The sequence below is a fragment of the Hippichthys cyanospilos genome, chromosome 1 (assembly GCF_059441005.1).
Source record: "Hippichthys cyanospilos isolate Australia breed blue-spotted pipefish chromosome 1, RoL_Hcya_1.0, whole genome shotgun sequence".
In the NCBI taxonomy this organism is placed as follows: domain Eukaryota; kingdom Metazoa; phylum Chordata; class Actinopteri; order Syngnathiformes; family Syngnathidae; genus Hippichthys; species Hippichthys cyanospilos.
In genome coordinates, this window is record NC_142369.1 from 13,588,489 (window position 1) to 14,113,103 (window position 524,615).

Sequence of the window (524,615 nt, forward strand, 5' to 3'; positions counted from 1 at the left end):
GCAGGAGGGAGGATCCAATCCGGATCTTCCCTTCCAAGCCTGAGGTTTTTCCAAGTAAGACAATGCATTAGCCAGATAAAGGCCTCTCGACTGAGGCTGGCTCCGCGGGAGCCTTACTTACTTTTCCGTCCTATCTGCTTCACAGGCGTTTTAAGCTTGGCCTTATTTCCTGCTTCTTTTATCGCGGCTCTGATAGTCCCCTTCACTTTTCCATCAAAAAACAAACCCGGTCCGTTGCAAACATCTTTTTGTATCTTTGCCATAGTACGCAATACATAAAGGTTAAGACAATACATTTAGAAATGCATGAATTGGGATTTTAAGTTGGGGTCTGAAGCGGGAGTTTGGGTTTGATGCCAAGGTTAGGGTTTAGAAAAAATATAAACAATGTGATGGATGCTTCATTCAGGGTTCACACTTGGTTTACGTTTTGAAATGAGGATCAAGGTTTTCAAGCTACGATTTCAAGTCAGGGTTAGGGTTGCAAAGTAGGGGTCACACATTTTAAAAGTAGGGTTTCAAGCCTACTTTAATATTGTAAATGTGCGTTTTACAACTTTTCAATTGGGGTTTCAATCCTGGGTTATGGTTACAAATTTGAGTTTTAAGACAATGTTAGGTTCACAAATTTGAGTTTCAAGAATCCCAGTTGAGGGTTCATATTTTCACTGTGACGGTTGGACACGTTTTTGTCTCTGTAGACAGAGCAGACGATATCCAGACAACAGCACCGGCCACGACGGGAAGGGAAGAGTAGGGAGGATAAAGTGGGATGGCGGAGGGAGCCCCAGACGTCACATCTGCCTCTAAAAAGTCCCAAGGGGGGGCCTCCAGGGCATGGGAACCTTGATTCTCTCACCCAATCCCCCACCCTCTAAAATATCAGACCCAATGGTGACCTTAGCTTTAAGTATGGAAAAAATGGAGGCTCTTAAATCTAGGAGGTCTGTTGACCTTGTTTCCATTGGAAAACTCCGTGACGGCAAGTGATAACGTCTCATAACACACTTTTCGTACATGACGGAAAGTACGACTGCTGCGTAAAAACGCACAAGAGTAGTACTTCCTCTTCTACAACTACAAGCAACTCGGTAAAATGAAATAGTCCTTTTTTTGCAGAAGATAAAGAAAATTGGAGTATTTTGTTATTGCTGTCTACATGCGGCTATGATTTATGTTAAAATATGTGTGACTTACAGGTTCGTGAAACAGAGAACATCGAGGACATTGGGATTTTCTTTTATATCGTAGCATTAAGATACTGCACTGTTCTTAAGGAAAACAAAACATAACAATAGAGTCCACTTAAAAAAAATCACATTGCGAATTTAAATTAACCACACAGCTTTGCTGTAGATGTTGTAAGTCTGATTTGGGCTATTGAACAGAATCTCCATAGTGTATACTGTACTAAACACAAACCGTGGATCAACACCGGTCAGCGGAAAACATATCACTATACACACAGGTACATATTCTTTGTCTTTTGGGAAGAATGACTACTAATAGCTTTCTGAAAAATGGGTACCTTCCCCATGTGCATTAAGTTTATATGACTGCTAAAATCAGCTCCAGGCAGGCATTAGTCATGTTTTTTTAAGCTTGGTGACATCTTCTCACAATAATATCAACCGTGATGTGTTTTATCTACTTTGTCAACACAGTTGGTCATCTGAGGAACATTCCCATATCTCTGTTTGATGGTCTTGGAACAGATTTTTGAGAGGGGAAAGCCAAATAATCTGGTTCAACATTCTCTGTAAATGCTGACTGTAAAATTTGGCAGCATTTAACTTCACCAGAATCCCAAAACAAACTGGAAAAGATAGAGTATTCACAGAACTCAATTTTATTCCTCATATTTTATTTTTTGTGTTTATTTCTAGTATTTCTATAGCAATGTATCAAAGAAGTTTAATCATGGTGTAAGCTACCACTGGAGCAATCTTGCTAGATTTTTCTCGTACTTCTGTTTCATCATGTTTCAGGAAAATAGAATAAAGCAAGAATAGAGTCTAAGTGAAAATTTTTAGTAATAAAGAAAAAAAATGTAAGAATTCTTTGTTGTGCACAGAAGTCAAATACATAAAATTTAACAAAATTACAAAAAAGGTATCTATACCAATTAAAAACTTCTGAAAAAGAAAGTATAAATTGATAATGAATCTGAATCTGAACAATTATCTCAATCGGAGCAGGAGATTTGTGACCAATGAGATAAAAATAAAATATACAATAACAGATTCATCAGAAAACATAAAAAGGCATTATTTTTAAATCAAATAAATGTTTAGCATCAGTGATGAAATAAATAAAACTCCATCAATTAAACTAAACTAAAATCCTAATACTCTAGTGATCCTGAATGATCCAATACTCTGAATACTCTAATGATCCTGGGCCCAACTTGCAAAACACAAATTCAAATAAATATTTTCTTTGTCTGAGGTGTTAAGCAAAATATGAGCTGACCCCCATACCCCTCCAAAAAATCATAATCCAAATAAAAAGCTTGCGGCACGAACAATACATCTAAAATTAAAACTAAAAAGGAAAAAAAAAAAATAATCATATTATTTAGAGTACATATTACGGTGGCAGAAGTACATAAAAAATTTCAATCATCATACTTTTTGTTATCGGAACGCAGCAAGATAAAACACTGAGTCTACTTTAAAAAAGAGGTCCATATTTGTTCACCACCCTATGCCTTAACATCCTTTACTGACCTCCTTTTCACCCCAAAACATGACAATACGGAAACATTTATCACTAAAGTTCAAATGTAAAGTGACAAGTGGTGGATTTTGGTGAACGCTCTCAGTGTTATGACATTCCAGTGAAGGTCACCAGTGGCCTCTTTATGTCTAAAAATAGACCTCATTGTTTGTCTACTTTTTTTTCCATGAGGCTTTCAGTTCCAGTGTTGATACTGTCTTAAGAATTTCAAAAAACTTCAGCAAAATTCTAAGAGCTAAAGCACCAAATGCGGAAGTGCTTGATTTCACTTATGTGGTAACCTAAAATAATGTGCAAATACAGCCGGGGAAAAGATCTTGAGCGTGTGAGGTTTGTGTGGACACTAACACGGAAACATGCATGCTGTTTCCTGATGTCAGAGCCTCGTTCCCAGGCTCTTAAGGAATTTGCTTGGGAAACAAAAAAAAAAGAAAAAAAATAGGGGTCTGCATCAGAGGTAGCGAAAGTACGCACACCAGTGGCGTGCAAAGGAGCTGGTAGTGTGGGTAGGAGTGGGTTTGGGGGTGGGAGGGGCAGCCTGGACGACAGGTCTCGCAAATACCTGACAACATAGCTATCGAACGAGAACAACCAACTCTCCCCTGGCCCAGTAAACACACCGTGGCACAGTCAGCATTTGCTCAGTCAGCGGGATTGTCATGCGCTATACGCACATCATGTGGGTGACTGCTGGAGGTTCTGATATAAACTGAAGTGGTGTGATTCATTGATGTTTGCAGATTTACACAACACATGTAAAGACTTTTACAAATTAGACAGGGCAACATGGTGGAAAAGTGGTTAGCGTGTCTTCAGGTACTCGGGTTTCCTCCCACAATCCCTAAAACTTACATAATACGTATATTGGACACTCAAAATGCCCTTAAGTGAGTCTGCAAATGTGAGGTTAACAAATGAGTTTTTTTGTTTGTTTGTTTAGCTTTTAAAGCTATGCTGGTTAACCTATGGAAAGACTACTATAGCGGAAAAAAAAACTTTCAATAAACTCAGAACAAAAGGTGATGTGTGATGCTAGAGAAAAAAGTTGTGTACGTAAACTACTATGATAAGTTCACAGTTAGTTACCCAGCTAGATAGATAACTTTGGAGTGGTTCTACTTTGATGGTTTTGGACCTGTTTTTGACCCACTTCCTGTTTGCTCAAGTTAGTTTTAGAGAAACATTTAAAAAATGTCCTTTAGACTGCTATGTTAGCTTTTTGTTGCTATTGTGCTAGATCAGTACCGGCGAATAAAGGACTTTAAACGATACGTTAGCTTTTTGTGCACTTATAGCTGCTGACAGGATCTATTTTGGTATTTTGATCATGATTTTGTTCTTGTACGTTTTAAAATTCTCAGTTAAAGCAAATATTAAGCATACATTTTGTAAACAAATACCTGCTAAAGATGACTACATAGATTCCAGCTAGAAAGCCTCACGTTACTATGGAGGAACTGGTTTTATTTTTGAATTTTGATTGTGTTTATGTTCCTGGTTTCGTTAACTTGACTGTACCATTGTCATCAAACGACTCTGAATCCACCTCGCAAATTGTTAATAAACCATCAGGTCCTATTAAGGTGTGTGAATTTCCCTTTTCTTCTCTTCACGCCCTCATGAAGCTTCACAGGTGCTGTATTGTCTCGCCCAGTGAACTCTTGCTTTCCTGTCCCTTTGTGTGACGTGCTGTATCACGGGTTCTCATGGCGACATTAAACGCAGCACCACCAATGAGGAGAGCTAATCCTTACCCTTCCTTTCCTCTACCCACGACAATTATGAGATTACTCAAACAAACAAGTTCACACACATATTCACGCACATCTTTGGAACTTTCATTTACAGTACAGAGGATTCAAATGTTAGAATAATAAACTAGGGAGCATGAAAGTCACCACAATTTTTCCACAAAATGTTATTCCTCCACAGTGGGAGAGGGGAAAGATATTTATGTGTTTTTTGCATCTGGGAACAGATGGAGAGTCTTTCTACTTTTTGTGTAAGTTATGACCTTACAAAACAGGCTCAAATGTGGATATGAATAATTCCCATGACTGAGCTGCAAATGTTTACCCACAATACCTTAAGAATCTTAAAATGAAATATTCTGTTGAAAACGTTAGACTGTATAAATAAAACACAGTATAGGACAGGCAACTCAGTGGAGCACTGGTTGGCACGTTTGCCTCACAGTTAAGGGACGCAAGTTCGAATCCAGCTGTCTGCGGCCTTCCTGTATGGAGTTTGCATGTTCTCCCCGAGCCCACGTGTGCTCTCACATTCCAAAAACATGCATGGCAGGTGTATTGGACGTACTAAATTGTCCTTAGTTGTGATTGGGTGTGTTGATGGGTGTTCCCTTCTGTATGCCCCCCAATTTTCCTGACAACCAGTTCAAGGGGTCTCCCGCCTACTGTCCAAAGTCATCTGGGATAGGCACCAGCTAGCCCGCGACCCTTGTGAGGATAAGCGGCTATAGATAACTGATGGACGGTATAGGACCCAACATTTTGGAGAGAAATACTTCAAAATTAACTTGATAATATCTGACAACAATAAAATGTATAATAATTCTAATTGCTGTAGTTAGGACTATGAGCTAGTTCATTACTATTGTCTACTATTGACTATTAATTTACTCATTAAGCTAATTGAGCAATGTCCTTAAGAATACGTAGCACTACTTATATGTCTGAAGCAGCTGCTTCCGTGTATTGTGGCACCCTAACCTCGTCCGCACAAAGCCTGGGTGACCAGTCGCAGCGGGCCAATGCTGCTCCTATTTCCACGAGCAGGCAAAAGTCGTGGGAGGTTCCAAAGAGTCGGGCATGTTTTTGGATCTGTAATCACAAACAGGAAGCTCTGTCGGACAGTCGCACAGAGCCACTTCCTCCTTTTGTTTACGGCTCGACTTGAGTCAAAGTTACACATTCGAGGTTTGTCATCCGGTGACCTTTATGTTGCTCTGGTCTGTTTTTTTGCTTTTTGAGTCAAATTATAATGTGGCAGAAGGTGTGACACCTAATTTGCATTTTCATTACCAGGAGTCATGTAATATATGTTGGATTAATTTAGCTTTTTATGTTAACGTAAATGAATTTTCATGAGAGAATATATGGTTTGATATTGATATGTGGAGCTCGAAATAGTAGTTGCTCTCATTTCAAAAGATGATTTTTTTCTCTCAAGGCATCACCGTAGTTGGGAATACCAAAAACTCTCCCTCTTCACCTCCATTTTGGCTTCAAGTAAGTCTGTCTGATCTTTGGTGTCTTTGGCTTTTCTGCTACTGAGTTCCTATGTTTCCCTTTATACCCACTCCCACACGCCCAGAAGCAATCCCATGAGTCAGAGGTTCAGGGCATAGTGAATTCCCATGGCACTATTTGAGCACATTCATTATTTCCATGTCCTTCTTTTGCTGCTCTTAACACGGAGCTCCAATAAAAGACTTTCATGATGTCACGAACCGAGGACCAGATTTTAGTTCCTGCAATAAAACCGTCAGGACCTCGCCCCTATTTTTTTTTTTTATCAAGCATTTATAAAACATTACAGTGTGGCCCACAACAGGAAACGTGAGGAAGGAAAGGTCAAAGTATGTGCTGGTGTTTTGTTTTTACTTGAGGCGCGTTGCTTTACCTCCACAGGACAGATAAATGTGTTTGAAGTTGCTATTCATATGAAAAATGTCGATGCTTCAATTGAACTCAATTAGAGGGTTGCAATATCAGAAAAGGTACGCCATATAATACTGTACGCAAATTTGACCATGTGTTTCTAACCTTAACCCTGACCCAAACTCTAATTCTAGCTAACCTAAGAAAATTCCAAATTTTAACGTTTACCTCTCTTAAATATGAGAATAAAAAAATATGTTGCACCTCCTGAAATGGATTGTTTTTCAAATTTGGCATATCCTGATATTAAAGTGACCGAGTGATAACTGTGAGTAAAAATGTTGCCGTTTCAAGATAGTGAAGTTACAGCTCGATTTTAGAGTGTCAGGGTAATAAAAACATTTTTCAAAGGAAAATGCTCCATAGGTATATGCAGAATGAACCAAAATGTGTTTTTTTTTAATTGAATCAAAATTCCCATTAAATAAGTACAGTAGCTACCAATTTGCTTTTGTCCTCTCTATAAAGTCGCATCAAAGCAAAAAAAAAAAAAAAAAAGGACTGATGTTATGCTATGTCGATACGCTAACTCTGGTTGCAAATCTTAATGTCAAGACAGCATTATATTAATATATTGAAATTCTGATTTTATTTTGAAATTTTTAGTCAAAGTGGTCAACAGTTTTGAAAGCAAAACCTTTTCAAACCGCAGGATACCATGAACCAGGTTTTTTCATTCTACCAAGGAGTACAGCTCAAGACGATCTTGGAAGAATTTTGAATGTGTTTGTTCGGCATTTTCTCACGTTTCCCGACAAGACGCTTAGCCTCTCACACCTTCTAGACGGCAGCAGCTACCTCCTGTCCTTTCACCGCCGGAAAGCAGGAGCCAAAGACCCTCGCCCGTGTTTCCTCACTTTGGGCAGCAGCTGAATGAACAATTCAATAGTAAAGCCACTAGACCCTCCTTTTTCTTGATAAGAACAATGCAGACGGACCAGGATGCATTAATCTGTGTGTGAACCACTCAGGAAATAATAGGACCGCAATACAATGGCCTATTTTGCTTCCCTCAGGTATTTTTTGTGTCAGCTTTGGACACCATGTTCACAAGAGTTCTGTCTTTCCTACATCATGTCGGTATGCAAGCATATCTGAAGGACTCCTTATGTAATGTTTTGATGCCCTTGTTTCTAATTCATATTTGCTAGTCTCTCTAAACATGGGTTCACTGCTTTGAAGATTTTTTTTTTTTTGGGGGGGGGGGGGGGCACACTCTAGCGGTATTTTTTTTTTTTTTCAAAGAACTGTGTCTAAGTCGAAACTTCATTAACAACAGCTATGGCTAATGGAAGGGTAGCGTTTTACCAGTATTTTGTAGCATCTACCCGATATACAATAACAAACCAAGGGGATGTCAATTATTTGTGGACTTTTTCCACCCAAGAATATCGGGGGAACTCCCACATTTTTTTGAAACAAAAAATCTGGACCTCAGGGAAAAAACCATTTCATACTGCTGACCGTATGATTTGTGTCTTATTCTTTACGGATGTTTGCCTGCAAATGTTGTCCAGTTAATAATAGTACCACAAGGGATGCGAGGCCGCAGGGGTCAACATTTTCCCCCGGTCCTCACAGTTCATTACGAGTCTGTGAATCTTTCAAGTAGTAAACAGGGAACTACTGTATAATACTACTCTTCAAAGGGAGCCGTTCACTCACAAGCTGTTCACTAAAACGAGCCATTCAAAAGACAGTCTCTTTTATGTTTGTTGTTTTTTTTTTTAACAGCAATGGTTTACTCGTAAAATAAACACTGGGATTAGCGATGCAATACAAATGATGTCATATCAATTAAAATCTCATGTACCCTCTTAAGTGCCTTTGTGCACGTCTGGTTGAGAACCACTTCCAAACGACAGAGTAAAATTAGCATTCACACTCCAAAGCAGTTGGTGGTGGCTTCAATGGACCATTTGATTTGCCACAGGGTAGCTAAATACACATAGCTGACTGCTAGAGTGGAGCAGTGAAGAGCTCACACAGATAAATTAAGCCAATTTATCTAGTGTGAAAGGTGTTTTGAGGGTGTTTTTTTTTTTTTTTTTTTAATTACAGTTGCACATACTCATATGTGCAGTCAGCCACATTTGAAAAAAAAGATAATCTTGTAATGTTGTGTCAAGAGTCTTCCCCCGACTCCAACCACCATGAGCTGGGTAAAGAATCAAAAGTCTTGCTGTCCAGTATATTTCCACACATTTTAGAAAATAATCAGTGTTAACATTTGTTATGTGTGTATCCTGCTTTGGATGTGAAGATTCTTTGTGTCTTTCAGGCTTTAAATGCATGTGCGGACATGTGACACACGGTTGCTGCCGGTTGTGCACATACTCAAACACAGTCACTCATGAGAAGATCTGTATGCAAAGCACTTTTTTCAGCATATTTTCACTTTGTTTGCCTCAAGGATTGATTAGACAGGAATGTGGCAGTTAAATGGAGAAAATTCCTGTCAAATTGACAATTGTTTTTATGCAGCATTGTAGTTTTCCCTCTTTTAAATTTTAATTGTACATACAAAAAAAAAGAGGGATCCAGAAGTCCTCAACACTCGAGAACGCGATGAACTAACACAACACCAGCACCACCTTGCACATCTAAAATTTCATTACCGAAACAAACCAAGAAGAGAACCTGTGCTCATCCGTGTCAAAGCAGTTGTTGAATGAATCCAGCGTAACATTAAACCCAGCTGGATGAAATCAATAAGGTCTTTAATCTGGACTGATACCCAGTCATGTGTTGCTTATTAAATAATGCCGGCCACTGTATTGGCGTGAACAGACTGTGCTTTGGTGCTTTTGACCCAAACAACCCCCTGCGCAGCTGTCTGTGCTTGTAAAGCTGATAAAGTAGAACAGGTTTGCTCCATCTGCGCTGTGCCAGTTGTGGGCACAGACCCCCAAACCCCCCCCCCCCCCCCCCCCCCCCCCCCAGGTCCACACAATGAGCAGGAAATCAAGACAAATCCTGTTTACTTGCCATCTCACAATGCCAAAGCGTAAACACGTTTTGGGCCTCTTCACAATGGGCAACAATCACAATGAATCAATTATGTGAGAAAAAAAAAAGATGCCTTCTCATGTTTGAAGACTTCCAAGTGGATTATTGTCCTCTGGGGTCTATAGTCAGAAGTGGTACTTATGTACTTAACTAATATTAAGTACTGATACCTGTGGAGAAAAAAAAAAAAAAAAAGAACAATAGTTAAGAAGAAGTACCTCTTTCATTCAATAAACAAAAAGTACATACTCTGAAATAAATAAAAGCATGAAAGTAAAATTGAATTTACTGTCAAATATTAATACAGTATTAACAGGCCAGAGTGATACGTGACAAATAATTAAAATCACCCCCCCCCCCCTCCCTTTTCCAAACAATTCTGAACAATTATGATTTTAAAGAAAACTGAAAAACCAAACAAAAATTTCATATATTCAAAAATAAATCCTGTGCAAAATTTTCATACAGCAATAAGGTATACAAATGCAGATTTTTAATCAGTTTTATGGAAACTTAACATACATACAGTAGATGAGGAAAAAACTATTATAGCTTGTGCATCACTTTCTTAAATGCCATAATTAAATTGCTAATAATTATTGTAAACATGTCTCGTTAGCCATTCATCCAGCATCCTACCATTTTACTATGCAAAATACAGAGTTCCCAATTTAGCTAATTTTCAAAGTGGTGATCCTTGAAATAAAAAAAATACAGTAATTGAATTAATCATTTTTTTCCTAGCTCCTAAGTCCCCAGGAGGAAACATTGACAAGTATCGTTGAATTTAATGGCTCTTTTGATCTCATCAGAGTTCGTTCAAGGTTGCAAACGTTCGTAAATGCTTGCCGAAGGTTTGCCCAACTGTTACGAGACTGTACAGCTCTTGATAAAAGGAAACTTTGAACATGTTTACCCCTCAGTGTTTTAGGAGCTCAAGTAATGACTCATTTGAAAATGCATTTGAAAAATGTTCACTTCAATAACAAAGTATTTGACTTAGTAAACGTTAAATTTTGAGACTGGCAGTGATTGCACTAGCGGTTTGTTACTAGCTTAAGCTAGCAGACTAACCTCTAGTCTCAAAGGCATTCAGGTCTGAGACAAAGACAACTCTGTAGAGTGTAACACCGTATATTGTCAGGCAATGGCAGCAGGTGGTGATTACTGTAAATTTGTGAATTTGAAAAAAAACAAATACAAAAACACACAAGTAGCAGTTAGTGACTTCGACCTTTAAATATCAGCTGTAAAGTTGACTTGTTTACTTCTCGACCAATCGGTTAATTTGTACGTTTACATCCTCTCACAGTCAGTATTTCACGTTTTTGTCACGATAAGACAGGTACTGTGATGCTGAAGTAAGACAAACAGACTGAAGGCGTTGATATGGATCAGTATTGAAACTCGGATCAAGCTCTGCTCATCGTGTTAAAAGGGGTCACTGTCTCACTGTAGCAGTTGGAGGCAAAAGTGACAAAAGGTCAATGATGGGTAATTGTGTAGGTTTCAATTGTTAACTAATTTCCTCTAAATGCATGGAAATAGAATTTAATTGTCTCAATTAATGCGATACAAAGGTGTAGTGTGTGCCCACAGAGCGCATATCAAGCAAGGGACAAGTAAGCATGGGTGCAAACACAACAACTGATGTTGTACTTTCCCAAAAGAAAATATTTCGAGTCGTCGCTGTTACATCCCTTTATCGTCTTTGTATCTTTCATTTGTATTTGCCATACAGCAAATACAGATCCAAACTATCTACATTGTTGTCCGTGATTTCTCTTGGGAACCAATTTAAAACACGAAACGAGGTTACGCATTGAAATACACAAATTAATTGCGAGATCTGGATCAAATCAAAAGCAGATTACGGGCTTAGTTAATATAATACATTTCCATGACAATGCTCACATGAGCTGATTAAATTGTGGTTATAACCTGTGAAATCAGTTTACATGTTGTACAGACCATATTTCCTTACCGGTGTTCACTGCTTTTCCAGTCATTTGCTTGGCCCCAGGCTCTCTCAACGTCTGCTTACTTTTTTTGGCTTCCTGAAGCAGTTTTACCTGTAAGCTAGTCGCGTGCCACTGTGGTTTATACAACAAAACAGAGGCAGCTGACGGTGATAAAACAGGCAGTTTAACAGTCCTTAATAACCGCTCAGGAAAAGTTGTTTGAGTTCCCCTAAAAGTCAAAATACAGCAGACCAATCACACCTAAGAACAATTTAGTATCTCCAATTCACCTGCCGCGCATGTTTTTTGGGAGTGGGAGGAAGCCGGAGTGCCCGGAGGGAACCTGCGCAGGCTCGGGGAGAACATGCAAACTGCACACAGGAAGGCCGGAGCCAGGTGGATTTGAAACGGGACCTTTGACCTGTGAGGCGGACGTGCTGTTCACTGCGCCACCGAGCCGCCGAATGCGTAAACTACTTTAAAAAAAAATATGAAAAGGCTTAATCGCAGGAGAATCTGGAACGTGTCTCCCACCAACAACAACAAACTGAAACCTTTGGGAAGCATTTCAAATTGGCTTCACACAGCACTTGATGGGAATCTGCAGCCGCTTTGTGCTGACGCTGTTAGAAAAAGTTACCTCGCACCATCAGCATTGGTTTATCAGTGTGGAAGAAGATCCTAACTGATAGTAGAACCTTTCCCAGGTTTTTATTTGTTGATGCCATGATGTTGCTGTTGGTGATGATGATGGTACCTTGGACCATTTGTTTTGTTCTGTTGGTGTTGTTTTACATTCACTGAGAACCTTCACAAAGTTTTCCAAATGTAAACTATTCAAACTTGTTTTCATTTTTTCAAGATGAAAAACCAAGCTCCACATCGTAATTTGATTTGTTTGACTGATTAATGGATTGTTATAGGGGGAGTTCAGTCAACATATATATATATATATATATATATATATATATATATATATATATATATATATATATATATATATATATATATATATATATATATATATATATATATATATATATATATATATATATATATATATATATATATATATATATATATATATATATATATATATATATATATATATATATATATATATATATATATATATATATATATATATATATATATACAGTATATATATATGTATATAGTATATATATATATATATATATATATATATATATATATATATATATATATATATATATATATATATATATATATATATATATATGTTTATATAAGTAGAAGCATGATATCCACCTATAGAGCTTTATCATAGAAACATATTTTTAAAATTAAACTATTATGAATTAGTTATCAAATAAGTCAATATTTTCTTCTAATTGGTGACAGCCATTTTGTTCAAGCTGATGCATTTTGGCACACTCAGTCAACATTTTCCTTTATTTATGCACATATATCAGTATTATATATTGATATTCAAAGATCATGAATCTGCGTTTGAAATATACTTATAATATATGATATATATTATTATACGAATACTGTATATCATGAAATTGACGAAATTGGTGTCAAATTTGTCCAGTGATGCATTTTGGGACACCTCTGCCTTTTCTTTCTTTGAGCACTCAAAAGATGACAAAACCGTTTTTGAAATTACGTTTTTTTTTCAGTTTGATTTTTTCTTTTATATTGTTACTCGCATTTTGAAACTCCACTTAAAAAATGAGATTCTAACCAAGAGCCACGAGCTTGTAGTTTAATTAAACAACCACAACAATAGATGTGTGGATTCAAAAATGGATAACTTTGTCATTTCGTAATCTAGTATAATATATATGATATAACTGAAAAGTTTTTCAGGCTGAAGCATGTCGCCTTTTGAATTGTTTTGCTTACATGGCTACCCCTGCTAATTTTTGCAATGGTTCACGCGCCAAAGGGAACAAAACTGAGGCGAGACCCCCCCCCCCCCCCCCCCCCCCCCCCCGCTATCTCCTCTTGATCAAGTGTGTGTTTGTTTGGAGGGGAGAGGAGGGAGAGGAGGACGAGAAGGGGGGGTAGGTGGAGGGAGGGCACCGTGGGACCGCGCCGACCGAGGGCCCTCCTCCTCGCCTCGCCTCCCCAGATGTGAAGCAGCAAGCCGGGGTCATTTCCAGCCGGAGAAGTGTAGCGACGGCATCTCTCGTTGACAACTGTGTGCAACTTTCATCGTGGATCTAGCAAACTTTTCCCCCCTCGTCTTCTCATCAGTCACAGACAAGAAGACATTCGGATCTATGAACAATCCATGTGGACTTTATGTGTAAGCACTTTATAAACCAGAAGGAATGCCTATTTTATTGGCAAGAGTAACTTTGTTGTTGTGGCTAATTGGACTAGCGCGAGGTGAGTCACGGCAATTTTCATTTATCTTCCCTGTGTTCTTATTTTCATGACTTGTTCTTCTTCACAAGCGTTTTGAAGTCAACCTGTTGCCCTTTTATTATTTTTTTTTAGTTTTTGAACACTTGCTCGAGGTTTCATGTGTTGGTCAAACGTTTTTAGCTCAAGGCCCCTTATTGATTGCAGTTATAAATATGCTTCTTCGGCTAGATACAAACTCACCCAAAATGCAGTAGTTTTGTTTTGGGGATCTTTATGCGCCTGCTGGTATCGTTTACTGGATTCTCCATTCCACTCTATTATTGATGTCTGTAAGTTCTAATACTGTATGTGACTTTATTTAAAAGTATACATGGCAGGTTTGTGTGTGTTGTGGGGATTTAAATTTACTTTGACAAAGACCCAAATCTATATGAAGATTTTGAATATGTTTTGGAGGTTTTTTTTTTTTTGTCAACATTTAGTTTTGGTTAAATTTTTTTTTGGAATGTTTCATTTTGTAAGAAAAATAAGCCTTATTTTTGCAATTTTAAACACCTTTTACAACACCTTGTGAATTTAAATTTTGATTGCACTTATTTTTATAAATTATTTAAAATATATTAGATATTTAGTTTTTTCTAGTTTGGCAAGTTGTCATAAAAACTTGTCAGGATCAATATTTCTGACAAGTATAAAGAAGCGTTTTTCTAAAACAGTCATATAATGCTATTAAAGTTTAACGAGTAATGTGCAACAAATGTCAGCTTGTAAATTTCACTTTATTATCATAATATTGCAATTTTTAATCCAGAAAATTCTCAAAATAACAGAAGTATACTCAAAAAAATCTATCTTTCTGTTTATGAAAGGAATGCTAGTTTCTTTTTCTTTAAAAAAAAACTTTCTGCAAGATGTCAAGTTTTTGACATGCTATATGTCATTTTCATTTCAGCTTTGATTTGATCCAATCTTAAATGAACGATGAATAAATTGTTTAGTATGTCTGTTTAAATTAAACAATCATGCTTCATCTCTCCCCATACTGTGTTTAGGTCTACAATCTGGGGCCTATATAGGGCTCTTCAACCAAACTCTTCTAACAGCTCATCGCAACTCCACTTGATATTTTTGAAGTTTTGTGCACAAAAGTTATCATCCTTTTGTCCAAATTGTCTTTTCAGGACGAGTGCAGGTATATTTTTGTTATGACTGAAAACTTTTCCTTGGCAGGCCTGAAATGCTCCATGCCCACCGAGTCGTGTTTGAACCAGGGGAGGTGTGAGGCCTCTCCAGATGGCAGCGGGCAATGCAAGTGAGTGCAAAAAGTCATCGTGTAAGAAATGGGGAGCGCGTGTCAGAGTTGAGTCATCAGTGGTGGACTGTCGGTCCCTGCGCGACTGATTTCCCTCAGCAGCCTTACTGGGGCGGCCCTAAATCATCTTTTTTTTTTTTTTTTGCTTTTCTTTCACTCAACGACAGCTGGGGTCTCCAGAATCCCGGCGGCCATTGTTCACGGCAGCGATTAATTCTGTGTGACTAATCTGGGCGAGGCTTCCCAGAGAGGCCAGAACATCAGACCCTGTCCTTCGAGACACAGACCTCTATAACCCGTCTCCCTCCTTTTCCTCTCTCTCTTGGGATTTTGTCCCTAAGTGGCCCTCAGTCTGTCTTGCTCCCACTGGGCAGATGGCGGTGGCTTTTTCATAGTTATGCACTGTCTGCAGTGAAGTTCCTTCACATTAAGGGATCGTTCCAAAAGTTCCCATATTTGGCTTTCATTCACTTTAAAACATTTTTTTTCTTTGCTTAAAAGCTGTAAAACGATTAAAAACCTAATTTTGTGCATAAAATTAAAAAAAAAAAAAACTTTATAGATTTTAGTAAAAGTACATTCTGATTTGGAGTTGAGTAAATTTGCCCATTCGGGGTTCTTCAGTAAGAGTGGCCCTTGGGCTCAAAGCCTCTAGCCAGACCGCAGAAGTACAAAATTTCATAATTATGTATGTTATCATTTTTTTTATCCTCGTAAGTTGATCATTATAGATCTTTCATCAGTTGCATATATTTATTGATGTCATTTTAAGTCCTTCTATGACAAATAGCTTGGACAAGATAAAAGCCTTCAAAAGCCAAATTCACTTTGATTATTACTGAAAAAAAGAAAGAAAAAAGTAACTTCATAGAGGTAATGATTTTTCATACTATCTTGAATATTGATCCAAGTTCAACCAAAATAGCTATGTACAGGCTAATAATTGAACCTTATCATATAATAACATGAATATAGTGTGCGGCACCTGTTGTAGCACAACCTGCCAGGATATGGATGACGGTGGTCCAATAGGACCTCCGCCCAAAAAAATGGCTCAATGTGAAGCCCTGACAATGACATACAATAGTGAGTCACATGACCAAACCAAAGAAAACAGCTGAGCCTTAATTGGCTGTTAACTGAGCCCACATCATCTGTGGTGTCATTTTCAGTCGACAGATTAATAAGAACGGCTTTCGTTTGAAAAGTGTCAAGTTCCCATTTAACACTACTAGAAATTAGTCTAAAGGTTACAGTAATACCATCATTTATATGGAAGACATTTACGCAGCGTAGGAACTGGATGAATAATGAAGGTTACTTGTTTTATTTAGTATGATCCCAAACATAGCCGGACTCAACCGGCGTGGGCATATTCACTCATAATTGTCATAAATCCAAAACCAGGGAGCCATATTTGGCCTCCTGCCACAGCTTAATTCGGTCTGGTTGTGTTATTCACCCCTTTTAGTCCCCAGGCTACCACCCGCCCCTCTCTGCCTTCCCCATCTTCTCTGTAGGGGCCACAAAGCCATCATTGTGCCTCTGCAGTGTGCTCCTTCTCAGACTTCTCCAATTAAACATTGAGATGGGACATGAGGCCCTTACTCCAGGTTTGCTGTTTCAAAAGGGATTTTTGCAGGCTCACAGATAAGTGGGAATGTGTTTACGCCAGTATGCAACTAGGTATTTTTATGGAGGAAAATGCAGTTGTTGCTCAAAATAATATCACATTTTTCTCACTTAAAAAATTGTAGGAGGCATTACGTAATATGGTTACTGTTTACAAACTTCAAGCTTGTTTCTGCCATCTAACACTTCAGCAGAACCGCTAACAGAACTTCCCCATTGAAATGCTCAGAGCATAATGGGTTTATTATTGCCAGCTGTTTTGCCCAGTAGTTTGAAAACTGCTTGTTTTCTTTCATTTTTCTTTTTCCAACCAAGGTGTCATGCCAAGGTTTAGTAAGAGGGGTTGGATGCTTCACTCAACAGGCTTACCTACTTGACATTCCATGCCATAAATACCATCTCCCGCTCGTATCTGTACGGGCACTTACAGACGTTTTTCTTCCAAAGAAGTTAGCTGAAGGCCTTTTGGTTTGCTGCTTTTGATTCCAAGCAGCCATTTTTGGGGCATTAAATCTCAATTGTGTGGTGTTTGTTTGGCGATGCGGTACTGAGGACTCACAAATGCTCATGGTAGCGATTCATTATCTGGTTCTAGTTGATGCTAATCAAGTTCCTTTAGTTGCACTGGTGAAATAAATTATGCACATATGTGGGATAATCTTAAACCACATTTTTAGCAGTAGAGGTCAGTCGCCAAGTCAGTTTTGAATGAAACATTTAGTACATAGGCACTTCCATTCTAAACCTAGAATACAGTTAGCTGCAACATATTGCCAACATTTTCAATTGACAGCCTTCTTTTGTTGTCTCCTTATCTGGGGATTGGTGTGACTCAAACAATGATTCTTTTCATGTAACCAGATGTTATCATATGACCACTGATCTTGACACCATTTCTGTTGAAAGTGAACAGATAGTTCACACATTTTTCTGGCTGGCTGGTGGTAGCTTTCGTCCCCCAACCTAGAAGGTATCACGCGGTCAATTTGTTCTTTGTGTGGAAAGCCAAAATTTGAGAAACAAGCCAACTTCAATACAAAAAAAGACAATTATTCAATCTTCAGTGACTTTCCAATTACCAGCTATTTTAGACCTTTATTGTTTTAAACTAACTATTCTTTTAAGACCCAGAGAATGTTGTGTTCTGTCGCAAAACGAGAACTGAACCTACCAATATCTTTTCATACCAGATAAATTATCTTCTACATTTTTACGGTTGTTTGTAAGTTTTTGAATTGTCTTGTATAACAGTAACCTTGACGGTAGTTTTTGATTAAAAATGACGTCACAATTGTTCAGAGCTCAGGTAACAACCAATCCCAGTCGTCCACTGAACAGTTCAGAGTCCCGAATTCAATTCCAGCTCGCTCCGGCCTCCCTGTGTGGAGTTTGTTTGTTATCCCGGTGCCCGCGTAGGTTTTCTACGGCCATTCCGGCTTCCTCCCACGTTCCAAAAACATGCATAGTAGGAAGGTGTATTGGACACGCTAAATTGTCCCTAGGTGGGATTGGATGCATGAATGACTATTCATCCCTGTGTGCCCTGCAATTGGCTGGCAAACAGTTCAGGGTGGATATCAGAGCACATCACTCGTTAGGCTTTTTATGTTTGCATCCACTTGTCTAGAGGATGTTCATTTTTTTGATAACAAACAAGACCCTTAATTCCGGCTGGTAAATGCACTGAATGCTACTATATACAGTACCACTACTTACAGTATATGAAAGTGAGCCCTTGTCTTTCCATTTCTGCCAACTCTTCAATGGCACCTCTGTTTGCTGTGGTCAGATGAGTCTGTCTATAACCCCCATGAACCCTGTATTGACACACACACCTCCATTGAGAGTCAGGAAATGTCCTCAGAGCAACTAGAAAGAAGAAAAGGTGTCGTATCTCATCATGTGATCACGTTGGTGAAACACATACTGCCTTTTTTACATGGCCACCTCCTTGTCTGATTCCCTTTGGCAAGAGTTATGATGTCGAGATGGGCTGATTGGGCCGACTGGAGCCTCAACACAGAGGATTAGTCATATTTTAACTTGCCAAGAAAAATCTCCCCAATTTCACGACGACTTCCCAGGAGGGGTGACAGTCACTTGGTTTTTCCCCTGCGCGTCGGACCACCTGTCTGCGGACTGGTGGAACGAAGGAAGAAGTGTTGACTTGAGGTTTTGTTAAAGATACAAACTAGCTGACGTCAGGTTTGCTCACACCTATGTGACTGTGTTTTTCTGACATAAGCACACACCAGCAATTGGGCTGCATTCAAGCTTTAACTGCGAAGTTTGTTATGGAAATATACTTTCAGTTACTAGCATTGGAATATGGTGATGTTCACTGTTGTCAGGCAAAAGCTTAAATTGTCTTCTCATGGTCAATTTTACGCTTTCACAAGTTGATACTTTTGTTCCTTCCCTGTGTTGTTTGTTGATTTTATGCATTAACGATGTCAAAGTCTTAAAAACAATAGTACAATGGTGCTGTTGTGCCCCTCCAGCCCAAACAAGTAGTAATTTTCAAGATGTGATGATTATGCCTGACAGCTTGTCTGTCTGTTTTTCACAAAGTTAAACTGACAATGCAGTGATTTTGGTTAATCATTTTAGTATCTTTAGTGATGTCAGTATTTTCCACAAGCGCAGGTCTACTAGGTTACCTTTGTTTTTGCCAGGCAAAGGCAGAGTTTTGGTATATTCCAAGATGCGCGAACCGCAAGGTTACAGGGATTTTCAAGCGAGAACTACAATTTGGACCCAGGAGCAGGCGGGACACAAAAGTGGAAAAATAGAAAGCCTTTTTACGCTAACATCCAAAGTAACCACAGCAAGAATGTCAAATTAGGCATGGGAAACTAAGCTAAAAAAAAATTGGACACTAGACTCGGGAAACTAGACTCTGTAAGTAGACTCATAAAACTAGACTTCAAAAGAAACCAGGCAGTTTAATGACAGTTTGAGACAATATAGAGCTAAAATATTGTCAGACATCATCAATCATCAATATTGTCAGACATTGTCATGACACAATAAGACATTGTCATGACACAATAAGGCAAACTTAAGGATCTTTGCAACTTAAACATCAAGAAACAAACCAGTCACAACAGTAAAGGCGCAACTCTATAACGAACTTGATAAATACATAAAAATATCAATGTTGAAAATCCAGGACCATTATGGCAAAGACAAATACATGACCATTAGCAACTGATATCACAACAGGGTTTCCAAAAAACTAGTAAACCATCATGAAAATTGATAATATTAAAACACATGAGCACTCTAATATGACTGCATAAGCTATTCTGGGTTCCCATAAACAAAGAAAACGTATTGTAACATAGCTGCCTAGCTCAGGGATATGTCTAGACTCCAGAGAGTTGCTCTCCTGCATGTATTTGATGTTTCCCCTCTACTTCACAGCTGATTCAAGGATTGTGAACAGGCTTCTGCTGAGCTTGCTGATGAGCTGATTATTTGAATCAGGTGTGATGTACGAGAGAAAGATGAAAAGTATGCAGCTGTATCAAACTGGAGTTGCCTACCCCTGGCCTAGCATTTTCGGTTCATATCAACTTTTTAAACAAACACTGCATGTCACTAACTGGCTGAAGGACACGATAGCTAACAATATGTTCAAAACGGACCACCACCCAGCGCTAATAAAATGCCAGGGCAAATTTGTAATGAATCACAAATTTGGCATACCATTACAGCCCCAATGATAATACATTTATGTGGTTTCACACCAAGCCCCCCTGGGGGGTAACCCTAAGAGATCTGTTGTTTGATGAAAACCACCTTGCCACTCCTGATGTGCAGAACTATCTGATTATCCTCTGTTATTCCATCACCAGACTAGCTCAAAGCCCTTAAGTGATTCACAGCCTCTGTGGTAATCATTACCACTGCTGTGACCCATGGGACACCGTTTTCCTGCCTCTGTAATACTCCCAAATAAAGAGGGTCTCTATAATGAAGACCTCAAGATGTGGGCCCCACTCCGCACAATTAGAGATGGCAGAAAAGAAGGATGGATGAGAGGGGAGGCAGAACATTAAAAGTAGAGCGCTCCTTGTCATTTGTTTATTTGGGGGACGGTCTGGTAAAATGTTGTTTCACAACAAATAACACTAGTTACGGAGTGATTACCGCCATTTCCCATGATGGCCACAGAGAGGAACTCTGACGAAACAGCGAGAGAAAAGGCGACTCATCAGGTGTTGCTTTTAACAGATCAGTCAGGTGCAAGACCAAATAGCAAGGAAAAAAGATAGCGTTGGAGACAGGAGCATATATGGTAACAACCAGCAACATTGTGCTGCATTTTGTGTATAAAAAAAAAAATATATATATATATATATATATATATATATATATATATATATATATATATATATATATATATATATATATTTATATATATATGTATATGTATTGTCTGTATTGAAAGACAACAATTGTTGGTGTATGATAATGAGACGTGAGACACATCATCACAACTTTACATGAGTCCACCCCACTGCTCGAGCTGGTAATTCTAATATGTATTGGTTTTGATGCATTTTTATTATTTATTAATATCCCGACTTGTCCAACAAACAAGAGACGCGAGTTCCTTGCCCTGATGTTTATTGTGGCCTTGCACTTTTCATCTTTACACGCTTCATCCACACTTTCCACCAATCGTTCACATCGTAGAACTAAGAAACAGAATTGTACCTATTCATATAAAAACACATACATACCACTTTGGGTAATTGTCTTCCGTTTACGTTTCCTCTTAGTTCAGCTTCTCAGCTCCCGAAAATGATTATCCTTTAATGAAGTGTTCTAAAAGCGGATTATTCCAAAGGATGTCACTCTCGGACCTGATACCAATAATATCTCCCACAGGGATCCACATGGCTCAATAGTGGAATAAATGCTTAGCTAAAAAACTAAGCGCTTTAAAAAGGGGGGTACAGCAGCAGGCTTGTCCAGATGCCAAATCTGGGGGCCCACCGCTGCCCTGTCCCAGCATACAGTTCACATGTAGCCTATCTTCTGGATATTCTACACCCCAGCTGGCAGATTGGGTTGACATTGATAAGGGAAACCCCTTTTTAAGTTGGGTCAAATGTCAGCACAACATCTGCTACAGAGCTGGAGTCCCCGCCCATGTCCCCATAAGTGCTGCCGACCTGTTGCCAAGGACTACAGCGGCAACCCTTGAAGAGCAAGGAACAATGACCACAGAATAGAATAACAGTATTCACTTTACGGACATGATAATCTAGCCACGGTTATGCGATAGCTCGCCCAACACCTGATATTTGCTCAGCTTCTGATTTGTGCACCTCCTTTTCACGTCGTCTTTATTTACCTTTCCTGCGGCACAGTTTTACCTGCTGCTGAGATTCTTCTTGTTGAAGCAGCTGCCTCTCACTGTTGGTTTTGATTCCATAAAAGAGCCGTTGACTGTCTTTTGTCTAACCCGTCATTTATTTATTTGAAAACTTTTACCTCAATTACATTTTGAATAAGAATTAAAAAAGCAACACAACACAAAAAATGAAAAGTTACAAAGGAAAAGAAAAAACTTTTTGCTTAATGTGAGAAAAAAAAGGTGTAAGAAGAGATATTTATAAACTCCTTTTACACCCAAAATATTTTCCTGAATGAAATAAATTCATTCACTCCAAAAACAAAAAAAACAATGTTGTTTCTAGCTTTACGCAATCAGGTTTTTAGAGCTGAAGAATGAGTTTAAAAAAATAAATAACCAATTACTGATCAGAAGACAGGCCAATGTGTTTATTTAAACAAGGTATTTATTTCCCAACTATTTTGCAGTCAACTCTCGCTATTCAAGGGGAACGGGGAGTGGTCTGGCCCACAAATAGCCAAAAGTTGCATTGGGGGTAAAGAAAGGGAATAGACGAGTCTCAAAAGATGTCTCACAAGTTTGAGCTCATGTGAACAAGATGAGGTTTTGTTTTTTGCAATATATATGTGTGTGTGTATATAAATATAAATAAATATATATATATATATATATATATATATATATATATATATATATATATATATATATATCATCATCTAATAAAATGAAAGACAACGTTCCCTTGATATTTGCAGTTAGTAGCAGTACGTTGTACAATGAGGCCAAATGGCGCTAACAGTTTCCTGAAGTAGTCAAAGACAAGAACATGGTGACCTTGTCACTTCTGCTTAGCACTCCAAAGCGGTTCAAAAATATTGGCCCTTAAAGGTTTATTCCATGCTGTGTCTGCAAATCATTTTGCATGCTGGTGGTATTTCCTTTAGATGTTATATTGTCTATAAGTATCTCAACTTGCCTGTTTTTATCCTTACCCAGCGTCAAACATTTGTGCCATGCTTCGTGCTAGTCTCGCTTCTTTTGTAAATAATGTCGCTATGCAATGTGTGTGGTAAGGGTTAGGGTTAGTAAGTCTCAACTGAAATCGGTAAGAGGACCCTTAAAAAAATTCAATTTTTCAATTCCCATCCCCAATTACAACTTTTGACTCTCACTTTGGTGGGTTTATTTACCATGTTATTACGACACAAAATAAAAATATCAACAAAGAATGGCAACTCAACTTGTAAAACTAATTGTTCAAGGCGCAACCAAGTCACTTAACTCACTTTATGAAACATTTGTTTTGTTTTACTGCATTTGAATTCTTAGCGAGTCAGCACTTTTTAAAAAGTGACTTTGTGCTGAAAGTGTATTTGACAAGTCCTTGTCAAGTTAAAGAGCAAACTGTTAGTATTCTTCACAGGGAGTGTGCCGCAGTTGACCGCGGGACCAGACTATGTGTTTGGATAGCATGTCCACGTGCGGCGGCACAATCTATTTGTCTTTGAGGTGGTCGTGAGGCGTCGGCGTACAGTTTTTTACAATTTCAACTTGGCTTTTCTGTTGTTTGTCTGAAATGCTCTAAAATTAGGGACTGGATCATACTGATAGATCCCAGGTTTTGACCCTATTTCAAGGCATGTATATGTGTAAGTATATGTAATCTGAATGAATGATTTTTTTTTTTTTTTTTTTTTTTTACACCAGTTCTGAATGTTAAGTTTACATTAATACGAATTTTAAATCAACATACATCATTTTTGCCAGAACATTTTGCACATAATTTATTTTGAAAGAATAAAACCTTTAAATAAATGTTTGTTATATCTTTGATTAAAATCATGGTTTAGTTTATAAATGATATAAGCTAGCCCTAGTTTTTGAGTGTTTGTGGAGTACAGTACAAGATAAATAAAAGTCACAATTTTTTAAATAAATTAGTTTCCCATATGACTAAGACTTTCATTCTTCTGTAGCTGTAGATGTACAGTAATGCCCAAATAAAACATTTAAAATGAATCCCAAAAGCTCAAGAGTAATACGACTTGACAAAAAAGAAAATGAAGGGAATTTTTTGTACGATAATAGTTGTTACGTTTTTTGTTTACATTTTGTATACAAATTAAATAGTTTTTAGGTTATACGTAGTTATTTTGTTAGTTTTCATGAACAAGAATAATTACAATCTTTACTTGGGGACAAGTGGTGGGATGGTGGTGTCACTAGCAGGAAGAGTGGTGGGAATATGGCTGGTGGTGGTGAGGGACCTTTTGAATGTGCCGGGGTAGCAGCTGCCGTCCTCCTCATTAACATGCGCACCTGCTCCTTGCTGTCTTTTTCCAGTGGGCCTGTGCGGCGCTTCACAACCGCTGGGTGCTAAAGAGGTACCCCCACCTCTACCCTTTGCATCCCCTTTCCCCTCTACGCATACGCACTTTCTCTCCTGGGAGAAACTTGATGTGCAAGAATTTTTGGCTCAACAGGTTTAGGAAATAATCAAAAACAAAACCACGATGTGATACATAGCGAGCCTTGCTACTGTATACTGTATTTTTTGCTTCATGCCCCCACTAATCGAAGATTTGTAAGCAATGTTTCTTTACATATCATCCCAAGTGTGAAAAAAATATTACAGGCAGCTGACATCAGGAAAAAGGCTACATAATAGAAATTATAAAGAAAAGGCTGTCAAGAGAACATTGGACCCCTGGTTTACAGCGCCCCTGGCTTACGTTTTCTTTATGTTGCGATGCAGAATACTGAGTTATTTTATTCCCTCTTTACAATATTTTCCCCGCTTTGTGACAAAAACAACTGTCATGACCCTAGGGGGTTGGCTTTATTTGTGTTGTTTTGTCTCCATCGCCATCTTTTTTTAGGTAATTGCTCTTATTTACTATTGCCGTCTAACTGCTTCCATGCAGCGCGTGACTACAATGCTGGTCTGCTATTGATCGGCGTCTCTTCATGGAGATGCTGGTCTGCTATTGGTCAGCCTCACACGTTTTAAAATGGCGGAATGGTAAAGCTTTGTTCTATTGTGAGTGGTTAAAACCGTATTTATAGTGCATTTTACTGCTTAATTCAAAGTTGAATATTAATATTAGTTCTTATCTTTATCATGTATAGTGCTGCCCTGTATGCGTTTAGCTCGTTGGCTTTTTTGTTTGTGCCAGGTATTTTCCTTGAAATTAATAGCTTTTCTAATTCAGTTTAATGATTGACTTACTGTAATCTGCGTACATTTTTTACATTTTGCATTTTGAGTAGTCAAATCCATGCTCCTCACCTCTCAATCAACCTTAGTAGATTATTAAAACAAAAATTGTGGGGCAAGGGGTATTAGTCAGCTATTCGATGGAATAAATGATAGAATAAATTAATTTTATCGTCACAGCCCTTGTTTGTTCCCGCAATATGAAGAGATAGTGCTTACAACCTCAATGAGGTAAAAATAAAATGCGTCTGTGAAATCATGCCATTTTCTGTGCACCACATATTGTGATCTGTGTTGATAGCTTAGTCTTGTTGTTTGTTTTCGACGTAGTATCTCTGTTTGTGTCAAGGTTCAAGGCAGTTGACTTCTTCGTTCTTGTCAAGCGCACACTAATTACAGAAATGGGATGCTCGCACAACCAAAAGGTAGCCTTGGTTGGCATGCCACTGGTCACTCAGTCCAGTGTTTACGCAGTGGGCAGCCTAGCATGTGATGTTTTCTTATTCTTGCCACAATCCCAAGGCTGGCTAATCCCCCTGAGAGGGCCACTGTCTAAACACTCGTCTGTGCCTAAAAGAGGGGTCCGCTGTTCAGCCCCCCCATACTCATTGGACCCCCTGGGAATGTTTTGGGATGTAATACTGGCATCCCTTTCAGGGCTAATAGCCTGTCTGTGGTCAGGTATTTGGTGTGACAGTGGTGCAACTATGTCGTGGGAAGGCCAGTTGGACTCTTTATGAAACACGATGCAACAAGCTGTCCACTTTTTACTTATACCATATATAGCCATCTATTTTGCCATCCTTTCAATGAAATTGTATTTAATATATCCAATTACAAAAGGTTTCGTGAATGAATTTTCAAAATTTAGAGGGTTCATACTGCCAGCAAGATAAAAAAAAAAATCGCTGGTCTGAAGAAGCTCCTCAACCCACTTGAACATAGTTTCTTAAAATAAATTTGAAAATGCACCAGTTTTCTAGACTTCAACATCCTTGCATGACAATTAGATGCCACAAAATGGTAACTAAGCATTACGTATGTCTAAAGTGTCTCAAACCGTATTAACACAGTTGTCTGTTTTTTTTTCAAACCGCCACAAGATGTGTGAAGCTCTAATATTCTAAATGAAGTTCCTCAATGCATACCAACATTGTTTCATTTTACTGAGATGGACCAAAGCACACGTTTGTCTAAATAAAACTTTTCAACATTCTTTAAGGTCGTTCTTTGACATCTAGATACTTGCTTCAACAGTGCACCCGGATTCACCAAATCACCACATTTGTACAAATAAAAATCTTGAACTCTTTAACTTAGGTTCTTGGCTTCAGACCGCTGAAATTTGTAACCCTAACCTAAATCTAACCCTAACCCAACGTTCCTTAGTGTCGAGATGCCACACAATGGCATCAAAGCTCAATGTTTGTTTATATGAAGCGCCTTAACTCACTTCAACAAAGATCCTTGGTACTAAAATGCCATAAGGTGGGACAAAGCAAAGCGAAGCAGCATTTCAAAATTATGCTTTTCTCTCGCTATGTGGGAACTTATTGGCCGGCGTTTTTACGACGCAGACTCGACCTGTGAGAAACATCACATGAGTTTTGTTCTCCTCTTCTTTTTACTGCCCGGCAGCCATTGTTCACAGAAGTCGATGACGGAAACAAGGAGCTCCCATTTAAAGCCCTCTTTCTTATAGATGAGTTGCTTGTTGTAAAAGCACTTTATTAAAGAGACATGGGCCCTACCGGATGAAGGCTATGACCCCATAAGTTGATTTATGAGCATAGAAGGCCGACGCTAAGAAAACTTACTCTGCCTTCGCTTGGGATGCTTCACAAATTCGAGATTAACAGAGTAGAATGCAATTTTTAAATCACAGAGGCTCCATTTTGGAGTCTGGGATGCTTTATTTATGTGTGTATTTATTTATTTAATCTAGTGTTGAGAGGTTTAATATCATATCTTTCATTCTTAAATAAAATGCAACACAGGGGAAAATGATTACCTTGACTTACAAATTGAATGATTTCTCCAACTCAATTTTCTTGTAAGTTTTACAGCAAATCAAAGATGTTAGTCAAGATACATGACATTCACTTTGAAAATGATTTCAACTTATCTTACAATCAATGAGACAGTTTTAAAAAAACAACCTAAAGGCTGCCTCTAAGAAGTGCTTGCCTATTTATCCTTTGGCCAAGTCACATTTACACACATGAACAGTCAACTGGCACCAACCGCAGACGTCTTTCTTACAGTACCACAGCAAGCTGATATATAAAATAGCGAAAAGAGAGAAAGCAGATCTTCTTACGTTCCACCAAAAAAAAAAAAGTTTGAGCTGTCATCGTAGTAAAATTTTCATCACCATGCAGTTTTGATGCCTATATTAAAATAATACTATGGAATAGAATGTAACCAAGCACCCACTTTGTTACTCTCATTTAAGACAAAAAAAGCAAAACATTTGATTTCAGGAAAATTGTTTTCGTCAGGTGTCGGGATGGATACGCCGGAAGCAGGTGCCAGTTTCGAGACCCGTGCACCGCCGCCGCTTGCTTAAACGGCGCCACGTGCAGTGTGGTGACCAAGGCGAACACTGTGGACTTCAGCTGCACCTGCAAGCCAGGTTTCACCGACCGTCGCTGCCAGACGCTAATTGCCAATGCCTGCTTTGGCACGCCGTGCCGCAATGGGGGCACCTGCCTGCTAGACGGTCCACAAGGTTACAAGTGCCGCTGTCCGCCCGGATGGTCAGGTAAAGGGAAATGTACTTCAGTGCCATTGTTATGATGAGAAACATAGTTAAAAGTAGTTATTTCTCTTGAATGTGTTAGAGCTGAAAGGCTGTGATAATGTTATATCATGCTCAAATAGAAATGCTCCATCTTTTCTTGATGAAAGTCAAAACAGTAGGTACTCATTGAACAAACCTATCGAAACACGCAAATGTAGATGAAATAATGCAACAGTGTCAAACAAAGTTACGCAAAAAATATACACAATATACATGCAAAAATCTGAAAATCTAGAATGAATTTTTAAAAATGTATGTTTATTTACATGACAATAAAACAGGAATAGAAACGTTAACCATTTGTTTAAAAAAACTGAAAAATTTGGCCCAAATCACATAAATATTTGGAAATCCAAAATATGAGAAATTAAAATTAATATCTGAAATACAAAAAGAAAATGGATAAAAATAATTTAAAATATTAATTAGAGCCATAAAATTATTTGAAAAATACTGTATAAAAATCAAAATATTAGGAAAGGTACAGGAATTTTACAGAATACAAAAATATAATTTAAAAACCATGTTCTTAGACAAACAATGCAAAATATGGTTAAAAAAAAAACACCGTTAAATGACTACACAAATATGCAGAAAAAAATTCCGATATAGTAATAAAATACAAAATATAACAGGAATACACATTTTTAACAAATATTTGTTTAAAAAAAATACAAAAATATTTGGCTGCTAGTATTCAAATATTTGAAAATCCAAAGTAGAAAATAACATATTTTTTGAAAAATACACAAATAATTGAAAATGTAAAATATTCGATGAGAATATAATAGAAAATATTCAGTACCCAAATGGAAATTACCAAAATATGAGGGAAAACTACAAAAATTGTACAAAATACACAAAAATCTATCAAATGACAAGACAAAAAAACAAAACAAAAAAAAAACAGACGAAATACACAAATATTCTGGAAAACAAAATTATGCATAATACACACTGGAGCCTAACTGACTAACCCTTTTTGACTAAAACATTCAAACCCCACCCCCATAAAAAAAAAACCTCAAAACAATTCCAATTTGATTACAAAAAGGACAATCAAGTAAATTGTTCTGGCTGTAATTAATCAATGTATTGCTTTTTTTATGAAAAATAACCAATTTTTTTTTTTTTTTTTGAGGAATTGCATTGTTTAAAGAAACTAAATAAACAATTGCATATGTAATCGTAGGTAACCAGTGCCAACACCCCGACCCCTGCGCGTCCAACCCGTGCGCTAACGAGGGCCGCTGCTCGGCCATCGAATCCCACTACGTCTGCGCCTGCACGCCTTTCTTCTCGGGCAAGACCTGCAAGCAGGATGTCAACGAGTGCGACGCCAGCCCGCCGCCGTGCAAGAACGCCGGCACCTGCATCAACGTGGTGGGTGGCTATCGCTGCCTCTGCCCGGCCGAGTATGCCGGCGAGCATTGCGAGAGCCGCTACCTGCCCTGCAGCCCGTCGCCGTGCCAAAATGGAGGAACCTGCGTCCAGAAGGGAGACACCGGCTATGAATGCTCCTGTGTGCCAGGTAAGAATGCCGCTCGATACCAGGGCTGCGCACGAATCGATGGCGACCGCATTGGAGATGTGACCTTGCCGTTGAATGCAAATGCGGATTTATACAACAACACTTGTGGTCTCAAACACATTAGCTCAGCAATTTAAGAGAATTTTGACATTATCAACACTCGCGTGATGCTGTCTTCAATGACTATTTATACATTGAATCTACCAAAAGAAATCAGAGAATTCCCTCCTTTCTGCCTCTTTTGATTGATTTTAAAATAAGCTGTAAAAAAAAAAAAAAAAGTTGGCTCACAAAATTCAGCTGTTTCTCCCAGTGGACTCTCAAACTGTATTGATGTCACATCTATACTGAAGCACTGCTGTCATCTATGGGTGGTTGTCCATCAATAAATGTGTAGCTAAATGAGACATTTCCTGTGAAACCGAATCAGATACACCTGACCCATCCACGTTGAATTTGATGAAACTAATTAGTAGACGCCTCAATGGCTGTGAACTAGTTAAAGTATCAAAATATATACGCTATTAACTCATGAATATGCACAGCTGTGAGCTGAAAAGTATTGCAAGTTATAAAGCATCATACACATCTTGGAGCATGACTGAAAAAAAACATGATGTGCAATGCTGTCATTTTGGCAAAAGGTGCCTAATTTCTCAGACAAAATCTCAGACATATTTTTATTTCAAACACTTAATTTTTTGTGCAAGAGAAAAAAAAATGAGGGCATTTCCAGTTATGCCTGTTGCTGTATTTTAAAAAGTGACAAATTATAAACAAAGTACCTTAATATTAGAGAATTATAAAACATGTTTGACAACTCCCTCCCCAAATAATAAAACTGGATAAAAATACATATTATAAAAAATAAGTAAGTCATAAACACCATTCAAAAGACACAAAAAATAGAATAGAATAGAATAGAATGACTTAATTCTTGTTGTATACAAAGTATACAATGAAATTGGGACTCATTTTAAATGTCAATCATTGAAAAAAATACAGAAAAAAAAAAACAAAAATTTAAGTCCAACATATAAGAAAAATATAAAATGATTAGAAAATCTTTCAAAAGTACAGTGGGCCCCCGGGTTACGAACTTAATCCGTTCAGCGGCTACGCTCGTATCTCGAATTGCTCGTATAGCGGGCAATCCAAACCCATGTTAATTCGTGAATACGTGCAACGCGCGCCGAAGCCTTAGGTAAAAACGACACGTATACATATATTAAAATTGAGTGACATAATCTGCTGTACACTTGCATTATATGATAAATACAATGAATAAATAGCTTTTACCTTTGAAACGACGAGACTTGAGCTGGGTGTAAGCAGAGGGGGGCAGAGGACTTGAGCTGGGTGTAAGCAGAGGGGGGCAGAGTCTAACGCTCAAAGTAAACACGGCGATAGATATGCTATTGGTCTTACAGTGTTACAGTAACTCTTTCAGTCAGGGTGCAAATCACGCAGATACTAAAACATCATCCTCTTATTTCTTTCTTTACCGCTGCTAGTAATTTTAGAAGCTATGTCTAACAGATAAAGTTTGCAAAGTCTTCACAACATTTCGTTTTTCACTAATTTTCTCTCCTTCCTTCCATCCTGTCCCATCAAGCTAGATAAAGGCGTTCGGCCAATAGCATATCGGCATTTCTGTGATTGACGTGTGACGCCGGCCAATAGCATCTCCGTGAGTGAGACCGGGTGACCTTAATCGACCAATAGCATATTCGCATCTCCGTGACTGACTGATAATTATTCACACTTTTTTTTTAAACGGTTGGAATGTATTGACAATTAATTTAAAAAAAACACACATTTAAACCAATGACAATTCTTTGTCCTGTAATCGGCACATTTAATTTCATGTCAGCTGTTTTTCCCTTTAGCTGTACAAACACTACACTTAAATGGTAATATATTTAGACACCGTGAGTGAGACAGTTAGTGTGACGTTGTAAGACCAATAGCGTTCACGTTACTGCCACAAGTATCTACTGATGATTGATGATGTCGCTACTGTTGATTTTATCGACGCAATTAAACGAGAGCATTTCTACATACTCAATGGCCGGCATGTCGAATTGCTCGTAAGGCGAGAGGTTTGTTCGTAAGCGGAGGACAAAAATATCCCTGATCCACGCTCGTAAGGCGAATTGTTCGTAAATCAGGGTGCTCGTAAGCCGGGGGCCGACTGTATTTGACAAAACTGACATAAATATTTGATTTAAAAATTATTTGTAACGTATCAACTTATAATGCAAACGGTATTACCAAGTAATAGTCTTATCAAATAACGCTTAAAGAGAGGATTCATGTACTTATCTTTCTTAAACAACGATTTGGGGATCTGCTTACTGAAATACTGACTCTTCGGTGATGTCATTTCCAGCTGTTGGCTTGCACGTGTGTGTTTTGCTGCGTTTCGGTGTGTGAACAGAGCCAAGCAGGAAGGCTTCTGAGCTTATCGGAAAGGAAATTGTCACAGGGACAACATCCTTTGAGCACAGTGCAGCCAGACTGCGGGGTACCAAGCCTTCTCGCCACCTTGCCGCCTCCAAACACACACACACACACACACACACATACCTTGGCTGGAATTTGACTTGTTTTGACTCTTGATGCTAAAGTCGGTTTCTTTTTATTCACTTGGCATTTAACCATCCTCTTAGGTTTTGTCTTTGGTACCATCTAAAATTCTAATTCGTTTCATAGAATTCAATTACACAACCGCTGGGTGCATTTAAATACATTTAAATTGTTTATGTTAACAACTTCATTTATAGTTAGCTTTATAGTCTTAATTCAGATCATTCCCTTAAATTCTCATGAGCTGTTGAGCGAATGCGGATGGATGGCAAAGCTGCGGCTAACCTCAGTCGAGCAGATGGAGGAAAGAAACAGTTGGCCACATTTAACTGCTCTTTGATTCCCATGGCGTTTCGAAGAATAACCAACAGCAGTCTGGAGCGTTCATTCATTTGAAGAGCGAAAAACAATATTTTGACGGTTGACAGGTTTTACGGGAAAGAACTGCAACCAGAATATCGACGACTGCCCAGGTCACGAGTGCCAGAACGGCGGCAAATGTGTTGATGGCGTCAATACCTACAACTGCCAGTGCCAGCCAGAGTTCACAGGTTAGTCTGTCTGTAGCTCAACTTTTGTGCTTAGCGGCCACTTTGAATTTTTTTTTTTTTTTTTTTTACTTAGATGAACCAGCTCATTCATAGAATATCAATAATGATTTTGTAAAATTATGTTAATCATAACTTATTCATGTATGAATTAAACAATTGTTAAATAGAATATTCACAGTATATGTAGAATGTCTAATTTGAAATTTGTATTTACTGGAAATTAATTAAAGGAATGTCATGTAGTAATGTATATTTAAGCAATTTTACAAAAAAATTGCCACAATTGATGCCACAAAATATCATTTTCCATTATGAAATAAGCCATGTTCATTTCAATCTGCATTATTTGCATTGCAGTGTAATTTGTTATTTATTTAATAAAGTTATTTAATAGTTATTTATTTAATAAAGTTATTTAAAAGTTATTTATTAGTTATTTAATAAAGTAAATGTAGACATGTAAAATGTATGTGAAATCTTTAGGAATATTCTTTGATTTTTATATAAAATACATTATATAACTTAATTCAACAGTTTTAGGAAAAAATTCAAAATTAATGCAACAAATAAAGAGTTGATTTTATTAATTCAATACTTCATGCCAATTTATTAAATTGTTATAAAATTCCTTTGACTATAATTGATCCAAATATTTAATAAATAGAATTTTGAATGGACTTGTTTATGCAAAATTATTATTTTGCTGATACTGTATTCTATATTTGATTATTTTCTCAAAAAAAAAATCATATGATAAATGAATAATTAAAAAATTAAATACATCTTGCCCTAACAATTTTCAGCCAAAATATCTAAATAATGCAGCAAATAAATTCTTTATTTAATTTTCATTTTGAAATTGTATATTTTTAAAGAAATGTATTAACCAGTTGTTTGAGCAACTTAAAAATGTATGGTACACATGTCAAACTGAGTTTAGCTACAAATTTATTTCTTGCGTGTTTTGTATACATTTAAAACAAGCGAATCAACATAAATCAAGCACGTTTGTTTCTTCCAACAGGTCAACTGTGCACGGAGGATGTGGACGAGTGCCAGCTGATGCCCAACGCCTGCCAAAACGGAGGCACGTGCCACAACACCTACGGCGGCTTCCAGTGCGTGTGCGTCAATGGCTGGACTGGCGACGACTGCGGCGAGAACATCGACGACTGCGCAAGTGCCGCCTGCTACCACGGCTCCACCTGCCACGACCGCGTGGCTTCCTTCGTCTGCGAGTGTCCCCACGGCCGCACAGGTTTGTCCTTCATACTCCCCCAAGGAACAATGAGTCTGCTATGTTATTCACATACTGTATGTCCTCCCCAAAAACGTCCATTTTTCTGCAGTTTTCTCTTGTAAAGTTAAACCAATAGTATAACAAGGCAATTCAACTTTCGTTATGTAGCACATTTCATACACAATGTAATTCAGCGTGCGTCACATCTTTAAAATACAAGATAATTGGAAGTAAGGATGTTCAATACCACTATTTTTCAGACCAATACCAGTTCAATATCCGATACCAATTACTGATAACACTATTACAGAAAACACAATGATACATAATTCTGACCTTTCTGTCTTTTTGACACACATATGTCAAATACCTGCATTGTAACACCCGCAGGAAGACTTACATGGTCCAATTTTTTTTTTCAACTTTAATTATTTGGGCCGACTGTAGTCTGTTCTCCATCTGTGATTGTACTTTGGATTGAGTTTGCACACATATTATGTTAAATATGTACATACTGTATTTTTAACTAAGCTGCATCTGGATAGCTTTTTCAACAAGTATGTGTTTGGCTGCAGGTCTGCTGTGCCAGCTAGATGATGCCTGCATCAGCAACCCTTGTCAGAAGGGCTCCAACTGTGACACCAACCCCGTCAGCGGGAATCACCTGTGCACCTGCCCTCCGGGCTACCTGGGGGCCTCCTGTGATCAAGATGTCGATGAGTGCTCACTGGGTAAAAAAAAAAAAAAAAAAACTAAACTCTGACACTATACTGTCACTCTCAATTAATTATATAGAAGCCTTCTTTATCAGAGGCACTGACCTACCTTTCCAACCTAAATTTGTTCTGTGAATTTGTTTCAATTTATTCCCCAAAGTGTATTCTGGACCTTCAGAATTTGTAATGCCGGTCACTGTAACTTCAAATATATTGTGATTAGCAAAAAAATCCTTGTTTCATTGTCACCCTCCTGAGGTTTATTATGATCTACACATGCCACAAGATGGCAACAAAGTACTAGTTTTCCTTGAGACAGGGTTACGTCCTGACCAAATGAAATGTTTCCCCTTTATTAAACCCCCTGGCAACAAAATGCCACAAGATACATTAGGTCTTGATGACTTTGAATCTACACAGACATAAAGAAATAAAAACTTTATGTTACAATTTTAATGTATCACCCTAAACACCCCCAAAGTGTTATTTTCCTTTATTGATGCTCTCTCAGCACCGGCTACTTCCTAGCAAATAAAAATACTTTGTGAGACGCTAGATAATATTACCAGGCCCTCATACCACTTCTAAACCGCCCTCGTACCACCCGTGCAAGAGTAAATACACTCTCATTTTATCCGAGGAGATATTCATTTTATTACTTTCGTTTTCATTCCAAAGTTAGGGGGGAAAGATTTTTCGGCCAAGATAAGTCGGCCAAGTAAACGGCAGCTTACTAGTATTAAATCGTTAATGTGCCACAGGTAAGAGTTCATTATTTTAGTTTAACTGTGGAAGGTTTAAAATCTCATGATACGGGCCCTTTAAGTAAAAAAAAAATGATTTGGACAATTATTATAAAATTATAAAATTTGCTGTTTTCTCCAGGTCCTAACCCGTGCGAGCACGCCGGAAAGTGCATCAATACTAAGGGCTCGTTCCAGTGCAAGTGCCAACAGGGCTATGTTGGGCCACGTTGCGAGTTGGATATCAATGAGTGCATGTCCAACCCCTGCAAGAATGAGGCCACCTGCCTGGACCAAATCGGAGACTTCCACTGCATCTGCATGCCAGGTTTGTGTCTTTTATGATGGCCTTTGTCAAAGTTAAATGTGGTTCATTTAAAGTGGCGTGAATTTGGAGATTAATTTTTTTTTTTTTAAGCGTTATGAAAAAGTGACTCAGTTAACTCAGTTCTAATAACTTCTTGGGGCAGCTTAACTCCGCTACAAATTTAGTGGCGAGTAACCGAGACAAAGATACTTAAATCAGTTGCTCGGTGGCTCATTGGAAAAATAAAAAAAATACCCCATTAGTTGTACTTCTTTGTCTTACCAGCTTAGAACTAAACATCATGCTCAAATGACCACCGCAGGGCCTCACAAACACTGCTGGATTACGGTACTGATGACCAGAACCAAAGTGAGAGGTTTTGAGAACATTTTCTATGAGGAGAAATGTAGATCACAGTGTGTCAGATTTTGTAGTTTTGTTGCATTTTACAGGAAAGGGGTTGTAGTCAAGAGCGGAAAAAGCTATTGCAACAGTTTTGAAACAAAATATTTCTTTTTTTTTTAATGATTTTACATTAATTCCAAGTTTGTACTCAACTATCTGTTGCACGCTTTGTAAAAAAATTGTAAAAGAAAAATATGATTAATTATTAAAAACATCGCAATTATTTGGAAAAAATACCGTAATCGCTTGACAGAAAGAGAAAAAAGTATCATATACATTGTAAGCAATTAACGGATTTGAACAGATTTGAACAGAATTATCAATGTATCACTAAATATCACTGTAAATAGAGGTTTTACTGAGATAAAGACAAATAGAGCAAGGTTATTTATGTTTATTTTCTAACATGGAATATTCAGATTAAACATTTTAGGCATTTATTTAATACTAAATAAATACAAATACAGAAATACAGAAAAGCTTACAAAGTAACAAAACTTGGCCAAGCCATCTGACAATGTCATGTCCCAATACTTTTGCTCATTATTGTATCCCTGACTAATGAGCCAAGCTAATGATTTGGGCTTGTTTGTTGGCAAGTGTACAGTTGAACGCCCTGGCATGGTGTAGTGAAGAAGCTTCCCAGAATGTGACCCCCTCTCTATCCGTCTAACTAACGACCCCCCCCCCCCACCCCACCCCTCCTCTGCTAATTGGCCAGGCTACGAGGGGGAGTTCTGCGAGATCGATACGGACGAGTGCGCCCACAGCCCCTGCGTGAACGGCGGCAAGTGTATCGACAAGATCAACGCCTTCCACTGCCAGTGCCTCACAGGTGAGACCGGCGAGGTGAAGCAGGTTGGAGTGGGGGGGAGGGGGAGGGATGCAAATAGGGTGGGCGCGCCGTGCCAGGGAGCGCAGAGGTCGATCCCTAGCTCGCTCTCTTTTCCTTCCTTCTCAAAGACAAACACACAGGCGTCGACAAACAGCTCTGTGGACGCGCATTAATCCCAAGCCCTCAGGCAGGCTTACGCTGGCCCTGCTAGCTTCAACCAAAGCACCAATGCAGGAGAAGAAGGAGAAAAATCTATGGGGGAAAGCCTTGGCAAAGTTTCAACTTTCTATTCAAGTTCCCCCCCCCCCCTTTGATCCTTTAACTAAGTTAGGGCTGACTGAGTGTGTCATTGTGTCAGAAGCGTCATTCCATTGCTGGGGCCTTATTTAGGGTGGACAGATTTATAGCTGATTAACACATAACTTTAGGCTTCTGTTTGAAAGATAATAAAATGCCAATAGAATTTTTTAAGAGCTTCTGAACTTTATCTGGGGTTAACCAGAGGCGCTTCTATAAAGAGACTGTTGTGTGCTGAAACTAATTTGGTGATCTGAACACAACTATATCCCCAGTTGTAGTCTTTCTTTCAAATGCTGGTTACAGTTTTGAAGTCCCGCTATTTCTCTTTTTTTCTTCTTTTGAACAACTGCAGCTAGGATATGCTGTAATACCACTGTTGACCACTAGATGGTTGCGTGTTTTCATTTGAGACATAAAAGTACGTCTTTGGGATTGAGTTTAATGGCTATTTTTCTCTTAACTACTAGATATTAGATGCCCTTTTGGCCTCTAGATGGTCACAGTCTTATTTGCTTTGAGCCATTGGAATGTTAAAAGAAGCAGAGTGAAACAGAAAGTAATTCAGGGTAACCAAGTTTTAGTTGGAAAATTAGTTTTCGGCTGTAAACGAGTAGGTGAATTCCAGTTAATTCTATAATGTACGTCTTTTTGGCATAATTACAGTATTGATACACTGTTTATACTTGGGAGATGATACATTTGTTAGTTTAGAAAAAAAATGGGATTTGTTTGATGTAAATGCAAAACCGAATTGGTACACTGTTTGGACAGTGGTATTTATGCTGTTTTAATAATTTCATGTTGATTCATTTGTTTTTAAAGAACTTAAAAAATTAAGTGTCCCAATGAAACGCCAATAATAGAAGAGGTTTACTGTATTTTTGAAAAAAATACTGAAGGATTTTAATTCATGTTATTGTCTTTTGTTCTAAAAAAAAAGTTCAATGTCACAGCCACATCAGAACATTTAATTTGCGTCAAGCTAAGGTAAGGAGGAGTTATTGTTTTAGTTTGTTTGCTTTATTGGCTCGCTGATCCTCTTATTATATAAGTTTGCTCATAATTTATTACTGCAGTTTTAGAAGCTCTACTCAAGAGTATAACTCTTGGGACCATTTCATGTTTTGTTCAGTTAAGGAATGCAGCTACTGAATTTAAAATAGAGCCCACAAAAGAAAAAAGGAGGGATTGGAAGCTTCTTCAAACTCGCCAAACACGATCATTGAGGTGGAAATGATATATCTTTTTTTTTTTTTTTTTACCCCTTTTACTTTATTCTTTTATTTTTCGTCAAGGATCAGAGGAAACCTGGGTGGGGGAGAAGCAGGATTTCTCCAGTTGGAAGAAAAAAGAAAGAAAGCGTTAGATGTGATAAAGCGCCAACACACAGAGGCTTAGTGCCAGTGTTACGTGAGGAAGTGGTGGCAGTGAAAGTCTTTTGGCGGGAGGATGCACGGACCGTTATTACAGAAGCAGGAAGGGAGGCGTAAAGAAGGGGGGCTCGGGATTCTCAACCGCCGTGCTTGAAATGTAAATTCCCACTCAGGCCCGAGACGAGAGTCCCCTCTTTTCATTTCTGTACAGGCCATAGCCATGGAAACCCCGCTGAGAGCCATTGAAATGTTTCACTCCTAGATTCTGCGTGGCTTTCCTAATGCACGCTCATTCTTCTGTTTACATCCTGAGTATTCTCAATATAAATAGAACATTCACCAAGGACATGGGCCGCGTTCATAATCATTTATTCCTTACTTCCTAATCACCATACAGAACTTCCCTCCTTCCCGCCTCCTGCTGTTTCATGGTTGTTGTTTTTTCGTACAGTTTGTAGCTTCATTTTGTTTTGTCACTCTTTAGTTTGGGACGTAATTCCCATTTCGAACACTAGATGTTGGCTTTGTACATTTGGAAGAAGGAAATTGGCACAGGACCGCAGCTGGCTGGCAACCAGTTCAGGGTGTCCCCCGCGTACTGCTCAAAGTCAGCTGGGATAGGCACCAGCAAGCCCGCGACCCTGGTGAGAATAAGCGGCTATAGAAAATCGATGGAAGATTGGCACTCTAGGTGTTTTCGCTTAACCTAGTTTTGTGATGATTATTGAATGTCAAATCCTCTTCAATCCCGCTTTTTGCACCTACAGAACGCAACAGATGTGGTTTCATTTTCTAATGTACAGTATTTCTCAGAGTACAAGTCGACCTTGCTTATAAGTCGACCTCCCTTTTTTACTGTAATTTGGGTGAATTTTACAAAAATGTGATAACTCCACGCCTGAGTTTAGTGGTTACATAGATCATTTAAGCAAGTGACCAAGTTGTGAGATCAGAGCTTGCAAGGTTGCCCTTTGCTTGGTCTCCTCCACCTTCTGCTGCTGCATTCGCATTTCTTTTCTTCAACAGCTTATTTAAGCACACGTCCAAGTGCTGAAGGAGACATCAAGCCTTTTCCTTTACATTATGCGTCTAAGTGTGCCAAAAAAACTATCCTCGGAGCCTCGTTGTTGACAACTAAAAGGCAATTAGTTGGCATTTGATGAAAGTGCATTTTTGCAATGTTCATGTGCAAACACTGTAAAAGGATGCACAATTTATCAAATTAGGGGTACAGTATATTTAATCATGTCAAACCTCGCGGATGACATAATACTTATTTCGCATTCGAATTAATGTTATTGAAACAAAGATATGTAGAGAAAATTGGTTGATCTAGAGTTATGTGGTGATAAGTCATCCCCCATATGTTGAAAAAGGTGAAAAAAAAATGAAAGTTTTACTCTGAGAAATACAGTTCATATTTGGGCATGATTGAGATGAAAAATGTGAAATAATTTTGTTAGTTCGGAAACAGCGGCATTTGTTTACTTTAAACGCATAAAGGCATTGTATTGTTAGGAATTGTTCGTTATCTGTTGCACATGCTCTCTCCTGTCTTTTAAATTTGTTCAGATTTTTTTTAAAGATCTTAAAATAAAAATAATTGCCTTACATGTTATAAAAACAACATGCCTAAGGAGCATTTAAATCGCCTCTTTTTACATCATGGATTTCACCTATTGCGGGAGTGATCTGGAACGTACACCCCACCATGGAGGGAGGAATACGGTTTCGTTTTGTTTTTTAACTTCTCATTCAATATCGTGTTTAAACTAGTGGAGTCACAGAGAGCAAATTATTGCAATTTCTTTTCTACTCAGTTCCCAGTTTTATACAAGTATATTATTTCTAACATTCTCTTTTAATATGTTTTTACTGTATAAAATACAGTGCTATTTGTCTGTATTAAAAAGCCGTAACAAAAATGTACTCATATGATGAAAAAAAGAGACAAAAAAGAGATGAAAGGGAATCGTCTAGAGCAAATAAAGAGAGTGCCTGCTGGTGAATTTTGAATCGCGAGGAGCTTGAATAGTGGGAGGTTAAGGGTCAAGCTGGCTCTTAGAAAGACTGAGGGGAGGAGTGGGTTTGAGTCATTGTGCTAGAAAAGTTAGAGGAGTAGATAGGGCCCCCATTGTGTATCGGCTTTCTTGGTCAGGGCCAACTTACGCTAGTCCTCGCTGAAGTTGCCCTTTTTTTTTCATATCTGCGACATAGTGAAGTGAAAGGTAAAATAGAGACCCCATGGTGTTAAGTGTTGTTAATCAACAAGCAGAGTTCAAATTTGGGGCCAATCTGTTTGCTTTTAGTGAGAAAAAATCAGGGGTGTGAACATTTGGGTCCATTGGCCATATTTGACTTTTGAAATGGATGAAACATATAGTTAAAATGTAATATTTAAAATAATGTATTTTATATAATAATAAGTCTTGTTAGTTATAATTGCTTATGCTATTTAAAGACAAATTAATGATAACCTAAATAATGCATGATATTATGAAATGTTATTGAAATTGTACCTATTAAAGTTAATTGCTAATCTATTTTTAAGCATTTGTATGAAATTGTTTTTTTTTGCTCATGTTTTTCTTTTACTTACCGTACGTGACCCACGGGCCATATTTTGCCACCCCTGTTCTCCACACTAACATTCTTTCACTCCCTTGCACCTTCTCCCCCCTCCCCCCAGGCTTTACTGGGCATCTTTGCCAGATTGACGTCGACGAGTGCTCCAGCACACCGTGCAAAAATGGCGGCAAGTGCACAGATGGACCGAACATGTACACTTGCGAGTGCACAGAGGGTATACTATCTATCTATCTATCTATCTATCTATCTATCTATCTATCTATCTATCTATCTATCTATCTATCTATCTATCTATCTATCTATCTATCTATCTATCTATCTATCTATCTATCTATCTATCTATCTATCTATCTATCTATCTATCTATCTATCTATCTATCTATCTGTCTGTCTGTCTGTCTGTCTGTCTGTCTGTCTGTCTGTCTGTCTGTCTGTCTCTTTGTTTTCTATTTTTATCATAGGATGAATTGAACTCAAGGTACCGCTGTTATTAAATCTGTCCTTCTGGTCAGGCTACACCGGGCGGCACTGCGAGACAGATGTGGACGAGTGCCATTCGGACCCGTGCCACTATGGCTCCTGCGTGGATGGCCTGGCCTCCTTCAGTTGCCTTTGCCACCCGGGTTACACGGGCCGACTGTGCGAGACAAACATCAACGAGTGTCTCAGCCAGCCGTGTAGGAACAGCGGTGTCTGCCAAGACCGGGAAAACACATACATCTGCAACTGCCCTACGGGCACCACTGGTAGGAACATCTATGAAGTTTGTTTTCTTTTCTTTTGGATGACTGGATGTGTTTGGTTTTTTTTTCTGTCAGGAATCAACTGTGAAATCAACATTGATGACTGCAAGAGCAACCCGTGTGACTACGGGACGTGCATTGACAAGATCAATGGCTATGAGTGTGCCTGCAAGCTCGGATATACTGGTGAGAAACTTATGCATTTAAACTAGGCGTAAAGTATTATATTAGCACAGCACATCTACCCAACATTTATAAGGTTGGTTTTAATGTATAGAAAAATGTTCTCCTGAAATAGGAGTCAGTTCATGAACTTAAAACTTATCAACATATACATGTCCTTTACATCCTGCCGATGCCTACTAAACAGCAATTACTGGTGCTGGTCTACTCCTGTCTACACTCACACTCATTCTTTTTTCTGTTTTAGTGCTTACACTTAAAAATAACACCATGTCTGTGGTTCTACAGTTACCCTGCAATTGAAACACAACACAGTAGTATAGGTGTAACACGAAAACAAAGCCAGCTAAGGGGGTGCAACCATAGGCTATAATACGCCATCATATTTACTATCCCACATTAAAGGAATGCAGGGGACAAGAGTGTAATTCACAATCATGTCCACGAAGTGCCCACCTCTGTAAAGTCTCAAAACAACTTTATCCTCAGCCATTTGAGTGTAATTTAGGATGTGAGCCAAAATCCTTCCTGCCGATCGGCTGTCTGGTGGTCTTCATAGGTAGAAAAGCCAAATGCTGGGCATTCTAGTGTTAGTTGGCAAAACTCTACCTAATCATTTCTGTTCTGAAAATCCCTAAGATCGATTGATATAATCGGCCAGCTGAATAATCAGCTAGGCCCTATTTGTCACATTTCAATTCATTTCCTGGTTGTCTTAATAACATGTTTTGTCAAAATGAGCAGCTATTTGAGAAAATATGATAGTTATTTGTCAGATTAAGCTCCCACATTGTTGATAGAATGCCAAAAGCCTCTATACAATCTGAGACCGTTCCAAAGAGCTGATTTCAGAAGGGCTCTTTGAGTCTCAGGTGACCAGTTGGCAAAACCTGCTGCAGTTTTTGGGGAAGTTGAGCTATGGCGGGAGGAGGCCGACAGTTGGCGGGCGAGCCAGCACGCTCCTTCGAGGATGGGCTGGTATCGATTTCCCGCTCCACCCTGTCCCCAGCCTGCCGCTGTTCAGACATGCAAGCTGCCCTCCCACACAAAGACGATGCACACAAACACACACACCGTTGTGCGCAGTGTCACCGGGGATTTGTGCAGAAGAAAAGATTCAGTGAAAGATTCCTGAAAGTTGAGCTTTTAAAAGCTCGGAAAGCCCGTCCTGGAATTAAAGCCAAATGGCCTTCTTTTGTGTGGTGAATGGTGGCGACGCTTCAACTCGCCGACTAAAGGAGCCGAAACTGCAAACAGGCACCTAAATGGGCATAAAAAAAAAAGTTTTATTATTTATTTATTTATTTTATTCCACAAAATCAAATGTCAGATTTCCTTCCTTTCTATTAAAATCAGTTTTACCCAATGATTTTTTTCTGATTTCACCTAATACCACTCAAACATTCCTGTAGTACTATGTATCAACGTTCACCATAGTAATATTTTTTTCTTAAACAAAAATGAAAAATATGTTGACACAAAAAGCACACCGTCCTTTCTCTCTTCAAGGCGCCATGTGTAACATCAACATAGATGAGTGCGCAATCAACCCGTGCCACAACGGTGGCACTTGTATTGATGGCATCAACCACTTTACCTGCGTGTGTCCTGAGGGCTACCACGACGACACCTGCTTTTCTCAGGTCAACGAGTGTCTCAGCAACCCCTGTGTCCACGGGCACTGCGAAGACAAAGTCAATGGGTGAGGCCCCAGAAAGACAGCATACTGATATACTGTTAATATGGATTGCGCAAGACACAAAACGAGACAGGCCACGAAAACGAGACAAGATTAGATTTTTGCAAAATTTGTAATATAAAATAATGGCTAATGTTTTTTTATTTTTTTTTTTACCAAGAAAACAGCAGGAAAAGTAACAATTCTAACATGCAAATATAAACAAACTGGAGAGTCACTTTTCTTACGGGCTAATTTTTCAGCTTTTTCTTCAATTGGAGAACCAAAATATCACAAGTGATTTGAAAGTAATCGGAACATCCTGTAATTCTCTTTTAGGGCTGCAGATATTGCTATTAATTGCTCTTCTTTTTTTTTTTTGGTTAGAAAAAAACTAATATAAAAACAAAAGACCAAATAACACATTTATTTCAACTTATTTATATATGACCAACTTTTATATTTTTTTTGATTATCATTATTTTTTTAATGTTAACTGAAAATTTAGACAGCCATACATTTTGTCAGACGAAGTGATATCAGAACCACACAACACACAGCCTGAGTCAGCCTGGTTTGTCAAAAAGTGATCAGTAAGAATGGGAACCCTGTCAGGATGTCAGCAATAAAGTGTGCAAAAGTCATTTATGTCAATTTAACTGCCTCTGAAAAGTAATCAGACTGATCTCGGGGTTACTCTAGGGCTGCTAGCCTGTGGCCAATTTACGATTACCCACTGATAAATGCTGGCGACAGGATCCATTCATCCAATTTTATCTCAACTGCCTATCTTCACAAAGGTCACGTACATTCAAAAGTCAAAATAAGTAATTTGTTTCGTACCAATTGGCAATTGAAAGTGATTAAAAAGAAAAGATTTAGCCGTTTAAATCGGAAGTTACGATGCACTCCAGGAGAACAGTTGGTGCACTGGAAAGAGTGAAGTTAATTGTCGGATGTTTTGGGCAAAACTTAAGGAATGAAATCATCCCAAGTTGATTGACTCCATGCGTTGTTTGGTAGGCTTAGGTTAATTTTGAAGCATCGCCTGGCCTTCTCACCACATTTGGTGCCATGTTTTACTGTCATGCACAAACAACAATGGAAAAAACTGTAGTATCACTTCTGTATAGTAAATATCCATTATTAAGTAGAGATTTCACTCACAAAGCTTTCTTGCATTCTAGCTATAGATGCTTGTGCGACTCTGGCTGGAGCGGCAAAAACTGTGACATCAATAACAACGAGTGTGAGTCCAACCCGTGCATGAACGGCGGCACATGCAAGGACATGACCAGTGGCTATGTGTGCACCTGCCGTCTGGGTTTTACTGGTCAGTGTGCCATTCTCTCTACTCTTTTTCATCCATCCATCCATTTTTTAGAGCCGCTTATCCTCACAAGGGTTGCAGGTCTACACTTTTTAATGGAGTTAAAGCGGTTCTAAAGTGTCTTTTTTGCTAAAGTGCACATACCATTTCTATATGCACGTAATGCCTTTAAATTAAGACATTTGGAAGTATACTAAGGCACTGAGCATAATCAGCATGCTACAACAGAGACTGGGAGAGTCACAGATGGGCATAAATTGTAATAAATAGTTTCTTTTTTATGTCTCTTGTCAATTTTGCCATTCAGCTCATTGTTAAAGAACAGTAAGCTGGGTAAAAAGTACTGAGTCATAAAATACAAAAATAATATATATATATATTTTTTATTAAGCCCTAAAAATAGTGAGAAAATGGAACCCAATCCTGAATAAGCATTTTTCACAAAAAATGTAGCTTGGTTTCCAAATCCTTGCCAAAAAAAATGGAGCTGGATGATAGATAATACATATGTATGTCTGTGAATATTATTTGTTTTTATTTATTTATTTTTATTTATTTAATATATGTTTATTACATCTGTTGCTGGACCATTGCTTCAATCACTGCCACATTGTAATGTTAGCCTGTCTCGCAGCTCCCATTTTGTGTTAGCATCAAGACAGCAGACATTAAGGCAAAGTTGAGTTATTCGTAAATATGGACCCTGTCATTCTTTATGTTCTTTATTTAGTTATGTCATCGCAAAAACATTTAAGATCAAGCTAGCAGACTTTAAGGCAAAGTTGAGTTGTTTGAAATATGCCACATGACATTCTCTTTTTTTATGTTAAGTAAAGTCCTCGCAAAAAAAAAAAAAAAAATAGGACTAGGTAGCTAAGTTATTATTAAAAAAGTCAACTTTCTTCATCTTTGTGTTTTGCAACCACAGGACCAAACTGTCAAACCAACATCAATGAATGTGGCTCCAACCCCTGCCTCAACCAGGGGACGTGCATTGACGATGTGGCGGGCTACAAGTGCAACTGCGCCCTGCCTTACACGGGTATGAAAGTATTATTCGCCGAACTGGCATTCCTCTGCACTTTCCCACTGCTTGTCTTCTTTGTATTATTGGCCAATAGGGAAGGAAAAATATGCCACATATTGTACGAGCTTTCCAGTACAAGTTCACCCAGCAAGACTTTCCTTTCCAGCTCCTCTGGCCTCCCCTGATACAAGCATCCCCGCAAAATATTTTTTATGTCATATCTTATTTCAATTTGAGTTGGAAAAATCCACACAGAACCAAAAAGCTCTGGTTTTTTCGGGTGGGAACTGGGTGCTCCACACATTTCCTGTTTGCCTGCTTTCCCGTCTCACAGCAGCAGCGAATGTGCTCACAATGGCCGGAAGCCGTAGCCCCGCTTCCTGTCGGAGACAGGCCTTGTGGAAACAGATAGGGAAACGTCTCCTTTGGGCCTCTTAATAGTGACGGAACCTGGAGAAAATCCTGCGATAGCACTGATTGAAAGATGGTCTTCTTTTAACACGTTATCTGCTGAGTTCATGACTCTTTAACGATGTCACACAGTACAGCTCAAAGCTTGACATGAACTTTTTTGCTCACCTCCTAATTATGGATAGTAGGATTCCAGTCAGCACATTCTCATATATATATATATATATATATATATATATATATATATATATATATATATATATATATATATATATATTAGTATAAACTCACAGATTTGTTTGCATTTCTGTAGTAATGCTTTCATTCCTATTTTTATTTTTGTGTGTAACAGGAGAAAACTGTGAAAGCGTAATGGCCCCCTGTAGTGGCAAACCCTGCAAACACGGAGGAGTGTGTCAGGAGTCGGAGGACTATCTAAGCTTCTCTTGCGTTTGCCCAGAAGGCTGGCAAGGTAAACACTGATTTTAGCGAAACCTTTTCATCTACTTTCAAAGGGGAAGTCAAGTCGAAAAATGTGTTTCCAGTAATATGTTCTATGCAGCACCACTCGTTTGATCGCAGTTCTGAAATTATTATTCTGTTTGTGGAATGTTGCTTGCAAAAATTATATGACCAAACTCAGAAAACAGGTGAGCCTTGTGAGGTCGTTACATGACCTCTGAGCAACTGTGATGTCATCTTTAGTCAACAGCAAGTGGGAAAATGGTCACCACAGGAGATGGCTAAAAATGTATGGATAAGAATACCATGTGAAGACTGGTGAAGGAGTGTCGAGTTATTATTGGAAGGAAATTTGCTTTTGTACATCATTTGAAATAAAACCTTATTCTCAAAACCTTTTGTTGGCAAGGCAGCATGATAAAACTTCGTCTCACAACCTTTATGTCAGGTCGTGTCATAGTTTCGTAGTTTTTTACCGTCATCTTTCATGTTTTGTTTTGTTTTTCAGGGCAAACGTGCGAAGTGGACATAAAGGAGTGTGTAAAAAATCCCTGCCTCAATGGAGCCACCTGCCAAAACACCATGGGAAGTTACCTCTGCGACTGCAAACCTGGCTTCATCGGACGCAATTGTGAAACAGATATTGATGACTGCAAGCCCAGTAAGACTTTCAAGCTTTACGGTGAACCCTCATTGTAGTGAGCCCATGAATTTAAAACTATCTAATATTCCCGTTAAAAATGCTGATTTTAGATTGATTTGGTCATGTTTACAAATCTGCAGATAGGTCAACTGCAGTGTGGCAGTGGATGACTGCTTATTTTCTAATGACTCCTGAGATAAATCACAAGCATATTGTGGTCCTTTCCCTCATTCTTAGACCCATGCAGCAATGGGGGTCTGTGTCAAGATAAGGCCAACGGCTTCCTGTGTACATGCCAGCCAGGCTTCCAGGGCCCGGCATGCGACGAGGACATCAACGAGTGCGAGAGCAACCCATGCAAGAACGGCGCCAACTGCACCGACTGTGTCAACAGCTACACCTGCACCTGCCCGCTCGGTTTCAGCGGCATACACTGTGAAAACAACACGCCTGACTGCACTGAGAGGTATGTGGGGATGAGATTTATTTGTGCACTGCTGCCCTCCTTGGTGAATGTTTGAAGTACAACTACTTGGTTTCTTGGTTACTCCACTTATTTCAGAGGCTGTACTTTTACTTTTTCACTCTACTGCACTTTTTTTTTAATTTAAATTTTTTCACCTCAAATGTTTGCACTTGCATTTACAACATAACAGACTGTGAGTACTTGGCCACCTTTTATTTTGAACCTGTATGTTTTTACTCTCAGCTCCTGTTTCAACGGTGGCACGTGCGTGGACGGCATCAACGCCTTCACTTGCCTGTGCCCCTCCGGTTTCACCGGCAGCTACTGTCAGCACGACATCAACGAGTGCGACTCCAGACCCTGTCTGCACGGTGGCACCTGCCAGGACAGCTATGGCGCTTACAAGTGCGTGTGCCCGCACGGCTACACGGGGCTCAACTGTCAGGTAGGAAATAGCCCTGAAATAATAATAATTTGTGATAACAATTGGTGAGGCAATACTGAGATTGCACTATGTACAGATTGTAAGTCAAATTAAAGATATTGTATGTGGAGCATCTGAATAATAAGGTGATGCGGCATTATTGTTATGAGTAATATTAAAGCTTAAGGACCTCATTGTCTCCTGAATGTCATTTGTATCTGCCTTTAGTGTCATCATTTTAAAATGTTTAACTACTATTTCCTTTGTTTTTTTTTTTAGAATTTAGTGCGCTGGTGTAGCTCGTCACCCTGTAAGAACGGGGGTATCTGCTGGCAAAGGGGCACTGCCTACAGCTGTGAGTGCCAGACAGGCTGGGCCGGCGTCTACTGCGACATACCTAGTGTCTCTTGTGAGGTTGCAGCCAAACAGAGAGGTAAGAAAAAGAAGACAAATTATAAGAACTTTATTTTCAATAAAGTGTTTTCAAATAGTGAGATGACTCAAATACATCAAACTTTTTCATTTCACAAAAAGGGTCTGTAAGCTAACAATTTAGCTAATTTACTTAATATATCTTTGCAGCTACAGTAACTGGGTGAATGTTTTCCATTTTCAAGTGATGGGGAGATTATTATAAACAGTGGAATTGTTTCTGAAAGATTTCAGAATTGACTATTACCTGGATTTTCGTATATTTTACACACCTTTGGGTAAGCCAGACAATTTTATAGCAATTAAGTACAACTGCAAACTACAGCCTGGGCGGTTGTGTTGGCTCAACATGGCCTGTCATGGAAACAAATGTGCTCTAGGTGGAGTGATGAGCTGTGGCAAATTTGCACAATATTGGACCTTCAAAGAAACAAAAAATTAATGTCGAAAAAATGTGATGTAATCGTTGATCATGCTGTTTTTTGACACATTACATACATTTAATTTAGAAATCTGGAAAAGCTGTAAAATGTTCCAGGTCTGGTCTTTCCTCAGGACTAGTTTTTCCAGATCTGCTTTGCCTTTAATGTTCTATATAAATATAGATGATGGACTTTGGCTTCTCAATTTACGTGTCCCATCTGCTTCTAGGTCAAAATGTTACTCTTCATGTGACAAAGTGTCTTACTATGTCCATTTTCTAAAGGAGTGGACGTCGCCAACCTGTGCCGTAACTCAGGCCAGTGTCTGGATGCTGGGAACGTTCACCGCTGCCACTGCCAGGCGGGCTATACCGGAAGCTACTGTGAGGAGCAAGTGGATGAATGCACACCCAACCCCTGTCTAAATGGAGCCACTTGTTTGGACTTTCTCGGAGGATACACTTGCAAGGTAAGAAATCGGATTTGTTCAATAAGAGACTTTTTTATTCAAGACATCATACACAGGAAGCTATAAATATCCTAACAAACAAAAAAAAGTGTATCGTTTACAAATAGAAGGACAGAAACAAAGCTTATGAATTAAAGCCACCCCTTTAAATTTTAGTAGTTGAATAAATATACAGTAAAGTTTGCACTGAGTTTATTGTGTGAAGGTGGATGCCTTCACACATTTTTTCCTCTTTTTTTATTCCGCCCGTTTTTTGACGCGTTGCAACTCATTCCCAGTTCATCCGATTCACCCCGTTCCAATTTCATATTATTCAAACTAATATTGCGACGACTGCTTCCATTTTTCTCATTCCAAATTTTGGGTGATTTTACATTTCATATTTACAGCTTTCACATTTCATATTTTCACTATTTATTTATTTATTTATTTATTATTTATATTATTTATTATGTCTATTTATTTATTTTCACTATTGAGTTGCATACTGAAATTATGTGCTGCATATTTACCATGCCTCTAAATTTTCTAATATTTCAAAATTGCAAATTGCTATTTTCAACTTGAAAATAGTTCAAATACTTGTCCGGAATCACTAACTCCAAGACCTATTTATAAACAGCATCCACCTCCAACAATGCTAATCTCCTTTCACTTAAAAAGCTCCAGGCCAGCCTTGGCCCGGAAAGAAAAATGCCAGGTAAACAAAAATCTTTGCGTTTCATGTCCGCTATCGATTCAACTCTTCCTCTTCCTCCTCTTCTTCCTCCTCCTCCATCTTGACGTGGCAGTGCTCGCCGGGCTTCGTGGGGACCAACTGCTCCGATGAGATCAATGAGTGCTTCTCCCAGCCGTGCCAGCATGGGGGCACCTGCATTGACCTGATCAATACCTACAAATGCTCCTGTCCCCGGGGAACGCAAGGTCAGAACACCCCCTCCTTCTAACCTCTTCTCTGCGTCTTTTAATTAATTGCACATGCAGTTGCTGATTGGAACATATATTTGTCAATTCTCTACAAGTATTCACATGAGGTAAACCTCATGACTTTTGGAAAAATTACAAAATGAAAACTTTCTTGGACCTGCTTACAAGTAGTATTTATATAATGACCAAGGTATGGTGACCATTTAAAAAAAAACATCAAAATAACTCAACTTACATTTCATATTTTCACTATTTAGCTCATTTAGCTCAATGCAGACTTTCATTAAAAAAGGAAATGAATGGATGAAGATGGATGGAACTTTTGTTTGTTTTTGTCTTTTTGGATTCATATCAAGGTTCATTCTAACCCCCCTGTTAACAGTGTTCATGGTTTAGTGTGACCCACTCTAATGTTTAATAATTAAAAAAAAAAAAAAACACCTAATACAATGGTAGCCAATGCAATTAGCAATCAAAAATGGAGGCCAGCATACTTTTTATTTAACTCTGCTGACAACCAACACATGTAGACAGACCAATTCACAGTACTCATAGGTATATATGGTTCATTTCGCAAAAATTTTTTGAGTGAATCTTCTAGGTTGAATGACCGTCTTTTATCTTCCCGTGATAGTAACACACCACACATGAATTAATCTTCATATACAAACTGCCTGATTCTTCACATTCACAACAGGCGTCAACTGCGAGATCAATGTGGACGACTGCATGCCGCTGGCCGAACCACTCACCAAAGAACCCAAGTGTTTCAACCAGGGCAAATGTGTGGACGGCGTGGGCGGTTACCATTGCCTGTGCCCACCGGGATACGTGGGTGAGCGCTGTGAGGGTGACGTAAACGAGTGCCTGTCCAATCCGTGCGATCAGCGCGGCACGCACAGCTGCATCCAGCTGGCCAACAACTACCGCTGCGAGTGCCGTACCGGATTCACAGGTACATTTGAGTTAGCTAACGGATGGTCAAAGTATTATTTCATTCTTCGAAACAGCCTTGCGAGGGTTTTACATAGTTTTAAATTGTGCTAATAATTTGGTGACATGACCAGGTCAGCGCTGTGACACTGTGTTTGATGGCTGCAAGGGGAAACCGTGTCGCAATGGAGGGACCTGCGCTGTCGCCAGCAACACCCCGCATGGCTTCATATGCAAATGTCCTCCTGTAAGTGTGGCACACACTCAATTAAAGAAAACGTCTTTTATGTTTGTTGTCAGTGGTGCGCCGTTTATTGGGGCAAGTACCCAATCTCAATCTCTCCACCTCTTAATACCAACATGATCACGTTGCAATTCGAAGGGAATACCATGCATACTCACGATTGGCTATTTGCACTGTTTATGTGATCAGGCCGAAGCCAAAACAATTAAATGAAACAAGTACCATACTTTGGGTCAATGCAGTTCCAAATAAAGAAGTCCTTTCTGATTTAGGATCACTAACATCACACCATTTTATGTCATCAATCTCTTGCAAACAGGGATTCACCGGCTCCACCTGTGAATACAACGCCTTCGCTTGCGGCAGTCTCCAGTGCCACAATGGTGGTACGTGTATCTCGGGCCAAAAAAGTCCAAAATGTCTGTGCACCTCGTCCTTCACGGGTCCCGAATGCCAGTACCCCAGCGACAGCCCCTGCAAATCCAACCCCTGCTACAACTCGGGCACATGCGAGGACGCCGTCAAGGCGCCGTACTACCGCTGCATCTGCCCCGCCAACTTCAACGGCCTCTGGTGCCATATCCTGGACTACAGCTCTCCGGGCGGACCGGGCCACGACGTGGCGCCGCTGCCGCCGTTGGCGGCGGGCGAGGCCTGCGAGATCCCGCAGTGTGAAGAGCGCAAGCACAACCAGGTTTGCGACGTGCTGTGCAACAACCACGCGTGCGGCTGGGACAACGGCGACTGCTCGCTCAACTTCAACGACCCGTGGAAGAATTGCTCGGCCTCGCTGCAGTGTTGGCGCTACTTCAACGACGGCAAGTGTGACTCGCAATGCGACAACGCCGGATGCCTCTACGATGGATTTGATTGCCAGAATCTGGAAGGGCAGTGCAAGTAAGTAGTTTGTTGCTTCTGTAACAAAATCATCAACTTTGTTTATAATTCCACATCAGTTAATTGTAGCCTTATTCAATTTTTTTTTCTGTTTGTTTTGTTTTTTATTCAAAGAACACACAAAAGTAGTTTTGGGATGCATACATATATTTGTATATGTATGCATTAATATATTTATATATGTATGCACTCAAACCTTTTCAGAAAGGGCTTTGGACTGCAACCAAATATGCGAGTAAGATTTTCATGCAGTCGCATTCTGTGCATTTGTTTTAATACTCCCACCAACGCTACGGTATTGGTGCATGCTGTTACATTTATATTACAGGACATTGACATGCATTCCACACATGCATCTTTTAAGTAGGGCTCCCAGCAATAATGACATTTTTCTAGAACCACAACTCGCTTGTCACATCTCACTGATCGCATATTTCTTCTGGGTGAGCTTTTCAAAGTTTGGCGGGGGTTTTTTTTTTCTTCATCATACTGTACTTTACTGTGGACTACTAGGCATAATCAGGAAACCTGTTGAAGAAGAATAAATAATAACGGGAAGCAATAAAAACTACAATTTTATCAATTAACCAATCATGGTTCAGCTTTCATTTGTCACAGAGAAACTGATGTCATTTTCAGTCGACAGTGAGTGATAAAGTGGCCGCTCCTGAGATGAATAGAAAAGGGCATTTAGCTGCTCGTGTCACATTCCACAAACACAATATCTATCATTATGCTGTGCTTACACTAGTGGATATGCACAAAAAATATTATCTTAAAAAAATATTGTATATATATTTGATGTCACTTCCTCTTTAATCAGCATGTGCTCAGGTCGTTTTACCAAGTACAGCAGTGTCCCATTTCTAGTATATATTCTATTTATGTTTAATTTCCACATGAGTAGTAAGAGGGGAATATTTCTCCTTTTTCTTCTGACCCTAAAATTTTGAGAACAGGTCAAATGCCTTCAACCTGATGTTTTCTGTTCCTTAGCCCCCTGTACGACCAATACTGCAAAGACCACTACGCGGACGGCCACTGCGACCAGGGTTGCAACAACGCCGAGTGTGAATGGGATGGCTTGGATTGCGCCAACAACATGCCCGAGAAGCTAGCCCTGGGCCAGCTGGTGGTGGTGGTCCTCGTTGTGCCCGAGCAGCTCCTCAACAACTCGTTCGGTTTCCTGCGAGAGCTTAGCCGCGTCCTGCGCACCAACGTGGTGTTCCGAATGGACTCGGAGGGCGAGACCATGGTCTACCCCTACTATGGCAACGAGCAGGAGCTGAAGAAGTATATGGTCAAGCGCTCGGCGGACACATGGTCGGATGTGCCAGACAAGGTGCTGAACGTGGTCAGAAGAAGCTTAGATGGGTCCTGGTGGAAAAAGAGGGAGCTGGATCACCTGCAGATAAAAGGGTAAGATATTCTTTTGAAGATTTCTGCAAAGTACTCAGATACCATACTGAAGTAGAATAGAGCCTATTCAGACAAAGTAAAGAGTAAAATGTTAGGCTGATTAATCTGTAACTGTCATTTCTGTCGACATATTGAAGCTGATCAACCAACTGAATGTGTTGTCTTGACCTGGTAGCTCTATCGTGCACTTGGAAGTGGACAACCGTCAATGCGTCCAGCAATCCAGCGAGTGTTTCCAGAGCACCACAGATGCCGCGGCCTTCCTCGGGGCGTTGGCCTCCAGCGGAAAACTGGACGTTCCCTACACCATTGAGGCAGTTTATAGTGAGCATGGCTTTGCCTTACTTTAAAACGTCCCACATGAACCTGATCAAATCGCTCTCTACCAACCCAGTTAAAATCGAACTTTGACATCTATAGCTGTGGTTGGTGGTGGATTGGTTCAAAACCAACATCACTTGCACCTAACAGATGAGTTTATAATCTTTTATGAAAGTAAAACCCTTCTGTGCCAGCGCTGAATGCCAAGGCTCAGGAGCAAAAATCACATTACTAGGTAAAGTAAACATTCTAATTGGCTATTTATTTTGCAAATTTACGGTATATTTTACATTGTTGAGTGAAATGTTCCTTTTTAATTCTAGCTGACAGCTGCATGCATGCACTTTGCAATATATGCATTGTTGTCATTTAAGATGGCAAAAGGGTTTTATCACTTGTTTGTCAGTAGGTTTTTTTTGTGTTAAACAGCCAAAATGGTTCTTTCAATATTTTGCTGAACCCTGCTTTGATATTTTAGCTGTAAAACAAATACCCTGATTTAATTTAGAATTACAGTGGTGCGCTCATTTTCCATGAAAGTACGTAACCATACATTTCAGATTTGCCTATAAAAATAAAAAAATCTGCAGGGACCTAAAGAATGAACAGGGGAAAACTGAAATTAATGTTAAATGGGTATAGTCAGGCCTCCTTCTATAGTTTTTCCATAGATGCTCATACAGGCACAGGTGGGACACGTGCGGGGGCGCCCACTTGAAAAAGATAAAATGGAAATATCCACGGCACACGCCTACCCCGGTCAGGTCCTAACCCCGCCGCTCTTTGATTGTGTATTTGTTATGCGGCCATGAACAAATGCAGTGGTGATCAATCAATCTTTTTTTCCTGGCTGCTCTTAAATCCACTGGCTTGAGGCTCCAAAATGCCTAATTGCTGCAAATCAACTCATAGCAGATCCATCTCTTGTGTGTGTGTTTTTTTTTTTTTTTTTTTTTTTGGTGGGGGGTTACTCGTGCGAGTGGGGCTGCTGCTGCAACCTTCACCTCGCTGGATGTAATACCAGGACTTAAGGCTTTAGGTTGGGGAGGGGAGTTTATCATTTCAAAATCGTTAGTAGAAGGGGGGGGAATTGATCGGGAGTGTGCTAGAAGTTGGGAGTCTTTGTTATCTGGAAAATCCTAATAAATCCTTCGTCTTTACAGCTTAAAGCGCGTGCAGTAATTTGAAGTTCATTAATCCCCCCCCCCCCCCTCCCCCCTTCTTCTTTTCTCTTAAAGAAGAAATGGTAAAGTTGTCTCTCGGTACCCTGAGTTGAAAAGGGAGTTAGGAGGGTGGTAGTGGTCTTCTTTTTTTTTTTTCCTTTTTCTTTTTTTTTTTTTTTATCACGCCCCATTCTTTGCAATTGTGATTATTACAGGATAGATAGTAGAAGTACTAGTTAGGGACGTGCTCGCTTGCTCACTTCTGGTCCATCCTCGGTCCCGTGACCATGCTGTGCCTTCTCCCGTCAGGCGGTGCCGACCCGCAGCCGCCGCAGGAACTCTACCCACTCTACCTGGTGGTGGGCAGCCTGGCCGTGCTGGCCTTAATCGGCGTGGGCGTGGTGGCCGCCCGCAAGCGCCGGCACGAGCACGGTCGCCTGTGGTTACCCGAGGGCTTCAAGACCACTGAGCCCAGCAAGAAGAAGAGACGTGAACCCGTCGGGGAAGATTCGGTGGGATTGAAGTAAGTTATTTTTCGTCGTTTTTTTTTCATTCGGGGCTTCTTTGGATCCTTCAAATTTTGTGCAAGTGGCAGGGTTTTGCTGGCTTATTTTTGATAGCTAGAAAAAGAAATGACATGTGGAACCAAAGGAGCTGTCGCTGAGTATAAGACACTGTGAGATTTATTTCATCGTTGAAGTGTGAGACTTAATGTGGAAATGGTTTGTCTCTCTATGTGAATAAAAGTTCTCTTAGTTGTAGATTTTTACCTTGAAAATTTGCGATATGGGGTATGTGATAAATAGTTCCAAAGATGTCCTGAATTTGCTATTTTGAAGTTGAAATGTGGAGAAGGTATTTAGCAAAATACCCATTAATATCAGAGTGTTAGGCTTGAAATGTTTGGATTTTGGGCAGTGTGACAATGATTGGAATGTAGAAAATAGTGGAAGTGCTGAACAGCTTGAAGTTGCAATGGTTTGAATGGGACAGCAAATGTGGAATGGTGTGGTTAATATGCAAAATAACTCTTAATTTGGTAGTTTGGGAAATATTAATAATTGTTCACTTACCCTTAATCAAGAGAACATTTTGAAGTTTCAAACTGTTAAAAAAAGAAATGTGTAAGAAGGATTTAAATGTGTCCAATATATCTTGGTTTGTATGTTGTGTGTGTGTGTGTGTGACAAATATGTCCCGCAATGTCCTGACTGCGCTGGAACATTTTGAAGTTGGAATGTTTAAAATTAGTAAAGAAATGTGCAAGTAGATAAATAATAAAATGTTGATGGATTGCGGAATTGTATTGTCAAAATGCCAATAAAAGTGCAAAGTATGTCCTGAATAAGATCAACATTTTGGAATAGTATGTATTATGAATTGTGGGGTAAGAAAGTATATCTTGTAAGCGTATCTCTTAATTACATAATTTTAGCAAGGGCATTTGGAATTTGTGTTGGTCAAATGTACTATAATTAAAAAAAATAACAAGATAGACATGTTGTTGTTGAAATGATTTCAACCAGAAAATAAATGTGAAAGGAGTAGAATGTCCTAATTGGGGAGAGTAAAATACTCTTCAGCTGTCACACAGTGATTGGCGTTTGAGTCACGCTTTAATTGTCAACCAAGGGGCGGGGTAGGAATTTGATCAATTTTTCCTTTTTTTTTTTAACTAATGGTGCACCGCTGATGAAGTGGAGCAATTTCATTTAAATCTTCCCTTGCTCATCACAGGCCGTTGAAAAACCCCTCAGACATTTCGCTCATGGACGACGGTCGCAACAACTGGGGAGAAGATGAGATTTCAGATGGCAAACACTTCAGGGTAAGAATCAGAGAAAAAAACAAATTCTTTACTTGAGGGCACACTATGATCTGACCAGTAAATATTACTCACATATTGTACTTAAGGGGAAGTATACATCTTTATAAGTAAAAAAAAGACTGCTTATTATTCATCTAAAATCAAGTTTTAGTCTAATATTTTAGATTTATTAAGTTTTTATTCCTGTAATTTTTTTTAGTTCCACCACAAATTATTACACTTTACAATAGTTCTATCAAAATGTTTTTTAAATGTTTTTACTTTTTTTTTTCCACATTGAAGGTTGTAATTCTTCTTCTCTTGAATGTTTTTTTTAAATAAATGTGTTGTTAATTAGATAATGAAATCAGTGAACACCCTTTTGAACTCCACATTTATGATGTGGTTGTAATTTTTCTTCTCTTGAATGTTTTTTTTTTAATAAATGTGTTGTTAATTAAAAAATCAGTGAACACCCTTTTGAACTGCACATTTATGTTTTGTATTTCTTTTTCCTCTTAAGCAATTTGACGAGCAAGCGGTCCTGGACACGGGCGAGCGCACAGACAACCGGCAGTGGACCCAGCAGCACCTGGACGCGGCCGAACTGCGCATCCCCTCTGTGGCGCCCACACCCCCTCAGGGCGAGATTGATAGCGACTGCATGGACGTCAACGTACGAGGGCCAGGTGGGAGACACTCAGCATATTAGTGTGGACGATGTAATGCCCAATTAGAAAGCAGATTGTAATCTTGATGTTATTCATAATTATTCGTTTATTTATTTATTAGCACTTACATATGTAAAGAAATGATAGACATTTTTCAAATATCCGATTTCTCATTTAACATGAAAGAAATTTCATTTTCCTTGATTGCATCTTTATCACAACTTAAAAAAAAAACTCATCCAATCAGGTGATTAATTGTTTTGCTCTTGTAGGATCTTATGATATTTTTGATCTCATTCCATTTGGCAACATGAACAATTATAATAAATAATCAGGCACGTCAGATCTAATTACACGATACGGATGAAGCTGAGGGAGCTTGTGGATATGGCTCGTGCTTTTTGTCAAAGCAGAGCGCACATCACGTAGCTCGTGTGTGATTTGCGTTGGTGTGCAAGTGGGAGTTGCTGCAGGCGAGGGATCTTCTTCAAAGCAGTAGGCGCCTGGGGGGGGTGGGAAGAGGGGGCTGGGGGTTTCACTAATTCCTGGTCAGATTAATCATTGCACCAGTGAGGGGCCTCCATGTTCTAACCTAGTGATAGCTAAACGTAATTGCTGAGGAGACTGGAAGAAGGAGGGAGTTTACGTCACTTTGTATTTATGACAAATGATCAGTTAAACGTTTAAACGTAAGGGAAAAGATAACAGCTTGGTGTTATCGTTGACAAATAAAAAATATAGTAGCATTAGCATGATTAGCTTATGTTTTGTTTTTTTCATGTTACGAAGTGGAATACGAAGTTTTTTCGTCCCCTTGTTAGGGCATTTTTCCCCGCTAGTGAAAAATGCGTCAGTGTGTACGTCACTAAGATGCAGGTCTGCTATTGGTCGGCGTCACGGCATCCCTTAGACCAGTGTTTTGTACCAGGTATTTCCCTTAAAATTAAAAGCTTTTGTAATTCAGTTTTACGATTGACTCAATGTAGTTTGCGTACATTTTTGTACATTTTGAACTAAATAAATTAATTACCTAGATAAAGAAGATAAAAACAAGGATAGATAAACACGGATCAAACTAGATAACACTAAAAGTTTGCTAGGCAGACATTTCCAAAATGATAAGAAAAAAAAGGAAACCATAAGTCCTATTCACATGTTTGAAAACGTGTGGGAGGAAGCACAATTTATTTAATCCCACCCCCTTTTAACAACCCCAAAATACCATAGCCATAAACTCACGTGAGAATGTGAGGCCGCTCAGTAAACAAATATCCTCAGAATAGAAGGACATGGGACATCCATGCTTAGCTTTATGAAAGGCAAGGAGAAAACTATTACACAGAGCCTGCATTGTTCCTGCAGTTTGTCTTGCCTCATAGCAAGAGGGTTATACTGTAACCCATTTTTTTTAAACTTGTTTTATATTGCAACCAAATGAGTGAGCTATTTTTCCTTTTCATGCAGACTACGAAATCCATCCATTAGCTAAAAGATCAACAAATATAAACTAACATTTCAAAGTTTTGTGTCGACATACTTTTGTGGTCGACCTATTCAATTCAATTGACTTTTTTTCCCAGCCCTACACGCTGAATCTCCATAAGAAAAGCTTGGACAAATCAAAGTAATGGGGTTAACAACTAGCCACTTTTTTCGCCCCCGCCTGCTGATCGATCCGCTAGGATCGACCAAATCTGCAGGATCTGCGGCCTACATTTCTTTTTGAGGAGAGGAAAGCTCGTCCGGGTTGATGCGGCGAGCTCCCTCGCTCAGTCAGATATTGAGGTTCGCCTTTTTTCTACTCCCCAGCTTCGCTTTTCTTTTGAAGCGGTGCTGAAGCTTCCCTCGGAATCCGTTATTCAATTTGTTTGTTGCTTCGTTTTGGTTGCGCAGCTGCTTTGAAGTGCCCCCTGTTCTTCTTTCCTCTTTTGAGTCTTAGGTGGAGTTTTTTTTCCATCAGCCTAACCTGTTAGGCTGCCCGGTCATCCATGTATAGTGGACTGTTTTGTATACTGAATTGTTTTGCTGTGACAATTTATCAAAATGAGTCTTTCAGCTGACTCTCAGTTGATCTTAAGTTTCCAAATAAACACAAAACAAAAAGATTTCCGCCTGGGTTTGAAACAACCTCAGAGTTTTACCTTTGAAAATTCTATTCATCTTAACGCTAACAAACTTTGCAAATCACAATTGGCGTGCTAACCATTAGCACTACTGGTTGAGGAAGCGCACCTGTAAATGCACATGTAATTAAGACTCTCGTAACCTCCACTTGAAGCTCCTCTTCAACAACAAATTTGGACCAGTTAAGATGGATCTCTTCAACATGCCATTCATTCTTAGACCGTTTCAATGAAGTAATTTCATTTTGGAATAAGGCATACGAGTACTACATATACTCATGCATATATTGTTAATTTTTCAGTGCATAAAAAATACATATATACATTATTGGAATGTGGAAAAAATACATTCCAGATTGCGCGTCAGCAAAGTATTCAAAATACCTCACTTTTTCGAGAATATTTTCCAAATTGTAAATTGGTGGAATCGACCAAGCTTCAGGATAGCAAACCTTATGTTTTTTTTAATTTTTTCTCCCCCCAACCTCAGATGGATTCACACCACTGATGATCGCGTCCTGCAGCGGGGGGGGACTAGAGACGGGCAACAGCGAGGAGGAGGAGGATGCCTCGGCCAACGTCATCAACGACTTCATCTACCAGGGCGCCAGCCTCCACAACCAGACGGACCGCACCGGCGAGACGGCATTGCACCTGGCCGCTCGCTATGCACGCTCTGATGCGGCCAAGCGGCTGCTGGAGGCCAGCGCCGACGCCAATATCCAGGACAACATGGGCAGGACCCCGCTGCACGCTGCTGTGGCGGCCGATGCTCAGGGCGTCTTCCAGGTCAGGCGGCTGGCTCGTTTTATGGGATGATGGAGAACAAGGGTTCTGACCTTTTTAAGTCTAGGAGAGAAAATTTTCCCAGGAACTACTTGTAATCATGAATGAAACGTTCCCATTATATGTAAATGCCATGGAAAATTATATGCTGTGTGTTTAAAACGAACACAACATGCTAATGTTATTTATCTTTCTGAAAAATCAATGCCAAAGCAATCTAAAATAATGCTGTTGCTTTGGTGCCATCTTGTGGTATCTTCTTCTGCAAGCAACCGAAAACGTTTTTTGCGGGAATGAAGGAAAAGTCACTAGCTTCTGCCATTCAAAATATTTCCATAGAGTAATTGTTGATCATTTGGACAGTAAAAGTCTGTTTTTAACTTTCGACATGTACATTTCAGTGGGACTACGTAATACATTGAAATTAATACTGCTACTTACCAGTTGTTGTTTTTTTCTCTGAATCTGGACTCCCACTTTAATAGAGACACTGAGTAGATTTGCCACCTCTGCCCAGAGATGATTTGAATTGGAAAAAATGCACTGGTACAAAGACAGAAAAAAAAACGTGTCAATAAATACTTGGAAGTATTCAAACTAAAAATTATATATGAGATGGACTAAAAGATACTGTACACATAGTGTACAAAATGTACAGGTACGGTAATCATTAAGTAGTATTTCATCAAAAGATACTTTTGAAAAAAAAAAGTTTTTTTAATTACACTGGCAAAATCCTAAATAAAAATCCAGAGTGCAATTCTTAGGAAACATAGAAAACAATGAAATATAATGGTAAATATGAAAAAAATATAAAGTATATATAATGGTATATATAATAAATAAAAAAAACTACTTTTGAAATACATTATGAAAAATACCAAAATGTACATATGGAAATATTAGAAAATATAATTTGTGGTTCATTAGTTGTATTGTAACTCAATGTGTGTCTATAGATCCTCATAAGAAACCGCGCCACCGACCTGGACGCCCGCATGCATGATGGCACCACCCCCCTCATCTTGGCTGCAAGGCTGGCTGTGGAGGGCATGGTGGATGAGCTCATTAACTGCCATGCTGATGTCAACGCCATTGATGATTTTGGTAAAAATAGATACATAGATAAAAACTCTGCCTTTAACAAAATAATACATTTTCTTTACATTGTGTTTATCCTTTCAGGTAAATCAGCATTACACTGGGCTGCTGCGGTCAATAATGTGGCGGCTGCTATTGTGCTGCTCAAGAGTGGCGCCAACAAGGACATGCAAAATAACAAGGTAGCATAACAAAGTCAAGTACAGTAGACCCTCACATACTCACGCTGCGACAATTATTTGTACCACTTGTATTTGCTGATATTTTTGTTGTTTTTCCATCTTCAATATTTTAGAAAATATTTTCAATTTTTTCATGTTTTTAACCCCCTTTTTTCATAGAAAAAAAACGTATTGATTGTTTATCTGTCTTAATTTTTTACATATACATTTTTTCCCCAATGCCTTTATAATAGGTCTCAACTATACCCATAGTGATTTTCGCGTTTTGCCCAGCAGATGGCAGTCCACTGGAGTTAAAAATAAATAAATAAATAATAATAATGGAAAAAGCTTTTCAGCATAGATTCTTGTGTCTCACTGTGTTCATTTCAGGAGGAGACGCCGCTGTTCCTGGCTGCCCGGGAAGGAAGCTACAAGACGGCCAAAGTTTTGCTAGACCACTTTGCCAACCGGGAAATAACGGACCACATGGACCGACTTCCCCGGGACATCGCCCAGGAGCGAATGCACCATGATATCGTCCGTCTGATGGACGAGTACAATCTGGTGCGGAGTCCCCCCTTGCACGGAGGCAGCCTCGGTACCGCGTTGTCGCCCCCGCTCTGCTCGCCCAACGGCTACTTGAACGGCATGAAGCAGCCTCCGTCTCAAGGCCAGGGCCCGGCGGGTAGCAAGAAGGCTCGCAAACCCGCCGCCAAGGTATGCAAGGACGCCAAAGATATGAAAGTGAAGAAGAAGAACTCACAGGACGGGAAGCCACCCGGAAGCTTACTAGATAGCTCGGCCGTGCTGTCCCCGGTGGACTCGTTGGAGTCACCTCGCGGCTACGGATCGGATGCCGCGTCCCCGCCCGTGATGACGCCCGTGGCGCTTAGCCACCTCCAGACCATGTCGGAGCCGCACTTGGCCCACATGGTCATTCCCAACAAGCAGGAGCTGGCGCGAATGCAGTTTGACCCGCTTCCCCCACGCCTCACACACATGCCCGTGGCGGGGTCCGCAGGTCAGTGCGACTGGATTTCCAGGATGCAGTTCGGCGCCATGAGGGCCGGCGGTCAGCACGGGATGATGACTGCCCCACATAATGGGCACCCTCAGATGATGGCCTACACCGGCATCCCCGGCAACCGACTCAATCCTATCATGCAGCAGATGCAGAACCTCCAGCAACTCCAGAACCAGAACTTCATCAACGCCGACCTGAGTCCCCCGGAGCTCCAGCAGGGTACCATGCCTATCCGCACCATCCTGCCCCAGGAGGCCCAAATCATGCCCGCCGCTCTGGGCGCCCAGTTCCTCACGCCGCCCTCGCAACACAGTTACTCGGGCCCCGTGGATGGCAGCACCCCCAGCCACCAGGTCCAGATGCCGGACCACCCCTTTCTGACGCCCTCGCCTGGCTCGCCGGACCAGTGGTCCAGCTCCTCGCCACACTCCAACATGTCGGACTGGTCAGAGGGCATCTCCAGTCCGCCCACCAGCATGCCTGCTCAGATGGGACACCTCCCTGAACAGTTCAAGTGAAAAACTCTGTTTTTTTTTATTACTATTATCACTATTATTATTATTGAACCAGGTTAAAAAGGCACTCACATTTACGATCTTTTTTGCAATAATGACCTGGTATATCTCTTGTATAAAAAAAATTGGGGTGGGGGGCAATGTAGAATATTTTATATACTTTTGTAACAACTCTTTCACAAAATTTTATTGAACCAAGGCATGTATATGACTTCCAAAATGTTTGGTATGTAGCTGTTTAAGTTGAGATTCATGGTTGATTCTAAGAGATGATCTGCTGTATAATTTCTGTTACAGAATAGCGAGTTGTGTGAAAATATACTGAAACATTGTATAGTTTGACACCTGCATTCAATATATATCAAAAATCAAATTAATGTGTAAAGTTTGCAATGCATTTTGAGTTGGATCATTTCCTGTGGAACAGTGGTTGGGAATCACCCTTTTTTTTTTAACTAACAAAAACACATGCCTTTCATTCTCTTTTTTACATTTTTATTTATTAATGTCTATTTAAAAGCATTGCCTCCCTATAGAAGTTTCTGGTAAATGGCGTTTCTTCTTATTTTGTTCTTTTCCTTTTCCATACATACACTGGCTATTTATTTTTTCTCACTTTGGCTCCTTTTTTTGTGTTGTATAATCTTTGTTCATAAAGAAAACTGCATTCAAGGGGCATTCCATGGAGAACCTCCAGTGTTATGAACTTGTTTTTTTCAACAAAGGAAAGACACATATGTACATTTTAAAGGCCGTCTTGGAGATTGGCTGTGTGAAAACAGGCTTTCTATTAAGTCCTGTGAGTATTTGACAAATTGGCCTGTTTGGCCACTGTATCTACGTTCTTGTTAAGTAGGAGGGGGTCAAGGACAGAAACACCTCCCTCCGGATAGTTCGAGCCTATGGCTGTGTTCCCCCATTTTGTAAATAACACGAATTTCCCCTGTAAGCAGGATTTTGTTGAAGAAATCTGATGTCTTAAAGCATATAATAGGTTTGTGAATGCCCTCCAATGTTTTTGCTACACAGTAAAATGGGTGTACTTCAATATACATGGCATAAGGTGTGTTTTGTAAGGATATGACTGATAGAAAATTAGGTTATTTTATTTTGAGTCTGTAAATGTTTTACTATGTAGAATAAACATCACCTGTTTGTCTTAAAATGTTTACTCAAATTTCTCTGCAAGTTGGAACGTGCCAGTCTTTCACCAAAGCAGGTTAGTGAAAGAGAAAATCACAAGTTGATATCCATTCATCCATTATCTGTAACCGCTTATTCTCACAACGGCCGCTGGCATGCTGGTGCTTATCCCAGCAGTCTATGTGCAGTAGGCGGGGGACACCCTGGACTGGTTCCCAGCATATCGTCGTCAAGTTAATATTTGCATGGAAAAATACAGCAATGCCAGAAATGCAAAACAAGAACAGTCAGTATGACAGTATAGTATATTGAAAAAAAAAAAAAAAGTCCAACAATACAAAAATATCAAAAGCTTTGAAGACTCACACACAAGTTAACATTTTTCAAATAAATCAATGAAATATTACACAAGTACTGTATTTAAAAAAAATAGAATACAAAACCGGAGAAATTAGCTAAAAATTGAGACTGATGGAAAAAAATTGCATCATAAAAATGATAATTAGAGTAAATATTTCTATGACGACTTGTAGTCCATAAATCCAAAAGACACGGTATGGGAAGCGTGTCTTTTTGATCGCTATCAGTTTTCGACTGTAGGCAGAAAAAAACGTCAGCATTCACTTATAAAGTAAGTGAATGTACTTTATAAGTATAAAGTAACCTTATAAGCATAACTCTTGATGCCACGTGACATCCATACCTTTTGTAAAATCTGTTCTTACTCATTCAATGGGCGTGAGTAAGCGTTATTATTGCGTTTTCGGAAAGGAAGAAAAAGCGTAAAGAAGGCGGATTATTGATTCGATAACTCGTGACGCAGGCAATGACGCCATTTTGCAAATTCTTTTGAAACTACAACTCCCATGGTACAACATAGCCACCGCTGTTCCAGTTCAAAGTTCAACATTGACAGTAAAAATAGGCTTCCCTCGCAGTCGGCGTAGCTGGTCGTTAGTGCTTCGTAACTTGGGGGCCGTAAAGGGGTGCGGAAATAAGCCAGCAGTTTGGGCCGGGCCACGGAGCGAGCTCGCTGGCCATCGAGTACCCGAAAATGTCTCTCAGCCAAATTTTTGGCTGCCAAAATATTTAGCCGTTAGCCGCCGCTAGCCGTGTGACACAACTGACTGTGAGTGTCGATAGATAGCTAGCCGGAGGAGGAGGCGGTGGTAGAGGGTAGCGGTGGTGGTAGAGAGGGTCGTCTCATATAAAATAACCGTTGCTAAGGTTAAAAAATATATATATTTTTGACGACCGATAAAGACAAAAGCCGAGTTCGCCATGTTTGTCCAGGAGGATAAGATGTTCGCCGGTAAAGTGTTGAAGATTCACATCTGCACCGTGGACGGCACCGAGTGGCTGGAGGAGATCCCGGAAGACAGCACGGTGGAGAAACTAAAAGAGAAGTGTTTGAAACATGTGAGCTTTCCTCCCTTTTTATGCATGTTCGTCTTGTGTACTTAGGTCTGCGAGTGTCAGTGTCGTCCGGCCCTCGTATTTATAGTTAAGTTGATTTAAATGGCGAGCGGGCTGGCTTGCTGTCTGTGGTTATTTTTAGGCTGGGGTGCCCTCCCTCACTATCCTCTTTCCCTCTCCGATGCTAGCGGCTAACGTTCCCTTTTTGGATGTGACTATATTTATGACATTTATTATTACACACTGGTATTGAGTTTTATTAGTCTTACAGTTATAGTGTACTCCCTGGTCATAAAATTAAGGGCCCCAAACGTGTGTAATCGTCATTAGCTTTGTTAAGTTATATTTTTTGTGCGTGTCAATTTGGACGTGTAATGTTGTGGATCGTTATGACAAATTATCTTTAGGAACAATGCAAGGAAGGCAGAATGTAGCAAAGAAGACACGGAAGATGGGTTGGAGCAAGTATAACGTGAGAAGAGCATGGATGGGGTGGGAGAATGGAAAATGAAGAATGTATCAAAAGAAGGGGAAAATAATGGAGTGACATTGAGAACAGATGAAAGGAAACAAAGATGCATTGAAAGGGAAATGGATGCATGGAGGGAAACAAGGAAGGGATGTATGAATGGAATGGAGAAAAGTATTGAATGATGAAGGAAATGATAGATGAGAAAGAAGGGAGAAAAGCTAAGGAAGGAATCAATGGGAAAAGAAGGGATCAAGCAAGTATTGTGAGAGGATTGGATGGAAGGGAAAAAATGATGTATTAATGTACATGAGGAAAAGAAAGATGGAAGATGATGAAGGATGTTATGAAAGGATAGATGAATGCATGATCTATAATAGGAAAGATAGAAGTAAAGAATCAGAGGAAGGACGAATATAAAATAATGTAGAATGAATACACCAATAAATCAAGGGATTGTGTACACATTGTGTTGTTGCAGTGTGTGCATGGGAATTTGGATGATCCCAAGACACTGACCCACCACAAGCTCATTCATGTTGGCACAGAGCGAGTGCTCAACGACACCAAAACGGTGGCAGATGAACACCTCAAAGATAAAGGTAGCAATAAAGCAGTTTTGCATTAACAACAAAAAAAAAAAAACAGCGTGGTCGTAATGAGGCAAATTTTACTGCTTTCAAATTTTTCAGATGTTCTGCTACTCATCAAGAAAAGGCCGCCGCCAACAGCTCCCAAGATGACGGAGGTATGCACGGAAGAAAAGGTAGGACCTGCGGTCTCTGAATAGCAGAGCTAGAAAAAATCCATATCACCTTGGTAGTCATCCAAATCATCACATATATCAGTGTTATCACAGTATTGATGATTACATCATTAGGTACACATGTAGCAAGAGTAAAAGAAAACAAAACCTACAAAAAATAGATCAAAAATGAATAAAAACAAATTAGATTGATTATGTTTATACGGGGAAAATCAAAGCACGGGTTTGATTGAACAAAATATTGGATTGAAAAATGCACAAATGCAGAGCTAGTAATGTAAAACTATCACTTTTCTGAAGATATTATGCTTGACAAATCATACACAATAATGAAAATGCACTAAAATGATTAGACTATCAGAAAATAGTTTTACAAATCAATATGAAAATATTAAACAGAAAAACAGCTACTTTGGAGTGACACTGAAAATGGTATTAAAGGTTCATTCCGATGTTAAATCTTAAATTTAGTTATCTGAAATGTGATCATGGTTGACCAGAATACATCTCAAGATCACATTTGTAGTTACAAGAACGCTCTTGATATGTTTTGACCTGCTTTAATGTGTTTCAGAAAAAACAGGACAACAAGGCCCCGGACAAGGACGCCATCTTGAAGGCCACCGCCAACGTGAGCGTTCGCCACGCGGACCGTACCGTCACGCAGCACAACATCAGAGATGTAAGTCTTACTTGTTCTTCCTTGTTTAGACTAGACCGCAAGTTCCAGATGTTGTGAGAGCACCCTGGAAGCACCAAGCGTGTATGTGTCATTCTGCCTTGCATGATCCCCAATTGGCATATACTGAAAGCACATAAAGTAAATGATGAATGACACGCATTATTTTAAATACAGGGTATACTTGGTTTCAGAAGCATCCCGATGCTATTGCTAACAGTCAATGTAAAATCTCATCGACAATTTGATAAAAATTAGCAAAAAGTTCCAAAAGTGAATTAAATGTCTGACATGTCTAGTTTCAGACAGAGCTGCGAAAGATTCTGGTGTCCCTCATCGAAGTGGCCCAGAAGCTTCTGGCGTTAAACCCCGATGCTGTGGAGCTTTTCAAAAAGGCCAACGGTAGCACATGGTGCCGTCATATATTTAAAAACAACGACAAACGTATCTCGTAACCTACATCTGTTCTGCGTTCCGGCCGCAGACATGTTGGACGAGGACGAGGACGATCGTGTGGACGACGCGGCCCTTCAGCAACTCACCGAGATGGGCTTCCCCGAGAGCCGGGCTATCAAAGCCCTCAGACTCAACCAGTGAGTCTCGGAATGGGATCAGTCCATGCTAACGGCTTGTCTGCACTCTGCTTCTTTTTGCTGTTTTTATTTATTTATTTTGCTTAGCGTGACGATGTGCGCGTTCTCCACACAGCATGTCGGTGACTCAGGCCATGGAATGGCTGATCGATCACGTTGACGACCCCTCGGTGGACGCGCCGCTGCCATGTCAAGATGCCTCCTCTTCTGTTGCCGCTGCAGCCGGAGCCACAGCCGGCCCGTCTGCCGCGGCCTCTTCCAGAACGCCGTCCTGCTCGTCTGCGCTGCGACGCAGCCTGTCCGGCACTGATGAGAGCAGCAGCAGCGGCGGCAGCAATAGACAAGACGAGCTCACTGAAATTTTCAAGAGAATTCGAAGGAAAAGGGAGTTCAGGCCCGATTCAAGAGTGTGTGCCATTTTGTCGTTGTCCAAACTTGAGCCACTTGCCTGACTTCCTGTTGACCTGAGGCCTCTGCTTTGCAGGCCGTGTTTGCCCTCATGGAGATGGGCTTTGAGGAGAAGCAGGTGATAGATGCGCTCAAAGTCAACAACAACCAGCAAGATGCGGCGGTATGTACATGCCTCAGGTTGTACACACTTCCTTATGGAACCATGTATAAACATTTTTCTATGATTTTTTTTTTTCCCTTATAGCTAACCACTTCTCAAAAAAAAAAACCCTCTTAAAATCATTTTTGCATTGTATGTGTACTTTCACTTGTAATGACTACGTAACAAACTCTTCATATTTTTTATGTGAAACATTGGAACTTGTAACAGTTTACTCTTATTCACATAAGAAACTTTTCTCGTTATTTTCCTTGTAATTTTTTGTAAATGAACATCTAAAAAAAATCATAAATGTTCCCAATTTTATTCATAAATCATTTTTTTATGTAGTTGTAGTTCTATTTCACAATAAGTTACTTTTGACTTTAATCTGTGGGGAAAAATTAGTTACCTCCATATAAAAATGATCTTTGTTCTAACTCGTAAAATCACAGCTTTTCTTTCATTACTTCTATTCAACCTCAAAATGAATGTTTCCCATAATATGACCAGGTCATTCACATAAAATGAAGTTGTATGTTAGTTTTGTGACAGTTATATTCCTACAGTGTGAGTGGCTTCTGGGAGACAAGAAACCGTCTGCAGAGGACCTCGACAAAGGCATCGACACCAACAGTCCGCTCTTCCAGGCCATCCTGGAGAACCCTGTGGTCCAGTTGGGTTTAACCAACCCCAAGACTCTCCTTGGTACACACACACACACACGTTGTTGTTGTGTATGTTTTGAACTATAAATACACCACAAATTATAATTCCAAAACACTTAATATCTTAATATTATTTCCTAGTTATTCCTACCGTAAGATTTTTTTTAAGGGCTAGCACTGATTGTAGATTCCGACAAGGCTAACTGCTGTTCTTATTCACATTTTTATTGTCAGATTTGTGCAGACGTTTAAAGACTGTGTTGCCTTGTTGGCCAGATGTTTTGTATACTCAACAGAGTCCTAGTCCGACGGCATCAGCAGACGGGACAGTTGAATGTCCCGTACAAACTGGCCAATAGGAAAGTTAGATGCTGAAAACACAATTAGTAATACTGGGCTGAAGTTTAAGACTTTTTAAGTCATTTTTCATGCGGTTGACTATTATTTAGTTCAAAAATACACATTTGCTTGTGGGTGGCGTGTGAATGTTTGCTTTATATGACCTTCGTTTACTTGGTGCCTTTTCCTACGCGTGTAGCTTTTGAGGACATGCTGGAGAACCCCTTGAACAGCACTCAGTGGATGAACGACCCCGAGACCGGTCCCGTCATGCTCCAGATATCCAGAATCTTCCAGACCCTCAATCGTACATAGAGGCGAAACAGCCCAGGCCCACCCCCACCCCCACCCCCACCACCCTACACGTGTGAATGTGGCAGCTGTGTGAAAGATGCCAGAGGAGTTGTACCTATACAGTAAATATTTATAACAGTAAAGTATACGAAAAACATTATTACTATTATTACAGCGATGATACAAAGTTCTATTTACCTAGGTTTGTTTTTACCTTTTAACTAGAGCGATTTCTAGTTCTGTTACAATATCAATTTTTGCCACAATCACACACTAGCGTGCATGTTAAATGTTTACACGTCATGATTGGTAATATGTATTGTTGTTATTATAATTTATTTTAATTTATTTGGATTTTCCTTTAACCCTCCTGTTATGCAATGGGTCATATTTCAAAGGGCCACGGTGAAAAGAAAACAAAAGCAAAAATTTAACTCAAAATTGTAAAATTGAGAGAATTTTTTTTTTTTTAAACAAAAAATATTTGAGTTGCAAATCATATTGAACCTTCTTGTTTGTTTATAGAATGAATGACCTGAATACAAATTTTTAGAATTTATTTTTATACCTGGCGGTGAAAACGTAAGAGGAAAACATCACATTTACTTATCAAATTGAGGCAACATATTACATGCGCTATTATCAATTAAATCCACTGCTTGTTATTGTGTAAATATGAATTAAATGGAGCCGTTAATCATTAGTTATTATAAGAATATTTTTTAATGAGTAGCTTTGAATTAAAAACAAAAGGGAATTAATTTCGAAATGATTTTTGATACTTTTTTATTACTATTTACACATTTCGAATGTTATTTTTCACGTCAAAATATTTCTGTTTAGGTATAAGTAACCATTTGTTTTCTATTCAAAACTACTCAAATGGATTGGTCCATTTCATTTTTAATGCATGGTATTTTCTTGCAGCATAAGCCCTGTGCACTTACAAATCTTACTTCAATAGAAGCGAGCGTGTCATAGCAGGAGGGTTAAAAACACGAGCTGGCCCAAATTGGTCAGTGGGAGTGGGAACCAAAATGGCCTCTTTCTGTGCAATAGCAAGCAATGGTTAAACTGAAAAGAACACTAGCCATTTTGTTTTTATAGAAAATAATCGAGAGACTTCTAAAAGAAGGGCTGGGAAAGCTAGAATGACCCACAATGTAATTGTAAAACAACTTTAAGCCACAAATGCCCCCCCAGCTTTACAAGAGGGTTTTGCCACACATTTGACAAGAGAGGAAATGTGGTGTTGATGTGACTTATTTCTGCTCAGGGAAGCTAAGATTGTTTAGTTTTTCTCTGCTAGTATGACAACCGAACAAAATGTCTTTAAGGATTCATCGCAGTTTATTAAATGCAATTTATATACTAGTCACAAACTTAAAGCAAGTTAGGCATTTGGGTGAAATTTCAGGATAAATCTAAAACACTTGAAAATTCTCAACAAGCTGTTGATTGTCAACGACATCCACGTCTTTGCCTCTGTCTCCTAGTTTCTTTTTTTCCCTGCTGATGACACTAAAGTGGCCACATCCCATTCTTTTTTTTTTTTTAAAAAGAGAGTTGTGGATTTTACTTTAAGTACCAAAACAATGAAAAGTTGAACATTTTGCTGGCGTCAAGACTCCCAAATTGGCAAGCTTGTTCAATTATTACAAAAGAGAGCAAGGCATTTTAACACTTAAGATAAATAACACGTGTGGACTGACCAATAGTATAGATTTCGGGGAATGGAAATGTAAACTTCATTAAAAAGTGACTTGAGAGGTTTCAGCTAGCAATTTGCATTCAAGTTTACAAAACCTTATGGTTACAGTCGCATTTTAGATTTGTCCTAATATTTCCCCACCAAAGCCAAATATACCTTTTTGTGAGTAGCGTATGTATGTATGTGTGTGTGTGTGTGTGTGTGTGTGTGTGTGTGTGTGTGTGTGTGTGTGTGTGTGTGTGTGTGTGTGTGTGTGTGTGTGTGAGTGAGTGACAAAGGCAAAGGTTGTTATTCTTATTTATACGGAAGCCAAAATGAAATGTGTTATTTATAACAAGCTCGTCTTTGAATGTGAACAAAGAATGGAAAATGATTCAAACGTCATGTCAGTCATCAGAGTCACTTTGTCTATTCAAATATATTCATCTTTACGGTGATTTGTTTTTATTTTGGTGACGTATGCTATAGTTAGCACGCATATGTCCACTGACATCTGGATCACGTAATGTATTTCAGTAAAGGCATTTTTTGTGGCTCTATGCTTTTGTGTTTGTCTAACATTCAAAACCCACTACATTTATGGAACCTTTCATGAACATGGAACTTTACATTAGAATTAAAGTCATCCGATAACATTTATTTTAGTCATATCAGGGTTCTGCACGTTTAACATTTTTACTTGTGGCTGAAGGCTCCTTATCTCGGTAAAATCAGCAGCACGCCCCCAGCTACACCCAGTGACGTCACCGCCTACTGGCATAAATCAACCACGAAATACAGTTAATGTTCAATAGCCAAAACATTTACAAGCCAATTTAAGTTTCAAAACAAGGATGCATTGGGCTACTAGGAAAACGATGTAACGCTAGCGAAAGTGTGATACCACACTCCGTGTCTAAATCGATGTTACGCTCCAACTACACTAAAGGACTACAACAACGACTAAGTTTACTTTTTGCACACAGTTTAATTTGAATTCTGCAGCCCACTCGACTTAACTCGCAAATACTTTTGAAATATGCTGTCAATAAAGCCAATGGTAAAAACGGGAAATGTGTTTAAACCAACTTTAAAAAAATGTATCGCATACTGTAAACTAATCGATTTTTTATGTTACAAAATACCTCGAGAAAGAATCGCACCAGCTGCACAAAGCAAGCAAAACTACATTGCTACATTTTAAAAATAGGTATTACTGCATTTGCATTCATGGACTGTGTGTATGTGTGTGTGTGTGTGTGTGTGGGGGGGGGGGGGGGTCTTTTGAGTTTTATTGAGCGTTAATAGCAATGTACTTTTACACTGTACTTGAGTAAAAAGAATAAATGTGTAATGAGATTCTGCTTCAGGTCCTTTTTTATAAGAAAAAAAGGGAAAGTGATGTACATTTGTAGTTCAGTACATTTCAGTCTGTACTTTTGTGGTAAAAAAAAGGGATGAAAGCCAGATGTACTGATTTGACTCGTAAGACAATATGCAAACTGAAAAGCGCTTTTGTAGTACATTTCAGGTCTACTTTTCTGTGATTCGACTCCATATGTAAAAGTTACATTGAAATAAAGTACACTTTGTACTTATGTACATTTCCGAGTATGCACTTAAATTGAAAGAGATTAGCATACGTGGAAGTACTGATCCGATTTATTTAGGTAAATGAAACAGAGTACGGACTTAATTGTAACTTTAGAAGTTGAGTAAATATATTTTGTGTTTAAAAAAGCAGCTAAGATTACTGAACTAAAAATGTGGACACCTAAATGTCCTTTTGCACATTTAGTCTACTTTTTTGGTAAAACAATAAAAACTAGAGGACTGGTTTACTTATTGATTCCTTAGTACAAGTAAAATTAAAGTCTGGAGTGTATTTTTTATTGTATAAGTACATTTCAGAGGCTTAAAACTCTAGTTAATACTTTTCTTCGATTTGTTTTTCCACACAACTCTGGCTCTGGTTAGCATGGTGCACAAAATCTTTGCATACGTTTCAAAGGCAACAAACCAGCACATAGAGCAAAAAAGTCAAATTGTGTCATCAGCCGATTCGAGGCACGGGGGAGGGCCCAAAGGCCCGTAACGTCACAATTGACGTAGGCAATGGGCGGAGTCGTATATAAAGCATCTCTGCGGCTCTTCCTATCGCCACAGACGACGTCGTTCTGTCAGCCCAGGGAGCTCAATTCGCTCTTCTTCCGCCTTCCTCATCGTTCGACCGGTTTGCCGCCTTCCTACTTCAGACTTCTACACCACCATGGCAGCGGTCAGGACTCTCAGGAAAGTGTGCCAGCACTCTCGCCATCAGCTGTGTCTCCTCCACACGTCCGCCTCGAGGTGAGCCCGCCGCCATGGAACCGTCCACGCTACTGGAACATGGCTTCCTTCTGCTTCCACGCGTTCTCTGCCGTCAAAAAGTCTTGAATCTCCTTTTATTTATTTTTTTACTATACACGTTAGTATCACCGTGGTTCAAATTCAGTCTTGAAAAGGTGAGTTTTTAAGTGGACCATCTGACTGAATGACGCCTACTCGAGAGCGCGCCCTCTATCGTCAAGCCGGTATAACAGCAAGTTGGATGATGAAATCCACCCGAGCGCTTGCACTTTGTTGCAGTTTTGCAGGGAGGCGATAGACTCCCAAGCCCTTCGCACACACATGCACTTAATACCAAGAGCAACTCCTTCAAGTGGATAAGAACAAGCCACATAGTCTACGTTAAAACGTCTGGTGTCCCGTGCAGTTTTTTTAACCACTTAATTAAATTAACTTTTACCTCGTGTCCAGCACAAGTGAAGTCACAAGATCAGCCAGCCATTTCGTTATTAGTGCTTGCGTGTGCATCGTAAAATTTGATCTCCAGCGCATACTGTACACTTCTTGAAATAGATTTGAATGCTTAGATTAGTATGAAGCGCCAATTTATTTTTTTCTCAAAAAATGGCCGATTTGCTTTGTCAAAGAAAATGGAAAACGACATGGTCACCAAAATACAGTGTTCTCCATTTATTTAATATATTTATATACACCTAACGCAGAGAGCGAAATAGTGAACCTTGTTAGGGAAATTAAAAAAGCAAGTTTTGTTTTGTGATTAGAAGCATGCAGTTAAAAATGACTAAAAAAATTATCAGCGAAAATGCATTACAATTTGTTTGACTATAAGATTGTAGGTTTTTAAAGACTATCATTTGTTTGAAAGATTGCAAGAACATTACATTTCTATTCATTTTAATCTTTTCCAGTATGCATTCAGAAACGTTTAGTTTGTTTGCTATTTTATTCTACTTGATTTTGTTTTATTATTCTAGGTGATGCAAGCAAACTAATTATTTTTCCACAATTTTCATTTCCCACTACAACACATAGTCAATCCACAAATTATTTCTTCTTAATTTTTCATATTATCATACATTTGTCACAATTTAAAGGCTTAAGCAAGTCCCTTTGTTGTCAATAAGACAAACTAGTAGATTTTGCATTTATATGCAAAAAAAAAGTCCCATTTTCAAAAGTAGGTGTGCAGCAGACTTGTGCTACTTTTCTTCCTCAACTTACTGTAATTGTTTCTGGCAGGACAAAAGCGCTGTTACATCACCACTCGATGCCTCATTACTTCTCAATTCCTTGCCATTGTCCTCCCTCTGATGTGTGTCTTTGCTTATGTAAGAGTAAAAGTTGGTTGTGGTGATAGTTTGGCTTGCTTAATGGTCACACGGTAAATTATACACTCCACCGCAGCTGCTCCCTAAAGACTTTTTTGAAAAGGACTTTTTTCTTCCCCTCCTTCCTTGCAACCTTCTCCTCTTTGCTTTGCTGGCACAGTAAAGTCCTTGGCCTAGAGTTCTTGCATGGCTCCAGTGTGATTGTGTGCGTGTGCGCGTGAGAGAACATATGGCCCAGTCAGCTCAACCACCGCCTAATTTTAGAGGCAGGCTACAGGCATTCGTGTGTGTCAGGGTATTCACTGTACTAGAAGGCAAAGAAATGCAACAGTAGACATCTGCAAATAGTGTCACTGAGGCAGCTCATATGCACGGTGGATAGAAGTCTACACACCCCTGTTCAAATGGCGACTTCTCATCCCTTATATGACTTGGTTCCCCTGTTCACATTGACCCTTGGGAGTGGGGGGGGGGGGGTCTCATGTCCACGCAAGACCAGCAATATGTTTATTTTCACCCGAAATGCAATACAGTCCCAGTCAAAACCTTGGAAACCCTGCAATTCACTCTTAATTTTTTTAACTTTATACTTTCTGCTGCCATGTGAACTATTCATGAGCAGATGAATGTTGCTCAGTGGTGGACTTTCCAATCAGTTTTGCTGTCTCAATGTGCGCTCCACAGGCAAGAGGCCGTGGTCATCTCAGGAAAGAAGCTGGCCCGCCAGATCCGGGATGAGGTGGGATCCGACGTGGAAAAATGGATGATGGCCGGACACCGGCGACCTCACCTCAGCGTGATTCTGGTCGGCGACAACCCAGCCAGCCATTCGTACGTCCTCAACAAGACCCGATCGGCCGCCGACGTCGGTGAGGACGCGCGCACAAACATCAGCTGTGTATTTCAAAATTTCACCCGGCCTGGAACATGTCCCAAAATGATATGTATATTTCCGATAAATTGCGTGCATAATTGACCTGACCTTTTGTTCCGTCTCGCCTAGGAATCTCCAGCGAGACCATTCTCAAGCGCTCTGACATCAGCGAAGAAGAGCTGTTGGACCTCATTTTTAAGCTCAACACGGACCATCGCGTGGACGGCCTGCTGGTACAGCTGCCTCTGCCGGGTGTGTACACGTTGAACACAGGCGCAATATTAGGAACACCCACGCAAACTCATCTTTCAACCTTCAGGGCATGTTTGATTTCAGCGCTGTTTTACTGGTTTCATTGCATTTGCATTAAAAAAAAAAAAGGGAAAGAGAGATTAAGGCTTGATGTTTACACAGACCACATCGATGAACGCACCATCTGCAACGCAGTCGCCCCCACCAAGGACGTGGACGGTTTCCACGTGGTCAACGTTGGCCGCATGTGCCTGGATCAGACCAGCATGTTGCCCGCCACGCCCTGGGGGGTCATGGAGATCATCAAACGCACAGGTAAGAACGGCAGCGCCCGTCTCGACTTTTCGTCTGCACTTTGGGAGGGAGGGGAGTGCAAAGAGGTGGCGTGAGGAAGAGTGGGAGGAGTCAAGCTGAGTGGGAGGAGTCAAGTAGCTGTAGTTAGGAGTGCAGGGCCAAGACGGCGTAGGAAGGAGGGGAAAAATGCCAGAAAGTTTTTTTTTTATTTTTTTTTTAATCCAAAACAAGCACAACAATGAAAACAGCTAAACAGCAAAAAGGGGTAAAGGTGCAGTATTTTTTTTTTAGTTTGTTTAAAGTTTTCTCTTATTGTCTTTTCCCCCACTGAGCGTGAACATCATTTCAACTAGCTAGTAATAATTTATTCCAATATCCCACTTAAGCCAAAATTGGACTTGTTTTACATTTTAAATTAGGTCCCAGAATTTTGAAATGTTTAAATTTTAAAAGCAATGGATTTGCATGGGGCGTATAGAGATTGATGAGTCATACTTATCGTTTTTTTGTGAACTGCACATCGCAAATTGATTATTAAGTGCATAGTACAACATTTTTAATGATTAAAAACTACGCCCCGGAATTTTAAAATGTCAGATTTTAAAAACAACAGATTTGCTTGGGGAAGCTACAGTTTGATTAATCATGCTAATATTTTCTGTCAGGTGCAAATCATACACTTTGATGGATCTGTAAAGAAAGTGGTGTCTGTTGTGTGTTCAGGAATTCCCACTGTGGGCAAGAACGTCGTCGTGGCAGGCCGCTCCAAGAACGTGGGCATGCCCATTGCCATGTTGTTACACACGGACGGGCGCCACGAGAGACCCGGAGGTAACTGACTCGCTATTTTCTTTCTTTAAATTTATTTTATTTTTGTGTGTTGTTGTACTACACTGAAGCTACAAATGGAATGTATAGACTGTGCTAACAAGTGCCGCTGTGCGCTAACAGGCGACGCCACCGTGACCATCTCCCATCGTTACACTCCCAAGGATCAACTCCGACATCACACGCAAATTGCGGACATCGTCATTGCCGCCGCAGGTGTGACAAAACTTCCCCCTGTTGGGTAATCCTTGTTGTGTAACAACATCAGTATTCTAATTGCCGTCGCTCTTTTCATTTGGCTTTAGGAATTCCCAACCTCATAACCGCCGACATGATTAAAGAGGGCGCAGCCGTCATTGACGTGGGCATCAATCGGGTGCAGGACCCCCTCACTGGGAAGAGCAGACTAGTTGGAGATGTGGATTTTGAAGGTAAATTTAACAAATTTGGCTAGGAACATTGCCTGTGCTTTCTATTAAAAAAAAAAAAAAATTGGGCACATATAAAAAAGATCGCCAACAGGTAGTAGTTAAGTGAGGAAGATTGTCAAGATAGGACTAGGAAGAAAACATGCAAATCTTTGGACGCCACATGCCCACAAAGTTGTTTCATCTACATCGTTTAAGCAACCGTAGCGGACGCCTAGCAGCATAAGTTTGGACGCTGATTCATGCTGATTTGTTGAAATTGTGGTTTGTGTGTGTCAGGTGTGAGGCAGAAGGCAGGCTTCATCACGCCGGTGCCGGGTGGCGTGGGACCCATGACTGTGGCCATGCTCATGAAGAACACCATCAAAGCGGCCAAGAATGTCCTGCTCTATCCTCCCGAGAGGATCCGCATGGCGGCAGCATCTTAATGGGGGAGGGGATGAATCTCCAAAACAAAAAACATTCCACCACCTGTAACCCCTCCCCCTCCCCTTCTTTTCTAATTTAATATTTTTTGGGGAGGGCTGAAGGTGTAGTTTAAGGCTCACTTCTTTTTTTATTTGATATTTTTTAATCCCTTGTCCAGCCACACTTGACTGTTACATCCACTCATGTGACAGAATTCAGTAATGACTTGGGAATATTTGTTTCAAAGGGTCACCAGAGATTATTTTATTTATTACTGCAGCAACGTATTTGGTATTTAAGGACGCATGGTGGCGTTCCACCTCAAAAGCGACGCGGTACAGTGTTGAGCAAAAAAAGGGCTGACTCCACCAGGAGCGCGTTGACCAGTATACAAAAGCTTTAAAGATTCACTAATGCCTTTGTAAGAAACTGAAATAAATATTTGTGACTATCCTTGTCAGCCTCTTTCTTTCTTTTAGTTAGTCATATGTTACTGAGCAAATGACTTTGACTCTTTTCCTGCAAACAACTTCAAAAGACAAAAAACTGTAAAATTAAGCTCCCGACAGTTGACAGCACTTTTAAGGTAACCTGCTGTGAGTTATGGCCCCATTGCCACCACCGCAGTTGCCATAACATTACCTTGTCCACACCAATTGCTTTTGGGTAAATAATGTTGACAGTGTTGTGTATGTACCTATTAGTGTATGTACGCATGTACTGTGTGTGTGTGTGTGCGCGCGCATATATATATATATATATATATATATATATATATATATATATATATATATATATATATATATATTAGTGTTTTTATTGGAAAATACTGTATATATTTATGCATACACTGAATGGCTATACGGTCTGTATACGGTATACATACAGTACGGTGTACGGTATATGTGTACGCTGTACTGTATACCAAATATACTTTGTAAATTGTTTACATATATACGCGTGTTTCCAAACATGCACAATACACGAAGTGATGAAAACTATACTACTTTTCCTATACTTGCATGGACGTGCATATACAGAATATAAATCATAGAATAAAACTAAACTTTCGTATTCCGGTGGGAACCAAATGTAGTTAGGAACGAAATATAGTTGAGGACATTTTCTGTGGGCAACAAAAAGTGTAAGGACCGATTATAAACGTTGCAGCAGTAAATGGAGAATGCCAGTGCTGTGTCATCTTGAACCTCCTTTATTTTTTGTGACATAAAATCAAGGCGCTGTCTAAACTGATATGGACCGAAGTCGTTCCCCGAAAAGAAGCAGAAAAGTGGATAAAAATGACAAAGAAAAAAAGAAACGGAGAAGATCCCCTTCCTCTTCTTCATCGTCGTCGTCTTCGTCTTCCAGCAGCAGAAGTCGGAGCAAATCGAACAAAAAGTCACACAAAAGTCAAGGTCAGTACCACAGAAACGAGGTACGATTACGACCAAATGCATTTTATTGCGATATATTAAAACCCCGTTCGTGCCACCAGGTGTAACAACACAAAGAAAAAAGCGAAGACGAAGCTCCTCATCCTCTTCTTCGTCGTCATCGTCGTCGTCACCTTCGTCGTCTTCATCGTCCAGTGACGAAAAGACGAAGAAGAAGAAAGCCAAGAAGAAGTCAAAGAAGAAACAAGCCAAGCTGAAGAAACGACGAAAGAAGGAGAAGAAAAGGAAAAAGAAACTGAAGAAGAGGAAAGCGGAAGAAGAGGAGAAAAAGAAGCAGCAGCAAGCCACGAAGGGGGACGATATACAGAAGAGGCTGATGCAGCTCGCCCAGCCGCTGAGCATCCCGCCGGCCAAACCTTCTTCTTCCTCGCTGGAGCTTTGGCAGAGTGACGATGGCGGCGTGGAGCTCGGTCCAGGTGACCCGCAACAACACAACTTCATTATTTTTTCCAGCAGGGGGATTTATTTGCGGGAGCGCAATTATCTGTTGTTAGCGGTCTCGGATATGAGGGAGGCCATCAACGGCACCCCACCCCTTTAATTCACAGATGCGTGTTCGTCACTGATGGTAGATGAAGTGGAATCCGATTATAATTGAGGCCAACTAATTTGGAAGAAATTTCTTGCGTGCAGTTGTAGCGTTCCCCGGCCCATCGTGCTCATCCAGTCACCCCAGTTTTCAAAGATGAATTTAAATGAGAATGCGGTTTTCAAAGTAGCTTTTCAAAAAAAAAGTAGAGAATGAAACTTGGGTTAGAGTTTGAAACTACGATTAGGGTTTCGAAACAAGGCTTCAAACTGGAGTAAGGCTTTAAAGCGGGGTTTGAAATATGGCTTATGTTTGGAAGTAGGGGTAGGATTGAAAAGGCGTGTTCCAAACAATCAAAGTTAGTCGGGTTTCAAACTAGCTTGATCTTGACGATTTGGAATGCGATGTGTGCAGTGATGACAGATGAGCAAAAGTCCAGGCTGTCCACCAGGAGGCCTCTGACCAAGGAGGAGTACGAGGCCCGGCAGAGCATCATCCGCAAAGTGGTAGACCCCGAAACGGGACGCACCAGGTGAGGCCTTCTCCTTGTGGTCCTTTTTTTGGAAGGAAAAAAATATCTTGAGTGCTTACGTGTCCCCTTCACAGACTCGTGCGAGGCGAGGGCGAGATCATCGAAGAGATCGTCAGCAGGGAGAAACACAAAGACATCAACAAGGTGGTACAAAAGAATGCACGCAACATGCTGAGAATTGCAGTTTGAAATGGCTTTGTTTGTGATTTTATGATTTCTTTATTTTTGCTTATGTAGCAAGCCACCAAGGGAGACGGCAGCTCCTTCCAGAGAATGCTAGGACTTAACAGATAGACCTTGGAGACCGGCACACTTCAAGCGGATGAGGAGAATATGCAAGATGACTACGTACTGTAGATTTTCCAAATCAGAATCATACCTTTTTAATAAAAAAAAGTAACAAAGTTTACAGAAAATTGTATTTTCTTGCATTTTAAAATGTCATTTTTTTGGAATAAAAAAGGTACATACAACTTCATTCTTAACTTGAAAGATCAGCTGTCTGACACTTCATGTTTTTTTTTTTTTAAGGTACAGTATTTTTCATTAGTTGCATGGTTTTTGAAAAAAAAAAGGCAGACGTTTTCATGAAAAAATATGTTCAATAAACTGAAATATTTTCAAAGGAATAAAAGGTTAATTTTGCTCAATTTTAGCCTCAAGAAAAAAAGTCATATAGTTCCCAGACCAAACACGTTCATGAAAAAACATCTTTATTTTGTTGGGGTTTTCCCCCCTGGGTAAAAAAACAAAACAAACAAAAACACTGTTTTTGTTGCAACCATGGTGATTTTTCTTTTTTTTTTTTCCAGAAGAAACAACACATTAATTTTAAAAAAGTGTTTAGCTAAACAAGTTTTTTTTTTTTTAAATAATCTCGTGTGGTGAGTAGTTGCTGTAGATTAAAAAAAGTACTGTATGGTACGGTAGAGGCCGTTTTTTCATCTTTGTCTCGCCATGCTATAGTCTTTTTAATTTTAGAAATGATCAAAAATCAAAGCATTGTTGGGTAAATCAAGGCTCATGAACCACTTTTGCTATTTTTTTTTACTCTTCTGGTAATGTAATGTAATGGGAATGAACTGAATTTCCAATGCCTTTATATTTAAACAAAGAGCACCATCTAGAGGAATAACAAAAAAAAAAAAAAACAAGTGGCTTCAGTTTTGGCTACAAGGAACGTCCTTCCATTTTCCATAGCAGCTTCCTTCACAAGGCTCGCAGTCTTGCTTGTGCCTATCTCAGCTGGATAGGCTGACCTCGTTGCCAGCCAATTAGAAGGCACACAGAGACGAACGCACCCAATCACACCTTAGGACTATTTAGTATGTCCAGTATATGGATTTAAATTTGGGTGGTTTTGTTTGTTTGTTTTATTTTTGAGCCGCTGTTGTGTGTTTAGTCTTTTACGATGTTTTTTTTTTTTTAAGATTTTTTTTTGTGATTTCTGATTTGTTGATTTTTGTTTGAGATTTGTTTCTGCTGTATTGCATTGTTTGTGTAATATATGTATTTATTGTTTGTGATGACATTTATTTCTTTATCCAGCTATTTTTTTCAGAGCGTTGTTTGTTTCGGCATGACTGTTTATTGCAGGGTTTAGAAATAATTTCTATGAATATACAGTGGGCCCCCGGGTTACGAACTTAATCCGTTCAGCGGCTACGCTCGTATCTCGAATTGCTCGTATAGCGGGCAATCCAAACCCATATTAATTCCTGAATGCGTGCAACGCGCGCCGAAGCCTTAGGTAAAAACGACACACTGTATACATATATTAAAATTGAGTGACATAATCTGCTGTTCACTTGCATTATATAATAAGTACAATGGATGGACAGATTTTACCTTTCAAACGACGAGACATGAGCTGGGTGTAAGCAGAGGGGGTTAGAGTCCAACGCTCAAAGTTGACACGGCGATAGATATGCTATTGGTCTTACAGTTTTACAGTAACTCTTTCAGTCAGGGTGCAAATCACGCAGATACTAAAACATCATCCTCTTATTTCTTTCTTTACCGCTGCTAGTAATTTTAGAAGCTATGTCTAACAGATAAAGTTTGCAAAGTCTTCACAACATTCCGTTTTTCACTAATTTTCTCTCCTTCCTTCCATCCTGTCCCATCAAGCTAGATAAAGGCGTTCGGCCAATAGCATATCGGCATTTCTGTGATTGACGTGTGACGCCGGCCAATAGCATCTCCGTGAGTGAGACCCGCGTGACCTTAATCGACCAATAGCATATTCGCATCTCCGTGACTGACTGATAATTATTCGCACTTTTTTTTTTTAAACGGTTGGAATGTATTGACAATTAATTAAAAAAAAAAACCACACATTTAAACCAATGACAATTCTTTGTCCTGCAATCGGCACATTTAATTTCATGTCAGCTGTTTTTCCCTTTAGCTGTACAAACACTACACTTAAATGGTAATATATTTAGACACCGTGAGTGAGACAGTCAGTGTGACGTTGTAAGACCAATAGCGTTCACGTTACCGCCACAAGTATCTACTGATGAATGACGATGATGTCGCTACTGTTGATGTTATTGACGCAATTAAACGAGAACATTTCTAAATACTCAATGGCCGGCATGTCGAATTGCTCGTAAGGCAAGAGGTTTGTTCGTAAACGGAGGACAAAAATCTCCCTGATCCACGCTCGTAAGGCGAATTGTTCGTAAATCAGGGTGCTCGTAAGCCGGGGGCCGACTGTACAGTATTACTTTTTGTTGTAGTTTGTGGAAGTGTGTAAGGCCCCAATAACTACCAATAGGGGGCAGCAAAGTGACTTCAGGTCTCAATTCAGATACTGCAGGTTGTCAACTCCCATCAAGAGCCAATTTTTCTTGTAGCCGTTCCTCGTTTTTCACGTTCTAGTCTGGTAGTGCATTAGAGTGTGAATGTAATAACGTCATGCTGGCCCATTGCAGTCACTCTGCGAAACAACTCATTATCACTCAATCGTATTATAAACATCTTTTATGTTGTTTTATATGTGGACATGACATTTTGTACACATTTACAAACACATTCAACACCTCATGTACAGCGTGCGGAACAAAGCCAATTCCCAGAGTTCCAAAATAGCTTTTAACAAAGGCTACAATACAACAATAATAATAATAAATAGAAGGTGTGACTGGCAAGAAAACAATAGTCAAAAAGAAGAATGAACTCAAATCAAATGACAATACTGTGCCAGGCCACACTAAAACAAGCCCAAGAATGATAAAAATGATTGTGCTCCACTGAAATCAAAAAGTTCCAAAAGCGATGAATAAAGAAGACACTTTAGAGTGGAGCCACACAGCACTTGTGCATAACCACAGTCCTCTTATGCATATTCTATATCACAAGAATAATGTACAAACACTGTGGATGGAGGCGCCCTGTACACACTACATACACGCTTCCCCTCTTGGCTTTGAGAACTTTGGCACATTTGTGAGTTCTACGAGTTGTGGAACAGTTGCACCAGCAGGTGCATTTCGCAATCATAATTTTTTTTTTTTTTCAGGAAAAGTCTGATATTTTCCAGAAAATACACCTTTTTCTGTTTCATTTTCAAGGATTACATTCTTACTAACAAGTTGTGCAAACAAGGAAAAAGTCCAAAAGATTTTAGAAGAAAAATGTGTGTGGAATACTTCCAAGTCAAACATTTCCGATCAAGGTAAATTTTTGAGAAGAAAAGGTTAATATTTGGGAGAAAAAGTCATTTGTTAGTTTTATTATCACATTTCCTAAAATATATCTTTCAGGAAATGTGACAATAAACTCAAAAATGCCTCTTTTAAAAATGTAGTTTTACAACAACCAAGACTCAAAGGCTTAGATTTGCCACCCCCCTCTAAAAAAAAGTTGTAATTTTCTAAAATTAAAAATATATATGGGGGGTAATCTTTTAAAAGGGTTAATCTTATGAGTTTAATGCATTTTAAAGAAAATGAGAAAAATGAAATTTTCAGAAATTACATTTGTATATTTATTTAGGGAAAATGCTAAAGATTTTTCTCATGAATAAATCAGTTTCATGAGATTAGTTATTTTGGAAAAATTACAATGAATATCTTTGAGGCAAAATGCAATGCAAATGCATTTCTATTTTTGAGGAGTGTGTCATACTTTTTCAATTTGACAGTCATTGTCAAGCTTAATCAACTTTAAAACTCATGACAAGTACTTTAGCAGTTAAGTCTTATCTTGAATTCATTCTTACCATATGACCTGTGCTATACGGATAAAATGGATATTTTCATGAAAAGAAAAGGTCATATTTCAATAAAACAGTTGTGTATTTTTGCAGCACATCTTTGGATGTTGTGTTCCCTTGCTGTTTTTTGAAGGAAAAACAAAAAAATTCATGTCCTTAAAAAAAGTTTGATTGAAAAGACGTCGCCCCCCAAAACTTTTTTTTTTTTTTTTTTTCCGCTCAAAAGGCTACCATTTTCCCTGGTGGTTCTTCTCTTGAAAAATGGGTGGACGTTTTTGTAACGCGCTTTGGGCATCATATTAATGGTGTCAATAAAATATGTTCACTCCATTTAAATATTTTTTCTGGGAAATATATTCAAAGAAAATTACAACTAAAATCTCATATAGCATGTTTTTTTCCTCTGTAAAAATGTGAGCAAGTTGTGCAATTAAAGGGTCATTGATTCCAAGCTAAGACTTTTTGTGGGGCTGGCTGTGTGGGAGGGGTGCAGTAAATCCAGTTTTCCTCTCAGAATCCATTCCACACCAAGTCTGTGTTGCGCTTGCAAGTTAAGAGCGGATCTAAACAGCATTTTGGAGCCCAAGGGATCCGAGAACAGAATCCACGAATGAAGCACAGAACCTGAAAAGAGTACAGTTGTTCCCCGTTGGCCAATCGTCAATTTTTCGCTGAAAAACTCAGGCGGTACTTTTGTGCTTTTTCTAAATGATGTCACAAGATGGCGTCAAAGCACTGTCCAGCGTCCGGAAATGATTTTGACCTGATCCGTTTCTTTTAAGACCAGTTTGTAAGGTTGGTGGGAGGGGTTAGGTTTAGCTCGGGTTGCTAGCAGAGCGTTTGCCATATGTACACAAATAAAATCCTCAGTAAGTTGTTTCTCTGACGGGTTTTCTGAGTTTCAAATGCTCTTAATGTGTCTTGAGATCACGCCTGGTTTCAAATATTAACACAGTAATCTGCTTTCCTCCTTTAAAAAACACAAGTAAATGACGCTCCCCTAAAATGGTTAGAATTGCCTTCAGATGCTAATAAATAGCACCAAAGCACTACTTTTCAGAGAGTACCAAAAGGAAGGGTCCTTGAATTCAACAACGGTGTGAATTCGCCACAACACTGAAGACCAGAGAAATGATGACTGTTGTGACTTTGCAAAATATTTTTCATGGAGCTTTACAGTGTAAAGAAAAGTCTGAATTTAGAAACATGTAATACTACGTTGTCCCACAACATGTTAAGCAGCACTGAGGTGTAGCGTAAGATGTGCCTCTAAAGTCGAAGTGAGAAGAAAAGGCCGAGAAGGTCCCCAATACCGATTCAATAGCCATTGTTCTTGCGGGGCAAAGAGAAGACATGTTTGTAATTGTTGTAGCATTCCTTTGCTGCTCCATGTGTGTTCAAATTGTAGTTATTTGAAGGTAGCTTCTTAATTTTAGTTAGCCTGTCTATGGCATATGGCATTATGTGTTAGCATTGAGCTAGCTGACTTTCTTTACATGGAACTGGTTTGGTTGAACATTTGACTGTATCCTTTATAATGAACTGAGCTCTGCAGCAATTTTTCAAGGGGGCGTCAGTTACAGGCATTTTTTTTTTTTTTTGGGGTGGGGGGGATTCTAATGCGTCGCCAGCTCCTCATTTGGGGCTGAGGGCTCCGGCCTCCATTTTGGTGCTGCTGCTGCGTCCCCAGCATCCCGCCGTGATGCTCATACTGCGCTGCGCGGCCCCCTGGCCGTGGGGGGCCCCGCGCTCGCCGTCCGACTGGCTCTGCGTGCGCTCGGGGCGGGCGTGGACGCCGGCCGCCGTGGGCGAGCTGGGCGCCGGCTGCGAGGAGATGGTGCGCAGCAGGTGGTTGCGTTTGCGCAGGAAGTCGCTGTTGGCGCCCAGGCCGAAGCTGCCCTTGCGCAGGACCATGCGGGTGCTGCTGGACTTGGCCGGCCGCGAACGGTGGTTGTGCTCCAGCTGCGACAGGTGTGACGCGTAGCCCTCCGTGATGAACTGACCACGTGAAAACAAACACCAGTCATACATTTAGCGCAATGCCGTCGCTTCTTACACATTAGAAAGCACACATTGAGAACAAAAAAAAAATAGACTACAAAACTTGACGAAGGAATAAACGATTGCAAAATAAAACTATTCATATCGCTACTCATATCCATACTAAAGCGCGTGCGTACCTGACACTGATGCTGCAATTTCTTGGAGGGCCGCCCGACAATGAAGATCTGTGATGGATGCAAGTTGATGGAGGTGTACACAGAGATGTCTTTGCTGGACCCGTAGCCAGCAAAGATCTTCATGTTAGCCTGACGTCGGACACAGAAGAGCACAGGACATCAATACGGCGCTGTTTTCATCCCCGCAAACATCCTCGTACGTTCCCGCGCTACTTAAGCGGCGCACCGAAAAGAGCCATCACGCAATTCGCTGCCGTTGACGGACGGCTAAAGGTCCGTTGGAAGATCCGGCCTCAAGAAAACGCGCGCGAAAGATCAGGCTGACCTCGGTCAAGGCCTTGAGGAAGTTGGCCTTGTGCCTGAGCGGGTCGTGCACCAGGCCGTCGCAGAAGGACACGATGCCGTGCGGGAAGTTGTGCTGCGACAACCAGGCCACCACCCTCTGCTTCTGCATGTCCGGTCGTCCCGTCACGTAGATGATCAGGTAGCCCAAATCCTGCCAGTGCCTTCCCGCGCAGGCAGAGACGCGGGTTTAGCTCGGCCCGTCAGCTTGGCCTGAAAGTGGGCCGAGGGGCCGGTTACCTGACGACGTCCACGGCCCCCGCCCGCACTTTGGGGTCGCTGCCCATGATGGACACGCTGGCGGCGAAGGAGCCGTCGATGCTGAACACCACGAATTCGGTGCCGCGGGGGATCACCGTCAGGTAGCTGTCGGCAAACGTGTGGTCGCCCCTGAAAAGATCAAGAAGAAAAGAGACAACTTTTTCTTGTTGTCACTGCCTGACCTTTGCAGAAATGTACAATGTTTTTCTTGCATCATATATATATATATTTTTTAAAATAGACCGTTGTCTCGAAATGTTATGTTTATCGAAACTTTATCTTGAAACTATTTAGACTGGCCACCTGCAAATATTGGACCTTTTTTCTTTAAAAGAAAATGCATTCCCCCCCCAAAAAATAATAATAAACACATGAATGATAATAATTTGATTACTTGAAGATATATTCATTTAATATTAATGATCAGCCCTGTAATTGGCTGCCAACCAGTCCAGGGTGTCCCCACCCTACTGCCTCTAAACAGCTGGGATAGGCACCAGCAAGCCTGTTAAGATAAGCGGCTCTAGAAAGCGGATGGATGATTTTTTTTATTATTACTTATCTTTATCTTTTGATGTACAACTTTTTAGGAAAACAACTTTCAGAATTTTTTATGAAAAATGTTTGATTTTTTTCCCCCTAAAAAACCTTGAGTTTTTGGTAAAAATGTTTTTCTTTATGTATGTGAAACATTTAATAAAAATATATTTTTTTTCTCTTTTTTTTGTAGCTTGTAGGACTTGCAAAAATGCAAAAATTATTTTTTTCTTAAATCTTAAATGGATAGTTCCCTAGAAAACAACTAACTTTATGATGAAACTATTAGCCCCCCAAAATGTTTGATTCCAAAAACGTATGCCCCCCCACACACACATATGCAGGACCACACACACACATAAAACGTTGCAATTTTTCACAAAAAAAAAGATACGGCTTTTCATGCGAAAAATGAAACTTTTTACTTGTAGAAATATCGGACTTCAAAAGTATAACCTTTTTTTCAGGAAAATTGTAGCGCATTGGTTCCAATACGCCACCTTTTCTCGCACGACGAAGACACATTTTTCAGCAAGTAGTGTTTGTAGCTGGTACCTGACGACCATTTTGACGGGGTAGACGCCGACGCCCAGACGTTTGTCGTCAGGAATGACAAAGGACACGCGGCCGCTACTGTTGGTCACCTCGGTGCTGAAGTAAAGCCATTCTCCCGACGGGGGCTGAGTCATGATGTGCAGGTCCACCTGCGGCAGCGCCCAAGTTCAACGCGCGCCAAGACGCCGGCGCGCCTGTCGCGGCTGACACGAGGGCCGACCTTCTCGCCGGCCAGAGTGACCATGTCCAGCGGGCCGTACATGAAGCGGCCCGTCACCGTCTGCTGGCCGTCCTCGGTGAACACGCCATCGTTGACGCGGTGGTTGGCCGTCACGTTCTGTCGAAAGGTGAGCATCAGTCAGTTTCCATCGGCCGCTTCCCGACAGTTTGCCAGCGGTTTGAAGGCCGCGCGCGTACCCTGATCTTCACGTGAGTCCTCTTTCGCAGCCACTTCTCGCGAGGTTTGGACGGCGTGAACTCGGACACTTCTTTGCCGTCGAGTTCCAGGATGCTGGAGTTGTCGTGCCTCATGACCTGCGATGGACATTTGGATCATGTTGTGCAAGGTGGCAGTAAGCAACCGTATCCCTATTTGAACGGGGCGTCGTCACGTACTGCATCGTATCGTCTGAATTAGAAGGTTCTGGGCGGGCCGAATCAAAATTTTGGTCTGTGCTGTGGCCATGCAAGCATTGTTTTCACCATTATTAGTATTCACGCCCATCCGATTAGCTTGATTGTGATCGACCCATTTCTGTCATTTTATGCATGATCGGTGATTGGCTGTGATGTCATCATTTGCCAAATGATCAATGAAGTCATTGATTGCTTCCGCATGAATGTTTTGTGGGGCAACATGAAACCTTTTACATTAACTAGTGACTGTTCATTTTGTAAAGTTGCTGTATCAGAATGTTTCCCCTATTTACTGTCATTGACATATTGACAATATAGTAGTTTAATTACAGTTCAACTATAAGTCAAGTTGTTTGTTTTATCAAACTAAACTATTAATTTCTGTTTGGCCGTTCTTGACTTCTTTTTCAAGATCATTGATGTTTTTTGTGCATTTTTAACCACTTTGGACTTTGATTGTTAAACCTTGACTATCGCTTTGTTTTATAATTATAATGTAAATATGTTTGATACTCTATAAAATGTACAAGGATGAAGAAATGTTTAAAACAGACATATTGCCCATTATTATAATCAGATTGGATACTTTAGGCCCCCAAAAATCCAAATTGTGTTATTCTGTTATTATTATTATGAAAACCTGTTGTATAGGTTTGGAAATACAGTGCAAAAATAGCCTAGAAAACATTACTTGCATCACTGTTTTAAAAAAAAAAATCGTAAAAATGTAGACTGATTTGGACCTTTCGAGTCAAATGCAAATCTTAGTTCCAAGAAGATTCTACTCAAGCGCAAACAAATCATAACTTTTCCCGTCAAAGGTCAAAAGTATTTTGTCTAAGTGCATTGGAGACAGATTGCGTCCCTGGGTGGGCCTGCGAACCTGTCTGAGGAGGAAGGACACCACGTCGGTGGACTCCCAGTAGGAGGCGTGGAAAAGGTGAGGCAGCGCCACTGTGGGGAAGGCGGTCAGTGCGTCGGGGCAGTAGAGGGCAAAGTCCATGCGCTTGGTGCCCCACCAGCGAGCTGCAACTGTGACGGGAAGGCAATGAGTCGCGGATACACACACACGCAGAGGACAGCATGATGTGTCGTTTGACAAAGACCAAAGCCCGCCAACGGCACCCATCCCAGCAGCGGGTGTCGATCTACAAAGATGTGGAGGTGAAGAAAGCACCGAAGAACCACCAGAGACAAGAGGAAAGTTATTTGATTGAGGAGAAAAAGGGCAGTTCTTCCCGAGACCGAAGAAGCGTCCTATGCCTCACGGGTCTCGGCGCAATACCTTGGTCCACCTCCGCCTGGGAGTCCAGCGAGACCAGATCGCACATGGCGCTCTGCAGGCCGGGTGACAAGCAGCAGTCGGACCCTAAACTTTGGCTGTCGCACAAGGTGGCCTCCCCGTCCTTGTCATCGGCGGGTTCTTTGAGTTTCTTGCGTGACTTGGGGGGGCTTTTCAGGAGGAATTTGTTTTGGGACGACAGGGCCAGCTCGGACAAAAGACCAGAACTTTTGGACTGACTAAAGGAGTCCGTTTTGGCTGCAAAGAAAAAAAGCATGTGAAAAACATTGCTGCTGCAGCACGGCCGCCTGAAAGAAAACCTTGCAAGGTCGTTACGGTTTTTGTTCCGGTGTTTGTGCGCGTGTGTAAGTGAATGGGACAATCACACAGAAAACACAACAGGACATTTTTTTTGGTCACCAGGATGCATTGCAGCACCGGGAGAAAATGCAAGTTGCATTTCACACTCAAGACAGTGAAACAGACAGAGACACAGGGGGCGCTCTTTAGTGGACTTCTGCCTGCTCTAACAGGGCTGGGTGGATGCGGGCGAAGGGTGGGGGGGACTTCATGGCTACCTGCCTAAGCAAAATGGCGTGTTTTCTCAGAACGTCCATCCCTCACGTGGAATCGGGGAGCTTGAAAGAGAGTGTGAGCATATGTGCGTGTGTGGAGATGAGGCCGCGGTGGCGTTGGGCGAACACTTACTGTTGGCTATGTTGCTGGCAGTGTAACTGTCTGCCATTCCTGACACCTGGCTGGCAATGCTGACCTCACTGGCTCGCCGCTGGCCCCGGGAGAAGGGGCCCGTGATGGGGGATGAGGGGTACGAACTGTCCATGAAGACACCACCATGAGACTGAACAACATCCGCTATTGAGCCGAAACAAGGGAGATCCCATTAGACGAGGGACGAGAGCGAGGCCGGGAGTCACGTGACGTTTCAGAGGCCAGCCTGGGATACGGCAAAGAGCGACTTCGGATGGCCTCTGAAGCGTCATCGAATGCATGGCCACGAAACACACGATGCACAAAAACGCACGTTACGCCAAGCAAATGTAACAGCAAAACACAGCAGGAGTGATGTTACAGCAAATCCCTAAAAACCCAACAAATGGGTGGAATAGCACTTTGGAGACAAATAATTGTAGGTCTAATGCAGGGATGGGCCACCATACCACAATCATACATACAGGGAAAAGGTTTGGTTTTTGTCAAGTGAAGTGTAATTGCAATAAATACTTTGCGTTACTTTTTTTCAGTTTTAGACTAAGCTTTAACCCGTATCAACGCTGTAAAAAAAATCAAATGTCGTTTTTTTGATTTAGCATATATCGAACTACCCCAAAACAGTTTCAACTTTCTTGGCACCAGAATATGCGTTGATCAGTGTTACATATGGATATTCGCAATTTGGTAGCGGTACGTATTTTGCTCATACTTAAAACAGACTGGACCTCTCGATCTTTAAGAGACGAGACCTACTGCCAACGGAAGGTTTACTCCACAGCTGCCCTAAGAAATTCTCTTGTCAGATAGTCGAACATGGACAGCGGCGTGAAATTGAAAGAGTTTGCATTAAAGCATGTCACGCCAGAGTTTTGGATTCGACAGAAGGAGAAGAGGCCGTCCCGCGTCACAAACTGCTTTGATGCGGACTCTTTCGCTTTCAGTGACGTTCCCGTGCCGCCCTTCTCGACAACAGCGGCGGGCATGCGGACGGAGGACACGGACAGATGAAAGAGAAAACAAGCGAGGGTGAGGAAGGCGACAGGAGTGGCTACACACACTCGGGTGTGGCGGGTGTGGCCTTGAGGGTGCCATCCTGCCAGTTTAGCACAGGTACGGGGATGCACGTCTCACTGATGGTCTCCTGACAGCGAAGGGACACGGGCGGCCCGCTGTCAAGTAGCAGCGGAGCGTTGCTCTGGACTGTCTCCACTACAGGCGCCAGGTTAAGGGGAGGAAAGGGTGGAGAAAAGAGGAAGGAAGAGAGCACAAGGAAGACACAAAAACATATGAAGCAAGAACAAGAGACAAAAGAAAGAGTCAAGCCCTGAGTGGAGCCCACGTTTTTTGGAGCCGCCTTGATTAAACTAATGAGAATGGAAAGATCTTGAGACGCCAGCGCTCGGAGGAGTCCCGAGTGAAAGTGGGCCACGCCTCGAGCAAAATTAGGAAGTTTCTAAAGTTTTACTATTAAACTAAAGTCACGTGTATAACTTAAAAGCGTAGCTTTAGCATCTAGGTTTGGGACTTTTAGTGGACTTTTGAGCTTAGTGATTAGGGCCAGGTTTGAGTTCGACTCATACTCAAAATGGTAATGTTTTAGATTCCGAGGTATGGGTTTTAGGGTTTTAATTTGCAGGTGGTGGAGCAATGTTGAATTTTGAGCTTAGGCTTTATAGTTTGTGTTCTAAGGTTAGATTTGGGGGTTCCTGTTCTGAGGTCATTGTAAATGGTTTAGGGATCGAGATCAAAGATTAGGCTTGAGAAGAAGGAGGATGCAGTTTGGCTCAAAGTTAAGAGAAGAGAGTTTGAGTCCCAAGGTTAACCTAGGTCGGTTAGCAGGTTTTAATTCCAAGGTATGAGTAATGGGATTGGAGTCAGGGAAAGACTTTAAAGGCTCCAGTTACGGTTTATGGTATTCCGAGGTTAAGGGTAAACTAAACCTGCAAGGGTAACCTAACCTTAATCTGAGGTGACGAATAAAGGTTTGAAGGTTAAGTAAGGATAGGTTGTGATTTAGAAGTTCCAGCAACAGGTTTGGCTAGGGGTTTTAGTCTGTGGTCATATATAGACTTTAGAGCTACAAAGAGTTCTAAAACTGTAAAGACGCAAAATGGCAATTGTGGCTTAACTGCCTGCAATCTCTCACAAATTGAAAAATCCACAGAATTTTGCTTTGACAGTAGGCTGTGACTCCACCAGTCCAAACATGAAGCCTTGCAGGACTGTGAGCACATTTGGCTTCTCAAGAAGCACAAACAGAAGAAAAATGCTCCATTTTTCTTTTCAGACAATGTTTATCGCCGTGTGACAGGGATGATAAAAAACAGGACGACATCCACATGTGACAATGTCTAATATTTGTGTTTGCGTGTGTATACGTGATACTTTGATAAGCACGCGGCAGTGGGGCTCACCCAGCAGAGTGGAATTTCCGTCTCCCAGCGGGAAGCGTTGGTAGCGGGGCACGTTGAAGGGAGGCAACAGGTGGAATTTCCTCTCCAGAAGAGGCTCCAGGCGCGAGGCGGAAGGGTCGGCCGGATGGAACAAGTTGTAGACCTGCTGACAGGCGGGCCGGAGCTGGGCCACTGGGGGGGAGGGGATCAAGCGGTATCTTTTTTACATGCTTTATGCAAGACATGAATTCTGGAGGTTTTGCTTTGATGACATACTGTATGTAATAGGCACATATACACTCAGGATTTGAGGGATCTGAATTTTCCTAACAATTTGGTGCTGTAGCAAATTGCCTACGAGCGTTAGGTTGTACGACAAAGCACGACGTCTTACCGTCCAGCGTGGGGATGACCGTCTTCCTCAGGGCCAGCACCAGACCCAGCGGCGAGCCAAAGAGGAAAAAGTCTGACACCTCAAAGTCCAGCTTGCCCAGCGCGCCTCCGTCCAGCATGGTGCTGCTGCTCGACCTACGCGAGGTCCCGTCGCCCCGCAGGATGCTGGAGTGCAAGCTGCAAGGACATCTCAACGTCAACGCAAGTCGGGACCGAGAGATTAAGAGAATCCAAAATGATTTGTCATGACTGTATTTATTTAGAGGAAACTTGTGTGGCAGGATTTTGGTTGGTGATCAGTGCCAAGGAAGTGGTAGACAAGCTATGTAAGTTGTACAACTGGTCATCCAATAGGGCTGGGCCAAAAAAACAAATCACGATTTGCTTCAATCATTCTAAATGATTACGATTCAATTTCATTTTAATAGGAGAAATGATCACACATCCATAGCTTATTTAAAGATATGATTCATCCCTCCATTTTCTAGAGCCGCTTATCCTCACAAGGGTCACTAGCTTGCTGGTGCCTATCCCAGCTGGCTTCAGGCAGTAGGCGGGAACACCCTGGACTGGTTGCCCGCAAATTGCAGGGCAAAACGTGGACAATTTTCTGGCAAAAAGTAATTAATACATATTTCAAATCAGTTTGAACATACTCTTAACATTCAAAGCTCATTCAAAAATAGCTATTGTGCATCAGTTGTGCATAACTTGCCAAGTCCACTTATTTTGACATTTCTTGGCAGTAAAAAGTTAATACGTGCTGTAATTAGTGTGCAAACACTTATTTTTCATGAACAATAAATACATTTAAAAACACATTTTTCTACTTGCTAACGACCGAAAATGACATCGCATGTGCTCAAGGCTCAGGTGGCATTCACAATCTGAATTGTGATTGCATGATATGTGAGTCTTGAGTACATTTAAGTCTTTTTCTCAAAATCACTTTTTAGCTCATTATTAAATCTATGATTTTTAAAATGATTCAAATGAATGCCCAGCCCTTTCAAACCCGAGCCATTCATTTTGTACAGATTTACAACCTGAGGGATGAATTGGATCCCTTCATTTCCCCAAATTGAAAACAATACCACAGGAGCACCTGGAGAGGAATGCCTGGTGCTGCTTGATAGTGTCCAGCTCATACGTGGACGAGTCGCTTCTCTTGCGCTGCAGCTGCTGCTTTTTGGCGTCATCGCCCGAAATGGTTCGCGGGATATCGATGTTGCTGCGGCTCAGGTGACGGCTGCCCTCCAGGTTAGGTGAAGCGGATCCCTGCCCGCAGTTAATGAAGGTGCCCGGCGACAGGAGGTCCTGGTCCTGTCATGGAGAGATGAGATAGAAAAAATGTTCAGCCAGTGAATATTGAGAGGTTTGTCAGGTGTGTTATTGATCACCTGGACACTGACGAGACTGCCCCTGCGGCTGCTGTTCTGGCTTTCATTGACTGTTTGGTTGCTGCTGCACAGAGCGTCGAACCCGAGTATTCCTCCCACGCAGTCCCCGATGAGGCAGACCTAAAGTCATTACAAACGACATGAAAAGAGAACCGTGATTCTCCACCTACTGTGTAATCTCAGCCGACTTCCTTGACGCTCTTTCCTCTTTAACCCTTGTGTTGTATTCTGATCATTTTTGGGCCATTTTCTTCATTCTCAATCTTGCAGTACAGTATTTTAGCAAAGGGATGGCACACCGCTGGTAGTGTGATAACTAAATGGACATGCCATTTGGAACTTTGACATGTTGTCACCATCCGGGTGGAATTTCTGAGAGACTAGGGAACCACAAACGGTGGTCTTTGTCAAATGATCCAAATACATGGTGGACTGCCATATTAATATACAACAAACCAACCTGGCCTGAGAAGGTGGCCCCGTCCAGAGATTTGATGAAGTCAGCGTAGACCTGATTGGCTCGAACGATTACGGTGGCCACGGCCTCCTGATACTGAGGTGCAGACGTGGCCAATAGGGGAAGAGCTGCCAGCGGGATGTGATCCTGGCTGCTGGACAGACAGCCTTCGTCGTAGCCGTACGGGCTCAGGCTGCCGCACAAGTCATCGAGCGTAAATATTGTACTCTTTAAGTCTATATTTAAGGTATCTGCACAAAGAGCGGCAGCAATTGAGTCTTACAGGTATTTGAATATCCTTGAGAAATTTCATATCGAATATCAAGTATCGGGATAAAAAAATGACGAAAACATATGAGTCGGACTCTGAAAAAGTCAGTCAGTGCGTAGTACGCAAACGTACTTAGACACCAGGGAGAAGGCCTCGGCACAGACGGCGGGACACGGGACGAGGCGGACGGCAAGGCGGCCCAACGCTGCCGGGTAGTGGACGCGCATGACGGAATCGAACGCGGCGCCGATGGTGTTGACGTCGGCCTGCTTGCTGCTGTGGTCGCCGCCGCCCGTGTCCAGGATGTTGCCGCCATGCAGGACCAGGATGAGCACATGGATTTTGGAGGGCTGCAGGCACTGCTGGGATGAGCTGTCCTGTGGAATGGAGACAACCGTCAGGTACGGTACAGCTACAGACACATCCTGCTTTGACCCCTGGTGGAAAATTTTGACCCAGCTCCGGCTTTTTGATGTTTTTGATGAGGGATATCAAAGGAAAAGCATACCAAAAAAAAAACACTAGGAGGCTAAAATATTGCATAGATTGTCAAAACATGACGCTGCCGTCCCTTCTAAATGCTCGCAAATAGGTCAAGAGGTCTAAAGGTCTAAAGGTGTCAAATTTAGCCCATGTCGGGCTCATTTACTGCCGGTCAAAATTGCAAGTATTGTCAATTTTGGACATATTGAAAACACAATGTTTTATCATGCATTTTCCCAGATTTTTGCGTTAATCCTTTCAACGGCAGTGTTGTAGTTATGACATAATAAATACTCCTATTTCAAGATCATAAATATACAGCACAGTTACTTTTGCTGTTATCGCATTTTTACAATTTTTATCGGGCAAATAATTGGCCTTATTTCTAAGGTATGGTCAATTACAATGGCAGACGAGACTGGTATTGGATGATATCTTACAGAAGTTTTACACTAACTAGTATTCCAAATTAGAAGCATAAAGAATTGCCATTAATTTCATTACATTGTGAACAAAATGCAATATTGGAATAGGAAGAACTATAAAAGGATCTGTCTTTATCTTTTGGGGATAGGTGTGTAAATTAAAAGTAAAAACGGTATCGGTGCTTGATATTGGTGACTACTCAAGAAATTAGTAACCGTGCGGAAAAAAAAGTGGAATTGAACATCGCTGGGATATCTGTTTCTTTCTTCTGAACAAGAATGAAGGAATTTCGAAAGAACACCTTTTCTCAAACCAGATTTGAGCTAGTTTGAAAGAATCCACATTTAAGCATGTAAAGATGCCCGATGGTGCCTGACAGTTGGTCTAGTTTTAGTTATCATTAAAAAATAAATGAATGACATCATTTGGCATCATGAAATTCTTCAACTCTTTCAATTTTATGCAAACTCAAAACATATTTTCAGAGAACAAAAAGCGCTCTAATCCCCCCAAAATGGGTACAACATTAATGCTTGTTGTGTGGCATTGCTTAATTACGGTTGAGTTGTCGTTTTTCAAAATGAAGGGAAAGTGATTTGGCGATACACTTTAATGCAAAAGAAATTTCATCCGATTAATTGATGAAATAATCGATATAATAATCAGTTCTAAAAACTATTTAGTCATTAATAAGTCAGTAATTCAGCAATTATGTTTGCAAAATTGTGTATAAAGAATTCCACAGATAGCATTCAAAGCATGCTGTTACTTTCTGGTATGGTGTCGATAGCTTTTTTTAAAGATGGGGGGGGGGGGGGGGGGGGGGGGGGGGGGGGGGCTGAGTGACTGATAACTAAGCACAAAGCGTAGCAAAAGAAAAAAAGAGTCACAGTAGCCAAAAACGACAAAGGAGCTGAACAGGGAAAGCGGTAAGGCTGGTTGAGGGTCAGGTACCACGGATTGGCTTCGAAAGGGGGCGGGGCCACTCGGGATTCGAGGACGGGCTCACAGGGGTTTGGGCGTGAGCTACTTACGAACTGGTGCCGCGTTACTGTGATGGTGGGAATGGGAACGCTATTGGCTGGGACCCTAACAGAGGCTCGCATCTGAACACAGAAGGACACAGAGGCTGAAGACTGGACCGGATGGATGGCGCTTAAGTATCTCAATAGTCAGGATACAAAGTCTTCTAGTAAACTGAAGATCAAGAATCTTGAAAACTGGTCAAAGAAATTTTCAGGGAAAGAGAACCCCTCCCTTTGGAAACATCGGGGATTCCATTGATAGATGCGCTTGTGGACACGTACCTCATCTAGTCTTTCCCCGCCGGCTGCTCTGTCATAGTCCACCGCCATGTCCTTGAAGAGCTCGCCTGCAAATAGGTCACACGAAGCTGTCACAGCCAGGTCATCCTCGGATCATCTCACCGCCTCATGATTTCCCTCGTCCTACCGGGGGTTTCCCCCGCATCAGAAGCCTCGATTTTGTCCATGAGTTCATTGGAATTCCACTTGGTGATTTGCTTGGGTAGGACTTCCTCGCTGTCCGAGAAATCTTCTGCAACACACGCGCGCGCGCACACACAAGTTGTCATTTCCATCCCATTTGTTGGATTAGGTTTATGTTAACATTACGGATTATCTGAGGCAAACTCACATTTCAAGTTGCATTTAAATACATTTTCACAATGTTTCAGTCTTAAACGCTTGTCCTCACAGCGTGTTGGAACCTATCCCAGCTGTGTTTGGGGTACCGCTGTCAACTGGTTGCCAGTCAATCGCAGGGCACAGAGAGACAAACTCCCATTCATACTCACAGACAATCCTAAGGGCGACGTGTCGTTATATATGCTACCTACCATGCATTTTTGGGGGGAATAAGCAAATTCCACCCAGGAAGGTCGGAGATGGAATCAAACCCACGACCTCTTACACCATTATGTTTCAATAACTGATAACATCATCAAATATACTGTCAAGGGATAAAACCATGTCATTTTTGATAGCCTCATAGGCCTACTACTGGAGAGCCGCATTAGGGGTACGTGTAAAAAGTTTGGGTTTATCATATTCATTTACGTGCTTGCACAATATGATGAGACCTAATACGAGAGCCATATCGCATTTCATCTTTACAAACAACAATGCACCATTTTTAACGGTGTGAAAAATACTAGGCTGTCCACTGTCGAACAGACACTCTTGTTGCTTTGACTTGCGAGCAAGAAATTTGAGATAGAGTGCTCCGCGGAGGTCTCACCTCAAATCACAACAGTTTGGCAGCATTGCACAGTGATCCGTTCTTCAAAAGAGTGTTTCTCTCCTTACGGATTACATTTTCAAAAAAAAAAAAAAAATCATTAGCAATACTAACAACCCTATTTTTTATCCTTTGTGAGGACCTATTATTGCAACTGTGTTTCATAATTTTAATGGCAGGTTTACTGATATCCCTCCATACTAGAGCTTGTTGGTGTTCCTTAAATTATGGCATGTAAAAATGTGTGTCCATTATGTTCGTCTGCCTACTCTCACTAACAAGCACAAAAGAAACAAGCAAAACAAAATGGGTACACAAGGCACGTTTTATTTGAATTTAATTGCTTATTGAGTCATGCAAATGATTCATGATTCTATCTGTAGTTCATTCACTTCCTAAATCATATCTTTGCTGACGGCAAAATCCTTGCATCTCCCAAATTGCTGCTTTCATTGATGTAAACAAACTTCAAGCTACAAGATGGTGGTGTGGACACATGCAGCAGCTCTTAGCTCTACAAATTCCTAATTTTGTTGTATACCTGCAGAACAATGACAATAAAGATATTCTATTCTAGTCCATCGTCCAAGTAGGTATTAAAATGTATGTTGCAAATGTGCTATTGCAGTGGTTCTCAAATGGGGTTACTAATCCCTTTGGGGGTACTTGATGGAACTTCATGGGGTATTCCAGATTTTAAACAAAACAAACAGACATGCAAAAATCAGCTAAAAATAATAAAAGTTCATAATTATTCAAAATAATGGGTCATGTGCCACCTCTCGTTACCAGTCAAGTTAATCATTTGTTTTTGTGAACACATCTCTGCTATGATCCCAAAAGAGGATACTTTAAGTTGAATCTTTTTCTGTGGACAAATATTTATTTTTGAAATCAAGACTGGCACTTTATGTTGATTATTTTTTGGGGGCAAAATATTTATGAATACTTAAGTTAATGATCATTTTTTGTGAGGAGATCTCAACTGTAATCCCAAAACAGGATGCTTTAGGTTTATTTTTTTTCCTGTGGACAAATATTTATATATAATTATTTCTTGTTGAGAACAGGACTGACACTTTCCCTTGATTATTTGCTGTGGACAAATACTTATTAATAATTAAGTTAATGATTTATTTTTGTGAACAGATCTCAACTATATATATATATATATATATATATATATATATATATATATATATATATATATATATAACTATATATATATATATATATATATATATATAACTATATATATATATATAACTATATATATATATATATAACTATATATATATATATATATATATATATATATATATATTATATATATATATATATATATATATATATACACACACAATAATAAATTAGACACTGATGGCATATTTTACTTTTATTTTTTAACCCCAAAATGTTTTGCACTGTTAAAGGGGTACTTGCCTGAAAAGATATTTGACAGGGGGCACATCACTGAAAAAAGGTTGAGAACCACTGTGCTACTGTAGAAAGTAGTAAAGCAGCAACAACACAACACCACCTCAAACTCATTTATTTTGTCAGACAAAAACTTTTTTTTTTTTTTGTTGCCACTGTTACTGATAAAGAAGGTTCCGTAAAATCGCCAGTGCCAGTTAATCTCCATCAAGGTCTGTATTCAGGCTGCCACCCTGACCTATCAAGTCATTATTGTATCAACAATACATCCAAACTTTGAATCTGGAGGCAACATAATGCTGCTGCACAGCTTCCGCAGAGCGAGGATGAGGTGGACTTCCCGGACATTTGGACTGTTCAAGAAAATTCATAGGATTGTTCTCAAGCTGTTTTCAACACTTCAATCTTGCTAATGTGTAAAAAATAATAAATGAGATAGATACATTTTGGACCATAATTGGATATACATGCCTTTTGCCAGACGACAATCATGTGCCGAGTGCAGATAGGGCTTTGTAAATGAAAAACCCACAGTTGCTTTTACGGAACAATAATCCCCGTTACAGTATCTAACTGCAGAAATTCATTTCTAGCACAAACTACCAAGGTGCTCCCAATACGAATTTGAGTTACAAAGACACCTCCTTCAGTGAGCAGTAGATAACAATATTTGTAGATCACAAAATATATGTATGGAACAGTAACTACTGTATAGTACATGCACGCACATTACTAATTTTTAGTGCAGATCTGATGTGTATACAGTTTCCGCACTTACAGAGCAAATGCCCTCCACTCTCGCCACAGGTTTTTCATACAAGATAACAGTGTGGCTTCCTGTGTAGTTAGGTATGGCTTTTTTTTTTTAGAGGGGGGTGCATGTGAGTGGTTGTTTGTCTATATGTAAAAGTAAACTGGGATAGATTCTAGCGTCCCCGCAAATTTATGGACAAGCGTTTTAGAAAACATATGGACGGATGACTTGGTTTTCTTCACCTTCAAGCCAAAGTGCATACTCCTTTTGATTTTTGCTGGTTTTATATCCCTAATGACAGATAAGTGAATCTTGTGCAATTACTGTACTGTACTTTAAATTTTGTTTCATCATGAAGACTGCATGTCATTAAAAGAATGCCACGCAACCAATAAAGAAGCATTTATTGCTGCTGAGGTTTATCACGGGAGTAAGTGTGAATTCTGAACTTTTGACAATCCATCCAGCCACTCTGCCTGAGTCCTGGGACAAAGTCATCCAACGGGGCGGAAAGACGTGGAAGGTGAATAGAGGGGAGGGAGGAGGAGGAGGTTTATTTCAACTGCATCCCAAAGCATGCTGGGTATCTGGGAAGCTTAAGAACTGATCTGCGGTTGGAGAGATGCATGCAAAGTCAGCTGCCTGGAAAAACGCTTGGACAAAAACACATCTATGTAGAAGACTGTAATTTGCTTTTTCAAAAGATCCGATACTTAGTGGAAATAATTCCATCGATCACATTAAGTTCACATTTCTTCACTGGGAGTGACAATACTATTTGAATTCACTTATTAAGGAAGCAAAAAAGAGTAAAGAAAGAATTAAGTATGTATTGAAGGATGACGAATGGCAGGAAAGGAGAAAAAGGGATAAGGCCTGAAATATCGGAGGGAAGGGGGCAAGGAAAGAATGCTGGAAGAATGAATGGAAGAAGGTGATGTATAAAGGCGAGGAAAGTCAGAAAGGATAGAAAAATGGGAGGGAGGGAAGGAAGGAAGGAAAAAGATGTTTTGCCCATACTGAACTGTAATGCATATTACTGCCCCCTACAGGACTGGAGTACCATGTTTAACTTCTTCATTACAAATTTACTGCCACCCCAGTTAAAACAAATCTTTGATATTTATAGCAGTCAATGGCAGCGCATGATTTACAACATCATGTTCCGCTCTTGTATTTTATATGTATCTAAATTGCGGCAACCTTACACTTTGGTGCCTTACCGTGAGCGTCGAAAAACTCCTCGTCCGAGCTGTCGTCGGAGTCCCGCGCGATACTCTGCATCCTCCACTCCGAGATGCTGTGTCGGGAGGGGCTCACTGCCAAGGGACAAAATATTGGCCATGAAAAAAAAACAACACATTTATCGAGGGGCTAAGCACTAGAACCATGGCCAACAGGTGAATATCTACCATTGACCAGCTGTCAGCTATTATTTTAATGCTTTTTACCGATATTTAAAAAATTGCCACGGTATTGTTTCAGTACCATCACACTATTTTATGTGAAATTTTGGTATTGTGATAAAACTAGTTGTTTTAACACTCCCTCCCAATTTAGCGCAAAGAAATATTATTTCACCACGGGCTTTCACACCTACACACTCTGTGTTGTGTAAACAAGCGAGAGTCTTATGCGCACAGCCCCCTGGCAGTTGGACCGCTTGCTGAACTGGCCAAAAAGAGCAAACCGGCAGGTCTGCCGTTATGCAGCTGGAGCTGGTCTGGGATGTCACGCTGCTTCTAATAATAGGCCTGTGAGGAAACCACTTTGTGCGCGCGTGCGCGCGTGCGAATGGGGGGGTTAAGGTTGCAGGCAGGCCTTCTGCCAGTGGGTTGGGAGAGACGAGCTGCTGCTGCAGTTGCTAAGAATAGCTCAGTTGTAATTCAGCAGGTTGCATGCAGTTATGTAATACAGTAAAGCCCCGCCCAATCGTGGCTCATTCACTTTTGCCATTTTTTACATTGACATTGTAGTATGTTGTATGACCTTAAATAAAATACATTTTAAATTCATTTAAAAATGTAGGAAAATTAATACATTGGACATATATTAATACATACCCTACCTACAAACTATTTTAATATTTAAAGTGTTCTGTAAATTATTTAAATGCAATATTTATTCAAAAATGCCCTAAAACCCCCTCAGTCAGCTCTATGAATATGGATGATGCCTTATGACCTGCTGTGCATTTCAGTTAATAACTTGTGTTTGAGATCATTTGAATTTGAAGTTGTTTCCAAAATGTTGATAGTGCAATCATTAAATAAAGATGGACATATCACATTTTTAGTATCTTAAAAATATAGATTTTAAAATATTTGAATAAAGATAGTACTCTTCTTTTTTTCCAGATATGAATGTTAGAATGTTAAATATTTCTTAGAAATGTAAAATATGACTTAATACACCTCTGAATAATAATTCTCCAAAAAAGAAAATTGAGATATTGATCTATTTTAATTCTGCACTAAATTCCCTTCAAAATCATATAGCTGTATAGCGGTAGCTCAAGAATTGACATTAACAGCATTTTGAATGTTGCGAGGTTGAAATCGCTAGTTAAGTTTAGGCCCACTCATCTTTTATATTTCCCTAGCAACCAGTACATTAGGAAAAAGATATTTACCCACAAATTTTCAAGAAGTGTTAAATGGAGAGTGACTTCCATTAGCAGGTAACAACATCTGAAATTTGACCACTTTAAAATCCGTGGAAGTGTCACATCTCGACAAATGAATTTGAGCAAAAATGGTTCTTTGGCCTCAACCCCTAAGCAACATTTTCCATCAACTAACAATTCATTCTTCAGATATCATATGCCAAAGCGAAAAGATAATTTGCCATTTGGTGTGGCCTAGTGGCGACCAGAAAGTTTTATCATGTCAAATGCATTCAGCCACATAATGAAAATACAATTTTGATGTTTCAACAGTTTTGTTTTGATTTTTCCCCCTCAACCTAATGAGTAACACACAGACATTGCAGAAGTTTCTCCAAAGATGCTGATTGCATTGATGCACAGGAAGACTGGATTTGCAATCAAAAGTAACATCATCTTTTCAACTTCAGCTTACATATTACATCCCTAATATTTTACTTCCATTTTCACCCCCCCAAAAAACAAGCATAAAAGTGTAAATTTGTCCACGTCGCACACTGATTTGTCGTACGTATGTGACGAATCATCACTACGACCTAAAGGTCAAGAAAGCGACGAGGTTGAGGAGCAAATTTTGGGGCGATGTTCGATTTGCAATTCGAGCCTTTCTAAGGTGTCAGCAGACTTCCTCCATCCGCGCAACGCCAACCTCACGAAGCCAAGGCGTCACAGTTAAACGCAGACGAAAGACTCACCTCCTCGTTTCGAGGAGCGGGAGGAGCGCGACGAGGTGGACCACTGTTTGGTGAGCATGCCGCGCGGCTGCAGCGTGTTGGGAGCCGCGCCGCTGACCGTCACTTCGGCCTCCGTCGTCTCCTTGGCTTCTTGCTCCTTGATGGGAGGCGGCGTGTCGCCGTTGGCCTCGGTGGCCTCCTCCACCTGGCAGAACTGCGCCATCTTCCTGGCCAGGGTCAGCTGGGTCTCCAGCTCCAGTTGCCTTATGTCCTCCATGGTCAGACCGTACCACTCATCTTGCCAGCACCAGGCCTGCCGGTGGGCGCGTACCATTACCTTTCTTAGTCCTGGAAGGAAGGAATACAACAAGAGGGTAACGGGTGAACGCGGAATTGTATTTGCATTCACAACGTCGGACGAAATTGGAATGATTTCAAACGGATGATGATGATGATTCAGTTAAAAAGAAAACAATGACAGTGATTATCCTCCTAGTGTTTGCACCTTGGCCAATTGAGATCATGCTGAAATGAGGATATAAAGTACAAGAACAGAGCTTTGAAGTAAATTGCAGAAGTATTAGCTGTTCTTTTGCAGATATGATAAAGAACGTATGCCTGTTATTATCCTCCCGTTCTTGCAACACTCATTGTTTCCAACGATCTCATTGCTTAAAGGGTTGAAGAACAGCAACAATGCTGGAAATTTGCCTGTCAATGGCGTTTTGCTCTAAACTCAAGGGACATGTTAGACGAACCTGTGTGGTTGTTTTTTTCAGTACACAATGAGTAATTCTCTTTGTTCTATCTTAAATGAGAGTGGCATTGAAAACTTGAAGGCTCTTTTTGAAAAACTGTTCACTACTGTAAATGCCAAATTGCTGCTTGTTGTCAAGTGAGCTATGTTGAGCACTCTGCCACAATACAGCACTTGTATCTCATTTTTTAGCTCAAAAAGGTAGCCCAACAATAGTCGGTCTTAAAAAACAAGTCAATCATATCTCAAGGCACTCCTGAATATAGAACATTTTGATGCGAATGTGTAACAATTTCAGGAATAGGGCAAGTAGTTCCTCAGACGTACAACGAATAAGGTAAACTGTTTGAATCGTTTTAGGAATTTGGAAGGGGGAAAACACCTCCGAAAAAAGAATAGATGAGGAAAGTAACGATAACTTCCAAAAATTACTCACCAACGTCATGGATAAATCTCTCAATCTTGGACTGCATGCCCCAGTAGCGAAATTCCACCTTGCACAGCTTGTAGGCACACATGACGGGCGATTTGCTCGGGTCGTTGTTGTACTCTTCGATCCAATTGTCCAGCAGGGGGCCCCGCTGGGTCTTGGCCGAAATGTACAGCCGTGGGTCCTCCTCGGCTTTGTACTCATGGGGAGCAATAGGATCTGTCACTATGTCGATGGGGTCTGCCATTTAAGAAGCGAGAAAAAAAAAAAAGGTTATAAAATACAGCAACAAATTGGAAATACTCCTAAAAATAAAAGGTGAGTCAATAGTTTTTATTACCTAAAAAAAATATATATTTTTTTTAAGTACCGGTACAATAAAAACATGCAATATTTTTTCCCAATAACACCACCCCAAAAATCAATACATTTCTAAATAAACAACCCAAAAATTCCAAAACAAGTCGACCTTTTCTGAACAATTTTCAGGATATGAAAAGTTTTTTTAATGTAAATAATTTCTTCAAATATCCCTAGATAAAAATTTAGAAACAAAATACCTTCCAAAAACTATTGTTAAAAAAATTACAAATAAAATTGATAGTTTTAATACTGCCAAAAACAAAACAAATTTAATAGTTTTTAAAATTGAATAAAGTATCATTAATCTCATAAATTGTGCATTTTAAAAATACCAACAATTACGTATTTAAAAATAAAGTTATTTGTAAATATTTGACAAACTGTAAAACATATTTTTAACGTAAAAAGACATAAATAATCAACTGTTTTAATGCACTCTAAAAAACAACAAATGCAATACTTTTTTTAAGAACAAAAAAGTCTGTAATATTTATTGAAATAATCAGGCATAAAAAAAAACACCTGTTTAAAAAAGACCTAAATAATAGAAAAAGTCAATATTATATTCAATATCCACACTATATTGGGATGATGGAGGACACACACATTAACCTATCTTAAATATATTATTAGGAGCATTAAATAACTGTATTACTACATTTATCAATGGGACGACTACGACCGCTAATACTGTATGAGGGAAAAAAAATGCAGCAGCACGGGATGGCCACAAGTGGGCTTCAGCAGCAAACTCATGTGGAAAACAGATGAAGAAACTTCATTTGAAGTCAATTATTGCTCACTCCAATGCAACACTAAAGTGTAGAAAATGCAGCGTGAAAAGGGTTCGTTGACAGGAAAATCCTTCCGGCCTTACCAACGGTCCTCTGCCTCTTGTCGGCCGCTGACATGTTGAAAACATCTGGCTGGTTGCCGGTGTCGCTCATGTAGTACGTCTCGATGTCGATGGAGAACTTCTCCACGAAGGGACACGTGTACCTGAAAGGACAACACATAATGCTGCTTTGTAATGTACTTTCAGGCCTACAATATTCATATATATTACTTTTGGACTTTTAATTTTCATCTCAAAAATATACAAATGGATTCCTGTACGATATTAAATGTATTATTTAAAAACAATATTTTCTTGAACATGCTATCTTAAAAATAGGGTTTTTCTCCAAAACATTTTTCACCTCTCATTATCGAGAAGATATGAAAATTGCATTGAAACTACACAACCAGAATAATATATTACAATAAAAAAAATGTTTAAAGTCTTATTTGCATTTTTTTTAAACATAATTTTTGTATGATTACATTTTTTTTTCTTTGAAAAATACATCTTTTATTCGGGTAAGGTTACGGTTTACTTTTCAAAATATAAATATAAATTTGATTATTGTAAGATTACTTCTCTTTCTCAAATCAAAAACAAAATCTTTTTTTTTATTTAATTGTAAAAATAGGCAGCTTTTTATTGCGAAAATACAAAACTTTTTTCTCGAGTAGGTTTATGACTTTTTTGTTGAAAATATCTTTCTTCTCAGTAAAATTATTTTTTTCCTCAAAAAACGTTTTACTATTTCCTAAAAATATATAACAACTTTAAGTTAGTAAATGTTTGTGTTTTTTTGACAAAACCAGGCATATGTCAGGGATATTTTTGGATTCATACAAAAAAACAAAACACTTATGGTTTCGACTTTCATTTCAGAGCATCCAAAAAATTCAAATTGTAATTGAAGTGTATGGCAATAATATATTTTGATTCCACCAATTTTAGAACTAAGGATTTCAACTTGGCAACATTCAAAGTGCTGTAACGTCATCCATTTTTAAGTTACCACCATGTATTATATACAATTTTAAACAAATCTTGCTTAGAACTGGAATATATTAATATCTCAATTTTTATTTTCCCTGGTTTTGTGAAAATCATCTTAGCATCACATATGATGACTTTATATCGAAAAGTACAATTGCTTTATCTTGAAAAAGACTTTTTGTTTTAATATTTTTTTAAATAAGTCTTATCAGGTTGCAATCGTCTTGTTAAAAATATACAAGCAGTCTTGTAAGAGATCAAACATGTCACTCTTTTCTAGAGTGATTCCGACTTTTTTTCTGAGAAATATTACCTTTCTTTCTGCAATGCACAACTTTACTGGCGAAACTGTATGACTTTTTATTGCTGTGTAAAAATTTCTACTCTTTCAGTGTTGCCCTTGTTAGTAGTCTCTTTGTTTTTTTTTAAACCAGTACAGTTAATATTAAAAATGGATATTTTTGACTTCAGACCATGTTGTGAAACTCCACATTTTGTGACTGCACAAGATCTCACCGTGTGCGTGTGTATGGGTAGGCGTTCCAGGACTCCTCTTCCACCCTCAGTGCCGCTTTGGGCAAAATGGAACGGAACCAGCTGGGAATATGCATGCCGATGTGGTAAACCTTGTGGGTGTATTGGCCCGTCCCGCCTGGTCCGTCAGTGTATGGCTTGTTTTTTAGGATCTCCACACCGCTGCCCTCGCCGCAGCTCTCTTCGCGGCTCTTTTTCTGCCACGAGAAGACAAACCATGAGGAACGTGGAAACTTGGAGGTCATTAAACCTTCCAAGAGATTTCCAGTCATTTATATTCATGTCAAGTGAAAAGTGGAGTTTGAAATGAAGCCAAAGTACTTTTTACGAGAAATGTGCACTGCTTGCTCACACGTCTACCACCAAATATGGAGGCAATAATCAGAAAAGAGCTTGAAGTCGCCACCTAACATGAGGTCACCTTTAATACAGCGCACAGAACTTGTTTACATGTGGTACATTTTCACCTTCTCCGGTGTAAGGAGCAGGTAAAAAAACAAAAAAAACATGCTGATGATGATGACCCCAGGGGAAAGGTTTTGTTTTTGTCATGTGAAGTGTAATTGCAATAAAATAAGAATCTTCATATTTTTTTTCCCAGGCACTTTGATACACTTGGTTATTTTTTTTTCTGTTTTAGACTAAGGTGTAACCCGTAACCCGCTGTAAAAAAATAATTAACAGTTGTTGTAAGTGGATTTATATTGCTTTTTTCTTTTGGTGATGTTAAAAAAGATACAGGTTTAGGCATACCTATACAATTTTTATAGCTCATAATCTTATTTATAGTCAGCGCGTTGAGTGTGTGCGCATGTGTGCGTGTGTGTGTGTGTTGGGCCCTTTGTAGAAAAATTGCCTAATTGCTGCTTGTTGAGAAGAGAATTATTTTGAGTTATTTGCCACAATACAGCACTTGTAGCTACATTTTTAGCCCAAGTAAAAGCGAAAATTTAGGAGAACAATAATTTGTAGCTTGAAAAACCTCAAAACGGCTTGCTCCTATGTCAAAGCCCCATCGAATATAAATCTATCACATTTTTATGTGAACCTGAAAATTTAAGGATCATGGTAAATAGTGCAAAAGACGTACAGAATGGGAAGAACAGTAACCCCCCCCCCCAAAAAATAAATAAATAAATAAAAAAAATCAGGGGAATAATGATGACTTTCAAAAATACAAAGCAACATTGTGTATAAATGTCTCAATCTTGGATCGCATGTCTCAGGAGCAGCAGAATTCCACCTTGCACAGCTTGTAGGCACACATAACGGGCGTTTTGCCCGTGTTATATATAAAATGCGCATTTTGCGAGTTGTGTCACCAAATATGGTGCCAATAATCTAAAAAGGGGCTTGTAATCCCCACATAACATGAGGTCACCTTTAATACAGCGCATGAAACTTGTTTACTTTTGGTACATTTGGAGATTCTGTGTCATTAAAATATGCTTCCAAGTCCCATAAAAGCCTCGATGACAAAGAAAATTTCTCCACATAATGTCAAGTCCTTTTTAATAAAGTGCAGGGAACTGTTCCCACCATGTGAAATAAAAAGGGCTACTGTAATTTGGAGATGTACTGTTTTCTGGTTGGTTCTTTTTTTTAGCTCCTAATTCAGTCACCAAGTGTGATTCAAAGCCCCATTAAGGTTGTTAAAAATCTAACTACATAATGCAATTTGATCTTTAACGCTTTGCAACATGCTCTAGATTTTTACCTTCTGTCTCCAAATATTCTTAGCTCCCGTTTCTGTGACAAAATAAGGTTTCAAGCCACACATCATTATTAACTGCGCACATTTTTGCAATAGTTCTGGTAAAATGATGTTGAGTTTAAGTACAGTTGAAAAATACTAAAAATGACAATTTTGGAAAAATGTCCAAGTCCAGATAGAGTTCCAAGCCCCAAAAAGGTTTCAAATATTGAAGATGTCATCTCCAAACATTCTTGGCTCATTTGTAATACTGCACAGGGAATTCTGAGAACACCGAGTGCATTTTGAGCTTCCCAGTTCTGTCCCCAAATACGGATTCGTTGACCATAAAATTGCCTAGTATATTAGCTGTGAGCGGACCACTGTACATTTTGCGTCTGGGTGGTGCGAGCTGCGCTGCATCTGCGTTGCTGTAGAGAGCGGCGCCTGCGGCTAATGAATGACCTGTCATCGGTAACGAGGTCTGCTACGCCGGACGCTCAGTGTTCTCCTCCTCCTGCAGACTAGGCTGATTCATCTCTCCTCTCCTTTCCCCACCCTAAATTGACTGCAGGAATCAAGTCTGGCAATTAACTCCCTACTTGCTGCTCCTATAAATGCAGCACAACGTTAGAATTTCTTCTTAACACGGTGGCAGTGAACTCAACTCATGTCAGAACAAGCAGCAATTTGAGAAAAAGCCACTACTAGCTGATAGCTGTCAAACTAAACAAAAAAACAATTGTAGGTGTATTTGAGACAACATTGTAGCTTTGCTTTAGATAGGCCATAAAAGAAACGCTTCAGATGGATCAGTGTCGAGGTGTCATCGATTTTTTCCTGATCTTAGTTGTTTGTTTTTTTTTTCTGATATTTGGCAGAATTAAACTGTGGTAACCGATTAACTGGATGAAAAATTAAAAAATATGTACAACGTATAAATATATATGTATATATGCTGTACCCTCGCGCTTTCATAATAAAGCCTGTGTCACGTTTTGGCTGTCAAGTCATCACTAACAAAAACAGTGTGGACGCGAAAGGATTCTGCTGTACTTGTCATGGAGTCACATCCTGATTTTTTTTTTTCGTGTACAAGTCAGTTCATGGAGTTTCCTGATTGAGATGCAGCGGTGCGGCGGGAGCCATATTTCATTTCTTAGCCGAACCCAACAGCGGTGAGCATGAATTCAAAATGAACCGCCACTGAATACACGACGCGCTAAAAAGCAACTGGGGACCAACACACACTAACAAAGCAGGGAGGCCTACATTTGCTGCTGTTGCCATAGTACCCGGGCAGCAACAGCATATCTACATCAGAAGTGGGCAAACTTTGGTGCTCTATGGCCAAGTAGGACTACAGGTAATGAATGCATGAAATATGTAGCCACATATAGTCGCATGTCAACTCAAGTTGCAGGGGTTAAAAACTATATTGGGGAACAACAATTGCAAAATACCGGCAACCTTGCTCATGTGGTTCTAATGTGACTTCATCCCATAGACCAAAATTTATAGGGAGAAATGTGTCTATAATCTCACAAATGTTTCTACAGAAGAAAGCAGTGTGCTGCTAAAGTTTACGCTTAAGTTTAAAAAAGTTTAGTTTAAAAAAAATGCTGATTATCAATCATTATAAAAGTTGGTCATTCATCTGACACCTTGTCTTGCGGGATGTCTCAGGATTCTACTTTACTATGATTTAGAATACATTTACAAAGTCCCAAAATCAATATACATATATTAAAAAAAAAAAAAACAAGAAAGAAAAAACATACAACAAAGCCGCCTCTAGCATTACCGGACTCTTGATAATAAAAAGTTCAAGAAAGTAATTGTTTATTTTAATTAAATAAAGAATTGTATTTCGTAGACTGATTTTCTTTGTCTATTTAGCTAAAAAGAAATTAAATGAAAAATGTAGATACATTTGGATCAACATGTAAGAGGGCAAACTTCACGCGGCAACTACTCGGCCGCGGCCAAACCCCGACTTTTTCTTCCCACCTCTCCTCTCCTCTCTCTCTCTCTCTCTCACACTTTTTGCCGTCAACCCCTTCTGACCGCTGGCAAGCTGCTGCTGCTGATGTCACGGTTGCCACGGAGACGGCAGCCTCCCATCAACGAGGCGGTGCGGGTCAGGGGGAAAGGTAACTACGGGCCACTGGCGTTAACGGCTCCCCTCCTTTGCATGCTCGGCGCGCTGGCATGCAAAAGCGAGAGGGTGGGAGGGGAGCCCGAAATATAGAAATCCTGTAAACGCTTGTGCATACGTGACGTGAGTTTGGGATGACTGCTTTTGGGGCTGCTGACTCATGTTCCCGACCAGCTGCATTTCATAAAAGTCGCGAACGCTAAAAGGACGGCGAGTCAAGGTGTTCAGCAAACGAACAACTTTAATGGAAGCAGATAACAAACTCTCTTTCATATTAATGAATGGTTCAGTTGGATTTGTTTTAGCATGAGCCTCACCTCTAAAAGCAAAACATTCATGTATAATGAATATAATATTGTTTATTGGACGACAGATCATCGCTTGTGTTTATTAAAAAATGCATCTCATTAAATCGCCACTGTAAACAAGGGGGGTCCCCAATCATAAATAGCCACAACTAACAAGGATTTACTGTACACAGCAGATCTAAATAAAAATGCCCAAGAGGTCAGAAAGGGACACAGTAAAGTACATCCGCCGTTAAATAATGTAAAACGTTATGACGAGTCGGCCTTTCTCCCGTGTGCGCAGCGGATCAGGTGGCAACACCGATGGATTAAAATAAATCCTCCGGCATGTGCGCGCACCAAATGGGGAGAAAAAAAATGCAGCGTTTTTGCTGCATAGAAAAAATGGAAGTGGCCACCCGCGCCTGAGATCGGGCTTCATCCGATTCAAAAACCTTAAACATGATGAAAACTGCAACAGTGCAATTTTTCTATTAGCGTACGTTCAAACTGAGCTCTGATGTGTGTAAACCAATGGAGGGCCATGAATTTGGTTTCCAAGCCTTAAGTGAGGACTTTCCAGACCTAAACCGCCTCTTCACACCACCACTATAAGCCACAAACCCAATGTAAAAACGAGTCACTATGCTAAGTACATCATTGTGTTACAGCTTTATAACTAAGGCCCAACAGACTGAATATTTTAGGCCAATTCTGAGATTTGGGAGACAATTTTTTTGACAGGGGGACAAAGTGGCAGACTGGTTAGCATGCCTGCTTCTCTGTCCCAAGGTTGTAGGTTCGCTTTCAGCTTGGGCCTTCCAGTGTGGAGTTTGCATGTTCATCCTGTGTCTACTTGGGTAATCCTTTTTCCTCCCACGTTCCGAAAACATGCATGGTGAGTATATTATTAAATGCTCTAAATTGTCCTGAGTTGTATTTGGGAGTATGATTGTTTGTTTGTCTTCGTGTGCCCTGCGATCGACTGGCAACCAGTTCAGGGAGACAGCTGGGAGCTCAGGAAGACAGCTGGGATAGGCTCCAGCACGCTCGTGATTCTCCTATGGATAAGCAGTTAAATAACTTTGTTTTTGGTTCCTTAATGCTTCCAGGAGGGGTGTGTAAACTTTTTCATGAGGGAAGCATACAGAACCATAGAAAAGTGTGGGGACCACGTTATTATTTTTTGTTTTAGTTTAACGAATTAAAGGCCATAGAAATCAAATCAATCAATTGTCTATATAATGTAGTTATTTAAAAAAAATGCTAAGTCCAGGGTTTCTGTTTAAGGTGATGAGGAAAATTTGTATTTATTTATTTATTTTCCACACTTTTAACGCTGTCTAGCATCAAACCTTTTCACGATTTTTTTGGAGATAACATTGCGGGATATGTGAAATTGTAATTTTAGCAGTTTGGGCTAAATGTAAAGAGGATTGAACAATAAAGAATAATAAAGACTGTTGAAATCAACAAAAAATGGCAAATTGCTGGGGTTTTGTTTTGGTGGGCAGGGGTATCAATATAGTTGTGTTATTCTGTAACATCAAATGTGTAAAAATCTTCTCTATAAATGTTTGTCAATTTTAAAAGCTAATATAGACCAACTTGTACCATTTCAAGCAACATTTTGTTTAACATACCGGATGGAGCAACACAGACAAACAAATCGATTACTGCATTAATGGAATGAACAGGAATTTTTCATGGTCTGGATTATATTACCCACCATGCACTTGTAGGTAAGGACTTGAGAGTGTGGAGGCCTTGCTCAGGGCACCTCACCTGGATCATGTAGAGCTGGGCGATGCGGTACTCCTCCACACTCATGGGCATGGGGATGCGGTACTCCTTGATCAGCATGGTGGAGGGTTGAGGAGAGGACTAATAGGGAAAGGGGGAGGGGAGGGTGGAAAGGGGAAAGGGAAGGGATAGGAAGGGAAGGAGAAAGTCTGGCTTCCTATGAGCGACGCGTCAAATCAGCCACTCCGACGTCCTCATGGATGGCTCCTGTAGAAGGGGGAAGAGATTTAGATCCCATCAGAAAAAGTTTTCAAATACTAAAACAGCGCTGAAAAAAAAATAGAGCACAGCTCACAGCGAGCCGTGCTTCGTACGCGCTCCCTCTCCATCCAGCATCTCCCGATCGAGTAAGCACTTCCCTTGACAAACTTCTCTACTTATACACACGGTGAATGCTTAGTGTGTGCGTGCTTGTGTATGTGCCTGCGTGAACCTGACAAGAGTCCCTGGACCTTGGGCTTTGTCACATGGGGGGGCTCACTCAGCAATAAGAGGGATTAGAGTTTTAGTGGGGGGCATTGCGTAATGTTCTAACAGCCCCCCTCTCCTTCCACACTTCAACAATCGCACAAATAGCCGCCTTGAAACAAGCACGCGCTGGGCACAAGGCGAGGGCGGTGGTTGTGCATACGCAACGTGTGGGTGGCGTGAGTTAGGCTGGATGTACAGTGGATATGAAAAGTTTACACACGCCGCTTTAAATGTCAGGTTGCTGTGATATAAAACCAGTGCACATCTGACATGTAAAGTACCGTATTTATATGGCGCATGACTCAAATTATCGTCAAAATTGACGAGGCATTTTATGATGCAGTGTAGATTGTAGAGAATTATTGTCACATGTATAGTGTCGTATTGTGTGCACCGAGTTCCAAGATCTGAAAATGTTGCTGAGTGACATCGATGAGCGCTCCGCTTGACTGACTGCAACCTCTCGTTAACCCCCAAATAAAATTCACAGTTCATATTTTCTGCTTTCTGGTAGAAGCCAGAAGGTTTTGCACTAACACCGACTGTCACTTTGAAGCGTCCATAATCCAATCCAAAATAATGAAATGTTCATAATCCAGTCCAAAATCAACAACAACACTGCAAGTAAGACTAAACTTGAAAGACTATCAAATAAATACTTTCTTTTTACAAAAAGTTCCACATCAGTAGTTTGTCTTAAAAAAATCAATGACTGATTAAAAATTAAACACATTAGTAGACAGTCTTACAAAAAAATCAATGACTGATTAAAAATTAAAATACTGCAAGGATGACTAAAAATAGATACTTCAACATGTTTTTAATCTCATTGCAACTGCATGACTTCATGTTTTTAATCAGTTAAACGTAAGTAAACTCACTATTACATTAAAAATGATCACAGTTTAATGATATACAAAAGCTTTTCGTAGTCATTCTGACTTTGTCATAGCATAACAAGCCTATTTGACATACTGTTGCAACTATGATACACTATTTACGATACTATGTTTCCAAATGTAGAGAATAAAATTCAAGTCATCAGGAAAATAGAAATAATAAAATATAGCGGAAGATACTTGAGAGTAAAGTTGACATGTATGTGTACTTTTGCATGTTTACCAAGGTCTGAATTTGTGTGGTTAAGCCCAGATGAGGTTTAAAAAAAAAAAAAAAAAGTTGCATAAGCTTAACATGCACTCATTCCTGAACATGTTTCTCTGGCGGCTAACCCATAATCACTGCGCTAATAGTCCTAGCGTGTTATTTATCCGGGAAACAAAGGCCACCTTTGCTGGCGGCACCTGGAGTTGCACGTGGGGCTGTTCGTTCTATCTGCCTTGACATATTAGTGAAATGTGGTTTGTGACCACACTAGCAACCAAGAAAACAAATCATTTTTCCCCAAATGCTCAATTAGACTATAAAAAAATAAATAAATGGTACACAGTTAGTTGAAGATACAATGTGTACTTTTTATTTTTAGTTGGACATTAATTCCAACTGGGAGTGGGAACAAACATGCCATTTTATTCCAACATTTATATACTTATATATATATATATATATATATATATATATATATATATAAAAAATATTAGGATATGATATCATACAGCGTTAAAGTTTATTAAGGGACAAAAGTGCTATTTTAACAAGTAAATAAAAAAATACATAGCTTGTGATATTACAAACTTTAAGGTCTAAAAATGAGCACTAATTTGGTTTGAAAAAATATTCATGTCAATATATTTTTCAGGGCAATCACACTTATAAATTTACAATGAGAAAGATAAACCAATTTTCAATCTTTTTTTGAAAAAAAAATAGTCACATCACAAAACTAAAGCTTTATTTTTTCCAGTAAGATTAAAAAATCTAAGATGACACAACAAAGGCTATTTGTTGGGATAAGAATATGTAACCTCATGAGAACAATGTCAAAATATTCCAAGATAAATTGTAATATTCCATAAGAAACTCATGAGAATGAGTTGATGAGAATTTTAAGATGAGAAATTTAAACTTCAGCAAAGGCAACATTTTTTATTCTGAAAAAGAAACCTTAAAAAAAGTGGATGGCTTTTCTGAAAAAAATATGCCTTTTGTTTATGTTCTTGAAGACAGTTGTTAAAAATTTTTTAACAACTGTCATAAAATATTGTGACAATGTGTGCATGAATGGCCGTTGGTCTCTATGTGCTCTGCAATTGGCTGGCAGGGTCTACTGCCCGAAGCCAGCTGGGATTGGCACCAGCAAGCCTGTGACTCTTGTGAGGATAAGCGGCTCTAGAAAATGGATGGATGGATGACAATAAAGTCACATTTTTCACACACAGATACAAATACTGTAAGTGAGCGCTCATCTAACTAAGTACTGTACTCCACCTTCCTTTTTATGGAAGCACGTCATCAACGCTTTGTAGGAGAACCCCCCCCCCCCCCCCCCCCCCCCCCCACACACACACACACACACAGAAAATCAGAGCAGAACACCATGTTTTTCTGAAAATATCCATCCACTCGGGAGAAGTTGGGATAAAAGTAGGCGAGCGGAAGGGGCCGAAAGGAAAGCCCGCGGCACCAAAACCACAAGAGGTCTCAGGATGGAGGAGCCTGAATTTAGCTCGGAAGGTCATAGGGTTTGGGAGCCTAAAGATCATTCTTTCTTAAATGCAACTTGTTCCCAAGATCATCATGAAACAAAAATACTCAATCCTTCATATGGCAGGCACGTGAGCTTTTGTCAGTTTGGTCATGTGACATTCATAAAGTAAGCCATGATGTCGTTTTCGGCCAACAGCAAATGGCCGCCGCTAAAATAAATACAATTGGGTGGATTTTCTGCTTTATTCCAGTATTGATCAGACTACTGTGTTTAGATTAGTGACAATGCATACGCTAGATCAGAGGTGTCCAAACTGTGGCGCAGGGGCCATTTGCGGCCCCCCATTCATTTTTCAGTGTCACGTGGCGTAAACAAAAATTGACATTTGGCAGGTCCTGCAAGGCTAGTTAATCATAGAATAATTATATATGTAAAAATTGTAATAATAAACTAGTTCATCTACTGTAAATATTAAGTAAAGATGCATAAAAATATAAATGAAATAAAATACAAAACGTAATAGTCACAATTTCTCTTCCAAAAACAGATGAAAAAAGATCATTCAATTTGTTTCATCCACGTTTTTAAGAACATCTCCCATTTTTGATGATTTGAAATCTTTATGCTCTTGTTTTGGTTCTGAATGTGTGATGGGTTTGGGCTTCTGTTTAATACAGGTGTGACTCTCATCTAGTGGGATACTGGGCTGTTGGCCACCACAAATTCTTGACATAGTCTTAAATATTCACCATATAACTTCAACAAAATATTATGTAGCAGTTTAGCAAGTTAACTAGAAAATCATGTGTTTTTATTGCTTGATTTTAGCACGTGTGATAAAGGCCAAGCTTAAAGCGGCCCCAAGCCCTCCTTTTTTTTTCCCCCTATGCGGAGCTCAAATGAAAAAGCCACCTCTGGATTAAAGCATGTGCAGTGGCAGTGAACTCAAATCAATGCGCTCCATAAAAACCAACAGCACAAATATACACCAGTATTACATCAACACCTGGAAATGAACAATGTAAAAATACTCTTTGGCATATATTCTTTATCGTCTGCAAGGACCACTTAATTACTTTGTCGTAGAAACTGTGACCGTTGTCATGTACAACCTGAATGAGTCAATCAGACCAAATCTAAAGGAGACAGAACGTAATTCACTGTAAATTATTTTGTGGACCCTTTATGGACAGCTCACATCCACGGTTTGACAACCACTGCCTATTATACACATCTAATCTCTTTTTCCAGCACCACAACAACCACAAAAGACTATTTGTAAATCCGTTTCTCCTACTTTCCCTAGGAGCCCCACACAGATGCGAGACCTGTAACGCTCCAGTGTGCGAGCGCCGTGCTTGACCCAGAAAAAAAAAAAAAAAAACACTCACACACACACAACACAAGGAGGGTAAAAATAGCTCCGTCACAATAATACAGCCATACGCAAGCAGAGCGCCTGACGTTATTTGCTCGGAGAATATGCTGGTCTATTTCTAAAAATAGCCCCCCCGGGGGCAGTGACGCAAGAGCAGCGCGAAAAAAAAAAAAAGCAGGAGGCGAGGATCCCGTTGGCACTAGATCGTGGATGGCCTCGAGCAGAATGCTGCGACTGCGTGCTTCATCTGGGGCATTCTTCTTGGAAATGCTGCCGGTCAGTCCTAGGTCATCGGTGCAGGTGCTCACCTGTGGCTACGTAACTAACTATATAAATCTCCTTGGCCACATAGTATATTTCCAATATTTTTGGAAAATAAGAAATAATATTTTTAGAACACACACTGCCATCTCTTTTTATATTTTAACTAGGTCTGGGCCAATATTAGATTCTGGCGCTGTGGTGCGTGTTTTAAACAAAATATTGAATATTTGGTACATTAACAAATATGTACAAATGACCCCAAATGACTGATAAATAAATCATTACATTAACTGTGTACTTGCTGAATTGTTCTTTGCAAGTCACTGTAGATAAAGTCATTGACATTATTTGCCCATGGTCAACTAGTCACTTTATTTCTATTTATTTTACGCATCATTTGGTCATTTCAGTCCCAGCGCCTTTTCTTACATCGCCAAGTTCCGCAGGAAGTGTTACAGGGGAAGTGTTTTCTCTCTCTTGCCTCATTACTTTATTAAATTGAACCCTCCCCGGAAGAAAAATCAGACGCGCTTGGCAGGGGAAGTGTTGTGAAAATATGGCGAACAACAGCATCAAAGCGTTGAACCACAGGTAAGAGCGACATAAAAACATTGAAAAGGCTGGGAGCCGGGCCTGGTATATTGATTTTTCCGTTTAATTCAATTCTTTTGTTGTTTTTGTTATAAATATAAAAATAATGACATGTTTTCAAAATAACATTGAATGTTATCACTTAGATGTATGTAGAAAGCAAGTTTGTTTGACTAGAATGAGCATTTTGAGTCATTTTGTAAGATCCAAAAAAGGTACGGAGGGCGCGCTATGTGTCAAAATTTGGCATTTTTATTGGCGAAGACATACAATTGTGTGATGTTCTCCAGCATGATGCTTAAGTAGGTGGGAAGGGGTTAAAAGACCTCCTTATCCTCTTTGCATGCCAAGAAGGTAAAAAAAATAAGAAAAGAACAGAGATTGCCATCTCATTATCTTCAAGGAGGCAGCATGTTGAGTTAACTCTGCAAGTAGCCAATCATATACAGGCCCATTAAAAAAAAAAAAAAAGAAACATTCAATACACATCGACAGTGGACAATGTGTGCTCTAAAAGATGTTTTTTAAGGACTTTTTTGTATGTGGCTGATGAGATATATCATAATGTATTTATGCCACAATAGTAAGAAAATGAATTTGTTAATTATAATGTAAAATTACTTTTATAATAACTTAATGAGGTATGAAATGTGCCATTAAAAAACTCCTAACGTGACCAATCCCCCCCCACGCCACCAAAGGCCTTGACTTTCAAGCGCTCCCTCTGCCCATCTGACATCCCTGCTTAGACAGGCAGCGGAAAAAAGTTGGCGTGCCTAAAATACGCTGGATCACTTTCACGCGGTGTTCCCTCTGCACGACACGCGGGGAAAACTCGGACCGTGGCGACCGCTGCCAAGACGAGACGAGACAACAGCCGTCGCAAGCCGACACAACAACTGCCCATCGGGTTGATGCGCTTATCCAGCCCTCCGCTTAAAATGTCAAAGGGCTTACAATAATACTCTGTGTGTGAGCGTATGTATACATTTACACAATTGTTGCAACTAAGCAGGGATATGATCAGACACATATAGACTACCTGGTAATTGGACAGAAACAAACACCAGCAGCCTTCTTGTCACTTCAGTGAGCCATCAAAAACTTTTTTCCAGCTCTCCCCTGCCCCCATCAGAAATTCTTTAAAATATCCATTCATCCATCCATTTTCGATCGCCGCTTCTCCTGACTAGGTTGCCAGGAAAATTAAGACTTGTCACAGAACATTTTTACATGCAGTATCAAATGTTTTTTTTCCTTAAAGCTACATTGTGTAGAATTAGGAATTGCTGTTTACTGGTGTTACTTGAATTCAGCACACGCACTAAGGTGTCTCAGAGAGACCATACTTTGGAAGCAAATGCCGAGCGAGTGAATACAAATACAATTCGCCGTTGCTCTCAGCGCACAATAATGTACAAATATGTCAACACTGGTTAGTTACCCCAGGCTTTCGCGGACATAAAGAAATGAAAACACAACTCTTACCAGTCAAGTAGAAGGCAGGACAGCGATCCAGGCACACGAGGATTAATAACAAGCAACAACACAGCGCACGCAGCGGGCGTTTGTGATATGAGAAAACCACAGCTGCTCTTTTTGGCTGTAATTTCAAAAGGTAAATTTTAGTTGTACCGCGATGTCTTTGCTGGCGTTTTCTTTAGTGTTTGCACTCAAACGCGTAGAATAACTAGTCATCCTAACTCGCAAACCGATCGTTGTGCACTGTCGTAAAACTTGTACTACGTGGAGGACTTGTACTTCTTCTTTTATTTACAACTGGCATTCCTTTTTTTTTTCCTGTTTTTATCTGTGATTGGCATACAAACCATAAACTCGCTTGGCCACTGACAAAACACAAACTGACGACCAAAACGTGATTTGAATAACCTTGATGAAGGTTTTCCTCCTTCGCTGTCTGTAGCTAAACATGTTTTACTAGACCTACGATTATACAGTGGACCCCCGTGTTACAACGTCCCTGATTTACGTTATTTTCATGGTGCGACCTGGAATACTGAGTTTTTTCATCCCCTCTTCTTAAACTGTGACTTTTTACAACCCCATCACAATATTTAATTGCAAAACTACTACTTTTTTTTCAATTAATATTTTTTAACTTTCAAATAAGCAAAATTAAGACTTGGAAAATTATAAATCAGCTTATAGGTGAAATAAAACATTTTCCATGTAAACTTGCACTTCACTTGAATTAAAGTAAAAGTTAGCCTTTTTTCACTCAGAAATCGTAACTTTTGACCATTTATTCTTTGCAGAAAAAAAAAGACTTTTTAGGGGGCGTATTTATCTGGAATGACGGTTACCTTTCAAAACTTCAGTTTAGCGAGGTTCAAATTACATCAGCTTGTTTTGCCAATGGGATTGGTCTTTTCTTTACATTTCATGCAACACTTTTTCCATAAAAAAGGATCCTCAAAAGATCTCTTAAATATCCATGCTGTGTCATAAACCTTTTGCTGTTCTTGGCTTTTTTATGACACTTATTGTAAAAGAAGGAACGATAAGTTTGTTGACACATCCAAGGAAATGGTCTGAGGTGTGCCTGTATATTTCTGTCGACAGCCAGCAAATCAGTTTAGTTAAGGGATTTTTGTACATTGTAACGCGTTGGGGCGTTTGCAACAAAGACGCTGGTTCGATATCAATGAAGCGACGACTGTGCCTGCAAACGCTCGATTCAAATCAGCTGCACTATAGCGGACAGGACAGGTGGGGAAAGGGAAAGAAGAATACGAACAGGAGGAAGTAGAAAAAGAAGCTTGTGGGATGTGCAACTTGCCCTTGTTCTTTAGTCATCGTTGCAGTACGAAGGGGATGAGCTAAAAATACCCCACACCCTCTGAGCATCTTCTCCATTGTGTTCCTCCGCCTCATCATCATCTTCTTCCTCCTCATCTTCCTCCTACTGTAAGACTTATAAACAGCTCGGGTTTGCGGGCGGCTGAAATTTGGACAACTTTTGCTCGCAAGAGATGCATAATACGGTCCGAACAGCAATGACTATTTGACAAACTAACCACGCAAAAGTGTGCAAGGACACCTCCCGCTGGATTGACGTAGAATTTAATTAAAAATGGACCAGCGCTTAAAAAGGGAGCCATTGCTTTCTTCTTCCACCTGGCTGACGTTCATCGACCTTGCTGTAAAGGGGCCTATCATGCTTTCACCCCATGTTCAAAATTAGATGACCTTATATGCAAATGACTCTAGGATTAATCAGTTACGCGACAGGGTTAAACAAGGATCTCTGACGCTGCACAGTCCTTACATAACACGCTGTGGGGCCAGGGGGTCCGATAAAAGAAAAGCGCAGCTATGCTGTCATTTAGAACAGACCATTAGTTCATTCATTCAGCCCACAGGAAACGCTTTTTGTTGCTCTTCACTTTCCCTCCAACCTCGCAATCAAACCTTGCGTGAGTGACATGTGATAGCAATGCCTTCACATTAAACCGCGTCGGTGATAAAGCCGAAAGATTCTGCCGATATGGGCTCTTATGTCGAAAACGTGCACCGACTTCCACGTACATTGGTCAGCCCGGCGTCATTTCCTTCTTTCCTTTTCAAAAATCCTGAAAATGATCATCAAACTTTGTCCAGACCACATTGGATGCTGAGTGCAAATATTATGATTTCTTTTTAAGGTCCATGTATTCCCTTTGACAACATGGCCGCCACGTTGGCACCGGCCGGGCCGCGATTCGGCTGGGCCACAGGTGTGGAACTCCAGTCCTCGAGGGCCGCTATCCTGCATATTTTCAAACCTTCTCTCCCAAACACACCTGATTCAAATGATCAGGATCATTTTCAAGCTCCTCCAGAGCTCGCTAATAAGATTATCATTTGAATCAGGTGTGTTAGAGAGAGAAAACTGGAAAACATGCAGGATACCGGCCCTCAATGACTAGGCAATTCATCAAAACGTATACATGATTTTAATTTTGGCTTTTCTCGATCTGAAAGCCATTATAACGGGGTGGGGGCAGTGTGCGTACAAGTTCCTGAGGTTGAGAACATACCCTGAATGCACCATGTTACTTAATTGCGCAGCAAACATTTGACGTGCGATGCTGTCCTCCCTTGAGTATGCTTAAGATGTTTAATGACACCGCAGTTGAAGTTTACTGTAAAACTAAACACGCGACATAAAAAATGACACGCATAGAACACATGAATACAAAACACTGCTTCATTATTAACACATCACTAGTGCTAACACTGAAGTCACTGTAAAATCTCATTGACTTGCCAAAGGGAAATTGGCATTGATTTCTGGATTGATATTCTTTCAATTAACAAACATTCACATGCAGTTGCTCTAAAAATACTGTAGATACAGTAACACAACAATACCCAGACTCAGTCTAAGTGGGAAAGCAGCTTATTCTTCTTATTCTCCCCACTCTGTGAAAATGGGTTGCATGAATAAAGCTTTTCCTAAGTAACAAAAAAAAACAATTCATTGCTTGTTTGTTGCAAAGTTGTCAGCCAACAAAAAATGGTGACAATGGGCCAAAACGGATTAAAGGCATTTTTGATCATTTTCAACAGTGAAATTTGCTTTGATATAAGAATATACAAATAAAAAAATAACAGTATATAACAATAGCGCTCGTGGAATGAATTCAACTCATAAGGTAACAGCGTAGCTCCAGTATGTGTTTGTTTACTGAGCTTATTGGAATAACGTCTAAACATCGAGCGCAATCCGCCAACGTTATGAGGCGAAATGTTAGCGCCCGAGGCCAAAACACATTCTCCTTCCCTGCCCCTGTATCCGCTCCATCATTGCTTGGAGGGGAGGGCGGACGAGGTTGCCATGGAGACAGCGAGGGGGCTCGCCGGCCGCTCATTGGCGGGCGAGATGGGAGTCGAGAGTGACGAGGGGAGCGGAGCCCACTGGCACATACGGGGGCCGGATTCTGATTCTCGCTGCTGCTGGCTGCTGTAGCGCGGAAACGCAATGCCTAAAAATGCTGCTCGGGTACCGTAAGGGAACAAAATTCTAAAAATAAAAGTCAATTCTACCAGAATATAGACATGGCCCAATTTTTTAACGTATTCTTTTTAGGTGGAATCTTCCACAATTGTAAATTGTTTCTCTTAGTACAAGGTCTGAACATTACCGATTTTTCCGCACTATAAGACAAATCTAAAAGCCTTCAATTTTCTCAGAAGCTGACAGTACGCCTTGTACAGAGCATGAACTGCAAATTTTCCTTTTTGGTGGATGAAAAAATAAAATAACTTAATCGCCATGTAAATGTTTCAATTTTTACCTCTGCATTTCAGTTACAAATGTATTTTTTTACAATTAAAATTTTTAGAACAACCTGAAATTTTGATATGATTTGATTTTCCTTGAAAAAAAATCCTTCTGGCAAAACAATTACATCAGTTTGTTTTGTGGGGAAAACTAGAGAAGAACAAGAATGATCCGCAAAATCCACCAGTTTTTAACCATCTCAGACGGCGCCATTATGCCACTCAGTGTCGGCTGAAAATGGTATCACAGTTGCTCAGATGACACCTGATTTTTGAGTTTGCTCATTTAACATTCACAAGCTGAGCGATGATGTCATTTCAACTGCCAGCAAGTGGCAAAAATCCTACTCCGAGAAGGATAAAACGGGTGGATTTTGTTGTGATTCATAAATCACTAAGGTAATATTAATCTGAATATGAATCTGCAGGGGTGCATAGAACATAGTGTTGGAATGCACATTTTTGTTTTTTTATAATTTCTTTTTAAATGAGTCTAAATATGACAGTAAACAGTCATTTTGTGGTTAAAGGAGGCTCAATGCATTTCTCAATGCATTTCTGAGTTTCAATAAACTCTTATTAGATTGGTATTTTCTTTTGTGAAAAGTCCGAAAATTACAAGAAAATATTTTTGCTTGTTTTAGAACAGTCAATATGAAAATAAAGTTTCACTTACTGTTTAGTTGTTGTGCAGTTCCATTTGAAAAAGTACTTTTTTTTTATTACACTAATTTTGGTTGCTTCCTGCTTTGACACTCATGTTTTTCTTTTTGGGTGTTGTAAATGCACCGTGCCTACCCGCCCAGCAAAGGCCATAAAGACTAAAACGTGTTAATCAACAGATAATTTATGGCCATCTCACAAAGGGCCTTGTACCATGTGAAGCTTGTGATGGAGAGATATCAATGAATGAGTCATTCATCACCGGGGGTCGCCGTCCAAACAAATAAACTCGGGCCGCTTGGCTGCTTTCTCGTCAAATCCCACCGACAACTATGCACACCTCAAGAGCTCTTCCTAATAAAAATGATGTGTGTGCATATATACATATATGCATATAATATATGCACACACACTATATATATATATATATATATATATATATATATATATATATATATATATATATATATATATATATATATATTTTTATTTTTATTTTTTTTTGGGCGGGGGTCACTGTCACAATTATTTATTATTCTTATTCATCCTGATTTCAACTTAGAAATGAGTAATTGATTCAGAGTACACACACATCCCTTTCCTTCGTAACCTATGTAGCTACAGTAAAGGAAAAACCCCTAACGCATAAAGGGAGAAGGGCTGAAAGTGACTGATTCCAATCACAGTCTCTCTCTCTCTCTCTCTCTCTCTCTCTCTCTCTCTCTCTCTCTCTTGTTGACCATAAAAGGCCATTTGTCCTTTTCTTTTGTTGAGGTCATGTTCTGCTTCTCTGTGAAAAAAAACAAGATTTTTAATTACCCTTTCTTATCAAAGGACAAAGTCTATAAAACCAGCTATCGCTCTGACACGCACATACATGTAACACTTTGAACAGTTTTGAGGAATCACCTTTCACAAATGGTAACTTTCAATACAAGCGTGTAGTATTAGTGTGTGTGTGTGTGTGGGGGGGGGGGGTGTCTTATTTTTAGCCAATGTCAAAGTCAGGTGTCCAGTGGAAAGAAAAAAAAAGATGAAACATGAAATAGTGCTGAACGACTTCATAAAAGGTTTGAATTGCAGTTTTTTTCTTCAGATATTATACTTGACACAATTCATGATTGATTTCAAGAAAAAAAAATTCACGATGTACATCACAGCAGCAAAAATTAAGAGCTATTACTCAATGTAAGGACACCAAAGAGGATGAGTGAAGAAAACTGTGCTTGTTTCAGTTTATCAAACTAGGACAATAAGGCAAGAACTACTCACCATATGGAAATAATGTGCCATAAATACTGCATAATAGTGTACGATAATTTGTGTTCATTCTCAATAAAAGTAAGATTGCACAGTAATTGTTTTACACAATTTTGGCATAGCCCAACTCGCTTCAAATAGGAGACTGAGAGCTGTGCAATATAGCCCAAAATTCAATCATACTATCTTTAAAATACTGGTAGACATCATGATATTAACTAAAGTGTAAAAGGTTAGAATGGAAGTATCAAATTACAGCATTTAATGTGAAGTTTTTTTTCCTGTGGAAAATATTTATTCTAATCTCTTGCTACTTTTCAACAAAACTCAGCATTTTTAATTTAGGTCTGATTTTTAGTCTATATAATAAACTAAATGCAACAAATAAATGTAATCTTCACAAATATAAAAAGAATATACTGTAGATTATTATTGTTACTATATCATACATATCTTATAACTATTATTAACTAATGTAAAAAAAAAAAAAAAAGATCCATTCAGTACTCGTAGATCTCAAAAATGAGATCCAAAGTAGAACCAGGTGTTTACACATGTCCTTATTTGATTACGTTGTTATTAATTGGTAAATATTATTGTAAGTGTTATCAGAATTTCACCCCGCCAATTTTCAGAATTGGCACAGGACTCAAAAAAAACAAAACAAAACAAAAAAAACATACTGGTTGGGCCCATAAAAAACACTGAAGCGATTTCACAGGCTAATTTCTCCTTGATGAGGTACAAAAGAAGAGTATGTCTATGTAATCACAAAAGTAAACAGCACCCTTTGCGAATAAAATGAGCCAATCCATTATCTAACAGGATGTGGGACTTTGACTCACGGAAACAAGTACAGTAGTCTGTTGACGCCCTTTGAACTCTCGGTCACGTGCAAAAAAAAAAAAAAAGGCAAATGAATGAGGAGGAAACTGTAGTCCCTCCCATTGACAAGTCGCCTACAGTACAAGAGGACACAGGAAAGGGGTGGGGATTCTATAAAAGAAAATGCAGGAGACATGACGCAGGTTCCACTTCCCACAATATATGAAAAAACATCAAGATGAGCAGCGACTCCATCAAAATAGTTAATCCGCCAGCTTCTAAAATGCCGCAACGTTTTTCCAGAGATGATGTTTCAAGTGTCCCTCCAAAATACACCAATTTTTTTTTTTCATAATCATTATACACATAAAACCCTATCATGAAAGTTAAGACAACTTGCGGATATCAATCATCATTTGACTCAATTATTCCAATGAGCCCATTTGTCAATCAAATAAACATGGATTTTGCGTTAAATAATAACAAGATATATGCCGCTTCAAAAAGCAGGGCCTTGCGTTTTGAGCGATGTGGGAATCGGCGAATGATAGCGTAACGGTTTTGCTGTTGGCGGCTGGAAAAATTCAGCATGCTATGTTGAGAAAATGGGTAGCGCTTGTAGCCATAGCAGTGTTTGTATGAAAGTGATCATTCACTCTATGTGTTTATTTTGTTATTCTTTGTTTGAGCAATTGAAATGAGCGAGTCAATATTTGATCACTTGTTGGTGCTTTACATTGTTTTAACTATCGCTAGATGATACAGTACATTAATTCAGCTAACTAGCTAACATTGATACTTTGCGTTGCAAACATAGCCGTGTTGTTGTGCTAATTGAGATCTGCTTTGCAGGAGAGACAATTTGTGCTTTTTTACTTGTGAAATGGCCTTAAAGAGACAATGCGTAAGATTTAGATCGTTTTTCATGACGGACAGCGGGAAGTGCTGCATTTACTGTAGCTATAACAAACATGGTAGCCTCCAAAGGAGTGCCACCCCTTATGTAATAATATCATTTCATGATAACTAGACCTACAATTGCACTTAAAACATACTATTAGGAACGCCTATTTTTGCAAGCTTTTGAAATTTATAATCATTTATTCATTTTTAATGAAAAACGGTCTAAATCTTAAAACTTTGACATTGTGAATATTTACAGAAATGTGGGTCTGTGGGGAAAAATGATCCCTACAAAACCTTCAAGGCAGAGATTTTCATTGACTCTTTTCCTCATCTAATTTTTCAAATAATCGTTTCAGCCCGTGTAGTATGGTATTCCCACTCCGGAAAGTATTTTCAGCGCTTTGATTTTTCTGTATTTTGTACAGTCCCAAAAATTAGCCAAAAATTCAAAAAATCCCCCTTCCCTTCATTAGTGCTGAATATTGTATCTCGCACAGGTAGCAACCTTGAACTTTTAACAGATGCCACTTTTTGCAGCGCTGCAAGCACAACACTCTGCAAAAAGGTGACCGAAATAGTGCTTGCATGGATCTGCTGTCTTGTGAGCAGGTGGGCTCTATTTGAGGATAAAACTTGTTAGAGAGCCCCGCTGTGCTGCCAGCGCCAATAAAAATCTATTGACTGTCAAACAAGTGACGCAAAGAAGGCGTGAGTCTCTGCCTGCGGGGATTTTAGCGACGGAGGGGGATGAAATCATATATACATATTACACTACGCAGCCCAAGATAACATGAAGGCATCTTGCCACATTTTAAGCAGTTGGAACCCACTGAACAAGTTGCACTATTAAGACCAATCACAAGTGAATTGTTTTTGAGTCCATTATTCATCATTCAGACAATAAGTTATATATATATATATATATATATATATATATATATATATATATATATATATATATATATATATATATATATATATATATATATATATATATGCACACACATATACACACATATAATTAGGAATTTCATTGAGCATTGTTTTAATTCACATTATTCAAAACTCTAAACTGGGGATTGGAAAGTGTGGATATATTTTAAGTAGCTCCCATAATAACCTGTACTTGCATCCGCTAACACTACATGTTACAGTAAATGATCCACGGGAAGGCCAGCTATATGATTTTGACCCAACTCCCAAAGAGAGGGAAATTATGACTTGAATTATGACAAAAATGTAAACGTATTCAAAACGTAAATTAAAACTATTTCTCAAAAAAACGTTGTGTGGTCTTTCTATAACACGGCTTTTCACCTATTGTGGGTGAGTCTGAAACTTACCCCACCACAGTAAACTGGGGTTCGTTGGACTTCTTCTTCTGTTACTTTCTTCATCGAGGTATGCACTTAGGTTTAGTGGGTGGAATGGAAGGAAATGCAGGAGAGCCTTCGAAAAAAATAGAAATAGGCAATCTGTTCCTATCCAGGAGCCAAGACAAGGCTAAGGAAAAAAAAAAAAGCAACGTTGCCATATGCAACTTCATATCCTTGCGAATAAAATGCTTCTCAATTGGTGTTTAAAATAAATAAATAAATATTGGTCCCCATTTAAAATGACGGAAAGCACCCCTGAGGTCATTCCCTGTTTTTGATCGGGACATAATAGCACGGGTTTGCTGTGGTGAAACTCCAAACTAATTATTATTACTACTTCTTCCCTCGTGAAAATACACAAATATTTTGACAAGATGGAAACTTTCGTCTTTGGAGCATGGTAACTATTTTCATCGCATTAAAACAATGTTGGGGTTAAAACGGCAAATATTCTTATAATATTGCATTTTTTTTTCTTTCAGGTCTGGTACTTATTTTCATTGAATACATGTTTTTGTTCAAAAAGCTACAATAATACTTACTATAAATATAAACTTTCTTCTTTGAGGTTTGACAATTGTAACTTTTCCCCTCAAATGCCAGGCTTGAAAGTTAATTTAAATGATAAACTGTAGGGGGAGCCCTGATGCAAAAAGTTATCAACTAAACCTCAATTGACCTCCAAGGATTAAACTACATTAAATCTACTCTGGCACTGACTTAATTAAAAGATTTTTTCGTTTTCATTGTGGTGGGCAACGCCCTGTGTGTGTGTGCATGTGTCTGTGAGCAGTTCCTCGGGCGAAAGTGTCACACCCACTCTAAAAACTGGTTAGGCAAAAAAAAAAAAAAAAAAATTCACACAAACACAAATTTAAAACAATAACGAGATTTGAAAGGTTTGTGATGATGTCACATTCAACGCTCAGAGTGGTCATCAGAAACCATAAAATAGAAAGTCAGTGTAATGGCCACATGATATCACATCCCCGTGCCCGCATCATTTGATTTTATGCAACATGCCTGCCCGACAGGTCACGCGGGCCTCAACAAGTTATGACGAGATATGCGCAGATAACGTGATGTTCCCAGCGTGCCACAATTCTTGATTTGTGGAAGTGCGAGTCACATCATGTCCTTATGTAACTGTAAGTAACTGACTTGGGATCAGCCTTTGTGTTGACAAAACAGCAGTCACATGACACATCATGGACACTACTGACGAGCAAGGTGTACAAGTATACTTTACGAGGGTATAGGCTGTGGCGGGAAATAAAGGGAAAAAAAAGTCAGAATATTTTGGTACTCTCCTTGAGTACATTTATCGGTGATCTCAGTCTTAGCATGGCCACGAATGGCTCAGACTTTTTTTTTTTTTTTTGGGGGGGGGGGGCATGTCAGTTGATACATGGTTCCCTCTCCTTTTTTTTTTTTTTTTTTTTTGCCTGAAGTGGCCACCACATCCCACAATACAATGCAAACACTGCACTGAATTGTGGAAGGTGTGAAGAGACACTGCACAATGATATGCTAGATAACACACTTTTATTCCATCATCATAGATTGTGTTTTCACCCCTTTCTATTTTGCACAATATAAAAAAAAGTATATAATTTACATAAGAGCCGCCAAAATGTAAATGCATTTTCGGTCATTTAGTTGGGAAACGTGAAACTTAAACATTAAACCCTAACCCTAACCCGTGTTTTCTTTTTAAATACACGTTAAAATTGATTAGGCCCTTGCCTTATTAATATTTGGCAAATGAAACAACTGATTACTTGGCTAAGTAATATACAGTGTGTGTGTATGTACATATACATATACATATACATGCACACACACACACACACACACACACACACACACACACACACACATATATACATATATATATATATATATATATATATATATATATATATATATATATATATATATATATACATATATATATATGTATAATTCTATAGCATATATATGAACAATGACTGAAAAAAACAGAAGCCACACGCCATTGACTTCTATGAGCACACATTAAACATTCTTTAAAAAAAAAAAAAAAAGCAGCATGTCCACATTTTTCTTTCAAGCATGCTCTTGACTGTGTTAATATGTCCCCAGCAGTTGAGAATACTCTTTCAGATGGCACCGATGTGACACGAACACAGAGATAGCACTTTGCCACACGTGCTGGCACATGGTGACAGTGCCGTAGACAAAACAGATTTGTATGTGTATTGCTGACTTACCAATTATACCAATAAAGACAACAACAGGTCAAACAATGAACTCTTTTACAATACCATTTGTTTTAACCTTACAACAGAAAGAAATTACATTGCATATTTGTGTGTGACATCGAGTCCAGTTGGTTAGTCTGTGTGTGAGCATCTGGCCATGCAGTTCCTTATGCCTTAATATTTTGTAATTTGCTTGAGCCATTAAACAAACAGCTGAAAGTGCATAATTTCACTCAAGCACCTGTGCAGCTGAAGCTCGGTCACATCTAGAATTTTGGCTCACAACACAATGCAAATAATCAACCATGTGATGACTCATGACTAAAAAAAAAAACATCATAATTAGAAGTATCACTATATTTCTCTCTCCTATAACTTTTTTTTCACTTTTAAAGCAAAAATAGAACTATAGCACAGACATGGAGAAACATGGAACAGGGAGCCTTAAAAATTGAGACAATCTATTTCCCACGCACGGTATTATTTAATTATTCGATGTCACAGTACCAGCTACAATAATGAGTTTAGCATCAAGCAAAAACACACAAACACACACACACACCGGTTATTGGTTGTATAATGCATACCTTTAAATGGTGATACATTTTTTGGAGATAATAACCTCTGTGCATATTATCAATCAGTCTGCATGACCCCCGCCCTCATTGGTGTTCAATTATTCGTTGTTTAAAGAGGAATTACACCATGGCACTGATATGATTTGTTTGCACAACTAATACATTTTACATTATTTGTTAACGTTAAACAAAACTTTATTTCTTCCTCTTTGTTTTATGTTCAGTTTGACAGCAAGTCTTAACTGGGGGTAGCAATAAACAGATCTAGGCTTCTTTCTTTCAAGAGTTGTCCACAACCAGACAAAATATTGTTTCTAGTAAAGTGGGTTAAGTTCATTACCGCCAAATGATGTTTGTATTTCAAATTTTGCTCACAGGTCGAAGGAAAACAAATCTATCAAATACTGGCAAGTCATTCTTCAGTCTCAATTCAACATTGTAGAATGACTTATTTGTATTACTTTTACCAGACTTGGACCATTGCTCATCTCATTTGCAAAAATGTATAAACAACTCCAGCTAAGTTCGCCATCTCAACATTTGAAGGTCTGAACTTATGCATGGATAAAATATGTTTAAAAAAATGTTAGCAATGATAGTGTACGATTACCAGGCTTGGACAATTGACCATCTCATTTGCAAGAAGCCCAGTCCATTTGAAGTCTGAAATCATTATACATTGATAAAATCTTGAAAGAAGGCCACTAAGTGACTTGGAGCTTTGATGCCCCGTGAGTGTGTACCGATTATGACATTAAAAGCTGCGAATGATTGACTGTAGGAGCACTTCCTGGTTTCTGTTAGAAAACAACTCGCTGACACAGCATGAAAGTTAACATGGCGGAAGGAACTTGTGCATATATATATATATATATATATATATATATATATATATATATATATATATATATATATATATGTGTGTGTGTGTGTGTGTGTGTGTGTGTGTGTGTGTGTGTGTGTGTGTGTGTGTGTGTGTGTTCTAAATGTGTGTGTGTGTGTTCTAATGGGGAGGGGGGCGTTTTGAACTAAAGTAAACCCACCGACACTTAGTTACCTAGCAACATGGCGGCCATGACAAAAAATTCTCATCACATACCTGCGATGTACCTCGGCATTGGGAAGGAGGAAGCCCAGTTCACCTGGCGGAGCGGGCTGCGGGTGTGGTCTTCTCCGGAGTCAGTGGGACTCAGTGGCAGCCGCCCACCGGGTGAGTTCCATGAGGTCGAAACGAGTGCATCCCCATCAAAAAGAGTCCCGATTTCCCTGACGACGAAGACGCGGAGCACAGATGACGCGACTACATAACATCATCGCCGCCGTCATCCGCACATCTTCGGCGTGTGTTTACGCCGGACGCCCGCTGTCCTCCCAGCCGAGGTTTTTGCCACTCAGGCCCGCATATTTAGCGACGGGAGCGGATACACAACAAACACGCCGTCACTATAGAAAAAAAAGGCCAAAGTTAGCTCACGGGTGACGTCCACCAAAAAACGCCCTTAAATCCACCGCGTTTGGCGGGAGTCGGCGGCCGAGCGCCTGTGACGTGTGTCCGGGTAAGAGTGGCTCAAGCCAACCGGCGGGGAAGACGACGAGGACGAGCAAGACGTGCCACCACCGCCATGGTGAAGTTGTCACTGCAAGTCTGAAGCGCGGCGAGACTTCACAGTCCCTGAGCAGCTCGTCAAGCCGAGACGCGCCAAGACACGAATGTCACAGTACAATGCTGGACATCCGGTTAGGCCTTCAAAAGAAAAGTGTTAAAATAATGTCTACTCAGTGATACAAGGAGGTACTGTATGTGTTTTAAAAGTAAAGACGATGAAAGAAGGAAGGTGGGAATAATGTATGAATCCATTTAAGCATGCCGAAAAAAGAACAAAAGTACGATGTTAGGTTGAAGAAAGGACCAACACTATATATATGTAGTGTAAAATCCGGTGCTGCTCCGATATGTAATTATGCTTTCGGTGTTGGACTTCCGGTGTTGTCTTGCAACCTGATGAGATGAGGAAAGCAAAATGTCGCTACCTGCTGGTCAAACGCAAATTACGCCACCTTGTCGTTGTTAGGGTTATTTTAATAGCTTGCTCAGTTTTACTTTTTTTTAGTAACACGGCGTATCAGCCAAGTGAGATTAAAAAAAGGTTGGTTAAAAACGTAGGAAATTTTTGAAAATCATTTCTCTTAATTTGAGGTAGTTATTATTTTATTTCAATGCATGACAAAATTTCATTTGTAATTGTTATTTTGTTGAATTTTTTTCCCACAATAGCCTTGCCAGACAGTATTGTGTGAAATTACACTAAATATTTTGTCTGATTATTATGATGCTGATGATGATTATTATTGTTTTTTTACTGAATTAAATGCAAAGTTTTACAACTTGGTTTTTTTTTACTCTTACCAAAATCAATAAACCTGTATTGACATTGTTGACCGTTATTTATAAATCATCAAATTTAGGAACATTTCCAATTATTACCTGACTGTTGCAAAGTAAGTTGTAGTAAAAAAAATGATTTTAAAAATGTATAAAAATAATTATAAAAAATGTATCTGTTGTTTATCTTTATCTTTGGGATTTTCACTGTTGACGAGGGATCAAAAGTTATGAATCCACTTGCACTTGCACAATCTGAGCACTTCGTGTAATGATGGAATGTCATCCTATTGAGGTTATGGAGATTTCTGTCATTTTCTGTGGCTAACATGGGGTTTCCTGACGGACTATTTTTAGTCTACCAGGGGAGATGACAGGAAGCACCAAACACCGTGATGGTTCTACTATATATATATATATATATATATATATATATATATATATATATATATATATATATATATATATATATATATATATATATATATATATATATATATATATATATATATATATATATATATATATATATATATATATATATACACACATACATACATACGTGTGTGTGTGTGTATATGTATAAAACTTTTCTTTTACCTAAATGTGATTAGTTTAACTATTTTTCTTAAATTGTGTTCAATGTCCGAACTGTTGCTGAACAAAAATGCAAAAACCAGTAGAACATGCAGTTCATTATTTTTGCCTTAGATGGCGACCAAGTCACAAAATGGTATTTTCTTTCTGCGAAGAAGAACAGCTGGAGTGATTTGTTGTAAACCGTAGAAGAAGATTCGCCAAACTCGAGCTAAACAAAAACAGTTCGAAACATGTAACTAACGTGCTTTATTTACAGGTCATTGACTTTATCTTTGGGATTCAAAGTATGTCGACGCTTTCCCTGTTCGTTCGCTACATGTTCAACGGCCTAGCGAGCGGAGTGGCTCGAAACAATTCTCCCTGGATATACTCAGTGGTGAAGCCCCCTCGGGGTGCCCCTACGTGGGTCGCACTCGCCGGAAAGAAGGATCTGGTCGACCTGGTCCATCTGGAAGAAGATGAACTGGAGGAGCAGTTCGTCAGGGGCTCTGGACCTGGGGGACAGGCCACCAACAAGACTAGCAACTGCGTGGTGCTGAAGCACATCCCTTCTGGGATTGTAGTCAAGGTTAATTGTTGCTAATGATACTCATCTTCAGAGTGCTCTGCGTTTTTGTTTTGTTACACGTATTTTTAGTATAACAATATATATTAAAAAACAAAAAAGCGAAAATCATTTCAATTGGGCAATGTATGACTGGCAGGCCCGTTTCTTAATCTTGTGCTGTTATTGTCCAAGTGAGCTTGCTTAAAATGATTTGTTGTAAAACTGACACGTATTAAAACATTTAGTTTAATGACGAGAAAACGTTAAATCAAACCATTTCATTTAGTATAATCCCACCTCCCCATAAAAACAAAACCTCGTATTTTCTAGATAAGTGGTTCTCAACTCCTGAGGGTACCTTGAAGGAACTCCAGGGGGTACTCTAGATTTTAAATAAAACAAACATGCAAAAATCCTTTAAAATAATTATTGAAAGAATCGGGAAAATTTAAGTTCATAAAACAAATTTTATGTTCAGTAGGTTATTCAATATAATTGTTTTAAAATACCAAGATTGTCCACCATACTAGAAGGGTTCGACCCAACTTGTCACGTACCACCTTTCATTAACTGTCAAGTTAATGATTTTTTTTTTGTGAACAGATTTGTCCAAAGAAAAGATTTGAAACATTTTCTTATATTTGATAAATGTATTTTTTTTTCTTATTTGTTTTTGCAAACAAGTGTGACACTTAATGTTGATTATTTTTAGTGGTTACATATTTATTAATAATTAAGTTAATTATTTATTTTTCTGTACAGATCTCTACTGTAAACCCAAAAGAAGACACTATATGTATAATATTTTTCCGTGGACAAATATTTATATATAATGATTTCTTTTTGTGAATAGTTGTGACAATTTGTATTGAATTCTTTGTGGTTAAATATGTAATAATAATTAATGACTTATTTTTCAGATCAGGTCTCTACTGCAATTCCAAATAAGGATGCTTTATGCTTTATATTTTTATGTGGCCAAATAAAAATGTATACATATTTATTTTCGAGAGCAGGGCCGATTTTTTTATGTTGATTATCTTTTGGGACAAATATTTATTAATAATTACATTATTTCTTATGGATAACAGATGTCTTCCGAAATGTTCTAAAGTCTAATACAGTAACAGACACTGATAACAGGTTTTAAGACTTTTTTTTTTTTTTTTAAACCAAAATTGCTTTGCACTGGTTACTTATCTGAAAACATATTTCACTGGCCATTTTGTGAATTCCTGAGCAAGCATTTGTTCACGTGCATGCTAATATTGTCTTATATAACCTATTTGCTGAGATTTTTTCCAAAGACAATCTGCTATCATTATTTGCCCTTGCAGTGTCATCAAACCAGATCGGTGGACATCAATAGAAAGCGAGCACGAGAAATAATGCAGCAAAAGTTGGACGTTTTCTACAAAGGAGCGCGCAGCGACGTTTTAGTCAGAAAAAAAGAGGCTGAAGCCAAGAAGCAAGATAAACGCAGGAGAGTCAATGAGAATCTGGAGAGGAAGAGGCTGTTTAAAGAAAGTCTCCTAGCCCAGAACACACAGGGAAATGACACTGTTTAAAATCAGCAGGATACTTGGAAGTATTTTGGGGGATTTTTTTTTTCTCAGCCTTCGTATAAATGGAAAAATCTATTTTCTTCAAATGCTGTCCACATGTACATGTAACTAGCAGATTGAGTCTGAGATGGTTAGCATTTGGTTTCCTTATTCAATTTTAATTTTAAAAATACCTTATTTTTATTTTAATAAATGACTTCTCTTTTAAATGTGGTATTTGTTTCCCCATACACTTTTTAACCACACAACACAAATATTTGTTATATCATTTTTCTTTTAAATGTATTAATTTTCATAAAATGGTCACAATGCATTTTGATGGTCTTAAAAAAAAGACAAAAAATAATATTCTATGGAAGAGTATCCTTTGAGGCGGCACAGTGGAAGAGTGGTTAGCACTTCCACCTTACAGTTCAGAATCGCAAGTTCAATTCCAGCTAACTGGCCTTCATATGTGGAGTTCTATGTTCTCCCCGTGCCTGTGTGGGTTCTCTCTACACACTCCACCTTCCTCCCACATTCCAAAAGCCCGAGTTAGTGTGCGACACTTTCAATTGTACTGAAGTGTGATTGGGTGAGTGAATAGTTGCCTTATCCATGTCGACATCTTCAATTAGCCTTCGAGAATTACAAGTACAGGTACAATATTTCCATTTTATTTAAGGAATTTCAGATTTTTTTGTGTAGTAATCAAAACATTTCACATTAATATTCCATTATTGTTATTGTATGTATTGTATGTTTTGCAGTGAACCTTATATTTTCGATGGATGGATAGATTGCACGTTGCATCTCCAACAGCATCCACACAATACGATTGATTAAACAACTGGCACCCGGCATAAGATTAAACAATGTATAACTGACCATAGCCTAATTATGTTTACTCTGATACGGTACAATGGAGAAATATAAGTACGTACAGCCAAATTCCAAATCAAATTTTGACTGGCTGTTTGACAGGGGCTTGAAATTCAGCCAATGAGAGCACGGTGTGGACGCACATGGCCCCGCCCATTTGAGGCAAATTCACCAATTAGATACAAGCAAGGATTTTTAAACTCCCAACATGTTATCGCCTTACGCATCTTAACTATGTGCACGCGTGTATCGATCAATAAGCAAATTCCGTGGGAATATATTAAATGTAGATACCTCGGATCGGACATGTACTCGCACAACTGACATATGGCGAAAGGTAACCAAAATATCCAAATGGTTTTGTGATTGTGCTTATAGCCTTTGGCTAATAGCAAGCCGCTACCTGGGTTGAATGAGTAAAGAAACTGCTGGATCGTGTGTTTTTAGGCAAGAAAGCGGTGCAAAGAACTGACAAAAAGCCGGCAAACCTTTTTGTAGGCAAAGCTACCACCGAAGAGACTAAAGAGAACCGGCCCGTGGCTAGAAAAGAGGTATGTTTCTCGCCTACGCCACTTTAGCTGATTGCTTTTATTTTGTCGTACCCGGATGTGAAGTAATGCTATAAGAAAAATGTAATTTCCGAGAACCTGATAAAAATACAATTTTAGTAATTGATTCAAACAAAATTAACGTAATATGTCAGTTATGCCAAGGATATTTTTTGTGTTTTTCTGATATAAAATCCGTTTTAACCAACTATTGTTTTTCTTTTAATCAGACAGTGAGGATTAAATAATGTAAAATTCAAAAATAAAAACTTTAAAAGCTTAATTTCTCAGAGGTGACACTGAAGAAGGCTGAAGATAATACAAAACAAGTCAGGTAAAACCACTTAGAAATTTAAAATGGCTTAAGTCTTTATTTTTTTTAATTTTGAAATTTTTAAGTCTCTACTGTATGATTTAAGGGAACACAATAGTTGATTCTAAACTATAAAAAGAATAAAATTTGTTCAAGTAAAATCAGTTTTACCAAATGAAACAATGTTTCATTAGTCATAATTAGGCCAAAAGTCCCACACACACACTGCAGAGAAGAAAAGGCAAGCTCGAGAGTGCCTAGTATATTTAGCATTTTCACTCATCTTTCCAGGACAACAGAAGCACACACAAATGTGCTATGTCTGTGTAAATATGGGCGGTGTCATATATGTATGTATGTATATAAACACTGTCATCTAAATGGTCACAGTTATCACAGTGCTGAATTGTCTTAATATTAGATAAGCACTACTCAAGCGTGTCAGCTAGCCTCCATGAAAAAAACATCCTCAGCTCAAGTTGGCTTGTTTCCCAACATTTGTGGCTCTTCTTGCCCATTTGCAAAGGGCATTATATTACCTTAATTGCTCCTTTTTCTCCCTCTCCACTTCAGGTCTATAAAATGATAGTGTATATTTGATGTCTTTTTTTTGTTCGTGTCATGAATTGAAGTTGACCAACTTCAAAATACGTGGCTTTCCAAATGAAAAATGTTGGGACACCCTGGTGTACCTTACTAGTATTATTTATTTGTTTATTTATTTGCCCCTGCATGAACTATGATAAGAAGCTGGACTGCACAAGAACAGCATCTCAGAGTGTTGTCCTGACTACATCCAGTCCGAAAAGGGCCACATCGCCTCTGAACGACACCGGCATGCTCATTCAAGACATAAACGATACAGATGTCAATCGCGACGGCAAACTGGACAGCGGTGAGGAAGTGGTTATGTTAGCATTTGGTGCTGCAGCACAACGGAGGTCTGAATGCTAACTTGTCATTGTAGACATCACTCATAAGACGCAATCAGAGCTCAGAGAAAGCAAGGTCATCGATCAACCGCAGCGAAAGGGAGCCACACCGCACACAAACGCGGCACTGACGGATAACAGCAAGGGTCCAGCACCAAAATCCCGAAGTCGGAATCCTTGCAAAGTCAAACAAAAAAAGTGTGTTGAGGAGCAATAAATGCGTCACTTGCAAGAAGGTAAACATCTTCTAATGGAGCTATTGCTTTTCCCTGTAGGAAGGAGAATAATGCTTGCCGAAATAGGAAGGTCACAGACTTTTTCCCTATCAGAAGGAGTAACAGGAAAACTAAAGGCGAGTTGAAGGTGCGTTTGTCGTCAATTTCTAGTTACAGCTATTTAGTTTGGGACCTATTCTGCCTCCTCTTGCTGTAACACATTGGGTTATAAAATTAGAGCTGTGAAAATGTCTTTTTTTATATTTGAGTGTATAATAAGCTTTTTCTCCCAGTGAACACAAGCTTACTTTATTTTTAACATTTTCACTGCCATTGACACCTTAGAAGAGCAATTTTAACTGGGCCAGCAGTATGTTTTAAGGGCAATGCACACTAACGACATGGCAAAAAGGCATTTGCAAAAGTTCGCCTGGTTGCTCTTGCCCGTCTTTCTCATGACTCCCCACCCTCTTCTGCTCCTCCCTCCCCTCTCTGCTTGGATATGGACACCTTGACTTTTTAATACCGTGGTAATGTCTACCAGCATGTCACGCTTGACGTGGTACCAGACAAAGGCATGCAACTCTAACGCACTCAAAAAAAATTGACATAGTGGGGCTATAAATGTTGAATTGTGGTTCTTTGTGTTGAGTTGCTTCTAACATATGTAACTGCTGATTATTCTTGCTGCTCTTTATGCCTACGTCTGCTTGTGTAATTCACGTATCGACATTTTCATGTTCAGTTGCTGCTCATTGCCTGACGCGACAAACATTTTATTCTCATGAAATGTTTCCAGAATGAAGAGCATAAACACTTGGATGACCTGATAAAGAACAGCATTGAAGAAGGAATGCAGGTAATGAATGCAACAATGTAACCACATTTCCTGTGACATTTAAGAGCTGTTATCTTTTATGCATTCCTCAGCGTATTACAAAAATAAACATTCTATAATAGTGTTAGTTGTACTACAATATCCACATCTAATCTAGCCATCCATTTTGTATAGCCGCTTGTCCTCACATGGGTCCCAGGCTTGCTGGTGCCTATCGCAGTTGACTTCGGGGGGGGGGGGGGGGGGGGGGGGGGGGACATACAACTATTCATGCACCCAATCACACCTAAGGACAATTTAGGGTGTCCAATACACCTGCCATACATGTTTTTGGAGTGCGGGAGGAAGCCAGAGTGCTCAGGGAGAACAATTCGACACAGGAAGGCCGGTGGATATGAACTCGGGTCCCTGAACTGTGAGGCAGACATGCTAACCACTGTGACACCGAGCCACTATCATTAAACCTTTAAAAAATATATTAAGATCACCATTTTGACGACAGAAGAACTGGACTATCTTGAATGCTTAAATAACAGTCATAAACTAACTACATGACCTTTCACCTTTAGTCTACAGTTAATTTATTTAGTGACCATATGGATTTTTTTATGCTGATTCCAGATATTTGGCGGGAAAAAAACACTGAATAAAATGTCTTTCCTTTTTTGGTTGTATTGGTTCTGCTTAGAATAATAAGAGATTTTATTATAGAACATATGACTGTTTTACAATATGTACTTTGTTAATTTCTTATTTTGTCATTCATGAAGCGTGGCATAATTATTGGTATATTATTTTTGTCCACAGGTGAGGGTGATCGAAGGCAAAGGGCGCGGCGTGTTTGCCGAGCGGCGCTTCAAGAAGGGCGACTATGTGGTGGAATACCACGGTGATTTGCTGGAGCTGGCCGAGGCCAAACAACGAGAAGCCCTCTACGCCCAAGACCCTCAGACGGGCTGCTACATGTACTACTTCCAGTACCAGGCTAAGACCTACTGGTGGGTCTGATTTTCATTCTTATGGCTCCGTTAACTTGTTTGTCTTGTCTTCATCTAAAAGTTTTTATTGAACCCCTGACAGACGTAAACAACAGAAAATGTAGCGCTTCAGTCACTCTAACTACCAAAGACAGTTCAGTGTTTTGTTAAACTTTGGACAAATTTGTCATTTGGGAACCAAATCTATGCTCTAAAATGAGCACTAATACTCTGACATGCGTAAATAAAGAAAAACACCACATTGGGGTGTCTCTGTTGAGGAAACAGCATTCTAACTTGGTCAACAATACAAGCCCTTTAACCATTTATTATTAAAGGGCCTATTTTATGATATTTTAAGATTTCCACAGTAAAATACATGCATATAATTGATGGAATCTTTCCTTTGGCGCACTGGTAATTCAATTTCTTGTAAGACATGAGACTTTTTGGCAGCTGGATTTCTAACCAGGAAGTAAAACGGCGTGCTCACTGAAACCCCGCCTCTTACTGTGTGCCTGCTGTGCTCCCTTCATGACGTCGTTCTAAAGCCTAAACCCTAAACTGCCACAACGAAACAACATCAACAAAAGCTAACGTTGTAGTGATCAATAATGGAAGTCAGGGGCCGAGTGAATGAAGAAGCCAAAAACAGGTGTTTTACTTAAATTGAAATGAACTGGAGTTGCCAACAAAGCAAAAGACATGTCAAGAGAGCGCACATGGTAAACGCCTGTACCTCATATCAAATTGGTCCCCTCGGGAAACCACCACTCAAAAGAACTGTACCGGTGGATAACGCAATACAACGTTTCACCTCCAGACGTGTGATCCCAAATATACATTTTTGCCACTTGGACAATTTCGACAGTAAAACTCCATAACTCCATAACAGTTTGGGGGTGTTTAGTTTGAAGAAAAGAACATTGTAACATGTATATTTATATAGTTATAAAATTGAATTCAGAGTATTAGGGCTTTTGAAGACTTATGCATTCTGGGGGTCCAGGCTAAGCCAATCAACAAAGTCACTGAAAGGCTTGCAAGTGTCATAAGGTGGCAGCTTGCGCCACCCTGTGGTTTTTGGTGTGTCAACACAAACATTCCTATTGTACCCTGTTGGCAAGTTGCCGTTGGAAGGATTAATGCAAAAATAGAAGGAAATGCATGATAAAACATCAGGTGTTCAATATGTCCAAAAATGACAATATTTCCAATTTTAAATGGCATTAAATGATCTTGACGTGGGCTACATTTGACACCTGCAGAGTGTACCTCTCAACCTCTCATTTGTAAGCATGTAGAAGTGATGGCAGCGTGGCATATTCGTCGTCATGTTTTGAGTCTCTATGCAGTATTTTAGCATCCTCGACTCCTTTTGGTGTGCTTTTCCTTTGATATCAAGCATCAAAAACATCAAAAGCCCAAATTGGGTCAAAATTTTCCTCAGGGGTTAAAAGCTCAAAAAATGTGAATTTCTATGATACGGGCCCTTTAACCATGCACATTCTGTTGTTAAGCAATAAGCACTCATCTAATGTTGGCCTTTTTTTCCCCTCTTAGACACAAAGTGAAGTAGCCTAAGTTGCTTTTCTAAATCCTTTTTTTTTTTAAGAATCCATTGTCCAACAGGTATTTCTGTTAGAACAATTTGATCTTCAGTGAACATTTTTGAATACAGGGATACTTTAATTTTTTAAGCAAATGGGAGTAATTTTAATTTTCAATCAACTTGACATGTTCACTCTGAAGTTTAAAGACAAGTTTGCCTCACAGATAATTATATTTACTTCATGTAATGGGGGTCTTTTCATTGTGAATGGTTTCATAATCAAACTGCTTTAAAAAAATCCCCATTTGACTTTTTTCAGTAATTTTAAATTGCCGTCCCACGCTGTTACATCTCAAAGGATTAATTGTAATGGTTGGGTGGAAAAAAAGACATTTACAGAGCTAGCAAAGAACGTGTTTCTCAGAGCACTTTAGGACAAGGTCAATTCACCAGTATAATCTGCTTTTGCGCATTTATTCTCGCCTGTCCGCCTTTCAGCGTGGACGCCACGCGAGAGACGAGCCGCCTGGGCCGGCTAATCAACCACAGCAAGACTGGAAACTGCCAGACCAAGCTTCATGCCGTGGACGGCTCGCCTCACCTTATCCTGGTGGCGTCCAGGGACATCGAGGCAAACGAGGAGCTGCTGTATGACTACGGCGACCGCAGCAAGGAGGCCATTTCGGCTCATCCTTGGCTCAAGTATTGAAATTAAAATCAAAAACAAAAAGCCACCATCTCAAGAAACTGACAAGTGCTTTAAAAAAAAAAAACATTGCGGAAGACTTCCTTTTTTTTTATTATAGCTCTACAAAAACGGATTTTTAAAACTAACATGCATTTTATTCGGGGAGCCATTTTTACTAGTGCTTTTTATACGTTTTTCTGCTGTAGATTATTTTGTCTCGCATCATGTGTTACAAATTGCTTGACTGTTGTGATACATGCCACCCGTGTAAATTATGAGCCATGCTCTGCCCAATAAAGGGCATTATGAGCTGGAAGCATGAAATAGATGAGAGGTGTTTAAGAAATGTACAGGTCAAAGTTTAATGAGATAAACGTTTCCTTTTGATCTCATCTGGGATGAACCAATTTTTCAACTGTCACAATAAACTTTCCAAGCTATTAAAATGCCCTCTGAAGAAAAAATATTTCTGACATCGTACATTCCAGATTACTTATCAAAATAAATTCACAGACTGTTGCGTTCAGCAGGTCATGGAATTGCATCACAAGACACTGTTTTCCCAAACACGCTTTAATTTTTTGTTTTCGCAGACACGCTTTAATTTTTCCTCAGAGAATGAAGAATATATGACTGATTTGTGAGTATGGTTATTTTGAATGTCTGAATCGTAATGTGGCACCGCCGGTTGTAAGGTTCCTGTTATGTGTGCTAGCACCAAGCCAGGAAACTAAAGGCTAAACCATGTTTTATGTATAAATCTTCCAATTGGGTTTGACTGTAAGATTGAATTAGGTGTGGAATTAAACAACTTGAATCTTTTTTTTGCCTTTTTTTAAGGGAGTCGCCGGCTGCTATTGCTCGCCTATATTTCCAGTTTATGTCTTGCACGTAAGGCACTACTAATGCACTCTTGTCCACATTGCAGGTGTACCTCATAATTTTTCCTTCAAGAACAACTACAGTATAAAATATCTTTGCTAAACATACAAAATAAAGGTAGTGTGTTAATTTTACAAATACACTGTGAGTACAAAAATATAAAAGTGGTTCTAGAAGAAACCTTCCAAACGATCCAGTCTCACCAGGGTCTTGGTCTTCTTGTCTTATTTCCGTCGAAATGAAAACCTAGCGACAGGGAAAAACAAGTTAGTGTGGGAAGGCATTTGGGCATTGGAAGGAAAAGTGCACAACACCGGAGAAACTCCAGTGAGTCAACATCATTTGGTCACAAGTATGTGATTAGGATGAGTGAGTGCACCCTCATGCGTTGCACTGCGTCATGTGCCGCTTTTTAACCTGCGCTTCGCAATATCGCATCCATGTGCTTTACCCCTCGACATTTTCGGTCAACTGGAGTGGCGTCTATCCTGATTGACTTCTCGTTACAGGGCAAAGGGCTCGACAGACCAGCGCAATTGTTGTACTTGATGTAAAGAACTTTGTGTTTGTTTTTTTGCTCAGAAAATAAAGTTGTTGAGCAGTCTACTCAGACTGATAGCTTTAAAAAATTGTTTTAAAACAAGTGTATAGAAAATTGCTATCCCTCCCTTTAGATGAAGGCACACCTTCCAATTCCATTTCGCTCCGGCCTTCCTGTGTGGAGTTTGCCTGTTCTCTTTGTAATCACGTGGATCTTTCTATGGGCTCTCCGGTCTCCTCCCACATTCCAAAAACACGCATGCTAGGTGTATCGGACACTCCAAATATCCATTAGGTGTGATTGTGAGTGTGCCCAGGGTGTCCCCCGCCTACCGCCCGAAGACGGCTGGGAAAGGCACCAGCAAGAAAGGAACCCTACAGAGGATAGGTAAATTATACAAAATGGAAGGATGAAATCATAAAATTCCAAGAACCAATTATACAGACAATTAATTAAAATAAAAGGTACCGTATGTAATTTTTTTTACATTTTTAAGTCTTTCTTTAAATAAAGACATAAATTACAGGCAGAACATTTAACTTTTTACATTGTTTTGTTTTTATGTGTTTAATTTTACAACAGAAAAATCTGCATAAATCAGCAGGATGTTTTTTGAGAGGGTGGGGCTTGGGTGCCTATGAATTGAATTTGATTTGTCTTATGATATATTTGTTTGTCTGATGAATATTATTACATATAATAGGCAAATCTTTAAGTCCTAATATCAATTTAATCACTTGAGCCCTAATTTTGTTACACAAATATATGTATTTCTACTTAGTAGAAGTTTTTGTGAACTATCAGGTGAACATGGAAGACGATTTAACTTGAATTCCTTGATCTAGGTACTCACAGTTTTCCAATGGTGGTCTTCTCCTCTTTTGCATCATTGATCCCGGCCGCTTCGTTCTGCGCCGGTGCATCCAGGTCCACTTCCACCATGGCTGCTTGGCCTTGCGGCAGAATTCCACTGCACAAACACAATCGAATCCCATGTGAGCCACTCGCAGGCCAAACACTTCCAACACGTGATGGTGAACAATAAAAAGCCTGGCGGTCTGCTTTACAGCAAAAACATTATAATAAAAGTCTGGTAGCGCTTCCTTCTCTTGACGGTTAATGTTTACCTCTTGTAGAGCTGCAACTCCTCTTGGACCACCATGAGCTGGGCCTTCAGCTGATTCCTTTCCTGTAGCACCTCCTTCAGCTCTTGCATGGTGAAGCGAGGCCTGTTGGGGTCACTCAGGTCTACCACCATCTGATTGGGTCCCACCGCTTGCTTCAATGACAACAACATTGACGCTATAATAAGATTTGTATAATTTAACTTATACTTAAACTTGTTCCCGACCTAGCTCGTAATTTAATTTACTTGTACATTGTAATGTCTTGAATCCCTTCCAGGCCCCACCCCTAAATACCTTCTCTCTTTTAGCGTTTAACGAAACACAGCTTGCTCTGTATTGTATACAGTAACAATAAACCATATACGCACTGTGGCACCCATGTATAGCATGTGGCCTGTGAAATGTAATTGCTTTGTTTGTGTACAGGTGTAATGACAATTGAAAAAAAAAAATAAAACATGGAACCTTGAAAACTGACTATCTGCGACTAGGTGAATCCCTGAGTATCTGACCGCAACCATGCAAAGAACAAGCAGTTCTGCCTCAGGGTGCTGAAGTCGCGAGTTCGAGTCCACCTCCAGCCTTCCTGAGTGAAGTTTGCATGCTCTCACCATGCTCACGTGGGTGTTCTCCGGGTATCCGGTTTCCTCCCAAACTCTCCAAAACATGCATGGTAGGTATATTGGACGCTCCAAATTGCCCTTAGGTGCGTTTGTAAGTGTGGAGGGTTGTTTGTCTCTAAGCGCACTTCGATCGGTTGACAACCAGTTCAGGGTGTATCCCACCTACTGCCGGATCTGGTGGGATAGACTGCTGCACGCCAACAACTCTAGTAAGGATAAGCGGTTAAGAGAATGGGAGGGATGGATGGATGGATGGATGGATGGATGGATGGATGGATGGATGGATGGATGGATGAACACTGAAATGTTCTTGAATGTGGGAAAGGATGGCCTCAATCTTACTTTCAAACACACAAATACTAATAAAGAACACGCTTGAGGACATGATGTACGTAAGGCAGAACTCCCTCTCAAAAGATGAACCGGTCAGTGCAACACCAGTAATCGATCAAAAGCCCCAGACCACGCTTAAGGGGCCCTTATGGCAACATTATTTTTGTAGTGATATAGTGTGCATTCGTGGAATAAGAATTGAGAAGGTTGGTCCACATATTTTCATGAATGTCTCGGTCTAAAATAAACAGCATTTCGTGACATTTAGACAGTCAAACCCACCGCAAATAAATCGGGAATAAAAACAACTTCAGCCATACTCTTGAACTAATTTTCCACGGGTAATTGCCTCACCGAGCCCGGGCCGATTGAGCTTTCCGTGACGACGCGGTCCAGTTCGCTCTTCAGGTTGTCCCGCTCCATTTTCAGCTCCTCCAGCGACAAGTTATACTTGTTGACCATCTTCTCGAACATCTCCAGCACGCGAACTATGCGAAACTGGAGGTCGGATACTTCTTCACCCGTACGGCTGATCCTCAACAGGTCTCGTCCGACGACGTAAGAGATGTCGTACACGTCCTCAACAGTCAGCTCGAAGGCGTCCTTCTCGAACGCCAATTCCGGAGACGAATCCTCGTCGAACTCCATGCTCGAATGGAGGTGAAGGTAGAACTAGAAGAGCCCACTCGTTATTCTTCGTTGCTTCTCAAAGGTGTTTATGGCAGTAGCGGGTGACTTCTTCCAGAGGGGCAGAACTTCCCCCATCATGCGTCCGCCAATGGCGAGTGCTAGCCCGGCGGCAGAGGAGGGCTGGTATCCTAGCTACAGGTGACAGACTACAGAGAGTGACGAACAGAGTTGAGAGCGTTCCCCTCCTGTCCTTCGTCAACGAACCCTCTTCGTATCGTAGCATGCAGTTTTCAGAGGATGAATATTCACTTTTAGTGAAGTTGTGCAACATAAAATAGCCATCTTTGGAAATTAACTGGGGCCGATTTGACGTCTAAACCCATTTTGAGAGTGTGGCTAAAGGGTTACTGCCCGAGACAGAATGCTGAAATTAGCCAATTGCACGCAGGGTAACTGGACGTTTTTTTTCAGCTTTTCCCAACTTCCTTTATTCACCATAGCAACCAACAACTTCAAACAAGCCAACTCTTCCGATTGAATGCACATGAGCAAACAACATGAGTGATGAACGTCGTAAAGTAAATTTTGTCAACTACAGAATGCGACCCAATTTCTGCAGAAATTGCGTCAAGAGGAAGAAGCCAGTGTTGGGAAAGATACCTAGTAAATGTCGTTTGCTAACCTAAAATTTATGCTACATTAAATTTACCTGAACCACACTGAAACTACCCGTTTGCTGTTTGCTCAGCCAACAATACTTTAACTACAAATTACACAAAACCGACCTCAATTGAGGGAACCTTCCAAATATATATATAAATATTGAAATGAAAATCAATCGTGTTTCAGAAAGGGTAACCAGCATAAAAAAACAACAGTAACAACATGCAAGTGAGTCGCTGGGCCAAAATTCACAACAAAATGTCATGGTAAAAAATAAAAAAATAGTCTAACAATTTTTATTCTTATATCAATAGCTATGCCATAGTAACTGCCAAAACAGTTCTTTTAGGCATTTTTTTCTGTTGAGGCCTTTTCAAACTGCATCTGCTAGGCGTCAAATCGTGGGATTTAGTGAAAGAAAAATAATAATAATGTAATAAGTACATTAAGCTGGAAAGATGACTTGAATATGGAAAATATCTTCATGTATATTTGCTCATTCATTGTCAATGACAGCTATAGATAAACAATGTATTTTTACTGGCTAGTGAATAATTTAAATAATCTACCTGGCAATATATGTTGCAGGCATGTATTGAATAAAAATGAATTACTTGCATTAAATAACTGACTTAATCATTTCCCGAAAGAACATTTACAGTACCTACCATACACAGCAATAGAGGTCAAAGATCCATTTTTACTTTTTTTTCCATTTTTACTATGGAATTGTGAAAAATGCCCAGCTGTCCTTAAAGAGCTGCGTAGCAGTATTTCTTTTTAAATTTGTGTAGGACAAAACACAGAAAGAGAAAATAACACTTAATTTACTCCTTTGACTCGTCAAACACAGAATGAAATGAAATAAATGAAAAATAATATCTTTATTAAAACATTTAAACACCTTAAAGTTAGATAGATAGATAGATAGATAGATAGATAGATAGATAGATAGATAGATAGATAGATAGATAGATAGATAGATAGATAGGTAGATAGGTAGATAGATAGATAGATAGATAGATAGATAGATAGATAGATAGATAGATAGATAGATAGAGAGAGAGAGATAGATAGATAGATAGATAGATAGATAGATAGATAGATAGATAGATAGATAGATAGATAGATAGATAGATAGATAGATAGATAGATAGATAAATAGATAGATAGATGCTGTTCTTCTAAAGAGTAATTGAAAGAAAGAATGAGCTAACTCCATATTTGATGCCGTTTGAGGGACAGTCCATTATTGTACTTAGTAATTTCCCTGCAGCATGTGTGACTGTGCATCTACACATTAGTAAATGTTTGTTATCATCTTTCATGAAATATTGATTAATCTGAATCATAAGTGGGATAAACTTTAATCAGAGGAGAAACAAGATTTCTTGGCCTTTTTTTTTTTAACTTTATCAAGACGAAATTGACGTAAAGGTTTATATAGATTTTATTGCAGCCGGAAAATGACAAAAATGGGGTTAGCCCGTTCTAGTTTTCCTTGGCTCATAAATAAATACAATATACTGTAAAACGTAAGAAGCAGTGTCTTCCGTTACAGGTACAATAATTACCTGCTAAAAGAGAACTGATTGGACTGTTGGCAACTTCCCACCGATTGGCAGGTATTTAAAAATCAATATGAAATACATGATAATAAAGTATTGGATGAAGCCCAATACCCTGCTTGTGCGTCGTGTAATTTAAAAAGTCACACAAAGGAAACGAGTCGTCTGATTGGCAACAATGTCGGATCATCCGCTATTAAACCGGCGGCGACCATGGGCATGATGGCGGTGAAAATCCTGAAAGGTAAAGCAGGGATATGAGTTCGGATGTAAGTGCGTTATTTTGAGGGGACGTGTCGACGTGTGACACTCACAGCCGACGTATTCCAGATTCCGGCAGATCTGAGGCGGCGTTGCACGGCGGTGGCGGCGGCGTCAATGAAGATGAAGCACCGAGGGGGAAGCTGACATCCTCTTCTAAGTACTCGCTTAAGACGGGGAATAGAATGAAATGCGTAAACTGACCCGTTCTGTCTGTTCCTCACTGCATTAGGTCATTTTGACAAAAATAATCACAGCAATGAAAACCCTCATCCAGACGTTCAGTTAGACATGTGACACAATTTGGTATGACGCTTAGAGGGTTCAAAATAACACAATTGTGGGTCAATAAAGGATCGATCCACTATTTAGATCGAGATAGCCGAACTCTCTGGGTTGTTTTGCACCAAAAATAGTCAAACTAAAATGGGTCATTTTGTACAAGACAACCTAAAAAAAAAAATCTGGTTAATTTGTATAAAACAACTCAGAAAGGTTTGTTGGTTTGTTGCGAGATCATTTTTCACCTGATTATTTGAAAAAAAAAAAAGGTACCTTTTGTAAAAAGCCAGCTCTTCCTCCAGGAGGAAAACTTGAGCCTTGAGTTGGTTTCGCTCTTGCAAGACATCACCGAGTTCCTGCAGTGTGAACTGAGGAGCTTCCGACTCCTCTTCATCCTTCTCATCAGGCACCTGCAGACAAAACAAATACCCATGAAATATATAAAAATATTTGTGAAAAATATCATTATATTACCAGTAAAAATGTAGACATGTCCGCATCCTGCTGACTTGTGTTTACATCTCCGTGTGCTGAGCTGCCAAGGAAACTGGGAACGTTCTCCTTACAGTCAGGCTCTCCTCCACACTCGACCCATACCGAGTCCGCCTTGACGCCATCCAACGCCTCAGAGTGGGACAGGGAGAAAAAGCGTCAAAACACGAGAGAATAAAACATCTTTAGTAGGAAAACTGAAACTTGCAAGATATTATATGAATACAGTGGCGCCCCACCATACGAAATGAATCCGTTCTGGAGTTGGGATCGTAAGGAGACATTGTCGTATGGCGGAAAATAGAAACCTATGCTAATTAGCTAATGCGTGCAAAACCCCAAATAAATAAATTAATTAATTAATTCCCATAAACATTTATAATGCCTTTTCAGAGTGCAGGCATTAATTCCCAGGTACTTATTTATAGTCATAATTTCTTTTTTTTTTTTTGTAAAAAGAAGAGGGTCTGAAAATAACCGTCATAAATATCAAGTTTTCAGGCAAATGTTTTACTTCACCTGCATTGATGGTTTGGACGAGGATGGAAAACTCTCCTCCAACATGACTACTTCTCTCTCCAGTTCCCACTCCTGCCGCTCTTTCTTCAGCTGCCTCAATTCATGCCGCAGGGCGTCCATTTCGCGCTGACGGGCCTGAGCCGCCGCCTCCAGCTCGGCTCGCCGCTGCATGGTAGTCTTGCCGTGCGCCTCCATCGTGGCGAGCCTGTGGCGGAGATCCTGATTGATCCGGATCAGACGGTGCTGCTGTAGCTGGAGCTGAATGGAAAAAAAAAAAGTGTCACAAAAAAGCGGCAGACTTCCTATGTTGGCATATGTTCTTGAGACTTTTGTATTTACGTTCGTATTTGTTTATATATGTATTTGTGATGGACATGTCTCCCAAATAGTATATTGCTATGTGCCATGTGTTGCTTTTTTTGTGGGTTTGTAACCACTGAGACTCATTGACACTCACTGCCTCAAGGTCATCATTTTTTAGCGTCAGCTCGTGGTCTTTGGTCTGGATTTCGTCCCTCTGCTTTTCCACCAACTTGTTGAGCCTTGTCATCAGTTGCTTTTCCTTCTCTGTCGTCCCTGTGAGGACAAAGTATAGTTACCCTTAGGACAAGAGGAAATATAGCTTCACATTGGATGTGTGCTTCGGTAAATATAGCTGTTGCCAACATTACGAGAGTAACTTCAAAAATAACCTCCTGTGCTAGTTTGCCCCCGCCAAATTTAGCCACCAACATGTCAACATAGATTGTTTTTTTCCATGTGATTAAATGTATAGTTAACATCATCACCTACAGAGGAGTTGTTGCAAAATTTGCTTTCCGCAAAGTTTTGTAATTAATCCTTGTCTCAGCGGTATACAAGTACAAGATGTCAGGCAAGAAGAAGGGGCAGAATCAGTCAACTGATACTGTAGTCCACAGCAGTAACACCCACCATCATCTTGCTGGTACGGGTCTCCGTCTTGGTCTTCAACAAGAGCTTGGCTGAAGGCCCGGCTGGCCAGCAGCTTTTTGTTCTCTGCCTCCAGCTGAGCCATTTGAGAGAGGAGAGCCTCAACCTCAGCTCTCCACATGTCGTCCACCTGCTCCAGCTCCTGACAACAACAAAAAAAAACACCAGAAAAGAACACGGTGTCAGTGAATATGCTGCATAGTTACAGCAGTTTGCCCTCTGTGTGTGCAGTACAATCAACACTGTACCATAAGGGTGCAGGGGTATAATTCTGAAAAAAGACTGAGTAGATGGAAAAATGAATAGTAAAATACCAACTCTATAGCACGCGTCCTCAAAAAATGTGTATGCAGTAACTGCCTGTATTAAAAAACTGTAACATTTAAAAATCAGTAATTTAAAGGTGAATACTGTCCTGGCAGCCCAGACTAAATCAATCTCCTTCCCACCATCCAAAACGTGTCCAATTCGTACATAGAGTACTTCCTTGACACCAATTGTCACGTGTCAACCCCCCCAAAAAAACACACAAACTGTAATGAATAAATGTAAACTGGGGAGAGTAGTGCTCAAAGCTGGCTAGATTTTGTTTTTCATGCCCATGAAAAGTATTCTGTTGACGAAGATTTCTACGAATTCAAAGGAGGGGGTCGACTTGTTTTTGCAGTTGTTTTAGGTGAAATCCTCCGCTTAGCGCTGACCTGGTGGTGCTTCCTCTCCTGCGCCGTCCTGTCGCTGCGCTCCTGCCGAAGCCGCAGCAGCTCCCGCCGCAGATCGTCTGCCTCCTGCCCGCCACCGCCAGCCTCTCCGCGGCGGCCTACCAGCGACTCCAGAAGCTCCAGGACTCGCACCACCTTGGGGACCACGCCGACCAGAGCCTCGCAGCCGAAGCGCTCGATGGTCCGCTCGAACTCTTGCGCCAGAGCTGCGGCGATGTCGTACACGTCCAACACCGTCAGCTCCGACCAGGACTTCTCCAGCGCAGACATGATAGTTGTTTTTACGATTAAAAACAAAACCTCGGGACTCTTCTTTGCGAGAAACGACCGTGTCACATTATAAAGTAAAAACGAGAGGTTCGATACCGCACGGAGGATTCGCGGACGAGGGACTACTTGTGCAGTTTGTTGACAGGTTCAACTTTTAACTTTAGACGAGGCGTTCAAGGCCCTCGACAAAGCTCGTAATCCAAACAACCAGGCAAACGCAAGCAAAGAGCAAAGAAAAATCGCAAAACGTAATTCACGTGAATATTTCTTCAAAACAGAGTTCTCAAATATCCGAATTCAATTTAAAACTGAACGTTAAGTAGCGTTTTTTTTACAACAGCTTGTGAATGTAGCAGTCTGACTTGCGAGCTGCCTTGGAAGACCTACTGCGCAGTTAACATTCCGATTTCATTCTGCTCGTAAAGACATTTCATAAACGTCAGCTGTCTGCAATACAGTATTACAAAGCTATTTGTCAATATTGGCAATATTTTTATATACTTGACAAATTATACCAAATGCATCCTTGTTTAGAACTTTTCAAAAATAACGACAAAAACTGGAAATTCAATTGAAAAAGTTTTGTGAGGGTTCAGAACGTATTAAAATACAGTAAAACTACACCTGACATTTTATTTCACTTTAGTAAAAAACACAAATTAAAAAGTATTTTAGTGTAGGAAACTGGAAAAAAGTCAAATGTTTTTGTATCGCATGGGTTAATAAAGTACTCTGTAATAAAATTGTGGTTGGCAAGGTAAAGTTATAAGATTTAATTTCACTTAGTCTTAAAAAAACTAATTGTAATTACAAAATGTATGAGTATGAATAAAATAGTTTTAGTGAAACAGAAATGAAAAGAAAACACTTATGTACAAATATATCGAACATTTATAGCTGACTGACAATTGTAAAATGCCCAAAAACCAAACAAGTCATTAAATTAAACTTTATTAAATTCGTTAGACCTTTACACTTGATAAGGACAACACCACGAGCTTTGCTAAAATATATTTCGAACTAGATCTGCGAAGATATATAAGAGAATTGAACGGCATAAAAGGATGCAAAAAAAAAGTCCTAATAAGTACCCTGTACGGAAAAACTATCAGAGGTAAACATCCAGATTCAGCCTTGAAGAAGCAACTAGGTGATTGGCATATGCAGTATGTATCCATTCCAGATAAGCTCTATACATTACACTTGCTGTGATTTGCTATACAACTGTATGACTTTACATGAATTGTTATGATCATACAAATAAGGGAGTCATCAGTGCAGTACATTCCAAAGGCCTCTGAGCTAACCCAATTTTGCAAATGAGATTAAACAGTTCACTGTGAAGGCAACGCAGGAGGTTTGTTAAAAAAAAAAAGTTTAGATAAGTCATTGTCAAAGCAGCACGTAGAATATGTCAAAGTACTTCACACAGGAAAAAAAACAAACTGTTGATTGGGTTGCCAAATCCTAAAACAGAATGTTGTTATAGACATTTAAAAATAACATGTTGGTCCATTTTGGCAAAAAAAAAAAAAAAAAAAGACAAATTAAAAAAAAGGAGCAGGATTGTCAGCAAGCAACCTAAATGTGAGTTTTCCACCTCTTCTTCCCTTAAGGCATTTTACGTTCTGTGAAGATGACGATGTCATTTGGTGCTTCTGTTTTCACTTGAACTGCAAAAAGACAAAGTTGAATTAATGTGAAAAAACAACTAAACAAATAATTCAAGAATATTCAAACTGGTGCTTAATGACTCAAGACTACTAAAACAGAAGTACCATGGTTGCCATGGCTACCACAAGGCCACAATTGTCCTCCCACGTAAATATTGAGAGGTTCTTTCCTCTGACTTACGGGTGACTTGAGCAGGACGCTGGGCTTCTGGGCCAGCGCGGGCTTCTTCATGAGGGCCGGTTTGGTGAACTTTGACGACATGGACACCAGCGAGGAGGGGTCAGCTTCGCCGTTGCCATCCGTGTCGGTCAGCTGGAGCTGATCCAGGGGCACGCCGGCCAGAGTGTAGTGTTGCTTCCTCAGCTCACCCAGACGCAGACGCTCGTTGTCAAGCTGAGACTCCAGCTCCAGCACCTTCACCTGCACCACCAGTGACACATTCAATCCACCAGAGGGCAGTAGTATGTCTAGCATATAGATCCCTAAGCAACAAAGTACAGTAATGTATATGCAGTTCTGCTGGTTGCTACATGAGCAATTCTTTTAAAAAATACAAAGTCACCATAAACACATCAACGGGGTCCATAATTAGCTCGGTTTTCTCAGGTCATACATTACCTGTGATTCCATTTCTTCTTTCTTCAACTTGATGAGCGACATCCCAGAAAAGTCCATAGGATCTGCACACGACAAAGAGCAACTGTATGGAGGCCCGTCATGCCCTTGTAGATATAAATGCCCAATGGGCCGGCATACCCTTGTCATCCAGGTCATCCTGGCCCATCCTGGTGGAGCCCACCACTTTGGCAGCCATTTCGTTGACAAGGCGAGAAGCCTGCTGAAGCACAGTCAGCCTCTTGCTGTGACGGTCTGCTTTCACCTGAAAACATTTTCACTTCAGTCAATGGGCCAGTTGCAATGCAAACACATACTGCATTTGAACACACAAGAACAGCTACTGAACTCAGGCATTCTCACACACAAAAATGCACACAAAGCGCCTCCACACAAAACAATATTTGTACAGTGGCTTATTCTTATTATTGGCATTACCTTGGATGCGGCGACCAGCTGTGCAGTGCTGGCAGCGATCTCGTGGGAGCAGACGATCAACTCTTCATATTTTCCCGTATGCAGCACAACCTTGTCAGCGGATTCCCTGTTGGCAGCCAGGTGGAAAAGACCCAATTGGTTCTCTCAGCTAATCGAGAGGACACGTTGTCAAGATGAAACCTACACCATCTCTGTGGCCCCCCAGCCCACGGCCTTAGCAGCAGAGATCAGGCCCTCGGTCCAGCGAGAGTTCCTAGCGTAGAACTCTCTGATTGAAGCCGCGCCCTGAATAAAAACTCATTTGGATTATTTACGGTACAATACAGCAAATAAAGGGCTCGCCGAGGCTGACGCCACTCACCCTGCCGCCCTCCACGATCTCCTTTTGCAATTCCGTGGAAGCGAGCACCAGCATGCGGATGGCCTACGCGAGACGCAAGCAAAATATCTCAGAACAGGACGAGAAAAGGTGAGTATGATTTTGTCAAAGTCAATCGTACCTTCATGAGGTCTGTGCAACTGTTGAGAATCCTGAAAGAAAAATGACACCCATGTATTAGGCACTGGTCTTGGGAGGTATGCTGTTATATTAAATATTAATAGAGAACATATTGTTGCTGCAATGATAGGATACAATTTGGTCAATATTTATGTCTTGTTAAAGGGAATCAATGTATTAATCTGGAGGGCCAGATTTAATTAGCTAATGTTAGCTCTTTGAAAATTGGATGATTTCTCATTTTATAGCTCCAAAAATGAAAAATTAACCAGCCAGCCAATTTAATTGGCCAATAATAATTCTCTGAACATTGTATTTCAGATGACTTTTTTGTAGTTAAACATATACTAAAAAGACAAGCATTGCAAACCAGATAATAGTCTACCGAGAATTCATATTCCAATGTATTATTATATTACGTTATGGATTATATGTATATGATAAGAACAGTTCTGAGTTCTGGAGAAAAATGGCAGCGGCATTTGCTTTAGACTCCAAATGAACAAACCTTTCATTGACCTCCAGTTTAATTCCTGATGTATCTTTCCGTGCCTGATTCATGACTTCCTGCAACAACATGGGGATAATCACATCACAGATCTATTCAATAACAACACCCATTCAACATGGCCACATCAGTAGATTGGTGACTCAAATTAGGCCATTGTGCCGCTGTGACCTATTCTCCTGGCCCTGCATCATCCTAGATGCATCCTTGCCAGTTGAATTCAGATAAGACCGTCGCTCAAATCTGATTGCAGGGTTAGGCGAGCCACCCATTTGTGCTGGGGTGGCCAAAAAAAATGATAAGAGTAGAGACCATTTTGGATAGATTAGACTTTCTACATCTGTGAGAGCTTTCCGGTATCCATTAATTAGAGGAAGACAATGCTCTTTGTAGATACTGCTGGAATAAATACTCCAAGCATTAAAGATAAAAGAAACATTTGAATGTTCGCCCAGAACTTTACAGTTGGTGCCGTGACCTGGATCTCTCTCCAGACACTTAAGAACCCCGCCTCTCTGCTTCCCTCACTAACACCGAACCAAAGTCAAAAAAAAAAAAAAAAACACGCATGCACGCACGCACACAAAATAATCTACAGCGGTTTTTGTACAACTACAGGAACTAATACTGTACTAACATTAATTCTGCGGACAGCCTCCTCGATGGCTGCAGAGGTGGCAGCCATTTCTTTGTCAACCAGATCTCCCAGCTCATCCTGGCGGACGTCCATTCCTTTGGGTCGCAGCTCCTATGCGTAGCAGCACAATTTCGGTTCACATGTTGACCCTCATGATGTCACGTGACACCACGCCTACTTGCCTGGCCCAGCTGTAGAATCTTGTGGATGATGACTTTAATGGAGGCTGGGTCCGCCCTGAGCAGTGTGCCCTTGGACTTGAGATCCTTCAAGTACTGCAAAGACTGAGTGGCACAACCTCGGCAGTTCTCAGTCAGGCCTGTAAGAAAGGCAAGTGACATTTATTTGCCACAAATAAGAAAATTAACAAGAATATTGTAGTATTAATCTTACATTACTATATGAGGGCACATTTGTTTCCTTGTATTTGTCATTGATTTTTTTTTTTTTGTCACCCCAACACACTGATCTCACTGACAAATCTCTCGAAGACTGTCGGAGCTATCTGTACTGAACCGAGAGGCCCAAATGATGTCACCGATAAGTCCATTGACACGGTGATAATCAAACTTGTGCCAAGTGCTGACAACCAAAAATTTTAGGTCGTAAAACATCTAGCATCTTGACTTCAAGGTTGTAAGCTTACAGTACATCCAGTATTTGTGTATCGCTTACGATCTGCATGGTCAGTGGGCGCCATGTGTGCTGTGGCGCTGCCATTGATGATAGTGTCAGCAGCCAAGTGAGAGAAGTGAGTCAGCGACCTTAGTAGAGCTCCAGCATCTAGAAATACAACAACACAATGTCACTTCACCCGAGCTATGGCGTTATTATTACTGCAATATACTCATCAGGTATAAGAAATTTACCCTTCATGTCTTTCACATAGTCCGCTTGGCCTTTTTTCACTTTATCAATAGAGGTCAGTGCCAATTCCGCTCGACTTATTAGGTAATCTGTGTGAAGAAGAAGAATGTTAAAATACTTTCAATTATTCACCAGTACAATAAATAGCAGGGCAGAGGGATTGAGTCTTGCTCCCAACAGTGGAAAAAATGCAAATAAAGGGTACTCCATTATTCAGGTTTATAACTGCCTAGCTCCTATTTGGCATCTAGCACAACATTTCTATTAGAAAATATTTTGAAAGCAACTTCTGGCATTGTTAGGGCAATTGACAAAAAAATTATGACTCGTGAGGCTTGAATATGTGGAATTCAACTGTAGTTGATCAGAGGGTAGCGGCGTGACCTGGGGAGCTGGTGCATCGGATATGGAGTGGATCATCCAGCTTGGCTACAGCATCTTGGATGATGTTCTCAGCTTCTGTCACGGTGCCCTGCAGCAATGCAAACTGTTCGTCCAGTAGCTTTTGCTTCAGCAGCTCCTCCTGTCTAGCCTGTGGACAACACAACGGAACACACAAATATTTGATTATTTGTGCAAGCTCATTCAAGCGTGGACAATTAGAAACGTCTTTCTGTGCAACGTGAGAGCTACTCTTAAAAGCATAAAGTTGACGACATTCCCCTTTCAACACAGAGCTATTCGAATGTTCTGCATGTCAAATATTGTCTGAAGGGAAAAATATTGTATCCTGTCCCACCTTCTCCTGCAATTTGGCCTGCAGCTCGCTAAGCTCCTTGCTGCTCTTGTCTTTCTCCTGCTGTACCGTAGACTGCTGCAGCTGCGCGCTCTGACGTACGGACGAAAGTTCTGCTTCCTTCTCGCTCACCGAGCGCATCAGACGCTCCTTCTCTGCCTGCAGAGCGACCATGGTGCTGTTGACTTGAGCAGAAGTCTGCAAGAGAGAAAGACAAAGCAAACATAGCAAAAGGTAATCACACTATGTACTGATGTCAAATTGCATAAAAAGTATTTGTGTTTATAAAAAAAGACTGGGAAAAGTGGAAATATTCGTTGATCTCTTTCACCTAACAGCAAGTGCAGACTGGGAGATGGAATGAAGTACAAAAGTGTAAACAAATTGTCAATTACTGCCATGAACTAACCAAAACAGAGAGTAACTGATTATCCCCGATTCCCCCGAGGGGTTTGTAATTGCATAAAGATGTCAAAAGTGGGCAACATTGTTATTAAAATGGAGGGACTCATAAAGCATCAACACCATGCATCAAGCTTTTATATAATCATGAATCCATGTTACATACACAGCAAGGTGCCTTTTGGCGGCAACTCACCAGCTCACTGCTCTGTAGGTTGGCATTGATGCGATTTATTTCTGCAATCTTCTCTGACAGCTCTCTTCTCAGCTTCTCCATCTCAAACTTCTGCTCCTCAATCTACAACAAAACCCTGTGTTTCAAAAATCAAACCAACGTGACGCTGCAAAGGGCTTCCTTGACAACAAAACACAGACCTTCATTTCTGCTTCCTGCCTTATCCGTTCCACCTCAAAGCTCAACTGTTGTTTGGTCCTCTCCACTTCCTCCTGAGTCTGCTGCGTGGCAGACAGCATCTTCACCGTGTCGGCACTCTGTCGGCAAAGGCGCACATTCCGTATTGTCACGCGGTTGATGACCAATGAAAATTCAGCGAAGAAGTATGTTGAAGCGATGATGCATCTCGACTAAGAGGCTAGGAGCGAGCGACGCACACTTTTAGTGTGGTGTTTTTGTTTTTTTTTTTTTAAATCATTTCAAGCCATTTATTTTAAAGGTGAGGTAAGATGAGTTTGAGATAATACTAAAATGTTTTTGGATTGTTATTTGTGATGACCTTAATGTTTCAATCACGTGTCAATCTCTGCACTCGGCGGTCAAAATCACTTTACGTAGCTCATGTTTACTTCATGAGTCTCAGTAAAAGAAGTACCAAAAATTACACTTTGTCTTTACTTTGAATAATGCAAGCATTTGGGGCTTTCAAAATAAAATGAATAATTGATTAACTTATTTTATGTGACTTATGTGACTGATTTTTAAACTACCGTTACTTATTCATCAATTTGTGGTGTGATCAGCTGTAAAATTAGTGATTGAACAGTTCTATGATTTCAATCATAATCGCCCTTTCAAAGAAAACCACATAAAAAAAAAAGTCACCCACCACAAAAATTAAACATAATTTGATGCATCTCGTTCAAATTATTACTAAAGACATCTAAAAATACTAACATGAGCTCTTTTATTACAAGGGAGGGCTTGGATTCTATTCCTTTGAAATTGGTGGGTGGAGCTTTACCGTTTGTATAAGGCAGGTCTTGGTTCCTATTACTTTCAAAATGGGGACATTTACTGTATGTAGCCTTTTTTGGGGGGTGGGGGGGTGGGGTGTATACCTTGCGAAGTAGTTCAGCATGACTGGCCACCAGCTCTGTGTGCTTCTCTTTCAGCTTAGTGTAGCGCTGCTCTGTGGCCTGGGCTCTTTCTGCACAAACAAACAAGCTTTCCCTGAATACGCTTAAGAAGCAGGATCAAGAACTTTTTATGCGCAAACATGTCCAGAGAACAGAAGGTCTTACGTTCCGCCTCCACGAAGGTGCTTTGCAGGTTCTCGTGCTCGGTGTTGCGGCGGCGCGCCACCTCCAGAGCCATGCGGAGCTGCTCATTTTCCACCAGGGCACGCTGCTTCTGGGACCTCTGCTCCTCCAACTCTGCCTCCAGGCTGTTGATCTGGGACTTCAGCTGCGTGATGTAGCGCTGGGCCTTGACGAGGGCAAACATTAACACATCACAGGAATTTACATTAAGTCTGTTGAGCCTTTGTCACCATAGATTACGAGAAACAAGCTTGGGACTTCTACTAATTAGAACAATTACAGTCAGCACAGTGGCGAGTTATATTTTTAATAATTTAGTTTTCAATTGTTATTCATATTGCTTTAGCTGGAGACCACATCAGAGGAAGCATTACACACAGGCTCGCCACATTCCACATGTAAGGATGAGATATTTAGCATCCGCCCAACAGATGTCCAAACAAACAAAGCAGTGGTGTCAGCGTTCCTCACCTCCGCTTTCACCTTTTCCAGTTCTGCTCGCAACATCTCCAAGTCTCGTTTGAGGCTCTCAATCTGGGCATCCCTGATACAAGACAACAATAAAACCATTTTGATGAACTCTCAAACCAAAAACTGCAGAGTAATGATCATATTTAAATTTACATCTTAATTCTCTCGATATCTTAGCATATTCTTGTAATATTCTAATTTCTGATCATGGGTTTTTCTATTACAACTTTCAACTGCTGTGAAAATTGTCTACTTTGTTTTGTTTTTAAAGTAAACAACATTCCTTCAGAATATTTTTGTTGTAATATTATAAGAGGTTTCTTCCTCAAAAGTATGACCCTAAGGAACTTGTACGTAGCTTCTTATATCAAATACATTTAGTTCCTTTATTTTCTTCCAATTCGATACTTGTATTCTAGAAGACTCCTTGCATCAAATCACATCAGGTGTGCCACAGAAAAAAAAAGGAATACTATTTCAATAAGTTAACAAATGTATTTAGTACAAAGAATGTGTGTGTGTCAGCAACCTAAAGTGACAGGTAGATCAATTAACTGTGCTTCCACTTGATGGCTTTTATCCTGAGAACCCACTTTTTTGTGACGTTTCTTCAGTTGTATGATACTTGAAGAAGGTGAGACTTACAAATTATTTGTGAGATGAAAGATTCACCTGTCGTCGAAACCACCATTGGGCGGTCCGAAAGTCTGATCGAAGATGTCGGGCTGTGGCGCCGTCTCGCCGACATCAATGAGTGGCTCGGGGTCATCGTCGTCGTCATCGCCATCGTCCTCGTCCGGGATGACCACCACCAGCTTCACGTGCTTGGCCAGCGACGCCGCATGCAGGAAGTTGGGCGGTGACTGACGACAGGATCAGATCAAAATTTATTTTAATATTTGAATGAGAAGCAAGTCAACCCCCCCCTCCCCACACACACACACACACACACACACACACACACACAGAAAAAAGGAAATATTGAAATATTGGAAACCAGATGCATTATCATTATATCACTGGTATTTAAAGACTTCCTGGTTTGATAAATCGTGGTATTCTGAGAAATATGTGAGCTGTCCACTATGTGAGTAAACTGTGATAAAATCTTACATCAGGCAGTCTGGGGATCTGGATGAGTCTCTTGAAGTACATCATCTCTCTGGCTCTGTTGAAGAAGGTCTTGAGGCTGTGGGGCACCAAAGTGCAAAAGAACACCCCACCATGTATTAAGTTAAAGCATGTTCAGGGATTTTTCTTTTTTCCAGGGTAAAAAATGACTTTTACAAGCAATTAAATTTTATTTGGTGTGTTTGACATATGTTAGAACATATTGTAGTTAAATAGCTGTGCAGCTATTCAGAGAAAAAAAAAACACTTTTTTTTTAAATCTATCTATGTTTTCAATGTAACGTGCCAAATGGAACATTTTTAAATGTTTCAGTAAATGGCAGTCTAATTGCCAATGTTGCCATTCATTCATTCATCTACACAGGCTTGGAGATCACACTGAGCAAGCAAAGTCTTGTATATGGCAGAGCTGTGCATAAAGCTGGTGAAATGAACCTCATTCATCCCAGATGCAAACGCTGCCTCATCTTGAATGAGTTTACAACGGGTAATAAATAACTGGCAAGTGCATTAGTGACTGGGAAGAGATACATTTCACATTAGCAAGTAACTATAGCTATGTTGCAATTTTTATATATTTTTTCTTTTGATTAATAAACTAATGGTGGAATGTAAACTATCAACCTGTTGGATACACATTTAATGATCAATTTGTGCTAATTTTATGACATTTGTTTGTTTTCTAGTGCCTAGCTTTCTGAGACTTCTGTGATGTAAAACATGCACCTTGGTTCAATTAAGGTTTGCTAAGCATTGTATTTTGTTGACTTTTGATAGGTTTTTCAGCATGTATTAAATTTTACTTAGTCTAATATTCATATTTCAAATAATCATCTTGTATTTCAGTGTCACACATGGTGAATACTCACACAACAATGGAGTAAGGGGATGGGGCTCAGTGGTTGTCAGGCTTATGTTGCACACTTTCTTTTATGTGAAACTGTCACTTGACACCACTTGCCCGACATGGCTGAACTTATAATATGTACCTCTGGAACTGGTCCCGGAAGCGATCCCGGTGTCCTTGTAAAGTGTCAGCAGGGAGACCTGAAATCCACCGAATGATGCATTCAACTTTGGACTATTTAATCGGTCATTTTGCATGTCCTTACATGCGTGCAGTTTAAACAGCAGCTTGACCATGAAGTGGTAGAGTTGACTGCAATCCTGGATGACCTGAATAAGTGGCGACAGTCGACACTGGCCCGACGTGAGCGTTGAGATAGCGATGGATGAGTTGAGCTGCCGCAAAACTGAGGGCAGCCAGAGTACGCATGCAAACACACATAATCAAACATTGATGAAGTCACATTCTTAATGCAAGTAAGATCGATGAAATCCCATGTTGAATTGTCAACCATGAGACTACAGTATGTCGACAATCTGATATGCTAGCAGTCCAAAATTGACAATCAATTTTTTTTTGTCCACTTGAGTCTTAAAGTATGGTCTAATGGTAAGAGAAAGTGCATAGTGCATGGTAGTGGTTTTAAATTAGTACAGTTTCTTTTAAAAGTACAGTAAAGTTGTATGTAACTTTAAAGTACAATATTTGCATTCAGTATTTTATAACTGTGCAAACATTGATTAAAGTACAACTATAAATTAATACATAGAAAATTATGTTTTGTATATTTATATTACACAATTATTGAAATAGGATTTTTAAGGTAAAATGTCAATTTTCCAATTTTAGGGTCTGATCAAAAATAGTACTGTAAATTGGGGGGGGGTAATAGGTCATTACCACAGCAACAATAGAGACTCCTTACAGCAAGACATTATTCTAAAAAAACAAATTTGACATGTTTTGCATGTGTGTGCAGACATAACAATAAGCATACAACCGTCAATCATCGTAGAGCTTTGGGGTGTTGTGACTGTTTTTTTTAAATTTCTGGTTTATGTTCGAGTTTTTTACAAAAGCATAATAGAACAATCATAATCAACAATCCCGAATATGAGAATTTTATGAATTTTACTTTATTAGGCCATATTCTTAATTTTGAATTGACATAAAATCTGGTTTCTATAACAAAAAGTAGATTATGATGTGAAAAATTCTTGTTTCAATAGATTCCCTCATGAAGAAACGACTAGAATTTTGAACTTTCCCATGTGCAAAATTTCTAAGGAAAGTTGGTAGCTGTGACAAATTCCTGGGCGTCTTCCATCAAAACTGAGTATGAGGAAACAGACTCAAATTCCTCTAATTGGCTGGCATTTCCTAATCAGATGCAGCTGATTTAGGGCAAAACAAAGCAGGAAACAAGATCAAAAGAGGCCACACGATAAAAACTCCCTTCCTCCCCTTTGCCCTTCCTCATCAAGCATTAGTGCAAGATAAATCATTATAGGTTTAGTGCATGAATAGGTAATGTCACAAAGCGACTGTTATGAAGCTGCAGCTCGGGTTTCTCATGTTTGGATGAGGAGGATTTTTTACCTGTCTCAGCCAACTTCAGCTCGACATCCATGTAATCAAACACCTCTACTGTGAGCTGGAAGCTGCCGGGGACAATTTGATAGCCTCGTTATGAGACGAAGGACACACAGAAGATGTGAAGTCAATCAATTAAACTGAATTAAAAGCGGCAGGTTAGTATGATTAAGATTGGAATGAAAAGACTCACACATTGTTGATGTCAGTCCCCGCTGTGCGCTCCAGCACCTCATCTGTAGCTTCCAAGTTGGTGGGAATTTCAGGATGCTGCAAGGAAGGACAAACGCGTGCTCTATTTCAATCCAACGCCAGACGTGTCATGTGAGTCAGAGCGCCCATTCACCTTGTTGTGAAACTTCATTTTGGTGCAGAGTAGCTTGGAATAGAGAGCCACCAGCTGCCCGTATCGGTCATGCAGGTTGCCCTGGAGAAATGCCATGAAAACGCAAAATTATTATGATGCTAAAAGTATTTCAGAAGACCGATTCCAGACCAGGGCTCCAAACCATGAGGAGTTAATCCCCTAAACACATTAAAAACATAAGGAAAGAAAACGCATTTTACGTATATCAAGAAATAAAATACTATCATAGACTATCAATTTGAGGACACAAAGAGACTCTTGATACCCAAATAAGATCCACAAGCGTGCTTGCTTCAAGCTGTTGGCTTGAATGTGAGAATTGTTGTAAAACGGCCTCTCCTTCACCTCATCTCTGCATTGGATCGATTTTAAAAGTCTTCACTGTCAGTCTACACATGTCTGAATGGTCTTGGATAAAAATATGTTTAAGACCGTTTGGTACCCCTGTGCTAATTCCAAACCTTATTGGCTGATTGAGCGTTTCCAAAACAAGGTCGAGACAAAGTGAAGCAGTATTCTGTTTGCATGCTGCTAAATTTCCAAGTTCACAAAAGAGTGAGCAGACGTCTAGACCTCTTTTCATTTAATGATTTTTCCGTTGCTTCTGTGAAGCACTATGGATTTTCCCTGCATATGAATGGTGTAATAGAAATATTCGTCTTGCCTGAAACAAACACTTACCCAAAGCTGCCCAAGTTCCACAATAGAACCAAAATGCCTCATGCAGTCTTGTAAAACCTGCAAAGAAACCCCAAATATACAGTATAGAAAATTGACTTTTTTTTGTAGTTTTGTGTTTTCAAAAAAGTTACAACAAGGGCCTTACATTGCGATGGCCGTCACGTAGGACTTTGTGCAGCACATGGCAGAACTTCCAGCTGAGGATGGAGCTGCTGGCCAGGGGGAAGCCCAGAGCGTAGGACCAGAAGGTGTAGGCCCCCTTCTCCCGGTGAGTGCCCAGGATGATACCTGGATGGTTCTCTGCTAAGGAAGTGCAAATGATTATAGAAGAACATTGATGGAATCCTGCTGCACTACCCTTTCATACAGCCCAAGCTCCAGGGAAGAATTCACCACTGGAGTAATTATGCACTGGCTTGAAGGATGTTCCCCCCCCCCACCCTTCAAAAATAAAGGATACGTCGTGCATGCTTCTCTTTCACAGGTGTTTCAGTGGAGTTGATGGCTTTGCTGATGCTGCTTAGCTGAAAAGGGAAGAGAAATGCTTTAAAAAAAATTATAAACAAAAACCCCTTTTTTTTTAATGTTTCAGATTCTGAGCTTGGACATTGGCATTTTTCTTAAGGTTAGGATCACCTACTGTAAATACCAGGAAATCTACAGTATTCTTGTATGTGTTCTTGCTGTTAGTTGTTATTTTTCCTTCCTTATTGTTTAATTTTCTAAGCCAATCACAGAGAAGTCTTGCGATTGCCAGCTGAGTCATTTTAGCGGTGTCTTGATCTGGACTACAAAAAAAAAAATGGTGTACAGATAAGTAACTGCAGAAAAATGAAGATTTGCATGATACGATGCATTGATGTTGAGTCAAACAATTCTGATGCCCATACTAGGAGATATTATCTTCAAAGCCCTGTATGGAGAATGAGACATCTCTGCAACTGGTCCAGCAGGACAAACAAGTGTCAACCATTATCTACAACATAGCCTTGTTGATTACCAAGAAATACATGCTTGTATAAAACCATTGTGGGCAGCCTCCAATTTTTCACGACCTACCTATTCAGCATGTAGCCAAAAAAAAAAAAAAAAAAATCGGTTTTGATTTTTAAAAATGTGTGCATCAAAATGAAATAATCTGAAACTTTAAAATTAACTTTAAAACCATTAACTACAAAATTCCAAAATACGTAATTAAATAGAGTAGGAAGGAAAGAGAAGTTGTCAAGACAGTTGCCAAGCTATTTTAATTAGTTGGCAACGTGTATTTGTATGTTTTGTTCCCGTTTTAACCCTGGCACAGACTGTGTGTGAATGCTCATGCAAAGTAACATCCACATCAGCAAGGTATTATATAAAACCCTCATCCAGTCAAGGCATTAATCCACATGTGGCTTTAATCTCTGCTTTATCTCCTCTCCTTCATAAATGTTAAAACAACTCACAGCATTTTTACATGACTAGTTCATGAAATCTAATTTACATTCATTGCAAAAGACATGTTAAGCAAACATGCCACAGCACGTTTCTTAGCAAATATCTTTTGAGGTGGTGTCGTACACATTCTGGCTTTTGGGGTCTCAAATTGAAACAAGATCTCAGACTCCGAACAAGAAGGCTCTTCGACGACAGGGAAACATATATCTTGAATTACAAAACAACATCCGTGAGAGATCAATGATGGGGAAAGAAACAGGGTCAAAGTACTGAAACTTAAAAAAGGTTTAGAAGATAGTCTAAGTCAGGGGTGTCAAACTCATTTTAGCTCCGGGGCTGCATGGAGAAAAATCTATCCTCAAATGGGCAGGGCCGGTAAAATCATTCTATGCATCTTAAAAAATGTGTCAGTTATAGTATGTTGATTTATTTCTACATGTCGGCTTGATCCCAATTCCTAGCGAATGGCAGGAGTCAACTGTAAATGTAATGTTGAAAAATTAAAATAAATAAATAAAAATGAAATAAAACAATTTTTTTGGTCTTCTATACACGACAGAAGACGTTGAAAAACTCAAGAAGTCATAACGTCAAGTCAAAGACATTGGCGCTATGAGCTAGGAGGATTTTAGCTGCGCTAAGCAGTAGTAAGACAAAGAGATGCTAATGCTAGCACGAATGTTCCACTTTCTGTCACTGATCGGAAAGCTATTTGGCAAAAGCATGGCAACTGGTCACTTCCGGCTTGTAAGTTACAGTGGTGATCTTAGTAAGAATTTTTGTGTATTGTCCACCGTTGTCAGGCACGTGGAAGCCTGTGAAGACAGACAGAGTCTGTGGTGGAACCGTTAGCGTCAGAGATTTGTGCAGTACCATACCTTGACAGTATAACTGACCAGTGGCTGATATATATATATATATATATATATATATACATATATATATATATATATATATATATATATACATACATACATACATATACATACATATACATACATATACATACATACATATACACATAAAAACATTCAAGCATGATTCAAAAACTTATGTTGTTAGGCTAACTACAGTATATGCAAACATGGTCGGTAAACATTCATTGCTAATTATTAATATCCAGGGATCCCAATTTTCTTGAATACATATCAAGAACAGAGGAGCATCTGTAGTAATTTGCAATAAGAGGGTCAATACAACAGCCCCCCTCCCCACACACACACACACACACACACACGCACGCACACACACATCCCCCCAGACATGCCAGTGACGCAAACTGAATGCCCGCGCCCGCTCGCTTACACGGGATGGGTTTGGCAGGGCAGTGCGGGGACTGGTGTGACAATGAGGGGCTTGTTGGTTGGGGAGGAGGGGGAGAGGAAAAGAGGATGAATACTTGGGTTGCACGCTGAGGAGGAGCTGGTGTGTAGAGAGCGGGGTGTTGGCACATAGAGACTTGCTTGACAGATGGTCGCGGAGAAGCAAAGCTACATGGAAACTTGTATTGGAAAATGATTTCTAACAGTTTGATAGCTGAAGATAAAAGTAAACGAACACAGCAGGGAAAACCCATTTTTTAAACCAGGCAAGTGTCACACTGCAGCGTCACTCACACTATTGTGGAGCTACACTCACCACTCTGCTGTTGCCATGCCGACCCCAGATTACTGACTTTATGGCTCAAAATAAACCAAACGTACCACGGCCTCGTTACTTGACAGATTTATTGTGAAACACACAAACTTGTTTGGAAATAATGCTGTATTTCTGAAATTTTGCTCATAATGATCGTTCTACTTGACTATAATGCCCTTGCATGTGGGGGAAAAAAAAAAAAGGAGCCACAGTCACTAAGCCACTTTTAGTGATGAAAAATGGTAAGAGACAGGTCGACGCAGTGGAAGACTGGTTAGCACGTCTGCCTCACAGTTCAGAGGTCCCGGATTCAATTCCAGCTCGCACCACCTTCCTGTGTGGAGTTTGCATGTTCTTTCTGTGCTCGCGTGGGTCTTCTCTGGGTCTTCCGATCTCCTCCACATTCCAAAAATATGCATGCTAGGTGTATTGGACATTCCCAGAATCCCTTAGGTGTGATTGTGAGTGTGAAGGTTTGTTTGTCCCTGAGTGCCCTACAGGCTGGCAACCAGCTCAAGGTGTCCCCCTCCCTACTGCCACAAGACGGCTGGGATAGGCACCAGAAAGCCAGCGACCCTACTTCAGATAAGCAGCGAAAGAAAATGAATGGATGGATCTAAAGCAGTGGTTCTTAACCTGGGTTCGATCGAACCCTAGGGGTTCGGTGAGTCGGACTTAGGGGTTCGGTGGAGCCTCCACCGCAGAGGTCCACCCCTCACTCTAAAAAAAAATCATATTTTATTTTTTTACTAAAGCAGGGTTCGGTGAATGAGCATATGAAACTGGTGGGGTTCAGTGCCTCCAACAAGGTTAAGAGCCACTGATCTAAAGCAAGTTATGCACAAGCTATGAATAGCTATTTTGTTGCACAAGTTATGAATGATACATTTATGTTAAAACTGACATAAAATCAGGCCAGGTGGCCCCGCCCCACTATTTAAGAAGCACTGCCCTAAGGCATTTTGCAACAAGGCTTTTTTTTTTTTTTTGCTTAATTTTATTTTTAGGTCAGATTAAAACAATGTTTTTTTTAATTCTCATATTTCAAAGGAATTTCAAAGGAAAAATCTGTTTTGTTACAGTCAATCATGCATATTTTAAATATTTATACTGTCTAGTGGCGAAAAAAAATTCCGTGATTACAAAATGCAGTCCACAAGCTCACATATCATTGTTTCACAAAACATGCAACGTGATAAAGCCACTATTTGGCACATCTTTTTGGAGCGTACTCAAATCCACAGAGAAGCGGAGGGAGCAACTGAGAGAGAGGGAAAGCCTTAACTAATCTCCCACTCCCACCAGAAGGTAGGTTGCCAGCTTACATTACTGTCGCCAAGCGCTGCTTCATGCCTCGTACTGTACATCATCACCTGTGAGCGATGGCAGTCAGTCCGCATGCAAACCATCTGGCTCTTGTTCCGTTCTGTCAGGAATGCCCATTAAAAATTTAAAACTGCTGCTGCCTCAACGTGAAGAGATGATAGTGTGGCTGGTTATCAGCTTAAATCAAGACACAACAGCAAGGAGAGCTGGCTAACAAACAGCTCTGATTGTCACCAATATTCAACAATATTCTGATCAAAGTCAAGTTAATAGTTGACAATTATCTTTTCAGCACCTTAGTACTGTACCGTCACCAGGCTTTTTTTCTTGCAACACTGACCTGTTTCACAAGCAGATGACAAAATGGTTATTTACAATTGTTTCTCTATTTAATAACATGCTTCAAAAGAGTTCCATACTGTTAGGCATGGGTCATTACCAGTTTACCGTAGTTTGAAAGAGTTAATGTTCCAATTAATGCTCAAATTGTCAGTCATGTTTGATCTTTTGTTTTCTGAGGGGACTTCTCAGCAGCTACAAAAATAATTGGCTTGATGTAATTAACGAGTCACTTCTATAAAGGTGATGACAACACGCCGGCACCACTTTACTTTTTCTGCTTCTCAGCTGTGCATAAAGGGGAGCTGTGAGCAGTTACACAGAGACACATGATGAGCAATTGCACTAACTCCAGCATACTTACTGATTTCTTTCAGTCTCTTTCAGTACCGAATAGATATTTTGTTTGAAAAATAAAGTGGCTGTGTTCAATGAAAAATATGCTCCATTTATTTAACCTATTATTCAAAAAGGGACATTTTAGAGGTGTAATTGAATTATTGTGTATTTTTTCTCATGGTTGTCATACCTTCAGACCCCAATTTAGGCTCATGCCAACCTGTACAGGTGGTAATGTCAGTCAGAACAGTCTTGTTTATCTGTGTCGATGATATTGCAAATGAAATGTGGATTTATGAATGAACAAAATTATTAATGTCTCAGAAATGTAAAGAGTTCCTATCAGAATATTTTACAAACAAACTTAAGAGGTCTAGGTTCTCCACCTCTCACCCAATCAGCTGTATCCCACCCAGGGAACGAAGTAAAAAGGACAGATGGTTCTTATTGTGACAGTAACACGTTTCCCATTTGTATTCATGTAGTTATTTATTTGTCATTTTGCTGTGTGCGTTGCGTGAAATAACCTTTGTCAGAGCATGTTTTGGAAACAACACTGTCATAAAAGTGTACATTGACTGATCCGTTCATGTTATGTGTGGACACAGAACCATGACGGCACAGAAACTGTCCACACAAAACACCGCTTTTAACTCAATGCATCACTGCCCCTTTTAATTAACAGGAAGAGGCCAAAGGCATTAACGGCGCTGTTCTCGACTGTACTCCAACTCAAACACTGTTTATCTACTACCTTCATGCCCCACCCCCCATCGCCTCGCCTCATGGGCACTCGGGCAACAACAAGCAAAGGAAAGCAAACATTGCACCCACACGTAATATATACTGTATAGGGAGGCTTGATGCTTCACCTTCACATGAGTGTAGAGCAGCACTGCAGTGAAAATGGACTGCATGAATCAGCAACTTGATCACAAGACAACTCAAGCGACCTCCCACACGTCCAAAAATATTCTTCATTTCCGACTTGGTTTATTCGGTCACGCTCGTAACTAATACCCGTTCCCCTTGAATGGAAACTGTATTAATATGGTCCAGGCCCACAGTTGCGATTCTTCAAGTATAATATGAGTACACACAAAAAAGATGGTCACAACTGTACAGTAAGGTGCTGTAATATAAGCTGTTTTATTTAGCAGAGAATAAAGAAGAGATAGCTATGTGTATTTTCACATGCTCTGTCTGCATGTGTTGCTACACTGCTTGTGTTTAGATATCCTTTGCTTATATGGTTATAACTAGAGATGTTCAATATCGCTTTTTTCAAACCATACACCAGTTAGGGCTGTCACAAATAGTTGATGTTGTCAATGACATTGATTATGTAAATTAGTCGGCGGTGTTTTCCCATTGTCATCTAGTCCCTTTATAGTCGCCCCGGAACAGGAATCAGACACGTTTGGCAGGAGGAATCAAAGCACTGATCTTGTAACATATAGCAGTGCATGAGCAACCAAAGGCTCAGGATCTTTCAGTTTGCAAGCTAGCAGTGATATCCCTGCTCAATTCAGCTCTCTTCATGCAGAACCGACTGGTTTTTACGTCATGCACCTTTAGGGAGCTTTTGGACATTGGAGTGCAAAATTACAATCATTTTATTAACTAGCTTCACCTCATCTCTGAGCTACAGAGAACACCTGACGTGTCGCAGTCTAAAAGCTAACATCGCACTGGTTCTCTCTGCCCAACATTTTTCTCACTCATGTGCGATCACTGGCGAGCAAAACTGATAAATTGTGTCTTCGGATTACACGACACAAGAAATTTATGGACTACAATGCTATGTTACTCACCGAAAAAAGGCTACACAGTGGAATACCCGAACGGTCCGTGCTGTCAAACTAGCTGGACGCTACTCTGTGACCCGGGTAAGACAAAAGGGGGAGCACAGGGTATTTACTTGTACTTAAACTTGATCATACTACTGGACTGGTACATATCAACCAAAAATTCTTGTTAATTGTTTTACTCAAAGGTTGTGAATGTTTTACAGTACAAATTCACTATTCGTGCTTATCCTAAGTAATGTAACAAGTAGCATTTGGACTCTTTAAATATTGACTTCAATTTTGTTTAAATCGTTTTACTTTATGTAATTTAATATTTTCATTTCAATTTATGAGTGTGTTGAATAAAAATACACAAGTTCTTGAGTTATGTGTATTAAAATATATGATATTGTCTTTCAGGTGAAGGAAAGGGCTTAAGATGTTATTTGGAATCTGCAACAGAGCTTGAGCTAACTTAGGAAAACTTGTCCCGATTAGTTGACTAATAGAAAAAAATATGTCATCACTGATTCATCGACTATTGAAATAATCAGTAATGACAGCCCTAATGCTAGTATGAGTAGTCATTCTAAGTACTCTACCCCCAAAGCATTATTTTCCTTAATTGTTGCATTCTCATCATTTTTGCTTATTCTGCGCTCTAATCACCGCCCCTGCCCGAGCAGATAAAAATGTCTCGTGAGATGGATAATGATGATAACAATGTCGAGCAAGAGTAATTACATGCAGACCTTATCAACGTTTTTTTAGTTTTATTTTTGTTCTGGGGTTGGGGAGGAGAGATTTTGAACTGAGTCGGCCAAGTAGACAGCAAAGTTTCATTTATTCGTTACAACTTACAAAGTTTTACCGTAGAAAATGTTCAAGTGGCAAACATGTGCGTTTGGGAGAACAGAGCCGGACAATCAACGTCTGTAGTAAATAATTCACCGGCAGGCGGAACTGTTATTATAAGTACTGGTTTCCCGCATGAGCCTATTTGATAAGAGGAAAGGGTGTTTGGTTTGTGTTTAGTCTCTTCACACAGTTTTACATTTTAACGTCAGTAAAACGCCATTTTTGGCTCCTTCATTCACTCCACTGGGATAGGGTCCAACGCCTTGCGACCCTCGTGAGGATAAGCGGTCAAGATGATGGGTGGATGTTTCGTGGCTGACCGGCATTTGAATGATGTCATGGAGGGGGCAAGGCAGTCATATGGTGAGAGTTGTGGCTTCACTCAGAGATGTTTCACTTCATGGTTAGAAATTAGAGTACTATAAAATCTCTTATTTTAATAAGAATTTAAATCACCAATGTGTGAAATGTATATTATATGCATATATTTCACAATGATATGGACTCTTTAAATAGTTCTATTCCCTTGATTTTACGATCACATTTATAGTACATTTTGACTAAGTGGCCATAAAATGTTTCACTTGCCCTTTTAGAAGAACCACATAAAATAACTAAATAAAAAGTAAGACTCGTAAGTTATGGCCACTCTTAAGTCAACGTTCCTGTGTATTTTTATACCTTCAGACATGTATGTCAACAACCCACCAAGGCCAAAAATCCTAACTTGGGCAAGCGTCAATCTGCCCCACTCCCAAAGTGAGGTAAAAAATATGAACAGCTAGCTATTTTCCACAAGGTATGAAAGTTAAATTAATGCTAAAACTGATTTTATATCAGTATATAAATTATGATTATAAGTGACTGAGAAAAAAATGATACACAGGCGCGCACACACACACCTCTTGGTTGATTCAACATTTTGTCATTACCTTGGCCTATTCCACTCACTTGCATTGCTAACAAGCACCTACAGGTATGTAGTTCTTTATGTAATATCCCAGAAGTGTCAGCAAAATTTACTTGATGGAGTATACAAATAAAATTTGATTGATTGATTGACTGAAAAAAACTAAGTAATTCCCCCAGTAAACTACAAACCTGAGAGAACAGTAATAATGGAGACGCTTGCTGTACCTCATCTAAAAAGTGACAAATGCGGTGGAAGGAGGAGGAGAAGAGCTGGCAAAACAGGATCAACTAGCTCAGCACCATGATAGTGTCAAAACGTCTGCATGTTTCCTTTCAAATGCCCTATTTATTTGACTTCAAACAATGTCATGGACTCATGTGCCAGTCCCAAGTCATGGCGTGAATACAGTCACTGTGAATTTTTCATATCATTTGCCAGCATAACATAAGATGACATAAGACCTTCAGCGCTACAGTTGAACTTACTTGGACAACTTCAGAGAAAAATATATTGAGGCATTTTGAAATACAAGTAAGGCCTCCTTTTGGGCCAATTAAAAGACAGAATGTCCTCTATTCCGGGGTTAGAAAAACGTAAATGACACGAGTTGTCCACTTAAGGTTAATGAAAACATACTAGCCCTTCATTTTAACTGAATTTGGGGCAGTTAAAAGACAAGTTAATGCTCAACTGTGGGTCAACTATAAATTATGATTTCAATCTATTTTGAAACCAGTAATATAACTAAGCCTTTCTTGGGGCAAGTATAATGGACCTCAGTCTTACATGTTTTACTTTAAAACACACACAAACAAAGACATGCAAGCCCTTAAGTTTTTGAGTGAAATATTTAAAACTATTTTCTTCCTCTATATTGATTCAATTTAGATGGACATGAGGTCTCTATTTTGGTTCAAAAAAAGGTTCCGTATTTGTATTCCTAAAAAGTATACTTCATAATGTAAGCCACTGTCACACTGAAAAACATAAAAAAAATAAAATACAGTAATAACAAACAAAGGGGGATAAAACTGTGTTTTAATAAGTGAATGGTATTGCACATTAAACTTAAATGAAAATTGTCATCAAATATTTAAAACCAAACCACTTCAAATAATAAATGCAAACATAAAGTGAAATACAACTGAACTGTACATTATGCAGCGAGAAGATTTAATTTTGGGATTCATTTGCATTGCAGTGAAAGGAGCAGTCGTTTAAATGGTAAATAATAAAATTAGACCCCCCGCCCCCCCTTCTTTTTTGGGTCATTTAGAACAGGTTTTTCCTCCATCGCTAAACACGAACACAACTTTGGGGTCAAGTAAAAGGAATGCTAGCATTCCATTTTGAGTCACTTAAAACAAGTGTCTTCCATTTTGAGTTTATGAAAACATAAGCGAGCCCTCATATTTTGTCAATTAAGACACAACTGGACCCCGTCCCCAGTTAGGGTATTCCATCACATTCCCCCCCTCAACTTGGGGTCATTTAAGATCCGGGCAAGGCCTCCTTATTTGCATTAATCAAAGCACAGGTGAGCCCACCATTTTAGAAACAAAAAACAACACAGACAAACCCGTCCACTTTCGGTCAATTAAACCTCACCTTGGAGTTAATTAAAACACAAGTGAGCACCTTGTCGGAGCGTGGTTGAAAAATACAAGTTATTGAGCATCACTGGGACAACAAACACAAGCGCACAATTCGATTGAAAAAGCCCCAACAAAGAAAATTAACATACTGTATGTCGTCCTTACCTGCTGCTTGTCGAAATGTTCCCTCTCGGCTCCGAGGCTGGCCTCAGTACGCCTGGTCTTCACCCGCGTCGAGAGGCTGTTCATCCTCCACTTCCGATGGGGACTCAAACGTCCCGAATCCCCATAAAAATATTGCTCGGTAAAAAAAAAAAAAAAAAAGACAAAGGTGCGCACACAGAGGTTCTCCTCGCAGTGCGCACTCTTATTTGTCGATGTCGTCGTCTTTAGCGAGACCGTAACATTCCCAGTCCGCCACAGCGATGATGAAACGCGGCCAAAAGTAGGAAACAGCCGGTCTGCTTCGTTCAGAGTCCGGATGATTCTCCTCCCCCTCCAAAAGGTGGATGAATCCAACATGACGTCATTTGGCTAACACGTGCCGCCCCCACGCCCGATTTAAATTTCTCGATTTTTAAAAAAAAATTATTTCGACAATTTCATTTGAAATATATTCTTGTATTTTTGATCCGAATAATAGAGAAGAGTACTTTATTTGAAAAAAGAAAAAAACATCCTCGCGCTACTAACGATGACGTCATTCGCCTCGCTTATTGTTAGGTAAACTGTCCACCAACAACAACCATTTCGCTAGATTTATTTTGTTGAAAATATTTGTGATCCACTATCAACGCTTTTACAACAGCGGTAAACCTCACAACTTGTTACTTCACATGTATTATTCCTTGTTTCCAGGCAGAATTTACAATGACATCCAAGTACTACATTCGCATATGATGGTCACTCAAACAAGGAGTTTTGAATAGACAAGTGGTTGTACATGCACAACAATTTCATTGAAGATTACATTTTCAATTGGTGCGTAATTGTTAAATGGACAAGGCGATTAGCTGTTGAGTAGCCCGAGGTGCCGGTCTCCGCCCAAAAACAAAACAAAACGCCATTATTGAATGATATGTTGGTCCGTTTTTGGCTCATCTGAGTGCCAGATACTTGACTATATAGCATATAATGGTCAATAAAGATAAAAGTACATGTCTATTTCGGGGGAGTATTGGCCAAATAAAACTAATGAAATAAACCAAGTACTCCTAACTACATTGTCTTTTGGGTCCGCTAAGTTCAAGAACATATTCATTAAAGCTTGCAGGTGTACCTAATGAAGTGTCCCATGAGATGACAGCCTTGTGAGTGAACACGTCAGACTTGAATTTCACGTTACTCGGTTGTGGGGTGGAGCAACCCCCATGACATGCAGTTTGTTCCCGGCTGGACGCGGGTCAAGGAAGTACACTACTCATACACACAGGTTCCAACTGGCTTTGTCACATTTTTCCCAGCAGTGCAAGCAGTGTGTGACATACCGGTGGTAAATTATGACACCTAAATGGACAAATGTTAATTTTCGGCTGCTTGGAGATTGGCTATGTGGCAATGAAGTTGCTTTTAATGTGCTGCCAAATGTTTTGAAAATGCATGCCCATCACTTTGATTATTTTGAATGCGATGCAGTAGCAACATGTCTAGTTTTGGTCATGAAGAAAGAAAATAAAGCGATTCTTTGGCAGAAGCAATGGAAAGTGAACAGGGAGGTATTTGCAAAGTAATACTGACACCTAAAGGCAGATGACAGATATTGATTGAATAAAGAATTTGAAGGTCTCGCTCCACCAGTCCAGTTACGTCATTCTCAGCCTCACTACACCTGCTCTACTCCCCTGCCAATCAGCACTAAACATCAACAGCTGCTGCAAATCACCTGGTCTCTCCCGTCCAGTACTTGCCAAATTGTCTCTATGCATCACGCCGAGCTTTACAGCACTACTCACCCTTGTCTGTTTGCTTGTGTTCTGACCCAGCCTGTACCCGATCATCCACCAGCCCGTTGACCATCCTTGCTTACCCGTTTTCTGACCTAGCCTGTTCCTGACCATCCGCCAGCCCGCCCACTAACCCTGCTTGCCTGTGTCTTAACCCTGCCTATCCCCGACCATCCGCCAGCCCGCCCACTAATCCTGCTTGCCTGTGTCTTAACCCTGCCTATCATTATATCATTATATATATATATATATATATATATATATATATATATATATATATATATATATTTGGAAACCCTAAAACCCACCAAAGTAAACCCACCCATTAAAACCCACCAAAAATGTGAAACATCAACATTTAAACCAAGTAGCAATAGTCAGTTCAATCTTTTTTTTTTAATACTTATTTACCGTAACATTGAAATCAAGTAGCAATAGTCAAGTCATTCTTTTTTTAAAATTTACCGTAACATAACATGTAACATGTAGTTAAATGAATCTGAATTCCATAAGTGTAGCTATTACCACCAATCTGTGCACTAGAAACAACCCTCAAACATTTCTTTTGTGAGATATTGCTTTTAATATTAAATAATAAACAGCAAATAAAGAAAAATTGTTAATTAATAATAATCAGGAGGAAATATGTTGTTTTGATGCAAAATTAATTTTATTCTGAGTTATATATTATACATATATTCAATAGAGCCACCCCTAGTTGGTTCTATTATGTTTGAGTGACATCATGAGTATCATTCGGAAAACTGAATTTTGAAGAAAATTTGAGATTTATGACTATATACACAGTGCAATCATAAACACCGACTTACTTAAAGTCTTAAAACAAGTTCATGGCGATTAAGGCCTTTTTTAATACTCACTGGATTCATTGGTGTTTATAAGACTTGAAGAACCCACTGAACTTGTAATTATTGCTATACTTAAAAGTTGACATTTAGAATGACAAAATCTGAAAAAATCCCAACTTTCATTTCATTTTGCATGAACACAGCTAAAATGGTCAGCACAAAACGGAAGCTAGGTGGACAAACTAAACACTTTCCATCTAATTTCACATCTCATTTTCACACATCATGTCATACTATAACATGGCAAGGAAAACTCATGAACCTCTGCATTTTAAATTACAGTCAGCAAATCTGACACATTGACCTGTTTTTGTTATAGAGGTGCACCGCATTTGAGATGCTCACATTGTTCACTTTGTTATGTGATGACAATATGTACTACTGAAATTTGGTACTTGACAACCATTGAGTGTCACCATGGGCCCAGTTGGACCGGCGTGTCTTTTAAAACCAGCGTGTTGTTTTTTTTGCTGATACGTGACCTAAATTGCATTTTTCTTTCAATCTCTCGTTGCGTTTTCACACATCGCAATGACAGCTTAGTCATCAAATGACACCAAAAAGCAGAAGCAACAGGGGGCTTCCTGTACAGGCTTACACCAAGGTGACTAAAAGACGAGCAAAAGCTCTCTTTAAAGAGCACACGCTGCGTCCTCTCAGCGCTTTTCATCTCCTCCCTCGACATGCACTGCAACTTCACCGCGACGCTACTGGTCGGAACGCTTCCCGCCCTCCTGTCTGTGGAGTTCATCCTGGGGGCCGTGAGCAACGGGCTTGCCCTGTGGATCTTCTGCTTTCACCTGCGCCCCTGGAAGAGCAGCACGGTGTTGCTCTTCAACTTGGCCATCGCCGACTTTCTGCTCAACATGATCCTTCCCTTCCGCGCCAGCTACTACAGCTCGGGCGTCAAGTGGCGCTTCGGCGAGACGTTGTGCAACATATCCCAGTTCATGCTGGCTCTCAACCGCACCGGGAGCACGCTCTTCCTCATGGCCATCGCCGTGGACCGCTACATCCGTGTGGTGCACCCCCACAGCCGCATCAACTCCCTGAGCCCCTCCAAGACCATGTGCGGCGCCGCCGCCCTGTGGTTGGTCACCGTGTGCATGACGGCCAACGCTCTCAGCCTGCAGAACTTCCGCTCGGGCTATTGCGAGAGCTTCCTGGTGGAGACCTCGCCGAAAGGCAATCGGTTGTGGCACAAGTTCAATTTCTTGTTCTCCTGCTGGATGCCGCTGCTGGTGATTCTCTTCTGCACGGCGCGCATCGTGGCCCAACTGCGGGGTCGGCAGATAAGCCAGCATGGCAGGGTTAAGAAGGCGTTATGGTTCATCGCCGTGGTGGTGGTGCTCTTCGCCATCTGCTTCCTGCCCAGTAACATCACGCAGCTCCTCATCTGGATCAAAACCCAGGAGGCCATCAAGACTCTGCCGGAGTCGGATGTCTGCGACGCCACGGACCACCTCACGGTTGTCTTCTACATGACGGTCAGTCTCACCTATCTGAACAGTGCCCTGGACCCGGTTGTCTACTACTTCTCCAGCCCAACCTTCAAGAAAATCTGCAGGAAGTCCCTGAACTTACCCCTGGGCGAAACCATCGAAAGCACAGATAAGAGGACCAAGGAGACCGGATCGCATTCCTGCAGCCAGATTTAGACGAATATTTCCTAAAAAATGTTGCATAGCCATGACCTGTTATCCAGTTCGCTGCACATATTTTCATTTATAGGAGGCCTGAAAGATACATAGCATTAATTTAGCATTGCATTGAAGACGTACAAAGAACTATTTATGACCCGCTTCTGGAAATAACACCTTAAGCTTTTTTTTTTTTTTTTTTTTTTTTAATGGACCATGGCAAAAACAATGTCACTGACGCCATCGTTCTGGTCAGTGACAACGGGCAACAACGCAGCATTTGACGGTGGTGACAGTGGCTTGTGTTTGAAGCCTCATTTTTTATGCAGTACAGTAGTATTTTTTTTTTCTTTTATCATTCAAATTTGGCAGCTGTTTACTACTGTAGTTTGTTGTATGGCATGTCAAATAAGATATTTTTTACTTCTACACAAATAAAGGTAGTTCTAATTTTACAAATAGTACATTTGCAAACGGACAATTATAATTGTTCAATTTGTTGGATTCTTCTAGCTTTTCCCTAAAGTCATCTATTCATTTTTTTTGTACATTTATCCTCAAACAATAATTTGTTAAATTGTAACAAAAAAATAGAAAAAAAATCTAAAAATAAAGTTATCATTTAATACACATAGAGTAGTCATATATTATCTAAATTAGAATAGTAATATTTGTTGCAATAATTAAATTTTCCCACAAAGTGGTTAGTTATATTTTTTAACCATTTATTTAATACTTGTTTGTTATGTTCTTTATATATATATATATATATCATTATGAATACACACATAATCTATAATTTTGTAAATGCATTTGGTAATTATAAAGTATAAAGAATTACAATTGTAAGTACCAAGTTATGTTAAATTAATTTTGACATGTTCCCACCAAATTATTTTGGTGAAAAATAAAAAAGTTCACCCGGCCCTGTTCTACTGACTTGTTCCTGTACTTTCACCACTTCTGCAAAAAAAAAAAAAATACACAACTCCTTCACATGCATAGAAATGCAATAAAGACCACAGTCTCCCTCCAACTGTGTTGTATCATATGTCATTCACTAAAGAGACGGTAGCTGCACACTTCCTCTCTAAATGAGAGTCACACCTAAAAAAAAAAAAAAAAAAAAGGCGAATTTCAGGGAAAATAATATATTTCAATTCTCAGAATAAAGCTCGCTCTAACACCAAACTAATAAATCAGTAAAAAAAATAAAAAGGAGAGCACCCCACCCACAAAAAACCCACAAACACCTCTGCAATTTTGTTGACTTTCATTTCCTTTATATTTATTCAGAAACAGACTTCATGTGTAAAATGTCAAAAGAATATTTTTGATGAGCACTACTGTTTAAGATTACATAACACAAATAAGATTACAAAATTACAGTGGCAAAAACGTTTGGCAGAAATTGGCTTCGTCAAACATTCTGCAAGGTAAGAAGGTCCTAGAGGGCGGAAAAAAAACATTCCAATTTAAGTATTTATGGCATTTTTTAAAACTTCCATAACTTATCATTAATATTTATCTTACCTGAAGGCTTCCAATTGTTGCATTCCCCTTCTCTCTGTGTTTCACGTACTCCTGAGCCAGCCAGCGCGCATCATCCCGACTGAGGAGCACATCAAATCATTATTCATTAGCAGTGTGACTGAAGAAGATGTCAGTTTTAATACTGTGTGAAGTTTGGAAAGTTTTCTTCAAATTTAATCTGCAGAGACACAAGTGATGGTAATAATTGGACACAAAAGAAACAGGAAGGATAAACTAGGAGATGTAAAAGTCGGACAAAAAAGTGTGCTCTGAAACTAACTTTCTGGTTTTGGGAGCGAAGTGCTAAATATTGAAAAATGTACATATGAATATAATGTTTCAAACGGCATTCAAGTATATGTAGTGCTTTTTCACACTGTTTGAGTAGGCGGTTAACCATATGGTGAATACGCAATCACAAGAGAGGACATTTCTTGTTGAGCAATACACACGTCAACTGTTGTCACAGCAATGAGACAAGCAACACCACGATACCCAAAGAAAATGGACTCACCAGTCGTGGTTAATCAGATAATTGATCAGGTCCCTCACTTTGTCCGGTGGGCCTCTGGTCACCATGAACTTCTTCAGGTGCACGAAGTGATTGGTCTTCACTAGCTTGACATGTTGACCGTGTTGCGTCATATATGTCAGCACAGTCTCCCTGATCTGAAAGGTCACATGATTAGTAGCAATTCTCAATGTATTGTACGTTCACGTTTAAAGCTTGAAGCCAACTCGTTGCTAATCATGTGTACAAATATTTGGCATTCCTTCTTTTAATCGCATGAGTTACAGAGGACTTTCGACTTGCCAGTCAACTGCCTTGATATGTCCAGCCATGTCCAACAAGGCGACAGTCTTCATACATATGCTCGGGTCAGACAGAATGAAAATAAGACAGTGGAGGATTAGAATAATGGTTAGCCTCGGTGTCTTGCTTCCGGGTCTTACGAGCTCTCCTGCTCTCAAAATATTAATACCAACGGGACCACAAGAATGGCGATGAGGGCAGAAGCGTCAAATGAAGCTACATCTTCTTCACCAAAATGGTAGGTTCAACAACAAGTACACTTTGGTAGAAGAACCGTATACGGATAGTACACACCAACCAAGCTCACGACACTTGAGTGCTGCCTCATGCTACGCTCAGGAACATGATACACCACATGTGTATATTTCACAATTGGACAAATCACCCAACACAAATGGATCCCCTGGACGCTCACTTCACCAAGGAATCAAGTGTGTGCTGCTTATCAGAAGCAAATACTCTTCTGTCAATCAAACAAAACACAGCACATCATCATACTACAGTCTCCAGGCAAAAGAACATTGCTGTTCTCACCACTGTCGCGTCTATGCCTTTCCTTTCATTGATGTATGATGTACTCTGAATATTACCGGCTAAATAACAATATTGCTCTTATCGCATGTCTTCAGTGCCTGAGAATCTTCACACCATCAGACTACTTCACAGCTTTTAGTTTCCTCTTTTATCGCTTTACCGAGGGGATGAATTTGTACAAGCCGCCGGTATTCATCAAAACAACACCGGTCAATTGTTTCTCAGCAACAGTAACTTCCCTTAACGACAAAAAAAAAAAATAATAATAAAAAATAATAATAAAAATGGGGCAACAGCTTACCTGTGAGGGAATACCAGCAAATTCTCCTGTATTCATGAGCTCCTCTTCCTGCTCCAGTACAGTGAGTGGGTCATGCACAGAAAGGAAGCCCTGAAAACAACAGACATCAATTTCACCAATTGGATTTGATTGCCCAGATAATCAGTAAATTTAGACGGGTGGGTCTGATTTTACATAAGATCATAAAACAGGCCATGCGTGAGGAGACGTTGGTGAGACCTCAAACTCAGAACCAGAAGCAGTTTGATGAGTCCAAAAACCGATCTCAGTCTGTATCACTCAGATTGGTATCGGACTCAATATCATCAAACCCTGATGGAAAGCCCCCTTATAGTTGTATTTGGCATGCTCACCTGCACCTGCTGATCTTTTTTGGTAGCACAGGGGATGAGCAGGAGTGTTCCGAGGGCAAATGCCAGCAGATTGAATTGGGCAAACCCTTTGGCGATCCCTAGCAACTCCATGTTCAACAACAGGGGACACCTTGAGATCAATGTCAAAGAAATCAATACATCGAAATCCACGTGGTATGTATAGAGTACAAGTAAAGAGAACCCACTTTAGAAGGAGAACAAAGTTCCTGTTAAATATTGCTTGTTGATCCGCACTCAACGGTAAAGAAGCTGAAACCAAAACAGGAATTATTGTATGTACATTACTATGTTAAACCAGCATTATAAATGTATAGTACAGGAAGCAGTTTTTTTTTTTTTTTTTTTTTTTTTAACGTGTAATGACAGTGCCATCTGTGATCCCCACGTCCGCCCACGTCATTTTTGGATTGTATGTGAGCATTAAGATAGTTGACTTTTCTGAGATTAAATAATGTAGTTTGACAGAATAGTTTGGTGTTTATATCAACATTCCAAAAATGTCCATGGTAGGTACACTGGGTGTTATAAATTGCCCTTTAGTGTGTTAGAGAGTATGAATCGTGGTTGTCTTTTTGTGCCCTGCGAATGGCTGGCAGCCAGTTCAGGGTGTTCCCCTAGCTAATGCCCGAAGACAACTGGGAAAAGCTCCAGCACGCACACGACCCTCGTGAGGACAAGCGGATAAGATAATGCCCGAATGGATGGTGTCACTTTCATAGTAACTTTCAACTGGGAGTGACAAACAGCTGGAAACTAGAAGACTTTGAACCTCATTTGGAGAACTATACAAACAAGACTTCTTTTCATTTCCTCAAAGGGATGTTGTATATACGGTCTCTCCTTTTTTAATTCAAGAGCATAGAAATTGACACTAAGGAATAATTTTAAAGCTGCGTAAAAGATTAACATGTTCAAAGCAAGTGAGAGGTGTGAAATCATTTCAAAATTATTTTTCATAACATTAGGCCCTGTGTTTATGTGGGTGTTCACTGTACTAGCATTTCAAAAATCAAACGACATGACATTATTCAAAGAATACCTGAGACAAAAGGCGCGAGTAGCATACTCTTCCAGGCCCTGGAGAAACTAGAAATCTGGAGGGATGAGAGAAGCAAAACAAGAAGTCCGTCAGATGCCGCTTGTATTGATTTTTTTTCTTTTTAACATATATTTTTCTCTCATTCTGCAACAGTACCTCCCATAGTGCCGGCACAGCAACTACTGCTTCCAGCACCTTCTGGAGATCGCAAATCTGAGGATAAAGGAGTATGTTATATTTTCATGCACATTTCTTTTAACATGGAGTATGAGCAGCATATGATTATGTAAAAATGATTTTCAAAATGTGTATTTCCTCAAATAATAGACGAGTCGCTTGAAAGTTGCCTTACAAAAAATAAATACATAGACTAAAAATTCGACCAGTCGAATATTGGGTCCAAAGGGACACAGGTGAGATGACTAACCAAACGAAAAAAGTTGCTTTCTTAGACATGTGATAATATCATATTAAAAGGAAGTTGCTTGAGTCTTTAGAGATACATGTCAGACTAAAATTCTGACCCAAAAGTAGTAGACCAGTTCAGAAAAGTACAAGTGAGACTAATAATACGACCCAGAAGCAAAAAATGGTGTCTGAAGAAGCACTTGGTGATACTCGACAATTTGGGGGGAAAAACAAAGTAGCAAAACCCCACGTTCCAAAAGACACCTACATGCGAAAAAGAACATTTGTGCATAGCTCTATATTAAATATGAAAGTCCAGACCAAGTTGAAGCAGAGCATTTTTTGAAGGAGACTGTTCCACAGTTGAGGGTCATAAACCTTGTACTCCAGGCACAGGTCTGCCACCAAGCACACCGCCTGAAAAGCCAAAACCTTATCAGAAGTGCCGCTATCCCAAAAAAGGGCAGATAAACAGGGTTGTGGGCAAAAGGGGTGTATTTTCAAACTAAGCAGAAAGTACCTGTGGCTCGTGGCTGTGATTCTTCCACAGACCTTTGATCAAGCCCTCTTTGGGGCTGCTGAGGAAGGACTGCACCGTGTAAGGAATGTTCAGCACCTCCAGCCGTGAGACGAAGATGTAGCATTTCAGGTGGTTGCTGACAACACATGGAAAACTTGAATGGGTCATTTCTTGAAAAAATGCACGTGAATGCTGGACTGAAATGCCGGGGAATAAATTAAAATGGAAAAAGTGTTGGATGATGTGCAACTGAGAAAACCTGAATTTAAGTGAAAGGCAACTTTGTAAAATGTCTTCAACTCTCCATGAACCTGGTAATTTCAAAGGTGTCCCGAATGAGCTGGGGTACTTCGAAAGTACTGGGTACAGAACCCCCTGATATGGACAGTTGGGTACCACCAACGTCAGAGCAGTAAGTCGAATTAGTTTCCAATGAGGGTTGGACTCTACCAATGGGGACGACCCCGGACTAAGTCCCAGACTATGTTGCTCATGCTGGCCTGGGAAGGCCGGGTGATCCTCCTGGAGGAGATAGACAAAGTGGCTGGAAAGAGGGAAGTCTGGGCTTCCTGCTAAAATGCTACCGATCATGGTAGAAAATGGATGGATGGATGGATGATCTAATAAATCTAAATCTGAACGAATGAAATAAACATTTAGAAGTTGGAGAGCATTCAGTTATTCAAGAAATGCAGAGGGTGGAAGTAAGTATGTAAATGTGTACAATCACTTGGGAATATTATTATATGCGGGATAATTTCTGTGAAAAAGTGGAAATTCTGTTACACACACACAAAAAAAAATCAAAATGTCTTGATTAAGCTGAACAGTTTGAAGTCTGACTGGGCAAAGATTAGGAAAGTGGAAAATGGTGGAATTATGGTAAAAGTGGGAACAGTAACATCCAGTTTGTGATTCTTTTGAGTTTAAATTTATTGAATCAGTTGAGAACTGTGGGATGGGTAGAAAAAAAAGGTAGAGAGAAAAAAAAAAGAAATTTGGTGCAGTATGTGAGAGCGTTCATGAGATGAAAAACAATGAATCATCTTACTCCAGTTCTGCCCTCGGGATGTTCAACTGGGCCTCCAAAGTGTCGGCGTCTGTGAGACGGACAAGGCAAAGGAGCACTCGAGTTCGATGGCATAGGGTGAGACGGGGGCCGGATTTGCTGAGAGGCTGCGAACGGGAGAACATCAGACTGCACACCATACTTGCATACATGTATTTTTCCCCACTGCAATGTGAGACTCACCCAAGTCTCTGCAGACAGGATAGAGCTGAGAAGGCACACCGCATTGGCCTTGGGATGAAACTGCAGCAGGTACACCACCCTGACAAATAGTAAAGCATTGGCCAGTCTTATAAGAGGCACGTTCCGTTTTAGAAAATCTATCTTATAAAAGCTTCATTCTCAATGGCAATGTAATTGTCAAATTCCTGCTTTATTACACATAAGGAAACCAACCTCATTAAGTCTGGGTCATCTGCAAAGTTGCTGACACATTCCTGGTGGCTGTTATCCTTTCAAGATAGAAATTAGAATAGAAGAAAAGGAGGAATGAAGAATCTCATGACAATATATGTAGAGTATGTACAGAACGGTTTGTCAACAGAAAGGAAAAAAACCTTTGCCAACACAGAACCCGTTTTGCAGATCCACTTTTCCAGCAACGTGTTGTGGATTTTTAAAAGATCCACTTGGTTGATCTTGACAATTTCCTTCACCACAGCATGAATGTCTAGAACATGAACACCACTAAAATCATTTTTTCCTGGGGGGGGGGGGGAAAAAAACAAAAAAACGAAACCCTAACCCTAATGACACAGCACCACCCCAAAAAGAAAGGTTCCATGCTAGTACAAACCATTCATTTAGTTTTTATTGGTTGCAATGTTTATTTAAGAATCTAATCATCGGAGATTTTGCTGTTAGCAATTTTCAGTTTTTTAAAAATATATTTGAATATTAAACTACTTCCTTTCCTAAAAAGAACAAATATTGCAATAGGAACAAATTAAAAAGAAATCTAATCTCGTCTCTGAAAAAAGGAAAAACTGCTGATGCCACCATGTGTCACAGCCGATGCCGTGACTGAAACACAAATGACCTGGAGAGGCATCAGTCAAAACGATTTACATCATGAGATGAAATTGAAAAAGCACACACCAGGATACTCTTGCCCTCCGGAGTCCCGGAAGCGCCATTCCACGCTGCCGTGCTCGTAGAGGAGAGTAATGAGTCTGTCCGGAGCCCCGCAGAGCTTGAGGTGCTCGGGTGTGTTGAGCTGAGTGAGCATCAGGGCGCTTTCCGTGGCCGAGCGCAAGAACTGCATCTGCATCTTTGACAGGAAAGCCTCGCCTCGAGTCCGAGTCTCATCCTGCAGGAGCCCAAAACCATCAACACATATAGTTCAATAAAACATTTAATACCAAATCAGACAGCCCTTTTGTGAAGAAACACCTACAGCGAGATTTGGTTCGGCGAGCCATGTTTGTCCGACGGCCATGCAAAACCGAAGCAACTGCGTCTTCTCATACCCTGTGGACAAGAATACAGTTGTAGCTGCATGCTGAATAATTTTGACAGATCACATGTGCATGTCATACCTGGAGGCAGCCCTTGGGTGATCTTGTGGACAGTGGCAGCTGCCCATTCTTGATTCTTGATGCAGCGGATGTAGTTCATGATGGTCAAGCCAACTTTCTGAATCTCTTTCTTGCTGCCTGGAGCCTGAGGGCTTTTCTTTTTCTCCAGGACAAGGGGCTTCATCTTCGTGTCAAACACATGGTTGACAGCCAGCATGTAGAGCTTGTCTAGGTTCACCTGATGGGGAGAGAATGGTGGATGTTTATTTTACTATGTGTATTTTTTAGTCACATGTGCAGTACCTTCATCAGTTTGCTGATGAGTAGAAGCGTTGGTAAGGTCTCCTCACTGAGCTCCGGAGCTAAAACACATAAAACAGATAGGGGCTTATTTACCATAATGTATGTGAAAGGTTTCTTCACCTATGGGGAATTTATTTTTATTTCTTATTTTATGTGGAATATATCAGCTTCTCTTTCATATTAAATTATTGTCTAAATAAGCTTTTACAGTACTTCCAATATTTACATGTATCGGGCAGGTATTTGGTGTGGCTTGTTTGTATGTTTTGTTTGTCTGTTTTTATTTTTTTTTCTTCTTCTTATGTGTATACTGTGGACTTGTCTGCTGTGGATTGGCTATGGCACACTGTTGTGACACTATGTTTTGTGTATATGTATATTTGTTTAAAATTGGAGTTTGTTAAATAAAGCTTGAGTGGAAAAAAAAAGTATTGTGGCGGGCATTCGCACCATGCCCAGGCAAGTTACAATTAACCTTTTTCTGCTTTGAACCTTGTGGCTTTGACTTTGTTGACTTATACAATGTTGTGGAGTTTTGTGTTGGAATGTAAAGAATAAAGACGTATAGTAGAACAGCAATGTGTGGTTTCTTCGTCTTGCCACAGTATTGTACTATTGCACCAGAACTAAATGAAATTACCTTGTGTTGAATCAGAAAAAAAGTACTATACCATTGAGAACTACTGGATTAAAAAAAAATGTTATGCTGAGCTCATTAATTGTACCATGAAAGACTCACATATAATTTTCCAATAGTTTTTGTTCTCCAAGAGCAGGTGGAATGGCAACCTTACAGCATCCAGGGGGTTGGATAACAGACTGTTCTCCAGAAAGTATGTGCGCTCCACGTCTGAGGGGGGAGCCACACGCTTGTAGAACTTCAAGTGCTGCAGGAGGCTCATTGCCTGCGGACCACATGAGAAACGATTGTCTAATCCACAGGTGTCAAACTCAAGGCCCGGGGGCCAGATCCGGCCCGCCGCATCGTTTCACGCGGCCCGCGAAACGCCCGTTCCAATTCAAGTTTCCAGTCCAAATATCACATTTGTAAGTCAATTTGAAATTGTTTGGGGGGGGGGGGCAAGCGCTTTTTGCCCTCACCCTCTCTCTGATTTCAAAACTAGTTGGAAGTGTGACAAATACACCCAAAATGTATTTTATCACAGTCATGCCGGCCCTCTGACAGAAACCGTAACGGCATAATGGCCCTCGATAGGAATGAGTTTGACACCCCTGGTCTAATCTCTTAAATCCACCAAAAAAAAAATCATTTACAATGTAATTGGGAACATAGTGTTATTTAGTGGAGGAGCGCTACATTGTTTTTGTTTTAGTTTTTTCTTTACCTGACGGGGAGAAAAGCCTCCAATACTTTCATCGGCAGTCAGTAAAAGCTTCAGTACCACCTCGATTCTCTCATAGTTGTATGGACTGATCTGAGTGACAAAAGGTGAAGGTAAATGATGAACACACTGTGAAGAAAATAGCATAGACTAGTGTATTCCAAAACCTTAAAAATGGCATCTGACAGACTGCTGATAAGCTCCTCAGTTTGGTGCAGCTTGGGGATGATGCCCAGGACTCGCTCCAATGCCTCTTCATTGCACAGGCCTTGTGTGTGCTCTGTGTCTGCCTCCCCATCCTCCTCGTCTTGGAGCAGCAGTAGAGAAGTAATATACTGGTTGATGACGCTGTCGCTGTCCAGACCGTACGTGCTGGAGATTATGAGGAGGAGTTAGAGTATGAGAAAGCTGCGCTTGTTTAAATTCAAGGTGGAGATTTTAGAGACCTGCAGTACTGTAGGAGGATGTCGGGGGTGATCCTTTTGTTTTTCACCAGAACAGGAATTAATGTGCTCTTCAACTCTGGTTGCTGGTGAAACATGGGCTGGATGGATATCTGCAAAAGGCATAAACATGAGCTAAATAGAACAAAGAACTTTCTACACTGCTAACAAAAAGTTTGGAATAGTGTGCTTTTTTTTTTGTTGGAATGTCAGCTTGCTAATGTCACATGACTATACCAAAAAAAACATGTGAGATATGATTGGCCGTTTCCTGAGCCCTTAGGCATGGTCATTGCATTTTCAGTATACAGCAAAGTGCCATATGGGATGCCCTTCAGATAAAAACAATCCATAAACGTTGTACTATTCAAAATGCCATGTTTACACTAGTATGACCGCATAGATCATTACCATTAGTATGAGATGGTAAAGTAGAGTGGGATCACAGTTTGTGGTTCTATTTACAGTTTTGACAATATAGGCAGCAATACAGTTTAGGGTTAATCTTTAGGGTGGTCAACAGTCGTGAATTTTGCTACTTGCAGGGTCAAGAACCAAGCGCTGAGGCAAATAGTGAATGTGCACTGTACCTCTAGTTTGGCAAGCTTGATACCCCATTCGGCATTGGTGATGATGGAAAGAAACTTTTTCTTTTCCTCAGCGTGATCGTACAAGGAGCAAAGCTCGACCCCAATCCTGGCCACAGCCTGAAAGACAGGGATATGTGATTACAACAGTCAACGATAACAGTCAAAAATACACAATTGTCGAACCAAAATTCTTTCGCAGTTTTCCCAGGTGCTGTCGATAATCCTCCAAAGGATTTTAAAAACCTCTTCCTTTGGGAGGAGTGTGCAGAGCCCGATGGCCAAATCGCAATCCACCATCTTCCAGTTGAACACCTACACCACATCAGACAGCTGTTTAAACTTGGGGGACGAAAATGGAAAGATACTTTATATATTGTTTGCTTGATTAATTCCAATTAATGAAGTAACTACAAAAATCCAATAATTTATTTTCTCTAGAAAACAATTAGATTTTTTACATGTACAATCTTATTCATACTTGCACATATACGTGAAAAGTGATTCAGTATGAAAACAAGATTTTTGGGTAGGGTCCCTCATCTATACATAACTTGGAACACATCCCTCATTATAAGTCAAATCTGGCCTTTGAGCAAAATTTGCAGCTCTGATTTAAACAAATGGAAATTCCAGCATATCAGTGGTGGGACTCTCACTTTATTGAGAAGAGCCACAGCAATGGAGTTCAAGGAGGAGGTGGTGATCTTGCACAGCTCGTTCAATGACACGTTGTACTTTCTCAGCTCTTGTGCATCATAAAGCTAAAAAATGGTACAAGGATGATTAGTTTGCAAAAGAGCACACAGTGAAGGAAGCCAAATAAGTGCATACGCTAGGTAGGTAGAAGAAGCAGGTAGTATGTATGGATGAAGTAATTAGACACTGTAGCTATAATAGATAGGAAAGTAACTAAATGGGCAAAATTGAGGCTGATTGTGCACCCCCTACCTGTGCACTAATCTTGAAGTCCATGAGGTTGGAAGTGACATGCTGCAAGCAGCTGCTGTAGGAGTTGACTAGCACCCTAAGGGCCAACTCCAGCTGACTGCACTCCTGTAAGATCTGTAACATGCTGAGCAGAGGACTAAGTAGGGGCCGCAAATAGTTAAAACCTGCACCAAAGACCAAAGCAAGGTTACCATTCAAGTGGAACGGTGGTATGGTATAATAATGACACATTTAGAGACATAGTGAAAATGGGAACGTTGTCTGTACCCACCGCCTTTAAATGAGCAGTGAGAGAGGCAGGAAGAGTCAAGAGGATACAGCTTGGTATCTGCAATTATGGCAAACAAGCAACAAGCATTTTCATTCATTAATGTCACGAAACCAGTAAAACTTGTATCTCAAAGCACCAGTAATTTACCTTGAGAGACAGGTATCAAGCAACTGGTGATTTCATACTGGACAGGTAACACGGACACTGGGTCCAAAACAATGGAATCTTCATGGAAGACATTTTGGAAAGTCCACCGAGAATATGGATCTTTCTCTGCACCCATGGGCAAATTCTGTGTTCCACAAATCAGAACATGATATTCTAGTACACACTATCACTCTCTGATAATTTGGATCTAAAAAAAAAAAAAAAAAAAATCTTTTCTGTCCCAATTTCTAAATTCAAACACAGGCTACCTTTTCCAATAGATGATGCAGAAAAAGCAAGACTGCTGAAATAAGAGAATACTTGAATGTGAGAGGCCGAGATTCCAAGGGTTTGGATAATTTTAAGTTAAACCAGGTCCTTAAACCACTAATTGACAATCAACATACTTATCAATGTATGCAATAATTGATTTGTTGTTGATAAATCATTGCACCTCCAAGTCAGAACAGCTCAAAAGTAATAGATTTGTGGAAGCATACTAACTTAATATTTGGATATACGTGGTTATTATTAAACAAAAATGATATCCCATTTAAAAAAAAAAAAGTCCAGTTTCAATGATATCCACCCTTAAAAAAAAGAGAGAAAGCGAGAACAAGAGAGATAAGATGCTGACCTTGGCTATGAAGCCGTAATTGTCCGATATTTGGCACTGGTGATAAATGTCCATGGCGAGCCGTGTTGACTTGCAAAGCTCCAAACAATCTAGCAGCAAGTCTGTAATCGTGGTAACACAGTATATGACAAACAATCAAACAAATGCAGTGAACGCCGATACTTATTCTCAAAATGTTCCAGACACTTCAAAGCGTTTACCCTGGTGGCACACAGTGATAGCCTGGCAGGTAAGATGGTAGATGATAGCCGGCAGGTCCGTGTCATCAGGCAGCACCATGGGTACATCAGTTTCCAGCATGTGGCACAGTGTTTTGGCAGCGGTGAACAGGACCTTGCCTGTGCACGTGTTGTAGTGGTGTTCATAGAGCTCACTGAAAACAAACAAAAAAAAAAGATATAGGGAACTAAAAATTATGCTGCCAACCCTGCTGCCAGAACACAGTTTTAAAAAAGCTGTTTATAGTAAAAGGCGTAATAAATGGCAGATTGAAAAGAAGATACATCAGTATATCATAATATACAAAAAGATGATATTGTTTATTTGTTTTTGTTTTGACATGCCATATGATCACATTTCTTTATTTAATGCATTATTTATTTCATCGCGTTATTTTATAAGTAAGCCCAAAAGATATTGAAAACAAACATGCCAATTGTTTTCTGTAATTTTTCCAATAAAGCAAAGATTTTTTTTTTATTAAATAATGTAAGCAATAAAACAAAGGCAAATACAGATATTTTAGGAAATGAACATTTAATCAAATTTGAAATTAATTTTTAAAATAAAATTTAACAGTGCCGGTATATTCACCCATGACTTGAATAAAAATAAAATATTCTTAATCAACCCAAAATATGTTGCTAGAAATAAAAATGTGAAACACTAACATTTAATAATATATAATAGCTTAAATACATATTTATTTAAGGTCAGAAAGTTATGAAAGAACAACATTAAAAAGTAGGGATGTGTAACAAATGAAAAAAAAAGGTTAATTGAAATAAATTCATTATTAAATTGTGGGTAGGAGTTGTGGCTAAGAATTGTTTTCCAGCAGTAAATATTCAAATAAAGCAGTGCTTCTCAATTCCACAATATATTTATATTTGCAAAGCCCCCCCCCAAGCAAAAAGCAACCCCCACTATTTGATAAGGACTGAAATAAGGGAACAACTTTCAAATAAACAAAATAATGTCAGAAAAAAATATACAGGATTTTGTACATTTATATTTAAAACATAAACAATCATAACTGTTTAGAGGATTACGAAAAAACCCACATACCTGAGGATGGACAGGGCTTTCTGGACATTGCCCGTCCCGAGAGCTCGCAGGGCCTGCTCAGACCAGAGCTCCTGCTCGCTGCGTTGCAGCAAGCGACCCAGACGACGCAGGCCTGCCTCGGAGGAGACACATGTGGATGGGCGAGGGTCACACGTGCGCTCGTGTGCCGCGATATGATGCTCTCTGATCTGTTTCTGGATCTTGGGGTCTTCGTAGTGGGTCGGGGTAAAGAATATATCGAAATCTTTCTGAAGAAAAATAAGGACAATAGGATTATTTATTGGAAAAAAAGGGGAGGCAGAAAAAGAGGGGTAGTCACCTGAAGGTGGGCGATGGCTTTGAACATGTGGTGGTTGTTTTCGCACTCCAGGCTTTTAAGAGCATCATCTGTGCTTGACATGAAAGCAGATGAAATAAAAAATGGACACACTCATAGATTCTTCTCCTTCACTTCTCAATTCTCTTTATGTTAAGTGTATGGTTCTCTGTCAGTTTGCCACTGTCAAGCACAAACCTATAACCAAATTTGTTCAGTTGCAATTTTTTTCACAATCTGACACTATTAGTGACTTCTGTAATCTGTTTTTACAAACTATTAAACAAATTGCTGCCATCATGCTGCGGTTCTAAGTCAAAGCACCAAAATAAAACGCACTGCCCAAACGGTGCACCTCAAAAACTTGCATGTTGAATCTATCTCAAGACAGCAGTGTAGAAATTGTTACCTGCTGTGCATATTTCAAGATAAACTAAAAATGTATGATTGCTTTTACAGAAAAAGTATGGCAAAGGTCAAAACCGCAGTTTGAAAATTATGAAAAATCCAAGGATGTCTACTAGAATGCTTTTCTGTAACTTGTCTAGTATCTCTGGAACAATCTGCTCAAGAATTTGCCAATGTACCACTGTTATTGCAGAATGTAAATAATTGGTACTTACGTTTGTGTATGACCTGCTGGTATGTTAGTGCATCCACCATCACCTGTGCAATGACCATCTTCTCTTTCTTGTGCTAGTACAGGAAGGCAAATTGGGTCAAGCTCTTTACCTCCACTACACTAAACCCTCGTTGATTCAATTGAGTTTTTTGTATGGTTGAAACGGAACTGAATCAACAAAAAATCAAAGTGAAGAACCAATCGAATTGAATCAGACCGTTGTGCATCAAATCGAGAACTGTCAAATTATTCAATCAATGGACAACTGAGGGATTATCAAATGAATCAACAACTACTTTGATATTTAAGTAATCATTCAGTCGTCGTTTAACTTAAAATGTCTGTGATTTTTTTTTTTTTTATCTTTTGTATTTAATCAAAATAAGACATTGTATTTTTCTTTGGGAAAATGATGACAAAGAACCAGTGACTGAATCAGTTTCAAAAAGGTTGGTGAGTACATCAGTCCCCCCTGTTTAGAATTGCTTGATAGTGACAGGCCTAACCGAATCCAATCAATTAGGGAGATCTGAACGAGACCTAACCCTAAACTGAGACATTTAAACATAAGTCATTGAAGTAAATGACAAATAAGAGGGGGCCATACACAGAACCCCTTTGACAAATCAATACAAAGAGATGCAATTTTGTTTTCTGTCGCGTTGGACTAATATCATTTACCACTTTTTTTTTCTAACTGCTGTGCATGTAATATGTTTCATTTTTCTGAAGCCAAGTTGATGTGGTGATTAAATATTGTTTGAGTTGACGTTTGCTGGTCACAAAGCCGCATGAAGAGAGAGGTTTCACTGTATGTTCTGGAGTCTCACACTTAACTCACATCATCAGACATGTGGTCTTTGTCCTCCAACTTCAGCCTGGCCCACGACGTGAGGCGCTCCATCACGCAGGCGACCTCTTCACAAGGCAAACTCTTAAGCACGGTGAGACATGCATCGCTCTGCTCCAAAAAAAAAAAAAAAAGTTGGTGCTGGGAGAAAAGCAAAATTTAAAAATCCTGCATACGGAAACAATTACCTGGCCTTGGCTGATCAGTTGGATGAGATACAAGTAGTTGACTTGCAACGTCGAAAGTTTGTACGCGTCTGCTAGAGCCATGGCGTCCTGCAGGCATGTTGGAGAGTCCTGCTTCAAGATGTACCGAACTACTGCCTGCGAAACAAAAAGACAATAAGTTTAAGGTGGAAATTAAAATGAATTAGTGTACCTCTAGTACATTGCAGGATTTTAAGCTATTATATTATTGCATGCTATGAGTATTCAAATCATACAACACATGTCAATACGTACAGTACTTTGAATACATTTTATGCCCCAAAAATGCTCAAATAAATTTGCTGAGCATTTCAATAGTGTTTTAATAAAGTTGAGCTGAATTGAAAAGGTTTAGGTTGAATACAACTTTATATGGTCTTATCCTCACTGATTTTCATCTATAAAGTATCTCCCGCAAATAACAGAGGTTCAGTGCATCTTACCATAACTTGACTTGAGCTCGAGTGGCTGTAACTGCGGATGCCGTAGCCTCGTAGAAGTTTGCGTATTTCCATCAGATGGTAGGTCTCCTTGAAAAGCTCCTGCCTGTGTCAAAAGGCATTAAACTATAGATAAATGAGTACTAAATGCCCCTCTCTAGTCGTGATGACATACTTTGGTCCACCCATCTCCAGGTATTGCTGAACCAGTTCCTCCACCAAATTACTCCAGGGGAAGACGGCTTTCTGCATGATCTCCAACACCGCATCCACCTTCAGCTGTAAGAAATTTTAGCTACTTGCGTTATCATTCAATTGTAGAATTTACTAACAGCATCTTACTAATTTTATGTTCCCTTTTTCCTGTTTGCACCAACAAGAACTCGCTTGATTTCATCTCTGCTGACCGTGAGAAGCAGTGCTTCAGTCGGAATGCATAGAACTATTGATACAGTCACAACTTTTGTTTTATTTCTTCTAATTTGTTCCCTTACTATATCCAATATGAACCCATCTGTCACCTTAAAACAAGGTTACGTCGCACACCATGATTTCTGGTGTGGCTTTACATCCCTGATTGTAATATATTACAATGAAAATATCATGAATGAGCAACACATTTACGAATTACAAAAAATTATGAAAGTAAACTACTGTGAACTTGTTAAACAGCAATATGAGAGTTAAGAAAATGTAAAGGCTAATATAACACCACGAATTCAACCACACGGCTTTTACAACAGCGACAGATGGAGCCTGGAACAAATGAATTCTATTCATAAATGGCAGTATATGTTTGATATGTAAAAGTCATTGTGAAGCGTGAACTTGCTCACGTAACGTGACTTACATCCACATCCACCATGCATTCCAGCACTGCAACTGCTTTGGCTTCCCATGAAGTGAATAGTGTTGTGGTATGGGAGCTGTAACGTTCTAGCATATCCTAGTATATATAAAAAAAAAAAAATTAAAAACCAGACGACAGTACTTTCTCATCAGGCTGGACCATACTTGTGTTATTACCTTAATGTACTGCAGAAGCAGTTCATCCAAACAAACGCCATGTTCCACAGCATATGGCAGGATGTTATTGTCAACTGCGGCAGCAACCAGCTCCGGAGCTGCCACCTCATCCAGCATGAGAAATGCAACACTGCGTACCTTTCCCTAAATTTAATACAGTTCCAACTTTACACAAGCAAACATAATTTTCCAGAAATAAAGTAATTCAGAAGACTACAACTGTGCCCCCCTGGATGTGAGTAAGCAGTACAGTGTTACAATTGGCCAATCAAGCACGAACCTTCTCAAAGAGTGAAAGTGAAAGTTTGCAGTTGTATTTTGAGTGGAGGTCCAGCAGCTGACGGAGGTTCGATACCAGGGTCCTGAGGTTCTCCACTTCTTCCCAGCCGTAATTGTCATCCTGAGAAGGGAAATACAAACAGCCGATGATGACGTGTACGGCCTACAGCAGGGGTGGGCAACGTACGGGTGCTCCATTGTTTAATCCGACCCGCTACGTATTTACAATGTGAAGGGCCCTGAAATATTTGTTTCAAGTGATTTAGATCTATCATTGAACATCCTGATGACAGTGGCTGGTGTCATTAAATATATTGATAAATAAAATCAAAATAGTTTAAAAAAATGCAAATAAACAACATTAAATAACTCATTGATTGATTATACAGGTAGTTAAATTATCTATTACAAATACAATAAAAAATTATCATTAATTGACTTATTAAAATAGAGTAATTTTATACTCAACACTTTTTCCACTTTCTAATATATTTACTTATTTGACCTTTTTATAACTTATATCAATGGAAGAAATTGATAGAATAGAATGTAAAAACATAATTTACAGATTTCATCCATGACCATAAAGATGGCAATCCAAGCTCTGCCAAAGCCAGTCCATTCTGAGGCCAAGTGTCCTGGAAAAGCAACATTTTTTTTTTATTCCAAACTTTAAGTGACAGATAGCAGAGAAAATATGTTGCCCTACCTTTTCCATGAGTTCTAGATTGCGAGCCCTTTGTTCAATCCATTTTGCCAAAATATTCTGAAGGCAAAGGAGAAAAAACTGTTTAGTTCCAGTTTGTTTTTCCGGTTTTATAAGTGAGGAGGTATACTACCTGTCCCGATGGAAGCACTCTCCGCACAAACTTAATAAACACAGCTTTAAACCAAGGACGCAGGTCTTGGGAAGGTAGATCCTCTGGAATGGCATCCAGGACAGCTTCAAGGGTTCTCCTGTCAAAACTGTCTGCAATCTGGCCCTTTCAAAAACAAACTAAATCATAACCATCTTTCAGGTTTTGAAAAATAAACAACTTTCACAGGGCACACAGAGACGAACAAGCATTCACGCATCCAATTAATTACACCTAAGGACAATTTACATGTAAACTCCACACAGGAACGGTGGAGCGAGGTGGATTTGAACTCGGGTCCCAGAACTGAGAGGCAGACGTGCTAACCACTGCTTCATCAAGCCACCCATACACATACTATTTTCTTGAAATTGAATGATTCTGTATTTGAACAACATACAGCTGCTGTATTTCCAAGAGTCTGACATTTTATGAAATAATACAAGTTTAAAAAATTAGATTACACTTTTTATTGAAACAAACCCATTTTTAATTTTGAAATATTTTTTAAATCTTTAAACTACATGTTTCTTTTAAATTATTTTAATTATTTAATTATTTATTATTAAATTTTTCCCCAAAACTTTCAAAGTACACATTCTATGACAACACACTTTTTTTTTCTCTCATTTACCTCATATTTCAGCCAAATTAGTTGAGCGCCCCAAAAGTCTCCATCTCTCATGTGGCTTAGAAAGTTTGCCAACATATCTGTGTTATTCAGGAACTCAATCCAGGTGATGCCACTGTTTAACAGAAACACACTAAAATCACTGCAAATATACATGAATGCAGTAGATTTACAGTATCAACAAAATGAATGTATGTACTTGAATTTGTCCTGGCCATAAAGGTTGCAGAATGTCGCCAGTCTGTCTAAGGCCTCGTGGATCTGGCAGGATGAGGAACGTGTGCCGGCGTGGCTCAGCATCTTCTCTGCTGAATCGAAGGTTGGCCACGGAACCTTGAGGCAGTAATCCACCACAAACTTCTCATCCTGGACCACATGTGAGCAAAGGTGGGAAGTGCAAATACTTTATTACTGCACTATTTTTTTTAGATCTGTTCTCTATACTTGAAGTTGTTTTTCTGATAAATTCTTAATCTTAGTAGATTTTAAAACCTTTATGTTCAACTGTAATGCTACCGTTAACCTCCTGCCTTGAACATGTAAAAGGGAGCAAGCAAATTTATAACATATGGTTGTTGAATGAATTTATGTTCAATTTTTATTCCTGTGCCACAAGTATTTTATGTATTTGCACTCACAGTGATCTTCATCAGGTTAATTCGGGCCTCCTCCACAAGTTCAGACCACACATCCTGTCCGTAGCCACCTGCCGAAGCTGAAGCTAACTGTTCCAGTAAAAAGGCCAACTTCACCTTGTAAACTAGCTGAATAAAAAACAGAAATTACAATTACAGCAGTGATTCTTTAATATAGAGTCAAAGTACCTATGTTTGGATAAGAAAACAAAACAGTAAACCAACTAAACTAAACTGTCACAAAAGATTAGTACGCTAGTTATTTGGACTACAACTACTAAAGGTCTGCTGTAAGTATTGTGACTTATATTTATTATGTAAGGACAAAATAAGTTATTAAAGGTTATGTGTGTGTATAAGTAAAACAATAAATAAGTATATACATATGTACGTATATGTGTGCATATATGTGTGTATGTAGATATGCGTACATACCATATTTTCCGGACTATAAGGTGCACCGGTATATAAGCCGCAGCAGCCAAATATGAGCAAAATAATTATTTTTGTCACCGATGAGCTGCACTGGACTATAAGCCGCAGGTAATAACATCAGATCTTTACGCAAAAAGATGGTATATAAAGTATATCATTTTTTAAGTTTTTTTTTGTAATTGTCTGCCAATAGCAACATCCTCTCTTTAACAGACTGAACATGCCTGCATGTTTAGTCCCAACATATTTATAGAAAATGGATGGATGGATGGATATGTTAGTTAAATAGCAGTTCAAAATCAAAATCAATACTTCTATAGCATCTTCTTTGTTCGATAGTTTATTTTAGCGAACATAATAACACATGCTGCATAATTTATTTACAATCATAAATACATAAATAAAATCACATATACTGTGTACTGTCTATAAAATTTACGCATCGCAAATTTACCCCAAATTTTATATACTCTCTTATTAAAAAAGAAAAGAAAAAAGAAAATAAAAAAAACACAGGTAAGACACACTGGATTATATGACTCAGGGCTCAAAAATGTCGTAGTTTATAGTCCGAAAAATACGGTACATATGTATACATACATACATACATATGTATATACATACATATGTATGTATATACATATGTATACATACATACATACATACATACATACATACATATGTATACATATATATACATACATACATACATACATACATACGTATACATATATATACATACATACATACATACATACATACATACATACGTATACATATATACACACACATACACACGTATACATATATACACACACATACACACGTATACATATATACACACACATACACACGTATACATATACATATATATATACATATATATATATATATATATATATATATACACACATATATATATATATATATATATATACACACACACATATATATACACACACACACATATATGTATGTATATATATATACACACACGTATGTATATATATATATATATATATATATATATATATATACACACATATATATACACACACACACACACACACACATATATGTATGTATATATATATACACACACACGTATATATATATATATATATATATTATATATATATATATACATATACATATATACACACACACATACGTAATTACATAATTTAAAAAAATATATATAAGTATGTATATACAGTACATATTATTTATATATTGTTTTTATTAATTAGCTGTCTAAATTTAATTCAGCCAAATATCAGAAAACTCTCCATAAACACCCATGCAAAATTTGGTACATTTTTAGTAAGAAACTATCAAAATGGCAAACACACCTCCAAATCCAGGTCAAATAGAGCGGCCAATTTTTCAGCCTCTTCAAATTTGTGCTTGTGAAGAAGTCTACTTAGTCTGGTATGGGAGAAGTCAGATTTAGACCAAATTTAATTAAATCAATGGTAAATATGGCATGGCAGTAGAAAAAAAAAAGAAAAAAGTCACTCACCTGTTCTCAGGTAAGGTCTCTGTCAGGCATCGAACGACGATGGACGAAACACATTCTCCTTGACTGAAACAATAACAAGGGCGGAATCTATGAAGTAGCATTGGCTATATAGCATTGACTAACGAATGTTATGGTCTCTTATGGGAGAACATTACCTTTTCGAGGTGGTCAAAATCCCTTCCACTAAATAAATGGTGTCCTAAAAACAACAGGCATAACGAATTGACAAGTGCAGATATGAGCAGTTCTTTTTTTGGCCACCCTTACTTCAAAACAACAAAAAGAGAAGAACATACACAGAAAGTTTCGAGAAGTGGTGGAGCTACAGCCATACTTTTGTCTACTAAGTGACACCGTGGCTGATATGATTTATTACTTAAAAAAACGTTTTCTAAAGAACAATTTTGACTATACGGGCAGTTAGGATTCCCCAAGTTAAACATTTGACATTAATACGACAATTTATGATGTGAAAATGGCAATCCACTGAAACAAGTGCAGAATCTTCACCATGCTTATTTTTGTCTGGACTAGGCAGGACACTGAGAAGACATCCAAGGAGTAGCAAACTGTCATGGAGGGCAAACTTCGGATCCTTATTGAGTGCGTCTAAAAATAGAAATAAATATGTTCTCAAGTTGAGTAAGGTAAACAACGCAATGGCTTGTATGTTAAATCTGAAGCTTCTACCTGACTCTTTTCTTGTTTCTCCAGGGTGACCATCTTCACATTGCCCTCTGCTCGACTGTAATCAACACCACTGAATTAACATGGTCACCATGGTAAAGGTACATACACAACAACAAAATGTTGGAATTATTGTGGCTTTTGAATAAAGTTTTCAAATGAGTGGATGTCCTTGTAATTAAAAAAAAAAAATGCTGTTCACTTCCTTGTTAGAGACCAGCAAGTTTAAATGTTATTGAAGCAATCAACACGTGCATTGAAAAGTAAAAAAAAAAAAAAAAAAGTCCAAATTAAATTTACTAGTAAATGTTATAGTGCACTATTGTTTTAGACTGAAATTTCACAGACGGGCACAATCCTTCAAACTAGTGTATGATTGGTTTAAAAAAAAAAAAAAAAAGAATCACACTTACCCTTCTACCAAAGCGTCAGAGCCGCATTCAGTGATTATTTCAAAGTCAAGGGGAGCGACATTTGGCCAGACGTGAACCATGACCAGGAAATGCAAATCCCATAGACTGAGGACTTCCTGGTAGATACAAAATAAGACAAAAAGAGGAGTATTCAAGCAGGAGAGGCAACAAACAGCTTAAAGCCTCTCTTTTTGAAAAAATGTTCAGTATGTACAATATGTACCAGAGGTTTTAACTTATTCCAGAAAACTCACCTCAGTGTCGAGAATGTACAGAAAACTTCCCATCACCTCCATTTTCTTAACACCTTTAAAGTGGAAAAAAAAATATATATTTTTTTTACTGAATATCTTTTATTAAGAGTTCTACAAGAACCACATAACGCAAGTGGAAAATCTTTGTCAAACTTGTGTATATCAACATTTCATGTCAGTATGGCACTTTTTCCTGACCTGGTATCAAGCTATTGTCCAGGTAGTTGACGAGACACATCTTGGACTGATGAGGGTTGATGGTCCAGTGAGTAACTGCGTGTTCCTCGTCCCCTCCCTGTTGAGTCCCGACAGAGTTCAGTGGTGACATACTGGACAGGCCTGAACTATTTTTTTTTTCATTTGCAATAATAAATACGGCCAAAGATTATTAATTACTGTTAACTACAGGATAAAACAGCATATACCGATTATATATTTTTTTTTAACAAAAAAGGTGCACTAACCCCAATCAATACATGTATTTCTTTGGCCAAATTGAAGGTGATTGCGTTGCTGCAGCCTTTGTTGTGGTACGCCTCGGTGGAGCAGAAGTCTATCTTGATGACACTCTCAAGCTGTATCCACCAAACATGAGGTTTTTTTTTTTTTTTTTGTAACTAATTTTGCACTCACTCAAAAAAAAAACTCCTTTACTTACGTCTTTTAAAGTAGCCATGTCCATTTTTTCAATGGCTGGAAAAAAACATAATACCGTCATAATGATCTTACATGAGACTGAGTAAAGACTGACTTTGAGATTTTAAACATTGTTGTGTATACCTGTTTTGATTCTGACCAAATTAAGGTTGGTGATGTGGAAGAAGCCATCTTTTATGACCAGAAACACATGGTAAAGGTCTGTAAACACAAAAAAAGAGAAGAAAATCAATAATTATGGATGGTGTTGGTATATTGATACTATGCTAGGAGCGATTACATAGGGATGAGCAAATGAGTGGAGGTAGTTCACAAAAAAATGCAAATTTTCCCACCCCTATAGCGCCAAACATTTTTTGGTGTTCAATTCCCGTGAAGAAATATACAGGATAAAAAGGATAATCATTTCTATCTGTAAAAATGTTCACGGAGTCAATCATGTTGAACATTGAAAATTCGGTCCTGAAAAAGCGATATATTCTCATGTTGGAAACTTTTTACTAATGTGTATAAACGTGGTATGTGCACACAAGCAGCTAAAATTTTGCCAAGGTCATCTTTGAAGGTTAATTTAGTCATCATGCTTGCATACGTTTTGACAAACATTTTTTAGGGGAAACATCTCAACTTTCAAAGTGTGTTTAGTGTCAGGAGAACTACACATGAATACAAAGAAATTATTTTGAATTATGGCATTATAAATTGTTGTAGGTTTTAAAAAAATATTCATAACAATCAAGAGTTTTGTGAAAGAATATCTGAGAGGTTGTTTGAAAACTGTGTAGCCTGGCCCTAAAAAAATGTTATAAATTGCGGCGGGGCCCCATATTAAACCCCTTTCCACAATGTTTAGCTCCTTGGTATTTACCTTGTGACGTCTTGTCTTTCTCTGTGATGAGAGTGCAATATGTTTTCTTGTCACAGCTGCTTGGTTTGACCAAAGCCTGTCCACAACAAAAAACATCAGCGAAAGATGAAACAATGTGTATGTAGGGATGTCGCAATTTTATGTTATGTATTCTGCGGTATAGTTCAGTTGCTTTTTTTATATGATTAATAAAGTGCTTTGTTACAAATATTGCTGCTGTAAAAGTGCTACATAAAAAAAGAAGTATTGTCTTGTCTTATATTTAATGATCTAATGTGTAAAAGAAACTTTTGCAAAACAATAGAACACTAGTATAATATACTGATGTTGGTATACTTTTGACAAAACATCCAATAAATCAAGAATTATCACATAATTTAGCCCTATTTTTTTTCTTGTTTAGAGGATGTTGACATGAGCACGACACCTGAGAGTGGAACTCGGTTAGCCAAGCTTATAATGTGAAGAATAAAGTGAACACTTGTGGCAGTGTGGATTGGGTTTTCACTGGTGGAGGCAGCACTTCAACATCAAGCCACTGTATACAATGTGCTTGCGGCAGAAATTTCACCAGACATCGACAACCACACTGAATATTCAAGTGCGTGCTGCTCATTAGAAGCTAACGCCAATCTGCGGCAATAAAATTTGCTTCGTTAGCAGTAACTGACGTTATAGTGCCGTTCCTTATTTGCCTGTCTTGGCCATCTGAGGGCAGTAGAGTGCAGGCATACAGATTTACAGTACATGGAGCCAATAACAGCTCCTCAGTCTGTCTGAAGTGACCCAATTCTGATTGTTTTGCCCCAATGAGACCTGTATCTTATCCATTTTTTTCAAATGTGACCAAGGCCACTTGGATAAGTGGTGCTGAAATTGATTCATAGCTGATCTTTTGTCATGTGACTTCAGTCTGAATGGCCAGGTCACATCTGACGTGCACAGAGTAACAATTTCACTATGTGGTTTTGTGCTATACATGTGACAATAATTCTCTACAATGTACGTGACCAAAGAGCGACAAACATCACAATTCTGCACTCAAAAAGGCAAATACAGTTGGGAAAACCCAAAGCGGAGACAACTCAATGTAGGGAGAGCTAGGTGTATTTGTACTGTACGTCTTTCTCACTCTGTCTCTCCTCCCTCCCTTCCTCTCTCAAGATGTTGCTGCCACTGCTTCATGAAATGCCATGGCTGAAAACCTCACCCTTCCGCTCCACAATTTCCTCCTTAAATGTAACAGATTGAAAAGATTCTGGTTCTGTAATCCATTTGGCCACCCATTGTGCTACTTCCGTAAACACTAACGTTAAGCATGCCCCGCTGCGTGTGTCGTCAGAGTCTCCTCAATGTACACGCGAGACAGTTTTGGTATGTTTGTACTGTAGTTCACACATATCACACAGGTCGCATTTGTTTGGAAATATGATCGACGGCAAAAAATAAATAAATAAATAATGCATTTCACAAAAAAAATGAAATTGAGCATTAAGCTTCAGGCGTTAACAAATTAGCCATTCATTTTCAGAGGTATGCCTGTGAGTATTGTGATACAGTATTATCTGTCTATATGTCTATAATATTGTGCAACAATGTGGGGGAGGTGTCATACTTTGGTGAGGAGTATTCTCTTGTGTGGAACAAAGACCAAGTGCAGGTTGCCATTTCTTTCACACACCAGCACAAATTGCCCATCCAGGCACACATCTATGGCATCCACGTCACTTTCTAAAGAACAGGAAAGAAAAGAAAATGAAAAACAAAGTTGCAGGAATAAATAAAACACCAAAATCCAGTATCACGATGCCTTCAGTGCATATGCAAAATATAAGAAATAGAAATAGTCACAAAAAAAAGCAACAGGCTCCATTCGTTTCATCTTTGCATCTGAAACAAAGCACAGATGAAATTCTTGTCAATTCCATACCAAAGTGAAGCAGCAGCAGAACGGTTTGGTAGCTCTGGTCGAAGAGGACGACTGTCTTGTCTGCAACAACAATGCTTGAGTGGCATCCATTAATGGAGTAAAGATGAGGGGTGGATTGCACCTACAGGGGAAAATAAGATTTTGGTACCTTCATTAGATGAATGAAAGTGGCTGAATGGCTCACCAAAGCTGCAATAAGCTTGTTCAATACATAGGGGGCCTTGGTTTACAATCCCGAATCATGACATTTCCAGGTGTCATCACTTGCTAGTGCCTATCCCAGCTATCTTTGGTCAACAGGCGGGGTAGGTAGACTCTGGGCTCAGGGGTACGAACAATTATTCACTCTCAAAATCACATCCATAGGCAATTTGGAGTGCCCAATATACATATCATGTATGTTTTGGGGAATGTGCGAGGAAACCGCACATTCAAACCGCACAGAGAACATGCAAACTCTACAAAGAAGGGCCAGTCGGAATCTAATCCACGACCTCCACAAGTGAGGAGGACGTGTTCACCAGTCTTTCACTGTGCCGCCCATATTCATCATCATTACTTTTGCTAGTATAGTATTACTCTTAACATGAACGAGGGGAAAAGGGTGTTCTGCCTCCCTATATAACCGCCCGTACAGTGGCACGTCATCAGTTACGTCGTTGTCGTAGAAACTGAAAATTGTCGTTTACCAAGGAGATCCACCCTGTCCAAAGTTTTACCTCGCTCGTGGACACCTTAACCAGTGTGTCCACCTGATACAAACTAGTGCCATTCTCCTCCGCTGACACACTGCCAAAGCGGACACTGCCCGAATCTTCGTTGATCAAAAGCTCCACGTCGTTCCACATCGTCAGCTCTTTGAAAAGCTAAAACACAATAAGCAATATTACAGTTCAGCTAAATAACATGTTTCTTCTCTGAATTTTTGGAGCAAACATTAAGGGTAGTTAGTTAACTCATAAAAAAGTAACGTACGAATACGCTTCGCTAATATAACCGTGTCTTTCTAATGAACATAGCTGTAAATACTATACAATTTAGTCTCACCTTTCTTCAAATATTAAAAAGACAACCATAACTTGCAAGATGAAACGACTGCAGCCATCAACTTAGAATTTGGCGGGCGGTTTCTGTGAAACAAATTTCTCTTCGTTTGGTCTTTCAGGTGCAAATTCCGCTTGGTTCTTTTTAGAAAAAACTTTCTTAGAAAGAAATATAAGCACAGTTTTTTAAAAGATGATTTTTTTAACCACTCTTATTCAACAATTTTACTCGTGGTTGCAAATGACTGCTGAAAATTTGCCTGAAAACTAAAATCAGGATAGAACTTACTTATAATGACGTATGTGGGAGTTTTTATTGTCTCGCCCTAGTGCGCATGTGTGGCCTGAAACAAAGACATGTATAAACAAGCAAGATAGATACCTCGAGTCAAGCTAAACTTAAGTAACCAGTACAAGTATTAGTAACGTTTCCAAACTTTAGACCCATTTATCACAGCCGTACGCCAATTCAACGCTTATGTTAACCCTAGTGTGAATCCCTACTTTGAATAACCCTAAACCTAGTTTAAAATTCTATATTGGAGCAGGAAACCAAGTTTTTTTTTTTTTTTAAAGTAAAACCTGCACTTTGAAACCTTAGCCTAAAATCCTAATTTTAACCCTTAACCTTAGTTTGAAACATAAACGTAAAACTTTAACTCTAGTTTTAAAGCCCACTTTGAATCATTAATCACAGTTTAAATTCCAGATTTGAAGCCATAACACTAAAGATCAAATGTGAAACCCTGACCCTGTATGTATGATTGCTGCCTATTAAAAGTGTGCTTGCATTTCAATGCTCCCAAGTATATAGCAGTTTAAAATTTCACGGCAATGGGGAAGATTTAATTGGGTGAGGTGACAAACCATTATCAGCAGTGTCAGGTGACACAGGTAGTGATGATTACGATAATTAATATGCCCCTAGTGTGTTTGTGTGTGTGTGTGTGTGTGTGTGTGTGTGTGTGTGTGTGTGTGTGTGTGTGTGTGTGTGTGTGTGAATGACAGGCGTTAGCTTGGTCTGTTATGAAGTTTGCAGCTAAGTTTTATGAAGTTCAGCCTATTGTGTCAGTCAACTCTGACACATTCAATATGGCAGACGTGCTGACATATCTCAGCGAGCGGGCCAGAGCAAGTCCAAAGGCCGGAAGTCTTAAGGCATACAGCGCCAACGCTACCAAATGACGACGTTCAGAATAAAGTTTTCTAGCAACACTGTGAATAAATGTTAAATTTTTTTTAGGTTAGAATTTTACGTAAAAAATACATTCAAATTTGATATAACTGAATCAAATAATATTTAAGTGCAATGTTGGCCTTTTTGATAAAAGTCTTAACTTAATACACAATTAATTTGAAATGTATTGACAACACGTACTGTTTGATGGGATGGTAGCCTGGCAACAACAAGGACTAAAAGATATTGAGTGATTTAATAGCACTTCGTCGAGAAACATATAAATTTTTTATCTAATAACTCACCTTTTATGACGACTAATATAGTCATCTGATGTGTCGCAGCTTTGTAATGGTAACTAGGTAATTTTGACAAGTTTGTCATCTTTTTTCTGTAAAAGCTTGGCATCTCAATGGGGTAAAAATCTAACAGTTCTATTTTTAGTAATTGATCCGAGCGTAATGTGATATTTAACAGTCAGTACAGTTTACTTAACGGATTCGCTGATTCGTAATTTCTAAGAATGAATTCATTTTTAAAATAAAAGTTTGTGTTAAAAAGCACGGCATGACATGTTTCTAAAACCAGGATTTTGTTCAGACTCTTTAGGAAAAAGTGTCTACCTTGCCAATAATGTTCATTAATTGAAATCACTCCTACCTCACATAGTTATGAGTACTGTATAATCGAAAATTTCTATTGTTTGCTTGTTTTTCTTAAGAACATTCAAAACATTTTGCCCCAGTTTTACACACTGTGAGAATCAATTGATTCCACACCAATAATTTAAAGTGCTTCACCAAATTACTATACCACCATGATGTGATGAATTTGCCAAGACACTCTGAAACTGAGCTAAAATCTTGTTAACATGCAGGACATGTACATTCTGTATTTTTCCCCCTTGCAAATTGCAACAAGAGTGACGAAGAGATGTCAAATCAGTCTACTGGAAGAGATATACTGGAAACAACACACCAGCAAGTTTTATCTTCATCCAGTGACTTTTAATTTTGCTTGACAGGCAAAATGTCAGACGCACAGAGTTCTGGGACCCCCCAAAAAAGTGAACTGAGTGACATTGACAAACTAAGGCGAACCAGGGAGTCTCAAGTCTATACTGCTACCAAAGAAACCCTTTTCGCACAGGAGACCTCACACAGTAAAACACATGCCCTGGTAAGTAAAAATTTTATTGAATACAGTTTAACCCTAGTTGGTTCAAAATTTTGACCCGGTCCTCAACCCTATCCTCTGAGTATTAATAACCCAGCAATGCTGCTCTGAATTAGCTGTCTTACCCAATTTGAGTAACTTGAAACCCTGCAGTTTTGAATATAAATGACACTCTATAAAACCTGTTCATGCTTAACAAAGGATTTTATGTGTTGTGTTTTTCTGATGTAATAATGTATTATTTGCCTTTATTTAAAACATCCAACATGAAAAATGTGTTGCATTTTGAAGGGATATAATAGATACATGATATTTTGATTCATTTAAATGAGTAACATGTTGTTAAGTCTGACACACACATAAATGGTTCTTCTGTCACTTAGCCTTAAAACTGAACTATTTAGTCAAGATATCACTGTCTAAAGAGAGAAATACAAATTATATCCTCAAATGTGCTTCCCATCCACCCATCATTTAGTCACTTGATTGGGTCTCTGGGGTGAATTCATCTCTTCCCGTGTACGTCCTGCAAGACCACAGTCAGCTGGTGTTTCTCTACGCCGGAGCTCACGTTGCGATCCTTTATAATCACACCACCAACTCACAGCACCTACTCCAGGTAATAAAAAACAAAATGGATTTGTGTAACAACGACACACACAAAAACTCAAATTGACTTGATATTTTTTAGGGTCACTGTTCCCCAATTTCATGTATGTGCGTCAGTGAAGACCGCCGCTGGATCGCAACAGCGGACCAGAGCGAGAAAAGCACCGTCATACTGTGGGATTCATACTCTGGGTAGTTCTATTCTACAAACCTACAACATACTGTACTACTATAAGGATATTCAGTTGCATTTAACATATTTAAACTTACTTAACCAAGTTCGTCTCCACTGTAGTTGCCGCTAGGCCGTTACATTTTGGCACATCTGCAAATCACCATCTACATTGTAAAGAAAAGTCTGTTTGCAATTTTTTTGTCCTTGCGAGAAATGCAATTTTAAGTGCTAGTGGTATCGGTACTCAGTATCAGTGAGTACACAAAGGGTGAATACTTATACACGAATACACTCATATCAGTATGCTAAAGAAGTAGTATGAAATACATTTCTAATATGAAACAATATGCTTGTAACATTTCAGCATTCCAGTGCACACGTTGTTCGACTGCCATCCCAACGGGGGGGTTACTGCCATCGGATTTTCGGGGGATGCCAAACAGCTGGTGACACTCGGGAAGGAGAAAATTCAAGTGAGTAAAAACTGTTGCTCTCTATCTCTTCTGGCAGACTGACCCTATCTCCTGCTGTCGCCTCCACCCTCTTGACACTGGGAAAATGGTGCTGAACTTTCAAGTCGAGTCAAGATTGTTTGTACAGTATTTGTATTTGTATTGTTGAACCACTGAAGTCTCAAAGGGCTTCACAGGTGAAAAATATGTCATACAGAACATCAAAAATACACATCAGCATCCCCTGAACAAAGTTCCCAAAAGGAGAAGGAAAAACTCAAAACTCCCATCTAGAGAAAATAAGAAACCTTCAGAAGGAAGGAGACCTTCCAGGCTTAACAGGTTGCACTGGATGCTGAGTACTAAAAATAACACATTGTGCCATATTAGGCAGGAGGTGTCCAGTATAAAGATGCCTTGACAGCAGGCAAGGCCGTGGGGTAATATCCTCCTCACAGTCTGGCCTTGTGAGTCCATCCTAACAAAAGCGCCACAGAGGAGGTGGTCCATCTCAAAACCCGCAATGGTCGATCAGTCCAGGGCCGCATGACAGTGTTCAAATCATCTCTCACGATCTAACTTTCTTTAATTCAGCAGTTATTAGTATTAAGTTACTGGTAATATATATGTATATATATATTGTTTACACTCAGTGATCATAGTGTTGTTTCCCACAGTGTGTGTGTATCTGGGATTGGACCAATGACTCCAATGAACCGCTGTGGCTCACAGAGCTCAGCCCAGAATATGGATATCAAGTAAGTTTGATTGAAGTTCATCATCACTATGCACAATGTTTTGTATTTAGGCAAATAAAACATGCTCCAGTATTGACTTGTTTTCCAGTATCACATCATTTTCAACCCAAACAATAGCACTCAGTTGCTGAGCAACAGTGAAAGCCAAGTATTGTTTTATAGCACGGTGAGTAATGGCATGTTTGAACCACACACTTGTAAAAACAAAAAAAACAAACAAAAAAAAAAAAACCATCGAAAGGACTATGGCAGCTCCAAACCTCAAATGTCACGATTGTTCCAGTGTCCAATTAACGGTTACTCTTTATTTTTTTTATACCAGGCACGAGGATACTTGCAATTTGTTCCACTAAAGGTTATTAAGGTAACTGTTTGCACTGTGATGCTTTTTGTTATTTTATTTTTTCACATCCATTATTTTTCCCCTATTTTTACACATTAAAACATGTTTTACATGTAAATATTTATACTTAATTATTTTTAACTTTTTAATGAATTTTATATGCATTTGTAGTCATACTTTATATTTATTCGGGCTATCAAAATTAATAAATTAATAGACAACTAATTGATTATCTAATCAAATTATCAAATTAATCAGCAACCATTGTTTAGAACCATCGTTTAACTTCTAATTATCGAAAGCCTCAAATGTCAGCCTCTCAAGAGTTATTTTTACTGATTCGTCGTCTTGTGTCAGTTTTTTTTTTATTATCTTTTGCCTTTAATTAAAATTTTGAAATGTCTTTTAACTTGGACATTTTTTAAGATTTGTGAGTAAGTTCCAGACTACACTTTTACATTTTTTTTCTATTCAGAATATTCATATTTCTTGTATATTAATTTATGCATAAAAAAATCTATTCTACTTCTATTTCAATTTTCAATATACTATGGAAGACCCGTAGGTCAACGAATACTGTTTGAATAATTGTTCCTATGTATTTTTTTCTGTACTAAAACTACATACAGTACGAGACATAATGTCATTTTATTTCACATGGTAATTGTGATGTCTTTTTTGTGTGTGTGTGTGTTTCATGTTGTCAGCTGGGCGATGCAGCCACCTTGGAATTGAACGCGTCTCTCTTTCCCAACTCTACGCCCAAGTTCTGCGAAATCCCCAAATTGGCCGGCGGGCCCCTAAGTCCATCCGTGTTCCACTGGCGAGAACTCAGAATCTTAACGCCGTCGAGAGCAGGCATCATCATGATCTGGGAGCTCAAGCCAGACCTGGACTCCAACCAAAGGCTGAGTCGAGACCATGTGAAGATCATCTCTCTGCAGGACCATCCAATCACAGTGCTAGCTGTGACAGACAAGTATGAGCTCAGCTTTTTTATTTTTGTACTGTTATCCCACCTCTTTTTTGTCCTGCTAAAACTTCCAGATTTCTTAACCAATTCAAACAGCTCCAACTTCAAAAAGCTCAGCTAAATCGTGCCGTGTTTAAAAGTATTATTCACATTCAACTGTTCACATATTTCAATATTTTATCATCTTCATGAAAAATTTTAGCAATGAATGAAGACATTTTACAACTTTACCTTTTCACATTTCTTCATCAATTCATTCAGAACACATTGAAAACTATTTTTCTCTTCACTATTACATTATTCCAAATTTGCGCACTAAAATTCCCTAGATCCATCAAGATTTGGAATCTTCATCGATCACAAATGATAGAAATTGTATTCTTTAGTTTTATTTGTTTTTTTTACTTGACAGCTGCATTGTGACGGGAGACATGCGAGGCCACGTCAACTTTTATGATGAAAGCATGCTGCTCCTGACGTGGTTCACTCAGTTGAACCTGGACCCCATTGTCTCCATTTCCTTTTCGAAAGAGTTTGAAAGAGAATATCTGGAAGACGGCACCTTAGATACCAAGCCATTACTTGGCAGGTAAATAGCCTCTGTCACCTATCAAAGAAGCTAATACACAATGCAAAAAAAGAAGCATGTGATATCATCTAATCTTTTTTTTTACAGGTAAATTAATTTCATTTTACATTTCTCTGTGATTGAACACGTGCGCTGCTCTCAATTCAAATAATCGCGTTTTTCGTCTCTAATTACACAAGAAAGAAACTCTCATGTAATATTTTATCATAGGTATTTTTTTATACTGATAATTTTGTGTCATCTCATCTTTCATTGCATTTCTCATTACAAGTAATCTGATCGCGTAGTTGATTTTTCATTTGATGCAATCTCATCTCTAGTTTTTATCTCATTTTGCATGTAATTTTATCTCTTCAATGCAAACATTTACTTATAAAGTTATCTTTTTCACATAAAATTTTTATTTTCCCTCATCTAAGATTTTTTTCACATCTCTTTTTAAATATAATCCTGCTAGTAGTTTGTTTTCATCCCTTCTTTTCTCTGCATTCATTTCACATAAACATAATTCTACATGTTTTTTTTTAATCAGCCATCATTTGATGTCTCCCATAAACCCATATAAAACCATCCATTCCCGACCTTCTCGTCTTTATCCCATTTTCACCCCTAATCAAATTTTCCTTTCCTCATTTCACATTAAAAAAATTCTCTCAGATCAGTTTTAAAATCCTCTGTTTTCTTTTTCCTTATCCAAACTCTCCTTCATCATGTGAAATATCGTTTCTCACTATTTATTTGATTAAAACGGGTTAATGAAATATTACGTTTCTTTTTTTTTTTTTTTTTTTACCACACTTGCCACTTTTGTGACCTCAAAAGTAAACTCATGTAAGGTCATAACTTATGAAATTTGTCATACTGTGCAGGAGCTTTGTGGTGTCATCATCTACCTCCAAGGTTGTCCACGTGAACGTGGAAACGGGCACTTGTCGGGTCCTATTGCAGGAGAACTGCAAGCCTCTTCACGCCGTGGCCTGTCATCCCAAACAGTCAACTGTTGCCATGGGAAACCACAGCGGTATTTTAAAGATTTGGGACTACCGACGTAAGCAAATCGTCTGCAGGACTGTCTTGGAGAAAGAGAAAGAGATCCAGTGTGTCACCATTGACCCTCAAGGTGAGTATGAAAAGCCTTTAAGGTACTAGTAGACTGTTTGTCCTCACTAGTCAGAGAATTCAGCTAGTTGACGGAATAGAGTGTATTAGCAAAAAACTAAAAAATGATGATAGTCAAATAAAATAAAATTACACATGGCCATTTTGGTGCGACTAAGCAGGGTCGAAAATTTAGTGAGTGATACATGTCTACTGGTGCAGCTCAGTAGTGTACTAGAAACTTCAGAAGTTTACGTTTATACAGTATTATATTTTATCAGTGTAACCTCGTCGATTTACTATTGTGCTTTGTGATTTGTCAAACTAGTGAGGTGAGGAAAAACAGTTTACTAGTACATGGACCTTAAGGTCCAACAAGGATATCAAACAGTGCTCAAAAAGCTTTCAAGCGATAAGGCTTTAATTCTAAAATTTGGATTTGAATTGGACGCTGATACTTTTGTTCTTTGAGCAGGGCGCTACCTGGCGGTCGGTTTTGCGAGCGGAGCCGTTCACTTTCTGGATGCCAACACTTTACAAAGCGATCCTAAGGAATGTTTCGATTACCCTCCAGACAGCATCAGCCACATGAGCTTTTCGCATGACTCCAACTACCTTGCTACTGCAGTAAGTTGCCTTGCTTATGGGTATCTTGTCAATCTGGTGACCAAGGAAATTGTCTCTATTCCAATCTCCCATATTACATAACGATTTTATTTCTCATATAATCCATTTTTTATATAAGTGTAAGTATATTTACATTTACCATTTTGTCATGTCTCTATATCATCTCACATCTCATGCAATCTCATGTCAGTATTACAGTATATAAGCCATCATTCCAATTCTCACTCAGGTCATGTACTCTCATCCCTAATCTCATTTCTTCATTCATTGTTATTTCAGATAACCTTTTGTTTCAAATCAAGGCTGGGAAATGTAGTCAATAATTTACCTAAGTATTTAATATACAAGAGCTAAACTGAATTATTCCCAATCAGGATGTAGGGAAGGCTGTGACATTATTTCGCATGCAGCCGCCTCTGTGGATCTACTTGGGAAGGTACCGCTCTCACTACAAACCCATTACGGACCTCCTGTTTGGAGTGCACCAGGACAGCGCCAAGCCTAGACTGTTCACACTGGGCGTGGACCGCCTGCTGGTAAGAAGTTAATTTATGAAAGCTTGTAAATGAATGAAATAAATTCTATCAGCAAAATGCACATGTATTTGTTTGGTTATTTTACTAAATAACCTACCACAAGTGGCACCTGGTGTAGAACATGTAGCCCTCATGTCCTGGTATTAACAGGTGGAATACGATGTGGAGAGCAGTGATGTGGGCCAGGTGGTCATCCTGAGCACCAAGCGTCTTGAGCAGAGTGCAATTCCCAAATGTATGACCTGGTACCCGCCATTGAGCGCCGAGGAATTTCTCGTGGTCGCTTCGGACCAATACAAGATGAAGCTTTTCAACAGCACCTCCAAAACATGCAGGTAACAAACCTCACCAGGATATCTTTCTACAATGCAGGGACCATTAAAAAGGATTGTCTGAAGTAAATATGAAGAAATATTCGTTATTTTTATTTATAATTATAATAATATTTATAATTGCACGTAATTACACAAAAAATTTGTATGATAGCGTAAGATAGCATTTATATATATATATATATATATATATATATATATATATATATATATATATATATATATATATATATATATATATATATATAACATATTTGTACCTTGTTTAGTAGTGTGGTACAGTATGTTGTAAATGTTTTAACTAATTAATTGCAATATTTTCCATTATTAATTATTTAATAATTAATAATTGTGTGTGTGCGTGTGTGTGCGCGCTTGTGCGTGCGAGTGTGCATGTGTGTGTGTGTGTGTGTGTGTGTGAGAGAGAGAGATGGATAAAAAATGAATATGAGAATAAAAAATGGATATGTTGGAATAAAATAAATCAATGATGAATAGGATAGTACAAAGAGTTGTATAGACATAAAATAAAACAGTAAATTAATGGATTTTTTTCTTGATTTATTAAAATAATGTTTTATGTGACAAAAGATCAAATTTGCTTTTGTCTGATTGACTCCATCAGAAAGACCCTCCTGGGGCCAACATACGGAAGCCCCGTTAAGAAAATGAGAATTCTACCGACATCCAAAAACAACGAGATCGGCTCATATTATATGGCGTATGTCACAGAAGACAAGGTCAGTTCACTTAGCAAACATGCTGCACTGTTCATCATCCAAAACTGAGACCTGCTCATAATTCCTCCAGCTTGGCCTGCAGATCCTGCCTCTGGATGGCAACCCGTACAAGTCCCAAGCGGTGGTTTGCCACCCGACTGGCGTATCCACCTTTGCTTACTCACACGATGGATTGTTTGTATTTACTGCAGGCGGTCCTGACTGCACCGTCCTATCGTGGCAGATAAGCTACAGGTAACCTTTATGTGGAACTCCTACTACTCAGAACAGTTTCAAGAAAAATTGCAGGTTGCAGTCGAGAGACTGGATCAGTCACATAAAAGTACCGCAGTTGGCATTATTGGTTCATGGTTAAAACAGCTCTTTCCCACGTAATTACATCTTGTTACTACTTCTTAAAAGTACCTGGTAACCACACTATTAGTAACTGTATCAAAATGAGAAATGCCATACAGCATTCATGATTCAGCTTTCCTGTCTGGACTACATGTGCAAGTGTGCCTAATGTTGCAAACTGGTGACATGAGTGCTCAATATATAATTGTGAGCAAGTTTTGTGCACTTTCCGGTGAGCACAGTGCCCTGGAGGGAGCGGCAGCTTTAGGAGGAAAGGACTTGGAGCCATATTACACTCTTTTAGAGGGAGGCAGGAATGGGGAATTCTATCGGGTGAGTGTGGTTTTTTACTTGTGGGGGGGGGAACCAATAGTGCATCATGACTTGGAATATGATTTACATATACAACATTTGCCTTATCTGCTTGTGATGTTCTTTAACTCTAGGAAATTGAAGATTTCTTCTATTACTGCCAAATTCACAATCAAGGCCTGGACTCCATGGAAACGCGGCAGCTGTCCCCCAAAATCCCTCTGACCGAATTGCCTTCCCTTATGCGGGCTTTGGCCTTCTTCCCTACTGAAGAAGAGGTAAGCGATGCTAAGGTAAGGTGGATGCGTTCCATGACCTTTTCTGTGACTGACACTCCTGCCAACATGGCCTCCACGCCTTTTAGCCTGCTCTAGACTTGTCTTTTTGAGAAAAAAGTAGTTTAACCTTGAAATTAATGTACAACAGGAGTAAAGAAAAAAAAGAAATTCTGAAATGAGCAGATTTGACAAGTACTGCAAAAGGGGTGTTTTGAATGGCCTGGATACTATTATCTGACTGGATTCCATTGATTCAAGGCCCATTAAATCCAAGATCACTGTGGTGAACTTTCTGCTGTAGTAGAGGGATCTGGAATGTAACCCCATCATGAATTGTATTATTTTGAGCAGGTTGAAGATATGCTAAATGAGGTGAAGTTGGGCCAGTATGCAGAAACGGGAGAGTACATCACAGACATCAACCTGGAAGAGCTGATCAAACTCTACATCAACCATCGGCCCGCTTTTGGCATCTCGTCAGACGAGCTGACCACAGCCTTTGAGGTTCTCGGCGAGCCTGGCGGCGCCACAGGACAACGCATTCTGCACAGAGACCGGATGCTGGAGCTCCTGCAGGTCCGAGGTATGCGATATAAAATAGTGCAGTCCGGTTGTCTTGCCTCATGAACCATGGAGTTTGCTACCCACTAGCCTGCCCCTCTACCCAAAATAAAAAAATGTTATGGTCCTGCCTTACTTATTTACAATGAATGAATGAATTAGTTAGTAGTTCTAATGACAACCGCAATTCTACAAGTGGGTTCCCTTAACCGCAAAGCTGATTGTGATGAACTTTATGGGACTTAACAATAACTATCGCACTGCCTTGATGGGCAAATTCAGTGACATCTACTGCATCGTTCTCCTCAGAGGGCATGCGGCTGATTGCAGAAATTGCATCTGATCATGCTCCACCCTTTTTTTTAAGTTGATTGGCTGGTATGTTGGAACAGGGGAAGCCATGACAGAGGATGAGCTGGCAGAATGTTTCACTACACTGTTAGGGCTCTTTGAAGTGAAAGAAGAGGAAAGTGCTGAGGTTGACTTCTTTAAAACTGATAGTATGTACAAATATTACTACATACACTAACAATATTTATACTTTCACCCATAATGTTACTTTTGTTACATTTGTGGGTTTTTTTTGTTTTTTTTTAGACGTAAGCCAAGAATACACTCTGGAGAGCGTGATCCCGGAAAAGATAACCATGGAGATATTTACACATCAAATTTTGGGCCTTCCATCATCACCATCATCATTGCCATCACCATCGTTGACATTCAAGAAAGGACTAAAGGCATCAGACCAACAGCTTAATGACGACTGAACCGGAAATGCAAAGACACGTTGATATTGTCTATCTTTATTACACCCAAAAATGTTAAAAATTAAGTAAAATGTATGTATATGTATGTGATGTATTTTATGACATTTTACTGTATGACTGAGATCATATAATTTACCAACTTCATTGGGGGAAAAAATGAGAAATAGCATTGTTATCTTAACGTTCCCAAAGTGCAATAAATGGAAATAATATAGTCATCCAAAATCAGGTGTGTGTGCGTGTGTGTTACCAACATATAGTGGGGATGAGCACTATCCGCACAGATAAAAATTGTATATTTGGTATAAATTAAAAATGGTAAGAATTAATACACCACCCCATTTTTGCCCTTTGTGTCACTGCCCAAAATAATGTAAAAAATACATTTTAAGAGAGGGGTCCATTAGAACTCTAACGTTATAATAAATAAATAAAGACAAAAAAGCATAAGCGAAACCGTATCAAATTCAAGTGAGAATGAACGCATTTCAGTTATTTATGTTATTCCTCGTCCGGAGTCTCAAAGTGAGGGCGGGTGAGGATTTCACATGATCCTATCAGAAAAGGGTGGAGCTGTGATAAAGACCAATCAATAACCTTCTGATCCCGAGACACTTCCTGCTGTGACTTGTTATGCCCGCCCTATTTCTTTAGTCAATGATTTTGACCAATTAAAAAAGGTAGACTTTGACACGGGCCAATCAAAACCCTTGTGAACCATCATGTCGGTGACGACATCTTATGGGAGGCAGTAACTTTGGTGTCAGCTGGTCTCGGTGGTCAACTTGTACACAAAGTAGTTTTAAAGGCATTTAGATGAGACAAAGTAGCAAGAAAAAAAAACAATAACCGGAAAGGCGGGGACCCTTATAACGCCTTAGCCAAGTCTCATGACGGGTGCAGCGTAGTAGTGATCTCTCCAGGGCTAGCTAGCTAGCTGGTTTAGCCATTTGTTCGCAGTCATGGCTTCTAGGCAGCCGAGTTCCAGGCAGAGGGAGAGGAAACAACAGCGAGACGATGACGACGACGACGACTCGGACGCCGAGGAGACGAGCCCGAGCCGCAGTCCCAGCCCGAGCCCCAGCCGGGGTCCGCGTCGGTCGCAGATCATCCACAGCGGACACTTCATGGTGTCTTCGCCGCACAGCGAGCACCCGCCGAAGAAAGGCTACGACTTCGACACCGTCAACAAACAGACCTGTCAGACGTACCACTTTGGCAAGGCCAGCACGTCCCACATCTCCATCGACGTCTCGCTCACCAAACTTTTTGAGTGCATGACGCTGGCCTACAGGTACCGCACTGGTGGGGTGTAGCCAAGTACAAATAACTATACTGTCATTGGGCAGCATCTGTTTCCACCTCCACGTTTTACTTTTTGTTTTTGTAGAGATGGGAGTCGGTTACATAAAGTGTTCCTTGCAGAGTCACAACTTTTGGACTCGCCTATTTGCTGTTTGCATGCTCAGGACAAAACCTAGCTTTGATCATTTGCTATGTCAATAGCCTTTGAATTCAATTGTGCATCATCACACGTAAATAGGCACGGCACCAACCACCCACACTGTACACAATACATAGCATATATTCTTTATCCTCTTTTGAAAATGCCCATTTCACTTAGAAGTCGTAACACAATTCTTCACTTGACCGTAATACACAAACGATTCAATTATTTCTGTCACAGAGTATCAAACCCAGAATCAGGGGTTCAATCCGCCCAGACACATAATTTCATGTGATGTAGATGACATGACAGCAAATATGTGTCAACTTGCTCAAAGAATTTCTAATTTGTAATAAATAATGCTTATTTTAGATGTTGCAATAGGTACAACTTTTTGCAATAATTAACATATATATCAGAGACAACGGTAATGTGAGTAAGCAATGCCATTTTTAAACGGTGATATTATTTACTTAATCATTAATTGATGGCTAAAGATGTCGAGGATCCATTTTAACAAAAAATTCAGAGAGATATAACTCAAGTTAATATAAAATGTAGTTTTTACCAGGTGTTTTTTTTTTTATTAATAAAATAAAAAAATCACCATTTTAAAAAATGGGTTATTGTTTTCTCTTGTTTTTATTTGTTTACTCGGGTTATTGATGTCTGGTATTTTTGGTAACATGAATCTTTGACTTCTTTGGAAGTTATGGGCTATAAATTAGTTACTTTATTAATAGAAAACTAATTTATTGGTAAATTAACAGTCAACCTGTCAATATCAATGGAAAACGAACCAGTCTGGTGAAACTGCTGTCAGGTTACTTTATCAACCAGTAAACGCAATCGAAACCAAGCGCAGTTGTAAAGGCAACTTCAACCTGGTTAACCTCCAAACATAACACATAAAATAACACAAAAAAGGAGACCTCTGAAATGCATAGATTATCACCAGGATTAATAACTTTTTTTTTGGAGCAATTCACCCACCAAAATAATCAAAGCTCCTTGCAGCAACTAATGGGCAATCCAAAATGAATCTCGGAAAATGTTATCAAGCGCTTTATTTAGTCATGTTGCGACGTCTAAAAAGGTGATGAATCCATCAAATAAATAACTTTCCCAAGAACAATGAATATAAACACATTTTCATGCTCAAAATTTGCATCAAACAACTTTTCAGACTTTTTGATTCCCCACTCTCCCAAAAAGGTGATTTGCTGAGTTAAAAAATAATAATTAAACCTGCATCCCTTCGCCTTTTAAGTTTGCATGCACCTTTTAAGAAAATCCGTGAAGACCCGGAATGTATTTTGCTGGGGGACCTTGAACTTGAACTTTAACCTATTTTTTTCATAGTAGAACCTGTGTTGTGCATGGTGAGAGCCCCTGGGTGTATTCACTGGCGTCCTCATTTGATTTTATCTCGTATTGGTTGGGGACAGACATGTGGTATTGAGAGAAAAAATAAATATAAAAAGTAGTGTATGAAAAGGAAAAATATCAAAATATGGATATATACTGTAAGGTGTTTTTTTTTCGTGCGCTTAATTATTTGCTATAAAACGTGCATAATTGCCGGCTTTGTGGCGTTTTTGAAATGGCATAAGATGCTACAAGATGGTGGCAAAGCCCTGTTCTTTAGAAAAGTAGTCATATTACCCCACATCTCTTCCTTTGTGATATATTTAGACCTTTAACTATGAATATAGGCTGTTAGAGGAAGGAAGGTATTAATTATATTGATCAATCTATGCCAACCTAAACCTGGATATGAAATGCTAACATCGACATTAAAACTTAATTTAGACTTCCACCCTCGCTAAAAACGCTCGTCTGTCTTGAAACAATAATTTGAAACCTTAACTACAAACTTTTTTACAGATTCCATACAATGATTCTCTCATCAATTTGGCTGGAATGCATGCAATGCAGGAAGGTTTCAATTCATTACATTTTCCCTTTTTTTCTTCTCAATACCAACTGTTTTGGACTTTCCTTCCTGAAAAAAAAAGAAATGAAAAGAATAAAATCTGTGTGGTTTTTGTGTGAGCTCGTTTTATAAAGGTGACTTGTCAGCCAAATATGAAGACGTTTCTATTTCCGGATGACAGACGAGGATTCCCACTGACTTTTGTAACCGGCTTGGACTCGCCCTCAAGTCTAATAATAGACCTGGGAACTACTACCAAGCACTCATGTTGTTGTTGGACTTTATTTAGTTAAACCGTGATCCACATATTTAACAAAGCCTTAATGATTTTAATCCAGTGTAGAGTCAAGAAAATTGATAAGAAAAAGGGTATTGTAGCAAAGACACTGGAAGGCATCCGAAATTTAAGTTTAGCTCTTTTTATGCATTTTCTAGTAAAATTCTGATGACTTTCAGAATTTAACATTCTAGGGGGAACTTAACATACTAGAAAAATCACCAATTTATAACATGCAAAAAAATAACACATAAGTACTTTACGTCAAAACCCTCAAAGAATAATAGATGCTTCAAATCTCACCTTTATTTGTAGAGCACCAAAAAAATGACACACAGCTGAACAGTAAGTGCCACTTTGGATCGAAGCAGTCATTTTGGCGTCAACTTCATATCAGCATTAGCATAGGAATGACACCAGACCAATCGGATGCTTACAAAAATGTTGGGTGCATATTTGTAAAATTTACATGTCTGATAGATTACAAGAACTTTCACTGGTTCTCATAAACGTGGGTCTTTTTCTAATAACATGATGAGGTGATTCTACATTTTCTGTATATTATTTTCCCGTAAAAGTCCTTTGAGGGAAAACATCACTACAATGTGGCTTGTGATGGAAATGTTTTTGACACCAGAATATCAGCGAATGAAAACTGTAAATTATATTGTCTCCACAGTGGCAAACTAGTGTCTCCCAAATGGAAAAACTTCAAAGGTCTGAAACTGCTATGGAGGGACAAGATCCGCCTCAACAACGCCATCTGGAGGGCCTGGTACATGCAGTGTAAGACTTTTAATACTGTCGATCAATGTAGTGCTACACAACTCAGTTGAAAAGTGACAAGAAATGAGTTACGTTTAAGTATGTTGATTTGTGAGCATGGTCATTGGACAAATTAAACAAGGGGCTACTACTGTGCATTGGTTCATATAGATTTGTGTGACTAAAATAGTTTTTGTCACCCGCAGATGTGGAGAGAAGACAAAATCCCGTTTGTCATTTTGTGACCCCTCTGGACGGAAACATAGATTTGGAAGCGCATCGCACTTCAGAGGTGACTATTTAAAACACAAACTTCAAACTCAATAATAAATCCAAGTTCATCCGATTATGTCATGCGTTGTGACTCCCAGATGATCACTACCGAGGGCAAATGCTGGAAGAGAAGAATAGAAATTGTCATCAGAGAGTATCACAAGTGGAGAACCTACTTCAAGAAAAGAGTTGAGTTTGGGTACCATTCACTGTTTTGGTAGAAGTTCTATGGCATCATCTTACTGACTGACTGGCTTCAGTTGCAGAGGCACAAGGATGATGACCTGTCGAGTTTGTTGAAGGTATGCAGAGTTTTTATAAAAATGCAACCATACATGCAGCTTGTCACCTTTTCAATGCACTGAATATTTCAGTGCATTGTGTAACATGTTTTTATCATTCAGATGAGGACATTTGACTATTTCAGTCAAAAAAATTATGTTGAAAAACAATGGAAAAATCTACACATTTGTGTTCAACTGCCAGTTTTTACGGTACAAAAAAGTCGTTTCAAAACGTTTTGTACTTTTGATCAATAGTTTGGAGTTATCAATTGGAAAAAAAAAAGGTTTTAGAAATGAGAAGCAAAAAATACACAGCTGTGTGTGGACTTCCTATATCTACTCTAAAAGTATTAATGTCTACAATATATAAAAACAATTCAAAGGATTGACTTTGCAATTGAGGTTTCTAGCCAAGATTAGGATTTCAAACTTGCAGTGACGTTTCAAATTATGGTTTCAAATCAAGCATACATTTTCAAGCCTAGGTTATTTTCATTTTGAATTTCAAGCCGGTCTCAACGTTCCAACCATCTGGGAGGCATCCTAACCAAATGCTTGTTATGTTTGTAAATTAAGATTATGCTTTTGTAATTGGGGATCAAACCAGATTTAGGTTTTGGAGATAGGGTTTTGCTAGGTTTTCAAACAATGATTAAAGTTAGGATTCCAAGTAGGTTTGAAGACAGGGTTTTGCTTTCAAGTTAGTGTTTCAGGTTTTAGGTTCAGGCATTAAATGTAGAAACCAAACTAACGTAATGAGTGTGTGTTAATTGTCTTCGCAACATTTTGGCTACACTAGATGCACTGCATGCTTATGTGATTAACTGGTTTGGTGATTCCATTTGTAACACTTAAAGGGGCCCAAGGAGCAGTTAGCGCTGTTTGGGGAAGTCTCTCCAGACATGCTCCGTGCTTGCTTTTATCAGGATGAAGAGCATGAGGCCCCAGTGCCCATGGAGCTGGAGAGCCTCTTCGACATGGAGATGCTGATGTCTGAGATGTCCGACACACTCTTCTCCACCTTGGTCTCCCACCAGACCACCGCTTGGTCTAACCCCAAAGAGAACGGTGAGAATAGCTGTAATTGCATTTGGGTTTTTTTTGTAAAACAACAAAGATGTACAAGGATTTCTGATTCATTGTGGATGACTATGACCTTAGAAAGGATTTTGTCTTTGTGGTCTTTTTACTGTTCTTTGTGACATCACACAATTCTGCCAAACGCGTGTGGTGTAAATCATAAATCATATTACCACTGAGCTACTAACACATTTGTGGTTTGATTATGTCAACTTTTCATACTTGATGAAACAATGATATGTAAACTTGCAGACTGCTTTTCCTAACCAATTAGTGAGAACGGATTGCTGACAACCTTTGCAATTAAAAATTGCGTTCTGCTACATAGAATATAATTTAATGAATTGTTCAGCACCGCTTTTAAATAAGGTTTTCAACTTCCATTTAAAGTTGCAAATCAGGGTCAGGTTCTTAGTTGTGGTGGCATTACAGTAAATCCATGACAGTCTTGAACGAAACACTTATTTGCCTTTTACAGCTCATGCGGTCAATGCCGACATGATCCAACCGGGCCTCATGCAGTTGCAGCCCAACCTGGACTTGTCTTTTGATCCACTACAAGGTAGCAGCCGAACCCGCGCAAGCTGTTTGCCGTCTCATCTTTTTTAGGGGGAAAAGACTGCACATTCATTGGCGTACCAAAGAATCAAACATAACAAGGATTGTAAAAGGAGCGTGCTCCATTAGATATTGTGCTCAACGTGCCTTGGTTTTCCTGTAACGTGGCGCTATTGTAGGAATTGGATGAAGCGAGTCCTGCACACATCCTCATAAACACACTAATTGTGCACACTTACAGGAATCACGCACTAGTGTTCCAGTAACTCCTCCAGACAGTAGTTTCATTAACCTAGTAACCCAGAGAGTAGATGATGATTTTTTTTTTTCCTGGTTTATTTTACTAACCGCTTGCTAACATAGGCTCTTGTTTCCAGACTTATTTCACAGCTTCCGTCCACCCGTCTTCCTCCCCGTTTCCCCCACTGCACCATCAGTCACCCCACTGCCCAGCAGCAGCTCTCCGTCTCAGGTAAACACGGAGCGCAGCACTTAACACACCCCCTCCAAAACAAGCAGGAAGTGTAAGACTTGGTGATCCTCTGATCCATCTTCTTGCCTTTTTTTCTGTCCTTTACAAGTAGTGACACAAATTCACGTAACATAGTAATCGTACTAAACTGATTGATGGCACTCGACCGGCTGCTTAGTTTGCTTAACACCATCATTAGAAATGTAGAGATAGAAATAAGCGTCTTTTTGTCTTTGAATATATAATATTATGGGTGCATTTGAACTATGGCCAGGATTTATTTCTGGACATGTTGTTAAGCAATATACTGTATTTATATATATATATATATATATATATATATATTTATCTTTTCTGATTAATGATGTACGCATCTATAACTGATATACTTATTATCTCAAAGAGGAGCTGAGCCTCAAAGGTATCTTTTTAGGTCTTAGAATGGTCAGCACGTTGTGCATCGTAGATGAAGGAGGGACACAACCCCTTTTTTATTCTTATGGAATTACTGTATGATTTTATGAACTACAGTATTCCCTCAGTACATCGCGGTTTGGTTAAGGCTTCACTCTCGCAGGTTTTCACTTATGAACAGAATTTTTTTTGTTGTAGATTTACCTTGCTGTTTTGCTTTTAAGTCTTTTTCTTCCCCTAAGTCTGGAGTCAAATCTACTTAGAAAAAATATTTGAACTAATTACTTCAGATTTTCAAATAGGATGATCATCTGTGACCATAGGAATTGTCCAATAGGATTTTCATCTGTGACCATAACTTTCCATTGCTTGGTAAACTTGGGTTACCTTATTATTTTATACTTTGCTTTTTTTCTTCCTTCGAAGTTGGACCAGACCAAAAAAAATTGTAATTTGGGGTATTTATTTTTTTAGCAAAAGAAAACAAGCTAAAAAAATGGAAACAAAAACAACAACAAAAAAAGTTATTTCTCTACTGTGGGTATAATTTGGAAATGTAACTGCCCTAATAATCGATATAAGTGTGATGACCTAGTGGGATATATCCCTTCCACTGGAAGGTTTAGACAAATATATTTTTGCACTTCAAACTTACTGAAATGTGAGGTTGAATGGTTGTTCACCTTTGTGTGCCCTGCAATTGGCTGGCGACCAGTTCAGAGGGTCAGCCCGCCTACTGCCCGATCACAGCTGGGATAGGCTCCAGAATGCCTGCAAACTTTGTTGTGAGGTTGATTGGTAAAGATAGTGGATAATGCTTTTTCTTATTCTATCTTCCTGACATTTTCTATCTTTTTTTTTATGCATTTAAAAAAAAAAATCCTCCAATGCATGTCAACATGCGGCAATTATATGTAGATCCCTGCGAGTAGTGGGGGTCCACTTTATTATGTTTTTGTACACTACATTGCTTTTTTTTTTTTTTTTTTTAAACCATGTAAAATGTGTTTAGGAGCTCTTGGAAAAAAAATGCATTTCATTTAAATGGGGGGAATTCATGTGAGTCACAAGCGTGTTCATAAATGAACCTCTCAAGGTGAGGTACCACGACACATTTGTTTTGTCACCAGGGTCAGTTATTGTCGTCCATGCAGCTCACAGACAGCCAAATCCCATCTGCTATGACCAATGCAACAAGTGGTACCAGTGCCATGGTGGACAACTACTTGCCTATTTATCAAGAGCCAGTGTTGCTCAGCAACCACGCAGCCGTCCCCACCCACAGTCCCCTAGTGACACAGTGCCTCCCGGCGGCGGCGGTTCCCATGGTCCCCTCCACGTTGGACCCCACAACAGCCTTGGGAGAGACCACCGTAATCTCAGCCTCCTCTGCGCCGGCTGCTGGTTCCGTATGCGCACAGCCCCCACCGCCTCCGCCGCGGCTACAGTCCTTAGTTCCGCTGATAGCTGCCCCTAAGCCTCCGCCACCTCCGCCACATACCTTTGCCCGTCCTCGACACCTCCAGCCGGCCAACGCCAACAAAAAACGAGACTTGAAGAAGATAACCCCAGCCAACCAGCAGCTCATCATCACAGGTTGGATCAAATGAACACTTTTTCCTTTTAACTAGGGATTTTCAAAACATTTTAGGTCTAGGGAGAAATTTTCGAAAAGGACCTTTAAGTTGGACCAGATCAAAAAAAAAATTGTAATTTGGGGTATTTATTTTTTTAACAAAAGTAAACAAGCTAAAAAAAAAATGGGAACATGGCATTTTGTTTGAATGCCATTCAAACATCACAACATACAACCCTAAATATCATAGGAATTAATATTCATAATTTCCCACTTAAATATTCAGACATGTTTAAAAGAAAGGAACTTAACTGAATTCAGTTCATCTTGTGAGCCCCCAGGGTTCTACAGACCCACATTTGAGAAACACTGTTTTTAACAGCAGCTATGTTACGGTGATGTTAGGTGTACAAAATATAAAGACAACTCACTGCCATCTCTGATTCTCAGGGGTCATCCCAGCAATGAACACTGATGTGACGTCATCTACTGGTGTGCTGATCACTCATTGTACTGTGGTACGTTCCCAACAAAACTAGATACTCATAGGTACATCTACATACAAAATGAGCGGCAAGTTTTTGTTGTTTTTTTTACAGGTGTACCTAACTAAATCTGCTTTTTTTTTACCGTCTATTTCAGTATAAATAGATACTTGTGTAAATAAAACTCATAAATTTGGGACTGATTCAACTTCTGTACTTAGTACAAAAACTACAAAGTTATTAGAGTTGTCCAAATTTTTAGATGAATCAACAACTAATTGCTTATCAAACTAATCGAGAACTGTTCATAATACGTAATCGTTTATTTTGTGTAGTATTTCCGTTTTTCTATCACTAAATAATACCGGATAAACAGCAATATTTGTTAAATAATATCAAATTGGGGCAGAATTTTTTTTGTACGACACTTTAATTTTATTTTTTAATCCAATTACGGGTAAAAGAACTTTCAATAGAATAATATCCATTCCTCCATCCATTAGCTACCACTTTATCCGCTTTATTTAATAGAGCAATAATTAAAAATATATATTTTCAATAGTGACTGCTCTTCACATAACTTTCAATATCTATATTTTAAACTTCATCATGGTTGTGACATCAAGCCTGGAAGCTTGCGACCCTTGTGAGCGTAAGCAACTATAGAAAATGTATGGATGGATATTTGATAGAATGATTGTTTCCAAAATTATTCGATAGTGACAGCCCTGTAATGTGCTCAAGCACAAATGTAAAAATGAATGCCTCGTTTTACTCCTTTAGTGTGTATCTATTAATATGTGTGTGTGTGTGTGTGTGTGTGTGTGTGTGTGTGTGTGTGTGTGTGTGTGTATATGTATATATATATATATGTATATATATATATGTATATATATATATATATATATATATATATATATATAATTTATTTATATATATGAGGTCCGGGATTGAACCTCTTGACTCAAAAAAAAAATAAAAAAATACGTCTTTGGGATCAAATGAGTTAATCATATTTAATACCCATTATAAGTAACATCTGTTTTGCTGGGTTTGTGTTTCAATCTGTCCTGACAGTCACAATTCATACTTGTGGATTTGCTAAACAGAAAAACTAAAGTATTTGCTATTTGTGATTGGCCAAAACCATTACTACATAAAAATTTGTTGGAATTGAGGAGCTTCATATTGTGATTAACTGCCATCTTGTGGTATAGTTGGTTGATTACACTGACAATTTTTTTTTATTGTAAATGAGGGCTATATTCCCTTATTTATCAAAATTATCATTCAATTGCAAAAGGAAATTTATCTAGGCAGTATTTATTTTAAAATAAGCAACATAGCTAGCTCATAAGGTTATAAGATTATTAAGGAAATACACGCTCGGAACACAAAAACAGCCCTCTAAGAAGAAATTAAAGTCACGGCGACGTGAATCAATTTAAAGGTTTTGCTATTCACATGTTTACCCTTCTGTATTTATTTTTTATACGTCAGCCTGGCGCATTCTCAGTCGTACCTCAAACCCAGAAAACTCCTCAGTGCATTCTTCCTTCTGAGAACTCGTTTTCCTCCAGCCATCAAAACCATGAGACCACATCTGGTGTCGGTGAGAGCTGGTTGTGACTCCCCTAATACACAAAAGCACGCTATTTCCTAAAGTGTTTCTTTTTCCCTCTTCTCTTTAGCTAAAGGCCAGCCACGATCAAGCCAAGGCTCCCCTTGTGCTTTAGATCAAGTTCCAAGTCCACAGTCTTTGATCAGCAGCAGTACAACGTCTCAGGTAAAACAACTTGAGCGCAATCATTCCATTTTATACTGTTTATAACCCAGAAAAGGTGAAATACTGACATGCGTTTCTATTTATCTTCATTATTGAAGTATCGCAAATATTTAGTTTTACAAAATTTACTGTTACTACCAGTAACACTTTTAGTTTGTGTTTAATGTCGTGGCGTGTCCCCTGCCAGGAAGTTAATAATGTCCAAAATGAACACTTTGACAGCCATAATTTTTACATATTTTTTTGTCATACTGTGAGCTCTCTTGCTTTGGCTTTTGCGGGATGTGAAAGTATATTTTGACTCTTACCACTTTTATTAGTAAATCCTGACTGCATTTGATGTGAACAGCAGCCTTTGACGTCATGGGTAAAATATTTGTTGAACATTAACAATTGTTTTCAACAAATCAGGGCGGAAAAATTGAATGGCAGGTGATAAAATAAAATTGTGACTTAATGTCACGGTACTGTGGAATACTATTACCGTATTCTGATAATGTGCTAAGACGGGAAATTTCTTGGTTGACTTCCTTGCCACATTCCATGTCACTACCACTTTTATAGAACAGTGACTTGGGGGGAAACCCAAGAAATTGGCTTTTTTTTTTTTCGTCTTAGTGTTTCCTATGCCGTACTTACCAACTCTTAGAGTATTCATTTTTCTACCATGCTAATCTGCTACAGCTAGTCTAAAAAAATGAGTGTGGCTCTCTTTTTGTAACATCTATGACATATTTGTATATTTTGACTGATATTTTTGTATGAGAAAATGGCATCAGTAATACTCTTATGTCAATATTATTGTTTCATTTTTAAATATTTTTTTTCAGTTTTTTGTATTACTTATCTAATGTGTTTGATGTGTTTCCTCACTATTTTATTTTTTATATTTGTATACATGTCTAGTATTTGTTTTTCCGATTACCTGGTTGAAGTCAGCCACACAATTTGTGTCCATACATCCCATGGGATGCGGGTGTTTTAAGCATCAGTTGAAGTGTAATTTGTCTGTGTATTTTTAAGAATTCAAGGAGAGCACACATTGCTGAGCAGAAGAGACGATCAAATATAAACCACTGCTTCAAAACGCTCGGAAGCCTGGTTCCCACCCTCAACTCCCAAACCAATGTATGTAAAGTGCAGGTGAAACCAGAAGTTTAAATGCAGTATTTTAAAAGGCCTTAATTTGGCTTTTTTGTTCTTACTGTCTATTGTGAAATCAGACTAAACTTGTCCTGTTTAGGGCCAATTATGATAGATTCCAAAATAATTCCAGAACTTTTTACCTTTTTTTTTTTTGTCAAAGTCAGTTTATAAGCAATAGGATTGCCATACTTTAAGCAATTTGAAAAAACCCAGATGATGATTGCGTGTATTTGCTAGCTTTTGTTTGGAAGCTTGCAAGCCTGAGAACATCATCCATACGGGGGTGGCAGCATTATGGAGGTGTTTAGCTCCAGGCAGGACTTAAAGAAATTGATGGCATCATGAGGAAATAACATTATGTGGAAATCCTAAAAGAACCTCTCAAGACCTCAGCCAGGATGTTAAAGCTTGGTCATGAATGCGTCTTCCAAATGGACGATGACCTGAAACCTACCACCAAACTGGTTAAATCAATTGATTATCTCATTTCGCAAAAAGAAATGGTTTTGAAAATTGACCTATAGAACAGGACAGTTTTTTAGTCGTATTTCATGTCTGACAGTGGAAAAAAAAAGTATATAAGGATGCGTCTCTATATAAGGCGTGTAAACATTGTTTCAACTGTAAATGGTCACAATTCTATGGCCCTTCCCTTCCCACCTCTCATTTGAAATTCATTGGTGTGTACACAGATCAGTATTGCGGTCACAATGCAAAAGACAGTGGAACACATTGAGAAGCTCAAGCAAGACAGAGAGCAAATGCAAGAAGATATCAGGAAGCTGCAGGATGAGATCACCAGTCTCAAAGCCTCCATTAAGTATACATAGAATATGTTTCATTTTTTCTTTAATAACTTTTCTTTCTTTTACTGTTCCTAATATATTTATTTACATTTTTCTCAATATTTGCATTTTTGTTTAATTCCTTAGTTTTATTTTTTTTTTTTGTATCTAAATTTATGTACAATATTCTCCCCCTAATATTCAATGTGCTAGATGTGGTCATAATCAATTAGAGCAGAGAATAAGTTGGGTAAGGTCACTTTAAAAATCGGTCAAATAAAAATTTGCTCCTTGAAGCTTCATTTGAATAAAACCATAGCTACATAAAAACCAAATTTGCACCACCATTTTCTACACGAACCTTTATTGCAGGCATATGCGGTGTGGCAATGGCGGCAAGAGAGAAAGATTCTCCCCAAACACAGGAAATATCACAAGCTTGGTATCACTTAAAGAGTGACAAAAATAATGCTCAATTATTTCAAAGTGGTCCAGCACCAAATGGCCGAATGGCTGATGCTAATTGTGCGCTTAAAAACACTTACTGATTTAGTAGTCCGTGGGCTTTTATTAAAGACAATATTAGTACTTGGAGCTTCCCAAAATAAAGGAGACAAGTTGCCAAAAAGCACTAGAACTATATTATACAAGAATATAACCTGGATCAGGGGTAGGCAAACTTTTTGGCCCGAAGGCTGCATATGGTTCTATAATTTGACAATACAGTAGGGCAGGTCCAGGAGCAGGTGGATGGTGTTTTGATAATCATCTTTTCTATATCTAGAAAATATGTTCATAATTTCAATAGAAAATTGACAAAATCATAACAACGGTGTTATTCAAGTACCATGTATTTAACTATTAATTGAAGTGACTCTTCCAATAACTGAAAGTTGAATGAACACAGTACATTTTTTTCAATTGGTAGCAGTTACTATTTTAGCACATTGATAGTTCTGCTATCCTTCAAGATATTGTCACTGTCCTCTTTTTTGATCATTTCTTCCAAATTTGGCGGGCGGGATTAAAACGTTTTCATGGGCAACATACGCCCGAGGGTAATCTATAGTGGCTCAGTTTTAGGTGTTCAACTTTTAACCAGTAGTGAGCAGTCAAGTACGAAACACGCCCATTCTCCTAAGAAAAAAAGGAAGTTATTAAAAGAGGGCACTCCAACCTTTTCCGACTTAGATCCATTGTCACAAATTAGGATGTGCTGATCTCTGCCACTTCACACTCAGCTGTGAACCGCTCCAGTGAGAGCTGGAGATCACGGCCCGAGGAAGCCAACAGCACCACATCATCTGCTTTAGGTTGGGGTTAGAGAGTTTTACTTGACTAACACTTACATTGTATGAAAAATGATTAGGGTTAATGTAGGATTATCAATAATACTACTTTGGAGTAACATCTGCAAATCAGCATTTACAGCTCAACATTGCACCTTAAACTACATCACATGTACATAAAAACCATGCATATTCCATGAAAATGAGTTTTTACTCCAGATTTCCAGATATTCAGATTGATTATTTTTCTTGTTAGTGTTTTATTATTATTATTATTTTTTTTTTTTTATAGGAGAAAAAGAAACAAGTATCATATCGGCTGATTTGAAATACTTATCACCAAGCCCTGTTTGGTATTATTGGAAAAAAAAAAATAGGTTGAATTTGCAATACAATATCCTAAAACGTCACAGCTGCACAAATCCCACACATTTGGACTACCGGCTGTCAATGGGGAATTAATTTATATGTCCACCAGATGATGCTACGTTTTCCCTATTAGCCAAGTTTCAATCTTTAAACTTGCCTCTCTACCGTGCATGTTGCTGACATTATGGTGTATACCCTATGTGTAAGAAAAATACAGAAAAAAAAATGTCTTTTGTCTTAGAAATGCCCAATGCACTTTGCCTTGATAATTCACGCATTTACAGTACATTTCAGGCCGAAGTACATACTTTAAAAGTAGCTTCAGCAATGGCCTTAATTCTTTTGTGCGACTTGTCAATTTTTCTTTTGTTTAGCTCATTGATGTCAAAGTCCAATCCTAGAGGGCTGATATCTTGCACCTTTTCAATGCTTCCCTTCCAAACACATCTGGTTCAAATGAATAGGATATCATTTTGAAGCTTTAGCGGAGCTTGCTGACCAGCTTATCTATTGAATCAGGTGTTTAGTGAGAGGAACCTAGAAAACACAAAGGACTCCAGCCCTCGAGGACCCGAGTTTGACATAGTTCAGCTGCCGTAGGTCAGATTTTTGTTTGATTTTTTTCTTGAAGTGAATTAATTTGGTGTATAGGGACCACATTTTTTGAGCCAAATGATTTTTCGCTTATCTAAACTAACACAGTATTGTATTTTACAACCTTTTTTTTGGGCACAGGGACATTTGTTGTTGTTGACATCACGGCACGTGCCTTTTGTGTTTCTCAACCGCAGCCTGTGTCACAACCAGATGCCAGCGACAGGAGGGCAGGTCACGCAGCGACGCGTTGACCACATGCAGCACAGGTTCACTGAGTACGTCAGACTTCGTTCCCGGCAGGACTGGAAGTTCTGGATTGTATCCATTTTACGTTAGTTGTTTGTGATTACAGTCTGAGAGTGTACCCGTCAGGTTATATCAGTCTGTAATTAAGATGTGTCTTTGTGCGTGTATGTGGGGAAATTTACTGCGGTAGGAAGGAATCCTCACTGAATCAGTTTTACATCATCACCTGGTTCAATTTTTGGCCACTACAGTGTTGCAAACCCTCACGCTTCTTATTGAGACGCCTTTTGCTCGTTTAAATCAAGGCTCTGTAAAATGCAAAGGATGCGTTTTTAAAGTATGTCTAGGCGCATTTTGTCATTCTCTCATTGTGAAGGAATGAGAGGCTATCATATAACATCACTATGAGGAAACACAAAAAAGACTTGCTTGCAGTTCTCATGCATGCTTGCCTCAAGTTGTTTGTCATTTTAAACAAAGTCCAAGAAGGAGTTCTGCGTTTAAACTTCTAAATGATCATTCAGTACTGATTTTAAATTTAAGTTTAATTGACAATGATTTCACTTTCAACCTTTGGATGTGCAAAGAACTGTCATGGTATACGCCAGTCTGCTTTGCGAGACGGAACGAAAAATGAAGAAATTGAAGTTGGTGGCCCCTTTCCAAAAAAAAACAGCTGCTACTGCATACTTAATTTTTGACTTATTGACATTCAAACCACTAAAACAGAAAACAAAAGCCTTGTTATTTGATTATTTGATTTTGATGTAAACACAAGTATTGACCATTTATTATAATTTCATCAAATATCAAAGTAATTTCACCATCATCGTTCTTCTTGATATGTCAGCTTTTATAGATTGATTAAAAAGCCCGTATCATTTAGATAGATACTCTCGTTTAATGCAGAGATGTTGGGAGTTGGAAATTTCGGACATTTGAACGCCCCTGAAACTAGCTGGGGACTTGTGCCAAGTCGATGTTGATAGTGATGCGATGGCAATAAGACAGGCCAACTTCAAAATAGAAGTTTAACTATGGCAATTGAGGTCCGTGTATTATTTGGTGTGTTTATTTTGAAGTTGGCCTTGCAGAATGCCGTTGGTGTTTTTACGTGATGGTTGTTGCATCTTCGGCAGTGTGCACACGCCATATTAACATGTCATACAGTCAACAGAAAGCCGGTTTGTTTTTTGTTTTTTTCTAAATGGTAAGAAATGAGAATCTTGATTCTTTTGTGAATCGTTTTAGGGGGTGGGAGGGCCACTCTACAAAGCACGCTAGCTTAATGCTTACATATAACGCAAAGAGCCATTTAACATGGATGTAGGTTTAGCATTGATTAAAAAAGAGCTTTTAATGAGAGTTGACTGCATCTCCACTCAATACCGAATTAAACCTTGACATCACCCGCTTCTCAGTTCAGCGTCATCATCAAGCCACTTTTTGAGTCCTTTAACAAGATGGTGTCGACCGCGAGTGAAACAGAGCTTTGCAAAACCACGTTGGAATGGCTCGAACGTCACTGCTCCCTTGTTGCGCTCAGGCCCAGTGAGTAATCAAACACACACAACATCAACAACAAATAGGTACAAATATTGCATTCTTACTGCATTCTTTACTGAGCGATTTTGACAATTTTCTCGTGTCTCTGTCTCTCATCCCTCCTACATCTCTCCAAGAGCAGATGATTCGATTTCTTCCAAAATGATTTTTCCAAAAATCATATCTAAAAGGTGAAGGAATCGTATTATAAAACTGCTACCCAATTAAACAAAATATTTCTGAACGATTAGCATTGATGAGGTGCAATGCCATAGGATTTTGCTCCAAAACATGCCCATGTTCACAATGGCAGTGATTTAGCAGCATGTCTGCAGCTTCTAGACGTTTGTATGTTCTGCCAAGCCACAAATATGTTTTTCAGTACACAACTCTACATTAAAAAAGAGCGTGAGAAAAACTGGAGGTGGTGCAACATTACGCTCTGCAACAGACGAGCGACACAATTTGACCATACGGTTAAACGATTTAATTGATTATCTTTTTTTGTTTTTACGAAAGAATGGATTTCCATAGATGGTTTGTTAAAAGTGTGCTTATTTTCATATTATCTTGAAGGCATCTTTTCTGGGGAAGTTGATGCTTGTAAATGCTGGAGAACAAATGATCTAACATTTTACTGGGCGCAGCGGTCACTTTCGGCCGATAGTCTAAACAGGCAAAAACGGCCTTTGTTAGGCACACATTTTCCTATTTTTAAGTCCTAAACATGGCAATAATGTTCAGGATTTTAGAGAAATGTATTGGTAGAATTTAAGCAATGGCTGTTATGGATGCTTTCTGCCGTTTTGCCTGTTTAGACCATCGGCCAAAAGCGGCCGGTGGGCCCAGTGAAGGGTTAAACCTTTGAGAAGTAAAGCAAATCTGAGATGGAAAAGTAAAAAAAGAAAACATAACTTGCGGCTGTCACTGTTGATGATGTATGATGACATGCTTTTGGCACCACGTTAAACTTAGGTTGAAAAGGCACAACGCCTGCGGGAATAATTATCAGTGTCAAGTTCATCTGTTTAAGCCACATGGATTTGTTTGTTTTTATTTGAGGTTATTTTCTGATTATTTTTGCTTGGTGATGTGAGATCGCTCCTCTTCCTTTCAAAATTTTATTTTAGATTTTTGGCAGGGGACACTTTTTGTTGTTGTTTTTTTTTAAGTTGAAGGGGGTGCAAATGTTTCTAGATCAGAATTTTATGTTTTTCTTTTTTTCTAAGTCGTTTTTTAAATTTTAGGGCTTATCCAAGTTTTGTTGCGGGGGTTAGGCCAGAGATTTCTTAATTTTATCATATATTCTCTTTTTTATTTTCTTCTCTTCCCTTCTATTTGTTTTCATTTTTCCTGATTTCTTTCATCTTTCTTTTTAGGTCATTTTTTCACTTTCCTTGTATACTTTCTTTTCCTTTCATTCTTGTTTTATTTCCTTTTCTTCCGTTTGTCTTTCTTGCTTTCTCTTTTATGTATTCATTCAAGTACTTACTTATTGAAATTACTTTGCTAAATTGCTTACTGATGGTGATTGCTTTTAAAACAAAGTATTTTTCGTTTCAAATTTTCTTGACGTTTCTTGATTTTTAGCATTTTTGACCAAACATTGACAATAAAGGTCTTTCCCTGGGATAAACTGAAACTGAAAGCTGTTTCAAGATTAGATAAACACTATTATACTTTGTTGCGATAAAACATGATTGATTATCACTGGAAGTCACAGTGTTTGTACATTAATAGTGTGCTTGTACAGTAGCTAGTAATTGAACCAACCTGTGTGTGTACTGTATGTATTTGTTTGTGCACACGTCAGTGGTCAGCAGCAGCCTTTGCCACTTAAGCACCAGCACATCCATCCTCACCGACCCATCACGCTTGCGCGAAGAAGCCATCCATGCCCTGAGGCACGCCGATGTGGAGCCTCGCACTCAGGCCAGCTGATGTCAATCGTCTTCCTCCTCCTCATCGTAGAGGACTCTACTTGTCTTCCCCTTTTCAGACTCTTGAGGGCTTTATTTTTGTGCCCAGCGCAAGTCTAGCGTAAAGTGCAGTCTAACTGCGCGGGTTGGTAGAGTTTGATTTTTCCGAGGGAAGCGTTTTCGTAGATGGGCGCAGTTAGAAATGGATGTTTGCGCCGTCGTGGGACTGAGCGCAGCTCACTTGGCGTCGAGCCAATCAAAGCGGCTCCTTTTAATTTCAGCGCTGGAGTGGGTCACAGTCGACATGGCGAAAGCGTCAAGAATTCGCTGAATTCCATGCAGATCGGCACATTCGATTACGTTCATAAGGAACTGCAAGAAAAGTTCCACTTGCAGATGATGCGTTGTTGATGATAATGCACGGAAGTGCTTTTTTCCGTGCTGATATGATGACCGGTAGTCAAGGAGGCTGATAACCCCTAAGTAAAGTCGATTTTCATTTCAAGAAATATTTATAGCGGTATAATTGCTCAAAGCTCTAAATCAACACAGAATTAGGCAAAGTATGATAACTTTGTTCAAATAATAGTCAATATAACTTTGTTATAATAATAGTAAAAATACAAACACACATAGGCGCACTCTAATACGCATCCACAGTTCAACCCACGGCAAACAGCATACAGCACAGAGCACTCAAATTTCCCAACTCACCGAATTACGCAGTAAATAAACAACCAAACACAGATAATCCATTCACCTCAAGATGAAACGTCATTAGCACGGTTAGCATGCTAGCCGAAATGACGAACTAACGTGACCTATGCTACGATGTTCAGTAAGCTCTTGACTCAAACTTATTTATAAAGAATTAAACTCACCCCTTGGCATGTACACACAGTCATTATGTTTATGGCACAAAACGAACTCGAGCTGCATCGCGAGGAAAAGCAAAAACAACAGCTTCACTCGCAGTCAGCGCTAGGCTGTAGTTGCATTCACCGACCACTCTCAGTGTGGGAAACCAGAAATGGGCTAAAGTCTAACCTAAGTATTACATTAATCGACAGAAACTACAAATAGTTCAACAATGTGGGCTTCCTAACAGTCATATATGGCTTCCACTACTGATTAGTTCTCGTTCTTGCACAGCTAACCCAATCAGATTCTGCTTTGGGTGGGACAGCACCGGAGCGAGAGTCTTCCGTCAGTGAAGTGCACCTGGTATTTCCGGGAAGTCTCCCACCCAAATACTAACCAGACCCGACCCTGCTTACTTAACCTCCTTTGTGCAGCTACCCTATCAGAGGCATAAAATGACAGACTATATCAGCCATAACATTAATAAAAATGGATGACGCCGATAGGCACTAATATGATGAATATCACCTCCTGTAGTTAGCCTGGCCAATAATCGGGCAATCCCTACAATGAATTGATTTCCACATTGACTGAGTGCAGAATGTGTCTATCTGCCGTCCGTGGATCAAATCCACCAAAAGTCTAGTGTACTTTGTCACCGGATTTTCAGCTGTGGGCCGTGTAATACAAATGACTCCGGGTTCGCCGAAATGACCAGCTCGGCCTCGCATAAAGTCCCAAACATGGTAAACTGGCATGAAAATGAAGATGGCACGAGTTTTTACGCTAAATGCGAGCGCCTGTCTACGAAAATAGCCCTCTGGCTTTCTATTGTAATATTTGGCACAATGATTTTGAAAACGTTTGTGTTATTTGAGTAAGAAACAAGAAAGCAGCACGTTTGCCTTGTTGTGAGTCATAATGAACAATGTTGAAAGTGGTTTGTGTTCAAAAGAGACATGTGACATTGAGTTTCTGAGTTTTTCTTGGAAAGCTTGACACCAGAACATAGCTGTTAAGTTCCCTTCTTCCGTCCTTCACATTTTGCTTGCTCAGCGCTTCTCTGGTGAGCAGCATAACCTCCAGCCCTCATAGGGATCCTCAGCACAATGGCAATAAATCACTTGGATTTTTCTTCTGTCTCTAAATATTTATTGCGTATTTTAACGCTTGTCAAATTATTTTTGCTTTGTTTTTTACTGCAATATTGAAAATCTTCCAGCTCATCATTTGAATATCGCAGACAACCCGACATAAAAGTCACTTTGAATTTGTGAGTTTATTTTAACGTAAAACACATTGGATGGCAATCAGGGTGTCCCCCGCCGTCTGCCCGTAGTCAGCTGGGATAGGCACCGGCAAGTCAGCAACCCTGGTCAGGATAAGCGCCTATTGACGATGGATGGATGGATTAAAAAGAAAGGAAAAAAACTATTTTAAGCTACTTGGCCTCTAAACCTACTAACTGGTTGGGCTACTTTCACCAACAAGCAGCAATGAGATATTTTGGCCCGCTCTTCCTTTCATAATCGCTTTAATTCAGCAACACTGGGAAGATTTTGCCCTTCGACTATGTCACTCCAAAACCGAAATGCATTTAATTTATTCGAAGTTGAATTTGTGATGTTTTTTGAAACTCTTATTGTCATGCCAAACCCAAATTAGCTTCAGTCATGAGATCACAAACCTATTTCCCCTGGATTTTCTGGTAAAGAGCAGAATTGATATTTCTGTTAATCACAGCAATTCATCCAGGTCCTGAAGAAGCAAAGCCGCCCCAGACCATCTCACCATTATATTTGACTGCTGCTAAAATGTTGTTAAATAGATGCAATGAGATGCATACCTTCCACAAATGCTTACTACTTTGCAAGTCCGCAGAAGATTCTTCTAAGTCACGGGAACCATGGATGTGAATTTTGCCCACTCATTCTCATTGGTGAAGCATGAACACTGACCTTAACAGGGAAGGATTAGTTCTTTATATGTTGTTTATTTTTTGTGACCTCCTGAAAGTCTCGTCGTTCCCTTGAGGTCAATTCTGCACATTTTCATGCCTTTTCAGTTGGATCTTGCTGATTTTTTCTGATGGGATTTTGGCAGACTGGTTTTATTTAGCTGATTTCTTGATTGAATATTTCTACAGGTATTCAGACGGGTGTGGTTCATGAAAAATACTGTATATCGAAAAAGTTGCTTAGCCACAAGAAGTTCTTGATTTATTGAGGTGGCAAGTTCATGCAAGATCAAGACCCTTTGAGAAGCCCCCCCCCCACACACACATTTTTCCAAAATCAAAATTTAAAAGCTGCATTTTATGCTTACTTGTGTGATCTTTTGCGCTTTACATTCAATAATGATCTTGGAGTGGGAGGCAAAAAATGCAAAGTGTTCATATTTTAGAAGACATACTTTTCTGTTGCACTATATATTTGCTAAAGGGATTGTTTGTCTCATCCGTGCTTGTGTTCACATATGAATGTCCTTGCAGTTTTTCTATGGATCATATTCTTTCTTGGGATCTCAGGGTAGTGCTGGTGAGTGGATGAAACATTAAGAGTGCCAGATTTTACCTTCACCAACTATATAGCCCTGAAGTGCAAATCACAAAAAAGGCAAACAAAGCATGTAACGGCAAACAAAAAAACTCACACACATTACAAAAGACAAAGCAGAATGGCAAAAAAAACACAAAAAAAGTGAGAGGAAATCAGGAATGCGAACAAATGAACAAAAATTGTAGACAAAACACAAAAACACTTTACAAAAGACAAAATGCAGCAACAATATGTCAATCACACCAAAAAAGATCAACACAAAAAGAATATCTGCAAACAACCATCGAACAACTTCCAGGTAGGAAATTGTTTATGTGCTTCTTTTTTTGTAAGGTGTACATTTTTTTTGCTTGTTTACGATTCCTGATTTGCAGTTGTGTTTCTTGCTTAAAATGTGCCTTTTCGTTGTTGTTTGCAGATAATTTAGTATTTTTTAATATGTTGCATTTAATCATTTGTGATGTGATTTTTATGTTTTGTTTACGGATAGTTTGACATTTTTGTAATTGTTCTCTATGATATTGCATTTCTTTATTTGTATTTTTGTCTTTGCATTTTGCTTTGTGTATGCGATTCTTGATTTGCTGGTGTCTTGTCTTTTATAATGCATTTGAGGGTTTATTTTTCTTTTTTTTTTCAGTTTCCTATTAACTACTTGCTTAGTTTTGGAATTGCTCGTCAGGGCCACCATAACCATTTTTTTATAATACAACACAGTGTTGTGTTGTCTTCATCAAAATTCAGTGAAATAAAGCAGTTGCATGTTTTGTCTTCTTTTTAAATCGCCAATATGCAGTCATGCAAATATGTTATATTTTGTCTTCAGGGTTTTTGATCGTGATTTTTCTGACCAAAATTTTAACAAAACACTACGCTCTACCCACAATCGTTTTGCTGTCGGAATGTAGTCACGTTTTACCTTCAGCAAACTGATGACAAAATGCTTTGTCAGGCATTGTCTTCGAGAACCTTTTTTAACGACAGAACAATGTATTGTGTATTTAGAGATATAACGACTCGTCACGTTATGTCTTCGCATTTTTGAAGTGAAAACAATTTACTGTATTGACTGGCGAGTCCTAACAAACGTGCGGGAGTGTCCTCGGGTTCTGTCTTCTTGAGAAATGTGTTTGCCATTGAATTGGCTTGTCTTTTAGTTTATTGTTGTTTTGGGGGGAATTGGCTTCAAACGTGTTTTGCGATGTTACGTTCTTTATCCACCGTCTGCCACACAGTGCTATCATTTTCCACAGAAAGACGACGTGTGTACACACCCCATCATTTTTACTATGTGGGTGTTCGGCATTCACTTTTTTCCTCCACGTCAGTTCTGTTGAAAAATGTTTCTGTCAAACTTCCTGCATGTCTTCATGTAACGACATGCCTCCGATAGTAACGCATATCGCAATAAAGGCAAATGAAAACGAATTGAAATGTTGACTGTATTACGTCATGTTGAAATGATACTATTATGTCATCATATCGCTATAGTGCTGAAATGGCGGATTTTCTAATCCCCCCCCTCCACACACACACACACACTCACACCCTCCACACACATCCCTCAACAGCAAAATCACGACAGTCCATCTTTAATCAGGGCTGTCCCAACTTTCATTTGAAGGCATACACAGAAAATTAGAATAAAGAACGGCTCACTTGGAATTCTATTTCTAAACACGATCGATCTAGCATATAATGTTTAGTTGGCTTTTGGGAAAATGTGCTACACAACAGACTTTTTAAGGTGGTAAGGCAAACATCAGATTTTTAAGATTTTGGGGTGAACTTGGCACTATATCCCATGGCTAGATTCACCCCTTCGCTAAACAGCCAAATCCCATCTTCACATTTAGAACCAAAACAACAGCAAATTGTAGTACGATGTCCATTTTAAAACTTACTTAGCATCAGAAAGTAAAAGAGACGTTTTTCGCGTTATTGTTAGTTACCGCAGTCATTTCAAGATAAATTATTATAGACATAAATAGTTTGTTTCTTTGCATATACGTTAACTGCATTATGCTGTTAAATTTTTGCTGTGATTTCACAGTAAATTATTGGATACGTTTTGCATTACTTTCATAGTAATGCTTAAACAGCAATATCCTTTGAATGAATACATTTACTAGAACATACTGATAAATGGATTTTACAGGTAAAATCTAAGGCTGCTGTAATTTCCACAGGTAGTCAATTTTAATATTACAGGGTAATTTAAATACAACAAATTACTGTTAATTAATACAGGATAATATTGTGAACTGTGGTCATTTTTAACAGTGGAGAAACTTGTTTTTTTCTGATACGCTCCCCTTCTCACTGACCACCTGGCCTTTAAAAAAAAAAAAAACATCCTTGTGGTCCGTGTCAAATGGCATTTTAAGTATCTACTGCTAGGGGCAGAAATGTATGTTGGGGTGCAAATGAACCCCGGGTCAAAATTTGAAGACTGCTGAATGAGCAGCACACAAAGCACTTGTCAGACCAGCAGCCAAGAGGAGGCCCATGGTCAAGTCATATTTATTTGTGTAACTCTGAATCACCACAGTCGCAGAGGACTGCACCGCTGGCGTGAAAAGAGTTGGATAAGAAGTTCACTTTGCCATATGGTGAATAATGTCGGTGAGAACAAAGATGGATTTTTTTTATTTGTATGTTTTTGCACATGCATTTGACGCTGAAACACTTTGTCAAAGTGTTGCTCAGTAAGAAATGTTTCCCAACATAATTCCAAATACTTTATTTGAGCTTTAAATTAAATACATGAAAACGTGTCAGAATAAATACATACACATATAAATAAAATAGAATATACTGTATTTTGTGCAACTTAATAGATAGTAGTCAGTCAGTGGCAAAAGTTTGGAGAGTTCCTTCAACAGGTTAATCACAGTTGGGCTGTAAACGGGCGAAATCCTTCACCCATATTCGGGTGTAGTAGATGATGCTGAAGCCAAGTTTCTTCAAAGCGTAGCCGTGCCAGCTGAGAATTTGTCGACGGCATTCCGCCTGCACGCCGGCCTCGTCTCCATCGGCCCCAAGTTGCTGGCTTGCGGTCACCTTCACCGCTTCCTTGAATTGACTGTGAAAGGCGGTGACGTTGCCTATCAAGTGCTCTCCGTACTGGTGAGTCAGATTCCCGACGATGGGCGGCAGGTGTCGCTCCAGGTAGTCGCCGATGGAACACAGGGCGCTTTGGATCTCGCCGCTGCTGTTCCCGGCCGGGATGCTTATTCCCGGGATGGGCTTCAAGGAGGGCGGCGGGTTCCCGTGGAAAATGTGCTCCACCTGGACGCGAAAGGTTACAGAGTCACAAAAAAAAAAAAACTAATAAAAAAATCTAGCGTCGCAGATATAAACCCAGAAGGTCCCATCGGGCAATGAAATTAAAAATGATTCAAATTCAAATTATAAACTAATCCGCTGGGCTAACAGAACCTTGGGAAAAACTTAACCCCAATCCGCTCAAAATCCACAGCAAGTAGGTTAAGATAACAAGCCATTATTTGTGATGCGCACGGAGATAAAACAAAATTTGAAAGCAATTGAAAGGAAAATGCATCTCTCAATAACAAGCCGCTTTCTTTCCCCAATTAACTGATTTTTTTTCTCCTTGAAAAAATACATTCTTCAAAATTCACCACTGTTTTCCTCAACTATATTTTTCCCTGATAAAATTTCACTTTCATTTTTTAAAATGCAACACTTTTTCTCCCGATTTTTAATCTATTTTTTTCCCTTTAAAATGACATCCGTTTCATGGTAAAACGTCTCTTCTTTTCTTCTCATAAGTATTTGATTTTTATTGTTTAAATGATTTCCTCAAAATAAAGCCCAACTGACTTATTAGAAAAAATGCACGGCCTAAAAATGAACCCTCTTCCAAAAAATATAAATATTTCACATTTTTGTTGAAAAATACAACGTTTTTGTGAGTACAAATATAAATACACAAGTTTTGACAGCGTTTTCTCCTTGTAAAAATATCCTCGGGTGTGTTGTATATTTCCTCCTTTCACAAAGGCGCACGTACTATTTAGAGGTATAACTTACGTAATCCTTTTCGGCCACGAGTAAATTACACAGGGCCATCTCCACCGCCTTGAGATTCCCCCGTAGCCTCATGACCGCTTCGCCACTGTAGGTCGCCGCAGTGAGGATGCAGGACAGCTGCAGCAAAAGCACAAGTGGCACATGCAGTTTACCTTGCAGCACACTCATGACGATGCTGACATCATCATTTGACAAGCTTATATATGCCAAGATTTTTTAAACTAAAAAAAAACTTGGCCCCATGACAGTACTGTATTTCACAATTTGCCGCGGGTTCAGTGAGGCAACGTGTCATGGATTCTATGTGCCATTCATGCAGGAAATGGATGACACCTGTAACCTGTTGAACCGCATTCACATTGAAAATTGACTCTCAAAGAGAATATGAACACGGATGATATTTAGAGGAGCAACACAGGTAGATTTAGCCTCCAAATCTCCATGAATTATCTCAAGTCATGCCGCTTATCAATTTTGGCCCCAAGCAGCGACGTGACAGTCAGATGGCACGGGGAATTCCCGGAAGGGGATTGTGACGTGAACACGTTTGCTGGATGGAATTTTTTTCTTCCTGGGATAGGTACCAGCACGCCCATGACCCTTGTGAGGACAAGTGGATAAGGCAATTGGATGGATCGATTCATTAAAATAATTTGTTTTTAAAAATGCGCTTTTGTATAAATCCCTTTAAAGGTTGTTTTAGACCTCTGGAGCCCCCTCACAAAGCATTACTCACTGTCATTATAAAATGACGCTGCAGTTTAATGTACTTTCTGCAGTTTGAATTAAGCGCCCTCAGGTCTTTGAGCGTTTCCGCAGCAGTGACGTCACAGACACCAAAGAATCTAGTGGCCACTGTCGCGTGTAGTTAAATGTGATCTTGTCATGTCCTATTGTTTGGCAAATGTTTTTTTTTAGTTTGCTGTATTGTGTTGCTGCTGACTGCATTAGTGTGTAGGAGGTGGCAAGAGTATTATTTGAATGTTTCCAACTGATCCCAACCAGCAAAAGTTGGCTCAAAAAAATATTAAAAAGACGTCACTTGTGTCCATCTAAAAAACGGCAGACTCTTGTTGAAAAATGAAAGTTGAAAAGACGTAATGTTGAAGTCATTGTAATGACGTTTTTAGAAGCACCGTCTTAGTCTAAATTTAGTTGAAAAGGGAAACGCTGTCTTTTTCAAGTTGAATAAAAATATTCCTTCAAACATAAATACCTTACATTTTTTGTTCCAGTGGCCGATTTTTCACGCGTGACAATGTAAAACTACACCTGGGAGGGATGTTGACCTGGAATCAGATGGATGTTTGTGCTATAGTCCTGACCCGGTATTTAGAAACCTCTATCGTGCGTTCAAACTGGGCTGTCTACATTCACAAAAATTCCTCTGATAGAAATGGTCAACGGATTTGGAAGTAAATTTGGACCTCATTTGGGTGATCTGATCACAGCTTAATTTTAAACTAGTTTTAGATCAAATTTGTTCCCCGTTGCACGGGCAGAACACCATACAAATCTTTGCCATTTTGGAGCAAGATTTTGAATGTGGAATTTGGAAATGGCTACGACAGTAGCTGATTTTCACTGACTGTTGACAAAAATGGACCTGCACGAATTATGACCACAAAGCTGTTGCATGCCGGGTGGCTCAATCAATTCAAAATCAGGCTAGATATTAGGTGAGGGAACGTTTGACCGTTTAATGATTTGATCCCATCATATTTTTTGTGTCTACGATTAGATTCAGAATCCATTTTCAATTCAAGGTGATTTTTGTTTCATATTGAATTGAAACTGATTTATCTTTCGCTTTCCTCGTTTCACGACGATTTTCACGGTATTACGGGTAGTAAGTGACATCCGCTGTGGGTCTGAGTCATTCGCAAAGGAACCGGGCAGATGCTGGTTCCTTGTGTGTGCATGCAGGCCTGTGTGAAGATAAATACACAGATCAGGAAGATAGCAAAGCAGACGTTGACTGAGAATAAGTCCCTTGGCGCCTTATTTACAGAGTGCGCATGTACGCACAGAAGTGTGCGTAAACTCTGTGTACAAATATCCCTATACATTCAAAGTATGGGTTTTCCAACTTTTTGCCTCCTCCATTTAATTTGCCAGTCGTCTTTGACGCCTTCTACTTTCAGTGCCAGATTTGAAAGTTAAATATATAAAAAAAAGTTAAATAAATAAATAAATACATATTTCTAAATTAACCCTTTTGTGTTTGTTTGTCACCGGGAAACTTTCACCTTGAGGTGTGTGCAGTTATACAAATACTGTATGTGAAAAACTTTTTTTTTTTTTTTATTGGAAATTCACGAAGCAATGAAGGCAATAGTTAATTTACACCCGTGTGGTTTATTTCCCTAGAATAGTATTAATATCCCAGGTATATTTTGACAAACAGAAATAATATTAGATTATTTTGAACCAGGTTTCATTTTGACCGGGATTAAAAAAAACATTGAAGCAAAAATACACACAAATACCATTCTTAATGGACATTAAGGCCATGCATGTCCAATCCTGCATGTTTTTGATGTTTCCGTCATGCAATGCAGCTGATTGAAATGATCAGGTTTGTTGTCAGCCTTCCGCTGAGCTTGCTGATGAGTTGATCATTTGAATAAGGTGTGTTAGGAGGACAGAGATCTCCAAAACATGCCGGATAGGCGGCCCTCGAGGACTAGGTTTGGACATGCCTGACTTAAGACAATCACAAATACTGAAAAGTATACATTACACATTTACTTTAACTTTCGAATCGTGTAGTTTTAGCCAAAATATAAATAGAGGTTAAATAAACGAAAGAGAATGTAGAAAATACTCATAAAAAAGATTAACAAATTGAATGTGACGGTCATATGTTTTGGGTGATGCGGGCTGCTGTGCAAATTTGAATTTGGGATTGTTTGGAGATCAGCGGATGATGACGCGCTGACCAATAAAACGCGCGAAACTCTTTTGATTGACAAAAGTGCTGTCCAATCACAGGCAATGCGGAAATGACTCAATTGTTGCCTGGCAACCGCTGTCAAACAATAAAAAGGCAAAGGGTGCGAGATGAGCTCGGTGGCGCTGTCGACAGTTCTGGACAAGCACATTCGTCGCCTGTGTCTTGACCAGTTCCCCTGTGGGAAAGGCAGCTGGGTGAGAAAGATTTAAAAAATAAAACAAAAATCATCTGGACAGACTAAAATTGGGCTGGGGCTTTTTAATGTAAAACAGACGTTTGCGCTAGCAGACAAGTCAGTCTGTTTAGAAAAACAAGCATAGTTTGGAACGCTAACATAACTAAGCAATAAATAAAGATGGCTCTTATTTTTGTTTTTATTTTGGACATCTGAGCAAAGAAATCCCCATGTGCTTTTCCCGTGAACAGAGGAAGGACTGCGGCGGCGGCAGCGAGACGGAGGACACGGACACGCTGCTGGACCTGCTGAGCTGCCCGCACTCGCCGTGGCATCACGACGAGCCTTGGAGCCCGGAGGCCGCCGCCCTCCAGCGCGTGGCCGTGGCGGAGCCCGAGCGACTGGACTCCGACTTCGTGTGCAGCTACTTCAGGAAGCTGCGCATCGTCGACAAGGACGTGAGGAACCTTTCCAGTCCACTTCCAGCATCGTTCTTGTTTGCTTGTGAGTGACTGCGCGTTCTTGCTCAGGTTTCTGTGATAGACAACTGCCTGCTGAAGTTCTGCAATCTGCAGGAACTTGTGCTCAGCGCCAACCGCATTCGGGAAATCTCGGCCGAGAACCTTCCTAGAACCCTTAAGGTGTCTTGCATCACAGGCTGCGTTTGGATGAATTACACATGCTGCTGATGCTGGCTCCTACATCAGTGGTGTCTATACTCGAGACCAGTGGTTCTCAAATGGGGGTACTTGAAGGAACTTTAGTACTCGAGATTTTAAATCAAACAAACATGCAAAAATCCTTTCAATTAATTATTGAATTCATTAATTGTTTCAGGGAATTATAAGTTCGTAAAGCATTTTTTATGTTCAGTAGGTTATTCAATTTCATTATTGTAAAAAGCCAGAATCTCCCTCGCCTCCTCTCGTTACCAGTCGAGTTAATGATTTGTTTTCACATCTCTACTATGATCCCAAAAGTTGAATATTTTTGTGTGAACAAGTATTTATTCATAATTATTTCTTTTTGAGAACAGGTCTGAGACCTTATGTTAATGATTTTTGCCAGATTCTCCCCCATACTAGAATGGTTTGACCCAACTTTTCATGTGCCTCCTCTCGTTACCTGTCGAGTTAATGATTTGTTTTCACATCTCTTCTATGATCCCAAAAGTTGAATATTTTTCTGTGAACAAGTATTTATTCATAATTATTTCTTTTTGAGAACAGGTCTGAGACTTTATGTTAGTTATTTTTGCCAGATTCTTCCCCATACTAGAATGGTTTGACCCAACTTTTCATGTGCCTCCTCTCGTTACCTGTCAAGTTAATGATTTGTTTTCAGATCTCTACTATGATCCCAAAAGTTGAATATTTTTCTGTGAACAAGTATTTATTCATAATTATTTCTTTTTGAGAACAGGTCTGAGACTTTATGTTGAATATTTTTGGGGGGCAATTATTTATTAATAATTAGGTAAATGATTTATTTTTGTGATGAGATCTCTACTGTAAACCAAAAACAGGAAGCTTTATGTAGAATATTTTTCAGCAAACACATATTTATTTAAAATTATTTGTTTTTGAGAACAGGTCTGACACTTTATGTTGATCCTTTTTTGTGGACATATATTTATTGATGATTAAGTTCATGATTTATTTTTGTGAACAGATCTCTCCTGTAACCCCATAATAGGAGACTTTATGTTTGATGTTTTTCTGTGGACAAATATTTATAATTATTTTTTTGGGGGGGGGCGGGTAGGACACTTTAGGCTGATTGTGTTTTGTGGACAAATATTTATTAATGAGTAAGTTAATGATTTGTTTTTGTGACCAGATCTCTCCTATGACCCCAAAGCAGGACACTTTATATTGATTTTTTTCGTGGACTAATACAAATTAAATTTGAAAGGGTCTCAATTAATAATTCAGATAATGATGACAAGTTTTTTTTTCAACCCCAAAATGCTTTGGACTGTCTGAAAACATATTTCACAGTGGGTACATCAAAAAAGGTTGAGAACCACTGCTCAAGGCCACCATCTTACCATTTTTTTTCCAGTGTTGTACCTCCATGTCATGTTTCTTTTGTTTTTTTAACTAAATCCCCTTGAACCAACGCAAAGCCTATTTCCAACTGTGTCTTGAAGGTTTTGGAGCTGCGGAATAACCAGCTCTGCGCCCTGGGCCGCCTCGCCATCTCTCCGCCCCCTCGTCTGCAGTACCTGGGCTTGGCCGTCAACCACCTCGGATCCCAGCGAGACGTCGGTCAGCTCACAGGAAGACAATGGTTGCACTCAACTCACTTCAACATAGCCCATCCATACATTTTTGCAGTTTTCAGGCAAACTTAACTTGTTTTATTCAAAGTATTTTGTTGAAAGTATCTGGTAGCATAATAATGCAAAGGAACTATGTCAAACTGAGCGGAAGTACAGAATTTTATTTACTCAGGCCATAGCTTTGTCTATGAGAAAAGCAGTGCTTTGCTGCTATCTTGTGGTATCATTGGGTAACCATTTTGTTTGAGCTCACTTCAACAAGTCATTGACGCCAAGATACCACAAGATGGTGCCAAGGATCCATGCATGTGGAAACAAAGCTCCTCAACTCACTTCAATATAATCTTGGCATCAGTATGACTCAAAGAAATACTAAATGGAGTTCCTCAACTAACTTCAACAGCGTGTGTCCTTACTAAATGGAGTTCCTCAACCCCCTTCAACAGCGTGTGTGCTTGCGTGTGCGTGTGAAAGGCCTGAGCTGGTGTGTCTGGACCTGAGCGAGTGTGACTTTAGGGAGCAGCGCCCCCTGCTGAAGGCGCTGGGTACCCTGCCATGTCTGCGGACCCTGCTGCTGGAGGGAAATCCTTTTACGCTGGCTCCCTCGTACCCGGGCTTTGCTGTGGACGCCCTGCCCTGCCTCTGCTACCTGGATGCGGCGTGGATCGCCCCGGAGGAGCGACATCGCTACCGAGGGATGGCCACCATGACGAGTGAGATTATACCCAGTATTTATTCTGAATATTGGCAGGGTTTTTTTGTCTTTTAAACTAACATGCATCAAATGTATTATTTTTATTTTTTTAAATTAGTTTATCTTCTTAAACACTCATTTGTTCACTTCAATGTTGGGTGTCAAACTACGGCCGGGTGTCAAGAAGCCACCTGGGGGGGTGCGGCATCTACATGAGCCCCATAGGACTTGCGCAAGTCCTTAACTTTAGACTCCATCAATGATGATAGTTTTCAAAGCACCAGCTATGATTACTGGACATAAAGTTCCACTCCTCATCAATTATTTGACATAAAGTTCCACTCCTCATCATTTCTTTTTCCTAAGCATTAATCAAAGTCAACCTGTCGTCCTGGACACCCATTGTGATTTGCAGGTCTCTAAAAGGTAGTTTGTTATTTAATTATACAATTTCTTTGGATTCACATTGTTAAACAATTTGATAAAAATATGATTAAAATCCCCAAATATACACAATCTTAGTTCATTTATTAATTGGGAATAAATTAGAGACAAGAAAGTCAGGGAATTTGTTGATGAATACAATGACAAAGTACCCCCAAATCTTAGCCAAATAAACTATTGTAATTGTTACTATTGTATTCACTAATTAGTCAATCAAATAACCAACATGAAGATTGGGTTGTTAAAATGAAAATATTTGAGTATTTTGCAAAGACTTTGCCATAAATTGATGTACTGACTCTTAATACTAAATCATGGCGCATTGTAAGTTAGCCCCGGGATTTTTTCACGTTCATTTTCACGTTAGGCCTTCTGGTGGACTGGGCGTCGGCTACGGTGCGCGTGGGCGAGATGCGAGGGCTCCCGGACCCGCTGCTGGACGAAGACCCCAACGCTCCAGAATTTCCGGTGGTCAGCTACAGCTACGTGGTCTCGTACATGTTCTTCAGTCGCCAGTCCACCGCCTACCGGGTAAGGCGCTCAGATTTTCTAGAGACGGGTCGCTCTCCCGCTCAAGTCGCAGACGCTTGGAGGGCGCTGTTCGCAGGAAGTCGTGAGTGGCGGTGTGGCCAAACGTCAGAGTCAGGGTCAGGACCAGGGTCAGGACCAAGGTAGCGAACCAACGCCGTTGCCCAACAAGAAGAGTGAAAAAGTGACTGTTGTGGTCACCATGGCGGAGGGCATCCAGGAAGAAGATCCTTCATCTTCTGGTAATAATACACAATTCAGACTTTGACTAACACCACAGTCACTTCAGGAAGCGAATATGCCGGCGCTTTTTCCTCAGATTAAGCAATCGGACTCTGACTGAGTGCCCATCACTGATAAATCCAAAACACATTTGGACAGACGTCAAATAGTCCGTATTGTGAAGGTGAAACTTGGTGGTATTTTGCCTACCATGTCATGTGAATCAGAGTCCAGATACCGCACCTTGTCTCAGTCGTGGGCAGACTGCGTTGACTTTGGCGATGTGCTGTCGTTTGTCGTGCGGGACGTGAGCGGTTTCAAGAAGTTCCTTCACCAAGGATTTGACGTTTTCATTGAGCAAGAAAAGGTGAGAGCTGGCAAAAGTATTCAGTCTGTTCTCAGTAAGACACCTGAAGGAAGCACCGCGCTCTTCTTTTATGCAGAATTTAAAAGTACTCGGTAATATTCCAAGGCACAACATTAAAAATGAACTATATATGATATTAATGACTATAATTTTTTTTTACATTGTCAACATTCACAGAGGTGAAAGAGATAAAAAAGTAATGAGCCTATTTATGACAAAATAAAGTGAAAGTACACCAACCAAATATGGACTATAAAAATAAAGAAAATAGATACCTGACTGAGTTTACTAACAAAGATTCAAAAGTTCTATTGTCATATGCATAGTCATTCTACACAATGAAATTCTAAGTCTGTTCTCTTCCCCAGCAGATGACATTTCATAATCGAGCAAGTAATAAAGAAGGCAATAAAACAAAAAGACAAAAAAAATAAAGCAATAAGGGCAGTAATAATGAACCACCAATCAATGAAGAGACTTACATTCTGAGCATATTATGGAGTAGATGGAGTGGAAGTAAAAGGAAAAATATGAGGATGATAGTGCAAAATACTATGTAGTGCAAAATATCATGAAGTTAGCAGCTTTCCTGCACTGTGCAGAGTTTGTAAGGCGCATGTGTGGATGCAGTAAAGTGACTGGTGATGAGGCAGTAAAGTATTTGTAACATCACTGCTCATGCTTCCATACCAAATAAGTCTTTAAAAAAATGAACCAGAGAAAACTCAGTTTTCCTGTTTGAGTTTTAGACCCTGTCATGGCCTGTAGAGACCTCGGATGAAACGCCGGGGGAAAATGCTGCAAACAAGAAAGCAAAAAAAGTGAGTTCCATTATCTTTGAAAAAAAAAAGGATAAATCAATTTTTCTGTTCTGGTATCAGCAGATAATCAAAGTAAGATGACTCGGAGTGGAGCCAAAAAAAAAAAAAAAAGATCAGGGCATCCTTCATTCAAACACAATTTTTATTTAAAAAAAAAAAAAGCGTCACTTTCCAAAACACTCTTGAGCCCAAGGCGAAAGAGAAAGGAAAGAAACCTGTGGTGGAGCTGGTGGCCGACCCCCCTACGGCTACGGTGGTGGCATCTTCTCACGTGTCCCTACACGGCCTTCTCTGCGGACATCAAAAAGTGGACCTCCTCTGTGACTTTGGCTCCTTGCACAAAGAACCTCCCCTGGAAGATGCTTCCATGACAGACGAGGCTAGTTAGCGCTTCATTTCCTTTTCCATTTGAGTGACAGCTTGACGTAGAATTGTTTCCGTCTTGACTGGAATGAAGGGTTGTGGTTGACGTGGGACGTTATGCTTCTGATTTTTGAAGAATGAGATCGCTGACAACAAAGGCAAGGACGATTCCAAGAAGAAAGGAGGCCGTGCTGCAAACAAGAAAACGCCAAACACCAAAGGTCAGGGGTGGAGCCAGAAATTTTTCTGCGGGGGCAGGGTGACACACCTAGTGAGGGCTGGCTAAGAGTGGCCACGTGATGCATCAAGTATAACCCTTGAGGGTCAGTGAATTTTTCACTATGTACACACACACATATATATATATATATATATATATATATATATATATATATATATATATATATATATATATACACACACGCACACACACATTCCCTTTATGGACAATAATAGCAGTAAAGCGATATAAGCAAAAGTAACTATGCTGTCTTCAACAATGTTAAAAATGCATTGTATGACAAGCATAATTAACAAAATCAGCAGAGGTGGGCAAACTTTTTTTTGTTGTTGTTGGTTCGTCAGAGCTCCGCCCCCTTTCTGTCATCGTCGGTCAGTCAGCCAGACAAAATTGTTATTGACGGACCGTCGGTGTATTATTGCCCACCACTAAAGGGCGACATTTGACTTTTTTTTTTCTTGGTCTAATACAGGGGACGAGAGTGCAATTAACAATCATGTCCACTCAATGACATTATCATGGTTTACATGACTCTAAAATGGTAGATGTCAGTTCTCTTTTATAACCGCCTGCCCACCTACCACAGAAGACGATTTCATTAACATTTGTCTAAATTTCATTAATCACATACACTGTAAGTGATACAAAGTATTTCCGAGGTTGAATTTACTAAAAAAAAAACATCTTTAATTAGGGAAGAGCCAGATAAAAGATGCAAATTCGGTCTGCATTAACTGGTTCCTTGCAACGCATCCCAGAATGCTCTTAGCAGCAAGAAATGAAACCAGGACTAGAGGAGTGAGAGGCTACAAATAAATCTCTAGTAAAGTCAGCTGTTTTTTTACTGTGAATGACAAGTAATACATTGACCCAGCACAGTTAATTCACATATTTGTCTGCTGTTAGTACTGTAAATTGATGATTGTCACAGCAGGCTGATTGCAGACAGATGCAGCAATATTGCAGATAAACAACCAAAACAGTTGAACTATATTTCAATAAGCAAAAAGGGGCGTACCTTTGCAAGATATCTCTTGACGATTACGACGAATGATAAGTAAAAATTGAACCCTGCCCCAGGCCGTCACGCAAACCTTCGGCGCAGGCTTAAAACTACTGTGTCCCAGGGTCACGGCGAGGTCAAGGCAGCGACGAGGGCGGCGCCGAAACGCCCTCCCAAGATGAGACAACCACGGTGGAGCTGAGCGTGGAGCTGAAAAAGTGGCGGCACGCGTCTGAGGTGTCGCCGCTGGTGCCTGCCAACCTCTGAGCCAAGAAGCACTCTCACTTTCATTTCAACACAAACCTTTTATTCATTTGTACACAAACGCCAAAGTAGAAAGAAGCAAGGAAGAGCTTCCGAGTGTTTGGTCTGCATGCACCCCGTCAAAGTTCAATAAAAAAGTATTTTGAGGCATAGAAAAAGAAATCACTATGGCTCCCATCTGTCGCACCATTGCATCCTTCATATAGAATAATTTTAATATATCTATATATACACACACTACTCGCAAAATTTGGGATATGGTGAAATTTGTGAATGAATCTTGAATGCACTTGAACCGTCACAGCTGACCTCAATTTAGCCTGTTAGGTTTAACAACTTTCCGCGACTCATTCCCTGCCAGCCCAGTTAAAACCGATTTTGAACGTCTCTTGCCGCCAATGGCAATAAAAGTTAGGCTGACCTGTAAAGGTTCTAATGAATTGGAGGCTTAGCCAGATATGTCAGCTGAGCAGCGCAACCTTTAGTGATCAGCGTGAGGAGGCGTGCAAAAAACAATGACGTATTTTAGCCCTAAAGTCGCTTTCAAACGACGGACGGACGGAGGGAGGGAGGGAGGGAGGGAGGGAGGGAGGGAGGGAGGGGCCGCGTTCAGAACGTGCGATCGTCATTGCAGTCCTGGCTCCAGTGGCCGAACACCTCGCAGATGTCGCAGTACGGCCGCTCGGCGCCCTTGCTGCCGTGGTAGGCGGTGTGCGGCGGGGAGTCGGGCGTCTGCGCCTGCGCCGGGCAGTCCTCCGTGTCGTGCCGGTCGAAGCAGTCGCAGATGTCGCAGAAGAGGCGAGGAAGGGGCTTCTTCTTTTTCTTCTTCTTCTTGGATGGTTCCTTGTCCTCCCTGCGCAAAATCATTCAGAGATAGACTTTAGAACTGAAAAATAGGATGCCTCCTCCTCTGCCAAAATAACATTTTTGGACATTTTTGAATTCAACTAGCGGTGCAGCAATTAACCCAAAACTTACTTGGTTATCAAATTATTCAATAACACTTTTGAGAACGAGTTCATCGGTCAGAGCCATTGTCTAAATATTTCCAAATCTTCTCGTGTGTTAACTGTTTGTTTTTTCTTCATACATTTCAGTGTTTTATAGCAAATATTTAATAATTTGATCTACTATTTAAATCATTTGCAAATGTGCATATTACTCCAAAAGTTATTTTAATATTTTTGAATTTGTACTTTTCCTAAAAATGTTTCACCTTTTCTAAGATTCACACTTTGATATTTTGTATTCTCCAATGTATTTGTTTCAATACTGATAAAATAATACTAAACGATCACTTTTTATAATCTGGCATTTTTCATGTCATATCTTTGTACTTCATATTTTTTCCCCTATAACATTTGTATGTTCTGTATTTTAAAATTGTAGTATTGGCCAATTTTCTTATAGGAGTTGTGCATTTTGTGTCACCTGTCAAATCCAGTATTAAAACATTTTCCTAATAAATAACACATTTCATATTAAATATTTCACAATGGGCCATATATTTTGACTAAATAGTTTGACCTTTCTTTCTAACTTATAATTCTAGTATTTTTCTATTTTTTTCCAACACTAAACTACTTTTTTTCTTCTTAAAATACATGCACCTTTTGTCGAACTTTTCCAGTTTCTATTTTTCCCCAACACATTTCTTCTAATAGTGACAAATGTTAATAGCATAATGAGTATTCCTGACCCGTTGTAGTCGTCCGGCTCGCTGGCATTGTTGCCGTTGAGAGCGGCGGCGGCCATTTTTTCCAACTGGTCCTTGAGGTCCAAGTTGTTCTTCCGCAGGTCAACGATGACCGAATTCAGGAAGTCAATCTGTTTGACACCAAACAACAATGAAACAATCGTTCCGAGCAAAAAGGGACGGGCAATTGATAGAAAACCCTTGTGCCAATCATTTAAAAAGTTTAAATAATAAAATCACTAATGAGGGAAAATATATGCGTATGCAATAATATACAATTTATAATAAATAATATAGAGATAGTTTTAATATACAAAAGAAAAAAATGAAATACAGCCGTCCCTAAACATGAGCATGTTTATCAAGTGATGATGCCAAGTGCGAGACCAAAGACAACTGAGTGTCACCCAAACACATTTGGAAATCCCGTGATGATTTCACATATGCTTAAAGGGGACATATTATGAAAAATACAGGATACTGTACATGGAAAAAAAAAAGAAGTTTGCAAAAGCAAACGTCCGACACTCTGGAGCGCTTGCAAATGAAATATCGTTGCACATCTGTAAATACAGTACATGCCTATCATGAAAATGACAGTAGGCCTAACGGAGTTGGTCCAATTCTTTGGCAGCTAGACCGTCTTGAATTTTTGGAACAAAAGGGCAAAAGTTGAGCCGAGCTGCGATACTAGCACAGCTCTGGGTTGGCTAAAAGCGGAACTTGTCGCTTAGCCAGGTCGTCCGCCACACTGCTTCATTAACTGACAGTGACAAGTCAAATTTGGCAGCGAGGGATTAAATCAGATAGCCGCATTTCATTTTTCTACTGCACAGTGTTCTGTTGAGACGGAAATAATACTACAGGGTTTTGAGATCTTAACATTAACACTTCAATGAATCATAACTGCCTAAATTAATAAAGGAGAAGCCACTTATCCCCTTATTTTATTTGCAGTCGATTTTATAGGCTGCCATTCTGAAAAAAACAAAAAAAACAAAACAATAATATGTCTCCTTTAAGTGGCACATGCACACATGCATGAGAGACGCTGACAAAGAAACATGAACAAACCGCGGCCTGATGGTGCTGCAGCATTGCAGACAGAGAATAGCGTTGGGGCGGAAAGAGGAGAGGAAGAAAATAACAGGTTCAAATTAGAATACCATACACACGCGCACAAACAATGGCACAGTAAGACATTTTGGAGGCTCTGGGGACACAACCACATTGCACACCTGCGCAATCTAATCACATCCAATCGTCCCTACAAAAGGAGCCTTCAGAAACAGTGCTCAATGGGCATATTCATATTCAAATGTATGAATATTAGATGAAAATGGAAAAAAAATAGTTTATAGAAAAAAACTCAAAACTGTTTTGATAATGCAAATATTAGGCAACATTCAAAACCTACAAAATACATATTTTCTAAAATATATAGATTACAAAAGGAGAAATAATACAAAAAAAACAGCGACGTGAAGATAGAAGTATTAGACCAAATAATTAATATTCCTCAAAAAATGGTGGAAAATATCAGTCTTAAATGACAAATAATGTACACCTTTATTCAGACAAAAATGTTTGAGTGAACGAATAGACAAAACTATAATGATGTATGAAAAATACAAACGTAAAAATGAACATAAATAGATGGGGAAAAAGTGAACGATAAAACACACAGTTTTGACAAATATATACATAGAAATGAGATCCAAAAAAGTGCAAAGACATACCCATTACATAAAAAACGCAAAAAAAAAAAAAAAAAAAAAAAAGAATATAAACTGGAGCAAATTTTTGTTTTGGAATTTGATTAGAATGCGCAAGTATTTCACGAGGTGTCCTTTTATCATTTTTCCAATGGAGCCTCTCGAAAAGGTGATACTGAAACAAGCAACGACTTGACTCATGTTAAAAGCAGCTTGGTTCCGTGCGCCCGCCCCCGAAAGGCGAGCGCTGTTTGAAAACAAGGCGGCGCTTGGGGCGGTGCGGGGAAGCAAAGTTGACACGCAACTCGCTCGTCCCATCCATTCCCAGTTTTCGTCCCTGGCCGAGACGCGACCTACCTCGGCCTCCGTGTCCTTGTCCCTGGGTCGGCCGCCCGCGAATTCGCCTGCGCACACAAGAGCGGCGTGGCCAGGGCTTCGTCACATGAGCGTGTCCGCCACCGATATTGGGAATGAGATCAAGGACTCGTGCATCGCAAGCGGAAGCGCACCTGAGGGGGCGGCCAGCTGCTGCTCCAGTTTCTCCACTCGCTCCTTGAGCTGAGCCTTGTCCTGCTCCAAGGCGGCAACGGTTGTCTGTAAGGTCTGGGCTGAGGCACTTTGCCCGCGAGCTGCAGCCAGCTGAACAACAACAACACACAATTATTTATTTCATTAAAAATAAATACTCAAAAATCAACAAGAAAAAATACGGGGGCAAATAGAAAGTGGAACCAGCCAACCAAAACCAACTGTTACAATCATAAAGCGTATAGAAATTAATATATACAAAAATAAAACTGCACAAAATACGAATTTGAAAACTTTAAAGAAAAAAAAAAGGACAAAAATAATACACACACACACACACACAAAAAAAAGGAATCCATAAATAGAATACCAAGATAAGCACAAAAACGGGGGGTTGGGGAGTTCGGCCTCACCTCAGCCTTCAGCGCTTCCATCTGCAGCTCCTTCTCCGACACTAAGGCACTGTTTTTAACGACAGACTTTCGGAACTCGGCGTTCTCTTTGTCCATCTTCTCTTTCAAAGTGCTCTCGCTGTCCGCGCGACAAAGCCCAACAACAAAAGCAATCGTGAGCGTTGACAATCAGCACAGCAACAGCGTCTTGTTGGATTTCAATGTATTTCATTCGAAGGAAATGGGGTTGAAGTGAAAGACTTAGCAATCAAGTACCTGAAGGCATAACTTGGTAGGCTTTGAGAAGAATACAAAAAAAGTGTGTGACAATATTATTAAAAGAAAATAGTAGAAAGCTTAAAAAGTATAGAAGTGCTGTGTTCGTGTCATACCTTGTCTTCAACTCCTTCAACTGTGCTTGGAGTTTTGAGTGCTCTTCCTTGAGCTGAAGAGGGGAAGAAAAAACAATGTCCTTATGCTTAAATTACTAATATTGTAATCAAGATATTAGTTATTTATATTTATAAAGAAAAGAAAAAAAAACTGCCTATTAGAGGAAAAGAAGATCTGGCAAAAACAAATCGAATTATTATAAACAAAACATTAAGCAAAAATTTACAAAAAAATGTAACGCTAAATATCGAAACACATGCAAGGAAAAATTCATGGGTCCGGAACAATAGAGGGAAAATAAAGAAAAAAAATATCCATCCATTTTCTATAGCCGCTTATCCCTATAGGGGTCGCAGGCTTGCTGGCGCCTATCTCAGATGGCTTCGGGCAGTAGGCGGGGGACACCCTGAACTAGTTGCCTGCCAATCGCAGGGCAAAAAAAATAAAATAAAAGCAAAACAGACCAAAATGAAAAAGAATCCTAAGAATACATGAATATTAAAAACCATTACAGGGAAATACATAAAAGAATAACAAAAAAGATCAAGGAAATAATAAAAAAAATAAAGAAATAAAAAAGTACGTAGATGTTTGTAATATTTTCAAATTTTGTTTTCCCTAAACAAAGAAAAAATATGAAGAGAAAAGTGCATAGCTACAAAAAAACTAACAAAAAAAATATATATTTGGAAAAAAACAACAACAAAAAAAGATGAAAAATAACACAAAGTTATGGAAAAGGCAGGAAAAGCATTAGGAAAAAAAAACTAAAACATGGGACATACAGGACACAAAAACACTGAGAATAGAGAAATACAAATAAACTAAATGATTGACCTGAAAGAAAAAAAAAAAACAAAAAAAAACACCGCCAACAGCGTTGGAAACGGGCCAATCGGATCAACTGTGTAGTTCGGTTGGTTCATGCGTACCAATTTTCGCCCGTTTAAATGAAAATATCAGCATTGAGCGTGGATGGAGACGGAGGATAAATGGCACACCCTGATAAGCTCAGTGTGGTCCTTGTGATTGTTGTCAGCATCCTGAGTAAGCTTGTCCTTCTCGTTTTGGAGGCACTCCAGGGAGCGCGACTTGACTGACGCCGCCTCTTTCAGCTCCTCGCTAAGGACGAGCAGAAAACAAGACACCAAGCGTTGTTCAGCATCCAATTCAGATGCCCAATGAACAAATGCATAAAACGTCATTGGGGGTGATGCTCACATTTCCTGGGAGAGACTCTCCAGCTTCTGGCTTTTGGCAGAAAGTTGCTCTTTGGATGCGCTAAGCTCTTGCTGGTACTTTGATTTGTCTTGCTTTAGCTCGTCCATCTCAACAGAAAATGAATGAAAGCCATTGGCATTTTACAACAAAATACATCAGACTAACAAAAAGAAAGCGGTGTCCTCAAATCGTTCTAATCATCTCTTGCGGTGAAATAAAAGGAAATGTCATTCATTCCATAAAATCCCTTCCAATTTTTTTATTTTTTTTGCACAGTGCAATTAGATGAAGACCAAAGACTAGCACTTCAGATCCCCCAAAATTGGTCTCAAGCAATAAAATACCCAAATATACTGAAAAGAATCAGAAAATAAAAATATAACATTTGCTAAAAAGAGAAAAATACACAAATATAAGACCACATTACCTGTTTCTCCATTTCTTGCTTGGAAGAATGAAGACTCTCCAGCAGAAGCTGAGCTGCACTCTTTTCTTGAAGCAACCCATCTCTCTCCTTTGTGAGCCGCTCAAGAACTTGGGCCGTCTGGTCGGACGCCTCAGACGCCTATGGCGAGTAAGAGCACCATGAACACCGTTTGAGAATTCTTTGCCATTGGCCAAGGAGATAAAACGACAAAGTCCGGCTTCCGGCCAAGAATCTCATTTTGGTTTCTTTGTCTCTTTGCTCAATTCTAGGACAAATTAAAAATAGTATACAGTGAAACCTCGCTAAACTGTGGATGTTTTAAGTCATTGCCGGTTTTTATTGTCATAATAGCTAAGTTTTTGTGTTGCTGCTAGGTTTGTTCCAGGTAGCAGATGTTTGAAACGTCATAACCTTAAGACAGTCTCTTGATATCATGCCAGCATTAAGGTAGCATTCCATTGGGCCAAATTAGCGCTGCATTTGACCCTTTTATGGACGGGTCTGAAATGTGCGAGGGTTCACTGTATGTCGATTTCTGGAAGGACAAACAACATATAATTCAAGAAAATTAGTTAGAACAACACGTGTACGGAGTTTACGGCCTGTGGACTCAAAACGGATAAGAGATGTGGCAACCAATGCCAATCAGACATTTCATTTGACACGCCCGAAAATACATAGGAGCCGTGTAAGAAATCACGTCACGGTAAGCAACGTGGTGGAAACGGCTCTCTGAATAATGCAGAGCGCCATTAGGACGGGAAATGGTCATGACTGCGATATGGAAAAGGATCTGGCTCACTGAATATCACCATCCGGATGCTAATTAATAATTAGTTGAAAATTGTAGTCATCGCATCATAATAGCCGTATTCGTAGGGTCAGTGGATCTACATTTTGGTTTCATATCAGTGTTTAGCTTAGATTGGTAGGAATACATAGCTAAATTAAATTCCTGAACTCTGCATCGTTAAGACATTTGTGACACAGCTCTCGTACATGACGCTTTCAAAATTAGCATACAGGGCTTTGTGTTTAATTACCAAAATTCCCACAAAGATCATGTCCATAAAGTCTCTACATTTAAGAATGTTACCACAAACATAGACCACATTTGTAAAATAGTACAAAATGAGTAGGACCATTTGACAGATGTTAGGGTATTTTTGTTTTTTCAGAGTCAGCGCGTCAATTTGTTTTCCGCCAATAAACCGCAATATGCATTTCACACGTACAATGTTTGGGTAATTCTTGCACAACTAGCCGAATAGACAAAACCTTGTTAATTTCGAAGCTCGTCCATGTCTCTGCCTTTCTGTGACTCTTCCTATCTGCCCATACTATTGTTGTAATAGGCTGATGAAAGGCCCCTTTGAGAACATTGTTTGGAACCTCACATTGACATGGCAAACATTAAGGGCTGCCTTGCTCACGCCGTCAAAAATGTGAAGAGTACAATGAAGGGGAGTGTTTAAGTCGATTTTAATCAAACCAGGAAATTTGATGGCCCTCAAATGGACCCAATAGCTTGGAGTGTCGACAGTCGTCAGCAAATCGCAATGGAGCTACGGAAGGAGTAGGCCAATCACAGAAAGATGAATTTAGGAATGTACTGGTTCATTCATGGACTGAACACCTGTTAGGAATTTTGTCGCAATAGAATGATGTGCAAAAAAACAAAACAGTTGGCCTTGTATGATACTTGTATAAAGTAAAGAGATGGTGAAATAGTTGACCTGTAAAGTTGATAGTTGAACTCCTCCTGAAGTGCGACGCTCAAGCTTTTTGTGAGTACTGCAGAGCATTTCAACATGCTTCTGGGATGAATGCAAGTAATAACAATTGTAAAGAGACTTTATGGACATACTGTATTTGGTTCCAATGCTGATTTTTGTTCTTTAAACGTCAGTCGTGCCAAACCACATCAAGGTGGAAGAGTCCATCACGTTGTAAGCCCACAGAAAGGAAAGAAAGTTTGTAAGGAATGGGTGCTCTGTATGGTGAGTATGCGGAGGATGAAAGTTAAGAAAATTTGATCAAAGGCTGAAGTGAAAAACAAACAAGCGGGCATGCAGTGACATTGGCCCAGAAGTATTTCAAGTGCTTTGCGTACTAGAGGAACTAGCCAAGGAAACTATAGGAAGGAATACCTCAAGCTGCTTAGCAATGGCAAGTTTATGTTGGGACTGCAGCTGGTCTCTCTCCGCGACGGCCTCCTGGTGCCGCTTCTCCAGAGCGGCCGCGTCGGCTCTGATTGTCTTGAGATCCTTCCGCAACTTCTCGAGCTCACCGGTCATTTGTGACTTCTCGGCAAGCCATTGGGAAAGGTTCTGCTCTGAGCGACCACGTCCAGCTAGGAGCTCCTCCTTCTCAGTTTCCAGCGCTGACACTTGTTGGTCAGTCTCTTTTAATTTGGATAAAAGCTCTTGGGTCACTAGCTCTTGTTCCTTCAATTTTTCTCTTGCCCGATCAGTTTCTGCCGTTAAGGACTTATTTTGCTCTTCTGCACTCCTAAGTTGAGAGGACATGTTGTCGTTGTCACGCCGAAGTTGGGACAAGGTGTTCTGCAGCCCCTCCATTTGTTCAGCAGCCTGCGTCCTTTCATTGGATTCCACCTGGAACTGGTTCTCCAAACGATCCTTGGCCTCTGACAATGATACCGTCTGTTTTTTTAGCTCCTGGATCTCCTCAAGGAGCTGCTTCTTTTCAGTCGTTGAGGACTCCATGAGTTTTGTAAGTTTGTCGACTTGCCCTTTAAGTTCCGAGGTGGATTTTTCGAGATCGTTTTCAAGCTCGTCGCGCCCTCGAGCAAGCTCGGCTTTGGTTTTTTCCAGGAGTTCAATTTCGGAGGAACGTTTTTCCAGTTCGCTCTTGAGCTCGGCTTTTTCTTTTTTTAAGGATGTCAACTCTGCTACGACTAAATTGTTTTTGCATGTGACTTCCTCGAGTATCCCCTCTAAACGTGACTTCTCCTGACTCACATCACCTTGAGCTCTTGAGAAGTTGTCCAATTGGTCCTTTGTGGCTCTGATGTCATTCACTAACTTATCACGCTCAAGCAAAAGGGCGCTAAGGTCAGCTGTAGCTTTTGTGTGCTTCACTTCCATCTCGCTCTTCTCCCCAGCCAAACGCTCATAATCAGTTTTATGCTGCTCGAGCGCCGCCTCCAGAGTGAGTTTTTCTTTCCTCATCACATGCAGAGCCTCAGAGTTTTCAGTATTCTGCGTGCAAAATGTCTGTCTTTCTTGCTCCAAAGTTGCAGTAACCTCATTCAGCTTTTCACCGGACAGAGTCAGTTGCTGAGCAGAGAATTCAAGCTTCTCCTTCAGCTCTTCAATGTCTTTGACCAGTTCCTCCTTCTCCTTTAAGACTTTCCTCTGGGCGGCGAGTAAGTCCTCTTTCTCCTGCAAGAGGTGAAGCTTTTCAGAATCTGTCACTTCGCTACTGGTCTTTGACTCCTCCAGCATTTGGACCAGACTGAGGTTCGATGCTTTCAGATCTTCAAATTCACGGACAGAGCTGTCCAGCTCTTTCTTGGTGATGCTGAGCTTATTCTGGAGGTCCTCCTTTGTCGTCTCAAGATTCTTCAGGTTCAAGGAGAGAGTGCTGATTTCAGAAGACATGATGGCTTTTTCTTTGCTGAGCGATTCCCTGAGAGCCTGCAGTTGGGTGTTTGTCATTGTCAGATCTTCTTTCTCCAAATTGAGAGCCTGCACCTTAGCTTGCAACTCTGTGTTCTTGGCATCTAGAGTTTTTTGAACGTTTTTGGCTGCATCTAACTGTGAGACGAGCCCGCTATTCTCGCGTTCGAGTTTCGACCTGATCTCGTTTAGGTCTTCCTCCAGCCTGATGCGCTCTTTGGAGACCTTTTCAAAATCATCCAGTAGTTGCTTCTTCTTATTTTCAGCTTGCTGAGCATCCTGCTGGTTTTTGAGCAGTGTGGCATCCTTCTCCTCGTTTTGTTGCTTAAGGTTCTTGAGCTCACCTTCAAGAACGCCGGTATCAAACCGGAGTCTGCTGTTTTCATTCTGCATCTCTCGGAGACAATCATTGAGTTTCTCCAACTGGTCGTTCAGTGACTTTCTTTCTTCTTCAAAGCGCTCGCTACTGCTGATTAACTCATTCTTCTCATTTGAGAGCTTGTTTATGGTAACTTGGAGGTCCTCATTCTGGATGGATTGATCCTGGAGAGCAGACAGCTTGATCTGCACCTCTGAGAGTTGTGCCTCCAATTTGCATTTCTCAGTACTGGCATTCTCTCTGTCCTGACATTTGCGCTCCAGATCTACAGCCTGCTCTTCCACTTTTGCGGACAAACGTTTAATGTCATGCTTGGAGAAGTCGAGCTCGGCAGAAAGATGCTAGGGAAATTGAAAGGGTGGGGGGTGGGAGGGGCATATATGCAAAGTTGCACATGAAGAAAACGAAAGATGATTCCAAAATAAACCAAGCTAATATGGATGAAAGCAAACAAAGTTTGAGCTGCAAAGAGTAAAGAAAAAAAAAAAGTCAAAGATACCACAGATCAACACCAAAACTATATTGAGTAGGGGTGTAATAGTACATACCTTTATATTTTCTGTACACTATAGACAGAAGCATAACAATTTCCCACATTACCATATTAGATAAGGGACAGGAAGTGGAACTGTTCTACACTAAAAGAAACACACCTTTTCTTTTAATCTTATTCATACTTGGTTCATTACACTGCTAATAGCGGTTTTATTTTAAACTTGTTATATTATGTTATGATGATTATAAAATTGGAATGCTATGACTATTTCCGCAGCTGTTTTTGTAAAGTTTCGAATGTGCCACATATTCCAGTGGAAACCCATCCATCCATTCATCTTCTACCACTGTATTCCAGAGTAGGATCACTGGGGCAGCACCTTGAGCATGAAAGCTCAGACTTCCCTCCCCGCGACCACTTCGTCCGGCTCCTCCAGGAGGATCCCCAGGTGTTCCCAGGCCAGCCGAGAGACTGTGTGTCCTGGGTCGTCCCTGTGGGACATGCCCAGAACATCTCACCAAGGATGAGTCCGGGAGGCATCCTAAACAGATGCTACAACCACCTGAGCTGAAAGCGCTCAAAGCAGAGGAGCAGCGGCTCAACGCTGAGGCCCTTCCGGGAGACTGAGCTTGTCACCCTTTCTCTAAGGGAGAGCCCAGACACCCTGTGGAGGACACTCATTTGGGCCACTTGTATCAGGGATCTCAATCTTACGGTCACGACCCACAGCTCGTGACCTTAGGTGAGGGCCGGAACGTAGATCGAGCGGTAAACAGAAAGCTTCGCCTTTCGGCTGAACTCTTTCTTTACCACAACAGACCAGTACAGCATCTGCTGCAGTGCGGACACTGCACCTATCTATCTCACGTTCCATCCTACCCTCACTCGTGAACAAGACCAAGATACTTAAAAGTTTTCCACTTGGGGGAGGACCTCATCCCCAACCCGGAGAGGCCACCCCACCCTTCTCTGACTGGAGAACCATGGTCTCAAATTTGGAAGCGCTGATCTTCATCCCAGCCGCTTCACACTCGGCTGCGAACAGTTCCAGTGAGAGTTAGAGGTCACATCTTGAGGAAGTCAACAGCATCACATCATCTGCAAATAGCAGAGATGAAATGCTGAAACCCCCAAACCGAACCCTCCCAATGCTTTGGCTACTCCTAGAAATTCTGTCCATAAAAGTAATGAACAGACTCTGTGACAAAAGGCAGCCTTGGCGGAGTCCAACCCTCACTGGAAATGAATTAAACTTAGTGCAGGAAATGCGGAGCAAGGATCCTCAAGGGTCCGGCCAAGGGGGGGAACTCCAAAGAAATTAGCTGAAGTCTAATGATAACTGAAAACTGTCACACAGATGGTCTGGCAAGGACTTTTTAAATTCACTCTATAAAAATCTGGAATTTGGTTTTAAAAGGTTGTGTTTACATTATTCTACACATTTTAGTTTTTATGTGTATTGCAGTCAACCAATCAAAACATTGTCAGTAGGGTTACTTGAGTTATTGAAGGCAGGGAGGGATAACTTTTTTGTTCCACTGTAATTAGTTAATGATAGCATCTATATGTGATGGTATGAAATGATGATGCGGGGGTCGTGAGTGATAATGTCCAAGGGGAGAGGAAGGGCTTTTCACATGTTTACAGTCTAAATAAAAAGAAGCCACATTCCCACTTTTGTTCAATATATTACAGCCTCATTTTAAAATCGAAATTACTTTCCTATAAAAGTTACACGTAATGAATTCAACAAATGTATTATTTTTTTTTTTTGCAATAAACAACCTTCAACCAAGCAAAGGCTTGTTAAGATTGAAAAGCTTATTTTGGGGGACTGGTAAGCCAAGGTACCAGTATATTCATGTACTGTATATGTGAGTTCGAAAATTGTGACATTTTTATTTACTTCAAGGAATTAAAGGGTGTTAGAACACATGTAATTTATATATTTTCAGAAAGGCTGTAATATGATTATCATGCATAAAAATTGCAGCAATGTGAATGCTTTCTGAATGCACTGTGTAATAAATTAAACTTTTAAGTCATACCTGAAGATCTTACCATTAGGCATACCTGGAAACAAAACCCGGACCCTATCCTTACCTGAATCTTTTCCTTGTATGTCTGTAGTTCAGCCACCAGCTTTTCCAGCTCTTGGCTCCTGTCCTTAGAGGAGGAGAGCTCCTGCTTCAGACTGTCTAGTTCATTCTGCAGCCTTATGACCTCCTTGCTGTGGGACTCTGAGGCCTGCGAGAGCGCCTTTTCCTGAGACTTCTTTAGCTCCTCAGCCTCGTTCACACTCTGCTGCACGCTCTTCTCCTTGGAAACAAGATAAGAGAGGAAATGACTATTGATGATCTCATAAGAGCCTTCTTATATGTCTTTAAAGAGACAACACTGAAGAAATTACATTTTGCTACAATGTATTGATTAAAGTGTAAATGTCCTGCCCAAAAAATAGCAGTACACAGCCATTAGTCTCCAAGCAACTGCCAACAAAAGTGAGCACACCCGTTTGTGAAAATTTCCAAATCAGGATAAAGATGCAATCTTTTTGTTGTTCTTGTTTATTTGTTGAGACTTTGTAAAAAAAGTCACAAGTGTGAATGTGTGACTGTTTTGACTGAAGTCTTATGTGTGAAAGGGAACCGATCTCTCATACTGGTCACTGGAATTTCAATACGGCACTTCATGGCAAAATGCTTCATTGATATTGATGTGCAATACAAAAATGATTTGCCCAAACTTTCAGGGGTGTACCTACTTAAAAGAAAGCTAGTGTGTTCAGTATGCAAAACCGCCATGAAGGCTGTAAAAGGCAACGATTGCATTTTCCCTCGTAGTAGCAGCACTTCAACAACCCACACAGTTACACTTGTCAATCAATGTTTGAAAAAGGATCTAAACCTTGCCATGACAAGTAAAAGAAAACTTCACTGATTATTAAAGTAATTGATACATTTACCAGAAGAAAACAGAAGATGAGGCTTTACTTCCAACACTGCAACACCAATTATCTGTAGATTAAAAAAAAAAAAAAGTGTGCCTAAAATATGACTACTAACCAAGGTTGCAATCTTGTCTTGCAGAGTTTTTAGTTGAGTTTTGTGGCTGTCTCGTGTCTCACACAGTTCCTGGTCTTTGCGTGACAGATCTTGCTCTCGTTGCTCGTTGGAAAGTGCCACCTTGTTTTTTTCCTCCACCAACTGACTCTGCAACTCCTCTAGCCTCCTGAGCGAAAGAAAGTAGAAAGATTAAAATAAAATAAAAAAATCTTGTGCTTAAAAGCCATATTGGTGGCTCAGTTTCATATAAATAATAAATGATTATAATATTTTTACTGTGCTGACAGTGAAAACCAAAAATCTGTTTTAAATGGGCTGATAGCAAAAGAGTTAAGAAATTTCAAAGCTCTAGTGCTCAACACCTTTCTTTCTGCAGGAGGTCTTCGTTCATTTTGGTCAGCTGCACTGAATTGTCACCGGATGCCGTCATCATGTCCGAAATGTCTTTCTCCAGTTTACTCTTGTCCTCATTCAGCTGCCGAACCTTTGCATCAGCACCCGCCAGCTTCCTCTCTAGCCCTGAGTTGAGACCAGCACCACGGCTAACAACTTCATACACAAATATTATTTAGTCACAAAGAACCCAACAAGTGTTCTGCTTACCATTGAGCTGACTCCTGAGAGACTCAGATTCTGTGGTAAGAGTCGTGCACTGCTCTTCCTTTTTGCTGAGCCTCTCAAGGGTTTCTAACAAAGCAAAAATGTCACACTTCAAATTAAGAAAAAAAAATGGTTTGACGACTAGTGCAAGTAAACCAACCCAATAATTATATACCTTGCATAGTGTTTAGAGATTTGGTCTGCTCCTCTGAGTTTGCAGCCAACTCTTGCTTCTGTGGGTAAGAAAAATAGTGTAAGCTAATATTTCAATAGGCATTGAAGAAGGTACAAACACATTTCTGTGATACCAACTAATTTATAATTTGTTCAAGAAATTATTTAGCACACCTATAGCCTTCCAGGAGACAGGCTTATAGCCCTCACTTTTCAAAACAGTTTTTGGTGAACTTTGTTAAATTTTAAGCACTCAAGGATAGCCCTGTCTCAAACTATTGAGCCTATTATTGCGTTCTGCAATATAATCTAATAGTTATGCTGAGCTCTCATGCTATTGGGTGACCATGAATGCATCATCCCTGCTGTTATGCGGTGGGAACCAGGATATTTTGTAGCTTAAATTCTGCTTCATTTTGCCTTTGACTACAGAGCTCGTTTTGCAGTAAAAGGTGCGTTAAATGAACAATGGTATCTTAAAAAAAATGTTACAATGCTTTTGTTGCATTGTGTGACAGAGGCAATGATGGTTATGCAGTGCAAAAATGAGCATAACATAGCTCCTTCCACTTGTAAATAGCAAAGCGCTAACAAATGGAAAATAATACATAAATAGGTTATTTTTGAGGGTGTAAGGTAAAACGTTTGTGAACAGGGTCGCTCTTAACCTGAGGTTCAATTGTAGAACGCACTCAAAATATTTATGGCTAATAAAAGTGCAATTGTGATGACTAAAGAGTAAAACCCAAAATAAAACTAAATAAAAACTCACCAGGCCTCCAAGCTGCTGCTCCACAGTTTCTTTCTCCTGCTCCACACAGGCCAAACTTTGTTGTAGTGACAAAATTTCATTCTCTTTGCCCTCCAACACTGATCTCAGTTCATCAACTAACTTTTAACCAGAGAAAAATAAAATACTACATTAGAACATTAAATGAGACCAGACTTGCAGTTACACAAATACTGTAAATAACTATGACACTTGTAAATTCTAAACCAATTACCATTAGATTCAAACTCACGCTTGATTTTCTTCAGTCACTCTGGACGATTATGATTTTAATTGAATATACCCTACCGAGAAAAAAAAAAAAGAAGCTTGATTTAAAAAAATAAATAAATAAAAAATCCGTGGAGAAATCTTCAGCCAACAAAGCATAATGATTTTAAATGGGTTTAACACAAAATTATTAAAAGCTTGTGCAAAAAAAAAAAAAAGCTTTATAGGTTGTGCATACTTTGCTTAAATGCCAAAAGTAGTAATGATGCCACTTTTACAAAACACTGATTTCACGATTTAGCAGTTTCAACGCCACGATTTTTAAAAATGACAATTTAATTCGATATAATGCCCAGCCCTACTCAGTAATTACTGTATGGATTGATACCTTTGTTAAAAAGAACGGCTAAAAAAAAAAAACATAAAAAAAAAAATAAAAGGTATAATGTGTTTCAGAATATATATATTGTTGAATTCACTTTACACGGTGTTCCAGAATCTACTGGTGAACAGTAGGCTGGTATTTGTACTACCAGCATAGTTACTAAATAGAACTCACCTCAGTTACCAGTGAGTTTTCTTGATACTGAACATCTTCTAGTTGTGCATTCTGGTTGCTTTGGCTGTGACACAAACGGCGCACCGTTTGTGTCACCAATTCTTTGGTTTCTTTCTCACAGTGGACCTGTTGTGCTAGCTCAGCTCCCATCTTCTCCAGTTCTTTCACCTTGAGCTCAGCGGTATGGAGCTTACCAAGGACATCCTCCATTTCTACCAGGTGCTGGTTCTCAGCTTTGTCCACGTCCGCACGCAGTGCATCATCAAGGCGCTCCTTGTCTTCAGCCAAGGAGGCCAGCCGCTCCTTCAGCTCGTGAATCTGCTTATCGCGGGCGATAGTGACCTCCTCCAGGGCCTGTCTGTGCTCCAGCCTCAGCCTCTCCAGGGCCTCAGTGTTGTCCTTCTCGGCCTGGCTCAGACGCATGCGCAGCTGCTCATTGTCGCCAGACAACCTGACGCCGGTGGCCTGGAGTTGGGCGGCCGCCTCGCTGTGCGCCTTCTCTTGAGACTCAAGCTTCTCCTGTATGCCGGCCATCTCCTCACGCCGTTCAGCTTCCAACGTGGCCAGACGGTCCCTCAGGGAGGTGATCTGCTCCAGCAGAGGAGCGACGCCACTACCGTCTGTGTCGCCGGCGGCCTGCTGGGAGTCGAGACGAAGCTGCAGGTCAGCGACCTCCCGGGTGCGAAGTGAGAGGTCACGCTCCAGCTCCATTATACGGGATCTTTCAGACACAGTGGCAACCTTGAAAAGCAGACATCTTAAGTTCAGAAGAATCCGACCAAATGACTCTGAGTTTTGTGAGTGAAAAACCATTCAAAATTATATCAAACAATGGAAGGTACGCTCCAAGTATGAATGGAGTAAAGGTCTGGCCCAGGTCTGTGTTTCTACATAATTGGGCTGATTTTTTTTTTTAATGATCGGTCTAATACAATAATTGACAACCTATTGGAGAACTATTGACCAATTGCCGTGCGTGGGTGTTAAAAAAAAAAAATCATTTGCTGAACTGTTTTTTTTTTTTCTTTTTCTTCCTAGTGTCTTAACCCAGTGTGCCCTATATATGGAAATTTCGCCTTATAATCCATAGAGTCTTAAAGTCTGAAAAATAGGGTTTGGTGTGTGAAAATTAGTTGTTTTAAAGGTTCATAATTAATGTCACATCTCAATTATCATATAATTATCATATAATCAATATGATATTAACCATTCATCCATCCTCTATAGCCGCTTATCCTCACTAGGGACTTTGGCTTTCTGGTGCCTACCCTCAGGCATTTTAGGGCAGGAGAACACCCTGGACTGGTTGCCAGCTAATCGCAGGGCACACAGACACAAACAGCCATTAACACTCCCAATCACACCTAAGGACAATTTTAAGTGTCCAAAACACCTAGCATGCATGTTTTTGGAATGTGGGAAGAAACTGGAATGCCCGGAGAAGACCCACGCAAACACAGGAAGGACATGCAAAATCCACACAGGAAGGCCGGGGCAAGCTGGACTTGAACGTGGGACCTCTGAACTGTGAGACAGACATGCTAACCAGTCTTCTATTGAGCTTAATATTATTCATATATTTTATTAATCGTTTATCAGACATATTGTTTGAACATTTTGGGTTTTAAAATTAAATGTTTAATTCTCTTAGGAGATAAGTTTAAAAATTGTCTTGGAGTGACAAAAAAAAAAAAACAGCTTAATACAAGCGCGCTTGGCATCTTATTTGGTGAATTGTGCAAGCAAGTTTCCTTCCCGTTTCTTCAAAGCGATCAAATACAGTTTCCCATTTTTGATCAGGTATTTTAACCAATGTTGATTTTTCCTCATGAATAAAACTATTATTTAAGTAATATTCAATATACTTATGAAACAAAGACATGGCGGCATGGCTCAGTGGCAGAGTGGTCGTCTTCCAGCTGAGAGGCTGTGGGTTCGATTCCCCTGACCATAAAGATCACGTTGAAGTGTCCTTTAGCAAGACAGTGAACCTCCAGTTGCTCCTGATGCTGCGTCATCAGTAGGTAAATGACGAGTTAGTATAAAACGCTTTGAGTGTGTAACCAAGTCCATTTACAATAAATCAAACAAAAAGACTAAGGTCGAGATTTCAGAGACTATCATACAAATAGGCAGGACATGACTGGAAGGATCTGGAAAGTAGACAACTTGACTAGGATAGATTAAAGGGGACATGGGGCTTGACTGTGAATGTGCTCATGAAAGATTTTTAACAGTCTGAGTTGGTGGGCATAAAGCTTTGTAAAAATAGTAATACATGTATCATATTTTAGGTTTTACGTAAGGCAGTCAGCGTAATTTGTCTAATAGTGGCTCTCTGTCAATGAGACATAAATAAAGCCCTCAACCAAAGAGAGGGCTTGGTTGTTCATCAGGAACATAACAAATTAAATGTTTTAATCATCCACAAACCAATTTCAAGTGGACCTCCAGGCAAAGAATTTCCTGCATCATTATCGAATCTCTAATCTTGCTCATGCCCCATTTTTGTTTATTTTTTGTTTTCCCTGCCCCAACGCAGCCCGGCATCCTTTACCCTAGTGTCTTCTAACTCTCTTTGGAGCTTCTCAGCTTTGGTCTTTTCAAAGTGCAGGCTCTGTTCAAGCTCCTGAATGTGGACATGCTCCAATCTGGTCTGCGTCTGTTAGTACACAAGTGGGAGAGAGAAAGAGAGAACGAGAGAAAGAAAGAGAGGAGAACACACCAGTGCCACCATCACATGCCAGCCCAACAAAGGCGAAAGAGGAGGGGGGGGGGGGGGGGGGGGGGGGGTATGAAGCCTTGGTAACCGGAGGAAATGGGAAGACACAACACTCAGTGCACAACGCTAAAGTTGCACCATGAATATAAAGATGGTGAATATGCAGGCAGCAGTAAAGCAATGATATACATGTGCAGGTTGGATGGTTGGGGTGAGGTAATTTTAAGGGTGTGCGGGGCATGCAAACCAACATCTAGTAAGGAGTGGGGGAATAATAAACAGGGATGCACATAACTGATACGCAAATACGCATGCGCAACTGATGTGTAACGTCGCGTGCTTCACTTCGCGAATTTGTGACAACTGAGCCTGAGCTGAAGAATGTATTTATTTTTATTTTTTGGGGGGAAAGGTGGCTCCAAGATGTGCCGTGGCTTGACACACACCTAAATGTGGTGCAAGGTTTACCGCTCATGTCCTCAGATAGCAGACAAAACAGTCAGATTTGATACAGGGTCGAAAAATGTCAGTCATCCATTGAGAAGTATGAAAAGACCACGTGAATGTAGCGCAACTTATGGCTAACAAACATGTTAATCGAGATTACCAATAGCTAATCGCCCTCTTGCTTGTTGGATGTAAGAATGTAAGAACAACGCAGGCTCTGTCTAGTACGTGGTTTTCTCCTCGCCTTTCATAAAGCTAAGCATGTGCGTCCCATGCCTTCCTATTCGGAGAATATTTGTTTACTGAAGTGGCTTGGACTTGCTGTCAGGACTGCACATCACTCGTGAAGGTGTGAAGGAGATTTTTTACGTTGTCACTCTAAAGTGACAGAGATTTTACATCTGACCTCCTTGCACGGGGCCCCGAACGAACCGCGCATACCATAACTGATGGACTTAAAAAAAACTTTGAGGATGCAGGCTTGTGCACGCAGCCAGTGAGCTTAATGTGGGAGCGACATTGAGGAAGACTTTTTAATATAAGAAAGGGTGCGTACCAAACACTCCGTCCTGGTACTCATGTGAGTAACCCACCAAAAAAAATTATGTGCACCCCTGATGATAGATTATGTCATAAAATTCTTACAGGTAGCAGCGCTTGGATGGGAGAAAACAACATGCCAGTGGATATACGATTTTTAGAGTTTATAATTACATTTAATTTGGCTTTCTGCAGTTGGTATATTTTGACTATTACATTGGAGGTCAAGTTGAAGACTATGCAGTGATGTGCAGAGCATTGCCCCCTAGATATCAGTATTTTATCATTATAGTACAAAAAGATTCAATACTTTAAACTACTGTCTTATATAGCAGCAAAACACCAAATACTGTAATTCAGTAGAATACATTAAATAGACCCATAATACATAGCAGTTTAATATTTATATCAGAATTAGTTTGTGTAAAATTCTATGTCACTGTAAAGTAAAAAAACTTTTGAATTGCACACACCACTGATGAAAGAGGTAGTAAAAACCTTGCCAAATGTGAAAGATGAAGAAAAAAAAAAGAATCCAAATGAATAAAACTAGACTCCACAATGGTGAAAAATCAAGTCACTTTCGCTGCTCTCAAATGGTGTGGCTATGGGCGCTGAACGTGCTGCATAAACTTCACAGGGGTAGGGGGACCGCATTTTAGCCATGGGAGAAAAAAGTAATTAAAATAGAATAAATACATATAAAAATCAAATGGTGGGAAAACAATATATTGCATACTGTCCCGTCAGGACTACATTGCTCCCTTTTGCACGTTTTCAGCAATTACCACCTAGAGTTCTGAGACCATTTAAATTGGAAGGCATTTCCAAATTTTGCCTCGTACTGTATATCAAATATGGATTGTCAAATATTCAAATGAAATATTAAAATTATTTTTCTTACTGAGAATATTACACTATGGTTGAATACGTGATAGAAAATGGGTCTGAGTGGATGGATTACAGGAGAAAAATACTTAAATTATAAGTAAAAGTATTTGTAAAAATAATAGCCTCCTCTCCCTACACTTATCTCACTACACTTACCCGCTAATAGGAGGCACTCTCAGAAGATGTGTAACTAAACTCTTAAGTGTTACTACCTGAGGAAACATCGATATTTTGGAAATAATCATAGTCCGTCATCATGGAGACGCCAACAAAATTGGTGACAGGTTTATGTGGGTGGGAGGAGTGGGATAACGTGGGGAACATCTCCAGTGGTTCCATGCCCAGCACTGGACCAATACGGGGAAAAAAAATTAAAATAAAAAAGGATGAGGACAAGAGGGAAGAAGAGGCAATAACAACATCACATCACTGGACAGGAGGCACCAAAAAGTTACATCATTAGTCGCCATCTTGCGCTCAACACTTTTGTTTAGGACTTTTTGGTTTGTTATTGTGAAGCTGCATGCACATTCTGAGAATATCAAACTGTTAGTGCACAGCACACGTAGTGGAGGGGAAAGATAGGGGAAAAGGCGTATGCTAACCCTGACGCCCTCGTTTTAAAGCTCAAGTTAAGAGTTCCTTCTGATTAAACCAAGTGGGTCCCTCTGTGGAAGTAAATGACAAATCCTGGGATCAAATTCAGCTTGAGCAACAGCTGGAATATTTCACTCTAAAAACATGGCTCACATCAATTGAATGGATTGAAGATCTAGTTTCTTGTACTATAATTCAAGATAGCTTATGTGTAGAAAAAGAAAATGCGAACAGCTCTGGTCTTCCAACGTCCACAAATTTATAAGTTGAATTAGAAAAAAAAAGTGCCTTCTGTAAAGTATTATGATGCATTGTGTATCATTTTAACATTGAGGTTTACTGGCAGTGAAATAAACAAAAAGAAGAATTGGCAGTGAAGGCCAACGACTCATCACTAGTAATATTCGTCACTTCCACAAAGCTGAGAAAATAAGCCTCATTGTAGGCTGTTTTTATGATGCTGCTCTGCGTGTATTAAAATAACAATTGTTGGACAGTTTAAAAATCACGAACCATGCTCATTTCCATTGAGCCATCTATGACAGTTTGCATTAAATGTTGCCAATTAAAAAAAATATTATTGTAATACAAAATATTGATTTGCCACAGTCATAAATTAAACAGACATTTCTGTTGCAAACAGTGTTTATCAAACAATGATAAGAAACATGTCGTTTTTAGTCTACATACACAGCCTCTGAAATAAATACTGAACACATCATTTTGAAATCACTGAATATATTTCCAAAGGCGCTCATGACATGAAATTTTGATCAGATGTAGGGAACAACCAGATTAACCAATTTGTGCAAAGAAAGCAGAACCAAGCCCCTTGTCAATGCAAGAGAATATTAGCTGCTTTAGTCCTAATGGATGCTCATTGCAAAGATGTGAGTATAGAAACATCTTATTATGGGTAAGGGCCAAGAGCAGTCTCAAGACCATCATAAACTAATTGTTGCAAAACATGTTAGTCCCTCTTTGCCTCTGGTGAGAATTAGAGCAGCAATAGTTGTTGTTGTTGCTCCTACTCTGTTTTTACAACAATTTGCGCTTTGAAGGTGATTTGCCCAACACACCCAAAGCCTGGTCCCCACAGATCCAACTCCTGAAAGACCGGAGGTAAGCTCCACCTGAAGGTTACAGCACTTGGTATTCCCAGGCAGCTTCCAGTCTAAATCCTAACCAGACTTGAGCCTGCTTAGCTTCCTACATAGGCGTAAGCTCCAAAATACACATTATTACAAACAGATACATTTCTGAGTTTATTTGTTCTGCTTTTTTTGCATGAATTAATTTGGTTGTTACCTTCATCTGGTGACATTTAATGTCAATTGCACTTTTTTTTTTTTTTAATCACTAAATAGTGTATACCATGTTCAATACGGATTTCAGGTACTGTATTTACATATGATTTCAAAATCAATTAAACACATTTACTGTAATCTATTGAGAAATTACCTCCAGGTCCCCTTTGGTGATATATGCTTCCTCAACACTGAACTGAAGGTCCTCAACCTTCCTATTGAGAGAATGGGTAAATAAATTAAAAACAAATAAATTAAAATAAAGGAATATACAATTAAAGCTAAAAAAATAACTAAACTTGCAACACTCAGTTCATAGACTGTTCATCCGATTCCCGGTGTTGCCTTACCGCCGCTCCTCCTCGAGTTGATTGAGCAGCTCGATCTTTTCTTTGTCAGCCGCCTCCACCAAGGCACGTAAGTGATCCATCTTGGACTCCATCTTCACAGTAAGACATAGTACATGTCAATAAAAACGGCATAAAAATTTACCTGGAGCAGCACTGACACAAACTTAACTGAAACAAGTCTCAATAGTGAAACAGGTAAAAGAACAAAACATCTAACAAAATAACTGTATGTTGCGTATCAAAATTGACCATAATAAACCTGTGAGGATTAAAAAAAATAAATTTTTTGGAAGTATATTGTTTTATTCTTTTGCTAAATGCGCAACCATACATTATATTGATAAAAACGAAACATTTAGAGAATGTGGAGAACTTTTTACGAGTAAGCGCCAAGGCTGAAAACCAAAAGAGAATGGCTGTGACCTTTGATCCATGTCGTTACATCCACAAGCGTAAGTTGCATTTTAGATTTTTATATATTTGAACATTTCAAATGTTAACTACACTAGAGCCGATAGCAACACAAGGACTACAGTATAAGGATTGCATAATCTGATTTTGATTTTTAAAATCTATACAGTCATTCCCACAAAATTTGACTGTTTAGTGTGAAGTGTTAACACAACATTACCTGCTCTTGGTCATCCCTAAGCAGTGTGATTTCATGCTCCATCTCCCCGGCATGGCTGGTGGCTTTGGCCACCTCGGCCTTCTCCATGTCCCTCTCCACCATGAGTTGCTCAATGTGCTGCTGCTTCTCCTTCAGGGCCTCTTGAAGGGCCGTTGTGCCTGAAATCTTGCGGTTGTAGCGTGATGAAGTCTCCGTCAGCTATGAGTGCCAGAGATCGCAGAAAGAAAGAAGCAACATTAAAAAGAAATCAAATTAAAAATAATCGATATTATGGAATTCTTGACAAAAAGTAAAGCCAAGTCAATATTGAATATTTAATAATGTCACAATTTGTTAATGTTCCCTCTACTATATATGTGTTTTAAAGGAACAGTGTCATACAGACGTGTGTATTGGTGTGGCTGATCTGAGAATAAGCTCTAAATACAGCATTTCTCACCAGGCCTGTGCGGCTGGGCTTGGCGCTGACAGAGGAGGCCACAGAGCTCATGGTGCTGATGGAGGAGGCGCTGGGGCTGCGCTTCAAGCCGCCTGGTGTAGCGGCGGCCTTACGAGCCGCAGCCTTGGCCTTGGCCGGTGTGGTAGAGGGGAAGCCGATGCGTGTCACTTTGTGCACCGGAGCGAACAAGCCGTACCTGGGCTGGCACTGGAAATACCTGTGGAAGTGGTCAGTGAGGGAAACCTAATTTAAAAACAAAAAGTGGTACCTTAAACGACCACTACAAACTCAATTTGTGATCAAACTCATAACTTGTCTTTCAAATCAATCTCCCTGTCATTCAAAAGGTGAATCAATTCCACATGATTGCGGCGAAGCGTGACTTTTGTATTAGGGAGAGCAGGGTTCTCGAATGGGGGTAGGTGAAGGCATCTTAGGAGGTAAGTGAGATTTTAACAGGGTTTCTGCAGGTGTAAGGACATCTAATTCAATTAGGTTTAATGCAGGGAAAGGAACAGTAGATTTCTTTTCAAATTAAGAGCAAATTAACTGGAACATGTAGCAACTCCTTGCTAAACTGTGTTACACTGACTCCTTTGCAAAACAATGTATGTTAATACATGGCTACACATCGGTTGTTGTTGGTGGCAATTCCTCTTCAGAAATGTTAGAAATAAAAATGATGATGTTACACTAGCTTCCGGACTTGCTGAATACAACCCACCAGGAGATATCGCGACAGATGAGTTCCAAAGTTTTTCTGACAGATGGCACAGCACTCAGTTTCAAGTCTTTTTTTCTCATCCAAAAATACCGTCCACTGGTTAAGGGGTACAATATTTAAAAAAAAAAAAAAAAAAAAAAGGGTTAAACACCACTAAGGTAAATATTGTTCCTTGAGACCACTTTGCCTCAACTGCAATACTGAGACAGAGCTTGGGCCGTAGTGCAAAAATGCAAATTAAGGATGAAGGGTGCCACATATTGGTCAATTTGTGAATGTATAGATGTGGTTTTACAAAGCTAACTGACGTAGGCTGCGGGTGAGCGCGGGTTTTTGTCAACAAAAGCTAGTTCCAAGTGTTGTCATTTTGTATTTGTGGGATTGAATGTTTGTACGATTCCCATTGACTTGAGCTACACTTGTGACAGTTCCTCTTAACTGCAACTTTGTGTTTCAAACAAACATTGACAAAGCGACAGGCAATTATTTGTCAAAACAAAATTATTTGTGGCATGTTAGGGTAACACTATTTTTTTTCACATTTGTAAGCATTTGTTTTGTACCTTGTGCCAGCCACTGCACCGTCATTCTTTCCCAAGGGCTCGTCCAGCTCCACACCACACCACTCGCCTTTTGCGAAATCTGTATCTCCGATAAAGCGCACCACTCCTGCCTTGGTTCCACCGACCTGTGGAAGTGGTGGTAAGCCAAACTCTTTAGTCCACATTCAAGTCCTGTTGTTATTGTATTTCTATAATATCATCAATGAAATGAAACATCGTTCATTAATATTGTAATGAAGTTAAAAGTAAAAGCACTATCAAAGTCACTAGGCGAGTCATTCTCTACAGGATGCACTTGAGGGAAAATAAACATTTAATCATGAAGGCTCATTATTTTTATGACAATATGGCTTTTTCAACATTTTAGGTTGCCGACCCCTGGTCTAGACATTGTTCACGTGACACCTAAGCGGTTGAGACGATCCACGTATCACCTAGTCCAGAAAAAAAATTAAAAAAAGACTGCCAATAAGTTTGTAATTGTATTCTTTTAATAAAACATCTGATGGTAACTAACTTAATATTTAAGAGGGTAACAATTATTGGAAGTTTTTGCTCTATAGTCAGACGCTTGGCCACTTGATTCACTGTAATCTGCTTTGCTTAACTCAAATCCCAATGACATAATTCCAGCAAAGCGCCAGAAAGGCATGCTAGAGCTGAGCAGATTGCGGTCAAACTGTCAACATGGGTGAAAAGTCTTTTTTGGCTATTGAGACTACTCTGTGGCTTTGAGGTTTGTCTCCTTCAATACGGGGTGTTGCCCTTTCCTAACAACGAAAAACTTAAGATAAAGAAAACTGATACAAATAGTTGGATTTCTGGAGCACCTGTGCACTCATCAAATGTAAAATTATACTTGGAAGTAGACGCAGCTGTTACATTGTTTAGAGAATTAATAATCATTTTCCCAATTAATAACTAACCAAATCCTGAATGAGATACATGAATTAAAAGACCAAGCTTTTTTTCCCCTAAACGTCTTAATGCCAAATATATTTGCCGAGTGTAAGTTGCCCACACTTGGTAGTCAACCATGTAAATGGTCATTTTCCATTTAAAATCCCTTTTAAATCTAAACATGCTAGTGCAGAATTAGGGCCTGAGCCCTGCTGCTAATAGCATAAATCCACATGTACTTAGCATTTCAGAAGCCAACAAGTCAGTGGAAGACATTTTTTTTTCTTTTTCTACAGAAACAAAGAGGCGGTACAGTGGCAGAGTAGTTAGCACGTACACATCACAAGTTGGAGGTCACGTGTTCGATTCCGGCTTCGGTGTTCCAGTGTGGAGTTTGCATGTTCTCCCTGTGCCCATGTGGGTTATGTCTGGGTACTCTGGTTTACTCGCATGTTCCCAAAAACATGCATGGTAGGTATATTGGACACTCCAAATTGCTATAGGTATGTTAATGCTCAGGGTTAAGCTTCCCCCAGGTGGCAAAAGCCTTTCTTTTTTAATTGAAGCAAAAAAAGATAACATGCCTACATATTTTGTTATTGTATGTTATTAAAATGTACAATAAAAAAAACAATCTCTTTAGCTTTTTGTCGATTCTGGAACAGATGAATAGCATCTCAATCCACTCGAAGGGAAAAGAGGATTTCTTATTTGAGTGTATTTTGGGCCATGGAAAAAAAATCAAGTTGTATCTCAAGGCACCACTGGCATGCTTATGATATTGTAGAGAAAACAGGAGGAGTCCAGCTTACCAACACACGATCGCCCATCTTGAGCTCCCGTTCCCCTTTCTTGACTGATCCGCCCTCCGACAAGTTTGAGATTGATTCGCTGTTGGCGCGAGCCAAGTTGGAAGACGAGGCCGAAGCGGAAGACTTCTTGGCCACGGCGGACTTGACGGCCGGCGCATGGGAGGCCACGCTACCAACCGACGGGGTAGGTGAGGCGGCGCGAGAGGGCGGAGCTGTCTGAGTGCCATCCCCCTCGCCTTCGGTGCGCGCCAGCTTGGATGGGCGAGTGAAGATCCCTCGCAAGGCCTCACATTGGAAGTAGCGCACACCTGCTACCGAGCCGTCATTCTTTCCAATTGGCTCGTCCAGAACAATGCCCGCCCACTGTCCTGGGGCGAACTGGGTCTCTCCCAAAAACTGGACATAGCCCGGTTTGGTCCCATTCACCCAGACGCGCTCACCAATTTGGAAGCCACCGCCATCGTGGTTGTCATCCACCCCTGCGGCCGATTTGTCGGCTTTACTTCCTGTTGAAAAGCAGAACAAAAAGTTCATAACGAGGACTTTACATGGACAGCAGCTTGAGAAAAATTAAACCAAAAAATGAAATTGCTAATTAACAGTTTTATCTGCCCTGAGAAGCAGCACCGATAGAAAAGCGCCATCAAAAATTCCACTTTTTCATATGCGACTGGGAAAATGGTCATAATGAGCCCATGTCCTCGCAAAAACCACTCCTGTATACCAACAGGTGAATACGTTTACAATTTAAAATACAAATACAAACACAGAAAGTAAGTAAAATGTGTTAATATACTGTATATTTTTAGGAAAAAAAATACATAAAGAACGATTTTAATGTGCAAGGTGTTTTAAATGTCACAATTTTTTCCCAAATGACAAAAATTGTTGATTTGTAATGCCTTAATTATTACTGTAATATACTTTTTTCAACTTTAACCTGTTATAAATATTTGGAGTTGAAGTGTAATCAAAAATAAACTATTATGTTTTCTGAATTCTTTAAAGACCACCATGTTTACATAACAAGGATTTAAAAAAAAAAACTAAATGATAAAACACATTACAAAAAGTATTGGCTCATTTTAAATATAAGTTAATAATTTGGCAACACTAAAAAGGCAAATTTTTAAGTCAACGTTTGTCCTAAATGATTACAATCGCTTGGTTAACTTTCCAAGATGGAAGGCCGGCTTTCAAATGTTGCTATTTTTTGGCCATCAGATGGCACGTTCCCTGTTCAATGCATGCAGCACAATTTTACTCCTGGTTTTAGTGTATAATATAGTGTATATTGTATATGCCGCTATTAATGTCAGAAATCTGTGTGCTTAGAATTATCCACCAGATGGTGCTGCAGTTTCCGCATACAAGGCATTTGCCAATAATTTTGTTTGGATAGTATACCATAATTTGACCAACTTTTGCCCCTTTTTATATATTACAGTTGAATTTTAAGTGTTCATTTGCTGCAATTGAAGTTTACCTTGCTGTTGAAATGAGAACAGTCTCTACTGATAATTGTGACGTTAGCATGTGTAAGCGTTCCTACCTGCACCCGGGTTGGTCTTTGGTGCTGCGGTGCCCGCTGCCCGGGCTATCTTACTGGGCGCTTTGATCCCGCTGGGCTTGGCCGAGCTCATGTTTCCTCGTGTGATGTCGTGGACGTGTGAGGCCAAAGTCCGTCAACGGGGGCCGTCCCAACGGAGACCATGTAACCCACCAGGTGAAGGCTCTCGGACAGTGATGATAAAAAAAAAAATTAAAAAAAATAAAAAAATGAAAAAATTAAGAAGAGGGGGAAAACAGGAAAAGGGAGTAGGGGCTGGAAAGAAAGGACTAGTCCAGAAGAGCACCCTGGAAAAAATAAATACATATAGTCATGTGATTAGTTTTTGTGAAACGGCGAAATAAAATGGCTCGTCTGTGTACACTGCAGAGGCTACTCAGGGTGAAATTCGACCTATTTCAAATAAGATGAATTGAACTTGGATTTACTAGTCCATTTAAATCAAGGAAAACTTTTTCATGTCATTATTTTATTTGATTTTTTTTTTTTAAAGGAATTGTGGCTTCACTTTTTAATAGGAACCTAGAGAGGATCCAGACTTCCAACCACAATGGCACAGGCTTCTGGAGAACAAGCGCGAGTTGTTTTTGAAGGGTCAAGACTTATAAGGGAAATCCAAATACAAGTTTACTTTCTCCAAGATCAATAAAGAATACTTTAATGTCAGACAGGCTGTTGATTACATTTGGAAAAAACCTGCAGCTGATTATTTGATATATTAGTTCATTATTATGAGCTTGTTCTCGGCCTTGGTCAATGTGTGCATGAAAGAAGAAAACATTTGGATGTGTCTGCGCTAGCGTAAATAGGTTCTCGAGTCATTTGCAGCCACTTTGTTTTGGGATGCATTCTGTTCCTGTGAGCACAGCAGAGGCCAAGTCACACGCCTAAAAATACCCGCCAAAAGGCCAGACGATACGCCGGCACAGCTAATGCCGCCGCCGCGCTCTCCTGGTGGCATCCGCGACCTTGATCGTGTGGTAAGCGCGTTTTTTGTTCTGCCAAATGAAATGGTCATATCTGGCTGGAAGATAGAAAGTGGATTATGGCGGAAGGCTTGTTGGCGTGGGGGCAGTACCACCAGCAGCGGTAGATAATCCTATTTGTCAGATTAACAGCCCACAGAAAGATTTTTGAGCAACATTTGATTTGAAATGGCTTTTTTTTTTTTTTTTAATCTGTGTGCCCCATTAGGAGTGCGACCCTGCTCTGATGTCATGAAACATTTTTTTTTCCCAGTATTTTTTCCCATTTTTTCACTTATTTGTTAAATCCATGTTTTGACAGGAAAAAAATTCCAATGACATCCACTTCTATGCCTTTGATTCATGAATGGACCAATATATTTTGTAATCATGAGGTGTCACGGCGGTCTCTGGAAGATCGTAACGGAAAAGGCAAATGACTCCAAAATCGCTGGTTTAACCTAAAATGGCAGACTTTCAGTGTGTTTTGTGACACTCATGCTTGAAACTTTTTTTTTTTTGTAGAACAACTTCTCATGATGCCTACCAAATTACATGCTGCTAAGTGAAAAATATTTCAGAGGCTGAATTGTTGGGGGTTATCTAACAAGCCATTATTTGTCTAAGATGACTAAAACAAATTTCCAATATATCTTCAGGTGTAACCTTTTTATAGTTTTTAACTCGTGAAAGAAATAACAAACAAATTTCAAATACGAAAATTAAGGACATTTTTGCTCTAGTTAATTATATTTACTTTTAGGACCGTAGTATGTTATTTTTTTTTTTGTTCCCCCATCACCATTTTTTTGTTAATGAAAACGTTTTTCAATTTTAGTTTTGGGTCAATTTTATTAACCATTCTAACCCCCCCCCCCCCCCCCCCCCCCCCCCAAACACACACACACACACACACACACACACACGCACGCACGCAAAACCCCTACACATATCTGCACTTTTGACACACAATCAAAGCATACACATGACGACCCCCCCACACACAGGCACACACACACACACACACTCAAGATATTTGTTACTCGTAAGAATGAAAGCCGGCCATGATCATCGACCCAGTTTAACCGGAGCGTTCCAGTTTACACCCGCTACGCCTAGCAATGAACAGCCTCGGGTCATGGGACCGCCGGGAAGAACAAAATCCACACACCACTTAATACCACATAGTATACTAACTAGCCCATCGACTTCCTAGTGGCGCTCACACAGAATCGAGGATGCAGCCCGCTGAAGCCATGTCGCATTTACATGCGACCAGCGACCACTCAAGTGAACTCATCCACTTAGTCTGGAGACTTTCCCACCATAATCATGGTAATCTTTAGCCACATGCTAATCTGCGGTGGGGCTGGCGGCAGTTGGGTGTTGGGAAGCCAAACTACAGCGCGTGGATATACCCACCAGACTGACACTTAATGGCCATTACAACTATTTGAGCATATGCAAGTATTTATATTACACACACAAGTGTCATTCAACCACTAGTATTAATGTCTTCTTTTCACCTCACACGTCAAAGTACTGCGGCAGACAGGAAGAAGATTATCATTCAAGACATTCAAATAAATATTTTTAAAGTAACAATTCATCATTGCTGCCATTTTAAAATCCGACTGCACATTTTTGCAAACAGATCTTCCACATACTTCACTTAAATGCAACCTGGAACACAGTACATTTCAGTTCCTTTATATAATATAATATAATATAATATAATATAATATAATATAATATAATATAATATAATATAATATAATATAATATAATATAATATAATATAATATAATATATCAAGAATACAAGGAAATTGGGAGCGCTGCTCTGTTTGGAGCATATTAAATCAACCCATCCATCCATTTTGGATAGCCTCACAAGGGTTGCAGCTTTTTGGTGCCTATCCCAGCTGGTTTCGGGGAGTAGACGGCGGACACATTGGACCGGTTGCCAGCTAATCGCATGGCACACCAAGACGAACAACCATTCGCACATGTAATCACACCTAAGGACAATTTAGTGCGTATGATACACCTGCCATGCATGTTTTTGAAGTGCAGGAGGAAGCCGGAGTACCCGGGGAGAGGCCACGCAGGCTCAGGGAGAACAAGCAAAATTCCACATGGGAAGGCATACCAAGACGAAGCTCGATTTGAACTCGGGTCCCTTAACTGTGAGGCGGATGCATTAACCACTCATCCACCTAGTCGCCCTATTAAATAAATATGAACAATGAATACAACACAACTACTTATAAATAAAACAAATACAAGACTACTTGTTGCAGATAACACTAACTGTAAAATGAAACTGTGACACGATAAATCAATCGCTTCACTTTTCTTCATTTGGGGCACTCATCAGGTTCGTGATGGGAGCACGTCTTGTAGGTCATGTTTATCTTAAAAGTATCGTTGTCGCGGTATCGGAACTCTTAAGAAACACCTACAGCTGTATAGTTTGGAATATCAATGCAATCGATACCTGTGCTTCGCCATTTGATTAGTTGCATTGGATCTGCCAAAATGTTTACCCAACTGTACTTAAATGGGACAACTTTCAATTTTGTAAATTCACGTCAAATTCCATGGAGCGTTTCTAACTTTTTGCAAAGCAACTCCTTTTCATCTGTGAAAATTGTCGATTCCAAATTTCGTTTTTTCTTTCGTGACGCCAACAAATAAGAAAAAAAAAACGTGTGTGTGGGTACGTGGTACGGTGACGTTGACACCTCAACCGGGAAGCTAACGGATGCAGCCAGTCTTTGAAATGGCACATCTGTTCGACCTAACTGTTAAAAATACCCCTAAATGTTTTGAAATAACCATAAAAATCCAACGACTACAACGTCAGAAAAACACCGGGAAAGCGCTACTCAAAGGCGGCTAAAAGTGTCTGCAATGTCACTCATGGTGTGGCAGCTCCGGGGACGTGGGAGGGCTAACTTTCCCCGGTACCAAACCATAACCCCCTCCCCGGATATCACCGCGCGATTCGTTGCGTTTGCTACCCATGGCTCGCGATGAGTTCGCTCCTGCAGCCAACGGGCGAGGCCCGAGTGACAGGAAGACCGAGCTACGTTAGCCATTAGCCGACCTGGCGCCTCAAGTCAAGTCGTCGACTTACCTGGGCAACTTCAAGCAAGCGAACACTTTTTGTAAGGCGTTGTTTTTGATTTCGTGAAAGGCGACTCAAATGACTTGATAGTACACCAGCATTGGCCCACTATAAAGAGCCGTGGAAAACGCCCCCGTCTTACCGTGAAAGGAGAAGACTTTTTCGAATACTGCTGCTGCTTTGACTTCTCACTCAGCCAATAAATACTGTACCGGCGGAAGAGCTCGGTTTGCGACAAAACAAGAGTTTGTCCTAGTGGCGTTGCCGTAGGAGTATTCAGATTTGGTCGACGCAGCAGATTGGGTAACCACATACACTGATTTGCGCATGCGTTTGGTTCCCCAATGAGCTGTATAGCCAAAACATGACATCCGTGGGTGCCCTCATACGTTTGTGTAAACGTTTCTTCCGGAGCTTGGGTCAGGTGATACCGTTGTGAAATGAATTTTCTTTATTTTTACTTTTTGAAGCCCCATTTATAAGATTTACAAGGGATAGTGTGTAAGATTTAGACAGTTTTTTATTACGGACAACACGAGGTGGTGTTAGGTGCTGCATTTACCAGTCTGTAGCTTTAACAAATATGCTCCCCCCTTAATATAATGTAATGATAACTAGAACTATGATTATATTTAAAACATACTTGGTCATTTAGAACACATTCATTTGCATTTTTTTTTAAATTTACAATAATTTCCTTTTTAACGAAAAACGGTCTAAATCTTACATACTGTCCCTTTAAGGGCCATACACATAAAATTGACTTGGTATTTAGCAAATTCATTGTAATGTCGCAGCTTTATCTCCATTAGCTAATTGTCCTGTGTTCCACAATGCAAATCATTGCCCATATTTTTTTGCACTGATTGATGATTGCAAACAGATCCATCTTTGGAAGCTCTATGATGTATGTGATTGGTCAAATCTTGCAACAGCCACACTCATTTTGAATATGTGCATACTTGGACAAATGTGTTTTACTTACCCTCTAACATTTTTTTCTTTCTAATTTTTTAAAATCAGTTAATTTTTATCAGTTAATTATAATTTTAAAAATATCTTGTATTTGAACTTGGTCAGGTAGACTTTATAATTACCCTTGATGTAATTGTGAGTGTGAACGGTTGTCAATTTGTGCCCTGTGATTGTCTGGATGAACATTTGGAAATTGAACATTTGGAAATATAAATACATAATCCAACAATGACTCAATAGACACACTGAGGCAAACCAAACAGGTTTACTTCAAGAGTCGTGTAGCCGCCCATAAAAAAATAAAACATCAAATCAATTTTAAGTAACAAATAAACATTTTTACAAATACAACCTAATGATAAGATGAAAACAGTTGTTACAAAAATGCTTTGCAAAATGTCACTGTGCCTTGTAGATACTGTGTATAAAAATTGATGAGTAAAAACAAGACCAGTTTTTTTTGTCTCATTCTGTTTTTTTCCTGGCTAATTTGCGAGGTGAAGTCTTGAGCAAGTCTTTGATGCGGAGGTATGTACCCGTGGCTTCGGCCACCTCTGTGTACTCGGGCGTGTCCTCAAAACGCACAATGCCCTCTGCAAAACGGCTCCGGTGTGGAACGGCTGACACTCTGGGAGTTACGACCATGTAAGAGGCCCCGTTTACATCCTGGGACTCTGGATTGGGGCTCTGGGGACTGTCTTCTAGGGATTTGATAGGACCAGGACTTTGGGGGCAGTCCTCTTGTGATTTCAGATGAGAGGGACTTCCAAGGATTTCTTCCTGGGATTTTTGGGGATGGTCCATGTGAGAGTTTGGTGCAGAAGGATTTTGGGGGCTCTTGATTTCAAACTTGGCAGGAAGAGCGTCATCATTTGCGATTTTGATCACAGCGGGATTTGGAGTGCTGCTCTCTTGGGGTTTGGCCAGGCTTGGGGTGGCACCATTTTGAGGACATACCTCTTCAGGCAATGTTTGATTCTCATCCTGACAGCCGCCCAATTCTTCAACCCTTTCCATTTCTGAGTCACCTCGCAGTGGCGTGGACTTGCCGGGCGACCCCACCGTAGAGAGCCCAGATGCTGGCGTCTCTGCGTCGCTACTGGTGGCGGTGTCTGTGTTCTGGAGTGCTGCCCAAATCAGCCTCTGCTGCTCCTCCAGCTCCTCCAGGGTGAGATCATCCTCCCCACCCTCTGTGGTCGAGTCCAACACCACCCACTGGCGTCCCCGCATCGACGGGGAGCCATTGTTTGGAGTGGTGGGCGGCGTGTTTTTGGGCATGGGCGGAGGCGTCGGGGTGTTTGGTGGTGTGCCGAGCGGCAGAGGCGGCGGCGAGCTGAAGCACGGAGAGTCCGACGCCAGCGGCGGTTCGAAGTGAAAGTCGCTACGGCAGGGGGTGTGGTAAGGCGTCCCAGAATCTAATGGACGAGAATGTTAAAACATTCAGTGGACCACCGTCCTTGAATAATAAAATTTGGCAAATAATCGATGCTCCCAACTAGCATGGAAACAAGAAAAATCTGCAAATAACAATTTGTGAATGATTCATTAATATATGAGTTTTGGGGAAAAAAGCTTATAGCTTCCTCAAAAATATCTGCTTGGTCTTGAAAGTCAAAGAGCATATTACAGAAGTCCACAGTTTGTATTCATTTAAGATAATTATTCTTGCTCACTTCTTATTTAACCCCTGGGGAAAATTTGGACCCAACTTGGGCTTTTGATGTTTCTGGTGCGTGACATCAAAGGAAAAGCATACAAAGAAAAAACACTTTGAGGCTAAAATTTTGGATTGTCAAAACATGACGACTTTCAATATGCTGTCGTCTCTTCTAAATGGTTTTTGTTCCGCACATTCGCTCTGGTATCTGTTTTTGTGGCAACCCATCTTCCATTATTCATTGAAAAAATAATCCTATTAGCTATTTATTTATTTGGTCAGGCCAAAGTCCCGTAACAGAAGTTACGCTTTGGCATCTTGGTGCCAATAAAACTGTATATATATATATATATAACTGTATATATATATATATATATATATATATATGTATATATATATATATATATATATATATATATATATATATATACTATATATATATATATACTATATATATATATATATATATATATATATATATATATATATATATATATATATATATATATACACACACACACATATATACATATGTGCATATAAATATATATATATATATATATATATATATATATACACACACACACACACACACACACACACACACACACACACACACACACACACACACACATGTATATTTGTGGTTATGCTGTTCTTAATGACAATTCTCAGGGTCCCAAATGCCACAAATAAACAATTACACTTATTCTCAAACTGAAATGTATAAATTTTCCACACATAGCTTTAACTATTTCCTAAAAATAGTGGTCTTTAATAGCCAAAGACGATGCCCCAAAAAAACACCCTGTGCCTTTTCTAAGGTGGTATGTTGGCAAATATTAAATATATATTAGTTATAAGTATTTTAGTCTGCCTTACAAACAAGAATTAATGGGATTTTGGTTTACCTGATTCAATATCCATGTCAGAGTTGCTATCATGGCTGGACTTTGGCCTCTTCCTGTGGTGTGGTGAAGAGTCTGATCCGTGGGGCCTCTTGCTGCTTGGGCTGTCTGGCTGTTGACAGATCATTTATACAACAATATGCTAATTACATAGTGGTGGTGGAGGGGATGCCAGAAAATCGTTTTAAACACCTTTCTTTAAAATCACAAGGAACTGCTGTGAGGATTAAAAGATGTCAAAAAAGGGATTGAAATCTTGATGTGGGTTTGTGTGTGGTAGAGATACATAAGGTAGCGCAGCCCTTTCCAACTTCTCCTTCCTTTCCCTCTCCTCTTTTTTCCCCACCTTCCATCAATCCTTTCACCAATCTTTCCTTTTATAACTGCTTGCTTCCACCTCTCCTGCATCCATTTCCTATTTCAAGGCACCGATGAAGCTTCATTTGTATAAATGAGAAAATGCTCAAAACAATCACGAGGAATGGCACAAGATCTAATATGTGAAATTAGAATGCCATAAGACAACAAAACACTACACAAATGTGTCGGTAAGAAGGCCAACTTAAGTTTTGTTGTTTTTTTGTTTTTTTTGCCGATAGCACGTTGTGACACTTGACTCATCGTTCTACTGTCCTGTGGTCACAAAGTGTTCCTGACACAAACATGACAAACGTTGTTCTGAAATCATGTGCAATCATCAGTTAAAGGAGCTAAAAACGACTTAATTACACCAACATTGTATTGTGGAATGCCTTGCTTCAGCGTTATAGCAACGTCTAGCATAAATTAGTTGCTAACTAGTAGCTCTTGAGTGCCTCATTTAGGCTGGTGAGAGCAGCATTCGAATGCTAATTTTCATCTACTCAATAAAAAGAAAAAAAAAACTGGAAAACTTGTATTAGGAATTTTATATTACAAATTTTGCAATATCTCATGACACATCTCATCTTGTGGGATTTGTATATAGCCCCATCCCTAATGAATAAAACACCACATATGAACGTGTGAGCTGCATATTCCACACTGACCAATTAGATGATTAGTATCACACATGAGTAGTGTTAGATTTACCGAAGCAAAGTGGGTAGACAGGTAAGCAGCGTAGTTGTGCTTCAAGTGGTTGCTCTGCATGGGAACGGAACTATAGCGCATGAATTCCTACATGGAAGCACAAGAAAAAAGCCTTCAGTTGTTATTCCTCGAACTTTAATATGTTTTCAAATGTCACAAGTATAACATTTATACACAATATCATAAAATTGGAATTTTGCTAAGATGACATCCACCCATTCATCCATTTTCGATAGCCACTTATGCTCACAAGGGGCGCTTACTGTTGAGAGTATTTGAAAAAAATTTAGTTTAATAATGTGGGAATAAAAATATAACACCAAGTGTACGATGTTTCAACAGTTTTGCTTAAATATGGATAAAAATGGCAGACATTCAACAGCTATATAATGTACTGTTTCACAATAAAACAAAATATTGCTTTTCTGATTCTTTTTGAGGCAAATGACCATGGAACCATAACGACCAATTTTAGCCTTTTGTTTACTTTTATCAATCAAATTATTTGCCGCAGAATTTGACTAAAATCTAACTGCACCCCATTGCCAAAATTACACAAAGAAGCCTTTGGTAAAATCATTATCAATTCATCAATATTTATTTATAGAAATATTTTCAAGTGTATTTAAAAAACGCATAAAACAAAGTCTGTGGCAGTTATGTTGACTCACATCTTTAACTTGATATGGTGCAGGCACATTGAATCCTGGAAAATCCACCAGTTTGGAAACATCATAGGAGACATTTTGGGTGCTGGTCATTCCGCTGTCATTCGACACTATACAAAAAAAATACAGCAACTCAGTGTAAAGTTCTGGTTTGAATTGATTTGATCAAGTTCTTTTAAATAAAAAGCAATTAACAGTGGCCTTATTCAAAAGAAATAATCAGTCTTATTCCTCTTGATGCCAGCGGGACTTTGAAAGCACATTCCCGGCTTTAACTTCAACATAAGAAAAATACATTTAAAAGAAAAAAAACAACACTGGTAAATTGCAAATAATCCTAAATCCTACCATTTCCATCATAGAGTGTCAAACCCGAGTTCTCCATTTCAGCTTCCTTGAGCCAACCTGGCGGGTATCCCAGCTGCCTCATGCGATAGATGAGAGGGGGCAGAGTGTTGCCGTCCAACCCCAGCGCGGACAGAAGCTCCTCGCTGCACAGCACACAATGCCACATGCCGCATTACAATTGGAGTTTTACGCAAACAGGAAGCGTGTAAAAAGCAACGCGTGCCTCAAGATGCCCGGCTTGTATTTGGAGAAGCGCTCCTCCACCTCTGCATGGTAGCGCTGGTTGCCAAGACCGCTCTGGTTTTGGTTGAACTCCTTTCTTCTCTCGCTGATGGCCGCCATGTCTTTAGGCTGACAACGCAGAAGCAAGTTAATGAGTCATGACTACCGTACAGTATGTGTTCATTCCACGTACCATCATTTGAAAAGCTAACCCTGGTGAGAAACCCTTACCAGGTTTGAATCTAGACTTGACACAATGGGGATTTGAGATGATCAAATTGGAAAAAATATATGTCACTGATGCAATCAGAAAATAGACAAAATAAATATCCGATTTATTCAAGCAACTTCTTTAATATACAGCTGAGCCTTCATAGCCAAAATTTGCTTATAAATAACACCAAGTCAAACGTTGATATCGGCCCGGCCCACAAATAGCTTGAATTTGCATATAACGGACATTGAGTGAAATGTGTTTATACATTTTCCCCACAACGCTCATATACATTCAATGAAGTAAGAATGGGGGTTTCCTCCAAATGCCTAGAAATATTTGCAAAAATAAGAATTTGATTGCATATGCTGACAAAACCTGCCTTATCAAAGAAGTCATCACAGAACATCACTGATCATTCAGCAAACTATAATTCCATGAGATTACTGACTTTACACAAAATGCAAAATAGTCTGTTCTGTGTAAAGTGTACTTGAAACCTTATTTTGAAACTATTCGTGTCGTCAACCGAATACTCAGCCAGTAATAGCTTGTAAAACGGACCAACTGTTACTGAGGTTTCTTTTAACACATGACGACATAAAACAAAGTTAATCACATTTTACTTTTTACAAGGACATATTAATGGGTCTTAGTCCAGACATAACTTTCCAGGCACTTATTTCAAACATATCTACTATTTTTTTTAAAGCAATAAAGTGAAAGAGGGTTTGAAAATGGCTGGTAATTAATGCGTTAAAGACCCCCACAGAAAAAACTGCCAAAACTAAACTAACAAAAAAAACATGCCTGTTTATTTTTTAAACTTATTAGAACAGTCAACAATTGAATATTCTGCCTGCAATTCACATCTTTATTCTGATGATTGTTAAGAAACCAAAAAGAAAGTATTTCATACATTATATTGTGTTTTTTAATAACCTAATGATTAATCAGTCATCATACAATTTACAATATCAAAATCACCACCAGTCGAAAAATAAATGCACATTGGTCAAGCGCTACTTGTAAATCAGGTAACCCCGATGTCAACTTACAAGGTACTGACCTATTTTCATAAAGGCAATAACTGTTCCTAATATTGTGGCATGTGTTGACTCACCTTGGGACAGTCTCTCATTTGATGAGCACTTGAACCACAGTTAAAACACTGAGATTTAGACCTGCAATAGACAGAAATCGTCAAATTTTTACATTCAAATATAGTCTACTGAAGAGAGATATTTTTTTCAGCATACCTTTTATCCTTCGCGTCTATGTCGAGACCATCTGTGCCGATAACCTGATTGAAGATTTGCTGGTAGCTTTGCGCCACTTAAGGAAATGACAATTCATAAAGAGTACAAAAGCAAAAACAGTGTGATGTTTTTAGGCCCCAAACTGGTCCGAGGTCAGCCGTGCCTTTTAAGATACATAGGCACTTCCCATCCGTCCGTGTGCTGGGGGCTGTCGTTGAAGAGCGGCTGTCCCAGTTTGTCCACGCTGAAGCTGCTAAAGTACAAAACGCTGCCCACCACCTGTCTCACACACACATAAAAAATTGTTTAATATGATCAAAATTCAAAATGTGCATTTTCCTTTTGCATTTCAAATTGACTGCAGAAAATGTACAAATATTAAGATTGACATGTTTTCTCAAAACATGTCGAAAAATTGAACAGCTGTTAACATTTTTGCTGATTTTCTAACACGTTATAAATCAAACCAAGAACTGAATCATAATTAGTTTGTGAAATTTCCGCTCTATAAACTGGAAAGTGTCCTGTTTTTGAATAATGGGGTAGAAAATAAAGCATCCTTTAAAAAACCTCATCACCAAATTCATTGATGAATCAACAAAATAATTATAGTGATAGAAGCACACCTAACCCTCGATTGAAACTCAATCTTTTCCTTGTCTTATCTTGAAACCTCCATTTGAAAACCTAATCCTGGTTTGAAACCCCAATTTGAAACCTTACTCATGGCTTCAAACCCTGACCCTGTTTAGAGATGACTTTGCTTGATCCCATATTGCAAATTTCCAGCCGTGGTCTCATGTCCTGAAACCCACAATGTAAACCAAAACCCTTGTTCTGAACTTAAATGCCAGCCATTTAAAACAAACAAATAAACCGAAGTCAACGAGTTAGGCATCGTGACTGACCATAGTTTGTGTTTTTTTCTCCCAAAGCTTTTCTCCGCCCGTTCCAATGATTAAAAAAAAGATGTAGTTTAAATATGTCGACGTTACTCAGTGTTAATATGTGCAGTATTCGTGAAACGTAACATAAAATAAGGTCACTAATTACAGTTTAATAACTAAAATTACAGTTTTCAAATGACTGTTTGACCTTCCTTCTTCTGCATGGATGTATTGTACAACAATACCAAAATAAAAATGTTTAAAATTAACTTTGAAAGGTCATGTATGCTAAAAATGGACAAAACAAATGACATTTATGCTGTGATTATAAATGTATCTTAATATATACACTTTAAAATGTAGTTTAAGTAGGTTTTTGCTTTTTAAGCATTTTCTTTTTTTTTCATTTCAGGTCAGAAAATGATTTTTCAATTTTTTTTTTCTTCACTATAATAAACTTGGCGTGTACTCACTTTAAAGGCTTCAGTTGTTGTTACACTTGTGGAGGCCAACTTTTGTGGGTCTTCGTCCAAGGCAAATGAAGATGGCTTTACACAGAAGACAAAAAAAATGTTTTGCTTAGGTCAGAAAGTAAAATTTATCCATGGGACACCTACAAACACACATACAGCATCCATACACATGCAACATGCAATACGTAGCGGGCAGCATCTACACACTTGCACATAAAATCAATACACACACACGCACACACACAAATCAGTTAAATAACCACACACATAGCATCTAAACATGAACACACCTGAGGCTTCAAATGCAATGATGTTGAGCGTCTATTGCGATATGCCTCTGTTTGGTGTTTCAGTATGATGCCACAGACACAATCTTCAATTTCTTGACGACATTGCCTATGAAGGAAAGTCTCAGTCAGGAGCAAAACACATATCTTTAGATTTTCAGAAACTTTGGGGTGTTGAAAAGCTCCCATTAAATCAGGGGACGAGTATAAGATTAAGGCCCTCGACACACCAACCGCATTGGCTGCCATAGCCCTCTGCAGCGCCAGCAGATCGGCTTAGAAAAATCACTATGAACACGCTGCGGCGAGGGTAATCGCTACTAGCGCGCAAGTCGTTAAGGAATCAACACTTACAATGTCCGACTGCCGAGGAAGTACTCAAAAAATAATTCTCTAGTGGCCAGAGGAAATAAATCTTTAGCATATTAAAATGACATTGCACCATTGTTCTTCATAATAAACTGCATAAAGTAAATACCATAACAAATGGTTTGCAAGGCTGAATTATTATGTTATCATTCTGTTTGCACTATGTTGACAATATCCAGGTCAAATAGATATTTGATATATTAGCCTATTGTTTGCTGAAATGTTTAGCACTTACAATTAATGCTAATAAATCTGACCAAAAGGTACAAAACGAATATTGATATATTGGTATATTTTATAAACAAAAGGTTACATCACAGTGTTTTTGTTTTGGAAATAATACATTTTCACTTCATTATTACACTAATATGCTTTATAACTGGTGATTTTAGATTGTTTTGCATGCAACCTTCATGATGTGGAATCAAAACACGCTCCCTGCAAAATGAGGATGATTGTCTACAGGAACAACACCTTTTCTCTGTAGATTCCTGGGGGGCAGTTTGCTGTTTGGAACTTTAACGCTGTATTGAAGCCATAAAAGCTATAGTGCATCAAGAACTTGATTTACATCTTGACACTCTTCTGAACCCAGGGGGGCACAGGTTCGGTCCTCGAGAGCCCCTATCGTGTTTTCTATGTTATACTCCAACAACAAAGCAGATTCAAATGGTCAGATCGTCAACAACCTTTGCAGAAAGCCTGATGAACGATCCCGTTCTTTTGAATCAGGTGTCTTGGAAGAGGGTTACGTCGAGAACAAACTGGATACGGTTTCTAAAGGACCGCACTTGGGCACCCACTCCTTGGTTAGCGGTACTGTCAAACTTACGTTGTTATGGCATTGTTGGAATAAATAATTTGCGCGATGGGGCCGTCGATGTTGACATCTTCTATCGTGATTCCGCTGAGGATAAACACAGAGCATTAGGCACAGCACTTGGGATTGAAACCCCCACCGCCAGCGCGCTATTTTGTCACCTGGGCCGCGTCAGGATAGTCAACTTTCTCCTCAATGCTTTATGTGAATTACAAGTCAAGGATTACCATATTTAGTAGAGACAATCGGTTAGCCAGAGTTAGCATTTGGAAATGCTAAACGCGTGAGCACCGCAAGGATATTCTCATTCGTTAGCCTCGCTATGCAGTCGTCGCACTCATTCAAGCGGCTCCGGAGCCTTCGCATCTCCTCATCGTCTTCCGCCGCGTCCGCGTCTTCCCCGTCTGGAAAGCGAATGTGTGTAGGGGCTGGAGCGAAGTCATCCAGTTGCTCAAAAAGCTCCGCGTCACCGAAATCGACTTCAGCCATTTTTTCCAATACAGCCCCTGGTCAACTAGAGTATTAGCAAAAAAAATACTTCGCGTTGATTGGTGGCGTATGTCACATGGCCTATTACGTAAAACCAACGGTCGGTTTTATTGGCTTACTGTCCCCAAGGTGGTTTTAGTCTGCGATGTACATACGTCGCGGTCACCTTGGTAGGGGCAAGAGTCCTCATTTATGTTAGGCAAGAGTATTAATATTGAATCAGATTAGCTACTTTTGTTAATAATAATTAAAAAATGAATTAGATAATTTATCAACTGAATCACCCGAAGTTTTGTTATTTCCTATGTCAAACACATGCATTTGATTTTTTAAAAATCAACAGCGCGTCTTAACGATATAACCTGCAATTTTAATTATTTTATGCGATGGCTGTGTGCTGTTGATGCCCTTCCTCAGATGGATGCCAGGAGCCACCTCCCCTTTTGGCCCCAAGTTCTGCATGTCCCAGGGTCACGTTGGGTCACGTTACATACCACTCCAGATGCTGATTCTAGAATTACTTCCACAACTCCAGGGGGTATTTACTTATATCATAACTACTGCTCCCTGTACAATTAAACTATCGCTACTAATGATCATCTGGTATTTGGGTGTTTAGATACTGGCTAGTTCAGTTCAGTTTCACAAGAAGCCAAGAATGTTACTAAGGTTCTCAATAGGTTTTAACAATGAGAAATATCAGAAAACTATTCTTAGCTATGAAATAATTTTAAGGGGGTATTTAAAAAGAGGAATTACAAAGGGAAGGAACCCTTCTTACTTTCCTTTTTGTGGTGTTAAACAGGCCTGGATCGGTGACACTTTGCCCCCACTAGCTCAACCGCTGCCCAAAGGGGCGTGTCTATCTACTATTCAAATCTGTAATTAAAAGAATGGCGATAATGTAGCCGCGTGTATTACGTCATCTTCGAGCACAATCTTTGTTTTTCTCTCGTGTAACACAGAGATTTGTGAGAAAAATGTCCAAACAAATTGGTATTGTGTTAAAATGATTTATTTTCCTGACAGTGCATTTTGTGTCTGTCTTGCTAAAGTTTGTGGTGGGTGAATCGAGCCTGGGAGACAAAAATCAGGGGTAAACATTTCTGGTACAAGCTAGCATGTATGTATGTTTATCGTGAGGGACAGAACTCACTAGCTCCTATATATCTGTACAGCGTATCCGCAGGTTTTGCACGGGGACAATGTCGAATCTTCGATTTTTGTGCTTACCGCATTGGGACATAGGCTCGAGGAAAATTCGTTACATTTACTTAGTAAACGAGTCGTCTTTCACAGTCACAGATTGTCACCAAAAGGTACGTGAGTCAGCCATAGCCATAGTTGTGATAACCCTCGTTAAATATTGTACAGAATACCCAATGACGTTCATAATTATATATATATGTATATATATATATATATATATATATATATATATATATATATATATATATATATATATATATATATATATATATATATATATATATATATATATATATTTTTTTTTTTTTTTTTTTTTTTTTCCAAAATGGGTCTAAATTGACAGCTAGCACTGTATATATATTAAGAATCAGGTGAGAAACCATTTCACACTGGTAAATAATCTATTAAGGTGAGAAAAGCAAGAGGCTTTTGTCAAGCAAACATTTGGAAAAAATTGCCCCCCAGTGGTAGGATGACAAAGTGCTTGATTTGACTTGTAATAAAAAAAAAAAAAAAAAACGTGCTTGACTTTTTAAATGTTAATACCACTAAGGAGCATCTTAATTCATCGTGGCTGCCAATATCGTGATCACGATTAAAATTCGATTAATTGTGCAGCCCTACACCACAGTGTACAGTACATACAAAGAAAAGAATGTAAAAAAGACTTTTTTGAAACATTCTAACATTTATATTTACGTTACATATTTTGATTCAGAATTTAACACAATTGGAACTTTTTGTTTTAGGGCTCGGTTCCTCTCTTTCTCGGTGCCGACCTCTTGGCCAACACGGACATCCGTGCAGAGAACCATCCCAGGCATCACGCCAAGTTTGCCAGGAAAGGGCTCGCCACCAAAATCTACTTCTCTTCAGGTAAACACAACAAAATAAAAACAATACTACAAATTAAAAATAAATAATGCCTGTGGGTTTGGTGACATTTGGCTAGCTCCTTGTGTGGCTTTTGTTTTGTCAGATTTCAGGTTCCGTGGGTTAAAGGTTGCAGCGTCCAACAATTGCTTGTGGTTTTACACTATTCACGGCCTTTTCCGCATCGCTTTTGAGATATACACCAAGCAGGAGCAGCTGGCGGTCATGGACAACTTCCAGGTAGGGTTGCATTTTTTTTTCTAATGGACACAGTCACCTACACTGGTAGCCATATTTACACATGGGAAATTTAAAAAATACACATCCCTATTTAAATGCCAGGTGTTTGTAAGATGTAGCTACAAAAGTGGGGGGGGTGGTATGTTTTTGCTATGTGAAGTGCAATTGTGATCATATAAAGATTGGCACTGATTAACTCATTTTTTTCTGAAGTTTCATTTTATTGCTTTTTCCTTGTGTCACTGTTGAAAAGAATACAGTTTTAAGTATACTTTTACAATTTTAAGAGATAATAATCGTATTTATGGGGGGTGCAAAATGTTTTCTCTTTCCTGGAGGGGCTTTGCAAAATATAATTGAGAAGCACAGTGCCAATGGAAGAGCATTTTATTGTTCTGCCTTTTCCTGTCGAACATTACCTCTTAAAATCCACAAAATCACTTTTCTGTTTTTTTTTTTTTTTTTTTTTTACGCATTACAATGTTAGCTAATGACCCTGCAGATTTTTATTCATTTGTCATGTTATTCAAATACTGAAGGACAAAAGCAACACAGGCAATGCTAATGTTCAAAGTTTTAACCCTTATGCAATATTTTGACCATTTTTGTGTCATTTTCTTCCACATCATTTTCACAATATTTAAGACAAGGAATAGCACACCCCTGGTCGTGTGATAACTTAGTGATTGTGCCATGTTAAATTTGAAATATTGTTGCGACCGAGTTGAAATTTCAGCACCCTAGTGTCTTTCAACATTTCCTTTTGCCTTTTAAAGCCTTTGAAGATCAAAGATGTGGCCAAAATGCATCAACGAGGGTTAAAGGACACAAATTTATTATTTATTATTATTATTGGAATCTGCATTAGCCTAAAAAAAAAAAACCTCTATATTGGTCGCCAAAGTCATCGTGTCTTCCATGAAGACACAGGAATGACAATATTGTTCCAGAAACTAAAAAACAACTGTTACCTTATGTTTCCCGTTTCAGCACGTATGGAAATCGCAGATGAACGACAGCCCGCTGAAGACCAGTTACAGCCTGTGTGCGCAACTGGACCGAGTGGATACTGAAAGTGAAATGTCACTCCAGCAGCCAGCAAGCACAAGTAGAGACATGTCATTCGATCACTCTTATTCCACACGGCAGAACTCTCAAAGCTTATCCCAACTTGGCAAAAAGCTCAAAAGCCTAAGTGACAAAGTGGAGACCTCAAAGTTAACGGAGCAGCACCTTGAGTCGGCCCTGTTCCTTCTGGAGCACGCCGAGCGCTGTCTGGATGGGACGGCGGAGGGACGGGAAACGGCAGAGACGGCGCTGGCGGGCTGGCTGGGCCGCCGGTTCGCCGCGGCAAATGGCGATATCAGCCGGCGGGTGGAGGCCTTCAAGGAGCGCCACATCCAGAAGATTGGAGAGCTGCCGCCGGCCGAGGAGCTTGCCGCGCAGCTGTTCCCGGATGCCATGAGGATGTTGCTGCTTAATTGGATGGGTTTGAGCCGAGATGAGGACTGGGCCAAAAGGCGGAGCGAGTACCCCATCTTGCTCCTCATCTTGGAGTTTGCCAACCACAACCTCATCACTGGGGTAGCACATGTGCTCTACTCCACTCTCATCTGCAAGTAGTTTCCTCAAAGGATTGTAAAAGAATAATTGGTTTGTGGTAAAATTCCAATTAAAATTGAAGAACTATTCCAAATTGGAAACTATTCAGAGGAACTTAAGGACATCATCATCATGACAATCCAGAGTATCCATTGCATGGCCCAGTCTCCTGGTCGAAGAGCAATTTCAATGACAATTTTACACTTTCGTTGCAGAAACTGCTGGAGCTGTGACTCTTCATTTTTTTTTAAACTGTTCCAAATTTATTTTGTGAACTTTTTTTTTTGCAACGACACTATTCTCTGGTAGGAACTAATCTTGTGACATACACAAGAGAAGCGGCTAGTAGCTTCTAAGGTATTTTGTTTTTACTAACATTTTATGTTGGCAAATCTGTTTTTCAATATGCTGCTTAGACCAATAAATTTATCAGCGACAAGAACCATGGTGTCATGCTTTGTCGCAGGCAAACTACATGGCTTTGCCTCACAACAAAGCACAAATAATTGAACCAGACTTGGAACTTTTAAACTGGGGCATGCATACGTCAAGGTACAGCTACAGGGACTGCATTTGATGAAATGAAAGAATCATAGAAAGCCTTCCGATAGAAATTTATTTGAGGTATGTTGGAAGTTAGGGTTACCCATGCCTATTTTGTAAATTTGTGGCCACTCTAGCAGCAGTAAAAACCCTACTCCAGGTGTCACACTAAAAACAACAACAAAACTCTCCCAAGTCAACATTCTATTTAATGTGAATTTGAGGGTTCAAATATTTTAAGGGTCTTTTTTTTTCCTTTCAAACAACAGTTCTGAGATTTCAGTGGATACTTCAGCCAATATATCTCACATTGTACACCAATCCACCTCCAAATACATACACCATCTCGAAACACATACGCCACTCCCAAAATGTTAAGAGGAGATTTCAGGCATTCGGGTGAAATTTACAGATGCAGCTAAACTTCACTACCTTTCTTTGTGAACAAAGTTTGAATTTTTCTAGTGACTTGCATGCATGTCCAAGAGTTCAGTATTTTTTTTTCTCACAAATTTTGCCTTTCCTCCTTGTTGCACAAATTCACAACAGGTGTTTGACCCGTAAATCAGCTTAGAAATTTCCAAGGATGTTCTCTTACATGAAATTTGTCACCCATTCACTATGTTTCAGAGGTAGCTGTAACCTGTAAGTTATAGTTGCACTGAGGGTTGACCCAAAAGCCCAAATATTTCAAACATTTTTGGGAGTGCTGCTGTTTTAATTTCAACATGTACAAAAGAAAGAAAACAAAAAAACACAAAATACTACCACAGCTCTATTCCATAGCAGCGCTGTCCATTTCGAGTAATGTATGCACTGACAGGACTTCTTGTTATTTACACCATCCTCCTGGAATAAATTACAACCAAGTCCCACCAGACCCCTTAGATGGAATCCATCCCGCGAGAAAACACAGAAGAGAAGCCGAGGCCCATGCCGCGCTGGGTGTGCGTCTGCGATCGGGCCATCTCATACTGAACGTCCAGGTTGCGGAACATTTCCTCCTGTTTCTGGAGGGTCTTCAGGCCTTCATCGTTGAGAGGTCGGGACGCGTCTCCATCGTCGTCAGCCTGATGGGATCAACGGTGGAACTCATATCGACGGCGTGGAAATGTGCGGGGGTGGAGGAGACACACTTACCCTAATGCCCATTAATTTGCGGAATTTGACATTTTGGTCCTTGTTGCCAAAGTTTAGATTCTCCCACAACTCAGCTGTCTGGGACTTGTCCTGAATGCGATCAAAAGACACCAATGAAAAAATAAAACTCTGAAACCATTACCATAAACTATAGGTGTAACAATCCTCACGTTCCACTAATACCCGTGACTTTGAGTGTGTATGGCTTTAACAAGCAGGGCCTGTACTGGTAAGTAAATTTAGTTCCACTTGAAACAACATTGGATAGAAACCTTGACCACACAACCAGTCTTACCCCATCTTTTTTGCCCTGCCACAACTTCTTGCGCTTCTTCTCCTGCTCGGCAAACTTGGAGGGGTTGACCGCGGATGGGTTGTAGTAGCTGGGCACAGCCACGCCCGTCTCGGCCAGCGTCCTTGCCTGCAGTGCCGCCATCTGCGCCGCCATGGCAATCTGGGGTGTCACCTGCGTGCCCGACGCTAGCAGGGCGGCCACATTGAGGGCGTGGTTGGACGTGGCGGCCACAGCCGTGACGGCGGTTGGTGTGGCCGCACCAGCCACTGGGGAAGTAGCTGGGAACCAACGCAGTCTTCAGCCACAGAAAAATTTAATGGTGCCTTCACTGAAGAAATCGAAACCTCACCTCCAATAACCTCCTGCTGTCGTTTTTCTAACAACTCCTTCTCCTTCTGCTCTTGAAGTTTCTTGGCTCGCTCTAACCTGTAAAAGACAAGCAAGCAAAACCCTTTTTAATAGTACATACACAGAGAGGGCATGCAAAACCTGGAACAAAATCTTGGCTATTGACTTGGCTAACTTCTTGTTTAAGTTGGAACTTGGGAATCATGTTAGTACAATGGTAAGCACATTTTGCCTTGACTAGCTGAGTTACAATCACTGTTGGAACATTCTTATGTGTAGTTTGTAAATTCTCCCAGTGCTTCATTCTGTGTTCCTCTGGAACGCTTGCTTCCAACAATTATTCTTTGTTTAAGTGATAACTAGAGTGAATTTGCAAAGTACAGGCCCTATTCCATTTTGGACAAAGCTCCCATGAAATGTTTTCCTGCCTCCTGGAAATGTCCACCATATTTTCAGTGCTTACCTTCTGGCTAGAGCCTCTTGTGCATCCATGGCTGTGTTACGGCCCCTGAAGATAGGTGGATTAGGAGATCTGCTTCTGCTCCTCTTGCGCATCTTTTCACTCTTTTTCTTTCGTTCCCTGGTGTGACCACAATTATTCATCATGTCATGCAAGAAATATAATAATAGTCAAATGCTGGAATGTACCTGCTCCTGCTGCGACTCCTGCTATGGTACCGGTGTTTTGACCTGGAGCGCGACCGAGAACGAGCCCTCCTCTTCCTGTCGCGGCTGTGTGATCGTGGGGAGCGTCGCCTGTCCCGGCTCCTGCTACGATGCCGCCTGATGGAGATAATAAAAACAGTTTTTTTTTCTTTCATAGTTACGCATGAACAAAATGAAAATAAATTGTTTAAGTGCCAAACATTAAACTAATAAACATTAAAATGAACACCAACGACAATAGTGATTTACTACTAGGCACAAGAACAAGCCAACCGTGGTGCAGCAAACTAACATTTGTCTAATCTTTAATGGTCAGGGTTTTTTTTTTTTTTAGAAATACAAGCATGTCCACATTGTAAAAGTCCAACTGTGGCCTTTGGGCAGTGCCTATAACGCCTGCTGTGGAAAAGACACATGCACTGGCAACCGATGTCGCATAAAACGTTCAGGGAAAGTAGCATAAACATGTTAGCCGCATTATAGCTGCATTTACTTCAGCTGTACTGAAAACAGGAAGTGGACGTCATTGGCTACTGCAGTCAAAAAGGTATGAGTTGCATCAAGAGGAGGCTCCCGCTGTGGGCTGCAACTGCCCGGAAAGGCAGATTTTTTTCCTTTTTTTTTTTAACCGGTTTTGTCAAATTTGGACGGTGTTAAATAACCGCGACTTTCAAAATCGCAATATATTGCCATGACGGTAGGCTATGCCTACTTGAAACTACTGTGCGACTAAAGTGATAACGCATCTCAAGGGGGTGAATTAGACACCAAACCCGCTGCCTTCCACCGTAAAAAAACAAAACCAGGCAAACAAAAAAAAAAAAAAACATAACATATAATATATAAAATAAAAGGGACACACCACACGCACACACCATTATAAAGGTCAATATCATTAATCATTGGCCAGACATACCTCTCTCGCGAATGCGACCGAGATGAGCTGCGACCCCTGGGGGACCGCTTGTCTTTGCGCCGTAACCGCTCGTCCCCATCTTCGCCCGAGAGCCTCTCGTGGTGCTCATCCCCTTGCTTATGCGATTTGGACGGCTTCTCCGGCTCTCTCTTTCGTGCCTGTTTCAAGAAGAAGTGGGTCTCTTTCAGGAAAATAGTGCAACAAAGAGAGTTAGTACCATGGTTTGCAAGGACATCAATTGCTTGTACATTCTGAAAATACATCAAAAGCATTCGTGTGTATAGCCTTTAACGATATTTGCAACCTTCAGTCATTTCCCAATTTAAGTATCCACCTCGCATTCATGGACTATTGTAGTACGGCACTGAACGACAGTGTCCATTTCAATGGATACAAAACAGCGCTTTATAAAAAATAAACTCGTCAGATAAATGTACACGAGAATTAAAAACATATATGAAAGGTGTGAAAGACATGAATGTGTTTGAATAGCAAATAGTTACCTGTCCCCGTAGTAGACATATTATTTTGCTATGTCAGCAGGCTCCTCTGTTCAGTCTCTTCGTGCTTTAGCACGCTGAGTGTGATTTATTGTAGAAATGTTATCATGTGGTCTATGCACACAACTTTACAAAAATAATTATCTAATCACCACAGAAGATGGTAGCGATTAACACATATCCAAGGATTAAATGTCATACCTGACCTTATCTATTCCTTTCTGACTTCATTTTGTCATTTAACTCAGAGGTCCCCAACCTTTTTTTTTCTACAGTATATTTATACCCACCATATATGTGAGTATTCACAAAGTACTGAAAACGTTTTTCCACATTTTGTAAAATTATTAAAAATATTAAGTATTCACAGCCTTTGCTTAATACCTTGTTGTTTCTAAGTCTGCAGTGATTGACCAACAAAAATTTGATCACAAAAACAGGTGACGCGTGGAATAAAGCCTAACCAAAATACAGTATCAACGAATTGATGGAAATACTTTCCAAATGCACTGTATACAACGCCGATAACAATACGGCGTAAATATTGCAATACATAAGTGGACCATGGTTGGGAACCACTGATCAAATACTCACCATGGCCGCCTAATTAACAACCACTAACGACAGAGACGCTTCAATGACACACATCAAAATGTGCTTGTAATTCAAAGTATTGATGCGAAGGATTAGTTACCTCTTTGCTCCTGCTGCGACTCCGCCTGTGCTTCCTGCTCCCTGGAAGAAAACAAGACCAAAGCAAATGATCCCAGTTGCGCTTAAGATTTACAGTTGTTTGTTTTTCACACACACCAATTTTCTGGTTGGCCATACCTGACCGGGCAAAATGTTTCCCTACTGCCAAAACCAAGGCCAATATTTGCAATTACAATCCTGTCTTGGTTACACAATTGGTAAACTTGAGCCCGATATTAATCGACTGCTGTTTTGAAATGAGTTTTGCCCATTTTTTTTACGCATTAACATTTAAAATAATAAGAAATAGGACAGAAGACTATTTGTGGCCAACGTTTCTTGCTGTTGTACAGTTACACTAATTTTCAAAAGCAAAATACTGTAGAACAATCAAACGTGTTTTTCTTTTCCATCAAACATTTTTCTAGCAGTCAATAAACCTGTATTTGGAATTTTATTCTGCCAAATATCTGGATTAACTTTGAAAAATCCCCATGGGTCAAATGCTGAGTAATGTAGTCCTTATGGACAAAAAAACAAACTCAATGTTTGATGGCTCTGACTGACAGATAGTCCTCTTCTGTTACTCACATTTTCTGTCCCTGGAGCGCGATCTTGAGCGTGAATGGTGGTGTTTGGAACTTCTTGGGGATCTGGAGGAGTCCATGTTGTGCCTTTTGCTAGGACAAACCGGTGAGTTGGCTCTCGTATTGTCTACAGTATCACCACTTGTCTGAAAATCAATTGAAAAAACCCCCACAAATATTGGTGGCAAATCAGTGTGGCTCACTGGGCTACACACATCAAAGTTACCGAGCAGATTGCCAAACAAAAAAAATGGTTATCAATTAGAGAAATACCCCTTTGTATTCTTTCTTTTTTTTTGTTACAAGCAGTATTTTGATTCTTTATGTATGTATTTATTTTTGCTTTGAGCAACAGAAACTAACTTTTTTTTTACATTATTAATGAGTTGCTACCAAAAAATGTTAATGTGCTTGCTAAGATTGAATGGTTGACAGAACTGCATTATGTTTTTACTGCATCCTTCTCCATCCTCCTAAATTCTACTCATTAAGATGCACTCCTATTTCAGTTGAACGCTTTCAAATGCAACTGTTGATATGTTTTGAACTTTTGACATGTGATCAAAGTGTGTGATTATTGTAATTGTTTAATGGCAAAGTAAATAAGAATAAAAACAGTAATATGATTTAACATTGAAGGACAAGAGGCATAAATCATTTTTGGTGAGTAAATTCCAACATGCTGTTTACAAGGGCATACATTTATAGAGTAAATGTAAAAACCAAACAAAAAATGCTCTAGTACTTTGAAATTTCTCTCATTCTAAAGGACAGCGTGAGATCACTAAAATCTAAAATGTTTTACTCGTTAAATATTTTTTAAACAACTGATCATTAACCGGCGCTTTAATTTAATCCCGCTAACCATTGGATAAACACACAAATCAAATCAAGGTGTTACGACCGCATTTTTGTTCACTATCTGATTTCTAATTCATTCATTTGTGGATTCCCAAATGTGATTTTCTTATAATTGCAATACAAATAAAATTGGCGTACAAGTATACCTTGTTTATTATTAGCAATGTAGCTACTACAAAACTTTCTATATTAGCGCGTTTGTGCCTTACGACAAAAGCACACGTCTAAATGAACTGGATGACATTGGAGTAATTTATCAAATTGACCAACACGCAACCGTACAGCCAAGCAAAAGGATAGTTTAAGATACTATTGGTTTTCTTAAAGAAATAAATACAACTAAAACAAAAGATAATGCTTAGGGTGCTTGAGAGCCCAGTTGCTTGGTGTGAGCAACTAGGCCTCCGCGGTCAAAATAAGTCCATTATTCGCCATTTTAAGAACCACGACGTATAAATAGAATCGTAAACGGGACGCTACTGTATTTAAGTAATCTTCTGTCAATGTATAGCGCAAGAAGCATTTGACGGTTTAACTTACAGAGATAAGAGTGACGAACTCTTTGAAATCGCTCGTCTTTTCGTCGACGCCAGAATGTGACTCAAAATGCTAAACTGGCTTAGCTAGCATGCCGTGAGGCTAAACTGCTAAACTGAAGAGCCTGGGTTGCCAGATCTCTTCAAGTCGATATAGTCAGTGAGCATTAATGATAACGTACGTAGCAATGTGCACGCATGTAAATGCATTAAATGATTCAAACAACAAACTGCCATTGTTTATTGGGCTTTATGTCTTAAAATTTGTTATTTTTGAAGACACTATAAAAATACTGAAGCACTTGCAACATGGCAACCCCGTTAGCAGTAATATGACGCTTATGCGCATGAGTAATGCTCTTCACAAGTAAAATAGAAAATGTAGAACGATGTACGGTTGAAGTTTGGACTCTATCTGTGCTTTGGTCGTAAGATTAAGTCTTTCCCGCAGGGGAATGATCTCATCAATTTGCGAGTACACCTACCTGTCCGACTTTGCCTTCGCTTCAAATTTGGAGGCCTTAAGTCCGTTAACCATCAGCAATGGACCCAAAAAATTGCATGCACTGCCTGAGCGGCCATGCCCCTCGACTGAATTCTCATCTTTTGGATACGAACCCGTGAATGCCTCTAGTTTGGGACCCTATTGTGAAATCTTAAACCATACTTTAATACCCTAAACCTTAGTTCAAACACTAGTTTGAAATTTAACCCTGGATTGAAACCCTGTTTTGAAATCTTAACCCTTGATAAAAACCCTTGTTGCTTTGAAACTCTCTCACCCTAACTTGAAACCATATTTGAAATCCCAACTATATTTAAAAAAAACCCTATTAGAAAGCTTAACCATTGTTTAAAACCCACTGAGACCGTAAACCTAGTCCAAAGACCAAATTTTAAACAACCCGTTTTTAAACTAACCTTAGTTTGAAGCCCTGCTTTGAAACCTAAACCCTAGTTTTAAACCAAAATTTGAAGGAAATACCCCTATTTTCAATATCTAATTCTAATCTGAAATCCTAACCCTACTTTAAAACCCTAGTTTCAAATCATAACCGTAGTAACCCTGCCTCGAAACCGTAGTAACTTGATAACCTACCAAATTACCTAAATCAAGACCACATTTGAAACCTAACCCTACAATTAAAACTACCTTGAAACCTTACCTGTAGTAATTTGAAGTCAAATAATGTCAAAACTTAATTAAAAAACACATTTTAAATCAACCTCAAAGGGTTGACCAAAGTGCTGTACAGTTAATAAAGCATAAATTATAAAGCAGAAAGACAGCGATTAAAAACCCGCAACAAATTCACTATACAAAAGTTTGAATAAAAGAGAAAGTAAAACAGACAGAAAACCTACCTACCTAAACCATAACTAGTTGACTGTAGTCTAAAGACCACATTTCAAAACAAACCCTAGATTGAAACTCTACTTCTAAAATCTAACTCTAGGTTCAAAACCTACTTTGAAACAAAAAGTTTATTTTAGTGTAGTTTAAAACGATGACTTATTTTAAATGAGACATTGGAAATATGTGTAATTGTAATAAGGCAAGGTTCCACTTGGAAAAAAGAAACGGGCTGATTATTTTCTCTTCTGAGCCTTTGTAACTACTAAATCAACTACATTGAGCTCCTGATTGTTTTAGATTGTGTAAAATACTACATAAACTAAATCAAGATTCTGATTATTTTGGATAATTTCGAAAACTTTGATCATTTATTGAGTACGTCAATTTGAAAACGTCACGTTGAATTGCCGAAACGAAATGGACCATTTATGTAACGTGGCTTCGCATCACAAACGTCATTGGTAAAAATGACTTTTATGACGTTGAAGAGAAACATTTTTTTCACAACAGTTGCTTAACAGATGGTAAATTGTAACGTTAAAAACTACGTTAGCAGTTGCATAAGAAAAAAATCAATATGAGATGAAGCAAGAGGAAAATTAACTTGATACAAGGCTTGCGTCATCAAGTCACGGCCATGGTCATAGGACGAGCAAGTCATATTTTACGCGCATGCGCCATTCATTGTTGTGATGTTCGCTTGATCAACATGTCTGCCTCCATGGTACGAGCGACCGTCCGAGCGGTCAGTAAACGAAAGATCCTTCCCACGAGAGCTGCTCTCACTTTGGTAAGTCTATAAGCATTTGCTTTCAAATATTTGTGCAGATTTCTTAACTATATAAAACCGTTCTGAGTACCGCTATTGCGTTATGGTAAACTAGCAGGCGCCTGTGACGCAACATGCCAATAACACGGCGAAGTTGTTGGTCACTTTTGTTTTTAATGACATCACTGACCTCTGGAAATCTATCGAACTTTTTGTCAGGCATGAAACTGCGGCATCAAACTCGGTTTCTTGACAGATGCTATCACTTGCTCTTGCTGTCTGTTTTGTAACATCGTTTGTAGTTTAGTTGCCTAACCGCTAAGCTAACGAATCCCGAATGCGTAAATTGCCGTGCACTTCGGATACATGCTGTGTCACGGACGTGGAATATTCCCGTACTGCGTTTTTTGTTGTTGTTGTTGACTGTCGTCCGAAGATGTAATTCATTACGCTTCCTAATGCAGTTTCGCAAGTTCATGATGTCCCACTCGAAAAAATGCTCATGAGAATCACACACGCACGCTACACAGGCTACTTTCCGGAGCATTTAAACATCAATAAACCCGCATCAGCAATTAAAACTTATCACTACACGTGATATTGTTAAAACTTGAAAATAAAAGGGAATTTAAAATGATTTGTCCTCAAAATTGTATTAAGTCCACCAAGAGCAGGCAAGCTTTAACAAGATTGTATGCAAAATTACAAATCGCAGTTTAATTTAAGAACATTTTATTTATTTACCATTATTGGAATATATTGCAGAGAGAGAATCATATAATAGCCAAGGAGGCTGCGTTGGTGCACTTCATCTACACAGCAGCTCAGACCAATGAGCGGTTGAACACATATGACTCAACAATGTCACTTTTATTCCTCTTACAAACTCCACTGCCGAACGTGGCAACTCCAGTGCATTCAACTGAATGGTTTCTCTATCAATGTCTTCCTTTTCTCATGGTGACTGCCTCGTAACTCAACACGCGCCGCAATCGCCCGCCAATGCAATGAATTGTAGGACCCGTTAAGCCGCCCAGCAACACGTTTGCCACAACCAATGTGTAATAAGGGACCTCCCCCAGTATATACATGCACAAAATCTACCCCGTGTACTCCTAATTTAGTGGCAATGAGGAATTGGCAACAGAATATGAATGAAATAAAACAACAAAAAAATAAAAAACTCTATGTGCCCGTTCACTCACATTGCACAGAAGCCTGCAACTGTTGACTGTGAAGGCCTCGAGCTGAATTCATACAGCCTGGCAACACAAGTTAGCTGAATTCTGATTGAATAAAAACGTGGACCTAAAACTACAACACTAGATGACAACACAATTAGCTCTATGGGGTTTGAAAAGGAACTAAGTTTCTATTGTTTTATTTGAGCATCCAAAATTTTTATTGTTCTAGACACCTTCTGCAGTGAATAAGATCCGATGTTTGTTGAAGGACAAGCCGGAATATGTGAGTAATGTCTATTTTTTTTGGGCCCAATAATTAATTGAAATGACTGTAGTGAGGAAAAGACTTGTTCTATGACTAAGCCTTCATGTTTATTCCCAGATTGGTTTGAAAGTTGGCGTGAGAACGCGTGGCTGCAATGGGCTGACGTACACACTGGACTACACCAAGCAGAAGGAAAATTGTGATGAGGAAGTACAGCAGGATGGTGAGCTCTTGTGTTCATGAATTCTAATTTATTTTAATTTTATTGAGTCCACAACAACGAGGCAAGCTTTTTGCAAAATTTGTAGTAATTCCTAACATTAATTTTCCGCTTTTTAAAAAATGTCTTCTAGTTACTGAGTAGACTACAAAAAAATTAACGCTCAAGTGTGCAAATTCAAACATAAAAGAGCCAGACTCATGTTTTAGGTGAGTTAAAAGTAACTGGAGCATCTTGTTTTTCTCTTGCAAATATTGAGACTGGATTATATTTTAATTGAATATTTGTCTTTATTTTGTGTGGTGAAAAAACAACCATGAATTGCTGCTTTTATTAACATTTTTTTCAATCTAATTATTATTATTTCTTTATTATTATTATTTATTTATTTATTTATTTATTTTTACTGTCATAACAGTAACAAGCCGTGCATTCTGTTGTGTACACCCATTTACCAAAAAACAGGCAACCAAATAGCGATCTCGTGCTGTGCAGGGCCGAGAAATCTCGTGGCATCCTAATCTCCCCACTGTTTATCATTGTTTTTAATTCATTTAAGACATTTAACAAAATGGTAATGGTTTAATACATCAAACGATTTAATACCACTCACTTGTCCTAAACGAAAAACACAAAATAAAAACATAGGTTTGACTTATAAAACTGTCCACCTCTTTTAATGCTAGCAAACAATGCACAACGCTCTTGACATACTGACATGTTAGCATCACATTTCAACACAAACCAGTGGCACAATACTTTTACAGAGCTAATATGATAATACAGACCTGCATTCTTTATCTTCTCTGAAAAATGGCATCTTACTGAGTCGCTTACAATAGCAGTAGAAGAAAGCTAATATTTTTGAGCCTGCATGACTGTCCAGTGGTATAGTTTCTCTGGGTGGCCCCGGTGCGCACAGCAGGAGCAATGAATTGGATTTCAACATTTAAATGTAATACATAGACTGAACTGTTTAATTCAATAGACTCTTCCATTCACTGCGAAAGATTAAAGACCTGTCATGAGTTGCATAGATACAGTTGAATGGACATGTGTCTCGTAATTTCTTCGTGGTTATGTTAATAGTGATTTTTTTAAGTACAATTAAACAGTGATGTTTTTTCCCCTTATACACCGTGGCAGGTGTGAGGGTGTTCATCGCCAAGAAAGCCCAGCTGACTCTCCTGGGGACCGAGATGGACTACGTGGAGTCGAAGCTATCTAGTGAATTTGTTTTCAACAACCCCAACATCAAGGGCACGTGTGGGTGTGGAGAGAGCTTCAACATCTGAGCCACCTACCCAAGGGCTGCCCCATCCAAAACCACACACAAAAAAAAGACTCCACATGGACCATGGAGCCAGTCTTTTGACCACTGCAGATGACACACAGTAACGCACACATGCTTGTGAAGCCTCAGCATAATGCTCACCCTATTTTAATCATAACCCTTTGCTTTGATTTTGTCCACCGTCTGACGTGTGTCATTTTATGCGGGACTCCGCATCTTTAGCCTGGCAAGGACCTCGCTGAGTGTTATTGCATTGCAGTGCCAGCCTACTGTTTTAGTGATACGCACATTATTGTACATGTTCATGATCGATTGTTAAGTTTGTGACAAAAGCAAAATGCAACAGAAATGTTTTGAAAACTGCTTCGTCAGTGAGTATAGTCTATTGAAAAGACTAAGCATATTTATGTGTGTAAATACAGAGTGTGAATGACCTAAGCTCCAAAAAAAATGCACAATAAAGAAATGTAGAAAGTTGGTCAATGTGTCATATTGGGAGTAAGAGTTTATTTTCTTCATTTTTATTTATTTTTTTTTTACCAAGGACATAAAAGCAAAATAACTAACCTGGACACTAACCTGACGCAAATATTGAAGAATGTGTAATTGATGCACTCCTCTCCAAAAAAGGTTTATAATTTCATATCATTTGGGCCACAACACTTCTCTTCCAAATTATTGTTTAATGGAAACTGCTCCTCTCCCTTCAGTTTAATTCTTGGCATGATGAGTGATGGACAGTAGAATGTGTATGGATCATTGGTCACAAAGAGGTCAGTATGAAGGCCTAACGTTTTTTAAATTTGAACGTGAACTTTTTGAAGTGACTCAAGGCCCAGTCATTGTTTTTAGCTGCTTATTCTGACTTGGGTCACTGGCTTGCTGGTGCCTATCCCAGCCATCTTGGGGCTGGAGGCGGGTGACAACCTGTACTCGTTGCCAGCCAGTCGCAGGGCACACAGAGACAAACAACCATTCACACTCAGAATCACACCTAAGGGCAATTTTGGAGTGCCCAATATACCTACCTTTAATAGAGGGGAGGTGTTGCGGATTTGCGACAATAAAATGAGAATCATCTAAATACTCCACATGAATATTTTATGAGCCATTGTTTACTCAGATGTTAAAAAAAAAACCTAAAACGACTAAAATCTGAGCCTTAGGCGTATAAGGGTGCGGAAAATGATTAGTTTTCAAGCTAGATTTAAAGATATTTATATTTGGGGCTAACAGCACTTCCCGAACGTAATGTTTTACCATTTTCCCCAAACGGCTCTGTTTTGTTTCATCTTGACAATTATAATTCAAAAGTGATATTTCAGATGCTTTTCCTAAAGGCGTAATTGATACTGTTCTATTAGCAATTCCGTTTCCTGAAAATCCGATTCCACGTTCGACCTTATAAACGCATCATAGGGGATCCTTGATGTCCGAGCAGTTTTGAACGCAGCAAGTACAACCTTCTGCGTGACGTGACTCCTTCGGTTTAAGTGGCGGAGGAGCAGAGCAGCAGAAAGACACACACGTCGCGTTGAGTTTAGCTCTCCTCTGCAGCTTTCTATCTTTTAGGGTGGCCTTGAGCAACATGGAGCCTCACGTTAACCAGAAAACCATCAACTTCGGAGCCGGGCCCGCTAAACTCCCAGTACCGGTAAGTTTCAGCTTTTTTTGCTAGCGACGTCAACTATCGCAATAAGAAACAGACTTGCTATAATAATCATACGTTTTAATTCTGAGCCCCTTGAGAGAATTGTAAAGGGAAAAAAAGCAGATATGTCAGATTGACAGGCGACGTTTAAATGTTATCAAAATGTGCCATTGTATGATTTTCTGTTTGTGCACATTTGCCTGCGGTTCGTTCCCGTGTTAGGATGTGTGCAGTTTTTCGAATTGTGATCATAAAATGTCTGTGCTTCCTGCTTTAAAAAAGGAAAAAAATAAACAGAAGGGTTGCTCGTGACTGAGTGAATGAGCAGCAGAGGACACTTTAGCATCGCTCAGCAACAAGCTGAAAACACGCAGCTGAGTTGCATCAGCCTGCCTCCTTTTTATTCATGTGGAAACGTTCTGATCCGTCTACGCCAGCCGACTGCACATTTAGGTCTTTACCACATGGCTTGCAAAAGTCGTTTTCTGGAGCAGAAGACAGTTATCCCAGCAGGTGTCTAAAATAATTTGCTTTTTTTTTTCATTAAGTGCAATCATTTCTACGTCATGGTTCAATCACTGTTTTTTAGACATTATTTTTAAATGTTACATATATTTTAGGATTTTAGGATCCATACATCCATTACCTTCAGCAGCTTCAGTAGGGAAGCCCAGATTTCACTCTCCCCGTCCACTTTGTCCAGCTCCTGGGGGGGATCCCCGGGCCCTCCCAGGCAGTAGTGTGCCCTGTTTTGTCCCCCTGCGCCTTCTCCCGGTGCGAGATGCCCGGAACACCTCACCAAGAGGCATCCTAACTATATGCTTGAACAACCAAAACTGGCTCCTCTCAACATGGAGGAGCAGCAACTTGACTTTGAGACCCTCCTGGATGACCGAACTTCTCACCGTATCTCTTAAGGGAGAACCTGGTCGCCCTGCAGAGGAAACTAATTTTGGCACTGTTCTTTTGGTCACGACCAACAGTTTGTGACCATAGATGAAGGTAGGAACGTAGATCGACTGGCTAATTGAGAGCTTTGTTTTTGAGCTCAGCTCTTTCTTTACAATTATAGACCGGTACAGAGTCTGCATCACAGCGGACATTGCACTGATCCGCCTCTCGATCACCTGCTCCATCCTGCCGTCACTCATGAACAAAACCGCAAGATGCTTAAACGCCTCCACAATATTTTAACCAGGTCTGTGACTTCAGGCCTAATGATAGGAGACCCCACCTCAGAATTTCCAGACTGTGCTTCCTCAGAGGAAAACTTGTCCGTGAAATTGAGTAGGTCTTCGAAGTATTCTCACCACTCAATCCATTGTGTTACTTAACAAAGGCACTAAAACATTTGGTCTCAGCGAGACTCCAGTGTGCAGACTTCTTGTATTTTGTAAACAATTCATCCTCCACTTTGTTTTCATGACCTATTTTATGTGGACACATGTTGCAGGTGCTGCTTCAAGCCCAGCAGGAGCTCCTTAGCTACAGCGGCCTTGGGATCAGTGTTCTTGGTATTATAAACATTTCTTTATTATGTGTTGTTTGTATTTTACATGTAAGCTATAACAAGAAAGTCTTTTCAATTTAAATGCTTTTTCAGTTAGAACTTTGGATGGTGAAGTCATTTACTCTGAAATCACTTTTGTTTCCTCTAGAAATGAGCCACCGATCGCCAGAATTTAATCAAATCATGAACAAAGCAGAGAGTCTTCTACGAGAGTTACTGTAAGTAGAATTGTACTGCCTTTGTACATCTTGGGCAAAAGTAAAATCCGCTTTTTTTCATTGTTTTAAAACGGTGATGATAACAATCTTGACGAAAGCAAATAAATCATTTTTTTCTACCAAATGTTGATAAGATGTGTTGAGCAATGTGAACTTCAGATTTTAATTTAAAAAAAAAAGATTACATTGTTAAGTTTAAAACGGTGACAATGTTAAAAAGGCGACAGTAAAGTTGATTGTATAAAAACGCTTACTGTATTACTGAAAAATATACTTGCTGTTTTGCCTTTAATCATTGATATTTTACAACTATAAATGTTTTACTGTATTATTATTCACTGTTTGGAAAAAAACTCAAAAGTCCTTTTATATAATAAATAAGTGATAATCTATATAATAAATAAGTGATCATTAATATCCGTACAAATACTCAACTCTTGAATAGTCACATATTTGACCCCTCAAAAAAGACGTATTTTTAAAGACCTTTATATTTCAATATAGCATTCTTTTTAAAAAATGTCATGATGTTAATGGCAATTTGTGCCCTTCTAATTTGTAACTTCTAGTTCGTGATCGTAAAACCACTTCAAAAGGGCCCACAATAATAGTATCAGCTTCCATCGCAAGTACATCTGTCTTGAAATATTGTCATGTATAATCCTGATACCTATACTTGGCATCGATACTCACCCATGCCCTAATAATGATAATAATAATAATAAATTCAATGTTAATCACAAAAATACTCATGACTTTATTTTATCGATCACTGTTCATTTTAATTCTTGTTTGTAGTAATGTTGAAAAGTATAGAATAACATTAGCGTGTCAAAAATGAGCTGTTGTCGTCCCCGCAGAAACATTCCCGACAACTACAAGGTGATGTTCCTGCAGGGTGGCGCATCAGGTCAATTCAGCGGCATCGCCCTTAATCTGATGGGCCTGAAGGAAGACAAATGTGCCGACTACATTGTGACAGGCACGTGGTCTGCGAAGGCTGCCAAAGAGGCCGAGAAATATGGCAAAGTCAATATAGTGCACCCGAAGCTGGATAGTTACACAAGTGAGTGCGCACACTTGCTTTTTCACAGTAATGTGTCACATGTAACAACAATGCAAAATATTTTGATACCTCATAATAGAAAAGCCTTTCCTGATGGTAAGAGGTGAGTTTTTTTCTATTCAGCACCATCTTTTTTTCACATCCTATTTTACCCTGATGCTTAAAAAATATTTCACGGTATATTCAAGTTTTTCCCAACCTTTAATCGAGTCAAGATGCAAAAACGTTATTTTTAATAGAGAAAACCAGCACTGTAATATGTTATGTTATAATACATGACATTAAAAAAAGGAGTTATGACATACTTCAATATAGTTCATTTCACTGGGCATAAAGCATCATCCTACTTGCATTTTTTTTTTTTTTTTATGTTCACCCCTGGGCCACCTGTAGGCAGGGTAATGGCCAATCAAAACCTCATGCTAACTTATCTACCCGGCTGTAGCTGCCTGTCATATTGTAGCAAGGTGTGCCCTGCCTAGGCATAAAGGGAGATTCATTTTTTTTTTCACTCTTCTCAGAGGGGAAAAAAAAAAGACTTTGTGCACTCGAATATTGTCTCTCCACATGTGTTGCTGTTCTGTTTTTATTTAAGTATTATTTAAGTATATTGCTTGAAATAGTTTTAACAGTCACAATAAATGATCATTGCCTATGTTAGCATTAGCCTAATGCTAACTGACTTCAAGCTAAGGTATGTACTTGTTTGAAATACACAACGTGTCATTTTCTTTGTTTTATCTTTATTTCGACACAATATACTTCGACTGAGAGTGTCAAGAAAATAGCCCAACATATGTTGATGAAACTCATGCACATATCCGCCACCATTCAAGTGAAGTTCAGCTCTTCTAATAACTTTATTCATTCAAAGTTGAATTAAATAGAGTATATATTGTATGTGTGTTAAAAAAAATCTACAATCCTAACAATCAAACAGCAGCTAAATGAGCAGGCATAATAGGCTTCCCGCTCTGTTGTATAACAGGGTGCACAACCATGATGGTGAAATGGAATGTGGCACCCTCTTTCCTCATGGTTGAACTAAAATGCCTCTTCATTATCCCGATGTTTCACAGATAGAGCATCGTGTTATGGAATAGCTCACTCTGTCAAATGAGAAATGCCATGGAAAAAATAAATAATGATCAAAGAAGTAGTTGCATGCATCCTTCCTTAAACTTAAGCAACTTTCATAAAGAACCACAAGTCCCGTTATATCATCAATTTTTCTGTCTTTAGGTTTTGTATTCACAAATCCATATTTTTTTTATTTATTTGATTCAAAAAATAATCAAACATCCCAACTAAATACTATCAAGGGCTCAAATGGGATTTTCATATCTGTTAAATGTGACTTCTCCTCCCAGAAATCCCTGATCCGAGCAGCTGGAACCTGAACCCGGCGGCGTCATATGTGTACTATTGCTGCAATGAGACCGTGCATGGAGTTGAGTACAACTTCCTTCCAGAGACCAATGGGGTAACCCTCGTCAGTGACATGTCCTCCAACTTTCTGTCGCGGCCGGTGGACGTTTCCAAGGTGAGCGACTCACAATAAATCACTGGACGCATACTTGCCCATTTTGGTACATCAAAATATGAATCATTGTCCGTCTACTTTTTTATTTACCAAAACATAACGACAAAGTCCACCAACAGATATTCAAATTGTTCCACCAAAATCAACTGATGTGTACGATATTTAAAAAAATAAAATAAAAAAATCTTCTAACAATATTGGCATGTTCTTCAAATACAAGTGAATGCTCACTGTCTAAAAGACAAGAAAGTGATTCTGATATATTGTTTTTCTAGTTCGGTCTGATCTATGCTGGTGCTCAGAAGAATGTGGGCTGCGCTGGTGTGACGGTGGTCATTGTGCGCGAGGACTTGATAGGCCACGCCCAGAAGGAGTGTCCCATCATCCTGGATTACAAAGTGCAGGCTGAGATGAACTCCCTTTACAACACTCCGCCTTGTTTCAGGTTATTCATTCTTAAAATGAACCATTTCACTTAAAATTCACAAATATATGTTGAAGAAAGAAAACTCGGCAAGAACAAATGTTTCACATTTTTGCATTAAAATGATTAAGAAGGCCACATCCCGGATTCAAACCATATGCCTTCAAAGTGTCAGGCAGATGTGCTAATCACTCTTGCACTTTGTGTACATATAATCTACATGACAGCAATAATTTCAGTAGGCCCACCGGAGTCCATATTGCTGTTCTTGAACGCTTTTAAAAGTTCATTTTCTTGTACAGCATCTACATCATGTATTTGGTTCTGGAGTGGATCAAGGAAAACGGCGGTGCTGCTGCCATGGAGACGCTCAACAAACGGAAGTCGGACTTGATCTACGACATCATCAACTCTTCTAATGGCTTCTATGTGTACGTAGCTCAGTTTCCATAAATGTTTTTGTCTAACACAGATACACCAAGATGATTGTCGCAGTGACACCATCAGTGTTGAATCGTCTAAAAAAATACTTCCATTTAATTTGGTATTATACCCGTGTGCTAACAAACCTCACACCACCTCAAAAATCATTTTTACGTGCTAATTCAATACTAAAAATTGATAATGTTTTTATTGATTTAAATGGCAGCCTCACGTCAAGTCCCTGACCACACTATTTTTTTTTTCCACAAGAACACACATGCATAATGTCAACTCCTATTCAAAGGCCTTGAGCTGACCAAACTCGTGTATTAGATGGATGACAATCTGTATGCAAACTTTATGCCGTGGCTCACGTGCGGCCATCCGCAATGAAGTATTCCAGCAATCTGCTTTCAACAAATCAGGCTTACTCATGTGTATCTAAGCAATCTATTTATTCATGTTATTGAAATCATTTACAAAAGGTGTTTGTGTCATTCATAAAGGTTTTATAACAGTTGCAATCCGGAGCATATTATTTATTTTACAATTTATTTATTGAAATGGGAGAAGTTGCAATCTAAAGAAATTGTAAGTTGACCAGTGTGCAAATAATGGATCATTTTGACTGAAGATATTCCACAGTAAGTCTTTCCATAAAATCGTGTGCCCTAAAAAGGCCACAAATTAATTTTAATCAAGTGAATGTCTATAAATATTAATATTCGGCTTATAAATGTGTTTCCATTACCCACCAGGTGTCCGGTAGATGAAGGCTGTCGAAGTCGCATGAATATACCCTTCCGTATAGGGAAGAAAGGGGGCGACGATGCTTTGGAAAAGGAGTTTCTGAATGGGGCATCCAAACAGAGAATGATCTCACTCAAAGGACACAGGTTAGATACTTGACAGTTACCAGGCTAACCAGAGCATTTGATGTCATTGCCATTTTAATTTACAGTGATGGTTAGTAATATTTTAAATAACTGATAATTGTCAGTCGCAAAACAGGAATGTTGTATTCTTTGTCATTAATAAAACCACAATTTTTGTATTTTAAAACAGTTGTGCAAACAACATTTATTACTTGACTGTGTTAAGCGACAAAAAAAATCTGATTTGTTTATTTAATCATCTACTCCGCTACAACTGGTTCAGCAAACAGTAGAAAGAGCTTCTGAGTTAGTCATAAGCAAAAGTGTTAGTCAATTTTGGGGATGAAGAGTAAAACACGTGCCATTTGTTTACTTTAACTGAAAGTGGGCCGATTGAGTTAACGTCAAGTTGCGCCACACTATTATTTCATGAGTCATATTCATTCAATATTCATTAGTAGGTGCTGGACCCAGAGCAAAAATTACACAAAGTAGTTCAGGAATGGAAACTAAAGCCAAATGGTGCAAAGATTTTGTACTCGGTAGTTGCGTTAGCATGTTGGCGGAGTGTCAGCTTTTATTTGTGCATGTTACATGTAATTAAAACTCTTTCCCTGCCACAACAAGAATTCTTGTCATGTGAAATACTTGTTGGCTGCCAGTGACTACTTTTTTTTTTCCTTTAATTAATAGAGTGGTGTCACTTGTGTCCAGCACTCCTCTTAAATTTCAGATTAGTGTGCACTGTAGTAATTAAATGTGACCATTTGATGGGACCGTTGCTCTCGATAGCTACGAAAGATGTGATGTTGGCACTAAAAGAGTTAATAATTCTGTTCAAATCATCAATCATTGGTATTATTAATACAGCAACGGAGAAGTGTTCGCTAGAGTGATATGTGTGAACAATAGTTGAGAGAAGACCTTTTTATGAGTTCCCTAAAAAAAGGGGGACAATAATCCTTTGGGTGTTATGCCCCAGCAATAGATTACTGGAATTCCTGAAAAATAAGATGCAGCTGTTTATTGGTCATACCCTTAATTTTAGGGTTAAATTCTGGTATTTTCGATTTTCTGGGCTGCTTATCTTGCCACTTTTCATTGAATCAGCTAGAGACGTCATAACTTTTACATGATCTGATATTCCTGTGTGTGAACAAGGATGTACTCAGATGGTGGTTCAGTCTACTTGCTTCTTTTATTAAAAATAATGCCGTAACAACCTCATTTAACATGACCTGCTGTTAGCTGCAACACACACTTGCTGCTAACAGCCAACTGATGTTCGGTAGTTAATTATTGTAAGTAAGAATATGGCCAATAAAGAAATGCACATCTGTGTGTCAAAACTCTGCTTATGTGGCTGACAAATTATTCTTTCACGAATGGTGTCAAATTTAAAAAAAAATAAATAAAATAAAATAATTTTTAGCTTGCCATTTATAGGACGCACCCTTACTTTTGACCTCCATTTTATTTTTGAAGAATTACGGTAAATATTGTTCATACATATAATATATTTATGTATGTTTCTTTTGATTTTGTTTTTCGAGCTTCATGCATATCAACCCCCACGTAAACATGTGAGACACGTGTTATTTTTGTCCACTTGAGGTCGCCATACTCTCATTCTACACTGTTCGTGACCTTGAATTTGTATGCATTTAAAAGGCGTAACTTGAAACGGTTATGCAGAGAAACAGCAAATAATACAACCGTGATGTAGTGGACAATGGCTGTAGTTACTGTCTTCTGTATATACAGTATTTGTAGTACTGTTGCAGTTGTGACAAGTTTGTTTCCCCCTGCAGGTCGGTTGGGGGTATCCGTGCCTCTCTGTACAATGCCGTAACAATGGAGGACACCGAAGCTCTGGCCAAGTACATGAAGGAATTTCTAAAAGAGCACCTGTGAGTCAGGCCAAGATGACACATGAAAACGGCTCACATTACAAAAGTGGTTATGGAACAACAGTGGCTGTAGATGGCATTGATTGTTTGATACTAACAAGAAAACACACACACACACACACACATTGCTGACCCTCAAATGTGCTTTTAATGTAAATAGATTAGGTAAATGTTGCCATGTTTAACCACCAAAATACAATAGTCTTTATTCTTTCTGGTGTCGTTCATTGTCTCAACGTTCCTGTCGGAAAATGAGGATTTATTGATGAGAAAAATGAATTTACTAAATGTGGCCTCTAGGTGGTACTGTTTAGTAAGGCATTTACAAAAATCGAACCGGTTGGTCGTTTTGGTAACGTTTCCCACTAGCGAAAACATACAACTAACAGCACTTTAAAAGAGCTTAAACATTGCATTGCTTAAAACTTTTTTTCTGGTGTCTTAATGTCTCTATGACATGATTTCATCAAAAACCTCAAGGATGAATGATATCACCAAGTGTACATAAACTAAAATAATGGTACACATGCACTGATACCAGCTCTGGCACAAATGTAGGAATCGCCAGTGCCTGAGGATGTTCAGGCAGCTGTTTAATTTTGTAGGGAAAAAACAAAAGGAAACAAACAAAAAAAAACCTCTAAAAACCTTTGAATTTAATCAATCCCAAGCATTTTTACATATTTGTTTGAAGAGTCCAGGCATTCAATTCCAGCTAATCATATACACATTTTTTTCAAGCGTTTGGCTAAAGGAGAGTTCAAACAAGGCCAGTGAATTAGGAAAGAATTTAATCAATTAATTAAGTACTAAAGTAATTGATTCAGGACTAAAAGTACTAAAGCAACTAAATATGTTAGGTAATTAAGTACAAAAGTAATTACTTACTTTGAGATAGTAAGATCCAAATCCATTACTTATGCACTCAAGTACGAAAGTAATCAATTATCTATGTATTTAATTACCTACTGAGGTACCTAAGGTAATTGTTACTTTATCGTATTAGGTAATTGATTACTTTATTACTTAATTCATTTGGTACCATCCATTCTTAGACACTCCTTCAGCCAAACATTGGAATTATTTTGAAAGATATAAAAAAGGTACCTCTATATATATATATATATATATATATATATATATATATACTCATACTGTACATACACACAAACACATACATATATGATAATTTTAATAATTAATTGCAATTGTGATATTGGATCATTTCTCCATATCATCTCTTGGTATTGTGGGGAATCTTTTGTTGTGGATAAATTTCACAATAAAGGAAAAAAAACTATTTTTGACACTGCATTAAAAAAAAAAAAACCCTCCACATGTATGAGAGCAGGCAGGCTTTGCCAGGCGAGTGGGTTTACAGTGGAAGATGGGAGGTTGTGCTGGGATTGTGTGGCGATTGGTGCGGCGCGGAGCAGCGCTAATGTGGAAGCTAAAGCCAGCGATAGGCTGCGGTAAGGCGGCGGTAATGAAAAACACCAGGGAAGACAATATCAAACGGCTCCTCTACATCCCTCCGTAGAGATTAGCCAACAGCAAAGGAGCGGGCCACGACCGGGGGAGAAACGGAGGCAGCTTTAGTGTCACTGATTGAGTCTCTCGTCAAGAGCGACATGCTTGTACTGGGAGAAGTTACTACTGTGACTGATGCCTTTTACATGCTCCATTTCACAACACGTGTACACCCAACTCTGCTTTGTATAGATACCCAAGTGCAGGTGGCTTAAAGACACCCACCAAATTTGTAAATTCATCCATGAACTCCTTTTTTATCATCACACCGCTTTCATTAAAAAAAATGGAGAACATTTGTGAGGCTTTTCCTGAATTGCTTTCTGATGTGTTTTTAAATCATAATACTGGCTAGCACAAGTATTGGGGGTGGGTGGGGTTCTCAAAGTGTCCATTTCACGACACACATGTACTCCTTTTCTACCGAGACCCGAGCGCTCGAGCAGCACGTTGCATTTAAAAGTAACCACAGGAGGCGTTTTGATTGGCCTTGATTGACGTCAGTTGTAACCACTCCTACAGCGGCGCAACCCTACCCTTTGCGGATCCGCTGACCAAAGTCATTTACCTAAAATGATTTACAATTCTAAATATGTTATTTTTCATAAAGCTAACCATAACTAACTAGAATTGCAGCAAAGAGTCTTTGATGAAAAGTTTTCGTTTGTCAATTATACTGTACACGAGCTTTCAGAATTTCAGAAATAAGTGTGTTTATTTTGTTATTAGTGTACATCCATAAACAAGAAGGAAGGTCCAAACAGTCATTTGAGTTGATATAAACAGTAGTACTTAGACCCTTTTTATTTTAATCTTGTCGGTACCTCAATAAATAAAATAAAAAATAATAAAATAAATAAATACATAAAAAAAGAAATACTGTAAAAACCAAACTAGAACAAAGGATTTAAAAATAAGAAAACTAATAACACTGCTCTAAAAAGTATGCTAGTTAATTTAATGAATAACAGAAATATTTGTACTTTTTATTTATTTTTATTTGATTTTTTTTTTAGGAGTCCAGGCATTCAATTTCAGACACTAATATACATCTTATCTTTTTCAAGTATTTGGCTAAAGGAGGGTCTAAACAAGGCCACTTTTAAGTAATTTTAAGTACTTTTAGGAAGTAGATTAAGTAAATTAAGTAATGAAATATGTTAGGTAATTAAGTATTAAAGTAATCAATTACTTTAAACCAGTAGGATCTCAATCAATTATTCAGGCATTCAAGCTCTAAACTAAAGTAACCATCCATTCTTAGACATTCCTTTAGCCAAAAAGGAGTGTAATGACAAATCATAATTCATTTAGCTGTTGCATTTGTTTTTGAAATGTGAATGACTACATAAATAGAAGTAATTTGACAAAAAGTCATGCTCTATATTGGGAAGGGTTCCAAAATCATCTTGTGGCATTAGGTTGTGCGAGATGAGGCAAGAGTTTTGGCTTTCTTCATGATGAAGGGCCCGCCCACAGCACACTGGGCATCTGACACTTCCTGCATGAGAAATACTGTACATGCTGATGCACACCGCAATGAATTGAACTGAAGCACAAACTGATGAATTCTTTTTACACTGTTTTTATGAAGTAAAATATCACTATTTTCTTCATTTAAAAACCCAAGACGGTTTTATGTTGTTGTTTTAGGGGAAACTGGAATGGATGGATAGTGGCTCAAGTCACCCTTGTATCGGTAATAGGTATAGGTAATAAATAGTCCATTTTTTCCGCAATATTTAAATCAAAACTGCGCCGTTATTGCCTTTGTTAAAATGTCATTTTCGAAGCATCCATTGAGTGAGATATCATGAAGCGTTTGTTGTGCAGGTGCACCTAATACTGTGGCCACTGGCCAGTGATGACATATTATGGGCCCGCAGAGTTGCAATCACTCCTGGCATTCATCTCATCTCCGCTTTAATCCAGTCATTGCTATTTGTGATGAGATAAACAGATGACTTGCGAGAAGGCAATTTTCTTCAAAGCAGCGACTTACTGTATTTTGGTGTGTGCTTGCGCGCGTCTCTGTAATGAACCCATCGCTCCATGCGGCTAATCTTGTTAGCACCCGGTGCACCGCGTTCCGCTGTGGCTCCTTTTAATTGCTCGTGTGTTATTAATGAGCGGGGAGTAGGGAAATGGTTCCTAATTAGCTTGTCTCCTTGTGCAGCTATCTCAAGTGAAGCGGTGGCACAAACACGCCTGGGATAATTAAAGCACTTCACTTGTCCAAGTATTTATCTAAATCACAGGGCAACAATTAGCGTGTCGTCAATTAGCAGCGGCGCACCATTGATGTGAAATGTTATGATGTCATTTTGCCATCACTGACTCATTTGTGCCATGCTAAGCACCAGACTGCTTATCTGCACTCATCGCGCACTTGTCCAAATACATTGGGATTATTTTATCAAGTGTTGTCTGCAGCTCTGAAATCAGATTGGTGATATAAGGCTTTAAATTGTGACTTGAAGTCAACTACATGTGACACAGCTATATTCAGCTTCATGTTGAATGTGGCATTCCTCTAGGTTCTGTACTAGAGCCACTAGTTTTCGAATGCTTGGTGAACTTTCGAGGTGGGCACTTTGTCAGCACTGATGGACTGTTTGTCAGTCCGACGCTGTTGCACACCCATTTTGCAGACGGAACGACAACTGAAGCTAAAAAGAAAACGGCGAAAAAAAATGTCGGAATTGCAATTTTCACTCGTCGTTGTAATCGTTAGAATAGACATTAAGTCAGATGTACATCATAGGTCCGTTGCCTGCCACACCCTTTTTTGCATACTGAAATATAATTCAACTGTAGAACCACAAAATGATGTTAACTTTAAGTACTAAAACAGAAAAAATAATTAGTGTGAGTGCATACAGCAGCAGCGCCAGACGAATGACGGACCAGAAAAAAAAGTCAAATTTCGCCCTCTAGTGGTGGCGGAAGGTTATAAAAATACATCGACGGCCCCAGCATATTTGCAGTTCTGTCAGATTCACCTCGTTACAGATTTTTTTTTTCTTGCAAACTGTTCCCCTCAGTCACATGAACCTTTACTTATTCGTGTCTTTTTTGTGTGTCCCCAGCTAGTTTGCATCTTTTGACCCTTTTTCACAATCTAAAAAATATATTTACATGACATTTACAAGGCAATTACAGATGGACCAACGAGTGCTTTTTATTTTGTGGTAAATATGTTTTTAAATACTAATTTATGACTATCAATTCATCTTTAAAAGACATTTAAGATTGGTATTATACACAGTGTCATGTTATATAATATAGAGTTGGATTTATGTTCATGTAAATATGCCCCATCATTATATTATGTTTTAATATGAGATTCTGCATTGTATTAATACTGCAACAATTGTATTTTTATATCATTTGTAACTGGGAAATTATAATATAAGTATGCAATATTTGTAAATATCAATTATGTTGTGGTTTTCTATAAAATATTTTTCTGACACGCATTATATTGTCATAAATTCACACATTTCATTATATTAGTTTAGATTCAATATAAGATCTCTATTTTATTTAAATTTAATAAGACAATATAATATACCATACAACTGAGTTTCCCCTGATGAAATTATGAAATAAACACCCCCAGACACAATATTAGAAAATGTTTCAGAATCCATTAACCAAAAACTATTCATCCATCCATTTTCTTACCCACATATTGCATTTTTTATATCAATGAAATGCTGTTAAAAACAGTGCTAAGTAGAAAAAAACACTTAAACATTAAGTTAAAATGCTCCATTCCTGCTTTCCACTCAAACTTCACAGCTCCAAATGGCACAATTAAAATTAGAAGGTAAATTTCAAGTGCATCTAAAAGTGTGCGTGTGCGCACTCATGCGTGTTACCGTGTGAGCCTATCATATCATACGAATAGAGATCAGTGAAAGCGCGCTACGACAAATTTAATTTGCACCTACAGCTAAGTGAAATGAGTGAGGGGAATCTTATGGGCCGAGACTAATTGCTGCCAGGTGATTTGTGTGTGTATGCGTGTGTCAGTGAGTGTGCACGTGTATTTGCATGCGTGTATGCGGCTGTCGCTCTGCCAACGTCAATACTTGAGTGAATATTTAATGTGCGTGTTTATCTGTGTGTGTCTGTCAGTGTGTGATAACAGAATGTCAGCAAAGACAGTGGAGTTAATGAGCTGTTTTCTTTTTTTACCACTAGGAGAGGAATGAAAAAGGTGCACACTGTTGGGCAGCTAACGTGCCCTTGTGCTGTTGTTGTCTAACAATATGCGAGCCAGTGTACGGTGATATACTAAATTAGATGGAATGACAGTGGATAGGGATTGTTCATGGAGTGAATTTAAACAGATACATTTTATACCTATTACATATGATAAAACCCACTTCAACATAAATGATTGATTTGTGTATTACAGTGTGTAACTCTAATATTTATAAGGTCAATTAAGATCAGCATATCATTATTTGATAGTGTGGTTCTCATTTTGGTTCATGCACCTATATAATGCACTACAGGCTCAGCTCCTCTTTTGGAATCTCAGTACGGCAGTAATAATTAGGGATGTTGGAAAATGGGGTCGATCTGCGGTTTTTCAGCTGATTGAGATTGGGGCAAAAAATCATTTTTCTTTATTTTCTGAAATGTCCTATGTCGTGACGTGGCCTAATAATCCTAAACTGTAAATAGTTTGTAAAATGGAGCAATAATAGCATTAAAAAAAAAAAAAAAAAACGTATTCGAGTTGGTGGCTTATCTTGCTACGCTCTATTCTGTGCAATAGCACAGAATGTTAATTGTTGTAGAAGAAAAAAAAGGTGTGTCCAAAGAGACACATGCTTGTTCAGCCTTTGTACTATGGTTAGGAGGTGACTTGGAACAGAGAAGAATGTTTTATTAAGCACATTTGATGCTCTTTATTGATGTACGAACAATGTATTTCAGGGTGCAAACGCTACTTCGCGGAATTCACTTATTATGGGAGTTTTCTGGCCCCCCATTAAAAAACGAGGAACAGTAATTTGATGAAGAATCAGACACGTGACAGATAAACCTCTCGGTGATGCTTCAGCACCTGCTGTTTTTCTGTGTTTACCAAAAGCATGTATGCATTGAATATGTCTTTTTGTATATTTTGAACGATTGTCCCCCCCAAATGTCTGTGCACATGCATACAATATATACAATCGGGTTTAACATGAATGTGTGTCCTTTAAATGAAAGGGAAATGCGTTTCAATCCCTATCATTCAATAGTGGCGGTGCAAAACTTAAATTTTTTTTGTCTTTTCTCCCGTGACATAGTGCTGCGGTGTTTCTTCTGCACGCCCGTATCCACAGCAGGCACACTCCTAAATTGGAAAGCTAAGCCTTTCATAAAGTTTAATAAAGCGTTGTTTTGAGGCTCGGGGGAGCTGGTATTAGTGACGGAGAACCACTGCTGGCTTTTCCCAGCAAATCACATCATCGTAATGAGGCCGTGGCGTGGGAGTCAACGCCACCGTTTTAACCGAACCCCACGGCCGCGTCCCCTCGCGCCGTTTTGTGTCGTCTTTATCATTCCTCGGACACAATATGGACGTCTTACCTCCATTGCCTTCGCCCCGCTGGGAGTAGGGGGGGGTTGGGCGGGGAGCATTGTTTAAACGTCGTCGGCCAGCGCGGACAGACTGGGGTTATTTCTCATTTCCAAAAGATCACAGGCGCTGTAAATGCTGCGACGGCACGCCGTGAATGCCAACGGCGGCGTGATTGGCAGCCTGACGGCGGCGGCAGCATTTGCATGGCATTTAGCCGGGCGGGCGACAGCCACCCCCAACACCTAGGTGGGTAAATAAAATGACTTGTCTGTTCATACACACTCACGCGTGCAATCTCGCTCCTCGACAACCACCCAACCGCCTTGGCCCGCCAAAGCCTGGGCCGTGCTCATAATTGTGTGGCATTTAAGCACAGCAAAGGGACACCTACTTGTGGTTTACATTATCTGACAATCATTAGGTACAATTACAGCTTACCGACGCTCCCCGAGCTCAGCTTCTAGCGATCTAAAATTATCTATAGTTATGGAAATGTCAAAAGTAAGTATTGGAATTGAACAGATCGTGAGTCATTTCTGCAGTCTGAATCAAAGTGATATGAAAATAAGGTTTGGGACTAACACCGACGAAGCTGAACGCAGGTTTTAATCGTAAAAGTGAGAAGACATTTAGTGTTAAAAGAACTTAAGAAACACTGTTATATTACTTTTTTTTTAAAATGTTTTCCAAATTGACTAGTTAAAATTAAAAATGTAAATGAACACATTAACATCAAGCAGCACGTTGAAAGAGTGGTTGACACGTCCGACTCACAGTTGGTTCGCTTCCGGCTCCGACCTTACTGTGAGGATTTTGCATGTTCTCCCCGTGCCCAAAGGTTTTTTTTCATGTACTCCGGTTTTCTCCCACAATTCCAAAAAACATGTATGGTAGCTAATATCGGGCACTTAATTGCCCTTAGGTTCGTTTGTGAGTGTGAATGGTCATTTGCGATTGGCTGGCAACCAGTCCATGGTGACAAGCTAGTCCATGAAATAAATAATAAAATACTTGCGTGCACCATCTGCAATGTGCTGACGAACTCCCATTACTGTTAAGTTCATTGAATTAGTATTTCCTCTGTTACTTGAGATGCCCTACTGTGTTAGTGGTCTTTGAACGCACCTCCAGTGAACTGGGCGACAGTAGAGTGCTTTCTTTGCTTCTTCATGTAATTATTGATTGTTGTATGCAAGCTCTCTTGTTTCAAAAGCTTGCTCATAAAACAGAAAACCAGTTTGCAGTATGAGAGAGCTCAGCTCGCTATCGTCTGACTGCATTTCCCATGATCCCTTGATACGGAAAAAGGAAGTAGTTCTAGTTCCAGTATGGCGTGAATGTAAAAGTAAACAGTTTAAATAACTTTTTAATTGGTGTACCATACAAATTGCTGTGACAACTGTGTGATTGACATACACAAGACCCAAACAGTTGCCTTGCTGGAAGTAATTAAACAAAAAAAAAAAAAAATAAATAAATAATTGGTATGTTGATTGGACACATTCAGGGAAAAAAAAAAAACATTAGGGGTGACAAAATCTTTTGGAACTTGGACAAGATGGTTGAAAATTACTTTTAAAGTCACGAGTTGAAGAATAATCCAGAATCCTCATTTCGCTGACAATTGGCTACAAATATTGAAACGATAGTTTACAATAGAAAAAAGTAATTCTCAAGTTTTTTTGGGGGGGCTTTTCAATCTTGGATCAATGTGATTTTTATTCCTCCATGCTTCTTTTTTTTCCAGTATGTTCTATCGGGTGTCAGAATTCACATTAAGTACTCCGAGACGCTTTATTTTTCGAATATTTTATCTGACTGAACACCGATTCGCCGCGCCGACACTTTTATTCACCTGGAATAATTCGGAAATGACAACGGCGGCGGTGACAGCGAGGCAATAAGAAAAGTCGGGGTAAAAAAAAAAAAAAAAAACTTGTCAGGAAACAATAAATCAATAAGCCTCGCCAACACATCCCGGCCGACTCCTTGACACCTGAAGCTCATTAAACGCAGCCTAACGTCAACTTAGAAGAAAAAGAGTACACAGAAGCTCCCCGTTTCACAGCATATCACAGTAAGAGCTGCGAAGCAACCTTGATATATTGTATATACTAGAAATAAATATGATTGTCCTTTAATCTGATTTTATTATACTGGGGACTCCCGCTGGCGGGCCTTCTGAGGGCTGATGGCGTGTAATGTTATTGCAGGGGGGGTAGGGGGAGGAGGGGGGTGTTGGAGTGTGTTTCATATCCCCTTCTTGACGCGGTTTTATCGTGTCAGGGCCATTATTGTTTCTGTTGCTTTCTGCATTTATATGCACCCGTGTATATAACTTCATAAATCAAGTTATTGCGCTGTCTCTGTTTGCATATGCGTTTGCACCTCCCCGGTGGTCTCTCCAACTCCGCTACGGCTGCTAATTTCTGCTCCTTGATGTATACCAGGATCCTTGTGGGCAGGGTCAGCTCAAGTCATAAACTAGGTAAGCAATGACTTAGAGCCCCACAACCACTAGAGGGGCCCCAAGAGCAACAGTCAACACGTTTTTCCCCCCTGTCAGTAGAATTAGACAGATTCAAGTAGTTTTTTATTTTTGCTAAAGCTTTTCCACATTTTTACATCGTTTAAAGACAAATTATTTAACTTCATGTTTTTCACTTAGCACAGTGATCCAAGTACCTCTCTTCACTTATATTTTTTTTAGGGGAAAATACATTTATTCTAAATTTAACACCCCACAAAACTGTGTTATAATCTGCTAAACCAAAATTAAATGATCAAAGAAAGCCCAAGTATTTGAAAGAAAACTGCAATGAGTAATTGGTAACTAATCAATCATGAAATCAATTGATAATTACTTTGATAATAGATGAACAGATTAGGTACCTTTCTCCATTTATAACTGTAATTCTAGCTTCTCAACACTAATTGTTGTTTGATTTCTGTTGTCCTCCATGAGAGCAGAGATCATCATGATCTTAATTAAATATTAATTTTACTTTAGAAAACACAGAGCAACATTTTGAGCTTTTTTTTTAAGCTTTTTTTTCTTACATTTCGGACCAAATCAATAACTAAATGAGATTAGTTGATATCAATTTAAAATATTTATATGTTTAAAAGCATGGAGATGAAAACTTGTTGTCTTAAAAAAAACGTCCATCCAATTCATCAGTTAATCAACAAAATAATTGAAAGATAAATTCTTTATCAAAAATGTTTTTAGTTGCAGCCTGAACATAAAATGAGGCTTCAAAATTAGATGCTGCTCTTCTCTCATATTCTCAGTACAGCAGTAATATTAAGTGGTTCCGTCATAAAGCATGTTTTGTGAGCTTTTTCTGTTTTCATACAGATTCAGTTTTGCAATATTTTACTGTTTTCTTTGTTCTTATCTTGTCATGCCATTTGGGTTTTGTTTACACTGTTCTCGTCAACCCTATTTCTAATGACTACCATTATTTGTCTTTCGGCTGCTCATGCTTGGACCAGGTTTGTCTGGTTGTCGTTTCAATTTGTTTGTGTTTAGGTCTTTTTGGTCAGTGTCATTTCATCGTTGTTATTATAATTCAAATTTTAGTCCCGTCATGTCATGTCCCAGAATTGTTTTGTGACTTATTCCCCATCCCTTGTTTCTTTCTTTTTTTTTCTTTTTAACTATTATTTACTTTTTTTTTTCTTAAATACATCATACACTCGAACCTTGCTTTACTACTTCTCTGCCTTTGGCTCCTCCACAATCTCCACCATACAAACCGGTGTTCTCTCCCACATTCTTTACAGAGGATAAAGAATGTATGTTTGTGAGTTTTGTTGTTTCTATTTGTGTTGTTCCACCATTTGTGTTCAAATGTGCGCTAAAATCTAATTTTGTTCAGAGCCCCATGAACTGGTGGGCCAGTTCCGCTTGTTGATTCTGCTCAGTTAATGACGCAGTCATATTGCCCCCACAGCCTCTTTTTTTCTGTGTGTGTGCCTGCTGGACCGCATTGGCAGCTTGCATGGCTGCTGTGCACTCAGACTGAACTAAACGCTCTACACATCATTGAGCAGCATTACCGACCTCTCCCCGCTCATCACTCTCACTGGGTGCTGCAGGTGTGTGTGTGTGTGTTTGCGAGCGTGTGTGTTTACAGGACTCAGCTAAGTAGAATGTCAAATAAATCAACCTGTCTGTCCCCTACTGCATTACTCCCCCATCACTCGTTGCCGCTCATATTTTTTTTACCACTTTTCCCCCTCCATCATGTTCTCTCTCTCTGCTTTATGTCCTGTAATTCTCTCTTTAAAGCTCATGGGGGTTGTCACGTGTCTCCTGATACATCATTTTCATCTGCAGATCACAGTTGTGCATAGATACTCGTGCGGTGATGATGCTATTTTTGTATAGCGGTGTGTATTTGCTATACCTGCCTCAGGTATTTCAGCATGTCTGCATTCAGGTTGCATTCAGAGCGAACACACTTTCTTCTCTGGACCGATTTGCTTGTCCTGCTGAATGGTGGCTGATTGAGACACATGGACTGCCTTTGTGCACTGATCTTGTTGCCATTGATTACCTATCAGGGTTTTTGATTGCATCCAGGAAGTAATTCTTTTAAATAGGCCCTAATGGCCTCCAATCTGGGCTGATGACGCCCTCCGAGAGTCCAATTGCGGGTCCATTTAGGCCCTTTCAGACCTCTCGGTGTACATTGTGAGAAGCTTCCCCATAGCTCAAGCCACAGTTCTGTGACGTGCATCATGTCGCCTACTTACGACTGAGCGTTTCTATCTCACTCCCCCGTATGTAGAGAGCTTACTTACGCTGTGTTGCAAGGACCATGTCAGGAGAATATATATTTCTATCCACTTTTGAAATGTATTCTGTATTTATTGTAATGTAAGGATAAACTAAACCTTGGTCCTTTCTTGATCTGATAGACATCCTGTCTGCACTCACTATATCGTGGGCCAAGGCGTTAGTTTGTTATACTTGCTACAAACACAGATTATTTTGTATTGTTTTTGGCTAGGATGAAAGAATGTCAATAAATAATAATAATAAATCGTAACAAAGACAGAAAATGTCCAAGGTTTGGCATTATTTCACATCTAAATAAAAATATCTAAAGTGACATGTGCTTATTGCAAACCGCAAGTCAACTCAGTTCATTTCTACTATTCATTAGGGGTGTAACATTTTTTTGTATTAGTTCCTAACTGCTCGGATTAAGATCTCAACGTTTTGGCCATACAGTTAGATGAAGAATGTGAAAGTATTTCGCAATAGTTGCAGTTCCATCTCCATGGATTGTTGTCGGTTCTGTTAAGTGTCGTAGACTGGGTAGGAAATGTAAACTATAGCGGAATTAGCCACTGTGCATTGTTGAAATGTCACCTTAATGGATGGATAGGTTTATTCTTTGAAGCATTAATAATCAATACATATAAATCAAAATTAGTCACTCATGTATTGTAATGTTCCTGACAGAGTTTTAAAAAGAGGACAATTTTGATTTTCTATAGGTTGGCAACTTAGTGGATACGTTCTGTTAAATTTTTTTGATGGAACTAATGTCTCATAATGTCTCTCTGTAAACCTAAACAAGCTAATCTTTTCTTTTCCTCTCAAGAAAAACTTGAAAATAGAATAAAGCTTGACTACTCAATAATTCAGGTAGTTAAGTTATTTCAGGTAGTTCTAAAAGTTCTAAATGACACAATGTTAAACAAACCATTAATTGCACTAATCTCTGTAGGAAATAAATGAAAAGAAATTGGCAATTTGTGTTTCGTACTTATTGTATTCGCTTCGGGCCCCAGCCTTCCTTTATGGAGTTTACGTGTTTTCCCTGTGTATGCGTGGCTTTGCCCCGGGTACTCCGGTGTCCTCCCACATGCTAAAACATGCATGGTAGGTAAATTTGGCACTCGAAATCGATCTGCGAGGATAAGCGGTCAAGATAATGGATGGATGGAAAAAAAAAAAACTATCGTTCTAATTAATTCATGTGCCTATTTTATTTTAAGCCTAACATAGAAAAACAAAACATTTGAACTATGCATAATGAATCTGATATGAATAATTATAGTATATCTTGATAACGCGCTTGTGTTTGTTAAATAAATACACACCCCTTATTAAAGCAGACTCATGACAAGAACAAAAATGCAATTGGATTGAAACATAATTGTTCAGCCCCTCCAAAAAAGGGAACCTAATATTCAGCCAACGATGAGACTGTTAGGCATCGCAATTTTGGTGTTGACTGACGAATACACGTTGATTTAGAGTCTGAAAAATGAACAATAGAGTCAGGAGATGAACTAAGCGATTGAGGAGACGGAGACGTGGTGTAATCCCGCTTTTAGGTGGTTGTGAGAAGTGCAGGTTTTTAATATGCAAAAAGGACCTGAGAGGAGAGCCATGACAAATCTGTTAAGGATAAGAGAGAGCAGACTCGGGAAGCGGGGGGTCGCTCGATCATCAGAATGTCAGGCTGTGTTATTATAGTCTGAGTTGGACAGCAGCGTGGGGAGAAGGAGGAGGAGGGACGCAGCAGACAGGAAGAGGTCTCGCCGTCTAATCCTCCAATTTTCTTACATTACTAACCCCCAACCGCCCCACCTCCCTTCTTATCCCCACCTCTGGTGAAAGATGAAATTGGAGATAGTGACGGCTTCTTTCCCAGATTGACTCTCAGGAGTAAAACATAAACTGCAAAAGAGGAAGCAAGCTACATCTCAGGCAACGTACAGTACCTGGAGACCTTGGTGACCCCCCTTTATGTAAATCCTGTGCAAGTTTCTACATATTTTTTTGTAACATGCAATTGTGTCGGTAGCAGCTACACAGGAATAAGCCCTTTAGCGATCGATAACTTCCTGCAGATGAGACAAATAAGATCACGGCATATTGAATTAAGATATCGTTTTACGTTCTCATAGATGCATCGCATGAGAGACTTTCATACAGGCACTTTTCTTGTTCACTTGTGATGCTAGTCTAATTTTTGTTTGTTGTTGATCCACGAAGTGGATTGAGGTCAACTTTTCCCCTTCTCAACAAAAATAGATTTTAGGTTTTCCAGTGTGTGTTATAAGTCTGTCACAAAATTCTCTTTTGACAATCAACTAATCACCAGTTCTTCTTAATCATTAATAATAATTCTTAATATCTTCTTAATCATTAAAATTAAAACATATCTAAAGAACTCTTATATTCTAGGGTGATTTTATTCACTTTGAACACTCTATAAAATGTATGAGCGAGACATACTTAATCCTTGGAACCAATGATTATATTGAAGATTAGTTTCAAATTTGGATACACCATAAAAGACAAAACATCACTAGACAGATAAATGTATTTCCTACGGCCGGACTGACATGCATTTTTAAAAGTAAAGAAATATTAAAATAACTGATTGATCAGACAAAAAATATGATGAAGATATTACTTATTTGTTAGAATGATTGTTTTTAGGTTATCCCATATTTGTTTCTTGCAATATGTATATTGGTAGATTTGTATGGATGGATGTTTCTATTACTGTCGTTTGTGAAGAAGGTTTGAGACCTGAGGAGGTCCAGGTTCCTGTCTGCTCTCCTTGCGAGAAAAAAAAACCTAGTTGTCTTCCTTCCTGTTTGTTGTTTATTAAATGTTCTAGGTTGCCTGAACCCGGCATAATTAGTCTCATAACGCTTACAGCAATAAAGGGTGGAATTGGTGGCACAAGGTTTGACTGTTTTGCAATACTTTCCTTCAAAATCAAATTCTCAGAAGAATCATTATTTTGACGTTTTTTTTATCAAGTATAAAATCGTTTGGCTTGGCACTAGTACTTAACTCACTAAGGAACATGGCAAACATGTCCTAAAATAAGTGCATAAAACATCAGCAACAGGTGCCAGCTGGTTCCACAAACTAGCCATAAATACTCTTTCTTTGCTCAATTGGGAACGTGTCATGAATTAACCACCGGGTGTTCTCCACTTGAATTTCTCACGCCCAAATAAATGCCTTCAATATTCTCCTCCTGTTAAATGAAAGTATATCTCATGCTTCAATTAGGTAACCGTAAGTACCCTAACTCACTTAGGGATTCAGAAGATGTGTGTCAAATAAATCACAAAGTGCAAATTGCGCATTGTTTGCTAAAACAAACAACACCCCTTTTACGCCTCTAGGAAATATGGTAGCGGTGACATAACTGACATCACAAATTAATTCCTCATCTCAAACAGATGCTTGCCCCCCTATGAATAACCCCCTCACGTTTAGGAAAACAGCATGAGTGAGATCCCTTGAGCAAGGCATTCAAGTCCTCCATCTGGCAGGCTTTGTATCGCTTTGGACTGCTGCTTTTGGTGTGATTTTGCCAGGATGGGTTCATTTTAGAATAATAATTGCAGTATTTTGATATCCTATTAACTCGCATTACCGCATTAACTCGATATCAATCGTACGTTTCGTTTTCAGCATGAAACCGCATAGAACTGAACAAAAGCAGTGTTCGCAATGGTTGCAGCGTCACTGTTTCCAGAGTCGTGTGACTCTCCCGCCCGCTTGATTGGTTCACCTCTCATTGGGCGAGGCAGAACCCTGACTGAGTGGGACTAATTTGCCATGCTAATGAGATGGCACCAGCAAACACAGCCAGCTGGAGACCAGAGTAAATGATCCTGTCATCGGTCGAGAACACAAACACGGCTAACCGCTAATTAGCTCGCCTCCGCTTGTCGGGGTGACATTCTTGCAGGCATCGGAAGAACGGCGAAGAACAGAGGGCCGGTCGGTGGAAATTGGACACAAAGGCAGCGTATTTTTGCAGCGTCGGGTGCTGCTTCGTGCTCCTTTCCTTTTTTCAGCCCTGAGGCCTGTGTGTAGCGTGGCCATGTGCCATAAGAATAAGGCGGGAAAATATGCTAAGCAGACAATCAAGGTGTACCCCCTGGCGCTAAACAGCCAATCATGGCGGCCCCAGCGTGCGGCGCCAGCCAGCAGGAGGCAGAATTAGTCCTGGTTAGCGGCCAGGGCCCTGCCGAGTGCCTGATTAGGCTTTTAGATGGAAGAGGAGACAGAACGTGAAAAGTCTGCCAGCCACCACGAGGTGACCCAGACAAAGGACTTTTCATCCGGGAGAAAATGCAGAGGCAAAAAGTTGCTTAACCCTTGCTTTGCAGCGGAGGTGCATGTGCTTTGACTTTATTTGAACTACTGGAATGTACTGATCCTCCCCTGTGTTGAGTGTGACACCTCTTGTGCTGAGATGAATTGATGTAACCTTGAAATGCCCACACTCGTGCCCGCAGGATAAACCGACATACAGGCTCTATTCACATACACGCGCTGAAAGCACCCTTTATCGGTTAATTGACATGCATTATGTAAACATTTTTCTGGAAAAAAAAGGGGGAAAAATACAAAGAGGCTGAATGTCGTCTTTTCCATTAAAATGAATGACAATCCAACCATTCAAATCCAATAAAAAAAAAAGTGCTGTTTGTTTTAGCAATAAAGCCCCATGTGTTAATAATTTCTCAAATCACAACTTCATTGCTTCATTCGCTAACACAAACAGAAAATAATCATCTTGTTCATTTTCTCACATGGTGTTAATTCCAACAACCAGCATCCAAATGAACCAATGAGATTTAATGATCAATCAAGATGACTATTTGAAGTATGAATAATTTCTGCTCTACGTTTACCTATTCAATTGGTGCTAAATTGTGTTGTGTCTTATGAACCAAGACATAGCTCTTGTAACTCCAAGCAACAAACCCTTATGACTATAAGTTACATTTCCATAACTACAGATGACTTTTTCCAAAGTTAGTACATTTTTTTTCTCACAACTAAAAGCTACTTTTACCATAGCTACAAGTTAGTTTTGCTACAGCTACAAAATGTCTCTGTCTTCATGATGCTTCTGCTACAACTAGAGTACAAAACAGTTCGGTCCTATAACAGCATGAGATTTCTGCACCAAATTTACCTCCATAGTTATTGCAACTTTCAGTTTAAGCTGACTGTCAAACTCACCATAAAACAGAGAATTACACGTTGCCTATTTGTCATAAAAATAATTTCATTCATATCTTAAAACACAGAGGTTTGTTTTGTATTCCTATCATATATCTTAGCTTCTAGTCTGCTATCTGTACCCCTGTACATTTTTATACAATCCCTTGATCTAAATTCAAAGCATTAATAGAAGACAAGGCAGCTGAAATTTGTGACAGCATGTCAACATTCAACATGGCACGACCGCTTAGTTATCATATCACCAGGAGTGTGACATCCCTTCGTTAAATACCGTGAGAATGATGTAGAAAAAAAATGCTAACATTGTCAATAATTAGCATATACAGTATGTGGTTATATAATGTCGTCTTATGTAATGTGCACATTACACAAATATGAATAAACACATGCAGACAAGATAACAATAATCACAGTCATTTATGAGCTCCTTATCCTTAGTTAAGAGTGACTATATGACTTCTATTTTATGTTCTAGGCATAACAGGGCAGAAAAGTGTGAAATACATTATGCATGCATTGGCCTTTATTTTCTTTAACTTGAATAAATTGTTCCAAAAAGCGGTATAAGACACACTCCAAAAAAATTTGAACATGTCTAGCGGTACATGTCTGAGATGGCCTAAAGATAACCCAATCATGGGTCAAAAAAGAAACGACACAAAGTTTGGGTCAGTTTGACGCAACTTTCTGAGTTGTTTTTATAAAAGAGAATCCAAAGTTTTTAACCCAACTGTTTTTAGAGTGCAGTGTTTTATAACACATTTGCATTTCATTTTGATGCCGTTTTATGGGTACATCAAATTAATTAATGGATCTTCTATTCATTTCAATGGAGAAAAATGATTTGAGTGACTTGGGTTACGAGGGTGGTCAAGGAATAAATTTGACTTGTATCTCAAAGCACCACTCTTGCAGTATACTTTGCATTTGAACGACGGGATGACTTTGAGCACCAGATGCTGATGTTCCCCCAGGGTTGTCACTGTGATTGAGCCCATCTTTAAATGTCGTACACACACGGACGCACACTCGCGCGCACACACACGCCGCTTTCACTGTGCGGAGGCAGGATTAACCTGCTGCTGGCGGAGTAAATCCAGCACTGCCTCCGCCTCTCCATCTCCCTGTCTGGTTATCCCTTCACACGAGCGCCCCGTTCAAAGGGGACGACCGCCGGGGATTAATGACGTGTTAAGGGGGCGACAATGGAGGATTTAGATGCAGCTTGCAGTAAGGACAGGAGATTTGAGAACACGGGCCACCGGTTAGTGCTCACTGAGGTATGATTAGGTCCTAGCAACCCCCCAACAAACACACACACGCACACACAGAATGCATGATGGACAGGTTATATATTATCATTGCATGTGCCTAGAGAATAGTGTGGTGGCAAGACGGTCCTATAGTAAATATACCTTGAGAACCCTGCTGACCTTAAACTCAATAGCAGCAACCCCCAGAATCAACTGAAGGAGCCTACATATTGTTTTCAGATGTTGACACATGCCTAAATGGACTGCACACAAACTGATTTTTACATTTTTATACATATTTTCAACCGTTGTTGTTGTATTTATCTTATTTCTAAATTTATATTATAATATTTTCATGTCTGGCACATTAAAATCAAACCTAGTGTTAGAATAGTTGTAAATAGGTCATCCCATTTTTGATCCTGCGACATGTATATTGGTAGACAGTTGTCATGTCCCCTGCAGTTGGAATGAATCACAAACATGATGACCTAATCACAGGATGGACCAGTATGAAGTCTGTCACCATGTTCCTGGGAAAGAAGATAACAATGATTGCATGGACTGAGAGTATATGGACTTCCACCTACATCCCCCACGATCAGAAACTGATTGTTACCTCCCTTCATAATGTCTCTCCCAACCTTTCAGGGCAGCAAGTGGATTTGTAACTAGGGCCAACCCTTATGAATAAAAGAGGGGTGGAAAGAAAGTGTAGCCAGAAGCTAGAAGATCTGTAAGAGTGCACATCAATTGGTTTTGAGGGCATAGAAATAAAGGCTCAGATTAAGTGTGTGCACTGCTTTAACTGACTGATAATAGCGACATGCTGACAAGTTGAGAGAAGAGTTGAAACATTATTTTGAATCTTCACATGTGTTCCAGAACCAACTGGAATGATATGATACCAAAAAGGGGATCACGATATGCTGTGGTCCATTGCTTTCTTCTTCCTGAGAACACAAAATGCCACATGTCCTCCATTATTGTCCTTTGTTTACATTCATCTTCTTGGTATAACTCACTGGTGGGTAACATCGTGTCAGATCTACACAATCCATCCCACAACAGAAATGCAAATCAGATTAGGGTTTATCGTTGCGACACAGGTAATCCACTCTGAACTTTACTGTTTGGTGGAAATACGGCTCTTGATGTAGCTACTGTTCTATTTATTGAGTTCACGAGATGTGTGTGTACTAGGCAGGTAATAAACAGTGGAAACAGTTTCCAATGACCTTTAAAACTATGCCGGCAATTGTGGTTGGAATGAATGATTGAATTTTGCATTTTACTATATAACATTTACTCCCTACCACAAAATAAGGCTCGATTTGCACTACAATTGTGATTTGGTGCTTTTATCTGATAGTTGTGACTATTTATTAGCATCTGCTCTCAATTTTCAATTTCATCTTGTTGCACAAAGAATGACTTTAAAAATGTGTAAATTTCTTAAATTAACACTGCATAGAAAATCTTCTTCACGGTTTTTTAAAACTTTTATTTTTCTAGGTAAAACAATTGGAATAGGATTCTCATTTGCAATGCTAGCTCGTCTGCAGACAGCAGAGTAAGACAATAAAAATACATACACTCTCAATATTGTTGTATTAAAGGTAACCTAAAATTAATTAAATAGCTAACTCCGCACATCAGGTTGAGGATTTGACTGATGTTGGGTCAAGATTTTGATCTAATATAGGGTAAAGACTGAATCTCAACACCCCTAAAATTTAGGAGGTTGTTTTTTAAAACTACATTTGACAATTGTTAACATACAGTGAGTTGTTGGATCAACAAATAGTATGTATACATTGAATCTACCTGATTGGATTCCCTTGCCCTCAAATTTTTATGCAGATGATTCACACCTCAGTTTTGCCTCATAAATATGTATTCCCTACATGAACACCTTTTTACAGGTTTACAAACATATATTTTCTTTATTTTTTTTATAATAGTCGTTGATGGAATATAAAAAATAAAGCCTAGTATTTTATTATGTATTGTGTTTTATTCAGCAACTCTAATGAATAGACCATGTGACATTTATTTAAAATTCGTCTGCCAAAGTATTGTCACAAATGACAATGTGCATCTGTAAATAAACTTTACAAAATAAAGGTAGACTACGCTATTGGACCGTTTAGTAATATGATGCTTCATGTTTCAGTCAATTTGCTTTTAAATTGAAAAGGAAAAATGCTGTCTCTCTCACAAAAGAGCATCAAATTAGATTTGTTGATACCTGTAGACACCCTTTTAAAATCTCACATACTCCCAAAGTGCCTCCACATACCCCTATCTGAAAATGTGAATACATGTACTGTGCGAGTGGATAGCCATAAGTCCATTGCAGTAGACTGGTTCTTCCGAAACCCTGATGAAGACAAGTAGAATAGAATCAAGATGAACGTATGTCTAGCAACTGTGTTTTGCTCATGCATAAAAAAATTAGGAAAAACAAAACCGAATTGGGTCACCTCAAGCATGTAGGTGAAAATCCTGCCCATGGTTTATGATTTCGTTGTACTGTATATTACAGCCAGCACTCCAGCTGTGCTTGGGCTTGCATTTAAGGACATGCCTGACATGAAATGCGGCTCACCTTGGCTGAATTAAAGCTCTTCGGGTGGCGTACTGGACCAGACAAGAGTAATATGTTCATCTTTTTTTGGATTTGTTGTGATGATGAGAAGCAGGGCCAGTGTTAGTCACCATACCCCCTCCCCGCATCCTTCTTACCACCACACACACATATCCACACTGACACTCATATCCAGCCTGCTGCCCATCTCAAAAACCTTCTCCTGTGCAATCTCATGTGCATCAGCTGCCAAATGAAGTTCCTCTTTAGAAGACCAAAAAAAAAGAAAAAAAGCACGGGCTGTCAAATCGTCATGGGCTCGGTGGCCGGCAGCATAGGCAGCCCTTGTGTTGAAGCCAATAATCCGGCGTCGGGGCTTCAGGTGCGCAGAGCGCCGTGATTGACAGGGCTCGATATGAGGCCCTCGCCTCACTTGACATTTGGGTTTCATAAGGTCTGGAACAAAAGGCAGGGGCAAAATAATCAGAGACGAGCGCAGGCAAATAAATCTGTTTATTCCTCCTCACCTAACACCACCCCCCTTCTCCGCCTCCCTTACTTTACCAACTCCCCGGCTCGCCCACATCACGGCTCGACCGCTGGAGAGGATGGAGGGAGGGCACAATATTACCTTTTCTGAGCCTTAGTGGATTCACGCGCCACGACAGCGGGTCACTTTAGGCCCAGTGCTTACCTGAGATATTAGTTTGTATGTGTGCTGGATAGAGATGTGTATTTGGACAGTGTGTGTGTTTGGGTGCATAGCCTGGCGTCTGTATGAACCAACAGAAAGGATGAAGAGAAAGATGCAGACAGAGGAGAGTCGTGCTGTCAAAGTGCAGTTGATTATTTTGAAGAGCCAGCCATATATTGGCACGAGATGGCCCCTGTTTTGGGATATCAGGTCCTACTGAATACCTCAAATCGGTACAAGGAGTATTCTGATTATGCAAACATCACCGCGAGAGAGTTGAGAGAGGAGAGTGATAATGGTGGCTAGAACCCTGCTTTGCTAAAGGTCACGATTGTTCTTAAGATATTCTAAAGTGAGTCTGAAAAAGTTTCGTTGTTCTTGTTTCCTTGTAACGCGACAAACAATAAAGGCTGTTTCAGAATGTCTTAAGAATGTTTCAAGAACAATTTTGAACTTCAATGAATCTCGATGAAGCCATGACGTGAACGCACATCATTGCCTTTCGTCTGACCACTGGTTGTTTTAAAGTTAACTTATAAATGCCGCGGAAGCATATTTGTTGAGACAACATCCAGACTTGCCACCAGGGGGCAGTCACGTGACATTAGTGAATCATTAGTGGTTCTACCCGCCATTCATCTGCCATTCAATGCATGTCATTTTCTTGGTGAGAGTCTGATGAATCTAAGTCATCCATTACCTATCCATTATCTATAGCTGCTTATCCTCAGCAGGGTCACTGGCTTTCTGGTGCCTATCCCAGGTGATTCCGGGCTGCAGGTGGGGTACACCCTGAACTGGTTTGCAGATAATTGCAGGGCACACGGAGAAAATCAAGCATTCACACTCACAACAACACATAAGGGCAATTTGGAGCGTCCAATTCATCTATCATGCATGTTTTTGGAATGTGGGAAGAAGCCAGCGTTCCCGGAGACAACCCACGTGGGCTCGGGGAGAACATGCAAACTTCAAACAGGAAGGCCGAAGTGAGCTGGATTTAAACTTGGGACTGTGAAATGTGAGGCAGACGTACTAACCACTCTTCCGCAAAGCCTCTCGAATCGAATGCTGCGTTCCGACCGAATGCGAAACACCGTTTCACCAAGCTCATTCGGTCACTGGGTGTGAACTGCCGGCATTTCATTTGTTCACGTAGTCGCGCAAACACTGCACATATCACGTATCCTAAGTTCCTCCTCCGCCATTCCACAAGTCAGGTGAGTGCTCTTGCTTGGCTCTGTTTTTGTATCGAAAGCTCAGCTGGCTGTGCAGCTCCCGGTGTTCAAAAACTGGTCGCCATGATTCATTCCTGCCGACTGTGCGAGATGTTGAACATTCCGAACCTGATTGGCAAAATTTTTTCTTGAGACCCAGCAAAACGAGCAGGGTCTCGCGTCGCTCCGTACGCATCCTTTACATCGCTCAATGCTACTTTGCACCATGTTGCACAAACTACCATGACCCCCAATTCAAAATATGCTTTTTTTTTTCTCCTTATACGCGTTCGGTGTGAAGGCAGCATTAGTCAGTCGTTCAATTTTCCAGAGTCAATACTGATGGCTTGAGGGACCTTTTCATAGTCAGTTTTTCAAACAAGTCAATATCCAGCACATTTGTTTCTGGCAGTTAGCTGGTTAGCTAGCTATGTGCTCTACCCTAAAATCCATCTTCCCTTCTGATTGTATCTGATCATATCACAAAGAGAAAAACAAAGACTGAGAGAGGGATGGGGTCTGAAATCACATTAAGTGTGGAGTGCCGACTTCAGGCTGGCATTGCCACTTAAGAGTGCCTCATTTTTGGCTGTGAATGCATGCACCTCACTCAGATACCTGTGGAAGACGGTATAGGGCCCATGACAAGGAAGAGTATAGATGGGCAGTGGCTAGAAGTGAAAAAATAGCCATTTGATATTGGTGCATATTAACAACACATGATTGTATGTGTTTGAAAGGGCCCCCAGAGTGTCTAGAAACACTCCTGCCTATGGGACACACGATCACTGAGATGATCAAGCCAGCAAAAACTTGGTAAGATTTTTTTTGTGAGGCAATAAAGGTCTAAAGCAGCAGTCCCCAACCTTTTTATCACCACGGACCAGTCAACGCTTCAGATTTATATTGCGGAGGGGGGGGGGGGGGGGGGGGTGCTGCTGCTGCTGGCAGCTCTAAAGACCACATCATCCTTCTCACTATGTATGTAATATCAACAGCAGCCAGAAGCGACATCAAAAAACAAAGATCAAGCACAAACAAAAAAAAAAAAAGCACTAAAGCAAGTCACTAAATCATTTTCAAAACATTATTTCGGGTGCAGCGCACGCGGCCCAGTTGATCCACGGACCGGACCGGTGGTTGGGGACCACTGGTCAGTACTGTATATGTTATACAGTACAGTCATTTGGATTCAAACCGGGGTTTAAATGGGGTCCACATTTTGGACTTTATTTGAGTTCTGATCTAAGCCAGTATAGACCTTACACCACTCTAGAGTACATATCCTGCTCTTGCAGCAGTGATAATTCAGATTGTGCCCACATGAGTACACCTAGCGTTAATTATTCATGTGCAATACAAGCAGAATGGAGTACCTGTAAAGCACAGTGACAATTTAATTGCGGGGTTGTAAAATGCAAAAACGCGGAAATCAAGGCAGACTGTTTTAATGTGTCTATAAATAAATGGAGGAAACAAACAGGAGCACGTGTTCGCCTGGGAGTCTGTGATAAAACACACATAAATCTACGGATAGTTACAAACCTATGCCATTTAGCAGCAGAGCCACGGAGCCCACGTGGGGTACAGTGTACTTGGCTTGCGACTCGCAGATGGTGATTGGACAAAAGGAGGACGTGACAGGTTGCTCGAGCGAGGGCTGGCCTCTTTCCGCTCACCATTGGTCACCAATAATAGCCACCTCCCCTTCAACGCTCGCAATGCCAGAGAACCAGGAAAATGTAGTTTCTTCTTTGGGTCTCGCGCAGTTAGACCGGCGCGTATTAAACTACATGTCCCGGCGCGACGTCAAAGCCGCCAATGTGTAATTGAGCTGGTTTTTGACTGGCTGGCTCTAAAATGTGGTTCGGCGAGGAGTGGGGGCTGAGCGTGTAGTCAGTGTCGCTGAAGTGGTCACCGCCGCCGCCGGGATGTGCGCGTCCACCGGGGGAGGAAAGTAGGAAATTAACCGGTTATCACCACAGCGAGAGGACAAGTGAGGTCTCGACATTGCGGAAAACCACCACTAAGAAGAGGAAATTCAACATCACAAGCGCTCGCGCGGGGAGATGCGTTCACGCACCTGACACACACTCCGCTAGACTTTGTTTTTTGTAACGATTTTCTGCGAGAATGGCGCCAGTCCAAAGCTTTGAGGATGTGTTGGCCGGCTTCTAACTGACTGGTTGACAGCGCGACTAAGCTTTTACGCACGTGAGCGAGCCACGCTCCACTCTTTTTTTGTTTGTTTGTTTTTTTTTTTTATTACGAGGAGGAACTTGGTCAATGCCTCTTTAATGATTCGAGACTTGAGCAAGATGTACCCTCCGGCGCGGCATCCGGTAAGTGCAAAGGAGTAGCCGTGTTGCCAACAAAAACAAAAAGGTTATTCTGTGTTACGAGCCGCGCGCGTCTCCTGCGTAATCACTTTGCGTCGAGTTTTGGTGCCTTTTCGCGTTTGCAAGGACAATTGCGCGCATTGTCAGACTTTTACGCGTGCCCGTGCTTGTGTGTGTATGTGTCTGTGTGTGCGCGTGCGTGCGTGCGCGTGTGTGTATGAGTAACCAAAGAGAGACATGATGAAGGAGGCTGAGTGAAGCCCAAAGGCAGGGTGAGTGACAGAGGCCCATTGTGGTCATGACAGTGGAACCTCAGTTGTCTCAGTTTCTCCTCTCTTCTTCTTCCTGTCCAACTTCTTCCATGGTGCTTTTGCTTGGCTTTGAGGTCCCACCCCAGCCCGGACAGCCGTTTAAGTTCACCGTGTCCGAATCCTGCGATCGGATCAAGGAGGAGTTCCAGTTTCTTCAAGCCCAGTATCACAGGTGAGAAGAACTTCTTTGGTTGCTGGTGAGCTGTCCTGGTTGATCCAGTTTGCACAAGAGTTATCACCAGATGGGATGCATTGGCGTGAATGTGTTTGGCCGAAATCGAAAAACACAAAAATAAATAAGATACTTTTTGCCGCACATCGGTAACCATTCGACTTAGGTCACAGGCCCTGCTCGGGTCTGTAACTAATCAATGAATCCGAAATAAACTGCATCCTTATCGTTATTCTTGTTCAGTGTTATAACACCTATTTAAAGGGGACTAATTTTCATGTGCTACATTTTTTTGCATGCTATAATAATTATATACAACAAAGGCAGGTTCATTTTGTATTTTGACATTTTATTGACATTTTCATTGACACAACAACCACTAGAATGGAAGACAGAATCCTAGTTATTTGACCAGGTATTGTAAACATCAGTAACTAGATGGACCATTTATTGCAATTAAGTAAAATGTCAAAGTAATTTTGCCTTATCATTTTCTTGATATATGTCAGCATTTATATACTGATATCAATCCAACATTATTTTGACATTTGGAGTTATCAAGATTTAATGCGTTGACAGACTTTTTTCAGTCTGAGATTTAAAATTCCGAGTGTGTATAAATGCATCACATACAGTAGTTAGCGGCTAGTGCTAACTCTGGAGATATATGCTGTATCATACAACAATTACTGCTTTTCAAGATGCATTGTGGGATTTTTGAGCTCACTATGGTATGATCTCTAAACACCTCATACTAAAAGTTCAAACAGCACAACCTCTCATGGCTCATGCAGAATGTCACGACAATCGCCCTGACTCACACTGTTGATGTAAATCAGCGACAATAAACACAACAGACCCAATTAAAAAACATAAACAAAACAAACCCTGTGACCCATTTGGGGTAGTTTGGGAAACAATGGTATAGATTCTACCAGGCAGGGGTTATTCATTTTTTTTTCGGATCCAGCCGAACCTTTTACGATTAAAGCAGCCCCTTTTATTTTTATTGTCATTTAAGATGTAACAATATTTATCGCTCGTTAGAAATGTTACACACTCTTAGCAATGTCAGATAATATGTGATATGTCACAATCCTATCAGGGCTTTAAATTGGCCCGAAGCTACAGAAGGGATTCGTAATTGGTTTCGTATGTTTGATTTATTCGCATGCTGGTCCCATATGTATTGTACTGTGGTTTCACACTTCACAAAAAAGAAAAAAAAAAAGAAAAACAATTTTAGAGTATTATACAGGGTTTGAGAACCACTGTCTTTTAAGGACCCAATTGGACCTCCATGATACTACTACTAGTTGAACAAAATTGTTATTGTTTGGATTGACATGATAGAAAACAGAAACAGTTTCTGGACCTCCGAGGTGCTGAGCTATGGTTCGACCTAGTTTCACCTATTATACGCTGGTGACTAACCACAGGTAAAGCCCATCAACCTCCGCATGCACGTCTGCCTCGGCGAGTGCAAGAGGTGTGAAATACTTTTTAGCCGACATGATGAAGTGTGAAATGTATTGCTCGGGGCAGAACCACAAGCGCCATACCAATGCATAATAATCACCCACCTCTGGCCACCCCTGTAATTATTGTCCAGTCACCTGGTGAGTGTTGGCCAGTGGCTTTCTTAAAAAAAAACTGAAGCGTGCTGCATTAGGCGACTGCAATTGGTAAAAAACAAGAATAAGTACAGTAGATGTTTTGTATTTCCAAGGAAGAGACAGTATTTGGAAAAAGTATTGAAACTAACAAGAACCTCTTGTTGACCGTGCCCCTTGATGCTTTTATGACTTGAAAATCCATGAATCGTTACTTAAGCATTTCAAAAGAACTATGTTCTTCTAAACGAGGAGCTAACTGAACAGTTTTCTTGGCAGATAAAAACAAACAAAGCATGAGGAGAAAACTCAAATGAGTTCCTTCTCCTGCGTTATGAAACTGAATTTTGTTTGTTGAAGCATTAGTGTCTCTTTCAATGTAGCCAGTAAGATCCTTATTTTGAGTATTTACATTATTACGTAATATACAGTATTTCTTTATAGTGGCCAGGTGAATAAACAGTATAGCATGTTTTCATAAAAAGCCTGTTGTTTATAAAACTAACCGCACTCTAATTGAAGCAAAATGTTACTTGGTTTCTTTTTCAATTAATTTCATTCATGATTTTCTGCGTTGGTTTTTAAAGTATACATTTTCAATATGTGTATCTGTCATTTAGGAATTGCATTTTAGTTTACTTTTGTACACAATACTTAGGATAGAATAGAATAGAATGCACTATTGTCATTGTACAGCAGGTATACAACCAAATAGTGACAGGCAACTGTTTGAGGTGAGGTGTTTATGAAATGACTTATCATTTACTTATCATCATTTATGCTTATCATTATGTAACGCACCACAGCTGTAGTGTGACCTTGTAAGAAGCGTATTTCAAATCTTGTCTGTTAAAAACAAAACAAAACAAAACAAAACCATACACACACTCCCAAAAGAAATAAACCAGTCATTCACAATATCTCCTAAAATATTTCAGCCTTTTAAGACACATATTAAGTCTGGAAAATGTCTGATTGCTATTAAACTACAATGTCTTCCAGAAAAGCCATAAATGCACTTGTAGTTTTTCGTTCACCATCTTATTGGCGTGTCAGCAGGTTTGCTTTACCTGCACTGATAAAGTTCGAGCTACTATTAGCCCATAAAAGACTCACACTAAAGAGTCATAGTGGTAAGTGGATAGTTTCCTGTAATAGATGAGAAATAGGAAAGGGTTAAGCTTTAGTGTAACCACACTCGTGATATGGACCCTCGTTATACTGTAGTTTTTTGTTGATGGTGCAATTCAAGCCTTATGATGAGGTTTGTGTGGTTGTCTATTGATCCATTAATTACCGAGATGTACGTGCTGAGTAAGTGTCTGCAGGGGAAGCTGGTAAGATCCGAAATGCCACATTAAAGTAGCAGGATGTGGTCACGCGCAGCTTCAGCTTTTACATCCTTACATTGTTTTTGTGACAAAACTGAATCGCTAAGTGTGCAGATTGTGTTTGTGTGACACTGATTTTTTTTTTTTTTTCCCCCCACATCGACCTCACAGTCTGAAAATGGAGTGTGAGAAACTGGCAAGTGAGAAAACGGAGATGCAGAGACACTATGTCATGGTGAGTTTCACACCTTAAGAAGGTGTGTTGATGCAAATCAAAAAAACACGCCACATGTTTCATTTGCTTTGTTCTGATCTTTGTTTTACAGTATTACGAAATGTCATACGGACTCAACATTGAGATGCACAAACAGGTAGGCAACATTTCAGAGTTTTGATGCAAACCAAAAAAAATGCTGCGAAAGGTGGTTGAAGGTGGTTGATGTTGGAATTGTATAAGTCTAGCTGTTTTTATTTTTTTTTTAACCGAATGAAATCTGTTTTTTGACAATAATCTTGTATTTTCACTCTTGTAAAAGTAATGTTTTTTTATTTAATTGAAGAGATACTTTTTTGAGACCTAACTTACTTTGTCTTAATTCCTGTCGTAATCCTTATTATTCTACTTATTAGAATAAGATGTTTCCACTTGAAAAACATGACTTCATCCTTTTGAATTAATAAAAAAAATAAAATAAAAAAACAATTCCGGAGGAAATTGTGGCCATAAATAAGGTTGCAACTACCTGGGCTCAGTTTTTTTTCCTCCTAAGGGCGGGATGGTGTCATTAGCATAACATCTGTGTTAAGCGCCCATTAGCGGCAAGGTGAAATGGGCCGGGGCAAGCTACAGATTCACCTGCACACACGAGTGTGTGTGTGTGTGTGTGTGTGTGTGTGTGTGTGTGTGTGTGTGTGTGTGTGTGTGTGTGTGTTGCGGATGTGCTCAAGACCGAAAGGAGCTGAAAAATGCTTCGCCATGCATTGTGTGTTTGCTTGTGTGTAGCAGCCAGTTACATGTTTACTTAGTGTGTGTACTGTATACATACAGTATGTGTGGCTGTTTTCACATTGCAGTTATTGATTTAATTTTGTGTGCACATCGTTCTTTCTGTTGTATTGTGTGTGTGTTTATAAATTGCAGTGTTGATGTCTGTCTGTATGACAAGTATGTGCTTGCTTTCACAAGGGAATGTTGCACACGCACGCAGCTTTTCACGGCGCACTAATCAGAGGCGCGTGATGAAATATGGGGTGTCCATATAAATCCTGCTGTTGGCCGCTTTTTGAGGCCCTTTGTGTGTGCATGCCTGTCTATAAAGCCAAGATGGAAACAAATACAAATGTGGCCGTTGTTTGTTTTCAGTGGGTGGGCAGTTCAATGATTTCCGCTGTGGAGGGCGAATCGCTTCCATCTACGTTTGTGTGTCTCTTGTAGAACCAAATGATTTTCGCTGGACGTTTGTGTGCACACGTCTACACAAGCAAGCCTCTGTGTAAATGTGTATCTTTTCCGTTCAATGTGATGATACGACTCCTTGGCAGAGGTGGCAAAAATATTCAGTCTGTAGTTAAATAGATATTCACATACGTGTGCTAAAACACCTGGTAAAATTAGAAGAGCTGATTCGACTCCTGTGAAAGTAAAAAAAAAAAAAAAAAAAAAAAAAGACTGGTGTACTCAAGTACAAAAGTGAAAATTTATTTTTTCTGTCATAACTAACTGAAACTGCTTCTTAGAGTTATAGAACTTGCTGCTAAAACACTATATAATATCAAAAGCGACCAGAAGCGGCGCCAAAAGCAAAAACCAAGCCAAACAAAGCACAAAAGAATGAACTGTACTAAATCAGTTCCAAAACATTATTTCAGGTGCGCCCCAGGCGGCCCGGTACCAGTTGACCCACGTACCGGACCGCGGACCGGTGGTTAGAGACCCCTGTCCTAACCCATTACTTGATACCATCATTCTTGAGTGGAAAAATAATATACAGTTTATACTGTGCAATAGGCAATATTCCAGTGTGTGGTGTTACAGAGAAACATAGGTGGTTAACATATTTGAGGAAAAGTACAAATAATACTAAATCTTTATCTTCATTCCATTCAAAATTTAAAAAAAAAACACAACTCATTATTTACTGTAGCTAATTGTATGACAGCAATCTAAAAACCTATACATGCTTATACATCAAACTCACAGCAAAGACCCTAGTTATTTTTTAGACAAAATCTGTCTTTTGTTTGCTGAGGATATAGTTAAGCTACTGAGTTGTTGCAGTCTGGTAGCGGTGAATTAAAACTTTTATTAAGTTGGAAATAAGACAGCGTTGTTCAACCTATCCCCTGTCTGCTTTATCGTGAAAGGTCCGCGTGAAAATTAATTTTATTATTTGACATTTGCCCTTTTCTGTTTGCTTACTTGCATGTATAGTAAGTATAAATCCCACTTAAGTAGATCTGCACAACTAATGAGAGGATATTTCCACAATGTCTGAAACCAGCACCCATGATTCTGATGGCCCTTGGGTAGATTTCATTTACACAGTAACACAAACTGGAATCTGATTGCAGACTTCTAAGATGAACCCACCGATGCTTTTGACACATGCTATGAAGACAAAAGACCGCTGGAACAAATGAATACGATTTAATGTAAGACGTACATTTTCATTGCTTTTTATAGTTTTAATACCGGGAGAGAAGGCTTGAAATGTATGACCCCATGACCTCGATCAACACGGTTGACTTCATTACATTTAACGTTTTTTTCACGTTGTCCGATAAAGTGCCCGTCTTGACAAAGTAGTCATAGATTTCATCTATTTTCATACGCATGGAGTAAAATTACAGTTGTCAGAAAATTGTACTTAACTTCCCACGACCGCGTGCTGAATGGACGTGGAGATTGAATATGAGGTGGCGGCAAGGGTGTTACCAGGCCCTCAAGCTCCAGTCCCATTATGGCAGATGCTCTCCCACCAAGTGAATATCAGATATTGCTTGTTTAGCATTTTCCGAGGGTAATAGGCCCATTGATTTTTGCCTCGGCTCTCTGTTTTATTTACACAGAAGGACCGCGTCGCCCGGGGAGCAAAATGTACCAACACTCGTTAAAGAGAAATTGACTTGTGGACTGAGCTCAGGCTGGCGAGCAGCGAGGAAGGAAGGGAGGGAGACAGGCGACCACTAGGGCTTCGGATCTGGCGACCGAGCTACAAGAGGACAGCTAATCAATTGCAAATTAGTGTGACTGAAAGAGAAATAAAGCTAGCGATGGACGGACCGAGACAGCGAGGAGGAGAAGGTGGCGAGAGGCGGAAGTAATAAGACGGTGTGATAGTGAGAAATGGCAGCATTCTCAACCAGGGCTGACAACTCATTTACTGTGGCAGATGGGGAGGGGACGCTTACGATTCACTTGAAAGATTTAATGCTATTTTAGCATTCAGTGTCACTATTGTAGATGGATTTGGATAGAAAATTAAAACGACTTTAAATTACCTGGAATAACTTTGGTGCCTAAAGTCTGCAGAAAGGTGACTTATCCAAAATCAGTTTAACTGGACGGCACACCCGCGAATACGCTTCTCAGGAAGCGAACGCAAACTCAGGGTGCTTTCACACCAAACATTTACTTTCTATTTGAATTATAAATGATCTATTTGTGAATGTCACCTGCCGCTTGGTACAGGTTGGTGCTGTTTACACTGTAAAACAAACCAAAGAAACCAAAATGCGTCACAAAACAATCCTTTTTTTTTGCTTTTCTTAGTGGTTGCAAACTCACAACAATAGGATGAATGTTTGCTATGTGGGCTACTAGTAAAACAGGAGCCCTTATGGCCTCATCTTAAATCTTACCCGTCCATACAGAAGAAGGAATGTCATAGAGGTATCTTGTGCTATTTGCTGGTCTCTTTAACTTCCTAGCCAGCATATGGAATATTTGCAGAATGCATAGTGCATAACAAACAATGAAATTATGAAAAAGAAAAAAGGTCACCACAGATGATCGCTTTTAGCAGAACAATGGCTAGCATGAGGATTACAAAAATGAGATAACACCTTGTGCATGCCTATGAATGAATGAGAGATGCGAAACGAAAGCGAAAAAACTGGATATTTTTCAGAAAGAAAAATTGTTTTGCGCGCTGGTGTGTGTATATGTATCTGTATGTGTGGCTTAGTGCATTTTTAGGTGCGAATTCAGGAACTGTTGACCGTATAGACACTTAACAGACACCGTTTAGTCTAGTCGGTTGAGGTCGTTGATAGTTTTATATGATTAATTCCTTTGCCAGTTGGAAGAGACCTCCGTCAATTCGCTTTCATATCACATCTGAACTTGAGTTTGTTCTGTACCCCAACAAGACCACCTAAATGAGATGGTCTCGGGCAGTTTATTTGGTCAGCACCTGAGTACAGTAACTGTTACTGTTTACCAAGCTAGTAACACCGAAGGGAAAACAAATTAAAGGATTAGATCTAATTTATGAAAGAGTGCTTAGTGTGAGAGCAGCCAGAAGAGCTGAAGGGGAACTATAAAAACATATGGGTTTAGTTTTTGGCGTAGTCAACGTTGGTCAAGACATTTGCTCCCCTTAGGTGGTCCTTTAATAAATCTGTCTTAAACAACCAAATTAATCGCCATCTAATTTTTGGTGATTTTGGAATTTCTTGGTTTTTATCAAAGACCTAACTTGCACCACATTTGTCCTCCTCCATCTTCTGAGCTTTTCATGTTTTAGCGTTTCATGTTACTCTAATAGACCATTACCATACCCCTGCTGTGTCATAGACTGCCATATACAGAGAATGACGTTTTAAAATTAAACAAGTTGAGCATTGATCAGGTCATATCAACGCTTTTATCCTCCAGTTTGACATTTTGTGTGGCGCCCTTTGTTCCATAACTCTGTTTCCCTGCCTGGCTATCACATGATCTTATACACACGCAGTCAGTCAGTCATTCCCAGGGGAATGTAGCCTACAATACAGTGGGGTCCATTAGGTGTATTAGCTGGTGGTGAAAAGCTGTGCTGATATGATGCTTACAAAGCTCACCGTGGGAGATAGACATTTGATCTTCTCTCTGACCCAAGCTGACTCCAGGGCGGCTGCCTGGTTTTATTTATGGGATGTCAACTGGTGGGAGCGTTGGGTGGGAGCTGTTTTTTTTTTCACTTTCAAGTAACATCCTTGCGATAAGTGGTTGACAGTGAGCTGCCGCCATCTTGCTATTCCCTGAAGGCAATGATACTTGAACCGAGACTGGCCCTGAGGGCCAAAAATGTCCTACTCGATTACGGCAGAATTTAAATATGTTTGTGTGTGTGTGTGTGTGTATATAAGTGTGTGTGTGTAAATATATGTAATATATATATATATATATATATATATATATATATATATATATATATATATATATATATATATATATATATATATATATATATATATATATATTATATATATATTTATATATATATATATTATATATATATATATATATATATATTATACGTATGTATATATATATATGTATATATATATATATATATATATATATATATATATATATATATGTATATATATATGTATGTATATATATCTGTATGTATATATATATATATATATATATATATATATATATATATATATATATGTATATATGTATATATATATATATATATATATATATATGTATATATGTATATATATATATATATATGTATATATATGTATATATGTATATATATGTATGTATATATGTATATATATGTATGTATATATGTATGTATGTGTGTGTGTATGTATGTGTGTGTGTGTGTGTGTGTGTATCTGGCTAAAGTTGGCTACATTGTTGTTTAGAATAGGGTATGATATGTTGAATATATTAGGTTTGTGCAAAAGTAAAACTGCAAAGATTGTCCAAAAAAGCTGAAACAATGAATCTAGGCAAGAGTTTGATGTACAGTACAGTATATCATAATGAGTTTTGCCATAATTTTAACTCCTTGCTACACAAAATTGTGTTATTGCCTCTCTTGGTATGCAGCATAGCATAGAAAATAGTTTTTTGATGTGTCGCAGTACGTTGTCATTTCTACAAATTTGTACAGGAATCATTCCAGTGCGTGCAGGGTGTTTTATTGCGTGCGGGTTGCTGTCTTCTGCCTCTTTCCTTGTTTGCATGCTCGCTGGGTTTAAATTGCACTTCTAGCACTTCCTTTGGGAAGGTGGATCAGGCAATTTCCTGTTTAAAAAAAACACCTGGCGGGGGTGGGTGTGCTCTATAATCTTTAAAAGCCAACCCTTGGGTTCAGTAAAAACATCTGATGAATACAGAGTAGCTTGGGGAGGTGCGTTCACGTAGATATGTGTGTTTGTGTGTGTGTCCACTCTCATGGCCTCTGGCGGCTTGTGTTAGTGCTGATACCAACTTCAACTGCAACTTCACCTCTGTCAAGGTCACAGACATGAATTGAGTGGTTTAAGGTTAGATTTAAGCCCCGTTGCATTCCGATTGCATTGAACTTTTGCCTACTTTTACTTTCATCAGTGGGTTTTGCCAACTTAAAAGTCAGGTGTTTCTCACTTACTTCTTATCTGTGTTGTGCTATCACCAGACACACACACACACACAAACACACCCACACGCACACACAAATGAAAATTTCTTTCGATCCTGTCGTTTCCTGTCCTTTCTATCCTTGCAGTGGTTATGGTTGTGGTTGAGTTGATAACCATTCCAGACGACTTTGGGCAAGAAAAGGGGAATGTGAATGTTAATTGGTTAACTCTCTCGAAGTTTATTAATCTAGTTGTGCAGATATTTAGGATATTTTGGAAAGTCCATAAGTTGGCTGCAACCAGCTGCCGTACTGTTGATTCCCTCTCATATAGCAGTGAAGCATATTAGCAATCGAGAGGTTAAGTGAGATCCACATAAAACTTTGGCTGCCACTATTTATGCTTTCAAATATTCATGTTTTCATGTTTAAAAAAAAAAAAACAATTGATCAAGGGTTGCAACTAATCGGTCAATCTGTCAATTATTTTGGCATAGGGCTAGGTAATAAATTAAACTAATTTGATTAATTTCTTTATTTTTAAACTCAACAATTACAAAATTAGCTTAATTGTTTAATCGATTTTAGTACTGTTTACATTAGTTACTAACCACTTTTGCTAAATAGTAGCATTCAAGCAACTTATGTACATGCTATGAATAGCTATTTTTTTTGCACAAGCTATCGATGTTATGGTTATCTTTAAAGTGTTTTAAAATCTTGAAATTTTGCACGAGAGATATTTGTGAATAAATCAAACTTTTTTAAAATACATTTTTGATGGGTTTATTACTTTGATTAAATCTTTTAAAACCACAATCCAGCAGAAAGACTATAAAAAAAATCATCTTGGCTCATATCGCCCAGCCCTACTTTAGTGATTAATTGATGAATCAGATGACAGTGCAGAAAATGCGTTAACATGCTTTTTAATTTGGTTACCGGTTTGGTCCGTAACATCAAAAAATAGGCAAAAGTATTGATCATTATTTTACAAAACAAACGTATACAGGGCAGCTCGGTGAAGCAGTGGTTAGCATGTCTGCCTCACAGTTCATTGACCGAGTTAAAATCCATTTCGCTCTGGCCTTCCTGCGTGGAGTTTGCATGTTCTCCCCGATCCTGCGTGGGTTCACCGGCTTCCTCCCTCACTCCAAAAACATGCATGGCTGGTGCATCGTATATACTGTACTAAATTGTGTGATTGGGTGTTTAAATGGTTGTTCAAATCTGCGTGCCCTGCAATTGGCTGACCAGTTCAGGATGTCCCTCGCCTACTGCCCGAAGTCAGCACGTATAGGCACCAGCAGGCCTGCGGCCCTTGTGAGGATAAGTGTCTCTAGAAAATGGATGGAAAATAGATTATTCAACACAACAAAAACTGATCCTGAAATTTTGAGGATTTGGACAGTTTTAGGTCTCTACATGATTAATCAATTATCAAAAATAAGCCAAGATTGATTTGATTATCGATTAGTTGTTGAATAATTGATTAATCTTTCTTCAATCACTAAATGGATCAATAAAATATAGTCAAATTAGAAATTGTGACGATGCAAATCAGTACCTATCTTTGTTCAAGAAATATTTGCTGTATTACTCGTGATATTGTTTCACATCTAATGAAGTTTATTTGAATGTTCTTGTTTTTTAGCAGCATTTCATTAATGATAGATGATATATTTTGTATGTTTGTTTTACTCCTTTCAAGTCACTCACTGACAAGTATCTCTTGCTGTGTGAACATACATTTTTCTTCTTCAGCAAGCCCTCCTGCCTTCAGTACGTAGCACTAATAGAAAAGCTTTCAACAGCATTGTATAAATCACATTCTAATGCAACGTCAACTTGCCAATCAGACTTTGATGAGAGTTTATGTCGCTATTTACTTCTCAGAATTGTTGTCCTTAACAGCCGTTGTGTTTATATGCTCACTTCCCTGTCTTCCAGGCGGAGATTGTCAAGCGGCTGAACGCAATCTGCGCCCAAGTCGTCCCCTTCCTTTCTCAAGAGGTAAAAAGAAAAATATAGTGTGGAGGCAGAGTGAGCGGGGTGAGAGGAATGCGCGATGTGTTGCGTGTGGTGGATTGCGAGACGCAGCAGACAGGCATGGACGAGCACACATGCTCACATGTTCACCGTGCACACAAACAGATTATCCTAGGTTTATCCACCCCTGCTCAGGATAGGCAGATATGCTTGAACCTATTAAGTGTCTCCCACTAACACATGCAGGAAAGACTTCTTGATTTGCACTGCAAACGTGTACAGTGTTTTAATAGTAATACATTTACCATGGAACGCTTATGTGTATGTGTGCGTTTAGCAGATAAAGTCCTCCTCGGAGGAGTTGGAAGTGCCCGGGTGTGTATGTGTTCCATTGGAGGGGTGGGAACAGCAGCGAGGAGCGAGTGTATACTCCACAACTCTCCTCCAGATTAGCCCTGGATTAGGAGGGTTTAGGTGGATTAGAAATAATGGCATTAGACAGCGCTGCGGCTGCTTGCTGCACAGCCGTGAGGCCCGCAGAGGACGGAGGCAGTGAGAGGAAAGAGGCTTTGACTGTTTTGTTTGGATCCGCTGCCACACTTGGTGGTTGTAAATGTGAAATGTAACACAATCATATTAACACGGCTCATTCACCCTATATGCACTGTTTGAAAGTGTTTAGGAGCTCCTTTTTATGTTATGTGATTGTCCTTTCGTTCTTTTTGGAGAGTTATATTGTCTTACTCATTTTTGACCTTGTCTGGCCCCTCGTGATGTTTTAGCGTTATTGGACATGCGCACTCGGGCCACAAATATGACTCACACAAGGTTCAATACAAACGTTGTATAAAACATTTTGGTCTACACTTTTTTATTAGTTTTGAGTCTTTATTACTGTGGGCTACATTACCTTATAATTGCACTTCCGCTGTTGTGCAGAACTAGTGCTGTCACTATCGAATCTTTTTTTTTTAAATCGATTAGCCTATCAATTATTCCAGCCATGCGTGAGTGGATATCACTAACTCATTCTTTCTTGGTTAGTATGAGTGGATATAACTACCGTATTTTTCGGACTAGAAGCCGCTACTTTTTCATCTTGATTTGAGCCCTGCGGCTTATAGTCCAGTGCGGCTTACCTGCTGGTTTTTCCCACCGGTCAAGCAAATGTATGTTGAAGTAGTCCGTTTCTGGAACAACGATGAAATAGAACTGAAAAGATGCGACTCAATGGCTGTGCTCAAAAAGAGTTTTAAAATATTTTATTAAAAATATTTTTTTTAAGTGTCTTAATTGAATAAGATCTTGTATAAGTTTGTGACGTGTAAATTTGATATACGGTATACAGTATATATGATTGTATATATTATTTATTTGCAGTGTGTGCAATTTTCACAAAAATAATCTAATTTAACAACGGGAGACAGAATGCTATCAAAGTGTTGATTTCGAGTTTGAACTGCTATTTAGCTCTGCAGTATTCTGTTGGTAATATCCATCCATCCGTTTTCTATAAATATAATGCTGGGACTAAATGTGCATGCATGTTCAGGCTGTTAAAGAGCGGATGTTGCAGTTGGTAGACAGTTAAAAAAAATACAGAAAGAAAATTGAAAAGTTTCATATTACCACCATATACCTGAGGCTAATATCTATATCTATATATAGCAAACAACCATCCATGCACCCAATCACACCTAAGGACAATTTAATGTGTCCAATACACATGGCATGCATGTTTTTGGAGTGTGGGAGGAAGCCATAGTTTCCGTAGAGAACCCATGCGGGCTCAGGGAGAGGATACAAACTACTCACAGGAACGCCGGAGCCCGCTGGATTTGAACTTGGGTCCCTTAACTGTGAAGCGGACGTGCTAACCAGTGCGTCACCGAGCTGCCTTGTTGGATAAATGTAGATTGATTATGCTGGTTAATTCTTATAAAACAAACAGAACACCCAGAATACTGGGCTTTGACTAGTACAGGTGCATAGAAAATAATATTGAAATTTCAAGCATTTCGAAAACTTTAAAGATCTAAATGATTATTTGATTATCATAAAGTGACTAGATGACTGTATATTTTAAGTTAACAGTACTGTATGCTTTTTATAGTACTGTAGTTTGTACCGTAGTAGCATATACTGTACATGCACAACAGCAAACCAAGAAGTATTTCTAACATTTTGCCCTATTCATGTCTTTGATTAAGCTATAAAATAAATCCACAATAATAAGCATATCATTTTATTGAAGTAACTTTCTAGTGAGGGTTCAATAGCGATAAGGACAAAGGATTGCAATTACTTTTGAAGGTGTGCTGAACAAAGGAGTAAATTGTTGTCCATTATGTATCATGTTGCGAAAACGGCTGTGATGTGGTTTGGGTGAACAAACAAGTCAATTATCCATCTGAGGTCTGTAATGAATTATCATTAATGGTGGCTAAAGTTATTTGCTACAGTTGAAGGTTTGTGCTGTATCGAGGTAGGATAAATGCTGCAGCTATATTTCAGCCTTGCGTACTTGTTCATTTTCACCCTTGATAGGCTCTTTCATCTCTGGCCTACTTTCCTGTGATAGTCCTGGATTTGTGCTTCTCTGTATCATGACACTTTGGATGACTTTGCAAGAGTTTGTTCAATGTTTCTTTGCATCTCTACCTTTTTTCTACTTGGTTTTATTATGAAAAGGGCAATCCCTAAAAGCAAATAATACAATTCTATCAAGGTTTGGCATTCATGGTGGCCCGATGGCCCATGGTCAATATGCCTCTATGACGGGCCACTGCCTGTCTTCAGACACCGATCTGACCGGGCAGTTCAAATTCCTAATTCATAGCCATGAAATGGCAGTAAAATAAAACAAAAATACACATTTTTCTGTTTCAGACCCTCAAAAATCTTAGCACGAAACAACCTGTTTGAAATGATGTAAGGTGTACGCTTGACTAGATAAAGGAGTTCCTCTGCAGAGTTCAATGAGGGGACAGTTTGTATTCATACTACATTACTAGTTGATCAAAAAGATTAGTTTGTGTGTCCTTTTTTTTGATCATCACAATTTTTTCATTCTGATGTCTATCATTAATTTCTAATTTTGTCCCAGCATCAGCAGCAGGTGGTGCAAGCAGTAGAGAGAGCCAAGCAGGTCACCATGGCTGAACTCAATGCCATCATTGGAGTGAGTGTTCATTTTTTGACGCACATTTATATCATACTATTAAAATGTTTAGATTTTATTTTTGTTGCTCCTTTTAGAGCAGTGATTCTCAACCATGTTTCTATGATATACACCCATTTTTCATGTTCCATGTTTCTTTCCATGTATTAAGTGAGATTTGATGATCTGCAAAAATCTTTTAAAATCTAATGTACCCCCTGCAGTATCGTTAGGTAACCACAGGAATAATGCTCATTTGAGAACTACGGAGGTTGATTTTAAATATAAAATTTGTCATAAAAGGTCTTGTAGTGCATTTGTATGTTATGGTCTTGTGCAATTCAGTCTTGTGCATTAGTGTCTTCCAACCAATATTTATTTAACTATTGCCTTTCACGACTGTTTGTCATTTCCAAGTCCTCCTGTGCTAAATTGTCTGTCTGGTCATGGGCAAAGAGTGTTCTGTACGAGGATAGGGAATAAATGCTCAAACATATGTCTGTTTGTGTGTGTGTGTGTTTGTACGTGTGCGCGTGCGCATCAGCAGCAGCAGCTCCAAGCTCAGCACCTCTCCCATGGCCACGCCATCCCTGTTCCCCTCACGCCGCACCCGGCGGGCCTTCATCCCCCTCTACCCCCTGGCGCCGGTACTGCCAGCCTGCTGGCGCTCTCTTCGGCCCTTGGACATCAGCTGCCCCTCAAAGACGAGAGGAAACACCAGGACAACGCCGAAGAACACCCCAGAGGTAAATCTCCCTCTGGTGCTGCTGTTGATTTTTTTTTTTTTTTTTGGATGCTAGTTTGTCATCCAACAAAAATGGTTCTAGTTTAAACAGGATCTACAAAAGTGGAATATAAACTGCCTCAAACTATTATGATCTTGAACCTGTTGAATATTAATTAGTCGCTCTTCATTCAAAGGCACCTGGCTAATTACGTTGTAGCGTTACCTTATGTTGCATCAGATAATCCCTTTTAAACAGCAGAGTCCATCGCACAAATCCAGCCAATTAGCTGTATTTACCTGTGCATTTCACACTCGGGTGACATGATTACTTTGCATGGTGCTCACTCTGTTTTGTTTCCCTTTTTTCTTGCTGTCTACCTCGCCAGAGAGAGATTCTGTGAAGGTAAGTCATCTACCCATTTCTCACCGTCTGAACATCTTTCATCTCTGTTTACAAAAGGATTTTCATAAGTAGATAGTTACACAATGGATAAAACAGGTACAATAAGCAGAACACCCTGTTCAGACACATTTTCAGAAATAAACAGCCAACAAACTATTTACTTAGTTGCATAATTTCACACTTATAAGATGAGGCCAGCATGCTAGAGATCCAGATATGTTCCCTCTAAAACTTATCAAGTGCTGACTATTTTTGGGTTGTGATCTGCCTGTTCACTGATCAGTTCTTAAATGTTTTAGTTTTTGGCCTTTGGTGTGTTTTAAGATTCAGAGATGTGCAAATGGAGACAAAAAAGGAGCAGCATGGTTAGCGAAGTGAGAAAGCGCCAAAGACTAACGTTACAGCTTGTAGTAATTAGTCCCTTAAGCTCAGCCTTTTCCCAAGGCAAACGTTTGGTTTGTTGAATACTCAATGAGCAGATTAGCATTTCTTTATTCCAGCCGCCTGGCTCACCCGGCACACGCACGGACACAGATACACACGCACTCCCGCTCACACACACATTTAGAGGCAGCGTGTTCACTGATTTTTGGGAGTTGGTAGAGACTGGAGGAATGCTTAATATGTTATCTCCTGCCCCCCACGTAGTCTTTCCTCCCCCACACACACTCACAGCTGTAGGCACTGTGATGGAAACGATTAGTAGCGCACAAACGTGCGTGTGTGTGAGGTCTTCTGTAATCGGTAGCAAAAATAGGAAGACCAAAATGATGAATGCCTTTCATTAGTGCCCTGTGGGAGAGCAAGCACACGTACACACACACACACACACGCACAGACACACACTTAGCGATGCTCTTTGACATGGCGGCCAACAGTCACTTCATGAAACCAATAAGCCCCTTGTCAGCGGTCTCCAGTTGCCTTGGCAACAGTCCACTGGGTACAGTGTGTGTGAAATCCTTGAGCCTGTGTGGTTTAATGTCCTTGGCGTTTGCACCTCGTACACTGATAACACCAACGTGGGTGCGAATGGCACGTTACACTACATGTTGGCCCGACAGAATTGTTGTTGTGATATGTTTGAAAACTTCAGGTCTCCAACCTTATGTCTTTTTGCTGAAACTTGAATGAACCGAAGGTGATGGAATTGCGGAAAGTTTTAAGAGAAGTTGATACTGAGGAAATAAAATACAAGAATAAACCTGACCCCCTCTGTTAGTTCAGGATTGCTTTGCACTGCCTTGGTTCAAGCCTGATTAGGTTTCGGTGCAGAAAACATAAGAAATAATTAAGGGCCTCCACTAGTAGTCACCGCATATCAATAGACAGCCTAATCGCTTGAAACAAATGCCTTACTCCAAATGGGGGCCTTTTTTTTCTCTTGTAGAAAAATGAAGTATATCTATACTTATCTACAAGTAATTAACTTCACTATGACCTAAAATAATAAGAAGCAGCAATCCCAAGTCAGTTTAAAACACTATTGTTCACATGCAAACATTAAAGATTGATTTGTTCACTAAAGCAGCACCACCTATCAAAACACATGAGCACCTTTTGAGATGAATTCGAGTAGTATAGCATTCTTTGCTGTTGCTCCACTTTGCCTCAGTATTCACTGCAAAGTTTCATATGTCCCAAGTTTTTTCTAATGTTCTGTTACTAGGCCCATACTGTCCCTGTCCACATTGCTCTTTCTCAGAATTTCCTCTGTAATCATCATTTTTACTTTGTATTTAGATCTATTTTTGATTAGACATATTGGGTAAAATAGATTCTTTGCGATATCATGATTAATTTCTGAAACACCAAAACATAACAGTCCTCCATGCACATTTGTACACACGGACCAAACCTCGCTCCTCCCTCGCAAGATTCTTGTCATCAACACCTGCATCACGGCAAAGGGCAGCGGAAAGGTTACAAGCGTGAGTTAGTGTAAAGGTCGAGTTAAAGGTCCTGCTTTATTTTTCTGCTCTCTGTTGGTCGGCTACGAGGCAGAAGAGCTTCCCGACAAGACACCAGTTGAGAGGGCCCAAGTGATCGTTACAGAGGAGTGTGAGAGGAGATACGTCCAATTATGTTTACGGAGTTGCTTGTTTTTTCCGCGTTTATCAAAATGTTAGACACAGACATGCCTTACAAACACATTAGTGATACCCAACCACCAGCCTGATGGCCTGGCACAAGACTTTAGGTAATCCTGTTACCATATATATTCTGTATGTTATAGAGCATGGAATGAATCATAGTAGGCTAGTAATGAATAGCAAATTTTGTGAACGTATGGACAATCATGTATTAAGACAACGAAAAACACTATAACTAAAGTACAGTAAATCATAAAGGCCCATGATAAGCTGGAGTTCCACCTAAAGCTATTGTGATGGAAAATTTCATTTTGTCTGTCTTTCCTTGTTCAGTTGGAATGCATGTTCAATGTGAATATGTTATTTCTTCCAGAGCTCATCTGTGTCTCCATCCGCCAGTTTTCGGACTGGAGAAAAGCACCGTGGTTCCGGTGATTACTCCACTGACAGCAAGAAGCAGAAGACAGACGATAAAGAGCTGAGCTCTACTCGCTATGTAAGTTTTTGTTCCACAGTTGACGTGAACATTTTTATTTACTATTGCAAGGACCAAATTCCATGAAACTTGACAATGCAACTTTTTATTCAAAATGATTCCAAATGGTTTATACGTTTATTCCTTTATGAAATTCTGCAAGGAGAGCGACGGTGAGAAGAGTGACGACAACTTGGTAGTGGACGTGTCCAATGAGGTATGCCGCAATGACTATAGCATCTTGTGATCAGCAGAATTAAACAGCTCTTTTCAAACAACCACCTCAGGATCCAGCATCTCCCAGGGCAAGTCCCGCCCACTCTCCTCGGGAGAATGGATTGGACAAGAGTCGCCTGCTGAAGAAGGATGCACCCCTGAGTCCCTCTTCTGTCGCCTCCTCAAGCAGCACTCCTTCATCCAAATCCAAAGAGATTAATTTGGTGAGTCGTCTGATCTTTCTATCATTCTCCAGGTAGTTATTTATCTTTTTTTTTTTTAGGAAAAAACATTTAGAACATAAGCATCACAGATAACTTGACAGTGTTTTGTAATATTATTGGTGTTGTTGTATGTTTCACCTGAGATAACAGTTTTTAACCCTTGTCTTTTTTTCTGGAGAAGAATGAAAAATCCACAACACCAGTTTCCAAATCCAGCACCCCCACATCCCGGTGCGATGCGCCCACTCCTAGCAGCACCACCACCAGCCTCAGGGCAGCTCCAAGTAAACCAACGGGAGTCGAGACACTTGGTAAGTGTTGTGTGATATGTAGCAGGTTACACACATGGCAATTTTAACATCTTATGAACCAAAAAAGGGCTGAACAAGTTTGAAAAGTAATATAATTGTGGTTATTTTTGCTCAAAATTGTGATTGTGTCCCCCATTGTAGTGGTGAAAAAGAAATAGAAAAAGCTAGGGTAACTGTTAGATTATCTGGTGTTTAAATTGTTTCTCCATACTTCACTCTTCCATCAAGCAATGCAAACAATTTGGATGGTTTCCTTGTTGCAGCACCTGGACTGCGCACGCCCCTGGCAGTGCCATGCTCATACCCTGGCCCATTTGGAATGGTTCCTCACCTCGGTATGAATGGTGAGCTGAGTGGTGCGGGTGCCCCTTACACTGGCCTGCATAGTATGAGCACTGTGGCCGCAGCCGCTGTGGCCGCTTACGGACGCACGCAAGTGGTAAAGAAAACTCAAAGTAGATATTTATTTTTAGATACACAAATACATATGTATCAAACATGCCATCTACTGTAGGTGGGATTTGATCCTCACCATCACATACGTGTCCCTGGCCTTCCTTCCAATCTATCAGGCATTCCTGGTGGAAAACCGTAGGTACCCTTTCCATTTCAAAATTCTATCTATCTATCTATCTATCTATCTATCTATCTATCTATCTATCTATCTATCTATCTATCTATCTATCTATCTATCTATCTATCTATCTATCTATCTATCTATCTATCTATCTATCTATCTATCTATCTATCTATCTGTCTGTCTGTCTGTCTGTCTGTCTGTCTGTCTGTCTGTCTGTCTGTCTGTCTGTCTGTCTGTCTGTCTGTCTGTCTGTGAACAATTTATTTGATCTTTTCATTCAACTATGCAGAAGAAATGACACTTTGTTGCAATGTATAGTAAAGCAGTCAGTGTGCAGCTTCAGAGTCTAAATTCCCTTTCCTTTCAAAATATCTCATTACCATTAATGTCGAAACTGCTTGCAAAAAAAGTGAGTCTACCCGTGAATGAAAATGTCTAATTTGGACCCAAAGTGCTATTATTTTGTGTAGCCATCATTGTTTTCAAGCACTACCTCAATTATCTTGTCACAAAGTTTACTAGTGCTTCACAGGTGGCCACTCAAATCCTCTTCCCACTCTCCAATCACAGAGCTGCTGGATGTTAAAAGAGTAAGACACATGACTCCGGGAAAGGGAAATGCCTGATTGGGCCAGTTTGGATAGTTTCATTTAGATGTTGACTTACTGTTGCCACCAATAATTTATACTGTACATTAATGGCAATGTAGTACTGTATTTTGAGGGAGCAGTCATTCAAACTTAGAGAAGCAATAAATACACTGGCAACTTTAGGTTGCAACAATGTCAGTCATTCATTGTTCCATGAACAGGATATTATTAACTAATTAGAAACATTTGAAGTCTGCCCTCACTTGTGAGATACAGTGTACAGATATACTGTACATACTGTACTTATGTATTTGCTTGGTCTAGAGCCTATTCCTTTCATGTGAGTGCTGATGGACAAATGCAACCTGTACCTTTCCCTCCGGACGCTCTGATCGGTCCGGCCATCCCTCGTCACGCGCGGCAGATCAACACACTTAACCACGGGGAGGTGGTATGTGCTGTCACCATCAGCAACCCGACTCGTCATGTTTACACTGGTGGCAAGGGCTGCGTGAAGGTGTGGGACATCAGTCACCCCGGCAACAAGACCTCTGTATCGCAGCTGGACTGCCTTGTGAGTCACTTAAATGACGCCTTGATTCTCGACACAGTTTGGCCTCAGAAATCTGCAAGATTAGAATTAAACACCTTTACCATCAGAACAGAGACAACTACATCCGCTCCTGTCGACTGCTCCCCGACGGAAGGACGCTCATTGTTGGCGGAGAGGCGAGTACGTTGTCAATATGGGACTTGGCGGCACCGACTCCACGAATCAAGGCGGAATTAACGTCGTCAGCTCCTGCGTGCTACGCCTTGGCCATCAGCCCCGACTCCAAAGTCTGCTTTTCCTGCTGCTCTGATGGGAACATCGCAGTCTGGGACCTTCACAACCAAACTCTTGTTCGGTAGGCGCTCAAAGATGTTCCTCAAAGTTTTCTTTTTTCTGACGATAATACGAACAGATTGACTTCAAATAATATGAAATGAACTCGCTAAACTGAGAATCAAGCAACCTCGATACTTTTTGAATGACATTTGTGTTCAAGAGTGACATGTTAAGTTAGACTTAATCAGTAATGAGTACGGAAAAATTTCAGCCTGCTGTCGTAGGACGAGAAGAAAGAGTAGGCGGAGTCATATTGTCAAGTGTCATAACATAACATGCCACTAACACACTACATAGGGCAACTTCAAAATAAATAGTCACACTTGGACATCAGTGCGATGGACTTGTCAGACAATTCATTTTCAAGTTTTTCCTAGGAGTGCTGGTTGTGTTCTGATTAGCTTGACATGTCCAAGTTTTTGGTTGCTGCTGACATGAGGAGGACGAGACGTATGGCACATTCATATGCAGTCGGACATTTCAAACTCTTACAGAATATAAAGCCATCGATGCAACGTCAATGACTAATATTATTCATAATAACAATAATAATCATCGTTGATGCCATATTATTATTTAATAAAAATTTGTATCTAGTATCCCCACCCGTTTTCCAAGCTGAACGGTCATTCCTATTATTGGCTTAATTAACTGAGGCTGTGTGTGCACTGCAGACAGTTCCAGGGCCACACTGATGGAGCGAGCTGCATAGACATCTCCAATGACGGCACCAAGCTTTGGACAGGAGGCTTAGATAACACCGTCCGCTCCTGGGATCTCAGAGAAGGCCGCCAGCTGCAGCAGCACGACTTCACCTCACAGGTAAAGTCAGTGAGACTCATACAAGAGCACTAATGGCAATGAGAACTCAAATAGTGGAGGCAGAATTACTTGCAATTCACAATCGCAAGTGGCCTCAGGTTTGAGAAATCACAAACACTGTGCTTGCAGATTTTCTCACTGGGATACTGTCCAACTGGCGAGTGGCTGGCGGTTGGGATGGAGAACAGCAATGTTGAGGTCCTACACGTCTCCAAACCTGACAAGTATCAGCTCCACCTACACGAAAGCTGCGTGCTCTCACTCCGATTTGCTCACTGTGGTGAGTCAATGTTGTCTTGATGCCTTTAATTACACAAAAGAGGTCACTGCTGAGATCAAGTAGATCCAATCACTGCGGCAGTTGTGTTTGTCATAGGCTCATCCACTGTGCTGTCACTTGCAGGAAAGTGGTTTGTCAGTACAGGAAAAGACAATTTGCTTAATGCCTGGAGAACCCCCTATGGAGCGAGCATATTTCAGGTAACAAAGATTTTTTTTTTTTCTTTTACTTGCACTTTAACAGTTGACGGTATGGTTGTCTAAGAAGTAACGATTGAGAAAACAATAAGCATATTGTACAGTCTGGCGACATGTAGGACTTTCACATCCTCTTTTTCCGTCCCCTCCGTCAGTCCAAGGAGTCGTCTTCTGTGCTGAGCTGCGACATCTCCGTCGATGACAAGTACATTGTCACCGGATCCGGAGACAAGAAGGCCACTGTCTATGAGGTCATATATTAGGGGGGGCCGGGCGGGCGGGGGGCCAACCTTCCACCCAAGCACCATTCAATGAGGCCAACCCTGTGTACCATATGTAATGTGTGTAATAAGGTTTTTCCGTTTTTCTCGGACTCTTTAAGGCTGTTCAGAAGTTGAACAAAGCACAGATTCTTCTTGTTTTTTTTTTTTAAATAACTGAATGTAATGTCCATGCGCACTGAACAATGTTGTAGATTATCCAGATAATATTTCCTTACAACAAAATACACCTTTGTCCTTTCTACGCGTGTTTGCTTAGATATGTGACACCAACACAAGCTTGTTAATTGTTTACATACAGTATTATTCTTGTGTGTGTGGACGCTTAAAAAAGGCTGCGATGGTCTTGCCTTCCACACAACATTACCACTTAACACTGAATTTAGCCATATAACTACCTGTGAATTAATATGACATTAATATGCTTCCTTTTACTTACCAGAAATGTTAGGCAGATTGAAGACTTGAAATCGTCCAGAGGTGTGCATGTGCTTGTGAACGCTTGTTTGTCTGTACATTATACCCGAGGTCCGACGTTAACAGATGGCCCTCGCTCATCCAGGCTCGTACCAATTTCATCAAAAAGATAGGAAGGAATCAACATCCAAGTTTCCATCTGATTTATACTTTGCCACCTTAAAAGCCAGCTAACCTATCTTTCCCCGTTTTAAATTTTTTTCTTTTTTTTTTTTTTTTTTCTTTTACATAGGAGAGATTTTGAGAAGCTGTCGTGCTTCCATTCACTGACTGTACCTGGCATGATATCTAGATTGCTAGCCTGCATTTTGCCGAAAATAATTGCCCCCCTAACATTTCATCCACAGGTACATTTGAAATAAAAATAGAGTTGATTTGTAAAATGCAGTACTACATGTGTACTGAATGAAATGTATTCTTATTGTTTGGCAGTGGTCAGCTTGGTCTTGCTAGCTTAAATCTCAGAATTTTTTTTTGTCAGTAAGAAGGCTTGTGCATTTTAATTTGTTGTTACATCTGCAATGTTGAGGCTAATGTCAGACAATGATGTCACAAAACAGCCGAGACTTGAATTAGATCAAACTGGATGAATGAAAAGCTTTTATATTTTTAATGTTTTTCCTGATTTTGCTTTCATGTGTGGTCATTTAATATTGTACCCCATTTTGCCTTTAATGACCTGTAGCGTTCGTTTTTCCTCATTGACTTCCATCGAGGTGGCTATGGCAAAATACATGCTTTATGACAACTGTGGCAGGCACTTCAAACGTATAACATCAGTTCATGAGCGTGTGAGTGTGTGTATAATAACAAGATGATTGATAAAAAAACACTGTGCCTTTACATTTTTCTGTCCAACCGCGGTTACTGGATATTACAGTTGTCTTTTGGGGGGGGCACATCCCTTTCTGCCCGCAGTTACTATTATGTTTCCGCCCGCCCCATAATGTTGTAATGGGGTCCCGCCATCGGCCATCTTTGATGCTCGTTTGTTGCCCCGGTAGTCAAATTTGGCTCCCCTGCCTTGAGCCGTCTCCCGAGTCGGTGTCAACGAAGCGTGTTGCATGTAGGCCACCCACACTGACTCTCAGTAAATACACAAAAACTGTTTTCAGTCAACTAATAATTCAATAATCCATCATCTCCTAACAAAACTTGCAAAAGAGCCCATGATTCACATTTTCACTCCACAGTGTATCTTAACTTGATAGTGTTTAAAAAAAAAAAAAAAAGTGTAAAAAGATGGATCACTGTCATAATGTTTTAACCAATAACAACAGTAAATGTGTTAAGTATTATTTACTGGTATAGTTAAGCGCTGCAAAAATGTTCTTTAAAATTCAAATTACACAACTTTTAGGAATTCCATTACCTATATGTAATTCCCACTGTAGCTTGGATGTTTTGTTTTTTTCCTTCAATGCTGAAAAAGGACATTTGAAGGAAAACGTGTTTCATTCTAATTTCAGTTTCTCAAACGGACATCACAACCAAACCTTAGTAGCAAATATTCTTTTGGATAAATGTAAAAAAAAAATCTTAATCCACTTTTCCATCACTTAAACTGAAACAAATGCAGACATAAAACTAAAGTAACAGTTACTGAAAATGATTGGTAGTAATTTGAAAAATAAATAAAACAAAGGTGTGTAGGCAGATCTCAACTAAAGTCTGGAATACATATTTGATGCAAAGCACTTGTACGAATGCATAAGACTCATTAGCTTGCTGCGTTTATTTTTTGTAATCCTTACGCGATAGTTCAGAATGCTTCAATAATTCATGCATTTTTTCCTCTATTTTTTGCACTTTTTCTACTGTAAAGTACACTGTATAACTCTTTTGTTTAATTGTGAAACAACAACACAAGTGTTCACGTTATTGTGAGGTTATCTGGCTAACACAAAATATTACTGAAGTATTACATCTACTGAAGGTGGTGAAACATTCATTTTGGAAGAAGTTGTGATGCCATTGTACAAGAACTGTAAACATGTAATTATTTAGGTTTAAAAAGAAACCTCTGCCGCTAACAGCTGTATTTCTTCTATATGAATGGCCTGTTTTGTTTGTTTTTTAAAATCTAGTCTGTAGTTGATTTTATTAAATTATTGTGTGGATTTTTTGTGTAAGATGTGTTCATTGTTCCATATCCCATAAGTTGTGAAAGGAAAACCTTTCAATGTACGATAATAGAAACGCATATGTTGAGAGGAATGACACTGATGTCAAAACATTGAATTTATTCAGGCTATTGCTTTTGGAAAATAAGTCATTTTTGAAAATTAGATTTAAAAACATTATAATCAAATAATTAATTATAATCAAATTGATTAATATGCCATTGAAGCTCCTCTAAGTTTGGGGGCAAAATTTGGCAGAGTTAAGCTGGCACAGAAAATAAATACAACAGTATATATTTTTTGTGCTTTACTGCTTTAATGTTAACACACTAATTTTGACATTGTGTGTGTGTGTGCGTGTGTGTGTGTTAAAACTGTGTGTGCGTGTGTGTGTGTAAAAACACTTTCTTCCACGTAAGAGTGATAAGATGGTTCCTGCCCTCATTGGGGCTGCATTTGTCATGTATATGAGCTCAAAAAAAGCTGTGTTTTTGATGATGGTGTTGAAATACTCCACATACGTTGGCTTGGAGTGGATGATCCAAGTTAAGGGCTGTGGAGGATGATGATGATGCCACCATTACAGTGAATGATACTCCTGTTGGCACTCTCCAGCATCAGGCTCTTCAGAGCAGCCCGAAAGGTGCTGCCGTCGTGTGGAACGAGCCACCCCACTCGTGTGTTATATTAGGAGCTCTTTCATGCGACAAATTGGTCACTTTGCAGGCAAAAATAGGAGGAGGATCAAACAAACAGACGCTGGAATAATCGGAGATGGTTAAACGGTCAAAATTGAAACATGCAGCAGATGTTAAAAAAAACAATGACATGATTTTGTGATGAGATGTATTTGTATTTTGTGATGAGATGTATTTTTCGTCAAAATGCTGCACTGCGCATCTGCACATATTGCACATACCAGAATTTCCACTGCATATCCCAATTGTCTGTTTGATCTTCCTGTCCTATTCTTGCTGTGTGGGGCAGCAGGACCCACCAAATACTGTTACCTTGGAAACAGCATCTTATGCACAAGAAGGCCAATTTGATTCTAATTGGGCTTAGAGAAATTCAGGCAACAAATGGTGTGAATTTGAACTTGAAAAAGAACGGACTGTTTGGGACATGAAAAAAAAGACAAAAATTGATGCTTGCTTTTTAATGTTGTTAGAAGGCTGACCAATGATTAATTCATGTCCATGCCACCCCATAATGATGTTGTGCCCATGAGTGGGCAGCACTTTTGACATTTAAGGTCATGGCGGCCATCAATGACTTTGTTTTCAGTTGGGAAACAATTATCATCAACGCTTTATAAGCGTGGATCGACATGACCGACTGGGGCGGGAGGCTTGTCTTTAAGGCCTTGTGAGGACAAAATTGAACATGTTCCTGTTTTCAAAAGTTCTGGGGACAAGGTTTTGCTGATACAGGCATGTGAACTGCATCTGGTGCAAGGACCAAAAAAAATGGCAAATGACTAAAAAACATTACAGTACTTTCTTTTTTTTTCGTTTCAACCTTGGGGAGCGGGCAGGCAAAAAACCTATTTGAATAAAAGCAATTCAAATGTAAAATGTTCTTCTTGCGTGTCCCATTTACAACATGATGTCCACCGCTTGACCACAAGCTTTATTATTCCTGTGATAAATAAGCTTCACTTGTATCACATTTTCTGTGTTCTTTTTCAATTCAAAGTCACACAAGGGTTAATGGAATTCATTATTTCATTGTTTAGTCTTGTTTTGTCATTTGTAATGTTTCAGTCATGTGCCTGATTCTGACTATTCCAAAATATCGTATTCCTTTACATGTGCTTCACACAATAGAAAGATGTTCATTCATATAGCTGAGAATTTCACTGTCATTTGTTCTACATTTCCAAAGTATTGATTTCATGTTCACCCTGTCTATTTTGTGAAGCACTCTTCAGCCCGCGCCTATTGCTGGCAGCTTTTCATGCCTCGACATCCATTCTGTCACTCCACCGCCGCGGTTGGCGAGGAGGCGGTCAAAGGTCAGCGCAAAGTAGAACTAGCCGGACGGGCGAGAGTGGAGGATCGTGCGTTTCCTAAGAAAACAGGAGCAGCCAGCTGGAGTGGAGGTCACGGGTGCGCTGGCTGAGCGTTGGGAGGAGGAATGAAGTGAACTAAAAGCTCTCGTTTGGAATGCTCTTCAGCGCCACTCTGACAAATGGACGCTGCCTCTCCACGCGGCGCTCGGGTCAGAAAGGATGCTTTTTGCAGCTTTTAAGCCGACGCTGATTTCCATTTAAAAACCTCTTTAGTTCACATTTCTAAATGAGAAACAGCACGTAGGTATAAGCGTTACCGTTGCCTGAAATTTTCTTGGAAAGGACTTCTTTTGTTTGACTCCTCAAGTGGGTATGAATAGTGATCTACGCTCAGTTGAATTCAGTTTAGCCTGCTATGCATCCATCATCATCGCTATTTCCGATCGTTGAGATGGCAGCCGCTGTAGAAAATGAACGGACGACCGAATTATAGCCTGTACACGTCAGTCTTGCCAACACACATTCGTCGTGAATGTTCTCATTCATCTAAATCATTTCTTTTCCAAGGCTTTTGCACCAATTGCAATTGCTTCTTTCTTTTGTATTGACATAAAAAAAACGTTATTTTCTAAGAAAGCGGATTATTGCTTTACACTAGAGAGGTGACTGCTGCAAGCAGATCAGTAAAGCCTTATCAGTAAGAACACGGTCGCATAGGTCATCCAAAGATCCAAGACAGATGACACTGCAGCCAAAGTACAGAGACACAGAGGCCGGCCAAGAAAATTAACACCCAGGCACTCATGCAGTGGAGTGGTATGCATGGGTGTCGTCCCTAAAGGAAGCCTCTCCTAAAGCCCAGTCACAAAAAAGCCTGCCAAGAGTTTGCCAGAGCCCAAGCTGAACAGGATGAAGGCAACTATAGTCTGGAGTGATTAGACCAAAATCAATCTTTTTTGGCAACGAGGGTGAGGAGTACAAGGAAAAGTGCAAGGTGCCCTCAGCATAAGATGGAGGGGGTAGTGTTCTTATGTGGGGTTGCATGAGTGCTACGGGTGTTAGAGATTTGCATTTCATTGACGGCATCATGAATTCTCAAATGTACTGCTCTATCCTGAAAGCTAAGATGCTTCCATCACTTGTGGCTGTTGGTCGTGGTGGCATATTTCAACATGACAATGACCCAAAACACACGTCTAAGGCTACTTTGATGCCTGACTTTTTGAAGAGGAAGAGGGTGAGAGTGTTTCCATGGTGAGGTATGTCACCTGATCTGTACCTTATAGAGCATATTTGGGGAATACTAAAGAGGCAGGTTGAGCATCACTCCCAATCCAACATCCAGGCTCTGAAAGAGGTCATTCTTGAGGAATGGAAAAAAATGGATTTAGCCAATTTGTGCACTCCATGCCAAGGACACCTGGGGTTCTCATTTCAAATAATGGAGGCTATACAAAGTACTAAATGTACTAGATGTAGTTGTGTTTGTTGTGGGGTGTACTAATTTTTGCTTTCACGGAAACAGGAAAATATGTTATTTAAGTTATCATTTCACCTTTCTGCTTGTGTTATAATGTAAAAACATAGTGCAATGAACATAAAGAACTATTTGGGGTATATTGTTTTCGTTTTAGTCCTGTGAAAAAATGTCCTTTTCGGGGGGTGGGGGGGTGTACTCATTATTGCTGTGCACTGTATATATATATAAATCACCATTACAATAAGTGAAATCTGGGGTACTTGGAATAGAAATATCCTATTTAAATGCGCCCTAAGTATGCTTTATATATATATATATATATATATATATATATATATATATATATATATATATATATATATATATATATATATATATATATATATATATATATATAGTATTTACGGCAATTGTTTTTTTTAACTAATTAAAAAAAAGGCTTTAAAACCACAATGCATTGAGAGCAAGAAAGAAGAATGAGTGAGGTAGAGTACTCTGTGACTACAGAAAAAAAAACATCCCTTTTTTTCTTAACTAAAGTAGCATCTCTTCAATATTCCTCCATCCATTATTTTGACCGCTTATCCTCACAAGGGATACTGGCGCGATGGAGTCTATCCCAGCTGTCTTTGGCAGAAGGCGGAGTGCACCTTGAACTGGTTGCAAGCCAATCGCAGGGCAATATATTTCAATAATCATAGCTAAAGATTTACTTCATGAAATTGACCTGCAACCTTTTCTTTCGGTGGGCAAAATAAAGTAGAATATGAAGGCAGAGACTGAACGCTTCCAAACACTTTGTTCACCACGCCTTTTGTCAAATATACAGTTATAAACAATAATGTACCACCATCTAGTGACTGACAGGAGAAAGTACAGTAAAAAAAAAAACACACAAAAAAAAACATTATCAAGTTATAACTGAAAATAAATTGTGAGAATGCAAAATCGTAACCCGTGTTGGTAGGGGATTCACTGTAATTGCTGGCCATTGCAAAAACAAAACAAAACATATTAAAAGTAGCTTTAATGAAAAATATATCTTTCTAAAAGACCCACACATCCCCCAAACACTATTGAAAAAGATATTGGAAAAAAAGAAGGCCCACTGTATTTAGTTTAAATGTACTGATGCGACGAATTTCTACTGTCAGTGCATTTACACAGACAGTTTTTAAAGGTAGTGCCTCGCCATCTACTGGCAAAATATAAGAATGCAATCTTATTTCTACTCATTTGTTCGGGAAAATGATGTTGCTTGAGTATTTTGAGTTAGTCGCATTGTCAGTGTGAATCAACTTGCATCTTAAGGCCTCATTGATCTGGAATGCTTTAATGTTCACCAAATTTTTGTATTTCAAAAGCCTTCAATTGCACTGCATCATACTGCCACCAGGGAGCGGTATTGGCTTTTATGGACGCTGGCAGGAACTAAAACAAGAGCGCTCCCAAGCTAAGCTAAACTAGGCTAGCAAGAAAAAAACAAAAACAAAAACTTCCCATAGAGTCAAAACTTGGAGTCAACATGTTTCTTCAGACAGTCAAACCGCTGCTGCTCCGTTGCAGGAGCCTACCGCTGGCTTGCACAAGATCGTACCACGGCGACAACGTCGCCCGGCTCGGCTCTCAGCCTGACAAACACTCCGCCGACTATCAGGTGAGCTATATGCTAAGTTGCAACCTTGCTAACATCCGAGAGGAGCTGCAGTTCTTGGGATGAGGTCAAAATGTTGACATGGACCCAAAAAAAAAAATAAAAAATCTTTCAGACCGCTTATTTGCTGTAATAGTGTTACAGAGCTTGAAAGTCACTGATCGGGGTGTAAATCCAGCGTGGCGTGACTTTTCAGTACAGCGTAGGAATGTACAAGTACTAACTTGGCTTTATGGGACCTTATTGGTTTATGTTGCACAGTTATATTTAAAACTCAAATCTCTTGTTTTGTATGGAGTTTGTCTCAGTACGAAGCATTGATGGACGTATTCCTTGTCAAAAGTCCTGGATCTTTGAACTTGTGTGCATCCTTCAGAGATCATGTTGACCTATAGAAAAAAAACAAACAAAAGACCAAAAAACACTTTTACAAGAGTTTTTGTATTCTGACCAGCTGTTATGTTACGCAAATGCGCTAAATAAGTGATTGTCAAAATGTGGTTTGAGTGCCTGTAGTGGTAAGAGCAGTTATTTTGTCAGTAGTTTATTCTTTAATAGAATGAATGTTCATTTTTATTTAAACAGAACAACTGTGCTTTTTTTCTACAGCTGTTATCAGGCACTGCATTACAAAAACATTACATTTTAGACGTGGAATATAGCAAAATTGCAAACACAGAAGGGGAATTTCAATTTTCCCTGTTTGTGATCTACAATTCAGACTGCTTTTAGTAATTATGTGAGCTTTATTTGGGTAAGAGCAACACTTCAAATATTTTTGAACGGGCGTTAAAATGATCAAGCTCAACACAATTGCAATCACTGTCATTTAGATTTGGAATGTCCAAAGCTCACAACATGGTAATCAAATCATTTTAGTCAAAATAAATCTTCGACGATAATCATGATGTTAATTTTTTTTATACTAACTCTGATATCTAGCTTGGTATGCCTGTAATCAACATTTGCCCTTTTTTTAACGAACAGGAGGCCATATGACTCAACATACAAATCCATTTTTTTTCTTGCAGGAGAACTACGAGCGAATGCAAGCTCTTGTCGATGAATTGAAAAGCCGAACCGAGAAGATTAAATTAGGTGGGTAAGAGTTCCTTGGGTCAAATCAACGTTTGTGGTTGATGGTCCTAGAATGTTTAACTGTATTTGTATGTGGTTTGCAATTATCTGTTGCCAATTTATTTCACTGCTGTATAAAAACGCATGTGGGAAAAGACTTACCTTTTAAAGAAAATGAAGAAAAAGCGTGACTAGCGAGTTTTTTTATCATGTGATAGTGTTTCCTAATAGTCATCCACAATGCAATGGAGTGGTCACAAAAGAGTTATTTGGGTTTGTTTTTGTTCTTATGATTGCAGGTGGGGGAGAAAAAGCCAGAAAACTTCACACTTCCCGTGGTAAGCTCTTACCCAGAGAACGCATCGACAGACTCCTGGATCCAGGGTACTGCTTGATATGTTTGTGTTCTTGATTCTTGAGCACATTTTAAAATCAAGGCTCAGTGATGCACAAATAGTATTTCATTATGCGATCTTAACAATTGATCATTTCGACTCCGCTTAAAAAGAGTGCTGCTTATTTTCCTAATATAATCAACCGGATGTTTTACAGGACTCCTTTTTTAGAATTTTCCCAGTTTGCTGCATACGAGTTGTATGGAAAAGAGGAAGTGCCAGCAGGCGGGATGATCACTGGGATTGGACGGGTTTCTGGGTAAATCTGTGATGTCAACTGTTATAAGACAATATGATTTTTTTTCTGTAAAGCTTTTGGAAAGGTTGTGTTTCAACAGCACTTCTTTAAAATGATTGTTTCTAACAGTGAACACCCATTTTAAGGTCTTTGAGTCAGGTTCAAGACCACCATGCCGTTGAAACTGCTCTGGTCAGCGGTTTTAATGACATACATTTAACCACTTAAGACAGATTTTTAGTCTTTTAGTGTCATTGGATCTCCATGCTGCATTCAACACTTTAGTAAAGAGGAAATCAGTTCTTGATTGATTTTCATCTTGCTTTAAAGAATAGAGATTTTTTTTTTTTTTCGGTCGGTAACTTGTAATCTATTTAGGCCAATGTTTCATGTAGCGTACACTAAGGCCCCATTCAGGGCCTCTTCTGTTTAATATCTATACGCTTCCACTTGTTCTGTGGAAAAACAAATAAATTAATGATATTAATTATGCAACTGGCACAAGGCTGTTAATTTGAATGTCTTTCGATGACCTTGGGTTTATAGAATGACTGTATGTAATGTAATATATTACATTTTGTTCATTTTTCTGAAACAGGGTAGAATGCGTCATTGTTGCCAATGACGCAACAGTCAAAGGTGGAACATACTATCCAGTTACAGTCAAGAAGCATCTTCGTGCGCAAGAAATCGCTCAGCAGAACCATTTGCCCTGCATCTACTTAGGTGAGTTTGGGAATTTCTTCAAGCACAAAGGAAATGGCTCATCTCCCACCTGTTCCCCAAATGTTTTGTTCACCGTTCCTTCACAAGCTCTAAGAAACTTTCAGTTTTAAAGTCCAAGAGTTACATTGGGAAAAAAACAGACTCGAGTATTGAAAAAAATCCTTGGTGGCATACCAACATGTAAATTAGACAGTTATGCCTTTGGTTTTCTACATTTAAAGGCCCTTCTAAAATGTGCAGTTTTTATTTATTGAACCATAAGTCTTCGTTGTGAGATAGGCCCTCAGACCAAAGGGAAATTTTGTGGATTGATGAAATAGAAACGCTAAATACGATACAGAATGGGTGGAGGCAAAAAATGTTGATTCCCAATACGAACACTAGAGGTCACTGTTCTTCAATTGTAGTGAGTTGGGTATAGGACAGTGGTTCTCAAATTGGGTACGGGTACCCCTCGGGGTACTTGAAAGAACTCCCGTGGATACTCGAGATTTAAAAACAAACAAACTAAAGATAATTATTGAATTCATGAAATGTTTCAGGAAAATACAAGTTCATAAAACATATTTTATATCAACAGGTTATTCAATTTTATTGTTTTAAAAAGATCCTCCCCATACTAGAATAGTTTGACCCAATTTGTCAGACGCCACCCCTGGATACCTGTCAAGTTAATTATTTATTTGTGTGAACATATCTCTACTATGATCCCAGAAGAGGGCACTTTAAGTTGAATATTTTTCTATGGACAAATATTTATTTATGTTAATAATAAGAATTCTTCTTCTTTTTTTTGATCAGGTCTTACATTTGATTATTCTTTGTGGGGAAATATTTATTAAAAATGAATTATTTAATTTTATGAACAGATATCTAATGTAATCCTGAAAGAGGAGCCCTTATTTTTAATATTTTTCTGTGGACAAACATTTATGTATAATTATTTCTTTTTTTGAACAGGTCTGACACTTTATGTTGATTATTTTTTGTGGACAAATATTTATTATTAAGTATTAAGTTATTTCTTTTTGATAACAGACCTCTTCCATGATCCAAAAAAGGACACTTTATGTTGATTATTTTTTGTTGAGCAATACAAACACAGTTTGAAAGGTTCTAATGTTTAATAAATCAGACTCTGATGGCAAGTTTTTTTGTTTTTTTTTTTAATCCAAAAATGCTTTGCACTGGTTAAGGGGTACTTGGCTGAAAACGTATTTCACATGGGGTACATCACTGAAAAAAGGTTGAGAACCACTGGTTTAAGGGGATGAATCGCTAGGTGTGTGGCCGTAATTTTCCAACTGTAATCTGTTTGCTATTCTCAAGATCAGTAACATTCGGCTGCGTTTTATGTGCGGCGGGTCTGAGTTAGTTGTCAGTGATGCTTAAGATGAAAACTTTTCTCTTTACATCTCTCTGTCATTTGCTGACAATATGATCACTTCAGTGGACTCAGGAGGCGCCAATCTTCCCAGGCAAGCAGATGTTTTTCCCGACAGAGATCACTTTGGACGTATTTTCTACAACCAGGCCAGACTATCATCAGAAGGAATAGCACAGGTAATACTGCAGTGCTTACCTGATGTTGAAAAGTTTTTACTTCAAGAAAGTTTTTTTTCTTCTGTTTTTGAGCCCGGCTTCATGAATACCACTTTTGAAAACGCAATCTTTTATCTTTGTCCCTGAGATTGCCGTGGTGATGGGTTCCTGCACTGCTGGTGGAGCATATGTCCCCGCCATGGCAGACGAAAGCATCATAGTGAAGAAGCAAGGAACTATTTTCCTTGGTGGACCGCCGCTGGTATTTCAAGTTTTCTTTCCAATGACAAAAATGTCGGGTGTAATTATTTTTACTGTCAAATTGATTTGAATGATCACTGGTGCAGATAACAGATTATGATTTGTGTCAATGGTCAGTAGGTAATCCCTTTTCTTATTTTTTCCCAGGTCAAAGCTGCTACTGGAGAGCAAGTTTCTGCTGAGGATCTTGGAGGTGCCGATCTTCACTGCAGGTCGAAAGTTGCACTAACAAAAAAAAAGGATTATAACTTAATTTGAGCCTGAGATAATGTGGGTTTTAATTACATTTCATTGAAGTCCCAGAAACTGTGGTTTACCATGTTTTCTGTCAACTTGTAGTTACAGTACCGAGATCTAGGGATGCGGGTGCAGTCAGTGGACGCGACAATCATTGCTTTTTAAAGTATTTTAATTATATATATATTAAAAAAAAATTTTACCTCGTGATAATTCATTTCTTTCCTTGTATGAATTACTGCTGTTTGCTTTACTGCATAATTGGAACACTTTCTCCTTTGAAATGCCTCTCTGACAAATATTTTTATTTCACAGGAAGTCAGGTGTGACGGACCATTACGCTTTAGATGACAACCATGCTCTCCATTTAGCACGGAAGGCCGTAAGGAGCCTGAATTACAAGAAAACTCTTGATGTAAGTCCAGATATTGTGAGTTATGTGGTGATAGAGACATGCTGATTGTTGTATGGTGTCATGTCTCAGGTTACTATGGAACCCACCGAAGCTCCTCTTTACCCTGCGGATGAACTCTATGGCATCGTCGGAGACAATCTCAAACGGAACTTTGACGTCAGAGAGGTACTTTGACTAGATTTAAGTCTATGTGTTTATGAGACTAAGAGGACGATTTGTTTTCAATGTGCAAAATTGTCATGCTGAATGCATTGGACCACACAAAAGAATCAAACTGCACGATTACAGACAGGCAAAAAGAATGATGGGGGAGCACAGTTGTCAGCAGAGATCAGGAAGCATACTAACTCGCTTCCACATTCAAACCTTTAATTGTATGGTTCCAAAACCCAGTCTTTGTATGTAACATGAGTGGACCCTGTCCTCATTCTTTTTTTGATGAATTGTTCATTATTCGCCAAACTGCTGTTTATTGTTAAATAAGTTAAGATATACATATAACTGCAAGCTTACAGTGCTACAGGTCAGAGTGAAAACAATGTCTTGTGTCTTGAAAAATAAATTGATGACATGATGACAAAATGCGATATATTGTGTGTGGTGGCTTGTAGGTCATTGCCAGAATTGTTGACGGGAGTAAATTTGATGAATTCAAGGCACTCTATGGAGACACCCTTGTGACAGGTATGTTCGAAAAAGGAAACTGAACAAAATAGTCAATAGTTATATATATTCTACATTATAATTTCTATGAAAGGTCTCTGATTCGTGATACACATGCCTGACTTCCATGCAGCCAATGTGTGTTGGTATTATGTCTGTATGGATTTGAAAAATAATCCCAATGTATTTTTTTCTCCCCCCTAAATATAGTAATTGGGATTTAAACTGTGATTATTTTTTTTCCAAGTTCCCATGTTTATTATGTTTCAACTAACACAATAAATAAATAATTCATATAAACATTTATGGCATTCATTTATGTATTTTGACTTTATAGGCGAGGCTTACTCTAAAATTAATGCGGATGAAACATGGATTAATATGAAAGATGGTTTTTATTCATTTGTTTCAATTCTAGTTGTTAATTAACTACTAAACACTTTGACCTGTAGGGGTGTCCCAAACCTGATATTGATATGAAATCGACCCAATATCAGCAAAAGAGGAGGAGGAGATTATTTCATTACATTCAAAATTTTCAATATTTTCACTCATATATAGAAACAGTCCTTTCCCAAATTTTTCTAATAAGTGGGTCATGGTTTTTCATACTGACTGTTGTTAACAATTGTTCTTTGTTCAAAGATGATCACTTCATCAAGAAGCTTCAAACATTTTATATTAAAAAATATATAAAAGTATGTATTATTCATGGTAATATTGTTTCGATATCAGTATATATCTGGACTCCTGGCTGCAGTGTTTATCGAATATGAAGTAAAAAAGTTGTATTGGGGCACCCCCCAACATTTGCTATGACAGCACAAAATTCTACAAAACGAATGTGATGTAAACATGAGTCAAGGGTGAAAGTCAAATGGCAGCAAAGATGCAAATAAATATTAAACTTTTCATGTTTTCATGATAAAATTAATCTGTGAAGCCCTTTGAGACTTCGGTGATTCAGAGCTATACAAATAAAATTTGATTGATTGATTGAAAATTTATAATATGTAGACAAATGAACTGCACTTACCAAAGCGATGGTCTTATCTAGGCACCCTGTATATCTATATACATATATATCTATGTACATCTCTCTCTCTCTCTCTCTCTATCTCTCTCTCTCTCCCCCCCCCCCTCTCTCTATATATATATATATATATATATATATATATATATATATATAATATATATATATATATAATGACGACCAGCCTAATTACAGTCATGTGACTGAATATTTACTTGCAGGATTCTCCAGAATTTTTGGTTACCCCGTCGGAATAATAGGCAACAACGGAGTGCTGTTTTCTGAATCTGCGAAAAAGGTAAAAATATTGTTTGTAAGTTGTAAGCTTGCTTAGCGGCTCAATCATGTGAAAGTTTTTTCAAGAGTGAGACCGCAGTGTTCTTGAAGTGTCAAGGACTTATACGCATTAGCCGAGTAAGCCCCCTCCCATGGGAATAAGCGCCGCTTCCAACAATGAATACCAATATTCCTCTCGTGAGAGCACCTCGTGCTAATAGATGATTTGTTCTGACCCTTCTTAGTGGAGGGGCGGCTACAATAAGCGATCTAATTGCGTTTGTCTGGGCCCGTACCTAAGCGGCCTGAATACTATCGTAATAACGTTGCATTTGAAAGCCACGGACCATTTTCATTCAACATTGTTCACTTAATTTGCCAGCCTATTCTGCTGTGGACACAGCTGAACTGTAACCGCCCTTTAAATGGACGAGATGTTGAATGTGTCATTATAGACTCGTACGCTTTTCACAATTGCCGTTCGATTTGTATGCGTGTGTGTGTGTGTGTGATTGGGGGCAAAAAAATATCTGATTCATTTGCGTGCCTCGGTGTGAAAGTGCAAACATTGGGTGTTTTATCAGCGTGATTGCCGTTGAATGCGATGGGCGCAGTGATTCAAATGTGCTCGGCAAGCACATCCGAGAAAAATCAATACTGCGCCCGCTTTTGGAGACGCGCTGTCATCGCCAAGGATGCAGGCGGCCTTCTGCGGTGCTAAATGCTTCACTCAAAGCTGTTTGTGTTTTTGCGAAAGTGAAAGGCTACAAAGAAACGATTGGATCCGCGCTGTCTGAAAGTGACGAGACTGATAATTACTCTCTCACTTTGCTAACACTTTCTAATTAGAAGGAAACCTCTAAACAAAGATTTCAAGAGCATGTTTGCACACTTTGTTTGTGAATTAACTCCATCCGCTTGTCTTTTTTAGGGCACGCATTTTATCGAGTTATGTTGCCAGCGAAACATTCCACTTATTTTTCTGCAAAACATTACAGGTTAGTGGGAACTTGCTGGTGTTTCTTAATAAGTGTCTGTGTTCATAAAAGACAAAATCTTCGAATTTCTAAAACGAAACCCCTTTCAATAAAATAGTATGTTTGTTGAGGCAATAACATTGCTTTGTCCAAAACAGCAAGCTATTTGGTTAATCATTTGTGAACAGACCTACAAGGGGACTCAGGTAACATCATGAAGATGACCAAATGTGAAGATTCTGACAAATTGAGTCACAATTTTCCAGAATGCATACTGATGAAATCAATCAGTATCAATATGGCTGTGCGCATGTTGTCTCAACAAAGACTTATCTCGGGCTACTATAAACTTGCTTTTATGTAACTAATGAAACCAAAAACATATTTGGATGCAGTTTTCCTTGACAACCCATGCACATTTTCCCTTCTGAGAACGACAGGTACCCTTTAATGGACATTTTCACTTCATCACATGTATGATGTCATGATTTTATAATGAGGCGTCCATAGAATTAAAAGTAGATATGTGACTTCCATGTTAGGTTTCATGGTGGGCAGAGAGTATGAAGCCGGAGGGATCGCCAAGGACGGAGCTAAGATGGTCACGGCTGTTGCCTGCGCTAACGTACCCAAGATGACCGTCATCATCGGCGGCTCTTACGGGGCAGGCAACTACGGCATGTGCGGACGAGCCTACAGGTAGGATGACTCCAGAATGATTGTGTTGTTGGATGAAGTGCCCACATTCCGAGCCAGGCTGGATGATTTTAAGTTCAATTTGAAAGCAGACAATAACAATAATTTGGGTTGTTAGGCGATGAACTACTTGTCTTTTGTTAGTTATTTGTTGTTTTCTTGCAATCGAACAACAGTGCTTTCAGACTTATATTGCTGCCAATTTTCACACCAGGCTTTCTAAAATCGCTTTGTGTACGTGTGATTTTTTTTTTTTTCCCATTCCTGTCATCATGATGAGCACATCCAAAACATCCCTACTGACTGAGTGCCTGTCTTCATCCACAGCCCCCGATTCCTCTACATGTGGCCGAATTCCAGGATTTCTGTCATGGGCGGTGAGCAGGCCGCCACCGTCCTGGCCACCATCACCAAGGATCAGCGAGCCAGAGAGGGAAAGGAGGTAACAAAAGGCTTGTGTTAGCTATCCAGGATATGCTGCCAAATGCATAAACATAAAGACTTGACACCTTTTATTTGAAGATCACCATTACACCATTACTTAATGTGGTAATGATTCTGATTAGTGCTGTCGTTGGCTGCAATTAAAATGTGTTAGATGTCCTGTGGGGGATCTGCTGAGAGCTTTAATAGCTGCAAAATGACATCTCAGCTTGGTACTGATGATTAAGATGATTAGACATTATACAGTGAGAACACAATGATGAGATAATGTCCACATTGGTATTTTTTATGTAAATGTAGACCTCCTGGCTACTGTTTTATAATTTTTGACCTCTCAAAAGTTCACAGCGGAACAGGAAGCCGCCATGAAGGAGCCAATTGTGCGGCGATTTGAAGAAGAGGGAAGTCCTTACTACTCCAGTGCCAGGTAACATTGGCAATTTTGTCTTTGACTAGCATGTAGAGGCACTTTGCAATTACAGTGGGTCCTCCAGAGTTGAATGTTATCTGTCCGTCAAGCTCTCACGCATACATATTTAAAAGCTCACTTCTAATAGGAATTACAAAAAAAACAAAGACCCTCCCACATAGGTTGCATTTCAGATCACCCCTGCAACATGATGGTATTTACTGTACTCATTTTTTCAAAGTCTTAAAACATCATTAAGATAGTACCAGTACTTGATGCAACACTAGTTCAATCCATGTCAACACATAATATTTTTTTCAGATTTATTGCACTGTTTTTTTTCAGTTTTATTGCTTTCCATAGGCATAAAAACATTATACGAGAGGATTGAGAACTTCAAGGCTTGAAATACTTGCTGTTTTTCACTTAGCATATTTTTTCAGTAGTTACACACAATAGTTGCCATCTAGTGGCTGACAGTGGCATTACATACAAAATATACACAGAACAATGCAAACGAGAGTTAAATTGTTGCCTTATTGTTTTAACAGTCGAGGCTCATTGGCACGTCTGCTCATCTGTCCCTCCATCTGTCCCTCCATCTGTCCGTCAAACTGCTCATGTCAATTTTTTGGTGTATAAGAATTCAGCATTCATGTGACCTTGACAGCTCAACAAGGATTTGCATCCTTTTTAGGTAGGAAGTAAAATTAAACAACTGAGATAGGATGAGGTTGCACACTTTGTTCTGGCTGATGATGTGGCTGTGCATCATCTAAACTATTTACATCCACTTCTCATCTGTAAGCCTCAGAGTGGTCTTAAGGTTATGATGTTTCATGTTTCTCCCCAGACTGTGGGATGACGGAATTATTGATCCTGCTGACACTCGCCTGGTGTTGGGACTGAGTCTGAGTGCCGCACTTAACGCACCAACGAAGAAGACCCGTTTCGGAGTGTTCCGGATGTGATATGCTCAGCCTGCTCTGCATATGTTAATACTTGTCGTAGTCCTTTTGGTCTCGTGTTCTGTGTCATAAAGCAAACGGGAAACCAACCACACTTGAGGAATATTGTTTATATTTTGGTGATTACAATATGTACTGACAAGTCATTAAGGGCAATTATGAAATCCTGCCTTAACTGTTACAATTTATCAATGAATTTGTTCTATAAAATTTTAAAAAATGTTTCAACGCATGAGACAAACGTTTGAATTTTCTTTTGGATCATCACATAGGGGCGCTGTTGAGCCATACTGGATCAAACTGGTGTGATTAAACGTGTTTGAGGTTTTGAGTATAGTATACATTACTGTTGACAGAACAGTTCCATTGCTGAAACTTCTAAATAGATATCTGGAGAACTGGGACCCAGGTGAGTTTGATTTTCCTTCTGTGCCAAGCATCTGGATTTCTCTTTACTTTAAAGAAAGAGCAAATATTGTGTCCCAACAGGAATAAATCTGAAGACCTGATGTTGCATTTGGAGTGCAAGGGATGTGGACAAAAGATTTCACCCCACATGGTCAGTTTATTTGTTCAACTTAACGTCACAGCCATGATTTTTTTCCCTCCTCCCCAACGTAACATTTGATGCAGCAGCACAATCCTGTTAGAAACGACAAAGTCTGCTTGTTCTGCCTCTGCACTCCGAGGCTGTTGACAGCAGAAATAACTCAGACCCCATGGTGTGTGTGTGTGTGTGTGTGTGTATATGTAGTAGTGTGAATGTGAATACCACCCACACACCGCCTCCTCTAGCATCTGTACCAATTTTTAAAGCCGTTTTACTGGCCATTCGCTCTTCCTCTTCAATCAAATATCCCTGAAGGGGAGCAGCAAAAATGAATTAGGCTGAAAAGTTTCACATTTATGGAAATTGCGAAAGTTCACAAATTTGAAGGAAGAAAAAAAATCATTGTCACATTCTTTTTCTAATAAAATCAACTGAAATGCATCAATGGAAAAATACTTAAATTACACCTCCAAATGCCACGTTCACGATTGATTGTATTCAATCAATTCTACTTGAATACTACTCATGGTTATTAGATCAGTTTTTATGCTTCAAACTTCTTGTGTTGGGGTTTGGAACACAGATTAAGCCCACCCTGAATTGGACACTGATTTGGTGACATTGTATTTGGCATAGCCTGAGGCCCTTGTCGTGCGTGGGAGGGCAATTGTCGTTTAGAAGCAGAAGGAAGCTTTGAAAATGAAAGAGTATGTCAGATTTGTCGGTCTGATGAATGATAAAGTTAACTTGAAAAAAAAAACGGTAACAGTGACATATGTATAGTATAGTGATATATGCATTCTTTGGAAGAAGGAGCCTAACACATAAATGTAAAGCACCCAGCTGCAACTACAGCCACAGCTAATAATTGCAACAAAGATGTAGCAAACCATGCCGGCTGACAGGATGAATGCTGTTTTCTTTTGATGTTTTCAAATTTTTTGGCAAATGACTAAAGAATACTGCACCGTCCCTCCTCATGGTTACAAATAAAGGCTGTTGTGACTAGTCTCAACAACAGAAGGTAAATGGTTACAATACCATCTTTTAAAGTAAATATATGACTGAAGCTACCTTTATCTTGTTGTCTATGAAACATTTGCTCAGCCATGATAGCACAGTGTGTATGAATTTAAAAAAAAAAGGTTTTAGGTCGAATAGGAAGAGGTGATTGAAAAAATACCAAGATGAGCAAACCTGTCATCTTGGTAAAAGGTGGCTAATTTGAAGAAACAAAAATCTAAAACATTTTGGTTGACTAACATTTTCAACTTAAATGATTCCTTACATGGTTGCTGCGTAGGCTGGGTTTCACAATGTAGAAAAATAACGAGCGGAATTTGAAGGTGTTTCCAAACTTTTGACCGGTACTATCGCATTCGACACTCAATCTACTACCACAGCGGTTGTTATCGTGTAGCGGTTCTCTTTGCTGCCTCGCCTGCCTTGTGAAAAACAAGAGACGCAACTAGGGTGTAGTTCTTAACCTAGGTCAGCCCCTGCAGTCACACTGAACAGGATAAGTGGGATAGAAAATGGACGGCTAGAGTTTTAGTTCCATCTCCGACGACCCGTGATTCACCCCTCCATTTATTTTATTTTTTTGAGCTGGCTAGTTTTTGCAGAATCCTGCTGACGGAAGAGCGATTACAGAATGGCACCATTTACCGAGTCAGAGACAAATCCTAGTTCGAGTTCTTAACAGCTCCTTCTTTTGCCATTACTTCATTCATCTGCTAAGTTTTAATCACCGCTGAGGCAGAGGGAGCAACATCTCTCATCCTTAGCCGAGAAATGTGCTCATATTTACTTGCTAAGTGTGCAGTGTCATGTTTAATAGATGCCCCCTGGTTCGCCGGCTTGTTCGCTCCCTGACAGAATCTGCTCAGGACAATTATGACTCATATTGAAGTCACCCCACAGCAGCCTAAAAATAATCTTGACTGCAACTCTGAGTCAGTGTCCACTTCTTGGAGAGTGTGTGATTGTTGTTCAATACCTTCACCTGTGGCTGTTCCCGCGCGGTGTCTGCTCTCACCTCATCAAATTCTCATTATTTGTCTCTATGGTACTCAGTGAAAACAAGGAAGTTTGAACCTAAAGCAGGATACGTACACGCATACTGATATTTATGATCCAGTTTCGATTGTCTGCTTGTTTCTAACTCGTTCGCTGCATTGACGGCTATTGACAACAAAGTTTTATTTTATTTGGGCTGGTACTGAATGAGAACAAGACAGTAAGTTTAGGGATTTAGTTATAAATACATCAGACCTCTGCATACTTGCTGTTTGGCACCTGTAGTTTAAACTATTTGTGGAATTTTTTCTCCCCCCAACCCATTTTTAAATACTGTAGGTCTCAGTTGTGTGCAGATTTTTGTTATGCGGGGGGAGGCCCAATCCCTCTCCTTGGGGGATGAGTCCAATATATACAGTACAATGCGTTTGAATTTGTAGTATTTGCTGAAAATGAGTAGACTGAAAACAATTAAGTAGGCAGTTGTGGTGCTATAGCAGTTTTTGGTCCTAGACTCTTGACTATTTTTGTCATTTAGTATTTCTTCACTTTACAAACAGCGAGGAAAATCTGCAAAAATGACTCCCTCAACCCCATCTACCCTCCACCCCCTCAACCCATATTTCATTTTCATTATCTTAGTCTTATGTTGTAATGTAAAAAAAATACCTGTAAATAAATGACCCCAAGGAATTCATCCATCCATCCATCTTCTACAGCCGCTTATCCTCACTCGGGTCATGATCTTTATGGGTCGAACACGTCATTGGTCAAAATATGAGTCAGTGTTGTGAGTGACTTCAGTTTCCTGTCAACAACATTTTGCGGTTTCAATTGTCTCAACAATCAATACCTCCGCTAACCTAACCATGACCAAACCCACGATGTCAGTGTCTCATCCTACTCCTTACATCACTGTTAAAAATATGCAGCGCATCACTAGCCGGTTGTGTCTTCAGTTTGAATGTTCTTTTATCAAAATGACTTCGTATATCTAATGTGATTGGCTGATAAGTGAACTAGGACGTGTGCATTGCAACAGACATTTGTACTGTAGTGTGAGTTGTTGCAAACTATTTTATGTCATTAATGAAATTCTGTCAGTCTCTTCAGTTTCCCGTAAACAATTTTTGCTTTTAAATGTCTCACTAATCAATACTGTACTTAACAGCGATGACGTCTAAAATTAACGTTGCATTGCAACATCATTATCATAGAAAGACAACATACAGGATCTCCAAATTTTGTGGATAGCTGTCATTTAAAACAGCTGTTTTGGGGAAGGGGTGGGTCAGCTACTCACCGCACCCTATAACGACAGGTTAAAAAACAATATTGGCTATGGTGCAGAAAAGGGAAGGCTTTAATCTGTTTTGCAATAAGGGTGGAAAAGCAAAACATGGAAAAGGTGAAGGACCAAAAATACTTTCTGGATACACTAGGTGGCTTTCTTGGACAATGACTAGTGTATCAAATTTTGCCTTTTTATCTGAAAAGCAACACAAAAAATTCTTTCTTCAAAAAAGAATTTGGAAATACGTTACTACTAGGTATGTGCATTCACTGATTGCACATACCTCCTTTGCATAATTCAATTAGTTCATAAGCTCAGAGTTGGCTAAATTGGCAACTCATACTGGGTACTCAAGTCAGTCCATCTCAAATAGCGGGGCCAAGGGGGCGCCATGCGATGCTGGGCGACGCGTATGACCCAGAGGAACAGGCTTTGCGTTTGCTGTGTGAAGTGTAATTACACATCCACGGCACTAGGTGGTGCAGTAGTGCTCTCAATGTCAAAGTCTGGGCGGAAGTTATTACCCTTTGAAATTTTGGTTAGCAACATCTTTTCCCCTAAATCATATTACGTTTTTCTAAATCACATGAATGATTCATGTGATTTAGAAAATGCGCAAAATGCTTTCTCGCGTTCTATAAAAAGTGGTAAAAGTGTTAGAAGTGGGTGAGATTTGAGATGTGTGTCCGCTGCCCAATATTGACACATCATAAGAAAATGTCAACAACATTATGTATATCTGGGCAGGGCTGCGCTGCCACCATTTTGTTGTAAAACTAATGTGTTTTCTGGAGATTCACAGGGACGAGAAATAAGTTCCACCCTCCAACAATCAACATTAAGATACCCTGTAATATTACAATGCATACCTGTGTAAATGATGCAAAACCTATGCAATAATTTGCTGTGAAATCACGGCAAGATTTTAAGTGTACGCTAGAGGTTGAGTTTGAAGGTATGTGCTTTGTTTTAGTTCCTTTTTTTTTGTTTACGTTTTATTAGGCTTGCAGTTTGCACTTGGTCCGGTGGCTACGTTTTGCATTACTTTCACAGTAATGAATACAGCAAAATCCTGTGAATGCATTTACAACAACATACTGATAAATGGATTCTACTGTAGAACAACAGTAAAGTACTGTAAATTCCAAGGCTGCTGTAATTCACACAGGTATCCATTGTAATATTACATGGTAACTCAAATACAACACATTGCTGTAAATTAATATAGGTAATTATTGTGAAATGCTGGTTATTTTTAACAGTGAATTTACTATTAGGACCGTCCTGCGCGTGCGCGACGTGCCCCCGCTGCTGCAATCCGTGCGCGCGCCCTCCCCCGCGAAGTTGACCAATGTGAAGCTCTCGCGTTTTAGCCAACCAGCAGGCGGCGCGCGACCGTCGTCTGGATGACGTCATGCGCTAACAGCTGGCGGGTGAACTAGGGAGAGAAAGGGAGGGAGAGAGAGGAGGAGGAGGAGGAGGAGGAGGAGGAGGGGGGGTAGAGGATGTAAAAATGTAAAGCGGCAACAGCGAGCTGCACCGCGGCTCGAGCCCACGGCCACGAACGCTCGGAACCATGTGGAGGGTGGACTGCTGCCCCGTCACGAGGATGCTGCTCTTCATCGTTTACACTTTCCTCTGCGTTCCTGGGGGTGAGTGCGCTGCTTTGTGTCTATGAGCGTGGGGGAGTGGGGAGGCGGAGGAGCTCGCGTGGAGCTGTTCATCTGGTCCTGGTGCTGAAACGGACCCCGGCGTTTTACGGCATGCTGCTCGGCGCCTAATGTTTGATGACCACTTTCATTGTTTCGCTTCTCTGTTGCTTTTATGACGCATTATTCAAGTTACTTAGCAATAGAGCCCGAGAGACGTTCACAGTGAGTTGCTTGGATCGGATTGTCACAGGAAAACAAGTCAACTCCTCGCGTTGGGGACCCACTTTGCCTGCCCTCTATTTATAGACTCAAAGGTGTGAGACCAAACATTTGACAAAGACATCAGCGATGACAGCATGAAAACCTTTGTGTCCTCCCGGGCTTCTTTTTTTTCTGCTTAAGTCGGATGTAGTGTAGCTAACAAAACAACAACAAAAAGACAGTTTGCGCTTAGTTTTGCTGTTCAGGATAGCTGAAAAATGTCTCACTCCTTGTGTGTTCCGTTGTCATTGGTTGATGGAAGTTTTTCTTTAATATTCATAAATAACGCATAGTGTTTGTGCGAGTGTACATATATGTGTGTATACCTTCCTCTCTCTCTATCTCTCTCTCTCTATATATAAATATATATATATATATATATATATATATATATATATATATATATATATATATATATATATATACAGGTATATATATATATATATATATATATATATATATATATATATATATATATATATATATATATATATATACAGGTATATATATAAGTATATATATGTGTGTGTGTGTGTGTGTGTGTGTGTGTGTGTGTCTCCTTAATACAACTCAATTGCAACTCAATCAGGTTCATAAACAATATGCACATGAAAAACAATGCTGGGTAACAGAGTCGATTGTTTTAAATGTCGACACTTGAAAAAAATGCTGGGTTATTTTCCTAAGATGGTTGCTGGGTAGCTGTGGATTTTTTGCAGACTGGGTTAAATGTACAATGAAAAACATACTGGACTGTTTTTGCCAACCCAATCACTAGGTCAGGGGTGGCCAAGTTCGGTCCTCAAGAGCCACAATCCAACCTGTTTTCATTGTGTCTCTTCAACTAACACACCTGATTCAAATGATTAGCTCATCAGCATGCTTTGCACAATCCTGATAACGATGCTGATTTGACTCAGGTGTGTTGGTTGAAGAGATACATTGAAAACAGTCTGGATTGTGGCTCTTGAGGACCGAACTTGGCCACCCCTGCACTAGGTGGTTTGATTTGGAGCTGAATGGGTTAAATGTATACACCAGAAAAAATGCTGGGTTTTACTAACCCACTCTCTGGTTTGGTGTGGATATTGAGAAGACTGGGTTACATATCTAACTGTCTAAACGATGCTGGGTTGTTTTCCTAGCCCACTCACTTGTGGATTTTGAGCAGATTAAATGTACACCTTGTGTGTTCCGTTGTCATTGGTTGATGGAAGTTTTTCTTTAATATTCATAAATAACGCATAGTGTTTGTGCGTGTGTACATATATGTGTGTATACCTTCCTCTCTCTCTCTCTACACCCTCAAAATGCTGGGCTGTTTTTTTTTTGTTGCAGTTTTTGAGCAGATTGGCTCACTTTCACTCAAAGAAGGGTTAATTATTTCAACCCAGCATATTGCATATTGAGTCCTCGGAAGGTGGTGGCCATTTTGAAGTGTACTGAAGTTGGGAGTAAATTTAATGTACCAGTGTTGTAAGAATAGTGGTTCAAATTTCCATAAGGTGGATGGTCTGCCATCATCAGATACATCCACTCGAAAGACAGTTGGGATAAACTCAAAAAAGGACTGACCTCATTTTTTTTGGGTTATTCCTTCAACCCAAAAAGCTGGGCAAGATGAATTACCCACAAATAATTGTTTTTGGGTACTCAGACCATTTTTTGGATCAGAGCAAATGGCAACATGCATTCCCTAGACAGGACCGTTTACGTCATCTGCTGGTTCCAAAGCTGCTTAAAAATGTGTGAGTTGCGTCAGAAAAAGCATCCGGTAGAAAAGCTGTGCTAAACATATCGCATGAGTGACCCAGAGCAGGATGAAGTTGCTTCTTCTTCTTCTCAGAAGGTGTTGCAAATAAAATCAGCATGCAGTTTAACCACATCTATACCGACTATACTGATAACCCATTTGTTGGTACCTCATCAGTATGGGTAATTTTTACCCCTGGATCGGAACCTTGGCAAAACATGGGAATTTTTGTAAAGCGCGAGTACAATTAAAGAGAAGTTTCTCTAGCTCGTGGGTACGAATGCTAAATTCTTCGATTCGTCCAACGGCAGAACAAATGAGTCGACAAGGAGCAGGTGGCGAGACAGGAGGTGGAGAAGCAATTGGTGGGCTGGCGAGGTCAGACGGAGAAAGCCATGTAGCAGACGAGGGCAGGGACTCGGCGGGACGGTGGCCGGCGGGCAGGGTGAAATATGGAGCCCAAAATACGGCTGCTTCGATCTAGCCCCAGATCATAAAGTAAAAGCGTGCTCGGATTGGTCAGGAAATCTCACTGGAAGAATGTCTGTAATTGCAATGTTACCTTCAGGGGCACAACAAAACTTTTATTAGACAAGGACAAATCAGACAAGGTCATGGAAAGCCTAGAAAGGGTTTGGAAATGTCTTTATTAAGCTTAATTTCTTTACGTGGAACTTTTTTTCGCATCGAGACTGAGTGCCCATACTGTGCTTGTGCCTTTACCCAAATCAAGTGACATCTGACAACTACTCAAAGAATGACTCCAGTTTACGCACTGCAGAGACCAGGAAGCATTTAGAGGATGAATGAATGAATAAAATAACTTTTTTTTCTGGTCCCCTAGCGCTCAGATCAATAAAATAAACATAGCAGTCAGAACATTTGAATGTTTTACAATACTTTGTTCTTTAGTAATTACGTTACAACTTTACAAAGGAGAGTCATTTTTCTGGAGGCGGGGCTTGAACATCATTATCTTTGTCTCGTCTTTGTAAAAAAGCGAATATTGGCCCATTCATCTGTCAGTTGCAAACTAACGCTATCATTATCGGCTTTATTTGAGTGGCTGGAAGAAATCACATAGTTTTCTCCGTTTTGAATCCGGCGAGTTAGCTGAATGCATGTATTTTCCTTGCTGCTGATTACTGAAGGAGAGAATTGAATGTATAGGAAGCTTCTGTATGAAATGGAGTATCAGCGCACAATAACAGGAGTTTGGATCTTCATATGGGATCAGAGTTTAGCTCTTGACAACAAAATTGCTTCATTCTCCCCACTTTCTTGGGCTTTAGCTTTCAAGGTTACTTGTGAGAGCGCTGGCGTATGCTTTATAAATATATATGTGTGTGTGTGTGTGTGTGGTAATTTTTCTCCTTTTACGAGTACATGTCAGAGCAGACTGCTGAGTGTGTGCCTTGGTTTTTATCCCTCGACGTTCCGATGGGGGCCAGCAGCAGACATCTTAGCATCCTTTTATTAATGTTCAGAGGAGATGCAGTGAACTGCAATTAAATGGTTTTTTTTTTAACTGTTTTTTTTTTTTTTTTTTGCTGCCCACCTGCTGGCTGAGTTAAATGCCAGCCTGGCTCGTGCGGATAATGTGGCAGATTACACCTGTCGCTTGATCTGCTGCTTTTATATGCAGAGCCTCGGCTGGGTGTAATCCAAGGATTTGACATTAAGCAGGACGCCAGTGAGCACGCATGCACACAGCTGCCTTAAAAAAAAAAAAAAAAATATACCAGTGCTATCCAAACTCGGATTTGGTGGCTTGCTGCACATTTTTTTTCGCCAGCCCACTGAATATTGTTCATATAATTTATTTAATAGATTAGACTTAAAACACAATTTATACAGTCATCTTTTGCCATATTGCACTTTGCCTTTAGTGGCTTTGTACAGTGGCCCTGAAGTGCAAATAACACACCAATAAAATGAGCAAACAAAAAACATAATTTCAAGAGAGAAGCACACATGAAAAAGGAAGCAAACAAAAAAAGACTCACGTGCATCCTTTTTTTTTGTTTGCTTCTTGTTTCTGGCGCGTGTCCTTTTTCTTGTTTGCGTCTTTTTTCTTGTTTGCTTCTTTTTTTGTGTGCTTCCATAAGGTGTTTTTGTTTTTTTGTGTTTGATTACCTTTTTTGTTTGCTCGATTTTTTTGTTTGTATGATTTGCACTCCCTAGCTTCATTGTATGAGGGATATTTATATCATACATCAGTTTCTTTTCATCGCAGGATTTTGCTGTAAATATTTTTCTCCAAATTCTGTCACTACAGACTAACTGATGGCAAGTGAAGCGACACAGAGTGGCACACGGTTTAACTGGTTAATAGTCTGCCAACTCTCATTCCCTGAGTAACCAGCTCCTCTAAAGTCACAAGCATTCAGTCACAAATAAGCTACAGCAGAATGTGTAGATGGCAACTCACTGGACAAAAATACCTGTCCCTCATTTGCATATTGGATTGGTATAATGTATAATGCTTTAAAGTGTATACTACCCGTATACATATATTATTGCTACTTTACAGATGATGTCTTTCACTGAGATGGCCAGTAATGTAACCGAAGAGTGTATTACCATGTTTACGGAATGAGGAATAAAATATTAATTTTGTCAATTTTCCTGATGGATTTGCCATGTTGGGCATTATCCCATCTGCTTAATGTATTAAAGTTGACGAATGTTCAAAAATTCCCTTGCATCCTTCCTTCCATATTTCTTTAAGCAGCCCGCAGAGGAAAATGTTTTGTAACCCCTGGTCTATAGGATTACATGCATAGATAAGATTGAGCTAAAAAAATGTTTTGAAACCCCTGGTGTATAGGATTACATGCATAGATAAGATTTAGCTACGGAAAAAAATCCTCCAATGTTGATTGCATCCATCTTCTCTACTGTTGCTCTCTTTCCTTGGCAGATTGCCTTTTTGTGACTGAATACTTCACCCGAACGCCTCGTAAGCTCGGTGCTTTCAACTCCTTTGCCAGTGTGGAATTGTTCCACTTCAATTTGCCTGAAGACACCATGATGGCCGTATGGAACCTCATTACCTTCAAGGAACAAGGCGGCACCTTTGGAGATAGCTGCCCCAATCGCAACGTTACTGTGTAAGTCTATTACTTTTTTTTCCCCTCCAAACTTGCAAATATTTGCAACTAATATTCAGAAAGACTTTCACTAGCAAAAGCAGGTACTACCGTGTACTATTTCCTATACCGTATTCCAAGCCATGACCTACTATTATGATACTTTCTCTTACCCCAGGGGTATCAAACTTGTTTTTATCACAGGCCACATCATAGTTATGGTTTCCCTCAAGGGGTTTGCTTATAACAGCGAACCCACGTAAAAAGAATCGCTACGGTGTGACGGTAGTCCCAAATTCCAGGTTTTCTCTAGTTGTTATTTATTTCACATTTGATACCGTGAAGCAACAATATTCAAACAAATGTAAAACATATAAAGTGAAACACCACCAGCAGTGTTGTTTTTGGCAGCCATCTTAGTTTGAGTCATTTGGACCGTTTTTGATGAAACGTACGCGACTAAAATCTATAGTCATTTATTTCTATCTGTGATAGTTGTAGTTTGGTTTTAGTTGACAACATTTCAAAAACGGTTTTGTGAGACCCCTCAATTTGACCCTAATCATGCCATGAATAATACAGAAGCAAAGTATTCCGTTCATTTAGCGAGCTGGGGATCAGCAGCAGGTCTAAAATGCGACATTTCCCTCAAATGCATGACATCACACTTGCTGCCCAACTTCAAATCCCCGCATGTTCGAAACATGCAGTCACACACGCATAAACTGATGAATTGACATCATCACAACTGAGTTGACTTTGGCCTGAAGCCAGCTAGCAGCCCATTTCCCGGGAGTTATGTGGTGTCCTAATATTTTGGCAAGTGAGTGTTTGACATCCACCTTGTTTACCAACTCCAGCAGGGAAGTAATAATGAAAAATGTCCTGTGATTGACAGGTACTTCAGGTCCGGCGCTCCTCCGGTAATCAACCCACTGAACACTCACTTCCCCGGGGATACGGTCGTCCCAGGATCCTTCGCGGTGACTCTGACCTGGACGCTCCCCAACCGAACCACGGGGGCGTTCAACGTGACCAGTCCGCTCCCCGGCGACTGGTTTCTGGCTGCGCATTTACCCAAGGATGAAGGAAAGATCTCAGTCAAGGTAAGGTTCGTAACAAAAAATTCACATTGTCGGCAGCCGTGCGTTGAGTGATGTGACTGAACAAATGGTGTGTGGCAATGCAGGTCTCTGCATCAAGATTTCATCAGTGGAGGATGGATTGAATGGATAAATTAAATGGCGTACAGTATCGAGAGGCTTCAAAACAGAATTTTCATTATTTAAGATTTTATATATATATATATATATATATATATATATATATATATATATATATATATATATATATATATATATATATATATATATATATATATATATATGTGTGTGTGTGTGTGTGTGTGTGTGTGTGTGTGTGTGTGTGTGTGTGTGTGTGTGTAAGAATCAGCTATATGCCCCCCCCGATCTGAACCTGAGTGGTACTATGTTATGGGACTAATGTGGTCGTCACAGATTGTACTTAACAAACACCATGTTCAAACATAAGGGTGTCCATATTTAGTAGACACCAGTGTGAAGGGATGCCATCAAGTTGAAGAAGGCATTTTGGCCTGCGGCACATCAGGGGCAGCTAACAGGCACCGACTGACAGACCCGAGTGCAACTTTGACGGTCGCCGAGGCAAAATCTCAGGTGTTGGAGTATTTCAGTGAGCCCATGGAAAACGACTTCCAGATGGCTTTGAGGATATTCTGGTTCATCATCCGGCATCTCAGGAGGAGGAAGCAGTGCACCATTACACTGTATACAGTGGAGATGGGGCTCCGCTGACCTCAACTCGGGATGGCGTGAGCCTTACTTCAATACTTCGAAGAACTCCTCAATTCCACCTACACATCTTGTGTCTGTTTTGAGTCTGAAAACTCTGAGAAAACTCTCAAAAGCTTTACTGTAGTTTTAAAGTTTATTTTTATCTTTGTCTCGCTGATGATTCTCTATTTGGTCGCAAAATTAACAGAGTTCAGCTACCGCTGGAAGTAAATAGAACTGAATGAGCTCGGTTTATTTTGTTTTTAAAATTTATAACATTTAACTCTTTCAGTGCCCTGGAAAAGAAAACCTAGAGGGCCAGTATGTTTTAGCATTTCCACTCACCTTTCAGGGCCAACAGATTATTGTGTGCTATGTCTATGTAAACATGAGTGGTATCATATGAAAGCTTGATTTCCATTCTTTACTTTGAATTGCATGGGGATAATAGCTGTGTTATAAGTGTGGAAACACTGCCATCCAATGATTACAGTTATGACTACAGTGCTCAATTGGCTTATACTAGTTCAGCATTAATCAAGAGTGTCAGCTCCTGTCCATAAAAAAAACATTTTTGACCAAAATTGTATTATTTATTATTGTTATTATTATTTTAAAAGACGAGAATTCTCGTCCATGGCCCTGGATGAGTTAAAATACTCTCCAAAGTTAACACTTAAAAACTGATATATCGTTCATAACATCGTGCAAACGCTAATTCAAATATTCATGGTTTTGCATTATATGCAAGTAGCTGCAAGATGCGTGAGAGTCGCACACATTTAGACAACAGCTTTATAACGCCTGTAATTATGTCAAATGAATCCAGCTCCAAGGACAAAATTAGCTGTAATTGAATCATTTGTTGCTTAGTGACAGCTCAATCACAGCTTGTGGTCACTGGTTTGAATGTAGCGTCTCCTCTGCAGTCTTTATTCTGCATAGCACATGACCTTACTAATCAAAAAGTATTACAGCACAGCAACAGGTAGCCATAGTAACGCACTCCATGGTACAATAGTTTTCATAAATAAACCATTAAGATTATTAGTCACCGCAGCGCAGATGGCAGATTTGGGTTGATGATCTTTAATTTGGGATATTATAAGCTCATTATCTTGTGTATCGTGAGTAAGTGTCAGGTGTGTGTGCGCCACGCCGCCGTCCCACTCATACGCAGTCGCTTCTCTGACGACTAAAATAGAACCACGCTTGACTGCTTTTATGATCGGCTGTCAGAGCCGCAGTGGTGTCCATAAAGCTCTGGAGGGAGGAGCGTTTTCGGGGTGTGACTGCGCAGTTATTATTATTTTTTTGATTGGACCAAAAGTGATAGACTGGGTCACCTATTGATAAAAAATTCCTCCTTCCTCTCCAGATAGAAACATAATCATGTGTTCGAATATGCTGCTGTGATGCTATTATGTTTTAGCTTTGGCTGTAAGTTAGCTGGTAGTGATGTTATCTTATTAGAAAGTATTAGTTTTTAGAAAGTATTTTTTCTCAAACAATGTAAACATCTGGTGCAATTCCACTCTTGACCTCTAGATGGTGGCACACTTTAAGTTTGAGATGTTTAACTTTGAGATAAGAACAGCATCGTTTTTGTTCAAAATTATTGAACGCCATCGCTAGCTTATAATGTTTTAAAATATATAGGTATAGGTATATATATAGGTATTTTTAAATCTGGTAGATTTATCTTTTTGTAGAGTTTTTTTTTATTTTATTTTTTCCAGATGGGTTTAAATGTTTCCCCCATGATGAATGGGGTCCCACTGTGTTTCTTGCACAGCCTCAGGTTCCCTTTGCCCATTTGGCATTTCTTCGCCTACAAACAAGAAAAATCCTCACGTATTCAAAGAGATTAGTATTCTGGCTAGTACTGCAGAAGCTAAAGAGGCAGAACCGTGTCTGAAGAGTTTTTCTTCATCTCATCGCGTCTGTCTATGTGGTCACATCAACACCAGCTGATTTCCATTGCAGGCAATTTACCTGCCGCCACCGTCTCTGTGTTTGCTTGTGCTTTCCTTTGTGGTCTCCAGCGGCCCTCGTAAAATATCCCCGCAGAAAAAAAAAAAAAAAAGAAATCATGAATGTCCTCGGAAATTGCCTAAGACGTGCAATTGGCCCGGTTTGGAGACGCAAATGATGGAAAACTCAGCTTTTTTCTAAATTCTGCTATCTGAGGCTATTTTACACAAGGCGAGGAATAATGCATACATGCCCGCTTGCACACGCAGACACACAACACACACACACACACACACACACACACAAAATGTAATGATCCTGCTATAGTCATCGGTAATATTAAAAAAAAAGCTTGTTTGTAGGTGATGTTGCATGGTCCACGTCTCCTTATCATTCATATGTCTTATTCATTTTACAGCTTCACCCTATTCTTGAGCGACTAAAACTATTCACACATTTGTAAAAGAAAAAAAAAGATCATGCGACGGCTCCTAACTTAAACTGTATAGTATTTTTTAAAATGATAAATGATTTCAAATGTTCAGCCATAAGAATTGATGAATGTAATTAAGTAATAATATTAATGACATAATAAACTAGTTGAAAAAAACTAGTAAAAAAAAGTGAACCACACCACCACCGCTAATATCTGGGGTGGTCCTCATATTGCCTGAATGAATATTATGACTAACATAATAAATGCTGAATAAATAGAAAACATATAAGTGTAGAACTGTACAGAAAACATTTGAAAAAGCCAAAACTGTGTGCTTTTTATAATATCGTAATAAAGCTGATTCTTTAATGATGCTATAACTTATTGTTGTAAGATTAGCCACCGGGCCTGTGTTAGTAAGATCAGAAATGTGGTTAATTCCCACTTCATGTCACCTCGTCATTCATGTTTATGTCATTTATTTTTACAGTTTCAACCTCATTGACTAAAACTAGCCTGGCACATAATGGTGCCATTTAATACTGTCTGATTTAACTGCTTATCAGCCCAGCGCGCCGCCTCCTGATTACCCATCATGCAAAGCTCTGCGTTCAATGAGGGATTTAATGGGAGGCAATATGAGATGTGAAAGATATCGACTGTGTAGCCCAGTGTCTGGCCATCCGTCTTTGTTCTCCCACGTGGTGGTAGCCCTGATATACAATCAGATTCTTATTAGTAACAAAACGACACTGACACAGACTCATTTTTCCCACTCACTTAACTTTTGATTATTCATTTGTTGGGCTTTTTGGTAGAGTAGCGATTTACATTGCTGAATGGAAAGCAGCACAGTACTATACAGCTGCCCTCATAAAAAAAAAAAAAAAAAAAATCTTTTCAGTTTCACTTGGATGGATGTACAATATCTGCTAGCTAGCGAGTGAGCGAGCTAGACAGACAGACAGACAGACAGACAGACAGACAGACAGACAGACAGACAGACAGACAGACACATAGATAGATAGATAGATAGATAGATAGATAGATAGATAGATAGATAGATAGATAGATAGATAGATAGATAGATAGATAGATAGATAGATAGATAGATAGATAGATAGATAGATAGAACATGCTAATATTAGCAATAGAGCCTGATGAGAGGGTGTTGGATAGAAATAGTTAATAGGTAGCTTTAGCATTATTAGCTTAACATGCTAATATAAGCAATAGCGCCTAATGAGAGTGTGTTAGCTTCTTGTGAACTTATCGACACTGTAACCTGATGTATATATTTATGAATGGAGTGATGTAAAGACCATTTAATATTCTCAGGTAACTATGAGCAGTATTTTCATCATAATGAGCTAACATTAGCAAACGAAACTGACGTGTTTTGTTAGCTTCTCAAGTATGATGCAACCTGGTGATGGATGGATGGATGGATGAATAGGTAAATGAACGTGTGACTGACTGAATTAGAGGCCTTAAATAGTCCTTCAAGTCGTGCTTTGAATTTTTAAAGTCAACTGACAGGGTGTAATCAATCAAAGGGTCACGGATGACATACCACATAATCACGAATACACAGAGAGAAGGGCTAGCGATCACTTGACAGGAACTAAAGACCTCATTGGGCATTCACACCTGTCCTACTTGTGACGCTCTGTTCCCTTTCAAACTAATTTGGCGGCTGATCGTGCGAGGAGACTGCCGGCTTTGTGTCACAGATTGACGTACATGACACTTTAATGGGATGTCGCAGCGGCACCATGTCAAACGGGGGGTGCGCGTTTCCTTGGCTGGCTCGCTGGAGGGACGGGGGCCCAAATGTGTTATTAATCCCTGAGATAGACTTTACGCTCTCGTGGTTTTGGAGGCAGATGGTCTGAATGATAAAGATCTTCCCCTTGCCATCTTTCAAGTCCAGCACAATTTGTAAGACATATCTGAAATCCAGTTTGTCTGTGTCTGTCCTTTTGGTGTAGGGTCTTTCTGAGGAGTGCCAGTATCTCTTCCAGCCTCAGCTCATTGTCCAAAGGCTTGTTGGGGTCGCGGTGCTGTATCCGGGATATTTCATTGACCAGATGATCCCTGCACATAACAGATCTGCTCTTTACAAGTAAGTCCATTAAGACTTTTGGAAAAAAAATCTGATTGTGCTTTTTACCATCAATATAATAAAATGTGCTTGTTTATTTCTCTGTAGAAACATATACACACTTACATACAACTTGAGGCAGTTTTTTAAAAAATCTTTTTTCAAATTGCAGCTATTTTTGCTACTACAATTGCAATGTCAATTTGAGTTTCATCCAATTGTTCACTCCTGACGTTATTAGATTGGATTAGATTCTATTTATTTGGAAACATTCCATTGGCATCTTGATGGGAATGAAGGAGGATATACAGGATTAAAATAGAAATGTCAGGTTTGTCTAAAGGGAACTTAAATGTTGAAAAACCCCACCATACAGTATGTGCTTTTGGTATTGAGGAACAATAATGACTTGAGCTAAAACTGAGTGAACTTGAGTTTTACAAGACACATACTGTTGATTTGCTTTGACAAGCGTAAATTTGAGATTGAAGGCTATATGGTGAGAGTTGACTCAACTCATGTCACAGCAAGTAGAAGTTTGGCAAATATAATAAGTAAATACCCATGAATAAAAAAAAAAAAAAAAAACCTCTGCAAGCTGAAGGTTACAGTCAAACTAAACAGACACATAGCCTCTGCTACATTAACGCTAACGCACAACGGGAAACTCCATTGGCACACGGGCAAACAATTAACATCGATGTGGCGGCTGAAATATTGAAAGACAAAAAACCTCTGCTGAACTCCTTGAAAAGTCTGGATATATTTTTTGGAAATTGCTCGTTGTTTTTGTAACCTCAAGCCACACCATTCTGCACTATGAAGGGAAAAAATAAAAAATAAAACCTTATTTGCCTCAGTTGGCTCCCCTAGCTTATTGCTGTGGTCTAGGAGTGCAACTTGTTCATTACAAAATGCAATTTTCTCCGCTCCTTTATTGATTTTGCTTCCTGTAAAAGTGAAGTGTCAAAGGAGCAATATGAAGTATTTTACATTTTGTTTTTTAATGATGTTTTTTGGGTCTTGTAAGTCAGTCTTGTGATGACTTTTCCCAAGATACTGTATATAGATCTATTACTAGATGTCTGCCCAGAAAGTTATTATTTAGTGTGCATATTAATTGGGATTTAACTTAATCCACCAGGAAGATTATATTAATTTGCTTTTGTTTCATTTGCTTTTGGGGGGCATTTGGAACATTTTCTCAACAAAACTCAGGCATCAGCCGTAGGTAAATAACTGTAAAGATGTAAACTTCAATACTGATTTGATGCATGGAAGGAAAGTTCAATACAGCCTAAAAATAAATGGAAAAACAACGTAATAATATAGTCAAAAAACAAAATTTTAACCAAAAGAGCACATCCTTTATTATCGACCGTGTGTTCCATCTATCAATCCTAACCGTTAGAATGTCAATGGCGTTTTGCATTGCTTGTTAGCAATAAACCTAACCCTAACCCTTCCTAAGGTGAAAGCTATGGGGTTGTTTTAAAACCACATAGTGTGACTCTCTTTGTTGTATGCACTTTACCTTTATGTGTTTTGTGCCCTGTGCTCACGACATGTCCATTGTCTATGTTCCCACTTGCCCAAAGCCAGCTGCAATACGCGACAGCTCACGCGCAAACCTGAGATCAAGCGCAATAGAAAATGGATTCAGTGGATGCTGTTCATTGAACAGTGACGTTACAATTCAGTAACTGTGTTGCATCCTCTCATGTGAAGCCTGCACTGATAGTACCAAAAATGTTTGTGTGTGTTTGTGCGTGTGCAGAGTGTTTGTGCCCAATTACATATCAAAGGTGAAGGTTCAGTTGTTGAACTGCGGCGTTAAGAACAAGAGCGACACTTGTCCCGTGGTGTTGAAGATAAGAGCGCGGGCGCCCCCAGTGCACAACTCCAGCGCCCTCGACTGCCGAGAGTGGAGCCCCTGTGAGCTGGATGCCTCGGTGCCGGCCTGGGAGCAGTGGTACTACATTCTGGTGGAGCGATACCTTACGAACGCCAACGTCTATTTTCGCATTGGCGTGCAGGTTACGGGTGAGTGTCACGATGATGCGCCGCCAAAAACCAGATACTGCAAGTTTGGGAGCCTTTCCAATAACAAAAGACTGACAAAAATCATATTCAGTTATTGCAAAGTAGAAAAGGCAGCACTGTACCTTGAAAAATAAATTATGTATACAAAGGCCATCTTGACGTAGGGTTCTATCACTTGTCTTGGTTTATCATCTTGTGGCCAAATGCTTGATACTATTTGTGTGCTTAAAAACACTCACTGGTAGTTAGTGGAGTTTCATCAAAGACTTTTGAACATGGAGCATCCCGAAGCAAAGAAAGAAAGGTCTTCCCAAAAAGCACTAGGACTGTATTATTGGAGAATATAATCAGTTACTACAAGCTAGGCATGGGACGATGTACGATTCTGACGATATGATACACTTATGCAAAAAAAAATATATATATATGATGTATTATGGTATCATGGTATTGAAATTACAGCTCTAAAATACAGAATTTTTAGAACAGAATTTGTAATTTTTTTTTGCTATGTAGTCAGAATACCATTTCACCTATTATTCAGAAAATAAGACCAATGAGACTATAGACAATCTCACTATACATGGCCGCAGAAAGAAATTTGATGACAAATGCGATGGATAGTATAAATGGTAACAAAAGAACGCGGAACAAGCTCCAAAGAAATTAAACTCCAAGGTACATCAATGTCAGATCACACCATCTGTGGTTGAGCTAAAGTGGACTCAACTGGGAGACGACTAGGGAGCACACCATTGTTGAAAATGAATCATAAAAAAAAAAAAAAAGCAAGACTGGAAACTGCTAAACTGCATGTGAGCATATGGTATTATAGGAATAAAATCATTTCCGCTCCCCACCACCTACCCACCTCCCAATCCCAACGAGATATATCTACAAACGCAAATAATTGAGCAATATAAAGTTAGCAATGAGGCAAAAATGCATTTAAATGATTAACATTGTGTCTCTTATCAGTACAAATGGTTCCCTTTTGAAATCCCATTCATTATCTTCAACTGCTAGATCTGCAGTGTAAGCCGAAACAGAAACAGCCATATTGTAAACAGTGTGACACCCCCTCCCCCAATTTTTTTTTTGCCGTCCACTTTTCCCAAATGAACTTCAGAAAGTGTCCAAACCCAGCCTTAGAGTGCAGAAAATGGGGTCTTCATGTGTTACCATAATATTTCGTCCCTTACTTTAGTGCTACAAGTTGTTTTTAGCTTGCAAAAGAGCAGATATGTTGCACCTCTTAAGCCCTGCGGGGGGCTGGGGCGGCTGAGAAATCTGCGGGAAGTCCACTTCCCTCCCTCTATTCGACATTGTACTACAGTGCACCTTGTCACCATGGCAACGCAGGCACTAATTATTCACAGTATGTCTTTTCCCTGCTGGACCAGGCTGATCTTACTTGACCTTTCGTGGGCTTAAATTGAAGAACCCTTCAGGATCATACGGCTTGTTGTGGGAGCTCTTAGACTTTCCAAACAGGAAGGAGTGAAACCAGGCTGCTCTTCATCATGTATTATTGTTGTTTTTGCAGCAGATTTCATGCAGATTTGTAGCCTCACTAGAGAATTTATTTGGCATTTAACAGAGTGTCTGACTGCATTTGAGATGAGTGTAAACCAAATCTTTGGATTATGAAACGGTATAGCGCGACCCCCTCCTGTTGACCCGCTCACATTCGCATGTAGATTTCGTCAAGAGTCTTTAGTTATACTGACCGAAGCCCGAAATATGTAGTCTTTTATGGGGGGTTTAGCGGCCCGAACAAACGACTTAAACCCATGCGTAGACAACATTTGTTCAACGGAGGCAGAGCTTCAACAACCTTTGCAATTTTATCTCCTGGGTATCGGCTGCTGTTTGATTGTTGCCATCCATGACCGTTTTTGCAACGGGGCGCTTTATGCTCGGTGAAAGCGCACTGCTCGCAATTACTGTGAATCTCTGTCTCATTAAAAGGCTTCCTGTTTACATAGAAGAAGCCCTGCCGAAGGGGATGATCTGCAAACGACTCTTTTCTGCGAAGCGCGCCTTAATACTGCAAGTACAATAACCCCGGCTGTTATTGGATGTTTGTGTAGGACTTGCGATGGATTACCACCCCTGCCTTCACCCTCCCGCCTACCACGACGCCTCAAGTAAACTGGCATGTAATACTCTGGAAGTTTCAAAATACCTCATGAATTCTCTATGGAAAAAAATGCAGTGGTGCCTTAAGATCTGTGTGATCCGAACAAGTTTTTCGAGAAACATTCCACAAATTTTTTTTTATATATATATGTTTTTTTCCTCCGTTGGGCTTTGGCTTGGCAACCCAAACAGCACAACCGTTGCATGGTGGCATTGAACTTGATTCAACTCAATTCACTGTAAACAGCGGTAGGGGTGCAACGATCAAGTATTTTGGTATACAGGTGTCCTTCAGAAAATTCAAATTGAACATTGAGTATTCAAATAGAAGTAAAAAAGTTTTTTTTATTTTTTTGCTTGATGAAAAACTGTTACAAACACGGAAGACCAAAGAACTTTTTTCATTATGAATGACCAACACATTATGAATGGACAACTTTTATTATTTTTTTAATGCCCAGCATTTACTTTAAAAGACATCAATACAAATACTGAAATGGTACCATGGCAAAACATGAGTAAAAACAGTGGAATAATGTCGCTCATCTTAAGAACATATTTTTATTTGAAATTATCCTTTTATCTACCAAGTGCCAATTTTAGGAATTGATAGGATCGCATGTTTTTTTTTTTCTTTTTTACCCTCCAAATTCACGGTACCTTTGGAAGACCATTACAAACCAGGGGTGCAGCGATTGACAGTTTTTGGTAGGGCTAGGCTTAGGTGGTTCGGGGTTAGTATATATACAGTACACACACATGCACGCACGCACGCACACACATACACACATATATATATATATATATATATATATATATATATATATATTTATAGTGTTTCTTTGTTACTTTGTCTTTCATCTAAGTCCTTTGCATTTTTTTTTTCATTTTTTTCACAACAACATAAAAAAACTATGTCATGTCACATGGGAACAAAGTAGCACCAAAAACTCAAAATAAAATCCCACTCCCGGGGGTACAGCGGGGAGACAGTTGGTGGTGGACTGGGGAAAATGCAACGCGAGGTGGACAACGACATATGACAACGAGACAAATAACAAACAAAACTGGGGCATAAATACAAGTAAATTAATAGGGAAACACACAACAGCTGGATGGGAACAAGAGGCAGGGGAAACCGATTGGATGAAACACGGGGGCGGGAACACGTGGACAACAGGTGGAACAAATTATACTAACGAGACCGACACGAGGAAAACATAACATGAACCCGAACAGAAGTGAACAGAAACCCCACCAAAACAGAAACCCGAAAATCACAACATCAACAAAAAAACAATTAACCCAAACAGACCTGACGCTGTACTGCGAAGACTTGCTGTGAAGGTTTCCTTTATGCCACACAGAGGAGTTGAATATAATTGCACATCTCCAACGTCGACCTCGAGTGGAGCCCATAGCTGATCAAACATTAAACCAGGGAAGCAGACAGGTGCCGTCAATCAATATTATCTTAATTAAGTCATCTGTTAATGCCCTGAAATGGTGACTGAACGTGATTTCAGAACAATGTTGTGTTGTTTATATTGGGAGCAGGCAGTAACAGTAGCAGTACAGTGACTAGTTAAGCTGTTACGCCTTGACATGCTGCTGGGAACAACCTCAAAATAAATGTGTACCAAGGCGTTCGTGTTCCAATACTATGCGGTAAACTAAGATTTATTTCTGCCATGGTTTTCTGTTATTCAGAACATTCACAATTTTTGCTGCTAGGGCTAGTGAGTTGACATTGCCTTGCACAGTATACTCCTCTGAAAAGGGCTTGAACACAAATGGTGCAGCAGTACACGCAGATTGGCAACATAACAGTACTTAGTCATAAATTTCTTTTCACACATATGAGCATCGATATTTTTGTCGTCTTGCCGATAGACGTAATTCCGGTTTTGCCGATGGCACATTTCTGTTTCCGGGTTTGAGCTATTATTTTCTTTTTCTGTGAACGACTAATTTAATTAGGAAGCTTACTGGCTAAGCAAATGTTTTGTCAGCTGTTAGATTCCCTTTTGTCGTTTTTTTCCCTCCTTCCTATTTAGATTGCACCAAGTCCAACGCGTCCAAGGAGCAGTCCCCGGCCGGCTCATCCATGAACATGCCGCAATCATTCGGCATGGCGATGGCGCTCTCCTTGTCCGACAGCCTCTCGGCGGCAGCGCCAGGAGGCCCGTGGTACAATGCCTCACACCTGCAAGTCTCGGAGGACGGCGTCGTGTACCTGACGCCCCCAACCGACACCAACAAGTGCTGGCCCATCCGCCCCACTCTTCGCAACGAGCTGGACACCTTCTCAGTGCATTTCTACGTCTTCTTCGGTCCAAACATTTCCATTCCACCTGACAGAGCTGCCGTGTTTGCTATCAACCTCATGCCCGTTCTGGACAGCGGGGGTGTTCTCAACATGGAACTCAAGCTTAACATGGTGAGTTCTTCTGTTCGATCATTGGGCCGTTTTTGTTAAAACATTGGAGGGAGCAAGTAGCTGTCGAAGCAATTTCAGTACACTTATAGTTTATTATCTTATATTATCTAAAAAAAAGTACTTTGTGACCATTACACGTTTTGAATATGATAAAAAGACGATGTCGTGGTGTCTCTCAAGGGTCAATTCTCTGACTCTTTTTGTTCAGTCTATGAGTGTTATCTTTGGGTCAAATGCTCCATAACGCAATTCTGGGTTATCATGGCTATGCTGACAATACACAGCTATATTTAGCATGATGGCCTATAATGACAGCAGTTCACTTAACAACTGAAGGAATCAAAATTTCCTTCAGCTAAAGTAAAATACAACAAATATTAAAAAAGGACTGCGGTTGTTACATAGACACCCAAGACAAAGTTCCAAATCATGTCCTATTCATACTCAGAGTTAATGTCACTTAAGCATGCTCCCCTTACATTTGCATTTGTTTTTCAGCTGGTGACAATTTGTTGTAGAAATTGTTTGATGTGGCTGCTGAAAATGAGGTCTGGGTATGAGCACGGCAAGATTTTGAACCTTGTTTTTGGTTTCTTAACAAACAGAAACTGTTTTCCAACAGCAGTCCTTATTTAATGTCAGTTTTGTTTTGGTTTAGCTGAAGGAAATTTTGATTCATCCAGTTATTAATTTTGTCTGTTAATGGAACTGCTGTCATTTGGGGACATATATTTATAGCCACGTGTTCGTCAGCATAGCCATGACAACCCACATTTGTGTATTACAACTTTTGACCCAAAGTTAACTAATACAAACTGAACAAAAGGGGTCCATGCATTCACCCTTGAGGGTCACCACATGTCATGGTCATTAGACCAACCCATATAACAGTATATTATGAATGACCGTATCAAACGCCATAGTGAGATCCAATAAAACTAGACCCAAGACGTTTCCCCCGTCAGTGTTCAGTCATATAATTTAGGACTTTATTCAATAAGATCTATTTTCTGTACTCTGATGAGGTCGGAACCCTGATTGACATTTATCAAAAAGTTCACCTGAGTCCAAGAAAGTACTATACTTTCTTGACAATACTGGTAAGGAAATATAGGTTTGAGATGGGTCTATAATTTGCTGAGACGAAGACATCCAGTAAGTGGCTTGATGCTGGCTACACTCGGCCTAGGAAGCTGGCCTCACCGAAGCAAGCTGCTGATAATTGGCTGTAACTCTGTTAAATTTCACAATCGTTTTGAGAATGTCAGATGATAGTGAGTCAAGACGACTGCTGAACCGGATACGATAAGTTTTTGACCTGCTGGATCAAATTCTGTCACGGGAACAGAATGAATCTTGGGTGACACTAAATTTCGCATCATTTAGTGATTTTTGTATCGCATCGCAAGTTCGTTTTTGTGTTTACATACACCAAAAATCCATCCATATGACAAGGAACGTTGCATTAACCTTTTATCCACACAATCAGTATAGTTCAGTATAGTTGATCAAATAATTCCAATGGCCAAAGTCAAAAAAAAGTATGAAAATTTTGAATGCCTATCAAGTGCTGTGGTTGCTACAATAATTTGCCTGCAATGGTGTTGCTTTCCAATTCTAACACAGCAGAGAGGGTAAAATGCAGCAAGAATCTGTCAGGAAGACTTGGATATGTCTTTGTTAAGTTGTCCTTCAGCTGATAATGGCATTAACAATGCACCTGCAGTGACTCTGGAGGTCTGCGGGGAGACGCAAGCTGGGGAGCTGCCAGATGGACTTTTAATAGAAAGCAGTCAGTCAGTGTTGAAATAACAAGTGGATGACACATCCAATCCCAGCTGAAAACTTTGACTGTTGCCTTCAAATAGAAGCCTCAACTATATGCCCTCGTCCTCTCTGCTTGGCAGATTGATAGACTGACGCCATTTAATATCTTTGCGCTCAGCACACCGGTCGTTTTAGCTTTTAAGTAGCTTTAAGGTTTACCGCTCACACAACATTTGGCACACCTGCGCTTTCTAATAAGATGGAGACAATGTCGCAAAGTATGCCATGGATCCTTTCATCTGTAAAGTTCTTTATAAAAAGGCCAGTTGTTTGTTTGAAGCTGTTCATTGCTGCTCCGATTTGAAGTTTATTGTCAAACTATATAAACATTACATTAGCCCAATAGCATATTTGTTTCATTCTTACTGGACTGGACTGTGATTAATTTGTTTTCTGAAGATGCTCAAAAATGAGGCAATTATAGGCTGAGAGTTAGTCGCGTATTTTAAACATACTGGAGTTTTGCCTGCTTTAGATACTTCTGTTTAGTTCAATGTTAACAGACAATGCAAAACACTATTGGCATGCTAAACAATAGCATTGGCATCACAGTTTTATTTTTTTTAATGTACAGATCAGTTTGTCAGGTACAGTTTGTCAGACACAACACCTCAAACAGATTGTCTGGCCCAATAATTACCGCACATTTATTTTGTTCAATAAATACATATTTTTTATTAATAAATGAAATTATTCACTGTTTAATTGATTACATTTATTTATTTAATTACATTAATATACTTAATAAATCCCTGCATAAATTTAAATATGCAGGTAATATCACTAACTGGCAGGTATATTTAAGAACATTGTATGCCTGTCAAAAAAAAGATCAAAGTGCTCAAACCCATACCAAAAATACCACAAATTTCATTGAATTGAAGCAAAAAGTTTGAACTTTCAGTTTAATCAGATCATGGCGGAATGTTTTACGGTTCAAATGTTTTACCGCCCAATACTACACAGGCTCCAACAGGTGTAGCACGCAGGCTCCAAATTCTACCTGGATGTTGCCTCTGTTCCTTCCACATTGTGTGATCTGCAAACACGTTTTTCATCTCCAGTGAGAGAACGCTCGTGGCTGAAATTGATCATCTCATCTAAGCGGCAGCAAGAAAGCAAACAGGCACATGTGCCTTTTCCTCCTCCTTCCTCTCCAGGAAATGAGATTAATGGGCTGAATAATTCATTGGATGGTTTATTGACTGATGTCGCGGAGTGACGGTGATTACTGTCACCTCACGGACAGACATTAATGCTAACCCCTGTTCTATTATTTTGCCATTATTATTATTTTTTGTTGTTGTCTTCAATTGCTCCCTCAGTTCAGTTCAGTAGGCCATATTTGTGGATTTCAATTTGTGGACGTCACGAACCCTGGCTGCTTCTACACGCCTTGAGATGTAGTCTTGTGAGAGGCTGTAAGGCGTTATTATTTTATAGAACCCCTTAAATGATGATGCGTCACTTGCTTGTCACAAGCCTCCATTGGGGAAGCCCAGCAGATTTGCAGTCACAAAAGCTAGAACATTTTGTCTGCATTGCATCAGTCTTTAGAGAAGACTGCGAAAGCGGATGCAACATGACTTTCATACCCCCAGTCATCCATTTAATCTCTTTAGATCCAATTTTCAAAGTTTTCCTGAAGTCGGGCTTATGTGCGCTGTAATGAGTTAGTCCTTGGCACTCTGTATGTCTTATTAGCTGCTGTACATCGCTCTGTGTTTTTTTTAATCAGCGATGCACCTCCTTTGAGAAACTTATTTAGCAAAGGTGTTGAACTGAGTCCACACAAATTGGCGAGAACCTTGCAGAAGCCAATTTCGTTTTTTTTTCCCCTTTGCAAATCACATTGAGGGGAAAGTGTGTACATTAACGAGCCAAATGAAAGTTTATTTTAATTAGCTTGGGTAGTGGAATGTGCAGGGGTGATTCTTTGCCGCGCAAGCGGCCAACTTCCTCCTCCTTGCATCAGTTGACTCGACGGCCTCTGTGGCGCATGCTCGCCACCAAACGCAGCATATAAAAGAGACGCGATAGCAACTGGCATTTATCAAGCACGGTGCTGTCAGAGGAGGCCGATTAAATCGCAGCTCAGCCGTTCGCCGAATGGACCCGGCAATCGGTAAAAGGATTACTGACGCAAATGTTGACAAAAATGTTACTTTCCAAACATATTAGTACAAACAAAGCAGACAAATATGACAGATGTTAACAGTTGCAGACAGCTATTTAGAATAGTGTGAAGCAGGAGCATACCCACAGTAAGAAATGAAATGTGTGTCTCAAACGCAGCGCATAGAATTGCTTGGTACCACTTCAGAAACACTTGGCTCTCCAAGTACCACCAGAATGACCAAAATTCAAACACAGTTCGCCATCATTTGCCCCTGAATGACCAAAGGCTTGAAATTTAGTCATATTACCTAAATACTCTTCTAGTAATAAAAAAAGAAAATATGGTATCACTCTATTAATAAAACAAAAACCCACAATGGTGACTGGAATCTTTTAAACCTCAAAAAAGGCTGGTGTCGGGCAGAATCCTCATATCTCCAAATGCTTTAGTTTTCAGTAAACCCCCAAAATACATATGTATTTTTGAATAGCGCCCACACATGTTGATTTTCAGATAGTAAAGATTTTTGAAAAAATGATTAAATATGTGAGGTTTGGACCTGATGCCAATGATACATTGTTTCATTATTATTGGCTGAGCTAAACACCCCTTACCTAAATTGACTGAAAAATTCATTAAATGTTTTCTAAATCTCATAAATGTTTTACGCAAATATTGTTTAGCCCCTAACCCAGTGGGATCATGAGGGTTGGTCCAATGTCGCAAAGGTTCGTCAGGCATCGCCAGACAATTGCTTATAGTGCTCTTGTTGCAAGTAAATTTTGTGACTGTCTGGCGAATGTATCTGGTGACGGAGTATTGCCAATGCCAGCTAACCACTTTGCATGCTTGAAATTACAGATTTGCACTGCATATTAAACTGTAGCTGTTAACCATTCAATTACAAGTGTATCTTTTCAATGCTGTCACAAGGCGTGTAGCCAGAAAATTTTCCATGGGGTAGTCAGGGTGACAGGGGGGGCAAGGGTGGCCGTGATGTGCATGTGAACTATTCTCTAGTATTCTCTATTTTAACATTTTCCCAACATTTCCATGGTTTCTGTCTGACGGTGTTATTATACTCTTCTTGAGAATAATTCATGGTAGAGAATCTCTACCATGCCATGTTCAGTCAGAGTTCCATTTATTTTGTTATGTAACTTTAAATACACTGTTAATATATAGCATTTGTGGCAAAGTATCAAGTCTATGAATACTGCATGCATGTAAAAATGAAAAAAAAATAAATCACAGATGTAAAAAGCTTCCTCAAGGTGTGGTGTGGCCAAAGAGTGACAAGCCACCCTGTAGCTCCGCTCTGAGCGTCACAGCTGTCGGCAAAAATAGTCGGGTCTCGCGTATTGCAAGGCACCTTCTATAGTTATTTATTTATTTGGTGCAGCACATTTGTCTGGCCCAAAAGTGTTTTGTTGCAAACAGATGAGAGCTGTCCTTGAGACCAAGAAATTACGGTCGTCTCCTTTTCAATGTAGTCTTTTTACTGATCTGTAATTTCATTCTGTGCAGCTTTATGTTCTCTTTAAAACATTAAATCTAGGATGCTGTAAACGCAGAGGGCCTCATCGCCCCCTTGAGGCCACATACACACACGCGCATAAACACACCACACAACAGAGGACTGGTGATGGTGTCACCAAAAGTTGGTGGAAAACTGCAAATGAAACATAACTTTCTGATCAGTTTGCACTTTGATGCTTTGGGAGGGAAACACAAGTGTAATCAAGGGAGGTGCAAGACTCATTACAGGCCGAGTTTTGAAATCGGGTTTGATTGAGTCGTTCTGTCTAGAGATTGTAGACCAGATGGTGACCGGAGGAAGCACCTGGCAAAGTGTCTGCTGGCTCCTTTCATTATTCAACACTGTCCCTGCTTAACCATACTGTAGGCTATGCTGCATTTTCTTTCCTCACTAAAAGGTGATTATCAATAAATGTCTCATCTTACTTGTGAGAATTTACTTACTGTAAAGTAGATTGGATTGTGTTTTTAAATCAGATGTTAGTGGGCTCAGGTCTTATTTTTCTTTCATATTACTTGTGTTTTGTCCATTCCACTTACATGTTCTCGTCTTTTGTGTTACAGTCGACGCTTAAAGACAGGAACGTCACCGTGCACGGCTGCCTGACTCATGGGATGCCGCTCTTCCTTTGGCAAAACTCATCGTTGAAATGTGAATCAGGTGTGTCCGACTCAGCGAAACGGCAATCCCTTCGAAAGTCAAGGAGGTCTTGACGGTTCAATGCAGGAATTACCGATGAACAATGCCGCTATTGTATAGCATGACTGTTGGCTACAATTTTCTTTATTTTGTTCTGTTGTAGAATCTGTTTCCGGGTTTTTCCTCTCCGTGAACACCTCCGCAAATATCACCAAACTCAGGATTCCTTACCCTCAGACAGGCACATGGTACCTCAGTCTGCGCTCTCTGTGTGCCACCCAACACGGGTAAGACTGAGCATACTTACTACTATTTTGACATTTTTCCAACATTTACATCATTTCTGTTTGAAGGTGTTTTGAGCCAACTGAACTTTCACTTTCTGTCTGGCCAGTTCTTGAAAGTCTTCTAGAGGCCATGGGTGTTTTTACCTGTGCATCTGGGCATGGCATAGAGTGTTAAACCGTGGCAAAAATGCTTTTTTAATGCATAGAACATACTAAATTGCCTTCAGGTGCGTGGATGATTCTTCGTCTGTGACCCTTCGGAGGATAAGCGGCTATGGATAATGGATGGATGGATGGACAGATACATATTTTTGTTGATTTTATGGATATTATAAACATACATTCAATAATTCAATATGTTATTAAATTAGTCCTACAAACATCCCGATTTGCTATATACAGTATAGTGTATTCCCTCGTTTCACTGCTTCACTTTTGTTTTCTTCTTTTTTTTTTCTTCTTCTAAAGAGCATCTCTTTAGATCAGTGCCTCCCGTACATGCTGCAATAACTAACAGCCTGTTAATACTCGGTCTTTGTCAGTCGCAAATGAAGGCACTTTTGCTTAAAACAAAACCACTGCCGGTCATTCGATGGAGTCATGGCATTAGATAAGAGTGGTGCGCTTATGGCTGTGAGCGAGAGAGCTGTGTGGAGGCATACATGTGGGGTAGGAGGGGGCATGAGCAGATGCATAAGAGAATAAGAAAGAATGATAAAGATAAAAGTCTCTCTCTCTCTCTCTCTCTCTCTCTCTCTAATATATATATATATATATATATATATATATATATATATATATATATATATATATATATATATATATATACACATATTTTTTTTATTTATATATTTCTATTTATTGCCCTTTTTTAAAACAAGCAGTATATATAAAAAAGGCTTCAAGGCTTGATACTTTCATAATAATAAACTAAAATAAAATAAATAAAGTAAATAATAATTAATAGCAAAAACTTGGCACACAGGGCAACACAACTGCAAACTTACTTGCTGAGTGCAAACCAATGAAAAAAATGAGACAACCTAGAACCAAGTACATTATTTACTTTTAAACACTTTTTAACATTTTTTTATGTGTATTGTTGCATTCAAGAGATTGCCCTGAGCAATTGTGAAGTAATTTTCGACAGCAAGTGGCAAATTGACCACAATATCAAAAGAAGTCAACGTTGCCACTTAATATCGAAACAGGTCAACGTTGCTATTTAATTAATATTCTATGAGCATAATATTACAAAAATGAATGCTGTGTTCAGAGTAGATGGGCCACATAGAACATATAATTGTCAAGGAAATTTGTGGGTTAACTTCCCCTTCAAATTCTAAATACGAGTGATAATAAGAAAGAAGATATAAAGATCTCTGGCTCCCTGTTAAACACCTCAGCACACAGAGCCACCATTTGATTTCATTAATCGTATCTGCTAAGGTTCCTAGCAAGATAGGCAATATAGTCACCCTTACCCTTCTCACACACATTCACAATGATGAACCTGAATTTATACTCTCAAATGAACCTATGGTGCATTATTCTCAAATGTGTGAGGCCAGAGTAACTGGAGAAAAAAGTCCACACAGGATGGTGGGGGCTGAAATTCAGACTTGGAACCTCGGCATTTCGAATCTTCCTCGGTTATTTACAAGAGCAAAATGTTTGGAACCCCATGTTGACTGTTCCTCATGAATATTTAACAGCTTGTAATCACTTCTTTGGCTTGGCCTCAATTTCCCCCAAGCAACCACACATAGACATTATTTGTTGTCACTTACCGGATAACAATAAAAAAAAAAAACACTCAAAATGTCCTAACTGCCGTTTAAATACAGATTGTTTACCAAGTTCAATAATTCAGTATACTTTTAACGTCTGCCTCCTCTCAATTCATTTGAGCCCCATTATCTTACACTGCCTCTGGCGTATAGTGGTTATACTGTAGAATCTAAGGTTGCGCTTTGAGACAAATTCAATACATACGCATTTGCTACAGTCATTTTGGGGAAGTCAAAATGAAAATGAGTGAATTGTTTCTATCAAGTTGTCAGATACATTAAGAGCGCTCAGTATTTTTCGTCTGACTTGTTAGGTCTGAGCTGTAAAAGAATGAACAGAATGAAATGGGAGCGTTTTTTTTTCTTCAATCCACTCGGGATTTGCAATTCGGTGTGAATAACAGATGGTGAGTGAGCCTTGCTGTGCTCTGAAAAATATGCACATGGCAATCTGGGATTTTTATATATTTACCTGCACTTAATTATTCAGGTCATGCGTAAGAGGTAGTGCGAGTGACAGGTTTGCTTCACAGCTCCAATTTAGTTGATTGATAAAACGTGAAAAATAACCAGACAAGCAGCTGCGTCAAATTAATATGATTTCAGGAAAAAGGCAAAGCAAGACATTTGTTACCACCTGCAGTTTCAATCGCCGTGATTGATTGTAGGATTTGGCAATTAGTGAAGTGACAATGCCAGCGCAAATGTATTTCTCATCTACCAATTGCCTTAAAAAAAGATTACATGTAAAAATACGTTGTCTCGTTTGCTTTGTGGTAACAGTTGGCAATTTGTAATAATGTTTGCAGAACTAACTAGTCTGTTTGTACTCAAACTAAATAATGCCTCTCGAGGCATTTTTAGGTCATGTGCACATAAAAGTAAACAAATATGACAGTTTAACAATGAAAGAGACTTTTGTATGAAAAAAGAACACAGTGCAAAAACAAAACAACTACCAAGTACATAAACACTTTAAATATTCTCTTTTGATTATTATTATAATTTTTTTTTTTTTTTTTTTTACAAAGGGCTGATTATTTAATTTCTCAGGCCTCAAATGACATTGCTCAGTGACTTACCGTCTGATTTAATATCACATATGTCATCCTAAACTTGGCTACAGTAAAAATGTGAGCTAGAGCGTGACGACGTGTTCTTATTTGGTCGTTAAACATTAGCATGGCTGCGTTAGCTTGGCATGCTAATTTGTAGCATAACCTGGAACTGTAATCCACTAATTTCTATCACAGTACTAAGGGTCATCTGTTCTTTATCCTCGACAAAGAGCTGAGCTGTCTATACTGGACCAATATCCATGTAATATATACTGCCACCAGGTGGCCAAATCAGGCACCAACACAACGGTAATTTCAATCAATGCCAAGTCTGACAAAGACTCAACTTTTTAAAAGTTTCATTTAATGTAATCACTCTGTTAAAAAGTGCGATAGAATGCTTTTTTTTAAACAACTTTTTACTTTGCTAGGCTGTGGATTTTCAATGCCTGATTTGAGTACCGATCGTCGTCATGGAATGAATTGAACTCATATATAAAGGCAGAACTGTTTTGAAGAAATTCAAGTTGAACCCTAAAGCAGTCACATGCGATGTTAACGCACCAGTAAATTATTTATTAATTTTAGGTATGCATGAATACTGTCCAGCTTCAAAGCTTTTGATTTGCAGACTGCGTTTTTCTGGCTGAGTTGAATCAGGGGACAGCTATAATAAACTGCTTCTTCAGGTGTCTGATGCTGGTAAAAATCTCAATCTCCATATTCGCTGACGTTGCAGTTTGGAGGCGTGCGCCAACATCACTGCAGAGGTGTACATGCGCGCCTACCTGACGCCGTGCATCAATGACTGCGGCACGTACGGACAGTGCAAGCTGCTTCGCACCAACAACTACCTTTACGCTGCATGTGAATGCAAAGCAGGTATGGAACTAATGCACATTGCATTACATCAACCGAATTAAAAGTTCCGTTCTTTATTTTTTTCCCTATAAGTTGAATCATGCCCTGTTTGGATTTTATGATCGCCTTCACCATGGAATAAATGAAATCCGCTTTCTTTTATCCAAGTGGAAAATAGCTAAGGAATGTGTTTTGTACTGATTGCCAATTATTATTCATGCATAATTAACAATTAGCAAAACGCCGCTTTGCCAAAAGGCTTTTTTTCCATCAAATATCCAAGTTTCAGCGGGGTAATGAATCGTCTATTTTATTTTCTTATCAGAAAATACATCATGCCGCTGGATAGGCTGTTTGCCACAACGGCTTTGACGAGCCCGCTGACGAAGTTTATCAGTTTAGGTCACGCGGCTGCTGATGTTAATCGTTCGATTCGAGCAATTTGGAAAGTACAATAAAAAAGGCGCTTGATTAAAAGCGGCTCTTCAATAAAGTATGAGCTTATAAAGCTAAACAAAGCTTGTCCTTTGAGGATTATTCCTGAAATCCCGCTTTGATTGCTGCGTTATCAGCGGCGGTAAATTCATCGTCGCTGCTTCGACGCGGCTCAGCTCGCGCCCCTGGCCTTGAATTCTCCATTCAACTGTGCTCACAAATATTTAATTCACGCTGTCTTATCCAATTTGCCTCTTGATCGGGATCCAATTCATGTTGGGCAGAGGCGATCTCACCAGGAGGCTCTGTTGTGCCGGATAAACAACTACCCAAATATATTCTTTTGCATACTTTTCTCCACAGAAAAGATGCCTTGTTTATGAGGACGACCTGATGAGAGAATAGTTTATTCAATTTACAAGCCTTGCTACGCACATAAACGATGCTGGGTTGTTTTCCCAACCAACACGCTGGCTGGGTAACTGTAGATTTTGAGCAGATTTTGCTACTTTTACTACTGAATTTCACCCAGCGTGTTGGGTTGTAGAGTTGATTTGGGGAGGCTGAAAAGCTGGAGCTGCTCACTTTTGTGGAGTTGAAAGTTCCATTGGGGGTGGATTGGTATTGGCCAATCCAAAATGGAGACACTAAATGGAAATGGAGAAAGCGTTTGCTCTAAAATATAGTTCGCTCAAAAAGGGACTGACCCCATTTTTGTGGTTATTTATTTAACCCTAAAAGTTTGGTCATGCTTTTCGTTTGGCGAAATTTTCTGTGAGTAAAATGAGTACCGCACATAACTGCTATGGTCTTCCTTTCACCCACGTCGGCTGAATGTTTTTCAGTGTTGACATTTAAAAAAAAGGTTGGCTATGTTTCATTTAAATATTATTCAAATATGTTCATTTATTTTTAAATTGAAGTACGTGGATTCAGATGTGCCACAAAGATTTCAAACATTTTTCATTTATAATGTCAACTGCGTTTCAACTGCACATATCAATAACCTGTACCTACCAATGTATCAAACAACTTGAAGATTGTTTTCATTTAGATACCCTGGAGTCAAATTATCCTGCTGGTGTTAAATTGGGCCGATTTGGGCCTTTGATGTAGCGGTTCAAAATGCACCATGCATTCATTTCTAAATGTTTTGGAATGTCACTCAAAGTCACTGTTGAGCAAAAAGTCATGTTCAAAAATCACCCATGTTTACATTGACGGAGCACACAATATTCTATCGGTCTTGAAAGATGAGTCAAAATGCTTGAAATCGGCTGGCACTCTAGTAGCTTCCACTGGGAGAGTTAACCGAGTCCTAATGGCCACGGCAATCACTTGACATTGCTTCATCTTCTTCTGCTGGTAGTAAAATGTGTATTACAGTATGTCCAAACAAAGCTAGATTGATGAACTGGTAACTCATTTCTTGGAACTGGAACTGTGGTATAGGCACTTTTTTTTTCTTGCTGGATCAAATCATTAAGCCATTAGGCAAAAGGGTATAAATAACCTGGCATTGGCTCATTCCCTCTTTGGACTCCGAACTGGGTTAGCAATTTCGACCGATCCGGGGTTACTTTTGAGCCAACACTTGAAAGTGTACAACATATGGGAAAAAGAAATGACACCATGGAGTCATCGTCAGTCAACTTGAGAACAAAAAGCCTTCTGTTTGTGTGCACTGCAAGGGTATTATAGTTAAATAGCATAAACTAAAATTGAGGGAAAAAAACTAAATTAAATAAAAACAAAAACACAGATTATGCTTGTAAAACTAAAATCACAAAGAACTAAAATTTAAGTATTCATATTTTTCTTTATCAGTAATAAATATACTCTAACTTTTGGGTTCCATTTTTATGTATTTAGCATAACCACAGAAAAAGGAAGGTCAGTTGTTTGAGATTTGCAGTTTACAATGCTTAGTTACCTTTTTTTTCTCCATCTTGCGCCCCACAAACGCTCCATATACAGTATTAACAAAAACTAACACTAATACTAAACCAATAAAACCGCAACCAAAGCCAACAAAACAAATCAAAACAAACTTCCTCTACAAACAAATTGAAGGAAACTGATTTTTTTAAAAAAAAGAAAAGAAACTACAACGTTGTAATGAAAAATCTCAAACTATGATAACCGCGGCGTGCACGTGTGTGTTTGCTGTACCCGTCAGGCTGGGAAGGCTGGGGGTGCACGGACAATTCTGAGGCCTACTCGTACAGCTTCCAGCTCCTCTCCACCCTTCTGCTGTGTCTCAGCAACCTGATGTTCGTCCCCCCCGTGGTCATCGCAGTACGCAGCCACTACCTGCTGGAGGCCTCCGTCTACATCTTCACCATGTTCTTCTCCACCGTGAGTAACAACTGACAATCAAGCACCTCTTGTGCTGCTGCGCCATTCCACTTGTTTCAAGATAGGACAAAAGACCATTGAGGTTTGACGGAAAGGCCTGTCGGGCAGAACGCTGACAAGGAACGCGCAGCAGCCAATCTGACATTTCCAGTTAACAGCTTTATCAGTCTTGCTGAGATAGATCTTTTAAACTCTTGAAGGAGCTTGCTTTGACATCCAATAATAATATCAGAAGGAAGACTACTTTCGAATCGAAGCGGATAGAATGTCGAATGAAATATCTGCTAATGTGACATTGGTGAGCCATCCATTCATTTTTATTTTTTTTCTATTTACCGCTTGTGTAATGATTTTTTTCTTAAAACTGAAGTATGCTATACTGAAATAAACAAAGACGTTTTTGCTTTGATTTTAGGGCACAAACATGAAATACAAACACGGTATGGTAGCAGTGAACTCACTTTATGCGGCAATTTTTGACAGTAATGAAAAGAGGAGGCTTCAAGCTGCTTTAAGCCACTCTCGGTTGATGTTTACTGTCAAACCAAACCTAAAACCAAAATATCACATTGGGCATTTAAAATAATCAAACAAACAAATACATAAACATGCAGTGAGCCTAATGCTAACATACAGTGGAAAACGCCATTAACAGACTAATGATTAGGATATGTGGCACAAGCTAAACACTGTGATAAAAACTAGAGATACACCGAAACGAAAATGTTTGACCCAAACCTCAAATTGAAAATGAGAAATGTTTGGCTGAGAACCGAAAACCAAAATGAAAAAAAAAAAAAAATTGTGGCTGGGCGCCTCGCGGCAGCCAATTGACTTCAGGGACCGATTGTAATTTCACAAGCAAGTGTCATGCGCAGGTCTGTAAATGATTGATGAAAATGGAGTAAACCCGCATTCTAGGGCTCCGAATATTTTTCTTGTTTCAGCGCCTGTTTTAAGGGGACTAAATTCATTGTGCTCATTTTTGGGTTTAATGTGATAAGACTTATATACTGTATAACAAAGAAAGGTTATTTTATTAATTTTATTCATTGACAGACCAATAGACAGACCACATTATTTTGACATTTGCAGTTATGAACGTTAAACGCATTGACAGACTTCTTTTCTGTATGAGTAAGAAATGTTCGACTGTGTTTGAATGCAACATGTGCACTGCATACAGAATATTGGGTGCATTCCTAATTAAGAATCACAATGTTATAAGACACACACAGGCAGTTTGGAGCGTTATCAAATTCGCGGTGACATTTTTGTAGACAATTTAAAAAAAACAAAAAAAAAACGTGTGTTTGAAAGGCATTTTATTTCTATAGCCACTTATCCTCACTAGGATTGATGGCTTGCTGGTCCCTATCCCAGCTGTCTACGGGCAGTAGGCGGGGGACATCCTGGACAGTCAATCGAAGGATACACTGGGACGAACAAGCATTTACGCACCCAGTCACACTTAAGGACAATTTATAGTGTCCAATACACCTGTCACACGTTTTTGGATTGTGGGGGGAAGCTGGGGTGCCCAGAGAGAGCCCACACAGGCAGAGGGAGAACATGCAAACCCCACACAAGGCCAGAGCGAGTTGAAATCGAACTCGGAACTCTGAACTGTGGGGCGGATGTGTGAATCACTCTTCCACTGTCTTTCGAATCCAAAACAGCGCAATATCAAAAGTGATTCAAATTGTAATCTCTGTTTTATTTTGTACATTATATCTACCTGGCCTAAAGTCTCCCTTTTTGTGTGCCTCCCAACAGTTCTACCACGCTTGCGACCAGCCGGGCATTGTGGTCTTTTGCATCATGGAGTATGACGTCCTGCAATTCTGTGATTTCCTTGGCTCGCTCATGTCAGTGTGGGTCACAGTCATCGCCATGGCGAGGCTGAAGTCCATCATTAAACAGGTTAGGTTTTGATCTCGACATTGGCCATATGTGACTGGTTGTTTTTCTTCCCGCTGCACAAAATGCTACTCTGCTTGATTGTTTTAGCACTGAGGTCTGAACTTTAAAGAAAAGACAGAAAAGTGACTGCCTAGCAGTAATAAGTCAAATGCTTTAGTTTTTTTGGTCGTAAACGTAAAGATCAATATGTTCGCCTTTGTGATTGTCTGCTTGTTGACATTATGGGCTGAACAAACACTAACAGGTGCAGCTTCTCTGCGGGTCACCGTGGTCCTGCTGTGAGCCAGGATGGTGTGTGTTGGTGTGTGCGTGTCTGTCTGTGTGTCCATAAATGAGACAGAAAAGGGAGCGGGGGACCAATGGAGGGGAGGGAGTGTACCAACATCTGCTGTCCTCTAGAGTTTTCATTTTTGCTGAGCGCTGCAGTCTATAGCCTCTAATCAAATGCGCGTCAGGTCTGGCAAGTGTAACCGTGTGCTTGTGCGCGTGTGTATGCGAGAACACAGTGTTTGTGTGTTTGTTGACTGAGGAGAGACATCATTTGTGTGTGTGTGTGTGTGTGTGTGTGTGTGTGCGAGCGAGCGCAGCGGCAGCAAAGGACCTGAGAGCCTCTGATTGTAAATATATCCAATAATTAAAATTTCACTCAAGGACTTTGTAGCGACCTCAAGGGGGCCGTTAATCTTCACCGACTCAAGGTTAATGTGCCTTCAATCGGTACGAATCAAATATTACACCGTTAGACTTGATGTCTATGGTTTACTGTCTATTAAGTCTCTTTTGTAGTTGCGCCTTCTAGTTTATGTTTTTGATGGTAGTGTTGTACTTGATAGAGAGGAGGAGCTACCTGTTAAATGAGTGATCATCAGGTTCAGTGCTTCACTAAAGGCTGAACAAATTTAATTGGGATCAAAACCGAATTGGACAACTCTTTTGGGTTTGGGTCTCTTTCTAGGGTGGGAGGTGAGCTGGATCCTATCCCAGGTTTGGGGCAAGAGACGAGGTAGCACCAGAGAGACTAGTTGCCATTCACACTCACTTTCACATCAGTGGACAATTTAGAGTTGTCAGTGAATCTACCATACTGTATGTGTGTTTAGAACGTGGAAGGAAAATGGGGAACATGAAGTACTGAACTGCTAATCACTTTGGTTACTGCATCACCCATGACTCAAAAAAACTTTTAAAAAGAGTTGCCGGTCATCATTGCATGTGTTTAAGGGAAACTAAACTTATTTAGCCTTTTTCAACAGTAAAACGTTAAATTTCTGTCAAACACAATATGTTTCAATGTGCTCGAAAGCACAACAGAGTTTCGATAGCTTGGCTTTAGTCCCATTCAAAAACATTTGCTTTTAATCGACCGTTATCGGTATATCTCATCCTGTCAAGTATCGAACTCGGCCTCAAAAGTTGACGGCCAAATCTTGGCCGACGTCCACACTTTCCCAAGTGCTACGGTAATTGAATTGACACTCGACACGGCGTCATCAAAAACGTGGTAATCACCACAAAAGGGAGCGCGCGCAGCCAGGCAGGTGACGGTGAGTGTGTAAATGACAGATAAAAATAATCCTCCCCCTTGAATCCTCACAAGCTCGTCCATCACAATGACAGCTAATGATTCATTAAGGCGCCCGGGCTGCCAGCGTCCGCGCTTGAATACAGTCGACGTGGCGCGTGCGTGTCGGGCCGCTGCTACCGCGTGACCCAGCGGTGCGGCATGACTGATGACTGCTGCCGCGCCACGCCGCTCCCCTCCTCCCTCGTCTATTCCAATTAGTCGTGTTCTCCTGCGGGCGGGTCATCCCTTCCCCGCTCGAAAAAACACGGAATGTCTCCTCGCGTTCCCCCGGTAGACAGAACGCAGACGCCGGGCGTGTGTGGCATATCTTATCGATCCCCCCCCTCCCCAACTCGCACTTTATCTTTTCCTTACATGCTTGTGGCTTTGTGTCAAATTGTGAGCTTGACAAAAACGAAAAGGAAAACTTAAGCTGGTTATTTATAGACCTCGCTTCACGTCCTCCTTTCTGCGCTTTGTTTTTCGTTGCTGTGATGGGCCTCTCGCTCCATGCATTTAGTAGAGTTGCACTTGATAAGATCCGAGATTTTCCCACTGAATTGGATGGCAATAGGATGCTTTGAATGTTTATTTCTATTTTGTCATGCTACAATGTGTATTCTCATATGGACAAATGGCACTGGGTAAAATTGTACTTTGCAGAGGCATACAGTAATGTGTGCCACTAAAAATAAAATGTTTTTTTTTTTCACACTGCATCAGTTGAGTGGACCTTGTGCTGCTCCTTGTTGTGCTGTCCAAACTCGGTCCTTAGGTGTGTCAGGGAAAGAAACCTAAAAAAACATGCAGGATAGTGGCTCCTGAGGACACCCCTGTTCTATTGTGCTTGCTCTGGCCACCCGGGAACAGCAGAAAGACAGACAGACAGATTCAAGAGTTTTATTATCGTATGCATAGTAACACTACACAATGAAATTATTATAAGAAATGTACTGTTTATTGAGGCATTCATGTTGCATGTTCATCAAAGCAGCATGGCTTTAATTGAAGTCATTCTATGCAGAGGATTAATATTGTATGACTGTTAGTAGGGCTCAAGATTGTAGAGAATTATTGTCACATGTATAGCACGAAACCACACAGTGAGATTCTTACTCTGTTCACCTCAGTGAACAGAAGACGACAGCCACAATTGATATGGTCTATGCAGTAGCTTGCAAACTTACGGTCGCTAGGCTAATGGGCAATAATGACCGCGTGAAACTTTTAGTTCATCGCTGAAGTTGAATCTTTTGGTTAGGTCAGTTAGTTGCTTTACAAATTTTCAGCTAAGACGCCAACAGAAATATGCACTTCCACTGATGGGCTCCCAAATGCTCCTATCTGATTAGTTTGTCTGCTCACTCAGGCAAAACATGAAGGACTTCACAGTACTGTATATACTTTCTCACAGATCAGTGACCTTTCAGACGACCTTTTTCTTTTGTTTTAGTGCGGTACCAAATTGTTGCAGACAAGATTAATTGTTCCTCAATTATTTATTGATGTACTATTATGGTTTCTTCCCCATTTTTATGGCGTTATATTTGTGCCACAATTACGCACGCGCGGAAAAAAAATTGAGCGGAGAAAATCAAACTGAGCGAGCGAAAACAGATTTTGAGAGCAAGAAAAAAACTATTGAGCGCGTAATGATAAGAGTTTGAGCGCGCGCCGATGGAGTTTGAACACAGAAAAAGAAATTGCTCGCTCAAAATTCCTTTTTGCTCGCTCGCAATAGCATTCTCGAGCTCAACATCTCGCTCTCGCTCGCGATACTCCTCTCTCCCTCGCTCAACATCGCGTTTGCTCAACATTGAGCTCTCGCTCGCTCGAGTCGTCCTCTGCGCTCGCTCAGTTCTGCTCACGCGTTACGTTTGTGCCACAAAACCAGCCAATCAGAGCTTGTAAAAGCACTTTGATTGACACAGCTCAGTATCCAATGAGATTGCTTGTACGCTATCCGTTGACGCACTCTCGTTTGCCCTGTGTTCACCCGGAAAGGGCAAACGAGAGTGCGTCAACACGGTCTTGGGCTGGAGAATTACTTTTATATCATTATTATTACTGAATTGTATCATTTGACAGAAATACCTTGTTAGTTTTTGTACTTTAATAATATAAGCCCACAACTCCCGCCCATGTCGATGTGACGCACTCTCGTTTGCTCCTTCCGGGTGAACACAACAAGCAATCTCATTGGATATCAAGCTGTCAATCAATGTGCTTTTACAAGCTCTGATTGGCTGGTTTTGTGGCACAAACGTAACGCGTGAGCAGAACTGAGCGAGCGCAGAGGACGACTCGAGCGAGCGAGAGCTCGATGTTGAGCAAACGCGATGTTGAGCGAGGGAGGGAGGAGTATTGCGAACGAGAGCGAGATGTTGAGCGCGAGAATGCTATTGCGAGCGAGCAAAAAGGAATTTTGAGCGAGAAACTTCTTTTCAAGAACTTTTTTTCTGCGCTCAAAATCTGTTTTCGCTCGCTCAGTTTTATTTTCAACGCTCAATTTTTTTTTCCGCGCGTGCGTAATTGTGGCACAAATATAACGCCATACATTTTATGCTGAAAAAGGAGGTTGCAGCATTTAGAGCGACTCAACATTGATGCATGTGTTTTTCTTTCCTTCCTTTTTTTTTGCCCCTCAAGGTGCTGTATTTGCTGGGGGCCATGTCCCTGTCCATGGCTTTGCAGCTGGACCGTCACGGTCTGTGGAACCTGCTGGGACCCAGCTTGTTTGCTCTGGGCATCATGGCAGTGGCTTGGGTAAGACAAATATTTACTCCCCAACAGACGTATTTTTCAAACTGTGCTGTGCCTTTGCTGGTATTTGCCGCATCCCTCGCAACGTGTTACTCAGGGTATGACTGTCATTAAACATGGTTGTTTTAATCATTAAAATAATGCTCAGCTATATTTCCCTCGACTATATTTAGCTTCCATCCCAGGAGCCAACCTTCAGTTTTGTAAATTCCTGGTGCATTCTCATTTATTTCCATAAATTCCTGTCAATTGCCATGGAGGGTTTCCACCTCGTAAAATGGATTTGAAACCCTTGTCAGACCGCACCAACGCATCATTGGTATATTTGTGTGGAAGCTAATGCTGTCGGGGGCGTGTTTGACTGCGCCGGCTCCCTCGTTTCTCCTGTTTGTAGGTGTAATCCGTCACTTGGGCTCACATGAGCATGGCTAAGAACCGTGCCTTTCTGACCAATGAAGCTATTTCACATTATCACTGAAGGGCTTTTAAAAGTTCTGCAGCCTGTGTGGGTATTAGTCATGGCTTACACTTCCATTACAAGTCATCTTGTACTTTAACTGACTCTTCTCTCAGGACCTTATATGCTCTCTGAACTGAGAACATAAAAAAATATCAGTCTTTCAGGCCAGGTTCTAAGAAAAGACTTGAACGGCACGCCGCCGACAGGGGCCGGAAAGAACACAGTGTACGGATTTCACCTTGAAAATGATGTGTTGATTGGTGTGGGCGTTTTGGAGGCCGAAGAATCGACAGACACCGCGAATGCTTAAATCTACTGCCTTCGGTTTTTGTGGCAGGAAATGAAGGCAATGAATGACAAACAAGCGTCTTATTGTCAACCTTTTAGTCAGACTTCAACAAATCAAATTTTCACTCTTTGGAAAAAGCCACTGGCTGCTACAAGAGGGAAAATTAACTTAGTGTCTCGCTATTTCATGATTTTGAAACTTCCTTTATATACATTTTTTGGATTTATTACAATCTTGGCAGTCATGTTAACAACATTTTTCATGGTGTGTCAAATTGATGACATGATCATATTTTACTTTACAGGGACTTTCAAATATATCAATTATTAAAGGGATACTAAACGTATTTAGCCATTTAATCAGTTAGCCAGTTAATATCTATATAATTAAATCATTTTTCATGTACAATTGACATATTTTTGCATATTTTTCCCAACATTAAGGGATACCTATTTCAGGAGCCTGAATAACACACATTTCATACTTTGGAAATTGAATGAATTATAGGATGGAGAAAAATCACCTATTTGTTGGCGGAGTAACTAGCTAACTTCACCGTCTGGTTACCGGTTACGTTTGACACCTTCTGCGACCTATGTGGGTATAGTGCGTATTAGCAAGATTTCCTAAAGGGATCAAACGGTGTAAAGTTCTGCTTAAGGTATCTCATGACTGGAGTAGATTGCACTGAACTGTCGCGGGTTCACATTAGATCATTTGCACCCTAAAACAGTTAGGTTGAAAAAAATGCAAGACGGCTCAAAAAGAGACAAACCTTTGGGGTTATTTCTTTAAACCCATAACGTTGGGACTGAGTGCTATACGTTCCGTTTCGTTTGTTCAAAAATGGGGTTAAAGAGTTTGGTCCCTTTTTAACACATAATTGTTATTTTTGACTCCACTGTTTTTAGAGCATATACTCCCAAAGTGGTAAAGGTAGCATCTGATTGGTGCTGTGAAAACAGTCCATGATTTTGAGTTCTGATAATCATAAGGTAATGCAATTACGTTTTCATTTGTCAACCGCCACGCGTATGCAAATGTTTTGTGATATACGGTGATGAGATCCGCAGAATACAATAGAATGCACGCGTCTTGCCCGCGCTGATTAAAGCGGTGACGGAGAATCTCGGATGTCGGCGCGGTAATAAAGCGCGTGCCGACAGGTCATGATAGCTGCAATTGAACGATAATGTTGCAGTGCGGAAGTACTTTGATTATGTCTGCTTTCAGTCCCTCCTCTATATATGCCGCATCTCCCTACAAGCGCACTTTCATTTAAACGCTGCAGATGCGGCTATTGTTCACATCGGCGGATACGGGCGAATTAGATCGGTCAAGTACAGAGCACCGAACGTCGCCGGCTTCGCAGGAAGCGTCGTGAGCACCGAAGTCGAAATCTGTCACCGCCAAACTCTCTAATTCCCCAAACTAAACGAGCGTCCTCCTGGCTTATGCATTAAAAAAAAGGCCTCCCAAGTCCAAACGGACAGTAAAACACAGCGGGTTTCTTTTCACTTGGCTTCACGTAAATTATTTCTTTAACCTCGTATGTATTCGGCAGGCTAATTTAATTGCAGCCATTTTCCAGCTGGAATCCATGTAATTATTCCGGTCACTCATGGGTGCTCTATATCTGTCTTCACAATCCATACCAAGGCGCCTTGGGAGACATATAATGCAAGCAATCAGTGTTTATGAAGTGGGAATAAAAGGGAAACACTCTAATGTGTAGACAGCGTTGAGAGAAACATGAAAAATCTACCTGGTCAGCACTTACAGCCTTTCTGGGCCACTTGAGTGGATGAGAATATTCCGTATTAAACTTAAAATGACATCCTGTTACGTTGCAGCCCGGGGGAGTAACGAAGCGCAAATAACAACATTAATTATGTTTAATGGCGACTGAGGTGCAGCGTTGCCATTGAAAATATCGATCGGTTGATTGTCACAACCATCACGTTGTGGGCTTGAGAGATAGCTGCATCGAATAAACATAAAATATGATCCTGACATTCACCAAGCAACGTCGGATTCATTAAATAAAATGTCTCACGAATATGAAATTTCAAAATAATGATTGCTTGGAAAGCTGTTCCCTAGAAACAGAAAATCAGTATTTTGGATTTTAACTTGTGTTATAATGTTTATTGTATTGTTTGTTATAGCTGAGGAAGCAGAGTTCAAATCCACCTCGCTATGGCCTTCCAGTGTGTAGTTTGCATGTTCTCCCCGAGCCCGCGTGGGTCCTCTCCGGGCACTCGGGCTTCCTCCCACACTCCAAAAAAAATGCACGGCAGTGTATTGGACATACTAAATTGTCCTTAGGTTGATCGTGTGTGTGCCATGCAATTGGCTGACAAGCAGTACAGGGTGTCCCTCGCCTACTGCCTGAAGTCAGCTGGGATAGGCACCAGCAAGCCTGCCAGCCTTGTGAGGATAAGCGGCTATACAAAATGTATGAATGTTTATTGTATGTCTATATGCACTTGGACATGCTTTTGTTATCAGCACCGGGAAAACCCCTTAAATATATGAACAACATTTACATTTGGTATAACCCACTTCGTGCAACCGGAGACCACAGACCATATTTGCACACTTATGCATACATACATACATACATGCGTCCATACATACATATATGCGTGTTGTCTAGAGATTTAAAACAAAGGAGATTAAATAAAGTGAAATTCACATTTTGTGACAGATCAAGAGAACGATAACAACATTTATCAAAAAATGCATTTATAACCATTTACCTTTGTAAGTTTGGCAAAGAACTTTGCTATGGCTCGCTATAGCATAGGTGCATCAAAGGTGCTGTTGGGAAAGTTGAATTTACCATACGTTAATCTGATTACTCGCGCATGCGCTTCCATTTTCCACATTTTTCTTCTACTCTTTAAAGATTAAAAATTACATTAACACGATCGAAAACATAACCCTTTAACTATGACGATAATTAATTCACATTTATTGTATTATTTTGACAATACTAGCATATGTGCTCATAGACGAACTTTGCAACCTCAAGTATGTTTAAATATTTTACTAAAATTAGGCCCATTGGCACAATAACTTGCAAAATATGCACGTTTCTCCATTACACAATCAGGAATGCTATGCATGTCCATCTGTGAAGATAAGACAACAACTAGCCTAAATCCTCAAGTCAGCTGTCAAGTAACCTCTTAATATGAAAATGACCTGTGAATGTAATTCAGCTAGTGTTTTGCAGAAACATACCAGAGTGCTTGTTTTCCTCTTTACAGTCCCCCAACCCTCAACTCACTCATCCAATCATAAATTACACTCAGGCACCTTCACAGCCTCTGTGACAGTTGGAATTTATAGTACATTAGCAAGAAGCCACATTTCACAGACAGTGGCTGGATAACTATAATACTTTTTTTTGCAAAGTATTCACTCCTGAGATTAAAATAAACAAAAACAATTGTAACATGTAATGACTGTATCGGCGTGGTGTGAAACTAGCGAATTTTTACAATTTTGCAACTGTCTGCAAGGCAGTGAAGGGGTCTCAATGTGTTGGTATTTAGATTTGTCAAATTCCACTTTCACCCTTATCAAGTTAGCATTTGACAAAAAAAAAAAAAAAATTGTAATACAAACGTACATTGATACTTTGAGATCTGTGTTAAAATTGTTTTGTGAGAGTCATACAAATAGAAATGAAGAATTGGCATCTTCTATTGATCAGTATGACTGTAATTCATAATTCAGTCTTTATTTTTTTCTAGATATGCCTTTCTGAATTACATTATAAGAGTTGTATGTCAATGGTATTTTCCATTACATGCTAGCATTAAGATGAAGGGGGCCTTTTAAAAGCAACATTTAAACTGCTTTGTTTTATGTTTAATTTGACTGTAAACTTAACATGGGAGTGGCATTGAGCAGCTTGTAGGCTCATTTTTTTAGGCATTTTTTCAATTTTCTTAATTGCTCCTGAGTACAACGCTTGCATGCTAAAGCAAAACAAAACATGATTACCTCTTGTATCTCAAAAATTCATTTGTATCTCAAGGCACCACTGTAAGTGCAATCATACTTTATTAGACAGACTGAAGGTTAAGCTGTGTTGATAAACAGCGCAGTCATTTTTTTTTTTTTTTTTTCTTGGGCCCCCTTAGACGGTGCGCACCATCCGGCGGCGGCGATGTTACCCGCCCACCTGGAAGCGCTGGGTGTTCTTCCTCTTCCCGGGCACGGCCATCGCCACGTCCGCAGTGGCCCTTTACGCCTTTGTGGAGACGGAGGAGAATTACTTCTACATCCACAGTATCTGGCACATGCTGATCGCCGGCAGCGTGGGCTTCCTCCTGCCGCCCCGCGCCAAACCCGACGCCAAGGTGACGCCGCTGAAGCGCAGGCGGGGCTGCGGCTATCAGCTGTGCGTCAACGAGCATGAGGAACTTGGCCTGGTGGATCCGGCCATCATCTCCATAAACAGCATCTGCACCAGCTGATGAACTCCCACACTCGCACCCTCTTCTCCTCTTCTACCTTAGTGACACTTCATTGCCTTCTTTGACTTGGGACGTTCACACACGGGAAATAAGCCACAGAACTTGACGAACAGATGTAAATACTTTTATGCCGATAATGACCCATGGTTTGATTTGATCATCATCTTGTTGTCACCGTTATTGTTGTCAGCCCCCATGAAGCGAAGCAATGCCGCGCGATCCGGTCGATAGGCTAGAACGCTCCTCGCTTACCCACCCAAGTCAAGCCCGTCTTATTTACGCAGACCTTATCGCAAGGCACTTTACACATAAAGCGGGTCAAGAACCACAACCCTCAGACATGAAACTGTGGAACCAATGGAATTTCTCTATTCGGTGCACAGAAAATGGTGTCCAGTTCGCTCAGAATGCCCCTTACCGTCGTCTACTTTTACAGCAGACAAGAGCAGGCCAAAAATTGCATCATTGTGGCGGCCATATTGGCAAGGGTGACTTCCTCATTAAAAGTATGTTTGGGCAGATGCCGACTATGTTAGCGAGAAAGAGGACTCTTTCAAATGAATTGGAGCATAGTGTGAGCTTAGCATCCGCTAAGCTAACATGTCGTATCGACCTGTCAACCACGCCATTTTTTGGTACGGTACACTATTTTATTCAAGATCTTGTCTACAGCATCTAATGATAGCAAAGGTGAAAAAAGTAAGCGCTATCATAATGGCTCATGAATGTGACCAGCTGCATGTGCCATTATCCTCCCCAAAGCAACAACAATGCAGGTCCAGACTCTGGTTTCTTTTTGGACGTCAGAAACTTGACTGCTGTTGTGAATTTTTTTAGGATCAGTAAAATAGTCTGGAAAAAAACGATATTTTTTCGTTTTCTATAAAATTGAAGATTCAAAGACACAAGTCTTAACAGAGCAGACTGGTGGTCTGTAAGAGAGTGTAAGGACAAGTGAAAGAGTAGTTCCAAAAAGGAAGTCAAAGACAAGACAGTAATGCTGAACTCACACATCTGTCAAGGTTTCGTTCTAGCTACACTAGAATGTATGTCAAGTGAAATATGCTTTGTTCAAACAAAACAGGTGGTCACTAATCTACAGAACGTTATACTGAATACTTAAATTCCATTACACAGGCATAGAACCATTCTGTACTATTTTGGTCTTTTTTGGCTCTTCTAATGATGCAAACCTGGCATTTGACTCAGACATGTCTCAGACGCAGCCATCAAACTCACCCAATTATTTTTATTGACTCTACCAAGTCTATGTTAATAGTCCTGACAACTACCTCATTCTCTGCCATTGATGATTATACACAGCAAAGATCCAATTTTACTGGGATGTCAGTTTAACGTTATTATTAACAGATTCGCAACAAACTTGAAATGAAGTTCCAAACTAGCTATTTCAAAAATTCATCCAACCACGATCAGCAAAGCCATGCCATTTTCTAGATTTTCGTGGTGGTTGTAAAAGTTGCTTTTACTAGTTTAACATCAAGAATTGGCTTTAGCCACGATTTCTTAACAGACATATTAATAAAGTTGATGTATTGGAATGGGCATTGATAGGGGTGATATATTGATATACTGTATTGACATATTAATAAGGGTGGACTTGACTACAGTCCTGTAAGAATTTAAATTTGGATATTGTTTGTTTCAAAACTTTGCAAGATTCTTTTCATAATATACAATATAATATTTAAAAAATAAATAGACATGTGAATTCATTTATGTATTTATTCATCTATTCACAGTCATTTTGTATTGCATCAGGCATGTTTAGGCAATGAACAAGTACAAAACAAAATTCTTTCTTGTACTGTATTGGGTGCCTTAGGCCAAGAAAGGGTGTTTAGTTGCAACGGACGATTAACTCTAACGGATAAGCCCTTGCCCCAATTAGTCCGGGAAATCGAGGTTCCACTATATAGCTATATATATAAGAGAACCAAGTGTACCCCGCATGGGCAATCACTTGACGACAGAGATAAGGAAGAAACCTTGAACAGCAATTTGGCTCAGCGGGGCAGTCGTTAGTCTCAGGATAGAGCGGTTGACCAACCAGGGGAGGGAAAAAGGCCACAACAACAGTCCTTTCAACAACAGTAATGCCCCATGAGTAGAAATACTATCTAATGTCGAGGATTATTTGCTGGAGCCTACCTCAGGAGTGGGACGCACCTTGACGGGGTCACCGATATTGCTCGGCTAATCTTTCGATGTAAACTTTTATTGGGTCATGTTAGCGTAAGAGTGACGAACTGGAATGATGCATAATGGTGAACGGAGACTCTCCGCACCTTGCTTTTCAACCACGCTCATGCACACAATTTGTCGTAGCCTGCACACATTGCTCGACAGTCTGTTTTGGCGTAGCCCACCTCTCGCTCCAAAGCCAGCTGAAATCGGCCCAAGCTGACCCGGCACCCTCACGAGGACAAACGCTTTAGAAAAAGGACGCGTGTCTGCTCCAAAGCAGCATGAGCCCGATCGATTTTGATCTCTGATACAAGCTGCTCGGTACACTGGGGGTGTTATGCGTTCGCCGCTCTTGAGCGATTGCTTCATGGGGGCTTCACACCGTCGTTTTTTGCGGTTTTGTAAGTTACCATGGAGACAAGTGCAAGTACTACTGCTGTGTGTATAGTTTGAAATTGCTGTAATGAAATATGAGTGTGCGCCGTATTGGTGCACACCCTTGTTTGTGAATATGCATTCAAAGTCAAGGCTGCTATCTGACGGTGACTGTACAACTGCTTCTTTTGGTTATTTATTGAAACGGGCTGGTCATATTTCACTCACAGGGTTTTCCGAAGTAGGAGCTCCTTGCAAACTCATTTGACATTTCAAGGGGTTCTTCAAAACATCTCCAGTAGGTAGTCATTGACATTTGCAAGCCTTTAAAACACAATTCATGAATTTATCTATTATACTGTATTTATGCTTTATAATTTGTCCAATTTTCGATCAAGCAAGAAATTACAGTCACACCGACAAGATGGAATTTTCACTGGATGGAAATGTCACTGTGGCCTCAAGCACCAGAGAAAATCTCATTTTGCCAATAGGGTCAAGAGTAATTGCAAAAATGTAAGACAATTAAAGCAAGAATATGCAGTAGATTTGTCAACATGGCTTAAGGAAATATCAAGTAAATTTAAATGCAATGTATAAAATTAATTGGAAAGAAATGAATAAATGTCAATATGAATTGCTAAACTTAGTGTATTAAATACATAATTCTACAAAATGTAATTTACATGAGTAAAACAGGAATGGCTAGGATTTACTTTTTTGAACAAAAAGGTTAGAGTGTGATTTTTGGGGGATGCCATTTTCTGATGTTTGTTCTCTAGACTGCCACATGAACTCACATCATCTTGCAGTTAAAAAAAAAATCTTTACTTTCTTTAACAGCTGAACTTTAAAAAGCAGTGATACTGAGTGAAAAGACATTTTATGATTTCTCAAGGGCACTTTTTTTTTTTTTACTATTATTATGGATTATACATTTGCTTTTGCACTGAGACACAACAATGTCATGTACAATTTTCTAACCTGCATCAGTGGTATCACAAATGTAAAAACAAACAAAAAAAAAACTAGTCGTCTTGTGGAATGTTAGACTGTCTTTTGCGACGGCGATGTATCGCTTTGAAACGAATGTGCTGATTGCTCTCCGGGGGAACAAATCCAAAGTGCAGCTGCCTGTCGGGAGGAGAGGGAGACAGAGGCGGATCACCGCAGACCTCAAATCAAGAGCGGTCCTCCTCTTCTCTCCCCTGACAGGACCTGTGTGACACCACATTCATAAACAATAAATGTTTTTTCTTTGCCTTTGGCTCTCGCTGCTCCTTTTCCAACGAGGCTTTTTCAAAGGCAGACGAGCCGTTGAAGACATCGGATTGCAATTCCCGACCTTAATGGAAGCCGGAGAGAGCGAGATGAGACGCCGCCGTCAACAGCAACCTCGCAGGAATAAAGCAGGAGATGAATAATTCTCTCGTGACAAGCATCGCTGCTCTCTGCGCGTATGCGCTACGAAGCCGCGTGACAGTTTGCTCTTTGCTTTATTAGAAGTGCAACTTTTTTTGCTGTAGGAAATGATGACACATATCATAGACACAAGTGGATTCCTCGGGGGAGAATGATAAAAATATTTACGAGCGTTCCCGTTATTTTATTTCTTGCCCCAAATTTTGCTACTTCTGCAATATAATGAGAGAGATGTGGCCAATCTTCACACAAACATTGCTTATTCTAGTTCTTGACAATTCCTGAAAAAAGTACAACACATGGATCGTCCATAGTTTTAAAAACAAATATACATTTTTTCAAATGTCTTATAAATGGTCACTTAAGACAGTGCTTTACCAAGTTCACAGAGTAAAACTTTACTATTCCTCGCTTCTTTTTTTCTGTAAACAAAACAAACAAACAAACCACATACTGGACTTTGTTACTTTTTCCTCTGGAAAAAAAAGTCATTGTATTTTGTTCTTTCCCTCGAGGAGGGGTGGCAGGGAACTTACTATACAACAATGCTTCTTAATTATATTTTGCAAAGCCCCCGCTATGAAAGAGAAAATATTTTACCCCCACCACCCCACCTTAAATAAGATTATTATCTCTAAAAATTATGTAAGTATTCCTTAAAATGTATCCAATTTATTGTTTGAAAAAGGAACAAGCAACATAAACCAAGCTCAACATCTGTTAACTGTTACAGCAGTTCTACAAGTTAAAATTTTGTCTATGCAGAAAAAACTTAAGTGCATCACAGTGCCTGAAAAAAAGCAATCCTTATTCTATCATAATTACACTTCTCATGGCTAAAAAAAAAAAAAAAAACTTCAGGTAAAAATTTAAAAATTGTTATACATATTAAAAATTAGTACCAACATAGTAAAAAAGTAAGTGATACTTATTTTTCATATACATTTATACAATTCAAAAACATAATAAACAAAAAGTATATAAAGGATTCATTCATCTTCAAAGTGACGTGATGAGCTTTTAATGGCCATATTCCTTAGTGAGGGTAGCCTGGCCTCGGCTAGCTTAGCCATCTTCGTATTTCTTGATTATCTCCAGTTTCCATATTAATCATCTTCTTCTCTCTTTAACATCACTAGAAATCTTGGGACACAGTTAACCAATTCAAGTTTTCTAGGTTAGGGTTAAGGGTTATGTAAGGCTGCACGATTATGTCCAAAATAATAATCACGATTATTTTGGTGAACATTGAATTATTATTTATGTTTGGTCAAACACGTCTATTTATTGCTCTTTATTTTAGTAGCAGTATATAAAAAACCCTATATCCTTACTAGGCACAATTTCTCCCCCCTCCCCCAAAGGGACTAATGATGCACATCATGGTTGTTGTTGTTTTTTTTTTTTTAAGTCTTAACCTCCTTACCACCTACCTAGAGACGGCCATTATTTTATTTTCCTGGAAAACAACCTCATTAGACATGCTTGTTTGATATAAAAAAACAAAACAAAAAAAAACACTTTAGAGGTTTTTTTTAATCTAACAAACAAACAAATAACCTTAGAATATCAGTGTTCATCATCAGTGTTCTTTTTTAAATAAAACGCCATACGCCACTGCATATGGATGTCTTTTCCCCCTCTGAATGGATTGTTTTGGATATATCCTTCTGTCGCTGATTCTGCAGGTGTATCTAATAAAGTGACAAGTGATTTCAATTCGGCCATAGAGCGGTCCAATAAACCAGCTCAAGTCGATTGAGTCCAATTTTATGCAATAAACTGTTTATTATTCAAAGTCCGCACATAAAATTTCCAAGAGAAGCAAAGCACAGTGAGTCTCTTTTTTAAGCATAAATATTGTAAGCATTAACCATACAATATGTAAAAAAAGTATATCTGTTTCTTTGAAGTTAACCATAGCCATTTAACAATCCTGAGTTTGCATTCTACAAAATCAAAATCTGTATGACGAGAACTGCACAAGTTTAAGTAAAAGCACTGCAACAACCTTTTGTTTTGATTTATATTCTGCTTGCAATATATTTATTTGTCTATATTACATTACACACCATCGCAAGGTACGAGAGAACAACTTGTATTCAGCCTTCATACCTCTCTTCATTTCTTTAGAAGAAAGAAAACAATCATAGCTTGGCTATTCCTGTTTTTTGTCCCAGTAAAACCTTTTAAAGAACCCTCCAAGGATGATGCAGCAGCGAACGCGAATGCAAAATGATTCACTGATTCAACGAACATAAAGTCTTTTTAAGATTTTTATTCGACACTTCAATGAAAAAGCCCACCATGAAAGTTGTGGTGATGAGAAAGCCCATCTTGCCAGTGTCAGAGCAGTGTCCTTGGTGGCATAAAAGGCTCGCCGGCATGTGCGGTGGAACGACCGCAAGGACTTTTCTGCGTATGGACATTTCAAAATTACCCTTCCTCCGCGCATGAAATGACAGGCCTGTGTCTTCTTTGTATTCATGACATTTTGATGGCTCTAATCTGATTTTACGGGATTACTATTCCTCTGACACTCCGTGACCTTCATCGCCAGATTCACATCAGACTGAAATATTTGCATGCTTGTTTTTACTGAGCGTGACAGCTTATAGGAATTTACATCTACTGCTGCGTAAGGTACAAAATTTGGACAGATGTCTCAAACATCACATTACTGAATCCAGTCCAACATCAAAATGAACATATGGATATACATGGAAAAAATAAAACAAGGGAAATTGTCAAGTTCTATATGTTAAATATATAATATTTCGAGTTTTTCTTGACCTCTTCATGCACTCTTTCTCCCCACACTGATATCTACAGTACAGTGTATCCACTCGAGTGTCCCCAAAAGTTTTTAAAAGCACTGTAGCTTATTGAGGAGCTTTCTTTACCTTCGAACTGAGATGTAAAATACGTTATATCCACTCGGGTGTCGCCATCAGTTTTAAAAGCACAGTAGAGCATGTGTCCAGCCGTGCTTTGGTGCCTCATTGCTAAACTTCTCATAATACAATCATTTATAAAATTACGGCTGGAGAAATCAGATACAAAAGCACACGTACGTGTTACTGGCCGTTGTTTCACCTTACTAGTGTGCAACACAGACTAGTTTCCAAAGTATTTGCACATCAGTAAACCCATATCAGCAATTAAAACCTATCAGTGATAATGTCAAAACTTTCAAACAAAGGGGAATTTAAAATCATTTGTCCACAATTTTTTTTTTATTAATTCCTTTGATTAACATTGGGAGCAATGATTAATACCTGATTAATTTGTTTGTGCTCCAACGCACTTTTTTGCACCCCCTTTTTGTCTATTTTCAATTCATGGTTGGAATTTATAACCAATGACCAAATAAAATGAGAACAACACGCGTCTTCCAAACACAAATTGCTGCAGCTTGTTTTGTGTTGATAACATGATTTGCTTCTTTGACAGCGTGGAACTAACCTAAAAAGGGCACGTAAAAAATGTGACGGGTCAGATGTGGGCCTTGAGTTTTATACCTGTGGCCCAAAGTGTCCAGTTTCAAGTCAGTCAGAGTGGCAAATCCTTTAATGAGTCATAAAAAAATGTGATGAAAAACAATCCATTTTGAAAATTAGGTAGAGTAACTGCACTTCAACAACACTAGTCCAAGCTCATCCAATTCAGCTGGGATCCAGATTGTTGAAATGGATGAGCGGATTCTTCAAAGTGCCATTCCTCCTCTACTTTCTGAGGCAGACTTTAAAGAAGATGCGCACCGAGCATCTGGCACAAGTCGTCATATCTGCTGATTTCTTAGCAACGAGGAAACGCAGGAGTCGATTGCAGTCAAGCAGATGTTCTCCAGGGTGCAAACACGATGCTTGGGTTAGTTCCACACCATCAGAGAGAAAATCAAGCCAATTGTTTTCGGAGGAAATAAACAAGACAAGCAGACTTTCGTCATCGCTCCATTTAATCCAACAACAGGCGCCTCCGCTCTATGCCATATAAAGAGCTTCCTTCAACATGTAAATGTGGAGTACAAGTAAAAGAAGAGAGTCAGAGTTGCGTTATCGTTGGAGGAAAATCCGACAAGCGAGAAGTCACCCAGGCCGCTTGACATTTATCTCCGTCACCCATTCAGGGCCACGCTTTAAACGGCATTTGAACCAGCCCGCGGCCAAAAGAGCAATTAAGAGGAGATGAAGAAAGTGCGCGGAGATTATGGAGCTTGAAAAGAAGACGTTGATGAAGACGGCAGATGAGGATGAACCAGGAATTAGTCTGTCATGGAAGACAGCAGCATGGAAAAGATTTTTATTTTTTTTTTTGTCCTGTCCTGGTATTCTGTAAGCCTGATTCCTCTGGGCCTAATTTTGCATCATGGATCTTGTGTCTTAGTGCGCAGTGAAACCGTACATCACTTAAATATCCTTTATCTTCTGCATTGGAAAACTAATACTACTAATACCGTACTGATGACCTGAGAGTAGAGCCAAGATGTCTCAATGAATAATATATGCAACTTACTGCCTTTTTTTTTGTCCCAAGTGACAAGATCCAAACTTTAAATCGAAAACAGAAACCCAAAATGTAATTGAAAACTCAAATTTGAAAACCGTACCTCCTCTTACTTGAAGTTTGAAACTCTACCTTAAAATCCCCCCAAAACCCTGACTTTGAAACCTTAACTCCTTTTGAAACTCTACTTTGAAACCCTATCTTTCCTTAAACACTATATTGTAACTGTAATCCTGTTTAAAGACATTTCAAACATTTGAAACACAACTGTAGTTTTAAACCGTACTTAGAAATCTTAACCCTACTTTGTAACTTTTCTTTGAAACCCTAAACCAAGTTCAAAACACTTGAACTGTTAACCTTGGATAAAATTGAAATCCAAATCAAAGTTTGAAACCCAATTTGAAATCCATGAAAGCCAATCCCTAGTTTGAAACTCTACTTTGACACCTTACCCTAGTGTCAAAACCTACTTAGAATAGGCCCCTTGTGGTTTAAAATAATACTGATACTTTGAGACCCTAAAGTGAAACCTTAGCACAAGTTATAAAAACCAAAACATAAGAAGAAACTCTAACTAGAACCCCTAACCCTGGTCTCAAACCCATCTTTCAATCTTTAACCCTAGAAACCCTATGTTGAAACCCTAAACGGCATTTAAAATCCTACTCAGAAAACCCTGACCCGAACCTCAAACACTAAATTCAAACCCTTAACCTAATTTCAAACTCTATCTCGATTTCTTATACCTAGTTTAACATCTTATTTTGACACCCGAAACCAAGTTTAAATGCCTAATTTGAAAGCCCAACTCTCATTTACTCAGTTTACTTTAATGCCCTACCCTAATTCAAAACCCTGCTTTAAAATCATACGATTTTAAATCTTCCTTTGAAAGCCTAACTTTAGATTAAAACTATAAATTGAAAGACTAATTCCTTTACTGACCCTTGCACTAGGTTAAAACTACAGCAAGGGGTTCAAAGTAAGATTAGGGTTTCAAAGTAGGGTTAAGGTTTTAAAGTAGGGTTTCAAAATAGGTTTAGTGTTTCAAAGTCAAGTCAAAGTAAGGTTTGGAGCTAGTGTGGGTGGCACTGACAAAAAGTGTGGCTAGTGTGGGTGGCGCCGACAAAAAAAATAATCTGGTAAAATTGTATAAGTATATCTAAACATGTATCCTTTTCACATTAACAAAAGAAAAATAAGCAATCTAAATCAATCTTTGAAACCTGAACCCATGTTTAAAATCCCATCTTTGGAACTCAAACATTATTTCAAAGTTTGAAACCTTAACCATAAGCAATGTGCTTTCACAATGAGTCGCGAATAAGCATTGTGGCTGGTCTATGAAAGTGTCTGTGTGTGTATGAATGTAAAAAAATAGTCAGAAACTGACGTAAATATGAAGCTTCACATCACGGCGTTGCTGTCAGCGCAAAGTGGACTCAGACGCGTCAAGGCGAAAGGCAGGCAGCAGGATAGCACCAAATAGGTCACGCTGTATTTCAGACGGCGTGTGTCTGTGGGCGGGTGGGGGTGGATTACGAGTCTGAACGCCGTGATGCCCACCGACAACTTGTCTTCCACGCTGCGCGCTAACGATGCTAACCGCAGATTGTCCTTGCGGTTCATTTGCTGGTGCTCTGCGAAAGCAGTGTGCTGCCCACTAGCCGGATAAGGCTTTTAATTATGGCCCCTCACTGTCAACACTGTGGCCTTTCAATTCCAGTTGCCAATGTACTCCTCCAGGATGTCTGAGATCATTCTGTCACTGCAATTAGCCTAAGTGGGGGCGGCTCGACACTAACATGTTGTTGTAAAAAATCGACATATAAATACATGAAGAAAAAGGCACTTTGCTGTGACTCTTTTGGCACATATTATTCAGAGCAAACAGGCTCGCACGTCAACTATCCCAAGCTGCATATTTAGGGGTAGGCCCTGAGGTTATTCTAGTTGATGAAAACAACATGGACCAAAACGAAAATGGGAAAACAAATTTTGTTCATTAAAAAAACAATCAAGCTTCCAGAAAGGATTTAAAATATATTTTGGCTTTCAAAGCAAGGTTATACTAAATATTTGTACACACCACATATAGTCTTGTGCCAATTGCTGACTGCAGCAAAAACATAATTTGAAAATCACTTGAGATGAGAAAAATTAGAAAACTTGGTTAATAAATTTGCACCTGCTGAGGTTGTTTTACACTCTCGTTCATGTCAAATAACAATACAGCTATCCATTACATACCATTGACCTTGTTCAGGGTCACAGGTGAAGCATAGCCTACCCCAGATTATATGAAAAAAGAGGTGGGGTATTTGAGTAGAAAAAAAACTATCCAAAGATCATGTTTAAAAAAGAAACTCCCATACAGTGAAACCATGAAATAGCTGATATTTTCACATTAAATCAATAAATATTGAAATTCATTATCGTATATATCCAAAGTAGGGAAATGCTATTGCTATGGATCAACTGTAGATCGGAATGCTTGGTAGAATATGTGTGGTAGAAGACAAGGTTGGTGGAGGGTATGCATCATTTTTATTTACTTGCATAACCTCTTCTTGTTAGCTGGCTACTGCCGAGATTGATCCAGAAAAAGTAACAAGGTTGCTATGGCACTAGTGCCGTGACTTCTCCACGATAGCGGATATGTGTTCATCCACATCCGAAACAACAACTACTCAACAAACACACAAACTATATATGATGTATTATGTACCCAACTGATTGATCTGTACCGCGGTTGGGCTCGTAAGGCAAATTCACTGTATGGCGGGCAAACCTATGTTAAATAGCTAATGCGTTTAAAACCCCAGGTAAAAATATCAAAATTGTATATACATATTAAAAATTGGTACCAAAAGAGTATAGTAAGTGCTATGTATATATAATATACATGTATACAATCAGAAAACATTATAAATAAAAAAATATAGAAAGGATTTATTTACCTTTAAGTGCCACTTGTTATGCCCATATTCCCTAATAAGGGTTATCTCCAGCATAATTTCCATGTAAATCATCGTCTTACTTCTCTCTTTAACATGACTAGCAATCTTGGGACCCATGGCTAACCCTTTCAACTTTGAATTAAGCAGTAAAATGCACTATAAATACTGTTTTGGAACCACTCATGATAGAACAACGATTTTCCGTCCCGTCATTTCGAAACGAGTGAGGCCGACCAATAGCAGACCGCCATCTCCGTGAGGAGACACCGACCAATCACAGACTAGTATTGTAGTCACGTGTTGCATGGAAGCAGTTAGACGGCAATAGTAAATCAGTGCAATTACCTTAAAACGCCAGCAGATGGAGGCATAAAAAACAAATACAGCCAACCCCCTAGGGTCATGACAGTTGTTTTTCTCGCCAAAGTGGGAAAATACCATAAAGTGGGGACAAAAAACTCAGTATTCCACTTTGCAACATACAAACTTATATAAAGATTGTACTTGATGCTAATGAAAATAAAAGATTAATGGATGATGCAAAACATTGTGGTGGACATAATAATCTGACAAGATAGTCTATGCCCTTGTCTTGGACGTCATTTCATGAATGAGTTTAAAAAAATTGGCGATCAATGATTGTCCAAAACACCAAACACACACAAAAGCACACACATGTACACACGCACACACACGCACGGATGCACACACACAAAAACACACACACATGCACATCATACAAGTACTGTGTATGGGGCTGATTCTTCGTATCAAAAATAACTGAAAGGTTGGATGCCTTGACGTGAACTTTGGTCTAATATTCATGAACCCCGCTGACTTTGACACACTCCATGTTGGAGGCTGACAAGTCATTAGGCGTGGACCTCATTCCAACCAGGCAAGCACATTCCCCATCAGTCTCCGTGCTGACATTCACACTGACAGGCAAATATTAGCTCGCTAACACTCTAACTACAGTTTGCTTCAATGCTGGTGAGTGAGTGTGACAGAAAATGCACTGTAATTTTTTTGTCAAAGAGACAATCAGTTCCGGAATGAAGGTTGGATTTTTGGTGCCTGCTCGTTAGTCAAGGTTTGAACACATCCACTCAATTTTGAAGCATACTTGCTAATCACTGTGCCAACGCACTGCTAAGTTCTAAAAAATAAATTTTCCATGATTCTAATCATGTGTATAATCTCTTCAAGGGTCAAAATGTCACTATCCTAAATGTTTGACAAACATTAAGGTAACGGCACACCCAGCGACGTGGCTGAACAGAAGAATCGCATACGGGTTACAATTCGCTCTATCAATTAAAAGCAACTTATGTCTCTCTGTCAGTTTGACCATTTTCATGATCTCTGACCTCTAAAGTATTCAGAACGGTTCAGATGCTCCCTAATACAAAATAAATGTTTTTCAAGTGATTCAGTGGTTCTCATAGCTGGATTACTTAGTGCTAGTGTGAAATTGCACACTAGCTGCAGCACTAGTTTGCCTTGTGATTTTGCTGAGATTTCTTGCTGTGCCCCTAAACAAGATAACCAGTACAGAAAATGGATGAATACTATGCTGTGATAATAGATACACCACCATACATACATATGTCATATTATGTCAAATATATAAAAAAAAATATCTATCTGGTGTTAGTGTGTCTGGTGACGGTAACAAGAGTATAATTCCTTACTGATGTTTCAAAACATCTCTGTCTATATGCACATTTCACTCATGACTGCATTACCAAGTGTAGGACAAACAAGAGCGCTAGCATTAAAGGTGTTGGATGAATAATAAGCTATAGCCAAATGTGAAATTCACACTCCAAACTATGTGTCAGATATCAAGGCAGCCGAAAAGGATCCTCGAGTTACTGTTCCGAAGGGAGAAATATCGCTCGCCTGACTGGGTGCTGCGACACATACAGCCATTGAGTCCAATTGCACAATCGCAACCTGTCACAACCTGAAAAAAGCTCATCCGTAAAAGTGTAACCGCACCATCGTCGCAGCGGCGTTCGTGCTACAGTTAAGTGCTCCTCTTCAATGTGCACACACTGGGTGCATTTATTATTTAGACTTGACAACAGCCTTGCCTTATTATATGGGCACTTTCAAGGGCAAACATGCGATTTGTTTTCATTTTGAAATAATGGAAATTGAAATTAAGGTAGGCATCGAAGTTTGACCAAGTAAGTGACCGATTAATTAGCCAGCTGATTGACCCGGCCCAATATGGCCTTTCAAATATTTGTTGTAAAGGCAATTTTTTGCCAATTAATTTTTCTTTGTGTACTCCATCTATAAACAGTACAGAAGCACAATAGTAACACTGGTCGCATAGAAGTCAAGCAAGTCTGTGGAGACTGAAGAAATTTGGCATGCCAGCAAAGATTCTCAACAATTTCTAGAAATGCACAATCCAAAGTGTCCTCTCTACCTCCATCACAGTCTGCACAGCAAAAGACAGGAAGGCTCTCCAGCATGTGATCAAGTCCTCACAGCGGACCTGTGGCGCAGCCTGACCTTCACTGCAGGACGCTTACCACATCAGGGTTCTGCAGAGGACAAGCAACATCATCAAGGACAAGACACAACCACAAAATGATCTGTTTGAACTGCTGCCATCAGGCAGACTCTACAGGCCCCTGAGGGCCAGGACTGCCAGGCTAGCAAACAGCTTCCACCCACAAGCCATCCAGATTCTCAACAAATCTCTCACACACTAATCTGCCTCTCACTGCATGCATAAATAATATTTTGCACTGCATGATAGTTTGCACTATATTATTAGCACCATTCTTTCTGTTTGTTGTTATACTGCAGTCTATGGCTATTTTTTTATTGCTATTTATTTACTTGCTCTATTATGGAATGTAGTCTCCTGCTCGGGAAGTGAACAGAATCTCATTATGTGGTATAGTAAAACTTTACATATGACAATAAAACTCTTGCCTTGTCAATAACTTGATTTAAAAAATAAGTTGACTAAGAATATGCACCTGGAAGATTCGCCAGCAACATGTTAGCACCACCATTTTTTTACACTGACCTTTTTTGCAGACATATGCAGTATGTTGCAATGGCGACAAGTAAGAAAGACCACAAAAAACAAGGAGCTATCACGTTTGGCATCTTTTCCAAGAATAATAGTGACAAAAATAAAGTAAAAATCGCAAAGCAAAAAAACATACTACAGCATAACACATGCAAAAAAACATATGGAAAGACCATCTTGACATACGACTCCAGGGCTATGCAAAAAAATCGATTCACATAAGAATGGGAATTCTCACCTACTACGATTCAAAATGATTTAAAATGTCCCAAATTAGATATATAAGACAAAAAAGAAAAAAAGATTTGCTTCCTGTCGGCTACTATCCTGTGTTGGTAGCGCATGCTACATCGTTCTTATATCATTCACTCCTTTGCTACTTAAAATAACAGTGATAAACTGGACAACGACATAGTGTTAACTCTTCATTACTATGATGGCCTTCATCAACACAAACATACTTATAAAAGGATGAATGTTCTTAAAATACACCTTGAGAAAAAGCAATTGGTGGTTGTAGTGTTGGAGACAAATATCCAATAATGCCAGTATTCCCTGCTCAATAACTTATCACCACCAAAAGGCTGCAATAGTGCAAACAACGCAGCATGATTCAAAGTGTGCAAAGTGTAAAATAAGCAACAAATTCACAGCTGTTGTAAACAGGTTTCATGCAAAAAGTGTCAATGAGCTCGGCCAACGAATGTCACAGCCAAAAACGCCGTAAAAATGAAATCAACAAAAAAGGTGAAAAATTAAAAATTGAGGAGAAAACGATCAGAGCTGCTATCACAAGCCGACAACTCGTAGGCTTCTTTTTCTTTGCATTAGACTAGATGCTGCTTAGAAGTTAGCATTAAAAGGTAAAAACATCTAACTACATGTAAAAAGTCATGAAAAAAAACGTATCCTTCCTTCATTCTTGACAAAATTCAACTTTTCCTTCCTAAATGGCGTTCACCTTTAGAGGTCCCACCAATTTGCAGTTTTCAGCCGTCTTATTTGGCATCTTTATCGAGTCGCATAATCATAGCGAATTTATAGCCGACTTATTATTGTCCTAATGCTTGAAGCCGTGTCTAAATCTGAGCGAATTCCTTTCAAGCCAATCGACACGTGCTTGACATTCCAATGACATGAAATGAGCAGTCCCAGTTTTATTCCCACATTTACAAACATTTGAAGAGGGGGAAAATGAGGACAGGCTATTTGCGGCCAACAGAGGACCTGCTTCTTTTGGAGCGTAACCGACTTGTTCAAACATCTTGAGAGGGGAAATAAGAATGTGGCTGAGTCGGAGCGTCGGGACTTTCTAGGTCACGGAAAGTGAATCCCGGGGAGCCTTTTTACTTGGAGCAACATGATTTGCTTATCTGGAGTCGCCAAAGCCATAATCACATTGTCACTCTGCACAGCTTCCGCTATTTATATATTTCTCTATTCTTATAAATGGCAAATTAGCACCAAGCGTAATCATCTTCTCCAGCCATGAAGCACGCCTTGCTATTAACCTTGTGGCTGTCCTTTTTTGGGATGTTTACATGTCAAGCCTTAATATGGTTGCATATGGAATTACCAGGGTACATGCTGGGTCACTGCTTTGTCTCTTTTCTCATTGGAAAACTTTTTAAAGAGCATTGCCAAGCAAAGAATAATACTCTAGGGAAAAGCTAATTACCACACGATTATTTATTTTCACCCTCTCATTTATTTGTCTTCAGAGATGAGAATGGATGCAAATTTAACTGTTCTGAATACATTCATCGATTCTGATGAGGGATCGAACTGAAAAAAAAAAAGATATATCACCTGTGTTTGATGATGCAATTCAAATATGATTAGATGGTTTAAAGTCGAATGAGTCGATTTGATGCATTAAATTTATGATTCGATTCGATACGTTAAGGCTCATTTAAAGAAGGTATGATGCAATGAGTTTCGTGTTGTCATTTTACATACGTACCAACTTGTCGATACTTTGAATGATTAGCTCGTCAGCAAGCTTCATAAGGATCCTGATTATTGGCATCTGCTATGTGACAAAAGAAAACCTGGAAAACATACCCTGAGGAATGAAGTTTGATGCTTTCAGGCCTTAATCATGATTTGATGTATACACTGTCTTGATCTATTTTAAAATGAAACAAATTGATTGAATCCTATTCAAATTATTTTCTCTCTCTCTCTTCATATATATATATATATATATATATATATATATATATATATATATATATATATATATATATATATATATATATATATATATATATATATATGTATGAGTTGAAACATGGTTTTATTGGACAAAAACAACACAATAGAAAGCTGACTGTTGTTGCTGTGCCACAGTCTCGGATTCTCGGATGTTTCGTTTGTGTAGCATCAGGGCCAACACAATACTATATGAACGGCATAAACAACAGGGGTTATATTATATGGCAGCACCATGATGGAAAGGTTCATGAGCAAAATTCACATATTGCCAGTATATCGTTATAACGCGCATGGTATTAACATAAATAAGATAATGGGAAGGTATTTGGCTGGCAATACGAGATCAAGTAACAGCAGCGTGCGTGAGTTCATAAAGACTCGCACGGAGAAAATAAACGCATTATTCACAGCATGGAAAGCAAATCACCATAATATAATTCTTTATTTTCAGTGTCGGATTCATTTGTCACATTGTATTGTTATGAAATGTCTGCAGGATTTTTGCATCTATTTATTCCCACTCCCCAGCAGACATAAAATTCGGACAGTTCCCTGAGTGCCTCCTACTCACTTTCATTAGACTGAGTGCACATTCTCTATTTCAGCGAGGTTTTGTTTTGCCAGCAGACAATTTGTGGTCAAGTTGGACTTGGCAAACACAAACGGCGTCAAATCTCCTCCAACGGCCTGTTTACCTCAGAGTGTAGTCATTGTAGGTAGTTAAATAAATGTTTCAAAAAATGTATTCCATCTGTGAACTTGTCTACTCAGATTAAGCTCAGACACAATGGGGGCGTCAGTACACGTGCAACCCTGCAGCGGCTTTGAGTAAATACATTGAAATGTTCGGGGCATTTAACGACAAATCGACTCCAAATTCTAAGCCACTTATCCTGCATTGAATGTGTCTGCTATTCACTCGGCCGATTTTGGCCTTAATGGAGGGGATATAAAGAATGAAGGCGGAGGCGGAAAAGTAGAAGCGGGCTCCTAAAAGGTAATGGACCTCGCCCAGCTGTGTCGTCGCTCTCCATCTGCAACGAGGGGGAACATCATTTTCGACCAAAAAAGAGCGATCTGTCAGTGACAAGCGTCGCCATGCTCGGTTATATATACCGAGAAGATACATACTAAAAAAAAAACTCAAATAATTACTCATTAATGCCTGTTAGGTTACTGAGCAAAATTACTTCTCACATTTAAGTGGAATACAGTAATTGTCATGGGATAAGAGGGTGATAAATGCGTTTGTTATTGCAGGTAATTAGCTAACCACTGTTGATATTAATACGTTCAAGCAATAAAACTTTAATGACTTTATGCAAACGTGCTCTGCATCATAGATACAGTGCATATGTTTTAGACATCTCATTTTTAATACTTAAGTGTAAAGAGGTGTTGACTACCGTAACAAAACGGTAATAAAACACTCTACCTAATTGATATTAAGTGATGACATGCCAGGTAAATCTTCAACTAAGGTGAGCAGATTTTCAGAATGAAAAACCAGGACATTATCATTTTGCTGAAAATAAAAACAAGTCAATGAATTCTCACAAGCAACCATTTATAACCATTTACATCACAAGGCAGTCAGCGATTTGGTTTGTGGTTGTGAGAGTTCTTTAGCTAATGTTAAATGGTATCTTGGATGACAATTAAATAGTGCTAAACAAATCAATGCACTTACCATGATCCAAGCTTTTTCCCCCCTTTTTTCCTCCTGTTGTGGCCATGTCATCAAACTTGTATCCCCTCCAACTTGTGTTGACATGTGGCTGTTCTGAATTTGGATAGTCAAATAAATACCATTTGTATGCATACCAAACGCAATGTACTCACTGACTACTTATCATTGTGTTAGTACATTGTATGGTATATTTCTATAGATATTTAAGGTACACTACTTTGAGTGTTAGTATCCGTTTTCTTTTGCTCCTGCACTCCACACAGATATGGATCGTTGATTTTTTTTTTTTTTTTAAACGACCTAACAATAAACCTAACAATAAAACTGAAAAATCAATGGGCACAACATACCTCATGGTCCCACATTGGAAGTGCTGGCCACAAACACTCCAATCACATTCGATTCCATTAGAGACTATATTAGAAATGAAAGCAGGAAAATGTCCTAGTTACAGTTTGCTGCAAACGTGATTGTGAAAATATATTGGAAATTTCTATTTCATTGGCTTATCATAGGAATTGCTATGATCATTTTGTGATTGACCCAAACAAATGGCTTGCTGGCTTTACTTTAAAGCAAAAGAAAACAACACAAAAAACAGGGAATTAGGATGCATACTGTAAAAACATGATAAATGAACGGGGCAGGCAAAATCTGTCCACTCTGGACATGAGGCTTCAAATTGAGACTGTGTGCATGTTGTTGTAGGCAAAATGTTAAATTCTGGTATCCAATAGGAGAAGTGTTGGAAGAGTGATTTTTGGAGTGAGAAGAGCGAGAAGTGTGGGTGGAGTGGGAACTTATACATTTGGAAGTGTACTGAATGCAATCTTAAAATTCTTGATTATATTGATATTTTTTTATACTCAGGTTGCCTCCATAAATACAGAATCAGAACAGCACCAGTTGAGTAAAAAAAAATAGGAATTGAGTCACTTGAATTTGATTGCCTGTTAACTTTTCCTGGAACACTCTTTTAGAATGAGTGTCCCCAAATTCGCAGTTCATCATTTGATGCTTGTTGAATTGAGGTCATAATGTTACACATTCCATGAGCATCTTTTGCTGCATTTTTCCCAAAATCACACAGCATCAAGTAGGGCACTAAGGCTTTTTTTTTTTTTTTTTTTTTACAGTCATTGCAATTGCTGTTATTGACCTGTCCATTCAGTTTGACTTTTGCGGCGTCCCAACAAGATGCGCTCCTCGCCAGGGCGGCTCACTGGCTCTGTGGGAGACTTGAGCGGACAGTTTATAACCTCCCGCTTTATTGGATTTGGTGAGTGCCTCAGCCAGGCATTAGCTTAAATGACTTTCATTTCGACAAAAACCCTGAAAAAGCGTTTAGGTGCCTTCTATCTACGAAAGGTCACCGTCTGTCAAAGACACTGGCAGTTAAATTAGAAATACGCTTTTCTGCTTGACTGCCTGTAGTAGCGCCATAGTCCCATCAGGAATATTAGACATATTCCTTAGATTCCTCTAAAATCCAGGTGGCATTTTATGATAGCCTTTTTTTGTATTGCCAATTCAGCCAATTCATTGTAAATGACATTTTTCCGCTGAAAATTCTACAAATGATGACACTATTATTTTTGCACAGTAGATATTCATGTTGTTATTCATGACAGTTTTACAGAAGATTAGGGCGTACAGTAGATATCCTGCATGTTTTCGATGCTTCCATTCAAATACACTTGGTTCAGATGATTAGGATAAGCTTCTGCAGAGCTTGCTGAGGAGGTATTCATTTGGATCAGGTATTGTGGGAAGAGGAACATGGAAAACACCAAGGACGCAGACCCCTGATGACTGGAGCTTAACACATGGATACAAAGGTGACCAGACGTCCTGGACAGTCCACATTTCCAGCCCTGTTTCTCAAGCCCCGATAGATTTTGCTAATTCCATTATTTGGTCCCGATTGTATGTAGGTCGTGTTCCGACGTCCCTATTTTGGTAACCCTTTCAGGCTCACATCAATTTTTTTTTTTTTTTTTTTAACTTCTGAGTAAAAAAGTGTCTCAAAAATATTACTGTGGAATAGTTAGGCGATTCTCATTCTCTCAAGTAATTTAAACATCACTGTCACATTGTCATACAGAAACTAGAACAACTTCTCTATGTTGAAAAATCATGAGAAATGACATCACGTTCCCAATGGGAAACGGCGATGTATGTTGGAACAGCTGATTTTTTTTTTTTTTTATGAACAAGGTTTTGAAAGAAAATAAGTGCTTGCATTCATTGATTGATTACCACAAGGAGAAGCAAAAGGGAATGAGTACTATACTCGCTTATATGGATCACTGGAGGTCCGTTCAGTGACCACTCACGCAGTAGGGCATCTCAAACATCAGAAGAAATACTAATTTGATGCACTAAACAGAAATGACTAGTCCGTGAGCACAGTGGAGAGGGAATGTGGAAATGTTTTCTTTTTATGTCGTTCATGATAGCATTTAGCATTACCTAAAGTACTAACACAACCATGGGTCACCATAGCGAACAGCAATTAAATTTGTTGTCGTTTCTGATGAGAATTTGTTGCATATTTCATTTTCAGCAGACTTGCTATGTCATTTTTTTTTTAATCTGGTCACTGTACAATAGACAGTCAAAACAAGGACTAAACTGAATAAGACACTAAAATTGATTTGAATTAATAAGATGTGTATTGTTTAACAACATTAATACTGCAGCTTTATTTCATCCATTTCATCTAAATAGAGGAAAATTTAGTGAGGTGTAAATTGGTAAGAGATAAATTGAGGCTTTTCTTAGACTTTTACAAGTTCATTATGTACTGTGGCAAATGTCTTAACAAATGCTAACAAACGTCTTTTATTTCCCCTTATTTTATCTGTCTTGCATGAATATTTTCATGCAAATATTGAACACAAAGACCGATGACAATTTGGCCACAGACTGAGAAAAAGATGAAATAAGTAAAATACGAAACAGTGGTGTCAAGATCATCCAGGTGGCCAGTAATTTTCCAAACCTCTGAGTTCAACAGCAAGGTCGTTTGCAACCTAAGCTTCCATTCTGAAATTGTATAAAAAGTAACATTATCCATTCAAATGCAATACAGTTTGGCTTTTTTTTTTTTTTTTTTTTTTTAATCAAACGGTAAGACCATCTTTCTCTGACCTTAACCAGTGTCTCTCTCAAGCGTGGAAACATTTGCTCCGAGCAGCTAATTAAATTGGCTTGGCACTCACACTCTGTACTCACACTGACACTCGGCAGGTGACTTATTCTGCAAGACAAAATTAGGTGTGCCTTTCTTTTCTCGCAGCCAACTTGAAACGTTCCGGTGCATTGTAATACAGCAGACTTTCAAACAGCCTGAGCACTCTTTGATCCGCAGCAGCTGTCTAACTCCTGATAAGACAACGGTGTGACAAGAGCGGAAAAGCTCGGAGGTAAACTTTAGTTATTCAGCGAGAAGTCGAGTTGCCGACCGGCTGCAAAATCCCAGACTGTTTAATCGGCTGTATTAATCATACATTATTTATTGCAATTACAAGGAGTGCTACATGTGCAGCGGTAGCCTCAGCCCTCAGGGACAACAGCATGAATAGATTTGAGTGAGCCGTGGGTACTTTTCAAAGGATCGAGGATCTACGTGGTGCAAATCGAGGAAGATTTTGATAATCAGAATTCTCTGGTGTAATTCTCTGATCCACTGCCTTTTCCACAGTCCCTATTATGTTGGCTCAATTGGATGTTATGCCACCATATGTTTAGAAATTTAGATTGATCATCTAACCAAATAAGTCTGTGGGGTGGCAAGATTTTCACTTTTAAAAATGTGGACACAACGACATTGCTGAAAATCAAATATTTAATCAATTCTCACGATGAACGATCGATAACAAATTTAGTTGCTAGTGACTGGGGTTTGTGGTATTGCTTTAGCTGATGCTAAATGCTAACTTGGTCGACAGTTCAGCAGCGCTAAAAAAGTCAATACACTCGCCGCAACGTTTTTACTCGGTTGTGCCGCTGTTGCAAAATTTGTATCCCCTTCCCCAGCAACTTGAGTTGACATGTGGCTATTCTGATTTTGGTGCGTCTAAAAATTAGGACATGTTCCACATGCCCGCTGCAATGTACTTGTGAATGAGTATTTTCTATACATGTTGTGATGTCCTACTGTTTGAAAGGTCATTGAACTCACCTCAAAACATTTACCAAACACAGTCATCTTGAATGCTTGCATGTGAGTTCATCATAATTTTTACTCAAAGGGGCTTGAACACCCCCAAACTGTTTTTTTTCCCTTTTATTGATGCATTTCTAAGCATTTCTTGCTTATTCTGAGCCCTTACACCTGCTTGAACAGATAAATATGACTTGAGAAGAACTTATGACGACAGAAGAACCTCTCCTCTCATACCGCCCACGCAAGAGTAAATACACATCGACCTTATCCATGTCTTTTAGTTTTGTATTGGTTCTGGAGTTGAGGATGGGATCTTTTGCACCGAGTCGGCCAAGTAAACAGCAATGTTTAATTTCTTAGTCAGAACGTTTGACTGTCGAAAATGCAGAAGTGGCAACAATGTGTTTTGAAGAACACAAGCCGGTCAGTCACCTGAAGGAGGAACCTTTATTTTGAATACCGGGTTCCCACAGGGACCAATTTGACAGAAGGGGTTTGTGATAGTGATTGCGTTTTATAGATACTCTTTTGCATTTTAATGTCAGTAAAACGCCTGTTTTTGGCTCCTTCATTCACTCTGTGGGCCTCGTAAGGATAAACAGTCAAGATGAAGGCTAGATGGATGTTTTGTGGCAGGCGGCATTGAACGACATTATAAAGAGGGTGTGGCGGCCATACGATGAGGCATTTTATTTCTTGGTTTTAAATGTCAGTACCATAAAATTCATATTTAATGAGAAATTAAAGCGGCAATATCCATTCATCCATTTTCTAGAGGTGATTATCCTCACAGCGGTCACAGGCTTGCTGGTGGCTATCCCAGTTGGCTTCGGGCAGTAGGCGGGGGACAATCTGAACTTGGTGGCAGCCAGTTGCAGGGCACACCGAGACAAACAACCATTCACGCACCCAATCACACCCAAGGACAATTTAGCTTGTCCAATACACCTGCCATGCACGTTTTTGGAGTGCGGGAAGAAGCCGGAGTGAACCCATGCGGGCTCGGGGAGGACATGCATGCTTCACACAGGAAGGTCGGCGTGGAGTGAGGTGGATTTGAACTCAGGTCCCTCAACTATGAGGCAGACGTGCTAACCGCTGCTCCACTGAGCCGCCCTAAAAGGCCAATATGCCAAATGGAATTCATATGCATATATTTAACCATGGAAAGTGTAAAAATATAATGCTATAGGTACTTTAAAACAAGTAAGTAATGTTGCGCTGCGTTCAGTAAATGCGCATATCCACCGAAGGGGATACAGTACTTTTTTGGGGGAGTAACCCCATTGGCACAATGGGGCTTGCTGACTAAAAAAAGAAAAAAAATGGGACATCTCAATGGGATCTGCGTAGAAGTGGGACAAAGCCAGTGAAATCCGCCGGGATTGGAGACATGAGCCTTATAACCGTGATGTCTGGCCACTCTATACCGATGAGCAGAATACATAAAAAAATGATTTACAAGGATGAAATATGTGATACTTGCAGAGTACTATTGATCATTCTGTTCGGCTGTTAGTGAATCAGAGCATGATGTAGAACCAGACTCAGAGATAGCCCACAACAGCTAACATGGCACAGAAAACGGCACCGTCTAAGCTCAGCAAAATGTTACTTTTTACTAAGATTGTGTTCCTGCTGCTATTACGCCAACCTTGTCTAACACACTCATTCATTTTATTTCAAGTTGCTGTTTCACCCTGACCGCCCCACTGAAAAAGTTCAATCCCCGGAGCCTTGCACAGAACAGACCGTACCTTGTAGTGCGGGAGAGTGGGGAGACAGCTTTCAATCAGCCCTACAGGATGTCAGTCCGCAGGCAAAAAGAAATGACACGTGTGCGTTCCCGCTGTGCGGTATTAAGGCAAACTGTCAGGAAAGCCCTGGCAGCAAGCTGCGCCCTCACTCGAGGGCCTCGCACTGGAGCGATCCCGTTGATTATCTCCCCGAGACGCAAAGAAGGCCCAGCGGGGACGCGCCATAATTAAGAAAGGGGAATTGTTGCAAACTGCCGGGGGCGCACGCCTCGCTTTTCGTGTTTCGAGTCGGCCAAAGCAACGCCCCGACGGGGACCGGGCCATCGCACGGAGCGCTCCGGGTCATCCATCAAAGTGGCACGGCAACACCGAGGTACACTGAGGTGAGCCTGATTAAAACCAAGGATGCCTCCCGAACTGCTCCGATTAGAGGCGAGGGAGGCAGGAGCCGAGCCCTGGCTGCATCCATCTCCCTTCTGCTTTATTCATGTGCTATGTGGCTCCATGCTTTTTCCTCAAGTCCCCGCTGACTTATTTCAATTCCCCAACATGCACCGGTGACTTGTGCACATCTCATTGCACGATAGCATCTTCTGGCTGCGCTTTTATGTGCGTATGATTTCCCCTTGGAAGAATATCAGCATCCATCTTATCACAAAATCAAACTTTTGGAATAATCTAAATAAGATTATTCAGTGAAGTGTAGCCAAGGGGAAAATATGATACTGTTTTATTGTGCATACTTTTAGCTGAAAATATTATATTTGGCAGTGATTAATTATGAATAAAACACAGCAACATTAGAAGGTCCACGGGAGAATGGAAACCTTGGCGATTTTTTTTTTTACAGTGGAGCCGCAGAAGTCTTGAAAATTTGGAATTTTACCAGAATATGAATAAAAAAACATTTCTCTAAGGGCACACCAAACTTCATCCTGATGTGTGCTTTGCTTTTTCTTCATATCTTCATAGCTGTTTTTCTTGCAAAACGTATTCCAATGAAGGTCCGCACCCAAAGAAAGAAACGCGAGAAAAGAAGTCCGTGAACTCTAATTCAATGTTGAAGCAGAAGGCTAAGGCAGAATGTTATCAATGTATTTATTTTAAACATTTTACAGTGACATTTTATTCATTGTGTGTGTGAAGTCAAGGAAAGGAATGCTCAGGCTCAGAAAAAAATAAAACAAAATAAAAAAAACAATAAGAAGCTCAACTGCATGGAACACAGCTCTGCTAACCATATCGCCCCAAACATGTTTAAAATGGAGATGTGGAAGTTGTATATGCAACAAACACGACATTTTCATTACCGGTAAATCTGCATCAAATTCTGTTTTTGTCACCGCGTAAATACTGTGTGTATATCTGCAATGCCTTGGACTGGGATAGACCAGATGTTGGTCATTTTCCCGGACGGCTTATCTGAATGGTCTGCGCTGCTGTGAGCGTGAACCCTCCTGTCATTCCTTTTAAATGCAGTGTATCACTTCCACACCCCCTCCATACTCACAAAAATGGCCTTAAAACAGCCTGTCCCTCAAATATGTATGTATGAAACCAGAAAATAAGGTGGAGGACTACAACAATTATTAGTACAGGTAGTAAATGATGTTGATAGCATGACCCTAGGCCTGGTTGTTTATATTTACATTGTCATAATAGAAATAAGGTACGAAAACAATTGAATTAGAACAATTATATTTTAATGATGTAATGTAGTTGCAAGATGATCATGTTCCAAGATAGATGACAATAATGCACATACATAAAAGAGCCACACCAAAATTTGAATTAAATGAAGTTGTGTGGAAATTGATGAAGTTGTTTTTGTGTTAGTGCTAACTAACACACACACACACACACACTCACACACAGCTTCATATTCTTCATCTTCGCAGACAAGACTCTGGTTATAATTCAAATATTCAGGAAGGACTTTTTCTGTTTACTAGTCATTGAATAAAACATTCTAGCGCATGCTGAATATATGAGCGTTGCATTTCAATGTGTAACATTTTGCGAAATTAATACATCTCAACAGTGGATCAGTGGACTCTCTTCAGACTCTCCAAAGATACGGGAATACTGGAAAAAAATAAAGTTATGCTAGGGTCAATTAAGGTTTTTAGCAGTTAATGAGGTGCTTCTTCTCGAGGGTCTTATTCCACTTTAGAAGAAGCTAGCAGACATAGCGTATGTTTGGAATTTAAAATGAGTGGGACTCGCATGTGCTTCTGTGTAATTGGGTTGGTTTTGTTACAGTGTGAGGGGAATGTGTATTTCAGAATGCGCTGGCACGAGGTGACAAATTATTTATTGTGGAAAGTGCTAGCTCAAACTTCCAACGTGAATATGACATGTCATGCCAGTTATTCAAATGAAGTGTAAATCAGGAGCGTGCAGTGATGCAATGAGTCACTAAATGTGGCGAAATAGCATTTTTCCCAGGCGCTTTTACATTTCAAACCACACACACAGCACTACACTAATGAATTAGCAAAGTCGGCGCAGAACAGCGAGCGCAATCCATATTCCTGGCTTGCACTTCCAGGAGATGGATTCCCATATTAACAAATGCTCAAAGTGATTTTTGTTTAGGGGATGGCACTTCTTTTGGCAGCATGAAGGGTAATCCTTTAATGGCTGCCATATTACTATGAAGTGGTAGTAGCTACAGCAGATCCTGTTAGTTTCAATTTTCTTCCTGCTGCTGAGCCAGCATATTGAACTGAATGATAAGGGGCCGCAATGGAGCCTAATCCCCCTGCCCTACAACCCTCCCCCTTCCGACCGCTTCATCTGCCATCACCCCTGTCTGGGGGCGGGGGGGCGGGGGGAGGGTGGGGGGGGGGGGGGGATGATGCCAATAAAATCTTCTTGCGGGCATCGTGTCTTTTACATTGGATTTTCCCACATGGCCACAATCTCACATTTGATTCATGGGAAATAGCTTGGCTACCGGCATACACGGTGACCTTTTTGAAGCTTTCCATAGCTGTGTGACATTATAGGCGTGGATGGCCTGGCTCAAGAATATAAGAGAAAAATAAAGTCCAATTAGTCATCAGTGCCACATTCACTTTAAGCCAACTGTGAACCCTCCGAACAGTTGCACCGTCTGCCTGCTTCTCTGACTAGTTGGCCACACACACACACTCACGCACACACACGCAAACACACACATGTACGCGCACACACACACAGACATCAGCCAAAGGACGACGGATCCATCACTCAAACAGTCAATAACTGGTATGGTTTGGGTGACATTTGATGAGTGTGGGTTGGTAGTGAGGGTTCTTTGTTCCTTGTTCTGTATGTAGAAATAAAATTCAGCATAGTGAACCTAGTGGTTAGGACCAGTGCCTCCCAGTTCTAAAGTTCTTGGTTCAAATCTCAGCTTTTCCTGTAGTGTTATTATTTTGCATGTTATTCCCATTCTTCTGTGAATTTTCTTTGTGCACTCATTTTCCGATTACCGTAGTTCCTACACTATAAGGCGCACCCTCAATTAATTACAAATTTTAAAACGTTTTCCATATATAAGGCGCACCGGATTATAAGGCGCACCCTCAATTAATGACATATTTTAAAACTTTTTCTATCACAATATCGTAATACTCAAAGTAATAACAACAATAACTCAAATAGTAACTCTAAACTCTCAATAGCATAATAACTCAATGTCAATATGACCAAACTTGTTCAACTGTAAACACACAAAAGAAACAGGTAAAGCTTACTTTATCAGTTCATTCCCCATCTACGAATCCCAATTTCAGTATTGATCCATATGGAACGTGCATCGGATTATATGGCGCATCATCAGCTTTTTTTTAAAAAAAAAAGGCTTTTAGGTGCACCTAGGAAAGTACGGTACATTCCAAAACTACTATGCTTGGGTGAAATTCTATGCAATATTTGCTAACGAGCTTTTATTCTTATTTAGGTCCACAACAGCGTCTCTTCATATTTACTTCTTAGTAAATTGTTCTCCTTCTTCTAAAAATACTTGGATGCATGCAGAGAAGCTCTGACGTTCCGCGCGAGTATGTCATCATAAAGTCTTTGGGCACCCTGTCTCTAAACAAAGCGCAAGGCGCTCGGCGCTATAACAACAACATTCCTTCTGTTTTTGGCTCTTCTGTGAACATTTTTCTTCTTGTGTTTGTCGGGGCTGCCTTTGACGGCTGTCGGGAGTCGTTTCATGTGCATCGCCACCCCATCAGCGGTGGCGGCATAAGCTTCTACTGTGACAGAGCACCTCTGTCTGAACCTCAAACTGCAGGGAGCGACCCAGAAAGAGAATGTGTGTGCACATTATTTTCCCAAGGAAAGCGATATACCCACTGGCAAGCCATTCATTTGGCAAGTGGGACTTCAGCAGACACATGGCAGACTTAATCCTCTACCCCTAACTCCACTATCATCACTAGACCCACAATTGTAGGAACTATCACTATTGTAGAACAACGTGATAAAACCACATGCAAATGCACCACTGCCACATGCGTTTTCTGGAGCAGTTCAAGATCAATATGTATCTAATTACAGTCATGAATAGTCAGCACTTATCATGAGGTTGGTGCTGATTTATTAAAAGTAGGGATGTTCAACAACACTTTTTTTCAGACTAAGACCATTATGTGTATTCGCACTCTTTGACTACACCCTGAGAACAGAGTTCCACTGATGGCGCTAGTACATTTGATATAAAAAAATTCATTTACCACAGTCATACAAAAATAAAATGTGAGGGAGAGGATTTGCAGAAGTGATCTGACCCAGTACAGTGTCAACTACAGCAGAGGAAGACTTATGTCAGATTTTTAAAAAAAATTTTTTTATTAGTATTAGTAAGTATTAATATCTGGTATCGGCAGCCTCCACAAGAACCTGATGCCGTAACATAAGGCTGGTTTCAGACCGATGGTGATACCTGGTGCTGATACTCACCTGTAAATTCAAGAATATGAATGTAGGAGTGCAACAAAAACTGATTTGGATTGGAAACCGGTTTTGACTTAAATATGCGAGTCCACTGGACTGAACAATCAAGTGCGCTTTAAAATATATCAAGTTAAATATTGAATTGGTGCTCCAGCCTTCCTGTGTAGAGTTTGCCTGTTCTCCCCATGCCAGTGTAGGTTTTCTCTGGGTACTCCCATTTCCTCCCACGTTTCAAAAACACACATGACACGTAAACTGAGCACTATAAATGGTCCTTAGGTATGTTTGTGAGTATGAATGTTTGTTCTGGTAACCAGCTCAGGGTGTACCACGCCTACTGCCCAAGGATGGCTGGGATAGGCTACAGCATGTCAGCAACCTTCGTGAGAATGAGCGGTTATGATAAGGGATGGATGAAAGTATTAAATCATCTTTTGTTGGGGATATATATTTGAATACTGGCAAGTTAATTTAAATGAATAAATTGCATCGTACCCACTCAAACCGAACCAAACCATGTCTAAGTGAATCCTAATCCCATGATTCTAACCATATCAAATCATTCTTTAAATTGGAACCTTCCTTGACCCGTGTCAAATCTTTTTTTATTGGAAAGATCTACACGCGCTATTTATTGGTCAAAGTTTTGCTCTGACCAACCAATTAGAGAACGGAATGATGCTGATGTCATTGAAATGAGCCCACTGCCCTTGTGAGGAAGAATTTAAAGTTGGATGACTAAAACTCCTAAAACTGCCAGCCCAGTAAAAAAGGATCTTTTGACGTATATCGCCATCATTGGCAACGAATTAGTTAAATAGTGAAGCATGTTTTTCTTCATTTTGTGCTGGGGACATATAGTAACAAGTAGTATAATTAACTCATTCACTGCCTGCGTGGTAAAAAAAAAAAGATTTTTGGTTTGGTGTCTACAGCTGTTAGTAGCATAACATACATACTGGATGCAGAGCAACCAAGAAAAACACTACGATTTGCAGAAAATAGAGTACTGCAAATAAGTAAATACGTTGATAAATGGATAAATAAATACAACTTCAAAGAGTAAGCAAGAATTAAGCTTGCAATGTTAGTGCTCCTAATAGCGTAATGCCCCGATCAGTACTTGATTTATTTTAAATAGAGTTGAGATATTCTCTAACAGTGTTATCCCTGATTTAAACTCCACTGAATGATTTTTCTGCCTTCCATCTACTCAGTGCTATTCTTTTTCTATAGTTAGACCATTTAATTACAAAACAGATCATTGTCGCCTAAAAGGTTCAAACGTGCACCACGATAACGCGTGTGCGTGATGCAGCGGCTATTGGCCATTATCCACCCAACGGGGGCAATAATATTACGACTGTCACGGGCTAGTGGATGTGAAGCATCTCGTGGTGGACTTCTCAGCAGATGGTTGTCTGCATGCTAGTGGTAGCGCTCTGCCCCCCTCGCTAACCCCATGTCATCCGTCATCCTCTCCCAGCGTGGAGGGCAGCTGAAGGCCAGTGATTTTTCATGGCGGTGCGTGCCCTTGGACTGGCTTGTAAGGAATGCTCTCAGATGTGCTTCACTGCACCCAGGTTGTATTTGAGCCTTTAAAATCTCTTCAAAACACACCCCGGCTCCCTACTTCACTTTTATCCCCATTAATTCGTCTACACCCTTGGTTTTTGCCTCTTTATTGCATCACAAATGTATTGGATTCTTTGAGTGAGATTTATATAAATTGTGGAATAAGTTTGGCCTTTGTTATTTAAGAGAATGATTTGTGCGGGACAATAGATGTGAGTGATGGTCTAATAATGTGCCGAACCGACAAGAATGTAGAAAAAGGAAGGATCAAATATTCATGAAGTGTTTGGAGAGCGCAAACCCCATCATGTATTCGTCTGTGCAATTTCCTCGCTGAGAGTGAAAGAGGTGGGCGCTCGCCGTTGTTCACTCCAGAGACGCCTGTAGACAAACACCAAACTTTAGTGATTGATGTGACACGCGACTGCAAAGTGCAGGCGGGCAAAGAAAAAAAAAAAGATAACCTCTCTACTGACACCTACAGGATGAGTAGCATCAAATATTCAAAATTGCTCCAAATTATTAAAAGCTCACTTATAGGCATGCAAAGTGGCATCTTCTCAACAGCAGGGCTGTCCTGAATAATTCCACTTCCACTCTTTTATTTTTTTTACACATTGTCCTCGCCATAAATAATAACCATCCTCTTTCCACATCAAAACACCATTTTCGACCTCTCTTGGGGCACGCTGCTCTTTGGCATATTCAGAAATTTTGCGTCTGTATCTATGTATGTCCATATTTCTTCTTGATAATAATATGTTCGTGCATCCCTGCTAGTCTAAACAGGCTCTTCTGATTACAAGCTAATATTAAAATTATTTAGCTATTTTCAGCGGTAAAAAGCAAATAGCTATTTTATAAATACCGTTAAAAACACTTTTTTTAAACTATTTGCTGTTGAATGAAAATGCTCAGTCAACAACCAATCACGGCTAAGATTGTGAATGTCACAGCACTTATCCGACAAAACATATGAGCCGTGAATGGTCATTACCTGAGCAGATGTAATATCGTTTTCAGTCATCAGCAAGAGGCAAAAATGTGTTTTTAAAGGAACTAATTGTACATGAAAAATAATTCAGTGAGCAAATGAACTCATTCATTACCAGCTATGTAAGTCAAGGTCCATTTTAACTCGACTTTTTTACTGTGGGAAATGGTTAAATAATTGTAGGATCACTTTATTATTGAATCAGTGCTATTCTTGGGTTACTTCACTCATTTCTATCCATCTCCAGGGGCGGCCATTTTGTCACTTGTTGTTGACTCAAAATGACATCATAGATGCTTAGGGTTCATGTAACAACCAATCACAGATCAGTTTGCAAACATCACATGACCAAAAACAGAGAACAGATGAGTCTGATGTTTAGTTTAGAGTGTAGTACTCTGCTGTAAACCTGAACAAGATCAGTCGTGTATAAAAACAATCATACTGTATCATCTTAGCCATACATTTGATTAAGAAACACAGAGCGTCTGACTAGGCTTTGAAACAAAGTTTAATATCTAAAACAGACGAGAATTTGACAGAGCATGCTTTGTATGTGCGTGTTTGATTTTTTTTTTCTTCCCCCAGCTTTTGAAGGTGAATTATTCAAGACTTCCCTCTCTCTCTCATAACAACCCCCGCCGCACACCCACCCCTAAAAACAGCATGGAAGCTCACAGTGCGCTTCATCTCCTCTAATTCCCACAGTGAGTGTCAGGAGTTTAAAAACTGCTGTTGAACATTAATTGCAATGTGCACATTGTCTGGAGCCAAGATGAAAAAAAAAGTAGAACAAATATCACCTCAGTTGATAATGGAGCAATGCGACTCTCAGTGAGATGAATGCGATCATCTGCTCTTTATTCGTTTTACTTTAGGCGTGTCCATTAAATGGCAACATCTCATTACAATGCCCTCACTTTTGTCACTTTAAACGATTAATTGAAAGCAATTAAGAACCTCTTTTTGGATTACTACCAGGGAGGTGCAACGCTAGAAATGTCTATTAACATTTTTGAATTGTTGCTATTGGTTTCACTTACTTTTTTTTTGACAAATGTTTTGAAAAAGTCAAACTCATTATATAGTGCCTGTATATATTAAAAAAATAAATAAAATCACAATATACGACAGTTACCAGTGTCTTCTCCCTCTACTGTGGGGTGTGCAAATATGGAATTGTGTTGCCATGACAATCATGGGAGGATACTGCAATGAGGCGACTGGCTGATTGTGCGCACGCATTTGCCAATACTCTGAAGAAAGAAGAGCCTCCGTCAGTGCAGTAAAAGCATTGATTGTACAATATTTTCACTGTAGGAGACAGTGCTTCATCAACAAGCAACTTAAGTTGATTCACCAATTAGCATATGTCCATACAGGATTCGTGCATGTGGCGCATGGAGCTGATGCATTGCTAAAGAAAAAGAGTAACCTCACTGTCATTTTAAAAAAAAATTCCCTTCTTCATAATCCATCCATTTTCTATAGCCACTTACCCTCGCAGACTTGCTGGTGCCTATCCCAGCTGGTTTCGGGCAAGGACAACCTGAACTGGTTGCCAGCCAATTGTACGGCACACCAGGACGAACAGCCATGCACGCACCCAATCACACCTAAGGACTGTTTAATGTGTCCAAAACATTGAATTTCATGTTTCTGGAGTGTGGGATGAAGCTGGATTACCCGGGGATAACCTGCAAAGCCCACAGTGGAAGGCCAAAGCCAGCTGGACTTGAACTCAGTCCCCTTAACTGTGAGACGGACCACTGAGACACCTTTCCTTTTAATCAAAGGAAATTTGAATAAAGCTCTCCAGCAGTTTATATTTTCAAATGATTACTTAAGCAACATTTGTTTTTTGAGTGAGCATTTGTTTTTTAATTTTATTTTTTGATCATGCTTACATGCATCTTATGTGCACATAACTGCGATGGCAACCAAGCAAGCTCTGATCTGTGCTGCTGTTAACTCGCGATTTCTGAGCCTGGTGACACGGATGAATTTAACATCAGGAGCTCAGGTGACTTCTTCCTTTCCCTGTGCCTGCCCTCATTGAGTGCGTTTCGTTGTGGCGTTTGATGGTTTTTGCAATGCCACTTGGGGACACAGTTAAAGTCGTTGCAAGTTTGTGGATTGACTGACTTGCTCGCATTTGTTTAGTCTGCTTCTTGCCGTAAAATGAATATGTAAACGTCCAGTAAAACATAATACAAATGTAACCTTGCATCATGGAGTACAAACGGTAGAAGAACGTTTTCCGGCAGAAGAAGAAAAATATTGCATCAGATTTCCGGGTGACGTCATCACCCGTCACCCCAGCTCCGCGATCATCGTGACAGTTCATAAGAGCTCACTACCCGTGAACAAGTCGCTCAAAGTGGGGCATCTTGTCACTTGTTATGGCCGATCAGACTGTCGTGGACAAAATGAGTGAACTCAACGTGGCCGAAGGTCAAAAGGTAACGTTTCGCTTTTATTTCGAGCAATTTCCTTTCAATTCATTCCCCGGTTAGCATAGCCTAGCTGCGGCTGGTTTTGCATTCACAACTAGCATTGCCCTGCTCACATGTCGGGAAGAACAGGCGCTCCCGCATTTCTTTCACCGGAATGGTGCATTTATCATTATGGCAGTCAACGTCGCTAACTTTCTCCCCATTTGCTCGCATGAGATTTTGGGTAGCGATTGCATCGCCAATGTAGACTCACAAGTCAAAGCAAAACAATTGATCCTAACCATATTGGTAAGACGGGTTTACATTGTGGCAAAACCTGTCTCCCTATGCACGTTTAAAAGAAAATGATCTCTAATAACTCAACAAGCATATCCTTCTTAATGAATCTGGATGCAAACAAATACCTTAATGGTTCATATGTACAGTACACTGCTTGTCATTGAGCAAACCTAAATGAATATATGTGATGTTTGGATAGGGTGGAGCACTGAAAAGTAAAGATGGAGGAAAGAAGGTGAAACAAGCAGGAGATGTTGGAAGCAGAGCTGAGGTGAGCATCAAAAGCATGCTTTTATGTCCTGCAAATGCGCTTTGATAGTTGATAAACTTAGCGATGTTATTTCCTGCAGCTTTCACCAGCACCAGAGTACATCAAAGACCGCTTGACGCTGTACGCTAAGCTCAAAGCTGAGCACGATAACCTCATGGCAGAGAGAGCAGCCAAGGAGTCTCGTGCCATTAAAGTCACCTTACCCGATGGAAAGGTGGTGGACGCAGAGTCTTGGAAGACCACACCCTACCAAGTGGCTTGCGGAATCAGGTCAGTTACTGTTATTGTTTCATGAAACTACCTACATGGGAAAATATTCACTGCCACGACCAATCACTGCTATGAGCAACTGTGATGTCATTTCCAGTCAGCAGCAAGTGGCAAAATAGCCAAACCCTGGGAATAATATAAATTCACAGGCAATAATAACTAGAATTCTGCACCTGAACTAGATAATAGGGGGGAAGAATATGGCAGACAAACGTACGGTACGGTTACTGTAAAATATTTAGCAAATATGTCTTGTCACTCTGTCTTTTAAAGTGTAAAACCAGAGGTTCCAAATTGATGTCTTGATTGGTAAAGGGTGCTCCCTATGGTAAAGTTTGACAAATATCAGGTGTTCCAAATTTTGTGAATGGAGCATCCTGATGAAATGCCTAGACTGATATTGAGTGCTTTTGTTGCCATCAACACCTACATGCAGTGGATCAAATCGAAGAAAATGGACTAAAATGCTTAACTTTGGATTGATTTACCAGAATATGTCGCCCCTTAACCATCGCTTGAACTAATACATCAGCCGTATGACCGGTATGTTTTCGACAGTACAGAAGACTGTCCTTTTGTGATGAAATGTAATCCAGACACTTAGTAGCCCTCTTGTTTAAAGCTGACTATTCTATGCCTTAACCTGGTTCCAGCCAAACGTGAGAAAATTTAAAACACTCACCTAAGAAACCCCCCGCCCTGTTTTTTTTTTTTTTTAAACCGAGCCATTATTATGGTGTCATACATGCTGGCTAGGTTATCTCACTGTCTTTTTCATCAGTCAGTTGTCAGTTGTTGCATTCATTATGTATTAATTAGGCAAATAATATACATTTTTATCTGCAAACAGCGATGCCCAACTGCTAATTCCGAGTCTCTCGAGCTATCGTAATAGCACCCCCCCCATCTCTCTCCCTCACACACACACACACACACACACAGGCGCGCGCGCTTGCACACGCACACCAACTTTACATTAGCAGATATGGTCGTGCTGGAAAAAAATTGAGCTGCTCACACCAGGGCTACCATTGCAAAAGTTAGTGTCAAGCCCTGCTTTTGCAGCTCTACATCTTTTGCCAGTGCTGTGAACCTTCCTTATTATTATGCTATGCGTTGCTGTACTATATTTTGCACATGTCAGAACACTTTTGAAAGATGCTCATTTCTTGAAAGTGGACCTGTCAGCAGAAGTCAACATGCAGGCGTGAATTTGATGAATATTGTCCCGCTCTGCCATGCAGCCAAGGCCTGGCCGACAACACAGTGATCGCCAAGGTGAACAAAGACGTGTGGGATCTGGACCGCCCTTTAGAGGACGACTGCAGCCTCGAGCTACTCAAGTTTGATGATGATGAAGCTCAAGCTGTAAGTCCATAAAAGCCAATCAGAGTGTGTCTACTCACAAAATTTAAAAAACATTGAAAAAAAAAATCGGAAGACAACTCCTGACGGAATAGTTGGAGTGTTGGATATTTATGATTTAAATGTAATATATCAACACATTCAAGATATTTTTCCCGCAGTTCAGATTTTCTTTGTTTTGATCAGATTTTTTTTTGTTAAACTAAGCCATAATATGCAATTTTCAATTTCACAGAGTATGACTTCCGTGTTAACTAAATAGCAGCGCTGCAAATACTAAGCTAGGATTGACACTGTAAACAAGTCGAGGTTTGCCTGAGATGCTGTACTATATTCACGCCATACTGACATTTTTTTTTGTGTCTCAATAAGCCATAATATAGTGGAAAGGTTCATGTATCTTGCCAGTTCTATTTAAAAAGAAATTAATTGCAGAGATGAATCACTTTCTTTTCATTAATTAAATAATGCATTCATTTAATTTTCAACTGGGATGGTAGTAAATGAGTTAAAAGCAATTTTGAGTATTTCATTTTTTTGGATTGTTTGCCATGTGCGATTACCAACAAATTCCCTAAATGAAAAAAAACTACATACATATACCGTATTTCTCAGCGTACAAGTCGAGTGCAGGGGCGAGGGCAACTTTTACATGGACAAATATGGTAAATAATCCTAAATTTTAAGTTATTGAGATGCACCGGCGTACTGTCTCTGTGGAGTTTAATAACGTTCCTACTGTTTACGTATAATCTAGAAGGCATTCCCATCATGCCAGCTACGTGGCAGGTTATAATAACAAAGAGTGAAAAGTTGCTGCGGGAGAGAAAAATCAATTCCAACCAATGTGCGGGTGGGGGAAAAAAAACCTGCCTGCCTTACATTGTTATGGAAGCTGAAAAGAGAATCAATACCACAAAGAAAAAAAAGCCCCTTAATACAACGATTACGGAAGAAAAGAGACCTTGTTTGATAAACATTGCTATAAAAGTGGGAACAAAACAATTTTCTATATCCTTAAAGGTTTACTGGCACTCGAGTGCTCACATCCTGGGTGAAGCCATGGAGCGAGTGTACGGGGGCTGCCTGTGCTACGGTCCGCCTATCGAAAACGGCTTTTACTACGACATGTTCCTCGATGGCAATGAGTAAGTGGTGCACGTTTCGCTTTTCTCCAAATGCGTAGCTTTTTATTAGCATGGACTGAAGATTAAGCTTTTTTTAAAAAAAAAAAAAATACAAGCAACCATTTCCTATGCATTTCCACCGTGCTTCAGAGTATTGTCTAATTAATTCCATAACCTGCTTAACGAAGTCATGTTATGCTAATGACTTTTCTTCCGGATTCTTACCAAGGAGATTTTGACATTGCTGCACCCTTCCAGCCAATTACTCTCCACTTTTAGTTCAGGTTTTTCAAAGGTTCCTCTCTAATCACAATGGTGCTGACACTTAAGATGCCCTTTAAACACGAGCGTACTAAATTTAGCTGTTTTAAAGGTAATTTGCATATCAATGTGAGATACAATATTGGCATTTCTCTTTGTGAATTTTTGTGCAGGGGCGTGTCAAGTAATGACTTCCCTTGCCTGGAAAGCCTGTGCAAGAAAATAATCAAGGAAAAGCAGCCGTTTGAGAGGCTGGAGATCAAAAAGGAAACTCTGCTGGAGATGTTCAAGGTATTCAACAGAAACATTATCATTTTGCACTTGACACTTTTGTCTTGCGATTCGTGTAGGATAAGGGAACGTGCCATGGCTGCAGAAAGCTGAAATATTGTATGTGGGTAATTGAGGCAAAAGACCTTGTAATTGCTCACAGATGCCACAAGATGGCAGCAAAACCATAACTCATTCACTGCCATTGACCGCTAGAGCCGTCCAAAATTCATTTTTATGCGAGGGAATGAGTTAAAAAGAACGGCCCATAAAATACCCAACATCAGGCTGCACTGGCATTCATGTGCTAGGTTAAACTTCTGTGGTAAGCAAACTTAGAAATCAAGGTAGCCCCTTTTCTGATTTCCCGCACGGTTTGTTCAAAGTCGCCAGAGGTCACAAGAGGTCGCTGCTTTTATGATTCAAGTCAATAAACTCAATTTTTGAATGTACACCCAACAATAAATGTTCGAAAGCACTGGCAGATTGTAACAGCAATTTAGGAAGCTCACCTTCAGTTTCACTTTTGGCAATGCACAAGGGGCATTCAAAGACCACCAACCAAAAATCCGCAGGCAAAAACATTCTATCAATGAATTAAATCCTAACAACAAAACAAAGGTTCCACTAGATGTAATTTAAATATAACTTAAAAGCAGGACTTTTCTTGCTATGGCTTGAGCATATTGAAAGAAAAAAATATTTTCAGCAAATATAAGAGAATAGAAAATGGCCGAAAGGCCAATATGCAGTAGTTCACTGTCTGACAGACACGCTTTCTCTTTGATAGTACAACAAGTTCAAGTGCCGCATATTGAACGAGAAGGTCACCACTCCCACCACAACAGTTTACAGGTACGTGAACGTTGTCGCTGTGACTGCTGTTTGTATGTCTTGTCCACCTTAAGCGCCATGGAATCCATGTGTTTCAGGTGTGGCCCTTTAATTGATTTGTGTCGGGGTCCACATGTGAGGCACACAGGGAAAATCAAGGCACTTAAGATCCACAAGGTGAGGCTTTCGTTCCGGCCGAGATGCCGTATGACAATTAAAATGTTTTTTTTTTTAATTATCTAAATACCATACTTTCAGGAAACGTGTATGTAAGGAAATCTAGTGGATGATTGTGAAAGGCCGTAGTCAAGAGTGTTTTTGTCTTTTTGGTGGACAGAACTCATCCACTTACTGGGAAGGAAAAGCTGACATGGAGACTCTCCAGAGAATATATGGAATCTCCTTCCCGGACCCCAAAATGCTGAAAGAGTGGGAAAAGTTTCAGGAAGAGGCCAAGAACAGAGATCATCGCAAATTGGGCCGGGTAAGAACTCAAGGCAACCGCGAGCTCACTAAGTAGACCACAGATCAAAGTTCCTCTTTCAGGAAAAAAAAATTACTTTAACACTTTACAGCTTTGAGTGATAATAAATTGAGCCGACTGCAGCAATCAGGTCTTGTTTACTAGTGTCGGTTTCTAGGACAGATTTAGTTCATGTGAGCCAAGTTGCGAAAAAGTGAGCTCGGCAAGAGAGCGCTGTCAAGATAAATCCTCATTCGAGCATGTGATGAGTCGCTTGAATTTTAAACTGCTTTGACCTAAATGCAAATGTGCCATCCTCAGGAGCAGGACCTGTTCTTCTTCCATGACCTGAGTCCGGGGAGCTGCTTCTTCCTGCCCAAAGGCGCCTTCATCTACAACAGCCTCATTGAGTTCATCAGAGTAAGTCAGAGACATACAGTAATTGGATAAGAAGGGAGACAAAGGCTTCCCATTAGCGACAAGGCCACGTGAGCTGGGAGTTCTACTGTGTGATGTTTGAGGTGCTGCACTTTAGTAGTTCAAGTGACGAGGCTAGAAAAAGGTCATTTGCATCTTGTGGTGCTTGCTGCATTGAGAGCTGGGTCAAATTGTTGATCCCTTGTGTGGCTCATGAGATGAAAAACAAAACTAAGAAACAGTTATGTGTAGTTCTCCACCCTGTCAAGCTACAACAATCTGTACTGTGTGTGGCTATGTTAAATTATATTACAACTATGACTGCGACTAAAACTTACTTTAATACAGTGGGCCCCCGGTTTACGAACTCCCCCTCTTACGAACTTTTCGACTTACGAGCGTTGAACGCGGCGTTTTTTGTCCCCCACTTACTTACATACCTTTCGTCTTACGAACAATCTGACATGCCGCCGGTAAACGTGCTACACAGTTATCTTCGCTTTGATGCGTCAACGAAGTTAATTGTTTACGCTTGTCACGGTCACACTGAACGCTATTGCTCTTACAATGTCACAGTCACTGTCTCACTCATGGTGTCAGTCACGGAGTCAGTCACGGAGATGCCGATATGCTATTGGTCGATTAAGGTCACAGTCCCGGTCTCACTCACGGAGATGCGGATATACTATTGGCCAGCGTCACGTCAATCACAGAAATGTCGATATGCTTGGCCGAACGCCTTCATCTAGCTCAGTGTTTCCCAACCTTTTGATCGCCGCGATTGTATTGAAAAGTTGATTATTTCCCTGTGGCAGAGCGAGTATAGGAAAAGGGGCTTCCAGGAGGTGGTGACGCCTAACATCTACAACAGCAAACTGTGGCAGACCTCCGGTCACTGGCAGCACTACAGCGAAAACATGTTCTCTTTCGAGGTCGAGAAGGAAATATTCGCCCTCAAACCCATGAACTGCCCCGGTCACTGGTGAGTTCTTCTGTTCTGTTCAATTTTATTTGAATTTTTCCTCACCCCCTCCATCGGTTTCAGTCTGATGTTCGATCATCGGCCACGCTCCTGGAGAGAGCTACCCCTGCGTATGGCCGACTTTGGCGTCCTGCACCGCAACGAGCTGTCGGGAGCCCTCACCGGCCTCACCCGCGTCCGCCGCTTCCAGCAGGACGACGCTCACATCTTCTGCTCCATGGATCAGGTCAGGCCAAACGCAACCGCTAAAATAGTTAGCAATTTTCTAACTGCGTAAATGTATTTTGGCGCTCAGATCGAAGACGAGATCAAAGGCTGCTTAGACTTTTTGCGCACCGTGTACGATGTGTTCGGCTTCACTTTCAAGCTGAACCTCTCTACCAGACCCGAGAAATTCCTGGGAGAGCCCGCCGTCTGGGAACAAGCAGAGAAGGTAATCAAAGCGCCTCTTTGTTTTTCTTGCTTAGCTGAAAATGTCAACCGCTCGCACAGAGTCCCCAGAGAACAAAGATGGCCGAGCCGTTGTGTTATCAAGATAGAAATTGAAGAGCCTCGCCGCAAATGGCCCTGGCTTCTCCGAGGACAAAAGGACATCTATATTTAAAAAGAACGGGCGGTGTTCTGCACATCTGCTGTCAGCTAAAAATGCGCTCTCTTCTCCTGAGGCTTTACCTTGCCTCGGAGATTTTCCAACATGTCAACTCACTCAGAGATGTGATCGAGATATGGAGTTTAATCCTTCGAATGAAATTATAAGTAATCCCCTCATTTTCAAAGGTTTGATTTATTTATGTATTTATTTATTTATTTTGGAGGGGGGGGGGGGGGGGGGGTCATTGTACCTGCACAAGTGCAAGGCAGCAAAACTTCACTTAACAGGCTGCAACCATCCAAGGAACATACAAAGACAATGACCAACACGGGGATACAGGACATAAAGGCCAGTCGATACTTGCTAAGACGTTACTTTGTAATCCACATTCTCTTCATACCCTTTTTTGTAGATGGTGAAACATTAGGTTGAATTGACACAACTTGACTGAGAGAACCTCTGTTATGGGGAAGCATGGTTTTCAAAATTAAATCATCTCTCAGTAGTGCTGGGGGGTTGACCGAGTTGGGTCCGTCTACTTTCAAAATGTCAACTAAATAATATCTGCCTTGAAGCTCTGCTGAAACTATGTTTGTGCCCGAAAAAAACCCAAGACATCACAAATTTCCATTTAAAGGAGTGACAAAAATAAAATCACATTCAGTTATTTAAAAGTGAACCTGCCATACCACAGCAGTACTTTGACTGTTGCCGCACATAAACATAAAAACACCCACATGCAAAGACTGTCTCCATTTGTTGTCTTGGGGCACCACCTAGTGGCCCAATGGCTGAGCCTATTTGTGTACTTAAAACACGTTGATATAGTAGTTAGCACACCTTCGGATAATGTGTAAGATTTATACCGTTTTTTATTCCGGACAGCAGAAGGTGCTGCATTTACCATCGTCCGAAACTATAATAGACATGCAGACATGGCAGCCTCCGGAGTGCCACTCCCCATGTGATATAATTTAATGGTAACTAGACCTACGGATATATTTAAAACTTATTGTTGGTTGTTAGGAACAGATTTATTTGCAGGTTGTTAAAATTAATGATCATTTAATTCATTCCCTTTGAATAAAACACGGTCTAAATCTTACACATTGTCCCTTTAAAGCAGTGGTTCTCAAATATATTTTGCCAGGCCCCCTCTAGAAAAGAGAACCCCCCCCCCCCCCCCCCCCCCCCAGTCGATGGACTGAATATAAATACGTTTATTATTGATGAAAATTGTTAGTAAGTATACCTACACATGTATCCTTTTTAACATTAAGAACAGAAAAACGCAATATAAATCAACTTTCAACAACTGTTAATTATTTTTATCACATTTATAAAGTCTAAAACGGAAAAAAAAGAAGCAAGTGCACCAAAGTGCCTGAAACTAAGAGAAAATCATGAAAATGATATCTTTATTGCAATTACATTCCACATGAAAAAAAACAAAAGAATTTTTCCCGGGATCATCCGCGCCACCCCTGGCATCACCTCGCGCCCCCCCCAGGGGGTCCCGCGCCACTATTTGAGAAGCACTGCTTCAAAGACATTATCAGCTTATAGAGCTTCTGGAAGGAAAGTTGTGGACTTCCTAAAACGCACCCTTCTTATCTAAGAAAACAAGACGTCACTGCAAACAATCCAAAGTTGTTCGCTTTTAGGTGCCGTCAAGTATGCCCAGTAGAAGACTAACAGGAAGTTATTGACCTCATTGTTGCTAACAGGCAGCTTATTACCCAAGTTTACTGATGGAATGTTGTTGAAGCACCACTTGTAATCAGAAGACAGTATCAAATGAAATGTCTACACAGTTCCTTGATTAAGCAAAAATGACAAGTTCAACCATTAAACTCTACAATGATGCACAAATCTGCTATAATTTGTAGCCTTATCCAAAATGTATACTTGTTTGACCGAATAAATACTTTGAAACGAGCATGTTTTACTTCTCATTTGAATAATGAGTTTAGTTTTTCTCATTCCCTGCCTTTCTCATGCTATCGGATTGTCGAATATCATTTCATGTGCAAGCGAGCGTCATTAAGGAACACAAACAAAAGCAATGCAACCCATAGTCAATTCTGTTTATTTGACAGCAACTGGAGAACAGCTTGAACGATTTTGGCGAGAAATGGGTTCTCAACCCGGGCGATGGCGCATTCTACGGGCCGAAGGTGAATCAGCTAACAAGGCCGTTAACTGCCAGTCAGCGAGCAGGGACGCCACTCTTTGTTTAACCTCGTCTCGTTTCCGCACAGATCGACATCCAGATCAAGGACGCCATCGGCCGATACCATCAGTGCGCCACCATCCAGTTGGACTTCCAGTTACCCATCCGCTTCAATCTCTCCTTTGTTAGGTGCTTGTCCAGCCCACTGGCTGTAATTCACCCTCCGGAGAATCTATAAAAGCGCTTGCTTTAATAGTGCTGTAATGTTGAACTCTTTTACAGTCAGTGTTGCATAGGGAATCGTTTGAGAGAGACTTTGGGAGAAATTAGGGTGTTTCAATGAAAATGTATCATATTCAAGTATAAATAGATTTTGTTTCGTTGTTAGCAGATATCTGTGCAAAATAGTCCTTACGCAAGTTGTTAGAATACACTGATCGTACCCTTTGAAATGTTTTTTTAAATTTTTTTACAGATGTTCAATACCACTTTTTCGATGACCGATACTAGAACGAGTACTCACTCATGAATACTCCTTGATACAGAGTACCGACACCACTAGTGCTTTTAGAATGTCAAATTTAATTACAATAATTCACAATTTTTTCTTACATACGATTATTTGCCCACGCCGCAATGAAGTGCCAACTACTGGCAAGGATAAGTAGTTTTTTTAAGTGTCTGTGGCAAATGTTGCTGGTTTTGGCTCCATACCAGCCATACTTGGGAAGTACATTAGTAGCAGTAATTGCTAATGCACCCCCCCCCCCCCCTTTTTTTTTCAATCTATAATCAGAGCTAAGGATATGCCTTAGACAGCTGGTCTAAACTATTTAGCTTCTCTATTTAGCCAACTTTCAGTTTTTGTAAATACATGGAAAGTTGCTAACATGAGGAATTGATGTGATTTTGCCACCCCGTTTACAGCCACGATGGAGACGACAAGAAGAGACCGGTGATCATCCACAGAGCCATCCTGGGATCGGTCGAGCGGATGATTGCCATCCTGACCGAAAACTACGGAGGCAAATGGTTCGTTGATTAATACAAGTATGTATGTATGTATATCACAAGAGACTAGCATTAGCAAAATGTTCCGCAGGCCGCTGTGGCTGTCGCCTCGCCAAGTTATGGTCGTACCAGTGGGACCGACCTGTGACGACTACGCTGAGAAGGTAAATAAGCATTTGGACCTTATGTTTCAGGAGCATCCCGTTCTTTGTACCTTTACTTGGTTCTTGTTGTTTCCACCATTTTGTACATTGGATCAGGAGTCCCCAATCATTTTGTGGGTTGTCTAATATCATTGTTTCTCAAATTCTGGTGCGGGCCGGATCAATACAATCATGGTATATGTTTATATAACTTTTAAACAGCATTTTAAGATGTATTACTATTTTTTTTTTATTACTGTCCAAAATAATAAAAGCACAACATCACTATTAATAAAAAATCATCAACATTACAAATAATCATAAAACATTTCAAGTTTTCCATCTATTTAAAAAAAAAAACAAAACAATCTATTATACCCATTTGCAGGCCAGAACTGGCTGTATATTTGACATCCCTGGCTCAGCCAAAGCTTTAACCTGTATAAATGCTGTAAAAAGTAGTTAACAGTTGTTGAAAGTATATGTATATATTTTTAATATTGCTTTTCTCGTTTTTCAATTTTAAAAAAGGATAGTTTTAGGTATACTTATACAATTTTTATAGATAGTACTCTTATTTATGGTTGGGATGGAAATTGGGGGCACAAAATGTTTTCTCTTTTCTAAGAGGGGCTTTGCAAAATATAATTCTGCTAATAAAATGTCCTAGTGCTGGGGTAAAACCTTTGAAATGCAAGAAAGGTTTAACTGTCACACACATGTATACATCATTGATAAGCGAAAAAGCAGGACAATACTATAGTATATAATCCTTCTCTAAATTAAGTAGAATTGTAACCTTAAAGAAAAATATAGTTTAATGAGTCCTGCTCATGATGTGGTCAGCCCTATCAGCTAGAAGGTGCATTACTGCCACCTATTGGACTGGAGACACAATCATAATCACAATTATGGTTGACCACCAAACATTAGAGAGAAATGAACAATCCACAAGTAGTCTTTGACTACACAGGTTCAACAAGACTTCCACAATGCTGGCTTCATGAGCGAGGTGGACCTGGATCCCGGATGCACTCTGAACAAGAAAATCCGAAACGCTCAGCTAGCACAGTACAACTTCATCCTTGGTCAGTCATTTTACCAGTCTGTCTCCTCTCCCACCTCCTCTCATTCTCTAATGTCTTTTCTTATTACTTTGCCTTGACAAAACAGTGGTCGGAGAGAAAGAGAAGACGAGTAACACCGTGAACGTGCGCACTCGGGATAACAAAGTTCATGGCGAGCGCGCAGTGGATGAGTGCATCCAGCGTCTCAAGGAGCTCAAATTGTCCAAGACTCGGAACGCAGAGGAGGACTTCTGAGCTGTTTTGTTTCATCTTAGCAGGGTCTGAATCGATAATCGGTCAAAGGGCTATCTTTTTTTTTTTTTAAGTAAAAAAAAGCCAGATTGTTCAAATTAATTCTTCAACGTACGCTATGTTATTGATCATGTCATGCATCTTCCATCAAGTGTGAGTTGGGGCCTTGTCTTCTATTACAACTGTAATTGCTCTCAAAGTCATGTTTCTTACGGTCTGGGTGATTTCCTTACGCTACATATGTATAGTCTTCAGGGAATTGTACATGAATTGCAATTTTGCTAATTAAACAAGTCTATTCTTGGTTTTTCTGTGTGTGGGTGGATGTATTTAATTACCTCATTTGTATAGCTCTTCAAAACGGTCTCCACAATTTGGATTAAATATAGTGTCTACAGTACAGAGAAAAATACAGTAATTTCAAAAAGAAGAGTATTCAAATTTGCACAATTTCAAAATCTTATCACCATTTTTTTTTAAATAGCATGTCATTGTCTTAAGTTTAAATATTTAAGCTTTGGCAATTGTAGTCAACTTCATTTTCGATATTCTATTGCCATTGAAACACTTCCAGTTGATATATACAGTATAATCCAAATACATCCTTATAAGGCTGCAAATTAGCTGGAGGCACACAGACAAACCTTCAAGACAGAGAGACAATCATGCATCACCCAATAACACCTAAGGACAATTTAAAGTGTCCAACATGCCTGCCATGCATGTTTTTGGAGTGTGAGAGGAAGCCAGAGTGCCCGGAGAGAACCCACGCTGGCTCTGGGAAAACATGCATACATCACACAGGAACACCAGAGCAAGCTAGATTTGAACTCAGGTGGAGCTGTGAGGCAGAAGTTCTAACCATTCTCCCAACAAGCCGCCCTATACATCTTAAGAATTTTTTTTATACGAATATTACTCTCTATCCTTCAATCGCTCCATTCCTGCGCTTGGTATTTGCTCCAACAACCTATATGCTCTCTTCCTATCACCTATATTGTTGGAATGCTTTAGAAGAGCTTTTGCAGAGAACGTGGTGGAAGTGACCCCGCATAAACTTGTTTTCCAGGTAAGCCGAAAGCAAAAATTCAGCGGTAACTTTTCCGAAATGACACGAGTTTCCAGTGTACAATGGCTAATATTCACAAGATTTAGCTGTAATTAAGCATGTGCTTTACTGCTGGTTAATATTATGTGGCTGGTCCCTGTTTTATTTGGAAATGTCCTCTTTAAGTCATGTAAATGTATCCCATTACTTTAAGTAGGAACATTAAGTTAAAGTTGAGTAAAATAGATTTTCACGTTTTCCGAGGATGTAATAAGTGATCTTGGGCCAACACAAACATTGATTTTGGTCTGACACTTACTGGTGATTAAAAATTAAGAGAGGCTGAAAGCGGTGTTGGCCTCTGGGAAGCTTTCAGCACCAAATAAAGTCCGTTTGCTTTCTGTGGAATAAATTTTATGGGTGCGAAAAAAATAAAGAAAAAAGCCCTTTTCACACGGTTATTCTTCCCTCTAATTCATGCTGAACGTTTTGTTATTGTACTACAAAGAAATGATTTGAAGTAGTTCGCTCAAGACAGCTTGTATAAAATATTTACAAAGTGCTTCATGTTCTGTAGTGCGCAAAATGTTGGCGGCTGGTGTTTTTTTTGTTTGTTTTTTTACACCCCCAACTCATCTGCAGATGAAATAATGTTAGCAGTTTATTACAGGTTTTGACAAGTGAAACTTGTTTAAAACAAAAATAACTGTATGTTAGGTGTCCAATAACTCCTCTAAATGTAATTTTTGAGTTCCTTTTGAGTACTAACCACACAAGCTCCCATACTGTATAAACTGCCACCACAAGGGGGAACAACGTAACCAGGGATCATAGCAGGGTGAGCGTGGGAGTTAAAAAGAAGAAAAAAAAACATTTAGATAAGGGGTTAATGAAAGAGTCAATGGAGTAGGAGAGCGTCAACAAAGTGAGCGAGTCAAACGGCGGACAGCATATGAGGAGTCGGGAGTCCCGGTTGGATCCATGCTGAATGCTTCAATGGCAGTCTGGCCTCCAACTCCAAGGGTCACAACGCTTCAGTGAGCTGAGCAAACCCACTCTTTCTCCTCGCACACGTGCATTTATTTGCAAAGTAGCACACGTTCAAGTGGTCCCTCTGCAGCAGCCTGTCAGCGGAATGACGCTGCGGTGAGACTTCGTCGATGCATTTCATCACATTAATACTCTGACTTTGCTGCTGAGGGCCTTTAGCCAATACAATGCTGGAATAAGTCAATGAATAAGGAACATTCCGGGCTTTCATGTGTTGTACATTGTATAAGGGATTCTCAAAGGATGTTAGGTGGGCTCTCTCTAGCGGTAGGAGAAAGAATCACTGAATTAAAGACAAGACAGTGTGATCAACACAATCTACATGATGGAATGAATCTTACTGCAGCATAATTTTTAACCGTTCAAGTGCAATGCAATTTGAAGTATATTTATTGTATTTAGTGCAGCACAGTGGAAGACTGGTGAACACACCAGGCTCATGCACAGAGATCGTGGGCTGGATTGTGGCCTTCAGCCTTCCTGTGTAGTTTGCATGTTCTCCCCATGCCTGCACAGGTTTTCGACGGGTACTCCGGTTTCGTCCTACATTTACACATGCATGGTAGGTATATTGGAAACCAACTAACCCTAACTCTTGAATCAAGTGTGTTTGTGTGTGACAGCTGAGATAGGTCAAGCGTTTAAAAAAAATAATACAGTAAAATACATTTGCATTTAATCTTTGAGAACTGCTTGCCTCAATCTTAAATCAAGATTTTTTAAGGAATAACATTTAAAAAAACAAAACACCACTGTGGTTGAAAACATGCTTTTAAATGGAACTTTTAAATGTAATGGTTATATGACTCAGAGCATTTTAAAAATCACATGTTGCTTTAAGTTGCTTTAAGACAATATTAATATGCATTTGCAAAAGACTGGATTGTTTGAAATGGCCCCCAATATATAACTGATATAGTACTAATTGAATTTACAGGCTATGTGCCATGTGTAATGACTCACCAGCATAGTATATGATTTAATAATTCTAAAGTTAAGTGGTAGCACATAAGATTTTATCATTCAAACACATTCAACACACCACATCTTTTATGAGCTAAAGAAACAATACAACACTGAATGTCTTACAAAGATAGTTAATCAATCTCACTAAAACAAACAGAACAGAAATGATAAATTAGCCTAATAAAAAGCACAAAATAATTAGTTGATTTTAAATATGTTTATGTTCGTACACATTTCCACCCATTTTTACTTGTTATCCTTTGCTATGGTGATTAGCATCTGGTTGGTACTACCATGTCAAATTTGTAGCTCAAGATATGTAACCTCATTTTAAGCAAGTAACTACACTAATAAGGTTTTAATCAAATTTAACAAGAGTAAAACAGTTTCCCTCCACCAAAGGCTAATGCAATCTCATGTTAGCTAATTTAAACATTTGGCTTCATACTTGAGGTCGTTGCAAAATTAAAACTAACTCGAATACCAGTAGCTGCAGTTTATCCATATGTTTTATAGCAAACAAGGATATCTGTCATTTAACACTAATTTATGCTCAATCAACTGTGTGTGTATTCAAGTGCATCATGTGAAAAGAAGTTTAGTTTAAAATTTTGTCATCGAAGATTCCAACCCTGAACCTCACCAGTGTGGCAGACGTGGTAACCACGGGTCCACCTTGCCACCCTCAAACTGACCATTTTTTAAGAAAACATAAATAAAGTTACTCTACGGCCTCTAAACACGATGACCATTTTAACATCCTGCGTTTGCTAAGTTAATTGGCAAAACTCCGTATTTCAACAAAAATGCGAGTTTTCCCTTGTAACTACCTTCCAGAGAGAAGCTAATTGCATTTTCCAAGATGCAAACTATTCCTGTAAATCTCAATGGCTTCAGTTCAGATTTGTCTGCCTTCATTTTCCTCTGTGGTTAAAGACAGTTGTTGCGCATCTGTTTTCTTTGTCGCCATCGCAACCGCTTGGATAGTCACTGTGTGTGTAATGGGGGCCAATACCGTACTTAAAAACGCACACACTGGCATCCAAACTGTTGCGACTCCGCCCCGTTCATGCCAGACTCATGTTGCTTCTGGACTCCAGAAATGCATTTTTGAATTCCTCCCAACCATTTGCAATTCACAACACATGAATGCACGCACAGTCTCTTACACCTACACCCCCGTGCGTGAATGCAGCCGAACCCTAAATTATGGTCAGCCGCCAGCTGCGTTAGTTTAGCTTGGGCGAACCGAGCTGCCATCTTTAATATCATTATGTCGGCAAATTATACCCTTCTAATTGGAACTCGTTTGATCAGACCTTCAAGCTGTAGCGTATCGACGCATGTTTTTTTTTTTTTTTTTTATTTCTTCAAAATATGATGTGTGCTTGTTTGCCAGCATAAATTAACCTAACCACTTCACACCGAGAGGAGGCTTTTCTCCTGCAGTCGCACCCAGCGCTAGGCCAACACCAACATTTCCCGGTAACATGGACGACGATGTAGGTCTGGAGGAGCGACAAACACAATACAGCCGCGTCATGTCAAAGCGCGACTCAGCAACATCGCTCTGGTACGTTCAAGAGCCAGCAATCGAACTTCTAAAGGGCACGTATAGAGCGTAGCTTATCGTTTTTGACATTTTCAAGAATGTAAGCCCGTCCATCACCAAATTCTTGGTTTTTAATGAAGACTTCTTAATGATGTATGGCATACTTTAAATTTCCACAGACAAGTTGATTAGAAAATATTCATTGGGGAAATTCAGGCGCATAATGATTGAGAGACTATTTGATAAAGGATTTTTCTATTGCTGGGATTAATGGAATAAGCGTGTTCTTTTTAAAGTGTTAGTCCACTTACTTAGCCATTTTCAACTTAAAGTTGAAGCGACGGCTCACCTAATCGGTCATTACCTGAGTCTCCACCACATACTATGTCATTTTCAGTTGACAGCCAGTGGGAAAATGTGTTTTTAAAAGTATTAATTATATATGAAAAATACTAAATTAACTGACATTAACTTAACATATCTGAACAAACACTAAATAGCCCTAACTCTTTGCAGACTAGTGGAGAAGATCGTAGAGGTAATGTTAGCTAGCAGGTAGTGGCAAGCTGCTCGCTATTATAATTAGCTGAGATACCCATGGACAACAAAATCAAATGCAATGCATTTTTTTCACCGTTTTCAGTTCTTGTAAACATGGTGTCATATTGTTTACATACAATAAGAAAATGCTGATACAGTGGCCACCCCAATCATCTAAATTCATGTCTATTATAGCTAACAATCATCGATCCAGCCATTTTTTTAGCACGTGTCCAAATAAGGGTTGGGTAAGCTCAAGCCGATCCAAGCTGACTGTTTGTGGTAAATGAGTATTCAACCATAGACTGGTAACCACCCAACCACAGGGCACGGCGAAGTATAGACAAACAACTATTCGCATTCGCAACTATGGGCAAATTAGTTTTAGCAAGAATGTTTTGGGAGTGTGGCAGGAAACCAGAGTACCTAGGGAAAGCTATGTGGCAGACGTGCTAACCACTACTCAATTGTGCTGCCTCATCCAACATTATACTGTCATTCATTATTTTGACAAGTGCTTGAGTTTAACTATTGGTTTTCCGCAGCAGTAAAACTCGTGAGAGTAGTTTTATGAACTACTGATGCCTCACAAAAAGACTCATGCGAGCGATGAGCTGAGTTGAATTGCTACCATGTAATGGAAAAGAGGTACAGTAGGCGTCCTGGACTGTCATCTTTTTTTTCCCTCAGTTTTTTCCTTTTCTCATCACACTTATACACATGATAAATCAAATACAAAAAAATTTAACTGTTACATTTCTTCCTATTCCTTTCAGAATCACGTTTGCACTGACTGGGAATAGAACTTCTTCATCCTTCAGTGTCTAAGAATCCTGGGAAACATCGTCTAGAATGAGCTGAGAATTTATGGCGATGCATTTCCAAGACAAAACAATTTCCAAATCAATCAATCAACACCCCACACTGAGGTGTTGTGACACCAAGGTCACACTATAGAGAGATTTCTGTCTATATCCTTCTTCCAATTTAGAGAGGACTTTCGATTCACCGGTGTGCCGAAATCTGCCGCCAACAAGGGTGGGTCTGAGAGTATCAAAACAGGCTGGTTCCGGATCCGAATAGCAGTTAGCCTTGTTAGCTTCGTCTACTATGGTAGCGGCTAGATTTCAAATATTCGTGGCTGAGTAGATGACTTGAAACCTCTCAGCATCTAACCTTTGGTAGAGCTGCACTGTACTCGAAGGAGTGGAGTGGATCTTCCATGGCACTGTTATTGGAAGCACTGTACAGTCTGTGTCTCATGACAGAGCAGCTTCATGAATGACTTCTTTCTCACCTTGCTTCAAGTCTAACAGTCTCTTCCTTACGTGCAGCTGGCCAGATGTTTAAACTGGACAGTCTCCACAGAGCAGAGCTTGTTATTTATCCAAATTGTATTTGTCTCAGCTCCACAACCCCCCCCGGCCTCTCAGGGGTGGCTTGCTTTGACCTTCAAGGGGGAGGCGCTTGGCCAGAAGGCCTCGCCAGCGTACCCACAATTCAGCACTGGCTGACAGGGATGATGAAGCTGAAGCTGACAGCTGCATAAATCACCGGCTCATGCCGCTAATAGGGGGCAGTATAAAATCAAGCGCGGACCACCCAGGCTGCCGGGAGCGAATGGGAGCATCAAGTCATATCTAGTGTGCAGCACTGTAAAGCCAGCTGAAGTGCTTCACCCCCCCGCTGCCACCCGGCCTCTTCCAGTACGAGAGGCTCGCTCAGCAACACAGGAAAGGCCTGTCTGGCATCCACGGCGCAGTGATTCATATTTGGCACTTTAGTAAAGGTTCCAAGCTGCTTGACTTGCTTGGGGGCACTTTTTTGTCACACTTTTTGCCCTTTTGAGGAAAAATAAAACCTCCAATAAACATTTCAAGGCCTCTAATTGAACAGAGGCCTGCACTCAACGCTCGCGCTGCTCATGAAACATAGCTGCCCATCCACCATTAAGCAGTCGTGGTATCATTTTCTCATTTGAAAGGAAAGCGCTTGAGCTGAGTGTTCGGTGCTGCTAAAAGAGGTGAGAAGGTGGCTGTTTGTGTGGCCTCTTTCTGTGTCAAAACACACAAACACAAGCGGAGCAAAAGGGGGCAGGGCAACGTCATCACAAAGCCTGCCCGTTCTTTCAATAACAACTCTTGGACTCCCATGTTACATCGGGGTTTAACGTGCATGGGGCCAAGGCAATCTCCCGCCGGCAACTTGTTTTCAAGCATGACCTCTGCTCTGACAGTTGAAGAAGATACGTCATGAGTGGCGATTGGACAATAGACGACTAGAGCAGTGCTTCTCAGATGGGGGTACTTGTATCCATGGGGTTACTTGAAGGAAATTCAGGGGGTGCTCGAAATTTTCAACAAAACAAACATGCAAAAACCCATTAACAATAATTGTTGAATTAAATATTTCAGGAAAATATAAGTTCATGAAACAAATGTTATGTTCACTAGGTTGTACAATTTCATTATTATAAACAACCAGATTTTCCCCATACTAGATTGGTTGAACCCAAATTGTCTTGTGCCACCTCTCGTTACCTGTCTGTTAATTTATTATTTTTGTGAGCACATCTCTACTATGATCCCAAAGGAAAACACTTTCAATGGAATATTTTTCTATGGACAAACATTTATTTATAACTATTTCTTTTTGTCTGACACTTTATGTTGATTACTACAAAAGACGACACCTGATTATTTTTTTGTGGACCAATCCAAATGAAGATTTTTTTTGTTTGTTTTTTAACCCCAAACTGCCTTGCACTGGTTAAAGTGGTATTTGCTGGAAAAGACCTTGAGTTTTAATTCTCAAGTTCAGTTTGGCAAAGGTATTTGCTGTGGCGTGATATGTTAAGAGTCTTTGTTGTAGGCTACAGCCGGAGCTGGATGCTTTGCATTTATGTGGTAGACTAAACCTGAGTCCCTTCTGGAGAAAGCAAGCTCTTTCTTACAAAGAAACATATCACTGCATATGTGTGTGGTATTGCTCCTGCTCCTATCGCGATATCATCAGTCTATCTCTAAAGTTTCATTTTGCTGATCAATGTTGGATTCATGTTTTGCTTCGTCCAACTAATCAGATGTTAAAATTGTGTTTGAGGGCCTTAAAAAGGCCCATTGTTAATGTGGTTTCCACAGTCAGTAAAACAAATTCAGAAGACCCTGAGTAGATTCTGAGTAGTACATTCACATGGCAACAATCGCTGGAATCAGACTGGGCAATAATTTTCAACCTGTTTTTGTTCAGACAGGTCCAGAAGTGTAAGGACTGTAATTTTTCCTAAATACATTGTTGTTAAGTTCTAAACAGTCCAGTACCAAAACTACCAGAAGGCTTATCAATGGTACCTCATTTAGAAAGTAATTTTTTTTTCTCCCATACAAAACATAGCGACAATATTACGTAATCATGGTCTGTACATTCAATCAGCCAAGTTCAAAGTGATTGGCAAAATCTTGAGAGATTTCTCAATTGAGATCTTCTCTATTCCACGTCTCCAATCATGTGTGGACGTATATTTGTATCCATCACAGCAGGCAACATGTCACACCACGTCTGGTCCCATTCTTATGTTATTGCTGACCGTCGTCCAAAATCTCTTGCGCCGATGCACCCAAGCCTCAAAAGGGTCTTTACAGCCTATAAATGGCCTCAGGTCATCTCTCATTAAACTCGAATGTAACAAAATACCTCATGCCCATATGGGCCCCCAAGTGTTTCTGGTAACTTGCCACTGCACTAAACTATGGATCTGGGTCCAGGTGAGTTGACGGGAAAAGAAAGTGAATAACTGATATCTGCCATTTTAAAGCTTCTAGTACTTTCCGTTGATTTAGCGGGACATTTTCGCTGCTTGGATTTCAAGGAAGAGAAGTGTTCCCCAAGCACTAGGCCTCAGACCGATCCTGGTTCACGGGCCATTTGGTACCAGGCTGTACAGTACATGTAAAGTTAATGTTTGTTCACTATGGGCCAAGGATGATTGACATCTGCTTTCAAAAAGACTTGAAGGGCGAGCGTGGCTCGGCAGCAGTTTGTGGTGTTTGTGCAGTGTGGTGTGTTAAGAGGGAAAACACAGTTCCAGTCAGAGGCGAAGCTGACACACAGCTCTTTATTGTACTTGAACGTTACAGGGATGCCCAAATGCCCTTAAGAGACATTTTTACCTCAACCAAGGATGTGATGGTTTCGTCTCTGTATGTTTGTTGGTTAGTTTGGTGGATTACACAAAATACTTAAGCAAACCTGTAAACTTTGTGGGAGGAATGGGTTAAGAGAGCCTGTTGAATACTGGGGCGGATCCATTTCACATTTTATCTACGATGAGAGTTGAATTCTTTCCCTGACCATTTTAAAGGGGGGGAAAAAAGCACTCCATAATATTTTACAATACAAAATCGTAAAATACTTACATAGTTTACATGACCATTGTGCTGGTCTTTCTGGTGTACCTGACCTGGCCACCTGTGGGCAGTATAAGGCAAAACAGGATATGCATATTATCTGAGCTCCTCTTTCAGCTCATCCATACATCACTAAAACGAGCTGTTCTTGGCAGAGGATAAAGAATGTATGAATATGAGAAGGGTTATCTTATCTTTCTGCTAGGGTCCATAGCGTTTTTGAGTAGAGACAGATAATTCAAGAATAATAACATTGTTTTTATCCAAACCAAATCTTAATGTAGTCTGCTACTCGGGGAAGTAAAACTGAATAAGAATTTCATTGTGTGGTACAACTATACATGTGGCGATTAATCTCTTGAATTTTGTAATAATGGTTTGTAAATAATTGAGCTATTAAATTGAGCTATTAAATCTCTTTTTAAACAAACAAAAATGTAAAAATAATGCTGCATATTTGCCAAATAATTAGAAAATAACATGAAAGTAAAACATTGTCCACCATGTCTCCTGCAGGTTTGCTCAAACGTGGCATGTTCTTGACTTTAGTTTTGCTGTGGTGCACTACTTTAGCATCTTTGTCGCCATCCGTGGCTGTGGCTGCAGTCACAGCTGGATGCGTTGCATTTATGTGGTAGGCTAATGTAGAGCTGCTTCTGTGGGGAACACGCTTCTTACAAAGAATGCATACCACACTACCTTTATCAAGGCTTTTTTTAAAGTTGAATTTAACAAAAACTTTCACATACTCTTCTATTTTATTGTCTTCTTTTTGCTCCTGAACTTTGCCTTCCCACCCACAACAGGACCCTATCGAGTTAGGCCAAACTCACACCCCTAAGTTTAAAGGTTTAGTATTTTTTTTAAGGGGTGTGGTGGGGATTTTTATTCCTGTCATAACCAGGGATATTAAAATGAGCCTTCCCTTTATTTTAAAAAGAACGCATTTCATTTTCCATAACACACAACCCCTTTTGTGCAAGGTGTTTATCAGGCCACTTATTGTTGCGAATGCTCTGCTTTGTTTTAACATTACATACAGTACATTTCAAATGCTGATGAAACTCACGTATGCCGTCCACATGGAGGCAATCTGCCGCCGTCTGAAAAACACCTGACTAGCCCACAGTGGGCCCACGCAACCACGCAGCACGCCTGTTCATGTTTACATTCCCGCTGTTGGCAAAATATCCAGTTGCTACGTTGAACCGAGAGGCTTCCATTTGAGTAATCTCGTGTTTGGGGAATGAACGCGGTGCGGCTAATTGCCCAGCAGTCAACACGACGCCTCCCCCTAAATGCACCCTGACGTGATGTCACACCCTAAAGTGACATCATGCCCTGAGTAAACGTGACCACTGCAAGGAGGGATCGTTTTGCCGACGACTTGACTGCTGCTTTTAATGGAGTCATGGGAGAGGAGACTGAATTTACTCCAGCCAAATAATAGAGCCTTTTGTAGCGGCCCGCACCCACCCGTCCACATCTGTCCGGAATCGCCTCCCCTAATTACCCAAGTTAGTCTTTGGAATTGTCAGCGTTAATGTTGAACTGTCAAACGTCTGCGTGACGGCGACACGCTCCAACATGACTCATTGACTGTCGAGCTGGAGGAAAAACAAGGCTTTTCATTTTTGTGTGCTCCGCTTTCAGGTGAACACCTTCCTCGTTCGGTCTTCTTAATCGCATTCGCACTATTCCATTCCGTCACATGAAGCTTTTTTTAAAAAATATATACACACATTTACAATCACAGCGGCTGTAGTGTACCATGAAAATCAAATAATTCCATACGCAAAAACAAACCCCCCCAAAAAATTACGAGTCAGTTTGACCCAACGGTCCTTTGAGTTTGTCTTGTTTAAAACGACCCCCCTTTTTGTTTATGATTGTTTTGTGCAAAACAACCTAGAAAGATAACCCAAAAGTTAGCTTGTTAATCGGGTTATATTAAACCCAACTGTTTTTAAAGTATGGGTTGTCGCGGACAAGTCAAGTCGTTTTGGAATTCAGACAAAATATGGAGGGAGAAATAAATGCAAACAGGTTAGCACACCCGCCTCACAGTGCACAGGTTGTGGGTTTGATTCCAGCTCCAGCATCATGTGTCAAGTTTGCATGTTCTACCCGTGCCTGTGTTGGTTTTCTCACGGTGCTCAGGTTTCCACTCACATTCCGCAAAACATGTATGAGTGGTATACTGGACACTACAAATTACACTTAAATGTGCTTGTGGGTGCGAATGGTTGTTTGTCTATGCGTGCCCTGCGATTGGCTGGAACCAGCTCAGGGAGTACCTCTCCTGCTGCCCAAAGACAGCTGGGTAAAGCTCCACCATGCGACCCTAGAAAAAGTATAATGTACAAAGCCACAACAAAAAAAGGAAACAAACAAAAAAAAAAAACAGAAACAATGCCAGTATGAGTGAAAAAAAAAACAATATAGGGACAGACAGTTTTGCTAATTTGTTCTATTATTTACAGTGGTAAAATATGTTAAGTTTCCCCACACCAATTGTAGTTGACAGTTTCCGCGATAAACTAAACATTGAAGAAAGGCAAATGTAAAGCAAATTTGCCTCGTTTTACTGACAAAAGGACGTTTTCTTTACAGCCGTTCAAGTTAGTCTTAATTATTTTAGCGACAAAAGCTCGGATCGCGACTGAGGAAATGTTCTGGCTGGGGATCTCTCAGCGACAAGCTTTTGAGATGCGGCTGATACCTTGAGAGCGAGCGAGGCGACTGTATTGACGGGTATAAAACCGAAACAAACTATGCTGACAAGACGGAGAGCTGTGCAAACATAAGATTAGAGAGGAGATGAAAGGAAGAGGAAGCCCGCTCAGCGGGTCGCTGCCAGCACTCTGTGGCTTTTCTTCTACTTGCGTTCACAAGCTCACCTCGCTCAAAGACATCAATAAGAATTGATTCTGGACATGCCCTTTTTGTTTTGCGGAAGTTTATTTCTACAACAATGAGAGTGGTGCCAGGGATCACATTAGAGCGGAACTGTTATCAAAGTGTTTATTTGTTCACACAGTAAATGACCTGACTTGGAAGAGCAAAAAGAAGCACTTTGAACACTATCATGACAAAAGCCAAAAGGTAAGCAGAGGTAACTGTGAGTTATTGGATGCCCTGCAAAAAATAGCAAAGATTTGCCAGTAATCAACACCCCCCACTGAAAAGGCTTTCGATTACCTATAAACACCACAACGTGGTAGTGAAGCACTATTCGTGAACTCAACTTATTTCAACATAGTTCCATGGCACCAAGATGCTGGTTAAAGCATTACAAATGAAGTTCCTCAAGCTATTTCAACATAGTTGCTGGTAATTCTGAATAATGTATCTTTTTGTTACCATTAACTCAGTTTAAAAATGGAATTTTGAGATTTTTAAATGGTTCTCATCCCACAAGCTTACTGATCATGCATACATACACCCAATATTCATTTATTTCACAGGTGCTGAGCAATGCTTGGCACTAAACTAGCTTCACAGACTTCATGTCACAGGTAAGTCTGTGCACAGCAGAGGCAACAGGTTTTGCTGAGGTGTACAGTACACTATGCGCAGAAGTCTGGCTACACCTGCGCTAGCGAGCCAGCAGCAACACAGCAAATTTGTATCACAATGAATATATGAAGACATTAAACAAGACCCCGGCCACATTAGCAATTTGGCACAGGCACGGAGAGTGGAACCATAAAATGGTTGACGTCAGCAATGACCCCTCACCTTACTTTAGCATCATTCCTTGGCACCATGATACAAAAAAATGGTGGCAAAAGATCACTATCAACGCTCCTCAACTAAGAAAGCGCAGTGAAAAGATTCAGAGTTCAGTTCTCTGTGCTTGAATGTTCTCTCTCTGCTTGGCTGGATTTATTCCAAAAACATCCATGTAATGTTCATTAAAGACTCAGTAAATGCGAGCATGGCTCGTTTGTGTGCATGTGCTCTACGATGGGCCAGTGGGCACAGGAGCTCCGACTCTATTGAAGTGTGTCTCTGACAAAATGCGTTTACCATCGAGATAAATGAGAATCCGAGCAGATTTCCGTGACGCCACTGTCCACTCCTCTGCATGACACTTGTTCTTCCCATGACGAGGTGCCATCAAAGGACACGCGGTGTGGTCTCCTGGTCGCTCCTCCTCTTCGCTGTGGCGACAAAAGCAGCCGTCGTGTTGTTTGGTTAGTGGCGCTGTAACCCGCCAAAGCGTCGCTCCGTCACACGGCGGCCAAGCGCAAACCAACAAACGCTGACAGGCGGTGTCGGTTGCTAAACAACCAAGGTTGGCATGTTTGGAGATGAGCACTCTCCTGGGGCTTTAGGACCCCTCGCTGTGCTGTGGGTTGGCCATATCTTGCCTGCAGAGCAGTGTGACAGAGGGACCTGACAGCTCTGATGCCTTGCCCAAGGACACGGTGTCACGGGGGCACAATGGGAGACGACTGAGTGGCCCCTGGTCCCGAACAACACCGCGGCCCCCGCTGGACGCTTCGAAAGGGCTCGCGACAAAAGAACAGCCAACAAAAGGGCCATGTTAAATTAGGCATTCAGGCCACAAGGGCAAGAAGAAATCAGAAATAGATATGAAAGGGACAACCGCAATCACAGCCAATAGGAACGAGAGAGTGGGCCAGCGAGGGTCCCGGCAACAACCGAGAGCTTCACGTGTACGCTTTGTCGGTGGGACAGGAGCTGCACTTTGCAGATGCATCAGGGGAAATCAGATTAAAAGTTCTAGCCCGTTGTAACTTGTCATCAAAGCAAGTGTCACATTACCCTAGCCTACTCATGCGATGCACACCATTGGTTTGTGGTTTTCTATATTCAAAAGTGGCAAAAGTACTTACACAGAAAAACAAATATTGGTGTTGAAAAAAAAAGATTGATTCAACACAGATAGCTAGCGTGACATTAGATATGGAAACAATAGTTAAGCTCAATTTTGAAGTAACAAAAACATGCTATTTCACTATTGATGATAAATGAAATAATACAATTTACTAGAGAGTGTTTCTGTTATTTGGAATTAACTGGATTCAAATGTCCTAACCGCTAGGCTAAAATGTGTACTCTTACCTGGTTGGTTACTAGCCGCCACTGCCATTGTTACACATTGACCACATTTTTATGTGATACCACAAGAATTTTGGCCTACTCTTTTTGAGAAGGTTTTACAGTACGGCAATGGCCCCAAATATTATTATTGTGCCAAAATCGAATGGGAGACCCGGGAATTGGAATCGAATCGAAACGTGAGACAAAGATTATGCACTAATACCAAATCACCCTCATGCCGATTTGATGAAACTTGGTGAACTTCTTGATAGTGATGACACGACACAAAAACGTATTTTTTTTTCTTCAATCAGAGCAAGGGTTTAGGAGACATGGCCTGCCAAATTTTGAATTTTTTTATTGGCAAAAAGCGCTTAGGGGCCTTCCTTTGAACCCTCCAATTTCAGAAACCACGGGGTCAAATCTTCACAAATGAATTTACTGGAACTTAAATTTTTGTGGATTATATGCTTTCAGATCTAAAGAGTTCTCACATTTTAATGTTTTTTGTTTTGCTTCTTTTATTGAACTTTCTCCAGTTAAAGTAGTTTGGAACAGATTCTCATTTGCACGGCAAATACAGACAAAAAGGAGACAAAAAAAGATACAGAGGTCTTTAAAATAAGCTATAAACAGATGCCGCAATCATGTTTGGTACCCCTTATTAGCTTCATAGCAGATGAATTAAGACACACACAGTAACCAGACTCAAAGGAAGTTTCAACCCATTGATTATATCCCTTCTTGATATTGCAAAAACACAATATTTTGAAATGAAATATTTTTTCACGCCTCTCTGATGCAATATTCTTCTGGTCATTTTTGTTTCCTGTGTAATATTTCTCAGATGCACTCTTTTTTTCTTGTCTCATGCCATATTTGGATGTATGATAAATGGACCGTTGTTTTTAGATATAGCTTTTAGATATAGACATTTTTTTATGACTTGTTTTATTTCAGCGCTGAATGTGGGCACTCTTAATTATGTGGTACAATTCTTAGAGCAGTGACAATAAATCTGCAATTAATTTCAGAATTGGATGAATGAGGTCAATTTCAATATATTGCAATGTTGTAATGGTTTGAGATCAATTAAAATATCAACCGAAAGTCGCATGAATTTTGGTTAGTAAATTAATAAATTTGCTGAAATAGTGAGTGCAGATTGTGCTCGGTGATCAGAGAGCAAAAATAGGGTGGGTTCTTACCAATGAAATTAAATTTTTAATTAAATAGAAAAAAAAAATCGAAGTGACCAATTGAGAATGAATTCAGGATTTGAAGCAACCAATCAAAGTGAAAGTCAATGATGGGAACAAATGAAAAAGTTTCCTCTTGAAACTGAATGTCTTTTTCATGCAGTAGTTGTTTTATGATTTAATTACAAGCGCAAAGCTGTGAGGTATAGCGAAGGGTTGAAGGAGGCTGATGTCGCTGCACTCGGGGATAATTACAGGGAGGGAAAAACCTTGTCAGAGTCAGTGGAATTCACTGGGATTTATTTGTGAGTGAAAGGATTCCTTGTGAGCCTTAAATAAATTTTAATTGCAGTAAGCTGTCCAATACAAGAGACTCCCCTCCTCCCCACCAACCCTGATGAGTTGTGCAAAAAAAAAAAAAAAAGGACTAAAGGTGCACCAGGGGATACACACCAAACTACAATTCCAAATTGGAAGCATGTCAGCACACTTACATAACACATATTGTATTTGTATGAATGTCATTTAAACAAAACAAAGAAAAGTTCATTCTCGTAAACGTTAGCTTGAGTTAAACGAAAAGCCAAACCGTAATCAACAGACTTTGGAATGCGTCTTTCCGATATCCTTTGGCAAAACAGCCCGGTGCCCTCGTGTCTCGCTTGTCAAAGCATGTTGTGGTATTTATAGGGCTCATTTTCAGCTTTTCTGCTCTGTTTTATCTTCTCAACACCTGTGTGTTCACGCATCAGTGTAGCTTTGGCCAGGCGGTTCATTGTCTCTGTTTGCTCATAAAGCATCGTAACCTTTATAATGCCGGAGGAATATGCATTTAAAAGACAAAGAATCTTAATGAAAAGTTAGATATTGCTTAGTTAGTTAGTTATTGCTTCAAGGAAGAAAAAGTGAACGAGTGCATAGTAAAGCCAAAAGTAACTAGTTCAAAAATCGAATGTAGCTTTTTTTATATGCAATATTATGGCTGTTCTTGGAATTCGCGTGATTTTTTCCTCATTTAAATTTATGAGTTATTTGTAGTACCCCTTGACTTCATGCTCAATATTTGAATGAATTTTTATTGTATTTTTTTATCATGTATAGAGGAAATCATCCAGAGCTAAATGTTGAGAACTCATAAATTACGAATTGTGACAAATTGTAAGTCTAATGTCTCCATTTTAACAACAGAAAAACTTGACTCTTCTTCACAGTCTCACATGGAAACTGAAAGGTCACATTTACTAGGAAAAAAAAACATTTGATCTGTGGCCATCTTCTAAATGGCGCATGGAGGGTGGGAACTGACTAAAATCAATCTTCATGGTTTTCAGCAAAAAAAAAAGATAAAAGCTCCGCTTTGTACGCCCCTGCCTGTCCGTATGAGGGTGCCTTGGAAAAGATGGCGAGTAAAAGTTATAAATGAGCACCAGACAGGTGTCTGCAGCCTTTTAGGTCAGACGGATCTGTCCACAGCATTCTCTACTTTCTCCAGAAAATGACAGGCGGGAACAGTGTGGGCGGACAGCGAGACAGATAGAGATGGATGGACACAGAGAGAAGGCCACGACTTAACGATGCCTTCTTCTTTTTTTTTTTTAAAGCTGGGAAAAAAAAATCATATATATAGTGCAGAACGAAAGAGCGAGACAGAGAGAGGTTTAAATCTGTTGCAATGATTGGATCGCAATACCACAGAGGATCTGTAAGCCTTACTGTAAATGATCTAAATCCATTTACTGAATGCCAAAAGTGGAGGAGTCAAAAAATGTCATTTGTTTCCAACAAATGTCCTTTTTGGATCAACTCGCTTTTCAGCCCCACTGAACAAGATGAAGCCTGCCATTGGGCACCTTGGGAGCGCATAGGCCCATAATTGGACTGGAAGCAGGGGAAGGGAGTCGCTTTCCCGCAATTAGTCCGGTACAAAGCTCTCGCCGATTCCCCGCAGGGTGGACTCTTTTCAGGGTGGAACCTCATCTAAATCTTAAGCGTACTAATTTCTTTCTGCCTTTTCATCTGTCAAGCAGTGACAGTAGAAAATGGATCACGTTAGCCACATATGCAAAATTAATGGTCTTTGTTGTGTGTTTGATGTTCTGGTTTGGGGAAAAAAAAGTAGAGGATGGACAGAAGGTGAGGGTCATTACGCCTCATGGTGAGGCTGCTGTGCAAAGAGTCAAGGATTCAATTTAGGAAGAAAAACTCTCATTTACACCGTGACCTCCGTGGGTCAAGGTAGGACGATTTGAGTGGAAAGGGCCCTTGAGGCTGCTGTGTTTGGCCCATTGATCTGAGCCCGTCAGAGGTCTTCAGAGAGACGGACGGATAGAGAGTCTTGTGAAGGCTCAGCAGTTTACCACAACAAACGGCTCATTCTGCCTGCGCCTGCAGGGTCGCAACCTGTACAGGACAGGAATCAGCCTGCAGGCCCCACAACCACTTAGCTGCCTTTTGAGGTTTGAGGGTTTTTTTTTTTTTTAATCTTTCACATTGATCAATGCTTCAAATCAAGGCTTTAAAACTCATTTTCATTGTGGACTGCATCAGAGTTATGGTTGCCTTCAGCGGGGATAGATCATAACGATGAAAATTCAAACCAAAAATCGCTATTTACCACACTTTGGTTTTAAAAAGGGGCAAACTCAGAAATATGCTAACTATATAGTGGGAATCCAATAAACTATTAGCTACTAGTATAATATTGCATCTTGATTCATGGCTCAATACATGAGGATATGCCAAAATACATCTGTAGATTTGTGTATGGTAGAACATTTCAAAGACATTTCAAATAAAACAGCACTAGTTTAGGGTTTTTGTCTTTAGGAACATATAACTTCGTGGCATCCAATTGCCAGACACAGAGCTGCACTGTCTGTTTTTTGACTTGGTTTTTGTCTAGAGTATGAGGCAGTTCCATATCTGTTTGAGTGATCACATCATCATATAACATAAATGCCCCTGCATTTGGTTATCATTTGTTGATTGTGAAGAACAGAAGAATTGAACAGAAATCAAGGGAAAACGGTGGCAGGCAGGTTTTGCTTCGGTTTTGACAATCATCCAACTAATAAATCACATTGCGCAATCATCCTTCACCTCTTCGAACCTTGTGATGTTTTTGCCCTCCAGAGCTCTGTCCCCGTTCTCTTGAGCAGCTGCGAACGTGTGGATACACTCATAGCTCAGTGAGCTGTCAAAGAGGGCAGTGTCTTGACAGCTTCACTGACGCTGAGCAAGTGCAGCTCACGCTCTGTCCTGAGATCTGGAAGGACCTGTACTGTAATGATGAGTCCATATATCTTCGAAATGAATCAGTAATATTAAATAATGAACCATAGCTTTTTTGCAAAAAAATTATCGCGGTGCTGTTTTGATGGGAAACTGAATTTTGAACAGATTGAGTTACTTTACCCAAGTTTGGGGTCATTATTTTGATCCAGCAAATTGGGTTGGAGACTGGATTTGGATGAGCTAAAGAGCTGACGCTGTTTGAAATAATTGATGGTTTTACCCGTTTTGTTGTGTACTGAAATAGAACTAAATTGAAGGTATTTAAACGGGGAAGTTTCTCTTTACAATAAAAAAGTTCCTCCACTATTGTAAACTGGACATTTAGTCACATATGGAGTTTGTGGATTATGAATTAAGCAGTAAAATTCAACTTTTTTTTTTTTTTTTTAAATCAATCTCAGATGGGCGGCCTTTTTGCAACTTGCCGTTGACTGAAAATGACATCACATCCTCAGGGCTCAGAAAACAGGACATTGCTGACTTTCCTAAATCTGACTTCAAAACCTGGTCAGGGAAAATTGGTGCGTCCAGTTGAGTTTCTCAGCCACATGTGCCCATTCCAAGCCAACTTTTTTTCCCAAATTAAACAAAAAATATTATTGTAACCAAAGCTCTATGAAAACGTGGGTAACCATTTTGCGGTTGCTTTAATTCATCAGAAGGGGTAGTTGTTACCCTTTGTTGACCCAATTTTTGACCCAATATCCATGGTCAAATCAAATAGCCCAGCATCGTCTCAGTTTTTCTTGGACCGAGCACTGCGTTCGCCATTGCATTTGACCCCGCAATCGTATAGCATAACGGACCGGGATCCTTTTGACAGCAAATGGCTGGAAACACAAAATGTTTCTGGAAGTTGTTCAACTCTCTATTTTTCCCTGTCTTCATCAAATGTAAAATAAGACAAAAACTTCCTCTTGCCCCTAGGCTAATTCTTGCCCCCACAAAAGCAACTTGTTCCGTGAGAGGCACAATTAAAGAGGGGGAGGCAAGAAGATTATACACATGCTTTATAGGCTCCTCCAAATGACTCAAGAGCTGACTATTCACCAGCTGGTAAAATTATCCACCATTGTCACGAAATCTTTCCCCTGTAGCCTATCACACACGTAATAATCTCTCATCTCCTTTCGCGCTGCTTCACCTTTGATTTTTTTTCTTCTTCTAAAGTGCAAGTTGGATTGAAAATAGATCTGGCACTTGGTCTGCTTGCTGTCAGCATAGATAAAGTCAGCGCCATCCCCAGACATTGAGAGCGGCGAGCAAGATTTGTGGTGAGGAATTGGGTAATAACTTTAAAAACACGTGACATTGTCCCACTTTCCATCACGTACGGAGCTTCAAAGGGGGTAAAATATGGTATTTATTGATGGAGCCATAATTCAGTTCTCCTCTAAAGCCGCTCAGGTTTCATTGGATCGGGCAGGGAGAATGGAAACCAGATGAGCCCGAGCCTGACTCTGCTTTAGCTTTCACTTCAAGCCCGCAGGTTGCTGGGTTGAATCCTGATAGGTCCAAGCTCCTTCCTGCCCAGTACAAACTCTTGAAAGACTTTATTCATTCCTCAGAGTGAACATGCACCGCCCCCACCCCCGCCTCAACACTGGCAGTTCAAAACAAGACTGACGTAAAAAAAGATTATTTCTGGCACCGCTCGACCTGTTTATGCCGTAAAGAAAGGCAAAATTGTGTCTCGCCCTGCCATCGCACGTCGAACTGAAAACACGTGACCACGGGGAGGAGGGCTCGCGCGGGTCGTCCATCCCTCACACTGCCAACGCCAAAGGGATTCCCGCTAAGCAAACACTGGTTAGCCTCGAAAATTTAGTGTGGGGAGCCACCGCAGCCTACTGACTTCCAGAAAATAGCCCAATCTCATAAGGCACCACGATGCATGTGTGCGAGTGTGAATGTGTAAGCCATATGAATCCACGTCGGCCCAGATAGCTCCAGTGATGACTAATTTTCTGGCAGTGTTCCAGATTGGATGGGGCTTGACTTTGCTGGAGATTTTCTCCCAACAGAGGGGCGGTGGATGGAGGTTCGGGTATCAATTACAGAGGCTGGAGCCCTACAATCTGAGTTCCTCACTCATCATCCATGCTACGCCTGCATGCTCCACTGCTATTCATGCTCCCTTGTCGTAATCACAGAGGGGAGAGAAGAAAAATAAAAAAAGGTGTGTTCCACCGCCTGCATGCTCTCAGCTCTGCTGTGTTGTTTACAGCATCATTGATCAGCTGTAAAATTTTAAGAAGAGATCCAAATTGTCCATATTCTGCGTTGTTCAGATGCAGCTGTTTGTGATGCACTGTACAGAACCTTCAACAGTACCGCGGTACTTCTCCCAGGCATTAGGAACAATGCCATGATGTCATGCAGCCAAAGTTCTAGTCCACGTTCCGGTTTAGCAATTGCATCTGGATGAAGGGCACCTTTTTTGTAAAGTCACAAAGCTTGCTTTGAGGCTTCTGTGTTGAAGCATTACACCTCCTCTATCAGTCTGTACAAAGGGTGCCCATAGTTTGTTTTCTAGAACTAAACATAAAACTACGAACATTACACCTTGTGCATTGAAAACAGCTTATCCTTTTGGTACACTAGTTTAATGCTGATGCTAATTAACATCTTTGTTTCAGTGCCTCTTTAGCAACGGCTTTAACACAAATGGTGCAACACACGGAGACAATAAACCTCTAGCAGTACTCACTAATAATCGTCGTGTATTGATGAACTGGTTTAAATTGAATAAATATATCTATCCGTGCAGGCACACCAGTAAGAGTAGCACAACAGTTGACAAAAATGAATTCTATTTATTTATTCAACTGCTGTAAGTTTATCTTATACAGTAAAGTGATACAGATGCTACTTTTTACCAACAGTTATTGCATTATTGGAAAACGCGAGAATTGCTCAATGGCATTTCCCTTTGTTTCGTCGTGAAAATTTGATGTAGCTGGATATTGAACAGGTTTGGCCGAATCCGGTCCTTGAGAGCCACAATCCAGCCTATTTACCTTGTTTTGCTTCAACCAACACACATGATTCAAATGATCAGGGTTGTTATCAGGATACTGAAAAGCACTCTGATGAGCCAATCACTTGAATCATTTGTGTTGGTTGAAGGGAAACATCAAAAACAGGCTGGATTGTGGCTTTCAAGGATTGGACTTGCCTCCCCCCACCGATATAGAACAAGACTTTGTTTTTGAAGTGAGGAGTTTAGCAGTCTTTGGCCTCTGGGAAGAAACTGACATCAAACATATTTGCTGCCATTGACGGCAATAGTTGTCCTTCTTTGTCCTGTCCATCCATCCATCCATCCATCCATCCATCCATCCATCCATCCATCCATCCATCCATCCATCCATCCATATATTTTCCCAGTGGCTTGTCCTCAGAAGGGTTGCGAGATTGCTGATACTATTTTCCCAGGTGTCTTTGGGTAGCAGACAAACACACACAGACAAAAGATCATTCGCACTCACGATCACACCAAGGGCCTTTTTGAGTGTCCGTTATACCAACCATGCATGTGTTTGACGAATGTGGGCAGAAGCCAGGGTACCTGGAGAGTACACACACGGGCACGGGGAGAACATGCAAACTCCTCACAGGAAGGCCAGATCCAAAATCAAAATTCATGATGTTTCTATATTAGGATTCTGTGAAAACCATCAGCCATATTGAGTAGCTCTCCTTTTAAATTGGCGACCTCATACCCAGCCATCCTTCAGTGGAGAGCAATGAGTGTCACCCAGCATAGAAACTCAGCTCTCAATGAAACAGTCATTCATGACCTATCCTTTGATTACTCACTGGACAAATTTATATGCAGAATACAAGCAATTCCCGCACGTACACACTCACACACTGATGCACAGGGGCCTCTTATTGTGAGGCTCAGCCATCTGTCTCTCAGCGGTGGGTCCTTGTTACCTGTTGTAGGCTTAGCAGCCTCATTCACACACACCATCTCAGCGCCAGCAGAGCCTTTCACCACCTTCCTCTCGAAAAGCTCCCAAAGAAGAATTAATTCAAGAAAAAAACAAACAAAACAAAAACTCTAAGACTTAACAGTCAAAATAGAAGATACTATCGCCGCTCCATCAAGGCCAAACTGTCCCAGTTTTGATCAGCACTAAAATGTTACAAACATAAACATCTTGCCTTTTAAAGTAAATGTTTATCCACTAAAACATTAAATCAGTCACATGCCAATTTGAGGGGTCACTCCGAAAAGTGATTATAATTACCTAATGTTTATTCACAGGTTAAACATGGGGTGCCAAACATATAGCCCCAGGGCAAAAAACGGCCTAAGAGCGTGACCAATCTGGCCAGTGGGGATGGAAAATGTTAACAAGAAAAAGTAAAAATATGTGTTATTGCTAACTTTGTTGACTGAAAGTCACATTGACCACTTAAACGACATCCCGAAATTGGCTGCTACATTTTTAACATAAAATACGGTTTAGTTAAAATGAATACCTATGGAAAAAATATTTCAAGACAGTGCTGTCATTTGTTTGCATTTTTACATATACTTTTTACAACGTAGGAGGATAACTGCACCCTTCCTAAAAGGTTCTTACTTTAGTGTGTGTGGTGTGATGAGTCACTTGATGTTGAATGTGGCTACGGAACTTGATGTCAGTTACAGCGATTTGTACATAGCAGAACTTGTTTTATATTAGGTACATTGAGAACAGATTAGAGCTCCGCGATAATGGTGCCCATATTGCAGATACTGACACCAAATACTTTTCGGTTCATTTCAAATCATTTGTCCTATAAATGTCATTTTTGATTCAAATGAAAATTTCTTGTTGAGTTTTTAGTGATGCTAGAATATTCTTAAAGTTCTGCAATTAGCATGAATAAAACAAACCAAAAAAGGAATATGGGGAGGTAGACTTGGAGATACACCTGAAACTGGATTGAAAAATATAATAAATACAAAAACTGAATAAAACAAAATCCACTGTGTTCTATAATACCTTTAAACAATACTGAAAATACAAGTGATTGTAGTTCGAGCATGGAGGGGGACGCCAAGTGTGTCACATGCGCATGCACTAAAAAGGGATTGCACAGAGACCCATGAGAAACCCAAATAAATAAAGAAATCTATAGGATTGATACAAACTCTTGTGATACTAAGTCTATGTGAATTTTTTTCAAAGGTATTTGAATGAGTGTGACCCGTGAACTAAAATGACTTTGGCATCCCCACTATGACACAAACATAAATTCCACAAACTATGATCTCAAAACACTTGGGAAGTGGCTCAGCATTTAAAATGCTTACATACATACTCCCAACAGTATATTTGATCATCAAAATAAATATATTGGAATTTAATAACAGACAAAAATAAGTATGTGACAAATATCAGGGTTCCACGGTGTTTGTATACCAAGAGCAATACCTGTAAAAAAAAGTGCATTAAATGGTGCAGATGAGACGCTAATACAGCAGCACTCGGCTCCAGTCTTACAAGTCAGTCGGACATGCGTAGCGGCTGCATATGGACTTGGTTAGAATCGGAGCAGCGGGCCTCGGGCCTTTTCTGTCTCATATACGTTCGCGAGCAGCAGCGAGCCGTCGTCTCAGTCAGACATTTTCCATTCGCTGCAGGCTGCGCAGAGCTTCAAAGATTTTGGTCAAAGTTTATGATTTCTTTTGGAGCCTCGAACAAAACCTCCGTGAGAGGGTGCATCAAAAAAAGCTGGAGCTGCATATTGAAGGCTGATTTTAATGTTTGAGTTTAATCCTACCATGCTTACAAAAGCATGGATGCAATGTCTCCTAATGACCCTTAGTTAACTTTGCACTTAACGTGCTCATTTTCGTTGAATAACAGGAAGTTAATTTTCCTGTTCCTAAACTAGCCAACCTCTTCTGACCAACGACCTCTCCGAAAAAGAGGTCATGGCCAATTATAAGCTAGCTGCTAATAGAGCGTTAGTGAGTCCAGATGTTGTTAGTTTTACTCCCCATAATGAATGACTCAAAAACCGCTGAAAACAAAGACAATCTGTCCGTTCTGAGTGTCTGGCGGGTATGTATGAGTTTGTTGTACCAAAACATACCTAATTTATTCAAGTCCTGAAGCCCAAGGACTGACACACCACAACGTGAACATAAACATGTTATTGTAGGATAATTCTTTGGTTCCTATAGCAAGTATGTGCGAGCCGCAGAACACAGTACAAGGATTGTGTAAGAAGAAAGCTTTACAGGCATCATACATAGCCATTTTGGAGCAGAAGCAACATTTTACACTCCTACGAACGCTTTGAGCTGAATTCATTAAAGACAACGGTTGCACATTCGTTCACCGTGAGAAATCATCTGGCGCACGGTGGGAAATTCCATTTTATTCATGATTTAACGGCTGTTCATCTGTCTATGCCAGCAACATATAGTGACGGAGAACTATTAAATGCACTTCTCGTCTAGCTGGCAAAAGGTACAGTTAACTTCTATCTACCGATGGTACCTACACCTGTTGCTTTTCAACTAAAGAATTACAAATTGAGTACTTCACCAAAGCACATGCCCTACTTAAGTTCACTAGCTTAATGCTAACAAAAGATGCTAAATCCAAAGAGATAATAATTAACTCAGGCAACAAATACCCAGTTAAAGATGACTGTTGACCAGATAATTATTCACAAATGTGAATTACTAATTGAGTATCAAAAACAACAACATAGCTTTGCTTTGCAAAGTCTGCTTTGCCTAACCCTAAACAAACTATTGATAGTTGAAGTAAACAAACGGTGTAACACATGTACATTAAAAAATTTAAAAAAAACAGGCTGATATTCACAGGCAAATGTCCTCTACAAAAACATTACAACTTCACCGCATCCCAGTGGGTCATTTACAGTGGTAATAGGCTGTAGTAGAGAAACGACTGTATTATTCTTTCCCTGTACTGAGTGAATAGTGGAGTTAAAAACAGGCGTTTACTAACATTAAAAGGTAAAAGTGTCTTTACACCACTCTCACTAACACGTGCTCCTCCTATCAAATCAGTCCCCGTGGAAGCCCAGTATTCATAGCAATTGTGGGTGAATTCATTAATATTGACGTTGTTTGTACTACTGTGTGCTCCCAAACACACTTTTTGTGCACTTCAGAATTTACTACAGTAAAATGTTGTAGCTCATAAATGAAATGCTGCTGTTTACTTGGCCGACTCGGTGCGAAATCCCTCCTACTCAGCTCGGGAACCAAACTGAAACCAAAAGACGTGAATAAGTTCGGTGTGTTTTTTCTCTTGCACCGGGGGTGCGGGGAGTTGCAAATTGACGTCATAAGAGGACTTGAAGTCGTTTTTATCTGCACGGGTGGGGTCGGAGTGCATTCGCAGAATGAGCAAGAAATGTTTAGAAATGCATCAAAAAAGGAAAATAATATTTGGGGAGTGTTTAGGGTGAGAAATCAACATTGAACCAACTGTAAGCACCAAAAAGTTGACTTCTCATGTTACGGCCGCTTTAAATCATGATGATAGGCAATTGTACTTCTACACTATTCACAATATGGGATTACTTTGTTATTGTTTTGTGGTACACTATTACATAGTGCTTTATTTAAAAACGATTTAGGGGCAGGTCGGGCATAATGGGACTTACATTCTTTTTAAAAAGGAAAGATGATTTGCTGTAAAAGTGTTTTGAGTGAAGGCTGCTCAGGGTTGCAATGCTTTGGGTGGGGCGATGTCAACTCATTCTGGAGGCTTGGGAGTGCTTCGACTTTGAAAACATTAATAGTGACCACTAATACTGCAAGCTTTTTGATTTACATTTAGCACCCTACCATCGACAGCAAAATTGCCTCAAAATGCACAGATTGGTTTTATCCTTTTTGGCTGATGCAGAATCACATCAATCTTGACATGGCAAAGTGTAAAATTCTCATCACTTGCCCTTTTTTTCCCCCAAACGTAATGAAATCCGGCACATACAGTCTCTTCCAAGCAACATCTTCAGGACATTTTGTTCTTTCCGTTTTTTTCCCCTGTTAAGTGAGCTACGGGCTACAAATAACATGCTAAATTGTACAGTATGATACACTCATGGAACTATATGTCAAGTCAGATTGCTTTGGTTACCAAATAGTGGCTACATTTTATAGAACAACCTAAAAAGAGATAGGGCTCATTATATTTGTGTGATCCAAAAGACTTCCTGTAGAACCAATTTTGGGCTTTTGGTTTTTGAGGCTGGTTCATGAACCACTTATGTGCTTTTTTTTGTTTGTTTACTGCGGTTTGCCTCATGAAAATAAAGTCAGCTGAAGGATTCGTTCTCTGACTTGGATGGCCGTCAAATCCTCCAAGCCATGTGGACCGTCACGCCCGCCGCCGGCGGAAATTGATTGAGGGGGGAAAAAATATATAATAAAAAAAAAAAAAAGAGCGACGCTGTACAGTACAAATCCATCAACAGGTTGTCACTCGTGATAAGCGCTTTGCCTTCTCCGAATGATGAGCGCTGGTAAATGATACGCTGCAGAGTGGAATTTACATGACATCATTGACATGTTGGATTGGGGGTGGTGAACAATAGCTTCTTTTACAATTACATTTCACAAAATCACAGATATCAATCAAAACAACAACAATCAAAACTCACAAAATAACCCATCGTATATTTTGCATTAAAACATTTTTGAAATATCTTTCTGCTTTTCATATTCATGTCCTGTGAGTGCATAAAGGCGCTCCAGGGGTACATAAGATTTTAAAATATGTTTAAAAAGAAGCCTACATGCAACAATCATTTAAAAGTAACCCAAAAAGTATTAAAATAATTTAGGGAAATAAAAGTCATATATATTTTATGTATTTTTTAGGCCAGGTTGACGTACATATTTTGCAAAGTAAAAAACACAAATCACAAATCAATCGTCTGAATAATTGAAAAAAATATGAAACAAACTGGTTTTTGGTCCATTAATGCTTAAATTAATACCCATGTGAATTATGAACAAAACATGAATTTTACAAGAAATTTTCCTTTAATATTCGTTTAACTTAACAACAGAGATAAATCTGCAAACATCGGCTGATTTGACAATTTACCATTTTTGGGGGGACGGGGAATGTTTTTTTGTGTTGTAAAAAAAAAAAAAAAAAAGCAAAAATCTACTCATTTTCGGTTTGGTTGTGGGTATAAATAAGCTGTATACATTATATGTCCAAATAAGTACATTTGTGCTTATTTATAAGAGACGTTTCAGTTTTTTAAAACATAAAACTTGTGCCTTAGCTTAATAATCAATGGGGCAATGGGCCAGAATAATCTGCACAACATGTACGCGGTGCCTTCCATCTCTCCTCAAACTAGTTCAGCTCAGCTCCATAAAAGGATAAAACATCTTTTTTGACTAGATTTTATGTGACCACTATTAGAAAATAGAGCAAAAGGCCATGATGCGGGCCAAAGCCTTTTAACTAAAACAGCTGGCATACATAAGTGCGGGAACTAAGGACAATCTTCAAAGCGCAAACTACTAATAAAGTTGGATAGTCACGCCGACAGTAAACCTCCAGTTGTGAAATCAGATAAATGAGAACGTGACACAGCATGTTAGTTTGCTGGATTCTGGAAATCCATTTCAAATAGGGATCCGTTCGAATGGAAGCGGACGTCTGCGTGAGCTCAGTCGCACGGCTTTGAGCTCATGCAAGCCAAGATGTATTTAGCGCTGTCGACATAACTAGCAGTTGTGGAGCGTCGTGTGGGTAGGGAGGGAAAAACTGACACTGGGAGGAATTACAATAGCGCTTGCGGTTTCCATGATCAAAATTTTGACGTTCGTAAAGGTGCCTCGGAGACAACCGCAGAAACTCCCTGTAAAATTAAAAATACGTGTCTTTGTAATTTGACACACCAGAGAATGGTGTTGTTAACGGTGCTGCCAAACTAAAAGTCATCTAAGAAAAAATTAAAAAAAACATTTAAAAAAGTCTTTACAATTCAAATGTTTGAGCCACGGAGTGCTAGCCAGCAGCGAGCTAACAGGAAACCCCTTTAATTTTTTTTTTTTTTAACAAATTATCATTGGAGTGCCTTCTTGTTCTGAATGATGGTGACTCAGTTGGTAGTTTTCGCTTTTGAAGAAAGTTGAGTGCAAAATATATATATATTTTTTTTTTTCAAACGAGAAAACAGAGAGATAAACATTAGCGGTAGCTTGCATAGCTTGTTGGTTTGAGTTGAGACAGTGCTGTTGTACTGCTAATGAAATTATCTAGGCTCCTTTATTTATCAATCAAGTGGCGGCACAGACAACTCACGACTGACGTCGTTTTTATTTAGTTTTTTTTTTTTGACACAATTTTTTCCACAGATTTTTTTTTTTTTTCCCCCTTACTGTGCAATGCTGTCTTTCAGTCGACCAACACTAACTAGGCGGCGGATGACCGGTCGACCGCAGTCGACGTATTTAGCATCCCTGGTATACAGCGTGACCTCTTTGCTCAGGATTTTAAAAATGACGGCAAGCTCTTCCGTAAATTGTCGCCTACATTTACGATTTTCAGGGGTGTAAACAAAGCCAGCTAACTAACTGCACGCTTTAGAGGTAAAAAATGATCCTAAAAAACATGCAATTTTACTAGATAACCACTGATGTGTGCAAAGGTGCTCAAGTTTTATGGGTCCCATTCTAGCCACAACTCCAAAAGTCTGAAAAAAATGAAATGGTGACTAAAGAAGTTGACGCTTTATGACCAAACATCTGTATCACGCAGCTCTCAGTCTTTTCATGTTTTCCTCAAACATCTTCAAAAATGTATGATGCATTTACAAACTAATCTCTGAATTCACTTAACAGGGTCTTGACAGACTTTGGTCTGCATGTGAATGCCGTTGAGTTAAGACAGCCATCAACGTGGCACATCTCCCGCATCTTATGCTGAGCACATGGGGACTTTCACTGAAGGAAATTGAAAAATCTGCAGACAGAGGAAATTAAAATAACCACGTCAGACATTTTAGAGGCCCACATTCAGAACCTGAAGGAAGGCCTTTTCGCTCGCAGACTTTTTAATAACCTACTGTACATGCTCGGTTGGGGTACGCATTATGAAAAGCAGCTGGCAAACGATCCCCGAGGCAAAACATGTTTGAAACAGGCCATGTCAGCTTTCTACAACTCACTTTTGACTTTGACCTCACTTTTGGTTTCCCAACATCTGTTTTTATCACAATAAAATAGCGCATGTGGCACGACTATGTCCACTTTGGTTTTGGCGAGTACGGCACCAACACACTCCGGTCCGTGCGAGACAGATTAACAATACAAGCGTTTTGTTTTGCGTCTGTAAATGATGAACTGCGGAGAATGGCAACGTGCATGTCATGACAGTCTCGTCTTATCTGGCCATCTCACGCTGCTGCTATCTTCCACTTGTGGCAAAGAATGTCTGCTGCTGTGTCAGAGAAGAAGCGGGATGAGCAAGCATTCGGACAAAAAATGAGGTAACGTAAAACAGACTGGAATGTTCTATGCTAGTAGGTTCACACTGAGTTTGAATGAGGATTTTGGAAAAAAAAAAGGAAAAATAAAAAACAGCTGTTAAATGAAGATGCCGTTGCAACAGAGAATTGTGCAACATTTTTCTTTGCTTTGCGTCAACGTCACAGTTACACCAGCTGGTTGTACTAAATTTAAGTTGGCTGGTGACCGTCTGACGTCATGTAGAGCCAAGCAACAAGTCCAAGATGGCGGGTCTCGGTCACATAAAGTCTTTATAACCACACATAAAGAGTCAGCATGCTGCCTCTAAAGTATCATTTATTTTATAGCGCTCACCAAAAGAGCTGACAAGCCTTGCCAATGCAAAGGCCAAGCATTTCATGACAAATCGGGTCTCGAGCTTTTTTCACGTTGCTGGTCAAAGTGTGATCGGCTCATGTTAAAGAAGTCAACTAACCGCAAGACGTAGCAGTACATGGAATGCTGGATAATGTTTTAGTTAGAATGAAAGATGAAATAATGTCACAAAGAGTTCCAGACTGTGGAACAATGGCTATTTTTTTAAACCACTTTTTAGAACTCTTGCAATTAAAATGTTATTCACACACGGTAATAAAAATTCCCTTTAAAAAACACACACACATGTAAAGTATAAATATATATATATATATATATATATATATATATATATATATATATATATATATATATATATATATATATATATATATATATATATATATATATATATATATATATATATATAGGCACCAGAATCCTGCCACCTTAGTGAGGATAAGCAGCTCTAGAAAATGGATGCAAGGTTGGATATTTATGTAAATTGGATTCTATACAGCAAGTTCTGAAGTTCGTTCAGCCTCAGCACAGTTGAGCTCTTGAACGACCAAGGCTGCTTGAAATATATGATATGAGGCCTAACTTGGAAGAACGGCTCTTGTTCTCAAATATCACAAGAACAGATTTGAATCTGAGGCTGTATTCATCAGGAAATATTTGTGTGTATTTATTGGAGGACTGCTCTTCCACCGGAGCTCGCCACAAGATAAGAGAGGCGACTAAAGGCAGGAGACAAGCTAATGGGAGAGCGATTTCCCATGGCCAGCTAAACTACTCACAGCTGGCCATCGGCGAAAAAGAAAAAAAAAAATCTGCAAAGCAGCAAAATGAGAGATTCCCAGAATGCTAGAGAACATCATCATTGAACCGTTTGTCACACTTTTTTTCAGTCAGGGTTGGACTACAAATATAGAACAACTTGAAACCTTTACTATTATTTTCAACCACCCATTTGGGCACAAAAAATATTCCTTGAAAAGTGGCCTCAGTTAAAAGTACATTTTTGCTTCTTTCTCAAGCATTTGCTTCAAGTCGTAAAAACAAAAATTATAAAGTTTTGATCACATCTTTTTGTGTTAAAGAGTATTCAATAGTTGTATTAAGAAGGAATTCAAATAATGTTCAGAATAATCATAAATGATAGAATTAGTCAATTTTCTTTACATATAATCATTACAGTTTTTAGTAATTTGCTAGTGGCCTTAAAAAATGTAATATAAATACAATAAATACAATAAAAATTAAGTTCCAATATGGGCCAAATATGACTCTAGGTTTCAGTCTAGGATTTGATGAATTGACATTTTATGACCATTTCATAAAAGTTATTTTGTTTTCCCACAATTGTTTCTTTCTTTTTTTTAATTTTATTTTTAGAAGATGACAATTCTTCTATGATCCCCAAAGGAGAAACTCAGGTGTTGGAGGAACACACAAGATTCAGTAGAGTGTTAGAGAAAAAAAAAATTGAATAAATAATGCAAATGGTTAATTTGCTGTAACAACTTTACAAAATAAAAGTTGCTGTGTTGATTCCAAACTTAGCCAATGTTACACCATTTTATTGTAAAGAGTACAAGCTTAAAAAAAATTTAATCTACATACAAACCAGGAGACATTTGAAGTCATTGGGGTGGTAGGTTAAGTAATACAAATAAAAAACCTGCTCTGTTTCTATTACTTGATTAAACTTTCCGCCTTGTGGTGATTTTATAACACACAAGGTAACCCTGCATCAAAAAAGGCCACTTTGAGCACCTGCTAATAGTAAATTCGTAATTAAGCTGCTCTTCCAAAGCGAGCCATTGCAAAATGTCAAATTCCCTCCAAAAACATTTCAAGATGCACTTATTAGGGTGAGTTTTAGTGTCTGTATATATGGGGGGGGGGGGTTGTATGGGCAAATATAATCACACACACATGCACGCACGCACACAAAAAGTCACCGCCGGAAAGTCTGCGGTCTGCAAGAGGAAAAATGTCCTTAAACATGAGTGCGGGTTTGCGTTGGCCAATGCGTCTCTCTCATCAGTGGTGAGCTAATCTTTTTGGCCTGGCCGCTGTCCATCTGGAATCAGGCCAAACTTTTCGTTGGTGAAGGTGAACGTGGCGAGGTTTGTGGGTCATTTGTTAAAACGGGTTTTTGCTTCCCATCAGCAACTAAAAGCAGTCTGCAAAGCTGTAGTATTAATGCCAGGCCAGCTGATGGCAGTGTCGCATTCAAGTGCAACATTACAACCTATTTTCTTTTCCCCTTATAATGGCACGAATGTTCATTTTGAATTAACATACAAGTGCATGTAACATTCAATTGTGATTCCAATAACCAAGCGGGTGTCACAGTTTTCTATTTGCTAGCTTGATTTGTATATAGCCTTGCTAACACAGATTAGTTTACTCAGTCTTTTTGTTCTCTGAAAACAAAAACAAAACTTTTTTTTGTCTCTTGTTGAAGTTGTGATCATCTACACTGAGTTTTGTGCCAATTTTCGGTTTGTGATCATCAGACAGCCCTTCTACATAGTATAGTGGTACATACAAAATATAGTACATGCCAAAAATATAGTACTTCCCTTTCTACTACTGTTACAAGTGACTTGGTAATGTGTTAATCGTCATAATCGTCATTTTTCATGGAAGATTAATATTAAATATCTTTATTCATCTGTCTCAATGTGTTGCTAGAGCGTTTGTGTTCCCTATTCATGAATTGTGTTGCTAACTATTCATATGGTAAAGGTGTTTTCCATAATACATTCGCCTTAACCTAAAGGAGTGTTTGTAAGACAGCATTCTTTTCTTATTTGAAATCCCAAGTAATTTTCTTTTGACTTTTAACGGGTAGTAGCAATAAACATCATGGAAACAGTTTTTTTTAAGAATTT

At 39.7% G+C, this 524,615-nt stretch overlaps 25 protein-coding genes and 1 long non-coding RNA gene across 53 annotated transcripts; 17 read left to right on the forward strand and 9 right to left on the reverse strand.

Annotated features, from left to right (window-relative positions):
• The first annotated feature begins 13,563 nt into the window (after positions 1 to 13,563).
• Positions 13,564 to 65,217, forward strand: LOC148429329 (neurogenic locus notch homolog protein 1-like). The gene is made up of 34 exons (XM_088416461.1): positions 13,564 to 13,774; positions 14,984 to 15,065; positions 27,787 to 28,049; positions 29,281 to 29,619; positions 32,637 to 32,759; positions 33,784 to 34,017; positions 34,575 to 34,730; positions 35,601 to 35,786; positions 36,892 to 37,005; positions 41,368 to 41,481; positions 41,780 to 42,013; positions 42,086 to 42,196; positions 43,703 to 43,895; positions 45,059 to 45,204; positions 46,130 to 46,243; positions 46,992 to 47,111; positions 47,610 to 47,762; positions 47,982 to 48,210; positions 48,454 to 48,655; positions 48,914 to 49,067; positions 49,773 to 49,957; positions 50,749 to 50,881; positions 51,582 to 51,839; positions 51,952 to 52,064; positions 52,381 to 52,958; positions 53,955 to 54,377; positions 54,553 to 54,701; positions 56,171 to 56,384; positions 57,599 to 57,689; positions 58,192 to 58,357; positions 60,953 to 61,251; positions 62,208 to 62,355; positions 62,434 to 62,531; positions 62,904 to 65,217. Exons 1-34 carry the CDS (start codon positions 13,717 to 13,719, stop codon positions 64,053 to 64,055), a joined length of 7,332 nt encoding a protein of 2,443 aa, XP_088272587.1. The 5' UTR covers positions 13,564 to 13,716; the 3' UTR covers positions 64,056 to 65,217.
• Positions 65,218 to 66,104: 887 nt separating this feature from the next.
• On the forward strand, positions 66,105 to 73,219 carry ubac1 (UBA domain containing 1). Of its 2 annotated transcripts, none has more exons than XM_088431872.1 (10): positions 66,105 to 66,614; positions 67,562 to 67,682; positions 67,773 to 67,846; positions 68,421 to 68,528; positions 68,825 to 68,927; positions 69,010 to 69,118; positions 69,234 to 69,525; positions 69,603 to 69,689; positions 70,238 to 70,376; positions 70,875 to 73,219. In XM_088431872.1, the coding sequence occupies exons 1-10, from the start codon at positions 66,477 to 66,479 to the stop codon at positions 70,988 to 70,990; spliced, it is 1,287 nt and encodes a 428-aa protein (XP_088287998.1). In that variant the 5' UTR covers positions 66,105 to 66,476; the 3' UTR covers positions 70,991 to 73,219. The 2 variants fall into 2 exon arrangements, with proteins under 2 accessions (XP_088287998.1, XP_088288005.1); XM_088431879.1 differs by having other exon boundaries at positions 67,773 to 67,828.
• Positions 73,220 to 74,800: 1,581 nt separating this feature from the next.
• On the forward strand, positions 74,801 to 79,873 carry mthfd2 (methylenetetrahydrofolate dehydrogenase (NADP+ dependent) 2, methenyltetrahydrofolate cyclohydrolase). The gene is made up of 8 exons (XM_088431049.1): positions 74,801 to 75,008; positions 77,021 to 77,205; positions 77,340 to 77,462; positions 77,625 to 77,777; positions 78,480 to 78,587; positions 78,708 to 78,800; positions 78,890 to 79,015; positions 79,292 to 79,873. The coding sequence occupies exons 1-8, from the start codon at positions 74,929 to 74,931 to the stop codon at positions 79,438 to 79,440; spliced, it is 1,017 nt and encodes a 338-aa protein (XP_088287175.1). The 5' UTR covers positions 74,801 to 74,928; the 3' UTR covers positions 79,441 to 79,873.
• Positions 79,874 to 80,568: 695 nt separating this feature from the next.
• Positions 80,569 to 82,411, forward strand: arl6ip4 (ARF like GTPase 6 interacting protein 4). Its single transcript, XM_088422870.1, has 5 exons — positions 80,569 to 80,838; positions 80,919 to 81,293; positions 81,821 to 81,938; positions 82,013 to 82,082; positions 82,176 to 82,411. The coding sequence occupies exons 1-5, from the start codon at positions 80,676 to 80,678 to the stop codon at positions 82,230 to 82,232; spliced, it is 783 nt and encodes a 260-aa protein (XP_088278996.1). The 5' UTR covers positions 80,569 to 80,675; the 3' UTR covers positions 82,233 to 82,411.
• Positions 82,412 to 84,908: 2,497 nt separating this feature from the next.
• LOC148429333 (membrane-associated phosphatidylinositol transfer protein 2-like) lies at positions 84,909 to 136,308 on the reverse strand. Of its 2 annotated transcripts, XM_088412009.1 has the most exons (28): positions 135,702 to 136,308; positions 131,749 to 131,854; positions 116,136 to 116,360; positions 110,195 to 110,409; positions 108,725 to 108,846; positions 107,491 to 107,724; positions 106,319 to 106,645; positions 104,182 to 104,277; positions 99,961 to 100,065; positions 99,816 to 99,880; positions 99,543 to 99,614; positions 97,732 to 97,976; positions 97,332 to 97,521; positions 96,872 to 96,991; positions 96,577 to 96,794; positions 95,473 to 95,648; positions 95,100 to 95,270; positions 93,742 to 93,894; positions 92,662 to 92,826; positions 91,957 to 92,211; positions 91,555 to 91,703; positions 90,453 to 90,569; positions 90,256 to 90,372; positions 90,036 to 90,184; positions 88,923 to 89,072; positions 88,666 to 88,846; positions 88,341 to 88,469; positions 84,909 to 88,158 (listed from the first exon to the last, which is right to left on the reverse strand). In XM_088412009.1, exons 3-28 carry the CDS (start codon positions 116,211 to 116,213, stop codon positions 87,796 to 87,798), a joined length of 4,362 nt encoding a protein of 1,453 aa, XP_088268135.1. In that variant the 5' UTR covers positions 116,214 to 116,360; positions 131,749 to 131,854; positions 135,702 to 136,308; the 3' UTR covers positions 84,909 to 87,795. The 2 variants fall into 2 exon arrangements, with proteins under 2 accessions (XP_088268135.1, XP_088268144.1); XM_088412018.1 differs by lacking the exons at positions 91,957 to 92,211; positions 131,749 to 131,854; positions 135,702 to 136,308 and adding an exon at positions 116,449 to 116,570.
• A 1,443-nt stretch (positions 136,309 to 137,751) lies between these two features.
• On the forward strand, positions 137,752 to 139,911 carry mtrfr (mitochondrial translation release factor in rescue). The gene is made up of 2 exons (XM_088420781.1): positions 137,752 to 138,153; positions 139,470 to 139,911. The coding sequence occupies exons 1-2, from the start codon at positions 137,872 to 137,874 to the stop codon at positions 139,698 to 139,700; spliced, it is 513 nt and encodes a 170-aa protein (XP_088276907.1). The 5' UTR covers positions 137,752 to 137,871; the 3' UTR covers positions 139,701 to 139,911.
• On the reverse strand, positions 137,875 to 151,138 carry rilpl2 (Rab interacting lysosomal protein-like 2). 2 transcript variants are annotated; one of them, XM_088420772.1, is made up of 5 exons: positions 150,482 to 151,138; positions 149,172 to 149,323; positions 148,898 to 149,014; positions 147,707 to 147,749; positions 137,875 to 138,079 (listed from the first exon to the last, which is right to left on the reverse strand). In XM_088420772.1, the coding sequence occupies exons 1-4, from the start codon at positions 150,773 to 150,775 to the stop codon at positions 147,728 to 147,730; spliced, it is 585 nt and encodes a 194-aa protein (XP_088276898.1). In that variant the 5' UTR covers positions 150,776 to 151,138; the 3' UTR covers positions 137,875 to 138,079; positions 147,707 to 147,727. The 2 variants fall into 2 exon arrangements, with proteins under 2 accessions (XP_088276898.1, XP_088276890.1); XM_088420764.1 differs by lacking the exon at positions 137,875 to 138,079 and having other exon boundaries at positions 145,015 to 147,749; positions 150,482 to 151,130.
• Positions 140,735 to 147,442, forward strand: kmt5ab (lysine methyltransferase 5Ab). 2 transcript variants are annotated; one of them, XM_088420741.1, is made up of 8 exons: positions 140,735 to 140,895; positions 141,006 to 141,109; positions 142,167 to 142,314; positions 142,387 to 142,549; positions 142,627 to 142,714; positions 143,366 to 143,425; positions 144,212 to 144,402; positions 146,432 to 147,442. In XM_088420741.1, exons 1-8 carry the CDS (start codon positions 140,886 to 140,888, stop codon positions 146,640 to 146,642), a joined length of 975 nt encoding a protein of 324 aa, XP_088276867.1. In that variant the 5' UTR covers positions 140,735 to 140,885; the 3' UTR covers positions 146,643 to 147,442. The 2 variants fall into 2 exon arrangements, with proteins under 2 accessions (XP_088276867.1, XP_088276876.1); XM_088420750.1 differs by having other exon boundaries at positions 142,170 to 142,314.
• Positions 151,139 to 152,326: 1,188 nt separating the features above from the next.
• Positions 152,327 to 156,791, reverse strand: LOC148429337 (RILP-like protein 1). Of its 2 annotated transcripts, none has more exons than XM_088416963.1 (8): positions 156,195 to 156,791; positions 155,476 to 155,635; positions 155,000 to 155,118; positions 154,543 to 154,800; positions 154,006 to 154,155; positions 153,805 to 153,944; positions 153,303 to 153,416; positions 152,327 to 153,225 (listed from the first exon to the last, which is right to left on the reverse strand). In XM_088416963.1, exons 1-8 carry the CDS (start codon positions 156,480 to 156,482, stop codon positions 153,132 to 153,134), a joined length of 1,323 nt encoding a protein of 440 aa, XP_088273089.1. In that variant the 5' UTR covers positions 156,483 to 156,791; the 3' UTR covers positions 152,327 to 153,131. The 2 variants fall into 2 exon arrangements, with proteins under 2 accessions (XP_088273089.1, XP_088273097.1); XM_088416971.1 differs by having other exon boundaries at positions 152,331 to 153,225; positions 153,805 to 153,941; positions 156,195 to 156,786.
• Positions 156,792 to 157,417: 626 nt separating this feature from the next.
• Positions 157,418 to 180,177, reverse strand: hip1rb (huntingtin interacting protein 1 related b). The gene is made up of 31 exons (XM_088416950.1): positions 179,846 to 180,177; positions 169,906 to 169,969; positions 169,591 to 169,733; positions 169,446 to 169,502; positions 168,744 to 168,824; positions 168,591 to 168,667; positions 168,404 to 168,465; positions 167,070 to 167,210; positions 166,947 to 167,004; positions 165,940 to 166,015; positions 165,499 to 165,689; positions 164,827 to 164,899; positions 164,338 to 164,521; positions 164,155 to 164,243; positions 163,234 to 163,350; positions 163,055 to 163,156; positions 162,460 to 162,654; positions 162,105 to 162,252; positions 161,723 to 161,809; positions 161,529 to 161,636; positions 161,036 to 161,172; positions 160,854 to 160,964; positions 160,217 to 160,275; positions 159,710 to 159,740; positions 159,571 to 159,633; positions 159,394 to 159,494; positions 159,210 to 159,315; positions 158,913 to 159,036; positions 158,775 to 158,836; positions 158,337 to 158,576; positions 157,418 to 158,155 (listed from the first exon to the last, which is right to left on the reverse strand). The coding sequence occupies exons 1-31, from the start codon at positions 179,927 to 179,929 to the stop codon at positions 158,147 to 158,149; spliced, it is 3,180 nt and encodes a 1,059-aa protein (XP_088273076.1). The 5' UTR covers positions 179,930 to 180,177; the 3' UTR covers positions 157,418 to 158,146.
• Positions 180,178 to 182,990: 2,813 nt separating this feature from the next.
• On the forward strand, positions 182,991 to 184,873 carry LOC148429339 (hydroxycarboxylic acid receptor 2-like). The gene has a single exon (XM_088423314.1). It carries the CDS (start codon positions 183,176 to 183,178, stop codon positions 184,148 to 184,150), a length of 975 nt encoding a protein of 324 aa, XP_088279440.1. The 5' UTR covers positions 182,991 to 183,175; the 3' UTR covers positions 184,151 to 184,873.
• A 520-nt stretch (positions 184,874 to 185,393) lies between these two features.
• On the reverse strand, positions 185,394 to 212,015 carry kntc1 (kinetochore associated 1). The gene is made up of 62 exons (XM_088431959.1): positions 211,886 to 212,015; positions 211,558 to 211,704; positions 210,839 to 210,959; positions 210,524 to 210,639; positions 208,909 to 208,984; positions 208,164 to 208,241; positions 208,042 to 208,076; positions 207,848 to 207,958; positions 207,582 to 207,678; positions 207,384 to 207,436; positions 207,130 to 207,245; positions 206,720 to 206,774; positions 206,540 to 206,638; positions 206,185 to 206,228; positions 206,030 to 206,092; positions 205,860 to 205,935; positions 204,076 to 204,201; positions 203,637 to 203,803; positions 203,441 to 203,552; positions 202,789 to 202,932; positions 202,659 to 202,715; positions 202,516 to 202,587; positions 201,951 to 202,070; positions 201,671 to 201,814; positions 201,495 to 201,590; positions 200,820 to 200,923; positions 200,648 to 200,750; positions 200,187 to 200,321; positions 199,990 to 200,109; positions 199,150 to 199,222; positions 198,530 to 198,597; positions 198,211 to 198,458; positions 197,124 to 197,296; positions 196,924 to 197,024; positions 196,287 to 196,431; positions 196,140 to 196,196; positions 195,869 to 196,032; positions 195,577 to 195,681; positions 195,104 to 195,232; positions 194,921 to 195,037; positions 194,334 to 194,443; positions 194,055 to 194,259; positions 193,891 to 193,980; positions 193,284 to 193,449; positions 192,545 to 192,603; positions 192,263 to 192,479; positions 192,121 to 192,194; positions 191,823 to 192,033; positions 191,282 to 191,394; positions 191,121 to 191,176; positions 190,908 to 190,986; positions 190,707 to 190,831; positions 189,656 to 189,791; positions 189,457 to 189,552; positions 188,884 to 188,940; positions 188,728 to 188,782; positions 187,874 to 187,937; positions 187,668 to 187,797; positions 187,315 to 187,404; positions 186,180 to 186,334; positions 185,666 to 185,744; positions 185,394 to 185,579 (listed from the first exon to the last, which is right to left on the reverse strand). Exons 2-62 carry the CDS (start codon positions 211,684 to 211,686, stop codon positions 185,553 to 185,555), a joined length of 6,543 nt encoding a protein of 2,180 aa, XP_088288085.1. The 5' UTR covers positions 211,687 to 211,704; positions 211,886 to 212,015; the 3' UTR covers positions 185,394 to 185,552.
• Positions 212,016 to 213,279: 1,264 nt separating this feature from the next.
• Positions 213,280 to 223,939, forward strand: cfap251 (cilia and flagella associated protein 251). 5 transcript variants are annotated; one of them, XR_015865229.1, is made up of 21 exons: positions 213,280 to 213,420; positions 214,083 to 214,237; positions 214,713 to 214,853; positions 214,926 to 215,035; positions 215,383 to 215,491; positions 216,148 to 216,228; positions 216,317 to 216,394; positions 216,551 to 216,592; positions 217,279 to 217,550; positions 217,957 to 218,133; positions 219,003 to 219,253; positions 219,707 to 219,858; positions 220,233 to 220,394; positions 220,545 to 220,729; positions 221,352 to 221,466; positions 221,537 to 221,700; positions 222,045 to 222,135; positions 222,249 to 222,392; positions 222,741 to 222,968; positions 223,346 to 223,453; positions 223,551 to 223,600. XR_015865229.1 is itself a non-coding variant. In XM_088411681.1 (21 exons), exons 2-21 carry the CDS (start codon positions 214,088 to 214,090, stop codon positions 223,718 to 223,720), a joined length of 2,937 nt encoding a protein of 978 aa, XP_088267807.1. In that variant the 5' UTR covers positions 213,280 to 213,420; positions 214,083 to 214,087; the 3' UTR covers positions 223,721 to 223,939. The 5 variants fall into 5 exon arrangements, 4 of the variants coding, with proteins under 4 accessions (XP_088267807.1, XP_088267827.1, XP_088267837.1 ...); XM_088411681.1 differs by having other exon boundaries at positions 222,741 to 222,975; positions 223,551 to 223,939; XM_088411701.1 differs by having other exon boundaries at positions 222,744 to 222,975; positions 223,551 to 223,939.
• Positions 223,940 to 224,457: 518 nt separating this feature from the next.
• mlxip (MLX interacting protein) lies at positions 224,458 to 247,816 on the forward strand. 3 transcript variants are annotated; one of them, XM_088411727.1, is made up of 17 exons: positions 224,458 to 225,014; positions 228,060 to 228,166; positions 228,352 to 228,437; positions 228,517 to 228,606; positions 228,679 to 228,720; positions 229,560 to 229,770; positions 230,261 to 230,344; positions 230,718 to 230,812; positions 232,357 to 232,822; positions 233,253 to 233,320; positions 234,788 to 234,899; positions 234,979 to 235,073; positions 236,097 to 236,201; positions 236,912 to 237,039; positions 239,454 to 239,577; positions 240,927 to 241,056; positions 242,864 to 247,816. In XM_088411727.1, the coding sequence occupies exons 1-17, from the start codon at positions 224,683 to 224,685 to the stop codon at positions 242,989 to 242,991; spliced, it is 2,403 nt and encodes an 800-aa protein (XP_088267853.1). In that variant the 5' UTR covers positions 224,458 to 224,682; the 3' UTR covers positions 242,992 to 247,816. The 3 variants fall into 3 exon arrangements, with proteins under 3 accessions (XP_088267853.1, XP_088267862.1, XP_088267870.1); XM_088411736.1 differs by having other exon boundaries at positions 232,381 to 232,822; XM_088411744.1 differs by having other exon boundaries at positions 229,629 to 229,770.
• A 5,682-nt stretch (positions 247,817 to 253,498) lies between these two features.
• Positions 253,499 to 261,159, forward strand: LOC148429343 (leucine-rich repeat-containing protein 43-like). Of its 3 annotated transcripts, none has more exons than XM_088434976.1 (12): positions 253,499 to 253,594; positions 253,827 to 254,033; positions 254,106 to 254,216; positions 255,728 to 255,867; positions 256,334 to 256,572; positions 257,365 to 257,528; positions 257,605 to 257,767; positions 257,975 to 258,114; positions 258,864 to 258,935; positions 259,123 to 259,314; positions 259,435 to 259,519; positions 260,667 to 261,159. In XM_088434976.1, exons 1-12 carry the CDS (start codon positions 253,508 to 253,510, stop codon positions 260,807 to 260,809), a joined length of 1,743 nt encoding a protein of 580 aa, XP_088291102.1. In that variant the 5' UTR covers positions 253,499 to 253,507; the 3' UTR covers positions 260,810 to 261,159. The 3 variants fall into 3 exon arrangements, with proteins under 3 accessions (XP_088291102.1, XP_088291189.1, XP_088291267.1); XM_088435063.1 differs by having other exon boundaries at positions 259,129 to 259,314; XM_088435141.1 differs by lacking the exon at positions 254,106 to 254,216.
• Positions 260,828 to 293,934, reverse strand: clip1a (CAP-GLY domain containing linker protein 1a). 7 transcript variants are annotated; one of them, XM_088434230.1, is made up of 28 exons: positions 293,825 to 293,934; positions 289,568 to 289,872; positions 288,016 to 288,521; positions 286,304 to 286,428; positions 285,017 to 285,233; positions 284,578 to 284,775; positions 283,947 to 284,038; positions 283,751 to 283,811; positions 279,650 to 279,754; positions 277,093 to 277,833; positions 276,306 to 276,425; positions 275,535 to 275,592; positions 275,363 to 275,446; positions 275,122 to 275,278; positions 274,760 to 274,925; positions 273,798 to 274,013; positions 269,329 to 271,539; positions 267,179 to 267,316; positions 266,752 to 266,858; positions 266,532 to 266,652; positions 265,530 to 265,582; positions 265,414 to 265,434; positions 265,159 to 265,276; positions 264,727 to 264,856; positions 264,575 to 264,621; positions 263,577 to 263,591; positions 262,506 to 262,633; positions 260,828 to 261,659 (listed from the first exon to the last, which is right to left on the reverse strand). In XM_088434230.1, the coding sequence occupies exons 2-28, from the start codon at positions 289,656 to 289,658 to the stop codon at positions 261,416 to 261,418; spliced, it is 6,270 nt and encodes a 2,089-aa protein (XP_088290356.1). In that variant the 5' UTR covers positions 289,659 to 289,872; positions 293,825 to 293,934; the 3' UTR covers positions 260,828 to 261,415. The 7 variants fall into 7 exon arrangements, with proteins under 7 accessions (XP_088290356.1, XP_088290766.1, XP_088290693.1 ...); XM_088434640.1 differs by lacking the exon at positions 269,329 to 271,539 and adding an exon at positions 271,747 to 271,764 and having other exon boundaries at positions 293,825 to 293,933; XM_088434567.1 differs by lacking the exon at positions 279,650 to 279,754.
• A 969-nt stretch (positions 293,935 to 294,903) lies between these two features.
• zcchc8 (zinc finger, CCHC domain containing 8) lies at positions 294,904 to 304,369 on the reverse strand. The gene is made up of 14 exons (XM_088434852.1): positions 304,140 to 304,369; positions 304,002 to 304,041; positions 303,853 to 303,927; positions 302,655 to 302,760; positions 302,365 to 302,439; positions 301,180 to 301,283; positions 301,005 to 301,070; positions 300,869 to 300,929; positions 299,533 to 299,660; positions 299,310 to 299,452; positions 298,965 to 299,071; positions 298,294 to 298,380; positions 297,226 to 297,334; positions 294,904 to 296,072 (listed from the first exon to the last, which is right to left on the reverse strand). Exons 1-14 carry the CDS (start codon positions 304,327 to 304,329, stop codon positions 295,123 to 295,125), a joined length of 2,241 nt encoding a protein of 746 aa, XP_088290978.1. The 5' UTR covers positions 304,330 to 304,369; the 3' UTR covers positions 294,904 to 295,122.
• Positions 304,370 to 305,274: 905 nt separating this feature from the next.
• LOC148429346 (uncharacterized) lies at positions 305,275 to 308,695 on the forward strand. The gene is made up of 5 exons (XM_088435258.1): positions 305,275 to 305,425; positions 305,508 to 305,648; positions 306,288 to 306,414; positions 306,518 to 306,651; positions 307,642 to 308,695. The coding sequence occupies exons 2-5, from the start codon at positions 305,535 to 305,537 to the stop codon at positions 308,272 to 308,274; spliced, it is 1,008 nt and encodes a 335-aa protein (XP_088291384.1). The 5' UTR covers positions 305,275 to 305,425; positions 305,508 to 305,534; the 3' UTR covers positions 308,275 to 308,695.
• Positions 308,696 to 308,985: 290 nt separating this feature from the next.
• rsrc2 (arginine/serine-rich coiled-coil 2) lies at positions 308,986 to 315,460 on the reverse strand. 2 transcript variants are annotated; one of them, XM_088430388.1, is made up of 10 exons: positions 315,343 to 315,460; positions 313,946 to 314,087; positions 313,356 to 313,396; positions 312,162 to 312,319; positions 311,228 to 311,362; positions 311,043 to 311,159; positions 310,581 to 310,657; positions 310,232 to 310,509; positions 309,937 to 310,026; positions 308,986 to 309,866 (listed from the first exon to the last, which is right to left on the reverse strand). In XM_088430388.1, the coding sequence occupies exons 2-10, from the start codon at positions 314,019 to 314,021 to the stop codon at positions 309,681 to 309,683; spliced, it is 1,158 nt and encodes a 385-aa protein (XP_088286514.1). In that variant the 5' UTR covers positions 314,022 to 314,087; positions 315,343 to 315,460; the 3' UTR covers positions 308,986 to 309,680. The 2 variants fall into 2 exon arrangements, with proteins under 2 accessions (XP_088286514.1, XP_088286522.1); XM_088430396.1 differs by lacking the exon at positions 315,343 to 315,460 and adding an exon at positions 312,665 to 312,738 and having other exon boundaries at positions 312,162 to 312,342; positions 313,946 to 314,051.
• A 277-nt stretch (positions 315,461 to 315,737) lies between these two features.
• On the forward strand, positions 315,738 to 320,905 carry isca1 (iron-sulfur cluster assembly 1). The gene is made up of 4 exons (XM_088435142.1): positions 315,738 to 317,485; positions 318,878 to 318,931; positions 319,031 to 319,136; positions 320,280 to 320,905. Exons 1-4 carry the CDS (start codon positions 317,333 to 317,335, stop codon positions 320,426 to 320,428), a joined length of 462 nt encoding a protein of 153 aa, XP_088291268.1. The 5' UTR covers positions 315,738 to 317,332; the 3' UTR covers positions 320,429 to 320,905.
• Positions 320,906 to 321,887: 982 nt separating this feature from the next.
• Positions 321,888 to 330,260, forward strand: psat1 (phosphoserine aminotransferase 1). The gene is made up of 9 exons (XM_088420483.1): positions 321,888 to 322,081; positions 323,532 to 323,592; positions 323,737 to 323,806; positions 324,667 to 324,872; positions 326,243 to 326,415; positions 326,691 to 326,860; positions 327,142 to 327,270; positions 328,021 to 328,158; positions 329,949 to 330,260. Exons 1-9 carry the CDS (start codon positions 322,016 to 322,018, stop codon positions 330,049 to 330,051), a joined length of 1,116 nt encoding a protein of 371 aa, XP_088276609.1. The 5' UTR covers positions 321,888 to 322,015; the 3' UTR covers positions 330,052 to 330,260.
• Positions 330,261 to 354,848: 24,588 nt separating this feature from the next.
• LOC148429350 (transducin-like enhancer protein 4) lies at positions 354,849 to 381,129 on the forward strand. Of its 8 annotated transcripts, none has more exons than XM_088416727.1 (20): positions 354,849 to 355,299; positions 355,682 to 355,779; positions 358,895 to 358,958; positions 359,050 to 359,094; positions 367,246 to 367,308; positions 370,391 to 370,465; positions 370,989 to 371,190; positions 371,558 to 371,574; positions 374,041 to 374,163; positions 374,306 to 374,359; positions 374,430 to 374,582; positions 374,761 to 374,893; positions 375,157 to 375,332; positions 375,408 to 375,484; positions 376,388 to 376,637; positions 376,724 to 376,971; positions 377,627 to 377,774; positions 377,904 to 378,054; positions 378,178 to 378,254; positions 378,407 to 381,129. In XM_088416727.1, exons 1-20 carry the CDS (start codon positions 355,255 to 355,257, stop codon positions 378,512 to 378,514), a joined length of 2,307 nt encoding a protein of 768 aa, XP_088272853.1. In that variant the 5' UTR covers positions 354,849 to 355,254; the 3' UTR covers positions 378,515 to 381,129. The 8 variants fall into 8 exon arrangements, with proteins under 8 accessions (XP_088272853.1, XP_088272861.1, XP_088272870.1 ...); XM_088416735.1 differs by having other exon boundaries at positions 374,764 to 374,893; XM_088416744.1 differs by having other exon boundaries at positions 370,992 to 371,190; positions 374,764 to 374,893.
• A 4,909-nt stretch (positions 381,130 to 386,038) lies between these two features.
• mccc2 (methylcrotonyl-CoA carboxylase subunit 2) lies at positions 386,039 to 396,726 on the forward strand. The gene is made up of 17 exons (XM_088418888.1): positions 386,039 to 386,283; positions 387,312 to 387,378; positions 387,657 to 387,741; positions 387,910 to 388,011; positions 388,589 to 388,716; positions 390,167 to 390,279; positions 390,407 to 390,520; positions 390,667 to 390,731; positions 391,072 to 391,171; positions 391,241 to 391,336; positions 391,783 to 391,855; positions 393,089 to 393,165; positions 394,075 to 394,141; positions 394,663 to 394,819; positions 395,144 to 395,258; positions 395,602 to 395,687; positions 396,523 to 396,726. The coding sequence occupies exons 1-17, from the start codon at positions 386,152 to 386,154 to the stop codon at positions 396,638 to 396,640; spliced, it is 1,695 nt and encodes a 564-aa protein (XP_088275014.1). The 5' UTR covers positions 386,039 to 386,151; the 3' UTR covers positions 396,641 to 396,726.
• A 5,282-nt stretch (positions 396,727 to 402,008) lies between these two features.
• Positions 402,009 to 448,462, forward strand: tmem8b (transmembrane protein 8B). The gene is made up of 13 exons (XM_088431412.1): positions 402,009 to 402,152; positions 407,090 to 407,279; positions 408,157 to 408,364; positions 413,474 to 413,607; positions 415,364 to 415,629; positions 419,829 to 420,211; positions 426,261 to 426,357; positions 426,500 to 426,623; positions 430,211 to 430,353; positions 432,947 to 433,125; positions 434,902 to 435,048; positions 439,262 to 439,378; positions 444,282 to 448,462. The coding sequence occupies exons 1-13, from the start codon at positions 402,077 to 402,079 to the stop codon at positions 444,615 to 444,617; spliced, it is 2,400 nt and encodes a 799-aa protein (XP_088287538.1). The 5' UTR covers positions 402,009 to 402,076; the 3' UTR covers positions 444,618 to 448,462.
• On the reverse strand, positions 448,171 to 448,694 carry LOC148429353 (uncharacterized). Its single transcript, XR_015867600.1, has 2 exons — positions 448,546 to 448,694; positions 448,171 to 448,418 (listed from the first exon to the last, which is right to left on the reverse strand). It is a non-coding gene; the product is annotated as an uncharacterized LOC148429353 (long non-coding RNA).
• Positions 448,695 to 478,802: 30,108 nt separating this feature from the next.
• tars1 (threonyl-tRNA synthetase 1) lies at positions 478,803 to 491,046 on the forward strand. The gene is made up of 19 exons (XM_088431402.1): positions 478,803 to 478,968; positions 479,441 to 479,512; positions 479,592 to 479,782; positions 481,027 to 481,150; positions 482,171 to 482,295; positions 482,709 to 482,826; positions 483,596 to 483,660; positions 483,738 to 483,816; positions 483,977 to 484,123; positions 484,424 to 484,522; positions 485,335 to 485,501; positions 485,565 to 485,727; positions 485,797 to 485,934; positions 488,193 to 488,270; positions 488,355 to 488,455; positions 489,194 to 489,298; positions 489,369 to 489,441; positions 490,394 to 490,508; positions 490,594 to 491,046. The coding sequence occupies exons 1-19, from the start codon at positions 478,909 to 478,911 to the stop codon at positions 490,740 to 490,742; spliced, it is 2,169 nt and encodes a 722-aa protein (XP_088287528.1). The 5' UTR covers positions 478,803 to 478,908; the 3' UTR covers positions 490,743 to 491,046.
• Positions 491,047 to 524,615: the final 33,569 nt, after the last annotated feature.

Bases quoted from the DNA above. Each gene is read 5' to 3' on its own strand.
- LOC148429329 (XM_088416461.1), top strand. From the start codon at position 13,717: ATGCCTATTTTATTGGCAAGAGTAACTTTGTTGTTGTGGCTAATTGGA. The intron at 50,882-51,581 runs GTCAGAACACCC...CATTCACAACAG, and splicing joins CTGTCCCCGGGGAACGCAAG to GCGTCAACTGCGAGATCAAT. The intron at 52,065-52,380 runs GTAAGTGTGGCA...TCTTGCAAACAG, and splicing joins TCATATGCAAATGTCCTCCT to GGATTCACCGGCTCCACCTG.
- ubac1 (XM_088431872.1), top strand. From the start codon at position 66,477: ATGTTTGTCCAGGAGGATAAGATGTTCGCCGGTAAAGTGTTGAAGATT. The intron at 68,529-68,824 runs GTAAGTCTTACT...TGACATGTCTAG, and splicing joins CGCAGCACAACATCAGAGAT to TTTCAGACAGAGCTGCGAAA. The intron at 68,928-69,009 runs GTAGCACATGGT...TTCCGGCCGCAG, and splicing joins GCTTTTCAAAAAGGCCAACG to ACATGTTGGACGAGGACGAG.
- mthfd2 (XM_088431049.1), top strand. From the start codon at position 74,929: ATGGCAGCGGTCAGGACTCTCAGGAAAGTGTGCCAGCACTCTCGCCAT. The intron at 77,206-77,339 runs GTGAGGACGCGC...CGTCTCGCCTAG, and splicing joins CCGATCGGCCGCCGACGTCG to GAATCTCCAGCGAGACCATT. The intron at 77,463-77,624 runs GTGTGTACACGT...ATGTTTACACAG, and splicing joins GGTACAGCTGCCTCTGCCGG to ACCACATCGATGAACGCACC.
- arl6ip4 (XM_088422870.1), top strand. From the start codon at position 80,676: ATGGACCGAAGTCGTTCCCCGAAAAGAAGCAGAAAAGTGGATAAAAAT. The intron at 80,839-80,918 runs GTCAGTACCACA...TCGTGCCACCAG, and splicing joins AAAGTCACACAAAAGTCAAG to GTGTAACAACACAAAGAAAA. The intron at 81,294-81,820 runs GTGACCCGCAAC...CGATGTGTGCAG, and splicing joins CGGCGTGGAGCTCGGTCCAG to TGATGACAGATGAGCAAAAG.
- LOC148429333 (XM_088412009.1), bottom strand. From the start codon at position 116,213: ATGCTGATCAAGGAGTACCGCATCCCCATGCCCATGAGTGTGGAGGAG. The intron at 91,704-91,956 runs GTATTGCGCCGA...TTCCCGTCACAG, and splicing joins CCAGGCGGAGGTGGACCAAG to TTGCAGCTCGCTGGTGGGGC. The intron at 88,159-88,340 runs GTACGCACGCGC...TCACGTGGTCAG, and splicing joins AATTGCAGCATCAGTGTCAG to TTCATCACGGAGGGCTACGC.
- mtrfr (XM_088420781.1), top strand. From the start codon at position 137,872: ATGTCGACGCTTTCCCTGTTCGTTCGCTACATGTTCAACGGCCTAGCG. The intron at 138,154-139,469 runs GTTAATTGTTGC...TTGCCCTTGCAG, and splicing joins CTTCTGGGATTGTAGTCAAG to TGTCATCAAACCAGATCGGT.
- kmt5ab (XM_088420741.1), top strand. The intron at 142,315-142,386 runs GTGAGGAAGTGG...TTGTCATTGTAG, and splicing joins CGACGGCAAACTGGACAGCG to ACATCACTCATAAGACGCAA. The intron at 143,426-144,211 runs GTAATGAATGCA...TTTTGTCCACAG, and splicing joins GCATTGAAGAAGGAATGCAG to GTGAGGGTGATCGAAGGCAA.
- rilpl2 (XM_088420772.1), bottom strand. From the start codon at position 150,775: ATGGAGTTCGACGAGGATTCGTCTCCGGAATTGGCGTTCGAGAAGGAC. The intron at 149,324-150,481 runs GTGAGGCAATTA...TTGTCATTGAAG, and splicing joins GCTCAATCGGCCCGGGCTCG to CAAGCGGTGGGACCCAATCA. The intron at 147,750-148,897 runs GTGAGTACCTAG...CCCTGTCGCTAG, and splicing joins AAGACCACCATTGGAAAACT to GTTTTCATTTCGACGGAAAT.
- LOC148429337 (XM_088416963.1), bottom strand. From the start codon at position 156,482: ATGTCTGCGCTGGAGAAGTCCTGGTCGGAGCTGACGGTGTTGGACGTG. The intron at 155,636-156,194 runs GTCAGCGCTAAG...TGTTGTTGTCAG, and splicing joins AGGAGAGGAAGCACCACCAG to GAGCTGGAGCAGGTGGACGA. The intron at 153,226-153,302 runs GTGAGTGTCACA...TTTACCTTTCAG, and splicing joins GAATCTGGAATACGTCGGCT to GATTTTCACCGCCATCATGC.
- hip1rb (XM_088416950.1), bottom strand. From the start codon at position 179,929: ATGAACAGCCTCTCGACGCGGGTGAAGACCAGGCGTACTGAGGCCAGC. The intron at 161,173-161,528 runs GTAAGCGATACA...CCTTTCTTACAG, and splicing joins GCCCACTGACCATGCAGATC to GCCTGACTGAGAACTGCCGA. The intron at 160,276-160,853 runs GTTAGTACAGTA...ATGTTGTTGCAG, and splicing joins AGGCTGTCCGCAGAATTAAT to GAAGTCATGAATCAGGCACG.
- LOC148429339 (XM_088423314.1), top strand. From the start codon at position 183,176: ATGCACTGCAACTTCACCGCGACGCTACTGGTCGGAACGCTTCCCGCC.
- kntc1 (XM_088431959.1), bottom strand. From the start codon at position 211,686: ATGTGGAACGACGTGGAGCTTTTGATCAACGAAGATTCGGGCAGTGTC. The intron at 202,588-202,658 runs GTAGGGCAACAT...TTGCTTTTCCAG, and splicing joins ATCTAGAACTCATGGAAAAG to GACACTTGGCCTCAGAATGG. The intron at 200,322-200,647 runs GTAAGATGCACT...TTTGTTTCGCAG, and splicing joins CGAGCTCAAGTCAAGTTATG to GCAGTAGTTCGGTACATCTT.
- cfap251 (XM_088411681.1), top strand. From the start codon at position 214,088: ATGTCAGACGCACAGAGTTCTGGGACCCCCCAAAAAAGTGAACTGAGT. The intron at 216,229-216,316 runs GTAAGTTTGATT...CTTGTTTTCCAG, and splicing joins GCCCAGAATATGGATATCAA to TATCACATCATTTTCAACCC. The intron at 220,395-220,544 runs GTAAGAAGTTAA...TGGTATTAACAG, and splicing joins TGGGCGTGGACCGCCTGCTG to GTGGAATACGATGTGGAGAG.
- mlxip (XM_088411727.1), top strand. From the start codon at position 224,683: ATGGCTTCTAGGCAGCCGAGTTCCAGGCAGAGGGAGAGGAAACAACAG. The intron at 225,015-228,059 runs GTACCGCACTGG...TTGTCTCCACAG, and splicing joins TGCATGACGCTGGCCTACAG to TGGCAAACTAGTGTCTCCCA. The intron at 233,321-234,787 runs GTACGTTCCCAA...TTTATACGTCAG, and splicing joins TGATCACTCATTGTACTGTG to CCTGGCGCATTCTCAGTCGT.
- LOC148429343 (XM_088434976.1), top strand. From the start codon at position 253,508: ATGAGCTCGGTGGCGCTGTCGACAGTTCTGGACAAGCACATTCGTCGC. The intron at 254,034-254,105 runs GTGAGGAACCTT...GTTCTTGCTCAG, and splicing joins TGCGCATCGTCGACAAGGAC to GTTTCTGTGATAGACAACTG. The intron at 258,936-259,122 runs GTGAGTTCCATT...AACACTCTTGAG, and splicing joins CAAACAAGAAAGCAAAAAAA to CCCAAGGCGAAAGAGAAAGG.
- clip1a (XM_088434230.1), bottom strand. From the start codon at position 289,658: ATGAGCTCGGCCAAGCCCAGCGGGATCAAAGCGCCCAGTAAGATAGCC. The intron at 274,014-274,759 runs GTTAGTAGTCAT...CTTGTTTCCAAG, and splicing joins AAGACAAGATTGCAACCTTG to GAGAAGAGCGTGCAGCAGAG. The intron at 265,583-266,531 runs GTGTGCCATTTA...TCCCCTCTTCAG, and splicing joins ACCACACTGAGCTTATCAGG to CTCAAGGAAGAGCACTCAAA.
- zcchc8 (XM_088434852.1), bottom strand. From the start codon at position 304,329: ATGGCTGAAGTCGATTTCGGTGACGCGGAGCTTTTTGAGCAACTGGAT. The intron at 302,440-302,654 runs GTGTGTTCATGT...TTCTGTGTAAAG, and splicing joins CATTGCATTTGAAGCCTCAG to CCATCTTCATTTGCCTTGGA. The intron at 299,453-299,532 runs GCACGCGTTGCT...TGTGCTGTGCAG, and splicing joins TACAAGCCGGGCATCTTGAG to CGAGGAGCTTCTGTCCGCGC.
- LOC148429346 (XM_088435258.1), top strand. From the start codon at position 305,535: ATGTCGAATCTTCGATTTTTGTGCTTACCGCATTGGGACATAGGCTCG. The intron at 306,415-306,517 runs GTAAACACAACA...TTGTTTTGTCAG, and splicing joins CAAAATCTACTTCTCTTCAG to ATTTCAGGTTCCGTGGGTTA. The intron at 306,652-307,641 runs GTAGGGTTGCAT...TTCCCGTTTCAG, and splicing joins CGGTCATGGACAACTTCCAG to CACGTATGGAAATCGCAGAT.
- rsrc2 (XM_088430388.1), bottom strand. From the start codon at position 314,021: ATGGACTCCTCCAGATCCCCAAGAAGTTCCAAACACCACCATTCACGC. The intron at 313,397-313,945 runs GTGAGTAACAGA...GTTTTCTTCCAG, and splicing joins GCGCTCCAGGGACAGAAAAT to GGAGCAGGAAGCACAGGCGG. The intron at 311,363-312,161 runs GTATGTCTGGCC...TATCTCCATCAG, and splicing joins CGGTCGCATTCGCGAGAGAG to GCGGCATCGTAGCAGGAGCC.
- isca1 (XM_088435142.1), top strand. From the start codon at position 317,333: ATGGTCATAGGACGAGCAAGTCATATTTTACGCGCATGCGCCATTCAT. The intron at 317,486-318,877 runs GTAAGTCTATAA...TTATTGTTCTAG, and splicing joins CGAGAGCTGCTCTCACTTTG to ACACCTTCTGCAGTGAATAA. The intron at 318,932-319,030 runs GTGAGTAATGTC...GTTTATTCCCAG, and splicing joins TGAAGGACAAGCCGGAATAT to ATTGGTTTGAAAGTTGGCGT.
- psat1 (XM_088420483.1), top strand. From the start codon at position 322,016: ATGGAGCCTCACGTTAACCAGAAAACCATCAACTTCGGAGCCGGGCCC. The intron at 326,416-326,690 runs GTGAGCGACTCA...TTGTTTTTCTAG, and splicing joins GGCCGGTGGACGTTTCCAAG to TTCGGTCTGATCTATGCTGG. The intron at 326,861-327,141 runs GTTATTCATTCT...TTTCTTGTACAG, and splicing joins AACACTCCGCCTTGTTTCAG to CATCTACATCATGTATTTGG.
- LOC148429350 (XM_088416682.1), top strand. From the start codon at position 355,595: ATGACAGTGGAACCTCAGTTGTCTCAGTTTCTCCTCTCTTCTTCTTCC. The intron at 370,466-370,988 runs GTGAGTGTTCAT...CGTGCGCATCAG, and splicing joins AACTCAATGCCATCATTGGA to CAGCAGCAGCTCCAAGCTCA. The intron at 378,055-378,135 runs GTGAGTCAATGT...TCACTGCGGCAG, and splicing joins ACTCCGATTTGCTCACTGTG to TTGTGTTTGTCATAGGCTCA.
- mccc2 (XM_088418888.1), top strand. From the start codon at position 386,152: ATGTTTCTTCAGACAGTCAAACCGCTGCTGCTCCGTTGCAGGAGCCTA. The intron at 387,742-387,909 runs GTACTGCTTGAT...GATGTTTTACAG, and splicing joins GACAGACTCCTGGATCCAGG to GACTCCTTTTTTAGAATTTT. The intron at 391,856-393,088 runs GTATGTTCGAAA...ATTTACTTGCAG, and splicing joins TGGAGACACCCTTGTGACAG to GATTCTCCAGAATTTTTGGT.
- tmem8b (XM_088431412.1), top strand. From the start codon at position 402,077: ATGTGGAGGGTGGACTGCTGCCCCGTCACGAGGATGCTGCTCTTCATC. The intron at 407,280-408,156 runs GTAAGTCTATTA...TGTGATTGACAG, and splicing joins CCCAATCGCAACGTTACTGT to GTACTTCAGGTCCGGCGCTC. The intron at 420,212-426,260 runs GTGAGTTCTTCT...TTTGTGTTACAG, and splicing joins TGGAACTCAAGCTTAACATG to TCGACGCTTAAAGACAGGAA.
- tars1 (XM_088431402.1), top strand. From the start codon at position 478,909: ATGGCCGATCAGACTGTCGTGGACAAAATGAGTGAACTCAACGTGGCC. The intron at 478,969-479,440 runs GTAACGTTTCGC...ATGTTTGGATAG, and splicing joins ACGTGGCCGAAGGTCAAAAG to GGTGGAGCACTGAAAAGTAA. The intron at 479,783-481,026 runs GTCAGTTACTGT...TCTGCCATGCAG, and splicing joins CAAGTGGCTTGCGGAATCAG to CCAAGGCCTGGCCGACAACA.